Here is a 576,716-nt window from a genome sequence, read left to right as displayed (position 1 = left end):
GACAGGAGAATCAAAGAGAATTTGATGGGCATGTGAGAGAATAAGTTGCCAGGCTATAGGGAAAAAGATCTGATGGGATAACTTTACAAAGAGCTATCATGGAGTTCATGGGCTGAATGTGCTCCTCCTGTTTTATGAGTAGAAAAGAATGGCGGTCGTGGGATCAGAAGTCAGAAAGACTCCGAGGTCATGAATCTGATGCTCTTACTGTGAATAATTTCTGAAATAGTTAAATATTTTCAGTAATAGCAGTCTTGCATTTATGTTTTTGTTGTCCTCTGTTTAGTTCTTAACATTGCCAATTGCAGGAACTTCACATGGAGATAATGGCAATGAGCAGTTCAACGGCTGAAAAGTTCCCTCGTCTGAGAAGATGAACTCTTGACCTCTTAACTTACCTCATTATGGCATTTCACTTTATTGTTTGCCTGCACTGCACTTTCTCTGTAACTGTAGCACTTTGTTCTGTATTCTCCTCTTCTTTCACCTTGTTCTACTTCAGTACACTCTTGTGATGAATTGATCTGTAGAAACAGTATGCCAGATGAGGTTTTCACTATATCTCAGTACATCAGCCAACGCTAAATCAATTAGCCATTTAAGCAACGTATATTTTGGTCTTTTATGTAAAGCTTTAAAAACTTTGCTCTTCTGATATTGTCAAAGGAGCCATTTAGTTTTAGGCACTTTAAGCTATGGGCATTATGCACAATGTACTCTATGTCAATAATTATAGATTGTCAATAATTGCAGTTGTTAATATTTTATTATTTGTCACTTCAGGTAAAATGTTTCAGGCTCCTGATTTGAACCTTATTGTGGAGTTCATACTGATGTTCCACAAGGAAAAACCGATCGACTGGCTTTTGGACCACATCTTGTGGGTGAAGGTCTGCAATCCTGAAAGAGATGCTGTAAGTGTGCAGCTTGATTTTACTACAAGGTCTGTTTTGCTCTGAGGGAATCTCTTCATTATATATTATTAAGCAGCAAAATCTCTGCAGTGGACTGGAACTACAGAAGCACGAGAGATTCTGCAGGTGCTGGAAATACAGAGCAACACACACAAAATACTGGAGGAACTCAGCAGGTCTGGGAGCACCTGTGGCAGGCAATAAACAGTTGATGTTTTGGGCAGAGACCTTTCATCAGGACCATATCGTCCCCTGATGGAGGGTCTTGGCCCAAACCACTGATTATTTATTTTCCTCCATGGATGCTGCTTGATCTGCTGAGTTCCTCCAGCATTTTGTGGAAGTACAGAACTACTTAAATTGTTCCTAATGAATTAACTTTTAAGAATTGTCTCAGAGAGCTGGTAATATATTCTTGATTGGATACAAAAGCAGTGCAGTAGATAGGTTACATGAAGTTTGGAGGCCTTAACTGTTCCTCAGATGAACATAATATCATAGAAGCCCAATTAGACCATTCAGTTTATCAAGTATGTTCCACCATTCCACCTCTGGCAAAAGGAATTCCCCCTTATCTCTGTTCTAAAGGGACTGGGACTGTGCCCTCTGGTCATAGACTCCCACTATTGGAAACATCCTCTCCGCGTTCACTCTGTTGAGGCTTTTCAATATTCGATAGGGTTCAGTGAGATTCACCCCTCTACTCTTCTCAACTCCAACGAGTACAGTGAGGTGAGTTAAAATCACTCTGCAGTCACTGAGCAATTTAATTTTGTGCAGTAATCTGCAATAAAATGCCAGTCTCAGTACTGGTGACCTAGAGACTGTCATCTTGTGGTAAACAGCTTTGCTTTGCTAATGTTCTTCCTCAAGCCAGCCTGTAAGTAACTGCAGAGCCACAGCAATATGTGGTTTACTCCTACACAAGTTGGCCCAGTGAAGCTCCTCAGTTCTAAGCAATTAGATACTTGCAATTAATATTACTGGCTCATGCACTCACATCCCATGAATGAATAAGTGAGCCGGTGCTCTTTATCCTACAAGTGGTGTGGTTGTTAAATGAACTTTCAGCCTGGTTAACACCTTTTCTGTCACAGTTGTTTAACACTGTGGATATGATTGGTATGTTTCCTGAGAGCAGATCATTGTCTGGATTCTCAGATTCTACCCTACCAGGTTTTAATTTAGTTTTTTAAAAATTAATTTTGAGATAGAGCATAGTAACAGGGCCTTCCAGTCCAACAAGCCCAATCCAGCCAATTACTCCGGTGTGACCAATCAACCTGCTGCCCTGTACCTCTTTGGACTACAGGAGGAAACTGGAACCCCCAGAGGACCCTCACGCAGACACAGGGAGAGCGTGCAGACTCCTTACAGACAGCACCGAGAATTGAACTTGGGTCGCTGACACTGCCATAGTGTTACGCTAACCACTATGCTATCCTGCTGCACAGCTTTCCTGACCTTCCCTGGTAAAAGTCAACCCAGTACATTCACTGCTGAGCCATGTGAACCATGACTTCAGCAAAGGTTGCAGGTCAATGCAATCTTACTCTAACTCTAGACAGAACTTCTGTCTGAATATCCATTTCACCCTTGTACTTTATATATGAGCTGGATATTTAGATCAAAAGGGCTACTGCAGGTAAGGCTGTAAATTTGCTGTCAAAGCAATAATATAACTTTGATTTGGAACGTAATTAACAGCTTTGACCAGAACGGAGACTTTAATGAAGTTTAACGCAGGCACCACCAGACACTCAAGACAACAGCAGCTCTATAAAAAAAAAACCTGGTTATATCAAACTTAAGAGTATTGTGTTCAGTTCTGATCTCATCATTATAGGAAAAAAAATAGAAGTTTTAGAGAGGGTGCAGAGGAGGTTTACCACGATGCTGCCTCGATTACAGAGTGTAAGGATAGGCTGAGTGAGTTAGGACTTTTCTCTTTGAGGTGAAGGAGGATGAGAGGTGACTTGATAGAGGTGTACAAGATAATGAGAGGTATAGATTGAGTGGATGACTAGAGATGTTTTTTTCCCCTGGGGCAGAACTGGCTAATCTGAGGAGCATAATTTCAAGGTCACTGCAGAAAAATATAGGGGCAATGTCAGAGAGATTATGTCAGATCTTTACACAGAGAGTGGTGGGTGGATGGATCGTGTGCAAAGGGTAGTGGTAGAGGCAGATACATGAGGGACATTTAGGAAACTTTTGGATAGGCACATGGAAGATTAAAAAAAAATGGAGGGTTATGTACATGGAGAGGGTTATATTGATCTGAGAATAGGTTAAAAGGTTGGCACAGCACCATGGGCTAAAGGGCCTGTACTGTGCTGTAATGTTCTATGTTTTAACCCGAGTTCATTTTTGTTCAGTTTTTGAGGTTTCTTTGATAGCAAGTCAGCAGAAAGTGATATTTTCCTCCTACAGAGGGCATTTAAAAGAAAACTTGAAATTGCATCTGACACTTTAGTGTCATCTGTCAATCAGTGGGAGCCCAGAGCACTGGTCCATGCGATTGAGGGGGGCCAAATGCTGCTTAATAATAACAGAGTGAATTCCCTTGCTGCTTTTCCCTGACCTGGGTGTTCTAAAAGCAAGGTTATAAACTAGGATTGGGAAGTAAATTTCCACATTTCCCATTTAAATAACCTTTTCTTTTCCCTGGATCCCGATTTCTTTCAGGCAGCTAAGAACATGGTCACAGGTAGTGAGGCAAAAATATTAGGGATGCAAACCAGGCCAGAACTGAAGTACAATATTGTAGCCAGATTGTAGGGCTGAATGGTGTTACAGAGTAGACCAGAAATGAAGTACAACATTGTAACTGGCCGGAGCCAGAGGCAAGATACAGGCTGGTTCCAATCACTGCTCCGCAAGGCTTACTCGTCTCCGCGCTGAACTTCAACTCGTTACTGCACAAGGTAAACTCGTTTCTGCACCAAACTCTGGCTGTGACCTGCAACTATCACAGTATGATCTCACTTTTGTGCACTTTATTTCTGAATGCTATTTGCTTGCTTTTATTGTTAGCATTATTTTTTCCCCTTTTTTTTCCTCTCTCTGCACTTTGGGTGTTTGATCGTCTTTTGTTTTTATGAGTTTTGTTGGGTTTCTTTGTTTTGCAGCTGCCTGTAAGAAGGAGAATCTCAAGGTTGAATAAAGTATACAACTTTAATAATAAATGTACTTTGACCTTGACCTGTTACTGAGGTAGGGAGGGGATGAGACCGTGAATGAATTGGATAAAAGGTTGAAGCTTTTCAGAGCTAATGTAGAACTAGCTAGCAGGTGAGTGATGAATGAACTGGCAGAGTCTGAGTAGGAGTTAAGGCTCCCTATGATGTGTCTTTTATCACTGTGGGACACATTTATTTATGTCACTGCTGCATTGTATCGGGTGACCAAGACCTAAGCTCCCTCAGAAGGTCAAACTTGTGTTCAAAGCTGTATAAGATGTCATTGAGCAGTGCACGGTAACAACTAGTGGGGCTACTACATCACCGCTCTGGTGATGCCAGTTCGATTCTGACCTCTGTTGTTCTCTGTGTGGAGATTATGCATTCCCATTGATGTCATGTAGATTTCCCCTGGGTGCTCTGGTTTCCTCCATGCCCCAAAGATGTGCAGGTTGGTAGATTAATTGACCACTATAAACTCCCCCTGCTATAGGTAAGTGGTTGAATCTGGAGGAAGCTGATGGTAATATGGGGAGAATGCAGTGGTATTGGGCTGGCTGGTGGTGTAGTGGTATCAGCATTGGACTTCAAGGCGGAGGTCCTGAGTTCGAATCCGGCCAGCTCCCAACCTGGGCGGCAGCAGTATCTGTGTGGAAGAAATCTCCTTCTGTATCTTGTCACAAAAACTCTATGGACAACTACACTATCCATGAGTCGACAATGGCTCAACGGCACTCAACCACAACAACACTTTGGGATTAGTGGAGATTTGTGCTTCATGGTTAATATGAACTCATTGGATTGAAGATCCTGTATCTATGGAGTACAATTATGACTTTAAAACCTCTCTGTACAGTCCAGTATTGCCCCCAGTGAAATATAAATGCAAAACGGTCTAAGACCGTGGTATCTGGACATTGATTATTTTAATTAAAAGGAATTTGCAGGAAGGTAATTTTTAAACTCCAGTCTGCCGCCTTCTCATCTGAAGGTAGTTAATGGTGGTCATGAGGAAGTACTATATCCACACAATGAATGCTTGAAGCAATTATCAACTTGAAAACATGCACCGCCAGGCTCCAGGACACCTTCTCCCATTGTTATAAGACTCTTGTATGTTAATGAACTTTTGACCTCTGTGTACCTCATCATGACCCTTACACCTTATCTGTCAACTTCCACTGTACTTTGTAACTGTAACACTACATTCAATAACATTCAATTGTGGAATAGGCTTGATGGGCCAAATGCCCTAACTCTGCCTCCTATATCTTGTGGTTGTCACCTTATCAATACCTTCGGGAAAGTAGTAGAAAGTAGTTCTGGAAAATGCAGTATTCCACCAGGTTCACTTTATCAACAGCACATATTACTTCAAAATACCCCAATAAACTGGTCAAAGACTTTTGAAGCTACATTGGCTTTGGCTGATTATTGTTGTGACTTTGAATGGGCCACACAGAGACCAGGAATGTAGATGTAACTGGTCTTAATTCAGCATTACAAACAGATATCTAGATGGGATCTGATGGAAGAATCTTGAGGAAGGATCCCTCCAAACTCAAAATGTCAAGGTTTATATTCACTGAGCACAACAGTTACAGCTGGTGATGAAATACATTTTCAGTGGTTACAATTACTTCACTTACTTGCACACTTGGGTTCTGTAGAATATTATACTTATAATGGGAGCACATCTAAAGCGACAAGAACATCTCTAAACATTCAGACACACCTGCTAGAAATCTATGCACTCAAAACAGCTGCCTACCACTGTATTGAGGGATTGCTGTATTGAGTGGTGTTCACTCATGCTACCATCCTTATCCGAGACCGAAGACTAGTTCCCATTTGTATTCATGGCTGCTATGCCTTACACTTCATACTTTTTGACTCTGGCTGGTTCTCACTGGAAAATTTCAGAAAATTGCAACTAGTGCATCATCTCACCAGCTTTGTTTAAGACTCAGGATGAAGTCTTATTAGCCCGCAGTCCATGAAAACCACCTACTGAGCCACCCCATCTACACTTCAGTAGATCAGATCACCAGGCTCTGCTCCTTCTCCCTGCAGACGAACTGAGGCTGAAGTGGGAGGACCCAGTGCAGAAAGCCGTAGCCATACTTCATTAGGAGTTTGAAGCGATTTGGCATGTCAACAAATACACTCAAAAACTTGCATAGTTGTACTGTGGAGAGCATTCTGACAAGCTGCATCGCTACCTGGTTTGGAGGGGCTACTGCACAGGACCAAAAGAAGCTGCAGCTGTAAATCTAGTCAACTCCATCTTGGGCACAAGCCTACAAAGTACCCAGGACATCTTTAGGGAGCGGTGTCTCAGAAAGGCAGGGTCCATAATTAAAGATTTCCAGCACCCAGGGCATGCCCTTTTCTCACTGTTCTCAATGTTGAAAGATTGGAGCGACTGGGCTTGTATACTCTGGAATTTAGAAGGATGAGAGGGGACCTGATTGAAACATATAAGATTATTAAGGGATTGGACACGCTGGAGGCAGGAAGCATGTTCCAGCTGATGGGTGAGTCCAGAACCAGAGGCCACAGTTTAAGAATAAGGGGTAGGCCATTTGGTACGGAGTTGAGGAAAAACTTTTTCACCCAGGGAGTGGTGGATATGTGGAATGCTCTGCCCCAGAAGGCAGTGGCGGCCAAGTCTCTGGATGCTTTCAAGAAAGAGATGGATAGAGCACTTAAAGATAGTAGAATCAAAGGTTATAGGGATAAGGCAGGAACTAGATACTGATTGTGGATGATCGGCCATGATCACAGTGAATGGCGGTGCTGGCTCGAAGGGCCGAATGGCCTACTCCTGTACCTATTGTCTATTGTTACCACCAGGTAGGAGATACAGAAGCCTGAAGGCGCACACTCAGCGATTCAGGAACAGCTTCTTCCCCTCTGCCATCCGATTCCTGAATGGACTTTGAAGCTTTGGACACTATTTCACTTTTAATATACAGTATTTCTGTTTTTGCACATTTTTTAATAATCTATTCAATATACGTAATTGATTTAATTGTTTATTATTATGTTTTATTTTATTTATGATTATTGTTTTTTCTCTCTCTGCGATTATGTATTGCATTGAACTGCTGCTGCTAAGTTAACACATTTCTCGTCACATGCCGGTGATAATAAACCTGATTCTGATTCTGATTCAGTGGTGGTCTGAGGAAGCAGATGAGCTTCTACATGACTGCTTTGAGTCAGTAGACTGGTCCACGTTCAAAGACTTGGATGAGTATGTCACCGTCCTCATAGATTTTATTAGCAAGTGTGTTGAGGACTGTGTACAAAAAAGGACAATCCAGGTGTTCCCAAACCAGAAACCGTGGATCAACTGGGAGATCCATTCCCTACTGAAGTCTAGGACTGTTGTATTCAAATCAAGTGACACTGCCCTTTACAAGCAATCAAGATGCATCCTCTGTGAAGCAGCTGGGGATGCCAAGAGATTATCCCTGTCCAAACTAGAGTTCCAGACCAGCCATCAGTTGTGGCAGGATTTACAAGCTATAACAGGCTATAAACAGAAGTCAGACAGCATTGCCAACAACACTGCATGCCTTCTTGATGAGCTTAATGCTTTCTGTGAACGTTTTGAAAAGAGGGGGAATGGAATATTACCATCCTCCCCATCAGATTCCAATGCAGTTGAATCCATATTCACTATCGCGGAAGCAAGATCTGTCTTCTTGAGAGTGATCCTACGGAAATCATTTGACCCGGATGGTGTCCCTGCCTGTGTCCTTAGATCCGGTGCATATCACCTTCAGTCTGAGGTTCCCACCTGTTTTAAAAAGAACACTATCATCCCAGTGATGATGATGATGGTGGCTGGTTCTTCGCTTGTGAAGATCAGGAGGGGAAAAAAAAGTCTCAGTCACTGTAGGGACTTTTCTTCCCACTTGTGCTGCATGTTGAGGATCAGTGCGCATGAACCGATTCACTCTTTAGGCAGGAGGACATTCCACAATGGCACAGTGAGCTGCAGCGACCATAAGGCTGTAGGTGGAGTATCAGAGTTTTCCTTCTCCTAGACAGACTGTCTGGCAAGGCTAATGAGTCCTATCTTCCTGGGTTTGGAATCAGAGCTGTCCTTCTCCTAGGCTGGCTGCCAGCCAAAACTGATGAACCCCGCCTGCCCAGTTATGCCACTAGGCACTCTGTTGCTCCGTGACGTAGAACACTCAGTAAGAGCAGGGACCCCACGTGAAGGCATTGTTGTGGGCACAGTAGTGTAGAAGAGGGCATGTGCAAGAGATCTCCTGAATGGCAAGCCAAACAGGGTCCTGCGGCGATCACTGCACCAGGAACGGAGAGGCTATGGGAGATGCTTCGCCTTACATAAGTGAGCAGGATGCCCAGCCCAGAACTCGCCCATCCCCAGAACCTAATAAATATAAACAAGGTACTGTGCCTTAATGACTACCATCCAGTGGCTCCGACATCCATCATCACAAACAAGAGGAAGTCTGCAGATGCTGGAAATCCAAGCAGCACACAAAATTCTGGAGGAACTCAGAAGATCAGGCAGCATCTATGGAAAAGAGTACTGTCGACGTTTTGGGCTGAGACCAGTACTGGGTCTCAGCCCAAAACATTGACTGTGCTCTTTTCCATAGATGCTGCCTGACCTGCTGAGTTCCTCCAGCATTTTCTGTCTGTTGCATCCGCCATCATGATGTGCTTTAAGAGGCTGTTCAGGGCACATATTAACTCCGGCCTGCCAGGTAAACTTGCCCCACTGCGATTCACCTACAGAAACACGACCACGTCAGATGCCATGACCCTGGCCTACACTCATCTCTGGAGTAACTGAACAGTAAATTCACCTATATTAGACACTAATTAAACACTATATTAGACTAGTGTTTGTTGACTGCAGCTCCACCTTCAATGCTATAATTCCAAGCAAACCCGTCTCTAAACTCCTAAATTTGGGACTCAACACCTCTCCTTGCAACTGGATACTTAACTTCCTGACCAACAGACTGGAATCAGTAAAGATGGGCAACAACACCTCCACCACAATTATTCTCAACACTAGCGCCCTTCAAGGCTGCATCCTGGACTTCCTACTCTATTCCGTGTACAGACATGGCTGCATGGGCTAATCCTGCTCCAACTTCATCCTTTAGTTTGCAGATGACAGCACTACAGTGGGCTGAATCTCAAATTACAATGAGTCGGAGTGCAGTAAGGAGGTAAACAGCCTAGTGACGTGGTGTCATACAACAATCTTTCTCTTGATGTCGACAAAGCAAAAGAGCTGGTCACTGACTTCAGAAAGCGGAGCAGTGTACCTGCTTCCATTTACATCAATAGTGCCGAGGTTGAGAGGGTTGAGAGCATCAAGTTCCAAGTGAACCTGTCCTGGTCCAACCAGACTGATACCACGGCCAAGAAAACTCACCGGCACTTCTACAACTTCAGGTAGCTAAAGAAACGTAGCATGCCCCTTTGACTCTGACCAATTTTTGCCTAAACAGATCCTTGGTATGGCAACTGCCCTGCTAGTGACCGTAAGAAACTGCAGAGAGTTGTGGACACAGCTCAGTACGTTACAGGAACCAACCTCTCCCCCCCCACCCCACCCCCCCATGGTCTGTGTACCACTTATTGCTGCCTTGGTAAAGCAGCCAGCTTAATCAAAGACCCCACACAGCCCGGACGTTCCCTCCTCTTCCTCTACCCATTTGGGGGGGGAAGGTATAAAAGCCTGAAATCACAAACCACCAGCCTCAGGGACAGCTTCTATCCCACTGTTAAACTGTCTCCTTGTATGATGAGATGGACTCTAGACCTCAATCTACCCTGTGGCTTTGCATTTTACTGTCCACCTGTACTGTACTTCATCTATACTGTACCACCTCATTTTGCACTGTTCTTGTTTTGCCGCAGCGTAATGGATTGATCTGTATGGATGGCATTCAAGACAAGTTTTTCAATGTACCTCAGTAATAAAAAATGAAAAACAAAGACCAGCTCCAACAATTTGCTCAAAACAGCTGCTCTGGTTATTTGTAATTATCCTGAATTCCTCTCTCCCTTCCAAATCACCTTTTACAGTAACTCTGAGCCATTCCTTGTATTCTCTAGAGACAAGACTAATGCAAAGTACTCACCTGCTGTATCTTAGTTTTCCATTAGTAGTTCCCCGACTCTCTTTTGAACCAATATAATCTGTGCTAATTGGAGTGTTTTTTGCATATTTATAGAAACCCTTACTACCCTTTTATATTTCTAGCTTTTTTCTCTTTCCTTATTAATCTTCAAGTTGTCCTTTACAGGCATTCAAATGCAAGTCGGTGGTTTAAAAACTGGGCATTCATTATAAACCAATGCCTTCCTGTGATTGCTTCCCTCAGATCTGTGGGTTGTCGAGCTGGTGAGTGGAACAGAGTACAGTATAACCCAGGAACAGGCCCTTCAGCCCACAATAGTCTGCTGAATGAATTAAATTCATAATCAAATGGATACCTAAACTAATCTCTTCTGCCTACACAATGTCCATATTCTTCAATTTTCCTGACATTCATGTGCGTATCTCAATGTCACTCAAAAGTCCCAAATGTATCTGCCACTGTGCAGTCCATTCCAGGCACCCACCACTCTGTGCTTTTTTTTTAAAAAAAGAAAATTTGCCCTTTGCGTCTCCTTTGATGTTACCCCCCCCCACCCCCACCTTAAATGCATGCCCTCTGGTATTAGATATTTCAACCCTGGGGAGAAAAGGTAATGGTTGCCTACTCTGTCTATGCTTTCATAATTTTATAAACCTTTATCACAGCTCCCCCGCAGCCTCTGCTGCTCCGGAGAAAACAACTCAAGTTTGTCTAACTTCTCAGTGTAGCACATGCCTTCTAATCCAGGCAACATCCTGGTCAACTTTTTTGCACCCTCTCCAAAGCCTCAGTATTCTTTCTATATCAGGGAAACCAGAACTGTGTGCAATGCTCTAGATACAGCCTAACTAGAGTCTTACAAAGCCGCAATACAACTTCCTTCCTTTTGCACTCCATGCCTCGATTAACAAAGGCAAGCATGTCATACGCCTCCTTAACCTGTCTAACCTCCTCTGAAATCTGTTGGTTTGCCCTTGAGAGTGGAGGACAACATGGCAGCATTTACTCTCAGAGATGAATGTAAAACCCATTGAAAATAGCACGAAGGGTCATTAGAGTTGATTATACATGTATGGGTTTTGTTATTTAATGCTGCATTAAAATTTATGATGTGAAATCAATTTCAAATTTTTTGACTGCACAATAGAATTGATGTAAGTTTTATTTATTGCACCAGCCGCCTAGCCGTATACATATGCAGGAATGATGACGACTTTTAATACCAGTGCCATAAAATTATTTTATTGGCATATGAGAGTACCCAATGCTTCTTGCAAAAGTGTGTGTATTTCTTTCTTTGTATCCAAAATAATCAAATCCATCACCAGCAGCAGGTACCTAATTTATGCCACCTTTTTAAATTACAGTGTTTATTTATTTTTTTTAGATTATGAGAACACTCAGTCCTCTTTTATTGTCATTTAGAAATGCATACATGCATTAAGAAATGATACAATGTTTCTCTGGAGTGATATCACAGAAAACAAGACAGACCAAAGATTAACACTGACAGAACCACATAATTATGACATATAGTTACAGCAGTGCAAAGCAATAACATAGTTTTGTTCACAGGAAGTGGATGTTAGTGCTCGTGGCAATATATTTTGCCAAACCTTAAGTAACGATAAAAAAGTGCTTCAGGCTCATCATCTATAGACCAGAGTGAATAAGGAAGGCATATTTCCTCATCTGGTGGACATTATTGTACACGTAATTAACAAAATATTCTTTCTATAGGTCCTCCCTGGTTTACGACCACCTGGCTTAGGTACAGCTCGTACATAGGAATGAGTGTTTGGGACACTGTTGGGATGGATTTGTTGGTTGCTGTGGAGATGGAGGCACCTTCCAGCATGTGGGAACTCAGTCCACAGCTGCATTTCCAACTTGCAGACTGCTCCAGTTACAGGAATGGAACCCTGCTATAACCTGGAGAAGCCCTGTCCTTTGATTGTGCTGTAGGTCGTTGAAATAGGTTGTTCAAGGTCTTTGTGGTAGATATGTTTACTGCAAACTTGCAGTATTCACAGCACTGGAAAGGAGGGTTGTCTTCATGTGTACATCAAGCTTTTAAATTATGTTTGCTCAGTTAATGTATTGGTGGTTAATCAGTAATCTCTTAGTTATGATGTTTACCATTGTATTATTGGATATTTAGCTAGCTTACATTCTCAGGTTAAGTAAAATTGGTTTCTTAAAAATATAGTCTACAGGTATTGGGATATGGAAAATTGGAGGTTTGCAAGTTCTAATCTTACAATATAAAGTTTGCTAATGTGACATATTTCACCTGAGGAAAAGTTGGCATTTCACTTTTATGTTACATTTCTTTATTTGGTTATCAGAATAAATTCTTCCTTGGCTTGTATTTCTTTTTTGTATTCCCAGGGATATTTTGTATTCTCTTTTCTCCCATTTCCCCTTGCCCTAACACTTCTCCCGTGTCCTTTCTCTCTTACAAAATACTGAAATCACTACTGTCTTTGAATTCCATTCTATTAATCATTCTGTTTTTCTAATCATTCTGGTGGTAGCTGTGTCCAGATTCTGGAATTCCCTCCCGACATCTTTCCATCCCTTTTTCTCACCTCTCTGAAGATCTCAATAGCATCGACCTTTGACAAAGTCTTTGGGCGAAAGTTCCAACAGATCCAATAACCCATGCCCTCCTCTCACAACTGCCATCAGGATGGAGGTACAGAAGCCTGGTCTGCCAAGCCACCAGGATCAGGAGCAGTTATAACCCTACAGTCGTCAGGCTCCCGAACCAGCAGGTGTAATCAGAATCAGGTTTATTATCACCGGCATGTGACGTGAAATTTGTTAACTTAGCAGCAGCAGTTCAATGCAATACATAATACAGCAGAGAGAGAGAGAGAGAGAGAGAGAGAAAATTAATAAATAAAACATAATAAATAAAGAAGTAAATTCTTTATGTATATTGAATAGATTATTTAAAAATGTGCAAAAAAACAGAAATACTGTATGTTTAAAAAAAGGTGAGGTAGTGTCCAAAGCTTCAAAGTCCATTCAGGAATTGGATGGCAGAGGGGAAGAAGCTGTTCCTGAATCGCTGAGGAACTTCACTCACCTCAAATCTGAACTGATTCTACAACCTGTAGACTCATTTGCAAGGACTCTACAATTCGCATTCTCGGGGTTATTTATTTCATATTTTGCACAGTTTGTCTTTCGCATTTTGGTGGTTTGTCAGTCTTTATTTCTGTGTAGTTTTTCATTGATTCTGTTGTATTTCTTTGTTCTACTGTGAATGCCTGCAAGAAAATTAATTTCAAGGTTGTACATGCTGGCATATATGTACTTCAATAATAAGTTTACCTTAAACTTTTTGAACTTTGATTACTGGCCCGCTGAGCTCCATGTTTGAAGGTACTCTGAACTAATTCTATGACCAATAGACTCACCTTCAAGAATTCTCAACAACTCATTTTCTCAGTACTGTTTTTATTTGTAGCTTGCCTTCTTTTACACATTGGTTGAGAGTGTTTGTTTAAATTTTCATAAATTATATTTCCTTTGTCCCTGTAAATGCCTGCAAGCAAATAAATCTGAAAGTATACAATATATGTACTTTGATAATAAATTTTCTTTGAACTTTGAACTTGTTCTCACTGTTTCTCATACTCCTCTCACTTTCCAGCGTAGCTTTCCAGAACCTTCCCTGTTCTCTTTACTCTCAGCCCTTGCAAAGACATTGGATTCCGTTCCTTCCCTATGTTTGCCTATTTCACCCTTGTCAAAATTATTTTGCCTTTGAATCTACGATATTACCTATACCAGTACACCCAATTTTAGAGTGTAACAGGGTTAACCCAGCTCTTCATCCTTTTAATCATTGCTACAGATAGCAAGTTCAGACTATACCAGAAAGTGCAAAGTTCAAAACACACAAAATGCTGGTGGAACTCAGCAAGTCAGGCACAGCATCTATGGAGGGAAATGAACAGTTGGTGATTTGGGCCAAGACCCATCATCAGGACTGGCAATGAAACACTGACTGTTTACTCCCCTGCATAGATGCTGCCTGACCCACTGAGTTCCTCCAGCATTTAGTGTGTATTTTGCTCTGGATTTCCAACATCTGAAAAACCTCTTGTATTTCTGTACTTCCAGTCCACTGCAAATATTTTACTGTTTAATAAAGTATGATGAAGAGGTGAATGGGTTTGAGAGTGATAATAAATCAGCCATGAGCAAATTGTAGAGTAGACTTTATAGGCTGAATGATAAAATTCTGCTCCTAATGTCTTATAGTAATATGGCCATCTGAGGAACAGTCCAGGTCTCCAAACTCCAAATAACTTATCTACTCAACTGCCTTTGCATTTAATCAAGAACATAATGGCAGCTGTCTGAAACAATTCTTGCAGGTTCAATTTAAATATTACTGTACTTCCACAAAATCCTGGAGGAACTCAGCAGGCCAGGCAGCCTCTATGGAGGGGAATAAAAGGTTGTCAATTCGGGCTGAGACTTTCCTCAGTTCCTCCATAATTTTGAGGGTGTTGCTTATGATTTCCAGAATCTGAAGAATCTCTTGTGTCTTATTTCAATATTCAAGTCCTAATCAGAATTAGGTTCAATATCACTGGCATATGTCATGAAATTTGTTATTTTGGGGCAGCAGTACAATGCAATTTACAGTTATAAAGTATAAATTACAATAAATATTTATTAAGAATTAAATTAAATATGTAGTGCAAAAAGAGATGAGAAAAAATAATGAGATAGTGTTCATGGATTTATTGTCCATTCAGAAATCTGATGGTGGAGGTGAAGAAATTGTTCCTGAGACGTTGATTGTGTGTCTTCAGGCTCCTGTACCTTCTCCTTGATGGTAGCAATGACCCCTATCCTGGGTCATAGGGGTCCGTAATGATGGACTTGACCTTTTTTACTCATGAGGTGTGAACGTATATATCCATATATCCAAGCTGACAATCCAGGGGAATGCCCTAGCAATGTTGCGCTGTCAGTAATTCCCTAATAAACTAAGCCCTGTTCTGGGTGAATGATGAAAGAATGATGGCACTTTTTTTTTTGAAGATCAGGGAAGTGTTCCCAGATGCTTGGCCAATACTTCTCACTTGATCAGTATTTTGTTTAAATAACCAGAATATGTGATCATTATCATGTTGTTGTTGATAAGACCTTGCTGGGTGCAAATTAAATGTCATTTTTTCCTACATTATAGCAGTAATAACACTTTAGAAAGTACATTAAAGTGCCTTTGGACATTTTGAAAGGTGCTATATAAAGGCAAGTTTATATGCATTATGCAGCTCTGATCCCAATGAGATGATGTTGCTTACTTGCAATCAATAAAAAAAACAACTCTTAATTCATGCCTTGTTTTGTTTCTTCCAACCAAGTTTAATCCATATCTTCTCTGCCCACTGATTACATATCTTTCTTCTTCTCTAATAAATTCCCTTGTGGTACTAATGCCTTTTATTGCAGACGATGACGCAAGTCATTCTTTGTTCATTTTTATGCACGAGTTTCAAATGAAATGGTCAAATTGTTTTAGCCAAATACAATTAAAAATTGAAACTGTGTAATAGGAAAAGGAGCAATACAGTTCTCCAGTGATATTTAATTTTGCCTGCTTTTAATCTCAACTGCTTAACACTGCTTGGAGCATTAGTTCAGATTCTAATAACCATTTATTTTCTTGTGTTTTTAGAAACACTGTGAGCGGCAGAAGTCTAACATCAGGATTCGATTCAGGCCATCTCTTTTCCAGCACGTTGGATTGCATTCATCATTGGCGGGCAAGATTCAGAAGTTGACCGTGAGTACCATTTTTAACTTCTGTCATGCAGTGACTTTTCACCTCTTAGAGGCTAGTAAATAGAGAATGTGATATATGTTCACTGTGTATTTTAATCAAGATTATCCTTAACAGTTCAAATGTAATATCCTCCTGCAGTTTATATGCTAGTACCAGTATGGAGAGAAAAGCAGGGTACATAATTGCCTTAGTCTTGATCTACTCGAACTGTGTTGTGTCTGTAGAGGCTTCCTCACAGTGTTCAAAATTCCGGATCAGTTCTAATGCACTAAGAAACTTCAGGGATGAAAGCAAACCACAGCTACTGTAAGCCCTGCAAGCAAGATACTTCCACATTTTCTTACAGCATACAAGGAGGTTGTTTCTGACCAATGGAGTGTTAGCCTGCTCACCTTACTCTTGCTTCCCATTACGCCACTGGCATCTTAGGCAGCCATGAAGTTCCTCTATCTCTGTCCTTAGCCATCAAAATCAGTTTTGGTCTTGGTGGTGCTGAGGGCTTCCTTCATCATGCGAGTAGCTTCCCCTCAGTTTTCACTACAGTCAGTCACGAAAGTCCCAGGTGGAGACTCAGGGAATACCGTCACACTCAGATGTAGGATTCTTCATTGTTGTTTCCATAACAATTTTGTTTTACCACTCAGGGTTGTTAGCCCGGTGCTGAACCCCCGAACCTGGAGGATGGGTGGGCCAGTCTTAGTCTGGCCTCTACCCTTTGACCTGTTTGACATGGGTGACCCTACCAAGCATCAAAGTACAAGGCCCTGACTCCAGCCAACACAGCTGTCCAGATCATTGAGGCATACAAGCCTCCAAACCATGACAAGGTAGTAGTCCTCTTGGAGGATGCCTGTTCATGGAGTAGCGCTATTCTCCACTGAATTTCCTTCGAACCAATTTGCTCCACATTCCCATCACACAGGCATCAATTTATAACGGCCAATTAACCTGGCTGCTCGGAGCCCCAAGGGGCTAGAGCTGTTGGAGACCTGGAGCAGCACGCAAGAGTGCTGGAGGAATTGAGCAGGTCAGGAAGCATCTATGGAAGGAAATGAACAATTGACAATAGCGCTCAAGACTTTGCATCATCTCGCGTCTTTGGAACAAGGGAGGAGAGAATGTGGCGGGAGTCCATGTGGTCGTGAGGAGAACATGCCCTCTCTGTGGAAGGTACCAGAGGGTGGGATTGAACTGGGTTTCTGAAGCTGTGCTAGCTGCCTGTCTGTGCCCTCTTTTGTTTCACTGTGGCTATAAATAAAGCTAAGCTATATTGTCCTGTGAAACATAGAAACATAGAAAATAGGTGCAGGAGTAGGCCATTCGGCCCTTCGAGCCTGCACCGCCATTTATTATGATCATGGCTGATCATCCAACTCAGAACCCTGCACCAGCCTTCCCTCCATACCCCCTGATCCCCATAGCCACAAGGGCCATATCTAACTCCCTCTTAAATATAGCCAATGAACTGGCCTCAACTGTTTCCTGTGGCAGAGAACTCCACAGATTCACCACTCTCTGTGTGAAGAAGTTTTTCCTAATCTCGGTCCTAAAAGGCTTCCCCCTTATCCTCAAACTGTGATCCCTCGTTCTGGACTTCCCCAACATCGGGAACAATCTTCCTGCATCTAGCCTGTCCAATCCCTTTAGGATTTTATACATTTCAATCAGATCCCCCCTCAATCTTCTAAATTCCAACGAGTACAAGCCTAGTTCATCCAGTCTTTCTTCATATGAAAGTCCTACCATTCCAGGAATCAATCTGGTGAACCTTCTTTGTACTCCCTCTATGGCAAGGATGTCTTTCCTCAGATTAGGGGACCAAAACTGCACTCAATACTCCAGGTGTGGTCTCACCAAGGCCTTGTACAACTGCAGTAGTACCTCCCTGCTCCTGTACTCGAATCCTCTCGCTATAAGTGCCAGCATACTATTCGCCTTTTTCACCGCCTGCTGTACCTGCATGCCCACTTTCAATGACTGGTGTATAATGACACCCAGGTCTCGTTGCACCTCCCCTTTTCCTAATCGGCCACCATTCAGATAATAATCTGTTTTCCTATTTTTGCCACCAAAGTGGATAACTTCACATTTATCCACATTAAATTGCATCTGCCATGAATTTGCCCACTCACCCAACCTATCCAAGTCACCCTGCATCCTCTTAGCATTCTCCTCACAGCTAACACTGCCGCCCATCACACATAGCAATAAAAGAGATAAAAATGAAAAATGACTTGAATATAATGAATGTCACTCTTTCTCGCTCTTCCCCCACTCTCACTCTCCCCCTTCACCCCCTGCTGTCCCCGCCCCTGTTCATCCTGTAGAATAAATTTCAAAACATTAATCATGCCACAGAGGAATGGGTCCAATCGAAATGTGCCGATCAGTCAAAAAAAATTTCCAAATTCTTTTGAACAGTGAGTTGTTTGAAAGTACAGCAGGTGTCGGATATAATATGGACTGGATTATACCAAGCAATCAATGAAAGTGGGGCCCCTGCACTTAGTGTAGTTTGTCCAGTGCAATTTAAGCAGTGTTGTTTGTTATGCTTGACATATACTGCTAGATTAGTATAAAATACACATGACATTTAGTCTGACCTTAAATGGGATCCATTTTTAAATAATCTGTGAATTCTGGTATGCAAATTTAGTTTAAATCTAATTAAATCATGAACAGAAGCTATCAAAAAGGAAGAAAATACTTGTAACATTGCAATACAGATTTCACATCTATTCCTCTTTGTTCAAGATATTTTGACAATTTCATTTTTACTGCTGATTTTTATTCAGTAATGAAGTGAAGTTCCCAGGTTGGATCCTTGTAGAACCCACCCACCCACCCCCCCAAAAAAAAATTCTGAAAAGCCACCCTTGAAGTTGTCACTTTTCACACAGCTGATGGCTGCTCATGTTACTGTCCCTCTGGAATCTGAACCCATGGTTGGCACAGTGGCAGAGCAGTTAGTGCAATCGCGCTACAGCGCCAACGATCACCGATCGGGGTTTGATTCCCATCACAGCCTGTAAGGAGTTTGTATGTCCTTCACATGGCCATGTGCGTTTCCTTTGGGTGCTTCAGTTTCCTCCCACCTCCCAAAGAAGTGCAGGTTAGGGTTAGTAAATGGAGGGCATGCTAAATTGGCACAAGACCTTGGCAACACTTGTAGGCTACCCCCCACAGCACAATGTTCACCGATTTGATTGGATACAAACGACGCATTTCACTGTATTTTTCTATAAGACTCTAAGACATAGGAGCAGAATTAGGCCATCTGGCCCATCAAGGCAGCTCCACCATTCCATTACGGCTGATCCTTTCTCCTCCTCAACCCCAGTTCCTGGCCTTCTCCCCATAACCTTTGATGCCATGTCCAATCAAGAACCTATCAATCTCTGCCTTAAATACACCCAATGACCAGGCCTCCACCACTGCATCTGGCAATAACTTCCACAAATTCACCAACCCTTGGCTAAAGAAATTTCTCCACATCTGTTTGAAAGGGTGCCTTTCTATCCTGAAGCTGTGCCCTCTTGTCTTAGACTCTCCCAACATGGGAAACAACCTTTCCACATCTACTCTGTCTAGACCTTTCAACATTCGAAAGGTTTCAATGAAAGCCCCCCTCATCCTTCTGAATTCCAGTGAGTACAGACCCCAAAGCCATTAAACATTCTCCGTATGATAACCCTTTCATTCCTGGAATCATCTTTGTGAACCTCCTCTGGACCCTCTCCAATGCCAGCACATCTTTTCTAAGATGGGGGGGCCCAACACTGTTCACAATACACAAGGTGAGGCCTCACCAGTGCCTTATAAAGCCTCAGTATCACATCCTTGCTCTAGTATTCTAGACCTCTTGAAATGAATGCTAAACATGGCATTTGCCTTCTTCACCACTGACTCAGCCTGCAAGTTAACCTTCAGGATGTTCTGCACAAAGATTCCCAAGTCCCTATGCATCTCAGATTTTTGGATTTCCCTCCCTGTTTAGAAAATAGTCTGCATGTTTATTTTTACTACCAAAGTGCATAACCATGCATTTTTCAACATTGTATTTCATTTGCCACTTTCTTGCCCATTCTTCTAATCTGTCTAAGTCCCTTTGCATCCTACCTGTTTCCTCAACACTACCTGCCCCTCAACCAATCTTCATATCATCCGAAAACTTGGCAACAAAGCCCTCTATTCCATCATCTAAATCATTTATATACAGCATAAAAAGAAGTGTTCCCAACACCTGACCTCTGCAGTCACTGGCAGCCAACCAGAAAAGGATCCTTTTATTCCTACTCACTGCTTCCTACGAATCAGCCAATACTCCAACTATCTTAGTAACTTTCCTGTAATACCATGGGCTCTTAACTTGGTAAGCAGCCTCATCTGTGGCACCTTGTCAAAAGCCTCCTGAAAGTCCAAATATACAATATTTACTGCATCCCCTTTATCTATCCTATCTGTAGTCTCCTCATAAAATTCCAACAGGTTTGTCAGGCAGGATTTTCCCTGAAGAAAGCCATGCTGACTTTATACCGAGTACTCCCATCACCTCTTCCTTAACGATTGACTCCAACATCTTCCCAATCATTGAGAACAGGCTAACTGGTCTATAATTTCCTTTCTGCTGCCTTCCTCCTTTCTTAAAGAGTGGAGTAATGTGTGCAATTTTCTAGTCCTCTGGCACTATGCTAGAGACCAATGATTTTTGAAAGCTCATTTCTAATGCCACCATAATCTCTAATGCTACTTCTTTCAGAACCTTAGGGTGCAGTTCATCTGGTCTGGGTGACTTATGTACCTTTAGGTCTTTCAGCTTTTGGAGCACCTTCTCTCTTGTAATAGTAACTGCACCCACTTCTCTTGCTTCACGCACTACAACATCAGGCATACTGCTAGTGCCTTCCACAGTGAAGATTGACTCAAAATACTCATTTAGTTCAGCAGCTGTCTCCTTGTCTCCCATTATTTCTCCTGCCTCATTTTCTAGCGGTCCTATGTCCACTCTCATTCCTCTGTTATTTTTAACATACTTGATAAAACTTTTACTATCCACTTTGATATTATTTGCTAGTTTGCTTTCATGTTTCATCTTTTCCTTTCTAATGAGATTTTAGTTGCTCTCTGTAGGTTATTAAAAACTTGCCAATCCTCTATCTTCCCACTAATTTTTGCTTTGTTGTTTGCCCTTTCTGTTGCATTTACAATAGCTTTGACTTCCCTCGTCAGCCACAGCTGTACTATTTTACTATTTTGAGTACCTCTTCACTTTTGGGATACACATGTCCTGCACCTTCCTCATTTTTCCCAAAAACACATACCATTGCTGTTCTGCTGACATCCTTGCCAGCTGTTCCTTCCAATTTACTTTAGCCAACTCCTGTCTCATACAACTATAATTTCCCTTACTCCACTGAAATACTGCTATGTCAGACTTTACTTTCTCCTTATCAAATTTCAAGTTGAACACAATCATATTGTGGTCAGTGGTTCCCAAGGGTTCTTTTACCTTAAGCTTCCTAATTGCCTCCGGTTCATTACATAACACCCAATCCAGTATAGCTGATCCCCTAGTAGGCTCCACGTCAAACTGCTCTAAAAACTATCTCTTAGGCAGTCAACAAACTCACTCTCTTAAGATTCATTACCAGCCTGATTTTCCTAAACAAACTGCTACCATAATATAGCCCTTTTGACATGCCTTTTCTATTTCCTGTTGTAACCTGTGGTCTACCTCCCAGCCACTGTTGGGAGGCCTGTATATAACTGCCATCAATGCCCTTTTACCCTTGCAGTTTCTTAAATCAACCCACAAGGATTCAACATCTTCCGGTCCTATGTCACATCTTTCTACTGATTTGATGCCTTTTTTTTTACCAGTAAAGCTGTTCCAACCCTTCTGCCTACCTTCCCACTCCTCCGATATAACATGTAACCTTGGGCATTCAGCTCCCAACTGCAACCATGATTCAGTGATGGCCACAACATCGTGCCTGGCAATCTGTAACATTACAACAAGATCATCCACTTTATTTCTTATACTACATGCATTTAGATACAACACCTTGAGTACCATATTTGCTATCCTTTCTGACTCTGCATTCCTAATGATTTGATACTCAGCATGTTGGCTGCAACTAAGTCCCATCACCTGCCTGCCCTTCCTGACAATCTGACTATACGCTCTCTTCATTTCTTTTACCATCCGTCCTTTCCCAAGTCCCTTCACTCCAGTTCGCAACCCCCTGCCAAGTTAGATTAAACCCTCCCCAACAGCTCTAACAAACCTCCCCGTGAGAATATTGGCCCCCCTCATGTTCAGGTGCAACTCGTCACTTTTGAACAGGTCATACCTCCCCCAGAAGAGATCCCAATTATCCAAGAAATTGAAGCTCTGCCCCCTGCACCAGCATCTCAGCCACACATTTATCTGCCAAATCATCCTGTTTCTACCCTCACTGGCACGAGGCACAGGCAGCAATCCAGAAATTACTACCCCAGAGATGCTGCTTCTCAGCTTTCTACCTAGCTCTCTAAATTCTCTTTTCAGGACCTGATTGATTTTCTTTCCTATGTCATTGGAACCAATATGTACCAGGACATCTGGCTGCTCCCCCTACCTCTCCAAAATGTTGTGGACGCGATCTGTGACATCCTTGACCCTGGCACCTGGGAGGCAACATACCATCAGGGTGTCCCATTCACATCCACAGATCTTCTGTCTGTTCCCCTCACTATCAAGTCCCCTGTCACTACTGCTCCCTTCTTCTCTTTCTTTCCCTTCTGCACCATGGACCCATGCTCAGTGCCTGTAACCCGGTCAGCGTGGCTTTCTCCTGGGAGGTCATCCCACACAAAAGTGCTTTTGAGGGGAATGGCCACAGGGGTGCTCTGCTCTGTCTGCCTATTTCCATTTCACCTGACAGTCACCAAGCTACTCGCCTCCTGCAACTTTGGGGTGACCACTTCCCTGTAACTTTGATCAGTTATTTCCTCACTCTCCCGTACAAGCCGAAGGTCATCCAGCTGCTGCTCCAGATCCCTAACACTGTCTTCAAGGAGCTGCAGCCGGATGCACTTCACACAGATGTGGTCCCCTGGGAGACTCTGGGTCTCCCAATTCTCCAACATCCGGCACGCAGAGCACACCACAGCCATTTAAATGGTACAGTAAGAGGGAGGGGAAAAAAACAAAAAGAAAACCTTAACAGATGCTTTATACAGAGCCAATGCCTCCTCCGAGCCGAAGCCTCTTCTGAGCCAAACCCTGTCGCTTCTACTCTGCCACTGGCCGACTCTGGCAATGACCGCTCTGCTTATCCTTTCTGTACTTTTATTTCGTTTGTAGAGCTCTGTTGACACTGCTGATTGGCCAGGTACAACGGACAAACGCCCTCGAAGCTCCCTTTTTAAATATCCGCTGCTGACCTACAAGAAATCCCTCTTGGTGAAGCTCTGTTGATGCTACTGATCGGCCACGTATAATGGACATTTCATTGTATATGTCACAAATAAGGCTCATCTTTATAAACTACCTGGTTGAGATTAGCTTCTACTCATTGCCAGAGAGCTTTAAGTTTAGTGTTTTTAGTAATCCATTCTGTGAGAGTACGTGATTTCTATTTTAAAGTCAGAACCTTTAACCAATCGGCATCTTTTCATTGGACCCCTTTCTCAGCGGGTGTGAGCAAAGTTTTGAAATATACAATATTGCAAAGGGAAGAGGCCGTTCTTTATGCTGCAAGCACATATCCTTTTTCATCTCGTTTTTACCAGCTTTACTGGAAAGATGCAGCTTGGCATTTTTATATCCATGAAGAGCCCTATTTGCTCTTCGTACAGAGGATGCTGATTACCTTCATCCCTGAGCAACACACACAGAATGCTGGAGGAACTCAGCAGCTGGGACAAGCATCAGTGCCGGGAAATAAACCGCCAACATTCCAGCATTTTCAGAATCTTTTGTGTCTCTGACTTGCATCCCTGAAGCCTCTTTTTGTTTGTCTGTCATAATCCAGAATTTTGAAAGTCAATAGAAATCAAATTGACAGTGTGGGTTTGAGCTACAGTGCGGCATCCCATACAGTTACTGAATCAGTCTCATTTCATTTCCAACTCTTTATCTGTATGTCACAGTGTTGTGTAGCACAGAAACAGGCTCCTCGGCCCACCGTTTTCAGACAGACCATCAAGCACCTACCTATACAAATCCTATTTACCAGCAGTATATCTATGGCATATTATGTTTTGTTGTTCATGGTCCACAATGTTGCCTTCTTTCCCAGTGTTGGAGTTGCAAGATTACACTATTATACCATATTATTCAGGCTATCTGTGAAAGTCCCAGTGGATCGTTCACTGGGTGAGGCTGAGCATTTGACCGGAAAGATTCCAGAGTCAAGCTAAGCTGAGCGGGCTGTTGTCAGGATTAGGTTTCAGTGAAAGCCCTACTGTAACTCATTCCCCACTTGGCAGCTTTTATGGGAACTTGCTCCTTGGCAATGCCAGTGCCAAGATCAAACTACTATGGAAAAAGCAGTCTTTTCTCAAGTTGTAAAACACCTGGTGGTACTCAGAGAAATGTATCAATCACAAGGGACCCAGAAAGTTGGAAGGAATAGTTTGCTGAGTTAAGGCTAAAAGCCTTGGCCTCAAGGTAAATAACTTCTTCTGAAATTTTGAAGTGCTCACCTGACTTTCCAAACCAAACCACTATTTATTCTTCAGTTCATTTACCAGCAGCAGGATGACCATGACAGCAAAACCCAGAACCTGAAAAGGCCAAACAAACACACACACACACACACACACACACACACAACAAATTCCAAAAATCAATAGGTTATGATTTGGTTAATAATAAACCCTTTGAGCTTTGTATTCTTACCTTGATACTCAGCATTTTCTATTTTTACTCCAACCAACATTTCCCTAATTGTAGAAATTTACTGATTGGTCAGAACAGAATCGTTTCTTTGTAACTCATGAATAGATTGCAAGTGGCAAAACAGAATGGATTTGCAAACATTAATGAATATTTCAATCTTTAGCACATTAAAAAGTTACTTAATGTACTCAGCATTTTATATATTGCATAATTGATATTTTTCATTCAGTAATATGTGTGCATGGGGTTTACTTTTTCTCTCCTAAGGATAAAGATTTTATGAAGCCTTTACTTCACAAAATGCACGTCAATCCATCGGCAGAGGTATCAACCTCACTGAAAGTTTACCAAGGACATACATTGGATAAAGTTTACCTGGGAGAGGACTTCTTCTGGGGCATTACACCTCTCGCTGGTGACTATATTCTCTTCAGATTTGACAAACCATTGAATATAGATAGGTAAGTCACCTCTAGAGAGGTAAACCATTGAATATAGTAGTTAAGTTTTTACAGAGCTTTCTTACAACAGTCTTAATGGTGACTTTTTTACCTCCACTAAATAGAGTGCAAGGGTAGCGAAAGACCCGTTAATACTTACAATGACTTTCCCATATGTAAATATCTGAATGTAAAAACGTCCTCATGAACAATCCTTGTAGATGAAGAGATGGCGGGAGCAGCTGGCAGTATAAATTGCTAGGCCGGGTGGTGCTAGACTCAGTCCACTGCCTCTACTTACTGTCCATGGTGCCTATTTTCCTGGACCTTTACCGGTTCAGAAGGCCAGGCGAGCTGATCTCCCATGCCAGAGAAGCATCTCACAAGTTGAAAGTCCAGAGGAATTCATCTTTCACACCAGTTTAGGTGCAAGCTGTCCTCCTTGTGCAGACCTCATATACTCTGGAAAAAAGCCCAATCATCTGTGAACCTGAAGCCCTCCCATCTGTATGAAATGCTTAGCCATGCATTTAGCTTTACTTTCTTCCTATTTCTTGTCTCACTAGTCCATGGCACTGGGATTAATCCTGACATTATAACTCTTGTGGTCCTATTTGAAAATATTCTGCCCATCTCCCTATATTATCTTTGCAGGACCCCACCTCTCTTTCTCCCTGTGTCTTGAGTACCAGTGTGGACCACGACCTCTGGCTCCTCAGTATCCTCTTTCAGAAAGTCCTGAGTCCCGTCAGAGAGAGGCAAGAGGGAGGCAACACACCATCCTGGAGTCTTGCCTATGGTCACTGAAATACCTGCCTGTGTTCCTGATCAGAGCCTTCCCTATCACTGTTGCTCACTGAACCATTGACCTGTCCTGTTGTGACCTATCCCGTTGTACAACAGAGTCTGTCATGGTGCTACTGATCTGGCTCCTGGTGTGCTTTTCCCAAGAGGTCAACCCCACCACAGTATCCAAAATGGTGTACTTGTTTGAGAGGGGGACAGCCACAGAAGACTCTGAGACCACCCATTCGCTCCTCCTGGTGGTTACCCAGCTGTCTGACTAAGCCTTTGGTGTGACCATCTATCTGAAATCTTGCCTTCAACATACTCTGCCATTCTAATCTCCTCAGTGAATTCAACTGTCACTCCAACTCACCTATGCAGTCTGAGAGGAGCCATGCCAGACACTGCCTGACCTTGCACGTCTCACAGGAGGAGCATAGCGCCACACTGACAGCCATAACTGGCCTTTACTAACAGCCAGTAGAGGGAGGAAAAGGAAAAATGTTTTTGCCTTGCTCTTTCTGATGGTTGCCCTCCTCACTAGTAGCCTGACATTCATCAAAGTCGATACTCAGACTTCAACAGTAGCACTTCAACCCATGTGAGGCTGCCCTTCTTCAAATGGCCATTACGCTAACCCCTGTCTCCATTCCATTCACGACTAGGCCTCACAGTATAAGAACAGCTCTTTGCCTGAAAAACACATTTTAACATGGTGACTGCTCCTCTTCCTTGCTGTCTCAAACTTGCAGTTCTGCTCACCTTGTTAGCTCTCAAGAGAAAAGTCGATCATCTCTCTCCAAGAGAGAGAGCCATTGACATTGCAACTTCTGAGCTGTTAATGGTTACGCATTTCTGTAGGTGACATGGCACTCCTGGTCTCTTTCAAACTGAAAACAAAAATATCCAAGTACTAAGTTCCAAAATGTTAAAACACTTCTTTTATGTAACTCAATCACAAACAAGAGAAAATCTGCAGAAGCTGGAAATCCAAAGCAACACACACAAAATGCTGGAGGAACTCAGCAGGCAGCATCTATGGAAAAGAGTACAGTCGATGTTTCAGGCAGAGACGCTTCACCGGCACTGGGGGAAAGAAATGAGGAGTCAGTAAAAAGGTGGGGGGTTGGGTAGAGGAACCACAAACTGATAGGTGAAACTGGGGGAGCGGTGAAGCAAAAAGCTGGGAAGTTGTTCAGAGAAGGAGATACAGGGCTGGAGAGGGGGAGGACAGAAGGCCATGGATGGAAGAAAGAAAAGGGGGAGGAGCACCAGTGGGAGGTGATGGGCTGGTAAGGAGATAAAGTGAGTGAGAAGTGAGAATGGGGAATAGGAAAGGGAGGGGGCATTACAGGAAGTTCAAGAAATAGATATTCATGCCATCAGGTTGGAAGCTACCCAGATAGAATATAAGATACTGCTCCTCCAACCTGAGTGTGGCCTCATCGCAACAGTAGAAGAGGCCATGGACTGACATTTCGGAATGGGAAATGGACCTAATGGCATTAACATCGATTTCTCAAACTTCCGATAATACACCGCACCCCCCCCCCACCATTCCAATCCCATTTCCCTCTCACCTTATCTCCTTACCTGCCTATCACCTCCCTCTGGTGCTCCTCCCCCTTTTCTTTCTTCCAAGGCCCTCTGTCCTCTCCAGCCCTATTTCTCTTTCGCCAATCAACTTTCCAGCTCGTTATTTTGCACCTTCCCCCCTCCCAGTTTCACCTAGCATCATGTTCCTTCCTTACTATACGCTTTTCCATAGATCCTGCCTGGCCTGCTGAGTTCCTCCAGCATTTTGTGTGTGTGTGTGTTCATTTGTATAACTGCAGGCTCCCAAGCCCACATTAACTAAAGACAATAATAAAAACCAGAAAATTGTGGAGATACTGCAGGTCTACAGTATATGTGGCGATGGAAGTCATCGATCTGAAATGTCAACTACCTTCCCTCTCCACAGATACTCTGTGGCTTGTTGAGTATCCCCAGGCTTTTCTCTTTTTTCAAAAAAAAACAGATTTGTAGCATCTGCAGGAGTTTTTTATTTGTATTAAAATTTGTTTGGTTTCTAATGCATAGACGGAAGCTTACAGTGCAGAATGAGCCATGTGGTCTAATGTTCATGCTTCTTACAAATCTTCTCACACTTTACATCAGTTTTACTTACAAACATTTCTATTATGCAATTTCTATTATTTATTTTTTATATATATATATATCCACCCATGTTCTAGCCAATTACTGAATAAAGACGTTGCGTGTTCGAGACTCACACATCACAGAACAGGCCCTTTGGCCTATTTCATCTATGCTGATTAAGTTGCCCATCAAAACTAGTCCCACTCACCAGCATTTGACCCATCTCCCTCCAAAACTTTCCTATCCATGTACCTGTCCAAATATCTTTTGAATGTCATTGTACTTGCCTCAACCACTGGCAGCTTTTTTTTATATACACACCCCTCTTTGAAAAATGTTGCCCCTTGGGTTCCTATTAAACCTTTCCCTAGGCTGGATTGGATCTGATGGGATCCAGATCATACTTGTGAGCCTCATTTTTGCTTTGGACTCTAGACCCCGCCCCACAAATGGAATGACCTCTTACTCAATGTTAGCAAGGCCAAGGAGCTGATTATTGACTTCAGGAGAAGGAAACCAGATATCCATGAGTCAGTCCTTAATAGGGAATCAGAGATGGAGAGGGTCAGCAACTTTAAATTATAGCCATATAACAATCACAGCATGGAAACAGGCCATCTCGGCCCTTCTAGTCCGTGCTGAAATTCCTCGGTGTTACCATTTCTGAGGACCTGTTCTAGGCCCAGCACGCAAGGGCAGTTATGAATAAAGCACGGCAGCATCTTTACTTCCTTAGATGTTTGTGAAGATTCGGCAGGACATCTAAAGCTTTGACAAACTTCTATAGATGAATGGTGGAGAGTATAGTGACTGGCCGCATCACAGCCTGGTATGGAAATGCCAATGCTCTTGAAATAAAAGGCTTATAAAAAGTAGTGGGTACAGCCCGGTCCATCATGAGGAGAACCCTCCCTACCTTTGAGCATGTCTACACAGAGCATTGTCGCAGAAAAGCAAGATCCATCATCAGGGACAGGTCATGCTCTCTTCGTGCTGCTTCCATGAAGAAGAAGAAGATATAGAAGCCTCAGGACTCTCACCACCTGTTTCAGGAACAAGTATTACCCCTCAACCATCAGGCTCTTGAACCAAAGGGGATAACTTCATTCAACTTCACTTACCCCATAACTAAGCTATTCCCACAAACTAGGAACTCATTTTCAAGGACTCTTTGTTTCATGTTCTTGATAGTTATTGCTTGCTTGCTTATTTATTTATTTATTGATTGATTGATTGTTTTTGCACAGTTTGTTATCTTTTGCACACTGGTTTCTGCCCTGTTGGGAGCGGTCTTCCATTGATCTTATTATGGTTATTGCATTTATTGAGTATGCCTGCAAGAAAATGAATCTCAGGGTTGTATATGACACAAATGTACTTTGATAATAAATCTTCTTTGAACTTAGAACTTTGAAAGGCCTCAGTGAGGTTACCCACTCAGTCTTCTCTTTCTGAGATGTCAAATCTGACCAACATGCTGAAGAGACTTGGCCCAAAACGTTGACTCTTTATTGCTCCCTGTAGATGCTGCCTCACCTACTGAGTTCATCCAGCATTTTGAGTGTGATACTCAAGAATAAAATATAATTAAGATTTTCTATTATTTGCAAGTGTTTGAAAGAATGTTTGCTATATTGGATTTGTAATTTTACCAAGAATACTTTTTAAAGCACATCTAATGGGGGGAAAGAGTTGAAATACTAAACTGATAGGAATTGGGAATTTATTGTTAGTCCTACCATGAGCCATTTCCAACTCATTCTCTGGAGCTCCCTCTCTAAACTCATTTCGAGAGGAGTAGAATAGAAAAGCAAGGATGTAATGTTGAGGTCTTATAAGGCACCTGTAAGGATTCACTTGGAGTATTGTGAGCAATCAAAGAAAGGATCTGTTGACATTGGAGAGGGTTTGGAGGAGGTTCACAAGAATGATTCTGAGCATGAAAGATTTACATTATGAGGACCAATTGATGGCTCTGGGCCTGTTCCCAGTGGAATTTAGAAGAATGAGGGGGGAATCTCATTGAAACCTATAGAATGTTGAAAGGCCTCGATAGAGTGGAATTGGAGAGGATATTTCCTTTGGAAGCCGAGGACCTCCAAATAGAGGGACATCCATTTAGAATGGAGATGAAGAGGAATTTCTTTAGCAAGAGAGTGGTGAATCTATGGAATTTACGCTGTGGAGTCATTGGGTATATATGAGGCAGAGGTTGATAGATTCTTGATTGTTCAGTACATGAAAAGATATGGGGAGAAGGCAGGAGATTGGAGGCTGAGAGAGAAATGAATCAGCCATGATGAAATGGCGGAGCGGAATCGATGGGCCAAGTGGCCTAATTCTGCTCCTATATCTTATGGTCCGTGATCTTACAACTTTCTATTCATTCTTCCTTTCCTTTCCTCTAACCATCTCTGATCTTGCTTTTCTGAAATAGCATCCCATTTTGCAACGTTTTATTTGTATTTTTTTTCCAATGACAGATTTTTGCCAATTTATTTTATGATAGTGAAGCAGTTTCTTCCATCATGAGGTTATGTCCTATCTATAAGTTTCCATATATGTTCTAATTTCAAATTACTCATTTCAAATTCAGAAATTCTTTGAGGCACATGGACAATAGAGGTGTAGCTAGAGTAGATAGCCAGGGTGGAAATGAAGAAAGTGTGGTGGGATGTCAGAGGTTAAGTTTTTTATTCCCGCACCGAGTGGTGGGTGCATGGAACGCTCTGTCGGGGTGATGGTAGAAGCAGATACATTAGGGACATATGAGAAACTCTTGGACACATGGATGACAGAAATTGGAAGGCTATGTAGGAGGGAAGTGTTAGAATTGTCCTGATGAAGGGGCTTAGCCCAAAACATTGGCTGTTCTCTCTTTTCCATAGATGTTGCCTAGCCTGCTGAGTTCCTCCAGCATTTTGTGTGTGTTGTTAAGGGTTAGATTGATCTTAGAATAGGTTAAAAGGTTAGCACAACATTGCAGTATTCTATGTTCTATTAACTAGTCACCACATAGATCTGTGGGCACCCCACATGTTAGTCCATTTAGACAGGTACTAGAAGAAGATAATGTTTGCTTATCCTAGATTATTCATTACTATATTGAGAGTCAGACACTGCTGCAGATAAATGAGAAATACTTTGTCATTCTGTACAGATGTCTGCAAGTCACTTTTCTTGAATAATGTGAGCCTTTTGAAATATTGTAATATTGCTTTACAAAGTTTATTTATCTGTTTCAATATGATTGCTCATACAATTCTAGAATAACCTTTATCTAAACAATTCACATTGGGGGGAAAAACTCTTCAAGTTTGCGTTATGAAGTAAAATCTATTTATAACAATAACTCAACCACTGTCAATCTCCTTGCTGACAGGCCAACTGTGCTGGTGGAGTTAAGGGTGAAGGCACAAGAGCTTTTAACAAGTTGTGCCCTGATTTGCATAAAGCTGCGATGACCAGCTCCGAGTAAAACCCTTTCACTTCACACATTCCACCTCAAGCAATGTAAATATTTTACTCTTCTTAATCATTGAGAAATGTGTGGTGTAAATCTATCAATTCCTTGGGCTTTATTCTGAACCAAAACCAGGCTTTCTCATGTTTTGTGGTGACAATATAAACTGTTCTGCCAAAAAAATTTGTTTTTTTTTGTTTGAACTTCTCTATAGTCTGTACTGCTGTTAAAATGTTGTTGAAATATTTCTTTTTACCTTCTCTGTATATATAAAAAAAATTTGAATATGGAACCGGAACATGAGGTTTGAAACCATGACCTAGATTCTGCTGGGAGGTAATGGGGATTGCTTTAGGATAACCGTGCTTCAAAATCCAAATTATTTAGAATTCCAAATGAAGCTGAAAATGGTCATGGGAACTTCTTCAAATCCACATTATCCATATGGCACTGTTTAATTCAGAGTAAACTCAGATTATTCAACATGAATCAAACTCAATTTTTGTAGATGTTTTTAGCCATGTACTGTACATCAAAAAATAAGGAACTCTCCCTTGAGTTCCTTTTATTTTTATTATAGAGATTTACTGTTGTTTCTTTTAGGTTCTACTGTAATTGTAATCTGTTTTATCAATTTTCAGTGGGGAGTATGAAGAAGGAAAGCTGTTCAGACATGTTCTTTCAAACTTTGTAAACCACTGCCATCTAGTGTCAGATTATGAAAATGCCTGGAAATTGTGTAAAACATACTGGATACATCCTAGGATGCAGTGGAACGCATCATCAGTGGTGTAAGCTGGGGTCTTCGGGTGTTTCAGGTCTTTCAACTCTAGTTCAGGCAACCCAGCCAGGTTGATCAGGCCCTGGCTTGTGTTCCAGCAGCACTGGTCCATGGGTCATATCTCTTGATCCATAGTCTTCTGGAGGGAGGTTCACTCAGCATGCTCTGTGATGGTCCTGATAGCTCTTTTCTTTGCAGCCCCCGTAATCCCAAGGAGAGAGTAGGTTCTGCACAGCGAGCAGCCAGCAGAACCTCTACACCCCACCTCTGTAGGTTCGCATTGTGCCCCCCATCCTCGTCTCTGGCATTGCTCTACCAGCTCCAGGCTTTTGGCTTTCTTACATTCAAATACCTCCTCATTCCAGTTTTCCCAAGGAACTGTCAGTTCTATCATGACCACCTGCTTCAAGGTTTCTGATGGAATGACCTTGTCAGGCCTCAGCAGTGATGATGTGATGAAGTCAGGGAACTTTAATTTCTTGCCAAGATCGGTTTTCTGTTGCCAGTCAGATGCCGTGGTGAGCAAGTCTGCTGGTGAGCGGGGCTGAGGCTGTAGTTAGCCTCCAGCTTTGACAGTTACTGTGCTGTGAGAAGGACGTGGGGGACCACTCACAGAATCTTATCTTTCCTTCAAGACAACCACTTGGAAAAACGAAGTGGTCACCGAGGCTCTGGCAGAGTATGGCACACAAAAAAAATCACTAGCATGTGTTGTGAAATTTGTTAACATAGTAGTAGCAACTCAATGCAATACATGATAATAAAGAAAAATAAATCAATCAATAAATCAATTACAGTAAGTGTGTGTGTGTGAGAGATATATATATATATATATATAGTAATGGGGGTTCTTAATAATGGACATCACCTTTGTGAAGCACAGCTCCTAGAAGAGGCCTTGGATACTATGGACGCTAGTACCCAAGATGGAGCTCACTAATTTTACGACTTCCTGTATCTTCTTCTGACCCTGTGCAGTGCCCACCTCTCCCCCCACCCCGTAACAAACAGTGATGCAGCCTGTCAGAATGCTCTCCACAGTACATCTATAGAAGTTTTCTAGTGTTTTGCTTGACAAACCAAATCTTTTCAAACTCCTGACGAAATATAGCCACTGTCTTCCCTTCTTTGTAGCTGCATCAGTATGTTGGGACCAGGTTAGATCCTCAGAGATCTTGACACCCAGGAACTTGAAATTGCTCACTCTCTCCACTTCTGATCCCTCTATGAGGATTGGCTCCTGTTCCCTCATCTTACCCTTCCTTTGTGTCTGTCCCTGCCCTGAGTCCTTTCAAAGCAGGTTGAAGGGATGTGAGGTGAGGCGCTGCATTTTGGTAGAACTAATGAAAATAGGACATACATGGTAAATGGTAGGGCATTAAAGAATGCTGTAGAACAGAGGGATCTAGGAATAATGGTGCATAGTTCCCTGAAGATGGAATCTCATGTGGATAGGGTGGTGAAGAAAGCTTTTGGTTTGCTAGACTTCATTAATCAGAGCATTGGGTATAGGAGTTGGGATGTAATGTTGAATTTGTATAAGGCACTGGTAAGGCCAAATCTGGAGTATTGTGTACAGTTCTGGTCACCGAATTATAGGAAAGATGTCAATAAAATTGAGAGAGTACAGAGGAGGTGTACTAAAATGTTGCCTGGGTTTCATCTCCAAAGTTACAGAGAAAGGTTGAACAAGTTAAGTCTTTATTCTTTGGCGTGTAGAAGGTTGAAGGGGGACTTGATAGAGGTGTTTAAAATTATGAGGGGGATTGATAGAGTCGACGTGGTTAGACTTTTTCCATTGAGAGTGGGGAAGTTTCAAACAAGAGGACATGGGTTGAGAGTTAGAGGACAAAAGTTTAGGGGTAACATGAGGGGGAACTTCTTTACTCAGAGAGTGGTAGCTGTGTGGAGTGAGCTTCCAGCAGAAGTGGTTGAGGCAGGTTCTATGTTGTCGTTTAAAGTTAAATTCGATAGATATATGGACAGAAAAGGAGTGGAGGGTTATGGGCTGAGTGCAAGTCGATGGGACTAGGATAGGGTAAGAGTTCAGCATGGACTAGAAGGGCCGAGGTGGCCTGCTTCCATGCTGTAATGGTTATATGGTTATAAGGGAAGCTGCCCAGCCCCACCTGACCAGACGCCACTGTCCCTACTGGATCCCTGTGCCTCAGGTGACTCAGCCATCTCCACTGCATCCTCATCCTTCCTGTCTGGAACTGAAAGTCTGCTGATGCGGTTTTGGGGTCACTGGAATCTGTGTACAGTGGCACTCCTCGTTTGGGCTGCTGAAGGAAAGGTGTAGAGCAATGCTGCTCACGTCAAGTGGGAGGCCCAGTCAGCATTAAAGGTAGCCATTGATCTTTCTTTCAAGAGCCTCAACTATTGACATGGATATCTCATACACTAGCATCGACCAGAGGATTTGGGAGAGGATGCCATGCTGGTAGATGAAGGCCTTGAACTTGCCAGGTAGGCCTGACTTGTCCACTCTGGTGAACCAGACTTCTAACTCCTTGGAGGTCTTCTGGGTGGCAGCTGCATCTCTTAGGCTGCAGTCAAAGACCTTCCCCAGGCTCTTGATTGGTTTCTTAGATGGATGGGACAACGTCAGGCAGCATCTGCAGAATTAGCATCAGCTGAGTATTTCTGGCATTTTCTACCTTTAGTTCAAGTTTATAGCATTTGCTTTTTTTTCGGCTTTTAGATTACTAAGCACAATTGTGGCTTTGTGTTTACATTTCGACATGAGAACTGCAGATGCAGGAAATCTTAAGCAACATGCAATGAACAAATTTAAACCCAGTGGACACAAAAAGCTGGAGAACCTCAGCATATCTGTCAGCATCTGGAGGGAAATCAATATTGTTTCTCTCCATAGACACTGTCTGATCTGCTGAGTTCCTCTAACTTTTTGTGCATGATGGGCTCATATTTGGTCAGTGATCAATTTAAGGCAATCAGTACATTGCTGGATATTTTAATTCCTCGGTGGAAGGAGAGAGAAAGAGACAGTATGCCCATCTTCCCTATGATATAAATATTGCAAAGCTCACAGCATTTCAATGTGCTTCCAGTGAAATCTACAATCCGAAAGAAGGTGACGGGTTGTAGAATCAAAATGGATGGTGATGTACTGAGCTGCAAGAATGACTCATTGCAGTCCTGAATTGATATAAATTAAATGTTACAAAGCAATTTTACACACAAAGTCTGGCATAAATAAAGCACAATGTAAAAACATTTTCCTGTTCATGTACACCATCGATGCGACTTATTGTCAAATTGTGCACCAGCTGGGACATTGATGAAGATGTTTGAGTGCACACAGTTAAAGATAAAGAGGCACCCATTTAAGACAGAAGTGACTTTTTCTGGTTGGCAAGATTTAAAGAAGAGTGTACCACAGGGATTGGTGCTGGGACGTCAGTATTCTACAGATTATATAAATGAATGTCACTATAGGTAGGGACACTAAAGTAGCTAATGACATAAGGGTAGGTAAGGAAGTAAGTTGAGAAGAGGACATAAGGAGACTATAAAGGGATATGCATAGGTTAAATGAATTGGCAAAGTTTGGGAAAATAGAGTACATTGTGGCAAAATGTAAAATTGTTCATTTCGGAAGTTAATATAAAAACAAACAAGTCAGATCTTTAAAGTCGAGAACACGAGGAAATCTGCAGATGCTGGAATTTCAAGCAACACACGTAAAAGTTGCTGGTGAACACAGCGATTCCCTTGTCCATTCGTCCCCCCCATCCCTCCCCACCGATCTCCCTCCCAGCACTTATCCTTGTAAGCAGAGCAAGTGCTACACATGCCCTTATACTTCCTCCCTCAACATCATTCGGGGCCCCAGACATCCTTCCAGGTGAGGCGACACTTCACCTGGGAGTCGGCTGGGGTGATATACTGCGTCCGGTGCTCCTGATGTGGCCTACTATATATTGGCAAGACCCGACGCAGACTGGAAGATCATTTTGCTGAACAGCTACGCTCTGTCTGCCAGAGAAAGCAGGATCTCCCAGTGGCCACGCATTTTAATTCCATGTCCCATTCCCATTCTGATATGTCTATCCACGGCCTCCTCTACTGTAAAGATGAAGCCACACTCAGGTTGGCGGAACAACACCTTATATTCCGTCTGGGTAGCCTCCAACCTGATGGCATGAACATTAACTTCTCAAACTTCTGCTAATGCCTCGGTACCCCATCCGTTATTTATTTATTTATATACATACATTCTTTTTCTCCCTCTGTCCCTCTCACTATACCCCTCGCCCAACCTCTGGGCTTCCCCCCTCCCCCTTTTCCTTCTCCCTGGGCCTCCTGTCCCATGATCCTCTCATATCCCCTTTGCCAATCACCTGTCCAGCTCTTGGCTCCATCCCTCCCCCTCCTGTCTTCTCCTATCATTTTGGATCTCCCCCTCCCCCTCCCACTTTCAAATCCCTTACTCACTCTTCTTTCAGTTAGTCCTGATGAAGGGTCTCGGCCCAAAACGTCGTCTACACCTCTTCCTAGAGATGCTGCCTGGCCTGCTGCGTTCACCAGCAACTTAGATGTGTGTTGCAGATCTTTGAGTTTCTCCCTACTCACCGTAAATCTGTGCCCTCTAACACAAGAGATTCTGCAGATGCTTGAAATCCAGAGTAACAAACACATGAGTTGCTGGAGAATGTCAGTAGGTGAGGCAGCGTCTATGGAGAGGAATAAACAGCCAACATTTTGGGCTGAGACTCTTCATCAGGATTTTAGATCATGTGCCCTCTCTTTCTGGACTCCCTGCTCTTGGAGGAAAAAGATTCTGACAATATTTCCTATCTATGCTCCTCATAATTTTGTAGATCTTTATAAGGTTGTTCCATCAATCCTTTAGTTTGAGTGAGAATAAACTTAGCCCATCTAAACTCTCCTTATAACTACAGTCATCCTTTCCAGAAAACAACCTGGTGAATCTTTCTGCAATTTCCCTATTACTACAACATCACTCCTGGAGTATGGTGGCCAGAAATGGACAAAATATGCTTGCTGCATTCTGACTGACGTTCAACTGCAACACAACATCCCAAACTTCAAACTCCATACCTTGGCCTAGGAAGGCAAGCACTTTTTAAAAAAATATTATTTAGATCAATATTTACAGTAGTAGAACATCCAGATATCTCATTAGAAATTAATGCTCCATCAGAACTAATGTCATTTGCAGAATTAATTTAATCAAATTAACAGTAATGAAGAAAATAATAGTAAAGAGAGATAAATTCCCAAGCCCTGATGATTTCCATTCTAGGTATTTAAGGGGAGGCATTATAAATATTGCAGACTTCTTAAATATAATCTTTAGCGGTCTCTTAATTTGGAAAAATCTTCTTATGGTTGGAAAATTGTACAAATCACTCAAGCGTTTAAGAAAAATTAGAAGCAATCCAAGGAATTGTAGACCATCCTAAAAACAGAAAATGCTGGGAATATTCAGCAGGTTGGGCCTCATCTCATCTGTGGGAAGAGAAACAATGCTAATACTTAATATCAGAGCCTTTTTATCAGAACCATAAACCATATTTTATTGGGAAATTAAATGGATGAACATTGTGGAAATTTTCAACTGATCAGCATGGATTTTATTCAAGAAACAAGGGAATGGCTATCGATATTCATATGAGCCTACAAAATGCTTTTGAAAACTATGCCCCTCACCCCTCACCACGATTAATTCCAATTCTATTGGGCATATTGTGATTGTGCCTGCCATCATGCACAGATTTACACTAATCCTGCACTGATCCCAGTTCATTCTCCCGGATTCATGAGAGATTTTGAAGATTATTTGGCACATGTACATTGAAGCTTGCAGTAAAACAGGTGGTTTGTGAGAAAATCAGATCAGTGAGGATTGTGCTGGGCAGCCTGCAAGGGTCACCATGGTTTCATCATCAACTTAGGATGTCCACAACTCACCGACCCTAACCTTGGGGAGAGCAGTCAAGCTCCTTGCAGGCAGTGGCAGGAATCTGACCTTAGATCTTACAGGCTGATGCTCCAAAGCGATTGCACTAACAACGCTCCAATCTACCACTCACGGATTACCCGGGATAACCTACAGTGGGTAATTAACCTATGTGTCCTTTGGTTGCGAGCGTCTAGTGGGAACTTGTGTGGGTCAAGGGAGAGCGGGCACACTCCACACAGATAGCTCTGGAGTGTCAGGGCTGAATCCAGCTTGCTGGAGCTGAGAGCCAGAGGCACTGTGCTGGGCTTTCATTGGACACTGTTCCAAGGATGTGTTGGGGCACAGTATTCTTCAATTTTCAAAATGATTCCTGGATTGAAAGGCTTGTCATATAAAGAGTGTTTGATGGCTCTGGGCCTGTATTCACTGGAATTCAGAAGAAAAAGGGGTGACCTCATTGAAACCTATCAAATGGTAAAAGGCCTCAATGGAGTGGGTGTGGCCATCGCACCACCAAGCACATCTTTCCCTCCCCCCACCCTCTTTTTTTTTTATCTGCAGGGAATGCTCCCTATGTTGACTTCCTTGTCTATTCGTCCCTCCCCACTGAGCTCTCTTCTGGCACTTACTCTTACAAGTGGAACAAGTGCTACACCTGCCCCTACACCACCTCCCTCACTACCTTTCAGGGCCCCAAACAGTCCTTCCAGGTGAGGCGGCACACCACCTGCGAGTCTGTTGGGGTCATCTACTGCATCTGGTGCTCCCAGTGTGGCCTCCTTTGTATCAGTGAGACTCGACGTAGATTAAGAGACCACTTTGCCAAGGACCTACACTCCATCCACCAGAAAAAGCGGATCTCCCAGTGGCTACCCATTTTAATTCCACTTCCCATTCCCGTTCTGATATGTCAGTCCACGGCCACCTCTACTGTCATGATGAGGCCATACTGAGGTTGCATGAGCAACACTTTATACTCTGTCTGGGTAGCCCCCGAGCATTGATTTCTCAAACTTTCATAATGCTGTCTCTCCCGCCCCCACCCCCCACCTTCACCACTCCCTATTCCCATTTCCTTCTCTCACCTAATCTCCTTACCTGCCCATCACCTCCCTCTGGTGCTCCTCCCCTTTTCTTTCTTCCATGGCCTTCGGTTCTCTCTTATCAGATTCCCCCTTCTCCAGCCTTGTATCTCTTTCACCCATCAGCTCCCAAGCTCGTTACTTCACCCCTCCCCCACTCCCAGTTTCACCTATCACCTTGTGGTTCTTCTTCCACCCCCACGTTCTTACTGACTCTTCATCTTTTTTTTCTCTAGGCCTGATGAAGTGTCTCGGTCCAAAATGTCGACTGTTTACTCTTTTCTATAGATGCTGCCTGGTCTGCTGAGTTTCCTATGGTGGTAATTGTAAGACCAGAGGACACAGCCTCAGAACAGAGGGCCATTCTTTTAGAACAGAGATGAGGAGGAACGTCTTTAGCCGGAGGTGGACATTCTGTGGAACTTGTTGCCACAGACAATTGTGGAGGCAAAGTCATTGGGTATATTTGAGGCAGAGGTTGATAGATTCTTGATTGGTCAGGGCATGACGGGATATGGGGTGAAGGCAGGAGACTGGGGCTGAGAGGGAAAATGGATCAGCCATGATGAAATGGTGGAGTAGACTCGATGGGCCAAATGGTTCATAGTTAGAACTATTCACTTCATCTGATGAAGTCCTATTCTATTTCTTTACAGAGTTGTAAAATTATTTTTTATTGTTCAGAAAATTGCATTTTGAAAATTCATCAACAATTTTCATGAATATTTGTAGATCAGCCACTGTGAAAATAATAGTAACATGGTTTTAATAATGGTAACTAGTAACATATGGTTCACCTGAGCTATTTTAATCCCTGCATTTACTGTCATCCTCACAGATACTTGTTTCACACTGGGAACACAGAGCATCCAGGGGACCTGCTGCTGAATACAAGTGTTGAGGTTTTGCCTTACAAGGTAAAGAATGTCAGCATCTTTCTGCTTTATTATTTCTGTATTTAAAAGTAGCTACATTATTTAACAATGGAAAAGGTGAATGGATTATCATTAGAATGATTATCTGACCTGGGCTAAAGAAAGCACACGAGAGACTGCAGAACCTGGAAAACTGGGTCAAAATCACAAAATGCTGGAAAAACAGCAGGTCAAGCAGCATGTACAGAGGGAAATGAATTGTCAGTGTTTCAGACTGAGGCCCTTCATCAAGCCCGAACGTCAACTGTTCATTTCCCTGCCTGACTCACCAAGTTCCTCCAACATTTTGTGTGTGCTGATTGGAAAAAATGAACTGATGGAGGAGCGGAAAGCAGCGTCAACAGTGAGAAATGGGCAGTCCGTAGGAGCAGAAGTAGGCCATTCGGCCCATCGAGTCTGCTGTGCCATTCAGTCATGGGCTGATCCAATTCTTCCAGTCATCCCCACTCCCCTGCTTTCCCCCCATACCCCTTGATGTCCTGGCTAATCAAGAACCCATCTATCTCTGCCTTAAGTGCACCCAATGATTTGGCCTCCACAGCTGCTCATGACAACAAATTCCACAGATTTACCACCCTCTGACTAAAGTCATTTCTCCACATCAATGTTCTAAATGTGAGTTAGGAGGGTTACAACTTCCAAACTTTAAGAATTATTATAAAACAAATCAACTTAGATTTATTGCATCTTTTTTCGATGATCGAAAACCAGCATGGATTAAAATAGAATTAGACAAGATAGGAGAAAATAGACCTGAAGATTTTATATATCAGTGGGAGTCTAAATGGATACGAGAAAAGAAAGAATCTCCTATATTAATACATTTGATTGATCTATGGAATAAGATAAATGTTGATAATGAAATAAAGAAGTCTTTATTAGCAAGGAGACCTTTGTTCCAAAACAGACTTATTCCTTTTACAATGGGCAATCAACTTTTATATAATTGGTACCAAAAAGGTATTAAATTTATAGGAGATTGTTATGAACGAGGTATATTGATGCCATTTGAACAACTGAAGGATAAATATAAAATATCAAATAACACTTTCTTTTGTTACCTTCAATTAAGGGCTTACTTAAAAGGTAAGCTGGGTCAAACAATGTTTTTGCCAAAACCTAATGAAATTGAAACTTTAATTCAAAAAGGGAAAATTAAAAAATTTATTTCTTGTATGTATAATTTGATTCAAAAACAGACAATTAAACAAGGAATCCATAAGTCAAAACAAAAATGGGAAACAGATCTGAATATTAATATTGATGAAACAAATTGGTCAAGACTCTGTCTTGACAGTATGACAAATACAATAAATGTTCGACTTAGATTAGTACAATATAATTTTTTACACCAATTATATATTACACCACAAAAAATAAATAGATTAAATTCAAATCTATCCGATAAATGCTTTCGGTGTAATCAAGAGATTGGTACTTTCTTACATTCTACTTGATCTTGTTTTAAAATTCAACCCTTTTGGATAAATTTAAGAGTCTTATTGGAACAAATTACTGGAACTCAACTTCCACCCTGTATTACTTCTATTAGGTGATATTGAAGGGATAAAGCCGAAACTTAAATTGAATAAATATCAGAAAGAATTTATAAAAATTACATTGGCAGTAGCTAAGAAGACTATAGCAGTTACTTGGAAATCTGATTCGTATTTAAGTATGAATCGTTAGAATAATGAAATGGCTGGTTCTATTCCACTCGAAAAAAATTACTTATAATTTAAGACATAAATATGTAACATTTCTGAATATTTGGCGCCCTTATTTACAAAAGATAGGATGGCATATTTAAGTGCTCCGATAAAAATCTTGGTCCCTTGGAGAAAGTAACGAATAAGTATACCAAATTTATTTTGAATTCCATGGTGCATGTGGAAACCCAGGCGGTTCTTCTTTTTTTTCTTCTTTTCTTTTTTAGGTAGGACTTTATATGGGGGGGGGAGGGTAGATATTATCTTTTCATGTATTCATTTTGAAAACTCAATAAAAATTATATTAAAAAAAAGGAAAAAAAAGTTCTAAATGGATGTCCTTCAATCCTGAAGTCGTGCCTTCTTGTCCTGGACTCCCCTACCATGGGAAATAACTTTGCCATATCTAATCTGTTCAGGCCTTTTACATTTGGAATGTTCCTGTGAGATCCCTCCCTCATTCTCCTGAACTCCACGGAATACAACCCAAGAGCTGCCAGATGTTCCTCATACAGTAACCCTTTCATTCCTGGAATCATTCTCGTGAATCTTCTCTGAATCTTCTCCAATGTCATTATATCCTTTCTAAAATAAGGAGCCCAAAACTACACACAGTACTCCAAATGTGGTCTCACGAATGCCTTATAGAGCTTTAACATCACATCCCTGCTCTTATACCTCTAGAAATGAATGCCAACATTGCATGTGCCTTCTTCAACGCCGACTCAACCTTTAGAGTATCCTGCACAAGGACTCCCAGGTCCCTTTACATCTCAGCATTTTAAATTCTCTCCCCATCTAAATAATAGCCTGCCCATTTATTTCTTTTGCCAAAGCATACTTTCCAACATTGTATTTCATTTGCCACTTTTTTGCCCTTTCCCCTAAACTATCTAAGTCTCCCTGCAGGCTCTCTGTTTCCTCAACACTAACAGCTTCTCTACCTACCTACGTATCATCGGCAAATTTAGCACAAATCCATTAATCCCATAGTCCAAATCACTGACATACATTGTACAAAGCAGCAGTCCCAACACCGACTCCTGTGGAACTCCACTGGTAACTGGCAGCCAGCCAGAATTGGATCCCTTTATTCCCACTCTCCGTTTTCTGCCAATCAGCCAATTCTCCACCCGTACTAGTAACTCCCCTGTAATTCCATGGGATCTTATTTTGCTAAGCAGCCTCATGTGCAGCACCTTGTCAAAGGCCTTCTGAAAACCCAAGTATACCACATCTATTACATCTCCGTTGTCTATCCTCCTTGTAATTTCCTCAAAAAGTTGCTGTAGGTTAGTCAGGCAGGATTTTCCTTTCAGGAAACCATTCTGGCTTTGGTCTATCTTGTCATGTGCCTCCAGGTACTGTACTTGGTAACCTCATCCCTAACAATCGATTCCAAACGGTCGACATATCATATGGCATCTTTTTAGAGGGCAGCCTCAGACAGAGGGGTGTCCCTTTAGAGGAGAGATGAGAAAAAATTCATTTAACCAGGGGATGGTGAATCTGTGGAATTCATTGTCACAGAGAGCTGTGGAAGTCAAGCCATTGGGTATATTTAAAGCAAAAATGGTAGGTTCTGGATTAGTAAGGGCATCAAATATTACGGGGGGGGGTGCAGGCAGGAGGATGGGTTTGACAAGGAAAATAAGGTGTGATTGAATGGCGGAGCAGACTCGATGGGCTGAATGGCTTAATTCTGCTCCTGTGAAGATTTTAAATTAGACACAGATTATCTGTAACAGATCAGTTCTGGCTTTCTTTAATCACTCAGCAATTGTCTCAGTGACTGTTAATTCTGTTCTTAGCACTTTCACTACCACAGAGCAACTGGCCTGCAGTTAGTGTTCACCCCTGAATCTTCAGAGGCTGAGAAGATTGCATTCCTTAAGCCCCTTAGCAACCAAGGATGTATCCCATCTGCATCTGTTGATTTATCCACATTGTACAGCTATTGTTTTCCCCATCCCTGCTCTTTATCAATGATTCAAAGTCTCAATTGTATCCTCCTTTGTACAGAATCTGGTAGCATCATCTTCTATGGTGAAAGTGAATTTCAGGTATTGATGTGCCTTCTGTAACCATGAGTATTGGTCTCTGATCAGATTCCCATTTCTTTCAACCCTTTTCCTTTTCTCAAACCTGTAGAATAATTTTGGATTTCCTTTTTTCTGTTCCATATGTTCGATACTGCTGTACAGTAGCATCCGCAGGGCTGTGGGGAAGGGAGCTCCAGAACTTCCTACCCAGTAATTATGTGCGACTATCAATATATTTCCAAATTAGGGTCGTTTGTGACTTGAATGGAAACCTGTGGCTGGTGATGTTCCTGAATTGCCTGAAGCCGCTCTACTTCTTGGTGCTCGAGGTGCTGTCAGATGACATGTACTGCAGCCACTGTGTAGCAGTAATGCGATCACTCGAGTCAAGTGTAATGTCCTCCAGAGGGGTTGCCTCTGCAATATTAGGGTGGATTCTCTTAATGGAACATGCCTGTGTACAACTTTGTTTAATGTGGGGAGTCTGATGCGTGGGCAGTCACCTGAACAGATCGGGTTCGGAGTTCAATGGTGTCGAATGCAAGAGGACTGGGGACCCTTCACTGCTACAGCCTTCCTCCATCTTCACTGCCGCTGTGATGTGTCATCATCTTCCACCAGCTTCACCACTGCGGTCTTGGTTGGATCACTCTTTGTCTGGAACCTTCCTCTTGACCTTACCACCATGGATGACCCTACCAGGAGCTAAGCACCAGATGCTAAACTCCAGAGAGCATCGCTCTTGGGATCTCAGGGACCCACCAGCCTCCCCACCACGACAAGGTGATGATCATTGGAGCCATTGTGTACCATTGGAAGAGGGAATGAGCACTTAGCGTGGTGGCTGAGATATCAGTTGAGTGTAGTTCAAAGTGCTTTACAGCGGGACAAAGTGCAGACATGAAAATAAAAGACAAAAAGATGTTAGTTCAAAGCAGGGTAACATAAATAGGCTTTGGGCTGGTGTTTAAAAGTGTTAACTGAGCCCTCATCTCTTATTGTTAGAGATATTGAGATCCCCAGTTTAGGAGCATAGTTTAAAAACAAGCTGACATGCCAATTATCTTTTCTTTCTTTTTCAATCTTTTTATTAATTTTGAAGTATAGAAACAAAACATAGCAATAATACAAATAGTAGGAGAAATATTGTTATACTTAGGAAAAGTAATTGTAAAATCAAATGGTGTAAGTTGCCAATTATCTTTTGTGGGAACTCGAGCAGGATTATAAAGCAGAAGCAATTCTGTGATGTACTCTGGATCCAGACCATTGAGAGCTTTTAAAACGAGGAAGAGAACTTTAAAATCAATTCTAAAAGATACACAAGTCCAATGCTGAGTAGTTAGGAGGAAGTGATGTGCTCCCTCATCCTGGTGTTTAGTTAAAAGTCTAGTGGTAGCATTCTGAATGATTTGAGGTTTGCCAGTAGTTTGCTTTGGAAGGCCAGAAAACAGTGCATTGCGGTAACCTAGTCTATACAATTGTAGCCCCCCCGGCCACCCTCAGGGTCGCTCGGCTTGCTGTCGTCTAGGGAAACAGCCTCGGCCCCGCCAAACTGGATAATTCGTTTGTGTGGATGCTGTGTGAGGTACCCCACCCCGCCCAAATAACAGACAATACACCAGATGCAATTAAATGATTTACAGTTTATAGATATTACTGGAACTATATAATTAAAAGAGAATAAAATATAAAAGGAAAATAAAAGGCGCCACACTTAAAGTTCAATCTCTTCGTGCACAAAAACCGTTGGAGCTCAAGGACCTTCTTCTTCACCCTGCGACCCCCTCGGACCACCTCGACCGGCCGCCTGGGACCAACAACGGTGGTCGACCAGACGCTCCACACGAGTCTGTCTCCGTTTCCTCGCCGAATGTCCCGCACGGGGTCCGACCCCGTTAGCGGACTCACAGAACCTCGTCGATCCTCTGTCTCGCTCTCCCGCCTTCTCCCCCAAAACCCCGCGCATACTGTATCTTTAAATACACCAAAACCATAACAACTATCCCAATTGGTTAATAGCACTCTTTTATCACACACTAAAGCAAAAACAAACTGTTAGCGCAAACTTTCTCAGCATTTAACACAACAAAGCCGCATTCCCCAGATTAACATAACAAAGACGCCATTTTAATTAGCCTCCGCAGTAACATAAAAGTCGAAACCCCCTTACACAATATAAAGGCGTGAATTAGTTTTTGAGCATCATTACAAGACTGAAAAGGAGGTACCTTTGCAGTATTTCTTGAGTGTAGAAATATTGCTCTGTTCACTTTCTTCATGTGGAATTTAAAATTCAAATCTGAATCAAGGATAACACCCAGACTTGTTACTTCTGATTTTACAAGGGGAGCCAAGTTCCCAAGTTCATCAAGGTACTTATCTCTTTTGGTGATGGGACCAAGCAAGAGTATTTCAGTTTTATATTCATTTAGTTTTAGGAAATTATTGCTCATCCACTTGTAGCCATACCAGAAGTGAGAGAAGATAGGGTGTTATCATCATCAGTCTCAACCAGTATGTACAATTGTGTGTCATCTGCATAACTGTAAAACTCAGGTTTATATTCTCTAATGATGTCTCCTAGGGGAGCATGCATAAGGTTAAGACTAGGGGACCAAGACAGCTTCTCTGTCAACACCATCCCTTAGAAAATTGTCCTCTAGGAGAGACAAAAAAAATTTGCTCTGCCCAGGATGGTGTAGAGCTTCCTGAAAGAAGTTGTAGCTGCATTCATCCAGACAACTGGTTATCATCCTCCCTGATTAAGTTCAGAAGCTGAGTCACTCTTCTTCCAACAAGTCTGTCCTGGGTTCCCCATCACAGTACAAAGTCAGTTCACCTCCGACCTGCGTTTTAACGTACAGCTGTGGAGGTCCGACAAACCAAAAGTGATGGAAAGGCCTTGGGATGTCACGAAGTGAATCGTTCACCACAGATCGTTTGACCATTAATCTGCTCCTGTGGCCATGGTAATTCTGTAGCTGGTGGTTCCAGTTGACTTTCTGGTGATCTGAGGGTGTTGATGCTAGAGAACCTGGCCACACTAATGCCATTGATTTTTTTTTTAATATATATCTGCAGATTCTGGAAATCTAAAATAAAACAGGAAATGCTGGAAATACTCAGCAGTTCAGGCTGTGGAAAGAGAAACGGAGTTAACATTGCAAGTTGAAGAATGTTTCTCATCCTGCACCTGTGTATTTCCAATAGGGCAGACCCTGTAGTACTCCAGCGGGCAGTCATTGGGCACCTGTGCATCTCCAATGGGGCAGATGCTGTAGTACTCCAGCGGGCACCTGTGTATTTCCAATGGGGCAGGCGCTGTAGTACTTCAGTGGGCAGTCAGTGGGCACCTGTGTATTTCCAATAGGGCAGGCTCTGTAGTGCTCCAGCGGGCAGTCATTGGGCACCTGTGCATCTCCAATGGAGCAGACCCTGTAGTGCTCCAGCGGGCAGTCATTGGGCACCTGAGCATCTCCAATAGAGCAGACCCTGTAGTACTCCAGCGGGCACCTGTGTATTTCCATTGGGGCAGCCACTGTACCACTCCAGTGGGCAGTCAGTGGGCACCTGTGTATTTCCAATGGGGCAGACCCTGTAGTACTCCAGTGGGCAGTCAGTGGGCACCTGTGTATTACCATTGGGGCAGCCACCGTACCACTCCAGTGGGCAGTCAGTGGGCACCTGTGTATTTCCAATGGGACAGACCCCGTAGTACTCCAATGGGCACCTGTGTATTTCCATTGGGGCAGACCCTGTAGTACTCCAGTGGGTAGTCAGCCAAAATTTTGGTCTTGGTAGTTGTACTGTAATATTGAGGTGATCGCCGAATGCAGTGGGAGTGTAAATGCTTTCTTTGTAAAGTTCATATGGGCCACGTGTAGACCCACACAGGATCTGTATCTCAGTGTGGCAATGACACTATAACAATGATACTATATCCGGGAGCACCGGACACAGTAGATAACCCCAACAGACTCCAAGGTGAAGTGTCGCCTCACCTGGAAGGATTATTTGGGGCCCTGAATGTAGTGAGGGAGTAGGGTCAGGGGCAGGCAGGTGTAGCACTTGTTCCGCTTGCAAGGATAAGTGCCAGGAGGAAGATCAGTGGGGAGGGACGAGTGGACAAAGGAGTCACATAGGGAGCGATCCCTGTGGAAAGCAGAAAGTGGAGGGGAGGGAAAGATGTGCTTGGGGAAGTTTCAGGGAATTATGTGCTGGACACAGAGGCTGGTGGAGTGGTAGGTAAGAACAAAAGGGACCCTATCCTTGGTAGGGTGAGAGCAGACGTGCGTGAAATGGAACAGATGTGGTTGAGGGCAACATTGATGGTGGACAAAAGAAATCCTCTTTCTTTGAAAAAGAAGGACATCTCATTCATTCTAGGATGAATAGCCTTATCCTGAGAACAGATCTGGAAGAGATGGAGAAATTGAGAGAAGGGGATGATGTTTTTACAAGTAACAGAGTGGGTAGAGCTATAGTCCAGGTAGCTGTGAGAGTTCATGGATTTATAATAGACATCAGTAGAAAAGCTGTCTCCAAAGACAGAGACAGGGAGATCGAGAAGAGAGAGGGAGTTGTCAGAAATGGACCAGGTAAATTTGAGGGTAAGGTGAAAGTTGAAGGCAAAGTTGATTAAGTCGATGAGTTCTGCATTGGTGCAGGATGCAGCACCAATGCAGTCATCAATGTAGCATAGGAAAAGCAGGGGACACCAGAGCAGGCTTGGAACATGAACTGTTCCACGTAGCCAATAAAAAGGCAGGCATAGCTGGGACCCATACGAGGACCCATGGCTACACCTTTTGTTTGAAGGAAGTGGGAGGAGCCAAAGGAGAAAGTATTGAGAGTGAAGACAGGTTCTGCTAGATGGAGGAGAGGTGGTGGTGGAGGGGAACTAGTTGGGTCTGGTGTCCAGAAAGAAACGGAGAGCTTTGAGGTCTTCCTGGTGAGGGTTGGAGCTGTACAGGGACTGGACATCCATAATGAAAATAAGATGATGGGGGCCAGGGAACTTGAAATCATTGAAAAGATCCAGAGTGTGTGAAGTGTCACAGATGTATGTAGGTGGGAAGGGACTGGACTAGGGGGGACAAGACAGTCGATGAGTTCAGTGTGGCAGGATCAAGCGGAAACAATGGGTCTACCTGGACAAGCAGGTTTGTGGATCTTGGGTAGGAAGTAGAAACAGGATATGAAGGGTGCGGAAACTATGGCAGAACTAGGAGGAGAAGATGGCGGCATGACGGCAGTGCGCGCGGCATCTCCGGTGAATGATATCGGTAATCTGTCAAGTAGGGTACCGTGCACAATTCTGATTTGATGGAGACAGATGTGAGAGTACGGAGGAACATCTGGTGCAACTTCTGAAATGCCCGCTTCGCTGCCGCTGCTACTGTGTGGTAACCGGAATCATCGGAGCAGAAGGCGCTCGGCAGAGGATGGTGCTCGGGAGGCTGTATCAGAGGGGCTGGTTGGAGGCTCGAAGTTTTCGGATGAACGGACTCAGTGTCGGCTGTGGTCGGCTGCTTCCAAGGCGTCAGCAAGTTGACGGTGCCTGGAGGTTTATGGCAGGGAGTTTCTCCCTTTTGCCGCCTGCTATCGGGGACTCGGGAGTCGATCGACTCAGGACTTTGAGACCTTTTTTTTTTACCGTGCCCATGGTTTGTTCTTCATCAAATTATGGTATTGCTTTGCACTGCTGTAACTATATGTTATAATCATGTGGTTCTGTCAGTGTTAGTCTTTGGTTTGTCCTGTTTTTCTGTGATAATCACTCTGGAGGAACATTGTGTAATTTCTTAATGCGTGTATGCATTTCTAAATGACAGTAAAAGAGGACTGAGTGTTCTCATAATCTAATGAGGTGGGTAACAGTGGATAGGAGATCCCCAGAGCTTAATGAGGTCAGTTATGGTGTGGGAGACAATAGCCTGGTGTTCCTTAGTAGGATCCTGTTCGAGGGGTAAGTAAGCGGTGGGTGTCTGAGAGTTGTCACTAGGTCTCAGCAAGGTAGAGATCAGTCCGCCAGACTACTACAGCACCACCTTTATCTGCAGGTTTGGTGATGAGGTTAGGAAATCTCATCCTGTTACTTGTAAAACGCCATCCTCTTCTCTCAATTCCTCCGTCACCACCGCATCTTTCTTTTTTAATAATTACTGATAGAAGTGAAGATATTGATACTTTGGAGGGAGATCATGAACAATTGTTGGAGATCAAAGAAGGAAAGGATTTGGATCAGAGGAATTTAGCAGAGTTCAATGTAGATCAGTCATCTCCAATTGAGAGTTTATATCGTTGGTTACTGAAGGAAATTGGACTGGTATTGTGTGCAATCCTACCATGCTCTTAAAATACTCAAAGCCCACTTTAGGACTAGAAAGCAGCCAAGGTAGATAGGTGGCAATAGTAGTGTTACACGGCAAGTATCCGGAGGATGAGGTATTGATCCTACATTGGAGAATTTTAAATTAGATTAGATCTAATTGAGTAAGAGAATAAATCTAGAATTAAAATAAAATGTCAGTAATGGCAACTATGAAATAATTTTTCCTCAGGAAAAGAAATTTGTCTTTTTTAACCTAGTTTGATATATAACTTACTATGTATTCTGTGGCCCCTTTATTACACTTGTATATCTGCTCTTTAATGCAAATATCTAATTAGCCAATCATGTGGCAGCAACTCAATGCATAAAGGGCTTAACATATGAGGCGTATTTGGCAGCTTTGGGCCTGTACTCACTGGAATTTAGAAGAATGTGGAGGGATTTCATTGAAATCTACCAAATGTTGTAAGGACTAGATAGGTCTGATGTGGAGAGGATATTTCCTATGGTGGGGGTATCCAGAACTAGAGGGCACAGCCTCAAATTAAGGGGCGTACCCTTTAGAACAGGGATAAGGAGGAATTTTTTTTTTTAGCCAGAGAGCAGTAGATCTGGGGAGTGCTCTGCCACAGACTGCGGTGGAGGCCAAGTATGTTTAAGGCAGAAGTTGATTGTTTCCTGATTAGTCAAGGCATCAGAGGATATGGCGAGAAGGCAGGTGTATGTGATTGAGTGGGATCTGGGATGAGCCATGATGGAATGGCGGAGCAGATTGGATGAGTTGAATGGCCGAATTCTGCTCCGAAGTCTTGTGGTCTTTTGGTCTTATGGAGTGGTTTGACTATATCGGAAGCAGCTGATCTCCCGGAATTTTCATGCACTGCAGTCTGTAGAGATTACAAAGAATGGTGCAAGAAACAAAAAAATCCAGTGAGTGGTAGTTCTGTGGGCAAAAACGCTTTGTTAATGAAAGAGGTCAAAGAAGAATGGCCAGACTGTTTCAAGCTGACAGGAAGGAGACAGTTACTCAAGTTACCACGCATTACTATTATAGTGTGCAGAAGAACATCTCTGAAAACACAACACATCGAACCTTAACGTGGACGGGCTGCAGCAGCAGAAGACCTGGCCAGGTTCCACTCTTGAACCTCATAAAAGTGGCCACTGAGTGTATCTTTACCAACGTGTTTGATTCTTAACTGGCTTCCGAATAAGCAATAATACAGGCCTTGAACCTTTTATGAAAATAAAATGGCTAGCTATGACAGTAAATCTAATGCCATGCTTGAAATGCATTGATTTAGTTGCAAAAGCACTGGTTAATCAAGAAAACCCAGCTTGTATGTGGTTGAAAAACATGAGTGCTTTTTTTTTTGAAGAAGCAACTAATAGGCTAGATGTTGGAAACGCAGTTGATTGTAGATTATATTGATTTTTCAAAAAGTGTTCTGTAAGCGTCTTGTTAGGAAATAAAAAAGAAATATCCTTTTCAGGCTGATGGTATTTCTGCAACAATCACAACCCTGATTCATTAATGGAACCAGAGAACAGAGAGAGCCAGAGGGAGGCAGTGAATGATCGATGAGGCAGTATAGAGGTATTTATATGGGGCTGTTCGTTGCTTTCCAGACTACCAAAAGCATTTCACAATCATTTTATTTTAAATATTCAAGATTATAACAATAGGAAAATGTTATTGCCAATGTATGTATTGCAGGATGTAAGTAATCATAAATAGTAATATTAACATTTATTCACTGAGCACCAAATGCTGACATTTTCCAATTTGGAAAACAGCCCAAATGTGGCTAATATGAGGGGCATAATTTTAAGGTGACTGGAGGAAAGTATAGAGGGATGTCAGAAAAAAGTTCTTTACACAGAGTATTGGGTGTTTGGAACGCCCTGCCAAGGGTGGTGGTAAATGTTGCAATTAAATGTAGGGAAAACATCCAGGGCCATGAGTTATTTTGGCGAGAGTACCATTCTATCTCAATGCTGTTAGACGTGTTGTCCAAATTATCTGGATGCACTGCTGAGAAAGAGCAAGGCTCTGTTGGTATTCTTTATCCAATGAAGGGTGAGAAAAATTATATGATGTAGTCTTGCAGGCACAGAGCCGTGATCCAGTCACTTTGTTAGATCGCTGCATCACTGGAACACTGGGCTTCAAATATCCCTTCAGAGCTCTCAGGTTCATTGACTGGTAGACTAGAAGAGGCTTAAACTTAATCACCCTCAGTATTGCCTCAAAGGAAAACAACAAGGTAGTCTTTAGCAGCCATAAAGTTTTCTCATTCTTCTAAATGAATCTATATAAGGATATCCACATGCGAATAACTTACAGGTAAACGCTTGTTAGGAGAGTAGCAATCTTCCTCTGATTTGCACACACAAAATGCTGGAGGAACTCGGCAGGCCAGGTGGTATCTATGGAAAAATCACAGTCGACATTACGGCCTGAAACGTTGACTGTACCTTTTTCCATAGATGCTGCCTGGCCTGCTGAGTTCCTCCAGCACTTTGTGTGTATTGCTTGGATTTCCAGCATCTGCAGATTTTCTCTTGTTTCCTCTGATTTATTTCAATTCACTTAGAGAGTTTTCTGCCATCACACTATCTAATCTTGCTGCCTTCCTTGCAAGCTAAATATTATGAGTTCAACATATTTTTTTAATGTCCAAGCTTACCATGGCTGGCTTTGAATATAACATCATTTTCAGCTGGCTGGTGGAATAGTAGTTCCCGCACCAGACTTCGAGGCAAGCAATCCTGGGTTCAAATCTGGCCTGCTCCTTGCACGCTTTCCATCCACGCTAGGTTGAGTGTTGAGCTAGCAACTCGAATTCATTTAAAAAAAAAACAAAAATGCTAAAGAATGGCAAAGTTGCCGCCCAGTGCACTGCAAGATGCGAAAAGGACCAACAACCATGGCCGCCTTTGTATGTAACATCATTTTCAGAAGGTCCATTTCCTAACTTGTATTCTTTCAAGCCTTGGACTAATGATCTCATTTTTTCCTGAATCATCTTCAGACTTCTAGCTATATGTTAATTCCTCACTCTGTTCCCTTTATAATGGCATGACACTGAATGCACTTTCAGATATAAAATTCTGTTACGACTAAGAGAGGTATATTCAATGACCAGTTGGGCCAAGTAAGTATTGTAAAAAGGCCTTGATTTGCTTTATAACTTATGTCAATGATCAGTAGGAACAGCAATTTATTTCAATGGGGCATTTCCAATGGATAGCAATCTTTGTTACTGTGTGTGCTTAGTTTCAATTGCAGTTATTCCAATTGTTGACATAATCTCTCTTTCTGCTTCCTTAACATAAGGATTGTTCATCATAGTGAAAAATACTTCATAAATTGCGAACATGTATCTTAAAGTGTCAATTGCTTCATTGCAAAAATTCATACATCAAACATTTGTTAATTAAGAGGTGCATATACATTATTGTTCCAATATAGAACAGTACAGCTCAGGAACAGGCCATTAAGTCCACAATGTTGAGCTGAACCAAATGAATTTGTAATCAAATGGCCAACTAAACTAAACTTCCCTTCATCATTAATCTTAAATCCTGGCATCTTGTCGGAGCACCTTTGCCACCATTTTCTCAAGGGCAAGTTGAAGTGAGGACAAAATGGTGGCTGTGCTGAAGACATGACAACAAAGCTAAATAATAAATTCATCCAGAATCTAGGCTGATAAAAGTGAAGTAGAGCTTGTTACCACATCTCTCGAGCATTGCTGTAATTTTTGTCTTATTGTATGTAAGAATTCTTCCTACTGGACTACCAAAACCATGTTACCAGTATTGCCTTAACATTGGGAAGGTATTTTATGTGTCTGATTATTTTACTTCCACCTTCAAAATTTAAAAAAAAAGCTGATTTATTGGAATAAGGCAAATAGGGATATTCGTGGATATTCATCATATTCAGTCTGGATGTGTGGCCAGTATTTGTGAATGGGGTCAAGTTCCACCATGATGTCTTTAAATACAAAACAAATGCAGAAACACTGAGTTTAAATAGTTGAAATCAGCATAAAATTCCTAAACCTGTTCCGCTAGTTTTATCAAAGTGGAGTTGCATGTGGAGAAAGAAAACAGGGCAGACTGCATGCTAGTAAAGGTGTTTCACCATAATGTCAAAGAGGGTAATATTGGGGTGGCTCAAAACTTGGTCACAAAGTAAAGATTTAAGGATGAGATGTAGAAGGAGAGATTTTGTGAAGAAATCCCAGACTTGGGTGAAGACACAATTGGAAGTGGATGGAAAGGCAAAAGCAGCCTTGAACCTTGTACTGCAAGGCTCAAGACCATTTTCTCAAGATGACTTCATCTCTCAATTGTCAAAGCTTTTTCAATTTTAAAAGAAAGGGTGCTTAAATTTTATGATATTTCATTTCTTTTTGATTTTGTGATTGTAAAAGCTGCTAATTTCATTCATCTTTATTGATAATAACTTCCTAAAGAATTGTTTTATCTGTTTTCTACTTTCTTTTAGGATTTAGGATCTGAATTACTTCAGGAGACCAAAGATCAAAAATATAAGCGCACTGAAGATGGTTTTTACAGAATAGGTATAATTTAAATCTCTTGATGACCTTCATCACTATGTGTGTTTCAAGTGTCATATAAATGACCTGTTCTTCTTTTAAACTCAGTCTGCTGCTAATCTGCACTTTCATTCCCATCTTTTTGTTGAGTTCTGTGTTGAAGGCATTTCCAAAAAAAAAACAACACTGTGTTGGCTTTAAGTGAACAAGAACCTCAACAAGAAGCCTCAGTCCAGATGACTTGGCTCGACTTCCTTGAGCGAAATCTAATCTGATCAAAGTTGAGCTTATTGTAACATGCACAAATGCATGTGTGCACAGGTGCAATGAAAAACTTACTTGCAGCAGTATCACAGACACATAGCCTCAGATAAGCATTAACAAGAAAAACAAATTAAACATAAATTACACCTTTTTTTTTTTTTTACAAGTGAATGCAATTAGAATGAAGTCCGTTTTGTGCCAAGTGTTCATAGTGCTGCTAAACTATAGTGATGTGGGGTTTGCCAGTTGGTTCAAAATCCAGGTGGTTGAAGGGAAGTAGCTGTTCTTTCCTGGTGATGTGGGACTCCAGGCTCTGTACCTCCTGCCCCATGATAGTTGCAAAAAAAATGGCATGGTGTGATGATGTGGATCTTGAGGCTGGACGTCCTGTTGATACTACCATTGACCTGCGAGGGATATGCCCATGATGGATTAGACAGTGTCCACTACTCTCTAGATCTCCTCATGTTCCTGGTCATTCACATTTCCATACCACAGCATGTTGCAACCAGTCAGGATACTTGCAACAATACATCTGTAGAAGGTTGTTAGTATTCAGTGGCAAGCCAAACATTCTTACCACCCTAAGAAGATAAAGATGCTGGCGTGCTTTCCTTATGATAGCTTCTGTGTGCCAGGACAAGTATTCTGATACATTAACAGCCAGGAATTTAATGCTGCTGATCTCCCAATGTAGACTGGCACATGTTCACCCTGCTTCCCATCAGATGCACATGGAGTCTGAAGTGAGAGGATTTTTTCACAATTATTCTCTTAGATAATCCATTTCTGACTCCAGATCTCTTTTATCCAAAGTCCAAGAGAAATGTGCACAGAAATTCCTTTGGGTATATTTTATCATGTAAAAATGCCCTTTACTATACAGCAATCAAAAAATTATTTTTAATTAGGCAGGACCAGAGTTCAATTATTCTCACTTATTGAATGGTAAACCTGCTGCTGGCATCACTTGAATGTGTCCGATCAAATGAATCAACAGCAGAATTACTGATTTCTCATTGGCCCTCCTGTATAATCCAGTCAATACAGGGGATACTCATCTACTGGAGAGCCTCAGAACTACGATACAGTGCAAACATCTTAAGCACATGTATATAGCTAGGATGCCTAAGACTTTTGCATGGTACTGTAGTAACTTTATGTATTCCACTGTACTGCTGCCGTAAAAGAAAACAAATTTCATGACATATGCGAGTGATGATAAGCCTGATTCTGATCTGGGTCTCTATTGTGGACTGAAGAGTGGGAAGGAGGCAGGGAGAGGGTGAATGTGGTTGGGAAAACGGGAGGTAGCGGGAAGTGCCAGAGAGACATTCTGTAATGATCAACAAACCAATCGTTTGGAAACAAATGACCTTGCCTGGTGTCTCAGGGCTGGGTGTGTCTGCAGCCGTGCCACCCCCACCCCTGGCACTCCTCTGCCACCTGTCCCGCACCCCTCCTGCAGCTCCCCACCCTCACCATTCCCAACATTCTTTGCTCCCGGCAGATTTACAAACTCACTCCCCAGTCCACATTGGCAAATACAGTACTGTGTAACGGTCGTAGGCACACTAACTATATATACTGTACATGCCTAAGACTCTGCATAGTACTGTAATCGGCTGCAGCAGACCCAGGAAGCGAGAGCTTAGTTCATTTCCAAGGATGTTTTACCTGTAAGAGCTGACAAGAACAAGTGATAGGCATTCGATGGCCCTCAGCAAATCTCTGACCAGATCATAAACATAATGCTCAGGACAAGGGCACCAGAAACATGGGAGCACCACCTGGAAGCTGCCTTACAATCCACACAACATCCTGACTTGGAAATCTATTGCCATTCCTGCGTCAAAATCTCTCCCGAACAGCATTGTGGGCCCATCCAGCACTTCAGGGACTGCAGCTGGTCAAGAAGCCAGCTCACCATCACCTTCCTGAGGGCAATTAGGGATGGGTAATTAGATGTTGGCCCAGCCTGCAAAGCCCACATCCCTAGAAGGAATTTTTTTTTTAAAAAAAGCCTCCCTTGATCCTTCCACAGAAGGTTGGTTTTACAAACAATATTGAGCTTTTGGTGTTGTTTGGAGCTGCAGTTATTAGTACAAGCCAGTGGCCTGTTTTTATATGGTTTAACTCCAGAGGCCTAAAAATGTCACTCTGATCAGTGGTGCAGAAAAGAATGCCTCTTCCAAGATCTACTATTGACTGGAACATGAAGTAAGAGTTCTGGCTTTATGTGGGTAAGGACTGTGATTTCAGTAGATGGACCTGAGCAACATTAAGATCCCAGAGCAGAGGAATCATTACTCTGTATCCAACACCAGCACCACAGCTGACTTCAGTATGATTTTGTGTGTGTTTCCTTTCTTATGTTGATTAATAAATCTACTGATGCCAAACTGCTCCCCTTTGCCAAGTGTTTCCTGCTGGCTTCTTGTGTTACTGTTACCAGTGTTCAATTGGGCATAAGTTAGAATCAGAATCCACTTTATTATCACTGACATATATTGTCAAATTTGTTGTTTTGCAGCATCAGGCCAGTGCGATATGTAAAATATACTATAAATTAAGATAAGAAATATATGAAATTAGTAAAAGTCAGACTGAACTTATTATCAAAGTACTTTAGAACGTAGAACACTACAGCACAGGAACAGGCCATTGGGCCCACAATGTTGTGCTGCACCAGCTAAAAAGCAAATCAAAAGCACCCAAACACTAATCCTTCCTACCTACACAGTGTCCATATCCTTCCACCTTCCTCACATCCATGTGTCTATCTAAATGTCTCTTTAGAGCCTCTAATGTATTTGCCTCTACCAAGCAGCACATTCCAGGTGTCCACAACTCTCTGAGTAAAAAAAACTTGCCCGTCACATCCCCCTTGAACCTAACCACTCTCGCCTCCAATGCATGCCCTCTGGTATTAGACATTTCAACCCTGGGAAACAGATACTTCCTGACTACTCTCTCTGTGCCGTTCATAATCTTCTAAACCTCTGTCAGATCTCCCCTCAGCCTCTGCCACTCCAGAGAGAACAATCCAGCTTCTCATGCTAGTACATGCCCTCTAAACCAGGCAGCATCCTGGTAAACCTCTTCTGCATCCCCTCCAAAGCCTTAATGTCCTTCTTGTAGTGGGCAACCAAGAATGTATGCGGTACTCCACATGTGGCCTAACCAGAGTTTTATAATGTTGCAACATAACCTTTTAACTTTTGAACTCAGTGCCTTGATTAATAAAAGCAAGCATTCCATAAGCCTCCTTAACCACCTTATCGACCTGTGTAGCCACTTTCAAGGTACTATGAACTTGGATCCCAAGATCTCTCTGGTTAGCAACACTTTTAAGGAACTTGCTCTTAACAGTGTACTATCTCCTTGCCCTACCAAAGTGCAATGCCTCACACTTGTCTGGGTTAAGCTCCATCTGCCATTTCTCTGCTCATATCTGCAACTGATCTATATCACATTGTATTCTTTTCCAGTCCTCTACATGACTCCACCAATCTTGGTATAATCCGCAAACTTACTAACCCACCCATCTACATTTTCATCCATGTCATCTATATCCATTATATTCCAGATCATTTTATATACGGTTATGCGGTCACTGACGCTATGTAGACAATCTCTGAAGAGTATTGATAATGGCTGGGATCACCTGTCCAGTAAAGACACTGCCCAGAAAAAGGCAACGTCAAATCACTTCTGTACAATATTTGCCAAGAACAATCATGGTCATGGAAATAATGACACATAATGAACGAAGATATAGCACCTTATACTACCTTGAGATTAATTTTCTTGCATGCAATTTTCGGGAAAATAAGGAAGTACAATAGAATTTATTAAATATGTTTCTACATAAAGCTGATTATACATAAACAAAGACTAACAACAACCAATGAACAAATAAGGAAAATTGTGCAAACAAAAAAATAAATAATACTGCAAACATGTGACGTGGAGTCCTTGGATACTTGTAAAATACTAGTGTGTTTTTCTTGTGTGCAGGTAGATTTGAAAATGGAATAGCTGAAGGTGCCATTCACAAGCGATTAAATCCTATCTCAGCCATTAGGCTGTCAGTTTTACAAGATTCCGAAGTGTGGGTTCTACTTGATGAGGTAAGGAGCTGTTAAGTAAGTATACTGTGTGTATGTAGTGAATAATTTGTGTGTCTGCTAGGCAGTTCTACAGACAACTTGCTAGTAAAATAAATTGCTATTTGATACATAAGCGATTAATTTTTGTATAGTAAGCATCCACAAACACCATTATGTTCAAGATCAGATCTCTTTGGCTTTGTTATACATGATTGTTCAAAAATAATGACCAAGACGCCAAGAGGAACTATTCTTGTACTGTTATAATGAAATGAGGTTCACCTAGGGAGTAGACTCTTTTCCAGTTTGATTATAAAAATGTGTCCAACTGTGCATTTCATTGACGTTCTGATGCTCTTAGAACATTTAGATAAAATTCAGTATTTTCTAATCAGAATCATGAATTGCTATAACAGTTGCTAATAGCCAAGAAGTCACTGTTAAAGAATTGCACGTGGAACCAGATACCCTTTGGGAAAGTTGTTAATAGAGCCTACATACATTTTCTTGTCTGTCTTCAATGGGGGATACAAATGCTGGGCCCTCAATGATTAGTGTATGCTATTGCAGCGCCAGCAATTCTGTCACTGTCTGTAAGGAGTTTGTACGTTCTTCTCATTACTACATGGTCTACTGAGTGCTCCAGTTTCCTCCCACATTCCAAAGACGTACAGGTTAGGGTTAATAACTTGTGAGCATGCAATGTTGGCAGCAGAACATGGCGAGGCATGCGGACTGCCCCCGCCACATCCTTGGACTATGGTCGTTGATGGAAACCACACATTTTACTGTACGTTTCAACATTTGGTGTACACATGATAAATAAAGCTAACCTTTCATCTTTACAATCTTTATAAACAAGACTCTTTGAATGTCTCTCTGCTGCTGACCAAACTGGAGAAGTTAAAACTGAAGGGAAATACTATTCAAATTGTATACATTCTAATATTTAGAGCAATCTGTCTTAAAATTTGTTTTATTAACATTGTAATTCCAATAACCTATCTTTATTGAAGTACAAACCTTCAAGATATTTCTTGGGAATGGAATCAAATAAAATTTGACTCCATCCAGAAGTCAAGGTAGACGACTGAAGTGTTCAAAGATGCTGGATTTTAAGAGTTGACACTAAGAGTTGGCAGAAAGGAGGGAGAGTGACACAACAGATTTGGAGAGGAGATTCCAGAACTTGGGCTGGACTGTAGACTATTCGATGATTAATACTGGACTGGTAAAAGGCTTTGGAAATATCAAGAAATTGTATGTCCATGAAGATCACTGATTCAGTGGATGTTGGGCATTTTTATTATTTATTAATTTCCTCCGATCTGGACATTGCCTGCAAGGCTAGCATTCATAGCCTGAGGTGGTGCTCGTCAGTTGCCTCTCTGAACGGCTACAGTCAGGTGAAGGTACTCCCATGGTGTAGTTGAGTAGCACGTTACAGCGTGATGATGAAAGAACTGCCGAGTCAGGATGGTGCTTGATTTGGAGGGAAATGTGTTATGTGCCCGTGTACCTAAAGTCCTTGACCACCTTGGTGGTTGAGGTTGCATGTTTGAGAAAGATTACCAGAGTTGCTAAGGAAAGTGCATCAGTGTGGGCTAGAGATGAGAGCTCCAAACTTGGGCATCAGTGAAATGCTTACGTAAAGAGAGCTTTTCGCACATTGCCCTTCATTGATCAAAGTACTGAGTACAGGACTTGGTATGTTGTGTTGAAGTTGTATAAGATGTTGGTGAGGTCTAATTTTGAGTACTGTGTGCAGTCCTGATCATCTACCTATAGAAAAATATCAATAAAGTTGAGAGAGTGCAGAAAAAATTTACAAGGATGTTGCTGCAACTTGGCAACCTGAGTTATAGGGAAAGGTTAAACAGGCTCAGACTTTATTCCCTGGAACCTAGGAGAACAAGGAGAGATTTGATAGAGGTATACAAAATTAGAGTGGCATAGATAGAGTAAATGCAAGCAGCCCTTTTCCACTGAGGTTGAATGAGACTAGAACTAGAGGTCATGGGTTAAGGGTGAAAGGTGAAATGTTAAAGGGGACATGATGGGGAACTTTACTCAGGGTGGTGAGCAGAGTGGTTGATGTGCGTTCAATTTCAACATTTAAGAGAAATTTGGATGAGCCCATCAATTATTGGGGTATGGAGGGCCATGGGTGCAGATCACTGGACTAAGCAGTATTCAGCATGCACTAGACGGGCCTCTATGAGTAAGTACCAGTGAAGCACTGTTGATGATGCATTTCTAAACATCACTAACAATTTAAAAAAATTGTGCCAGAATTAAGTTTATTGGAGTTGTGCACTGCTGTTGGAAGGCCCCTGCACTGGAGTTCATTCGTTTTCTCCCTCTCTCCCCCCTCTCTCCCCCCTCTCTCCCCCCTCTCTCCCCCCTCTCTCCCCCCTCTCTCCCCCCTCTCTCCCCCCTCTCTCCCCCCTCTCTCCCCCCTCTCTCCCCCCTCTCTCCCCCCTCTCTCCCCTCCCTCATCTGTTGCTCCTCAAAGTGGGGAACTTGGACAAGCAACATGGCAGATTGTGACATTGAAACAGCAAGCTAAAGGACTCTCCTCCCACTGTTACAGGGGCATTATCCCCCTCTCCCTCGGTAGTGAGAGAGAGAGAGCCTGTCTGAGATGTTGAGGTGTTGGGACAGACAGTAGTGTTTTGACGGACTCTGGATCATGGTCGCTGGGGGCTTTGCTGGCCTGGTGGGTGTTGGGAGGGGGGTTTTGCTTTTGCTGGACTAAGTGGGGGAGGGGAGGGTTGATACTGCTGCTACGGCTTGGGGGGGGCCAGTGGGAGGGGTTCTAACGTTTTTCTGTCATTCATTCTTCGGGGTTTTTCTTCCGTTTTGTGGATGTCTGCAGAGAGTAAGGATGTCAAGTTGTGTACTGTATACATTCTCTGATATTAAATTGAGACATTGAAACATTGTAGTTGAGATGGATCATTCTACTTGGTTATTTACTAACTTTTAAAATCTTTTTATTCATTTCAGATCCATCTTAAAAAAGCTGCCAGTTAATCAGAACTTTTAAAAAGTTTGAGGATTAATCTGTTTTATACAAAAGAATTGCCCCAATCCATCTTAGTAGCTCTCTTTGATAAAGTGTTGATATGGATCACAGAGTTCCTGGACATATCACCTCATCATCTGATCGTTGTGATATTCATTGTTCCCACACACTACCTCCTGTGAAATCTACTGTAATTTTCTATGTGAAGATTCTAATTTTGAAGAGTTACCAACTGAGGTTTTTTTTGGTAATCTGAAGATAATGGACTGATCTTCTCATCATAAGCTACAAAGGTGTATTTTTTGTGACCCATTTTACCTAAATATTGAACAAAATTAAGAAAAGATGTGATACTTGTATAAAGAACTTAAATGTTATAAATTTTAAACGTAAATTGTGCATCAGGGACAGTGAATGTGCAAGCGGAGGAGAGAATATAAGGGGTTGGTTACCTTTAATTTATTGTAAATATGCACTGGACAGATTTATCATATTTTGAGGGAATCCAGATTCTTGATTAGAGAAATATAGTATTTGGTTTCCAGACAATTAAGTTAAGTTCAGAAGAGCTACTTCGTTTTTATGAAGGAAAAAAAAACTGCCTTTACACAACTTTGAATTTATTAAGGTTGAAATTTGCCAACTTTCCTGAGAGTGGTTGCAGAACGTCAGTTCCAGCACATCTAGACTGGTGATAAAGGATGTGACTTTATCAGTGGACTTAGTTGTTCATTGCAGAGTGGAGGGCACAGATTTCATTTTGAGAGTCTCCTGTGCGATAGTGATCATATGCGTTCACAGGGCAGTTGCAAGGGACCACAGTTAAATTTAGCACCCAGAGCAAGGTAAGCTTGTGGTGGAGATTGGGGAAAGACCTTTGCTACCCCTTCAGTGGCATTCTTTATGCAGAACTTAGAGTCCTGTTACTGGAACTGATTGAATGTTGAACAGGTGGAGAACAATGATTTTTCTGTAGACATCTTAATATTTATTAAATAAAAAGAAATGCAAGACAAAGAGACTTCGCATTTTGTTTGTTGGGAAATGTTTTTAAGTGCAGTCTTTGAAAAAGTAATAGTACTTCTACAGTTCAGAAATCTATTGCCCGCAAGCCAAAAAAAAACTTAATTTTCCAGTTCATCTATTTAAAGTTTAATAGTTTAATCCATTTAATAGCTTAAAGAAAACTGTAAGTGTCAATAACATTACAGATGGATTTTCTTTTCAAAAATACACTTCTACATATTTAACTATTGGAATGATTGGATGGATAAATGTAACGTGATGTTGGTGCCAATTTTATTCAGAATATTTAACTGAACCATCACAAATATTTTACCCTTTCCAATAAAATCTTTGCAACTTACTGCTGGAAAACCCTAAACTGATACAGCCTGTGTGGAAAAACACGGCCTTTAACTTGACAGTGCACTCGTGTTCAATATAAATTAAAAAGTTGATGTAATTTTTTGTACTTAATTATATTCATGATGTTTTGATATGTAATTAATGGAGGATAGCTTTTTTTGCTGCAGGAAAGGGTATACATATTCATGAAAACTGCTTAACCTAGCCAAAATTGTTACCATCAGTGAGTGCAAAATGAAATAAAGTGACAGGCTGATATTAGCGGTTTACATTTTCAGTGATGGAATTTTTAAAATTGGAATTGGACAATCTTGCTATTTGTAAAATACTAAAAATAAAACTAGTGAAAAGTTTAAGAGGAACTTTCAGTTCTTCCTTCCAATCAACTGCCTCGAAGTAATTAATGTTGTATAAGTGTTGGGAGGGAAGGGTAGAAAGACAGTCAATAAAAAAACATGACAGTATTAAGGAAACAGGTTGCTATCGTGCAGAGCTGAGCAACAAAAGTTGTATTTAAGTTGATCCTTTCCTCTAAAAAGATACATTTTCTAAACCCATCACGACAATAATAACAATTGAAATTCACAGTCATAACTAAGTATTGGCATAATTTAAGCTAAAAGCAGGAAGTATTGGAAATTTGGTCAGTCAGTTGGCTTGAAAATCAGTGAAAGGAGATGTTAATAATTTATTGTAGATTTTTTTTAAGGTTATTTCTATTGAGAGGCTTTGATAATAAGTAACTATGGCATATGAATATGGAAAATGTAGACCACAGTAATGTAGTTATTTACATGAAAAATAATAATTTGGTTCTGGCAATGGAGCTCGATCCAGACTATCAATACTCATTTCAAATCTCTGTATATACAAAGCCATTTTCATCAGCAGATAAGATGTGTTTTAGACTCTTAAAATCAAATTTTAAGACAGATAGATACCCATAGTGATCATATATATAAAAAAGAGCGCATAGGTTTATGGTGAGAGAGAGAGAGAGAAGTTTAAAGCGTTTTTTTTTAACACATGCTATCTGAAACTGCTAGCGGAGAATCAGATATAATTTCTACATTTAGCTGGAACTTCGATAGAGTAGACAAAGAAGGATACAATCCTAATGCATGTTAACGGGATTAGTTTTAGATGAGCTAAAAGGTCTGCTGGGATATGATGGGCTGAAGGGCCCACTTCTGGGCTTTAAAATTCTGAGATGCAGCTAGTATCAAATGGTATAATTAGATGTTAATTGTCACCTTAAAATGAACCTTCATGAATGCAAATCAAGAAGCAAGTTTTTCCAAATATGTGACTTTTTTTGTTTGTGGATCTATATATGAGGTATGAAATATGATCTATTTTGCATTCAGGATTTCTATACTTGTTTGCTCTCGGCTGGTCTTTTGCAATTGGGCTAGATCATGTAATGTTAAAAGTTCAAAGTAAATTTTGTTATTAAAGTACATAGATGTCATCATATACAACACTGAGATTAATTGCAAAAGCACCTAATGTAGTGTTTGCAACGTGACAAGTGTCCCAGGACAGTTGTTTCTTGCGGTCATGTGAGGGTGGAGTAAATACCTTTTGTAAAATTACCTTGAGGCTTAACAATGGTTCACGTTTTAGTTCTCAGGATGGGTAACACGTAGAGCATGTGTACATTTCATCCTACTCGCACTTTGGTTGCTGCCAGAAGCTACACCATGGATCTGTGTTCATTGTTGAAAATGTTCCAACAGATTTTGCACATGCAGGTTGAAAACAGGGTCCTTAAGATTGTGCCTGAGCTGTACTTCTGGTTGAAAATGAAACCTTGTGCTTCAATCAGTGCATACAAAATTAGAAAACAAAACAAACATGAAGCTTGATAATATGCACATGATTTGAGAGTTTGGCCATTTTTGGACAGTAAATCATGCCAATTTAACATAATGATTGCTTATTAATAAGAAAATCAGAATAAATCTAAATTATTGAGGGCTCCTGTAGCATGTTTATCATAATGAAAGAGATTTATTGTGAATCAAGTGAAATTGATTGGTTTTACATGCGCCACAGATCAATCTCTTGAAATACTTTTACTAATGTTATGGATATGTTTCTGCTTTGTGTATGTTACTATGCACCTGCTTGTCAATGTCAATGTGCCTTGCATCATGGGTCTACGTTATTTTCATATATGTACCATAACTTTATAAAGAATATACTTGTAATAAAGTTGAATTTGTTATACTTTAAAATGTAATAAGGTGTAGAATGTTCTGTATAATTGGCTTCTTCCTGCCGTTGTGTAATAAATTGCTACATTTCAATGTTAACCTTTGCAATGAGTGTTTGGAAAAGTCGATGTTGGTAGTATCCAGTACTTAATGATTAAATGCTAAAAGAATAAACAGATAATTTAAACCTCAAACTCTTCCAGCTGGCCCTCTAGACCAGGTGATATCTGGATCATACATTAATTTATTTGGAAGGGAGAAAAAAAACTCAATTGGCCTAATGCATTTTCTCTAGAGTAAATTTCATTCCATGCTATTTTTCTAGACTGGATTCACAATGCAGAAACATAAGCACTTGATCACATCATAAAACTTCACATCTCTGTGTGTACTGAAGGATAATCCTGCTTAAAGGAAGTTTCTCAGAAAAGAAAATCTTGCCTAAGAATTGTAATACAACATTATCTTCATAGCAGGATACAGGTATTCATTTTGCTCTGTCGGTGAAGGAATGGCTTATTTGCATATTTTAAATAATGAGCACTTATTACCGTATCTTTAATTTTATACTTAGACTTCCTGATCTGTTGTTTTAAAGTGGTTTTGATTGTGTCACGGCTTGGGTGACGTTGGGAAATTTGCTTTTCTCCTTACCCCTAAGGTATGCCCTAACGACAATAGTGGACTACTAGCTTGAACTGTACCTCCTCCTCCTGCATAGGTCGTCCTTGGGTGGAAGGTATCTTGCTTCCACTCCAGTTCGAAGTAGAATAAACCCATAACAAATTCATCACAGGATGACGGGGTAATTACTCTATCACCAGTCTCCCCATCCATTCACAATGACTCGCTGACTGCAACCCCACCCAGAACATTTATTTATTTAGTGATACAGCATGGAGTAGTCCCTTCCAGCCCTTCGAGCCACACAGCAGCTCCTGGCCATCCCTATAAACCATAACCTAATCACAGGACCATTTAACCTACCCGGGACGTCTTTGGACTGTTGGGAGGAAACCCACGCATTCCATGGGGAAGACATGTACCAACTCCCTGCAGATGATGCTGGATTTAGTCCATAAGACATTGGAGCAGGATTAGCCCATCGAGTCTGCTCCACCATTTGATCCATTTCCCACTAATCCCCATTCTCCAGTCTGCTCCCCATAACCTTTCTTGCCTTGACTTATCAATAATCTATCAACCTTTGCCTTAAATACATTCAATGAGCTGGCCACCACAGCCGCCTGTGGCAACGAATTCCACAGATTCACCACCCTCTGGATAAAGAAATTCTTCCTTATCTCTGTCCTAAATGGATGCCCCTCAATTCTGAGGTTGTGGCCTCTGATCCTTGACTCCCCCACTAAAGGAAACATACTTTCCACATCCACTCTATCTTACTTTCAACATTTGATAGGTTTCAGTGAGATTCCCCCCTCAATCTTCTAAATTGCAGTGAGTACAGTCCCAGAGCTATAAAAACACTCCTCATATGATAAACCTTTCACTCCCCAAAATCATTTTCATGAACCTCCTCTTCAATGTCAGCACATTCTTGCCTAGATAAGGGGCCCAAAACTGCTCACAGCACTCTAAGTGAAGCCTCAGCATTATATCTGTGTTTTTGTATTCCAGTCCTCTCGAAATGAATGCTAACATCACATTTCCCTTCCTCACCACCAACTCAACCTGCAAACTGACCTTTGGGGAATCCTGCACAAGGGCTCCCAAGTGTCTCTGATTTTTTATTTTCTCCCTGTTAGAAAATAGTCTTTGCTTTTATTCCTTCTACCAAAATGCATGACCATAAACTTCCTGACATTGTATTCTATCTGCCACTTTGTCCATTCCCCTAATCTGTCTAAGTCCTTTTGCAGCCTCCCTGTTTCCTCAACACACCTGCCCTCCACCTATATTTGTAGCATCTGCAAACTTGGCCACAAAGCTGTCAATTCTATCATCCAAATCACTGGCATACAACATAAAAAGAATCAGTCCCAACACTGACCCCTGTGGAATACCAGTAGTGCCCAGCAACCAATCAGAAAGGAGCCCTTTATTCCCTCTCTTTACCTCCTGCCAAACAGCCAATGCTCTATCCAAGCAAGTATCTTTCCTGTAATACCATGAGCTCTTATCTTGCTAAGCGAGTTCATGAGTGGCAGCTTGTCAAAGGCCTTTTGAACATCCAAAGTACACAACATCCACCAATTCTTCTTTATTTATTCTGCTTATTACTTCAAAGAATTCCAACAGATTTGTCAGGCAATGTTTTCTCTTGAGGAGATGATGCTGACTTTGACCCATTTTATCATGTGCCTCCAAGTACCCTAAAACCAAATCCTTAACAATCAGCACCACCACCTTCCTAACCACAGAGGTCAGACTAAGTGTTCTATAATTTCCTTTCTTCTGCCTCCCTCCCTTCTTGGAAAGTGGAATGACATTTGCAATTTTCCAGTCTTCCAGAACCATACCCGAATCTAGTCATTCTTGAAAGATCATTACCAATGCCTCCACAACCTCTTCAGCTCAGCTGCAGTATATCTGGTCCAGGTGACTTAACTACCTTTAGATCTTTCAGCTTCCCAAGAACCTTCTCCCTGGTAATAGCTACTGCACTGACAGCAATTACTAGAGTATTCTTTTAAGACTAAGTTGAAGCAAAGCCACTTTACCGCAGGGAATCTGCCTTTAAGAAAGCATCAAAGTGAAATGTGATGAACAGGAAAATGTTAATGAGGGAACAGCAATGATGGCATTAGTGATGTTCTAAACAAGTTAGAAAAGCAAGAGGTCTTGTGCACATGAAGGGCATCTTGGTCCAGGGATTAGACAAATCTACATACACTGTCAATTGAAACTATATCATGGATGCCTTGTCCGAATGCAGTGTGACCTTACTGAATATTACAGCATTAAAAAGAACTACACTAAAATATTTAAAAGAGTCTACAGAAGGACTTGGAGAGATTAGGAGAATGGGCAAAGAAGAGACAGAATACAGTGTCAGGAAGTGTATGGTCATGCACTTTGGCAGAAGATTAAAGGGGTAGACTATTTTCTAAATGGAGAGAAAATGCAAAAATCTGAGGGGCAAAGGACTTGGGAGTCCTTGTGCAGCACTCCCTAAAAGTTAATTTGCAGGTTGACTCAGTGGTGAGGAAGGCAAATGTGACCATTCATTTCAAGAGGACATTACTGCAGATTCCCAAACCAAAAGTCCTGGAAGAACCAGGAGGCGTGTCGTCTACTGAAGGCTAGATCTGTGGCATTCAAGGTTGGCGACCCAGGTTTGTACCAGAAAACCAGGTATGACTTGCAGAGGGCTATTTCAAGGATGAAGAGACAATTTTGAATGAGGTTGGGGGGGGCGACTTAGGATGTATGACAACTCTGGCAGGGATTGCAAGATATTACTTCCTACAAAGCGAAACCCAATAGCATGAATGGCAGCGATGCTTCACTACCAGATGAACTCAATGCCTTCTGTGCCGACTTTAAAAGGGAGAATATACTACAGCTGTGAAGATCTTTGCTGCACCTGATGACCCTGTGATCTCAGTCTCAGACACTGATGTGAGGCTGTCTTTAAAGAGTGAATCCTCGCAAGGCGAAAGGTCCCGATGGAATACCTGATAAGGCTCTGAAATTTGTGCCAACCAACTAGCGGGAGTATTCAAGGACATTTTCAACCTCTCACTGTTGCAGGTGGAAACTCCCACTTGCTTCAAAAAGGTAACAATTATACCAGTGCCTAAGAAGAATAATGTGAGCTGCCTTAATGACTATTGTCCAGTAACACTCAGTGATGAAATGCTTTGACGGGTTGGTCATGACTAGACTGAACTCCTGCCTCAGCAAGGACCTGGACCCACTGCAATTTGTCAATCACCACAATAGGTCAAAGGCAGACGCAATCTCAATGGCTCCCCACACAGCCTTAGACCTCCTGGACAATACAAACACCTATATCAGGATGCTGTTCATTGACTATAGCTCAGCATTTAACACCATCATTCCCATAATCCTGATTGATAAGTTACAGAACCTGGGCCTCTGTACCTCCCTCTGTAACTGGATCCACAACTTCCTAACTGGAAGACCACAGTCTGTGCGGATTGGTGATAACACATCCTCCTCGCTGACGATCAACACTGATGCACCTCAGGGGTGTGTGCTTAGCCTACTGTTCTACTCACTCTATATCCATGGCTGTGTGGCTAGGCATAACTCAAATACCATCCATAAATTTGCTGATGATACAACCATTGTTGGTAGAATCTCAGATGAGACAAGGGGGCGTACAGGAGTGAGATATACCAACTTGTGGAGTGGTGTTGCAGCAACAACCTGGCACTCAACATCATTAAGATGGAAGAGCCGATTGTGGACTTCAGGAAGGGTAAGATGAAGGAACTCATATCAATCCTAATAGAAGGATCAGAAGTGGAGAGAGTGAGCAATTTCAAGTTCCTGGGTGTCAAGATCTGTGAGGACCTAACCTGGTCCCAACATATTGACGCAGTTATAAAGAAGGCAAGACAGCGATTATACTTCATTAGGGGTTTGAAGAGTTTGGTACGTCAACAAAAAACCTCAAAAACTTCTACAGGTGTACGGTGGAGAGCATTCTGACACGCCTGCATCACTGTCTGGTATGGGAGGGAGAGGCGACTGCACAGGACCGAAAGAAGCTGCAGAGGGTCGTAAAATTAGTCAGCTTCATCTTGGGTACTAGCCTACAAATGTACCCAGGACACCTTCAAGGAGTGGTGTCTCAGAAAGGCAGCATTCATTATTAAGGACCTCCGGTACCCAGGGCATGCCCTTTTCTCACTGTTACCATCAGGTAGGAGGTACAGAAGCCTGAACGCACACACTCAGCGATTCAGGAACAGCTTCTTCCCCTCTGCCATCCAGTTCCTATATGGACATTGAACCCATGAACACTACCTCACCTTAATATATATTATTTCTGTTTTTGCATGATTTTTAATCTATTTTTAAAGGAATGGAGGGTTATGGGTTGAGTGCAGGTTGGTGGGATTAGGATAGGGTAACAGTTCGGCACGGACTAGAAGGGCTGAGATGGCCTGTTTCCATGCTGTAATTGTTATATGGTTATATTCAATATACATATACTGTAATTGATTTTTTTCCTTCTATATTGTGTATTGTATTGAACTGCTGCTGCTAAGTTAACAAATTTCATAACACATGCCAGTGATAATAAATCTGATTCTGAACATAAAAGCAAGGATGTAAATGTTGAGGCTTTATAAAACACGGATGTGGTCTCACTTCTAAGCTGCAATATGGGTTTATTGAGGATAGAGGAACTAGGAACGCAATTTTCATACTACAAATGCTTTCAGAAAGGGCAATTGAATATCAAAATGATGTCTTTTTATGTTTTATTGATTTCACTAAAGCATTTGACAAAGTGCATCATGAAAAATTATTTCAAATTCTCGCTAAACTAAACATTGATGGAAGGGACGAACAACTGCTGCAAAATTTATATTGGAATCAAATGGCAGTGGTAAAAATTGATGATAATATGAGCAGTTGGACTAGAATTCAAAGAGGAGTTAGACAGGGATGCGTTGCCTCACCGGAACTATTTAATACCTATAGTGAAATGATTCTCAGAGAAATAGAAGACCTAGATGGGATAAAAATTGGAGGTGTTAACATTAGCAATATAAGATATGCAGACAATACCACCCCAATAGCAAGTGCTGCAGAAGACCTACAAATCCTTCTGGACAAAGTAGTACAAACAAGTGCAGATTTTGGCCTAACCATCAAATGTAAAAGAACCAAATGTATGGTAATATCAAAACAGCAGGATACTCCCAACTGCCAATTGTACATCGGTAACCAGGAGATTGAACAAAAGACCAGCTTTAATTACCTTGGTAGCTTTATATCACAAGATGCTAGAAGTAAAGTAGAAATAAAAAGAAGAATTGCCATTGCCAAAACCAACTTCCAAAAAATGAAACCCATTTTTATCAACAGACACATTTCTATGACAACAAGGCTTAGGCTACTAAAATGTTACATCCAGTCAACCTTGCTGTATGCTTCCGAAACATGGACTATAACACCAGAACTCCAAAGAAGCTTAGAAACAACAGAAATGTGGTTTCTTAGAAGAATGCTGAAAATATCATATAGAGATAGGATAACTAATGAGACAGTACTCCAGCGTGCCCATACAGAAAGATCTTTAATGAGAACATTAAATGAGAGGAAACTTAATTTCCTGGGCCATGTCATCAGAAAGGGAGAAACAGAATGCCTTACATTACAAGGCTGTATGCCTGGGAAACGCAGAAGAACAAGGGATGACCTCATTGAAAACTGTTGAATGTTGAAAGGCCTTGACTGAGTGGATGTGGAGAAGATGTTTCCCATGGTGGGGGAATCTAAGACCAGAGGACACTGCCTCAGAATAGAGGGGTGTACTTTTAGAATGGAGATAAGGAGGTATTTGTTCGGGTAGAGAGTGGTGAAAGTGGAATTCATTGGCTCAGGCAGATGCGGGGACCAAGTCATTGTGTATATAAGGGGAGAAGGCGGGCGATTGGGGCTGAGAGGGAAAATGGATCAGCCATGATGAAATGGCAGAGCAGACTCGATGGGCCAAATGGCCTAATTCTGCTCTTATATCATATGGTCTTAATTTATTTTGATTGTTTAGAATGCCATTGATTTTTTACCTAGTTTTACAGCTTAGTGTGAACATGTTTATTTACAATCCATCCTAGTAGTATTTCATTAAGTAATCAAATAGGTTTTTATTTAATTCCAGTAATTACTACTTTCCATAGTATGTCAAACCAATCTTTATCAACTACTTCCACTTAATTTTGGCACTGGATTTTGTATATTTTTGTTTTGATGCATTCATGTATTATCTCCTTATATAAGTACAATACTACTTATTGTTTTTATGCTTTGATGACTGTATGCTCCAGCTATCTTCTTTTCAAGCACCTGTTCAGATTTTCAACTTTTTTAAGAAAAGTTTGATCTTAAACATTTTCCCAAGTACAGAATATTTACCTTATTAGCATTCAGACAGTTCTGAAGAATTTCACTTTGTTTTGTAACAATCCTTGGCTACCAGCTGCCAGGTTTCATACAGGATCCCCTCTGTTCTTACTCCTGAGCTAATTCTTTACTTTCCACACCAGTTATCATAACACTATTACAGCACCAGGAATTGGGTTCAATTCCTGCCACTATTTGCGAGATGTTTGTGATGGCATGAGTTTCCTCCAGGTGCTCCAGTTTCCTCCAAAGATGTACCAGTTGGTAGGTTAATTGGTCATTGTAATTTGTCTTGTGATGAGGCTGGGATTAAATCAGGGGACTGCTGGGCAGTGTGTATCGAAGGGCCTATTCCACACTGTGTCTCATAAATATATAAATAAATACAATTATGAGAAAGGCCTTGCAACATCAGAGATAACATTACCACAGTAATGATTCCCATCGCTGTCTGTAAGGAGTTTGTATGTTTTTCCTGTGACCACGTGGGCTTCCTCCCACAGTCCAAAGATATACCAGTTGGTAGATTAATTGGTCATTGTAGATTGTCATATAATTAGGCCAAATCAGGGGTTGCTGGGCAGCACGGCTTGAAGGGCTGGAAGGGCCTATTCCACACTGTATCTCAATAATAAATGCTTTTACTGTATTAGTACAGATTTTGAGTATATTAATCACAGATCTCAGCAGAGTTATGAATCTTAGCCCATTGCTTAAGAGACAAATTTTCGATTGACATTTAACTACTTAAATCACAAATACCAAACATGAAACAGGCTTGCTTAGGTAAAAAGCAAGAGTTGGGAATGTATGATTAATTGGATTACCTTGCAGGGATTTAATTCAATTTCTTTTTTTTAAATAGCAAAGACATTACATAGAACAATTCACTTATCTAGCGGAAATTTGGAGTATTTAGTTTGGTGAACTATAGCACCGAGTATAGTCACTGTTGGCTATGGAGCAATTAAGATATGGAAGTAAACATCAAACTCAAATGGATCAAGGACTGTGACGAAGGCCCGTCACTGATTACGGACGGCACATGGCACACTCAGTAAAACACTCAAAGGGTCATCCACACACATTATTCCCCTCTGTTATTGTGGTGAGTGCACACATCACAATAAATCAACAGTCACAATTTTACACTCATCCCCAGCAGTAATAGGTGTGAAAAAAAGAAACACATTATGTCACAGTTTAATTATCTCAGGTCAATTTATTCATATTCATCTTTCCAATAAGTGTTTTGCCAAAGTGTCATGATAATCTGATGTTTCTCTCCTCCACAGTCATTGGGTCTGAAACAGAGCTGCTGCACAGAGCTGTCTCATATAGAGGCAGCGGCAACCTGCACAGGTGTGCTGGTGGTGGAGGATACCATCTTTAACTGGGTCAAGGGTTATGTTACCTAATTACTCATCTTGTGGTAAAGTTTTGGGGTTTATTTAAGTTATTTAACCGGGAAATGGTGAATCCTATAATGAGGTATATGTGTTTATTGTGAGAATTGGCAGTAGAGTTTCAGATTGTGTGAAATGGGAGATAATTGAGTTAATTAGCTTTTGGTTGGTCTGGCAGGGGGGGGGCTTAGCAGTTATAAGCCTCAGGGTACCAAGGGTTTTTTTGCTTTTTTTGTTTTTCCACTATTTTTGTAAATAAAAGCACCTCAATCTATTTTTGCAACTCAAGCCATCTTGTTATTTTTCTTAGACAGTTGATCCACAGTTTTTGTGACAAGGACAGTGGAAGTAGGCAACTCAGTTGTCTTTGTTCTTGCCATGACATCGAAGGAATGGAGGCTGCCATTTTGTGAAGTAGCTTTGCATCCTCCATTTTGTGAACTGGTTTTGCTTGGCTGAATCAGAGTTTTAAAGTAGACATAATGATGTTCTAGGTAATCTGCTGGACTGGAGATCATTTCCAAATAAGAAGTTATTTGTGAGGTGTTCTTTGGTTAGATATAACATGCAGATTTGTGAATGGTGGGGTCTGTGTCTGCAATGAGTGATTCGAGCTGATTACTGGTTCGGTAACTCACTTAAAACAAAGACCCAAAAATTACCAGTTGTCACTTGTGGAAAAGGGCAATAAATGGATGCTAGTTTGGACCAGAGCCAAGAAGTTGATATAAATGACAAATGAGATGCATCATTTGAATAAGTAATACTTTATTAATCCCCAGTGGGAAAACCTTTTGTTACAGCAGCAACATTTTAAAACAGACTTGGCAGACTTACCTAGTAATAAGTGTTTAAATAAGGAGATTCAAATGCAGAGGCATGAAAACTCCATAGATTAACCATCACAAGAAAGAACCCTCATGCCAGGGGCTGGGTGAAAAAAGAATTAATTGTCTGGCTAATGAGATATCCTCTATTTCAGTGTTATAAATTGGAGAAGTGGTCTGAGTGAGTATTGGTACAGAAGGTACAGTAGAATTTATGTGTGAAGTTGTTGGCTTGGGGTCAACAGTTATGTTGTTTGTGCAGAGACAGTAAAGTGCAAGCTTCGTGAGTTTTCTAACCTATGAATGGTCAACAGTCACTATGTGTAATAGGGTATTAGGATACTTAAAATTGTCTTGGCAAAATCCTTGGAGAAAATTGTATTTATTTTCATTGTCCTTATCCAGAATCAGGATATTTGTGGGATTTATATGACTCAACCACTGAGGTGTACAGTAAATGTGGCGGAAGATGTCACGTTTGTCAAGTCATAAGTTAGCTCACAGGAACAAGATATATCTGTTCGAGTACAGAATGTTACAGAGTCACACAGCACAAAAGCAAGCAGTTTAACTCATTGAACATTCATTTACACTCATCCCACTTTATTCTCCCTACATTCCCATTAACTTTCCTCCACATTGTACACTTCACCCCCACAGTCTGGGGCAATTTAAAATCTGATTGTGAATTTCCTTGCCAATAAGAGAATAAGATGATTAAAAGCATACAAAATTTTGTAAAATAAGTGCAAAAACACACATTAACAAATTTCCTGTGTTCATGATCAATATAATTTCCAATGTCTACAGGTTTTAGTTATTAATTCCTACAAGATTCACAGAAGAAATCAGAAGCAAGACTTTGTTCACATTATTGTTTTATTTTTGTTATAAATGCAGAACTTGTATCTCCAAAAACAAAGACACACTGTTGTCATGGTATTATCTGACCAGCTGACTCTAATCACCCACAAAATATTAGCCAATTTATAATGAGTTGAGATGGGCTCAACAGTAAAAGAGTTCTCCTAGAGAGCTTGGGGATTCAATTAAATTTTGCTTAATCTGATACCAGTTTTAAATCAGCCAGAAAAGGGAGAAAGGTTGGAACAAAAATTAGGAAAAAGTGAATTTGAAATTTTAAAAAAATCTTTCCACCCTATCACCACTCTTTCTCGAGTTCAGCCTAACTGGCTCATTACATCTTCTTTCTAATCATTCATTAACCCAATTTGAGTATAAATATATTCAAAAACTTATCAGGCAAAGTGGGGAAATATACAAAAGAAATATTCATTTAAACTTCCCAATAAATGCTTTTCAGAAAAGCTGCTGGAACTAGTGCTGTTGAAGGAATGCTCTTCATTAAGAGGTTTGATAAATACAAAATACACAAACTAGTCTGATTGCTGGATTCAATATTCCACCATTCACGCTTGTAGAAAAAGATTTGCCACGATTCAAACATTTCAAAAGGACAAATCAGAAGTAAAATTGGATTTATTCCTGAAATCTGCTTAGTTATTTATCAGTATGTACAACACATTTACAAATTATACAAATGTCTAAGCTGTCTTATACACTGTCAACAAGCAACGTTCAGCAGGTACTTCATGAGTGGTGTTTTACTGCACTCTGTACTTGTAGAACCAGCACAGTCCTTTGGTGAAGTTCCATCCCAATCCCAGAGACAGCAGGAACAAAATGATGAGAAGAGCAAATGGGTACAGCAGGGCAACTGTATTCTTCAGAAAAGGCAACGCTGAAGGAAAAAAAATGTCATTTTTATTATTTTTTTAAGATCTCAGTCACTGGCATAGCCAGCACTTATTGCTGATCCCTAACTGTGTTTGTAATGTGTTGTTTGCCAAGGTATTTCAGAGGATACTTAAGGCTTTTAAACAGTGACCATTTTACAGGAGTGGAACCCGGGGTGATCTTCTGCTTCAGTAGCCTATCCACTTTAAAGTTCAACATGTCATATATTCAGAGATGCTCTTCTGCACACAACCGTTGTAAGATATGGTTATTTGAGTTACTTCACCTTCTTGAAAGTTTGAACCAATTTGGTCATTCTCCTCTGACTTCTCACTAACAAGGCGTTTTCACCTACAGAACTGCTGCTCACTGGATGCTTTTTGTTTTTCACGCCATTCTCTGTAAACTCCTGAGAGAGTTGTGCATGAAAATCCCAGGAGATCAGCAGTTTCTGAGATACCCAAACCACCCTGTCTGGCACCAACAATCATTCCATGGTCAAAGTCACTTAGATCACATTTCTTCCCCATTCTGTCTGAACAATAACTGAACCTCTTGACCATGTCCACATGATGTTTTGCATTGAGTTGCTGCCATATGACTGATTAATACAAATATCTAAGGAAAAGTGTACAGGTCTACCTAATAAAGTGGCCACTGAGCGTATAATCGATGAATCCGGAATCACATATAGGGTATACAAATGTCATTACTTTTAAGGAGATAGTTGAATTGGATGATGTTCTTATGATAGTTCAATTGTTTCATGGTGATTATTGATACTGACCTAAAAAGTCAGTATTAATTAAATTTAAATTCACAGCCACTGTATGAAGGTGACATTTGAACTCGGGCCTAGGTTGGATTATTAGTGTAGGCATCTGGCTCACTAGTCTGGGAATATGATTACTGTGCCAACGATGAACTAAGGGGAAATAAGCAGAAGGAAATTCAGACAGAGTCAGAGAAAGGGAGAATGCTCACATGTAGAATAGTAAAGTTGATTCACCTTTTCTTAGCTCAGTTAACATGTAACTGGGTAAACAAAAAATAAATGTTTGGCTCATGAAAACAAATCTAGTGATATCCCAGCGTATATGATGAATAAACTCTTCCCCAACTTCAAGCCAAGTACGGGTATTGATTATAAATGACGTTTCAATGACAAACTCTGCCATCTTCATCAGGGATGATGCTTGGGCATGTCTAGTCTGGTGGTATTTATACCACCCCCCGGCCCCCGTAGTCAGTTCCTTCTGATTGGTTAGTCCTCACCCAATCAAGCTTCTGCTCTTCTGTCTGGTTTACAGTTGAGTTCCAGTTCTTACTTAGAACGAGACCTTTGTCTTTGTTAAAAAAAAATTTCCTCTAGTTTTATTACAATGGCTTCCTTCACCAGGAGGTTCCAAAGGCCATTGGCGCGGTACAATAGTTTTGTGACTTCAAAGTCAATCCTATGGCCATTGCAAACGCAGTGTTCTGCTATCCTCAATTTCTCTGGGTAACCTAAATGGATACACCTCCTGTGCTCCTTCACACGGTTTTCCACTGTGCGTCCCATCTGTCCTTTATACAATGCTCTGCATTCACAGGAAAACTGTAAGTGTCAGCCAAATTGAGTCCCAGGTCACCTCTGACTCGCATAAGCTATGATTTCAAAGGTTCAATAGTTCATTTATTAAAGTATATAACCCAGAAATTCTTCAATCTGAAGAGTTGGATTTGAGCTTCCTTACGGGTTTGCGGATGGTATTAATCTGGTATTTCCTCAGGAACCTGACAAAAAAAACAGAAACCTAAAAACGAAGAGGAACATGTTGCTACCGCCTGTCCTCCCTGTATTTTCACTTTTTCTGGAAGGATGGCCAGGATCCTGAAGAAATACCAAATTAATACTATCCACAAACACATAAGAAAGTTTAAATCTGTTTATGCAGGTCAAAAGTGACCTGGGACTCGAGTCGGCCGGTGTTACAGGATTCCCTGTGAATGCGGAGCAGCATATATCGGCCAGATGGGACCCACAGTTGTAACCTGCATCAAGGAGCAGAGGATGTTTATCCGTTTGGGTTACCCAGGGAAATTGGCAATAGCAGAACACTGCATTCGCAATGGCCATAGGACTGACTTTGACATCACAAAACTATTGTATCGCGTCAATGGCCTTTGGCACAGGAAGCCAGTGAAATAAAACTAGAGGAAAAGAATTTTACCAAGACAAAGGTCTTGCTCTAAGTAAGAACGGGGATTATGATTGTAAGCAAGGTAGAAGAGCAGAAACCTGATTGGATGAGTACCAGGAGGGACAGACTACAAGGGTATAAATACCACCAGAATAAATATGCCCAAGGTTTATCCTTGATGAAGATGGCATTGAATCGCCTGTTATAATTGATATCTGTACCCAGTTTGAAGCCCGAGAAGAGTTTATGTTTGGCTCATATTAAATGGGGACAAATCACTTGAAATTACATTCATTGACCATTCTGTGGAATGTATGACACCATTGAACTTCCAATCTTAGCTGACGATGCAATTCATGAGCAGCAGGCAAGCAGTTTATCAGGGAGCAGCAAGGTGTGCAAGTTAAGTAGAGAGAGGGACAAGTGCAAGTGATTCAATTAATTAATCAAAAAAAAAATCTTAGTCCCCAAAATCAGTGGATAGGCATATTGCAAGGCTGAGCCAATAGACTAGGAAGAATGCAGATAAAGAATGGAGTTTTGGAACAATTATCCTGCAACTGAGAAATTTAAAATAAAACCAGCCAGTCTTTAGTGACTAGTGCTTGCTATATGCAGATGTTGGATTGTTTTTGAGAGCACAAAATAATTACATTTCAGAAAATTAGTTTCTTCTAAATGTCATGCAAAACAATGCACTTAAAACTGATGCTTACCACTGTATCCAAGAAAAGTAACGTAAATGTAATATCCAATGCCAACCAGCCAGAAGATATTTCCGACAAAGCAAGCAACAAGTCCATCTTTAATAATGATATCTGCAAAGAATTACATGAAGTATTTAAATATTTATCTACATTACCTGCATGTAAAATAAACTATTTGCATCACAATAGATTCCTTTAAAAGAGCTACGAAAAGATCTGAAAGCTGTAGCATCATTTGTTACTTAAATAATAGTTCTTAAACTATAATCCCCGGCCGCAAACCCACTGTGAACACTTTCCCCATTATACTTCTGTCTCTTATTCCTAGAAAACTAATGGAAACTGTTTAACATTGACTATCTTGTCTCCATCTTGAGTACTAGCATACAAAGGACATCTTCAGCGAGCGGTGTCTCAGCAAGGCAGCATCCATTATTAAGGATCTCCAGCACCCAGGGCATGCCCTTCTCTCTCTGTTACCATCAGGTAGGAGGTACAGAAGCCTGAAGGTACACACTCAGCGATTCAGGAACAGCTTCTTCCCCTGTGCCATTAGATTCCTAAATGGACATTGAATCTGTGAACACTACCTTACTTCGTTAATATGTACTATTTCTGCTTTTTTGCACAATTTTAGATCTATTCAATATATGTGTACTGTAATTGATTTATTATTATTTATTTTCTTCTATATTGCGCATTGCATTGAACTGCTGCTGCTAAGTTAACAAATTTCATGACACATGCTAGTGATAACATAGAAATCTTGCAGAACTTTTTCAAATCTTTTCTGCTCTGAAGTCCAATTTTCCAAACTAGCTTTGCTGCTAAAATCCTTAATTCCTGAACTAATTTAACAGGTAAGAATATAAGAAACAGGAAGCAGTCAGGAGAAGGAAGGGCAAGAAGCAGATGCTAGAGAGTACCCCAGTGGCTGTCCCTCTTAACAATACGTAACAATAAGTACTCCTGTTTGAGTACTGTTGGGGAAGATGGCCTACGTGGGGGAAGCAACAGTGATCGCGCCTCTGGCAAAGAGTCTGGCCCTGTGGCTCAGAAGGGTAGGGAAAGGAAGAGGATGGCAGCAGTGATAGGGGGCTCTATAGTTGGGGGGCCAGACAGGCGATTCTGTGGTGCAGGAAAGAAACATGGATGGTAGTTTGCCTCCCAGGTGCCAGGGTCCGGGATGTTTTTGATCGCATCCATGATATCCTGAAGTGGGAAGAAGAACAGCCAAAGGTCGTGGTACATATTGGTATCAACGACATAGGTAGGAAAAAGGAGGTGGTCCTGAAAGCAGACTACAGGGAGTGAGGAAGGAAGCTGAGAAACAGGACCTCAGAGGTAGTAATCTCGGGATTACTGCCTGTGCCACGGACAGTGAGTATAGGAATAGAATGAGGTGGAGCATAAATGCATGGCTGAGGGATTGGAGCAGGGGGCAGGGATTCAGAGCTCCCAGCCCTGAAGGACACCTACAGCTTATGCTGCCTAAGGAAAACTACAAACATCTGTAAGGACAATACACACCCATGCAATCATCTGTTTGAACTTCTTCCGTCTGGCAGATGTTATAAGGTTTTCTATGCCCGCACTTCCAGACTGAAAAATAGCTTTTTCCCCCAGAGCTATAATTGCTCGGAACCAATCGATCAAGCATCATCCATAAATCTGTTATATTGCTATTTTAATACTGGTTTTATGGCTGTCATGCACCTGAGTTGTGCTTTTGTACTGCTGGACATGGCTTGTACTGGCTGGTTACTTGATTTTATTTATTGTTTATTTATTTTATTTGTTGTTTTATAGCATTGAGTATGAGAGTTGCAAACTCATTTTCACTGTATTGGTGCATGCCAAATTGTACCATGCAATGACAATAAAGATATTTCATTTCAGATTTCTGGATCATTGGGACCTCTTCTGGGCCAGGTGCACAAAAAGGATGGGTTGCACTTGAATCTGAGGGGAACCAATATCCCGGCAGGGAGGTTTACAAAGGCTATTGGGGAGGGTTTAAACTAGAATTGCTGGGGGTAGGAACCAAACTGAAGTGACGGAGGAAAGGTACGTTGGCTCACAAAGAGAGTAAGCTTGGAGACAGTGCAAAAGGGAGGATAGACAGGTGATAGAGAAGGGACGCACTCAGACCGATGGTTTGAGATGTGTCTATTTTAATGCGAGGAGTATTATGAATAAAGTGGATGAGCTTAGAGCGTGGATCAGCACTTGGAGCTATGATGTTGTGGCCATTACAGAGATTTGGATGGTGCAGGGGCAGGAATGGTTACTTCAAGTGCCAGGCTTTAGATGTTTCAGAAAGAACAGGGAGGGAGGCAAAAGAGGTGGGGGCGTGGCACTGTTGATCAGAGATAGTGTCACGGCTGCAGAAAAGGAGGAAGTCATGGAGGGGTTGTGTACGGAGTCTCTGTGGGTGGAAGTTAGGAATAGGAAGGGGTCAATAACTCTACTGGGTGCTTTTTATAGACGACCCAATAGGGAGTAATAGTAACAGGGTTGATATGGTGGGAGATTTTAATTTCCCAAATATTGATTGTCATCTCCCTAGAGTGAGGGGTTTAGATAGGGTGGAGTTTGTTAGGTGTGTTCAGTAAGGTTTCTTGACACAATATGTAGATAACCCTACAAGAGGAGAGGTATTGATTTGGTATTGGGAAATGAACCTGGACAGGTGTCAGATCTCTCAGTGGGAGAGTATTTTGGAGATCACAATTCTACTCCTTTGCCATAGCACTGGAGAAGGACAGGAACAGACAAGTTAGGGAAACGTTTAATTGGAGTAAGGGGAAATATGAGGCTAACAGGCGGGAACTTGGAATCTTAGGGAACAGATGTTCTCAGGGAAACTTTCGGAAGAAATGTGGCAAATCTTCAGGGGATACTTGCGTGGGGTTCTGCGTAGGTACGCTCCAATGAGACAGGGAAAGGATGGTAGGGTACAGGAACCGTGGTGTACAAAGGCTGTTGTAAATCTAGTCAAGAAGAAGAGCTTACAACAGGTTCAAAAAACTAGGTAATGATAGAGATCTAGAAGATTATAAAGCTGGCAGGAAGGAGCTTAAGAATGAAATTAGGACAGCCAGAAGGGACCATGAGAAGGCCTTGGTGGACAGGATTAAGGAAAACCCTAAGACGTTCTACAAGTATGTGAAAAGCAAGAGGAACTGGCTTGCCCACAGAAGGCAAAGAGTGGTTGTAGACAGGTCATATTCTGCATGGAGGCCAGTCACCAGCAGTGTGCCTCAGGGATCTGTTCTGGTACCCCTACTCTTCGTGATTTTTATAAATGACCTGGATGAGGAAGTAGAGGGATGGGTTAGTAAATTTTGCTGATGATACAAAGATTGAGGGTGTTGTGGATAGTGTGAAGGGCTGTCAGAGGTTAGAGTGGGACATTGATAGGATGCAAATCTGGGCTAAGAAGTGGCAGATGGAGTTCAACGCAGATAAGTGTGAGGTGGTTCATTTTGGTAGGTCAAATATGATGGCAGAATACAACACTAATGGCAAGACTCTTGACAGTATGGAGGATCAGAAGGATCCTGGGGTCTGTGTCCATAGGACACTCAAAGCTGCTGCGCAAATTGACTCTGTGGTTAAGAAGGCATATGGAGCATTGGCCTTCATCAATCGTGGGATTGAGTTTAAGAGCCGAGAGGTAATGTTGCAGCTATATAGGACCCTGGTCAGACCCCACTTGGAGCACTGTGCTCAGTTCTGATTGCCTCACTACAGGAAGGACGTGGAAACCATAGAAAGGGTGCAGAGGATATTTACAAGGATGTTGCCTGGATTGGGGAGCATGCCTTATGAGAATAGGCTGAGTGAACTCGGCATTTTTTCCTTGGGAGAGACGGAGGATGAGAGGTGACCTGATAGAGGTGTACAAGATAATCAGAGGCATTGATCGTGTGGACAGTCAGAGGCTTTTTCCCAGGCCTGAAATGGCTAGCACGAGAGGACATAGTTTTAAGGTGCTTGGAGGCAGGTACAGAGAAGATGTCAGGGGTAAGTTTTTTTATGCAGAGAGTGGTGAGTGCGTGGAATGGGCTGCTGGCAGCGGTGGAGGAGGTGGATACGATAGGGTCTTTTAAGAGACTCCTGAATGGATACATGGAGCTTAGAAAAAGAGGGCTATGGGTAAGCCTAGGTAGTTCTAAGGTAGGGACATGTTCGGTACAGCTTTGTGGGCCGAAGGGCCTGTATTGTGCTGTAGGTTTTCTATGTTTCTATGAAGAGGAGATGATCATTCTGCCCACTGTTCTTTACCCACCATTCAAAAAGATCATGGCTGAACTTTAACTTCAGAGCCACTTTCCAATATAAAGGCTTTTATATACTACATTATTTTACTTATTTATTTAGCAATACAGCAAGTAGTAGACCCTTCAAGCCACACTGCTCCAGCAACCCACGGCAAACCCAATTAACCCTAACCTAATCACAGGACAATTTACAATCACCAATTAACCTATTTGGTGTGTCTTTGGACCATGGGATGAAACATGAGGACCTGGACAAAACCCACGCATTCCATGAGAAGGATGTACTAAACTGTTTCCTTTAAGCATGATTTTTCATTCATAAATTTGTCTGACAGTCTATTCAGATTATTATTGTCCCTGTTATCACTGTTTGAATAATAGATTCTAACACCTCCCTACCACTTAAATCACGTTAACTGGTCAGTAGTTCCCTGATTTTTCTGTATTTACATTTGGTACTTTTGAATGTGTGAAAACTGTTCCAAGCTGATAATTTGTACATCTATTAATTTTATCAACCTTGGGAGGATGGTCATCAGATATATAGAAAATCTTTCATTTCTTCTTCCAGATTGAATTTATTCATTTCCCACTCTGTAAAACCTCCACTGTCTGCCTCTGACTGATCTGAAACCTGTGGCACAGCTTGTTCCAAGAAATGAGCAGCAGAAGAGATTTGTGAACAGCTTCTGTTGCCTATCATTACAAGTTGATGTTCGCACCATTAACACCATCGCTAATTACGCTTGTTTAGTGTTAATCTCAAAAATTGTTTCTCCTCCTCCAACTCTAATATTTAGTGTTTTCTTAATATATAGATAAAATTTATTCTGGAACAACTTTGAAGTATTTTGTAATGCTTGCGAAAAAAAGGTTCTTTGACAAAGGACTTACGGTTAATGAAGAACAATTGAAAAAAATGCAATATGACAAGGAGAGGATAGAAAGCATTTAGATGAATGTCAAAGGCATAGCCCCATTCCACATCATAGCCTTTACTCTGAGGCTTCATCAAATATCTGTTGGTGATAAACCTAGAAACAAAATATAACACTCTTTACATTGACAGCAACTTGGGGGCATTATAAACATTTTTATATACAGATAGTTCCAACAGTTGTCTAAGGTAAACAAAGTGGGTAAAAGCAAGGACAGTTTATAGCTATGTTCCAAGGGGGCATAAAGATAATGGCTGAAATTCTAATGATCTGGTATCGTCAGTAGCATGAGGAAGAACAATAAACGGGAGTTAAATAAATGCTGGAGTATGGATCAATGTATACACAACAAGGTCAATTAGGGATTCTTCATCTGAGACGGCAATGCACTGATGATTAAGGAACCAATGGCAGTTGGTATGGTGATGGATGTGTGAGATAAACACATTGTGAGGGGGAGAATATTTCAGGTACTTTTGGGCACAAGACTTTTCAAATGAGGAAAGATAGCAACAAGAGAAGGTTCACTTCAGAAGGAAATCAACAAATTAGCACAATGCACATGCAAATACAATTAAGTGTCCAGGAGATCTAGAACGGAACTTAGAAAAACAGATGGGAAAAAAAAACTTGTGGCGCATGTTGGAACCAACAACATAAAAACAGTTAAATTAGGGACTTCTATGAGAATATTAATATTTCGGGGGCTACTCAAGATGTGTAATTGAATAAGGGATGATCAACTCAGGACAGTAAAGGCAGGGTTGAAAGGCTGGTCGGCAGAATGGTGACCTGGGAAAACTCCACACAGTCTAGGCACTGAATTTTAGATTCAAGGTTAAGATATATCAATCTAATGTCTACCACATTTACCAAGATGAGGACAAACCTTAATCTCAAAACACTGTGTATTGCAGACTAATATTCAAAAAGGAAATCTCATCTCATTGTCATTTAAGATTCATTAATTTAAATGAGTTGTTAATTTGCATTCTGTAATATATTATTTATTCTACACTATTTTGTCACAGTCTCCAAGTTCAAACAGTAACAACTTTGATTTTTTTTATCTTGCAAATATACAATATTTCCTTACAAAGAACGCTAGTTTGTGCAAAATTTCTGCAAAGGCCTAAGTTTTCATTTTCAAGCAAATTCAAAGAACAAAATACCGATGTTATTTAAATTAAATTATTTTACATTTAGTATTTAGGTTACAAGGCATTCAGCTAAGCTATAAAGCCCTGTTGATAGGTATGCAGATAAACAGGCAAAAGCACAGTTAAATTTGGTTCTCACACACCCAAAGCTAGAAAGAACTAACATCAACTGTTTTAAAAACTCACCACATTAATGTTGCAATCAGTAGTCCAACTCCAATGCAGTCAATGAATACAACCCACAGTAAAAGCTTTATTGTTTCAAAAAATCCCATTCCTAATACAAATCCAAAACCAATGGTAGAAGCTGCGAAGAAAAATTAACCCCATGTTGAATTCTACCAGATTGTCACCATAATGCATTATTTTCACTTAATCAAGCTACTCAGTTGCAAATGACAATTTTAAAATGGTGTGAAGTTCCAAAAATGAACCAAAACAGTCATATGGTTTTATAAATACACTTACAGCTGTCCTTCCATCTTTTATAGTCTGTAGCACATTCGCTCTGTGTTTGATCAATAGTTTATCAATGCTTTTTATAGATTCCGCTCTGTTCAGCATTTTTATCCCTTGAAAGGACTATCTTTAATTCTGAATCTCTTCCAGCATTCTCCATCTCATTCCCAGTTCAGCACCATTCTACATAACCAAGCCTGTTCAACTTTAAATCTTTCATGCATTCATTTGCACGTCCTTTTTAATTACCACTCTGAATCTAAGCCAATCATTTCTTTCACTTTACTTTTTATTAAATACTTATATTTTTTAAAAACTCCTTGATCTATGTTCTCTTATAATCCCTCCCATATCTCATCACTCTCATATCCAGGTCCTCAACCATGCTAAAGTACAGGACAATCAAGGAGTACTGCATAGTTGGATCCTATACCTATACTTTAGCATAAGGAGCTGAACCTGATGCCTTTCCGGGTTTGGCTCCCTACTTATTTTGCTGAGTTTTCTCTGAATAACTTGTTGATGCATTTACTATTTCAGGAGATTTCTACTGTTACTAACCTCTTATCGGTGTAACCACTGGACTAGATGCTGCCAACCTGCCTCCTATCCAACTCATCTTATGTAGGGCAATCTGCCAGTAGAATATCTATCAGCACCCTCCTGCACACCTGCTCTTCAACATCCATTCACTTCACTGGGTTATTCTAAGACCAAGTGGCATTCTTGGTCTTAGAATAATCCAAACGACAATTGTACTTTTTCCCATAGATGTTGCCCGGCCTGCTGACTTCCTCCAGCATCTTGCGTGTGTTGCTTATTTTCAGCCCTTTTTTTTTTAAAATCAAGAGAAAGAAAATAATTTATAGGCCTACGAGAAATGAAAAGAATGAAAATGATATAACTACTCTTATAATGACTAGCATAATGGCCTCCTTTAATGCCACAAATATCCTGAGTCTTGATACCAAATCAAACATGTCAGTCTATCCCTGTTCCACTCTCTCATCCTTTAACTATCTCAACTTGTTGCATAGCTCTTGCTTCTTACTTAAAATTCTCAATTTTTAAAATCACTAAAGTACAACCATTACACTTTCAATGCTCTCCTCCACAAACCGCATCATTGAGTGACTTCACATCCATGACTTCAATGCCTTCCTATCCTCCCTTAATCTCTTCTTCCATGTAAATTCACTCAACCACATCCAGTTGCCCCATTCACCATGTCATCTACAAGACTTGTTCCTGAAGCCTCAGTCCCAAATACAATAATCTCTTTGTATTATTGTCCATTCATATTCCCTTTTGAATCCTCTGCTCATCTGTTCATCGGTTGATTATTTGGCACTATCTAGTACCCAATCCATATGCTCAGCTAATTCTATTTCATTACACTGAATGTGGTTTTTAAATAAAGGGTACATACTTTAACAGCTAACTCATTATGGAAATCAAATACTTGCCATTACATAATACAATGACCCCAAATCAGTAAAAATAAGGTGCCTACTATTTAAGATGTTTCTTCCATAGTCATAATCTAATATTAGGTTCTAATGCCACAGAAGGATTATGTCATAATTCTACAGCAACAATACCAGGGGAAAAGCAATATAGTTCTGATTAAACTTGGAAAATCATCATGAAATTTACTTCAACAGAGAATCTCAAGGTGAACTAACAATATTAAAGGTTAATTGAAGACAAATAGTAAAAATTAAACATTCAGTGGCCTAATAACAAGAAGGTACAATTTTAGGATTAATAAAATCATAATAGGAGTAATTAGAAGAATATTCTCACAGAGGAACCCCAAGTGGCAATTATACATCTAAGAGAGTCAGATATTGAGAAAAATAAGGAAATTAAGTGGGTATTGGAGCTAGATTGGGAGAGTTGTCCTAATTAGTACTGAAATTTCTATGATTCTGAGATCATAAAATTTACAAGAAATTAAGTATAATGCATTCTCTAGATAAGTAAATTGCTAGATCTTCTTATCTTCATTCTTAGTGCAAAATACAAACTTTAAAACGCAAAGTCTGGGATAGATATTTGCTGTTCCGAGGCCGAGTTGCCCAGCATGGATGGAAAGCATGCCGGATTCTAACCTCGCCTCGAAGTCCGGTGCAGATGCCACAACACCACCAATCGGTATTGGAATCGATATATCCTTGTGTAACTATGCAGTTGTACACTTTATATCATCAAATAATTGGGCTTCTTAAAATGGAAACTCTTTTTTGCAAAAGGATACTTACCACACAACCAGATACTAAGCAAAACTAGGAAGGCTGGGTCATCTCTGGCCCACTGGTCTTTGGTCTGTTTTCTGTAATGAAAGTTTCTGTATACCATCTGTGGGGAGGTAAATAGGTACAACATCTGCCACATAGCAAATTCAAAATCCATTTGTTTAACGCGAAAAAGGCGCCTGAGGTACTTGTATCGCTTGGCTCCAGCTGTATGTCGTGCAGATTCCCGAGAATTTAGGGCACCATTCCCCTGACTGCTGGGACTATATGTTGTTGTTGGTAACATTTTTGCTGCCAATGGAAAAAAAGGATTGGATCAAGATGTTATGAAAAAATAAATTCCATTTTTAATAACTGTCACTTTAATGAACAGAACTAAACTGTAAACACTTATGTGCATACTTATTTTATTGGGGGGGAGGGCAGCTGCATAGCAAGATTAAACCAGCAGACTCTAATTCAGGCAGTGATGACAGAATTTCAAGCAAGTTAAATACAAATTAGTTAACATTTTAATGTGGTGACACCAGAAAGTAGTCACTAAATCAGTTGCATAACATTTATACAGTATATTCACACAGATCTTCACAGAACAACCTCATTTTCTTGTTTGGGCTGCTGAAAAATGATCTTGTAAAATATCCTCTAAAGATGAAGTGAGAATATTACTTTATACTGAATCCAATTTACCAGCCTCCAAAATTAATGCACTTCAAGGCCTACTTTGAAAGATTAAAAATCATTTACAAACACTGCAATTACAGAATACAAAATTAAAAACTGGAAAAACGTAGTGATGACATAGTATGGAATGAGAAAAACAATTAACAGATTAGAGCTTTTCATTACAATTCACTGGCTTAAACGTTAATTCTATTTCTCTCTAAATGCTGTGTTTGTAATTGATTTTCAGCACCCTCTGTATATAGCTGTTGTGTACATAGTTATTAATGTATAGTCCATTTCCATAAGTTTACCAATACTACTAAAGTTCAGAAGTAAAAAGGGGCTTCTCAAATTTACCTTTAGGAGACAAGTTATCTTCAAAAACAAACACATCAATAAGTTTATATATATATATATATATAGTCCAACAAGCTCCAGATTTGTCTGGTAATATTTCCAGAGCATATCATTGCTCCCTCACTGAATGATGCCAGCAAAGTACTTGGTTAGTGCAATCCTTGTGAATATATATTATAGAATTTTTAAAGCACCCAAATGGCATTCCAGTCACTAGCTGTTCAACAGCAGTTTTGGTTCTAACTCTCTACTGGAAAATTCAATAGCATTTTAAGTTCAAAGCCATTGCACATTTCTGTACAAGAAAAGGTGTTTTCAAGAACCAAAGCTGAGCTGGATCTTTTGAAGCCAATGGTCCAGGTTGGCAAGCAAAAGCAGTGAATGGCAAGAGGTCTGCTGTCTGACTGCTGATATCATAGGAACTGCTGCCTGCCAAAAATATTATGATCATATGAGGGAAGGTCATAACAGAATGTCTAAGGAGGAAGTGGGGCCAAATGTTCCTTAATAATTCTATCAATTTGATCTAATTCACTCTGGAAAGCTCCAAAGGAGAAAAGCTAACCCATCCTTTGTATGACCAGTAGAAGAGCTGCCTAGATACATATACAGAGTTCATTTTGCTCTCAAGGTAAAGCATTTTAAATCCATAAAACTGGTAATAAATCATTAGTGAAACCGAATTTTCAAGACAGTCAGTGCTATTTACTGTTGAATTCATAATGTTCAACTAATTTTTAAAATATCAAAAATATTAGCCAGCAAAGCACTCAACAAATGTTAGATTAAATGTCACATTTTATTGCCTCCCCTACCACCATTAATTTAGGCCGATTCTTCAGCAACCAAGTTCCATTTGACAGCAAAGTGACGACACAACTGACCCCCTCACACACCGAAACACTTCAGATACACCGATGTCATCAGTAGGCGACACTGGCCAACTTCGTCTGACAATGACACTCATTCTGATGATACCCGCGTGATGAAGCCTAAGGAAGTATATTTGGCACACTGAGGTAATGCAGGCTTTTAGTAAAAGAGTGTAGTCAATCTCATTTCCCGTCCACCTCCATATAGATCTGCAAATTAGTTCCTATAAACTGTCTATTCAATTGTTTTGAAGGTACTGATCGGTATGATTTTCACCAACCATCCGAAAGGACTGGCCCTGTTCCCAGATCCAAGGCCACCAGCACTCCACGTTAGATCCAGCTCAGCCTCGGTGACAGACACAGATCTTCACCAAGCACTGCCTGTCACCACCCGGCCCTGGCGAGGAGTAATCGCAGCCTTCCCCTCTGCTCAGCGGAGGCCAGCAACCCGATGAGCTGGCGGCGATGATGCAAACTGCTCCCCCCTCCTCGCCCGCCCTTTGTCAATCACCCCGCTCCCCCCGTCATTCGTCATTATCATCTTACCTCAGGGGGCTGCTAACCCCACCTGGTCAAATCCCGAAACGGACCCACATTAAGCCACAAACTTCCGCGCACTTCACTCTCACTCGTCGCTTCCCCTCCAACCGGATGGCAAAACACGAGCGAGCGGCGGCGCAGACGTCTGACGCGCGCGGGGAGTTGCGGGTGATGTAGTGCAATGTTCCTTGACATACCCCCGCCATGACCAGGATGGGGCCCCTCTGAAACTATCACTTCCAGGAGGCATTGCGGTGGAGAGAGCACTGTCCCAGAATTCAGTGCGCCGAGGGTTACGTGAGGGCGGTGGGACAAATCCCTCCGGCAAGGCGAGGGGGAACGGGTTGTCGAGTACTTAACCCAGGTTGGTGCTGGTAGTGGTCTGCGAGTCCCTTCGAGAATATTCAGAGGGGTCGGCGCGTCGTGATGCCGAAGTATTATGAAGACAAGGAGGAGGACGGTTCACCGTGTTCGGGGGTGAAGGAAGACCTGAAGTCTTGTTTACTGGGACTCGACTGTGTGCTCAAGGTGTGGATAGCACTTTCGGAATTAAACTAGGAGCCCTTGTGGGGTAGGCGTCGGGTGGGCAAAGAGAACTTTAACCAGCGCTGATTGTTTCGCCCTGTCTTAATGAACAGAGATCGATCTAGTGGCAATTACCTCAATGTTTGGAAAACAAAACACTTGTAGAGTAGGACAGTGAAAGTAATTAAAAAAGAGAGGGTGCAGGTGCGATGGCCCAATGGGCCATTACTCTCAGGTTTTCCTGAGCATAGACGACCTCAGCTGAAATTCCTAATGTTTTGGGGATTTCCTTTAGCATTCTCAGAAGCAGTTAAACAAATCGTGTGGGAGCCGTTGTTTAATTATCTACCAGTTGGTATTTTTGAAATGCCATGAGTTTAACTTGATATTATCATTATGATATTGGCTGAATGTTTTCGTTTAAGGAGAAGTAGTGATTGATGCTTTTCACACTGGAGTGAAAAATACAAAGGTGCTTCCTAGGAGTTGGGGTATTCGGACACTCCCAACAGGAAATTTACAAACGGGTCACAATTTGAAAATGTAGATGATAAGAGATAGGAACAGACTTAAAGAGGACTGGCAATGGATATTATTAAGGACAATATAAACTACAGTATATTACTATATTTTAAATATGCTGGAAGAAATTATGTAAAATGTACATTTTTGTTGGCAGGGCATCTTAAGAAAGCTGTTTTAAAAACTGGTGGAAGTTTGGCTGTATTTATCACAGAAACAAGCCATTTGAGTCTGCTAGTTCTGAGCACTTGCATTTGCACACATATTTCTTTTACCTAACTTCATACTGGTTGTCCAAGAGCTTCACTGTGATTGTCCTATTACTGACCTGCAGCAGATGTAATTTTTAGGGACTAATTTGCCTGCATCATTGGGATGTGAGAGGAAATCGGAGCACACGGATGGAAGAAACATATTGTCACATGGAGAATGTGCAAAATCCATATGTACAGCACAGGAGGTCAGGGCTGAACCTGGGTCAGTGTATCCACAAAGTGGGTGAACTATCTGCTGAACCACTTCGACAATCTGTAACGTGTAGTTATATAAGAAAGGCAAGATGTTCCTCTGGAATCTAGAAGCATAAAATCAGACCTGTGCACAACTTTATATTAGAAGCAGTATTCTGAAAATAATATTCCCAAATTCTATCACAGGATCAATATTTATAATTGCTGATACTGATAATGAATTTTGCTTTACAAATGCAGCTTTTTAAATGATAGAGGTTGTATCATAGAACACAGTAATCAAGGAGGCAAATGGGTATGGAGCCAGAAGTAGTGGGTGAGGGGTGGAAAGGAGCTGGCAGTAAATGATTTGGAAGGTACAGCTAACAAATATTGTCATGGCCAAATTGATTATGGAAACATAAAGGTGAATGATTTGCCCAAATATGTTTTCAATAACTGCAAATACCCAATTTTGCCAAATAGCCATGAACTGCATCCCAAAATTGAACACCATTTGGGGGAAAAAAAAACTACGTTTGTAATAGGGTTAAGTCTACATCAGATTACTTAAATTTAACTTCTTTACTTTAAGTAGGAAGGAAAGACACCAAAGCAGTGCTTGAAAGAAGGACATTGCAAAGCTTTGCAGCTTACTTTCTTTGAATGTAAGAGGTCAATGGTATGTATCAGTTGTAAGTGTCAAATTTATTAATGTTTATATACAGCATCATATTTGCAGTATACCTAATAGTTGATGTTGTTTTGAATATTTATAAGAGTTTACAGATCTTCCAATGCCCATGATCTTGAGTTTGATATTTCTATTTTTTCTGATGTGGAGACTTATTTCTCAGTTCTGTCAAAAAACAAAATCAACAGCTTTCTTGCAAGAGTTTTTGTGTTTTTTAATATAAAGTACATACCTTGACCTTTAGGCTGTGTTTATTTAATACCTACTTATGGAAGAATAAATATCACTGCTTGAGGTTTTGCAACAAGTTTGCTCTTTTGATACCCATGATTTTGTGGGAAAATTTCTGTGTAAATGTCACTCCACTCTTTAAGAAGGAAGGAGGGGTGCAGAAGAAAGGAAATGATAAGTCAGTTATCATGACTCCAGTGTTTGGGAAGATGTTGGATTCCATTTATTAAGGATGAGGTTTTGGGGTACTTGGAATAGGCCAAAGTCAGCATGGTTTCCTTGAAGGGAAATCTTGCCTAATGAATCTGTTGAAATTCTTTGAGGAAATAACAGGCAGGATGGACAAAGGAGAGTCAGTGGATGTTGTTTACTTGGCTTTGTTGAAGGCCTTTGACAAGGTGCTGCACAAGTTAAGAGCCCATTGTATTACTGAAAAGATACTAGCATGAATCGAAGATTGGCTGACTGGCAGGAGGGAAAGAGTGAGAATAAAGGGATTCTATTCTGGTTGGCTGCCAGTAACTAGTTGTGTTCTGCAGGGATCGGTATTGAGATGTTTCTCACAACGTATGTCAATAACTTGGGTGACAGAACTGATGGCTTTGAGGCCAAGTTTGCAGATGATACAAAGGTAGGGGGAGGGGTGGGTAGTGTTGAGGAAACAGAGTCTGCAAAAGGACTTGGAGAATGGGAAGTTGTGGCAGATGGAATATAGTGTAGGGAAATGTATGGTCATGCAGTTTGATAGCAGGAATAAAGGTGCAGACTTTTCCATACAGGGAGAAAATTCAAAAATCAGATATGCAAAGGGTTTGAGAGTTCGCCTGCTGGACTTCCTAAAGGTTAACCTACAGGTTGAGTTGGTGATAAGGAAAGCAAATGCAATGTTAGCATTTATTTCAAGAGGACTATAATATAAGAGCAAGCATGTGATGCTGATGCACGATAAGGCCCTGGTCAGGCTGTACTTGGAGTATTGTGAGCAGTTTTAGGCCCCATGTCTAAGAAGATTACTGGCATTGTAGAGGGTCCGGGGAACTTCATGAGAATGACTCTGGGAATGAAAAGGTTAATGTATGAGGAGTTTTTGGCTCTATGGAATTTAGAAGTGTGGGGGGGGGGAACGGAATCTCATTGAAACCTCTAGAATATTGAAAGGCCTAGACAGAGTGGATGTGGAGAGGATGTATCCTACAGTGGGTGATTCTAGGACCAAAGGGCACAGGCTCAGAATGAAAGGGACGTCCATTTGGAATAGAGGTGAGGACTTTCTTTAGCCAGAGGTGGTGAATCTGTGGAATTCATTGCTACAGCAGGCAGTGGAGGCCAAGTCACTGAGTATATTTAAAGCAGAGTTTGATAGGTACTTGATTAGTGAGTGCACCAAAAGTTATGGGGGGAAGACGGGAGAATGGGGTTGACAGCGATATCAAATCAACCGTGATGGAATGGCAGCTAAGACTCTGGGCCAAATGGCCTAATTCTGCTCCAATGTCTTATGGTCTTAGCTGATTGAAATACCACAAATTGCTGGAGCATGAGTGAGCTATGCTCATTAACTATGTTCCAGGCCATGCCCCAGTTTGGATATGTGAGTTTCTGTCAACCGTGCTTGTCCAGGGATATCTTAGCAGAATTGCAGACTCCCATAACTCACGCTAATCACTTAAACTGACTAATGACCAGCAGTCATTCCAGCATCAGACCCAGGCGTGTTTTTCTTCTGCTTAGTACTTCAGTTAGTAATTCAAACTGAGTTGACTTCAATTAAATGATTTGTGTTTGTTATATTAGAAAACTTCAACTGAGGTTGGGTAAAAAAACAGACTGTTGGAATTGCTCAATAACTATTGATCAATTAAACTGAAATGTTAAATTTTCCTCTCCAAGTCCAGCCTGAGCTGAGCATTACAACATTTTATGTCAGATTTTGGGGAATGATAGTAATTTTATTTCTTGTCAAGTAGCTTCTGCTATAGTACATAGAAGAATGAAAATAATAGTGACTAACAATAACTTGCATCACTGGACAGAGAAAACTGTCTTACCTCATGACAGTTAGTTGAATTGACTTTATTTCTTGCATCCTTCACATTACATGAGTAGAAACCTTTACGTTACATCTCCATCTAAATGTGCAATCATGTACTTTATAATAATTTATAATAAATAGAACAGTCAATGTAATATAGAGTACATTCAAGTCAGTGTAAGTTCATCAGTCTGATGGCCTGGTGGAAGAAGCTGTCCAGGAGCCTGTTGGTCCTGGCTTTCATACTGCGATACTGCTTCCTCGATGGTAGGAGCTAGAATAGATTGTGGTTGGGATGGCTTGGATCCCCAATGATCTTACGGACCCTTTTTTTTTTTACACACCTGTTCTTGTAAATGCCCTGAATCATGGGAAGTTCACAACTACAGATGTGCTGGGCTGTCTGCACCACTCTCTGCAGAGTCCTGCGATTAAGTGAGGTACAGTTCCCATACCTTCAGTGATGCAGCCAGTCAGGATGCTCTCAATTGTGCCCCTGTAGAAAGTTCTTAGGATTTGGGGGCTCATACCAAACTTCCTCAACCGGCTGAGGTGAAAGAGGAGCTGCTGTGCCTTTTTCACCACACAGCTGGTGTGTACAGACCACGTGAGCTCCTCGGTGATGTGGATGCCAAGGAATTTGAAGCTGTTTACCCTCCCAACCCCAGATCCATTGATGTCAATAGAGGCTAGCCTGTCTCTATTCCTCCTGCAAACCACAACCGGCTCCTTTGTTTTTGCGACATTGTGGGAGAGGTTATTTTCTTAATACCACTGTGTCAGAGAGATGACTTCTTCCCTGTAGGCCCCATCATTATTGTTTGAGATAAGGCCAATCAATGTAGTGTTGTTGGCAAATTTAATTAGCAGTTTGGAGCTGTTGGTGGCGATACAGTCATGGGTATACAGGGAGTAAAGGAGGGGACTCAGTACACAGCCCTGAGGGGCTCTTGTATTGAGAGTCAGAGGGGTAGAAGGTGAGGGAGCCCACTCTTACCACCTGCTGGCGATCTGACAGGAAGTTCAGGATCCAGCTGCACAAGGCAGGGTCAAGGCCAAGGTCTCTGAGCTTCTTATCGAGCCTGGATGGAACTATGGTGTTGAATGCTGAACTGTAGTCGAAGAACAGCATTCTCACATAAGCATCCTTCTCCAGATGTCTAAAGACAGTATGTAGAGCAATGGTTATTGCATCATCTGTCGATCGGTTGTGTCGGTAGCTGAATTGTAGGGGGTCCAGTTTGGGTGGTAGCAAGCTGTAGATGTAATCCTTGACCAGCCTCTCAAAGCATTTGCTTATTCACTCTTTAAGATCTTTCCAGCTTATACCTTATAAAAATTCCACCCTTGATGTATTTTCCCATAAACCCTGTTCCAGTCATAATCAATTTGTTTAATTTCATGGATGAGTGATTTTATATGTGAGTGTAAGCTAGAGTTACCAAAAAAAGTTCTGGCAAGACTGCATCACTGTAAACCCAGTGTAGTATGAAAATAATGAATTGTTCACTTTGGTATACTGTTGATAGACCGTGGAATGGTACCACATGGGCATTTTATTTTGGCCCTTTGGCCCACATGACTGTGCTAAATATGATGCTAATGTAACTAATTCCATCCACCTGCATGTGGTCTCTTTGCTGCCTATTCATATGACGGTCTAAATACCTCTTAAACGCTGCTATCATGTGTTCTTATACTATATCCTATAGAAACATAATCCAGGTACCTACCACTGTGTAAGTGAATTAATAAAACTGGCCTTGCACATCTTCATTAACCTTTTCCTTACTGTCATCTTAAATTTGTGCCCTCTAAATGGGGAAAAAGACTCACTATCTAGCCTATCTATGCCCTTCATAATTTCATAAACTTCTATCATGTTGTCCCTCAGCCTTCAGTGCTCCAGAGAAAGCAAGCCAATTTTGTCCAGCCTCTCCCTGTAGCTAGTCCATTCCTTGGTGAACCACTTCTGTCGTCTCCCCAAAGCCTCCACCTTCTTCCTATAGTGTGGCAAGTAGACCTGTGCGCAGAACTCTGAACAGTACTCTGAATATGACTAACCAAAATTTTATGCAGCTGCAATGTGTTGCTAATTTTTATAGTAATGCCCTGACTGAAAAAGCAAGCATAAGACATAGGAACAGAATTAGGCCATTCAGCCCATCGAGACTGCTCCACCTTATTTACTATCCTGCTCAACCCCATTTTCCTGCCTAAAACCTGTAAACTTTGATGCCCTGATTAATCGAAAACCTTAAATATACCCAATGACTTGGCCTCCACAGCTGTCTGCTGCAATGAGTTCCACAGATTTGCCACCCTCAGGCTAAAGAATTTTTTTCCTCATCTCTTTAATAAATGGACACCCCTCTGTTCCCATCCACTTAAAACAAATGCTAACATTGCATTTGCCTTCCTTACCACTTAACCTACGAGTTAACCTTTAGGGAATCCTGCGCGAGGACTCTCCCAATCAGAGTTTTCATCTGATTTTTGAATATGCCTTTGTAACCACCCTATCCACTTGTCTTTTCACTTTCAGGGAGCTATGGACTTGCACCCCAAGAACTCTCTGTACATCCGCTATTCTAAAGTCCTGCCATTTACTGAGTATTCTCCTCTTTGATTTGGCCTTCCAAAATGCATCACTTCATACTTGTCTGGATTAAATTCCAGGTGTCATTTCTCTGTCCAGATTTTCACTACGCCATGTCCTGCTGTATCTTTTGACAACCATCTTCATAATTTACAATTTCACTAATTTTCGTATTGTTAAAAAACTGATCAGGCCACTTGTGTTTCCATCCAAATGATTTAGAGATGATGTTGGAGCTGGAAGCATGGCAACATTTGCAGACATTTTCAGTAGGTTAAGTCACATAGGATCCAATGTGAGTTGGACACAGAATTAACTTGACTGTAGATGACAAGAGGGTGGTGATGGAGAGGTTCAAATATGTATCTATATACAACTCAGATTCAGCTATCCGGAGAAGACTGTCCTCAGAGTTGTATATGGATGCATACTTTGTTAATGAACTTTATAGAACCAAATTCCCAGTACTAATCCTTATGGAATGTCACCGTCACAGACTCTCCAGTCAGAAAATCACCCCTCCTTAATCTTCTGAACCTCATTGAATACTTTACAAAGCCCATGCACTATCCTACCCTTGATCGCAGGGCTCTGCAGAGAGTGGTGCGGACAGCCCAGTTGTGAACTTCCCATGATTCAGGACACTCATAAGGACAGGTGTGTAAAAAGGGCCCGTGGGATCATTAGGGACTAAGCCATCCCAACCACAATCTATTCCAGCTGCTACCATCCGGGGAGTGGTACTGCTTTATAAAAGTCAGGACCATCAGGCTCCGGGACAGCTTCTTCCACCAGGCCATCAGACTGATGAACTCATGCTGACTTGAGTGTGCTCTATATTACATTGACTGTTCTATTTATTATAAATTGCTATGATTGCACATTAAAATGGAGATGTAAAGAATTTTAATCCTCGTATGTGAAGGATGTAAGAAATAGTCAATTCAATTCATCAATCATCTTCAAAGATCAGCTTTATATGTCACATGTACATCAAAACATACAATAAAAATGCACCATTTGCATCAAATCGGATCAGTGTTGGATGTGCTAGGGATAGCCCTAAAATGTCGCCATGCTTCTGGTGTCAACGTAGCATGTCCAGGACCGACTGGCATTTACCATACATCATTGGAAAGTAGGAGGAGACCGGAGCACCCAGTTGTAGGAACCCCAGTTTCGATGATCACTGGCACTGTAAAGTGATGGCACTAACTGCTACGCTGTATCACCACCTTAAAAATCACAATCAAGTCTTTTATGTCGGACCTCCCTGCACAAAGCTGTTCTGACTAACCAAAATATGTTTGTTCTTTTTCAAATGCAAGTAAATACTCTCAAAGAATTGTCTCCAATAATTTCCCTATCGCAATTTTAAGTGTTTAACATTCTAGTGTATAATTTCTTGGATTATCCCTGTTTTCCTTAAAAGAACTAGTCCCCAGTGTTCTGTGACCTTGTATTTGGCTAAGAAGATTCTAAGATCTTGCATTCCTTACACCTTTGAGGGGTGCCCCATGGAATCAATGCTTGCTAAAAGATCAATCTCAGTCCACTAACTTTAACTGTGATCTACAAACGTTTTTACATTTGCCACATTCCTATCAAGTCCCCTGAGATTCCACTCATGCAGTTTAAGGGCAATTTACAAAGGTCATTTAAACTACTAACCAGCATGTTTTTGGAATATGGGAGCATTGGGGGAACTCCACACCTGGGAAGGATGTGCTAAGTCTACACAGCACCTAAGGTCAGGATTGACCCTGGGTCACTAGAGCTGTGAAGAAGCAGCTTGACGAGCTGTGCTACTATTCTGCCCCTTGCTTTATTATATCTAAATTGTTGCAGAACCTGCCTTTGCTAAGGAGCCCTTAATTTTTCATAGCATTAGTTTTGCGTCTAACTTGTTAGTCTTCGTGTTCTTCGGAGTTCATGCTCCTTTCCATTAGCCAATGTATTTTTCCAATTACAGCACTAAGTCTGGTTGGAATCTTGGAGCAAAGTTAATAATTGGAAATGAATGTTGCCTTATAGAGCATACTCAAAAGGTTGTGGTTGTGTTAATCATGCCCTATAGGTTCTGAAGTGCAGAAACGCTGCATTATAAAGCACTAATGTCTTTATGATTTTTTTTTTTAGCTGGATAACAGAACTCGTTTCAGAGGAAGAAAAGGATATTAGCAATCCAGCTATAATGGAGCAATGTTACAGAACTTGCATATGCTGCAGAAATAAAATAATGACAGTACATACACCTTAGAAAATTGGTGTTGTATCAAATGTTTATTAAGTGATAAATGAAGAGGTTTTTTAAAATTTAATTTTACTCATGTGCAATGTCTTGTCTGATCCTTTTACCTTCTGAAATCATTTTGCAATTAAAGAGATTCTGTGGGCACCGGGTCAAGATAAAGTTTCCAGATATTTTCACATCAATTTTGAGAAATTAATTTTATTTAAGGGTACTATTTACAACACAAGGATTTGTGTTGTTACAGAATTTAACAATTGGGGAAGTGTCTTTCATTGTGTACAAGACACACTAATGAAGTTCACATTGATGGTGTAATTTAATAAAATAATAGGCATGTTATGAAAATAAGTAAATATATCTCGTTTTGTTAAAATACTATTGTTTTGCAATCAACTTTTGTATTGATCATAGTCAAAACAGAGAAACAAGTTGTCAATATTTTTGTACTTGGTTGTCTGGTGAGCTGTAATACACACAAAATGCTAGAGAAACTCAGCAGGTCAGGTGGAATCTATGGAAAGGAATAAAGAGTTGATGTTTCAGGCCGAGCTCCTTCTTTAGGACAGGACTGAACTGTAACTCTTCCTGTTGAAAGATTTTATGAAAGAAAGATTGTTTGATGTCCTTTCAAGTTTCTTTTAATGCTTCATAACCTGGTAATTTCTTCAGAACCATTTCTAGTTGCACACCTAGCAGCCAGTTAACACACTTGAATCCCAACAAGACAACACATGAGCAAAATTATTGATCACTTGAATTGTCTTAAAATCAGTTTTGTTAATATGAACTATGAGGTCCTTGGTTTAAATGTTGATTTTCTGAAGTACTAGCCTGCAGCAAAGTACTGGTAATGCTGGAAATCTGAATGCAAACAAAATGATAGCAGTACTTAGCTGTTATTTTAGGTAAATGGCTTTTCATCAGTTAAAATTGAATTAATTTGAAATTGTTGATCTCATTGTTTAATCCAATTGCTGTTATGCACAGTGTCAGAAGTTTAGATGTCGTACTTTTGATTTGCTAGGAGTTTCATTCAAGGGATGTAAGGAGAGTATGAATGGGATGGAGAATTAACATGCAAGGCAACTGGAAGCTTAGGTCACCCAAGTAGATGCAGCAGAGGTGCTCCCCAACATAACGTATCACACAGGACAACTAAATACAAAATTGGAAGAAGTAAAAGTTTTTTCTGCTCCTCCAACCTGGCCACTTTATTAGGTATATGTGTACAACAGCTTGTTAATACAAGTATCTAATCAGCCAATCATGTGGCAGTAACTCAATACATAAAAGCATCCAAACATGATTAAGAGGTTCAATTGTTCAGACCAAACATCAGAATGGGGAAGGGATGTGATTAAAGTGACTTTGACCATGGAGCTATTGTTGGTTCCAGATTGGATGGCTTGAGTATCTTAGAAGCTGCTGATCTTCTGGGATTTTCATGCACAACAGTCTCTAGAGTTTGCATAGAATGGTACAAAAAGAATAAACATTTAGTGAGTGGCAGTTCTGTGAGCAAAAATGCCTTGTTAATGAGTGAGGTCAGAGGAGAATGGCCAGACTGGTTCAAGCTGACAGGAAGGTGACAGTAATTCAACCACAGATTACAACTGGTGTGCAGGAGAGCATCTCTGAATGTACAACATGTTGAACCTTGAAGTGGATGCGCTACAGCAGCAGAAGACCACACCAGGTTCCACTCCTCTATCTAATAAAGTGGCCACCGAGTGTACAATAAGTCTTCTGATTTGAGGTGCAGTCGACGTTTCAGTCCGAGACCCTTCGTCAGGACTTCGGTAGTCCTGACGAAGGGTCTCGGCCTGAAACGTCGACTGCACCTCTTCCTACAGATGCTGCCTGGCCTGCTGCGTTCACCAGCAACTTTGATGTGTGTTGCTTGAATTTCCAGCATCTGCAGAATTCCTGTTTTAGTCTTCTGATTTGTTGCTTACTTACATGGATGAAATGTTTAGGGTTGCAGAGGTGGGAAGTGAGAGGGTAAGTGGCACGGTATTGCATCTGAAGTCACTGTGAGTAGGAGAGTGCATGCTCCTGGGAATGAAAGATGAACCAAAGTAATCTGGAGAAAATAATTCCTTCAGAATATTGCAAGAATCTTCTATTTAGCATATTTGCAGTGCCGCAAAGCAAAAAGGAGTGTCCTTTATACAGCACTTTGTCGCAACAATGACTCTGATAGTCATTAATATCAATGCTATCAAGGGCATATAGATTAGTGAGAGTGGGGTCGAGTAGATTTATCCCTTGTGTTGCTGTACTCACAACCTGACACAGTCTGACAGTTAGTGTCCTTGAGACTTTGTCAGTGGTAGTATCACCTTGCCACTCTTGCATATCCCCTACATGTGGCCTTGCTACTTCTAATGCTTATTCCTAGTGTTCAATGTAGAGGTGCATTCATTCATACGCTGAAGAAGAATAGTAGGTGGCCCTTAGGAGATTGTTTTATCTATTTTTGTCTGTTTTTACATTAGTTGATGAAGGAATTTTAGAAATGGTTATTTTTAAAAGGCATTTGATTTAGTGTTCTATTCCAATTGAGGAGGGAGGAGAAGGTGGCAATGCGGTGCAGCGTGTGTGGCCGTTCCGAATGATATCATTTGTGTTAACTAGGGGGCCGTGCACAATCCTGATTTGATGGAGACAGCCGTGAGAAGCATGGAGGAACACCTGGAGAAACTTCTGAAATGCCAGATTCGCTGCCGCTGCTACTGTGCGATCGAGAATCTCCGGAGGGGAAGGCCCCAAATCCTCGGCTTTGCCTATTGACTGTTGCCGGGGCCGGGGTCGGAGCGCTCCGTAGAGATCGTGCTCTGTGTCGGAGAGTTGGTCAGAGGCTTGGAGATTTCAGATGGGCTCAGAGTTGGACTGTGGTTGGATGCTGCATCTGCAAGTTTGCGGCGCTGAATGTTCACTGTCTGCGTGAGATGATGGGACTTCTGAGAGACTTTCACTGTGCCCATGGTCTGTTCTTATCAAATTATGGTATTGTTTTGCACTATTGTAACTATATGTTATAATTATGTGGTTTTTGTCAGTTTTTAAGTCGATTTGTCATGTGTTTCTGTGATATCATTCTGGAAAAACATTGTATCATTTCTTAATGCATGCATTACTAAATGACAATAAAAGAGGACTGTGTGTCCTCATAATCTAATAATCTAAATTGTCCTTGGAACTTCAACTCACTTTACCAGAAAACAGTTCTCTGTAACCCTAATAATAAAAAGATGCAAGAAATTAAGATGAACTCCAACCCCTATTTCAAATGAAACAATGATACGATGACATTGTTTCATTTGTCCACTTTAAATGCAGGTTAAATGTCAGGGATATCCTCTGTGAATTTTGATCCACACATGTCTTAGCTGTGAAGGCACAAATCATGTTTAGTTAACAGTTGAATTTTCTGATAACAAGCTACATGGTCTTTGGGTGGATAAGCAACTGTTAGCCAAATGGAGTAACACACACAAAATGCTGGAGGAACTCAGCAGATCAGCCACTACCTATGGTAAGGAATAAAGAGTAGACATTTTGTGCAAAGGCCCTTCATCAGGACATACCAAATTAGTCAACTGGCTCTTGTCATCTTCAACAAAAAATTCCATTATATTTGAATGGCAAAAAAAGACTATTGAAGGTGATCTAATTGAACTCTACAACGTTTCTGAAAGAGCTAACACCTGGTTAAAGATACTTGCTTTGGAAGGCTCTAACTTTATTGACCAACTTCAATGACATGTTGGTTGATTGAGGAAGTAGATACCTGATGACTGGTATCTACTTCCTAGCACAAAACACATTGTCCAATGGGCAGCAATAATCACTGCCCACATATATGCTTCTGAGATTTGAGCAATCTGGAACAGACCACTCTTGGCAAAAGAAGAAATAAAATTGACATCATCTTTGCAAGATCCTCCAAGTTCACTGGAAGGACTAGCATTCTTTCCCAGGCCCACAGTTCCAGCGTTCAGGTCTCATTACACTTAGTCAATTATGTTGGTCTGGCCATGCCATTCACATGACTCCTGAAACAAACACTTTTTTTCAGACCTTTATAAGTGGGAGATGATTCAAAGGTTCACTGCTAAAAATATTTAACACTGTTCAAAGCATCATTGGGAAAATTGCAAGATCCCTACTGACTCCTGGAAATCTCTGGTCAATGACTTCCCACAGTGGTGCAGGAACATTCTGGGCGGTATTAAGGATCTCAAGACCACATTTGGGAGAACACAGAACCCCTGTGTGAACAGCAGAAAGAACAGACTTCATCACAAATTAGCCACACCCGATCCATTGTGAATGAACCTGCTATTTTCACAAGGCCTGATTAGTTACCTCAAAACCTGGAAACTGGAGTGGAAGGAAATCATCCTTGTTCCTGAGGGAGTGTTTAAGCTGAAAATACTTTGTGGAAATACCTTGTTGCCTCCACTACAATATTATATGGCAAATAAATCGGCAATATATACAATTTTAAGGCACCCTTTATTAATTTCACTTAATTATGCAAATCACAATTACACACTTCGTCTTTTCCTTTATAGTGTGCTTTGTTTCTATCTCAGAATGGAGTTTGACCTTGATCAAAATTAAACAAACAAGTATATTTGTATAGCACTTTTCAAAAAAAGGCAATTCAAAGTGCTTTACATAGAACAAGATATATAAATGGAAAAGAACAATTTCAAGCAATATTTAAGAGAGATAAAATCATACAAAAATAAATATGATAAATATAAGTTACAATGCAGGAGATTCTAATTAAAAGCTGAAGCGAAAAGAAAAGTTTCAAGCCTCGATTTAAAAGAGCTTGAAGATGGGATAAACTTCAGATCCTCTGGAAGGTTGTTTCAGATTATGTGGAGCATAGTAACCAAAAGCTTAGTTTAGATTTGTTTTTGCCATGTTTAGTGCTGACCCTGGGAACAGTAAGCAGACCCACCCCAGACAGCTGCGTAACGCAGCAAAAGAGCAGAGATATATTTTGGCCCTAGACCATTCAGTTCTTTATAAACCAGTAGTAATAAAAAAAGGTCAATCCTTCGATGGACAGGAAGCCAGTATAGTGATCTGAGAACTGGAGTGATATGTTCAACTTTCTGGGTTAGTAAGGGCAGTGGTATTAGTAAGGGCAGTGGTCTTAATGATGTTTTACAGAGACCTGTGAAAACACCATTTCAGTAGTCAGGCCTACTAAAAATAGATGCACGGATGAGATTTTCTAGATCTTGCTGAAACCTAAGCCCTTCAACTCTCGCTATATTTTTAAGATAGGTTAAGTATACTTGCTTTGATATTCAGTGACAACTTCAGCCACACGAGGGCAGTCAATGAGTAAGTGTGTTCTTCATTTGTAACATCAACCTTCCAACCCACCCTCGTAGTGTGTCTGATATCATTTGTTTTCTAAAAGGTTGGCATTACAACTCCCTCTGCTAATATCAATGTAATTGGAATGACGCAGTACAGTAGAAGGTGCTTGAAAGCAACAGTAAATACCTGGAATAGAGTGACACTTCAGGGAATTGAAATGTCATCTCCTTACTGAGTCACTTTGCAACTGCCTGGATGAAAATTTCTAAACCACAGCAATCTGTATCAGTACAAAAGCAAGAACTAAGCAACAATACCAATCAGGGTTCAAAAGGGAAAAAATAAATTTCCAGGAGGTATCACATATAAAAATTGCTGGTGAACGCAGCAGGCCAGGGAGCATCTATAGGAAGAGATACAGTCGACGTTTCGGGCCAAGACCCTTCGTCAGGACTCAGGAGGTATGTTACTTCTATAATGCAGCATAAAACTGGATAAATTTCCTTACAAGGCACAGCAAAAAATAGAATTCATTATTTTATATTACTGAACAAAAGGAAAACATTGCTGATGGAGAAACACGGGTTAATTTTGAGTCTTTGGTCGGTAAAACCAAAAAAGTTTACCAGTCAAGTCTGCCAGCAAGTCCTTTTATAATTAGGCTGGTAATGGTGCAGCGTAAAGTAAGTGGTGTTCTGTTGAAACAAAAGGTTGAGGCATACAATTCAAGGCCAGTCTTTTACATTAGATTAATATAAATGTAAGTTATTAATTTAATTTAACAACTGCCGCAAGTGGGGGGAGGGGACGGTTAATGTTCTTGTGCATGCTTGTGCATGGGAGCGGGAAGGGGGCTCGAGGATTCTGATGTTTCTGTTATTCATTCTTTGGGGGTTTTTTTGTTTTATGGATGTCTGTGAAGAGTAAGAATTTCAGCTTGTATACTGTATACATCCTCTGATATTAAATTGAACCTTTGAACTTTTGCTTGATCCTCATATGAATATAGCATTAAATAATGGCCATTTTATTGTCCAATGCACCTTTACTATTTGTTTATATTTGTATTATTTAACATTCATCTTCATCATCATGTTCTGTGTCATATGATGTGGGTGATCACGGTCTCATGACCATGATTGTTCTTGGCAAATGTTTTCTACAAAAGTGGTTTGCCATTGCCTTTTCCTGGGCAGTGTCTTTACAAGATGGGTGACCCCAGCCATTATCAATACTCTTCAAAGATGGTCTGTCGCAACTTAGATTTATTGTATCTTTCTTTGATGATCGAAAACCAGCATGGATTAAAATAGAACTAGACAAGATAGGAGAAAATAGACCTGAAGATTTTATATATAAATGGGAATCTAAATTGATACGGGAAAAGAAAGAATCTCCTATATTAACACATTTGATTGATCTATGGAATAAGATAAATGTTGATAATGAAACACAGAAATCTCTATTAGCAAGGAGACCTTTGTTCCAAAACAGACTTATTCCTTTTACAATAGGCAATCAACTTTTATATAATTGGTACCAAAAGGGGATTAAATTTATAGGACATTGTTTTGAACGAGGTATATTGATGTCATCTGAACAATTAAAGGATAAATATAAAATATCTAATAATACTTTCTTTTGTTACTTTCAATTAAGGGCTTACTTAAAAGGTAAGCTGGGTCAAACTATGTTTTTGCCAAAACCTAATGAAATTGAAATTTTAATACAAAAAGGGAAAATTAAAAAAATTATTTCTTGTATGTATAATTTGATTCAAGAACAGACAATTAAACAAGGAACCCATAAGTCAAAGCAAAAATGGGAAACAGATCTGAATATTAATTTTGATGAAACAAATTGGTCAAGACTTTGTCTTGACAGTATGACAAATACAATAAATGTTTGACTTAGATTAGTACAATATAATTTTTTACACCAATTATATATTACACTGCAAAAAATAAATAGATTAAATTCAAATCTATCTGATAAACGTTTTCAGTGTAATCAAGAAATTGGTACTTTTTTACATTCTACTTGGTCTTGTTTTAAAATTCAACCCTTTTGGATAAATTTAAGAATCTTATTGGAACAAATTACTGGAACTCAACTTCCACATAACCCTGTATTATTTCTATTAGGTGATATTGAAGGGATAAAACCGAAACTTAAATTGAATAAATATCAGAAAGAATTTATAAAAATTACATTGGCAGTAGCTAAGAAGACTATAGCAGTTACTTGGAAATCTGATTCGTATTTAAGTATGGATCGTTGGAATAATGAAATGGCTAGTTCTATTTCACTCGAAAAAATTACTTATAATTTAAGAGACAAATATGTAACATTTCTGAATATTTGGCGCCCTTATTTACAAAAGATAGGATGGCATATTTAAGTGCTTCGATAAAGACTTTGGTCACTTGGGGAAAGTAACAAATAATTATACCAAATTTATTTTGAATCCCATGGAGCATGTGGAAACCTTCCAATACCCAGGCGGCTCTTTTCTTCCTTTCTTTCTCTTTTCTTTCTTTCTTTTTAGGTAGGACTATATATGGGGGAGGGAGGGTTAAGGGGAGGGGGGAGAGTAGATTCTATTTTTCCATGTATTCTTTTTGAAAATTCAATAAAAATTATATTACAAAAAAAAAGATGGTCTGTCTGGCATCAGTGGTCACATAACCAGGACTTGTGATTATGCACCAGCTGTTGACATAACTATCCACCACCTGCACCGATGGCTTCACTTGACTCTGTTTGGTGGGGGTGTGGGTGTGGGAGAGGCTAAGTAGGTGCTAAACTTTGTCCAAGGGTGACCTGCAGGCTAGCAGGGGGAAGGAGTGGCTACACCTCCTTTGGTAGAGATGCATCTCCACCCTGCCACCCTTTATTTAGCATTGCCAGAACAACTATCAAATAGATTGCCAGAACAACTATAGATGTGAATAATTAATGAATTTGCAGCACAAATTCATCAGTATTAGTAAAAGGAAAACTGGTGGAGTATGATTCTGGAGCTTTTGTTAGGGCAGCAAAATGAATAATGGTTGATGCTGAACAATTGCCTCGAAAATGTTTATAATATTAGTAATCCTTAAGAATGGCAACAGGATTTTCTGCTTTAACAAGTATGAACAGAATGAATTGCATCACCTTTACAAGGAAAAACTAAAATAGGTGCTGCCAAACTGCACTTGAGGCTAGTTTATATTCAAATAACCAGTGCCTGAACCCATGTTTGGAAGCACAAGCCACAATGAAATTACTGCAGTTACAACTAAACTGCTTTTAATATATTTCTCAATTTTAGTTATCTTAAAAGGAAAGCAGTGAAGTTCAAAAGAAACGCATAAACAGGTCGCAGAATATGATAATAATCATGTTCTTTATACTTAATTTTAGTTTATGCATTGTTTTAACTTAGTTAAATGATGATAACTGAATTACGCTTAGTGTATTTCTGTATGTTTTTTGGTGTTCTGTTGACCATATCTGCATGCTTTTATGCATTGAATTGCTGCCACACGATTGGCTGATTAGATATTTGTACTAACGGTGTATAGGTGCACCCAACAGAGTGGCCACTGGGTGTATTTTACATATTTTTGTAGTTCATATTCAGATTCAGATTTGTTGATCATATGCACATCGAATTATACAGTGAAATGCGTAGTTTGCATTAACAACCAGCACATTCTGGTAGGTGCTGGGGCAGCCTGCAAGTGTCACCAACACAATGTTCCACAGAGCAACAAGAGCATCGAAAGCAAAGCAAGGCCCTTTCCCATCCCACCCACACTTTGGATTAATATTTTGTTATACTTTGGATTTCCAAAATGTAAGTTACAGAACTTGCTTGAAGAAAAGAAACAGAAGCACGCACAAGCCAATCAGCTCCATTAGTCTGCTCTACCTTTCACTAGATCCATAAAAGAACTTTTACCTTGGTATCACATTGCTTTGTTAACCCAAAAACCCTCAACTCCATGAATACTTAGAATCACAATCAGAATTAGGTTTACTCTCACTGACAGAGGTCATGAAGTTTGATGTTTTGTAGCAACGGTATGGTGCAAGACATAAAAAAATTACTATGTTTCAAGAAAAAAAATAGTTCAAAAGAGGGAAAGTGAGGTAGTGTTTGTAAGTTCTTGGACTGCTCAGAAATCTGATGGCGGAGGGAAAGAAGTTGTTCCTAAAACATTGATTGTACATCTTCAGGCTCCTCCCTGATGGAAGGATGAGAAGAGGGCGGTCCGAGCCAGTGAGGTCCCTTAATGATGGATGCCGCTTTCCTGAGGCACTGCCTACTGAAGATCTCCTTGATGGTGGGCAGGCTTGTGCCCGCGATGGAACTGGCTGAGTCGGTAACCCTCTGCAGTCTCTTTCAGTCTTGTTCCTTGGAGCCTCCATACTTGGCGGTGATGCAGCCACTCAGAATGCTCTGCACCGTACATCTGTAAAAATTTCCTGGAGATGTGGAAGCATACCAAATCTTCTCAAAATCCTAATGAAGTATCGCCTCTGGTGTGCCTTCTCCGTGACTGCACCAATATGTCTGGGCCCAACATGTACTCTAAAATCTATCAATCTGTTGTGAATGCACTCGGTATCTGAGCCTCTACATTCTTGGTTAGAGAATCCCGAAGATTCACGGGAGACACAAGAGACTACAAATGCTGGAATCTGGAAGACCTCAATGGCTAAACAGCAGCTGTGGGAGGAAAGGAATTGTCAACATTTCAGGTTGAATCCCTGCATCAGCACCGAAGATTCACTACCTTATTTCATCTCAGCTGTGAATAGTTGGCCCCCTATTGTGAGACCACAATGTCCGATACTAAATAACTCCAGCCAGGGGAAACTTCATCCCTGCATGTACCCTGCCAAACTGTTATGATCACTTTACCTGTTCTGAATTTGAGAACTTAGGCTTAATCTCATCATTAGGACAATCCCTCTCTCCTGCCTTGCAAGAATTAATCTGTCAAACCTGCACTGCATTCGTTTTGCAGATACAAACTTTATTAGGTAGGGGAGACAGGACTGTGTATAGTATATTCCAGTAACAGATACAAAATGCTGGAGGAACTCAGCAGGCTATGCAACATCTCTATGTTGTTCCTCTCCGTGCCTTGCGGTGCATCAGGTAGCAGCCTTGTTGTTTCTTGAGCATTTGTCTGTTTTACGAGGCCGAATTGCTTTTTTGACACTCAACCTAGCATGGATGGAAAGCTGCACAGCTGGATTTGAACCCAGGACCACTTGCCTCAAAGTTCCATGCAGATGCCACTACACCACCGGCTGGCCATGCAACATCTATGGAAGGGAGGAAACAGTTGCCGTTTTGGGCTGAAATTCCTATAGTAGTTCCACTCACCCCTATATAATTTAAGTAAAACGATTTACTCTTGTACCCAATTCCTCTTGTAATAAACTCAAAAGCAAACATACTAATTATTTCTATCCTCACAGATAATGCCTAATTTGTTGACTATACCATTAATTTTTTTGCAACACATACAAATGCTGGAGGAGCTCAGCAGATCAGGCAGCATCTATGGATAGGAATAATTAGTTGACGTTTCGGGGCGAGACCCTTCAACAGGACTGGCATTTTTTGTTTAGTTTGGAGAGACTATAAACAGCTGGCACCCCAAAAGCAATCTCTGCAGAACCTCAGAAGTCACAGACTTCTGACTGAATTAAGTATGCTACTAATTTTTTTTCTCTGTTTGCTAACATGTTTCTGTTTCAATATGCCATATGTTTATAGAAAGATAGATAGGAGAAGAAGCATGATGCAGGTTATGTTCTCCTGTATAGTGTTTGCTACATATTGTCCAAATGTCTTCTTATAAGAAAGTTTGATTTGTACTTCCACGCAACAAAAAAGAGAAAATAAATGTAACATTTTACTTTACATATATATATAGGCATCCGTTAGTCTCGTGAGACCATGGATTTCCGCCTTGGAAGGTTTCCAGGGCGCAGGCCTGGGCAAGTTTGTATGGAAGACCAACAGTTGCCCATGCTGCGTCTCCCCTCTCCACGCCACCGATGTTGTCCTAGGGAAGGCCATTAGGACCCATACAGCTTGGCACTGGTGTCGTCGCAGAGCAATGTGTGGTTAAGTGCCTTGCTCAAGGACACACACACACACACACACACACACACACACACTGCTCGAACTAGCAACCTTCAGATCATTAGACCGACGCCTTAACCACTTGGCCATGTTTTACTACTCGTTACATAATGAACATTTTTTGAGGAGTATAGCTGGTGTAAATGCATTGAGGTTGGATGAGATTCGAACTAGAGGCCATGGGTTCAGGGTGAAAGGTGAAACGCTTAAGGGGAACATGAGTGGTAACTTCTTCACTCAGAGGATGGTGAGTGTGGAACGAGCTGCCAGCAGAAGTGGTGGGTTCGAGTTTGATTTCAACCCAAGTGAAATTTGGATAAGTACATGGATGTGGGAGGGCTATCGTTACAGGTCAATGGGTCTAGGCAGATCTACCAACTAGTTGGGCTGAAGGGACAGTTGTGGTGCTCCATGACTGTACTTCATCATTAATAAGGATAAAAGGTAGGCACAATTAAATAACTTTAATAATGATAATGCATGGTGATTGGTGATAGGAACTAAACGTAAGTGAGGAGGAGGTGTGAATGCAGAATTACTATACCACGATCATGGAAATTTAATTCTTTGACCAAGTTTATGCTCATCTGCCCTAATAATCTTTATCTAGTTTTGAGTCCTATTTCTATTTGATAATGCAGTTATGAAGCAACTCAGAATGTCTTAAAGGAGTAATGGGGTACAGCTAGTAGAGCTTCTCCCTCATAGCACCACATACCTAGTTCAATCCTAACCTGGAGTAGAAGTTTATCAGGCGGTGGTCAGCACAGAACATCCTGCAGATACTGAGGGACACAGAATCTACGGATGTTGTGGGTTCGTTCCTTGAGTAAATGATTCAAATTATGCCTCATCACCAGAATTACTAATGAAGGCCAAAACCTTGCTTGGCTGGCAGTGAGAGATGCCCTCCCAAACAGATCTCCTCCATACAGTTGAAATATCATCCCGAACATCGCTCACAAAACAGCTACGGTGGGGAGGAGACAGTCGACCATTGCTTTGCGGACTATGGATTTGCTAAGTGGGTGTAGTTAAGGGTGCAAGTGACCTTGAGTCAGTTCATCCCAAGTAGCTGTGCTGCAGAGGATTATGGGCTGTTGCCAGGGGAACATAATGATTCGGGCATCAAGTACTACCAGACCCTTTGGTCTGCCTGAAACTTGTTGGTCTTCTAGCACAGCAAGAGGTCTGTAAGAGATTGTTGCCAACTGGCACGTTTCAGCATTCTGAGGGATGTACTGAAGTTGGTGCAGCTCATGCCAAGGCTCTGTGGGGAAGGACTACAGTCTAGGCTCCTTCTGCTACCGAACTTGGAGGGGCTTAGTTGGGTGGGGAAGACCCTCAAAAATGGGGTGGGCTGGCAAGGTTAGCACAATGCTTTACAGTACTAGCGATGCTGGTTAAATTCCCGCCACTGCCTGTAAGGAGTTTGTACGTTCTCCTTGTGACTGCGTGGGTTTCCTCCGGATGCTCCTGTTTCTTCCCACAGTCCTACTGGCTGGTAGGTTAATTTGTCATTGTAAATTGTCCCGTGATTAGGCTAGGATCAATTTGGGGGATTGCTAGGCGGTGTGGCTCGAAGGGCTAGAAGAGACTATTCCCTGCTTTAACTCAATAAATAAGTAATAAATAAATAAAATGAAAGTGTGTATCACCCCATTTGGGGCAGATAAATGCGGTGGTGCCGTCATTTAAAAACAGGTTAACACTGCTGAATGTATTGACCAGATCACTCTAAGAACGTAAATTTTTTTGCTTTGTTTATTCTTGTGTCTATATATAATTATGAACTATGTCTATTTTCAAAATATTAAAAATACTGTCTGTGGAGTTTACCCATTCTCCCTATTACCGCATGAGCTTCCTTTGGGTGCTTTGACTATGATCAAAGTCACCGGAGAGACATTGAAGCTGGTGATATAGAAGTCTTTCTGGAGGTACTCTCAGTAGAGGCTCACAAACTCAAAGGTAGACTGCAGTTTTATACCCAAAGGTAACAGTAGGTGATTCAATACAATTTCAATAGATACAATGACATTGTTTACTTCAGTACTTTGGACTGACAAAGGGTTCCTTTGAGATACATAGTGGAAGCATATAGTAATTGATAAGACACTTCTTAAGGTCCAAACACCTTTGGGAAAAGCTCAATATCATAAATATGATGACAGAGATCCAGACACCCAAAATTAATGTTGCAGGGCTGCCTCTGAGTGCATGAATAAGGTAGGTACACAAAAATTGATGATTACCTATACTTTTGACCATGTTTGATATGTTGATTGACGACATCTGTCTGGTCTGCCAGCTTGCACTCAAGTCACAATGGTGCAAGTAACTGAGCCATGTCGCCTGGTTTGATACAAGCCAATTAGCACAAACCCATTGTCTTAATGTTTGGCTTTTCCATATGCAATCTCTTAGTCTTTGGAGCAGCCTGTGCTTTTAACTTCAATTTACTGCTTGCAGTTTAGAAAAAGAAACCTGAAGGCTAATTGCAAGTTTGGATACGATAGGGTCTTTTAAGAGCCTCTAAGATAGGTACATGGAGCTTAGAAAAATAGAGAGCTCTGTGCTAGGGAAATTCTAGGCAGTCTCTAGAGTAGATTACATGGTTGGCACAACATTGTGGGCCGAAGGGTCTGCAATGTGCTGTAAATTTCTAAGTTCTATATTCTATGCTCTACGTTTCCTGAAGTTATTTACATTTACAACGAGTACTGAAATCTGTTTCTTGTTTGAATTGAGGCTCTCTCCAGTGGTCAGGGTTGACTATGGACATTGTGCCCTAGCTGTCCACATGATACGCAAGCCAAGGCAGCATGATATGGAGAGCAAGCCATTCCCCTTGCAGTAGGCTCCCCCTCTCCGTGCAGCTGATGGATCCAAAGGAACGACAGAAACCGATACAGTTTGGCACCAACATCATCGCAGGAGTTGCCAGTCAGCGTTGAACTCAACATAGGACTACCTTAGGGATTCCAGCTCCGGAATTTTCCTTGGGGTTTAGTCCCAAAGCCTTTTCCACAAGTGGGTATAGCTGCAAGGCAGTGGAGGTTTCAGATCAGAGTTTTCTTCCTAGATGCCAACCATGGCTGACAAACCATATCTGCCCAAAGCAGCCAGTTTTAAGGTGTCAGTAACCCACCTTTACCCCTTCTCCTGTCATAAGCAGGGCTTAGTAGCTAAGCCACATGTGAAGGCCAGAAGTTGGACTTGGTTGTCAGAGGCTATTTGAGATGAATGACAACATGGTTTGAGTTAATATCTGCCATATTCACTTAACTCCAGAATACTCCTGAGCACTTCCCATTTCCCAAAGAAGTGCAGATTTGTGGGTTAATTGACTGCTGCAAATATAATTTAATTGAAGGTAGCTGATCGAATCTGGGAGGAGGAAAGCATGTTGGGTTTGAAAAGACTGTAGATCGATTGGGATTAATGTAGGATTAATGTAAATGGGTACTTAATGGTTGGCATAGATTAAGTGGGCCAAAAGACTTGTTTCCTACAGTATTTCTCAATGATTCTCAAGATTCTTTTGCATTAAAAACAGAGAATACTGGATATATTCAGCAGTCTGGGCAGATATATGTACGTATAGAGAGACTGAGACATACGTTGATGGCTTTTAATCAGATCTATTTTGATTTAAGGTTATTGATTCAAAATGCTAGTTCTGTTTCTCTCTCCACAATTGCTACCCAATCTCCTTATTAGTTTCAATATTTTCTATTTTTATTTTAAGATTCCAACATAGCAGTATCTGGGTTTTGGATGAATTTCATCAGTAATCTAGTTAGCAAGCATTTGTTTTAAAATTGAGCTTCTTGGTTTGATTGAGAGATACCTAAAATGAGATTATAATCACCGTTATCCGCAATAATAGATTTAAAGCACAACTGAAAAACTTGGGTGTTTAGTAAATCTCAAATCTCTATCCAGGTGAGGCAACACTTCACCTGCAAATCTGTTGGGGTCATCTATTGTATCTGGTGCTCCCGATATGGCCTCCTTTATATTGATGGGTAAATTGCAGGGTATCTTTTTTGAGCACCTCCGCTCCATACACCAAAAGCAGAATTTTCTGGTGTCCAACCATTTTAATTCCCATCCCCATTCCCATTCCAGTATGTCAGTCCATGGCTTCCTCTTTAGCCAAGATGAGGGCACTCTTAGAGAGGAGTTGCAACACGTCATATTCCATCTAGCTAGCCTCCAGCCTGATGGCAAGAGCATTGATTTCTCCTTCTGCTAATTTTTTTCCTCTCTCCATTTCCTATTCTTCTATTCCCCACTCTGGCCTCTTAACTCTTCTCCTCACCTGCCTAGCACCTTCCCCTGGTTTCACTCCTTCTTCCATTTCTCCCATGGTCCACACTCTTCTCCTATCAGATTCCTTCTTCTCCAGCTCTCTGTCTTTCTCACCCACCAGGTTTCACCTGTCACCTTCTATCTAGTTCACCTATAGATGCTCCCTGGCCCGCCGAGTTCCTCCAGCATTTTGCGTGTGTGTGTTGCTCTGAATTTCCAGCATCTGCAATTTTTTTGTGTGTGTATACTATTTTATTGATGCAAGTAAGCGGAGTAACTACAACTCCCAGAACTCTCCGCGCCAATCGGGCGCAAATGCACTGGGGGCCGTTTGAGTGACGCTGCTGCAGACGAGGCGGCGAGTAAATGTTTATCCCTTGGCGGGGTTGAAGAGGTAAAGGGACAGCAGTGGGGAAAAGCGTCGCCGTTTGGTTATCGCAACGAGGAGCGGAAGAAGTAGATTCGGGTAAGGGAGCAATCCGTCGGGAACAGTTGTAATCTTGTGGAGGAGGGGGTTTAACAGCTGGGGACCGGGTGTCCCGTTTGATGCACCCTGTCAGCTCGGGAGGAGGGGGGCGTTGAGGCCTCCGCCGGGGCTGGGAGGAATCTTGTCTGCAACCGCAATTAAACCCAGAAATGGTGCAGTCGTTAGCTGCAGGTTGCAGGCAGCGCAGAACAGCTTTTCCTGTTGTTTATTGGGATGAGCTACAGCGGTTCCTAATTTACAGTTAATACATCAAAGCGGCAAATATGCAGCACGTATGTTTCCTTAATTCATGCCGACGTTGTCTGGGTGTCGAAACTATTGGCAAAATCTTAATCAGAATCAGTAGGCATTAACCACCAGCAGGTTATTTTATTAATTGTACTGTCCATCGGTTGGTCGTTTTTTTCATGCGATTCTTCTGGGGTGACAGTGACTTGTCTTCAGCCTCTGTGGGTTCTGAGGAGGCTGATGAGACCAACGTGTTTGAGGGGGAAATGGATCAGCCATGATCAAATGGCGAGGCAGACTCGATGGGCCGAATGGCATATTTTTGCTCCAATATCTTATGTGGGATCTGACATAGTAGAAGTAGGAGGGTTTTTCAAGATCAGTTTTAATGTGACTGACATCTGTCGTGAAATAGAGATAGATGGATACTGTATTGATCCCAAAGGAAATTACAGTGTCACAGTAGTATTACAAGTGCACAGATATACAAATATTAGAAGGGAAGTAAGAAAGAATTAAAAATGTTACTTCAAACAGTCATAACAGGAAGGGGGTCCTCACTTCCCTGGTTATAGGTTGACTCATTATAGGGCCCTATGGGTGAGGGTGCGAATGACCTCATATAGCGCTCTTTGGAGCAGTGCAGTTGTCTGAGTCTGTTACGAAAAGAGCTCCTCTGTTCAATCAAGGAGGTATGCAGAGGATGAGAAACATTGTCCAGAATTGCCAGGGTTTTCCACAGAGTCAACAAGAAGTATGTTGTTTTGCAGCAGTGGTACAGTGCGATACATGGAAACTATAGAATACAATAAGAAATATGTGAAAGTAAGTTGAGTAACTAGTGCAGAAAGGAGCAAAAATAGTTTGAAGCAGATACAGATTTGGATGAACCTTTCTGCTTAATGTGGGTTTCTGCCTGCTCTCAGTGAGTGGATTTCAGTAGGGTTCTCAATGCAATCCCAAAATGCTTCTCATCCATTTTGAATGATTGTAAACCAGAGAATCTCAAGAGGTCAGTGAGAATGTTAATTTTTAAGGAGGTTTTGAGAACATCCCTGAATTCCTTCCTCTGCTAATCTTGGAATCTCTTGACATGATCCTGCTTAGAGTAAAGTATCTGTTTGAGGAGTCAGTTGTCAGGAATCTGAATGATGTGGCATGCCCATTAGAGCCAGTGATTTGTTATTAATGCTCCAGTTCAAGGGATGAAACACTGACATTGATTCACTCTGTGCCAGTGGATGTGGAGGATTTTGAGAATAATGTGACAGTAGTGCCTTTGGTGCTGTGAGGTACCTCCAATCTGTATGTTACAAGTGTACATATTGTAGGGCCTCACAGCACCTACAGCTATGGGCGAGCAAAAATCACTGCTGCCTGGTAGACCATAAGCTTTTTTGATCGTCACTCTTATTATCAATTGGTCAAGGGTTGTGCTGGCCCAAGAAGGAAGAGGGGAACTTTATTGTTAAAGTCTATTTTTTTTGCGAGAGCTCTGAGAGATGGAATGTAGTTCACATTTTTGGGATATTTTTGTGGACTAATATCATGGGTGAGCATTGTGCTGTGGGCTCATGTTTCATGTATGCCCTGCTTCTTGTTCTCTTCAGCATATGAATTGTTAATAATCCTGAGCTCACCCTTTGAAGATGTATGTATGCAGGAATCATCTACCCGCTACTCAACATTTGAGGAACAGCTTTTTCTCCACCACCATCAAATTTCCGAATGGACAATAAACCTTGTATGCTACCTCATTTTTTTTTTCTTCTGAAGTCCTGAAGAAGGGTTTTGGCCGGAAGCATTGGCTGTTTATTCATTTCTGTAGATGTTGCCTAACCTGCTGAGTCCTCCGTAATTTGTCACTTTTTTCCTTTTTTTGCTCTCGTTTTGGACTACTTGATTTTTATATATTATTGTAATTTACTTATTTATTATGTATTGCATTGGACTGCTGTCGCAAAACAACAATTTTCATAACATGTCAGTGATACTAAAACCTGATTGTGATTCTCACAAGTTTATGTGATATAGACTGAACTTTTCTCCTTTGCATTATTTCTGTTTCTGCAAGAAGGTTACTGGAAATAAACGTTAATGTTTTGTGAGTATGATTCAGCAGTGTTGGGGTATTGATACAGCTTGTGTCATAGTCATACTTTATTAATCCCGGGGGAAATTGGTTTTCATTACAGTTGCTCCATAAATAATAAATAGTAATAGAACCATAAATAGTTAAATAGTAATATGTAAATTATGCCAGCAAATTATGAAATAAGTCCAGGACCAGCCTATTGGCTCAGGGTGTCTGACCCTCCAAGGGAGGAGTTGTAAAGTTTGATGGACACAGGCAGGTATGACTTCCTATGACACTCAGTGTTGCATCTCGGTGGAGTGAATCTCTGGCTGAATGTACTCCTGTGCCCACCCAGTACATTATGTAGTGGATGGGAGACATTGACCAAGATGGCATGCAACTTAGACAGCATCCTCTTTTCAGACACCACCGTGAGAGAGTCCAGTTCCATCCCCACAACATCACTGGCCTTACGGATGAGTTTGTTGATTCTGTTGGTGTCTGCCACCCTCAGCCTGCTGCCCCAGCACACAACAGCAAACATGATAGCACTGGCCACCACAGACTCGTAGAATATCCTCAGCATCGTCTGGCAGATGTTAAAGGACCTCAGTCTCCTCAGGAAATAGAGACGTCTCTGACCCTTCTCGTAGACAGTTTCATTGTTCTTTGACCAGTCCAGTTTATTGTCAATTCGTATCCCCAGGTATTTGTAATCCTCCACCATATCCACACTGACCCCCTGGATGGAAACAGGGGTCACCGGTACCTTAGCTCTCCTCAGGTCTACCATCAGCTCCTTAGTCTTTTTCACATTAAGCTACAGATAACTCTGCTCACACCATGTGACAAAGTTTCCTACAGTAGCCCTGTACTCAACCTCATCTCCCTTGCTGATGCATCCAACTATGGCAGAGATGCATCCAACTAATTGCTTGGGATCATAGTTTGCATGCCATCATGTAGCCCTTGTCAAATTGATGCTGAGTGGAACCAAATTGTTTTATTATTTATTCATTATTCAGGATTTAGATATCTCTGGCAAGGCCTTATTTAGTACCCATCCTGTGACCCCTGAGAAAATGAGCCACTTTGTTGAATCACCTCCAGTCCTTCTGATATCCACTACCCTGTTAATGCAAATAAATCATCAGTCAGTCTTGGCAGCAATTCATGTGTAAAGCATGCAGACATGGTCAAGAGGTTCAGTTATTGTTCAGACCAAATATCAGGATGGGGAAGAAATATGATCTGAGTGACTTTGACTGGAATGCTTGTGGGTGCCAGACAGAGTGGTTTGAGTAATAGGAATTGCTGATCTCCTGGGATTTTCCCGCACAGCAGTTTCTAGAGTTTAAACAGTATGATCTGAAAAAATAAAGAGAAAGAAAAACATCAAAACAACTAATGAGCGGCAGTTCTGTGGGCAAAAATGCCTGATTGATAAGAGAGGTCAGAGGCATGTCGAACCTTGAAGTGGATGGGCTACAACAGCGGAAGACCACGAACATACACTCAGTGGTGATGCCTCTAAAAGGTGATATCCAGCATAAAGAACTCCCATCACCCAGCATGTACTCTCTTATTGCTACCATCAGGGAGGAAGTACAAGAGCCTGAAGACAAACTTAACGTTTCAGGAACAGCTTCTTCCCCTCTCATCAGATTTCTGAATGAACAGTGAAACCATGAACGCTATTTCACTAGTTTATTCCCTTGCTTTTTTCATTACTTACTAAATTTAGTTTTCTTTTTTTTTCCTGTGATCCCCTCCAAGCTGATCGCCAAACTTTGCCAGCTTGGTATCAGCTCATCTCTCTGCAATTGGATCTTGGACTTTCTGACTAACAGACCCCAATCAGTTAAGTTAGACAACCTCAACTTCTCCTCCACTCTCACCTGAACACCGGCGTGCCTCAAGGCTGTGTGCTGAGCCCTCTTCTGTACTCCCTTTTCACCTATCCTTTATATTATTCTAATTCCATAATCAAGTTCGCAGATGACACCACGGTGGTTGGCCTGATCAGAGGGGATGACAAGGTGGCCTACAGGGACGAGGTCCAGCATCTGGCTGTGTGGTGTGCCGACAACACCCAGGCCCTTAACACCCAGAAGACCAAGGAGATCATTGTGGTCTTCAGGCATGCCAGGAGCCACACTCACGTCTCCATCTACATCAACGGAGCTGTAGTGGGGTGTGTATCAAGCTTCAAATTCCTTGGTGTCCACATTTCCGAGGATCTCACCTGGTCCCTGAACTCCTCCATCCTGATCAAAAAGGCGCAATAGCGCCTTTATTTCCTGCGGAGCATCAAGAAAGCTCACCTCTGTCCCAGGATACTGACGGACTTTTACCACTGTACCGTTGAGAGCATACTCACCAACTGCATCTCAGTGTGGTATGGCAATTGTCCCGTATCGGACCGCAAAGCACTCCAGCATGTGGTGAAAGCTGCCCAGCGGATTATCAGCACCCAATTGCCCTCCATTGAGAACATCTACTATAAACGCTGCCTGGGCAGGGCGAAAAGCATTATCATGGATGCATCTCACCCTATCCATGGACTTTTTACTCTCCTCCCATCCGGTAGGCGCTACAGGAGCCTCCGCTCCCACACCAGCAGGCACAGGAAGAGCTTCTTCCCTGAGGCCGTGACCCTGCTGAATCTCACATCACAGCGCTAAGCAGTATTGCACCCATATTGTACTGTCTCAGTACTTTTATATATGTGTGCTGTGGCACTTACTTTTTATTTGCAGTTATTTTGTAAATAACACTATTCTTTACATTTCTGGTCAGGTACTAACTGCATTTCATTGGCTTTGTATCTGTACTCAGCACAGTGACAATAAAGTTGAATCTAATCTTTACTTACTGTAAATTTTAGTTTCTGTTATTATGTATTGCAATGTACTGCTGCTGCAAAACAACAAATTTTATGACATACTGTATGCCAGTGATATTAAACTGATTCTTTATTAGGACAGGAGGTACCTAAAGTGGACAGGGTAAGCATGGGTATTTCTACAGTTTGGTTGGGTGTGCTGTTCCAGGATTTATGACCAATAAAGGTGTATGTTTCCAACTTAGGATGGTGTATGGCACCATTGGAGCTGCTCATAATATTCCTATGCAGTTTCTACCCTTGTTCTGTCTTGTAGTAGGTCAGAAGTTTGAGAGAAACTGCCAAATGCTGGTAATTTAAATGAGGCTGCTAAGTAAGATAAGAGCCCATGGTATTACAGGAAAGACGCTAGCATGGATAGAAGATTGGCTGACTGGCAAGAGGCAAAGAGAGGGGATAAGGGGGTCCTTTCTGGTTGGCTGCCGGTGTCTAGTGGTGGTCCACAGGGCTCAGTGTTGGGACCGCTTGTTTTCATGTTATATGTCAATGATTTGGATGAAAGAATTGATGACCAAGTTTGTGGACAGTAGAAAGAAAGGTGAAGTAGCAGGGAAAGTCTGCAGGAGGGTTTATTCAAATTAGGAGCATGGGAAAGGTGTTGCAGATGGAATATAGCATGTGGGAGTGTATGCCCATGCACTTTGTTAGAAGGAGCAAAGAGGTGTTGACTGTTTTCTAAACAGGGAGAAAAATTCAGAAATCAGAGGTGCAAAGGGTCTTGGAGTCATCTTGCAGGATTTCATAAAGGTTAATTCGCAGGTTAAGTTGGCGGTAAGGAAGGCAAATGCAATGTTAGCATTCATTTCAAGAGGACTAGAATATAAAAGCAAGTATGTAATGATGAAACTTTATAAGGCACTTTTCAGACTGCCCTTGGAGCATTGGAGCAGTTTTGGGTCCTTATCTTCAAAAGGTATGATAACATTGGAGAGGGCTCAGAGAAAGTTCACAAGAATGATTCTGGGAATGAAAGGGTTAATGTATGAGCAGTGTTTGATGGGTCTAGGTGTCTTCTTGCTGGAGTTTAGAAGAATGAGGGGGAATCTCATTGAAACCTTTAAAGATAAAGTGGATGTTCAGAGGATGTTCCCTACAGTAGGGGAGTCTAGGACCAAAGGGTATAGCCTTGGAATAGAAGGATTTCCTTTCAGCACAGAGATGAGGAATTTCTTAAACTAGAGGGTGATGAATGTGTGGAATTTATTGCAACAAATAGATGTGGAGGTCAAGTCATTGGGTCCATTTCAAGTGGAGGTTGATAGGTTTTCGATTAATAAAGGTGTCAAAGGGTATGGGGAGAAGGCAGGAGAATGGAATGGTGAAACCATGGGCCAACGGGCCAAGTGGCCTAATTCTGCTCCTGTGTTTTGTGGTCTTGTAAATGATAAATACTGCAGCCACTGTGAACCAGTATTTTAGACAATGAATGTCTTTCTCAACTAAGAGGTTGTCCTGAATGGAGTCATCTTCCATAATGCTGATGGAGCTGAACTCATCCAGTTTGGTTACATTACTGATAGTAACTTGCAGCTGATGGAAAAGCTTTGCCTTATTAGAAAGTAAATCACTCACTGCAGGATATTCTTTGTGAAAGATTTCACTCCAAGACGTACACACTTCTCATGGACAGCTATGGAATTGAACCCAGGTTGCGGGCGCTGTTAAAGCATTAAACTAACTACTATACTATACTACCATGCTGCCCATTTGCGAAGAGTGGCATGTGGAATTGAATTTTGAAGCAGCTGGATGTGGTTGACCTATTTCTTTGCTCCAAACAGCTCCTGCTGTGATGATTAACCTCCAGCAATCACAAATATTTGAGCATTTTCCCCTAGATCTGTTTTACCAGGGCTTTTTAACGTCACATTCATTCAAATACTGCCTTGATGTCAAGAGTAGATCACTCTTAGCTCACATCTGGTATTCAGCTCTTGAATGTGTGCTGCTTGATAAAACCGACAGTGATATCTTTCATCCCTTTGACATTGAGAGCTTCCTTCCTACAAACGTTAACTGCCTCTCTGAATTTGATAAAATTTCACCACCTTTCTTGCCTCTTATTAAGTATTCGGGCAAGAGGCAATACTGAAGAATCTGCATGTGCCAAGATTTTCTGGATTGGCTGTGCTTTTTCCACCCACAATCTGTTTCTTTGGTTACATGTTTTCAGCTGGATCTCACACCTGATGTAGCATTTGCTTTACAGCGCCAGCCTGTAAGATCGAAGTTTGATTTCTGCTGGAGTTTATGTGTTCTCCCCATGATTGTGTGGGTTTCCTCGGGGTTCTTCAGTTTCCTCTCGCATTCCAAAGATGTACATTTAGGGTTAGTGAGTTGTGGGCATGCTATGTGGGTGCCAGGAGAATGGCGAGACGTGCAGACTGCTGAAGTACAATCCTTGCTGTTTTAATTTGACGCAGATGACACATTTCATTGTATGTTTCAATGTACATATGACATAAAGCTTATTTTCTCTTTAATCTTCCCTCTGGAGAGTATTCGCGAAGAGTAAAGCATAATGTTTCATGCCAGTGGCTTTTTATCAGACTGGAAAAGAGAGGTCTTAGTTCCTAATTTATTATAGTTACCTCTCTGGTGAATTCATCCTGATATCAAACAATGATAAATCAGGTACAAATAGTAAATGGTATTGGTAATAGTCTGTGTTGTGCTGAGCTTCAGAATAAGTTTGGAATTTGTTGCATCTTTAGTCCCTTGTCTATAAGTTTACAGCTGCCCTGAAATCTACCACAAAGAGGAATTATATTCTGTAGTTTCATTTGCTATTTCATTCTGTACAACTTTCATTTTTGAGTTGCTATAAATAGCAATTCCAGATTTGATTAAACCTATTTCATGAAAAATCGCTAAACATTTTAGAAAGTTATGTTGCTTCTTGAATGTTCTGCCTAATATCTATGTCGTGCCACATAGCTAAATGCCTTCTGCAGAAACAGACCAATTACTGTATAAATCGTTGCATCTTCATCAACCTTGTTCATAGTGCAGTAGTGAACTCAACTAAGTTTGTCAGCATAAAACCATAAGATAGGACCAAATTAGGCCATTCAGCCCATCAAGTCTACTCCATCATTCAATCATGGCTGAATTTTTTTTTTAAACCCGAATCTCCTGCCTTCTTTTCATAACCCTTAACTCCCTTGCCAATCAGGAATATATTAATCTCTGCCTTAAAATACCCAATGACTTGGCCTAATTTTTCTGTTTTCCTCTCCTTATTTTCTTGAGTAGTTGGGTTTTATTTCCTAGCCATGAGAGAATATACAGAAATTTGGAAGTTGACAGCAAAATAGCCCCATTATCTCCATCCCCATCCGCAGAAAACCTTGAACAGGTCATTAGATTCTGGAGGTTAAATTTTGATTACAATAATTGCTGCAATACCATTTTAAACATTTTCCCCAATTTTTATTGCTGCTGCTGCTGCTTCTTCTTCTTATGCTTGGTACTGCGCAAGCACTGCCGGACGGCTCTTATAACGGCGTGGGAGTTAAATTGTAAAATAAGCTTTTTTGACTAGAAACAACAGGAATTCTGCAGATGCTGGAAATCCAAGCAACACACATCAAAGTTGCTGGTGAACGCAGCAGGCCAGGCAGCATCTGTAGGAAGAGGTGCAGTCGACGTTTCAGGCCGAGACCCTTCGTCAGGACTAGTTCCCCTAAATCGATTTGATTGAGTCTATCTTTAAAAATATTAATGTCAGAAATACTGCGCAGGTCTAGCGGCAGAAGATTCCACTCTCTTGTTGATCTTGGGTAGAGGGAGTACTGGTAGCAAATCTTATTGAATGAAGGAGTTTCCAATATGTGAGGTCCAGTTTGCTGTCGAGTTGAACTGACCCTGTGATGAATTTGGACGTTTGATGGAGTGATGTTGTGAACTTCTTTGAAAATGAAAATTAACCGTAGTTTAATATGTCGGTTTTCAAGTGGTTCCCATTGAAGGTTAGAGAGCATGTCAGTGACACTGGATTTCCTGCTGTAATCGTTTAACACAAAGTGAGCAGCACGGCGTTGGATTTTTTCGATGGACTTCTTCTTGTTAGCTTGATGGGGATCCCATGTGGCTGCGCAATACTCAAGCTTTGGAGAGACAACGGTCTTGTATGCCATGACCTTGACGGATTTACTACATGAGTGGAGGTTTCTTCTCAGGATACCCAGCATTTTATTTGCTTTGGCTGTAATCTGATTGATGTGGCATGCCCAGTTAAGATCCTTGCTAATTTGAACACCAAGATATGGGTGGTGGGTGACTGTTTCAAGAATCTGTCCATTCAAGTTATATATCGTGTTGATTGGTTTAACTTTGTGTCTGACATGCATAGCATAACATTTAGATGAGTTGAAGGACTTTTGCCATTGAAGCTCCCATTGACATAATGAATCAATATCGTTTTGCAGCAGCTGAGCATCTTGGTCGTTTTTTATCTCAAGGTAGATTATGCAGTCAACTGCAACTGCATAATCTGACTTTGGACTTGACTATATTTGGCAAGTCATTGATGTAAATGAGAAAAAGTAAGGGTCCCAACACGGTCCTCTGGGGTACTCCAGATGTTACTGGAGATTCAGGGGATTCTGCCCCTCCCAAGAAGCACAAGTTGTCTGTTGGTAAGGAACATGTTTAACCAATGTAGAAGGCTGTTGTTAATGCCCACATGTTCAAACTTACGTAGCAATCTCTGGTGGGGGACTGTCTCAACTGCCTTACTGAAGTCGAGTATGATCAAGTCTCCTTGGCTTCTATTGTCAAGGATCTTTGCTAGGTTGTTGATCAACCATGAAAGTTGCATGTCACAAGATCTGCCCTGTTGGAATTCATGTTGATGGTGAGTAAGAACATTTTGTCTGTCAAGATGGTCCATAATGGTGAATAATATGTTCAAGAATTTTACAAGGGATGGAAGTGAGTGAAACCGGTCTGTAATTTCCCGAGTTTGTATGCTCACCCTTCCTATAAATTGGAACGACATTCGCTCTCAACCAATCGTCTGGTAATGTCCCAGTATCAATAGACTTCTGAAATATCTTTTGCAAAACGGGAGCTAGACTGGAAGCGCAACTCTTTAGAATTATAGCTGGTATTTGATCAGGTCCTGGTGCTTTCTTACCATAGAACACCTCCTACCTGGATCCATAATAGCTTGGTATGGCAACTGTTCTGCATGTGACTGCAAGAAATTTGAAAGTTGTGAACACAGCTCATCACATCACAAAATTCAGTCTCCCCTCTCTGGACCCTGTCTATACATGTCACTGCCTCACTAAAGCAGCCAGCATGATCAAACACACCACCCATCCCGGATATTCTCTCTTTTCCCCCTCTTCTGTCAGGCACAGATACATAAGCCTGAAAGTACATACTGTACCATCAAGCTCAAAGATAGCTTCTACCCTGCTGCTATAAAAATTGCCTAGTATAGTGAGGTAGATTCTTGACCTTACTATCTACCTTGTATGATCTTATTGTCTAACCCTACTGCATTTTATCTGCAGCTGTTATATTTTATTCTGCATCCTGTTATTGCTTTACCTTGTTCTAGCTCAATGCACTGTGTAATGATTTGATCTGTATGAACAATATGCAAGATAAGCTTTTCACTGTATCTTGGTACATGTGATAATGATATCCAATCTCCAATTTTAACTTATAATTTCGTTGAGCATCTCAGCCGTTCAGGGCATGTAGTTCTCTACAATTTCCTACAGGTTTTTGGATTCTTTCATGAAGACTGCTGGCATAAAATATTTCTTTAATTTCTCTGCCAATTTTCTTATTCCCTGTCAAGTTTGCTCTGCCAGTTATATTATGGCTGTTTGATGGCAATTGAACTACATATTTCTGTATAGCTGGGATAACCATCCACTCCTTTGCTTAAGAGTAATTTGTCTACCTTTGCCTTAAGACTATTCAACAACTCTACTTTCACTGCCCTTTGAGGAAGTATGTTCCAGAGACACATTGCTGTCTGAAAGAAAGAAAATTACCCTGTCTCTGTTTAAAATAAAATGGTTCCTTTTATCAGAGAATGTATACAGTATACAACCTGAAATACTTGTCTTCGTAGACATCCACAAAAAACAGAAGAACCCCAAAAGAATGAACAACAGAAAAACATTAGAACCCCAAAGCCCCCTTCCCCCCCATGCAAGTAGCAGAAAGCTTCAACACAACAACCTCCCCCTCCTCCCCACCCGTTTCAGCAAAAAGTGTTAATGCCCACCACCACCTACCAAGCACCAGCAAAGCACCCAAAGGGAGACCATGATCTGCAGTCAACAATAACTATTGTTTACCCAACAGTTCAACATGCTACAGGCTGTCCCTTTTTCTCATGAACAGGGTACAGAGAGATAACACCCATTTTCACAGAGATTGACAGCCGCTGTTACGGTGTTACAGTTTGCCACTTGGCTTTTCCGTACATCTGCTGCAGCAAAATCCTGATGTTCCATCTCCCAAAACGCCTCAGTTGGCAACAGCAGCCTGAAATCAGTCATTCATACGGCCACATCCCAGAGGCAGCATCTTCCAAGCCACACCTGGAGAATGTCGGAAAATGGTCGGCTGAAGAGCTCCAGCAACGGGAACTGATCTACCGCAAAAAAAAAAGTAGTTTGAGTGCCACTTGCAGATCAAGATCTCAATAGAACCCCAACCACCTTGAAAAGGGAAAAAAAGGGACATTAAAGAGAGGAATTAAGTTGTTTTTTCACAGATGAGCTCGAAGAAGCAGCCACTTGGTACCATCTTAACTCCGCCCACCAGCCCCGAAGTACCCCCTCCCTGTAGATCTTCCCACATTCACTCTGATAAGACCCTCGAATTCTTAGATCATAGAACATAGAATAGTACAGCACAGTACAGGCCCTTTGGCCGACAATGTTGTGCCGACCCTCAAACCCTGCCATATAAGCCCCCACCTTAAATTCCTCCATATACCTGTCTAGCAGTCTCTTAAACTTCACTAGTGTATCTGCCTCCACCACTGACTCAGGCAGTGCATTCCATGCACCAACCACTCTCTGAGTAAAAAACCTTCCTCTAATATCCCCCTTGAACTTCCCACCCCTTACCTTAAAGCCATGTCCTCTTGTATTGAGCAGTGGTGCCCTGGGGAAGAGGTGCTGGCTATCCACTCTATCTATCTTGAATATGTTCTCAGGATTAATTTTGATAGGTACTGAGTTTTTCTCTTCAGTTAATTTGTAAAGTATTGAAGCACTTTTTGTATTCCAAAAACTCCCTATCTTTCAGTTCTCTTGTCCTGATGTTATTTAAAAGGGAACTGAGTAGATTTCTGCAAAGAGAAAGATTTTACAGGACCATGCGGAAATGCTAGAGAAGTGAGACCAACTAGGTTGTTCTTGCTCAGTGTGCTAGAGAAGTTATGACAAATGGTCTCCCATGTTTTAACCATTCTGTGATGTCTTGTTATCCAGTTAAGTTTCTAACCTTCATGACCGAGGCAAGCTACTTCAGTTTTAACACATCACAGTCAAGCTAGTCCGTCAGAGTCAATAGAAGTTGAGCTTATCCAGCTAAGAGGCGATAATCAAAGCCTTTCCTCGTCTGCCTAAGAATCAGAATTTGCTCTGTTATCACGCAATATGTCATGAAATTTGTTTTGTGGCAGCAGTACAATGCAAAACATAAAAATTAATGTGTTACAAAATTAAATACAGTAGTGTAAAAGAGGAGTTAAGAGATGGTGTTCGTGGACTGTTCAGGAATCTGATGGAAGGGAAGAAGCTATTCTTAAATGTTGAATATTGGTCTTCAGGCTCCTGTAGCTCCTCCCAGATGGCAGTAATGAGAGGAAGACGTGTCCTAGATGCTGAGGATTCTTCATGACGGATCCCTTGGCATAGCCTCTTGAAGATGTTTTTGAGGTGATAGAGCTGGCTAAGTCTACAACCCTCTGCTCCTATGTGCTGCTGTGCTTTGGAACTTCCACAAGGTGTGATGCAACCAGTCAGAATGCTCTCCAAGTAAGTCTGTAGAAACTTGCAAGAATCTTTGGTGACATAGCAAATCTCCTTGCACTCGTGTATCTAATTAGAACCACTGGCGTTACTTCTTTGTAATTACTCCAATGTGTTGGGCCTATAGATCTTCTGAGATGCTGATAACCAGGAACTCACAGGAACTTGAAACTGCCCTCCCTTTCCTCTGCTGGTCCTTCAATGAGGACTGGTATGTGTTTTCCCAGTTGCTCCTCCTTGAAGCCCACTATCATTTCCTTGGTCTTGCTGTCATGGAGTGTTGGGATGTTGTTGCCACAATACTCAACCAGCTTTTGTTTTGTACACCTTTGGCATCTGAGATTCTGCTGTGTTTGAGCTGTGCCAAGCCACACAATCATGAGTGTAGTGAGAGTAAAGCAGAGGGCTAATTGTGCACCCTTGAGGTATGTCTGACTTCCATTTTGTCACCACACCTATACGTTCTTCATCTGGGCAAACCAATAAGCAGATTACTTTTTTTTGTGATTATTGTAGGGCTTAGGAAGTACATTTTAGCAGAGTACTAATTTGTTTTAGGCTGATCGCAGTGGAAACGTTGCTCTAGCTTTATCCTGTGACTATGTAATAGAAGCATGTGTATGCTAGGTAATTGAAGCATAATTCAAATTTAATATTACTATAAACATGAGAAAGTCTGCAGATGCTGGAAATCCAAAGCAACACACACAAAATACTGGAGGAACTCAGCAGGTCAGGCAGCATTTATGGAAATGAATAAATGGTCGACGTTTTGGGCTGAGACCCTTTCTCAGGACTGAGAAGGAAGAGGGAAGGCACCAGAATAAAAATGATGGGGGGGAAGGGGAAGAAGACCAGCTGGAAGGTGATGGGTGAAATCAGGTGAGTGGGAAAGGTCATGGGCTGCAGAAGGAGGAATCGGATAGACCATGGTAAAAAGGGAAGGCTGGGGAGACCCAGGGGGACGTGATGGGTAGATGAGAAGAGGTGAAAGGTCAGAGTGGGGAATGTGGGGGGAGTGAGGAGATTTTTTTTTACCAGAAGGAGAGATCAATATTCATGCCATCAGGTTGGAGGCACCCAGAGAGAATATAAGGTGTTGCTCCTCAACCCCAAGGGTGGCCTCATCTTGGTGCAAGAGGAGGCCATGGACTGAAGTGTCATTAAAGGAATGGGAGTTGGAATTAAAATGCTTGGCCACTGGGAGGTTCTGTTTGTGGTGGATTGAGCAGCGGTGCTCGACAAAGCGTTCCCCTTATTTATAATGGGTCTCACCATCGTAAACAGTCCATCCAGGTGAAGTGTTGCCTCATTGGGAGGGACTGTTTGGAGCCCTGAAATGAGGTGAAGGAGGAGGTGTATGGGCAGGTTTATTCTGGTGTCTTCCCCCCTTCCTACTCAGTCCTGAAGAATGGTCTCAACCAGAAATGTCGACTGTTCATTCATTTCCATATATGCTGCCTAACCTGTTGTGTTCCTCCAGCATTTTGTGTGTGTTGCTTAATATTACCATGGAGGCCGGTTCAATTTTATTGTGATTATTATAAAAGATTATTTGCTTAATTTGCTTAATTTCCCTCCAATTTACTTCTCCTAATCTCTCCCTTCAAAACTCGCCACTAATGATTGGAAACGTCACAGCACAATGGTAATCTGGTATCACAATAAAGAGCAAGTAGGTTAGAGGATGTAACTTTCTGAGCTGACGTGTTTTTCCACCTTGATACTTGCCTCCTTTTTGCCAGAAATAGTAAAAGTTTCTCATAAATGCAAGACCATCTATTTGTTTAAAATAACATTGTTATTATAGTCAAACGTGTCAGCTATGTATGGACAAATTACCACATCCTGGTTTCTAACTTCAGCAGCAAAACTAAAGAATACACTTTTCAATTGACTTTTGGTGCAAATGGATTTACCCTGGACTCTTTTAAAAACATGCTAAGACAGATCAAAGTTGCTTCTCACTGCCCCGCCCAACTAATTGACCCTTTAATTTCAAACAGGAACTCCTAGTTCTAAATTCTCTTCTCCTTTTGGGTTGCTGATGGCAATAATTACACTTCTGTCACTGAATTATGTAATTATATGGAACTACGTGAAGCTGAGGAGGACTGTAAGGAGAGTGGTGTGAAACATAAGTCTTAGAGCATTACAGCATAGTACAAGCCCAGGATCAATCTAACTCTTCTCTCTTACATAGCCCCAACCTTCCACTTTTCCTTCAGTCTAAGTCTCTTAAATGTCCTTAATGTATCAGCATATACCACCATTCCCACTAATGCATCCCAGGCACTTGCCACACTGTGTTTAAAAATAAAACCTTCCTCTGACGTCGCCAATAAACTTTCCCTCCATCTTAAAAGCATATCCTCTCTGGTAATTGTGGATGGTTTAGAGAGTCATAGAATCATAGAGAACTGCAGCTCTGAAAAAGGCTTTCAGCCCCTCTAGACTGTACTGAACCATTATTCTGCCTATTCCCATTGACCTGCACCTGGGTCATAGGGTTCCGTGCCCCTCCCAGTCATGTACTTATCCAAAAGTTGAAATCAAACCCACATCCACCATTTCAGCTGCAGCTTGTTCCACACTCCCACCACCCTCTGAGTGAAGGAGTTCCACCTCATGTTCTGCTTAAACATTTCACTTTCACCCTTAACCCATGACCTCTAGTTCTAGTCGCATCCAACCTCAGTGGAAAAAGCCTGCTTGCATTTATTCTATATTTGTATATACCTCCATCAAATCTCCCCTCATTCTCCTATGCGCCAGGGAATAAAGTCCTAACCAGTCTCAAACTTTCTTTGTAACTCAAGTCCTGGCAACATCCTTGAAAATTTTCTCTGTACTTATGGAGAATAAATATTAGCTAATAAATAATTATTAAAGATAATTATAAACATTGAGTCTCAATTGATTCCTCTATCAGGTTCTGTTCAAGGCAGCTTGGGTGCAACAAAGATTTATGTGAAGGCCAGGCAGGTCTTGTCACAGCTTCTCAGACCATGTTTTGAATGTTTCCCCAAATAGGTCATAAGTAGAAAAGATAATATGATCCCTATATGAGAGGAGAGGATTATGCTCGTTCATTTACAGCACATCAATATAACTGTCAAGACCAGTGCTTATTGCCCAATCCTAATGGCCTTTAAGGCAGTGCACCTATTCTGAATGGCTGCTGTATATGTGGTGAAGATAAATATAACTCCACTGGCACTCTGAGGATCAGAAATGACTTGCATCCTCTCTTGTTCTGTGGGTTGGCTGCAGTGATCAGTATCATGGGACCTGCATGCAATGCACAGGTAAGGGAGGAGGTAAATGATGGGGTGGGCAGTTTGGGCGATGCTATTCTTCTTTGCCATCTTACACAGGGCATCTGTGTGTTCCTCACAAATGGACTAATTTCCTGAAAGCTTCTTTGTTACTTTGAACAGTCATTTATTCTCATGAGTTGTGTTTTACATATTTATGGAGGGCATGAGGACATCCTTCAGTCTTTCTCTTTGTCCACCTGTAAAACTCATGCTGCAGTGGAGCTGTGAGATGCCTGAAAAGTAAGTGAATAGGAGGGCTGAGTTTTAGGTTTTCATCTTCAATCTTTTTCCTGTACTCTTTTTGCCATCTGACTCTCATTCTGTCTTAACAATGATGAATTTTATATCAGTCTTTTCAAAAGTTCCCTGTGAGGTATGTTTTCTATCGTCTTGAAGCTAAAGTACAGTAAATGGTAGAAACCTGAAATAAAAGGAGAAAATGCTGGAATACTCAGCCTCTGGTTTAAGATGGTGCTAGTGAAGCAGAGCGATTACTTGCCTGTAGCACACAAAAAGAAATCTGCTAACTGCTTTATTAATCGCACTCTTTATGTAAATGATTACTGAAATAAATAGCCTGTAACTTCCCTTTTGGAGCTGAGCTTTTGAACTGCCTATATATACGACCTAGCATTTTTGTACTGTGAACTGAAGTCTCAAAGGTGCAGGAGGGTTGTAACAAGGTGTGTACAGGCTGAGTTGAGACTGTGGGGCCTGACCTGAGAGCAGGGAGTGAGCCAACATTTGGCCATTGCTGGAGTGGACTTGAAGGTGATTTGATGTGGTAGAATAGAGGCAAGGCAGAGTCAGGGTGGTGGGGCCCAAGGATGAGGAAAGAACTGAGGTTCGATCGATTTGGTGGTGGGCCGAATTGGAAAGGTCAGGTATGGGCTGAATTGAGGCAATGGGGCTCAGGCCCAAGAATGTATTGAAGCAGCAGGGCCTGGGTCTGAGAGCGAAGAATGGTCCGAGGTTTGGACAATTTAAGCACCAGGCCGGATTGAAAACGTCAAGGTGTAGGGGCCAGAGGTAAGGGACTGACTGGCCCACCTCACTGCTGTATGAGGTTTACACATCTGCACTGAACTGAGACTGTAGGCTGCTGGATTGGCTGCAGTGATGATGGACTTTGGGGCTGTGGACTCACTATCATGAGCTTCAGTTGTTTGCTTTTGTTGTTTGCACAATTTCCCTTGCACATTGGTTGTTTGCCTCATTTTTTTAAATGGGTTCTATTATGTTTCTTTGTCTTGTGGCTTGCCTGTACAGAGACAAATCTCAAGGTTGTATGTAGTATATATATACATTGAAAATAAATGTACTTTGACTCTGGTCAGGTAGCATCTGTGGAAAGGAAAGAGTTAATATTTCAAGTTGAAGACTTGGTCTGAACTTGGATGGAAAGAAAAGTTAATTATAAGTTGCCGATAGAGTAAGGGAGAGATGGATAGACAAAAGGAATATCTGAGTGAAGTCAGGTTGTCTTCAATTATTCTTTGGATATACAGTGGTTTTTGGTTTATTGGGCCATCAGTTAATTGGGGCAGCTGCTTATTTGGGACAACTCTTAAAGAACAAAAGCCAATCAAGAAAATAACTGAGATTCCCTCTGTTTGGGACACTGCCACTTAATTATGCCACTTGGGCATTTGATAAAGTACCCCATGCAAGGCTTATTGAGAAAGTAAGGAGGCATGGGATCCAAGGGGACCTTGTCTTGTGGATCCAGAATTGGCTTGCCCACAGAAAGCAAAGAGAGGTTATAGACAGGTCATATTCTGCATGGAGGTCAGTGACCAGTGCTGTGCCTCAGGGATCTGTTCTGGGACCCTTTCTCTTCGTGATTTTTATAAATGGGCTGGATGAGGAAGTGGAGGGATGGGTTAATAAATTTGCTGATGACACAAATGTTGGGGGTGTTGTGGATAGTGTGAAGGGCTGTCAGAGGTTACAGTGGAACATTGATAGGATGCAAAACTGGGCTGAGAAGTGGCAGATGGAGTTCAACCCAGATAAGTGTGAGGTGGTTCATTTTGGTAGGTCAAATATGATGGCAGAATATAGTATTAATGGTAAGACTCTTGGCGGTGTGGAGGATCAGAGGGATCTTGGGTTCCACGTCCATAGGACACTCAAAGCTGCTGTGCAGATTGACTGTGTGGTTAAGAAGGCATACGGTTTATTGGTCTTCATCAACCATGGGATTGAATTAAAGAGCCGAGAGATAATGTTGCAGCTATATAGGACCCTGGTCAGACCCTACTTAAAAGGATGTTGCCTAAATTGGGGAGCATACCTTATGAGAATAGATTGAGTGAACTCGGCCTTTTCTCCTTGGAGTGGCAGAAGAGCGAGTGTGTGGAATGGGCTGCTGGCGACAGTGGTGGAGGCAGATACAATAGGGTTTTTTAAGAGACCCCTGGATACAGTGGCATGCAAAGGTTTGGGCACCCTGGTCAAAATTTCTGTTATTGTGAATAGCTAAGCGAGTAAAAGATGAACTGATTTCCAAAAGGCATAAAGTTAAGGATGACACATTTCTTTAAAATTTTAAGCAAGAAAACTTCTTTATTTCCATCTTTTACAGTTTCAAAATAACAAAAAAAAAAGGGCCCGAAGCAAAAGTTTGGGCACCCTGCATGGTCAGTACTTAGTAATACCCCCTTTGGCAAGTATCACAGCTTGTAAACGCTTTCTGTAGCCAGCTAAGAGTCTTTCAATTCTTGTTTGGGGGATTTTCACCCATTCTTCCTTGTAAAAGGCTTCTAGTTCTGAGAGATTCTTGGGCCGTCTTGCATGCACTGCTCTCTTGAGGTCTATCCACAGATTTTCAATGATGTTTGGGTTGGGGGACTGTGAGGGCCATGACAAAACCTTCAGCTTGCACCTCTTGAGGTAGTCCATTGTGGATTTTGAGGTGTGTTTAGGATCATTATCCTGTTGTAGAAGCCATAGAATCATAGAACCATAGAAACTACAGCACAGAAACAGGCCCTTTGGCCCTTCTTGGCTGTGCCGAACCATTTTCTGCCTAGTCCCACTGACCTGCACACGGACCATATCCCTCCATACACCTCCCATCCATGTATCTGTCCAATTTATTCTTAAATGTTAAAAAAGGACCTGCATTTACCACCTCGTCTGGCAGCTCATTCCATACTCCCACCACTCTCTGTGTGAAGAAGCCCCCACTAATGTTCCCTTTAAACTTTCCCCCCCTCACCCTTAACCCATGTCCTCTGGTTTTTTTCTCCCCTTGCCTCAGTGGAAAAAGCCTGCTTGCATTCACTCTATCTATACCCATCATAATTTTATATACCTCTATCAAATCTCCCCTCATTCTTCTACGCTCCAGGGAATAAAGTCCTAACCTATTCAACCTTTCTCTGTAACTGAGTTTCTCAAGTCCCGGCAACATCCTTGTAAACCTTCTCTGCACTCTTTCAACCTTATTTATATCCTTCCTGTAATTTGGTGACCAAAACTGAACACAATACTCCAGATTCGGCCTTACCAATGCCTTATACAACCTCATCATAACATTCCAGCTCTTATACTCAATACTTCGATTAATAAAGGCCAATGTACCAAAAGCTCTCTTTACGACCCTATCTACCTGTGACAACACTTTTAGGGAATTTTGTATCTGTATTCCCAGATCCTGCTGTTCCACTGCACTCCTCAGTGCCTTACCATTAACCCTGTATGTTCTACGTTGATTTGTCCTTCCAACGTGCAATACCTCACACTTGTCAATATTAAACTCCATCTGCCATTTTTCAGCCCGTTTTTCCAGCTGGTCCAAGTCCCTCTGCAGGCTCTGAAAACCTTCCTCACTGTCTACTACACCTCCAATCTTTGTATCATCAGCAAACTTGCTGATCCAATTTACCACATTATCATCCAGGTCATTGATATAGATGACAAATAACAATGGACCCAGCACTGATCCCTGTGGCACACCACTAGTCACAGGCCTCCACTCAGAGAAGCAATTCTCTACCACCACTCTCTGGCTTCTTCCATCGAGCCAATGACTAATTCAATTTACCACCTCTCCATGTATACCTAGCGACTGAATTTTCCTAACTAACCTCCCATGCGGGACCTTGTCAAAGGCCTTACTGAAGTCCATGTAGACAATATCCACTGCCTTCCCTTCATCCACATTCCTGGTAACTTCCTCGAAAAACTCCCAACAGATTGGTCAAACATGACCTACCACGCACAAAGCCATGTTGACTCTCCCTAATAAGCCCCTGTCTACCCAAATGCTTGTAGATTCTGTCTCTTAGTACTCCCTCCAATAACTTACCTACTACTGACGTTAAACTCACCGGCCTATAATTTTCCGGATTGCTTTTCGATTCTTTTTTAAACAACGGAACAACATGAGCCACTCTCCAATCCTCTGGCACTTCACCCGTAGACAGCGACATTTTAAATATTTCTGCCAGGGCCCCCGCAATTTCAACACTAGTCTCCTTGAAGGTCCGAGGGAACACTCTGTCAGGTCCCGGGGATTTATCCACTTTAATTTTCCTCAAGACAGCAAGCACCTCCTCCTTTTCAATCTGTACAGTTTCCATGGTCTCACTACTTGATTCCCTCAATTCCATAGATTTCATGCCAGCTTCCTTAGTAAATACAGACGCAAAAAACCTATTTAAGATCTCCCCCATTTCCTTTGGTTCCGCAGGTAGCCGACCACTCTGATCTTCAAGAGGACCAATTTTATCCCTTACAATCCTTTTGCTCTTAATATACTTGTAAAAGCTCTTTGGATTATCCTTCACTTTGACTGCCAAGGCAACCTCATGTCTTCTTTTAGCCCTCCTGATTTCTTTCTTAAGTATTTTATTGCACTTCTTATACTCCTCAAGCACCTGATTTACCCCCTGTTTCCTATACATTTCATACAACTCCCTCTTCTTCTTTATCAGAGTTGCAATATCCCTTGAGAACCAAGGTTCCTTATTCCTATTCAATTTGCCTTTAATCCTGATAGGAACATACAAACTCTGCACTCTCAAAATTTCCCCTTTGAAGGCTTCCCACCTACCAATCACATCTTTGCCAGAGAACAACCTGTCCCAATCTACACTTTTTAGATCCTTTCTCATTTCTTCAAATTTGGCCTTCTTCCAGTTCAGAACCTCAACCCTAGGACCAGATCTATCCTTGTCCATGATCAAATTGAAACTAATGGTGTTATGATCACTGGAACCAAAGTGCTCCCCTACACAGACTTCTGTCACTTGCCCTAATTCGTTTCCTAACAGGAGATCCAATATTGCAAGCCATCCTCTTTTTATCTTCAGCTTTTTTTTTACAGTTGGTGTGATGTTTGCTTCCAGAATTTGCTGGTATTTAATTGAATTCATTCTTTCCTCTACCAGTGAAATGTTCCCCGTGTCACTGGCTACAACACGAGCTCAAAGCATGATCGATCCACCCCTGTGCTTAACAGTTGGAGAGGTATTCTTTTCATGAAATTCTGCACCCTTTTTTCTCCAAACATACCTTTGCTCATTGGGGCCAAAAAGTTCTATTTTAACTTCATCAGTCCACAGGACTTGTTTCCAAAATGCATCAGGCTTGCTTAGATGTTCCTTTGCAAACTTCTGACGCTGAATTTTGTGGTGAAGATGCAGGAAAGGTTTTCTCCTGTTGACTCTTCCGTGAAGGTCATATTTGTGCAGGTGTCGCTGCACAGTAGAACAGTGCACCACCACTCCAGAGTCTGCTAAATTTTCCTGAATGTCTTTTGCAATCATACGGGGATTTTGATTTGCCTTTCTAGCAGTTCTCTCAGAAAGTTTTCTTGGATTTCCAGACCTCAACTTGACCTCCACAGTTCCTGTTAACTGCCATTTCTTAATTACATTACAAACTGAGGAAACGGCTACCTGGAAATGCTTTGCTATCTTCTTATAGCCTTCTCCTGCTTTGTGGGCATCATTTATTTTAATTTTTAGAGTGCTAGGCAGCTGCTTAGAGGAACCCATGGCTGCTGATTGTTGGGACAAGGTTTGAGGAGTCAGGGTATTTATAAAGCTTTGAAATTTGCATCAGCTGACCTTTCCTAACAATGGCTGTGAAGAAGCCATATCCCTAGCAAGCTAATTAAGATCTGAGACCTTGGTAAAAGTTATCTGAGAGCTCAAATCTCTTGGGGTGCCCAAACTTTTGCACGGTGCTCCTTTCCTTTTTTCACTCTAAAATTGTACAAATACACTAATCTTGCTTAAAATGTTGAAAAGAATGTTTCATCTTTAACTTTATGACTTTTGGAGATCAGTTCAGCTTCTAATCACTTAACTATTCACAGTAACAGAAATTTTGACCAGGGTGCCCAAACTTTTGCATACCGCTGTAGGTACATGGAGCTTAGAAAACTAAGGGTTATGGGTAACCCTAGGTAATTTCTAAAGTACATGTTTAGCATAGCATTGTGGGTCAAAGGGCCTGTAATTGTGCTGTAGGTTTTCTATGTTTACTTGGGACAGGAAACTCTTGCCAAACACTTTCCAGTTAATAATAGTGGTGTGCACTTTTGTGGCTGTTAGACACTACACCATGCTTGGAGTTAACTGTTTCTAAAACCATTGGTTGCATGTGCTTGTGTTATGTTATCCATTTGGGCTGATAGATGTTAATTCAAACTGTGGTGATTTTTGATAATTTACTTTAGTCCCTTGCCAAGATGCCGTGAAAAGATTTGACAAAAGATTTAGAAATTTATTATTGGATTACAACACTTAATGCAGAAAGGCAATCCATTATCTGCACTAGGTCTCTGCGCTGACTTTGTTCACTTAGAGTCACTTGAAAAACACGGCAAGTACACTGGATGAAGTCCTCTGTCACTATTAGAAACTAATACAGTTTTATAGTGCTGTAGTAGTATTGCTGGTGTTCTAGTTGGTTCTGTATTTCATTTAAATATATCATTTATTGCTCGGTTAAATGGTGGTTTGCTTTTTTCCTACCTTTCAACTATTTCCAAAAAATTTTGGCAAATTGGGGCAGTTGCTATTTGGACAAAATGTTCTGGTCCTGATGTGTCCCAATTAACTGGAATCCACTGTATTGCCTTTCAGATATGCTAATTCTCCAATATTAGCTATTTCTTTAAGTTCCCTTTTCATTTCTTTAGACCTGTAGTTCTTTAGTATTTCCTGAAGGATTTTTGTCTTTATGAAGACAATCAAAATGGTAGTGTCATTTCTCTGTTATTTCTTCATACCCCAATATAATCCATTTTGCTCATTGTAAAGCAGTGGTCCCCAACCACCGGGCCGTGGACTGGTACCGGGCCGCAGAGCATGCGCTACCAGGCCACGAGGAAGCGATATGATTTGGTCGGCTGCACCTTTCCTCATTCCCTGTCACGGCCACTGATCAGCCATTACGCATGTGAGGTCATGACCCGCGCGTCATCCATGTCAGCGCGGGAAGGCGATCAACTCCTCGAGCTTGCAAATGGCAACGGGCTGAAAAGTATGTTTGACATAACATCTCTGTCGGCATTTTGGATCAAAGTCAAGGCTAAATATCCTGAGACAGCCATGAAAGCACTGACAACGTTGCTTTCATTTCCAACATTTTTTTGCGAAGCGGAGTTTTCTGCAATGAATGCAATGAAAACTAAACTGTGGAATAGACTGGACATCAGGAACCCCCTTCGAGTATCGATGTCTCCCATCACTCCTCGATAGGACGGTGTTGTTGCAGGGAAACAAGCCCAGGGCTCCCATTGATTCAGCGATATTGGTGTGTTGCAATGATTTTATATATTCATATGGGGAAAATATGTGCTGTGCGTTTAATATCCAAATATTACTTAAAATGTTATGATGCTATTCACTTATAAGTGTCCTATATAACCATATAACAATTACAGCACGGAAACAGGCCATCTCGGCCCTTCTAGTCCATGCCGAACGCTACTCTCACCTAGTCCCATCGACCTGCACTCAGCCCATAACCCTCCATTCCTTTCCTGTCCAGATACCTATCCAATTTTTCTTTAAATGATCATATCAAACCTGCTTCTGCCACTTCTACTGGAAGTTCGTTCAACACTTCAAGCTCCCCTGATAATTGACTTATCATTATATCCATGCGAGGAAAATATGCGCTGTTTGTTTAATATTAAATTCATTAGATAAACGCTTTTAGAAACAAAATTGAGTGTATTACCCACTTATCACCCATATTCCGGTATTGATTAACACCCACCCCCACGAACAGAATCGCCAAAAAGAATTTGCTTTTGGAGGGGGCGGGGGAGTAATCGGCAGGTCACGACGCGTGTGCGCATTGGTGCCCGTGCAAGGCTTCATGGTCATTGTAGTCTTTTGGGTAAACAATGCATTTGACTGCTACTCTTGTTTGTTGGCAACCCTACCACCCCCCCCCCCCCCCCCGGTCGGCTGGTCCACAAGAATATTGTCAATATTAAACCGGTCCGCAGTGCAAAAGAGGTTGGGGACCCCTGTTGTAAAGGACCTACATTTACTTAGCTAGGCACTCCTTTTTGTACATAATTGATAGGATCTCTTTTTATGCTTTATGTGAACTGATTTCTTATCAATGTTAAAGGGAGGGAAATAAAACGAGGGTAACTATAGGCTGATATGTCTAATTATTGGTAAAATGTTTGAATCAGTTATTCAGGAAATAATATTACATTTCAAAGTCGTTATCTCATTGAGCAAAGTCAGCATGGAGTCATGAAAGGGTAATTATGTCTGACAAATTTGTTGAGAGTATTTTGAGGAAGCCCTGGCCCAAAGGGATAGAGAGGACCAGGTAGATGACTTGTATTTGGACTCTCCAGAAGGCATTTGTGCCACACAGGTTAAGTGGCAAAATAGGAGCCCTGGTGTTGGAGGTATTGTGTTGGTCTGTTTACAGATCTAGTTAACAAGCAGAAAGCTATAAGTGGTGATGTCATCTTAAACTGAGAGAATAAGCCAATGTGAAATGAGAAGGGGTTTAATGATATTAGGAGTTCTTTAGGAAGTGTTGTTTAACCCCTATGCCAGGCAGGCAATACAGTTTTTGAGAGTTATGCTCATGACTGTAGAGCAGGAGTTCCCAACCCCCTTTATACTGTGGACCCCAAGTTGGGAACCCCTGGTGCAGAGGGACACACCTTTTCCCCCAACCATACTGTGGCCTATTATCAGCACATCCATTTCAAATGCACTCCCCAAATTTGAATGACCCTTGATCCATGCTATTTGGGTCAGTTGGCTCACCACTCTGTTGTTCCTTCTGTCATCCTGCAAGCCATATGGACCTTCTACTTGCCAAGGCTCCGTTGATGCCAATTTCTGGATCTCCATTCCATCCACACAATCCTAAGAGGTTTTAACTGAAAAAAATAAACATATTAAACAGCCCAGATGGACGTCCCAATAATGTTTAACTGGGTCTCTATTTGGCTTGCAAATGAGTAGAAATGGAGTAACTCTGAAAATTGAACAAAGTGCAACCTTGTTATTTAATATTGGTTGAAACTTTGTAAGGGGAGACGGTATAAATTTTAAAGAGTAACTCTTCGCTTCCACCCCCCCCTCAGTAAAATGAGACCTTACTGCTAACTTAAAACTCTTTTACTCTCCATTTCAGTTTTTTTTAAGGTCACTGAAACCTTTTTTAAGATTTTTAATTAGGAACCCTCCAGTGTCATATTTCAAAATAATAGATTTTGAGTTATATAGGCTAATTATATTTTAAGGTTTCATATTGTCTCCCCAGGAGTTTAATGGTGGAATTGCACTCTTGGGTCCTGAAAATTTCAGTTTTGAGTTCTGTTTACTCTATATTGAATTTTCAAATTTAAATAGCTTGAGTATCCTCAAGTTTTTGTTATAAGTCCTTAACAGACTTGAATTAGGGATTCTGCTTTAAGAAATGAAACTGCTTCCCCTGGGTCTGAGCAGATGAATCATATGAATGTTGGGTAGATCAGTCACATAGCATTGATTGATAATACTACAGCAGAATATTAGTTTACTGTGTTACTATGGAAGTACTTTTGTTCAATTTTCAACAAATTGAGCTTCACATGTTTTGAAATGCAGCGTCCTTTTGGTTCTACAGAAAGCGGTAAGGATTTCATCTTTATAGTTTATTAAACCATTTTGGGTGTAAAAAAAATAGGTGTATCTTGTGCATAGCAAATAATGTTTCAATATCACAGTATTAAATAAGTAAGTTTCCGGATTAAATAACTCATTCACAGAATAATTGATCATAATATATATTTTTCGTGAATGGCAAACGGTTGAATTAGTGAAGTGAGAAGGGAAAATTGTTTAGACATGGTTGTGTCACATCAGAATTTGTTTGATCAGAGTCAGTATAGCTGAAGAAATGAAAGGCAATTTATCCTCGACAGAATCCTCAACTTGTTCATCAGAGAACCCTGAAGTGTAATGAATGAAGGATGATGCAATGTGTGATTGCAATGGTAAAGCATAGAAGCATGTTTGCACACTGCCTAACCTATTGCAATACCTCTGACGGGTATTAAGTCATCTTTTAATTTCTAATCATCCTATACTGACTTTGAGCTGTAGAATCATTGATGTATCTGAAATTATAAATGTTTTTACTTAAATATATAATGCCTTTTGCTTTAAAATGCTTTTAATTATTTCCTTCCTCATTCAATGGTTTTGAACTCCTTTCTTATTTTAGAAGCACTTGCTGCCTTTGGTGAGTTGTCAGCCAGTCCATGAAAACATAAGGTACCTCAATCAGCAACTGGGCATCATGAATTCACAGACAAGCTGAATTTATTGGATTTGATATGCGATCTTGGGGCAGCACGATAGTGTAGCAGTTAACATAACACTTTTAGAGCATCAGTGACCTGGATTCAATTCTGTCACTGTCTGTAAGGAGTGTGTACATTCTGCCTGAGACCATGTTCCATGTGATTCGGTTTCCTCGCGCGTTCCAAAGACCTCCAGGTTTTGTTTGGTTATTTCATAGTTGATTTTTTCAAAAAATGGTTATTGCGCATTTCCTTTTCAAGTTACAGATATTGTTGTCTTGTATGGAGTGTTTTAATTATTTTGGGCCAAACTGGTGAAAGAAGACTGATCTTCAGAGTACATACTGTTAACAAAGCTTTAATTTAAAAACCTGCAAATTTACAGTAAGGGAAAAATATTCTGGTTTATATTAATGTAAGAAGTTACTGAATTACATAACAATAAAAATAGAATCATAGCATCATAAGTACAGGTCCTTTGGCCCCTCTAGTCCATGCTGAGCCATTTAAATTGACTTTTCCCATCAACCGAAACTGGGCCAATAGACTTCCATACCCTTACCATCCACGTAACTATCCAAACTTATCTTCAGCGTTAAAATCTCCACTTGTGCTGGCAGCTTGTTCCACACTCTCACAGCCCTCTGAGTGAAGAGGTTTCCCCTCATGTTGCCCTTAAACTTTTCACCATTCACCTTTCACCCGTAACCTATCACCTCTGGTTGTAGTTCCACCCAACTTCAGCGGGAAAAGCCTGCTTGCATTTACCCTATCTATATCTCTCATAATCTTGTCTACCTCTATCAAATCTCCCCTCTACATTCTGAGGAATAAAGTCCTAACCTATTAAATCTTTCCTTATAACTCAAGTCCTCCAGTCCTGGCAACATCCTTGTAAATTTTCTCTGCATTCTTTCAACCTTATTTACATCTTTCCTATAGGTAGGTGATCAAAACTGCACACAATACTTCAAATTAGCCTTCTTCAACATTTTGTACAACTTCAATATCACATCCCATCTCCTGTACTCAGTGCTTTGATTTATGAAGGCCAATGTGCCAAAAGCTTTCTTTTCGACCCTGTCTACCTGTAACATCACTTTCAATGAGTTATGGACCTATATTTCCAGATCCCTTTGTTCTACGCCACTTCCCAGTGCCCTACCATTCACTGTGTAAGACCTACCATGGTTGGTCCTACTGAAGTGTAACCCCTCACACTTGTCTGCATTAAATTCCATTCGCAATTTTTCAGCCCATTTTTCCAGCTGGTCCAGATCCTGCTAGCCATAATAGTCTAACCCACTGTCCACTACATCCCCAGTCCTGGTGTCACCTGCACATTTGCGACCTAGTTAACCACATTATTATTCAGATTGTTGATATAGATGACAAACAACAGCACAAGTCCCTGCGGCACTACTAGTCACAATCGTTTCACTAATGAAAAGGCATCTTTCTGGAAATTAAAATTTGGATAGAACTGGTATAATTCCTGAAAATTATACTCTTGCCTTTTGAATTGGTGCCCACATGATAGATTTTAAGTTCTCAGCAATTCAAATACAAAATAATCATGCTGCTGTTTCAGTCACTTCTGTTGATCACTTCCCTAATTGAGAATTGTTATGAAAGCTGTGTAAAAGGTAGGAGAGGAGGTTGATAAAAACAAATCTACTCACTGTATTGCTCTGCTTAATTAGCAGCTTGGTAACATTGGTTACTTGTTCTTTTACACGTTATATTTTTGACTGCAGCAATTTTTTTGATTTCTTATCAGTAGCTAAGGCATGTTATATTATTTGGTCTTAATTTTTTTTATGGGCTGTCATGCATACATTTCTTGAACTATCTGACATCTAACAATATACAGAAGAAATGATCCAAAGTGTCTAAAATTCTCCATTATCTGGTTTACTCAGCTTCTTGTACTTTTGAACTATTCTTCTGCATAATAGTGGGGTCTTTTTTCTAAGACTGATGTCCTTTAGCGTAACACACAAAATGCTGGAGGAACTCAGCAGGTCAGACAGCATCGATGGAAATGAATAAACAGATGACATTTTGGGCTGAGACCCTCTTCAGGACTGAAGAAGAAGGGGGAAGACACTAGAATGAAAAGGTGGGGTGGACTAGCTAGAAGGTGGTAGGTGAAGCCTGGGAAAGTTAGAGGGCTAGAGAAAAAGAAATCTGATAAGAGAGTAGACCATGGACGAAAGGGAAGAAGAGGCACCGAGGGAGGTGATAGGCAGGTGAAGAGAAGAGTTAAGAGGCCTGAGTGGGGAATAAAAAGAGGAGGAAAGGCAAAAGAAAATATTGCTAGATGAAGAAATCAGTGTTCATGGCATCAGGATAGAGGCTACCTAGATGGAATATGAGAGTGGGCATCAATGTGGCTAAAAAAGTCCTTGGACAAACATGTTGGAATGGGAATTAAAATGGTTGGCCACTGGGAAAATTCACTTGTGGCGGATTGAGTGAGCTGCCTGACAAAGTGGTCCCCCCAATTTACGATGGGTCTCACCAAAGTAGAGGAGGCTACATCGGGTGCTACAGATACAATAGATGACCCCAACAGATTCACAGGTGAAGTGTTGCTTCATCTGGAAGGACTGTTTTGGGTCCTGAATGGAGGTGAGGGAGGACGTGAATGGGCAGGTGTCAAATGCAAGAATATGTGCCAGATGGCAGGTGGGAGATGAGTGGGGGGGGGACGAATGGACAAGGGAATCAGAGAGGGAGTGATCCCTGCAGAGAGCAGAGACTCGGGGCTGGTAAGGATGTTTTTGGTGGTAGAATTCTGCTAAAGACGGCGGAGGTCGCGGAGAATATGTTGGATGCAGAGGATCATGGGTGGTAGGTGAGGCCAGGAGAAACACTATCTCTGTTAAGGCGGTGGGAGGATGAGTGCAGATGTCTGGAAAATGGAAGAGCTGTGGGTGAGGGCAGCATCAATGGTGGGGGAAGGGAAACCTCATCAATGATGTCCTCAAAACGAAAGCGTTATTCTGGGAACAGATGTGCTGGAGTGACAAAGGAGTTGAGAAAAGGGAATAGCATTTTTACAGGAGACAGTGTGGGAAGAGATATAGTCAAGATGGTCGTGGGAATGGGTACGTTTATAAAAGATGTAGTAGTCTGTCTCTAGGGATGGAGACAAGGAGATTAAGAAAGTGGAGAGTTGTCAGAAATGGACCAAGTGAATTCAAGGGTCGGGCAGAAGTTGATGAAATTAACAAGTTCAGCATGGGTGCATGGAGCAGCACCAATGCAGTCATCAGTGTAGCGCAGGAAGAGTTGGGGAGCTTTACCAGAGAAGGCTTAGAATTTAATCGATGAAAAGGCAGTCATATGTGGAGCATAGGAGGGTGCCCATGCCTACCCCTTGCCTTTGGAGAAAATGGGAGGAGCCAAAGGAGATATTGTTGAGAGTGAGGACCAGTTCTGCCAGACTGGTGGAGGGGAACTGGTGAGGTCTTCTGTTGAGAAAGCAGAAGAGAGCTTTAATGCCTGCTTGATGGGGGAATGGAAGTGTATAGGGACTGAACATCCACAGTGAAAATGAAGCAGTCAGGGCCATGACATTGAAAATTGTTGAGGAGATGGAGAGCATGTGACTTGTTGAGGATGTAGGTGGGAAGGGACTGAAGCAAAGTGGGTAGAAGAAGGACACAAGTTGAGTGGGGTGGGAGCAGGCAGAAACAATGGACGTGAGGGCAGTCTGGTTTGTGGATCTTGGGTAGGAGGTAGAAGCGAGCAGTGTGGAGTAAGGGAACTATGAGCTTGAAGGCAGTAGATGGAAGATCTCCAGAGCTGATGAGGTTTGTAATGGTGTGGGAGATAATTTTCCGATGGTCCTGAGTGGTGTTCTCTTCAAGGGGTAAGAAAGAGGAACTGCCTGTGAGTTGCTGCCTGACTCAGCAAGGTAGAAGTCAGTCCGCCACACTAGAACTACACCCCCTTTGTCTGTGAATTTGTTGGTAATATTGCAATTGGTGGGAAGAGTGCTGAGGGCAGTGCGTTCAGAGGGAGTAAGGTTTGAAGGGGAGAGAGGAGTGCTGAAGTCGAGGTGGTTGATATCTTGTCGGCAATTAGAGATGGAAAAAATATAGAGCAAGCAGTGGGATGTCCAAGAGGAGGAGGAGGGTTGGAGACGGGAGAAGGGGTCATCAGTCTGGGATGAGATTTCTTGCCTAAGATGTGGGCTTACAGACAGAGGCGCTGGAAGGAGAGCTCAGTGTTGTGGCGGGCACGGATTCACTGAGGTGAGAGTGAAGGGGGACAAAGGTAAGGACCTTCATGAGGATAGAACGTTCCACTTCAGACAAGGGAAAGGTCAAAGGGAATGGTGAAGACACAGATGGGATGTGGGGGGGAAGGGGTTGGAGGAGGGATGTGGTGTTCAGGCAAGGTGGGGTGGGAGGAAGATGGAGGCTTTGAGGACCCAAGCAGTGAAAGGGGAGCTTGAGAGACCTGAGGTTGGAGAGTGGTGTTGGGGGAAGGGGAGCACGGGGGCCCAGTGGCAGCAAGGAAGTTCTTGGTCTGGAGGTGGTGGCAGCCAGGGTCTGGGCTGGAGCTGGAGCTATAGTTTCAGAATAATATTGGAAGCTAACGTGAAAGTGAGGTAATACTTGCAAACAATACAAAATTTTCATTATACATAATGAATAAAAAGGCTTGAGGACAATAAAAATTACATTTGCAATATACAATCAAAAAGATTTTTTTAAGGTGCAAATTGAGTGTTTTAATGTGCTACCTTGTAAGATTACGCACATCAAAGTTGCTGGTGAACGCAGCAGGCCAGGCAGCGTCTCTAGGAAGAGGTACAGTCGACGTTTCAGGCCGAGACCCTTCGTCAGGACGTCCTGACGAAGGGTCTCGGCCTGAAACGTCGACTGTACCTCTTCCTAGAGATGCTGCCTGGCCTGCTGCATTCACCAGCAACTTTGATGTGTGTTGCTTGAATTTCCAGCATCTGCAGAATTCCTGTTGTTTACCTTGTAAGGTTAGTCCATTTGTCCAAAGTAGGTACCATACAACTTGGAGTTTGGGCATGTTCAAAATTCAGAGTAATTGATGAATACTGCTTTCTTGTAGCTCAAACTAGGAAAATCACAAGCAACTGGAAACACTCAACAGGTCAGGCGGCATCTGTGGATGCCAGTTGATGCCTGGTTAATGTACCAGTTCATAAACTGTTCATCGTAATTTAGAAAGATAGCAATTTCGGAAGGGATGAAATGAATATTCCTGATAGGGTGAGATTGGGATTATTGAAGTGATTCGAATGATAACAGATTGATCTGGTTATGTTAATGAGAAGAATTAAAGACAAACCTAAGATCATGAAGTGCACTGAAATGCAGATTAGATTTGTTGCTTAACCTGAAGCTGGAAGTGCCCAGCACATTAATGTGTCTGTAGCTTGACCCATTGTTCATCTGCTGTTTAAAATTTTAATGATTCTGTATTTCTGAAAAAAAATCTATACACTACTCATAAAAATTGATCTGATTAAAGCTTGATGTATGATGCTCTCAAAGTTATGTGTGGTTTTGCAAGGTGCCAAGCTGTTCTTTTTCTGTATTTAAGCCTTGATTGTCAGTAGAGCTGAATTGATTTTTATTGTGAAGAGAAGTGCCTGAGCTTTAATGTTTTAGTCTGAAATGTTAATAGTTGGCTGTGGAATCCATTTTGCTCTATGCAAGTCTGCATTGAAGCCATGCACTGCATTTTTTAAGGTAAACTGAAACTACTAGGTCCTAAAGTATGATAGATATTGTATTTTTTTTGATAGATAAGTGAAATAGTACACGGTATTTATTTTTTCTACATCTTAGCGTTTTATTGTGCTTTAATGTGGATGAAGTTCAAGCAAGGAGCTCAAATAAGAAGTTTCTGAACTAGGAGTAAACAGTTAAATAGGAGCAATATTTGCATGTGCAAAGTACACCCCTCCATTTTACAAAAATTGTATAGTTCTGTACTGTTTAAAAAGCATATAGGAAAATACTAGGATCACAGTTTTGTCAAAGAGAGTGGCTCTGGTGAAGCCCAAACTAGGCATTAGTAAGCACAATATTGAGGAATTAGTGATACTTGATAGCGTAGCATAAACACCTTTCATTACTTTGAATGGACAGGGGAATAATTTGCTGACTTGAATTTCTCCTACTATTTGTAAGTGGGATATGCTTTTCACATTGTTGGATGGATGCCAGCTATGTAACTATAACAACTGCTTGGCTTGAGGTACAACTAATTCTACAGTCAAAATCTACGCAACCATATCTATTTGTGGATTGGTCCCATAGCCTTTGCTCTTTCTAGTATTCTCATCGTATTTCTACAGTGCTTTTGTTTTTTTTATGTTTGGTATTAAGAAATTGAAAGACAGAAATTCTGCTTCAGACTTGAACTTTCTGTGGTTGACCAGCTTTTTGCTGTACCTTGGTACACGTGCTAATGATAAGTCAATTCTATATTAATTTGCCTTTTATTAAAATGATCTAATTGTGGCCTTCAACACCTCTGAATGCCATTTCGACTTTCCACTAATGGAAGTCTATTATTCCACTAATCAATCTACAGTGCAGAGAAGCTGAATCTGGAGGGTGGATTACATCATTTATTGATGGGAGTAGTACAGTGTACCCCCATATTATGTAAAGAAATTCACTCTCACGGAACTCATAAATCATTAACAAAAAAAATTGAGATGGGGGATAAAATTTTGTTCTGACAAAATTTGGGGGGGGGGAATTAACTAAATAAACTCAAAATATGAAAGAAACAACAAATTTTGTCAATATTTGTTAAGGGTTCATGTTACAGATAATCGTGACCAGATTGTTTCTCAGGAACACAACCCCTCCATAATATGGTGGTGTATCATATATTAAATTCTCATTGTATTCACATTGTGGGGTTACTTACAACTTTTAAGAAGATTCTTCATTATCTAAATTGTTATGCATAATCAATAAAATTTTGAAAATAGAGCAGTGTTCCATTTTAATGTACTTTTTGTACAGTTTAATTTCTAGAAGTGTCCTTGTAGCACATGACTCTTAACAATTGAAATACTTATCGAGGACATATTACCATTTATAACTGAATTATTGGCCACCTTGCAATAATCCGCAGAGGCTGGTTACCAATGCTATTTCTGTTACAGCCATGAGGATTTTTCAGAGATCCAGATTAACATTGTCTGAATGCATCAGGCATATGAAATATAGCAGCCTGTAGGATTATAGTGCCCAACATTATAGTTTCTGTTCATTAAAATTAGTGTATTATTGACATCAATTTATTAATTACCCCTATCTAATGGCTGGGGGTAATTAGAAGGTAGTTGTAATATAGGTTTGGGGACGTGGTATGGTTATATTTGATGCTTGTATTTAAATTGTATATCTGGATGACACAAATTTGTTTTAAGCTTCCATTTCTCTCATGAAAATGTTGAGGGAATCAGAATCAGGTTTATTATCATCGGCATGTGACCTGAAATTTGTTCACTTAGCAGCAGCAGTTCAATGCAATACATAATATAGAAGAGAGAAAAAAGTATAATAATAAATAAACCAATTATAGTATATGTATATTGAATAGATTAAAAAATGTGCAAAAAACAGAAATACTGTATTTCTAGTAATTCCTAGGCAGGAGGTTTTGGTCATGGGCGTAATGTTAATATAACATGGAAGGTGGCTCTTTGGCCCATATTAAACCTGCTGTCCAAGGTGCCTCCCTAAACTAGTCTCATTGCCTGCATTTGATCTGTATCCCTCTACCCACTTCCTATACACAGACATCAGGATTCAAGATTGTTTAATATAATTTCCTCTACACAAGTGTAAGGAGGACAAAATAATTGTTAATCTGGATCCCATGGAGCACAAAAAATACCAAAGATAAAGTACACAATAACAGTAATAAAAATGCAATAAATATAAATGCATGAGATAACTTGTGTACCTTGATTGTATGTCTATAAAGTGACTTGGGCTGTACATAACGTGACTTACAGGAAATACAGTAGTGGTGGAGTTAGCGAGTGGAGTGATGATCAGTCTTACTGCTTGGAGAAAGTAACTGTTTTAGAGTCGAATGTTCCTGGCATGCATGCTATGTAGTCTTCTGTCTGGCTGGAGGGGGACAAACAGTCCATGAGCAGAGTATGTCGGATCCTCCAGTGTTCTATAGTTACCCGCCCTTTTCTGGCAGCTTTATATGTCCTTGATGGGGGGTAGGCCGGTGCCGGTAATGCATTGGCAGTTCCGGAGAAAGAGTTGAGGAACATTTCCAGTGCAGTCGTGCAATATGGGCTCCCACCCCCTTCCTCTATCCTTTTATCCTGACTTCTGCTCTCTTCCTTTCCTGGCCTGATGAAGGGTCTCGGTCCAATACAGACTGTTCACTTCGCTTCATTGATGTTGCCTGACTTGCTGAGTTCCTATTGCAGTAACTGACAAAGTGGATCATGTAATTAAATGGTTACACTAAATAGTGGCTTTGGCTTTATCTTAGGAATCATTCACTGAAGGTTTGGACTGATTTAGGCACTTCAATGTATGATTCTGCTCACTAAAGAGAAGGAATGCATCAAGTTTCTCATGTTAGGGAAAATACTTTAAAAGTTCTAGTGGTGAGAAAGATGAAAGTCACAGACTGGGTTTGAAAAGCTTTACAGAAGGAAAGAAAGTCTGCAAAAGAAAAGTGTTTTCAGAGGTTTAAGGACAAGAGAAATGAATGTGTTAGATTTGGATGCCTTTAATTTCACCATCATGGGCTTGTGGGGAAGAAAGAGCCTTCAGCACAACACATTGGATCAAGGTACGTAAGTGGTGTACAAAATGGTACCAAATGAAGCCATCCCATTATCCCACTAAGTTTGTCTGTTTGTGCATTCCCATTGATTCTACAATATGGGCAGTTTTGTTTTGTACAGACCAATTAATCTTTGGCATTACAGGGGGAAATAAATTGCAGGAAGCCAAGGTGATTAAAGGAGAAAGGTACAACCTCCAAGTACGCAGTGACAGAAGCACCTTGGTCATTGGAGCTGGGAGGAAAAAGCTCTACTTCCTTTGCTACTGCAGTGGTCCAATTAAGAGTCAGAAAACCTATTGAGGTCCTGAGAAAGTAGTGAAGTCTTTGTTCAGAAGTAATCTGTGAAAGTAATATAAAGGTAGTGAGTGCATCAAGCCACTTGCAAGATATGAGATGGACTTTTTTTGTATATAAAACCCCCTTTTACTGGGTGTCTCTGGAAATGTGGCTGTTAACCCCTTGCTAACAGCCACTGGATTTCACTGTGAGTACCTACCTTTCTCCGGCTTCATACGTCTAGGGAGTATATGACTTTGGTCCCGCCAAATCCGTGGAGTTGGGATGTCTCTCCTACCCAGACCGCAGTTTGTGTGAATGTTGTGTGATTTACTGCCCTGCAATAGCCAGTCAGCATGAAATAACAGATCGTACACTGTATACAATTATAAAGAAATACATTTGTGAATGTTAAACTTAACCAAAGATTTAGTAAAGAAAAGAAAGAAAAAAAAAACAAAAGGGGCTATTATAATTAAGTCAAATATGCACAGGTTGGAGCTCAAATCTTCCAAAAGACAAATTCACTGATCCTTGGCAGACCTCTTTGCTTGGGTTCCATAGAACTGCATTTGCCCACCGGATTGAATCCTGTGACCAGTTCTCTCCGGCATCTTCACTTTTCACCTCCCGCCAAACGAAGACCCACCACCGGTGTCAGTCACAAAACTGCTCCCCCAGCCTTCTCTAGAACCTTCTCCCTGTTCCAGTCTCCTGACTGGAGTGCTCCCATTCTTAAGCATCCCTCAACTCCAACAGAAACCCAAACACTGCTTCTACAGAAGGACCATTACATGAAATTTCCTGCAACATTAGCAGTAAAACTTTTACTCGAGCGTTACATATATAGGGTTGTCTGCTCATACCTACCATTTCCTAAATCACTACTCAGGAGGCTAGATGCATTTCTTACCTATCCATTGCAGTAGCCACCATATAATGCAGCAAAAGCTTTGTTTGAAACTTTCAAATGTGTCTGTCTTTGATAAGTATGAAATCTGGAATGGAGGCTTCACTGGAATAGCAGTCAAAGAATCTTGTGACCCATTGTGACCATGGCAGCTTTTAGAGCTACTGAGGGACTTCTATCCACTAGCTGAGAACCTTAAATTTATATTCTTGCTGGAACTCCAATCTTAAAATCTGTAAAGTTACGCATTTTATTTATACCAAAGCCCACCAGTAGTACACACCAATGTTGTGCAATGATCTACCTGTGTCCATCAGTACTGTATCCATGCTATGTGGTTCACACCTGTCCGCGTCAATATTGTCTACCTGTAATGACATCTGTGACCACCAATGTTATACTCCATTGTTTTACTGCAACAGACCTGTGACGAACAATATTGTGTCCAAGTTATACATGACAAATCCTCTGCAGTTTCCCAGATGTAGGTACAGTCAGGAATCTGCTTTTAAGCCCCGTTTCATGCGTGTTCTGGATGGCTGGAGGAAAAAAATCTAGCTCTAAGCCTGAACTTTGTCCTCCAGTGCACTCTTTCTGATTCATCTGCTTGGTCATCACTGTCTACTCCGCAGTGGGGACAGTTGGCAGGCTAACTATTGACAATTTGCATGATGAGCAGCCAGATAGAGGACTCTAGAGATGCAAGCACTGCAGTGTTGTGAACTAAGGTTAGTTGACTAAGGGATGTTTGACTTCTACATCTCAGATTAAATTAGTTTTCTTTGTCACAGGTATATTGAAGCATAGAATGAAATGTGCCCTCTTTGTCAATGACCAACAAATTCCTAGAATTATGCTGTGGGTGTTGCCATACTTCTGGTGTCAACATAGCATGCCCACAATTTACTAGTCCTAGTCCCTTTTGTCTTTGGAATGTAGAAGGAGAGGAAACTGGAGCACTCATATGTAATCTGCGTGGTCATAGGGAGAATGTACAGCAGCAAAAATTGAACCCTAATGGCTGATGTCTAATAACATTACTCTAACTGCTACATACCGTGCCGCATACAGCGGATCGATCTTGGGCCCTCCTATTGATGCACTCCTCAGCACACCAATCAAGGCGCCGAGACACCCAATGCTCCCTCAGCACCAATGCCTCCCCTCCTCCCCCCTGACAGGAAAGGAATGGAGGGTTATGGGCTGAGTACAGGTCAGTGGGACCAGGTGAGACTAAGAGTTTGGTACAGACTAGAAGGGCCGAGATGGCCTGTTTCCGTGCTGTAACTGTTATATGGTTATATGATATGCAGGGTTTGAGGAGATTTGGTCTGTCATCAATGACCAAATTTCTACAGATGTGTGCTGGAGAGCATTCTGACTGGTCTGGAGGCTCCAGTGCTTCTGCAGAGAGTTGTCGATTCAACCAGCTCCATCATGGGCACTAGCCTCCCCACCATAAAGGACATCCTCAAAAGGTGATGTCTCAAGATGGCAACATCCATCATTAAGGACCCTCACCGATCAGGACATGCCCTCTTCTCATTACCACTATCAGACAGAGTGCACACTCAACATTTTAGCAGCAGCTTCTTCCTGTCTGTCATCCAATTTCTGAATGGTCCACGAACACTACTGCACTATTTTGCTCTCGTTTTGCAGTATTTATTATTTTAAAATATAGTTCTTATTGAAACAGTATCATTTTTGTATTGCACTGTACAAAAATAGACAATAGGTGCAGAAGTAGACCATTCGGCCCTTCGAGCCTGCACCGCCATTCTGAGATCATGGCTGATCATCTACTATCAATACCTGGTTCCTGCCTTGTCCCCATAACCCTTGATTCCCCTATCCATAAGATACCTATCTAGCTCCTTCTTGAAAGCATCCAGAGAATTGGCCTCCACTGCCTTCTGAGGCAGCGCGTTCCACACCTCCACAACTCTCTGGGAGAAGAAGTTCCTCCTCAACTCTGTCCTAAATGACCTACCCCTTATTCTTAAACCATGCCCTCTGGTACTGGACTCTCCCAGCATCTGGAACATATTTCCTGCCTCTATCTTGTCCAATCTCTTAATAATCTTATATGTCTCAATCAGATCCCCCCCTCAATCTCCTTAATTCCAGTGTGTACAAGCCCAGTCTCTCTAACCTCTCTGCGTAAGACAGTCCGGACATCCCAGGAATTAACCTAGTGAACCTACGCTGCACCTCCTCCACAGCCAGGATGTCCTTCCTTAACCCTGGAGACCAAAACTGCACACAATACTCCAGGTGTGGCCTCACCAGGGCCCTGTACAAATGCAAAAGGATTTCCTTGCTCTTGTACTCAATTCCCTTTGTAATAAAGGCCAACATTCCATTAGCCTTCTTCACTGCCTGCTGCACTTGCTCATTCACCTTCAGAGACTGATGAACAAGTACTCCTAGATCTCTTTGTATTTCCCCCTTACCTAACTCCACACCGTTCAGATAATAATCTGCCTTCCTGTTCTTGCTCCCAGAGTGAATAACCTCACACTTATTCACATTAAACGCCATCTGCCAAGTTTCTGCCCACTCACCCAGCCTATCCAAGTCACCTTGAATTCTCCTAACATCCTCATCACATGTCACACTGCCACCCAGCTTAGTATCATCAGCAAACTTGCTGATGTTATTCACAATGCCTTCCTCCAAATCATTGACATAAATCGTAAATAGCTGTGGTCCCAATACTGAGCCCTGTGGCACCCCACCAGTCACCATCTGCCATTCCGAGAAACACCCATTCACTACTACCCTTTGCTTTCTATCTGCCAACCAGTTTTCTATCCATGTCAATATCCTCCCCCCAATGCCATGAGCTCTGATTTTACCCACCAATCTCCTATGTGGTACCTTATCAAATGCCTTCTGAAAGTCAAGATACACCACATCCACTGGATCTCCGCGTCTATCTTCCTGGTTATATCCTCGAAAAACTCCAATAGATTAGTCAAGCATGATTTGCCCTTGGTAAATCCATGCTGGCTCGGCCCTATCCTATCACTGCTATCAAGATATGCCGCTATTTCATCTTTAATAAATAAATAAATAAATCTGATTCTGTAACATGATGGTGCCTAGAGTCATATGTGACTCCTTAAAGAACCACCTGGAACTCCTGAGTCTAAACAAGGAGACTAGCAAATATACTAAAAGAAGTGTATTGGTGCTGAGGACGTGATTACTTTGCAAGTATACAAGACTTTACATTTTATCCCATTCATCCTTGTAATGTTTATACATTAATGGGAATAAATTCAACAATTCAGAGCTTCATTGAAGATGCCAAGCAGTATATTACAATTTTCCATCCTTAAACAGTGTGTGAAAGTTGAAGGGAATGTTGCATTGAAGTAATCTGTTGACATCCTGGAAGCAAGCTAATAATCTTGAAAAATACTATTTGTTAATTATTTTCCAATTTTATCTAAAAATGTGTTTTGGATTCTGATGTGGTTTTTTGATCCAAGGACCTTTAGGAAGTCAGGAAAGAGGCATGAAACTTGTTGCTTCATGATTGTTTTGTTAAGTGCTAATAGAACATAGAGAATTGGAAATGGGGAGAAGTAGAGGCTAGTGGCTAAGAATGGAGAGAAGCAGCAAAGGTTATGGCGCAACATGGTCAGCTGTTTTTATGCCATGAATAAGAAATATTTTCAAATTTGTAAATAAGAGTTAACCAATAAATAATAGTATTGATTTATTCAAATAATGCAATACCAGAAGCATCCAGAATTATACAAATATAATAATTCAAGGATGCACTGAACAATTGCATATACATAGTGACCACAAGAAACATAATAAACTTCATATTAAAGTACTCATCCCCTCAGCCCTTTGTTCACATAAAGAAGTATTACATACAGGGATTTTGAACAAATTGAAAATTTTTATTTGTGAATCACATGCTCAATTTTTTTCAAAGCAAAGCTCCAAAAACAGGGAAAATTGTAAAGCATGAAAAATTAAAGATTCAAAAACTGAAATGTCAGCAGTTCGAAAGTATTCATTCCCCTTTCTTCAATACTTAGTTGAACCACCTCTTACAGCTATTACAGCCAGTAGTCTTTTTGGATGTCTGAATTAGCTTTGCACATCATGATCGAGCAAGATTTATCCATTCCTCCTTGCAGAATTGCTCAAGCTGTGCCAGTTTAGTTGGGGATCAGCAGTGGACAGCAGTCTTGAGGTTTTGCCAGAGATGTTTGATTGAGTTAAGGTCAGGACTCTGACTGGACTACTAAAGGACATCAATTTTCTTCATTTGAAGCTACTCCATGGTTGCTCTAGCAGTGTGCTTTGGGTTATTGTCCTGCTGAAAGATGAACTTCCTCACCAGTTTAAGCTTTCTGACAGGCTTTTATCCAGGATCTCTCTGTATATAGCATCGTTCATCTTCCCATCAATGCTGAGGGATTTCCAGTCCCTGCTGCTGAAAAGGATCCCCATAGCATCATACTTTACAGTAGGGAAGGTGTTATGTGGCAGATGTACAGTATTAGATTCAGACCACATGTACTGCTTAGTATTGAGGTCAGAAAGTTTCACTTTAGTCTCATCTGATCACAAGACCTTCTTCCAGTTTTTTACACTATCTTCTAAGTGACACTTTGTAAAGTTTTTACAGGCAAGGATATGCTTTTTTTTAAGTCAGGGCTTTTTCCTTAACACTTTCCCACTAATACTCTTTTGTGCAAGGTTTTAGAGATTGTGAAGCCATGAACCTCATCTCCAGTTGCAGTCTTATTGATCTCTGCAGCTCACCCAGTGTGTGTTGGCATCAGAGTATCCTCTCTTACAAATGCCATTCATCTCCAGCAAGTTTAGAGGGGAGGCCTGACCTAGGCAGTGTGTTGGTGGTTTTATATTTTTTCTGCTTTTTCATGATGGACTGCACTGAGCTCTAAGGTATGTTTGAGCCTTTGAAATGCTCTTGTATCCTTCCCCAGATTTGTGCTTCTCTATTATCATTTCCTTGACTTTCCTTGAATGTTCCTTTGTCTTCGTTTTGGTTTGGTCTGTTGAAAACCTACCATACTGTTATACCTTACCTGGGGGTGGGGGAGTATTTATTCTTATGAATTAATTGAAAACAGGTGATCCTTCAATTCTCTACATCAACAAATTGATCAGAATGCCATTTTTGTGTGGAGGGGAGTTAGATTTGATGTTTTTCTCTGAATGACTTTCATGTTCTTTCTTTATTTTGTGGTTAACTGGAGAAGACAAATTTCAGAGTTGCATATGGATACATGCTTTGATAATAATTGGACCTTTGAGTTGATAAGGTAATATATTGCACCTGAGGAAAGTTAACATTAGTAATTTCAAAGGGGATGAATACTTTTTATCCTCACAATTTTGCCTTTTAGTTTCAGTAAATTGTTTACAGGTTTTGGAATTTATCTTTTGATTTGGCATGATGCACAATGTTTTGTAGATTGGCTCAAAATATCCTACTTCAATATATTTTAAATTTAGAAAATGAGACAGTAAAATGTGAAAATAGTTGTGGGGTCTGAATACTTTCTCAAGGCACTGTAAGTAGTTGTATAACATACAAGTGGACAATTAATTGTTAAGCTGCAAAGAAAATAACAATTATACAGTCTAATCCAACAAATGGGAAACTTTCTCTTTATACCAGACTTTTTAAAAATTAAAGCTTGGGGTGGAATGAGCAATATTTATAAGTTCTTGATTAATCAGGACATCAAAGAAAGCAGGAGAATAGGGTTGCGAAGGACAATAAATCAACTATGATGAAATGGAGGAGCAGACTCAATGGGCCAGATAGCCTAATTCTGCTCCTATGGCTTATTACAAAACTTTTAAACATAAAATTTATTTCCAAATAAATAAATAATATTTATGTAGAAATGTGATTTTTTTTAACTTAGCTGGAATTAAATGGTGATCATGAGGAATGGTAGGAAGGTTGATCTATTATAAGAACATGGACAAATAACAGTTATCAATATGATCAAGGATTTATGATAGGACATGTGTTTTACATTTCATGCAGTCTGTACTATTTGCTTATTAGATTATAGAGAGAGCACTTTTATCTTTGTGTAGCACTGAAGTTAAAGATCTTGGTGATAATGAGCACAAGAAGAAATTAGATTATTTTTGGCAACTTTTTATCTTTGTGTTACAAAGCTGTTTAGGGAGAAGATTATATTAATTCTTCTGTTATTGGATATTCTTTCAAGAGTTATCTTTTAAAAACCCTTTTCTACACTATGAATTCAATGGAATATGTTTCATTTTATTATGGCAAAATCAATGTCCTTATTCTCTATGTTCCAGATTGCTTATTTTCAGGCTTTTCGCTGTAGCCCCGTAACTCGAAATCAGTTTGTTTGCTGGCCAATAAGAAAGTCAGCATACAGAGGAAGTAACAGGGCAGCAAGATAAAACATATCAGTAAAGGAGAAAGATAATATTTTTAAAAAAACAGTCGATTGATACTAGTAGTTTTCTGCAGGGGTTGGTGTTGGGACCACTTCTTTTTTATGCTGTATATAAATGATTTAGATGATGGAACAGATGGCTTTGTTGCCAATTTGCAGATGATATGAAGATTGGTGGAGGGGCAGGTAGATTTGAGGAAACAGGTTACCAGTCCCAGTTCAAAAATACATTCCCTGGTAACTGGTGGAGATTTGAAATTTTTGACTCAAAACAGGAGGAAGTTTGTCTGTAGAAGTGCTGGAAGCTCAACATGGATGAGTCTGTAGCCAACAGTGAAGCACAATGGAGATGCCCCGCAGGTTTGGGCTGCATTTCTGCAAATGGAGTTGATGATCTGGTCAGAATTAATGGAATCTTCAAAGCTGAGAAGTACAAGCAGATTCTCATCCATCACGCAGGACTATCAGGGAGGGGTCTGATCAGTCCCAACTTCATTCTGCTGCAGGTCAATGATCCCAAAAAACACATGGCCAAGGTCATAAAAAAAGAACTCTTAAAAAAGAACGTTGGCATGGCCCCCACATGGCCTCAACATCATCGAGGCTGTTTGGGATTAGCTGGAGAGACACAAGCAAGTGAGCCAGCCAAACTGTAGAATAACTGTGGCAAGTTTTCCAAAATACTTGGAATGACCTACCAGCTGATTTTCTTATAAAACTGCATCACAATGTACCGAAGAGAATTGATGCAGTTTTAAAGGCAAAGGGTAGTCACACCAAATATTGATTTGATTTAGTTTTTTTTACACTGTTTACTGCTCTTTATTGTAATTTCTTTGATATTTAGAAGTGTTTTCATTATTTTTGAAAGCATCTTTGTTTTACAGAATTTTTTTACATGTGCCTAAGACTTTTGCACAGTAATGTATATAATTTAGTTTTTAACAATACAATTCACCCGATGTCACAAACTTGCTTTTCAAAGTTATCTTTTATAATGTTGGACAGTGAGCAACATGCTTAGAATCTGCAGGTTCTAGTCTGTGCTGTTTAATTTTTTTTGGCTTTTTTGGTCATGGTGTTCAATGTGGCAGACTGCATTTTCAGCAACTGTAGTTTGGAAGCCATCTTCAAAGGCTGGTTGGTATTTTATTGGTAAGTTAGTTGCATTGATAAATGTAATTTCGGATGCAGTATTGATGGGAATGAACAAACTGCAAGGTGAGCTGTGGAAAGACAGGTTGTAGCAGTAAGGTTGAAATGGGTAGCATGAAACGGATGTGTTGCAGAAACTGCAGATAACAATAGTACTTTGAAACTGCAAAGGTCAAAATTACGAATCATAAACAGAAGAGATTCTGCAGATGCTGGACATCAAGAGCAACATACACAAAATGATTAAGGATCTCAGCAGGTCGAGCAGCATTTATGAAAATGAATAGTTGACATTTCTGGCTGACACCCTTCATCAGGACTGGAAAGGAAGGAGGAAGACTCCAGAATAAAAAGGTGGGAGGAGGTGAAGGAGGGGCAAGCTAGAAAGTTAATAGGTGATGCCAGGTTGGGGGAAAGGTAAAGGGCTGGAGAAAAAGTTATCTGATGGGAGAAGAGAATGGACCATGGCAGAAAGAAAAGAAGGAGGGGCACGTGACAGGGAGGTAGATGGAAAGAAGAGGTAAGAGGCCAGAGTGGGGAATAGAAGAAGAGCAAACATAAAACAAAAGAAATAGGAGCAGGAGTAGGCCCTATTGCCTGTCGAGCCTGCTCCACCACTCAATATGTTATGGCTGATCTGGTCATAGATTCAACTCCACCTGCCTGCCTTTTTCCCCATAACCCTTAATTCCCCTACTATGCAAAAATCTATCCAACCTTGTCTTAAATATATTTACTGAGGTAGCCTCCACTGCTTCATTGGGCAGAGAATTCCACAGATTCATCACCCTCTGGGAAAAGCAGTTCCTCCTCATCTCCATCTTCCATCTACTCCCCCAAATCTCGAGGCTATGTCCCCTTGTTCTAGTCTCACCTACCAGTGGAAACAACTTTCCTGCCTCTATCTTATCGATCCTTTTCATAATTTTATATGTTTCTATACTATCTCTCCTCATAGTCTAACTCCCTCATCTCTGGAATCAACCTGGTGAACCTCCTCTGCACCACCTCCAAAGACAGTACATCCTTCCTCAAGTAAGGAGATCAGAAATGCACACAGTACTCCAGATGTGGCCTCACCAGTACCCTGTACAGTTGCAGCATAACTTCCCTGTTCTTAAATTCAATCCCTCTAGCAATGAAGACCAACGGTCCATTTGCTGCCTTGATAGCCTACTGCACCTGCAAACCAACCTTTTTGTGATTCATCCACACGTACTCCCAAGTCCTTCTACACAGCAGCATGCTGCATTTTTTTTACTATTTAAATAATAACCTGCTCTTTCATTTTTTCCTTCCAAAGTGGATGACTTCCCATTTACCAACATTGTACTCCATCTGCCAGACCCTTGCCCACTCACTTAAATTAGCTGTATCTCTCTGCAGACTCTCTGTATCTTCTGCACAATTTGTTTTTCCAATCAATTTAGTACACTTCACTTGGTACCTTCTTCCAGATCGTTAATGTATATCATGGACATTTGTGGGCCCAGCACCGACCCCTCTGGCACACCGCTCACCACTGATTGCCAACCAGAGTATTCCAACTCTCTGCTTTCTATTAGTTAACCAATCCTCTATCCTTGCAATACATCACTTCCAATTCTATGCATCCTTATCTTATGGGGCACCTTATTGAACACCTTCTGGAAATCCAAGTAAATAATGTCCATCTGTTCCCCCCTATCCACTGCGCTCGTTATATATTCAAAGAAATCCAGTAAGTTTGTCAAACAGTGATTTTAAAAGTTTTCCTTAATTCCACCACCCCCCGCCCCATTTACAGAATAAAACACATGACCCTAAAATAAGAAGGCCCTGCAGAGGGAAGAAAAGATGTTTATACTTAATCATTAAAAATAAAGTGGGGAATGCAAAAATAATCTCCAAAGACATCAAGACGATAAAATTAAACCTAAACAAAAAGAAAAATGTCTATGTAATCTCTAACGAAGAAAAATCGGTGCCATTATCCCTTTGACTTACTGCCCAATTAAAAAAACTTTTTAGAAGAAAAGCTGAGACTTATTATCTATTTACTAAGCACTCCTCGCTATATATAAAAGAAAAAATCTTTATAAACTATGAAAACTATCACTTAATGAAGAAAAGGAAGGATAAAGACAAATAATCAAACCAGTTAACAATTAACACACTGTGTTAATTCACTCAGTATACCAAACAGATTTCGGAAAAGTCATTCATCAGTCAAATCAAGAAGTTCACATCTTCTTTAAATGGCCCATCGATCAAAGGACACCTTCAACATATCAGAAATCTTCAAAGCTTGTTTTCTTTTAGAAAATTATTCAGCAGACCTAATACCATTCAAACCTCGGCTGCCTCCAAAATAGAATTAACATAGTCCAATGCCGCTTTGGGATCCAAAAAAAAACACATGGAATCGAATCTTTAGGAAATAATTTTAATCGGGCTGGATAGTGAAGTGATGGGAATAATCCCTTATCATGGGCTATCTTCATAGCTGGAACGAATTTGAACCGCTGTTCCATAACTTCTGGTGGATAGTCTTCATAAAAACGAATCTCGGAACCCTTGAATTAAAAAATCTGTGTTTCCTTGCATATTTTATGATTTGATCTTTTACTTTAAAACGAAGAAAGCTGACCAAAACTGACCTTGGTTTATTCGGATCTTGAGATTTCGAAGTGAAATTTCTATGCGCTCTTTCAATATCAGGAGGCTGAGGTAAAATATCCGGAAACAGAGATTAAAACAAATTATCCACACAGGGAGCAAGAAGTTGGAGGGGAAAAGAAGAAAAGAGAAAAATAAGGAGGAAAAAAATTACCAGAAGGCGAAATACGAATTTTCTGTTAGCCAACCATTTTAATTACTACAGTATCACCATTCCCATTTTGTCATTTCGGTCCATGGCCTCCTGTTCCACCATGATGAGGCCACTCTCGGGTGGAGGAGTAACACTTCATATTCCATCTAGGGAGAATAGTGGCATCTTGCACAGCAAACTGCATGAGTAATGGTGACATCCTGCATTCAGTTCATGAATCTTCTACTTCTTTCAAATAATATTCTACTACTAAGCTGTGTACGATTGGAACCTGTCATTTTCATTTTGATGGTGTACTGGTGTGCTACACACAGCGCTAAAATAGCGACACGTAGTCGGTGAGTTGGAGTTGCGATAGAAGAGATTTATTCAAACTTCGTGGCCTCCTTTAAAGCCTTCCTGTTCCTGCCCTCCTGGGGCGGGACTGCTGTGGGGAATGCATATTTGCAGACCCTTTCCGCGTGCGGGATTGTCCCCCTGCTGGTAAAGATGGCCTGGCGCCCTTTTTGGGGCCGGCCTCTCTGCCGGCGCGCGCCGGTTCGTGTGTCCTAGAAAGTGGGTCGCCACAATGGTGTGTTTTTAGGGTGATTGAGCAATCTGCGCTTTGTCGTCTCTGAGGGAATTTGCTGAGGTTGGGAGCACAGTGTGTCACCAGGTGGCCTGGAAACCTTGGATGTGGGGTGTGAGCCCATAATTGATTCCATTGCTTCTCTCCGATTGAGGCACTGAACAAACTTAAACTCGATGAAGATGAGAACGGCAGACGGGCAGGTGTTGTGCGCTGTTTGCCTGCACTTGATCATTCTTCTTCTCCCCCTTGCTTACTGCTGTCAGAGGAAAGTGCAGGACTCTTGGGATCTACATTATGAAGATTTTTTTTTGATCAAAGTATTTTTATTAACAAAGCAAAATAGAACATATGTTATAATACAACCAACCATTTTATACCAGTTACAAAAAGAACCCCCCCACCCCTCAATAAACATGAACAAATAGAACCAGCCAGATCAGTCAAAAATAGATACAAAGGCCTAGTGTACATATAAAGATTGAGCACCTTACACATTCAGATAATTTTTTTCAGCATCCATATTTTTGACAAAGCTTAAGAAAGGTTACCAAGTAGTGTTAAATCTTGCAGACTGCTGCCCCCTGACCGAATAGCGGATCTTCTCAAATTTTATAAAGTACGTGATATCTTTGGTCCCATATCCATATGTTGGAGGGGAAGAGTCTTTCCATTTGCACAAGATGAGCTTTCTGGCAAGAAGTAAACAAACAGGGATGAGATCGGTTTGGAATTTGCTGAGGTTAACATTCTGAGGAGGCACTTCAAATAATGCTATTGACCAAGATGGTGTAATTAATTGTCCAAAAACTTTTGAAAAAGTTTCAAAAATCAAACCTGAGAAATTTACTAATTTTGAACATGTGGCATAATATACTAATTTTGAACATATGGCAGTGTGTAGCTGGGAATTGTTTACATCTGTCACACATTGGGTCAAGATCTTTATTAACCTTAGCCAATCTAACTTTAGATCAACGACAACAGTGCACAGTTTTAAACTGAAACTGAACAACAAACATGTCTAAGACACACAGAGGATGAATAAATTTTATGAATTGTTTTTTGCCATATGTTATCTGGAATTTGTTCCATTATGAAGATTGATTGGCGAATCTGTACTTGTTTTGGGGGACTTTGATGTTCATGTTGCATGCTTTTCTGGATTCTGGTTACTTTTTTTGCTGGTTTTGAGCAGTTTGATTGGGGCGATTAACGTGGCTTGCAGTGGGCTATCGGCGCCACATTGAACTGAACTAAGCTGAATTCTCCTGGACTCGTGGTTTGATGTTGAGTTCCTATATGATATTCACCCGCTTTTTATATTTGTGCAACTTTATTTTTTTCACATGTATGTTTGATGTTTTTTCTTTGAACAGGTTCTATGGTGTTTCTTTGTTTTGGGGCTACATGCAGGAAGATGAATCTCAGAGTTGTATTCTGTATTCACACTTTGATAATAAATATTTTTTGAACCTTTGAATCCAACTGATGGCATGAACATCAATTTCTCCTTCCAGTAATTTTTTTAAAATTCCTCCAAGAAAGTGGTAAATAAGACCTACACAATTCTGAGCTTTATCAAATGTTGGATCTTCTGGGTCTAAATAAAATGCTTCATGCCTCGGAAGAATATGTATTAATATAATATCAAGCAAATGTAAATAAAGAATTGTTTTGTTTTTACTATAAGAAATATTTGCAGTAAGTATAATATAAGAAACATTTACAGTCTTTTGCAGTGAGATAGTGCCATTAAGTGGCAAATGTTTGCATACAGCTCTGATGGGAATCATTAAATATTTCCATTTAGGACTACTACAGCTGAAATCTACAGACACAACCAATGGTATTTTAGTAAGCAGCATCATTTTAAGATGTTTAAAAAATCTATTGATACTCAAAATCAACGAAATTTGGCTGGCAAACTCGGATCATAATATGCAGTTCCCCGTTAAGAAAACAGAAATGGGGACATTGTGTTGGTCTACAGGTACTTCCACTCCCAACTGTACAGTCTCTGGAAAATAAAATTGAAGACTTCAGAGCAAGATTGTGATACCAGAGGGACTGCTGTGTACTTTGCTTCACGGAAACATGGCTATACACTGCCATTTTGGATGCAGCGCTGTAGCTCAATGGCTTTACCATTCTCTGCAAAGAAAATACAGTTGACTTTTAAAAGCAGAGGAGGTGGAGTATGCTTTGTGATTAACTCAAGGCACTATATTTTATGAGGAATTTGAAGAGAATTGGTATGTCATCAAAGACACACAGATATTTACAGATGTGCCATGGAGAGCATTCTGGTTGTATCACCGTTTGGTATGGGTGGTCTCATTTTGACAGGGTTGGAAAGAGCTGCAAAGTAGTAAACTCCACCAGCTCCATCATGGGCACTAGCCTCTGCAGCATCAAGGGCACTTTTAAAAGATAATGCCTCAAGAAAGTAGCAGCCATCATTAAGGACCCCCATCACATGCCATTTTCTCATTACCATAAAGGAGGAGGTACAGGGGACCAAAGACTCGCTCAACATTTCAGAAACAGCATTTTTCTGTTCCAGCATAAGATTTCTGAATGGACAATAAACCCATGAACACTACCTCAATATTTTTCCCATTTCTTTTAGCACTACTTATTTATATATTTACTGTAATTTATATTTTTTTATTATGTATTGCAATGACCAGTTATCACAAAACGGATTTCATGACACACGCTAGTGATACTAAATCTGATTCTAACTAATCTCTGAGTAATTTGTTGGAATTTTCTTTCAACTGTTTGGCGCACTTGCAATATATCTTTTCTGTCTGTTCAACCAAATGAGCACCATCCTACTTTGTATATCTTCTGTCATTAAGTTTTTATCCATGTTAAGCCAGATTGTTCCCAATTAGGTCTACCAACTACAATTGACCCCAAGTTTTTTTTTCCCACAGAACATCTACCTAATGGTAGAGAGATTTAATCAAACATTCAAAAACTGTGTTAATTGATATTAAAATACTGGAAACTAATTAAACAACAGTAAGATAATTAAAGTACTTACCTGCACTTACTTTCCAATCAAGGTTGATGACTCCACTTGAATGAATGGTGTTCAGCTCCTATCCATTTGGCTCCGGGCATTTGTGTATGATATTGGATTTGGTGATTAGCAAAAGGTAAGTACATTTAGACCAATATGTTTTGTAATGTTGCCATTTGTGAAACCAAATACAAGCATGCAAATAGAAGCAGATACCCATTTTATCGTCTCATCATCCAGATGAACATGTATTTAAGTGTGTTGTTTCTTTGATCATGCTAAAAATGTTTGCTAATAAAACAGGGCATCTAGTACCATGCTGTTCAAGGCAAATCATTATGTATTATCTGAACCAATTAAATTGAAAGGTTATGAAATTAATGCAAGGACTGAGTGAAAGCAGTGAACAGAATGTAAAGTTGGAGTTAAGGAAAATAAAGATAAGCTAAATAAAAACGCAAACAACAGGAATTCTGCAGGTGCTGGAAATTCAAGCAACACACATCAAAGTTGCTGGTGAGCGCAGCAGGCCAGGCAGCATCTTTAGGAAGAGGTACAGTCAACGTTTCCGGCCTGAAACATTGACTGTACCTCTTCCTAGAGATGCTGCCTGGCCTGCTACATTCACCAGCAACTTTGATGTGTGTTGCCTAAGCTAAATAAAAATTAAGTTTCAAATACTACACTTCAAATGTTCAATTATTTAAACCTGGTCAAATGTGACTACTTAATTGGAAAAGTTAATTTTCAGTGCACAGTTGATGATAGCAAATAGTTATATCATTTAGTGGATATGTGGAGCAAGATAAGCAAGACTTTGACTGAAGATGGAGGTATGAGACTACAGATGCTAGAATATGGATCAAAAAGTAAACTGCAAGAGAACTTGACAGTTGTGGATGGAAATGGACGGTCAGTGTTTCAGGTCGAGACCTATCCTCTGGACTGAGTAGAGGATGAGGTTTGGGGAAAGAGGTGAAAAATGACAGGTGAGGAATGATTGACAGAAAGATGGAGTTAGATGGTGGGAGGAAGGTGGAGATAGCAACAGAGGCCCATCATCATGGATCATTTCATCATAACAGTGAATGAAGATAGTACAAGGAAAAACAATAATAGAATGCTGAATAAAGTGCTAGAGTGCAGTGTAGTCAGATGCAAGCCCTTAACGTGAGGCCAAGAGTCCATTCTGATGTACTAGGGATGGGACTGTACAACACTCTTTTAATAATTAGAATTGGTTTATTATTGTCACATATACCGTGATACTGTGAAAAGCTAATCTAATATGCACAAACAGCATATTGTTTGTGGATATTAGATTATTATATAGGGTTTTAAGGTAGAACAAAGTAAAACAATAACAGCACACACAAAATGCTGGAGAAAATCAGCAGGGCAGGCAGCATCCATGGAAAGGAAGACAGTCAATGTTTCAGATGGAGACAAGAATAAAGTGTATATCTACAGAGAAGGTGTATTTCAGGTAAAGAATAAGTTACATAATCATAATGAGGTAGATTATGAGGTCAAGAATCTAAGTTATCATACTAGGGAACTATTTAATAGACTTGTAACAGTGCAATAGAATCTGAACTTGAACCTGAACCTGGTGGTATGAGTTTTCAGGCTTTTGTACCTTCTGCCGATGGAAGAGTGGAGAAAAGAGTATGTCCAGGGTGGTAAGCATCTTTGATCTTCTGGCTCTTTTTCTGATGCACTGAGAAGCATAGACAGAGTCCAAGGAGGGGAGGCAGGTTTCTGTGATATTCTCTGTAGTTTCTTGTAGTCATGTGAAGAGTGGTTGCTATACCGAACCATGATGCATTCAAATGGTGCATTGATACAAATTGGTAAGGGTTGATGAGAACATGCCAATTTCTTGAACCTCTTGAAGAAGTAGAGGTATTGGTGAGCTTTCTTAGACAGATGTTAAACTGGAGTCTTTGTCCCATTATGGTTTCCTGAATCTTAGCAAACTTAGGTTTCTAAAGTGAATCATTTATCCCCGCTCATTGATTAAACAGTATGATTTGGATTGTTAGATTTAATTGGTGTATTAATTTTAGTCCATCCTTGACTCCTTCCTTTTCTAAGTAAGACCATAAGATGTAGGAGCAGAATTAGACCATTTGGCCCATTGAGTCTGCTCCACCATTTCATCATGACTGATCCAGTTTTTGTCTTGGCTCCAATCTCCTATCTTCTCCCTGTATCCCGTCATGCCCTGACCAATCAAGAATTAATCAACTTCTGCCTTAAATATACATAAAGAATCCCACAGATTCACCACTCTCTGGCTAAATAAATTCCTCCTCATTTCTGTTTGAAAGAGAAGCCCCTCTATTCTGAGGCTTTCTAGTTTTAGACTCTCGCATCACAGAGAACATCCTCTCCACATTCACTTTATCAAGGCCTTTCACCATTCGATAGGTTTCAATTAGGTTATCGCTTCTGAATTCTAGTGAATGCAGTCCCAGAGCCATAAAAAGCTCTTCGTATGACAAGCCTTTCAATCCTGGAATCATTTTCATGAATCTCCTTTGAACCCTTTCTAGTTTCAGCACATCCTTTCTAAGATGAAGGGCCCAAAACTGCACTCAATACTCCAAGTGAGGCCTCAACAGTGCTTTATACAGTCTCAACATTACATCCTTGCTTTTATATTCTAGTCCTCTTGAAATAAATGTTATCATCTCATTTGCCTTCTTTACCACAGACTCAACCTGCAAATTAACCTTAAGGATTCCTGTACAAGGACTCCAAAGTCTCTTTGTGCCTCATTTTTGTATTTTCTCTCCATTTAGAAAATAGTCAACCCTTTCATTTCTTCTACCAAAGTTATATAATTAAGCTCCCAGCTATAATTAGCCATGATTCAATAATGCTTACAACATGATACGTGCCAATCTGTAACTGCTATAAATTCATCTACCTTATTCTGTATACTGTGGACATTCAGCTATATCTTGTGTCCTGTATTCGCCCTTTTCAACTTTATCCACCTTTTATGTAACAACTCCTCCTGTTGACTGTAATTTTGCGTTATCAAAGGCTTTTCCTCACTACACATTGCCTCTGTTTGTAAACCAGCTACCTCATCTTCAGCAGTATCGGAACTTTTCCCATCCTCCCCCCTGCCAAATTAGTTTAAACCCTCCCGAACAACTCCAGCTAACTTGCCCGCAAGGATATTGCATCCCCTCTGGTTCAGATATATCCTGTTCCTTTTGTACAGGTCTTACCTTCCCCAGAAGAGATCCCAACGATCCATAAATCTAAACACTGCACCCTGCACCAGCCACGCATTCACCTGCCAAATTTCCTTTTCCTACCCTCACTGGCACGTGGCATGGGCAGTAATCCAGAAAATTACTACCCTGGAGGTGTTGTTTCTTAGCTTCTGTCCTAGCTCCTGAAAATCACTCTTCAGAACCTCCTTACCTTGTCTACCTATGTCAATGGTGCCAATATGTACCAACACTTCTGGCTGCTCACTCTCGCCCTTGAGAACGCCACGGATCCACGGGGGACTTCCGGGTCATCAAGGGAATGGCGGTGTAAGAAAAAGGTCTCTTGACAAAAAAGAAGGTAAACTGCCCCAAAATCGAAATTAGACAAATACTTAATATTGTATAGCTATTTTAATAAAAGGGGCAAGGATGATGTCTAAGAACAAGATTAAAAAGTCCACTCAGAAGGCTGATAAACACAAAGAGACGCAGCAAGGCGACGGGCCTAGCTCCCCCATGGCAAGCCAGGATGGAGATAATGAGGAGGAATCGGTGAATCTGTCTTTGATTCTCATAGAGATTCACGAGTTCTGACAAGATAACAACAAACAGCTGGAAGATATTAAAGGAGAAATAGTAAAAACTAATTCGAGGATAGATGAAGCTGAAGCGAGGAATGTAGGAATTGAGGAGAAGCTACAAAACGCAGAGGAAGTGATAGCAGAAATGCTAAAGCTACAAGAGCAGCTCCAGTGGAAGCTAATAGACCAAGAAGGCCGCTCAAGAAGGGAAAATGTGAGGATCTACGGAGTTCCCGAAGGAACTGAATGTAAACCCGGATTGATGATTCCCTTCGTGGAGAAGCTGCTTAGCGAGAACCTTGATATACCGGACGCAAAAGACCTACAGATAGAAAGGGCTCACCGCGCGTTGTCACCACAGCCTCGGGCAGGCGCCCAGCCCAGTTCGATTCTAGTCAGATTTCTCAGTTACAGAACGAAGGAGGAGGTGCTTAAACGGGCATGGCAAAAGAAAGGTTTCATGTGGAGCAACTGTAAAATTAGTTTAGACCGTGATTACGCACCGGGGATCCTTGCCAGACGGAAGGAATATGCGGAAACACGGAGAGTTCTGAAGGAAAACAACATCAGATTTCAGACCCTGTATCCAGCTCGGCTGAGAGTCTTTTACGACGAAGGGACAAAAACTTACGCTATGGCGGAGGACAACGTCGGACTTGGCGGACCGGGGACTACCTATTAAAGTTATCACCCAACCGGAGTCGCTACTGGAGAGGATTCGGCAGTAGTCGTGGCAGCCAGTGTGGCGAGGACGCTCCACACGAACCAGAGTGTCAAACTACAAGGAAAAGCTGCAAATATTCAGACGCGAATGTACAGAGAGTGCAGGTTAATTAAGAGAAATGACTGAAAAGAGTAAATTGGACTTAAAGGTAAAATGAAAGCTAGTAACTGAAAATAAACTAGACGGAATAACTTGAATGATAGCAATACGGTCGAGACATAAATAGGAGAAAATTCTCTATGATTATTCACACTGCTGAGGGCTCTCTAACACAGGGTGAAGACAGAGGTTATTCCTCTGAACTGAGGCGGATCAGTGCTCAGGCCTCACTGTTGGAAGTCGGGAAAAATTTTCAAATGTTATACATTCAAAAATGTCTAGGGTGTGGTTATATGTTTTGGTTTACTGTTGAGAAGGGATTGCTTACTGTTTGGTTAGAAAAGGAGAGTGTTTTTTTTCTACTAGAGAAAAATGCAAATTGAATTGGTAAAAATAATTTCCTATAATGTTAATGGGGTTTTGAATCCAATTAAAAGAAATAAGATTATGTCTAAATTGAAAAAAGAGAGGACACAAATAGCTTTCCTCCAGGAAACACATATGAGCCAATCCGAACATGAAAAATTAAAAAGAATGGGCTTTAGGCATGTATTTTATTCATCATATAAATTGAGCCACAAAAGAGGGGTAGCTACTTTAATATCAAGTACTCTTAATTATGAACATATTTCAGAGACTAAAGACAAAGGTGGACAATTTGTAAAAATTACAGGAAGAATAGAAGGTACAGAAATAACACTGCTGAATGTTTATGCTCCACCAGGTTGTGAATGTTCATTCTATAGACCCATTTTTGACCTAATGGTCAGTTCTCAAGGGGTAGTAATCTGTGGAGGGAATTTTAATATTAGGTTAAATCCTGCATTAGATTCTTCAAAAGTAGTTACTCAGAATAAACCTCTGACTCGGAAAATGAATTTATTGATGGAGGAGTTGGGAATTATAGATGTGTGGAGGGAATTATACCCCACTAGTAAAGATTATATACATTACTCTTTCCCTCATTCAGCCTATTCAAGGATAGACTATTTCTTTATCTTCAATACAGACAGACTCAGGATAAAAAACTGTAATATTGCAACAATTGCTCTGTCGGATCATAGCCCAGTCTCTATGTCGCTAATCCTGGGAAGGAAAATGAGGAAAGCACTATGGAGGTTAAATTCACATATACTCAATAACTTGAAAGTTATGGAGAGATTAAGGGGAGAAATCAAAGAATACCTAGACCTTAATGACACGGGAGAAACATCACCAGTGATCTTATGGGATACATTGAAAGCTGTACTGAGAGGAAAAATTATTTCCATTACCACTCACATGAAAAAAATCAATGCACAAAAATTAGCAGACCTTCAAGGAAAATTAAAACAACTTCAAGTTGTAGATAGCAACAAAAGTAATTCTAATTTAAAACAGGAAATTAGGAAATTGCAAAGTGAAATTGATATTTATACATTGGAAACTCAAAAGAAATTTTCTTTACCTGAGACAAAAGAATTATGAAGTAGGAGGTAAATCAGCTAGATTATTAGCATATAAATTACGAAAACAACAAGCAGACAATACAATTAATAAAATAAAGAATCCAAAGACAAAGCTTGTGGAGAATACAATAGGGAAAATTCAAGAGAGTTTTGAAACATATTATCGAGAGCTGTACTCCCAACCCCGGGCCTCCAATGAGCCCTATATAGACAATTTATTGAATTCTTTAGATCTACCCAAGCTTACAGATTTACAACATGAATGCCTATTAGAACCAGTAACTGTCAAAGAACTGAATGTGGCCATCTCTAGATTAAAGGCTGGAAAGTCTCCAGGTTCTGATGGGTTTACCTCAGAGTGGTACAAATCGCTGAAGTCACAGTTAGCCCCATTACTACTTAACACCTTTATTTGGATCTTGCAGAGAGGAGAAACTCCACCTTCCTGGAGAGAAGTGATTATTTCAGTTATCCCTAAAGAGGGTAAAGATAAACTAGAATGTGGTAATTATTGGCCAATTAGCATTCTTAATTTAGATTACAAATTATTTACATCTATATTAGCGCGCAGATTGGAAAAGCTTTTACCTGGCCTAATCCACTTAGACCAGACTGGATTTATTCAACAAAGACAAACACAGGACAACATAAGGAGAACTCTACACATACTAGAACAGGTTATTAAGAACAGGACAGAGACAATGGTAGTGGGATTAGACGCTGAGAAAGCTTTTAATTCAGTTAGTTGGGCATTCCTATACAGAGTGTTAGGAAGATTTGGTTTTCAAGAAAAGTTTATTAAAGTAATCCAGACTTTATACGAAAGCCCTACAGCTGGAATTAAGATAAATGGGGACCTTTCTGACTCCTTTATTTTAGAGAGAGGCACTAGACAGGGATGCCCAATTTCTCCTCTCCTTTTGCGCTATACATTGAACCGCTTGCCCAACTAATAAGACAGAGTGAAATTGTAAAAGGTATCAAGGTAAATGGGATTGGACAGAAAGTGGCTTTATTCGCAGATGATGTTTTAGTTTATCTGAGTGGACCAGAAAAATCATTTATAGGATTGTTTACACTGTTGGATGACTTTGGGAAAATATCAGGTTATAAAATAAATGTAAAGAAAACGCAAGTTATGTCCCTAAATTATACACCATCCAAAAAACTGCAGGATACATATGATCTTAAGTGGGAAGCTAAATCATTAAAATATTTAGGAATAACCCTGCCGAAGGATCTTTCGACGCTGTCACAGGTAAATTATGGGCCATTAATTTCAGAGGTAAAAGCAGATATGCATAGATGGAATCTTATCCCCTTTTTAAGTTTATATTCAAGGATAAATACCATAAAAACGAATATTCTCCCTCGGTTACTCTACCTTTTCCGGACTTTACCTGAGGAGGTGGATGATAATCAATTCAGAGAATGGGACAAATGGATTTCCTGCTTTATCTGGCAAGGAAAGAAACCTAGAATTTGATATAATACCTTACAGTTAGGGAAGGAAGGAGGAGGTATGGTACTTCCTTGCTTGAGAAATTATTTTTATGCTTCACAGATAACCCCTCTGTTATATTGGTGTAATAGGGAATATGAGGCTAGATGGAAGGAAATAGAATTTGGATTGGTTGACAGTTTTCCTCTACAGGCCTCAATAGCTGACAAAGGATTGATGGCCCAATTGGAAAAGTTTAAAAACAACAGGATAAATCTTACATTAAAAGTATGGCAGAAGGTGGTCAATTCATGTGGAATCAATAACATTTTAAAACTTTTCAGATGGTGTGCATATGATACCGAATTCCTTCCCAACAGAGGAGATAAAAGATTTGAACTATGGATAAAGAAAGGTCTTACAATTTACCTCTCATTTACACATAAAAGAGTATTACGAAGTTTCCAATTCCTGCAGAACAAACATGGCCTAGAACACAATGACTTTTTTAGGTAACCCAGAGTTTACGTTAACCAGAGTTGTAGATATACAGACTTATCAACAGTAGAATTAGAATTTTTCAAGATTCTGAATTCGGCTTACAGTTCAATACCAAGTAAATCAGTTTCTCGATTATATAATACACTCTCCCATGCTAAAAATGTAAACACATTGTATATTAAAGAGAAGTGGGAGAAAGAAGTGGGGTTGGTACTTTCAGAGGAGGCTGGGGGGGAAATATGCAGCTTTCAGTGGTCTTGGACTAACTCTTTGACTGGGAGAGAATATTGTTGGAAAAATATTATAAGATACTTCAAGACCCCATATCAGGAAAAGTATAAAGACACAAACGTGGCGTGTTGGAGAAGGTGCGGCTCCACGGAGGCAAATCATTTCCTTATTTTCTGGGATTGCCCTAAATTAAGTTTATATTGGAAAGGTGTTCATAGAACATTAGTTAAGGTACTTAAGACCCAGATACCTCTGAACTTTGAGACGCTCTATTTGGGGCATGTATTGTTTCTTGAACAGAAGAAAGATATAAAGTTGCTACAGGCCCTTTTAGCGGCAAGTAAGAAATCAATCACTAGAAAGTGGCTAAATCCACCTACATTAGAAGATTGGCATGAAATTATCTTGGAAATATTTAAAATGGAAAAGATGACTTACTCTCTGAGAATTCAAAAAGAAAAAATTTATCTAATTTGGAATAAATGAATTGAATATATAATCCCAAAGCGAGCAGACTTTAGATGACTGTCCTAATGATTTATACTGCTCTTCTGATCAACACAGTAATATTGCTAACGTAAGCACCCCTGGTCTAAATTTTACTGTTTTTGTTTTTTTTTGAAAATGGAGAATTAACACAAGTAAAGGAAAAGATTTGGGAAAGGGATAAAAAATGATAAAATTAAGTAAATAAGTACATAGGGATTAGATAATTATGTTTGGGGGTAGGAGCAAACATGAACAAGTTAGGATATAAACACCTACAATGGTAGTTACATAGGCTTACGTACAACATTTTGGACCAGAAAGAAATGGTCCAGAAGAGATATATGGAAATTATTATTATTTTTCTTAACAACTAATATCATTACTTAGCCTAATTTCAACTGCACATAATTATCTATTTAAGTGTCTAATTTCTTTTTATATCATCTTAATGTGTACTTAGGAATGTATAAATAATTATAGTTTTATACATATAAAAAAAATGGAAAAGCTTATACATGTGAAAAAGTTGTGAATTCCTTATCCAAATAAAAATAAAAAATTAAAAAAAAAGAGAATGCCATGGATCCAATCCAAGACATCCCTGAACCTGGCACCAGGGTGGCAACATACCATCCAGGTGTCTCTATTGTGCCCACAGAACTATCACTCTGTTTTTCTGACTAGGGAATCTCCTAACACCAGTGCATTTCTTTTCATCCCTCTGCTCCTCTGAGCCACAGTGCCAGAGACCCGGTCACTGTGGCTCTCCCCTGGTAGCTCTCCCCCCTCAATAGTATCTAAAGTTATATGCTTATTATTGAGGTGAATATCCACAGGTGTACTCTGCACTGGCTGTGCACTTCCCCTCCTTTCCTAACAGCCACCCAGCTATCTGTCTCCTGCACCCTAGGGATGGCTACCTCCCTGAGGATCCTGTCTATCTTCTCCTTATTCTCCCATATGAGACAAATGTCATCGAGCTACAGCTCCAGTTCCTTAATATGTTCTCTCAGGAGCTGCAGCTTGGTGCGCCTAGTGCAGATGTGTTTATGTGGGAGACTGGCAGTCTCCCAGACTGTACACATTCCACACACATTACAAAACACTGCTGCTGGAGCCATGTTCACTAAACTACAATGCCTTAACAGACAAGGACTGAACAAATAAGAGCAGATAGAGAGTAGCTTGTATTTCACCTCACTGAAGCCTGATCTCACCTAAGTATGATGAACCAAAGCTACTCTAAACACTGGCACATGAATGAGAATGGCTACTCCACCTGCACCTGTGCTATTTTTATTGGCCCTTTCTAATGAATCCCTCTTGCTGATTGGTTGCTTCACAACTCCGATCAACTGCCACAACCTCTTGCCTTTAAAATCTCGATCGCCATCCTGATTGAAAGCTGGCTGTTTTGACGCACTCCCCCACATCGGAGGTTCAACTTGGAAAACTGCTGTGAGCTCTGCCTATTAAATCTTGAACGTGGACCTGATTGAAAGGTAGCAACTTATACAAAATGCTGGAGGAATTTAGCATCTAGGAAAAGAGTACAGTTGATGTTGTGAAGATGTTGAATCCTCGTAGGTTGAGTTAAGAAATTGCAAGGGTATAAGGACGTTGATGGCAATTACGTACAGGCCTCTCAGCAGTGGCTGGGAGGTGGACCACAGGAAACAGCAGGAAATAGAAAAGGTGAGTCAAAAGGGCAATGTTATGGGGGATTTTAACAAGCAGGACAATTGGGAAATTCAGGTTGATAATGGATCTCAAGAGTGAGTTTGTTGAATGTCTGAGAGATAGCTTTTTGGAGCAGTTTGTTGCTGAGCCTACTAGGGGATTAGCTATACTGGATTGGGTGTTATGTAATGAACCGGAGGCTATTAGGAAGCTTAAGGTAAAAGAACCCTTAGGAACCAGTGATCACAATATGATTGTGTTCAACTTGAAATTTGATAGGGAGAAAGTAAAGTCTGATGTAGCAGTGTTTCAGTACAGTAGGGGAAATTACAGTGATATGAGGGAGGAGTCGGCCTAAGTAAATTGGAAGGAGCTGCTGGCAGTGATGTCAGCAGAGCAGCAATGGTGTGCGTTTTTGGGGGAAAATGAGGAAGGTGCAGGACATGTGTATTCCAAAAATGAAGAAATACTCAAATGGTGAAATAGTCTAACCGTGGCTGATAAGGGAGGTCAAAGCTATTGTAAAAGCAAAAGAGTGGGCATACAACAAAGCAAAAATTAGTGGGAAGATGGAGGATTGGGAAATTTTTAAAAGCCTACAGAGAGCAAACTATTAGAAGAGAAAAGATGAAATATGAAAACATTTATGAAACTATCAATGTGGATAGTAAAAGTTTTTTCAAGTATATTAAAAATAAAAGAAATGAGAGTGGATATTACTGTTAGAAAATGATGCAGGAGAAATAATAGCGGGGGACAAGGAGATGGCTGCTGAACTAAATGAGTATTTTGTGTCATTCTCCACTGTGGAAGACACTAGCAATATGCCTGATGTTGTAGTGTGTGAAGGAAGCAAAGTGGGTGCAGTTCCTGTTACAAGAGAGAAGGTACATAAGTCACCCGGACCAGAGGAACTGCACTCTAGGGTTCTGAAAGGGGTAGATTTGAAGATTGTGGTGGCATTATAAATGATCTTTCAAAAATCATTGGACTCTGCCATGGTGCCAGAGGACTAGAAAATTGCAAATGTTACTCCATTCTTTAAGAAAGGAGGAATGCAGCAGAAAGGAAATTATAGACCAGTTAGCCTGACCTCAGTGATTGGGAAGATGTTGGAGTCAATTGTTAAGGATGAGGTGATGGAGTCCTTGGTGCCAAAGGACAAGATAGGACAAAGTCAGCTTGGTTTCCTTCAGGGAAAATCCTGCCTAATGACCCTGTTGGAATTCCTTGAGGAGATTACAAGTAGGATGGATAAAAGGGCATGCAGTGGATGTTGTATATTTGGAATTTCAAAAGGCCTTTGACAAGGTGCCACACACGAGGCTGCTTTCCAAGTTAAGAGCCCATGGTTTTACAGGAAAGTTACTAACATGGTTAGAGCATTGGCTGATTGGTAGGAGGCTGTGAGTAGGAATAAAAGGATTTCTGGTTGGCTGCCAGTGACTAATGGTGTTCCACAGGGGTCATTGTTGGAACCACTTCTTTTTATGGTGTATATAAATGATTTAGATGATGGAATAGATGGCTTTGTAGCCAAGTTCGCAGATAATATGAAGATTGGTGGAGGGGCAGTTATTGTCGGGGAAACTGGTAGGATGCAGAGGGACATAGACAGATTAAGAGAATGGGCAAGAAAGTGGCAAATGAAATACAATGTTGGAAAATGCATGGTCATACACCTTGGTAGTAGAAATAAATGTGTGAACTATTTCCTAAATGGGGAAAAAGATCTAGAAATCTGAGATGCGGAGACACTTGGGAGTCCTTGTGCAGAACGCTCTGAAGGTTAACTTGCAGGTGGTGAGGAAGGCAAACGCCATAGTAACATCGTTTCAAGTGGTCTAGAATCCAAGAGCAAGGATGCATTGCTGAGACTTTATAAGGCACTGGTGAGGCCTCATCTTGAGTATTGTGAACAGTTTTGGGCCCCTCATCTTAGAAACGATGTGCTGGCATTGGAGAGGGTCCAGAGGATGTTTCCAGGAATGAAAGGTTTATCATACAAGGAATGTTTGATGGCTCTGGGTCTGTACTCGCTGGAATTCAGAAGGATGGGGGGGGGGGGGATCTCATTGAAACCTTTTGAATGTTGAAAGGCCTAGACAGAGTGGATGTGGAAAGGATGTTTCCCATGGTGGGAGAGTCTAGGACAAAAGGGCACAGGATAGAGGGGCAGAGAAATTTCCTTAGCCGAAGTGTGGTGAACTTGTGGAATTTGTTGTCAGATGCAGCGGGGGAGGCCAGATTGTTGGTTGTATTTAAGGCAGAGATTGATAGGTTCTTGATTGGACATGGCATCAAAGGTTACAGGGAGAAGGCCGGGAACTGGGGTTGAGGAGGAGATTTTTGAAAAAAGGATCAGCCATGATTGAATGGCGGAGTATACATGATGGGCCAGATGGCCTAATTCTGCTCCTATGTTTTATGCTCTAGTCATTGCTTTAGAGATGCTTTGGGGCAAAACCCTTCCACAGGTGCTTCCTGGCCTGCTGAGTTCCTCCAGCATTTTGTGTGTGTTACTTTTGCTCTTATGCTTTTCCTTGTACCAGTGTTGATACTATCAATGTAGTTACTGTCCTGCACATATGCTAAGGCTGTGTATTATAATAATCTCCTTTAATCCTTGCATTTAAAAGTTTTAAATTGGAGTATAATCCCTGGATTAGTTATTTATTGTTACACATTCAAAGCCAAAATTTCTTAGATTAAAATATACGCAGAAAAAATAAATGTTGGAAGTTAATATGTCCAACATGGCATTTTGGCTATTCAGAACACAATTAGATGCTAATTGGAATAGTTTTTGTCCCAAGATAATCTATGAAGGCTTCATGGACTTTAATTGCATAAAGCTGGGAGGGAAAATGAGAGGATGGTCAAGGCCATACAAATTGTGGCGTAGAAATTGTGAAAGTGGAAATAATCATTTACAAATTTATAATGGGTGATGCATAAAAGAAAGACAAGCTGTAAAAGAATTGGCAATGGAGAAATATAGATTCTGTATTAATTTCAACATTGTTACTTTATAAAATCTTGAATGAAATTTCGAAGATTGTTTATCTGTGGCATTTACTTCAGAGGCCATAGAGCTGTAGGATTCCTTTTTGAACAAAGTCCAACAAAATGTTGAAATGTGTTTTAACTCTTTGAATGCAGATTGTATATTTTGTGTTTGGGCATGTTTCTTCATTATAGTCAATGTAATCAGATAATCACATCGCTGATGGTAATTAGAAGGTAGAAGGATGTGCATACAGGAATATTTTGGGAAGGAAGCTGGACAGGTGATGCAAAAAGGAAGTGTGCAAATCTATAATGAAGAAAGAGCGTGAGCTGAGAAAATTACCCATAACTGGAACAAAGGATAAAACCTAATTTGGATTGTGTTGCTCTTCAGTATCTTCTGTGAATTTTTCTTGTTCGATAATGTTCTAGAAATCTGCTGTACATAAATGTTAAAACTGAAATGGGTCTTTTCAGAAGTCTGTACAGCAGTTACAGAGGTGATTTAAAATAACCTAAGGAAGAGATGGCCCAATATTGAGCCGAGAACTTTTGAAGATTGAGCTTGGGAAATTAATGTGGTGGTATTTTAGTTGGAAGTTTACTTGATTGACTAAATGTAAGAGGAAAGTATACTGTTAATGACAGAGCATTGATGTACAGAGAGATCTTCAGATGCAAGTCTATACCTCCGTGAAAGTGGCCGTTCAAGGTGTTAGGATGGTAAAGAAAGCATGCTTTCCCTCATTACTATGGGCATGGAGTATAATATTCAGGAAGTCATGTTACTGTTGTTTAAATTTTGATTAGACCATACTTAGAGTATTGCATGTAGATCTGGTCACCCCGTTGCAGGAGGGATGTGGAGCCGTTGGAGAGGATTCAGAAGGTTACCAGGATGCATTCTGGATTAGAGAATATTAGCTATAGGGCTAGGTTTGACAAACTAGCGTGATCTTCTCTGGAGTATTTATTGGAGGCTGAGGAGACACCTGATAGAAGTTTATGAAGGGCATACCGTAGATAGGGTAGACAGCCAAAATCTTTTCCCCAGGGTATAAATGTTGATTATAGTGGGCATAGCTTTGATGTGAAAGGGGAAAGGTTTAAGGATGACGTACAGATGAAGTTTTCTTACACAGGGGAACACACTAGATGCCTGGAACATATTGCCAATAGTGGGAGTAGAAACATGAAAGTGGCATTCAAAGGGGCTTTTAGATAGACATGTGAGTTTGCAACCAGTGGAGGAATGTGGATCATATACAGGCAGAAAGGATTTGTTTAATTTGGCATTGTGCTCAGCAAAGATGTCATGCCATTGTGTCCTATAACAGCAGAGTCAAGTTCTTTATAAAGAAGCATTGAGAATTGAAAATGCCTTTATCTGACAGTTTATAAATGGCTTGTATCAATTGGGTATCTGGTTTGGCTGTTTGATGAAAAGCATAATTTATGCTGTTGACTTGCTACTGAATGAGATGAGTTATTTTGAGGCAACAAGCTATGATGGATCTTTGATAGGAATAGGCCAGCTGTCAAATCAAGGATCAGAAGCCATATTACGGTGAGCAAGCTTGACAAAAGCTACGCGTGTTTATTGGTGACTGGGCATGGTGAGATCTTGCATGCTGAAGACTAAAAATTACTCTACTCAGATGGTGCAGTCCTAGGTGGAGTTTCTGTTCAGAACACAGTGATAAATCAATATTTACAAATTATCAGATAAACTTGCACAGTATTTTCTATTATGATCTTGTTTTGTTTCTTCTACAATTATCCACAATAGTAAGAAGCCGTCATTGATTCCAGTTTCTTGGTCTACTTCACGTTAGCAGTTTCCTTAAGTAAATTTACAATAGTGAAATGTAACTTTAATCTTCATTAAAAAGATTCTTTTTAACAAAACTACTTAAATGTTTCAATGTTAATTTATCAGAAACAGTTGACATTCATAATCTAATTTTTCTCCATTTTTTATAATTAAATAAGTCAGCAAAATTCAATGGATTAATAAAGTGAATGGAATATATTGAAGTGTCAAGTCTTGACCGATAACACATTGTACAGATTAATATTAAGTGTGATCCTGCTCGCATCTTGATTAAAAATAGATCATTTGTGCTGTATATGATGAAATGGTTCCTGTTTCAGTATTTGTGTGGTTAAGTTTTTTTTAAACTTGACCATTTTAAATGTCTTTTTTTCTATATAATTCTTATTGTGTACCAGTTAAAGCAAATTTATAAATTCTTTCAATAGTTTTAAAATGAAAATTAAATTTAAATGTAACAGTTCATGAAAGCATTTGGAAATAAAAGCAGTTCCATTTAGTTACAGAATAACACACTGAACAGAAAATGCACACTTCAGCATACGTACACATATGTGGATCTCCAACAGAGCCAAAGATTTGTTTTCACTTGATGTGCATTAATTTTGCTTGTTTGGAACAGATGACAAGATTACTGCACGTCAAGTGAACAGGTTAATATGTTGCAATCTATGATACCTGCAGCTATTTTACTGGGTGGCTCCCTGAATTCTTCAGTTGCTACACTCTGTTTAGCAAATGCATCTTGCCAGTAAACAACACTGTCTGTTCAGAACCATCTTAGTAAAAACTTGAATGATAATAGATGAATAATAGTTATAAATATCATACCTTAAAAATGTGCATTGTTTTGAATACAGTTTACTGTTGCTGATCGCTTCTGCTAGATCAGCCTTTCTCAACCTTTTTGCCCTGGAGGGACCCTTGAAATAATTTTCAGGTCTCAGGGAACCCCTGCATACAACTTGTTATTATATCTGGAGCTCACGGTATATTAGCGTGATCAGTAGATATAGCAATCCAAAAAAAAACTGCCGATGCTCTTTTGAGTAGAGGATGAATTTTTAGCCAACCTTTCTTGGAGAAAAACAGATAGTTAAGCTAGACACGAGGAAATCTGCAGATGCTGGAATTTCAAGCAACACACATAAAAATTGCTGGTGAACGTAGCAGGCCAGGCAGCATCTATAGGAAGAGGTACAGTCGACGTTTCGGGCCGAGACCCTTCATTAGGATTAACTGAAAGAAGAGATAGTAAGAAATTTGAATCTCTTATTACTTCAACTGAAATGAGACCATTTCTATCCTTATTCTTGATGGTTGTTAAACAAGAAGAAGCTTGTTCACACATGTAAGAAGTTGAAAACTGCAGCAAAATGTTCATTGCTTTCCTATGAATGGCAGGGCACACTTTTTTTCCACAGAAATCCGGGGGCAGGTCAATAAATTTCATCTTGAGTGCATGATCAGAGTGCACCTCACTAAGTTCTTTCTCTTCTCTCAAAGTCAAGTTCTGAGGCTGAGCAGAAGATTCAGAGAAAGGGTCCTTCACTCAGTCATGCAGTGGCGTTGAAAGGGAAGAAAAATACTGTTCAATTTTGTTTGCTGTTCTTCCAGGTGGTTTTCAATAAGACTCGAGACTTTCTGATATGCTTCCTCACTCTCAAGCCCAAGCAGCGGTGGAAACATTTCCAGATTCCTTTTGCAGCATGATTTTTCCGAAGATTTTAAATCCAAGAATCTTGTCACTTGAAGTCAAAATATTTTCTCCAGGGCCTTGCAGAGATTCGTTCAACTGGTTCATATGATGAAAAATATCTGTTAAGTAGGCTAGTTTTTGCAGCCATTTTTCATCTTCAAAGCACTTAGCAAAATTTGGCCTACAATTTTCTTGAAAGTACTCCTGCAATTCACCTTTCAGCTCAGACACCCTGTTGAGAACTCTTCCTCTACTAAGCCACCAGATTTTTGTATGTAGCAGGAGATTTGTGTGCTCTTTGTCCAGGTTTTCACACAGTTGTTTTAAATATTCTTGAGTGAACTGGTCTTAAAGCTACTAAATAACTTGCTTCTTGAAGCTTTTTACTGACTGTGACTTTATTTTCAAAAGCTTTAATCTGTTTGTTTTGAGATTCCAATGGTCGTTTAAAATAATCAGCACTTTTACATGTCATTTGTAGTCTTTTCAATTTTCCTGGAGCCATTGCTACATTTATAAGTTGTTTGCCACAGACTAAGCACAATGGAATAGGACAACTTGGATCACCAGCCCAAGTAAAATCCATTGACAAGTAATTTTCATTGTAAAGACATGGTACCGGCTGATTACTCCAGTCCTGCCCACTGCTTTTGGTCAGGACCCAGAAGAAGCTGGTGGATGCCTTCTAGGGCATCAGGAGGCTTTGGGTCTCTGCTGCGGTCTTGAGTCTTCTGATCACAGAGGGCGTTCAGTCACTGGTGTGTGTGTGTGCACCCAGCTGATGGCTGTCCATCTCAGGACCCTGCAGAGGTACCTGTACATCACACACACACAATGCTGGAGGAACTCAGCAAGCCAGACAGCATCTATGGAAAAGAGGACAGTCGACGTTTCAGGCCGTGACCCTTCAGCAGGACTAGAGAAAAAAAGATGAGGAGTCAGAGATAGAAGGTTGGGGGGGGGGGAGGGGAGGGAGAAACACAAGGTGATAGGTCAAACTGGGAGGGAGTTCTAGCATCAGCAGATTTTTTCTCGTTTGTGATTGAGATACCTGTACAGTGACCACCCTGGCGATGCACTTTCTCCACTGGGGACACTGCCTGCAGAAGGTCATGCCGCTTTGATATGGGATCTAGTCTCATACAGACAGGATGCTCCTGTGCCAACAGGTGATGGTGCTGTAGCTGCGAGGTGGATGGGACCCCATCCTATCAGAGTGGGTGTCGAGGGGACTTGGGAAGTGGAGGAGTTCCGGCTGCACCACCATCCGATCGGCCAGAAGTGCTCGTTGGACCCAGGCCTTGGGATACCACGCAGGAGAGGGTCCCGCATAACGTGAGCCGTCTTGCGGGGATGCCCACTGTGCCGTTCCGTGATGCTCAAAAGTACTTCTTGTATAGGCTGCTCTTGTACATCTTTCATTTCCTTGCCTTTGTCTGCCAACCAGACTCACCTTGGCGGTCTGTTTTGCCATCTGGCAGCAGAGGAAGTCCCCAGTGGAAATCTCCTTCTACAGGTGTCCTTCCCCTGTACATTGGGGACCTGGGGTGGAAGGTGTTGTGTAGGGCAGTACAGTGCAACAAGTCTTTAAACAGGTTCACTGACACCCCATCCACCTGTCCATTCTGTGGCTGGGAGGAGTCACTGTACAAAGCTTGTATGGAGTGTGAGAGGTTGCAGCCCCCGTTTGAGTATCTGAAGGGGCTGCTGCTCAGGTTCTGGTTGCACTTCAGCCCGGTGCTCCTTATATACAGGCACTCAGTATGAAAGGGGAAGGGTTGGGAGGAGGATTTACTGATGAGCTTGCTCCTGGGCCTGCCCATTCATGGGTCTAGGCGGCATAAAATTGAGGGTTCTGCTAGGGCTGATTGCCTGCCGCTCTTCCGAGGATACGTTGGTGCCCCGCTGGCCTTGGATAGGGAACATGCAGTCACAATGGGTATAGTGGGGGATTTCTGGGAATGGTGGGCCCCCCAGGGAATTGACTGTTTTATAGACAGTAATCATATTTGAATTTATTTGCTGTCTTGTAAATACTTATTGTTTGTACTTTTTGCTTTTGTTGTGTAAATAAAATTTTATAGTTTTGTTAAAAAAAGATGGATTTTTTTGTGTCCATTGTTGCACTAGTGCAGTAAAATGACTCAGAAGATTGTAATTCTTCATCATTAACCTTATCAGAATTGTATTTAGGTCTAGGCCTAGAATCTCCTCTTCCATCTCACACTTCTTCAAAAAAACTCCACACTGGACTATCTTTAGAATGAAAATTTCCCTCCAGTTTTCTGTGACACTGGTAGTTTGTTCTCTTGCTGTCATAAGTCAGTCAGCGACATGTCAGGGGAAACTGGGGGAGGTAATTTGGGAGGGAGAGGCTGATGTCACAGCCCAATTTGAACAAGGCCATTCAATGCTTGGAAAACTGACATTATGCTCCTCATCAGCCTACCGTCCTTCCCTCTGTGCAAAACAGTGCTCACCAATTATCAACGGCCTTCTCTATCTTATGTTTAAAAACTGAGAATGGATTCAAACAGAAGCATGGTGCTACTACACACTGCCACACTGTCTGAGCGACTTCTAAGAAGATTGCTAATGGGGCTGGTTGGTCACCGCCCACCACTGCGAGTGCTAACACCCAACATTGCGCGAAGTTCAAAAAACACTTTTTTTTAAAATCATGATCTCTCGCGGAACACCTAGCGACCTCTCACAGAACTCTAGGGTTCCACAAGACCCCGCTTGAGAAACCCTGTGTTCTTTGGTGTATCATAACATTTCCAGTGGTAACTTCCCATGAGAAGAACAGAGTGTCTGCTTTGGGAGTCTGTCACTGAGGATATATCTTGGCCAATGCAGCTGACTTGAGTGTAATCATAAACTACCAGTGTAGAGCCTAGTGTCCTGGCTACATATGTTTAATTTGGGTTAGGATATGCATGAAGAGGATCTTAAGTCCTTGGGTTAGGCATGGATTGGGCTGAGCCACTCTGCTCAGTACATTACAGCGGCAAGCACATTTTACTAAAGTAGTTTCTGCTAGCTGTACGTTGCATTGCTGGATGAAATGACCAGGTATTGTGTGCTCGGGAATTAAATTCTGACCAATATTTACTGCAATAGTCATGTTGGGAAATATTTCAAGTCCTTGGCATCAGGTTTGATTTGGATTGTCTGAGATCAAGTCTGAATTTAAAATTCGATTCTAATGGATCACTATGTCAGTGGTGACGCTTGGTAGAAGGGAAATTGTAGGTGGACAGGCTTTAAAAAGGAATATACTCTTTCAGATGAAGGTCATACTGTTGATGTAACCACCCACAATATGGTTACAGGTGCCCATAAGTTTTCTCAATCAATGGCTGTTGTGGATAGACAGGAGACCAGTGATTGATCTGTCAGTAAGGAAAGATGAGAATTAATTAGGATTTGCTCCCAACAATTGGAAATGTTGGAAGAAGATTGGCAACTGTTAGTGACTTCTCTTTAGAAGGAATGCAAAAGAACCCAGAGGGCTATGCAGGAGGGAGTTGGGCTTGGACCAGTGGCAGAAGGGTACAAAGGCAATGAATAAGTTAGACTTGGCATCTATGGGGTAACGTAAAGGAGCAGAAACCAAATGGGAGATTGAAAGTGCATAATGAGATGAGAAATAAATAGACTTGGATAATCCTGCCTCTCATGTCTTGGTGCTCTTGGTGGTTCTACAAATTTGTCTATGTAAGTGAAGAACAACTCTAGCTCCTTCTTTTCCAGCCCTTCACCTCCCAGTTTTTTACTTCATCCCCTTCCCCCACCCACCTGTCTTCACCTATCACCTTCTGGCTTGTACTCCTTCCCCTCCCACCATCACCTTATTCTGGCACCTTCCCCCTTCCTTTGCAGTCCTGATGAAAGGTCTAGGCCCAAAAAATCAAATGTTTATTCATTTCCATAGATTCTGCCTGACTTGTTGAGTTCCTCTAGCATTTTTGTGTTACAACAAATCTAGCTCACTGCTTATTTTAATTATTTAACTTGTTACAAGTTCACAATCTTAACTCTGTAATTCAATTGATTTCTATTGAATGTAAAATAGTGTTTGCATTTCTCTAGGTTTAAATGTCTGTATTTCAATTGAAGAGCTTGTAGTGTGTATAGTGAAGATAGGAACCTAAAACAAGTTTCCTGTTTATGACTTTTATATACTTGAGCAGCTGCCTGTTGCTTTCACACATTTTATGTAGGTTAAGAGTTGCAAGGTGCCATCGATTGCTCAGAAAACTTGCACTTCGACACGCCAGCTTGGCTAAACAGAGGAGTACTTTTAGTAGTAGACTAAGATAACTGCACTGCTCTGAAGAGCGCTACGTGAGATCATTCTTGCCCTCGGCCTTTAGGCTCTACGAGTCAACCTACAGCCAGCAAAGTGATGATCCCCTCCTGTTAGAATGTTTGAGGTAACTTTTTTTAATTGTTTCTTTCTTCTCTAATATTTGTATATCTGTGCACTTGTAATGCTACTGTGACACTGTAATTTCCTTTGGGATCAATGAAGTATCATTTATTTATCTATCTATCTATATCTATCTCCCTGCAAGCCTGTGTCAGTCCATTATAAAGTGGTGTTGAATCATCAGCACATATGTTGAGCTATATTCTACTATCGTTTGGAACTACTTCAGTTGTCAATGTTAACAGATTTAAGTTTGAGTAATTGAGTATTGAGAATTGTTTTTTAATACTTAATAACTAAACACAGGAATGATGACCATAAAGCTATGAAATTTTTCCAGAAGTAGTTTGATTTACTAATATCCTTTAGGAAAGAAAGTCTGCTGTCTTATCCTATTCGGTCCAAATACAAGTTTAGGAACACTAACCTGATGAAGGGTCTCAGCACAAAACATTGACTGTTAATTCCTCTCCTTAAATGCTCCCGGACCTGCTAGGTTCCTCCAGCATTTTGTGTGTGTAACTCTGGATTTCCAGCATCTGCAGAATCTCTTGTGTTTAGATTCACCAGCGTGGTTGTCACATTGCAGCCCTCTGAAATAACATAGCAAGCCGAGGCCCATTGAGGCGGAGCAGTGTACGACAGTGTTCAGTGATCACAAAATTCTCCATACGATTTTTAAAAATGTTCTTGCATTATCCCTCAGCCTTTTTCCTAAAAAGATGATGCTTCATTTTACTAACCTTACCAAATCTATTCCCATTGTTTTGTAAATCATTTAATTTTTTTTTCTGTATTCTTTCTTGGTTACAAAACTATTTAGGACTCCGGTTAATAGAACCTTGCATGCTGTAAGTGAAGTCACATGATTGATTTTTTAAAGTGACAAGATTGTTTTGGCTTACTACTAATCTTTTAATCTGAATACCAATGTAGAGTGAAAATCAAAAATAAAAACAGAAGACACTAGAAATACTCAGCAGGTCAGGCCACAGCAGTGGGAAGAGAAACTGAGCCAACATTTCAGTTGAAGACACTTCCACATCAAAGTTATTTATTATCAAAGTACCGTATACTACCTTGGGGTTCATTTTCTTGCAGGCATTTACTGGAAATAAAAGGGTAGACTTCAGTTTCTCCAGAACCTCAGACCTTTCATTTTCCATTAACATTATGTAGTGCAATAAGTACTCAGATAATCAACCCATTTTCTATTGAGCAAATCTTGACCATGCTAGTGAGATTATAGAACATAGAGCATTACAGAACAGCACAGGCCCTTCAGTGCATGATGCTGTTCTGACCTTTTAATTTACTCTGAAGATCAATCTGTGGAATTCTCTGCCTAATGAAGCAGTGGAGGCTACCTCAGTAAATACATTTAAGACCAGGTTGGATAGGTTTTTGCATAGTAGGGGAATTAAGAGTTATGGAGAAAAGGCAGGTAGGTGGAGATGAGTTCATGGTCAGATCAGCCATGATCTTATTGAATGGTGGAGCAGACTGAATGGGCCAGATGGCCTACTCCTGCTCCTATTTCTTATATTCTTATGTAATCTTATCCTTCTCTCCAACATGGCCATCCATTTTCCTATCATTCATGTGTCTGTCTAAGAATCCCTTAAATGTCCCTAATGTATCTGCTTCACATACCCACCACATGTGCGTGTGCCCTTCTTGTGGGGGGAGGGGAAGGACCGTAGCTAGAAGATGACAGGTGAAGTCAGATGGGTAGGCTGGAGAGAAGAGTGGACCATAGGAGAAAGGGAAGGAGGAGGGAACCCAATGGGAGGTGATAGGCAGGTGAGAAGAAGTAAGAGGCTGGGTTGGGGTGAGGGGGAGAATTCTTTTAAGGAGAAAATCAATATTCAGTCATCAAGTTGAAGGCTACCCAGATGGAATACAAAGTGTTGCTTCTCCACCCTGAGGGTGGCCTCATTGTGGCACCAGAGGAGGCCATGGACTGATATGTTGGAACAAGATTGGGAATCAGAATTAAAATGTTTGACCCCCGGGAAGTTCCACTTTTGGCAGATGGAGTGGAGGTACTTGACAAAGTGGTCCCCCAATTTATGACTGATCTCCCCAATGTAGAGGAGACCGCATCGGGAGCACCAGACACAATAGATGACCCCAGCAGATTTGTGTGAGGTGTTGCCTCACCTGGAAAGACTTTGGAGCCCTGAATGAAGATGAGGGAGGAGGTGAATAGGCGGGTGTCGCATTTTGGCTGCTTGCGGCGATAAGTACCGGGAGGGAGATTTATGATCCGTTCTCCTCTTCTATCAGTTCATTGCTTCTCCAGCCCTTTATCTTTCCCACCCACCTGGCTTCACCTGTCACTTACAAGTTAGCCTCTTTCCCCTCCCCCCACCTTTTTATTCTCACATCCTCCCCCTTTTGTGTGTGTTGCTTTGGATTTTCAGCATCTGCAGAAGTGCTTGTGTTTTACACACAGACACACACACACTTTTTAAAGCTTCCCTTTAGCTGAGTCTGTTCCAAAGCAAACAACCCAAGCTTAATCTTTCCTTCAGCCATCAAGGCATTATCCTTTTAAAATTCTGTGCTGTATAGTCCTATCTTTTCTGTAATGTAAAAACAGGGTTCTATGATGTATTCAAGAAATCTTTATTCCCCCACAACTCTCACTATTCTCCCATGCTGTGATGCTATACTGTGATCCTCCCATGATTTTGCTGTGACAAGCAAGCCTTTGTTGCTTTGTTTGGTTAATCCATATCTTGGCTATTAAAAGTAATCACCTTTTTCCTTTACAGTCTATATGTAATGCTCCATTTAAGAATCTGTGGATGTAACTCCTCAATTTTTTGTTCCCTCACACCTCTCACCATCCTTCCCTTTATTTTCTCTTGCCTTGTAGTACTTCTCCAACCATGTTACCTTATTCTTTTCCAAATTAAATTCTATTTGCCACTTTTGACCAACTGAATAATAACTTCGCTTCCTAAATCTATATTTCTTGATATTAGGCATATGTCCAACTATTTTGTCATGCCTCATGCCTCGTCCAATTTGATGTTTCTACCACAGATCTGAGTATTATGGAATCCTGCTAGAAACAGATTTCCAAATACAATGCCACCTGTCAACTGGTACTGTTCCTGTTACTTTTCCCTTGCTGCTGAGACAATTTAGGATACAGTTATAACTTTCGCTTGGGTCTCACAGGGCTGGTGAACCTATGGTACATGCAAAAGTTTTGTTGCCACGTGGCATGCAATACTACCCCTCAACTATTATTTTTTTAAAACGCTACCCATCATGAAAAGACACAATGATTACCTTTACTGCAAAATGAAGCAGCAAGTTTTTACAATCTGAGATCAGTGAGATGATCTCACAGGAAACAACTTGTGCTGGCTGGTGCTAGCTGGACAGTTGCAAGAACACTGTTGCATGACATGTTTTGAAATCCTTGCAGACCTGGTATACGCATCAGTATTTGGATCGTAAGCAGTTATGATAACAAGGATGTTATTTTTCAATGGTCTTCTTAAATAATTTTCAAACAGGTTTTCTAGAATGACTGAAATAAATTAAGCTGTCTCTGTTGCACTTTTATTAGGGTAAAATAAATAAATAAGCCACATGACACATCCTTTTTCCTTAAAGAGGAATTTTTCCATAATTTTACTAATTCATAATTAATGATAATCTCTGCTCAAAATTCATGTGCCAGACGAGAAAATTTTTTAAAGGATTATTGCCTATTTGGGCACATGTTCTCAAAAAGGTTCACCATCCCTGCCCTAGGCTTTTTTATGATCAACTTGTCTGCTGGGATGGCATCTAAAGCATTGCTAGAATACATCAAATGCACTGCTTTCGCAATCTTTAATATCTCAAAATTCATTCCAGGTTTTCAGACGTGACTATGCTGAATGTCCCTTCTAAATGAAGATTTGAATACAGTCATAGAACTTTATAACCATAATTACTTGGTTTATTTAAGCACATGCAAGGAGGCCTGCCAAGTAACGTCATTCTAGGATGAGTTGCAAACCAAAGCAATGGTGATTTTTATACTCTTAAGTATTATTAGACATAACCTGTATCATTCAATTTTAAAGTTGCATCTCGTAAATGATCAAACCTGAGATGAGGCCTGTGTGATCATAGTAAAGCCTTCCTTCCAAAGTCGTTTGTACTCAATAGATATGTTGTTATTAATAGCTTTGGAGACCTAAAGGAAAAATACGGTTATCACCTCCACCTGTATTCCTACAGAGGTTAATTGTTTTAGGAAGATACCATTGGCCCATTAAGCTAGCCCATCAGTTAGACTGTTTACTATTATGCTAAGCTTGCCAGCTCAATCTCATAAGACAGGTGTGGTTTACTTAATAGAATAGGGCCATTTGTTCTCTTACAACATGTTTTACAGCAGCTGCATCAATACCTTTAAGTGCCATAAAGTATACCCCTACACTTTTCAAGCAATGGTAGCTGCAGATTTCTGTTGTTCTACAGCAGTGTTGCAACCCAGTAGGTTACTTGTCCATAGTAAATTATCTCTTGGATAGTCAAAGAATCAAAGGACACTGGTTGTATGTATGAAAGAGAGTAAATTCGGGGTTATGGGGAAGTGAGGCTGATGGGGTTGTTCTTCTGGTACATGACATGGGTGCAGTGTTCCAAATGCTCACTTTTGCTGTAGCAAGAAAGGGAACACTGATAAATGATGGTCAGAGCCTCCGGTTTCTTTCCTGTATCCTTTTAGTACACCACTATACTTCATCTTGACTATATTTACTTAAAGGTGCCAATCTCCTTAATATTTTCTTTTTTAATAGTGTTGTACACTCTTGCTGCTTAACTTGTCTATTGTGAAGTCTAATGCAAAGTATTCATTAAGAATCTTCTCTATTTCTTCCATTTCTACATAGGTTATCTTTCTTTGTCCTTAATAGACCTTATTTTTTGAGTTAAATGCTAGCTGCTAATGTAATTATAAAATATCTTAGGATTTTAGCTGTAAGTATATTCCATGTCCATTTTTCCTCATTAATTTTATACACTGCTTGTATGTGTTCTGCAGTACTGAGCTCTTCATCTGCTTATTACCTCGTCTTTCCTTATGGATCTTTTCATCCAGTGGCTTCTGTATTTAGCGAAGGTGACAGCGTGCTTGGGCTTTTTTGCAATTGTTTATCCTTTGTCTTTTTATAATTGCAAGACACTACTGGATATTAATATCAAGTACTGCAAGTCTACCCCATCAGGAAGTTGCTTGATAGTGATGGAGCTGGGCTGATTGTGTATCTTTGTGTCGTCATCTGGACTTGTTCTGCTGAGGCAGTAAGTGGTCAAACAAACTGATCATCCTGGACATTTTTCTGGTGACTCTAATGGACATTGGTAATATAGAATACTGCAAGTCTACTTCACTGGTTCATTGATGAGATTGAAGGTGGGAGAGCTGCATTGTCTTGGTTGTGGTGTGGACTAGGCCTTCATGCCATGGATACTTGCTGCAGCCACCCAGGGTGTGGGGAAAAAGCAGAGGCCTCTGTAGGTGCCCTAAAATCCGTACTGGGTTGGGTTGGGGCTGACCCATCCCATTGGTGCTGCCCTCTCGTGTTCGCTCAGTGGAAGATCAAGCTGGATCGGGACGACAATCCATAGAAACATAGAAAATAGGTGCAGGAGTAGGCCGTTCGGCCCTTCGAGCCTGCACCGCCATTCAGTATGATCATGGCTGATCATCCCACTCAGAACCCTATATCCATGCACTATAAATCTACAGGCCATGCCACCCAAGGACTTGGCCTATATTTTTTTTGTGTGCGACTATCTTCTTCCGCTATAGTGACTATATATGCTGCATGTTCTATATGCTGTGTGCTGTTGGTAAAGTGTTTTGCACTTTGGCCATGGAAGAACACTGTTTCATTTGGCTGTGTTCATGTATGGTTGAATGATAATCAAGTTTGAACTTGTATGTTGTTAAAATATATTTACCTGAATACTTCAAATACCACCTACTGCTGTCATAGTGATTACTTTCAATTATCTGTTTCCAGGCCATTTTTACCACTGTTAGAACCATAGAACACTACAGCACAGAAAACAGGCCATTCAGCCCTTCTAGTCTGTGCCGAAACATTATTCTGCTAGCCCCATTGACCTGCATCCAGTCCATATCCCTCCAGACCTCTCCCATCCATGTACCTATCCAATTTATTCTTAAAACTTAAGAGTGAGCCCACATTTACCACGTCAGATGGCAGCTCATTCCACACTCCCACCACCCTCCAAGTGAAAAAGCCCCCCTCAATGCTCCCCCAAACCTTTCCCCCTTCACCCTAAAGCCTTGTCCTCTCGTATTTATCTCCCCCAATGTTGACGGCCTGTTCCTATTTTTGTCTCTATCCTTTTCTCCAATTATGCTAACTCTAACTAAGGTAAAATCACCAGCACAAAATGGTTTTTCAGTAATACTCCTTCCGCTAATCCAGCTGCATTCCCTTAAACCAGATCTAGAATTGTCTTGCCTCTTGTTGGATTTGCTGCATTCTGTCCGACATACGATTTTTTTTAAGCGAAAGCTTAGTTGGGTAAACCAGTGTGCAGCAAAAGCATTCAAACTGAGAGTTTTAATTTTTCAAATAGAAAATTTAGGCAACTGCTTTGGCCTTAATTCTGATCATTGCAACAGTACTCCTATTGGAAGTACCATCATTTAAACAAAATTGGAGATGGGGTGGAGAGTGTGGGATGTGGGCTTGGGATTCTAATTCAACATAAGGCTGTTTAATATCAGGAAATAAAGCAAATCAATAATTGTAACCTTCAGGAGCAGAGTGCCACTTTGTGATAACCTGTTCCGGGTGGAGAGGAAATTTGTTTACAAAAGAATTTTTTTAAACACCATGGTTGCAACCACCAGGAAAAGTAACCTCTTGATATTGCAATTGCATGACAGATGGTAAATCATATATTTTTTTGAAGATCAAATAAGTAATTTTCTCCAATCATTCTAATTCGTGGTAAGGGAGATAAGTAATGAGTAGGAAGGTACAAAGTCAAATCATGATTGAAGAGGCTTAAATCTGAAATTGTACCTCTTGACTGAATGGAATGATGTCTTATAAAATGCTTAAGCTAGAGTAGTTTTTGATCTGCAAAATAACAGTTGCTAATCAGGGTCACTTCCCACACAGCAACTGTTGTTTTGAATTTCCTGATCCATTTATCTTTAAAACCAGATGCTAAGCCTACTAAGTTTATGAGAAATGCAACTGTTCTTATGTTCACTTGAGGTTTGTTAAATGTGCATGCCTTTGTGACCTATTTGCCTAAAGTGATGAGCAGTCTAAACTTATTACAGTAGTTTAGTTTACTGTTGCTAATAGTTTTGCATTCAAATAGATTTTGTTAGTTTAGTTTTTTGATAGTGTGTTTCAACCTTGCTCATGAGTCAAAAGTCTGGCTTTAAAATTCACTGCAGAGATAAATGTATAGTTCAGAGTAGCATGTGTGCTGCACTGAAACGTGCAAATGTTGGAGGGCTATCTTTGAGGCAAAATATTAAACTTGTGCCTAAAGTACTTTTTCAAGTAGGTAGAAAGGATCATCTAGTGAAGTCTGAAGGAAAGCAAAATGTTTTTGAGGTTCAAGCCAATCCTTTGTTACATTTTAACTTAATGTTTTTTCCCCCCACTTTGGCACAATCTGCTGGAGGAACCAGTGGGTCAAACAGCATATGTGGGAGGAAAGGAAATATCTACAATTTGAGTTTGAACATTGGGTCAACCTGAAACATCGACGATTCCTTTCCTCTCATAGATATCGCTGGACCTGCTGAGTTTCTCCACCGGTCTGTTCTCCAGATTCTAACTTTTGTAGTCCCTTGTGTCATCCCATTTTTTTCTTTCTCTTCTGTTCTCTGCCACCTGTTTGCATCTTCTCCAGAGAGATAAGCTGCAGTTAATGAGCCTTCACTAGTCTGTGTCATCACCACCCATCTTGTGTTACTCAACCTCTTGGTCTGCAGACTGTAACAGATATTCCCTTTGTTCTCTTCACACATCCCCTTTCTCAGCAACGTAGAACATATCCCCTCTTTCTGATGAAAGCTCATCAGCCTGATGTCATGACTTTGTTCTTTGCAGACGCTACCTCACACGAGTGTTTCCAGCATTTCTGTATTTTTACATTTCCAACGTCAGTAGTTTAGTGCAGTCAAAGTTCTTGGAGCTTACTGCTTACATTTTGATTACGTTTTTTTGTGGAATAGCAATGGCTACTTTGGCTGTAAAGTATTTATGGACATCCTGAGGTTGTGAAAGGTCCTTTATCAATCTCCCTTTGCTGTACAAACCTGCCTTCTACACATAATGAAACATCGGAAAGCGTAAGCAATCTACTGTATCTTGGGAACCACAGGAGCCACAGGTCAACGAATGTTGACATTGATGGTGAGATTCATCATCACCTCTGTGCTTACACAGCCTTTGGACATCTAAAGAAAAACATTTGAAGATCAAGACTGCTGCACAAAACACGTGGTCTATCAGGCAGCTGTGATCCCTGCCTTCCAGTGTGTGCTTCTGAGACACGAACTGCCTACTGAAATCTCAAAAGCATTGGAGAATTATGGCAAATGCAACCAACGCAAAGTCCTCAACATTCACCAACAGAATAATTAAAGCAATGTTAATGTCCTCTCCCAAAAAAATGTTCCTGGCATTGGGACCCTAATTGGCCTCTTTGGGAAGGGCACATCTTCGGCATTGTGGAAGTCTATTGGACAATACTGTCCCAAGACCAAAATCTAAAATAAGCCTCAGAAGAAAGGGCTTGTGGGGAATTTCGTAACTTTGTATGTTATTGAATATTAGAATTGCATTTCTCATCCGTTATTGAATCTTTCTATCTATTGTAAATTAATATAGTGTAAGGGCAGAATTATGATACTTAATCTTTTTTCATGGGTAGGAAAATACAATGAAATCCCATAGCCTCTGGTTTATTATGGTAAATCCTGTGGCAAGTTATGGCGTAGTACATAAAAAGAGAAGTCATTACATTACTATTCCATTCTGGGCAGTGCACTTTTAGAATGAATGCAGAAGGCTTGTCCTTCAGAAAAGAAGGTTGAGATTTGATATGATAAAGTGCTTTGGCAAATTAAAAATGTTTTATTTTAATGCCAGAAGGATAGGTAACAAATGACACAATTTAAAAGTGATAAGCAAAAGAATTAACAGCAAAATGAGGAAAAAAGGAAACGTAGTGAGCTGCACTACGTCAGAATCAGGATTATTATGTCGTGAAATTTGTTGTTCTGCAGAAGCAGTACAGTGCACAACTTAAAGTAAGTAGTACATAAAGAGCAAAATTATTGAGGTAGGGTTCATGACTTCATGGCATGGACCATTCAGCTGATGGAGGGAAAGAAGTTGTTTGTATAAGATTGAGCATGTGTCTTCAAACTCCTGTACCTCATCCAGGATGGTTGTAATGAGAAGAGGATAGACTGTGTGTTCAGAAGGACTAGTGGATACATAACTTCCAAAGGGAAATTGGATAACTATTTAGAGGGAATCACAGATGCAGGGCAAAGAGGAAAGAGACAGGAATGCAGCTACTTCGTTCTTTCACTGGCCACCACCTGCTTCAGTATCATTCAGTGGTTCTTGAAGGTTCCATAGGAAACTTTGTCAAATTGTAGAGGCTTGGTTTCAGTCATGATCACAAAGTAAAAGGATTGGAGAAAGTTAAAACAGATCTGAAGTTTTGCTAACTAACCATTAGGACCTTTTTGGCTGATGTAAAACAGACAGTAGCAGCTTTGATAAGTGAAAGGAAAATATTAACAAAAGTTAAGTTAGGTCCTTTACAAATGGAGACAGGAAAATTTATATTTGAGCATCTAGACATTGCAGAGAAATACTTTCTTAGGAAAAGAATGAAAACCTACTAGAAATAGTTGAGAACAGCAAATTTGGAGTGAATGAGGAAAATAATAACTGAAAGGCAGAGCCTATTATCTGTATCCCAAGATTTTGAAGGAAGTGGTCACCCATCAAAACTCTAGATATGGTCTAACTGATTGGAAGGTAGTAAATGTGACCTCCCTATTTAAAAAGAAAGGAGACAGAAAACAGAAGATTACAGACCAATTGGCCCAACATCAGCAAAAGAAAAAATAATGAGAATCTGTTATCAAGGAAGTGGTAACAGGGCATATGGAAAATAATAACATGGAATTAAGAAAGGAAATGTCTGGCACATCAGTTAATTCCTTTGAAGTTACATATTAAAGGGGAGCCACCAGATGTAAAGTATTGGATTTTCAGGAGGTCTTAGATGGGATGTCTCACAAGAGGTTATTCATAAAACTCTGAGCATCTGAATTTGGGGCAATATATTGTTGAGGATTGAGAACTGGTTAATGATAGAAGAGGAGTAGAGTACTTCGTCCCTCCCTTTCCTGGTTTCACCAATTACCTTGTGCTTCTGTGTCCCCTCCCCCACCTTTAAAATCTGCTCCTCATCTTTTCTTCTGTCCAGTCCTGATGAAGGGTCTCAGCCCAAAACATCGACTGTACTTTTTTTCCCATAGGTGCTGTCTGACCTGCTGAGTTCTTACAGCATTTTGAATATGTTGCTTGGATTTTCAGCATCTTCAGATTTTCTCTTGTTTGAGAATGAAATGTTATTTTTAGATTGGGAGGCCCTGACTTGTGCAGGGTGAAAGGCATAGTTTTCACAAGTTTTATTAATGACTTGTGTTTGGGCTTTGAGCATAATACCTTCAAGTATATTGATGATGCAAAGCTCTGGAAGTATGAATTTTGAAAGAGGCTTTAAGGGGATTTAGATGTGTCAAGTTAATGTGCAATAACACAATAAATTAATGGAGGATAGAAAATATAATCATCAACTTTGCTAGGAGAAAATATAGCAAATAAGTAACTAACTGTTGGTGTCCAGAGGAATTGGTGTTTCCTTACACCCACAGCCCTTAAAGTTAACATACATATCTAGTAAGCAATTAGGAAAGCAAACAGTATATTGGCCTTTATTGGAGTTGAATAAAGAAAAGTCACCTTTCTTCAGTTAAGTGGAACACTTGTGAGATCGTATCTAGTATACCCTCTGAACTGCCTAGATGAGGAAGTAGTTCTAATTTTTATTTTATTCTGAACAAATGCTACTAAAGCATTCCTGCACCATATTTCTTATGCATTTTAAACAGCATAAGAAAAATAATATTTATCTCTAAACCCATTCACTAAATTGTTTTCGTTTTGGAATGAGATTGGGAGTGTGTTAGCAGGGATGCCTTGTTGTATTTATACAGGGCCCTGGTGCGACAAGTAGGCCTGTGCACAGTATATGAGATATTAAGGAAGAATATTCCCATAATAGAGAGAGTGTTGTGACGGTTTCCTTGATTGATTTCTGGTACAGGTGGGATTAACCAATTGGAGGTTAAACTGATTGGGCCTGATAGCTCTAGAATCAAGAAGAATGAGAGGTGATCAAAACATGCAAAATTCTTGCAGGTCTTTATAAGGGAGATGCAGGGATGGCATTTGTCCTGACTGGAATTGTGTAGAATCAAGACTCAAAAGTCTCAAGTTCAGAACTGGCCATTTGTAACTGAGATGGGAATAAATTTATTCACCCAACAATGAAGGTTAAGGGAATAAAAGGTTAGGACATTGGCATAGGAAAGTGATGGATATTGAGTTGAATGATCAGCGTGATCACGGTAGACCACACGAGGCTGCAAAATGGCCTCCACTTGTATGCTATTTTAAAAAAATTTTATGGAAGGAGAATAAATATAATAACGACAATTGTCTGTCTCAAAATCAGGACAATTATTTTTTAAATTTAATGTCACATACAGTTGCAAGAAAAAGTTTGTGAGCCCTTTGCAATTACCTGTTTTTCTGCATTAATTACTCATAAAATATGGTCTGATCTTCATCTAAGTCACAATAATAGACAAACACAATCTGCCTAAACAAATAACACACAAACGATTGTACTGCTTCTTGTCATTAATGAGTACACCATTGAAGCAATCACAATCTAGGTTCGAAGAAGTATGTAAGCCTCCGGGGTAATGCCTTCTACAAAAGCTATTGAAGTCAGGTGAGATGAGATTAGACATGTGGGTTGTAGATGTCCCCTGCCCTATAAAAAAAGACACACAAAGTCAGGTTACTGACAGAGCCTGTTCTTCTCATGTGTACCATATCTCAATCAGAACAACTTTCTGAGGACCTCAGACGAAGAATTGTAGGGCTACATGAAGCTGAAATAGACTACAGAGCATTTCTAAAGACCTGAGTGTTCATCAGTTCACAATAAGAGTAATTGTCTACAAATGGAGGAAATGCAGTTCTGTTGCTACTCTCCCTAGGAGTGAGCGTCCTGCAAAGATCACACCAAGAGTTCAGTTGGGGAATTCATTCCCCATCAAAATTTTCCATTTCTCACCTTTAAAGGTGCTACCACCAGGCTCAAGAACAACTTCTATCCTGCTGTTATAAGACTGGAATGGTTCCCTAGTATGATAAGAGGGACTCTTCACCTCACAATGTACCTCCATCATGATCTGTCACTTATTGTCTATGTGCACAACACTTTCTCTGTAACTTTGACACTTTATTTGGCATTGTTATTGTTTTACCTTGTACTACTTTAATGGACTATGTGATGAATTGAATTTTATGATTGAAATGCAAGACAGGTTTTTCACTGTACTTCTACATGTGACAATAATAAACCATTATTACCAATGCAAAGAATGTTTTCAAGTTTCATTGACTTGACACAAGAGACTAGGAAGTTTCTTTTTGAGTCGTTTCCTTTGTGTATACAAAAGTATTCATTTAGGACCTCACTTAAATCTTTTGGCTCCACATACTGATTGCCCTTCTTGTCTCAAATAGACCCTACTATTTTCTTAGTTATTCTCTTGTCCTTGGACTACTTTATTTTAAACAACTCCCTGCACTCTCTGTTTTCCCGGGTTTCCTGTCTTTAGTTCTCCGTATGTGCTATATGTCTCCTTTCTTCTTTTCATCCAACCCTCAATATTCCTCAACATGCTGTATTCTCTGTACTTGTTACCCTTGGCGTTTAATAACAAGATGACGCTGAATCCTGATAGTTACAATGCCATTGTTCCTGGATTATAGTTTTAATTTCAGATTGTTAAATAAATATAAATTTCACAATTGCCACGGTGATATTTAAACTTGTGTCTCTGAATTATTAATCCAGAGCTCTGGGTTATGAGTCTGGTAATTTCATAAACACAAGATTATGCAGGTGCTGGAAATCTAGATCAACACACACAAAATGCTGGAGGAACTCAGCAAGTCAGATAACATCCATGGAGGGGAATAAGCAATCGACACTTCAGGCTGAGAATCTTCATCGTGATTGGAAAGGAAGGGAAGGAAAAGAAGCCAGTGCAAGAAGGTGGGAGAGGGGAAGGTATACAAGCTGGCAGGTAATAGGCAGGGCCAGATGAGGACGAGTTGAGTGGGTGGGGAGGCAAGATGAAATAAGAAGCTGGGTGATGACAGATGGAAGGGACGAAGGGCCAAGGAAGAAGGAATCTCATCGAAGGGGACAGTGGACCATGGAAGAAAGAGAAGGAGGAGGGGAACCAGAGGAAGGTAATGGCAGGTGAGAAGAAGCGATGACCAGAATGGGGAATGGAAAAAGGAGGAAGAGAAAATTACTGGAAGAGAAATTGATGTTCCTGGCATCAGGTTGGAGGCTACCCAGATGGAATATGAGGTATAGCTCCTCCAACTTAGGTTTGGTCTCATGGCAGTAGGGGAGGCCATGGGCTGACATATGGGAATGGGAAGTTGAATTGAAATGGGTAACCACTGGGAGATACTACATTTTGCTGAAGACAGAGTGAAGTTGTTTGATGAAGTGGCCACCCAGTTTGCATCTGATATCACTGCTGTAGAGCAACAGATATAGGAGATGACCCCAGTGGACTTGTAGGTGAAGTGTCGTCTCACCTTATGGGGCCAAACTCAATTCTTTCTGAATCAAAGATTATTTGGTTAGAGATACAGCATTGTAACAGGCCCTTCCAGCCCATGGGAACCTTCTCATTCTTGTGACTTTAGAATGAGGGAAGAACCCTATGTTGTCATGTGGAGAACATACAAATTCCTTACAGGAAGTGTCAGGAACTGTCTAAAATAAGTCTACCTACTGTATTTTCTAAATATCAAATTGGTAATAGGTTCATTATTGTTAAATGTACTAGATGCAGTGCAAAACATTGTTTTGCATGTCATCCATACAGATAGTTTTGAAACATAAGAATATTGAGGTAGTGCTAAAACAATAACGAAGTGTAGAATAGTGTTATATTTGTACCTTTCTGTCTACCTTCAGTGCACTTTCTCTGCAAGGGCCACAATGAAGTAGATTGTGAGGTCAGGAGCTCCTCGTTATCGTACAAGAGATCCATTCAAGGTTCTTATAAGAGTTGGGTAGAGGATAGCATTGAGCCTGGTGATATGTGTTTTCACAATTTTGTGCTTTCTGCCTGGTGGAAGGGGCAAGGAGGGAATGTCAGGTGTCAGAGGGATCTTTTATTACTTTGGCTACTTTCCAAGGTAGCAGGAAGTCGGACAGTGCAAGGAAGGGCAGCTGGTTTTAGTGATGGACTTGGGTAAGTCTGCAACTCTCTGCAATTTCTTGCTGTCTTGGGCAGAGTAGTTGCCATATTAAGCTGTGGTGCATTTATAAAAATTGTTCACTGTCAACAGGAACATGCTGAATTTCCTAAATCTTTTGAAGAAATGGAGGTGCTGATGTGCTTTGTTGGCCCAGTATCTATGTGGTTGCACCAAGACAAACTATGAGCAATGTTTACACCTAGGAGCTTGAAACTCTCAACCATCTCCACCTCAGCACCACAGTGCACTCAGCCCGGTGACCTGAAGTCAATGGCCAGCTCTTTTGTTTCGCTGACATGGTGGGAAAAGTTATCATCACACCATGTCGCTAGGCTCTTTATCTCCTTCCTGTATTCTATCTTGTCATTATCTGAGGTCTGGCCTTCTACGGAGGTGACATCTGTAGATGAGGTTGGAGCAGAATCTGATCACATCTTTTTTATAAAAAAGGGTTAAACCTTATTGGCCACACACACAAAACGCTGGAGGAACTCAACAGGCCAGGCAGCATCTATGGAAAAGAGTACAGTTGATGTTTCAGGCTGAGACCCTTCAGCAGGACTGGAGAAGGGTCTTGGCCTGAAATGTCGACTGTACTCTTTTCCAAAGATGCTGCCTGGCTTGCTGAGTTCCTCCAGCATTTTGTGTGTGTTGCTTGGATTTCCAGCATTTGGAGATTTTCTCTTGTTGCGTTTGGAATCCTTATTGGCCTTCTGTTTTCTAGATATCATTTGGTAGCTTTTCTAAAAATTGGTTTGTAGGATATTCCTTGACAATTCTAACAAAACTCTGAACCTGCATATTGTAATTCACAATTCTTTCTGCAAATAAAAACAACTGATTCATGCTTCCCTATTTTGCAAGCCAGCAGAATTCATAGTATTCTATAAAATATTACAACTGATGTAACTAAACTCTCGTTATACCAGCTGAAGAGTTGTTTGTCATTTTCGTTTTGAAACTTTGGTTATTAGTTTGTTGCAACACAAAAGGAAATTCCCCTTGGTGGTACTGGGTGATTATAAGCATTGGTCAGTATATTTTAATAGATCTCTCTGCTTGATTAGATCTTCTCAAACCTGTTGTGTGTCTCCCCCCCCCCCCCCCCACCAACCACCTTGCACTGGTTGGTGCTTGTGTTGGGGAGATAATGGGTGATGCAATTAAGCTTTTTCTACATTCCTAAATAAAATCTGTGTTTTAAAAATCTGCAACGACATTGCAGGGACACTGCAGAGCAACCCATTGAAGGTTTTTGAGGAAATAAATGTGTGATAAAAGGAAATACAGCAAATGCCTATCAAAAGAAGTTTGGTCTTTATTTTTTTTATTTAATGCAGAAATATGTCTTTTGGCCCACCAAGTCTTTGCCAATCATTTTGCTCAAATATACAGATCCCATTAGATCTGTATACCTACAAACCTTGTGTGTCTCATGCTGTAGTTAGAGTCCTCCAATCCAGGCAACATTCTGGTGACAGTATCCTTGCCATGGTATGGCAACCAGAGGTGTACACAATACTCCAAGGAACTACAAAAGCCAAAATAGTTAAAGATTTATTAACTTGACATAAAATGCACTCGACCTTGGCTTTAGAAAAAAAACTAGGCTTATGTAAATGAACGCAGGTAACAAGGGAACATGCTTAAGTATTTTTGTGAAGAACTTGCATGTTTGGATCAAATTTAAATGAGAACAATGTAGAGGGTTCTGGCAGGAGCAAGAAAGCCCTGGCAAATGCTAGAATGTTCAAGGTAATAGAGGAGATGACTTTCTTGCAGATTCAGAGATGTGGATCTTAAAAGAATATAAGATAGAAGTGGGCTGGGTCCTTAGATTTCATTAATCATGCAGATTGTATAAAGAACAGCTGAATCTGCAATATTGTTGTAACAGAAAATTTTATTGCAACTCGGAGGGTGAATACTAAAATAATGCAATAAAAATTCTGTAATTATGAGGAGAAACAAGGTTATCAAGGGCTCTTTATGTGAGGTCAAAATCAAAAGGTATCTTTTTTTTAAACTTGAGGCTTTGATGGAAAGGGGAGAATACTTGCTTGCCTTGTAGTAAATTGGTTACCACCACTTGTCTGACTTTCTTGAAGCATGTTGTTTCTTGGCATAACCAAATGGCAATGTACAATTCTTCTATTCTCTTTATTTTATTGGCTCTTGTCAATTTTTGTATAAGCATAATGTATTTTTGTATTTTTTTCCTAATGTTAATGTGCAATGGATGTCAGAAATTATAAGGAAGTAGTTTAATACACACAAGATTAAACATGTTACACTAAGATTATCTCATCAGCAGCTACAAGTTCTACAGGATTTTTTTCCTGGGTGCCAGGGTCAGGGATGTCTCTGATCGCATGCACAGCAGTCTGAAGTGGGAAGGTGATCAGCCAGATGTCGTGGTACACATCTGTACCAATGACATAGGAAGAAAGAATGAGGGGGTCCTGAAGAGTGAGTATAGAGAGCTTGGTAGGAATTTAAAAAGCAGGACCTCAAGGGTGGTAATCTCAGGATTGCTACCTGTGCCACGTGCCAGTGAGGGTAAGAATAGGATGCTCTGGCAGTGGAACACGTGGCTGACAAACTGGTGTAGGGGGCAGGGTTTCAGATTTCAGGATCATTGGGACCTCTTCTGGGGCAGGTGGGACCTATACAAGAGAGACGAGCTACACCTGAACTACAAGGGGACCGATATCCTTGCAGTGAGGTTTGTTAATGCTGTTGGGGAGGGTTTAAACTAGATTTGTGGGGGTGGGAACCAGAGTGCCAGAGCAGATGATGGCGTGGGGGTGAAAATAAAAGATGTTAAAAGTTCATGCAAAGTCACAAACAGAAGGGTTGTATGTGGTGGTAATAATCTTCTGAAGTGTGTCTATTTCAATGCGGGGAGTATTGTAGGGAAGGCTGGCAAGCGGAGGGCGTGGATTGACACATAGAATTACAACATTATAGCCATTAGTGAAACTTGGCTACAGGAGGGGCAGGACTGGCAGCTTAATGTTCCAGGGTTCCGATCTTTCAGACGTGATAGAGGCAGAGGAATGAAGGATGGCGGGGGGGGGGGGGTGCGGTATGGCATTGCTAGTCAGGGAAAATGTTACAGCAGTGCTCAGGCAGGACAGATTAGCGAGCTTGTCTACCGAGGCCATATGGTTGGAGCTGAGAAACAGGAAAGGTATGACCACATTAATGGGGTTTATAATAGACCACCCAATAGTCAGCGAGAATTGGAGGAGCAAATCTGCAGAGAGATAGCAGACAACTGTAGGAAACATAGAGTTGTGATGGGGGATTTTAATTTTCCACATATTGATTGGGACTCCCATACCGTTAAAGGTCTAGACGGGTTAGAGTTTGTAAAATGTGTTCAGGAAAGTTTTCTAAATCAATATATAGAGGTACCAACTAGAGAGGATGCAATATTAGATCTATTAGGAAACGAGTTAGGACAGGTGACGGAAGTGTTTGTAGGGGAACACTTTAGTTCCAGTGATCATAACACCATTAGTTTCAACTTGATCATAGATAAAGATAGATCTGGTCCTCGGGTTGAGGTTCTAAACTGGAAAAAGGCCAAATTTAGGAATGAGAAAGGATCTAAAAAGCATCGATTGGGACAGGTTGTTCTCTGCTAAGGATGTGATTGGTAAATGGGAGGCCTTCAAAGGAGAAATTTTGAGAGTGCAGAGTTTGCATTCCTGTCAGGATTAAAGGCAAAGTGAGTAAGAATAAGGAACCTTGGTTCTCGAGGGATATGGGAACTCTGATAAAGAAGAAAAGAGAGATGTATAACATGTATAGGAAACAGGGAGCAAATTAGGTGCTTGAGGAATATAAAATGTGCATGGTAGGTTATATTTAACAAATCTATTAGAGTTTTTTAGGGAGGTTACCAGGAGAGTGGATGTAGGGAAGGCAGTGGATGTTGTCTACATGGACTTCAGTAAGGCCTTTGACAAGGTCCTGCATGGGAGGTTAGTTAGGAAGATTCACTCGCTAGGTATACACGGAGAGGTAGTAAATTAGATTAGACATTGGCTCAATGGGAGAAACAGAGAGTGGTAGTGGAGGATTGCTTCTCTGAGTGGAGACCTGTAACTAGTGGTGTGCCACAGGGATCAGTGCTGGGTCCATTGTTATTTGTCATCTATATCAATGATCTGGATGATAATGTGGTAAATTGGATCAGCAAATTTGCTGATGATACAAAGATTGGAGGAGTAGTGGACAGTGTGGAAGGTTTTCAAAGTTTGCAGAGGGATTTGGACCAGCTGGAAAAATGGGTTGAAAAATGGCAGATGGAGATAATACAGACAAGTGTGGGGTATTGCACTTTGGAAGGACAAACCAAGGTAGAACATACAAAGTAAATGGTAGGGCACTGAGGAGTGCAGTAGAACAGAGGGATCTGGGAATACAGATACAAAATTCCCTAAAAGTGGCGTCACAGGTAGATAGGATCGTAAAGAGAGCTTTTGGTACTTTATAAATCAAAGTATTTAGTATAGGCGTTGGAATGTTATGGTGAGGTCGTATAAGACATTGGTGAAGCCGAATTTGGAGTATTGTGTGCAGTTTTGGTCACCAAATTACAGGAAGGATATTAATAAGGTTGAAAGAGTGCAGAGAAGGTTTAGAAGGATGTTTCCGGAACTTGAGAAACTCAGTTACAGAGAAAGGTTGAATAGGTTAGGACTTTATTCCCTGGAGCATAGAAGAATGAGGGGAGATTTGATAGAGGTATATAAAATTATGATGGGTATTGATAGAGTGAATGCAAGGAGGCTTTTTCCACTGAGGCAAGGGGAGAAAAAAACCAGAGGACATGGGTTAAGGGTGAGGGGGGAAAAGTTTAAAGGGCACATTAGGTGGGGCTTCTTCACACAGAGAGTGGTGGGAGTGTGGAATGAGCTGCCAGATAAAGTGGTAATTGCGGGCTCACTTTTTACATTTAAGAAAAACTTGGACAGGTACACGGGTGAGAGGTGTATGGAGGGATATGGTCCAGGTGCAGGTCAGTGGGACTAGGCAGAAAAATAGTTCGGCACAGCCAAGGAGGGCCAAAAGGCCTGTTTCTGTGCTGTAATGTTTCTATGGTTTCTATGGACTTATGAATCGTATGTAAATATTATGTTTGAAATAAAACAAACATGCAAAGCTGCATTTAAATCAACTCTCAGATGGGCAGTGTTTTTGCTGGTTGAAGGAACTTCTTGAATTTGTTGAGTTGATAATTTGTATATTTTAACTTAAAAGAATTGTTTGTATTGAAGCTAGCTCCATTTTGCTATTTCACATTTTTTCTCAGAGTGGTGCAAAGCGATCCTTTCCTTTTATCCACAAACTTCAAAGCTACCACAATTTCCATCAGAAAATTTCAAAAGTTCAAAACTTTGAAAATTTCATTTAGGATACATTTCTGAGTCTCATCTGTTGTGTTAAATTTGATTAAATGAAAGTTGCTTTTAAATTAGTGACCTGATTTTATAATATCAGGCTTTTCATGTTGGGGTGTTACTGTTTCTCAGTGACCTGAGATAGAACTGTTGCATTGTTTGGCCTTGGATCAGATTTGCTTTCATCTGAGGGGAATCTGTTGAATGCATAGTTTATGCTGTGATATGCAGAGTACAAAGTGTTGGGTCTATGTGGTTGCCTGTATTCTGATGAAACGTGTAAGTGAAAGCACTAATGTACTTCAAGAAACAATTTCATTTTTGTCTGAATAGATCCATTTGAAATTAAGAATAATGTAGTGGATGTCTGTATTGTTGATTCATATAGATGCATAAAACATAAAGTCTTTGTAAAGACCCTTGGCTACTGGTTATATGATATCAATCCTTTTAGATGGGCCATTCAGAATTTATCAAAGTCCATATTGTTTTATGGAAGACAAGTAATGTTTGATCATTTTTTTTTGGAATTCTTTGAAAGAGTCATATGTATAGGTAAAAGGGGAGCTCATAGATATACTGCAATTAAATTTCCAAAAAGTATTTGATAAGACATTGCAATAAAGCATACTGTGGAAATTAAGTCTTCATAATTGAAGTGATAACCTCATAGTGTGAATGGGAGATGGGCCGAACAGCAAGGAAACAAGATTAGACATACCTTGCTAATTGGCAAGATGTAACAAGTGGTGTGTCATGGGGTTTGACGCTGAGGCCTCAATTTCTTGCTATTCATGTAAAAGGACCAAGGGTACGTTGCTACGGATGTAGTGGCTAAATTTGATGATGATGTGAAGATAGGTAGGAAAGTAAGTTGTAAGAGGCCATAATGGGTATAGATAGGGTAGTAGGCTAAGAGCTGAAAACATAGCATGCAAGGTGGCAAAATGTGAAGTTGTCCATTTTGGCAGAAAAAATAAAAAGAAAAACATATATAAATGGTGAGAAATGACAGAGCTTCATGGTGAAGAAGGATCTGGATATTGTAAATGCATGATTTGCAAAATAGGTACAGCAAGTAATTGGAAAACCTGACAGAATATTTTTGTTGTAATGCTGGGGGAATTGAATACAAAAGCAGGGAGGTTTTACTTCAATTCAATAGGACATCGATGAGACTATCCTGTTGTCCTGTAGCATGTGATTTAAGGAAGTATGTTAGTGTGCTTGAAACAGTCAGAGAAGGTTTAATACACATACTTGGAGTGGGTAGGTTGTCATGTGAGGGAAAAATTGGACAGGTGGGTCTTGGATCTGCAGAGGTTTTGGAAGAGTGAGGGGTGACTTGATAGAAACATAAAATTCTGAGGGATCATGATAAGGTAAATGCAGAGAGGATGTTTCCTTGTGGGCAAATCTAGAACCAGGGATAACTGTTTAAACATTGGGAGTCCAGTCATTTCAGACAGAGATGAAGTAATTTTTTCCCCCTTTGAATATTTCTTGACAAGCAGGATGATGAAAGTTAGAAGTGCAAATTTGAGATGAACATCAAACCAGCCATAATTATAGTAAATGACAGGGCAGACTCAAGTGACAAAGAAACCCAATGCTGCTCCTTGTTCCTTGTGCAGAGTGATTATTAACGTGACATAGAGATGGGCTATAAATCACTGGCCTAGAAAGGCAGATGCACTGGTAATTAGACATAGAATACTTGAGAAATTTATTTGCTCTTTGCAAGCCATATTTTTTCAAGTAACATAGGATTTGTTTTGCATACGGAGGGAGTACTTAAGTTACATTAAGTAGCCTACTATTGTTTACTTGATATTGGTAACTTTAAGTGGTGACAGATTAATGCTGATTAGGGTGTAGTCAGTCCACAGTCACTGATAACCTGCAATGGCACGGATGCTGCAGACATCATCGCTGTTTTTTGCTCAGAGCAAGGGCCGTGAGGTCTTGTGCTTATCTCTGAGGTAAATCAAAGTATTTTTTATAAGGTCGTACCCTAAGAAAATGGATTCTTTTTGTATTGATCTCCCCCACTCCCTTGCCAATTACCACTTGTCAAAGGGTTGTTTTGAATTTTCTATATGAGGGTTGGAAGTACCCAGTGGGATCTGCTAGTCTCCAGGTAGGCTTCAGACCAGGGATTTTTCAAGCTCAAAGGAGAAACCTCCTTTGCCTCACAGAAGTTTCCAAGTTTGCGGGAAATGTGCTGGTGAACATAGCTTGGAACAAGGCAAAGGTCATCAGTGCTTATGAATTTTGCCAGTAGAATCACAAAAGGACCAAATTAGCTCATTGTGAAAGATGACGTTCATGCTGTGAAGGTGGCGACGCTGTTTTAATTTGACCTCTTGTTTTTTTTAAACTGATGATCTCCTACCTGTCATGTAACTCTCAAGAAAGCAATATCAATGTCCACATGATTTGAGTTTCTAAGCTGATAGCAAAGCGGCACTTATGCCTACCATTGTTGAGTTTTACTGTGGAGATCCTGCTATTACAGATCCTGCATCTTGTATTGTGATATTAGAAGATTAATGTTGAAACTCTCTAGGACCATGCAAAGCTAAATCTTCTCAACAGTACCTCAAAGGAACTTGACTATCAATGGGAGCTACAGTATGTCCACAGCTTTAAAGCCCACCAAAGGGGTGCATGTGAAAAGATTATTGGCTTCTCTACCAAAAAGAATTGAACTGGTTTGTGAGAATGGCCAGGAGATTGAGGAGCTAATTAACCACAGGCATTCGGCATTCCAGGATTGAGAGCCTCATTATCTCTAAAGGGAAAAGAAGTAGCTGAAAATACCTGAAGGAGAAGTCCAGCAAAAAGCATGCAACCTATAAAGAAGTTGACAGTTGGAGAGAATGCAGGAGGTTGTATAACCCACTGAAGCTATGTTCTGTATACTTTTTCAAGTACCCAAACCTATTTATGGCACAAGCTTTACTCGGAGCCAAGAATTCTGGGTGACTTTAATCAGGGATAGCAATGTAATCAACACTTCTGTGTACAGTATTACAAGACCACCTCAATCATGATTCTATTTTTAATGTAATCACTTCTTGACTCTTATCAGATCAGCCTTGCCATACCCCTCACTGACCAGATGTCAAAAAGACCATATGTCAATTAAAAAATAACATTCTTAGGATGAGATAACATTCCTACTGAAGTTTTGAAATTCTCCAATAACAGAGAAAATATATAAAGGTTACCTGATGTGAATACAATTACAACATTTAAGAGTCATTTGGATGGTTACATGGATAGGAAATGTTTGGAGGCATATGGGCCAAATGCATACAAATGGGACTTGCTCTGGTTACACCTTGGTCAGTGTGGACAGTTGTGGCCTAAGGACTTGTTTCCATGCAGTATGAAACTTAAGAGCTTCAGATGTGAACACACAATCTCAATGTTTCCATTTAAGAAGAGGATAAACCAAGGGGTCTCAGAGTTGTCATAATCAGGACTGTCTTCAAGAAAGGGGATGTTCAACCAGAGTAACTACTGAGGGGAACTCCCTGTTGTCTGCTACAGGGAAAATCATTGCCAGTATCTTCTCAGCTTCTTCCATTCAATGGTTAGAGCTACTCCCTGACTTGCAGCATGGATTCTATCCACTTTGAGGCACAGCAGGAGAATAGGGTTGAGAGGGATAATGAGTCAGCCATGATGGAAATACGAAGCAGACAAAATGGGCTGAATAGCTTAATTCTGCTCCTCTGTCCTATAGATGTGACTTTTGCTGCATGATAACTCCAAGAAACAAAACAAGGAGCAGCACTAGCCACTATACATGGTCTTCTTTTGGCCTCACTAAAACATTTGACATTCAAATTCACTAGAATAGTAAGCAAACCAATATCAGCTTCCTCTCCTTGGTTAGCATTTTGGCTACATTGGGCAAACCACATGGCTTGCATGTCCAAAACTGATTCCTGAAAAGAATGCTCTGTTCAAAACACTTATCATGAGAAGTGGTATCCAGACACAGAGAAATTATTAAGATTTTCTCAGAGCTTCATTGAAAGAGTGCAATGAAGGGTCTCTTGGATAGTCCAGTTCAGGAATGCTACTACTTCATTTGGAGCAGTCTGGATAGTACTAAGAAACTCGAGTCTGTGCATCAAGAGAACACAGAAGCCCTGCATAAATGTCAGAAAGAGAGCATCACCTCACAAGTTATCCTGTACCATATGTGAAAGTCTGTGGTCTCCACACTAGCCTCATCAGTCTTCGCTAAACCCACAGGACTGGGAGTGAAAGCACCATTCTCAGTCCTAAGGAACTGCTGAGAATAAGATAGTTATTTTAAAAGATTGGTGATCTTTAATATAGTCCTGCATTCTTCCAACATGTTCACAAGATAAAGCTTCTGGAATACATCACCACAATGAAGCGACCTTCAGGGTGGAGGAGCACCTTATTTTCGATTCCCACTGGCCAAACATTTTAATTCCAGCTCACATTCAGTCCTGACATGTTAGTCCATCGCCTCCTCTTGTGCCACAATGAAACCACCCTCAGGGTGGAGGAGCAATACCTTATATTCAGTCTGGGTAGCCTCCAACCTGATGGCATGAATATCGATGTCTCCTTTCAGTAAAAAAAATTCTCTCTCCCCCTCCTCTTCTTCTATTCCCCACTCTGGCCTCTTGTCTCTTCTGTCCTGTATATCACCACCTCCAGGTGCCTGCCTTCCTTCCCTTTCTCCTATGGTCCGCTCTCCTCTCCTATCAGATTCCTTCCTCTCCAACCCTTTACCTTTCCTACCCTGGCTTCACCTATCACCTTCTTAACTATCATCCTTCCTCCCCCCACTTCTTTTATTCTGGCGGCTTCTCCTTCCTTTCCAGCCCTAAAGAAGGGTCTCAGCCTGAAATATTGACTGTTTGTTCATTTACATAGATGCTGCCAGACCTGCTGAGCTCCTCCAGCGTTTTGTGTGCGTTACATTCGAAAGACATAATTTTTTTCGCTAATATATGGGATAGTCTACGCTTGCCCATAGGCTTTGATTACTACCAGCTATCAGTTGAAAACGTTCAGCAACCAGCACTTTGTGTGTCATAAGGAACCTGTTCTTCTAATGAAAGCCAGAATTGGCATCCTTTAGTATGTAATTTTGAGGTTTTATTTTCTAGAGCTGCTGGAGCTGCTTCATAGAAATTAGCACAAAGAAATAATTCATTCTTTACAACTGGTTAGTGGCTCTATAGAAGCTTACTTCACTCTAATTACGTCTTTCTTTAAGTCCCTTTGTGCTCATTCGTTATTGACCATTGTTTTGAATGTATTTTTTAACAAATAAAATAGTTTCTTCATTGAAATATTAAATTGGACTTAGCCTGATAATGTTTGACTAAAATCATAACGAAAGTATCTAAAGCCTCTTCAGAATTGTTTTTAAGGGTGCAATGCTGAATTATTAGATTTGGAATGTACATCTGTTGATTTTACTGGGCATGTTCAAATAATTGTCCATCTTATCCTGTGAAAATTATCAACATTTAGAGGTTTGAGTAAAATGGTCTTACCATGCACTGTGTAACTATCAGTTGAGAAAATAAATGACTTCGGCTGATTTTGCAATCAAGTGGCCTCTGACACTTAAAACCTGAAGAAAGAATGTGTTTTTGAGCAAGATACAGATAGATGCCTGGCAACACACACTAAATGCTGGAGGAACTCAGCAAGTCAAGCAGCATCATTGGGAAAGAGTAAGCAATGTAGTTTTCGGGCCGAGACCCTTCTTCAGGACATACAGATGTCTTATCTTGTGTGAGTCATATCTTCAGGAGTGAGAGGGCACAAATAAATATTGTTTCTGCAGTGAAATTGCTAAACAATGTGGTTTAAAAAAATGCTCTATTAAAGCAAAAATACAATGTAAAAATCCACGTCATAACTAATTAAGTGGTTGTAAGAAACTTGACATGGATTTACATACAAATAAACTTATGAGTGGTTAGTGAAACTGAAATAAATTAAAATTAGAATTGACATGGTTTCTGTTTATTGTACTTTTCCAAATGTTGAAGTATAGATTTAAGAAACTGCTGTTTTTCTGAAAATTACTATAACACAAGTGAATGGTATAATACTGTGCCAGCCTCTTTCAAACTTCTACGAATACAAAAAGAGAACCAGTCAAATTGTTTAGATGACTGTCACATGAATGTACTCATTGGCCTCTGATCCAGTTAGTAAATGTTAGTATCCTCTGCTTGAAATAGTTCTGGCAGGCTGTCTGTGTAATGTCTATGGGTGGAAGCAAATGTTAGACACGTGAGCAAAAGCTGTTTCCTGCCTCATTGTGGAGTGAAGTGTTCTTTGCTTGTAGATATATTGCAGTCAACTTGTGTAAACGTTGCTTAATTTGAAGAGTGACCCTTTACTATTACCCAATGCAGAAATCTGAAGTGTTACCGTGTAAGTGAAACTTCCTTGTTGTTTGGTCTGTGTGCAGCTTGTTGATTTTTCTTGAAGGTAATTAAACTTGACATTGATTACGAAGAAGCTTAGAGCCATTACAAATCAGTATAATTACGCACATTTGTGCTAAATTTTAGAATAGGCACTGAGGGAAGAATGTTAAAGAAAGACAGCTATTTTATTTAACACCTTATTCAAGCCTAAAGTACAGTTTGAAAGACATTAAGTCGATAACTTAAGAGCCTCTGTCATCCACTTTTATATTGAGAATTTGATTAATTTCAAAATTATTTTAATATTTCAAAATTATTTTGAAGTAATCAAATAGACTAGAGTGTATAAAATTAATAGGTCATGATCCTATGAAAATGTGTTGATATTTGTAAAATAGTTATTTTCTTGTATGCAGATCAAAAGATGTGTGTGACTTGAACTCTTGGAGTAGTAGTAAAGATTGGCATTTATATTGATTATTGGAGGGGCATGTGGAGAGAAAAGGAAAGTGGGACAAATTGAATATCTCTTTCAAAAGGGCCAGCAAACCCATGATGAACATAATTAATTTCTGAGCTAAAATTTGCAGCACTGAATCAGAGTTTGAGTAACAGCATTTCAAAAGATAGCACAACTATAGTGTATTACTCATAGTGTACCACAAATTGTCATGATTGTAATTCAGTTACATTTAACATAATTAAGGAAAAGGTCAAAAATAGAACAAGAATAGAAGCTTTCAATTGATAATAACTTTACTCTGTGGAAGACATGTTTTCAATATCAACGTCAAATTATTCAATGTTGTCAAAACTCCAAAAGAATGTAAAATAAGAATTGCAAAGTGTACATGAAAAAAGAATGGCAGTAGAAATCAAAATAATGTTTTATAAGTAAGTGAAAAATGAATTGCAGAGGATATGGTTGAGTATGGAGGTGCAAGATATGGCAATGATGTCGTGCACTTTGGTGGAAGAACTAAATGGGCAGGCTACTATTTAGATGGGGAGAGAATTCAAAATGCAGAGATGCAAAGGGACTTTGGAGTTCTTGTGCAAGATACCCTAAAGGTAACCTCCAGGTTGAGTAGGTGGTGAAGAAGGCCAATGCAATGTTGGCATTCATTTCTAGAAGTATAGAATATAACAGCAGGGATATGATGTCGAAGCTCTTTAAAGCATTCATGAGACCACACTTGGAGTATTGTGTGCAGTTTTGGGCTCCTTATTTTAGAAAGGATATACTGATGTTGGAGAGGGATCAGAGAAGATTCATGAGAATGATTCCAGGAATGAAAGGGTTACTGTATGAGGACTGTCTGGCAGCTCTTGGGCTGTATTCCCTGGAGTTCAGGAGAATGAGGGTGGGATTTCATAGGAACATTCCAAATGTAAAAGGCCTGAACAGATTAGATATGGCGAAGTTATTTCCCATGGTAGGGGAGTCCAGGACAAGAGGGCACGACTTCAGGATTGAAGGACATCCATTTAGAATAGAGATGCGGCTATAGCCTTTTGAGAATCTAATGATATCACTGGTATTTTAAGGAGAGGTACTATCTACAAAATTTCGCTTTATGCTGATGATCTATTGCTCTTTATTTCTAATGTCGAGACTTCGTTATCCCATGCGCTTTCGTACTCTCCTGTTTTAGCCAGTTTTCAGGTTATAAACTGAATTTACATGAGTGAACTTTTTCCTTTGAATAATTGGATGCCAACTAATTCTAACCTTCCTTTTAAAATTGTAAGTAACCAATTTACTTACTTAGGTATAACAATTACTAAAAATTATAAGTGCTTATTTAAAGAAAATTTTCTTACCCTATTGAATTATGTAAAAAGGACAGTATCAGATTGGTCGCCTCTTTCGTTATCATTGATTGGTTGAGTTAATTCTATTAAAATGAATATTTTACCTAATTTATATATCTTTTTCAGGCATTACCTGTTTTTATCCCTAAATCTTTTTTTGATTCTCTTGATTCTATTATATCATCCTATATATGGAAAAATAGGTGTTCTAGACTAAACAAAATTCATCTTCAGAAAGCTAAAAAGAATGGAGGGCTAGCTTTACCAAACTTTAGGTTTTATTATTGGGCAGTTAATATATGTAATCTTACATTTTGCTTATATTACATTAATCGTGAGGTTTGTCCGATGTGGATTTCTTTAGAAGACAACTCTGTTAATAAATTTTCCATTATTTCTCTTCTTGGATCCTCACTTCCTTTATCCCTGTGTAAGTTAACTGACAATTTGTTAGTTAAACATACTATGAGAATTTGGGTACAATTCTGAAAATATTTTGGCTTATTGAGATTTTTCTCTTTCAAGTCCCATTTTTTCTAAATCTTTAAAAAATCTTCTATGATAGATGTGGCTTTTAAAGAATGGGATAGATTAGATATTAAATGCTTCCAGGACTTGTTTGTGGAGGGAAGTCTCCTTTCTGTTGAGCAACTGTCAGCTAAATATAGCTTACCCAAAACTCACTATTTTCATACCTACAGATAAGAGACCTTTTACAGTCTCAAATATGTACATTTCCTAAAAGTCCTGATAAGAATCTACTAGATGTATATTTAATTTGAAACCTTTTAATAATGGATCTATATCTAATATTTATAATACGTTGCTGGGAATCAGAAGTATTCCTTTAGATAAAATTAAAAATCTTTGAGAGCAAGACTTACAGACCTCAATGTCTGAGGAAACTTGGAATGAAATTTTTAAATTGGTTAGCACTTCATCGTTATGCGCTCATCACTCTCCTACAATTTAAAGTGGTCCATAGAGCCCACATGACCAAGGATAAGTTGTCTCACTTTTATTTGGATATATCTCCTTATTGTGATAAATGTGATAATGGAGAAGTTTCACTCATTCATATGTTTTGGACATGTCTGAATATTGGAAAGAAGTATTTCAAAACTTCTCGGTACTTTTTAAAGTAAATTTTAAGCCTAATCTTTTGACCGCTTTATTTGGTATTGTTGGAGGAAAGGATATTATTTTGGAGAAATCTGATTTGCACCTTTTGGGTTTTATTTCTCTTATGGCTAAGAGGGCGCTCTTGCTTAAATGGAAAGATGCGGTCCCTCCCACTCACATTCAATGGCTGCGTGATGTCATGTCATGTTTAAATTTACAGAAGATTCGGTGTTCAATTTCTGAATCTAATCAAGACTTTCAAACATTGTGGCACCTTTTTTGAACTATTTTCAAAACCTTTGATTTGCCGTTAAAGCACAGATGATGGCTAATAATGTACTTTTTTTTTCTTTTTTCTTCTTTACTAATCAGCTTCGGTCTTGGTGGTGGGTTAGATTTTTTTTCCATATAATAAATTTACTATATTTCAATATTATGAATTAATCAATTTGTATGAATATAGAGTAAGGAGATTTTATGTGCGATTCAGTATAATGTATTTGATATATTTCTTTTTTCTTGAACTCTGTATTCTCCTATGTAGAAAATTAATAGAAATATTGAAAAAGAATAGAGATGTGGAGAAATGACTTTAGTCGGAGGGTGGTAGATCTGTGGAATTTGTTGCCACGAGCGGCTGTGGAGGCCAAGCACTGGGTGTATTTAAGGCAGAGATAGATAGGTTCTTGATTAGCCAGAGCATCAAAGGGTATGGGGAGAAGGCAAGGGAGTAGGGATGACTGGAAGAATTGGATCAGTCCATACCTGAATGGTGGAGCAGACTTGATGGGCTGAATGGCCTACTTCTGCTCCTACATCTTATGGTCTTATGATTTCAAATAATTGCTCTACTTTGAATCTGTGTTCAATAAAAAAAGGATATGAATGCAGACATTGCATTTGAAGATTAGATGTTTTGAGAGGAAAGTAAAGTTATCTTTATTCAGCATCCTTAAAAACAGAAAATCACCAAGCCTGCATTAAATGGATTGTTGTTCCTCTCCACCCCTTGTGGCACATTGGGCAACAATCTTGCCATTTCTTTAGCATTTGTCTTTTTTACGAGGTTGAGTTGCCTGTTCTACCCAGCATGGGTAGAAACCGTGCCTAGAGCCAGCCGGATTCAAATCCAGGACCACTCGCCTCAAAGTCCAGTGTGGATGCCACTACACCACCAGCTAGGGCATTAAATGCATAGCTAGCTGTTAAGTGAAGGGAGAGAAAAATGGAGATTCTTGCCTTAGTTTTCCATTTCCATTTGTCTAAGTGGTCCCCAACCACTGGGCCGCAAAGCATGTGCTACCAGGCCGCGGGGAAACAATATAATTTGGCAGTATGATGAGTAAAAAATAAATGTCACTTGAAAGTTTCTTTGGAAAAGGTGGTAGGGGACATAAAAGGCCCTAATGATGATGATAACGCAGAGACAGCTGAGGCCGAGACTGCTTAAAAAAAAGAAAGCTTCCTTCAACAGAAAATACGAGTCATACATAAAATATGGCTTTAATGCAACCGGTGATTCACACACTCCAAGCCCCCTGTGTGTGATATGTGTAGACAAGCTGTCTAATGAGGCAATGAAGCCCTCAAAACTGCTTCGGCACCTTAAGTCCAAGCACCCTGCACTTAAAGACAAACCCGTTGAGTTTTTAGAGCGGAAAAAATGTGAGCAAGCGGGACAGAAGCAAGTGCTGAGAGCCACCACCTCCACAAATGCTGCTGCTCTGAGAGCGTTGTACTTAGTGGCTAGCCGTATTGCTAAGGCTAAGAAGCCTTTCACTGTTGGTGAAGAATTGATTCTGCCTGCTGCCAAGGACATGTGCTGTGAACTGTTGGGAGAAGCTGCAGCTAACAAGATGACACAGGTTTCTCTTTCAGCTACCACAGTTTCAAGGAGAATCGATGACATAGCGGAGGACATGGAAGCACAGCTGTTGGAATGGCTTAACGAGTCACCATGGTATGGCATCCAGGTCGACGAGCCTACTGATGTTGACAACAAGGCAATACTGCTCGTTTATGTGCGATATATATTTCAAGACGACGTGCACAAGAATATGTTGTGTGCACTGCCGCTGCCAACTAACCCAACTGGGGCAGAACTATTCAAGTCTTTGAATAACTACTTGTCAGGCAAAGTGGACTGGTCGTTCTGTGTTGGAATATGCACAGACGGGGCTGCAGCTATGACTGGACGGCTGTCTGGTTTCACTATCCGAGTCAAAGAGGTTGCTTCTGAATGCCAGTCTACACACTGTGTCATACACAGGGAAATGCTGGCTAGCTGAAAAATGTCACCTGATCTTAACAGCATATTGTGTGACATTGTTGAAGTTATCAATCAACATCAAAGCAAAAGCCCTTATCTCAAGTCTGGCCAGGGTTTTTGACTTAAGAGAGCCGCTACAGAGATTTCTGTCAGGAGGAAAGTCACCACTGGCAGCACACTTCAGTGATGAGGAGTGGATGGCAAAACTTGCATATCTGTGTGACATCTTCAACCTGCTTAGTGAACTCAATTTGTCACTTCAGGGGAGAATGACAGCTGTCTTCAAGATGGCAGATAAAGTGTCTGCTTTCAAAGCCAAACTGGAACTGTGGGGACCGTGAGTGGACAGGGGCATATTTGACATGTTCCCAACATTAGCTGGGATTTTGGGAGAGACTGAGACTGCACCGTCCTTCTCACAGCTGGTGCACGATTACCTATCTTCGCTGTCGACAAAATTCGAGCGTTACTTCCCAACCACAAATGACCCAAGATGTACAAAGTAATGGGTCCGTGACCCATTTGTGAATGTCCCCGGTGAATCATCCATGTCAGCGCGGGAAGAAGATCAACTCCTTGAGCTTGCAAATGACGGTGGGCTGAAAAGCATGTTTGACATAACATCTCTGCCGGCATTCTGGATCAAAGTCAAGGCTGAATATCTTGGGATAGTCACGAAAGCACTAAAAACGTTGCTTCCATTTCCAACATCATATCTCTGCGAAGCGGGGTTTTCTGCAATGAATGCAACAAAAACAAAATTGTGGAATAGACTGGACATAAGGAACCCCCTTCAAGTATCGCTGTCTCCCATCACCCCTCGATAGGACCGTCTCGTTGCGGGAAACAAGCCCAGGGCTCCCACTGATTCAGCGATATTGGTGTGTTGCAATGATTTTATATGTTCGTATGAGGAAAATATGTGCTGTGTGTTTAATATCCAAACGTTACTTAAAATGTTATGATGCTATTGACTTATAAGTGACTTATCACTATATTCATGCAGGAAAGTATATGCTGTGTGCTTAATATTAAATTCATTAGATAAACCCTTTTGGAAACAAAATTGAGTGTATTAGCCACTTATAAGTGACATAGTTAACTTATCACCTATATTCAGGTCGTGATTAACACCCCCCACCCCCTTCGGCCAGTCCGCAAGAATATTGTCAATATTAAACCGGTCCGCGGTGCAAAAAAGGTTGGTGACCCCTGGTCTACAGGACTGAAAGGCTATTAATAAAGAAAAGAGAGCAATTTTCTGTCTGGGGACACGAGAGTGCAGCTGCTGAAAATGGACAGTTGACATTTCAGGGTGAGGCTCTTCCTCTGGACCGCTGAAGGCTAGATAGAGTGGCTCAAGTCAAAAGCATTGAGTGCCCATTTCCTTCCACAGATGTCATCTGACCTGTTGACTTTCTCAAGAAGTTTGAATTTTACTCTAAATTCAATCTGTTAGATTAATAGAAACATAGAAAATTCAAGCACAATACAGGCCCTTTGGCCCACAATGCTGTGCCGAACATGTACCTACTTTAGAAATTACCTAGGGTTACCCTTAGCCCTCTATTTTTCTAAGCTCCATGTACCTATCCAGAAGTCTCTTAAAAGACCCTATCATATCCGCCTCCACCACTGTCACTGGCAACCCATTCCGCGTACTCGCCACTCTCTGCGTAAAATAACCTACCCCTGACATCTCCTCTTCCAAGCATCTTAAAACTGTGTCCTCTCGTGTTAGCCATTTCAGCCCTGGGAAAAAGCCTCTGACTATCCACACAATCAATGCCTCTCATCATCTTATACACCTCTATCAGGTCACCTCTCATCCTCTGTCACTCCAAGGAGAAAAAGCCAAGTTCACGCAACCTTTTCTCATAAGGCAAGCTCCCCAATCCAGGTAACATCCTTGTAAATCTCCTCTGCACCCTTTCTATGGTTTCCACATCCTTCCTGTAGTGAGGTGACCAGAACTGAGCACAGTAGTCCAAGTGGGGTCTGACCAGGGTCCTATATAGCTGTAACATTACTTCTTGGCTCTTGAACTCAATCCCACGAATGAAGAAGGCCAATGCCCTATATGTCTTCTTAACCACTGAGTCAATCTGCGCAGCAGCTTTGAGTGTCCTATGGACTCGGACCCCAAGATCCCTCTGATCCTCCACACTGCCAACAAGAGTCTTACCATTAATATGTATTCTGCCATCATATTTGATCTACCAAATGAACCACCTCACACTTATCTGGCTGGAACTCCATCTGCCACTTCTCAGCTCAGTTTTGCATCCTATCAATGTCCTGCTGTAACCTCTGACAGCCCCCCACACTACCCACAACATCCCCAACCTTTGTGTCATCAGCAAATTTACTAACCCATCCCACCACTTCCTCATCCAGGTCATTTATAAAAATCACGAAGAGAAAGGGTCGCAGAACAGATCCCCGAGGCACACCACTGGTCACCGACCTCCATGCAGAATATGACCTGTCTACAACCACACTTTGCCTTCTGTGGGCAAGCCAATTCTGGAATCCACAAAAAAGTTCCCCTTGGATCCCATGCCTCTTTACTTTCTCGATAAGCCTTGCATGGGCACCTTATCAAATGACTTGCTGAAATCCATAAACACTACATCTACTGCTCTAACTTCATCAATGAGTTTAATCACATCCTCAAAAAATTCAATCAGGCTTGTAAGGCACGACCTTAATGCTAATAATTAATTTTAATACTAATAATTTTATACTTAATACTAATATTTTTATACTTAATACTAGTGATTAATTTTAATGTTTAATATTAGTAATTAGTAGACTAAACAGTGAGAAGATTCAAAAATCAAAGGTGCACAGGGACTTGGGAATCCTTGTACAAGATTCCCTAAAGGTTAACTTGCAGGTTGAGTCAGTGGTAAGGAAGGCAAATGCATTTATTTTAAGAGGACTGGAATACAATAGCTAGGATGTCATGCTGAGGCTTTATAAGGCATTGATCAGACCACCCATGGAGTATTGTAAGCAGTTCATGCCCCTTATATATGAAAATCGAGCTAGCATCTCTGGCTGCTTAACAGAATTAAGTCCTGTGGTGTTACAGGAAACATACTGGCAGGGATAGAGGATTGGCTGATAGTGGGGAGGCAGCAAGTGGGAATAAAGGGGGCCTTTTCTGGTTGGCTGCCAGTGACTAGTGATGTTCCTCAGGGATCAGTATTCGGACTGCTAATTTTCACTTTTCAATGCTTTAGATGATGGAATTGATGGTTTTGTGGCAAAGTTTGCAGATGATACAAAGATAGGTGGTGTGATAGGTCGTGACGAGGAAGTAATGTGATTGCAGCAGGACTTAGACAAATTGAAAGGATGGGCAAAAAAGTGGCAGATGGAATATAGTGTTGGGAAATGTATGATAATGAATTTTGGTAAAAGGAACAATAGCACAGACTATTATCTAAATGGGGAGAAGGTTCAAACATCAGAATTGTAGAGGGTCTTAGGAGTCCTCGTGCAAGTCTCCCCGAAGGTTAATTTACAGTGAGTCTGTAGTAAAGATGGCAAATTCAATATTGGCATTTATTTCAAGGGGAATAGAATAGAAAAGCAAGAGATAATGCTGAACCTACATAAGACACTAGTGAGGCTGCACTTGGAGTGTTGTCAACAGTTTTGGGCCCCTCATCTCAAAGGATTTGTTGTCATTGGATAGAGTCCAGAGGAGGTTCATGAGGATCATTCTGGGAATGAAGGGGTTAACATGTGAGGAGCTTTTGGCAGCTTTGGGACTGTACTCACTGGAATTTAGAAAACTGCATGGGGATCCCATTGAAACTGAGCAAGTGTTGAAAGGACTGGATAAGGTGGATATGGAGAGGAAGTTTCTTCTGGTGGGAGTATCCAGAACTAGAGGGGACAGCCTCAAATTGAGGAGCAACCTTTTAGAGCAGAAGTAAGGAGGATTTTGCTTCTTGTAGCCAAAGAGGGATGAATCTCTGGAATCCTCTGCCACAGACTGTGGCAGAGGCCAAGTCCATAGGTATATTCAAAGAGGAAGTTGATAGATTCCTGATAGAGTGGGGCATCTGAGGATACGGTGAGAGGCCATGTGTACAGGGTTGAATGGGATCCGGGATCAGGGATGATGAAATGACAGAGCAGACTCAGTGGGTTGAATGACCTAATTCTGCTCCTATGTCTTGTGATCTTATGGTCTTAAAAGATGTGCTGGCATTGGGGAGGGTCCAGCGGACATTTACGAGAATGATTCCGGAAATGAGAGAGTTATGAGAAGCACTTGATGGTTCTGGGCCTGTACTCTGGAGTTTTGAAGAATGGGGGGCAGGGTGGTGGGGAATCTTATTGAAACCTATCAAATATTGAAAGGCCTAGATAGAGGGTGTGGGGAGAGTGTTTCCAGTAGTGGGTGAGTTCAGGACCAGAGGCTGCAGCCTTAAAATAGAAAGATGTCCATTCAGAATAGAGATGAGGTGGAATTTCTTTAGCCAGAGAGTAGTGAATCTGTGGAAATCATTGCCATGGATGTCTTTGGAGGCCAAGTCATTGAGTATATTTAAAGCAGAGGTTGATAGGTTCTTGTTAGTCAGAGCATCAATGGTTATAGTGAGTAGGCTGGAATGAGGTTCATTAGGATAATAAATCAGCCATATTGGAATGGCAGAGTAGACTCGATGGGCTAAGTGGTCTAGATCTGCTCTCTCTGACTTATAGTCTTATTATGGTCTAAAAATTATTAGAACATTTTTAAAGAATGGTATAAATTAAGTAAAAAAGCAAGGATTAATCAGGTAGATTTGTTAAGCAAAGGCTTTATCTTACAGACTAGATTGAATTTTTTTGCTAATGTAGCAAGAGTGGCAATGTATGCAGAGTATTTGATTTTGAATAAACATTTGGAAAGGTCCCATATGGCAGATCCAACAAAAAATGAAAACCTACAGAAATCTAAGCCGGAATAAACCGGAAATGTCATCTGTACTTGTTTCCATAGATGTTGCCTGGCCTGCTGAGTTCCTCCAGCATTATGTGTGTGTTGCTTGGATTTCTAGCATCTGCAGATTTTCTCTTGTTTGTTGAATGCAAAATTGACTTGATGAAAGGAAGCAAAGTGCAATTGTCTTGGCTTTGTGGGTCAAGCGAGGCAAGACTGGGAAATTTTTTTGATAATTCAGTTTGTTGAAAATTTTAATTAGTATATAAAATGTTTAGGCCTAGACAGGGCAATAGGAATTTTGCTTAGCAGGGAGGGCATTAACTAGACTGCGCGTGGGAATATCAGAATCAGGTTTAATATCACTGACATATGCTGTGAAATTTGTTTTGCACAGCAGTACAGTGTAACACAAAGCAACTATATAATAAGAAATATATTAAAAAATTAAATAATGAAAAATTTTTAAAAATCAAGCATTTCAAATTGCCACTAGACACCAATCAAACCCAAACATGCTTATTGAGATCTAAACACAAAAGGCTGCAGATGCAGGAAACCTGGAATAAGAACAGAAATTGCTGAAGATATTCAGTAGGTTAAGCAGTATCCCTGAAAATAAAAATAGAGCAAATGTTCAGATTAGTAACCTCTCATCAGAATTAGAAAATTTAAAAAAAAAACAAGCATCTTTTAAACGTAACCCCAGGGCGGGTACAAACCCTTCGGCCCACAATTTTGTGACAAACCAATTAGTAACCAAATGGCCAGCTAAACTACTCCTTACTACCTATATAATGCCCATATTCTTCCATTTTCTTCACATTCATGTGCCTATCTAAGCATCTCCTATAAGTCCCTAATGTACCTGTCTCTACCACTAATCCTGGCAGCACACTCCAGTCATCCACCACGCTGGGTTTAAAAAAAACTTGCCCTTTATGTCTCTTTAGAAACTAACTCCTCTCACCTTAAATGCGTGCCCTCTGGTGTTAAATATTTCAACCCTGGGTAAAGATGCTGTCTGTCTACTCTATATATGCCTCTCATAATCTTATAAATTTCATCAGATCTCCCCTTAGCCTCCGTCGCTGAAGAGAAAACAACCCAAGTTTGTCCAACCTCTTGTTATAGCACATGCTGTCTAATCCAGACAATACCCTGGTAAACTTCTTATGCACACTCTCCAAAGCCTTGACGTCCTTTCTATAATGAAGCAACCAAAACCAATGCAGCCTATCTAGAGTTTTATGAATCTGCAGCATGACTTGGTGACTTTTGAACTCAGTGCCGCAATTAATAAAAACAAGCATGCAATATGCCTTCCTAATCATCCTATCAACCTGTGTAGCCATTTTCAGGGAGTTATGAATATGGACTCCAAGATCCATCAATGTTCATCAACATTGTTAAAGGTCTTGCCGTTAACAGTGTACTGTTTCTTTACATTTGACCTACCAAGGTGAAACACTTCACATTTGGCCAGGTTAAACTCTATCTGCTATTTTTCCACCCATATCTGCAACTGATCTATATCCTGTTGTGTTCTTTGCCTATCTTTTATGCTATCCACAACATCACCAATCTTTGTATCATCTGAGAACTTACTAACCCACTCATCTATGTTTTTACCTAGGTTATTTACGTACATCACAAACAGCAGAGGTCCCAGTACAGATCCCTGCAGAACACCACTAATCACAGACCTCCATCTAGAACAGGAGTTCCCAACCTTTTTTTTATGCCATTTACCAATATCATTAAGTAAGGTATCTGTGAACCACAGGTTACGAACCCCTGATCTAGAATAAGTTCCTTCAACAACTACTGTCTTCAATGTGCAAGCCAGTTCTGAATCCAAATGGCCAATTCACCATGGATACCGTGCATCTTAATCTTCTTGATGATCCTCCCTGAGCGACCTTCTCAAGTGCCTTACTAAAATTCATTTAGGGAACATCCACAACTCTACTTTCATCAATCAGCCTCATAATCTCAATAGAAAAACTCAATAAAGTTAGTAAGACATGACTTGACTTGCACAAAACCATTCAGACTCTCTTTAATTAACCCATGGTTTTCCAAATGCTCATAAATCCTATCCCTAGGAATTCTCTCCAGTAACTTCCTTACCACCGACATGAAACTTACTCATCTATAGTTTCCAGGATTATACCTGGTTCCCTTTTCAAATAATGGAACAACATTAGCTACTTGCTCGTCCCATGGCACCTCATCTGTAACTATAGAGGATATATTGGTCATGGCCTTAGTAATCTCTTCTCTTGTGTCTCTCAATAACCTGGGGTATATCCCATCAGACCTTGGGGACTTATCCACCTTATTGCTCTCAAAGAGACCCAACACTACCTCCTCCTTTACTTTGAAATGCTCTAGCACATCAATATGCTCCTCACTGATCTCTCTATCCTCCATATTTTTCTCCTCTGAAATGTTGATGTAAAGTACTCATTAAGGACCTTAGCCACATCCTTCGCATCCAAGCAAATGTTTCTTTCTTTATCCTTGAGTGGTCCTACCCTCTCCTTAGTTATCCTCTTGCTTGATGTACGTACAGAATGCTTTGGGATCCTCTTTAAACGTACTTGCCGAGGAGTTTTCATGGCCCTTCCTGGCTTTCCTAATTCCCTTGTTGAGTTCTTTTCTGGCTTCCTTCCTTGAGGTCTGATTGATTCTAGCTTCCTGAACTTTACAAACTTTTCCTTTTTCTTCTTGACTAAATTCATCACCACTCTTGACACCTAAGATTCTTTTACTATCCTTGTCCTTCCTTCTGTCTATCTGTTCTATACTCTTTGTAGTTAGTCTTTAAACGGCCTCCGCATGCCGGATGTGGCCTTGCCCAAGAACAGCTGTTCCCAATTAATACCATCCAGTTCCCACTTAAAAAGCTCTCTTAATTTGCCCTGCTCCAGTTTAATACTCTCCCATAAGGTCTATACTTATCTTTATCTATGGCTTACTTAAAATTTAAGGAGTTGTGGTCACTGTTCCCTAACTGCTCACTTACTGAGATGTTCAGATGTCAGTCACCTGGCCAGGCTCATTACCCAACACCAGGTCCAGTACAACCCCATATTTTGTTGGAATATATACATATTAATTTGTGAATCTGCCCCCCCCCCACCCAGATGCACCAACAAATTCTGCCTTATTTAAACTACTTGCACTAAGAAGGTCCCAGTTTACAATAGGGAGGTTGAAGTCCCCCATAACAACAACCCTATTTTTTTTTTGCACCTTTCCTTAATCAGCCTGCACATATGTTCTTCAATGTCCTAGTGGCTATTGGGGGAGGAAGGGCTTGTAGTACAATTCCATCAGAATGATTGCACCCTTCCTATTTTTGAGTTCTACCCATATAGACTCAGTGGACGAGCTCTCCATAGCGACACTCTGAGTATGCAACTGTGACATTGTCCCTGATTAGTAGCGCATTGCCCCACCTCTTTTACCACCTCCTTGATCTTTTTTAAAACATCTAAACCCTGGGACATTAAGCACCCATTCCTGTCCCGTTTCTCAACCAAGTCTTTGTAATGGCCACAACATCGTAGTTCCATGTACTGATCCATGTTCTGTTCATCACATTTACCCATAGTGCTCCTAGCACTAAAATACACACACTTAAACCTTCCCTCTCATCATATATGTTACTGGCCCTGACATCAACCTCTCTATCCCTCCACTTTCTGATCTGGTGCTCTGGTCGCATGCCCTTGTTATAGTTTAAACCCTCCCAAGTAGTACCAGTGAACATTCTGGCCAGGATATTGGTGCCCTTCCAGTTTAGGCAAACCCAACCCTCCTGTACAAGTCACTCTTGCCCCAGAAAAGGATCCAATAATTCAAGAACCAGGAACTCTGCTGCCTGCACCAGTTCCTCAGCCATTCATTCATCTGATTTGTCATCCTAATCCTGCCCTGACTAGCACATGCCACTGGGAGTAATCCAGAGATTATTAGCTTGGAGGTCCTGCTCTTCTCCCTCTTTCCTAACTCTCTATACTCTCTGCGCAGGACCTCTTCTACCTTTCTACCTATGTCATCGGTGCCCTTGTGCATCATGGCCTCTTGCTTGCATCATCCTCACCCTTGAGAATAGTTTGCAGCTGCTTTAGGACATCCTGGACCTTAGCATCTTGGAGGCAACACACCATCCTGGCGTCTCTTTCACAGTTACAGAATCACCTGTCTGTCCTCCTAACTATTGTGTCTCCTATCATGATCGCTCTGCCTGACTTTACCCTCATTTGCTGAGCCTCTGAGCTGGCCACATTGCCTCTGGCCTGGCTTCTGCTACTGTCTCCTCATAGCTCAACTCCCAGCAGTATCCAAAGGGGTATACTTGTTGCTGAGGGGAATTGCTTACATATCTAATTCCAGTTAGTTATCTAGTTCTTTCTAGAACTAGATAAAGGAGAATGATTCGCATCAAATTAGGAAAAATTGTGTTCTTCAGATCAAGAACAAACTGACAGGGCAATCCTGCTTGTGGATATTTGGCAGGAGGTTGAAACAGGGTATGCAGGATAATGAGTTTCACCAGACTGGTTCCTAGTGTAGTGTATGGGAGGAGACTGTCAAAGTAACAGAAGATCTATCCTGGGACCAGCACAAAAGTGCCATCACAAAGAAGGCATGACATCACCTCTCCTTCATAAAAGTCTGCATAGATTTAGCATGTCACCAGAAACTTTTACAAACTTCTATGGATACACATCATGGCCTGGTATGGAAACAGCAGTGCCCAGGAACACAAAAGGCTACAGAACGTGGTGGGTTCAGCACAGAGCATCACAGATGAAGCCCTCTCTGCTACCGTTGGGTACATTTACATGGAGCTCTGACACAAAAAAAATCAGCATCTATCGTCAAAGGCACCCACCATCCAAGCCATGCTCTCTTCTCACTACTACCCTAGGGCAGGAAGCTCAGAAGCTTTGGGTCCCACACCAACAGGTTCACAAGCAGTTATTACCCTACAACCATCAGGTTCCTGTACTGGCATGGCTAGTTTCATTCACCACCGCTCTGGACTAATTCTGCGATCTACAGAGTTACTTTCAGGAGGTCTTTACGGCTCTTGTTTGTCTATTTGCACAGTTTGTCTTCTTGCACACATTGTTGTTTGTCAGACTTTGTCTGCTTGTGTATAGTTTTTAGTAAAATTCTGTTTTATTTCTTTTACTCTTCAAGAAAATGAATCTCAAGGTAGTACATGGTAACATATACATACTTCGATAATGAACGAAATTTGAACTATGAATAGACCAGTTCTGTTTGCTCTGAAGTTTAGAAAAATGTGATGACCTGAGGACTGCACCTGTCTGTAAACGGAGTAGCAGCAATTTTTGTGCTGCTCTTAGTTTTGTTCCTTTCCCCCTAGTTTAAACTTCGAATTTAAAATTTTTATTTGCTGATTCTTGAGGGGGAACAATATGTCTATGTCTACGAGGAGTGGGAAGAACTTGTCTGAACCTAGTGATAAAGGTAATGGGAAAGGCAAGATGCAAAAGGAAAGATCTGATGAAATGCCACCATGGGCTGAAGATATGGTTCGGACACTGAATTCAATTAAAGGTCAGAATGGGTCAATTAAGGACCAACTGGAAAAGAATAGTAATGAAATGAAGTCATTTCTGGGAAAACTTAAAGACCTGGAAACTCGAGTTATTACACACGAAGAGGAATTGAAGATAACCAAGCAAAAATTGTTTGAAACTACAACTTGTTTGGAAAGATATCAAAATAAGATTATAGACCTGGAAACTAGGTCTCGCCGAAGGAATATACAAATTGTTGGGCTGCAAGAAGGAGCTGAAGATGGAGATTTAACTGCTTACTTTGGTAAGCTTTTTCATACCTTACTTCCTACCATATTATCACACTGCCTACTATAGAAAGAGCACACAGAGCTTTTGCTTCGAAATCCAAAGATCCAAATAAACCAAGGTCTGTTTTGTTTAGTTTTCATCACTTTAAAATTTAAGATCAAATAATGCGACAGGCAAGAAAACAGAGAGTTTTTAGATTTAAGGAATCTGAGCTCCGTTTTCATGAGGATTATCCGAAGGAGATAATGGAACAAAGATCAAGATTTGCTCTAGTAATGAAACAGGCATATGTTAAGAAACTGTTCCCTTCCTTACGTTACCCGACAAGAATTAAAGTTTTTTCCTCCTAATTCTCCTCGTACATTTTTTGATCCAAAAGCTGCACTGGAGTTCGTTCAAGCTATACCTGCTGCTGCTGCAGAATGAACTGTCTGGAAGACTGTTTGGTTATCTGTATATTATTGGCATTTTGGAAAGAAGATTTATGAAGGTTACTTGGATATTTCATTGAGAGACTATTAAAAGAAGATAAGGAGATTTGTTCATTATTGCATATTATTGTTTTTTTTGGAAATAAGATCTATGGTTCAAATATGACTGTCTATGAGTATGAACCATTCGATGAAGAGTTCCATTGGAAGAATTTATAATTTACTATTGCAATGGGATAAGCGTCCTTTATTTAAGGTTAAACAAGGTTGGGAAAAGGAACTCCATTTGACTTTTATGACGGAGGATTGGACGTGGATTCTGAAGCTGGTTAACTCTTCTTCGATCTGTGCTAGTTATTCACTGATTCAATTTAAAATTGTACATCATTACCATTTGACGAAGGAGAGATTGTGTAAAATATTCCCTAACATTGATAGTTATTGTGATAGGTGTAAAACTGAGACAGCTACGCTGTCTTTTCTATATTGGAACAGTTCTGGAAGTCAGTTTTTTCAACAATTTCTAAAGCACTTAAGATTAATTTACAACCTAACAAATTAACCGTGCTTTTTGGAATAATTCCTCAAAATATCCGCGGTATCTCTTTGTCTGACAAACATGTTATTGCATTTGTTACATTGATATCTAGGAGGGCGATTTTGTTGAAGTGGGAGGATACATCGGCTCCCACTTTGTCACAATGGTTCTCTCAAGTGATGCTATGTCTTAGTTTGGAGAAAATTAGATGTCGAACCTTTGAACTTATGTTTGATTTTGAGAAAAGATGGGGTTCATTTGCTCGTTATTATCATTTGAGTTAATTGATAGATTTCCTCCACGATCTAATTGTAAATTTTTGGTACATTTTTTTTTCTTGCGGTTTGATGTTTATCTTTAGAAGCTTTTTGTATGACGCATGGCTCCGGGGTTGAACACCTAATGGGGTTTTTCTTTCTCTTTTTTTCTTGCTTAGTAGGGTTTTATTTTTCTCTTTTTTAATCACCAAAATTTTTTCAATCTTTAAAATAATGTTTTTTTTTTGCTTGAGACATTGTAAGTGTTGCCTACTTTGATGTACTCTTGTTAATTTTGGATAATAATAAAAAGATTTGAAAAGAAAAATGTGATGACCTCACTGAAACAGCAAACGTTTACAAGTTTTGACAGAGTGAATGCAGGAAAGGTGTTTCCTTGAGCTGTACAACATGAATCCAGGGGAGACAGCCTCATGAGGGGTAGGGCATAAAGGACTGAGGTGATGTGAACTTTCATCTCCTGATGAATCTGTGGAACTCTCCATCTCAGAGGACTATAGAGGCTCTGTGGTTGAGTTCAATACGTGAGGGAAAATAAGTGTATGGAGATAGTGCAGAAAAAATCGAGCTCAAACTGAACACCGGCCATAGTTTTAATGACTAATGGGGCACACACAATGGGCTAAGTGGCCAAAACCTGCTCCAAGTGTCATTATGAGACTGGAGGTTGTTGAGAGAGATCTGAGCACTTGAGTTCAGTAACTATCTGTGAAATGATTGGGTCATAGTGCAGTGGGGTCCGGTGGAGGTCAGATTGCCAAAAGTGAATGACATCTAGTCGTGAAATGTCAAGGAGTGAGCTGGGGGTGTTTGGGGATACTGAGGATGCAGTCAATGGCAAGTGAAGGGAGAGGAAATACCCAGATTAGTATCAGAATTTTGATAGTATCTTTTTGATAAGGTACTGGTGTCCTAATACCTGCCAAGGAGTTCCACACCTTTCCTGGGGATTTGAATTGCCTGCAGTTGTATAGATCAGCCATTATCACATTGAATGGTAATACACTCTGATTATGTTAAATAGCACATTCCAGTTCCTTAATTAGACAAAAAATACAGTTTTGATATATCATTTATACCATAAATTCTTCCTGAAGCCTTGCGTGATTTTGTCTTGTATGTCAGTATGTATAGACAAAGATGCTTGTTGCATTAGAGCACTGAAAATGGGGAGGGGGGAAGAAAGCAATGCATTTCACGATTTCGTCTCTTCTCTCTAAATATCTATCAAAATCTTTAGAGAATGTATTATATTAAAGTGCAGTTAAATTCAGTTTTGAATTGTACAGCATCAAAAAACACCCTACAGCCCAGTATGTCTGTGTGAGCCATGATGCCGATACAAATTATTTCCATTTGCTTGCAGTAGAACATGACCAAAAGTTGTAACTGTTTTACACAGAGCAAAGTCATACAAATACATACAGATAATTAATTTTAGTTACTGCCATGATGATAGTTAGCCAGGTCATATGTGGCATGCCAAGCTTTCTTGAAATTTTGATTTTTTTTTTTATAACTGAGTTCAGAACTGGATAGGTTTGAACACACAGGAAAAGGACGTTATCAATGGATTATGCTACTTTGACCTTCAAAACAGAATTGGGTTAATTGGAAAATCAGTGCTTTGTACTGAAACTAGAGTACTTTGTATTACGTGAAATTGGATTGTGGTACCTTACAAGTGCAAAAGCTGAACTGCAGAAGAAATTACCCTGTTTTACATGGTTTTCCCCAACAGGCAACAGTGGTTTACTAACGGAAACAAATACCAGAAAATATCAAGGAACAAATAGAGTATTTCCTTCTGTATTAGCACAGTGCAATTTATTTGCAATTCCTTCCAAGTTGTATTTAATTCTTAATTTATGGGTAATTTGATTGGAATTGTAAGCCTACAAATTACTGTAGTTGATTCTATTAAATTTTACTTTAAGGAACTTTGACGCCAGGCATCAATATACTGAACCAGACAGGAGCCTAGCATCAGTGGGGGGTGGGCGGAGGGGAGGAATTGTTGATGTCTCAGGTCGAAATCCTGCATCAGGGTTGTCATCAATACAGTTAAAGTAGTTTTAAATCTCTTTCAAAACGCACTGAGGGCAGAGTGTAAAACAGTAAATCAAGCTTTTATGTCATATTGTATAACATTTACTGTAAAAGCAACAACTTGTATTCCATATGACATAGGAGCAGAATTTTGCCATTTGGCCCATTGAGTCTACTCTGCCATTCCCTCATGGTTAATTTATCATCCCTGTTAAACACATTCTCCTGCCTTCTCCCCATTTGATACCTTTACTAATCAAGAACCTGTCAATCTCCGCTTCAAATATACCCAATGACTTGGCCTCCACAACTGTCTGTGGCAAAGAATTACACAGAGTTACATCCTCTGCCAAACTTAGTAGATGAAGTTCCTTAGTAATTGACTTATGCTGTCTGTTGTGGAAACCAGTTCAATGCTGTTACAGTGATCAGAATTCTATAGATAAAATTATTATAAATGTCTGTAGACTGGTCTTCCTCAGATCATACTCAAGTTCAAGGTTGTCATTCAACAGTACAGGTGTATACTGTCAAACAAAACAATGTTCTTCTGGAGCAAGGTGCACAACACAGTACATATACAGAGCACACTCTTCTGAAAAGAACTTCTGACAATATTTTATAATTGGACTGTAATAAGTCTGGAGTATTGTTAAATTCCTTCTGAATACACAAACTCCTAGTCAGAGCTGGTAGGGTTCGCCTACCAGCCCTGACTAGGAGTTAAGGATGCCATCGTCTACCTGCTGAATCGTCTATGCTCACCTGGACAAGCCAGCGAGCACTGTGAGGGTCATGTTTTTTTACTTCTCCAGTGCGTTCAACACCATCCGCCCTGCTCTGCTGGGGGAGAAGCTGACAGCGATGCAGGTGGATGCTTTCCTGGTGTCATGGATTCTTGATTACCTGACTGGCTGACCACAGTACGTGTGCTTGCAACACTGTGTGTCCGACAGAGTGATCAGCAGCACTGGGGCTCCACAGGGGACTGTCTTGTCTCCCTTTCTCTTCACCATTTACACCTCGGACTTCAACTACTGCACGGAGTCTTGTCACCTTCAGAAGTTTTCGGATGACTCTGCCATAGTTGGATGCATCAGCAAGGGAGATGAGGCTGAGTACAGGGCTACGGTAGGAAACTTTGTCACATAGTGTGAGCAGAATTATCGGCAGCTTAATGTGAAAAAGACTAAGGAGCTGGTGGTAGACCGGAGGAGAGCTAAGGTACTGGTGACCCCTGTTTCCATCCAGGGGGTCAGTGTGGACATGGTGGAGGATTACAAATACCTGGGGATACGAATTGACAATAAACTGGACTGGTCAAAGAACACTGAGGCTGTCTACAAGAAGGGTCAGAGCCGTCTCTATTTCCTCAGAAGACTGAGGTCCTTTAACATCTGCCGGACGATGCTGAAGATGTTCTACGAGTCTGTGGTGGCCAGTGCTATCATGTTTGCTGTTGTGTGCTGGGGCAGCAGACACCAACAGAATCAACAAACTCATTCGTAAGGCCAGTGATGTTGTGGGGATGGAACTGGACTCTCTGACGGTGGTGTCTGAAAAGAGGATGCTGTCTAATTTGCATGCCATCTTGGACAATGTCTCCCATCCACTACATAATGTACTGGGTGGGCACAGGAGTACATTCAGCCAGAGACCCATTCCACCGAGATGCAGCACAGAGTGTCATAGGAAGTCATTCCTGCCTGTGGCCATCAAACTTTACAACTCCTCCCTTGGAGGGTCAGACACCCTGAGCCAATAGGCTGGTCCTGGACTTATTTCCTGGCATAATTTACATATTACTATTTAACTATTTATGGTTTTATTACTATTTAATTATTTGTGGTGCAACTGTAACGAAAACCAATTTCCCCCGAGATCAATAAAGTATGACTATGACTATGAAAAACTGTGCAACTTTGGCAAATACAAAGATGTTATGCTGGAAATACTCGGTAAATTAGGCAGCATTTGTGGAAGGAGTACCTAAGTCATTAAGTCTTGCTCTTTACACAATATATTACTTGCTTTCAGAATTTTCTGTTTTATTTTGTTGTAGATTTCTTGTATCTGCAGCTTTTGCTTGTTTTTCTTTGTGTAAAAAAAATCCCTAGTAGGCCTGCAAATGAATTTACATTTTTCAGTTTACAGAGCACATTCCTGGAAGTGTATTTCTGCAGCAGACAAGCAAACACATCATTATATTTAGGTGAAATGTATTGGCTCAAGTGTGAAATTACTATACTGTGCCCTCTTGAACTATGGAAAATGTCCAGCAATACAGTTAGAGAGACTCCCAATTTTTGTCTGCAGGAAAGCAATGCGTTGTGTGTAGTGTACTATTCCTACAGGTTTATCACAGTATCAGTTTGATTTATGCTCTTGTGCTGCAGTGCTAAATAAGCATATAGCTAATATTTAAAGAAGTTGAGAGAGACCAAAGAGAGAAACCAACCAGAGTAAATCATTCCTCACCTTGTGATGCTGGAGTGAAAGTGTTTCAACAAGACAGAAGTGCAGGTTTATAAGTTTTCTTTCTCTTCTTTTTTTCAAAGGTGGATCGTGGATGTGGAAAATCTAATTTAAGATGGTGAAATGCAGAGACATTCAATAACACAAGCAAATCAATCCTGCCATATGTAAGTAATAGATTTGTACATGATCATTTAATGAATCTGACAAATGTTTACAATGTACAAGTCTGATTCCATGAATGTGTTTTCTCAATTCTATATTACTGTAGAATTAATACTTTTGAGTAATGGTGGTGTTATACATTACCTTGTGGTTTGGAAGAAACAAGGCTATTCAACTTAGTTCCTCTATTAAAACAGATCATTAGATTCTCCTTCTTACCAATTTCTAGGGTATTTACCTGACCTATCATTATTCTCCAAGATGTGTTTAGACTACTGTTGCTATTGTTAGTGAAATTTGACACAAAAAAAGTACACACAATTCTCATTTTCCTACACTATGGTAATCCCTTATAGGACTTGCTACAAAGTTAATACATCAGGAGTGAGTAAGGTACACTGAACTCTGTATAAATGTAACTAAAGAAAATCAGAGATTGATATAGTCTAGAAAAATGTTGTTTGGACGATTGAACTTGTAATGTCTCTTTAAAGGGATATCAGATGAACCACAGCTCTTTTTTTTTTGCATACATGGGACTTTAGAGTGCAGGATTGATGGACCTATAATAAATTCTCTTGTAACTTGATAATTCTCAGTGGAATATGGGCACTGGGGCCCCACTGAGAATGCAGTTTCCGGGTGAAGATTTCTTCACCTTTAAAGCTGTACCTCCCTTATCATTATTCAGTTTCTTTTAGTTTCACACTGTCTCTGGTTCTTTTGCCGATTATTCATATGTACGTTTGTCCACTGGTAATCGTCCTTCTGCAGTAAGAAACAGTTTCCTCCTTTTTACTACTCCAAAGTATTTAAAAATTGTGAGAACTTCTTGCTCTTCTTGGATAGGAGAAGATGGCGGTGCGACGCAGCGCGCAGTGGCCACTCTGGTGATGAATATCTGTTATCTGTAAAGTAGAGTGCCGTGCACAATCCTGATTTAATGGGGACAGACGTGAGAACACAGAGGAACATCTGGTGAAACTTCTGAAATGCCTGCTTCGCTGCAGCTGCTACTGTGTGATTCTGAATCTCGGGAGGGGAAGGCCCCGAGTCCTCGGCTTTGCTTGTTGCTCGGCGACCGGGGTGGCGTTGAAGCGCTCAGCAGAGATGGTGCTCAGTGTCGGTGGGCTGGTCGGAGGCTCAAAGTTTTCGGATGGACTCAGAGTTGGTTGTGGTCGGGTGCTTCCAGGGTGCTGCATCGGCAAGTTTGCGGCGCTGGAGGTTCATGGCAGGAAGAGTTTCTCCCTTCTACCGTCTGTGTGAGATGATGGGCTATAGGAATTTTGAGACTTTTTCTTTTACCGTGCCCATGGTCTGCTCTTTATCTAATTACGGTATTGCTTTGCACTGTTGTAACTATATGTTATAATTACAGAAATCCCCCACTTTTCGAACATTGGCTTTACGACACCTCGCTGTTACAAAAGACCTACATTAGTTACCTGTTTTTGCTAACAGAAGGTATTTTCACTGTTACGATAAAAGGCAGCGTGCGAAATAAAGCAGTGCGATAAAGGGCAGTGCGCGCCTCAAGCAGCCGCTCTCCCCCGGATTCGGAACGGCATTCTAGCCGGCATTGTTTAAACACGTGCCTGTGAGCAGCCATTAGCAAGATGAGTTCTAAGGTATCGGAAAAGCCTAAAAGAGCTCGTAAGGGTAAAACTAGCCATAACTAAGCGTTTCGATTGTGGTGAACGAAGCAAGGACAAAATGAGTTTGGTTTCTGGAAGTTGATGAAGATGATGTTGAAGAGGTTTTGGCATCCCATGACCAAGAACTGATGGATGAAGAGCTGATGCAATTGGAAGAGGAAAGGATAACAATCAAAACCGAATGCGGTGGCGAATGGACCAGAAGTGAAGTCGTCCAGGAACTGAATGTGAAGCAACTGCGTGAGATTTTCACAGCAATGATTGCGGAAAAGTACGACTTTAATTTTGAAAGGGTACGTCAGTTTAGGGCATATTTGCAAGATGGTTTGAGTCCTTACAAAGAACTGTATGATAGAAAAATGTGCAAGGCTAAGCAGTCAAGCATACTGTCGTTTTTCAAGGCTTCAGCCACAGAGGACGACGAACCTCGACCTTCGACATCGAGGTAGGCAGACATGAAGAGGACCTGGCTGCCCTGATGGAAACAGACGACGATGACATGACACCCAAGTGTCCCACCACCCCAGCATCCTGACCGTGGACCAATACCGGGCTCCGAAGAATGCAGCGGTAGCTGGGTGCGTCCCGGCCACTGCTGCATGATTCGCGGATTGGTATCAGTTTGCTGCCCGGCGGGTAGGGGCACTGCACCACCCCAACCTCCGACGACTCAGCCTAACACACCATTATCAGTGTGCTCTGCGCTGTCTTCCTGATTCCTGTAAGTGATACTACACTGTACATACATTATTTCTACTTTATATAGGCTGTGTATTTTTGTATATTATTTGGTATGATTTGGCAGCTTCATAGCTTAAAGGTTACTGGAGAGAGTGTTTCTGCCGAGAGCGCTTGTGTGAGATTTTCGCTACAGAGAACAATGTAGGCAATGATTGTAGAGAAGTATTTCTACTTTATATAGGCTGTGTATTTATCATATCATTCCTGCTTTTACTATATGTTCCTGTTATTTTAGGTTTTATGTGTTATTTGGCATGATTTGGTAGGTTATTTTTGTGTCTGCGAACGCTCACAAATTTTTCCCATATAAGTTAATGGTAATTGCTTCTTCACTTTACGACATTCCGGCTTACGAACTGTTTCATAGGAACGCTCTACCTTCGGATGGCGGGGGAAACCTGTATGTGGTTTTTGTCAGTTTTAGTCTTGATCTGTTCTGTGTTTCTGTGATATCATACTGGAGGAACATTATATCATTTCTTAATGCATGCATTTCTAAATGACAATAAGATCATAAGACAAAGGAGCAGAAGTCAGCCATTCGGCCCATCATGTCTGCTCCGCCATTTTATCATGAACTGATCCATTCTCCCATTTAGTCCATTCCCCTGCCTTCTTACCATAACCTTTGATGCCCTGGCTACTCAGATACCTATCAATCTCTGCCTTAAATACACCCAATGAATTGGCCTCCACTGCTGCCTGTGGCAACAAATTCCATAGATTCACCACCCTCTGACTAAAAAAATTTTTTCACACTTCTGTTCTGAATGGGCGCCCTTCAATCCTTAAGTCATGCCCTCTCGTTCTAGACTCCCCCCATCATGGGAAACAACTTTGCCACATCCACTCTGTCCATGCCTTTCAACATTCGAAATGTTTCTATAAGGTCTCCCCTCATTCTTCTAAGCTCCAAGGAATACATAGCCATAATCATAGTCATACTTTATTGATCCCAGGGGGAAATTGGTTTTCATTATAGTCCAATACAGTCCAAGAGTGGACAAACGTTCCTCATATGTTAACCCTCTCATTCCTGGAATCATTCTAGTGAATCTTCTCTGTACCCTCTCCAGCGTCAGCACATCCTTTCTTAAATAAGGAGACCAAAACTGCCCACAGTACTCCAAGTGAGGTCTCAATAAACAACAATAAACGAGGACTGAGTGTCCTCATAATCTAATCTAATTTAAATCTTTTCTCAACATTCTCTCCTTCCAGAGGAATGACTCAATTGCTTGTCTCCATAGTATTGAAGTTGCTATTATTTTGATAATGTTTTTTGTGCCCTTTGAAAAACATTGACATCCTTTCTAAAGTAAAGTGCACAGAATTGGCCTTGACACTCAAGCTAAAGCACAATAAACATTTTATATGAAGTTCTCACATAATTCCCTCATTTTTATTGTCTTTAAAAAAAAGCAAGATTCTTCAATGCCTTTTAAACAACATTTTCAATTTGTCCCTCTGCTGCTTGAGTTTGCTCAAAATGCAAAGTAAATTTATTATCAAACTATATATATGTCACCATGTACAACCGTGAGATTCACTTTTTTGCAGGCATAATCAGTAAACCTAAGACCTATAATAGAATCAATGAAAGACCACACCCACAGGATGGACGCACAAGCAATGCACAAAAGACAACAAACTGTGCAAATACAAAATAAGAAAAGATAATAGTAAATAAATAAACAATAAATATCGAGACTATGAGAGGAGTCTTTGAAATTGAGTCCATAGGTTGTAGAATATTTCAGTGATGGGGCAAGTGAAGTTGAGTAGAGTTATCCCCTTTGGTTCAAGAGCCTGATGGTTGAGTGGTAAAACATCTTCCCAAACCTGGTGGTGTGAGTCCTGAGGCTCCTCTACCACCTTCTTGATGGCAGCGGCGAGAAGAGAGGAGGACCTAGGTGATGGAGACCCTGATGATGGATGCTGCTTTCCCGTGTCAACTCGCCACATAAATGTGCTCAGTGGTGGAGACAGCTTTACCTATGATGGATTGGGCTATATCCATTATTTTTGCAGGATTTTCCATTCAAGAGCATTGATGTTTCCACACCAGACCATGATGCACCCACTCAATATACTCTTCACCATGCATCCATAGAAGTTTATCAAAGCTTTAGATGTCAGGCTGAACCTTTGCAAACTACTCAGGAAGTGGAGCCGCTGCTTGCTTTCTTCTTCATTTCGCTAATGTGCTGGGCCCAGGACAGATCCTCTGAAATGATAACAGCGAGGAATTTTAAGTTGCTGACACTCTTTACCTCTGATCCTCCAATGAGGTCTGCCTCAAGGAGCTCTTGCTTCCTCCTCCTGAATTCAATAATCAGCTCCTTGGTCTTGCTCACGTTGAGTAAGAGGTTGTTATAGCACCACTCAGCCAGATTTTCAGTCTCCCTCCTTTTTGCTGATTTGTCACCACCTGTGATTCAGCCAACAACAGTGGTGTCATCAGCAAACTTAAATATGGCATTTGAGCTGTGTTTAGCTTCACATTCATAAGCATAAAGCGAGTAGAGCTAGGGGCTAAGGGTGGTACACCCGTGCTGACGGAGATTGTGGAGGAGATGTGTGTGCCAATCTAAACTGACTGGGGTTTGCAAGTGAGGAAATCAAGGATATGCAGCTCAGGTTTTGAAATTGTGCTCTATATACCACAGTTCAAATCATATTTATAAATAAGACTTGTTAGGAACAACACTATGCTTTTTCAGCTGGAAAAAAAGTTATCTGTTCCTTTAAGTCTCTAGTGCAGCATTATAACAAAGCTATTACAGTTAATGCCTCATTGAGTGGTGATCCAGCTTCAGTCTTGACCCTTTGTGCTGCCTGGGTGGAGGTTGTACTTTCAAACAACACACAAAAATGCTTGAGGAACTCAGCAGGCCATATGAGGAGTGTTTGGCAGCCTTGGGCCTGTACTCACTGGAATTTAGAAGAATGCGGAGGGATCTCATTGAAAGGACTAGATAGGGTGGATTTAGAGAGGATGTTTCCTATAGTGGGGATATCTAGAACTAGAGGGCACAGCCTCAAAACTGAGGGGCAACCCTTTAGAACAGAGGTAAGGTGGAATTTTTTTAGCCAGAGAGCAATAAATCTGTGGAATGCTCTGCCACAAACTGCGGTGGAGGCCAAATCCATGTGTGTATTTAAGGTGGGAGTTGATAGTTTTCTGATCGGTCTGTGCATCAGAGGATATGGCAAGAAGGCAGATGTGTGGGGTTCATTAGGATCCGGGATCAGCCTTGATGGAATGGTGAAGCAGACTCAATGGGCTGAATGGTTTAATTCTGCTCCTATGTCTTATGGTCTAATGGCCAGGAAGCATCTATGGGAAAGAGTACAGTTGACATTTCTGTCTGAGACCCTTCTGCAGGACTGGAGAACAAAAGATGAGTAGATTCAAAAGGTGCGGGGAGGACACAAGGTGATAGGTGAAAGCAGGATGGATGAAGTAAAGAGCTGAAAATTTGATTGGTGAAAGAGATGTAGGATTGGAGAAGAGGGAATCTAATAGGAGAGGACGGAAGGACATAGAAGGAAGCAAAGTGGGGAGGAGCACCAATGGATAGGCAAGGAGATAAGATGAGAGAGTGAAAAGAGGATGGAGTATGGTGGGGGGGTGGCATTACCGGAAGATTGAGAAATTGATGTTCCTCCCATCAGGTTGGAAGCTACTCAGACTGAATATAAGGTGTTGTTGCTCCAACCTGAGTGTGCCTTCATTGCGACAGTAGACATGGTCATGGATTGACATATCGGAATGAGAATGAGAAGTGGAATTAAAAAAGGTGGCCACTGGAAGATCGTGTTTCTTCTGGTGGATGGAGTGTAGGTGCTTGATGAAGTGGTCTCCCAATCTATGTCGCGTCTCACCAATGGGGTACAATATGGTCTTTTAAGAGACTCTTGGATGGGTACATGGAGCTTAGAAAATAGAGGGCAATGGGTAACCCTAGGTAATTTCTAAAGTAAGTACATGTTCGGCACAGCATTGTGGGCCGAAGGGCCTGTATTGTGCTATAGGTTTTCTATGTTTTTAATATACAGGAGACCACACCGGGAGCACTAGACACAGTGTATGACCCCAACAAACTCACAAGTGAAGTGATGCCGCACCTGAGGAGAATATTTGGGGCCCTGAGTGGTAGTGAGGGAGGAGGTGAAGGGGCAGGCGCAGCACTTGCTTCACTTGCAAGGATAAGTGCCAGGAGGAGTGAATGGAAAAGGGAGTTGCATAGGGAGCGATCTCTGCGAAAAGCAGAAAGTTGGGGGGGCAGTAAGAGATGTTCTTGGTGGAGAGATCCCGTTGGAGATGGTAAAAGTTACGGAGAATTATGCGCTGGATCATGTTTACTGTTGTGTGCTGGGGCAGCAGGCTGAGGGTAGCAGACACCAACAGAATCAACAAACTCATTCGTAAGGCCAGTGATGTTGTGGGGATGGAACTGGACTCTCTGACGGTGGTGTCTGAAAAGCAGATGCTGTCTAAGTTACATGCCATCTTGGTCAATGTCTCCCATCCACTACATAATGTACTGGTTGGGCACAGGAGTACATTCAGCCAGAGACTCATTCCACCGAGATGCAACACAGAGCGTCATAGGAAGTCATTCCTGCCTGTGGCCATCAAACTTTACAACTCCTCCCTTGGAGGGTCAGACACCCTGAGCCAATAGGCTGGTCCTGGATTTATTTCATAATTTTCTGGCATAATTTACATATTACTATTTAACTATTTATGGTTCTATTACTATTTATTATTTATGGTGCAGCTGTAATGAAAACCAATTTCCCACGGGATCAATAAAGTATGACTATGACTATGGATGTGGCATGGTAGGTGAGGCCAAGAAGAATCCTATCCCTGGTAGGGTAGCAGGAGAATCGGGTGAGAGCAGATGTGGTGAAATGGAAGAGATGCGGCTGAGGGCAGTGTTGATTTACCTTGTCCATTTCTGACACCTCCTTCCCCTTTCTCGATCCCTTGCCTCTATCTCTGGAGACGTCTTATCTACTGATGTCTATTATAAACCCATGGACTCTCACAGCTACCTGGACTATACCTCTTCCTTCCCTGTTACTTGGAAAAATGCCATTCCCTTCTCTCCATTCTTAATTCTGCAACACATCTGCTCTCAGGATGAGGCTTTTCATTCCAGAATGAAAGAGATGTCCTCCTTTTTCAAAAAAAGGAGCTCTCCTTCCTCCACGATCAATGCTACCCACAACTGCAACTATTCCATTTCACACATATCTACTTTCATCCCATCCTCCTGCCACCTACCAGGGATAGGGTTCCTCTTGTCCTCACCTACCATCCCACCAGCATCCGTGTCCAGCACATAATTCTCCGTAACTTCCGCCATCTCCAATGGGATCCCACCACCAAGCACATTTTTCCCTCCCTCTCACTTTCTGATTTCCACAGGGATCGCTCCCTACATGACTCCCTTGTCCATTTGTTCTTCCCCACTGATCTCCCTCCTGGCACTTCTCCTTGCAAACGGAACAAATGCTACACCTGCCCCTACACCACCTCCCTCACTACCATTCAGGGCCCCAAATAGTCCTTCCTGTTAGTCTGTTGGGGTTATATACTGAGTCCGGTGCTCCCAATGTGTCCTCCTGTATATCGGTGCGACCCGACATAGATTGGGAGACCATTTTGCTGAGCACCTATACTCTGTCTCCCTGAAGAAGTGGGATCTCCCAGTGGCCACTCATTTTAGTTCCACTTCCCATTCCCATTCCGATATGTTAATCCATGTCTTCCTTCATTGTCACAATGAGGCCACACTCAGGTAGAAGGAAGAACACCTTGTCTAGGTAGCCTCCAACCTGATGGCATGAACATCGATTTCTCCAACTTCCAGTCATGCTCCCTCCCTTTCACCATTCCCCATCTCCTTCTCCCTCTCACACCTTATCTCTTGCCTGCCCATCGCCTCCTCTGATGCTTCTCCCCCTTTTCTTCCATGGCCTTCTGTTCTCTCCTATTAGATCCTCCTTCTCCAGCTCTCTATCTCTTTCACCAATCAACTTCCCAGCTCTTTACTTCACCCCTCCCCTCGCGGTTTCACTTATCACCTTGTGTTTTTTTCTCTCTCCTCCCCCACCTTTCAATCTACTCTTCATCTTTTCTTCTCCAGTCCTGATGAAGGGTCTTGGCCCGAAACATTGACTGTACTCTTTTCCATAGATGTTGCATGACCTGCTGAGTTCCTCCCGCTGTTTGTGTATGTTGCTTTGATTTCCAGTATTTGCAGATTTTCTCTTGGTTATGCTTTCCCTGTGTGCATTTACCCTGGGCATTCCAATCTCCTACAGATTCCAAAGATTTGTAGGATAACTGGCCATAAACCTGCCCTCAACTTGTAAATGAATGGTAGAATTGGGAGGAGTTGATGGGAATGTGGCAAGAATAATTTGTGGTTTCCATTACTGGGTGCATGCTTGTTGATGCTGACTCCATGATCCTAAGGACTTGTTTCCATTCCAGGTGACGTCATGATTCATCCATTGACAGTCCCTGTCATCCCATAAGTATCAGCTTTTCAAAAAAGGAATTGGACACACCTTTTCAAGAGTCTTGTCTTGAAACATTGACTGTCTTATTTCCCTTCACAGATGCTGTCTGACCCATTGAGTTCCTCCAAAAGTTTGTCTTTTGCTCCCGATTCCAGCATCTGCAGTTTCCTGTGGCACCACTCCTTTTGACCCATACTGATGCTTAGTGTTTTGTTTAGATTGGCAAACTCCCACCTAGGTTCAGCAAGCTGGTCCCGTGGTGAACTTCATGTTACTCACCATTTGATGGGAATGGTTTGCTGGTAAAGACTGTCATTGATCAAGAACAAATGCAGGTGAAATACAGTTAACGTGTTAATATCAGTTAACTCTCTTCAACATATTTGCAGTCATTCTATTGCAAATAATAACTTAATCACAGCAAAATATTAAATGATCCTTGCCTAATCATGTTATAAGTTTTGCCAGCCATTATGTTAAACAACAATACTGAACAGATTAAAGTTAAGTTTGCCATGGGGAATGGAAATACCTATAACAACAACATATGACTCTTTGGAAGAACTAACTCTGATTCAGAGGATAATATAATTTTATGGCCTATTTTGATTCAAATTGGCTGCAAAATTCCATATGCATCTAAGATGAGGTTTTATGTGTCAACATCAAAAAGAATAAAAAGGTTCATGCATACCAACTTAAATTTTTCCCCAAGTAAGCAACAACTTTTCAGGTGACCCCAGTCCCTCTTGTTCCTTCCCAGGGCTTTGATTCACTTGGAGGCTTCTTGCCAATTAGTGATCCAGATGAAGAATCTTGGATTGCCAGAAAGGCAGACTGTTTAGAGTCAGAGGACAGGAGATTAAGCTCACAGTAGCATTTTGGCAATTACCAAGGGATTCTGCTAATCTGGGCAGTCAGCAATAAAGATAAGTACTTTTCTATAGCTGCAGGTGAGATGATCCAACCTACTGTTTTACTTCCTAGGTGTCTTTATGAAATTTCAAAATACATAATTACCATCATATACTGTGGAAACAGACCTTGGCCCTCTGTGTTGTTGTCCACCAGTAAGCATCCATCTACATCAGAGGTTCTCAACCCTTTTCATGCCATCGACTCCTGCCATTAACTTAGGTGGTATGAGAGAGGAGTTGGCCAAAGTAAATTGGAAGGAGATGCTGGCAATAATGACAGCAGAGCAGCAATGACGTGAGTATCTGGGGAAAAATGAAGAAAGTGCGGGACTGATGTATTCCGAAAACAAAGAAATACTCGAATGGAAAAATAGTACAACCGTGGTTGATAAGAGAAGCCAAAGCTAATGTAAAAAAAAGAGAAGGCATACAGCAAAGCAAAAATTAGTGGGAAGATGGAGGATTGGGAAGCTTTTAAAACTACAGAGAGCAACTGAAAGAATCATTAGGAGGGAAAAGATGAAATATGAAAGCAAACAATATCAAAATGGATAGTAAAAGCTTTTTCAAGTATGTAAACAAATAAAAGAGAAATGAGAGTCCAAAAATACAACATCCACTGCATCCCCTTTATCTATCCTATGTGTAATCTCAGGGAATTCCAACAGGTTCATCAGGCAAGATTTTCTCTTAAGGAAACCATGTTGACTTTGTCCTAACTTGTCCAGTGTCACCAAGTACTCCATAACCTTGTCCTTAATAAATGACTCCAACATCTTCCCAACCACTGAGATCAGGCTAACTGGTCTATAATTTCCTTTCTGCTGCATTCCTCCTTTCTTAAAGAGTGGGGCGACATTTGCAATTTTCCAGTCCTCTGGCAACATGCCAGAGTCCAATGATTTTTGAAAGATCATTTCTAATGCCACCACAATCTCTACCGCTACCTCTTTCAGAACCCTTGGGTGCAGTTCATCTGGTCCAGGTGACTTATGTACCTTCTGGTTTTTCTGCTTTATGAGCACCTTCTCCCTTGTAATAGTAACTGCACTCACTTTTCTTCCCTCACACCCTTCAACATCTGGCACACTGTTAGTGTCTTTCACAGTGAAGACTGATGCAAAATACTCATTTAGTTCATCTGCCATTTGCTTGGCCCCTGTTAATATTTTTCTGGCTTCAGTTTCTAGCAGCCCTATATCTGCTCTCATTTTGGTTTACATAATTAAAAAAGCTTTTACTATCTACTTTGATATTGTTTGTTAGCTTGATTTCATATTTCATCTTTTCCCTCCTAATGATTCTTTGTTGCTCTGTAGGTTTTTAAAAGCTTCCCAATTGCTTTGCTCTATGCCCTCATTTTTGCTTTTACGTTAGCTATGACTTCCCTTGTCAGTCATGGTTGTACTATTTTGCCATTTGATTGTTTCGTTGTTTTTGGAATACATCTATCCTGCACCTTCCTCATTTTTCCCAGAAACGAGTACCATTGTTGCTCTGCTGTCATCTCTGCCAGCATTTCCTTCCAATTTACTTTGGCCAACTCCTCTCTCATACCACTGTAATTTCCTGTACTCCACTGAAATACTGCTATGTCAGACTTTACTTTCTCTCTACCAAGTTTCAAGTTGAATTCAGTCATATTGTGATCACTGCCTCCCAAGGGTTCTTTTACTTTAAGCTCCCAAATCACCTCTGGTTCATTACATAATACGCAATCCACTATAGCTGATCCCCCAGTAGGCTCAATGACAAACTGCTCTAAAAAGCCATCTCGTAGACATTCAACAAACTCACTCTCTTGAGATCCATTTGCAACCTGATTTTCCCAGTCGACTTGCATGTTGAAATCTTCCCTGACTGTCATAACATTGCCCTTTTGACACGCCTTTTTGATTTTGATTGGACGTACATCAAAGGTTACAGGGAGAAGTCTGGTGTGTGGGGCTGAGGAGGAGAAAAATGGATCAGCAATGACTGAATGGGGAACAGACTCAATGGACCATGTGGCTTAATTCTTATGGACCCCAGGTTTGGAACCACTGATCTACAGTACTCTAAACCCATTTTCACCTTGCACTCTATTAACTCCTCCCTTGATTCTCCTGCCACCCACACAGACTAGGGAAATTTTTATGGTCATCAATTAACCTATCAACCGGTACATCTTAGGCATGTGGGAGGAAACTGGAACATTCTGAGAAAGCCCTCACAGTCATAGAGAGAGTCTGTATGTTAAAGCAGTTATAAGAACTTGAAGCTCTGTATTTAGACTTTAACAAAGACAACTTTCACTGTGGTACTGATGAAACAGTGCCCACCGCTGTACTACCCCAATCAAATTGGATAGATTTGGACTTTAAATTTACTGGCATTTGCTCATCAGCCCATGTTTACCAAGTACTCTATTTTTGTCACAAATTATTGCACTTGTTTCCGATGACCAGAATTGGGTCAGTATCTGTTGAATTCACTTTTCTTTTTCCTGTAGTGAGGGCAAGAATTTCTGTGTTTGCAACTTCATTTTTGAGCATCCCAGTTTTTCCTATTCCTCCTCCCTTTATAGCAACATTGACATTATTCTCTTATGAATGATACCAACTTGCAAAAGCTCATTTAATGACTTAGCCATGATCACAGTCTCCATGCAGACATCTTTTTGGGCTTGAGTTCCCACATTTTCCTTCGTTATATTTTGTAGTTTATATTTTACAAAATGGATTTCTAGTTTCCCTCTTCTGATACCCACTAATGCTGTCTTGAGACCTAATCATTTTTAAATTCTTGTGCTTTCCATCTGTATATTACATCAGCTTCCTTTTTCATTTTCACTTTAATCTCCTAATTCTAGTTACCCAGGCAACTTTGGTTTCAGATAAACTTCCTTTACTTTAATGGGAATGTGATCTAGTCAGTACATAAGCTTAGTTATTGAAGACCAGTCATACAAGAACAGTTACTGTGGCACCTTGTTGGCAAAGCAAATTGTTTTGCAGCAACAAGAAAGTTTTTGTAACATTTGAATAATTTCAATTTATAAGGGCTGTCATTTATTGTACAAAGTGTTTCTCCAATTTTGAGTTGAAAATCGAGAGGGATGTCTGCTGCTCTTTGCAGTTAGCCAGGAGCTGCCAACTTCATTTGGTTCTTCAATACTGGATGGAAGACGGACATTATAAACTTGCATTGAAAATATTGAGGTGAAATTTTGATATGTGATCTCCTTAGTTTGAAGATAATTACCCAGGAAACAGAATTTTAAAGTTTGTAGTTTTTGTTTAACTAAATAAAAATTTTCAGGTATTCACCAGGTTTTGTTTTGACTTTTCTGAGTTAAAGGATGTATATTTCTCGCATGTTCTCAATCATTCTGGTTTATATCTTCTCTATTTTGTCACAGTCCCTTAAATGTCAAGGAACAGTTCTATGTCAACGGTAACTTATTTCACAGCTGATATTGCTTGTGTGAAGTATTTTGTATCATACCCAAGGTAGTCTTCAGGAATTTGATTTTTTCCAATAATTCTGCTCAGCAATTTGGTGCAAGATCTTACTTTTCTAGTTTTTCTGCATCTTGTTCTGATTGTTTGGATGACCTCAGCCCAGATCTCTTTCCTGAATATTCTTTTATAGTCCATTATCATTCATACATATTCTTGGCACTTATCTCACTTTCCAAATCAAGAAACAAGATTAGTTATTATATTTGGAAAATGGACCAAATTGACTTCATGAAATTTCAACTGGTGTTCAGTTTTGTGCTATTAATATCAATATGTTGTTGCTGCCTGCTAAGTTATTTCAAAATTAGTTATTTTAGTAAAATCTCATTATAGTAAAATACGGACTTTTCCCAAGAAAACAATATTTTCAAGTGACCTAATTAAGGTTTTTAAGATTAGGAAAGTAATTAATATAGTAGGTTCAGGCAATTTGGTCACATTGATGGTATTTAAACACAAGGGACATAAAATAGAAAGTGAATGTTGGAAGTTTCTGTTGAAGAGTAATGAACAAGCAATAAGTTATGATTGACATAGGCCATGTAAAATCACCACGAGACAATTTGGAGAATTGTGTTAATAAAGTGGGTTCTGAGAAGAACTTCGTTAAATAATACAAGAAATTTTATTTACCTAATGGAGTCACAAAGGTATACAGCACAGAAATGGACCCTTTGTACCAACTTTTAGCAGTTGTCCACATGGGTTTGTATCCTTCATTACCACGTCTATTTTAAGTACCTGTATAAATGTTCCTTAAACCAAGTTAAGGTATCTGACACCTCTGGCAGTGAAATCCAGATAGTGACTACTCTGTGATATGTGTGAAAGGACTTTTTCCTTAATGCCCAGTTTTTGCTATTCTTATGATGGGGAAAAGATTATGACTATTTATGCTATCAATGCCTCTTATAATTTTATATAACTCTGTTGAGTTGATTCACTCCAGGCAAACGACCCAGCTTATCCATTATCACCCCTTAAGTTTTCAGATCCAGGCAATATCCTGGTAAATATCCTCCACACTTGGAAGGTTGGTTGATTGTTGAGCTTGGCAAAGTGTTTAGACCATAAGACTATAAACCATAGCAGCAGAATTAGGCCAGTCAGCCCATCATGGCTGATCCCGGATCCCATTTAACCCCATACACCTGGCCTCTCACTATAACCCTTGATGCCCTAATCTATCAAGAATCTATCAACTTCCGCTTTGAATATACACACGGAATTAGCCTCCACCGCAGTCTGTGGCAGAACATTCCACAGATTCATCACTCTTTGGCTAAAAAAAAATTCCTCCTTGCTTTTGTCCTAAAACATCGATCCCCAATTTTGAGGCTGTGCCTTCTAGTTCTAGATACCTCCACCAGAGGAAACATCCTCTCCACATCCACCTTATTTAGTCCTTTCAACATTCACTAGGTTTCCTCGACCAGATGGTATATACCCCAACGTCCTGAAAGAGGTGGTTGAAGAGATCATGGAGGAATTAATAATGACCTTTCAAGAATCATGAGATTCTAAGTGGTTCCAGATGATTGGACGCTTGCAAATGTCACTTCACTCTTCAAGAAAGGAGAGAGGCAGAAAAGAGGAAACTTAAGGCTCGTTATTCTGACCTCAGTGGTTGGGAAGATGTGAGTTGATTATTAAGGATGAGGTGTTAGGGTACTTGGGGGCACATGATAAAATAGGCCATGATCAGCATGGTTTCCTCAAGGAAAAATCTTGCCTGACAAATTTGTTGGAATTCTTTGAAGAAATAACAAGCAGGAGAGACAAAGGAGAATCGGCTGATGTTGTGTACTTGGATTTTCAGAAGGTCTTCGGCAAAGTGCCACACATGAGGCTGCTTAACAAGCTATGAGTCCATGTTATTACAGGAAAGATTCTGCCATGGATACAAGCAGTGGCTGATTGGCGGTAGACAAAGAGTGGGAAAGGGAGCATTTTCTGGCTTGCTACCTGTGACTAATAGTGTTCCACAGGTGTCTGTGTTGTGAACTATACTTTTAACTTTATATGTCAATGATTTGGATGATGGAATTGATGGCTTTGTTGCTAGTTTACAGAGAATATGAAGATAGGTGGAGGGGCAGTTAGTTTTGAGGAAGAAGTGAGGGTACATGAGACCATAAGACATAGGAGCAAAATTAGGCCATTCAGCTCATCGAGTGTGCATTGCCATTCCATCATGGCTGATCCCAGATCCAGCTCAACCCCATATACCTGCCTTCTCTCTATATCCTTTGATGCCCTGACCGATCAGGAAGTGATCAACTTCCGCCTTAAATATACTGATCGACTTGGCCTCCACAGCAGTCTGTGACAGAGCATTCCACAGATTCACTACTCTCTGGCTAAAAAAATTCCTGCTTACCTCCATTCTAAAAGGTTGCCTCTCCATTTTGAGGCTGTGCCCTCTAGTTCTGGATAGCCCCACCAGAGGAAACATTCTCTCCACATCCATACTATCCTTTCAAAATTAGCAGGTTTCAGTGAGATTCCACCCCCCCTGCCCCCACATTCTCTAAATTTCAGTGAGTACAGTCCCAAAGTTGCCAAATGCTCCCCGTGTTAACACCTTCATTTCTGAAATCATCCTTGTGAACCTCCTCTGGACGCTCTTCAGTGCCAACATATCCTTCTGGGATATGGGGCCCAAAATTGTGGACAATACCTCAAGTGAGACCTAACTAGTGTCTTATAAAGACTCAGTATTATCTCCTTGCTCTTATTTTGTTCCCCTTGAAATAAATGTCAACATTGCATTAGCCGCCTTTACTACAGACTGGACCTGTAAATTAACCTTCTGAGAGTCTTGCACGAGGACTCCTAAGTCTCTCTGCATGTCTAATGTTTGATCCTTCTCTCCATTTAGATAATAGTCCACACTATTGTTCCTTTTACTAAAATGCATTAATATACGTTTCCCACCACTGTATTCCATTTGCCACTTTTTTGCCCATTCTTCCAATTTGTCTAACTCCTGCTGAAATCGCATTGCTTCCTCAGCACTACTTACCCCTCTGCCTATCTTTGTATCATTCGCAAACTTTGCCACAAAGTTATCATTTCCATTATCTAAATCATTGACAAACAATGTGAAAAGCAGTAGTCCCAATACTCACCCCTGAGGAGTACCACTAGTCACTGGCAGTCAACCAGAAAAAGCCCCCTTTATTCCCACTTGCTGCCTCCTGCCTGTCAGCCGTTCTGCTATCCATGCCTGTATCTTTCCTGTAATGCTATAGGATTTTATCTTGTTAAGCAGCCTCACGTGGCACTTTATCAAATGTCTTCTGAAAATCCAGGTAAATGACATTTACTGCCTCTCCTTTGTCCACCCTGCTTGTTACTTCCTCAAAGAAGTCTAACAGATTTGTCAGGCAAGATTTCGCTTTACAGAAACCATGCTGACTTTGACTTATTTTATCATTAGTCTCCCCGAACCCTCATCTTTAATGATGAACTCCAACACTTCCCAACCACTGAGGTTAGGCTAACTGGCCTATAATTTCCTTTCTTTTGCCTTCGTCCCTTCTTAAGGAATGAAGTGACATTTGCAAGTTCCTAGACCTCCGGAACCATGCCAGAAACAAGTGATTCTTGAAAGATCATAAACAATGCATCTGCTATCTCTCAGGCAAACTCTTTCAGGACTCTGGAATGTAGTCCGTCTGGCCCAGGTGACTTATCCATCTTAAAACCCTTGAGTTAGTCTAGCACTTTTTCCTTTGTAATAGTAATAGCATTCACTCTTGCTCCCTGACACTGATGGAACTCTGGCACACTGCTAGTGTTTTCCATAGTGAAGATGGTTGCAAAGTACCTGTTAAGTTCATCTGCCATTTCTTTGTCGTCGTCCCCCCCCCCCCATTACTACCTCACCAGGATAATTTTCCAGTGACCCAATATCAACTCTCACCTCCTGTTTACTCTTTATAAAACTGAAAAAAACATTTGGTATTCTGCTTTATATTATTAGCTAGTCTGCCTTCTTATTTCATCTGTGGGACATATTTCATCTGTCTCAACTTCTGCAGAACATATCTTGTGAACTATATCTTCGCCTTGTGAACTATTCCCAGAAACTTCAGCCACCTCTGCTCTGATATCATCCCTGCCTGTATCCTCCTTCAATCCACCTGGGTGAGGTCCTCTCTCATGCCTCTGTAATTCTCTTTGCAATACTGATACATGTGACTTATGCTTCTCCCCCTCATATTGTGGTGTGAATTCAATCATATTACAATCACTGCCTCCTAAGGGTTCCTTTACGTTAAGCTCCCTAATATGACCTGAGTTATTACACAACACCAAATCTTAAGATAGCCTTTCCCCAAGTAGGTTCAACCACAAGTTCCTTTAAAAAGCCATCTCATAGGCATTCAACAAATTCCCTCTCTTGCAATCCAACACCAACCTGATTTTCCCATCCCCTTGCATATTGAAGACCCCCATTACAATTGTGTCATTACCCTTATTATATGCCTTTTCCAGCTCCCTTTGGAAATTCAACCCAACATCTTGGCTACTATTTGGAGGCCTATATATGATTCCCAGAATGTGTTTTTTCACCCTTACAGTTTCTGAACTCCACCCACAAAGATTCAACATTCTCTGACCCTATGTCTCCTCTTTCTAAAGATGTAATTCCATCTGTTATCAACAGAGCCATACCACCGCCTCTGCCTTCCTGCCTGTCCTTTCGATACAAAATATATCCTTTGATGTTAAGCTCCCAACTATGGCCTTCTTTCAGCCACGACTCTGATGCCCAGTGTCATACCAACGAATCTCTAATTGCTCCTTGAGTTTGTCCACCTTATTCTGAAAGCTACGTGCATTGAAATACTACACCTTCAGTCCTGCATTCTTTGCCCTTTTGAATTTTGCCTCTGTGGTACAATTTAACTCTTTACTCTGTCTGCATTTGTACCCAATCATTGGCTTGTCCTTCCTTACATCCATGTTACACCCATGATCTACTTGTAAACCTTAGGTCTTGGATTAGGAGAGTGGGCAAAGAAGTGGCAAGTGGAATACAGTGTCAGGAAGTGTGCGGTCATGCATTTTAGAAGAAATGAAAGGGTTGACTATTTTCTAAATGGAGACAGAATACAAAAAACTGAGGTGCAAAGGGTCTTGGAAGTCCTCGTGTAGGATTCCCTGAAGGCTAATTTGTAGATTGATTCTGTGGTGAGGAAGACAAATGCAATGTTAGCATTCATTTCAAGAGAACTAGAATATAAAAGCAAGGATGTAATGTTGAGAATTTATAAGCACTGGTGAGGCCTACCTTGGAGTATTATGAGCAGCTTTGTGCCCCTTAGAAAGCTTGTGCATAAACTGGAAAGAGTTCAAAAGAGGTTCATGAAAATGATTCCAGGATTGAATGGCTTGTCATGTGAAGAGCTTTTGATGCTCTGGGCATGTATTCGCTGGAATTCAGAAGAATGAGGCGTGTCCTCATTGAAATCTATCGAATGGTGAAAAGCCTTGATAGAGTGGATGTGGAGAGGATGTTTCCTATGGTGGGATAGTTTAAGACTAGAGGACACAACCTCAGAATATAGGAGCATCCTTTTAGAACAGAGATGAGGAGGAATTTCATTAACCAGAGAGTTGGGAATCTGTGGAATTCTTTGCCACAGGCAACCGTGAAGGCCTAGCTTTTGTGTTCATTTAAGGCAGAGATTGATAGATTCTTGATCGGTCAGGGCATGAAGGAATACAGGGAGAAGGCAGGATATTGGGGCTGAGAGGAAAAATGGATCAGCCACGATCAAATGGTGGAGCAGACTCAATGGGCCAAATGGCCTAATTTTGCTCCTATATCTTATGGTCTTGCACCTCCTATCTTCACACCCAAGTAGTTAACGTTTATCAAAAACAGCAAAGGCCTCCAGCATCATTCCAATCACAAAAGCATCCTTCCACTGCATCCCTCTGCCTGCTATTACTAAACCAATTTTGGATCCAATTAAGCAGCTTACCTTGAATCCCATGTACCTTGTCAAATGCTTTGCTGAAGTCCGTCTAGACAGCATCTGCTGCGCTGTCATCATCAGTTTTCTCAATTGCCTCCTCAGTAAAGCAATCAAATTTGAGCCAGGATTTCAGACCGTTCTGGTCCGACTTCGTCTCTGCATATACAGTGGCATGCAAAAGTTTGGGCACCCCGGTCAAAATTTCTGTTACTGTGAATAGCTAAGCAAGTAAAGGATGACCTGATTTCCAAAAGGCATAAAGTTAAAGATGACACATTTCTTTAATATTTTAAGCGAGATTACTTTTTTATTTCCATCTTTTACAGTTTAAAAATTACAAAAAAGGAAAAGGGCCCTAAGCAAAAGTTTGGGCACCATGCATGGTCAGTATTTAGTAACACCCCCTTTGGCAAGTATCACAGCATGTAAACGCTTTCTTTAGCCGGCTAAGAGTCTTTCAATTCTTGTTTGGGAGATTTTCGCCCATTCTTCCTTGCAAAAGGCTTCTAGTTGTGTAAGATTCTTGGATCGCTTTGCATGCGCTGCTCTTTTGAGGTCTATGCATATATTTTTGATGATATTTAGATTGGGGGACTGTGAGGGCCATGGCAAAACCTTCAGCTTGCACCTCTTGAGGTAGTCCGTTGTTGACTTTGAGCTGTGTTTGGGATCCTGTTGTAGAAGCCATCCTCTTTTCATCTTCACACCTAAGAGTTGCTGGTGAACGCAGCAGGCCAGGCAGCATCTCCAGGAAGAGGTACAGTCGACATTTTGGGCGGAGAAGTCGACTGTACCTCTTCCTAGTGATGCTGCCTGGCCTGCTGTGTTCACCAGCAACTTTTATGTGTGTTGCTTGAAATTCTAGCATCTGCAGATTTCCTCATGTTTGCTCTTTTCATCTTCAGCTTTTTTTACAGATGATGTGATGTTTGCTTCCAGAATTTGCTGGTATTTAATTGAATTGATTCTTCCCTCTACCAGTGAAATGTTCCCCGTGCCACTGGCTGCAACACAAGCCCAAAGCATGATCGATCCACCCGCGTGTTTAACAGTTGGAGAGGTGTTCTTTTCATGAAATTCTGCACCCTTATTTCTCCAAACATACCTTTGCTCATTGCAGCCAAAGGGTTCTATTTTAACTTCATCAGTCCACAGGACTTGTTTCCAAAATGCATCAGGCTTGTTTAGATGTTCCTTTGCAAACCTCTGACGCTGAATTTTGTGGTGAGGATGCAGGAAAGGTTTTCTTCTGATGACTCTTCCATGAAGGTCATATTTGTGCAGGTGTCGCTGCACAGTAGAACAGTGCACCACCACTCCAGAGTCTGCTAAATCTTCCTGAAGGTCTTTTGCAGTCAAACGGGGGTCTTGATTTGCCTTTCTAGCAATCTTATGAGCAGTTCTCTCAGAAAGTTGTCTTGGTCTTCCAGACCACAACTTGACCTCCACCGTTCCTGTTAACTGCCATTTCTTAATTACATTACGAGCTGAGGAAATAGCTACCTGAAAACGCTTTGCTATCTTCTTATAGCCTTCTTCAGGGTATTTATAAAGCTTTGAAATTTGCATCACCTGGCCTTTCCTAATGATGACTGTGAACAAGCCATAGCCCTAACAAGCTACTTAAGGTCTGAGACCTTGGTAAAAGTTATCTGAGAGCTCAAATCTCTTGGGGTGCCCAAACTTTTGCACGGTGCTGCTTTCCTTTTTTCACTCTAAAATTGTACAAATACACTAATCTTGCTTAAAATGTTGAAAAGAATGTTTCATCTTTAACTTTATGACTTCTGGGGATCAGTTATCTTCTACTCACTTAACTATTCACAGTAACAGAAATTTTGACCGGGGTGCCCAAACTTTTGCATGCCACAGTATATATAAAAAAAATCAGCATAGATTTTGTGGCATGGACCTGCTGTTTTCAACTTCTGCTCTTCTGAATAATATAAAAATCTAGGGGTGAAGGGTCCAGAGTCTGGTATTGTGGTACGAAGTACAAGGGAACGGTGTCTCAATTGATGCAATACTAGATCTAACAAGTGCCAGAACTGAAAACTTTTTTTTCTTCCCCCAGCAGAAGTATTGGGGAAATTTAGGCAATCCCAGCTGTACTGCTGGACTTCATGAGGCTCATAGCAAGATGTATTGAAAGACATGTTACTTAATCGTCCGTGAGTAATTTGGGACTCTGCATGAGAGACTGGCATTAGATGGGTAAATACCAGTGGTTCCACTAAAAACTGCATGCATTTATCAGTGAATTTCAGGCTATTCTCTTAAATTTCTGATGCCAATAGAGTTCCAGTGTGTATCCAGACTTTTTGGTTTTTGTAGGATACAGAAAGGACTCACTTTGGCCTATCAACACTCGTAACTGCCTGGCTAGATTCTGCTCTTAAATCCATCTTCAAGTTTGTATATGATACCATGGTAATGGGTTGTGTCACAAATAAACATGAGTCTGAGTAGAGGAAGATCGAGAGCTTAGTAACATTACGTCATGACAAAAAACTCTCCCTCAATGCCAGCAAAACAAAAGAGTTGGTAATCGACTTAAGGAAAGGGGTAGTGTACATGGTAATGTTGACATCAGCTGTATTGAGGTTGAGAGCTTCAGGTTCCTAAGTGGGAACATCACCAACAGTCCTGATCTAGCCATATAGATGCCATGGCAAAGAAAGCTAATCAGCAATTCTACTTCCTTGGGAGGCTAAAAAAATTTGGCGTGTCTTTTCTAACTACAGGTCGGTCTTCATTAATCCAGCATCATTGGGACCTGAGGAGTGCTGGATTAGTGGAAATGCCGAATTACAGAAGGATCACATTAAGCAATAGCTAACCGCCTCATCATACCTTTAAAATATCATGTAAAACAGTACAAGTTAGATAATAATGAAACAGAAATATTAAATGAGCAGCAAATGAAATTTTAATAATGTAATATACTGTACAATAGTGGTCGCCAACCGGTCGATCTTTGAGACTTTCCCAATAGATCCCGGAAAAAATACTGTTGTAATGTGAGCATTATAAAAATAAGTAATACTAATTGGGATAATGGTAATATAGCAATACTCCCGCTACTGAAAGCTGTTTGTAAAGAGAGATTGTTTCCAGGTTGCAGGGTTTTAGTTCCGTTCTTTCTAACCAGAGCGCATGTGTGTATAGCTCCCCCACCATGCACTGTGGTTTCAGCGTAGCTTGTGCTGCATCAAAATGACCAATTAGATAAGAGTACCGACTGTTGCAAACATCAATATACGGCACTCGTTCATGATATCCTGATAGCATGGTGGAGGCTCCACGAAAGCAGGCGAAAACGTACAAATTCCATCCAGAATGGGAAGAGGAATCTCTACTTACCTTGGTGAAAGACAAGTGTGTATGTATGTTGTGCCACCAAACACAAGCACTGACTAAAAGAGGGAATCTGGAGCAGCACCACAACACCAATCACTAGAAATTTAAAGACACCTACCCCCCAAAGAGCGCAATTCGTGCCAGGAAAGTTGAGGAGCTGAAATCAGGGTTGAAGGCCCAGCAATCGTTTTTCACAAAACATGCTGCTCTAAATAAGGCTGCTATTGAAGCATCATTTCGTGTAAATCACCTTTTGGCTAAACACAAGAAGCCTTTTACAGATGGCGATTTATTCAAGGAAGCAATGGCCATTACCACAGAGACTGTTTTTAATGACTTTAAAAACAAAAATGACATCATAACCGCAATACATAATATACAGCTTGGTCCTGCAACAGTGACAAGGAGGGTAGAGTCACTGTCAAAGGACGTGGATCGACAAGTGTTAAAGGACTTGTCACTCTGTGAATATTTTTCACTACAGTTCGATGAATCCCTGGATGTAATGCAAACAGCTCAGCTTGTTGTATTTGTCAGAATGGCTTTCCAGTATTTTACAACAAAGGAGGACTTCCTCACTCCTTTCCAATTAAAGGAGAGAACGAGAGGTGAGGATATTTACAATGAGTTTAAAAAATATGTCCGTGAAAATTCATTCATAAACTGGTGGCAATTACTACTGATGGAATGCGTGGTGTGCGCATTGGTTTTCTAGCACCTTGCCGTAATGACCCTGATTTTCCCAGCTTCCTGGATTATTACTGTTTGATTCATCAGCAGGCCTTGGCTGGGAAGGTCGTGGACTTTTTTCATAGAGCCATAGAACATTACAGCAGAGAAACAGGACTTTTGGCCCTCCTTGGCTGTGCCGAACCATTTTTCTGCCTAGTCCCACTGACCCGCACCTGGACCATATCCATCCATACACCTCTCATCCATGTACCTGTCCAAGTTTTTCTTAAATGTTAAAAGTGAGCCCGCAATTACCACTTCATCTGGCAGCTCATTCCACACTCCCACCACTCTCTGTGTGAGGAAGCCCCCCTAATATTCCCTTTAAACTTTTCCCCCTTCACCCTTAACCCATGTCCTCTGGTTTTTTTCTCCCCTAGCCTCAGTGGAAAAAGCCTGCTTGCATTCACTCTATCTATACCCATCATAATTTTGCAAACCTCTATCAAATCTCCCTTCATTCTTCTACGCTGCAGGGAATAAAGTCCTAACCCATTCAACCTTTCTCTGTAACTGAGTTTCTCAAGTCCCGGCAACATCCTTGTAAACCTTCTCTGCACTCTTTCAACCTTATTAATACCCTTCCTGTAATTTGGTGACCAAAGCTGCACACAATACTCCAAATTTGGCCTCACCAATGCCTTATGCAACCTCACCATAACATTCCAACTCTCATACTCAATACTTTGATTTATAAAGGCGAATGTACCAAAAGCTCTCTTTACAACCCTATCTACCTGTGATGCCACTTTTAGGGAATTTTGTATCTGTATTCCCAGATCCCTCTGTTCTACTGCACTCCTCAGTGCCCTACCATTTACCTTGTATGTTCTACCTTGGTTTGTCCTTCCAAAGTGCAATACCTCACACTTGTCTGTATTAAACTTCATCTGCCATTTTTCAACCCATTTTTCCAGCTGGTCCAAATCCCTCTGCAAACTTTGAAAACCTTCCTCACTGTCCACTACACCTCCAGTCTTCGTATCATCAGCAAATTTGCTGATCCAATTTACCACGTTATCATCCAGATCATTGATATAGATGACAAATAACAATGGACCCAGCACTGATCCCTGTGGCACACCACTCGTCACAGGCCCCCACTTAGAGAAGCAATCCTCCACTACCACTTTCTGGCTTCTTCCATTGAGCCAATGTCTAATCCAATTTACTACCTCTCCATGTATGCCTAGCGACTGAATCTTCCTAACTAACCTCCCATACGGGACCTTGTCAAAGGCCTTACTGAAGTCCATGTAGACAACATCCACTGCCTTCCCTTCATCCACTTTCCTGGTAACCTCCTTGAAAGACTCTAACAGACTGGTTAAAATTGACCTACCACGCACAAAGCTATCTTGACTTTCCCTAATAAGTCCCTGTCTATCCAAATACTTGTAGATCCTCTCTCTCAGTACTCCTTCCAATAATTTACCTACTACCGACATCAAATTTACCGGCCTATAATTTCCTGGATTACTTTTAGAGCCTTTTTAAAACAAAGGAACAACATGAGCTATCCTCCAATCCTCCGGCACCTCACCCATAGGTATCGACATTTTAAATATTTCTGCCTGGGCCCCTGCAAATTCAACACTAGTCTCCTTGAAGGTCCGAGGGAATACCCTGTCAGGTCCTGGGGATTTATCGACTCTGATTTACAAGATAGCAAGCACTTTCCTCGTCTTCAATCTGCATAGGTTCTATGACCTCATTACTTGTTTGCCTTATTTCCATTGACTCCATGCCAGTTTCCTTAGTAAATACAGATGCAAAAGAAAAACATTTAAGATCTCCCCCATTTCTTTTGGTTCCATATATAGCCGACCACTCTGATCCTCAAGAGGACCAATTTTATCCCTTACTATCCTTTTGCTCTTAATATACCTGTAGAAGCTCTTTGGATTATCCTTCACCTTGACTGCCAGAGCAACCTCATGTCTTCTTTTAGCCCTCCTGATTTCTTTAAGTAATTTTTTGCACTTTTTATACTCCTCAAGCACCTTATTTGCTCCCTATTTCCTATACTTGTCAAACATCTCTCTCTTCTTCTTTATCAGAGTTCCAATATCCCTTGAGAACCAAGGTTCCTTATTCTTATTCACTTTGCCTTTATTCCTGACAGGAACGTACAAACTCTGCACTCTCAAAATTTCTCCTTTGAAGGCCTCCCACTTACCAATCACATCCTTGCCAGAGAACATTTTAGATCCTTTCTCATTTCTTCAAATTTGGCCTTCTTCCAGTTTAGAACCTCAACTCAAGGACCAGATCTACCTTTATCCATGATCAAGTTGAAACTAATTGTGTTATGATCACTGGAATCAAAGTGTTCCCCTACACACGCTTCCGTCACTTGTCCTAATTCGTTTCCTAACAGGAGATCTAATATTGCATCCTCTCTAGTTGGCACCTTTATATACTGATTTAGAAAACTTTCCTGAACACCTTTTACAAACTCTAACCTGTCTAGACCTTTAACAGTATGGGAGTCCCAATCAATATGTGGAAAATTAAAATCCCCTACTATCACAACTTTATGTTTCCTGCAGTTGTCTGCTATCTCACTGCAGATTTGCTCCTCCAATTCTCGCTGACTATTAGGTGGTCTATAATGTAACCATATTACTGTGGTCATACCTTTCCTATTTCTCAGCTCCACCCATATGGCCTCGGTAGACAAACCCTCTAATCTGTCCTGCCTGAGCACTGCTGTAACATTTTCCCTGACTAGCAATGCCACCCACCCCCCCATCCTTCATTCCTCTGCCTCAACATTGGAACATTTGAAACGTCGGAACCCTGGAACATTAAGCTGCCAGTCCTGCCCCTCCTGCAGCCAAGTTTCACTAATGGCTATAATGTCGTAATTCCATGTGTCAGTCTGCCTTCCCCACAATACTCCTTGCATGGAAATAGACACACCTCAGAAGATTATTACCACCACACACAACCCTTCTATTTGTGACTTTGCATGAACTTTTAAAATCATTTATTTTCACCCCAGCTCCCCTATCTGCTCTGGCACTCTGGTTCCCATCCCCCTGTAAATCTAGCTTAAACCCTCCCCAATAGCACTGACAAACCTCCCTGCAAGGATATTGGTCCCCTTGTACTTCAGGTGTAACCTGTCTCTCTTGTACAGGTCACACCTGGCCCAGAAGAGGTCCCAATGATCCTGAAATCTGAAACCCTGCCCCCTACACCAGTTCCTCAGCCACGTGTTCATCCACCAGAGCATCCTATTCTTACCCTCACTGGCACATGGCGCAGGTAGCAATCCTGAGATTACTACCCTCGAGGTCCTGCTTTTTAACTTCCTACCAAGCTCTCTATACTCACTCTTCAGGACCCCCTCATTCTTTCTTCCTAAGTCATTGGTACCGATGTGTACCATGACATCTGGCTGATCACCCTCCCACTTCAGAATGCTGTGCACGTGATAGAAACATAGAAACATAGAAAATAGGTGCAGGAGTAGGCCATTCGGCCCTTCGAGCCTGCACCGCCATTTATTATGATCATGGCTGATCATCCAACTCAGAACCCCGCCCCAGCCTTCCCTCCATACCCCCTGACCCCCGTAGCCACAAGGGCCATATCTAACTCCCTCTTAAATATAGCCAATGAACTGGCCTCAACTGTTTCCTGTGGCAGAGAATTCCACAGATTCACCACCCTCTGCGTGAAGAAGTTTTTCCTAATCTCGGTCCTAAAAGGCTTCCCCTCTATCCTCAAACTGTGACCCCTCGTTCTGGACTTCCCCAACATCGGGAACAATCTTCCTGCATCTAGCCTGTCCAATCCCTTTAGGATCTTATACGTTTCAATCAGATCCCCCTCAATCTTCTAAATTCCAACGAGTACAAGCCCAGTTCATCCAGTCTTTCTTCATATGAAAGTCCTGCCGTCCCAGGAATCAATCTGGTGAACCTTCTCTGTACTCCCTCTATGGCAAGGATGTCTTTCCTCAGATCAGGGGACCAAAACTGCACACAATACTCCAGGTGTGGTCTCACCAAGGCCTTGTACAACTGCAGTAGTACCTCCCTGCTCCTGTACTCAAATCCTCTCGCTATAAATGCCAGCGTACCATTCGCCTTTTTCACCGCCTGCTGTACCTGCATGCCCACTTTCAATGACTGGTGTATAATGACACCCAGGTCTCGTTGCACCTCCCCTTTTCCTAATCGGCCACCATTCAGATAATAATCTGTTTTCCTATTTTTGCCACCAAAGTGGATAACTTCACATTTATCCACATTAAATTGCATCTGCCATGAATTTGCCCACTCAATCAGTGCCCACTGATCAGAGACATCCCTGACCCTGGCACCTGGGAGGCAACAAACCATCCGGGAGTCTCTGTCACAACCACAGAACCACCTGTCTGTACCTCTTAACTATCGAGTCCCCTATCACTACCGCTCTCCTCTTCTTCCACCCTCCCTTCTGCACTGCAAAACCAGACTCAGCTTGTCCCAGGTAAGTCATCGCCTCCAACAGTATCCAAATTGGTATACTCGTTGAGGGTAATGGCCACAGGGGAACCCTGCTCTGCCTGCCCTTTCCCCTTCCCTCACCTGACGGTAACCTAATTACCCGTGCACTGCTACTTTGGTGTAACTACCTCCCTGAAGCTACTATCTGTAAACACCTCATTCTCCCGAATGATCTGGAGGTCATCCAATTCCTGCTCCAGCTCCCCAAAGCTGGATGCACTTCCTGCAGGTGTCGTGAGGAACACCAGAGGCCTCCCTGACTTCTCACATCCTGCAAGAGGAGCAGTCCAACATCCTACCTGGCATTCTCTCTACTCTAAACAAACAAAACAAAACTTACCGGAACCTACCCTCGCCTCTGCTTGTTCACACTGAAGCCTGTTGAGCCAAAGCCGTCCCACTCTGCTCCTCCTCACTTCGCTGCCCGCTGTATATGGTGGTCGTTTTTTTTAAACCTTTGGCGCTCTATGTCATGCTCCTGCGCAATCTAGCCTCTTTTCCCTGAGCAGTGTCAAAAAAAATGACTTCTCTCTGAGATTCCTTTACTCCTTCACTGTCAGCCTCTTGCTCCGATTTTAAAAAAAGACCGTTGAAATGACACTGGTGGCCAAGTTGATAAACTTGATTCCAGCAAAAGCGCTTCAGCACCGCTTATTCAAGGCGTTATTGGATGAACTCGACGCCGCTTACAGAGACATAATTCTTCATGTTGATGTTCGGTGGTTGAGTAACGGGAAAGTGCTGCAACGATTTGTTGACTTGCTGCCTGAGATAAAGACTTTTCTGTCGACAAGAAACGAGGAGCATGAGGAACTGTCAGATGATGCGTGGCTACTGGATTTAGGGTTTCTGACAGACCTAACAGCTAAATTAAATGCACTTAACATCAAGCTCATGGGAAAGACTGACATCTAACCCACATGATAAGCGCAGTAAATGCGTTTAAGGCCAAGCTCGGTGTTTGAATTTCAAATTTAAAGAATGGGAGGTTGACACACTTTCTCAACTTGGAAAAAATGCTACAGGCCATCAAGGAAAAAAAATGCTTTTCGCCCTGAGCAGTACTGTGCTTACCTAGACAAACTAGCAATAGATTTCAATCGGCATTTTGGGGAGTTAAACGTCATGAAAGATATTGCTGCATTTATTTCAAACCCATTTCTGCTGATTGATATGGAACAGATAGCAGCCAAATTCCAGCAAGTATTTGGTGTGCCAAGTGATACTGAAATGGAAATAATTGATCTGCAAAATGACATCAAGCTTAAAGCAAGATCAAGGGACAGTGACTTTTGGGGGCTTGTCAGCAGGGAGAAGTTTCCTCATCTCACTACATATGCACTAAAAGTCATTGCCTACTTCGGGTCAACTTACCTATGTGAAATTTCATTTTCACAGATGAAAATTATTAAATCTAAGTAGAGAACCTGTCTTACTGACAGACACCTTACAGACAGTCTCAGACTGGCTGTCTGTAGTTATGAGCCAAATTTCAGGGAACTAGCACAAAGTATTCAGCCCCAGTCATCACACTGAGTGCAACAGTCAATTTTTATTCATTTATTTTTCGTGTTGAAATAAAATTAAATAATGAAACTTAGAATTAAAGGTGTGAAGTATTGTAATATTCTTAAAGACAGCTATGGCCTGTTTGATATGCTAGTTACAGTGTTTTCTTGTTTGAATTAATTTGAAAGTTTGACAAAAGCATTTTATGTAATTCAAATACAATTAGCCCAAATAAAAGGCCTCAAATTGGAAATACAATCTGAGTTGTTTTTTCTCTAAACGATTTAGTAGGTAGATCTTGCCTTTCACTAAGGTCGAGGTAGGGGATCTTGGGCTTAAAAAGGTTGGTGACCACTACTGTACAGGCACAGATAAAATAAAGGGTACAGGTAAATGTACAGGAATTAACTTGTACAGAAAAGTTGAGCACTTCCGCTTCTAAAGTGAGACGTTTAATATACCTCAGGCAAAGTTACATGTCTGCAAGTGTGGGGTTGTCAGGATCATCAACATCTTCATCTTGAAAAACGAGTGAAGCATCAGGAACTGCTGCTGAAACTAGCACAACAGTTTCTTCAAAAACTGTTGATGTTGGTGGCAGCACATCTGGGTGAGCAGAAGTTGGTGGCACTGGATTTTGAAGTGTTAGCTCCCCGTTGCACTTTTCCTAGCAATTTTTTTGAACATATCTTCCAAAATAAGCTGCTTCATATATTTTTGTCTCTCTCTGATTAGCTTATCCTGCAGCATATACACACTCATTATTTCTTGCTCAGTTATAAAACATTGTTGCTCTAATCCTTTCAGCAATTCACCTGTCAACTTAATTAGCCTGTCAATAGAAAGTCTCACGTTAAATCCCATGTTCTCAGCACTTTATCTAGTTCCAAACTTCTTCCGTCTTTCATTGTTTTTCTTATGCACATCTGTTTCTTTGAGCCACTATCAGCAAAAAAAATGTAGCAGTTTTTCTTTCTGTTTCTTGACATCGTACACTGTGGAAGAGCCAATGTTGAAACACTGGCACAAGCTTTTCACCAATACACCTTTGTCCAGGTTTTTCAAGAGTTCAACCTTATCTTTAATGGATAATGTGTGGCGTTTTCGCTTCACAGCACAAGGCGCATTTCCTTTACTCACTGGGCCCATAATTGGGGCTAAAAAAGAGCTAATGATATTAATAGATGCAGGAAAACAAGCAGAAATCGCCTGTCTGTGCTTACAAAAGTGTGCCAATACGTGAACAGATCTGGCGCAATCAAAACGATGCGCAGCAGATTGGTACGGTGGACTGTGAAATTTGAAATTACAATTGTGCAGAAAATTTGAAATCAGTGCCGGATTATCAAAGGAACCGGATTACAGGTAGATGGATTAGTGAAGGTCGACCTGTATTATCATTTTTTATTGGTGCAATTTTTAATGAAAGCATCCTATCTGGGTACATAATGGTTTGACATGGAATCTGTTCTGCACTTGACCGTTTGAAACTGCAGAGAGCTGTAGACACAGCACGGACATTACGGCTGTTTCTTTGGTAGTAGCTCTTTACATAATAAATAGCTACTCACCTGAAGCTCCTTGTGTCCACATTTAATTGCTCTAATTCAATTATCCCAGAGCAAGAATCAGTGCAGAGTTCACAAAATGGGAGTGGACAAAGACAATTGGTTTGTCTGCTTCCCCTGTCCTTGATTCATCCAAATCCACTAAGTTGTATAGTTTTTTTTTGTGTTCTTCCACGGTCTTTGATTTATTCAAATCCACTCACTTGTAGACTGTAGGTCCTTCTGAACCACAAGGGTAAGAGGAAAGCCTCCAATCTGACAACATGAACGTAGAAACATAGAAAACCTATAGCACAATACAGGCCCTTCAGCCCACAAAGTTGTGCCGAACATGTCCCTACCTTAGAAATTACTAGGGTTACCCATAGCCCTTTGTTTTTCTAAGCTCCATGTACCTATCCAAAAGTCCCTTAAAAGACCCTGTCATGTCTGCCTCCACCACCGTTGCCAACAGCCCATTCCACGCACTCACCACTCTGCGTAAAAAAAAAACTTACCCCTGACATCTCCTCTGTACCTGCTCCCAAGCACCTTAAACCTGTGTCCTCTTGGTGGCAGCCATTTCAGCCCTGGGAAAAAGCTTCTCACTATCCACGTGATCAATGCCTCTCATCATCTTATACACCTCTATCAGGTCACCTCTCATCCTCCATCGTTCCAAGGAGAAAAGGCTGAGTTCACTCAACCTGTTTTCATAAGGCATATTCCCCAATCCAGGCAACATCCTTGTAAATCTCCTCTGCACCCTTTCTATGGTTTCCACATCCTTCCTGTAGTGAGGCGACCAGAACTGAGCACAGTACTCCAAGTGGGGTCTGACCAGGGTCCTATACAGCTGCAACTTTTAAGCACACTCATCAATACTATCATTAGTATCTAGGACCTTGATTTCTCCAACTTATGGTAATTACTCTCTCATCCCCTTCTCCTTTTCCATTCCCTATTCTGGCTCCACTCTTACCTCTTCTCCTCACCTGTCCATCACCCCTATCTGGTGCCTGTCCTCTGCCCCCCCCCCCCATGGTCTACTCTCCTCTCCAATCAGGTTCCTCCTTCTTTAGCCCTTTACCTTTTCCACCTATCACTTCCCAACTTCTCTCTTCATTCCCTCCTCCCCCACCTACCTACTATCGCCCTCAACTGGTTTCACCTATCACCGTCTGGCTTTGTACTCTTTCCCCTCCCCCCACTTATTATTCTGGGCTCTTCCCCCTTCCTTTCCTGTCCTGATGAAGGGCTTGGCCGGAGACGTTGACTGTTTAATCTCCTCCAAGGGTACTGTGTCACCTGCTCAGTTTCTCCAGCACTTTGTGGCTGTTACTCTTATTTCACATAGTTTGTGGTTGCTAGGGTGGTGACTAAGTGTGCTTCTTCTCTCTTTATAACTAAAGATACGGCACTTGGTTGTGCTCACAGAAGAGCTCACAAACCGGGAAACTTTTAAATGGCTTTTTGAATATACAGGCAAAATAGATGTTGATACATTTTAGATAATGGGATAATTTGTAAATAAATTTTATGAGGAGCTGAGGGATTAACGAATTTGGAAAGTATGTTAATGAGCTGTTCAGATTTTTCATGTGTCAATCTTCGTGCACTAAAGAATACGGTTGTCACTATGGAAGACAGGAAAGAGAAAATATTTGGAATTTTAATTTCAACCCGGAGGTTGAACTAATCCATTTTTCTGTTATGAGTTATTGTTTAACTTACTTTGTGATGCCTAAATTGAAACTCGCTGGCATTTTGCCTAATTTAATTTTATGGCATAATGGCTAGAGTTGATTGGTATACTATGCCCCCATGAGGTGTTTTTGTTAGGAGATGGTTTGAATTGTGCTTTTGAAAGGAAACTAATTTCAGTAATTTATCTTTGCGTAAGATCTCCATGAAATTACTGATTGAGAAGAAATAGGTCAAGTAAGTCATTCCAAATGGCATAAGCGGTTTTTGCATTGGTTAGATATGAGAGCTCTATTACAAGGAAGTTGTGTGTGCAAGAAAAGCAAAATAAGTCTGCTGTTGTCATGTGAAAATACATAGGAAGTGATTGTATATTTTTCCATTCAATTGCACATTTACTTCTGTTTAGAGATCTTTATAGTTTATCTTTAGAGTTCTCCCCTCACATTTGTCAAAAACAAGGCTCCCCCTCCATGCTGTGAAGCCAAACTATTTTGCACTCAAGTTCCAAAAGCAAAGTTACATCATTGTTTTGTGAGCACTATGCTTACTGAAAATTGTAAGATAAAACCACAAAACAAGAGTACTTTTGCAGTACTGTCAAACTTCCAAACGATCTCAATGTCTTTTTGCAATCTCCACCGCAGCCTACCTTTTCTGTCCTGCTTGCTACTGATAAATTCCAAGCTGTTAATGCATTTGCTGTCCATTTTTCTTTTAAGTGGGAAGAAATACAAATTGAACACCTGGTTTATGACATACAAATAAAATGGAGGTCACATTTTTGAAGAATAATGGAGAGTGGATTTTAATTTTTTTAAAAAAAAGGTCCTAGAAAAATAATTAAATGTATACAGAGACATGAGACTGCAGTGTCTAGAATCTGCAGCAATACACAAACATCTGTAGCAACTCAGCAGACCAGGTAACACCTACAGGTGAAATGGATAGTCAGTGTTTCGGATGGGGACTGGAAAGAATGGATCCCTGTCTGCCCTCTTTCTTCAGTCATGAGAAGGGTCTCAACCCAACATGTTAACAGTCCAATTCCTTTCATAGATGCTGCCTGACCTACTGAGTTCCTTGAACTTCTAATGTGTTTTTCTAAAATATACAGAATTTGATTTAATGTGTAATGCTGGTTCAAAGTTTAAAGTTCAAAGTAAAATTTATTTTCAACGTACATACATGTCACCACATACAACCTTGAAAATCTTTTTCCTGCGGGCATACTCAGCAAATCTATAGAACAGTAACTGTAAACAGGATCAATGGGAGAGCAAGAGCATAGAAGACAACAGACTGTACAAATGCAAATATAAATAAATAGCAATAAATAATGAGAGCATGAAATAACAAGATAGAGTCCTTAAAGTGACTTCATTGGTTGTGGGAACATCTCAATAGATGAGTGTAGTTATTCTCTTTGTTCAGGAGCCTGATGGTTGAGGAGTGGTAACTGTTCTTGAACCTGGTAGTGCAAGTCCTGAGGTACTTGTACCTTCTACTTGATGGCAGTAGTGAGAAAATTACATGGCCTGGGTGATGAGGATCTTTGATGATGGATGCTGCTTTCCTAAGACAATGTTTCATGTAAACATGCTCAATGATTGGGAGGGTTAGCCTTGATCTTGATGCTGTATCATTTTGTGAGAAGATCTGGAGTAAATAAAACAAATTTCTAGCATATGAATAGCTGTCCTGTGTTGTAATTTTTGTCACTTTCCATACTTGCATTTAATTAGTTAACACACAAAACTGATGGTATATCAATATTCTGTTTCCCATTCTGGCCCTTTCCTCTTCTCACCTGCCTTTCATCTCCCACTGTGTCCCCTTCTCCTTCTCTTTCTCCTGTGGTCTGCTCTTCCCTCCTATCAGATTCCTTTCTCTCTAGCCCATTACCTTTCCCACTCACCAGGCTTCATCTATCATCTTCTAGCTATCCTCCTTCCCCTCCCTCCACCTTTTTATTCTGGCACCTTCCTCCTTCCTTTCCAATCATGCTGAAGGGTCTCAGCCAAAAATGTTGACTCTTCATTCATTTCCATAGATGACCTTGCTAAGTTCCTCCAGCATTTTGTGTGTTGCTTTAGATTTCTAACATCTACAGATTATTTATGTCTATCAATGTCTGACCTTTTGATAAGTCAGATATGTATTGATTGATTCATTCTGATCTCATTGCTACAGTTTAATTAAATGTTTTCTCCACTAGGTATCCTTTGGGCCAAGTTATCAGTGCTATGTAAGAGGACAGTAGATGCATGTTTCTTTTCTCCTTGGGCTCCTCTTGGTGAAGACCGGCTGGGTTTGTTGTGTGGCTAGTTACTGGTGTGAACTTACATATTGTCCTTCAGTGCTGACATTCATGGGTATGCAATTTGTAAGAATATTTTAATAAACCTACATTCCAAGATATTATGTAATTAAAAATCCCAAGATATGGTGATTTCCTCTAATAATAACATCCATTCCTGGTATTTTTGCTCAGAATCAATATTATGAATTATTAATGAAGGGTGATAGCAATGGGGTGTTAAGTTATTTCATTTGCTGGATTTAAATGTTGCTTATTTACCAAAAAGTGTGATCTCAATCACAGTTAATATAAAGCTCATAATATTGTATGAAATTGAACTGTATTAAAATCATGTCAGAGAAATTAAAACTAATTTTTATATAGAAGTATTGTGGTTATTTTCCTCAACCCAGTCCTCCATTTGATACCATTTTTCAAATAATGCCATTAACATTTCTCTTGCATTTCTTGTTTATAACTATTTGATTGCTTTTCAGAAACTACAAGAGAAATGACCATTGTTCTCACCAGTTCTTTGTCAACCTTCTCTGCCTTCCCCACCCACCCATTGGTCTTATTTATGGGGAGAAGGCAGGAGAAGGGGGTTGAGAGGGATAATAAATCAGCTGTGATGGAATGATGAAGCAGATTCAATGGGCAGAATGGCCTAAATCTGCTCCTATGTCTTATGGTCTTTTTACCACTCCTAGGGAGACAAAATGAAACTTAAGCTGCTTCTCATTGATCATGTCAGAAAATGCTGTTAACCCCTCTTCTTCTGTCCAAAACAAAAAAAAAACCCTTGGATGAAACCTTTATGCAAACCAGAATTGCTGCTGAGATTCTGTCCTGGAATGAGGTTCATACAACCTCAGGTTTATGGCTATTGACCCAATTGAGTAATTCTTTCTAACATGTAAGACCCTAATGTGGATAATTGCCTCCAACATTGTTATAACGAATCCCCTATCTGTTGGAATTTAGTAAGATAACTAAGTCATAAACTGGAAATATTTCTACTGACAGCAGAGTTGGTAACTAGAGGACAGACATTTAAAATGATTGTAGAACGAACTGGAAGAAATCTTATACAAGTAGAACAATCTGTATTAGGCAAGTTAGTAAAATCATTTCTATATCTGAAAAGAAAAAATGTGCAGGGCTAAATTGTTATATGGTTATATGGGAAAAGAACAATGGTACAGGGTTAATTGGATAGTTCTGTCAAATAATTATTTGATGAGCCGAAACATTTAATGCACTATATGGTTTGTAACTCCAAATCAGAACACACAAATTGATTCTGTGTTACAGATTTGAAAATGCAAGGTAGTTTTACTTTAAGGTAATGTGCTACTGCTGTTAGAATTTCCAAAATAATGGTTGTCATCTCCTGAGACCTCTCAATCTTGGTGGTCCACTTTCTTACGGACTTCAAGAGCTGCTTGCTGTAGAGTGGAGTTTTTTCAGTAAATCAATATGCTATCTATGATGGAAATGACTATCTCTTGGAGAATAATGTATGAAGATTATTTGTATTGGCATTTTTCAGAGACCAGATACCAAAGGAGCCATACAGTAAAGGAAAGTAGTTGTCACACTGCTTGTCTGGTTATGATTGAAAATTCTAAACCTTTAAATGTTCTCTGTTGATCATTAGGAACCTGTGACTTGAGCTTTGGAAGAAATTAGAAGACTAGCAGAAGGAAAGAAAGATAATACTCATGAAAAAATGTCAACAAATGAGCAAAGTCCTCGGCATAATAAGGCCAGGACCATGCAACGAGCTTCGACATTTGATCTGTCTTCAGATATGTTAAACTTATCATTGGCAGGTGAGTTTTGCATAGTGCAAATATGCAACTTGTTGGCTTGAGCTCCCTTTAAATTACAGATTCGTCCACAGCCAGAACACATACACCTTGCTAAGGCTCCTCAGAATCTTTCATATTTCAATCAAGTTTTTCCTCATTTTTAAACATTCCAGCAACTTGGCTGTCCGACCTTTCCACATAAGATCAGCTATTCATTCCAAACCTTATCCAAACTGCTTCTAACACATTAACCTCCTTTCTTAAATAAGGAGACCAAACAACAGTACTCCTGGATCAGAAAAAGCTGCAGAAAGTCATAAACTCAGCCAGCTCCATCATCGGCTTCCCCAGCATCCAGCACACCTTTAAAAGGCAATGCTTCAAAAAGGCGGCATCAATTATTAAGGACCCCCATCACCCAGGAAATGCCCTCTTCTCATTGCTACCATCAAGGAAGTGGTACAGGAACCTAAAGACACTCACGCATCATTTCAGGAACAGCTTCTTCTCCTCTGCTATCAGATTTCTGAATGGGCAATGAACCCATGAATGCTATCTCACAATTCTTTTCCCTTTGTTTTTGCACTACTTATTTAATTTATTTTATTTATATATATATATATATATATATATATATATACTTATTGCAATTTATAGCTTTTTATTATTATGTATTGCAAAGTACTGCTACTGAAAAACAACAAATTTAATGACATACTGTATGCCAGTGATATCAACCTGATTCTGATTCTGGACTCACCAATGCTTGGCATGAAGATCTACTTTTGTTTTCGGTTCCCCCTGAAAGCAAACAACATTGCGTTAACTTTCCTGATTGTTAGCTGTACCTACTAATGTGCAAATCATTCACCAGATTTCCTCTACACAGCACTGCAAATTCCGAATGATTAGATAACATATCCTTTTATTTTTCCAGCTAAAATGGGCATATTCCTACATTATCCTCAATTTCCCACTTGTATGTACTACCTCCTTATGTCGTCTTTGTAACTAACTTTTCTGCCTATCTGTGTTATCAGCAATTTTGACAATAATATCTTTCGTCTCTTTATATAAATTGTGTAGAGTTGAAGCTAAGTGAATGTTCCTGTAAGAACAAGAAAATTGCTATTTTCACAATCACTACCTTTTCAGTTAACTTCCTTTTTACTTCTTCATTTATAACATTTAGTTTGCAGCCTGTTTGACCTTTTACCTGCTTCATAAAGTCTTAATTAGTTCACTTCATTTTCTCCTCAAAATAGATAGCCTACCTGCCAAGGTACCCTTATTTTCTATCTTTATTTTGCATTTTTCAGCAAGGAAGTGAAACAATGAGGTAACTCTGCTGTTCAGACTGAGATTTATTAACAAGAACCCAGAATCAAGCATGAATGGTCGAGATTTGTTTGTCCCAGCACATAAAACATTTCCTGCTTAGTGCAATGCCAATCCTTTGACGGTTTTAATTTGGTTAGAGTATGACAAAGTAATAATAAGAATAATATGACAGTGCCGATTTGTTCTTGTTTTTTTAAAAATTTTAATTCACTGTGATTATACTCTTTCCTGTGTAACCTTCAGTAATATGCCTGGTTGCTCTAATGAACAAACAAGTCTGGTAAGTGCTTTGTAATTGCACACCAGAGGAAAATGTAAGCTTATTAAAGGCATAATTCCAGAATTAACTTAAAGTTGATTTCCTCCAATTTAAGTCCAGTACATCATCATGATTATAAATTATATTCCTGATTCAATTTTAGATTCAGTAAACCTTGGTAATATATGATACTTATAAACTTGGTTTTATGATTATTTTGAATTTGAAGGATCTGGATATTTAACCTAATAATTTACTGTATTTGTCAGTATTCTGAAGATCTAACCTACTGATAAAACTGTTTTCCAGCTAACAGCCAGGATCCAGATGAGCCTATTTTGGAATTTAGTTTAGGTGAGTATTAGACAATTGTTTCATTACTTATTTGAGATTGCTTCAAACAATTACATTTGTACTTTTCTCCTCTCAATTTCTTTGGTTGATCAGTTCTTGTTAGACGTACATCTTCAATATAGAAAAGAATGGTTGGCTGTACACAGTTGTTATTCAGTAACTCTAATATTGATTCATATTTGCTAGACAAAGGTTTTGGTGAGATGTGTAAGCAGCTAACTGGAGTTTGAGTGCAAAATGGTCGTATTTTGATTTTTAGAAGACTTCTGGACAATATATAGAAATTTATAGAAGACAACCTGACCATATCTGCACCAGGTGCATCGAGCTGCAGCTCCTTAGGGACCACGTTACTAACTGGAGATGCAGCTCGATGACCGTCGTCTGGTCAGGGAGAGTGAGGAGGTGATAGAGAGGAGCTATAGGCAGGTAGTCACTCCGGGGCCTGGGGAGACAGATAAGTGGGTAACAGTCAGGAGAGGGAAGGGCAAGAAGCAGATGCTAGAGAATATCCCAGTGGCCATCCCCCTTAACAATAAGTACTCCTGTTTGAGCACTGTTGGGGGAGACGGCCTTCCTGGGGGAAGCAACTGTGGTCGCGCCTCTGGCACAGAGTGTAGCCCTGTGGCTCAGAAGGGTAGGGAAAGGAAGGGGATGGCAGCAGTGATAGGGGACTCTATAGTTAGGGAGTCAGACAGGCGATTCTGTGGACGCAGGAAAGAAACGTGGATGGTAGTTTGATTCCCAGGTGCCAGAGTCCGGGATGTTTCTGATCGCGTCCACGATATCTTGATGTGGGAAGGAGAACAGCCAGAGGTCGTGGTACATATTGGTACCAACGACATACGTAGGAAAAGGGACGAGGTCCTGAAAGCACACTACAGGGAGTTAGGAAGGAAGTTGAGAAGCAGGACCTCAAAGGTAGTAATCTCAGGATTACTGCCTGTGCCACATGACAGTGAGTATAGGAATAGATTGAGGTGGAGGATAAATGCATGGCTGTGGGATTGGAGCAGGTGGAAGGGATTCAGATTTCTGGATCATTGGGACCGCTTCTGGAGCAGGTGTGACCTGTTCAAAAAGGACGGGTTGCACTTGAATCTGAGGAGAACCAATATCCTGGTGCGGAGGTTTGCAAAGGCCAATGGGGAGAGTTTAAACTAGAATTGCTGGGGGGTGGGAACCAAACAGAAGCGACGGAGGGAAGAGAGGTTGGCTCACAGATAGAGAAAGCGTGGAGACAGTGCGAAAGGGAGGATAGGCAGGCGATAGAGAAGGGACGTGCTCAGACCGATGGTTTGAGATGTGTCTATTTTCATGCGAGGAGTATTACGAATAAAGCGGATGAGCTTAGAGCGTGGATCAGCACTTGGAGCTATGATGTTGTGGCCATTACAGAGACTTGGATGGTGCAGGAGCAGGGATGGCGACTTCAAGTGCCTGGCTTTAGATGTTTCAGAAAGAACAGGGAGGGAGGCAAAAGAGGTGGGGGTGTGGCACTGTTGATCAGAGATAGTGTCACAGCTGCAGAAAAGGAGGAAGTTATGGAGGGGTTGTCTGCAGAGTCTCTGTGGGTAGAAGTTAGGAATAGGAAGGGGTCAATAACGCTACTGGGTGTTTTTTATAGACCACCTAATAGTAACAGGAACATCGAGGAGCAGATAGGGAGACAGATTCTGGAAAGGAGTAATCATAACAGGGTTGTTGTGGTGGGAGATTTTGATTTCCCAAATATTGATTGACAGCTCCCTAGAGTGAGGGGTATAGATGGGGTGGAGTTTGTTAGGTGTGTTCAGGAAGGTTTCTTGACACAATATGTAGAAAAGCCTACAAGAGGAGAGGCTGCACTTGATCTGGTATTGGGAAATGAATATGGTTAGGTGTTAGGTCTGTCAGTGGGAGAGCATTTTGGAGATAGTGATCACAATTCTATCTCCTTTACCATAGCATTGGAGAGGGATAGGAACAGACAAGTTAGGGAATCGTTTAATTGGAGTAAGGGGAAATATGAGGCTATCAGGCAGGAACTTGGAAGCATAAATTGGAAACAGATGTTCTCAGGGAAAGGTATGGAAGAAATGTGGCAAATGTTCAAGGGATATTTGTATGGGATTCTGCGTAGATACGTTCCAATGAGACAGGGAAAGGATACAGGATACAGGAACCGTGGTGTACAAAGGCTGTTGTAAATCTACTCGAAGGAAAGAAGAGCTTACTAAAGGTTCAAAAAACTAGTTAATGATAGAGACCTAGAAGATATAAGGCTAGCAGGAAGGAGCTTAAGAATGAAATTAGGAGAGCCAGAAGGGGCCATGAGAAGGCCTTGGTGGACAGGATTAAGGAAAACCCCAAGGCATTCTACAAGTATGTGAAGAGCAAGAGGATAAGATGCAAGAGAATAGGACCAATCAAGTGTGACAGTGGAAAAGTGTCTATGGAACTGGAGGAGATGGCAGAGGTACTTAATGAATACTTTGTTTCAGTATTCACTACGGAAAAGGATCTTGGTGAGGGCGATTGTAGGGATGACTTGCAGCGGACTGAAAAGATTGAGTATGTAGATATTAAGGAAGAGGATGTGCTGGAGCTTTTGGAAAGCATCAAGTTGGATAAGTCACTGGGACCAGATGGGATGTACCTCAGGCTACTGTGGGGAGGGAGGAGATTGCTGAGCCTCTGGTGATGATCTTTGCATCATCAATGAGGATGGGGGAGGTTCCAGAGGATTGGAGGGTTGCAGATGTTGTTCCCTTATTCAAGAAAGGGAGTAGAGATAGCCCAGGAAATTATAGACCAGTGAGTCTTAATTCAGTGGTCGGTAAGTTGATGCAGAAGATCCTGAGAGGCAGGATTTATGAACATTTATGATTTATGGATTTCAGGAAGTCATTTGATAAGCCACCCCGTGCAAGGCTTATTGAGAAAGTAACGAGGCGTGGGATCCAAGGGGACATTGCTTTATGGATCCAGAACTGGCTTGCCCACAGAAGGTAGGGTGGTTGTAGACGGGTCATATTCTGCATGGTGTTAGGTGGTTCATTCTGGTAGATCAAATATGATGGCAGAATATAGTATTAATGGTAAGACTCTTGGCAGTGTAGAGGATCAGGGGAATCTTGGGCTCCGAGTCCATAGGACACTCAAGGCTGCTATGCAGGTTGACTCTATAGTTAAGAAGGCATACGGTGCATTGGCCTTCATCAGCCGTGAGAATGAGTTTAAGAGCTGAGAGGTAATATTGCAGCTATATAGGACCCTAGCCAGACCCCACTTGGAGTACTGTGCTCATTTCTGGTCACCTTACTACAGGAAGGACAAGGACATCATAGAAGAGGTGCAGAGGAGATTTATAAGGATGTTCGTAAACACAAAATAATCTGCAGTTGCTGGGGTCCTGACGAAGAGTTCTGGCCCGAAACGTCGACCAATCTTTTCCACAGATGCTGCCCGACCTGCTGAGTTCCTCCAGCGTGTTGTGAGTGTTATAAGGATGTTGCCTGGATTGGGGAGCATGCCTTATGAGAATAGGTTGAGTGAACTCGGCCTTTTCACTTTGGAGTGACGGAGGATGAGAGGTGACCTGATAGAGGTATACAAGATAATGAGAGGCATTGATTGTGTGGATAGTGAGAGGCTTTTTCCCAGGGCTGAAATGGCTAGCACAAGAGGGCATAGTTTTAAGGTGCTTGGAAGTAGGTACAGAGGAGATGTCAGGGATAAGTTCTTTATGTAGAGAGTGGTGAGTGCATGGAATGGGCTGCCAGTGGTGGAGATGGAAACGATAGGGTCTTTTATGAGACTCGGATGGATACTTGGAGCTTAGAAAAATAGAGGGCTATGGGTAAGCCTCGGTAGTTGTAAGGTAAGGACATGTTCGGCACAGCTTTGTGGACAGAAGGGCCTGTATTGTGCTGTAGGTTTTCTATGTTTCTAATATCTACTATGAAATATACATTACATATTTGGAATAGACCAATTTAAAAATGTTTAGCAAATAATTGTTCTGCGATATTTTTAAAGGGATGTTTGGCTGTTGTTTCACTAGTACTGTATAGTAAGCATGTAAATCTTTAACAAATTCACTGCTGCTTGAATAGTAATTAAATAGTTTCTGCTTGTTTGCATACAAATAGCATGCAGTGAGTTGATCACTCCCTCCTTGGACCGGAAGCCAAATAGTTTTGTAGCAGTAAGCGTGACAACCCCTCCACAAGCTTTCTGGACAAAACATGTGCAAACTGAGATAATAGAGGTAAGTTTCTCCCAACAAATTATGGAAGACTCAGTCACTAAGTTTCAATTGGTACGATACAATTCACTGATTCCCCATGTAAATCAAGACAAAATTTGTCTGTGGCTCCTGTTCTGTTCTGTTCCTGAACTTGAGTTCCCAATTCAATTTCCACTAAACTGCTCCCAAACATCTCCCATGATCCTCATGTTTGCTGATATTTTGAACTGTACTGTGGACATTCATCCCAAAACACAGCTGCCTGTAACAACTTTCTGACTGTTAAATTCCCTCTGATCATCAGAGATATTTAAAAACTATTGAGATAGATTAAGTAAGACAACAAAGAATTACTCAAAAATATTGTTAATTAAATAGACAATAAAACATGATTCAGCAATTAAGTATAAAATAAGCAAATAATTGATTTGGGGTTGGCATTCTTCTGGTAAAATGCTGATAAACTCTGAGTCTAGCAATGGTATGGACAGTTGAATACACTGCATAAGACCTTCAGGGCATCTTGGACCTCTGTTTAGCTACACATACAAGAGAATTTAAGAGTTTTTGAAGGACAAGTGGTTGGTAACAAACCATTCTCCTTAAATACATCATGTTTCATGTTGTCATCAATTACTGTCTAAAGAAATTAAATCTGAATTCTTGAATTTTGAGATGGCCTCTTTTACAAATTATTCCTAGTTTTGAACTCAGTGAATATCTATTTCTACCCTTTTATCTCCTTCCAAAATATTAAAGGTGAACTTTCACCTTTGAAAGAAGCCACAAAATTTTTATCTTCTTGTTTACTTCAGCTTCATTCTGGTGTCATCTATTTTTTTAAATATCCTTCAGAATTTGCACTTTTAGTTTCAGCCATTTTCTCCCCACTTGAGCATGTTTTTTTAAAAATTTGTTTATTTCCATGAGATATTTTGAAATCTCTTTGTACACAAGATAACCAGTTAGTCCTGACGAAGGGTCTCGGCCCAAAACGTTGACTGTACCTCTTCCTATAGACGCTGCCTGGCCTGCTGCATTCACCAGCAATTTTTATGTGTGTTGCTTGAAGTTCCTGCATCTGCAGATTTCTTCGTGTTTGCAAGATGATCAGTGATGTGTAATCGTGTAATGAGATGAATTCCAGTATGAGTTTTTAGGGATAAATTATAATTGCACAAACCTTTTAATTACAAAGTCTATTTACATCCATCTCCATAACTCATCATCCCCATCCATATGTATGTTTTTGTTATTTCCAGATTTGACTTATTCCATTATTTCCCTTGTTGGTCTTCCTTTTTCTGTGCTCCACAGGATGTTAATTGACAGATGATTTCTATATTCTGTTCCCAAGTGTTGTATTGATTCCCTGGGTCCAGCTAGCACTAGTGTAAATATTTTTCTTTATGTTCAAAACTTTTCAATGTTGACGACCCATTTCTCTGCAACAATCTCAGGGCTAGATCCTCTGACATCATTGTGCCTTACACTGCTTTTTCCTTCAACATTGCTGACTCTGTTTACAACCGTATCTGTTCCAAGCTGTGTAACTAACCTGCCTAAATCCCATTTCTTTGCCTACTTGACTTTCATGAAACCCATATCTTTAGCAAAATTTTAGTTGCTGATTTTATCTCTCTTGATCAGACTTACTTTATGATTGACTGCAACTTTGAAGTGTTTCTGGATGTTTTCAGATTTTAAAATCAAAATGCGAATACAAGTTATTTCAAATTACATAAACAGTCAAGAGAATTACAAATTTAAGATGGTGCAAAATAAAACGTATAACAATTACATACATTACAAAGCATGTTGTTAGTCAGCAGATGATGAACAGTTATCATACAAGGTTGAGATGTTAGGCTGAGGTATAATTAGGAAGAACACATTTAGGTTATGTATGGGCAAAATCATTTCCAAACCGAATACAGTCCTTCCATATTTTTAGTAAACTATTTTGTGCTTTTTTTGCGCTCTTCAAGATTTTATTTTTCAAATTCAATAGTTTTTCTTTTTTCTTCTCACAGGGTACCAACAATCCCATTTTTCTAAGCAGTGTTGCGTTTTTCCAGGATTCTCTCATTAATCAAATGACACAAATGAAACTTTCAGTGTACGATGTCAAGGACAGATCTCAGGGAACTGTAAGTGCTACAGTATTTACCTCAGTATGAAATGAAATTTTGTTAATATACTATCGAAAATACAAAAATCAGTATTTATAGTATTTACCTCTATGAAATGAAATTTTGTTAATATACTGTTTAAAAAAAATCAAAAGCCAGATCAAGCAAGATCAGAGTTGCAGTATGTTCCTCAGTTTTATATCTGTGAATTATATCTATTCACTGACAAAGAAAGCATGGCAGTGCCTGTACTTACTTCAAAATTTGCTAAGATTCATCATGACATCTAAAACTTTGGCAAACTTCAATAGATGAGAGGTGAAGAGTATATTGAGCGACTTCTTCAATGCCTGGTTGGAAATACCAATGCCCTTGAACAGAAAATCCTACAAAAAGTAGTGGACATGGCCCAGTCCATCATGAATAAAGTCAACCCCACCATTGAGCACATCACAAAACATTGCTGCAGGAAAGCAGCATCCATCATCAGGGACCCCCACCACCCAGGACATGCTCTATTCTCGCTGCTGCCATCAAGAAGAAAGTACAGGAGCCTCAGGACTCACACCACCAGGTTCAGGAGCAGTTATTGCCCTTCAATCATCAGGCTCTTGAACCAAAGGGAATAACTTCATTCATCTTCACTTAACCCCTCACATACCCCACCACAATCTGTGGGCTCACTTTCAAGTACCTTCATCATTCATCTCATGTTCTCGGTATTTATTGTTTCTTTATTTGTTGTTATTATTATTATTATTATTTCTCTGAATCAGAACATATAATATCATCAGGATATGTCATGAAATTTATTATTTTTGCAGCAGCAGTACAATGCAATGCATAATAAAAACTGTAAATATATATTGTATGTGTGTACATGTATGTATATATGTGTGTCACACATCCACACACACACATAAATTTTGTAACGGAAATTTTGACCAGGGTGCCCGAACTTTTGCATACCACTGTATTTAAATAAATAAATATATTATATGTGTGAATAATTAAGTGAGTAGAAGATGAACTGATCTCCCAAAGTCATAAAGTTAAAGATGAAACATTCTTTTCAATATTTTAAGCAAGATTAGTGCATTATTTTTGTTTTGTACAAATTTTAGAGTGGAAAAAAAGGAAAGGAGCACCATGCAAAAGTTTGAGCACCCCAAGAGATTTGATCTCTCAGATAACTTTTACCAAGGTCTCAGACCTTAATAAGCTTATTAGGGCTATGGGTTATTCACAGTCATCATTAGGAAAGGCCAGGTGATGCAAATTTCAAAGCTTTATAAATACCCTGACTTCTCAAACCTTGCCCCAACAATCAGCAGCCATGGGCTCCTCTAAGCAGCTGCCAAGTACTCTGAAAATTAAAATAAACGATGCCAATAAAGCAGGAGGAGGCTATAAAAAGATAGCAAAGCATTTTCAGGTAGCCGTTTCCTCAGTTTGTAATGTAATTAAGAAATGGCAGTTAACAGGAACGGTGGAGGTCAGGTTCTGGTCGGGAAGACCAAGAAAACTTTCCAAGAGAACTACTGGTAGGATTGCTAGAAAGGCAAATCAAATCCCCCGTTTAACTGCAAAAGACCTTCAGGAAGATTTAGCAAACTCTGGAGTGGTGGTGCTCTGTTCTACTGTGCAGCGACACCTGCACAAATATGACCTTCATGGAAAAGTCATCAGAAGAAAATCTTTCCTGCGTCCTCACTACAAAATTCAGCATCAGAAGTTTGCAAAGGAACATCTAAACAAGCCTGATGCATTTTGGAAACAAGTCCTGTGGACTGATGAAGTTAAATTAGAACTTTTTGGCTGCTATGAGCAAAGGTATGTTTGGAGAAAAAAGGGTACAGAATTTCATGAAAAGAACACCTCTCCAACTGTTAAGCACGGGGGTGAATCGATCATGCTTTGGGCTTGTGTTGCAGCCAGTGGCACGGGGAACATTTCACTGGTAGAGGGAAGAATGAATTTAATTAAATACCAGCAAATTCTGGAAGCAAACATCACACTGTCTGTGAAAAAAAAAAGCTGAAGATGAAAAGAAGATGGGCTCTCCAACAGGATAATGATCCCAAACACACCTCAAAATCCACAATGGATTACCTCAAGAGGCGCAAGCTGAAGGTTTTTTCATGGCCCTCACAGTCCCCTGAACTACACATCATTGAAAATCTGTGGATAGACCTCAAAAGGGCAGTGCATGCAAGATGACCCAAGAATCTCACAGAATTAGAAGCCTTTTTCAAGGAAGAATGGGTGAAAATCCCCCAAACAAGAATTGAAAGACTCTTAGCTGGCTAAAGAAAGCATTTACAAGCTGTGATACTTGCCAAAGGGGGTGTTACTAAGTACTGATCATGCGGGGTGCCCAAACTTTTGTTTTGTGCCCTTTTCCTTTTTAGTTATTTTGAAACTGTAAAAGATAGAAATAAAAAAGTAATCTTGCTTAAACTATTAAAGAAATGTGTCATCTTTAACTTTATGCCTTTTGGAAATCAGGTCATCTTTTACTTGTTTAGCTATTCACAGTAACAGAAATTTTGACCAGGGGTGCCCAAACCTTTGCATGCCACTGTAAGTAGTGAGGTAGTGTTCATGAATTGGATGTCCATTCAGAAATCGGATGGCAGAGGGGAAGAAGCTGCTCCTGAATCATTGAGTGTGTGTCTTCAGGCTCCTGTACCTCCTTCCTGACGGTAGCAATGAGAAGAGGACACATCCGAGGCTATGGGGATCCTTAATGTGTTTGCTGCCTTGTTGAGGCATCTCTCTTTGAAGATGTCCTGGATTCTATGGAGGCTAATGCCCATGATGGAGCTGACTAACTTTCTTCTGCTTCTTTTAATCCAGTGCAGAACTGCCTCCCCCCGCCCCCCCCCCCGCATACGAGGCAGTGCTGCAGCAAGTTAGAATGCTGTCCAGGATACAACTGTAGAAATTTGCAAGTCACTTTGCTGACATTGCAAATCTCCTCAAACTACTAATGAAATTTAGCCACTATTGTGTGTTCTCTGTAACTACATAAATATACTGGCCCCAGGATATTTCCTCAGAGATGTTGACAGCCAGGAACCAGGTCACCCTTTCCACTTCTGATTCCTCAATAAACACTAGTGTGTGTTCCCTCGTCCTACCCTTTCTGAAATCCACAAGCATTTCTTTGGTGTTCCTGATGTTGAAGATAAGCCTGTTGCTGCGACACCTATCAACTAGCTGATATATCTCGCTCCTGAATGCCTTCTCATCGCCATCTGAAATTCTGCCAACAATAGTAGTGTTACTAGCAAATTTATAGATGGCATTTTAACTATGCCTTGCCACACAGTCATCAGTGTAGAGAGAGTAGAGGAGTGGGCCAAGCACACATCCTTGAGGTGTGCCAGTGTTGATTGTCAGCAAAGTAGAGATGTTATTTCCAATCCGTACAAACTGTGGTCTTCCAGGAGGAAATCAGGGATCCAGTTGCAGGAGGAGGTACAAAGGTCCAGGTTTTGGAGCTTTTTGAACCAACTTTGATGGCTTGGACATGTCTGGATGGAAGACAATCGCCTTCCAAAAATCATATTCTTTTCCAAGCTGGCACATGGCACCAGAAAGCAGGGAGGCCCCACAGGCGCTATAAAGACTGCATGAAAGTGTCCATGAAGGCATGCAACATCGCTGTGACTGGTTGGGAGGCCTTGGCCAAAGACTACAACACCTGGCAGTCTATAAAGTCACCAGTACATTTGAAGAGCAGCAGCTGAAGGACCTCAATCAAAAGTGCCAGGACTGCAAGGAGAGGCAACCCAACCTTTCATTGGTTGTAAAATCTGCACTTCCCAGTTCAGGCTTCTCTCTCATCAGAGGCATAACTGAGGTCGTCGTTGTTCCCGACAGACTTCCGAGAAGATACTAAGCTGTAGTCAATAAGGAGCACCTTGACATAAGTATTAGTATTGTCCAAGTGATACAAGGCCGCATGAAGAGCCAATGAGATCACATCTACTGTAGATCTATCGTGGTGATAGGAAAGTTGCAGTGGATCCAGGTCCTTGCTGAGACAGGAGTTAATACTAGCCATAACTAACCTCTCAAAGCACTTCATCACTGTAAATGTGAGTGCTACTCAGCAATAGATGCTAAGGCAGCTCGCCCTGTTCTTTTGGGCACTGGTATATCTGTTACCCTTTTGAAGCGGGTGGGAAATTCCAACTGTAGCAATGAGATACTGAAAATATCTTCGAATACACCCACCAGTTGGTTGGCACAGGTTTTCCGAGCAAGGTAATCCAGTCTGAGGTTCATTCCCTTGAAAGGCAATCTGACATCGGCCTTTGAGACACAGAATCACTGGATACTGCAGGGATCCTCATAGCTGTAGTTTTATTCTCCTTTTCAAAGTAAGCATAAGAGGTGTTGAGCTCATTCATGGTGTCAGGTTTCGCTTTGTAGGAAGTAAGGGCCTGCAAACCACGTGGGAATTGTTGTGCATCCAATTCTGCCTCCACCTTGTTCAGAATTGCTCCATAAGTCATACTGGTCTTGTATAGTCCTGGATCAGACCAGACTTGAATGCAACAGATCTTGTTCTCAGCAGACAATGAACCACTTGGTTCATCCACAGCTTTTGATTTGGGCATGTTCTTGTAGGCACACACACATCCGCACAGGTTTTAATGAAGTCAGTGACAACTGTGGTGTAATCATTCAGACTCAAAGATGAATCGCTGAATACAGTCCAGTGCACCGATTCAAAGTAGCCTTGTGAGTACTCCTGTGCTTCCCTTGTATGTGCCTTCTTGGCCCTCACTACTAGTGATGCAAATAGTCTCTGCCTATACTCAGGGAGTAGAAGTCCAGCCAAGTGACCAGACTTTCCAGCGTGTGATCATGGGATTCTTTTTCTTTCTTTCCTTTTCTATTTGTACAGTTTGTTGTCTTTTGCACACTGGTTGGTGCAGTCTTTCATTGATTCTATTATGCAGACATCCCACCCTGCAAAAACTCATTTCAGGGAGGTAGCACCATCAATTTGCGGGAGACTCCGGGAACTTCCAGGAGAGGTGGGATGTCCAGGTAGTTTAAGTAACATTAGCAATGCTAATGAACGAATGACACCTGTTAAACTCACCTCAACTTGTCTTTTACAGTCTTAACCCACCATGGGCAATAGAAAAGTCACCGTTGCAAACAGTGCAGTGAGCAACACTGTCATTATTTTTGACCCCTATTAGGCAGGGATACACTTTAGGGTAGTCTGGGGTGACGTAGGTTTTATATTTTCTTTTTTTGGAACACTCTCCCATGGCGTGCACGCTCACTCTCGCTCTCTTTCGTGCGCGCTGTCTTGCTCTCTTTCATGCTCTCTCTCTCACGCTCTCTCTTGCTCTCTCTCACTCGCTCGCTCTCAAAAAAATTAATTTCCAGGATATTGTATATAATTTGAGGGCATCAGGAAGCCACTATTAATATGTGGGAGACTCCCAGAACTTCCAGGAGAGGTGGGATGTCTGATTATAGTTATTGGATTTACTGAGCATGCCCACAAGGAAATGAATCTAGCGTTATATATGGTGACATATATATACTTTGATAATAAATTTGCTTTTAACTTTGAACATGACCGTGCACCTTGTACATTATGATCTTGTATTTTCTGTTGAATCAAATGGGGTAAAGTAGGAAATTTTCTTTGGAAACATTTATGCAACAGTGATTAAACATTGTGAAAAAACGATTTTCAATGTTAACCAAGCATTGATGACTCCCTTTGTGGCTCAGTGATTAGTGAGCTGATAAAGAATGGAGCTGGCAGGCCAGGGCTGCCAGAAGTTCATTTCCTTATTTGCTCTCAATGTATTTGCAAGTTGCAGCAGTGCAATTGGGCTCAGTGCACTGAATTCAGGAGAGGCAAAATCAGGCAATGATTATGCTCTTAATTACTAGCTTGACTGTAATTATTTGCTGTACACTTGAGATTAACTTGTAATGTCAGTTTAGTATATAGTGTTCAAAGTAGATTTATTATCAAAGTACATAAATGTCACCATATACTACCTTGAGATTCATTTACTTGCAGGCATTCACAGTAAATACAAAGAAACACAATGGAATCAATGAAACACTGCACACAAGACGGATAAACAACCAATATGCAAAAGACAACAAACTGTACAAATACAAAAAGGAAAAAAACCCAAAAAATACTACTAATAAATAAATAAACAATAAACATTGAGAACATGAGATTCAGAATCCTTGAAAGTGAGTCCATTGGTTGTGGGAAGGGTTCAGTGTTTGGGATGAGTGAAGTTATCCCCTCTGATTCAAGAATCTGATGGTTGAGGGGTAATAATTATTCCTGAATCTGGTGACATGGGTCCTGAGGCTTCTGTACCTCCTTCCTCATGTAGCAGCAAGAAGAGTGTTAATTAATAAAAAAAACTTTTGGGGCTTCAAACTACTTATTAAAGCAAAAAAAATGAAATCCTTATGAAGGTTCAGGCTATCAGGCAGATGTGAAGGTACACAGTGGTAGCTGTTGGGAAGGGGTGGCTGAGAGTTGTGAGGTGGCTCTGGGAATTGAATATTTTATGTATAAGAGAGTGGCACTGTGGCCAGCATTAGAGCTGCTGCCTTACTATGCTGGAGAGCTGGATTCACTCTTGAACTTGAGTGTTGCACAATATGGTTTGCATATTCTCCTTGTGGTTAATGGTAGGTATTGACTTGGTGAGTTGAAGGGCTGTTTTTTTTGTGTGTGACATGATGATTGATTTTAACTTTGACATTTTCTGTGGCAATATTTTAAAAAGTTATTCAATTTCTTTGTAGGCATTTGTTTCCAGTAAACTAACCCCATGGATGTTTACCTTTGCTTTCTGGAATATCCTCCAGAGCAACCTTTACTCAAAACTTTCTCAAGCTCCCTTTTATCCAGAGCCATTTTATTGTCTTAGTCACTTATCAACCTCCTATACATGCTATTTCCATGATGCCCTCTGCATTGTTAGTAATTTTTATAAGCTTTTATAGCCCTGTGTCTGTAATCCAGGAGTAAGCCAGTAACACACCCAGGCCCTGGTTAAGATATGCTGTTTCTTGCACAATTATGTTCAAAATTACCAAAGTCCAACCTAACAAATACTGAAGCAATATTGTATATGAATGGAAATTGGCCCTGAATCCCAACAATACTATGTTGCATTTTTTTTCGGGCACACTGATAAATTGCCTCCCCTACAAAACTAAATATGGTATTAGGTGCCAGACTCTCATTATGGGATTTCAGTTTGGAAACCATTCAGCATAGCTACCAGCACAGTTTGGCTCATTATCTATTCATTTAGAAAAAGTACTGAGGTCGCGTTCTTGGGTTCAACGTCCATTCAGAATTCTGATGGCGGATGGGAAGAAACTGTTCCTGAGATTTTTGAGTGTATGTCTTCAGGCTCCTGTACTACCTATTTGGTGGTAGCAATGAGAAGAGAGCATGTCCTGGGTGATGGATGATGGAAGCTGCCTTTTGAGGCATCACCTTTTGAAGGTGTCCTGGATGCTGGGGAGGCTAGTGCCCATGATGGAGCTGGCTGAGTTAACAACTTTGCAGCTTTTTTTGATCCTTTGCAATGGCCCTTCCGTACCAGACGGTGATGTAACCAGTTAGAATTCTCTCCATCATACATCTGTAGAAATCTGTGAGTGCCTTTGGTGACATGCCAGTTTTCCTTAAGTTCATAATGAAATTTAGCCACTGTTGTGCCTTCTTTGTAATTGCATCAACATGTTGGGCCCAGGATTCCTCAGAGATGTTAACACCCAGGGACTTGATCACCCTTTCCACTTCTGATACCTCGATGAGGACTGATGTGTGTTCCCTCAACTTTCCCTTTCTGAAGTCCATAATCATTGGTCTTACTGAAGTTGAGTACAATGTTCTTGCCGGGACACCACTCAACCAGCTGATCTATCCCACTTCTGTACGCCTCCTCATCACTATCTGAAGTTCTGACGACAATAGTTGTATCTTGAGCAAATCACTAAAAATGCTGGTGGAACTCAGCAAGTCAGGTAATATCAATGGAGGTGAATCAACAGCTGACATTTCGGGCTGAGATGCTTCAACTGACTAGAAAGGAAAGAGACAGAAATCAGAATAAGAAGGTGGGGGGCAGAGGAATGAGGACAAGCTGGCGGGTTACAGGTGAATCCACGTGAATGGTAAAGTGGGTGGAGATAGGTTGATGAAGTAAGAAGCTGAAAGGTGATAGGCAGAAGAGGTAAAGGGCTGAAGAAGGAGAAAACGAAAGGCAGAGGAGATCCAGATTGAGGTGGTGGGTAGGTGAGGAGAAGAGAAGGGTTGAGAGGGTAACGGGAATGGGGAATGGTAAAAGAGATAAGGAGGGAAGGGAGAGAAATTGATATTCATGTTATCATGGTGGAGGCTACTGAGACAGAATATGCTGAGTTCCTCCAGTCATGTGTGGGTGTAGCATTGCTGGCTAAGAGCTCCAAAAATCTAAGTTCAGTCCTGACCTTAGGTGCTTAAGTGCACTTTTTGTCTTGTGCCCTGTTCCTCCATCCCACCCAAACCATGTGATTCTACTCAACCCCACTTGCATTCTCACCTACACACATCTCCCATTCCCTCTGGCATTTTTTTTTAGACCAATCATTAAAATGTGGCTCGACTCAGCAGCAATATTTTAATGGTCATTTTTCTCGTTAGTTTGAACTGAAATATTTAAATTTATTCCAAGCCAAGAGCTTGTACTACTTGCCTAATTAATATTTATCTTATTTTCTAGATGTATCTGTTGGGTTCTGCAACATATGTCGTAAAGGATTTGCTAAAGGAAAAGAATCACAGATTGCACCTGACACTAAGGTCAGTAATGTGCATCTTATTGGACCTTAGTTAAATAGCTGTGCGATTTATAGGACTCCATAGAAGAGAAAGCGACTCATGCTCCTTATACGTATCAGTTTAATCAAACACCCAATTTTTCCCTCTCTCCTATGCTATCCCCAGGGCCTGCAACTCTTTGAGCTTCATTTTCTCTTGTTTCTTTTTTGCAAGTTGCTATCAAACATGCTTCCATTATATTTTAGGTACTGTCTCTAAAGGTTTATATTCCATGTCCAGTTTGGATTTTTTCTCTTTTTGTTATTTGCCTCAAATCTGGGTTCACCCAGTTATCAAGCCTTCAGCCAGAAGGTTTTACTGGGTTGAGTCAGCTTGTATTTGCTGCAGATTAGAGGTACGAGTGGGGTCTTGACTGAGTGCTCTGGAAAAGATGTTTCTTGTGGATGAATCTAGAACTTGGGGTCACTGCTTAAAATCAGGAGGTTGTCCATTTAAGTCAGATGAGGATTTTTTTTTCTTTATAAGCTCAATTCCTCAAAGGATGACGGAATCAGATACAGAGACAGATAGGTTCTTAAGGCGGCAGGGTGAAAGGTGACAGAAGTTCAAGCAGAATTGAGGTTATGATGAGATCAGGTATGGTATTAAATAGTGGAGTAAGTTCGAGGGTGGCCGCCAACTGCTGCATCAAATTCATATCTTCAGAATATATCCAGCATAACAGTGAAAAATAAATAGGTGTGACCAGTCTTAATGAGCTTTTAAACAAGTTAAAAATTAATCTCGTTTGGCTTTCTGTTTCTCTCCTTCCTTTCTCCACCACGTAACTGTGTTTCAATGCCAAATATATTTGATCCATATAGGTCTGCTGAAAATGAACGTGTGGGTAACATTACTGTAATAGCATGGCAGATGGAGGACAAAGTTGGAGACAAGATTCCTGTGAGCAGATCACCTGATACCATTAATGGAAGGGTAAGTATTCCTGATAATAGCATGACAATGTAAAAAAAATGATGCAACTAATTTTCGTTTTTCGAATTAGTTTATTTGCTAAGTATGATGAGATAGTCATTAAGAAAACAAATCTGAACTCTAAGACCTTTGTTCCATTTAGCTGTGTACATCTTTAATAGTGGCTTTCCCGTCCCTGAAGACAGGCAGATTTTAAAAAATAGTAATTTATACACAAGATGGGTGTTTATTGATTATCCCTCATTGCCTTGAGAAAGTGGTAGTGAGCCACTGACTTGACCTGCTGCAGCCTACGTGTTGAAGGTACAGGTGTGCGCCGCTTAACGTCCGATCGCATATACGTCCGTAGTCCCGATTGGAGAACGTGACGTAGCAGACGTAACCAATCTCATGTATCGCGCGTCTCTTGAGTGTAGTAACATTAAAGTGCATCATGGCTTCCAAACGCAGGTTATTCGACCTGAAGCTCTTCCAGTAGGACACTGAGGAAGTTGAGAACAGTGAGGTGGATGGTCCTGATCATCTTTGATAAATTGTGTGTGATATAGGCTAAGAAAGTGTTTACATAAAAGTTGAAAAAGTGAAGAAAATTAAATAGGTTAAAATGAAATAAAAAGTTATAGTGTACGGTATACAGTTTTAGTGTAAGTTCTTGGCTATTTAGACAATACAGGTACATACAGTACTCCATATAGGTTTGCTAAGGATATAATTGGTGTTCAGACAATGTCCAAATCACATAACATCCGATTTCACAGACAGTATCGTGGACGTTAGGCGACGCATATCTGTACTTAATCTGTTAGGAGGGGAGTTTTGGAACATTTTTAAAATAAATGTAGCCTAGTCCCTTCCTTCAAGATACCAAATTCTGTAGGTTTGAACAATGCTGTTCAAGAAGGCTTCATTGCATTCTGTGGCTAGTATGCACTTTAATCCCTTACTAATTTTAAATTCCTTACTAATTATAAGCAACACACACAACACGCTGGAGGAACTCAGCAGGTCAGGCAGCATCTGTGGAAACGAGCAGTTAATGTTTTGGGCCGAGACCCTTCGTCAGGACTGAAGAGGGAGGGGGCAGGGGCCCTATAAAGAAGGTGGGGGGAGGGTGGGAAAGAGAAGGCTGGTAGGTGCCAGGTGAAAAACCAGTAAGGGGAAAGATCAAGGGGTGGGGGAGGGGAAGCAGGGAGGTGATAGGCAGGAAAGGTGAAGAAGGAATAGGGGAAAGCACAATGGATAGTAGAAGGAGGTGGAACCATGAGGGAGGCGATAGGCAGCTGGAGGAGGGGGCAGAGTGAAACTGGGATAGGGGAAGGGAGGGGGAGCGAATTACTGGAAGTTGGAGAATTCAGTGTTCATGTTAAGGGGCTGGAGACTACCCAGACGGTATATGAGGTGTTGCTCCTCCAACCTGAGTTTGGCCTCATCATACCAATAGAGGAGGCCATGTATGGACATATCCGAATGGGAATGTGAAGGAGTTGAAGTGGGTGGCAACCGGGAGATCCTGTCTGTTGTGGCGGATGGAGCGGAGGTGCTCGACGAAGCGGTCCTCCAATCTGCGTCGGGTTTCACCGATGTAGAGGAGGCCGCACCGGGACCACCAGATGCAGTAGATGACCCCAACAGATTCTCAAGTGAAGTGTTGCCTCACCTGGAAGGACTGTTTGGGGCCCTGAATGGTAGTGAGAGAGGAGGTGTAGCACTTACGCTTGCAGGGATAAGTACCGGATGGGAGATACATGGGGAGGGACGTGTGGACCAGGGAGTAGCGGAAGGAACGATCCCTGCGGAAAGCGGAGAGGGGTAGAGAGGGAAAGATGTGCTTAGTGGTGGGGTCCTGTTGAAGGTGGCGGAAGTTGCGGAGGATAATGTACTGGATCCGGAGGCTGGTGGGGTGGTGGGTGAGGACAAGGGGAACTCTGTCCCTGTTGTGGTGGCGGGAGAATGGGATGAGGGCCGAAGTGCAGGAAGTGGAGGAGATGCGGGTGAGGGCATCATTGATGATGGCAGAAGGGAAACCATGATCCTTAAAGAAAGAGGACATTTGAGATGTCCTGGAACGGAAAGCCTCATCCTGGGAGCAGATGTGGTGGAGACGGAGGATCTGGGAATAGGGAATAGCATTTTTGCATGTGGCAGGGTGGGAAGAGATATAGTCGAGGTAGTTATGAGAGTCAGTTGGCTTATAGAAGGTGTCAGTGGGCAGTCTGTCTCCAGAGATGGAGACCGAGAGATAGAGAAAGGGGAGAGAAGTGTCTGAGATGGACCAAGTGAATTTGAGGGCTGGGTGGAAGTTTGAAGCAAAGTCAATGAATTTGACGAGTTCAGCATGGATGCAGGAAACAGCACCAATGTAGTCATCAGTGTAGCGAAGGAAAAGTTGGGGAGCAGTACCAGTATAGGTTTGGAGCATAGACTGTTCCATATAACCAACGAAGAGGCAGGCATAGCTGGGGCCCATGCGAATTTCATAGCTAACCGTTGGTCTGAAGAAAGTGGAAAGAGTCAAAAAGGAAGTTATTAAGTGTGAGTACCAGTTCCGCCAACCAGAGGAGGGTAGTGGCGGTGGGGAACTGGTGAGGTCTATTGTCCAGAAAGTAGTGGAGGGCTTTGAGGCCGTTTTGATGGGGAATAGAAGTGTATAAGCATTGGACATCCATAGTGAAAATGAAGGTGTCGGGACCAGGGATCTGGAAGTTATTGAAGAGGTGGAGGGCATGGGATGTATCCGGGATGTACGTGGGGAGGGACTGAACTAAGGGTGACAAAGTGGAGTCCAGGTAGGCAGAAACAAGTTCGGTGGGGCAGGAGCAGGCAGTAACTATGGGTCTACCGGCACAGTCAGGCTTGTGTATCTTGGGCAGGAGGTAAAACCGAGCAGTGTCGGGTGTGGGAATTATGAGTTTTATGGCTGAGGATGGAAGGTCTCCAGAGTTGATAAGGGCAGTGATGGTGCGGGAGACAATGGTTTGATGTTTCTTGGTGGGGTCCTGTTCCAGGGATAAGTAAGCGGAGGTGTCAGAAAGCTGCCGTTTGGCCTCAGTGAGGTAGCGGTCCGTCCATCAGACTACTACAGCACCACCTTTGTCAGCGGGTTTGATGGTGAGGTTGGGATTAGTGCAGAGAGAGTGAAGGGCAGTGCATTCAGAGGGAGTGAGGTTGGAACAGGAGAGAGGAGTGGTGAAGTTGAGACGGTTATGTCTCGGTGACAGTTGGAGATGAAAAGATCAAGTGCAGTTAGAAGGCCCGGGCAGGGTGTCTATGAGGAGGAGGAGGAGGAGGGTTGAAGACGGGAGAAGGGGTCATCAGGAGGGGGAGGGGAATCCTTGCCAAAGAAGTCGACTCAGAGACATAGGCGACGGAAGGAGAGTTCAGCGTCACAGTGGGCACGGAACTCACTGAGGTGTGGACAGACGGGGATGAAAGTGAGGCCCTTGCTAAGGACAGAACGTTCTGCCTCAGAGAGGGGAAGGTCAGAGGGGATGGTGAAGACACAACAGACAGGATCTCCCAGTTGTCACCCATTTCAACTCTGCTTCACATTCCCATTCAGATATATCCGTACATGGCCTCCTCTACTGCCATGATGAGGCCAAACTCAGGTTGGAGGAGCAACACTTCATATACCGTCTGGGTAGTCTCCAGCCCCTTGGCATGAACATTGAATTCTCCAACTTCTGGTAATTCCCTCCCCCCCCCCCCCCCATTCCAGATTCACTCTGCCCCCTCCTCCAGCTGCCTATCACCTCCCTAATGGTTTCGCCTCCTTCTACTACCCATTGTGCTTTCTGCTATTCCTTCATCTTTCCTGCCTATCCCCTCCCTGCTTCCCCTCCCCCACCCCTTTATCTTTCCCTGTACCGGTTTTTTACCTGGAACCTACCAGCTTCTCCTTCCCACCCTCCCCGCCACCTTCTTTATAGGGCCTCTGCCCCTTCCCTCTTCAGTCCTGACGAAAGGTCTCGGCCCAAAACTTTGACTGATTGTTTCCATGGATGCTGCTCGACCTGCTGAGTTCCTCCAGCATGTTGTACGTGTTGCTTTGACCCCAGCATCTGCAGAGTATTTTGTGTTTACTAATTATAAGCATTGATATTAAAGAAGTGAAGCTAACTAACTATTTTAATATATTAAAACTCCCAAGCAACTCATGTCCATTCGCATTATGTCTACTTTAAGAATGACTGAAGAAAAATGCATACAAAATGTTTATGTCCATCTTTGGGTTTCAATGGCAAGTAAATAGTTTTGAGTATTGGATTTAATGTCGCAGAAATAAAACCAGAAAATGTTAGAAATACAATGCAAGCCAGGCAGCATCTATGGCGAGAGGAATTGCTGACTTCTGTCAGAACTGAGAAATTTAGAAAATTGTTTTAAGTTGAAGAGAATGGGAAGCAGTGGGCAAAACAAAAAGAACATCTCTGGTAGGATGAGGATCAAGAGAAAATAAATGACCTAGATTGATTTCAGTTGAGGAAGAGTGGTGAAGTCTTGTTAATGGCATTGTAATTCTCCATTGGAAGTACTAGTTGGTAGATGATAATGGGGAGAAAGTTTTAACTGTGAAAAACACTGTTTAACAACTTTTTCCCATATATATAACATTACAGACTGTGTTGCCAGTTGATGAAAGCTTAACAGAATCGTTGAGTATTCGCTCAAAGCACTCTTCACTGAAGAAAGATGCACTATTAAAATCAGGTAAATATATACTATTTAGAGATACAGTGATGAATTGTCGCTTCCGGCCCAGCAACTCACCTATTTAATACTATCCTCGTCACTAGGCACCTTACAATGAACAATTTAATCTACTAACCAGTACATTTTTGGGGGAAACTCCTGCAGTCACAGGGAAAACATATTTACTCCTCACAGACAACGCCAGAATTAAACTCTGACTCCAATGCCCCGAGCTGTAATAACGTCATTCTAACCACTAAGCTGCTACAGTGCCCAACCATGCTTTAGTTTGCAAGACTTAATGCCTTTCACCTGCCAGTGAAACTACAATTTTTCATTTTGCTTGGATGTGTATAGTTTCCTAATTTCCACACACAGAATGGGTGCTTTGTTGGTCTAAGTTTTAAATATTATACTGGTGAGTAGGAATGGTTACTGTGCGGATAGGTGTAACTCAAAAGCCATCTCTAAATTTGCTGATAAATGCAACCGTTGTTGGTAGAATCTCAGACGGAGATGAGAGGGTGTAGAGGAGTGAGATATCCCAGCTATATGAGTGGTGTTGCGGCAGCAATCTTGCACTCAACGTCAGTAAGATGAAAGAGCTGATTGTGGACTTCAGGAAGGGTAAGAAGAAGGAACAAAAACCAATCTTCATAGAGGGGTCAGAAATGGAGAGACTGAGCAATTTCAAGTTCCTGGGTGTCAAGATCTCTGAGGATCTAACCTAGTCCCAACATATTGATACAGCTATAAAAAAGGCAAGACAGTGGCTATATTTCATCAGGAGTTTGAAGAGATTTGGTTTGTCACCTAAAACACTCAAGCTTCTATAAATGTACTGTGGAGAGCATTCTAAAAGGCTGCATCACTGTCTGGTACGGTGGAGGTGGTGGTGGGGGTTGCTACTGCACAGGATCAAAACATACAAAGTTGTAAAATTAGTCTGCTCCATCTTGGGTACTAGCCTCCATAGTATCCAAGACATCTTCAAGGAGCGGCGCCTCAGAAGGGCAGCATCCATTATTAAGGACCCTCATCACCCAGGGCATACTGTCTTCTCATTGATACCATCAGGAAGGAGGTACAGAAGCCTGAAGGCACACATTCAGAGATCCAGGAACACCTTCTTCCCCTCTGCTGTACGATTCCTAAGTTGATACAGGGCCCATGGACACTACCTCACTTTTTAAAAATATTTATTACTTATATTTTTGCACTATTTTTAATCTAAGATATATATGTAATTGATATACTTTTTAAAAATCTCAGTGTTATCATGTATTGCATTGCTGCTGATAAGTTAACATATTTCATGTCACATGCTGATATAAGAAAGCTGATTTTGATTCTGGTGGGTGGGTGGCAAAAGATGGACAAGACAGTAAATATTAGGATCTTAGACTGCTTATAAATCATTAATTCTCAACCTGTCCAGTAGGAGTCTCACAGTAACAGATTAGTCCACATAATAAACACAAGGGATTCTATAGATGCTGGAAATAATAGAGCAACACACAAAAAATTCTGGAGGAGCTCAGCAATTCAGGTAGCAATTTCTGGAAGGGAATAAACTGTTGATGTTTCAAGCCAAGATCCTTCATCAAGACCAGAAGAGAAGGAGACAGAATGGAGAATAGGTGTCTGATGGCTTTTTATAGGACTTGCAGCTCTTCTGCATTTAGTGAAGTGTCATGTTCGCTGTCTAATTTATGGAGATGAGTAGAAATGTTTAGAGTAAAAAGCCTAGAGTAAGTTAGTAAACTTCTAGAATTTGGAGTCGGCTTGGAAATAAAATGGTTGTATCACACAGTACTGTGCCAAAGTCTTAGGCACATGTAAAAAAAAATTGTAAAATGAAGGTGGTTTGAAAAATAATGAAAAGTTTCTAAGTATCAAACAATTTATGATAAAGAGCAATAATCAGTAAAAAAAAACCTGGATCAAATTAATATTTGGTGTGACTACCCTTTTCCCTTTAAAACTGCATCAGTTCTCTTAGGTACATTGTTCTCTTAGCATCTTGGAGAACTTGTCATAGTTCTTCTGCAGACTCTGGCTCTCTTGTTTGCTCTATCTCTCCAGGTAATTCCAGAAAGCGTCAGTGATGTTGAGATCAGGGTTCTGTGGAGGCCATACCATCTTTTGCAGAGCTCCTAATTTTCTTCTTGCTGAAGATAGTTCTTTATGATCTTTGCCATGCGTTTCGGGTCATTGTTGTGCTGCAGAATGAAGTTGGGACCGATCAGATGCCTTCCTAATGGTATTCCATGATGGATGAGAATCTGCTTGTACTTCTGAGCAATGAGGATTTCATTAATTCTGACCAGATCAACTCCTTTTGCAGAAATGAAACCCCAAACCTCTGCTGTGCTTCACTATTGGCTGCACACACTCATCAATGTAGCACTCTCCAGCTCTACTACAGAGGAGCTGCCTACTGTTTGAGCCAAAAATTTCAAATTTTGACTTGTCAGTCCCAAGCTTTTGCTGCCATTGTTCAGCACCCCTGTCCTTAATGTTTTTATGTATAGTCAGTTTCTTGGCTTTGCTTCCACTTCAAAGGACTAGATTTTTGGCAGCAACTCTTCTATGAAGACCACTTCTGGCAACACTTCTGTAGAGGGGTGTACTTGGGTTCCGGTGGTTTCTGTGAGTACAGAGCTGATAGCAGTGCTATATCTCTTCTGATTTGGAAGGGACATTAGTTTGATGTATCGCTCGTCTTCTGCACTCAGTTTCTGTGATTGACTACTGTGTTTCTGGTCCTCAACCTCGCCTGTTCCTTTGTGCTGCATTTGAAGAGCTTGGATAACACATCTTGAACCTCTTGTCTGCTGTAAAAATTTCTGCTTGGGAGAGACCTTGCTGATACAGGATTACCACCTTGCATCTTGTTGCTATGCTCAGACTTGTCATAGTGTAAGAATTGATGATTCAAAGGTTAAGCTGTCATACCCTCACCTTTTAGTTTGGTTACCCTTTGCCCTGTTTGATTCCCTCTACATCTATTTTTGTTTCAGTTAATAAGTTTAGTTCATTGAACATTACGTCAGGATTATGAGCATCCTGCTTGTTTAATCATTCACTGGGCTGTATACCTACAAAGTATCAACTTTTCATTTGAAAAGTGGTCTTTACGTAATATGTTACTTTCTTTAACAAAATACAAAAAATTCTCTGTAGCATTTATTCCTTTGGAAAATAAATTTTTGGAAATTAAAAATTTGCCCTTTTCTGCTGACAGACCAATGCTAAAGTCTAATAAATAAATCTGAAGCAAAATTTATGTAAGAAATCTAGAGTGCTTAAGACTTTTGCACAGTACTGTATACAAGGCATTAAAGGAACAGAGAAGCAGCATGGTGGTAGGACAGGGTAAATAGCTCTGAAGTAAACAACAATCAGACTAAATCCAGAGCAGGTACGAGAGTTAGAAGGCCACCTATGTGAAATAGTGACCTTATTTGGACTTATAACCATATAACAAGTTACAGCACGGATCCAGGCCATCTCGGCCCTTCTAGTCCGTGCCAAAGTCTTACTCTCACCTAGTCCCACTGACCTGCACTCAGCCCATAACCCTCCATTCCTTTCCATATAGCTGTCCAATTTAACTTTAAACAACAAAATTGAACCTGCCTCAACCACTTCTGCTGGAAGCTTGTTCCACGCAGCTACCACTCTCTGAGTAAAGAAGTTCCCCCTCATGTTACCCCTAAACTCTTGCCCTTTAACTCTCAACTCATGTCCTCTTGTTTGAATCTCCCCCACTCTCAATGGAAAAAGCTTAAAAAGCCTATCCATGTCAACTCTATCTATCTCCCTCATAATTTTAAATACCTCTATCAAGTCCCCCCTCAACCTTCTACGTTCCAAAGAATAAAGACCCAACTTATTCAGCCTTTCTCTGTAACTTAGGTGATGAAATCCAGGTAACATTCTCGTAAATCTTCTCTGTACTCTCTCTACTTTGTTGACATGTTTCCTATAATCGGTGACCAAAACTGTACAGAATACTCCAAATTTGGCCTCACCAATGCCTTGTACAATTTTAACATTACATCCCAACTCATATACTCAATGCTCTGATTTATAAAGGCCAGCATACCAAAAGCTTTCTTCCCCACCCTATCCACATGAGATTCCACCTTCAGGGAACTATGCACCATTATTCCTAGATCCCTCTGTTCTACGGCATTCTTCAATGCCCTACCATTTACCATGTATATCCTATTTTGATTAGTCCTATCAAAATGTAGCACCTCACATTTATCGGCATTAAACTCCATCTGCCATCTTTCAGCCCACTCTTCTAACTGGCCTAAATCTCTCTGCAAGCTTTGAAAACCTACTTCATTATCCACAACGCCACCTATCTTAGTATCATCTGCATACTTACTAATCCAATTTACCACCCTGTCATCCAGATCATTAATGTATATGAAAAACAACATTGGACCCAGTACAGATCCCTGAGGCACACCACTAGTCACCGGCCTCCAATCTGACAAACAGTTATCTATCACTACTCTCTGGGATGTCCCATCCAGCCACTGCTGAATCCATTTTACTACTTCAATATTAATACCTAACGATTGAACCTTCCTAACTAACCTTCCGTGTGGAACCTTGTCAAAGGCCTTACTGAAGTCCATATAGACAACATCCACCGCTTTACCCTCGTCAACTTTTCTAGGAACTCTTCAAAAAATTCAATAAGATTTGTCAAACATGACCTTCCATGCACAAATCCATGTTGACTGTTCCTAATCAGACCCTGTCTATCCAGATAATTATGTATACCATCTCTAAGAATACTTTCCATCAATTTACCCACCATTGACGTCAAACTCACAGGCTGATGATTGCTAGGTTTACTCTTAGAACCCTTTTTAAACAATGGAACAACATGAGCAATACCCCAATCCTCCGGCACCATCCCCGTTTCTAATGACATTTGAAATATTTCTGTCAGAGCCCCTGCTATTTCCACACTAACTTCCCTCAAGGTCCTAGGGAATATCCTGTCAGGACCCGGAGACTTATCCACTTTTATATTCCTTAAAAGCGTCAGTACTTCCTCTTCTTTAATCATCATAGTTTCAATAACTTCCCTGCCTGTTTCCCTTATCTTACACAATTTAATATCCTTCTCCTTAATGAATACTGAAGAAAAGAAATTGTTCAGAATCTCTCCCATCTCTTTTGGCTCCACACATAGCTGTCTACTCTGATTTTCTAAGGAACCAATTTTATCCCTCACTATCCTTTTGCTATTAATATAATTGTAGAAACCCTTGGAATTTATTTTCACCTTACTTGCCAAAGCAACCTCACATCTTCTTTTAGCTTTTCTAATTTCTTTCTTAAGATTCTTTTTACATTCTTTATATTCCTCGAGCACCTCAGTTACGCCATGCTACCTATATTTATTGTAGATATCTCTCTTTTTTCGAACCAAGTTTCCAATATCCCTTGAAAACCATGGCTCTCTCAAACTTTTAACCTTTCCTTTCTACCTAACAGGAGCATAAAGATTCTGTACCCTCAAAATTTCACCTTTAAATGACCTCCATTTCTCTATTACATTCTTCCCATAAAACAAATTGTCCCAATCCACTCTTTCTAAATCCTTTCACATCTCCTCAAAGTTAGCCTTTCTCTAATCAAAAATCTCAACCCTGGGTCCAGACCTATCCTTCTCCATAATTGTATTGAAACTAATAGCATTGTGATCACTGGACCGGAAGTGCTCTCCAACACAAACCTCCGTCACCTGACCTATCTCATTCCCTAACGGGAAATCCAACACTGCCTCTTCTCTCGTTGATACCTCTATGTATTGCTGTAAAAACTATCCTGCATACATTTTACAAACTCCAAACCATCCAGCCTTTTTACAGTATGGGCTTCCCAGCCTATGTGTGGAAAATTAAAATCTCCCACAATCACAACCTTGTGCTTACTACAGATATCTGCTATCTCCTTACAAATTTGCTCCTCCAATTCTCGCTCCCCATTTGGTGGTCTATAATACACCCCCAAAAGTGTTACTACACCTTTCCCATTCCTCAATTCCACCCAAATAGCCTCCCTAGACGAGCCCTCTAATCTATCCTGCCAGAGCACCGCTGTAATATTTTCGCTAACGAGCAATGCAACACCTTCCCCTTTTTTCCCTCCGATTCTATCATACCTGAAGCAATTAAATCCAGGAATATTTAGTTGCCAATCACACCCCTCCTGTAACCATGTTTCACTAATAGCTACCACATCAGACTTCCAGGTATCAATCCACGCTTTAAGCTCATCCACCTTTCTTATAATGCTCCTAGCATTAAAATAAATGCATTTAAGAAATTTTCCACCTCTTATTCTCTGTTTATCACTAACGGTGCAAACAACTTTACTGTTTTCTATTTTCTTCTTCTCCCCTATATCTGTTGCTACAATCTGGTTCCCCTCCCCCCTCGTATCTAGTTTAAATCCACCGGAGCCTCGCTAGCAAATCTACCTGCAAGAATATTTGTCCCCCTCCAGTTCAGATGTAAACCGTCCCACCGGAACAGGTCCCACCTTCCCTGGAAAACTGCCCAATTATCTATAAATCTGAAGCCCTCCCTCCTGCACCATGTCTTCAGCCACGTGTTGATCTGTGCTATCTTACTATTTCTAAACCCGCGTGCACGTGGCACTGGTAGCAATCCTGAGATTGCTATCCTAGAGGTCCTGTCCTTTAACTTGGCGTCTAACTTCCTAAACTCACCTTTCAGGACCTCCTCACTCTTCCTACCCATGTCATTGGTCCCTACATGGACCACGACATCTGGCTGCTCACCCTCCCTCTTGAGAATACTGAGAACTCGATCTGAGATATCGCGGACCTTGGCACCAGGGAGGCAACAGACCATCTGGGATTCTCGATCTCTTCCACAGAACCTCTTATCTGTCCCCTAATTATCTAATCCTCTATCACTACTGCTGTCCTCTTTTCCCTCCTTCCCTTCTGAGTTGAGGGTCCCATCTCAGTGCCAGAGATGCGACCACTGCAACTTGTCCCTGGTAGGTCATCCCCACCAACAGTATCCAAAATGATGTACTTATTATTGTTGGGAATGGCCACAGGGGTGCTCTGTTCATTCTGTCGATTCCTCTTCCCTCTCCTGACAGTCACCCAGCTACCTGTCTCCTGACTCTTAGGGGTGACTATGTCCCTGTAACTCTTGTTTTATTTCTGCCTCTGCCTCCCGAATGATCCGAAGTTTATCCAGCTCCAGCTCCAGTTCCCTAACTCGGTTTGTCAGGAGCTGCAGCTAGATGCACCTTTTACAGGTGTAGTCATCAGGGATGATTGTACTCGCCCTGACTTCCCACATCCTGCAAATGGAGCACTCAACTGCCCTAACTGCTGCCTCCATTACCTACTCTTAAGTTAATTAGATTTATTAAAGGAACTTACCCGGCCTTACCTCACTTTGAGGTAGTTTTTAATTTTAAATTTTACTAAACAAAGATAGACAACTAACCAATGTGCAAAAGAAGACAAACTGTGCAAATAAAAATAATACTGAGAATTAGTTTACTTTGCAGACTGACAGATGGTTTACACCCTCTGGACCTCCTTGCTGCCGTCAAAACCTGACAATAGTAAACCACATTCCCCACTGGCCTCGGACTGTGTCTGCACACAAATATAATCACTGCCAAGGATTCAGTCAGCGCATTCACGGGGCAACAGCACAAGTGATTTTCCTTCAAGTACAAGTATATGATAAAAGAACAAGGGAATTGGACCAACTTACAGCATAGTGTGCTGATGGCATTTATTTGAGCTATAACGCTTCTATAATTTTATGAAAATCAATCTGATCCTGAAGTACATTACAGCACTAAACCGCTTCATTTATACAGAACCGCAAAACTAATTTCATTATTGCATTTTTCTGCATTTTCTGTTTAATGCATAGAGGAGGCCAGATTATGATCACCTTGGAAATCTATTGAAACCAAATTTGTAGGAGAGTCATGGTTTTTTTTTTCTCGTTTCGAAGAATTACAGTATCAAGGATATATAAATGACTGCTTCAGACAAAAGTTTAACTTTTGCTGATGAAGGGTCTTCTACCTGTAACCTCAGCTCTGTTTTTCTTTTCACAAATGCTGTCTGACCTACAGAGTGCTTCTAACTTTATCTGTTTTTATTTCAGATTTCCAGCATCTACAGTTTTTAATGTTTTTCTGTTTTAAGTATGTTTGGCTGCCTTCTCATATTTGTCATGTTTCCTCTCAATATTTAGCTTTTTCTGCTTTGCACAGTTTTAGAGAAATTAAATTTTGGTTTCCTGCAGATTTAAGAGTATCATCATTTGCTTGTCTAAAAAGATTCCTTTAATAAAAATGCTGAAGAGGATGTCAGTAAAATGTGAAATGTTCCATCTGTTTAATTTAGTATTTGGAGGGGTTATCTGTCGGATGTATCGTTTTCCTACAACGGATGGGAACCACCTACGGATACTGGAGCAGATGGCAGAGAGCATGTTATCCCTGCATATCCCCAGGCAATTTGTCAAATTGGTCATTGAAGAGGATGCAGCAAGGTACGTTTTGAATACTTTTTAATCAGTATGATAAAATAGCCAGAGGGAATGTTGGTTTGGTATGGATCAAATCAAATTGACAGGCCTTAATCAGATTTAGATCTAGAGTTTGACAGATCTCGTTTAGAAACCCATCATTTTGATGATCTTCTCAAAATCAGAATGCTTTTGTTAGTCCATAGTAGAACAAAAGTTGCACAGCTCCACTTAGTTCAAAGTAAATTTGTAATCGATCTTATATATGTAACCATATACAGGTTGACCACCACAAATATGGAATGATTGGGACCTGTCACAAACAAGAGAAAAAGTGTAGATGCTGGAAATCCAAGCAACACACAAAATGCTGGAGGAACTCAGCAGGTTAGGCAGCATCTATGGAAAAGAGTAGAGTTAGAGTTTCGGGCTGAGACCCTTCCTAACACTTTACCAAGAGTTTCTGCAGAGCAGTTATCTAAAATCAGCATTATCTTACCAACAAGGTCACAATGAGCACTTGCTCCTGGAACAAAATAATGTTCAAATCGTTCCAATGTGATGTCAGTTGTAATCCACCCTTTTTGTTGGCACGGTATATTACTGGAAACTGCTTCATACCTTTGAAAGCTCTGGAATGTAAACTTTTGCCAATGACTAACAGCTTACACCTGCGGGTTCCTGCAGTGTTTAGAGCAGCCCAACATCATGACACAATCCTTTGATGCTTTATGATCTGTTGGTGATTCTGCATCCTCTGTGGTCAGTGTTCGTCTTGGAGTACAGTGCCAACATAAGGCTGTTTTGTCTGCATGGTTGATTTCATCAAAAACTAAGTTAACAAACTCAGCAGCAGCTACTTCCTTGCCTCCTAACCATTTTTCACTACACGCTGCATGAAATTTTATGCCATATCACTGCTTGAAATGCTGAAACCAACCTTCACTCAAAATCCAGTCCTAATTCTTCATGAAGTCATTTTGCTTGTTCCTTCACCATCTCTCCTGAACCAAGCAACACACAAGGATAAGTTCTTTAGCTGTTAATTCTTTACAATTATATTTATGACCTGGAGAAGGCATCCATGTTTACCAATAACACTAAAATAAGAGGGAGTGCACATTGAAATGAGGCTACTTTGAATCTGCAACAGGTATAGATAGGTCAACTGAGTGGTAGAAAATTTGATAAATGAATTTTAATGTAGGAAAGTATGAGGTCATGCTCATTGTACAAGGAATGACAAGACAGACTTTTGTCTAACTGGAAAAAGAGTGCTGATGAACAAAGTAGACAGGGATCTGAATGTTTTGCAGAAATAACAACATTAACAAAGCAGGTGTGGCAAGTGGCACAGTGGCCTTTATTACATGAAGGTTAGTGTTTAGAGACAGGAAGCACTATTACAATTCTGCAGGCCACTAGAGAGGCCAGACCTGAAGTACCACGCACAGTTTTGATCCCTTTATTTAGGATGTATTGGCATTGGAGACAGTCCAAAAGTATTTGACTAGACTGATTCCAGGGGTGATAGAGTTTTACTAATATATATAACTGAAGAAGTTGAATGTGTACTTTTTGGTGTTTAGGAGGATGTGGGTTGATCTTATTCAATCTTTTAAGTTCCAGAGTGGGCATCCATATGTCTCAACAAGTGGGGGAATGCTGATGAGGGGACATAGTTATAAGATTAAGGAATGTTCATTTAAAACTGAAGTGAACTCCTCACAGAGAGTGCTGTAAATCTAGAAATCTCTACCACAGGGGCTTGTGGTGGATAGCTTATTTGGGGTATTTATAGAGAAACTCAAAATATTTCTGAAATATATGGGAATTGAGGCCAGTGCTGGGCAGGCACCAAGGAGATGAAGCCTGGGGCAGTTCAGCCATGAAATTGAATGGCAGGTCATGTTTGAGGGGCTGAGTGCTCTATACCTGTCCCTATTTTCTTGTGTTCCAAGAGGGAAAGGAGAAGTAGAAGGTCTTTGCCTGAGGTCCTGGCTCTTTTAATTGTAACTATAGCAGTACAGCTGTCCACCTAAATGAAGGAGCAGAAAACAGAATTTGAGATGGGTGGACATAGGTACCCATGCTCAAAGGTTCAGTCACTGATGTAAATTTAATGTTAGAGGGAGTGAGGGTGGGCAAGTTCCTCAGGTCATGCTTTTGAGTGTAGGAAGAACTTGGTCTATGTTTGGGAATGCATTCCTCCTGCTGTTTACTCGCTGGAATTCTGCAGGGAAAGTAAATATAGTTATCTCTGTTCCTTTGTGAACTGCTTGCAAATCTTCAAGGCAGGTTTTTATGTGTAGGTCAGACTTTCAATTTAAGTATTGTTGCCTCACTGGTGTGTTGCATTTTGAATTTGGGGTTAATCTCCACCTGCTAAAAGGAAATTAATACAATGGAAAAGACCGGCTGTTATATAGATGTATTTTGCTGTTGATAGCACTGCTAATCAGATAGAATTAAAGAGATAGAAAAACACTAATTATCCCAATCAATCAGAGGTAATACTCCAAAGTTTACTGCATTGAACTATTGAATATCCACTAGTATTTTTGTCAGAGTGATCTTACCTTCAAATATGACTGGTGTCCTGCAAACTTGGGCAGAGTAGATAAAGTTATTTGTCACTGCCTGAAAAATGAGTGTTTAATTTAACTTATTCATTTCTCAAGGTACGATCATTGATGGAAAAGTCGGTATTTATTCATCACTAATTACTCTTTTTTTAAAAAAAAGTGATATTGGACTGCCTTCTTGAATTGCTGTTTTCCATCTGGTGACATTATCATTCTTTTGGTGAACTTTGAAGATTTTGGAGAGTTTAATTTTGTGTTTTACTTTCAACATGTATTCTAATTGTTCTTCTCTCTTGCAGGATATGTGAGTTGGATGACCTGGGTGAGCTGTCACCTTGCTGGGAGAGCCTTCGACGGCAAATAGTTACTCAATACCAAACTCTAATCATAAATTACCAGGAGAATTTAACTGATTTGCACCAATATAAAGGTTGACCCAAGTTTATTATCTTTATTAAGTGATATTTCAAAATTTCTTTGTTCTCATTGTGGAAGGACTTTCATGAGCAGGAAAGGTTATCACTTTTGGTCTAATTACTAGTCTTAAGATTGTGGATTGTAGCTGTTGCAGAGATAAGTTCGCTTTGCTGTAGCAATATCTCTCACCTCAGTCTCAGAACCACTTCTTCTTTACTTCTGTGTGGTAGTTCTCATTTCTACAGATTCCTTCCTTATTTTCTGAGCAAAATGAATATTGGTTTTGGCAGTAACATTTGTTAAATATTTACTGGGCAGTAGAGTAGCCACCCAAGTCGAGATAATACTGAATGCTGTAAGCCTCTGTTCACAAAACAATCAACCTTACAGATATGTACATTTGTGCATGTGTAATTAGAAAAAAAATATTGCATTCATGTACAGTGAGCTGCTATAGTTGAAACTAAATTAAATAACTTGTTTTATTTCTTGTGTTGGTCTTTGAATATTTTCAGTTTATTTCTTTTTTTTGATATCCCGGGTGCCATTTTTTTGAAATAATTTTTTTAAAATTAATCACCCATAAACCTGTTATATGAATATAGAGGTTAACAATTCAAGAAAGCATATTTATATGGGTTTATCCTCTTTTGGACACTAATTTTTGCCTTGACAATTTACACAATTGACAGTGATTTGTTATTTTGCTCTGACTAAAATTCCATAGGTCCATCTTTCAAAGCAAGCAGTTTAAAAGCTGAGAAGAAATTAGAATTTGTACCCACTAATTTGCACATACAACGGATGCGAGTTCAAGATGACTCTGGTGCAGGTAATTGGCTTAAAGGGTTAAACATTGCTACTGTACATGTTAATTCTTTCTCGGTAATTATTTTCTCTCATTGTAGGCATTAAACCAGTAAATCTCTTTTGAACTTATCTAAAACCACAATATTGCTTTTGTAATACAAAAGTGAAAACAGCACATATAATTTTTGGATAGAGTGTAAATGAAGTTCTTTTAGTAAATATTTCCAGAATTTGAAATTAATCTGGAATGTCCACTTTGCTGATTTTCAATCTTTCCATCTCTTTTATCTGTTAAGATATGTTTTCTTAAAAAGCTAACCTACTCACAGACTTATCCCACCTTTTAGATTTTTTCTTCACCTTTGAGGAAATGTCTGATTTTTGTATTAACAATATACTGCTCATGGAACAATTGGTACTGTTACATACCCCGTAACTGAGTTGCCAAACCAGCAGAAATGGATCACTCAGTTAGAGTCTGGATTACTGGAACTAAGAAAGCTTTATTAAAGAAGCAAGCAACACAGTACTCTAATCAAAAGGATAATAAATGCAACAGTTCAGCAATGATAAACACACATGTACACAGAATTAAGATAACAGGATCAATCAAGCTCTATCGTTGTCTAGGGGTAAATGACCAGTTTCAAAGTGATGCAAAGTTCAGTTCAACTGAGTTCAGTTCAGTTCACAGTAATCACTGCCGTGGCGATGGACAGTGGGGGGAAGGAGAGAGAGAGCAAAAACGAATGAATATTCAAACGGCTTCCACACAGACCTTCGATATTCTTCGCAGTCAGCTTTCGGGTGAGCCCTTTGTGATGTCTTCTGAGGTCACTGACTGTGACCCCTCCGTTTCCAGATACGATCTTTCCTCAGCGGTGAACCCGGCACCCAGGCAAGGGCGGACACACACCAGGTTCCTGCCAATCGTATCTTTCCACCCTGTGCGTCTCTGGCTTGGTCTCGCGACCAGCCCTCCAAAGACTCCCACCGACTTGTGGGAGGCGCACCGCTTCCAGGGTCTCATTACCTCGTGGTGTCGTGTGTCTTGCCTTAGTGAACCTGTCCCTTTTTATCCCCCTGCTGGGGTATCGCCTGTCCATCACTTCAAACAGTTCAGGGTTCAAAGGGGAGCCAATCTTGACAGCTCTCCTTCCGTCCCTTCATTAACATCTCCAAATGCTGCTCCATTGTTTTCCTTATCTCTCTTTCTCCTGAAGACGGGTGGCAGACCAACTGCTGATCCCACTGGTTCCAGCACAGGACAGTTAACATCTTAATCTATGTGTACTCTCATCACACCCCTCACCTTTAAGGATTTTTACCGGGGTAAAAATTACAAACATGAATACATTATTTGATACACACAAATATACATCTTTATCAGCTATTTGGCTAATACAGCGAATTTTAAGTTGTCAACACCTGACAAGACAGTCAGCCATCACATTTTCTGTTCCTTTTATATGTGTTATTAATACCTTAAAGCAGACTCCAACTTAGCAAACTTCATAGTGGCCAAAAACACTGATGAATTGCGATCAATGTAAACTCTCATTGGGTTTCATCCCGGACCACAATAACAAGGGTCGTCCCATTCTGACTTAGTTTTCTCTCGCAAGGGCTTAGTAGGAGGGGGAGGGGTAGTAACCGTAGAGTTATTGCAAAACTTCCTACAGTACCCCACCATCTCCAAGAGCCTTCTGAGGGCCCTCTTGTCTGTCGGGGTTGGGATGTCAGAGATAGCCCACACTTTAGCTTGCATCGCTGCCAGCTGCCCCTGTGTAACCACAATTCCCAGATAAGTGACCTTCGTGTGGCCGAACTCATTTTTTTCAAGGTTCACTATCAAGCTGGCTTCAGACAGCCGCATTACATCTTCAATACACACCTCTGTGTTCGTTAGCCCTTTCGTCACTGAATTACTCATTCTATAGGGCTGTTGCTCACTAGGCTAACCTAGCGTAACAAACACCACCCAATGTCCCAGTTCTTTGCATCGCCTCGGGACAATCAAACACACGTGTGCGAGCTGTTTAATTACTTCTCCTAAAGAGTCGCTTTGTTTGGGGATTAAGGGAGAGACCTTATCAGCAGAGCTGGCCAAAACAATAGCCTTCTCCCATCTGGTTGATACCATACTCATCTTTTCAAAATGTTTTTTTTTTCTTATCAGGGGGACCCTAGCTTCATTGATTTCCGCGCTAACACCGACTAGGTTTGTTAGCATATCAAAAGCCTGTGGCCGTCTCAGTTCGCGTCTGCCATAATCAATAACATCCTTCCTCCTGTGCAGCCAGTAAACCTCTTTCATGATTCCACCAACTGTTTCCTCCAGCACCTCAAAATGTCCACCGAGGGGTACCTTGTGGGCCAGGTTAAAAATCTCATCCCCATAGCTCTTTTGCACCACCCCCCATTCCTCATCTGCGGGTACGGTACTTGGTCTCCCTTTCTTCCTTAGCACTTCCTCCTCTACACAATAGCCTACTGGCTCCTTTCTTAATTCTGCGTCAGAGAGGGCTGTCTCCGCCAAAACCATCAGCCCCTCGTCTCGCTCCTGCGCCTGCACAAATTCTTTCCTGGCCAATGCTAAGTCTGTCTCAGCTCCCTCACTACCTCTTGTTTCACTACACTCCTTCTTTTCACTTTCTGCCTCCTCCTGGTACATCTCAGCTAAATTTACTTCGGCAGTCCCGTGATGGACCTGTGAGTCCATGGGTGGGGCCTCAATGTTGGCAGACTGACCTGTCAATCTCACGGCTGGGAACACGATTCCCCCGGCAAGGTCATTACCGAGCAAGACTTCCACGCCTTTCATCGGTAAGTCGGGCCTCACCCCGATCGTGACTAGTCCAGAGACCAAGTTGCTTTGTAGGTGTATCTGGTACAAAGGGACTGCCTCTGTCCCTTCCCCAATACCTTCGACCTTGACCTCCCCAGTCTGGGTCTCTGAGCTAAACTCTAATACATTCTTCAATATCAATGACTGACACGCTCCCGTGTCTCTCCAGATCCGCACTGGAACTGGATTTAATCCCTCCTTCACTGACACCAATCCGGCCAAGATAAACCTCTCGCGCCCTTCCTGAACTTTGGCAGACCTTTCCTCTCCTAGCGGTTCGTTTACCAGCTCGATACAGCCAGTCAAAATCGCCGTTTTTCCTTTTCCCTTCTCCTTCTTTGGGGCAAAGCACCTGGATGCAAAGTGTCCGACTTTCCCACAATTATAACAGACGAACCCAGGAGACTTCCTACCAGACTGCTCCCGGTCTACCTTATCCTTCTCACTAGTCCCCGGCTTACTTTCTGACTTCTCTGGCGGACTCTCCCCGCCGTCCTGACTACCCTTCTGGTAGCCTTTACTCGGGGCAAACTTCATTTTATGCGTCAATGCATACTCATCCGCTAACTTAGCAGTTGCGGCTAACGTGGCTGCCTCTTTCTCATCTAGGTAGGGTCTCATACCCTCAGAGACACAACATTTAAACTGCTCAATCAGGATCAGCTGTAGCAGTCTGTCATAATCCCTCTCTACCCCCTTCGAGGCGCACCAACGCTCACAATATGTCTGCATCTCACGGGCAAACTCTAAATACGTGCGGTCCCACTGCTTCCTCACATTCCGGAACCTCTGCTGGTATGCCTCCGGGACCAACTCATAAATCCTGAGGATGGCCTCTTTCACCACCTCATACCTCTGGGCATCTTCCGCGGACAAAGCTGAGTAAGCTTGTTGGGCTTTCCCTTTCAGTACACTCTGAAGCAAAACAGCCCACTTATCCCTCGGCCAGTCCCGACTTGTAGCAACTTTTTCGAAATGGAGAAAGTACCGATCCACATCGGTATCGTCAAATGGGGGAACCAGCCTAACCTCCTGGGTCGCCCTGAACCCTCCACCTTGGTTCGGCATGGGTCCCTGCTCTGCCCTTATCTTTAACTTCTCCAGCTCAAATTCCCTTTCCCTCTGTTTCTCCAACTGCCTCTCTTCTCGCTCCAACTGTCTGTCTGTCTCTCTCTCCTGCCTTTCTAACTGTTTCTCTTTCTCCTGCCTTTCTAACTCTCTCTCCTGCCTTTCTAACTCTCTCTCTCTCTCTCTCTCCTGCCTTTCTAACTGTTTCTCTTCGTGTTCTAACTGCCGTACCCGGAACTCATGCTCGAGTCTCAGCTTTTCAAGCTGCACCTGTACCGCGTCTCCAGCCGGTTTTTCAATAGGCACCACCTCCAGCTCCCCTTGGGGAAACACACCTTTAGATACATAGTGCTCTACGATAGCTCTGTGTATCTCCTCTCTCCTCATTGTTGACTTCCCCTTAACAAGATTCAACCGTTTGGCCACAGCTGCCAATTCCGCTTTCCTGGCATCCTCTAATTCCTCCTAGGTCGGCGCCTTTATAAATTCCTCAATCTCCATTTCTGCCGTTTGTCTTTTCTTTCTTTCGGGAATTTTAACCCAATCAATTCACTCCGTCCCAAATTTAGCGTTCAAAATCGCGGACGAGAACCCCACTTATGTTACGTATCCCGTAACTGGGTTGCCAAACCAGCAGAAATGGATCACTCAGTTGGAGTCTGGATTACTGGAACTAAGAAAGCTTTATTAAAGAAACAAGCAACACAGTACTCTAATCAAAAGGATAATAAATGCAACAGTTCAGCAATGATAAACACACATGTACACAGAATTAGAATAATAGGATCAATCAAGCTCTATCGTCGTCTAGGGGTAAATGACCAGTTTCAAAGTGACGCAAAGTTCAGTTCAACTGAGTTCAGTTCAGCTCACAGTAATCACTGCCGTGGCGATGGACAGTGGGGGGAAGGAGAGAGAGAGCAAAAACGAATGAATATTCAAACGGCTTCCACACAGACCTTCGATATTCTTCGCAGTCAGCTTTCGGGTGAGCCCTTTGTGATGTCTTCTGAGGTCACCGACTGTGACCCCTCCGTTCCAGATACGATCTTTCCTCAGTGGTGAACCCGGCACCCAGGGAAGGGCGGACACGCACCAGGTTCCCGCCGATCGTATCTTTCCACCTTGTGCGTCTCTGGCTTGGTTTCGCGACCAGCCCTCCAAAAACTCCCACCGAGTTGTGGGAGGCGCACTGCTTCCAGGGTCTCGTTACTTCGTGATGTTGTGTGTCTTGCCTTAGTGAACCTGTCCCTTTTTATCCCCCTGCTGGGGTATCGCCTGTCCATCACTTCAAACAGTTCAGGGTTCAAAGGGGAGCCGATCTTGACAGCTCTCCTTCCGTCCCTTCATTAACATCTCCAAATGCTGCTCCATTGTTTTCCTTATTTCCCTTTCTCCTGAAGACAGGTGGCAGACCAACTGCTGATCCCACTGGTGCCAGCACAGGACAGTTAACATCTTAATCTATGTGTACTCTCATCACAGTACAAACATTTCGAATGACAGGAAAGTATTAACATGCCAGGTCTGTGTTTGTTTATCAGTTGATTTATTCTGGAGGTGGGGACTTTATTATTACCCATCACTAAGTGCTCTAGAGTTTGAACAACACGAGCCAACCACAGTTTTGTCAGTCTGGATTTGCACATTGGCCAGACTGGGTAAGGAATGCAGATATCCTTCCTGTTTGAACCTTAATGAGCCACAGGGTTTTCGATACCAAATCAGTGGTTTCATGACCAGCACCACTGATAGTAGCTTTTATTTTTAAAATGTCAGCTTAACTATATGAACTTAAGTTCCCCAGCTACCATGGTGAGATTCAAAAACATGTAACCCTATGGCCTTTGATGCTAGTTTTAATATTTGGAAACTTTTCAAATCTAAGTTGGTCATGTTAGATTTCGCCTATCTGCTGATTCATTGGTTCCCTGTGTTCTTTGTGCCATAGATCAGACCTATGACATCGTTACTATTGGGGCACCAGCAGCGCACTGCCAGGCCTTCAAAACTGGTGGCTTAAGAAAACTTCTGGTAAAGTTTGTGGAAGCCAAGAAAAAGTAAGTTGAGGAGAATTTAAAATCAGTGCTCTTTGAGGGACAGTATCTTGCTTTTTTATTTTGTTCAGTTGCAAATTTTCAACATGACTTTGATGTATGAGTTGATATTCTTCTGTTTCATCCTTCATTTCATTAAATTCGGCAAATTTTTTACGCAGAGAGTGGTGAGTGCGTGGAATGGGCTGTCGGCAGTGGTGGTGGAGGTGGATGCAATAGGGTCTTTTAAGAGACTTTTGGATAGGTACATGGAGCTTAGAAAAATAGAGGGCTTATGGGTAAGCCTAGTAATTTCTAAGGTAGGGACATGTTCAGCACAACTTTGTGGGCCGAAGGGCCTGTATTGTGCTGTAGGTTTAAATATGGGATGGAAAAACTATTTAATACTTTTAGAGGCCATAGCTGATATGTGATGCTAAGCAATGGGAATGTTTGACTCCCAGAGAACCACCCCAGGTATAGTGTGAATGGCAGAAAATCAGGTCCACTCTTGGTTTGTTCATCGTTATCACACTTAGGGCTTAAATAAAGCACTTTTTGGTGGTGTTCTCAGAGTAGTAAATGTAGGATTATAATAGATAAACCATTGAAAATACTGCTTTTAAGTTTCTTTGCCACTCCCCTTGCTCTGCAATTTTATAATTGGCGATAGTACATTTAGTTTAAATAAGTGATTGTATTTGTGTAACATCATCATAGCAAATGGCTCTGGGCAATATGAGGGGAGTTAATTTAAAGCTTGGTCAAATTTGGAGGGGTCTTCCATGCAGAAGGAGTTAAGAGGAGCAGAGAGATTTATAGAAGGGATTAATGGGTAAGGGGTCTTGGCATCTGAGGACATTTGCAGTCAGGAATGATCAAAAGGCCAGAATTTGAGGAGTGCACAACTCTCAGGAATGTAGGGCAGAGAATGCTACAAAAATGTGCTGAAGCAAAAATGAGAAATGTCAGCAAGCATAAACATTTTAAAATTGAATCGTAGCTCAATTAAAAGCCAGCTGCCACGAACGATAATGAGCAGGATTTGGTGAAGCTTGGACAGGCATAAATAAATTTTGATCAACAAATTATTTGAGAGTAAAACAATTAAAGAGTCTATATTGTAAAAGTCAAGTCTTTGAGTAACAACAACAAATGAGCTGAGACAGAGGAGGGCAATGTTATGGACATGGAGAATGGCAGTCTTGGCCATTGGGCAGTAACTCACATTGTGCCAATATATGAACTCAAGATTGTAAACAGCTTGTCTGATTTTCAGGTGGTCACTTGGGTAGAAGGTGGTGTCAACCTCTGGGGAATGCAATTTGTGATATAGGTGAAGATTGTGGCATATATTTAATTGGAGAAAATTTTGGCTCAAACAATACTCAATGTGGAATAATCAACCCAATAAATTAGATATTTTCACTGTCTGTATAAAGAAGAAAATGTAATGGACGCAATATATGCACAAAACTGCAGGAAAGGTTTGGGTGCTTATTGTGTTTTCTTCCCACTGCCATCTACCTGTGATGTATATTAATATTTATATTAGTGGATATTATTTCATTAATCTAAATTTGCACTTAGAAATAGAAGGTGAACCATCCACTTACTGATTTGTTGACAAACAAAAGATCAATCTTCAGCATCTCAGTGTCAATTCAGAAAGATTTCCACCTATCCATTATCATCTTTTAAAACCTCTATTAGTGCTTTGATAAACATACACAAATCTGAAGAGCTGCTAACTATAAATCAGAAAACAAAACTGATGGCTTGAGATTTTAGTTACCACGCACCTAAGGGACACTAACCCACAGGTTTTCCCATTTCAAACCCAGCCTTTGAGCTGCTTGAGACAGTGCTAGGCTGTTGGTGGCTTTATTTCAAGCCAGAACCATTGGCTGGGGTCCCGCAGTTAAAATTCATGCAGTGACCCCTTTTGAAACCATCTATTGAGGGTTATGCATGAACAGTAGCCATTTGAAGGATCAGAGCACCACTATCAACTTAGTCCAAATGAAGATGATTGAGCAAGGAGAAATAAGTGTTAATAAACATTGGATTTGGTAAACTTTGGATTAAATAACATTTTGTCATTCAAAAGTCACACCAGTTTTAAATTGTCATCATTACAAGAATGGGTATCTTCTGGGTGCTCTGGATTTCTCCCACAGTCTAAAGACTTGCCAGTAGGTAGGTTAATTGGTCATTGAAAATTGTCCTATGATTAGGCTGGGGTTAAATCGGGGGTTGCTGGGCTGCATGGCTTGAAGGGCTGGAAGGGCTTACTCCACGCTGTCTATCAATAAATAAAAAAAAAGAAGAATCTCGTGTCAGTGCATCCAGAATCAAATTGTTTACCATTTGAACTCCTAGTAATTTTGTTGCCTTCATATCAAGTGGCACCGGAGTAAATAAAAACCAATCATATTATATCACTGAGCTCATAAATACAGTGTAGTCTTGGGTAACGATAACTATTTTGTAAAAGTGTGCAATAGATTTCACTAGTCCTGAGTTTTAAATGTACAATTTTGTTTTTGTTAATGATGCTGGTAACACTCTTATGCAACTGTTTTTGCTTTGTTTGTTTTGCTCTTTTATTCTCTTCAGCGTTTATGAGGAGGGTTGGTGAGTTTCTAGCTGATGACAGCTAAGATTGTTTGTTTAATTTTCACATTCATTTTGCCTCCAGTTTCATTTTCTTTTCAAACCAAAATGTCTCCCATTGAAAATACCATGAGCACCCTCATTCAAGCACTAACCCCAAGTTTGTGTAAATTCCACTTTTAACTGTGGGGCACCTGGAGCTCCACCTTTAACTGTGGTGCGTCTGTTGGAGATGCCAGAGTTATTTAATGTTGCCATTTAATCAAAAATGTATGTCTGCCTGTGTCTCAGTGCTGTATTGTAATATACCGTGTCTTCCACTTAACAAACAAATCTCAAAACCAACTATCATGCATGCATCAAGAAATGAATGGACTCTTAAAAGTCTGTGTAAAACAAATAATAATTGGTTTGATCGTATGTCATTTTCAAGATGCACCTCCGGCAGATTCTTAATAGATGTTCAATTTGAATTTTTTTCCCTTAGTTAGCTTTAATGCTTCTCTTGAAAGTGCCTTTTCCTAATTTTACTTTTTGTTGCGTATAGAAGGAACAGTAGCCAGTTGAGAAACTCTACCGGGTTTTATACAGCAACCCTTCCCCCCACCCCCCCATTCTTGCTCTTGATCTAATTCTTTACCGTGGGTGGTACGGCAGCATAGCAGTTAGCATAACACTATTACAGCACCAGTGACCTGGGTTCAATTCCCACCACTATCTGTAAGAAGTTTGTTCACTCTCCCCATGACCAGGTGAGTTTCCTCCCACATTCCAAAGATGTGTATGGGTTAGTAGGTTAATTGGTCACATGTGTAATTAGGCCCGAAGGACCTGTTACCGTGCAGTACTCTAAACCTAAATCTTCAGCACCATGTAGTTGAATTTGAGTACTTGGTGCAACAGAGGAGTGTTGCAGATAAGATGGACTAAATGAGTGAGCCTTGTCCTGTTTTATTTCAAATAGTTATTGTTGGTAAGTATACAATTTTTCACTCTCTGAAATCAATACCCCGACCTGGGTTTAAAAACATTGATATGAATGCTCTCTATCAGGCAATCTTAATGAAAGTAGCTAGTTTTATCTGGTAGGTGATAATGGATACAACAAGATTAAATATGTGCATGCTTCAATAACAATACTAATTTATTGAACTTAAAATTAACTCTACTTAAAAGCAATCATGTTTCAGATTGTATGTCCCATTTAAAGGATAATAAGAACTGTGTAAGATGGTGTAAGTTGCTTAATAATGAAACTCTAGATTTCTCAGAATGATGCAGAAAGCTAAGAAGTCATATTTGTTCCTCAGCAAGTCTGGCTGAAAAATCATTATGCACTCTTAACATTAGATGGGCACCACTTCAGGACCTAGACTGTGCTTATAATTTCCACACATCCTAATGCCTCCGTACTATAATAACTCCAGGATCAAGAGATGCAAGTTTACTATAAGCTTTGCAAAAAAATTTTCGTTTCAGTCATTAGGCTAGGAGAGATTCAGATACTATTGAAGCTGAATTAAACTCAAGTTTGATTCCAAAACTTGTGAAATACTTAAATAATTTTAATTTTTGGTTAACTGGTTTTTAAATTTTACAGGTCAAGTTGTAGTGATTGAGCAAGTTCAGCAAGAAATGTACAATTAAACAATAGTACCAGTGTAAAGTGGTATTTCAGAATTTCAGCTCCCTTGCTTTCTATGAATAGTTTACCTAAATTCAAAGTCGCGGCCATACTTATCATGAGAACAGAACAAGGACAAAAATTATTTGGGTGAGCGAGTTTAATCCTGTTTTCAAACTCTGCTTTAATTAATACTGTAAATAAAAAAAGAAGATGCTGAAATTATTCAACAGGCTGGGCAGCATCTGTGAAAAGAGAAACAGAGTTAATGTTTCACTTTGAAGATTCTTCACTAATCTGGACAGTAGATTATGAGAACGCAGACAAGGGAATGTAAGAGTTGTGAAATGCTTATGAGTTGTTTTCTTCAACTATGTTTTCCCTTCTATGTTTTCGCAAATCCATTCACTACATTGCATCTGTTGTCTTCATGCCACTTCTGTTGTAAAGTATACCTCCTATGGTATTTGCCTTTCACCCCACCAAACTTTGTATTCAATGGATCATCCTTTGCAATTTCCACCATTTTCATTGAGATTCTACCACCTTAGTAGAAGTCTTTATTTTAGGTTTCCAGCATCTGCAGTAATTTTTTTTCTCAATTTTCATTCACTGTAACATTCTGACGGATAACATCTTCCAGTCATTCACATGGTCATTAAGACCTCCTACATAGAAACAGCCCCTTCATGCCAAGTACATACAAACTTTAAGACATCCATGTTATTCTCGACATTCCCATCAACTCTCCTCACATTCTATTAATCACTTGACTGCTAGGGGCTATTTACAGTGTCCAGTTAACCTACTGGCCTGCATATCTTTAGGAACACTGTGCAGATCCAGGGAGAACATGCAAACTCCACATTCTGATACTCGAGCTGAGAGGCAGCTGCTCCACTGAATATTCCACTGCAACTGTGAGCATTTCAAGAGCACGGCAACACACACAAAATGCTGGAGGACCTGCAGCATCTATGGAAAAATGTAAACAGTTGATGTTTCGAGCCGAGATCCTTCAAAAGCACTGTTCTGTTTGTGACTCCCGGATCCACTGCCTTTTCTGTCTCCAGCACTGTTCACTTAGTCTTTTACCATGACCACCACACAAGATGAAATACTTATTTCACTTTCTTCACTTCCTTCTTTCCAAGAACCCTAGTAGTTCTTCCAGGTCAGCAGTGTTTCACTCGCCCCTCTTTCCAAACTAGTGTACTCCATACTCAGTATTCACAATGTGACCTCCTCTCCATAGGTGAAAACAAATGGGTGACCACTTTTCAGAGCATCTACAAGCAGTTCACAGGGTTGACCCTGATCGTCCTGTTACATGCCAGTTTAATTTTCCATTCCACTGACTGGCCAATTGCACCACTTTGATAAGATCCAAAGTAAGCTTGATGAACAGCACCTCATTATCCATTTGGACATTGCAGCATTATCTAGTTCTACATTTTTAGTAAAATCATGTTCTCTGTTCATATTAGAATGGGCCAGGTCATCCATATGTGACATTGACAAAGCTGTTCCTCCCTTCATTAACAAACCCTGACTTGCAACTGCTCATTTCACAATTTTTATATTTCTTGTTTCCTTTCCTTCCGGGTTCTGGTAAAGAGACGCTGAACTGTTTTTATTTCAGATTACAGCATCTGTAGTATTTTGATACACAGTAACTGCTTTAATTAGGTGCCATCCAGGTTCCCCCAGTGTTGTACTGCTCCAAAAAGGATGTGCCATCTATTCCTTGGCCACTCAGTTTGCTACTGGTATGCAATGGGAATTTTTTTTAAATAGTGGAAAACTAAATGCTTAAAGTCGTTAAAGGGAAGAATCTAGAATGTCAAATACGTCTGATTTGGAAATAAGATGATAGACCAGGAGTTATCTGACAGTTGATTTCAACACTGAACATTTCAGTGAGGAACAAATGCATCTGAACATACTTACATGTGCGACCTAAATAATTTTCTGAATTCTCATCTTCTTTCTTACAGTTCATCGTCTAGTTCCCAGTCTATAGTATACATACCACAAGATATAGTAAGAGCTAAAGAAATTATAGCGAGTATTAATACCCTTAAAACACAAGTCAGTTACTATGCAGAACGACTGTCAAGAGCAGCCAAGGAGAGATCTGCAAATGGCCTTGAGAGGACACTGGCAATTTTGGCAGACAAGGTAAATGATGTTTTCTACATTGTTATTATACTTACACATGCTAGTGTGATAGTACTGTGACTAATTATGTTCTTAACTCATCTCTAATGGGGAAGTTTCTGTATAACTGGCCAATCTCCTTCCCATCTTTACAAAGTATTTTGCAGCCCTGCTAAAGAGGGAGCAAATAAAAGATGTTCTTCACTTTTCGGGCAGCAGAGGAAGAAAAAAAAGCAGGTGTTCAGTGGGAGAATGTAAGTGAGATAAGCCCATGGTCAGGTGAGAGAAGAAATCTCCATAGGAAATATTTGAGGCAGGGTAGGCAGTGAATAAGCTGAGAGAGAGGTTGAGAAACCTGCTCAAATGACTTCTTGCTGAGTGCAGAAGGTGACATGCTGAGTAGATTTAGTAGGCCCATGTTAAACTGTAGTTTGTTAGTCTGTATATGTTTTGCACTGTGCTGAAGTAAAGTATTTATTGTGTTCCAGATAAGTGCTTAGTTGGTGCAAGAGCAATCTAGCATGTATTTTGATAATCAGCAATGTCTTTCTCCCCCTCTTTCTGCAAATAGAATCAAAGTTGTACAGCATGGAAATAGGCCCATCCAAATCAAGTTTAATATCACTGGCATATGAAATTTGTTGATTTGTGGCAACAGTGTACTGCAATACATAATAATAAAAGCTACAATTTACAATAAGTTTATACACACACACACACACACACACACACACACACACACACACACAACTGTGCGAAAGTCTTAGTCACCTTAGATTTTTTTTAGATGTTTCTTTTTTGTCTTCTCCATTAACATGTCAGTAGAAAAGAACAAAATTTGGATTTCCAATCTTCATGTTCCAAAAAAATTAAATGTTACACAGAATCTCTTCGTATTTTGTTCAAGAAAGTAACATGTTAAGTAATAGACTACTTTTCAAGTAAAAATTTGATGACTTTATATGTGTATATATAACTCAGTGCATGTCTTTTTTTTGTGCAGGGAGTGGGATTTGGGGGTTGGTGTGCCAGATCTATTTTGTTTGTTTTTTTTGTGCGGGAGGAGGGATTTTGGGGTTGATGATTTTGTTGCCTTTCTTTGCTTTCGTGCTTTCTTGGTTTCATGGCTACCTGGAGAATTGAAGCATTTCAGAGTTGTATACTTTTATAATAAATGAACCTTTGAAACAAAGACAATAAACAGGTGCTAATGATCAATGATGTAATGAATTGAATAAACAATGAAAAAGAAACAGGTGTAGAAGGAATCAAAGTAACACACACACACACAAAATACTGGAGCAACTCAGCAGGCCAGGCAGCATCTGTGGAAAAGAGGACAGTCGACGTTTCAGACTGAGACCCTTCAGCGGGACTGGAGAAAAAAAGATGAGTCAGAGTTAGAAGGTGGGGGGGGGGGGCGGGGCGGGAGAGAGAAACACAAGGTTATAGGTGAAACCGGGTGGGGGTGGGAAGCGATGAAGTAAAGAGCTGGGAAGTTGATTGGTGGAAGAGATACAGGGCTGGAGAAGGGGGAATCTAATAGGGGAGGACAGAAGGCCATGGAAGAAAGAAAAGTGGGAAGAGCACCAGAGGGAGGCAATGGGCAGGCAAGGAGATAAGGTGAGAGAGGGAAAAGGGGACGGAGGAATGGTGAAGGGGGGCATTACTGGAAGTTTGAGAAATCAATGTTCATGCCTTCAGGTTGGAGGCTCCCCAGACGTAATATAAGGTGTTGTTCCTCCATCCTGAATGTGGCCTCATCATGACAGTAGAGGAGGTCATGGATTGACATATGGGAATGGGAAGTGGAATTAAAATGGGTGGCCACTGAGAGATCCTGGCTTTTCTGGTGGCCGGAGTGTAGGTGATTGCTGAAGTGGTCTCCCAATCTACATTGGGTCTCACCAATATACAGGAGGCCACATTGGGAGCACCGGATACAGTAGATGACCCCAACAGAGTCACAGATGAAGTGTCTAGTATTTTGTGTGTGTTTCTTGGATTTCCAGCATCTACAGATTTTCGCTTGTTTGTAGAAGGAATCAAACTGGGCAAAGGATAACCAAACTAAAAAGTGAAGGTGTGGCAGATATGACAGTTTAACCTTCAAATCATCAATTCTTACACCATGCTGAGAGTGAGCATGGCAACAAGACACAAGGTGGACATCCTGCATCAGCAAGGTCGCTCCCAAGCAGAAATTTTGCAGCAGACAAGAGTTTCAAGATGTGCTGTTCAAGCTCTTCTGAAAAAGCACAAAGAAACACAGTGGCCAGTCATGGAAACTGAGTGCAGCCAGATGAGAGATACATCAAGCTGAAGTCCCTTCTAAATTGGAAGAGATCAGGCACTGCTATCAGCTCTGAGCTCACAGAAATGACTGGAACCCAAGTACACCCCTCTATAGCCTGGAGAAGTATTGTCAGAAGTGGTCTTCATGGAAGAGTTGCTGCTAAAAGCCATTCATGCAAAGTGGAAACAAAGCTAAGAGACTCATGCACAAAAACACAAGGACTGGGGTGCTGAAAAATAGCAGCAAGTGCTTAGGACTGACAAGTCAAAATTTGAAATTTTTGGCTAAAACAGGAGGCAGTTTGTCCATAGAAAAGCTGGGAAGCGCCACATGGATGAGTGTCTGCAGCCAACAGTGAAGCATGGCGGAGACTCCCGGCAGGTTTGGACTGCATTTCTGCAAATGAACTTGGTGATCTCATCAGAATTAATGGAATCCTCAGTGCTGAGAACTACAAGCAGATTCTCAACCATCATGCAGTACCTTCAGGACAATGACCCCAAACACATGCCCATGATCATAAAGAACTATCTTCAGCGACAAGAAGAACATGGAGTTCTACAACAGATGGTATGGTGGCCTCCACGGAACCCTGATCACAACATCATTGAGGCTGTTTGGGATTACCTTGGAGAGACAGAAGCAAGCAAGATAGCCAAAGTCTGCAAAAGAACTGTGACAAGTTCTCCAAGATGCTTGGAACAACCTACCAACCAATTTTCTTATAAAACTGTATGACAGTGTATCTAAGAAAATCAAGACTTCCCCGAGCTGTAGAGGGGTGTACTTGGGTTCCAGTCATTTCTGTGAGTTCAAAGCTGATAGCAGTGCTTGATCTCTTCCGATTTAGAAGGGACTTCAGTTTGATGTATCTCTCATCTGCTGCACTTGGTGTACCTAAGAGAATCAAAGGTGCTCACACCAAATATTGATTTGATATAGTTTTTTACAGTTTAATGCCCTTTATAGTAATTCTTTTGATAGTTAGAAACTTTTCACTTCATTGTTTTTGAAAGAATTTTCACTTTACAGAATATTTTTACATGTGCCTAAGATTTTTGCACAGTACTGTGGTTAAAAAAAAAATTAGTACAAAAAGAAAGGAGAAAAAAGGTGAGCTAATGTTCATTGTCTATTCAGAAATCTGATGTCAGAGGATAAGAGGCTGTTTCTGAAAAGTTGTAGACTCCTGTACCTCCTCCATAATGGTAGCAACAAGAAAAGGGTGTGCCCTGAGTGACGGGGATCTTTCATGATGGATGTGACCTTTTTGAGGCATTGTCTTTTGAAAGTGTCACTTTGACCTACCATGTCTGTTCTGACCATCTTATCTATTGATACTATTTATATGTCAACCTCATTGCCTGCATTAATTCTATATTCCTCTGCCTTGCTCATTCAAGTACCTAAGCAGATGCTGCTTAAAATGTTGTTCCTAATCCTGGCTCCACAGATTCTTCCAGCAGCTAACCCCAGATACCAACTACTCTTATGTGGAGAAAAAATTACCCCTCAGGTCTCCTTTAAACCTCCTCCCTTTCACTTTAAACCTATGCCCTCTGGTGTTAGACACCCCTACCATGGGAAACAGACTGTGGCTATATGCCCTTATAAATTTATATACCTTCCATTATGTTACCTATCCCCAGGAACACTAACAAAGCCTAACCTGTCTCTCCTGATAACCCAAACCAAGGTTTTTGTTACAAATGCTGATCACTGTTTGCTATCTTACCCAAATCTCTACTCTTCTTCTGTAAATCTACAATAAAATAAATGTTGATTTGGAACATTGGGCTTGGAAAGTATGGTGGGAATGCTGTGTAACCTCCAACATCAACTGACGGGAGTCTTAAACATCAACTGTTAACACGAGTTCCTAGTCAAGAAGCTAATCTATATTTGCAGATAGATGATGGCAGGCTATGTGGGAGGAAAGGGTTGGATTGATCTTAGAGTATGTTTAAAGGTCTGCACAACATTATGGGTCATAGGGCCTGGCCTGCACTGTACTGTAGTGTTCTATGTTCTATATGATTTCTCTGCTCCCTGCCTATAGCAAGTATCAAAATAGAAATGTCACTTCTAGCATTCAAAAGGTATTGAAATAAGCCTTTACATTATGCAATTTAGTGTTTTATTGTAGAAATGAAAGCATACGTGAGTATTTAAGATGACACTTAAATTCTAATTCCAGATAAATTATTTCTAAGGTTTGGTTCATCAGTCTGTGGCCAATAAATCTTAAATTTTCATTCTTGTGTATAAGGAGCAAACTAAAATCTAAGAGAGTTTATTGGGTATTATTAACTCCCTGGAGGTGTTTTATTTTTTTCTCATACAGACAAGACAACTGGTCACTGTTTGTGACTGTAAATTACTGGCAAATGCTGTTGAAGCCCTTAATGCTGCCAGGCCCAACTACATTGCTTCCAAATCATCCCCATCAGGAGAAGCAGACCAAGTGATGCTCCGGAATGACCAGGATACCCTCATGGCTAAATGGGCAGGCAGGAACAGCCGCTCTTCCCTGCATATTAGCTGGCATGAGGAGGAATGGGTAAGTCCATTGAGTTATTTAGAGTTTGATTCAAGTTAGTTAATTGTTATGTACAAGGCTCAGACTATGAAATCCTTTACTTGTCTGAAGCTCAGAGAGAAAACAGCATACGTGGTAATAATAAAAGCAACAATAAATATAGGAAACAACAGGAATTCTGCAGATGCTGAAAATTCAAGCAACGCACATCAAAGTTGCTGGTGAACGCAGCAGGCCAGACAGCATCTCTAGGAAGAGGTGCAGTCGACGTTTCAGACCGAGACCCTTCGTCAGGACAAATGCTGACGTCCTGACGAAGGGTCTCGGCCTGAAACGTCGACTGCACCTCTTCCTAGAGATGCTGCCTGGCCTGCTGCGTCCACCAGCAACTTTGATGTGCGTTGCTTGAATAAATATAGGAAAACAGAATGGTGTAGAGTGTGATGCTGAGATACATCCTCAGATGTGGTGGGGCTCATCGTCAGTGACGTAACCTGGGGTCATTGGGTCCTTTGGGTCTTTCAACCACAGACTCTGTCGCCCGGGCAACCCAGCCAGGGTTGGTCAGGCCTTGACTTGTATTCCAGTAGTATTGGTCCACGGTTCATCAGTCACACTTCTTGATCCATAGCCATCTGGAGGCTCACTCAACAGCCTCTGAGATGGTCCTGATGACTCTTTTCTTTGCAGCCCCCATAATGCCAAGGAAAGAGTAGGTTCTGTGCAGCGAACAGCCGGTAGAACTTCTACACCCCACCTCTGTAGGCTCACTTTGTGCCCTCCACCCCTGTGTCTGGGATCGTTCTCCAGGTCCTGGTAAGTGGGTTTCTTACGTTCAAATGCCTTCTCAAGCCAGACTTCCCAGGGAACTGTCAGTTCTACCATCACCACTGCTTTGAGATTCCTGACAAAACGACTAGGTCAGACCTCAGGGATAATGATGCGATGAAATCAGAGAACTTTAACTGCTTGCCCAGAGTGATTTTCAGTTGCCAGTCAGACACCAAGCCAGCTGGTGGACTGAAGCCGTGGTTGGACTCCAGCTTTGAGAAAGTCTATGGGCTTTCCAGTTTGATGGAGGTATCTACCGTTGTTAATGGCAGAGGAGATGCTTTCTGCCAGCAGCACAGGAAGAGATGCTAAAGTGACAAAAACAGGAGAGAGAATCGTAAGCACAAGAGATTTTACAGAAATCTTGAGCAACACACCCAAAATGCTGGAGGAACTCCGCAGGTCAGGCAGCTTCTATAGAGGGGAATAAACAGTCGATGTTTTGGGCTGAGACTCTTCATCAGGACTGGAAAGGAAAGGGGCAGAAGATGTGGGGGAGAGGAAGGAATACAGACTAGGCAGGTAATAGGTGAGTCCAGGTAGTTGGATGAGGGGGAATGAAATAAGAAGCTAAGAGGGGACATGTGGAAAAGGTAAAGGACTGAGGAAGAAGGATTCTAATAGTGCATCACGGAAGAAAGGGAAGAAGGAAGGTGTGAGGTAATGGGCTGGTGAGGAGAAGAGATGAGAGGGTAACCAGAATGGGGAATGGAAACAAGAGGAGGAGGGAGGGAGGGGAAGTTACCGGTAGAGGGATCAATGTTCATGCCATTAGGTTGGAGAGTGCACGAATGAAATATGCGGTACAGCTCCTCAAACCTGAGTTTGACCTCATCGTGGCTGTAGAGGAAGCCATTGATTGGCATATCACAATGGGAATGGGAAGTTGAAATGAGTAGATTTAATAGGTAAATAGAATTAAGGATTCAAGAACGTGACAACAGCACTGAGAAGGGGATATGAAAAAGATGATTGGTTCAGAAATCTAATAGCATGATGGAGTTGATATTCTTGAGCAACAAAAACCAAATGGCAAAGGAACTCAGCAGGTCTGGCAGCATCTATGGAGAGGAATAAGCAGTGAGTGTTTTGGACCATGAGCCTTCATCAGGGCTGAAAAGGAAGGGGAAGAAACCAGAATTAGAAGGTGGGTGGAGGGGAAGCTGCCAGGTGATAGGTGAAACCAGTTGAGGGGAGTGGTTGATGGGTGGGGTGGGGGTTATGAAGTGAGAAGATGGGAGGTGATAGGTGTAAGAGGTAAAGGGCTGAAGAAGAGATCGTCTGAGCTTTCAAATTCTTGTATCTTCTGGAAGGTAGGAGAGAAAAAAGGGAATAGCCTGGGTGACGGGCATCCTTGAAAGTTCTGTTAGCTTTCCTGAAGAACACACAGTGAAGATGGACTAGATGGGAAAATGTGATGAGCCCTCTAATGGACTTGGCAGTGTTTACCAGTCTCTGCACTTTCCGTGGATCCAGAGCAGTGTAGTTGCCATACTCTGCTGAAATGCAACCCAGCAGGATACTACTTGTTTAAAATGATTTTCATCTGGGAAGGTTTTGGCATCTCATCTGACTTGTGCCTTGCAATATGGAGGCCCGTCACTGATTACGGACAGCACATGGCACACTCAGTAAAACATTCATCCCCAGCAGTAATAGACACTGAGTCTGAAACAGAGCTGTCTCATATAGAGGCAGCAGCAACCTGCACAGGTGTGCTGATGGTGGAGGATACCATCTTTAACTGGGTCAAGGGTTACGTTACCTAATTACTCATCTTGTGGTAAAGTTTTGGGGTTTATTTAAGTTATTTAATTGGGCAATGGTAAATCCTATAATGAGGTATATGTGTGTATTGTGAGAACTGACAGTAGAGTTTCAGATTGTGTGAAATGGAAGATAATTAATTAGCTTTTGGTTGGTCTAGGGGGAGCGGCTTAGCAGTTATAAGCCTCGAGTTACCAAGGCTTTGGGTTTTTTTTGTGTTTAGTCTGAGGGTGGCTGTTAACCAGACAGGTGACAATTGCAAGCTGTATATATATTATACTTTTTTCCCAGTTTTTTTCTTGTTTGATGTGGACGTCCAGGTTTTTGTTTTCCCACTATTTTTGTAAATAAAAGCACCTCAATCTATTTTTGCGACTCAAGCCATCTTGTTATTTTTCTTAGACAGTTGACCCACAGTTTTTGTGACACAATGATAAACGAGTACCATATGATAGCAAAGGACTGCTTTTGCATATTTGCTATTACTGTTCTTTCTGCAGGTAAGTAATCTCATTTATGATACAAGATCTCAAGTGATAATAAAGTGAAAAAATACCAAAACTTGGATGAAGAGTCATCAGATTGAATCTCTTACGAGCTCTTCTTTCAGTTAGTCCTGACGAAGGGTCTCAGCCCAAAATGTCGACTGTACCTCTTCCTAGAGATGCTGCCTGGCCTGCTGCGTTCACCAGCAACTTTGATGTGTGTTGCTTGAATTTCCAGCATCTGCAGAATTCCTCGTGTTTGCGAGATTGAAACATTAATTTGTTTTCTCTTTTTACAGATTAGATTAGATTAGATTAGATTCAACTTTATTGTCATTGTGCCGAGTACAGATACAAAGCCAATGAAATACAGTTAGCGTCTGACCTGAATACTTTGAGTGTTTTTATTTATTTAACCTTCAAATAATGTGTCAATAAAAATTCTTTTCTATTTAAACCAGATATTTTAGTGATTCAATATATAATTTTCTGTTTTGTTTCCTTTTAGGAGAAAGTGTGGCTTAATGTTGATAAAAGTTTGGACTGTATTATTCAGAGGGTAGACAAACTTCTCCAGAAGGAGCGGTTACGTAGTGAGAGCAGTGAAGATGTTTTTCACTGTGATATTACTTCTACCAGCAAGAAAGGTAACCAGGGGCATCGTGCATACTGGATAAATCCAGGGGCCTTAGATGAGAAATGTTCTCAATCTCCACCATCATGTCGTTCTTCCAGTAAGAGAGCTGCGTGTGAGTGAACATTACCATTTGTTCTTCATGCTAACCCTTGGTACGTTCAGTTAAATGATGTTGTTGGAAATAATTAGAAGTAAGCAATCCTGATCTGAAGATAAATAAATGAGACATTCATGCTTGGCATGAATTGTTGATAGCCAGTAGGGTGCCATTTCATTCCAGTTAGAATTTCTGCCAGCAAAACTGCTTTCCTTCAGTTTCTGAAGCAAGATTGTTCAAAATAATTCTAGATCAACAAATAGGAATGCCTGTTGCATTCTTGACTTTTCACTTTATCCCTCCTGTTAGCCTCCTACCCACCCCTCCTCAAAGTTCCTACCATGATGGCTAATAAAGAATGCATGGGCTCCTCTCGCAACAAACTGACACCAGATTTGTGTGTTGAATAGCCTTAAACTACAAATTCTGAAACTAAATTCCCTACTCCTTGCCACCCTTAATTAAAGAGTCACACTTTAAAGCAGGGCTTCCCAACCTGGGGTCCACAGACCCCTTAGTTAATAATAGGGATACATGGCATTAAAAAAAAGGTTGGGAACCCCTGATTTAAAGGGAGTGTTACAGTAATTTATCCCAATATCCTTGCATCAAAGTAATTTTTTTCTTTAGGCTTGATTGACATGAATTTGTTTTACAACAAATAAACAAACTGCACTTTAAGATATGTAATCTGCAAGTGAGCATTTTATAAATTGTTTTTTTGAGACATATTCCAGTAAAACCATTGATAAGATAGTGCTGATCCTGGGACTATAAGGGTAATGTCCATAATCATTTAAAATAAAACTGAGGATCTAATTCCACCCATTTGTTTATCCTGAATGATCCAGATTGATTGGCCTCTTTCACTGAACTTACCAAGGATTAGTTTCCATTTCATATTTTCCTAATTTCATATATTGGTATTTTTAATAGTCTCATCATGCTTTTGGCTTTGCTTGACCTTTCTCACTCTGCTAACCATCTTTACATTTACTGTTGTTCAATGAGCAACTTCAGCTTGTTCAAGTAGTAATAAACTTAAGGTTTGTTTTTGACATCCTGTCATCAAATCCCTGACATGATTTGCTTTATGCTGTGCTCATGCCAGAAGACATTATCTGAAATGAGAAAGTAACATGTTTTAAATTAATAGATCCACTCATATCTCCTGGAATATGGCCCAAGTGTCAGCTCTAATAATTTATATATATTGGGTGAAAAGGTAAAACTCTTCCTTTCACCGTAATAACATCTTACCCATTTATGCATCAGTTAAGAGTGTCAGATGCACAAGTACAAAAATTTTTATAACTGTTCCATGTGAGAGCAGATCTTAAATTGTCATCAATCCACCTTTGATTAATTTTTTTTAGGTTAGATTATGAGGACACTCATTATTCTTATTCAAAATAAGAATTATACAACTTTCTATCAGATCTTCAGAAATGTCATGCCTTGCTGTCAGGCCTGTTTTCCCTTCTGGATATTTAAAATAGAAATGTAGATTATGATTGAAATGTGAAATTGAAATATCAACCCGACAGCTACCTCTCTGCCCCAAAATTGAATTTCAGAATGTTTTGTGTTCATTCTCGCAGTACTGAAGCACTGATCATTACAAACCACAAATACTAGTTTATCGTTTTTCCTCATACATGACAGTTCTTGGCAAAACTCTTCATAGATAAATGGTGTAATGCAAATGACTTTCATGATTTCAGAATAAACTTGTGCCTGAAACAATGTACACCATCTGTGGTTGTTGACCTCCCTCAAAAGCTATCCCTTTTTTATGTATATAAAATTGTTAGTTTCATTCTTAAAGAGATTCAGCAATAAAATTTCTGGTTTATAGAAACGTGCTTTCAATGCTTACAAAGTCGTCTTTCATCTTTGTTTCAAATCTGTGCTTAAAAATATTCTTATCTCATGCCCATAATCTGTGTGTATGTGCCTGTGTGTGACCTTTTAGTACTTGTAAGCAGCAATAGCTTGCATCTGTTTTGAGGGTGGACTGATGCTATGGCAGTCCTGGAATTGGTATAACAACAAGAAAATAAATTAATAAATCAGTATACTGGTGTGTTCAAAACCAGTTGCGTCTACCTTGCAACAAAAACCTTAAAAAAGCTTTTAAAGTTTTTTAAAGCCACAGTGGTCAGGTTCTTGGCACAGTCTAGCTCTGTAGCTCAGAAGGGAAAAGGGAAGAAGAGGTAAGCTGCAGTGATAGGAGATTCATTGGTAAGGAGAACAGAAAGAAGGTTCTGTGGATGAGAATGAGATTCCAAGATGTTATGTTGCTTCCTGGGTGCCAGGGTTAGGGACATCTCAGATCGAATCCACAGCACTCTTAACTGGAAGGGTGAGCAACTTGATACTCTAGTCCACATTGGTACCAATGGCATGGGTAGGGGGTAGGAGGAAGGACGAAGTCCTACATTGTGAGTTTAGGGAGTTAGGTGCTACGTTAATAAAGAACAGGAGCTCCAGGGTTTAATCTCAAGATTGCTACCCGTGCCATGTGCTAGTGAGGCCAGAAGTAGGAAGATCATACAGTTTTTAACACATGGCTAAGGAGTTGTTGCAGGAGGGAGAGCTTCATATTTTAGGATCATTGGGCTCCCTTCCAGGGTAGGTGGACCTGTACATTAGAGGCAGTTTGCACTTGGAGGGGGGGAGCAGCAGTGGGGAGGGTTCCAGCTAGAGCTGCAGAGGAATGGGAGCCAGAACACCAGAACAGGTAGTGAAGTGGGTGTGGAGAAAGATGTTGTTACATACAAAGTCGGGAATCAAAAGGTTGAGCATGGCGGGACATGCTCTGAGCTGCGTATATTGCAATGCAAAGAGTATTGTAGGAAAGGAGGATGAGTTTAAGGCATGAATCAACACATGGAATTATGATATTGTAGCCATTAGTAAGACTTGGTTGCAACAGGGGCAGGACTGGCAGTTCAGTGTTCTGGGATTCCACTGTTTTAGACGTGACAGAGCAGGATGGGTTAAAGAGGGAGGAATGACATTAATAGTCAGGGAAAATGTCACACCGGTGCTCAAATAGGACAGACTGGAGAGCTTGTCTAGTGAGGCTTTATGGGTAGAACTGAGGTATAAGAAAGATATGACACTACAACAATTGTTCATCCCAGTTTGGCAAAAGAATAAATCAAGGAAGGTAGTGCACCCGTGGCTGACAAGAGAAATTAGGGATAGTATCAACTCCAAAGAAGAAGCATACAAATTAACCAGAGAAAGTGGATCACCTGAGGACTGGGAGAAATTCAGAGTTCAGCAGAGGAGGACAAAGGGCTTAATTAGGAAGGGGAAAAAAGATTATGAGAGAAAACTGGCAGGAAACATAAAAACGGACTGTAAAAGCTTTTATAGATATGTGAAAAGGAAAAGACTGGTAAAGACAAATGTAGGTCCCCTGCAGACAGAAACAGGTGAATTGATTATGGGGAGCAAGGACATGGCAGACCAATTGAATAATTACTTTGGTCTGTCTTCACTAAGGAGGACATAAATAATCTTCCAGAAATAGTAGGGGACAGAGGGTCCAGTGAGATGGAGGAACTGAGCGAAATATATGTTAGTAGGGAAGTGGTGTTAGGTAAATTGAAGGGATTGAAGGCAGATAAATCCCCAGGGCCAGATGGTCTGCATCCCAGGGTGCTTAAGGAAGTAGCCCAAGAAATAGTGGATGCATTAGTGATAATTTTTCAAAACTCGTTAGATTCTGGACTAGTTCCTGAGGATTGGAGGGTGGCTAATGTAACCCCACTTTTTAAAAAAGGAGGGAGAGAGAAACCGGGGAATTATAGACCGGTTAGCCTAACGTCGGTGGTGGGGAAACTGCTGGAGTCAGTTATCAAGGATGTGATAACAGCACATTTGGAAAGCGGTGAAATGATCGGACAAAGTCAGCATGGATTTGTGAAAGGAAAATCATGTCTGACGAATCTCATAGAATTTTTTGAGGATGTAACTAGTAGAGTGGATAGGGGAGAACCAGTGGATGTGGTATATTTGGATTTTCAGAAGGCTTTTGACAAGGTCCCACACAGGAGATTAGTGTGCAAACTTAAAGCACACGGTATTGGGGGTAAGGTATTGGTGTGGGTGGAGAGTTGGTTAGCAGACAGGAAGCAAAGAGTGGGAATAAACGGGACCTTTTCAGAATGGCAGGCGGTGACTAGTGGGGTACCGCAAGGCTCAGTGCTGGGACCTCAGTTGTTTACAATATATATTAATGACCTGGATGAGGGAATTAAATGCAGCATCTCCAAGTTTGCGGATGACACGAAGCTGGGTGGCAGTGTTAGCTGTGAGGAGGATGCTAAGAGGATGCAGGGTGACTTGGATAGGTTGGGTGAGTGGGCAAATTCATGGCAGATGCAATTTAATGTGGATAAATGTGAAGTTATCCACTTTGGTGGCAAAAATAGGAAAACAGATTATTATCTGAATGGTGGCCGATTAGGAAAAGGGGAGGTGCAACGAGACCTGGGTGTCATTATACACCAGTCACTGAAAGTGGGCATGCAGGTACAGCAGGCGGTGAAAAAGGCGAATGGTATGCTGGCATTTATAGCGAGAGGATTCGAGTACAGGAGCAGAGAGGTACTACTGCAGTTGTACAAGGCCTTGGTGAGACCACACCTGGAGTATTGTGTGCAGTTTTGGTCCCCTAATCTGAGGAAAGACATCCTTGCCATAGAGAGAGTACAAAGAAGGTTCACCAGATTGATTCCTGGGATGGCAGGACTTTCATATGAAGAAAGACTGGATGAACTGGGCTTGTACTTGTTGGAATTTAGAAGATTGAGGGGTGATCTGATTGATCTGATAAGATCCTAAAGGGATTGGACAGGCTAGATGCAGGAAGATTGTTCCCGATGTTGGGCAAGTCCAGAACGAGGGGCCACAGTTTGAGGATAGAGGGGAAGCCTTTTAGGACCGAGATTAGGAAAAACTTCTTCACACAGAGAGTGGTGAATCTGTGGAATTCTCTGCCACAGGAAACAGTTGAGGCCAGTTCATTGGCTATATTTAAGAGGGAGTTAGATATGGCCCTTGTGGCTACGGGGGTCAGTGGGTATGGAGGGAAGGCTGGGTCGGGGTTCTGAGTTGGATGATCAGCCATGATCATAATAAATGGCGGTGCAGGCTCGAAGGGCCGAATGGCCTACTCCTGCACCTATTTTCTATGTATGTTTCTATGTATGATCATGTTAATAGGATTATATTATAGACCACCCAACAGACTGCAGAATTTAGAGGACCAAATTTGTAGAGAAATCGCAGACTATTGCAAGAAATGTATGGTTGTGATAGTATATGTTTTTCAACTTTCCATATTTTGACCGGGAGTCCCATACTGTAAAAGAGCTGAATGGGAAAGAGTTTGTCAAATGCGTTCAGGAAAGTTTCCTTAATCAGTATATAGAAATCTCAACTAGAGAGACTGTGATACTAGATCTCCTGTTTGGGAATGAGGCAGGCAGATTACAGAAGTTTGTGTAGGGGAACACTTTGTATCATAATGCCAATAGTTTCAAAGTAAATATGCAAAAAGATAGATCTAATATGTGGGTTGAGATTCTAAATTGAAGAAAGGATCCACCAACTGTGGATTGGGGCAGATTGTTTTCTGGCAAAGGTGTAGGCCTTCATCAGTGAAATTTCAACAGTACAGAGTTTGTATATTCCTGTCAGAATAAAAGGCAAGGATAACAGGTTTACAAAACCTTTGCTTTCAAGAGATGTTAAGGCCCTGGTTAAGTGAAAAAGAGGTACGTAGCAGGAAAAAGCAGGTAGGAGCAAATGAGATAATTGAGTATATGAAATGCAAGAGAAAACTTAAGGAAATCAGGAGGGCTAAAAAGAAGGCATGGGGTTGCTTTAACAGGCAAGGTGAAGTAGAATTTAATGATTTCTTCAGATATGTTAAGAGCAAAGTTGATGAACCAGGAAAGTTGACAGAAGCAAATCAGCGAGATGTTGTTTACATGGACTTTAGTCAAGCCTGTGACAAGATCCCACGTGAGAGTTTGATCAAGAAGGTTCAGTCACTTGGCTTCCAAGATGAGGTAGTAAATTAGATTAGATATTGGCTTCGTGGGAGAAGCCACAGAGTGGTAGTAGATGGTTGTCTCTCTGACTGGAGGCCTGTAATTAGTGGTGTGCAACAGGAATTGGTGCTGGGTTTATTGTTCTAATCTGCATCAACGATCTGGATGATAATGTGGTAAACTGTATAAGAAAATTTGCGGGTGATACCACGTTTGGGGTGTAGAGGATACGAGCACAACTATCATAGCTTGCAGCAGGATCTGGACCAGCAGGAAGAATGGGCTGAAAAATGGCAGATGGAATTTAATGCAGACAAGTGTGAGGGTTGCACTCTGGGAGGACTATTCAAGGCAGATCTTGCACAGTGAGCAGTAGGGCACTGAGGAGTGCGGTAGAACAGAGGAATCTGGGAATAAAGGTCCATAATTCCTTAAAAGTGGTGTCACAGATAGATAGGGTCGTAAAGAAAGTTTTTGGTCCTTCATAAATCAAAGTATTAAGTACAGGAGATGAGTTATGATATTGAAGTTGTATAAGACATTGGTGAGACTAATTCGGAGTATTATGTGCAGTTTTGGTCACCTACCTGCAGGAAAAATGTAAATAAGGTTGAAACAGTGCAGAGAAAATTTACAAGGATGTTGCCAGGGCTTGAGGATCTGAGTTATAAGGAAAGATTGAATCGGTTTGGACTTTATTCCCTGGAACAGTTAAAATTGAGGGGAAATTTGATAGAGGTCTACAAAATTATGAGGGGTATAGATAGGGTAAATGCAAGCAGGCTTTTTTCACTGAGGTTGGGTGAGACTACAACTAGAGGTCATGGGTTAAGGGTGAAAGATGGAATGTTTAAGGGGAACATGAGAGGAAACTTCTTCACTCAGAGGATGGTGATAGTGTGGAACGAGCTGTCAGCACAAATGGTGGACGTGGGTTTGATTTCAACATTTAAGAGAAATTTGGATGGTTACATGGATGGGAGTGGTATGGAGGGCTATAGTCTGGGTGCAGATCGATGGAACTAGACAGATTAATGGTTCAGCAAGGACTAGCTCTGCCAAGGACCTGTTTCTGTGCTGTAGTATTCTATGACTCTAAATGAATCCATTTAAAATTGGTTTTAATTTCAGCAAAATGAGAGACAGTGATGATGATTACTTTGTAGTTACCTCAAATTAAATGTGCTTTATGGATTGATGTAGCCCAGTTTAAGCATGTGCAAAAAAAAAAATGCATTTCCTTTGCTGATATTAATTCCCTGTGACTCCATATTATCTCCACCCAGGGTTTTGTTATATTTGTGGCTTACTATATACAATCCTCGTGGAAATTGTTCTATACTATGTTTGATTTAAGTTCTGGAGTGCTGAGATTCATTTGAAATTGGCACTCTCATTTTCACTGAAATGTCACTGACCATGATTGGTTTTTAAGTAGCTTTAAAATGAACAAATGACCACAAAAGAAACATTGTCTCCTTGATATGAAAAACAGCTTTAAAGGGCAACTCTATCCTTTGCATTGACTAGCGCATGCTATGTGATTAGGCTGCTGCCTTTGGTACTTGCTTCCACATCTGGGCATTTTAATTTTTAAAAAATTGTTATAAGAGTTAGTGTTTACTTCAATGTATTACATCCAAAGATGACATACTTGCTGGAGCCTGGAATTATTAAAATAATTTATTTCCTAACCAACCATGAGTAGACATGGGTAGCGATACTTCCTATTGTTTCATTATTTGACAAAGAATCTACTTAATGTTCTTCCCAGATATGAAAAAAATTTAAAAATCGGTGCAATTAAATTATAATTTCCTGGATCACTTGAGACATTTTCTAAAATTTTCTAAATAGTGAAGAAGAGATCAAACTTTATCTTTCTCTATCGTATATTTCTGGAGTCTTTTCATATATTTATACTTTAGCTGGTGAGGAAATTAATGCAACAGTTCTGCTCCCAATCTTCTTGATGAATTAGTATGGAACAAGTGATTATGCCTCTGTAGCTTCCAACGCTTATGACCAAATTCAAAGCTAGGGTCTGGAAGTTTGCATGCTCTCCCTGTGACTAAATGGGATTAATGGATAGAGTCAACAATGTCCAGTAATATTTCCTTTATAATATAGGTACATAATATGCACAACAGGTTAAGATATTACCTACAGTTTTTAAATCAAACATTGAACTGCTTTCCATTTCCACACTGTGCACTACTAATTGTAATGAAACTTAAATAAATTTCCTTTGTCATGCATTTAAAATATTTGTATTGATGTAGCAGTAATTTTCGATGCAGGATTTTGATGTTATGTTGCCCAGTTTGGAGGTTTGTTAATGTCAATTGGATATACTTTGAAAAGGCAACCTCAGATACAATTTGTGTGGAAAATGCCCAGGTGTAGTCAGTGTTGCACCAAAATGCTCTTGCTCTCTGAACCTGTTTGCTTGCTCCTTTGTCAGTGCTGAGTGCCAAATACCTCATGGTAAAATACTTCCAAAGAAAAGCAAGTAGGTCTGCTTGTTAGTAGAAAAAGTGCTGCTTCTAATCATGCATGTGCACCTCCATTTTCTGTGCAGATTGCCACTCCACTGCAGAGGAGCCCTCTGAAGGTATGTGTGTTTTCCACACCTGTTCACCAGCCAGTTTCTGCTTTTTTCATATCTAACCTGAGTTGCATTAAATGCATTATGTTTTGCGCATAGATGCTTCAGCTTTGAATAGCTGACCTCTGAATTTGTATTTGTTATTTCTGGAACATCAAGCTGTATTTAATCACAACTTCTGTTCCACTTTTAGAAAATTTCATTGAATGTAATCTCTTTTATTCTTATCCATTTTTTTGAATTTCAGTTAATTGTCGACAAATCTCTGCAAATCAGAATTTTAGAGAAGTATGAAAGCTGAAATCAAATTTTCTTTGTTAACTTAGCTGTGGATGGGAAGAAGAAGCATTTCTATTCCCCGTGGAGGGATCACTGAGGAGTGTAGCCTATTACTTAAAAGCAGAAAATGGTGAATAAACACATGCTCAACAGAGTTAATGTATCAGATTATGGGTTTCTCAATGGAAGCCCATCCTGCAAAGTGTTTCTCAAATCCTGAGATGTTTGTTACAGGTGTCTACCCTCGTATTTTTGTTTATTTTTAGTCTATTGGCTACAGTAGGTAACTAATAATCAACTGCTATGAGTAGGAATTACCTCATGGCAAATTATGTAATTGGCACCAATAGCTTTAGTGTTTTGTGGGTGCACACCAGCTAACTAGCTCTTACTTTATTTAAAAATAATAAATGAATGATTAAAAGCCTTTAAGAGATGGAACATGCCATTTTTACTTGATCTGGCTCATGCTAGTTCCACAGTATGTGGTTGAATCATAATGCTGTTAATTGTGTAAGTGTATAACTCTCACACCATGGTCAATGTGTCTGAAATTCATAGCACTTTAATAGGTTATTTCTTTCCCCATATTTATTGCACTGTCCATGACTGATCTGTGATCTAAGGCTCTTTACCCTTTAGTGTATTTGTTTAATAAAAAGCCATCAATCTCAGATTAAAAATTAACAGAATGGAAAAGATTTCAACTTGAGTCTTTGTGTATAGATATAGTTTCCAATTTTACTCCTGAATGATCTGGCTCTGTAATTTAGGGCTATACACCAGAGTCCTAGACTCCCTGACTATTAGAAATAAACATTCTCCACCTACTTTATTAGGTGTTATTGGTGGTTTCTGTTTGTAATTTGGTTTGATCAATAATTATTGATCAAGCTAATCCTTAATTGTTATGTTCTCAGGAATTTAAAATGTTAATTAGACTTACTCTATTTATAATTTTGCATCACTTCAATCTATAGTGTTTATAACATCTCTCTTTGTCTCATCAGAAAACTTAGGAGTATAACATCCTGTACAAAGGTCCAAGTTATTTATAAACCCTGTAAATGGGTTCAGTCCTTGCATATTCTGGCTATGTATCACTTGACAAAACCCATCAATTTGAATACCTTCCATTAGCTCTTTCTGTTTTCTAATGCTGAACTCATTTCCTGTTAATAATTGTCAAAGGAAATGTGGAGACTACCTTTCTTAAAAAAAATATTTTTTTTGGGTACCTAAAGAACAATAGGGAAAGATGTGCCTTGCAGGCAGCTGATTTTAGGCAATGATATTTCATGATTTTTTTTTAGTATAAACGTGTCAAGTTACAACGATGCAAATACTTTCTTTAAGATGGCTGGAAATAAGCTTATAAGAAATCCCTTAACATGGTATAATATTAACTTTTAGTGCATGAGCAACTCATGCCTGCAGGTTATTTTGTTATATATAGTTTTAGTAAGTGTTAGTTTAAAAAGACAGTAATGTTGTTGGCATTATCAAAGAAAATGATATTTTTGCTGTTGGAGTTAAAAATTTCAAAGTATTTAAAGTTATTTGTGAATTTGCTAACGTACTGTTGTACATTCAGAACTTGAAATGACAATAATGGACAACAGCACCACAAACAATTTGAGCTCCCAAGATGAGACCCAAGAATGTTGCTATTTAAGTTATGAAGTACTTTTTTAAAATATGTTTTAAGCCATAGCTTAAGTATCTCCCCGCACTATTGAAATGAAGCATTGTAGAAAGCCAGATTTAATGTCTATAATTAAATATTATTCATTTTCAAAGAAGGGAAAAGCATGTGACCTTTAAGAGCTGACTGGTTGAAAATGAATGTTCTAACCAATGAATATACATGTGAAGCAAAGCAGAATCTCACATGACTTCCCACTTATAAATGCTAAAGTACACTACCTTACGAAGTTTTACAGAGAGACAATTCACAAAATACAGAAAGAACTATAAAGTGCATTTCCCCCTGATAAGCAGTGAAATTGTGCAGTCAATTCGATCCGTTTGTCCCTTTATTTTGGGCTTTTGATATGGTTGGTTGATAACTGTCTTAAAGTTGATTCTATGCATTTCTTTAATGAAATTCCTGTTTGATAGGTGAGTGGAGTGAAGCACTTTATCCTTTGCTGACGACACTCACGGAATGCGTAGCCATGATGAGTGACAAAGCAAAGAAAGCAATGGTGTTTCTCCTGATGCAAGATAGTGCCCCTACTATAGCAATGGATCTGACCATCCAGCACCGCAGAGATGTGGTCTTTTGTCAGACTGTAAGTTTGTGTGCAACACAACTTCTTTTCTTTTATGATTAATCCAAAATGCTTTGCTCTACTCTAACTTGTCAAAGTATATGTTTTGCCATCTGAGACTAACGAGCTCCTTCCAAACAATGCTGCAAAATAACCAGTTATAGTGGACTGCACTGAGACCCAGTATGATCTCAAAATTAACTCCATTGTTATCATCTTGAAAAGAATGCACAGTAATTGTGGCCACCTTCTGGCATTTAAAAGTGAAAGTCGTTTATTGTCAAATAGACAAGTACATGTATGCACAGGTGCAAAGAAAAACTTACTTGCAAAAGGCACATAGCACCATATGAGATGTATGTGTGTGGGACAGTCACAAATTATCACAAATGTGTTTCTTCTGTGCTCTCAAATTATTTATGTAGCAGCACAAAGCGGTGACAAGCCCCTCCGCCCAACAAGCTTGTGCCACCCAATTACACCTATGTGGTCAATTATCTTACTGACCTGTACGCTTTTGGAATATGGGGAGGAAAGCAGAGCACCCAGTGAAATCCATGGGGAGAACACACAAACTCCTTACAATGACGGAAAATTGAATCCAGGTTGTTGACGCTGTAAAGCATATGCTAACCACTACACTACTGCGATTCACCATCTCGTGATGTAATTGATGTTGCGGACTAAGTGAGATGCTTCAGTATTTCAAACAAGTACCAGCCCTTTCAAAGAGCTTCCCAGTTGTCTATTTTTCCATTGAAATAGGTCATTTTTTCTCTTTTTGAAGTCTATTGGATTTGTATTTGTGACCTATCAGATTCTGCCTGTAAAGCCTAGTCACTTGTGTTTCAAAATATTTTCCCTAACGTCTCCTGATTCTTCTGCTAGTCACCTTGATTCTGTAGATGTTGGTTTATCACCTTCGATCAATAGAAGTAAAATATTAACTAAATCTTTCAGGATTTCATGTCCTTATGACAATTATTTTCTTAGTCTGAGTCAGGGAACAACGCTCAACTTCCTGTATGCAAATATTTTGGGTGTTTTATACTCATTTATTGTTTTAGTTCATTTTTTATTAACCCAATACCTGTATCATTGCCCAGACAAGAACTGGTTTCCACAGCATTCCTGTAAATATTAGTCTTTTCCAATGTGGTTGTGGCTCAGATTTTTCACTCTTTAGGAACCATTTTCACCAATGTGGTTGTGGCTCAGATTTTTCACTCTTTAGGAACCATTTTCACCATTGTAATTCGTTTAAAAAAAACAAAGTCGTACTTCTTTTGGGCAATTTTACATATGATATTTTTGATATTTTCTTGCTAAAACACCAAGTGCTTGAGTAAGGGTCATTTTAGTCAAACTTGTTGATTTTCTTTCAACAAAGAATAGTGCTAAAGAAATAAGCTAGGAAGAGGAAAACAGAAAGTATTATTCAAGACCTCAAAAGCAAAGTCCCATGTTAAATAATATTATCTGATGATGTTCATGTTTTCATTAGATATCCATTTTTTTCCTTATACACTGTAGCTAACAGCCCTTATCTGTGGATTTATCATCAAACTAAGAAACTGCCTCCGTGATGATGGATTTTTGCGCCAGCTGTACACCATTGGCTTGTTGGCACAATTCGAAGGGCTTCTAAGCACATATGGTAATGATATTCATAAAACTTTTCTGCTGCAATGCCGCTTTCCATGTTTGACGTATTCTAAACACCATTGGAAATATTCATAATACTGGTTTCTTGCTTTCTTTTGCATTGGGATTAAAAACCAGATACAGTGGCAACAATGGTATGCATTTTCATAAAGCATGGTCCTGGGACCTTTGTTCCTGAAATATTATCATCATTGTATAAGTAGTGATCCACATAACTCAATGTTTAGTACATCCCTTTAGTTCTTTAACTACAGTTGCAAGAAAAGTTTGTGAACCCTTTGTAATTACCTGGTTTTCTGCATTAATTACTCATAAGATGTGGTCTGATCTTCGTGTAAGTCACAATAATAGACTAACACAATCTGCCTAAACTAATAACACAAAACAATTGTACTTCTTGTCAAAACTGAGTACACCATTTAAACAATCACAGTCTAGGTTAAAAAAAATGTGAATCTTTTGGGTAATGCCTTCTACAAAAGCTATTTGGAGTCAGGTGTTCCAATCAATGAGATGAGATTGGAGGTATGGGTTGTAGAGGTGGCCTGCCAAATAAAACAAGATGCACTAAGTCAGGTTACTGACAGAACCTGCTCTTCTTGAGAATGATCTGTTTATGTGCACCATGCTTCAATCAAAATAACTTTCAGAGTTCCTTAGAAGAAGAATTGTAGTGATGCATGAAGCTGGAAAAGGCTACAAAAGTTTTTCAAAGACCTGAACGTTCATCAGTCCACTGTTAGAGAAATTGTCTACAAATGGAGGAAGTTTGGTACTGTTGCTACTCTCCCTGGAAGTGGGCATCCTGCAAAGATCACACCAAGAGCACAGCATGCAATGCTGAAGGAGGTGAAAAAGAACCCAAGGGAACAGCAAAAGACCTGCAGAAATCTCAGGAACTTGCTAAAGTCTTGGGTCATGTGTTTGTTATTAGAAAAACATTGAACAATAGTGATGTTCATGGAAGGAGGCTACGGAGGAAACAACTTCTTTTCAAAAAAAAACATTGCTGCACGTCTCAAGTTTGCAAAAGATCCCTTGGATGTTCCACGATGCTCCTGGCACAATGTTCTGTGGACAGATGAGACGAAAGTTGAACTTTTAGGCAGAAATGCATACTGCTATGTTTGGAGGAAAAAAGGCACTACACACCAATACCAAGACCTCATCACAACTGTGAAGCATACTGGAAAGAGCGTTGTGGTTTGGGGCTGCTTTGCTGCCTCAGGGTCTAGACAGCTTGCAGTCATTGAGGGAGCAATGAATTCAAAATTGTATCAAGATATTTTACAGGAGAATGTCAGGGTAGCGGTCTGTCACCTAATGCTTAATAGAAGATAGATGATGCAACAAGACAATGATCCAAAACACAAGAGTAAATCAACAACAGAATGTTTTAAATAAGAAAATTGGTGTTTTGGAATGGCTAGGTCAGAGTCCAGACCTTAATGCAATTGAGATGCTGTGGTATGACCTGAAGAGGGCTGTTCATGCAAGGTATCTCAGATATATTGATGAACTGAAACAATTTTGTATGGAGGAATGGTCTAAAATTCCTCCTCACTGTTGTGTGTTTGATCAGCAGCTACAGGAAACGCTTGGTAGAGGTTACAGTAGACAATAGGTGAAGGAGTAGGCCATTCAGCCCTTCGAGCCAGCACCGCCATTCACTGTGATCATGGCTGATCATCCACTATCAGTATCCAGTTCCTGCCTTATCCCCATAACCTTTGATTCCACTTGCTTTTAGAGCTCTATCCATCTCTTTTTTGAAAGCATCCAGGGACTTGGCCTCCACAGCCTTCTGGGACAGAGCATTCCATATATCCACCACTCTCTGGGTGAAAAAGTTTTTCCTCAACTCCGTTCTAAATGGCCTACCCCTAATTCTTAAACTGTGGCCTCTGGTTCTGGACTCACCCATCAGCGGGAACATGCTTCCTGCCTGCATCGTGTCCAATCCCTTAATAATCTTATATGTTTCAATAAGATCCCCTCTCAGCCTTCTAAATTCTTGTGTATACAAGCCCAGTCGCTCCAATCTTTCGACATATGACAGTCCCGCCATCCCAGGAATTAACCTTGTGAACCTACACTGCACTCCCTCAATAGCAAGAATGTCCTTACTGCGGCTAAAGGAGGTTCTACCAGTTATTAAATACAAGAGTTCACATATTTATTCTAGCCTGGACTGTGAATGCTTTAATGAGCATTCTGCTGGTGATGCTTCACTACCAGATGAACTCAATGCCTTCTATGCATGCTTTGAAAACGAGTACACAACTACAGCTGTGAAAATCCCTGCTGCACCTGAGGACCCTGTGATCTCTGTCTCAGAGGCTGATGTTAGACTGTCTCTAAAGAAAGTGAATCCTTGCAAGGCAGAAGGTCCCAATGGAGTACCAGGTAAGGCTCTGAAAACCTGTGCCAACCAACTAGCGGGAGTAGTCAAGGTCATTTTCAACCTCTCACTGCTACGGGCAGAAGTTCCCACTTGCTACAAAAAAGCAACAATTATACCAGTGCCTAAGAAGAATAATGTGGGCTGCCTTAATGACTATTGCCCGGTATCACTCACATCGACAGTGATGAAATGCTTTGAGAAGTTGGTCATGACTAGACTGAACTCTTACCTCAGCAAGGACCTGGACTCATTGCAATTTGCCTTTCACCACAATAGGTCAACGGCAGACGCAATCTCAATGGCTCTCCACATGGCTTTAGACCACCTAGACAACACAAACACCTATGTCAGGATGCTGTTCATCGACTATAGCTCAGCATTTAATACTACCTTTCCCACAATCCTGATTGAGAAGTTGCAGAACGTGGGCCTCTGTACCTCCCTCTGTAATTGGATCCTTGACTTCCTAACCGGAAGATCACAGTCTGTGCGGATTGGTGATAACTTATCTTCCTTGCTGACGATCAACACTGGTGCACCTCAGGGGTGTGTGCTTAGCCCATGTACCATCAGGTAGGAGATACAGAAGCCTGAAGGTACACACTCAGTGATTCAGGAACAGCTTCTTCCCCTCTGCCATCCGATTCCTAAATGGACGTTGAAGCTTTGGGCACTACCTCACCTTTTTTTAATATATAATATTTCTGTTTTTGCAGATTTTTAAAATCTATTCAATATACGTGATTGATTTACTTGTTTATTTATTATTATGTTTTATTTTATTTATTATTTTTTTCTCTCTCTGCTAAATTATGTATTGCATTGAACTGCTGCTAAGTTAACAAATTTCACGTCACATGCCGGTGATAATAAGCCTGATTCTGAATCTGATATGTTCAATAGAGACATGAGAAGTATAATTGTTTGTGTTAGTTTAGGCAGATGGTGTTTATTGTGACTTGGATGAAGATCAGATCACACTTTATGAGTAAGTAATGCAAAAAAGCGGTAATCGTACAAGATTCACAAGTTTTTTCTTGCCACTGTAGATCTCAATAATAGTTTATGCAATTTTTTTTTAAAGAGTTGAATATGGGCTAAACTTTTAGCAAAAGACACTTCAGAAGTCAATTAGCAAGCTTGTATCTATCCATGTAAGTAATCACATTTTACTGCTTTACACTGTATTCATCCTCTGACATTACATGTCGATTTTGTTCAGGTTTCAAGTAATCCAGAAGCTTTTGTGTCCCACAATAGTTTCAATTTCCACTTTCATGCCTGTAATCTTTCTCTTTGCACCTACAATATATGATTCTGCTATAAATATAATGGGTGTTAGGGTTATGGCATATTAGGAGAATTTAGTGAACTTTTACAACTGCTTCCCTTTGCCACTTTGAGACTATTTAGTAAAAAAAGGAAAAAATGTTTCTTTGACTGCGGTGATGTTTTTTCCTCTCTAAAGTTGGAAAGTTACAGAAGTTGACCTAAGAACCATTATTAATAAACATGTAACTTGTGTAGGGGAAGAACTCGCTATGCTTGAAGATATGAGTACAGGAATTTCAGATTTGCGGAATGTGACGTTTAAGGTAATCCAGGCCATATCTGCTTCGTCAGTTGACATGCTGCCAGTCATCACTGGAAATAGGTGAGTAGGCTGGATTTTTTTTTTTGTAACAGGTTATGTCCAACAAATTTGATTAGTATAGGGAGACATCAGTTCATCACTTGACATGGTGAGCCAGAATTCTCTACAAGTTTAACAGCAGCAGGTATTAAGTTAAAACACTTATCTGCATCAGTGAACTCTATGCTGAGGGCAAGAAGACTAACATTAATTATGAGTTTTATACTATAGAAAGCAATATAATGGTCGGTATCACGTACCCTACCCAAAGCCTAATGAATGGTTGTAATTCTGTCTGCAGCCCAGATGATTATTGAAGGAAAAAGTCATACAACTTGGAAGCAGACTCAAATACACACTAACAATAAGCTACCTGTTTACACCAATCCTGTGTTAATCCTCTTTTATTCTTGCTACATTTCATGAAATCCCCCCAAATTCTACTACTTGTACATTAGGTACTATTTACACTGGTTGCTTAACCAACCAGCTTGCATGTCTTTGGGAAGTGGGAGGAAGCTAGAGCACCTCCAGGAAACCCAGTCGGGAAGCTGGAGAAAGTGTAAGCTGCACAAGGCATGATCCAGGTCGGGATTGAACCTGCGTCTCTGGTGATATGAGGTAACAGCTCTACTAGCTGCACAACTGAACTGGCTGATGTGTAACTCTATAACACATCTGTTGCTGCTGAATACAATCTGGCACTAATAATGGCCCAACCTTCCCTTGCAACAGAAATAGAGAATAATATGTCAAATTGTACTGGATCTAATCTGCCACCCAGACTCCACCTGGAGTTCAGCAATGGAATATCTACTCAGTGGCCACTTCATTAGGTATATATACGCTGGCTGGGCCATGTACACCGCATGTCAGACGGGAGGATCCTGAAAGACCTGCTATACGGGGAACTGGCCTCCGGCAAGAGAGCACAAGGGTGGCCCCATCTTTGTTTCAAAGACGTTTGCAAGTTTGAAGTCACTGAAAATGAACGTCGAGAGGTGGGAGGACGTCGCAAGCGATCGCTCTCACTGGAGGCTGGAACTACGCAGAGGTCTAAAAAGAGGAGAAGAGAAGCTGAGGCTTGCTGCTGAAGAAAAACACACTCGTCGGAAAAACAGCACCAAGACAACACCGGAGGACAGCGCCTTCAAGTGCAGTCGCTGCAGCCGAGATTGTCACTCCCGTGTGGGCTCTACAGCCACAACAGACGCTGCTCTAAGACAGACTGAAGCAAGATTTTCCAGGTGCAGATCCATGGTCTCGCGAGACTAACGGATGCCACCAGGTGCTCGTTAATGCAGATATCTAATCTGTCAGTCATGTGGTAGCAACTCAATACAGAAAAGCACGCAGACATGGTCAAAGGGATCAATTTTTGTTAATGGGAAAGAAATATGATTTAAGTGACATTTAGCTAATAGTGACATGTATTGCTCAAGAAATTTGCAATCCAGGTAAATCTGATACTTGCTTTCAACGCAAATGTTTGAATCATTGGCAGCTTCCCATGGAATCCCTGCCACAGCCAGTCCGATTCCCAGTGGAAATACACAGCTAGCCAAGCAGCATTTTGAGAGTGAAAGATAGTGAATAATTGTGACTGATGCATATTATTAGTAGTGATATGCAGGGACATCCCTTCAGAACTGAAATAAGGAGGAATTTCTTTAGCCAGAACTGGTGAATCTGTGGAATTCATTGCCAGAGATAGCTGTGGAGGCCAAGTCATTGGGTACATTTAAAGAAGAGGTTCATAGGTCCTTAATTAGTAAGGGCATCAAAGGTTATGGGGAGAAGGCAGGAGAATAGGGTTGAGAGGGGTAATATATCAGCATGATGGAATGGCAGAGGAAATTTCATGGCCAAATAACCTGATTTTGCTCCTATGTCTTATAGTCTAGCAGAAAAAGTGGGAAAGTGGAGAGAGAAGGAATGTAAGGTCTGAGACAAGGACAGCAAAGAGATTAAATGGTAAAAAGAATTATGGTACAGCATAAGGCTGTGGTGGAGTCTGTGGTGGCCAGTGCTATCATGTTTGCTGTTGTGTGCTGGGGCAGCAGGCTGAGGGTAGCAGACAGCAACAGAATCAACAAACTCATTCGTAAGGCCAGTGATGTTGTGGGGATGGAACTGGACTCTCTGACGGTGGTGTCTGAAAAGAGGATGCTGTCTAAGTTGCATGCCATCTTGGTCAATGTCTCCCATCCACTACATAATGTACTGGGTGGGCACAGGAGTACATTCAGCCACAGACTCATTCCACCAAGATGCAGCACTGAGTGTCATAGGAAGTCGTTCCTGCCTGTGGCCATCAAACTTTACAACTCCTCCCTTGGAGGGTCAGACACCCTGAGCTAATAGGCTGGGCCTGGACTTAGTTCATAATTTACATACTACTATTTAACTATTTATGGTTCTATTACTATTTATTATTTATGGAGCAACTGTAACGAAAACCAATTTCCCCCGGGATTAATAAGGTATGACTATAACTATGATTATGACTACGACTAAAACAGAAGGAGACGGAAAGAATAGAAATGATAAATAGCCCTAAAGTAATTTTTATAGGCACAGTAAAATCTGCAAACAGCTGCTGCTTGAATAAGTGGAGCAGAGATTATCATCTGAATTTCATGTTCAATGGGAAGGCTATAAAGCAGCTGAATAAAAAATAGTGATGTCATTTGAGTTTGCCAGAGGTCAGGAGTTTAAATTTTTGTCGCAGCACATTACGTATTTAGCGCTACTGTGCAAGCTTTCACTTCTGTTTTTGTTGCTGTTGATGACACTAACGTTCCATATTTAAAATTTCAACTACTAATATATTTGTTAGTCATTTCTAGTCGATGATTATGACCTGAAAGATCTTATGGGTTTTGCAGGCAAATAAATTTGCATTCTCCTTTTCAGAGATGGGTTTAATGTGCGAATTCCACTGCCAGGAGTGATGTTTGATGCCTTACCTCGGGAAATACAAAGTGGGATGTTACTTCGAGTGCAGCCAGTGCTATTTAATGTGGGGATCAATGAGCAACAAACACTTGCTGAAAAGTAAGTATTACCAAAAAACTTGGAACAGCGCAATAAATCCCAATATACCAAAACTCTAATGTAAAAGCAGAAGAAGCTTGTTATATTGGTTAGTACTTTTGGAAATATATCATTCTGTCAACATATAATCTATTTTTAAAACTTTTCAGGACAATAGAGCTAATGAACATTTAATTTGAATTGTAATCATCAAGTTACGCTTTTACTTTCAGGTTTCTGAAAACTTATCAAATAGTCCTATGTCTTGCTAAATAAATACTCAAGTGTGTGAGTTAATTCAATAAAGTAGTTATACTCCTAGAAATATCTCAGTTTATAATAAACACAGAAGAAGTCTAAGTAAAGGAATCAAAATCAGGTTTAATACCACTGGCATACAGTGGCATTCAAAAGTTTTGGCACCCCTGGTCAAAATTTCTGTTACTGTGAATAGTTAAGTGAGTAGAAGATGAACTGATCTCCAAAAGTCATAAAGTTAAAGATGAAACATTCATTTCAACATTTAAAGCAAGATTAGTGTATTATTTTTGTTTTGTACAAATTTAGAGTGAAAAACGGAAAGGAGCATCATGCAAAAGTTTGGGCACCCCAAGAGATTTGAGCTCTCATGTAACTTTTCCCAACATCTTAGACCTTAATTAGCTCATTAGGGCTATGGCTTGTTCACAGTCATCCTTAGGAAAAGCCAAGTGATGCAAATTTCAAAGCTTTATAAATACCCTGACTTCTCAAACCTTGTCCCAACAATCACCAGCCATGGGTACCTCTAAGCAGCTGCCTAGCACTCTGAAAATTAAAATAAATGATGCCCACAAAGCAAGAGAAGGCTATAAGAAGATAGCAAAGCATTTTCAGGTAGCCGTTTCCTCAGTTCGTAATGTAACTAAGAAATGGCAGTTAACAGGAACGGTGGAGGCCAAGTTGAGGTCTGGAAGACCAAGAAAACTTTCCGAGAGAACTGCTCATAAGATTGCTAGAAAGGCAAATCAAAACCCTCGTTTGACTGCAAAAGACCTTCAGGAAGATTTAGCAGACTCTGGAGTGGTGATGCCCAAATATGACCTTCATGAAAGAGTCATCAGAAGAAAACCTTTCCTGCGTCCTCACCACAAAATTCAGCGTCAGAAGTTTTCAAAGGAACATCTAAACAAGCCTGATGCATTTTGGAAACAAGTCCTGTGGACTGATGAAGTTAAAATAGAACTCTTTGGCTGAAATGAGCAAAGATATGTTTGGAGAAAAAAGGGTGCAGAAAAAAGGGTGCAGAATTTCATGAAAAGAGCACCTCTCCAACTGTTAACCACGGGGGTGGATTGATCATGCTTGCAAAACTGGTATGGAGGCTTCGATGCATAGGATTGAAAAAAAGTGGGCTGTGGACTCAGCCAGCACCATCATAGACACTAACCCCTCCAATGCTGAGGACATCTTCAAAAGGTGGTGCCTCAAAATGATCCTTATGAAGGACCCTCACCATCCAGGTTATGCCCTCTTCTCATTACTACCATTGGGGAGGAGGTACAGGAGTCTGAAGGTGCATACTCAACGTTTTAGGAACAGCGTGTAATCTACCATCAGATTTCTGAATGGTCCATGAACGCTACCTTACTATTTTGCTTTCTTTTTGTATAAATTATTTATTTTTTAAAATAGATTTTTATTGTAACTTAGTAATGTTTTAGATATTGCATTATGCAAAAGATACAAAAGCCTGAAAGTGCATATTAGCTGGCTCAAGGACAGCTTCTACCCCACTGTTTAAATACTATTGAATTGCCCCCACTCCGGACCATCAGAAGACTGTTTCTGACACCATCTCTAACCTCATCAACTCTGGAAAGCTCCCATCCACTGCCACCAAACTCATAGTTCCCTTACTCCGCACTGTTCACTCCTACGTCCTACCCAAGATCCACAAACCGGACTGTCCAGGAAGGCTTGTTGTCTCTGCCTGCTCCTGCCTCACTGAACTCGTCCTCGTACATCGATTCCATTTTATCCCCCTTGGTCTAGAATCTTTACACCTACATCTGCAATACTTCTCATGTCCTCGATCTCCTAGTAACTTTCAATTCTCTTGCCATGACCACCTCATTTTCACAATGGATATTCATTCCCTATACACTTCTATCCCATATCTAGAGGCTTCAAAGCTATCCACTCCTTTCTTGGCAACCATTTTCCCTCCACCACCACCCTCCTCCGTCTGGCAGAACTGGTCCCCACACTCAACAGTTCTTCCTTTGGCTCTTCCCACTTTCTCCAAACTCGAGGGGTAGCCATGGGCAGCCGCATGGGCCCCAGCGATGCCTGCCTTTTTGTTAGCTATGTACAACTTCATGCTGCTTCACACACCAATGTCAATTTTATTAAATTTGCCTTGAACTTCCACCCTGCCCTTAAATTCACTTGATCCACCTCCCTCCTCTTTCCTGATCTCTGGACACAAACTGTCAACTGACATTTTTTATAAACCTACTGCTCCCCATGTTTATCTTCTCTATACCTCTTCCCTCCCTATCTCCTGTAAAAATGCTATTCTCTTTTCCCAGCTCCTTCACCTCCATCACATCTGTTCCCAGGACTTGGCTTTCTGTTCCAGGACATCAGAGATGTCTTCCTTCTTCAAAGAATAGGGTTTCCCTCCGTCCACTATTGAACTATTAATGCTGCCCTCACCCGTGTCTCCTCCATTTCCCAAACATCCATGCTCACTCCATCTTTCCTCCACTTTAACAATGATAGAGTTCCTCTTGTCCTTACCTACCATCCTATCAGTAGTTCAATAGTTATGTTTAATATCAGAGAATGTATACAATATACCACTTGAAATTCTTACTTTCAGCAGACATCTTCAAAACAGAAGACAAAAGACCCCAAAGAATGAATAACAGTTAAAAACCTAAGAACCCGAAAGCCCCCTGCCCACCTTCCATGCACAAGCAGCATCAGCCCTCCCCCTTCCCCCCACTTATTCCAGCATAAAGCATCAGCATTCCCACCACCCACCACAACAGCAAAGCCCCCAGAGAGAGACCATGGTCTACAGTCCATTAAAAACCAACTGTTCAACATTTCGACATCCCACAGGCCCTCTCTCCTCTCTCCTCTCTCCCCCTCCCTGCTCACTCTCTTTCTCTCTCTCGCGCGCGCGCACACACACACACACACACACACACACACACACACACACACACACACACACACACACACACACACACACACACACGAGCCAGACAGATATCGCTCCTTCCACTGCGATGGGGAGACATCAGACACTATTTCAATGTTACAGTCAGTCTGATGCGTTGCTTTTTAATTTCAAGTTCCCCGATTTGAGAATCAGCAAATCAATTACTGAGTGTAGAGCCCTCCCGACATTCTTGCTGTCTTTGATGTTCCGGCTCCTGCTATGCTTCAGTATGTAACACGGTGAGAATTCAAGTCCAGAGGCCTGACTTTAGGCCGAACATGAACATGCCAAAATGCAGCCGATTGCCGAGCTCCAAGAACAGCCACAGGCCATCGCGCAGAACTGCAGTCTTTGAGTGCTGCTGTAGATCAAAGATCCCGATTAGCAACCCTGAAAAGGAAGGTAGACATTAGAATAGGAAGAATTTAACAGTTTTGCCGATGAGCTTGGGAGAAGTCGCCCTCTGGCGCCATCTTCAGTCTTCTGGCGTCCACATCCAACATCATCCTCCACAATTTCTGCTCTCTCCAAAGGGATCCTTTTTTCTTTTCAAATCTTTTTATTGTTATATACAGGAAAAATAACATGAGTACATCGAAGCAACAGCACTACAATGCCTCAAAAAAAACATTATCTTAAAGATTGAAAAAAAATTTTGTGATAACAAAAAAAACCTACTAAGCAGAAAAGTGAGGCAAGAAAAAAACCCATTAGGTGTACAACCCCGGAGTCATGTGTCATACAAAAAGCTTCTAAAAATAAACATCAAACCGCCAGCAAGAAAAGAAAATATACTAAAAAATTTACAATTAGATCGTGGAAAAATTATATCAATTAACTCAAATGATAATAACGAGGAAATGAGCCCCATCTTTTCTCAAAATCAAATAAAGGTTCAAAGGTTCGACTTCTAATTTTCTCCAAACTAAGACATAGCATCACTTGAGAGAACCATTGTGACAAAGTGGGAGCTGATGTATCCTTCCACTTCAACAAAATGGCCCTCCTAGCTATCAATGTGGAGTCCTACTACTAAACATAGCTTTACCTCTCTCCATTCCCCCCCCTCAACTTTCCGCAGGGATTGTTCCTTCCGCGTTTCCCTTGTCCATTCATCCCTCCCCACTAATCTTCCTCCTGGCACTTACCCTACAAACTGCCTAAGTGCTACACCTGCCCATACACCTCTTTGCTCACCTTTGTTCTGCAATTCAGGGCCCCAAATAGTCCTTCCAGTTGAAGCAGCACTTTCATCTTTTGTGTCCGCTGCACCCAATGCAGCCTCCTCTACATTGGTGAGACCCATTGTAAATTGGGGGGCCACTTTGTCAAGCAGCTCTGCTCTATCCATCACAAGCAGAACTTCCCAGGGGCCAATTATTTTCATTCTGATCCAAGTTCTGTTCCGACTTGTGCCAAGGTGAGGTCAGTGGTAAGGTGGAAGAGCAACTGCTTATTTTCTATCTGGGTAGCCTCCAACTTGATGGCATGAATATCGATTTCTCCATCTGGTAAAAAAAAATCTTCCCCCTCCCCCCTCTATTCCCCATTCTGGCCCTTTACCTCTTCTCACGTGCGTATCATTTCCCCCAGGTCCCCTCCTCCTTCCCTGTCTCTTATAGTCCACTCTCCTCTCCTATCAGATACCTTCTTCTCCAACCCTTTACCTCTCCCACCCACTTGGCTTCACCTATTACCTTCCAGCTAGCCTCCTTCTCCTCCCCCAAATTTTGATTTTGACATCTTCAACCTTCCTTTCCAGTCCCGAAGAAGGGTCTCAGCTCTAAACTTTGACTGTTTATTCATTCGATAGATGCTGCCTGATCTGCTGAGTTCCTCCAGCATTTTGTGTGTGTTTGATTCCAGCATCTGCAGACTTTCTCGTGTTTACTATTGAAAGATTCCTTAGTGTAAATAAGAGTGACTCCTGACCTCACTATCTACCTTGATATTATTTTCCACTTATTGTCTACATGCACTGCACTTTCTCAACTACTGCACAGAGTCTTGTCATCTTCAGAAGTTTTCGGATGACTCTGCTATAGTTGGATGCATCAACAAGGGAGATGAGGCTGAGTACAGGGCTATGGCAGGAAACTTTGTCACATGGTGTGAGCAGAATTATCTGCAGCTTAATGTGAAAAAGACTAAGGAGCTGGTGGTAGACCTGAGGAGAGCTAAGGTACCGGTGACCCCTGTTTCCATCCAGGGAGTCAGTGTGGACATGGTGGAAATGACAATAAACTGGACTGGTCAAAAAACACTGAGGCTGTCTACAAGAAGGGTCAAAGCCGTCTCTATTTCCTGAGGAGACTGAGGTCCCTTAACATCTGCCGGACGATGCTGAGGATGTTCTACGAGTCTGTGGTGGCCAGTGCTATCATGTTTGTTGTTGTGTGCTGGGGCAGCAGGCTGAGGGTAGCAGACACCAACAGAATCAACAAACTCATTTGTAAGGCCAGTGATGTTGTGGGGATGGAACTGGACTCTCTGACGGTGGTGTCTGAAAAGAGGATGCTGTCTAAGTTGCATGCCATCTTGGACAATGTCTCCCATCCACTACATAATGTACTGGTTGGGCACAGGAGTACATTCAGCCAGAGACTCATTCCACCGGGATGCAACACAGAGCGTCATAGGAAATCATTCCTGCCTGTGGCCATCAAACTTTACAACTCCTCCCTTGGAGGGTCAGACACCTTGAGTTAATAGGCTGGTCCTGGACTTATTTCATAATTTACTGGCATAATTTACATATTACTATTTAACTATTTATGGTTCTATTACTATTTATTATTTATGGTGCAACTAACGAAAACCAATTTCCCCTGGGATCAATAAAATATGGCTGTGACTATGACTATGACTCTGTAGCTGCTATACATTATTCAGCATTATGCAGAACTTGTTGACTTTATTAACTTTGCCTCCAACTTTCACCCTGCCCTCAAGTTTACCTGGTCCATTTCCGACACCTCCCTCCCCTTTCTAGATCTTTCTGTCTCTGTCTCTGGAGACAGCTTATCCACTGATGTCTACTATAAGCCTACTGACTCTCACAGCTATCTGGACTATTCCTCTTCTCACCCTGTCTCTTGCAAAAATGCCATCCCCTTCTCGCAATTCCTCCGTCTCCGCCGCATCTGCTCTCAGGATGAGGCTTTTCATTCTAGGACGAGGGAGATGTCTTCCTTTTTTAAGGAAAGGGGCTTCCCTTCCTCCACTATCAACTCTGCTCTTAAACGCATCTCCCCCATTTCACGTACATCTGCTCTCACTCCATCCTCCCACCACCCCACTAGGAATAGGGTTCTCCTGGTCCTCACCTACCACCCCACCAGCCTCCGGGTCCAACATATTATTCTCCGTAACTTCCGCCACCTCCAACGGGATCCCACCACTAAGCACATCTTTCCCTCCCTCCCCTCTGCATTCCGCAGGGATCACTCCCTACACAACTCCCTTGTCCATTCGTCACCCCCATCCCTCCCCACTGATCTCCCTCCTGGCACTTATCCGTGTAAGCGGAACAAGTGCTACAGATGCCCTTACACTTCCTCCCTTACCACCATTCAGGGCCCCAAACAGTCCTTCCAGGTGAGGCAACACTTCACCTGTGAGTCGACTGGGGTGATATACTGCGTCCGGTGCTCCCGATGTGGCCTTTTATATATTGGCGAGACCCGACGCAGACTGGGAGACCGCTTTGCTGAGCATCTACGCTCTGTCCGCCAGAGAAAGCAGGATCTCCCAGTGGCCACACATTTTAATTCCACATCCCATTTCCATTCTGACATGTCTATCCACGGCCTCCTCTACTGTAAAGATGAAGCCACACTCAGGTTGGAGGAACAACACCTTATATTCCGTCTGGGTAGCCTCCAACCTGATGGCATGAACATCGACTTCTCTAACTAAAGCTAGGCCCCACCTCCCCCTCGTACCCCATCTGTTACTTATTTTTATGCACACATTCTTTCTCTCACTCTCCTTTTTCTCCCTCTATCCCTCTGAATATACCTCTTGCCCATCCTCTGGGTCCCCCCCCCTTGTCTTTCTTCTCGGACCTCCTGTCCCATGATCCTCTCGTATCCCCTTTTGCCTATCACCTGTCCAGCTCTTGGCTCCATCCCTCCCCCTCCTGTCTTCTCCTATCATTTTGGATCTCCCCCTCCCCCTCCAACTTTCAAATCCCTTACTCACTCTTCCTTCAGTTAGTCCTGACGAAGGGTCTCGGCCTGAAACGTCGACTGTACCTCTTCCTAGAGATGCTGCTTGGCCTGCTGCGTTCACCAGCAACTTTGATGTGTGTTGCTTGAATTTCCAGCATCTGCAGAATTCCTGTTGTATACATTATTCAGCATTTTGTTGTTGTTTTCAAATTTAATTGTCATTCAACCATACATGAATAGCACCAAACAAAACAGCATTACTCCGGGGCCAAAGTGCAAAATACAGTGCCAACGGTTATACAAAGCTCAAGGCACATATAGCACATATAAAATAGCAAGCACATGTTTGTGAGCCCTTTGCAGTTACCTGGTTTTCTACATTAATTATTCATGAAATGTTGTCTGATCTTCATCTAAGTCACAATAATGGACAAACACAATCTGCGTAAACTAATAACACACAAACAATTGTACTTTTCATGTCTTTATTGAACACATTGTTTAATCATTCATCATCCAGGCTTGTATTTAACAACTGGTAGAACCTCCTTTAGTAACAATAACCTCCACCAAATGTTTCCTGTAGCTGCTGCGCAAATTTGCACAATGGCAAGGAGGAGTTTTAGACCAATTTTGGAGGAATTTTAGTACAATTTTGTATGGGCCATTCCTCCATACAAAACCGTTTCAGTTTATCAATATTTCAGGGATACCTTGCATGAACAGCCCTTCTCAGGTCATGCCGCAGAATGTCAATTAGATTAAGGTCTGGTCTCTGACTTGGCCATTCCAAAATACAAAGTTTCTTCTTTTCAAGCCATTCTGTTGTTGATCTACTGTTGTGTTTCTGATTAATGTCATGTTGCATCATCTAATGTCTATTAAGCTTCAGGTGACGGACTGCTACCCTGACATTCTCCTATAAAATATCTTGATACAATTTTGAATACATTGTTCCCTCAATGACTGCAAGCTGTCCAGGCCCTGAGGCAGCAAAGCAGCCCCAAGCCATGATGCTCCTTCCACTGTGCTTCACAGTTGGGATGAGATTTTGGTGTTGGTGTGCAGTGTCCTTTTTCCTCCAAATATAGCAGTGTGCATTTCTGCCAAAATGTTCAACCGTTGTATCATCTGTTCACAGAATATTGTGCCAGAAGCATTGTGGAACATCCAGGTGACCTTTTACAAACTTGAGGCATGCAGCAATGTGTTTTTTTTTGAAGAGTAGTGGTTTCCTCCATGGTGTCCTTCCATGAACCCCATTCTTGTTCAGTGTTTTTCTTATAGTGGTCACATGAACAGAGACTTTAGCAAGTTCCAGAGATTTCTGCGGGTCTTTGACTGTTCCCCTGGGTTCTTTTTCACCTCCTTCAGCATTTCACATTATGCTGTTGGTGTGAATCTTAGCTGGGTGCCCAATAATACTGAATTTCTTCCATTTGTAGACAGTTTCTCTTACTGTGGACTAATGAACACTCAGGTCTTTAGAAATGCTTTTCTGGCCTTTTCAAGCTTCGTGCATCTCTACAATTATTCTTCTTAGGTCATATGAAAGTTGTTCTGATCGAGGTATGGTGCACGTAAATAGATCTTTCTTGAGAAGATCAGGCCCTGTCAGTAACCGGACTTTGTATATCTTTTTTATAAGGCAAGGCACCTCTACAGCCCACACCTCCAATCTCATCGCATTGATTAGAACACCTGATTCCAAATAGCTTTTGCTGAAGAGCATTACCCCAGAGGTTCATGTACCTTTTTGAACCTAGAATGTGATTGTTTAAATGGTGCACTTAGTATTGACAAGAAGAAATACAATTGTTTGTGTGTAATTAGTTTAGGCAGATTGTATTTGTCTATTATTCTGATTTAGATAAAGATCAGACCACATTTTAAGAGTAATTAATGAAGAAAACCAGGAATCACAAACTTTTTCTTGCAACTGTAGGATATCAGTAAAATATAGTCACACAAGAAAAATATAGTCCAGGACCCCGAGACCATGAATGTTGCAGGAATCTACAGTCAACCACAGTACAGCTTGATTTCTGCTTAGCGAACAGTGGGAGGCAGCATTGACTTCAGCATAGGTACTGCACCATACAGCCCCTGGTGAACCATACTGCCTCCCACGCGCGCCCCCCCCCCCCCCCGGACGGCTGTAAAGAGGAGACACTGCAGCTTGAGACCTAGTTCTCGCTATGACTAAGGCCAGGCAGCTACCCCACCATTCATCAATAATTCAGTGATTTATTTTACATTGTAGAACTGTAGTGCACTAGGTAATAGGTTGATCTGTATGTCAAGTTGTTCTTGTGCAAGACAGGCTTTTCACTGTATCTTTGTACAGATGACAATAATGAACCAATTCCAGTTCTAAACTTCCTTTACTATGTTTGGAATTCACACCAGAAATATAAATGTGTAGTTGTTATCTACATTTAAGGCTGAGTTTAATAGATATGACCACCAAGGATTGGAGGGATTGGACCTGGAAGGTAAGACATGATATCTGGGTCATTGACCTGTGGAATATGATCCTGTACCTGTGGTCCTGGAGACCATGTGGCCTCATACTACTCTTGTTTCTTACCTTTCTTCAATTAGTGGTCAACTTGGATTATGGAAAATAATACTGAGAAGTTTGTAGTCATACAGGTTTCCCTCGCCATCCGAAGATAGAGTGTTCCTATGAAACGGTTCGTAAGCCGAAATATCGTAAAGCGAAGAAGCAATTACCATTTATTTATATGGGAAAATTTTGCGAGCAGACCCAAAAATAACCTACCAAATCATGCCAAATAACACATAAAACCTAAAATGACAGTAACATATAGTAAAAGCAGGAATGATATGATAAATACACAGCCTATATAAAGTAGAAATACTTCTCTACAACGATTGCCTGCACAGATCTCCGTAGCGAAAATCTCACGCAAGCGCTCTCGGCAGAAAATCTCACGCAAGCACTCTCGGCAGAAAATCTCACACAAGCGCTGTTGGCATAAACACTCTCTCCAGTAACCTTTAAACTATGAAGCTGCCAAATCTACCAAATAACACGTAAAAATACACAGCCTTTATAAAGTAGAAATAATGTATGTACAGTGTAGTATCACTTACCGGAATTGGGAAAACAGTGCAGAGCACATTGATGATGGTGTGTTAGACTGAGTCGTCACAGGCTGGGTGGGGCAGTGGCCCCCACCCTCTGGGCCGCCGACCCGATACATTGCCGCGAAGAACGCAGCAGTAGCCGAGAGGCGCACAGCACATCGTTAAGAAAAAAGCAGAAATAAGCATGCTAATTAATTAGGTGCCACCAACACGTAATTGTCGGCCCAGATCAGAGGTGATGCAATCGGAAATCGGCACTGATCTGGGCTGACAATTACGTGTCGGTGGCACCTAATTAATTAGCATGCTTATTTCTGCTTTTTTCTTAACGATGTGCTGTGTGCCTCTCGGCTACTGCTGCGTTCTTCATGAATCGGTACAGTATCTGTCCAGGGCCCGGGTGTTGGGGTGGTGGGACACAGGGGTGTCATCTCATTGTCAATCAGGGCAGGCAGCTCATCTTCTCCTATGACTGCCTGCCTCGATGTCGAAGGTTGAAGTTCGTCATCTGCTGTGGCTGATGTGGAAGGCTTGCTTGGCTGCTGAGCCTCGCGCATTTTTCTATCATACAGTTGTTTGTAAGCACTCAAACCATCCTGCAAATATCCTCTAAACCTATGTACCCTTTCAAGATTAAAGTCGTACTTTATCATTGCAGCGAAAATCTCACGCAGTGGCTTCACTTTCTGCATTCGGTTTCGATTGTTATCCTTTCCTCTTCCAATTGCATCAGCTCTTCATCTATCAGTTCTTGGTCATGGGATGCCAAAACCTCTTCAACATCATCTTCGTCAACTTCCACAAGCCAAACTCACTTTGTCCTTGCTTCGTTCACCACGATCGAAAAGCTTAATTATGTCTGGTTTTACGCTAAGTGTAACACCCTTACTCTTTCAGGCTTTTCCGACACCTTAGAACTCATCTTGCTAACGGCTGCTCAATGCAATGTTTTTCAGCAATGCCGTTCCGAATCCGGGACAGAGCAGCTGCCTGCCCTGATTGACGATGAGATGACACCCCTGTGTCCCACCACCCCAACACCCGGGCCCCGGACAGATACTGTACCGATTCGTGAAGAATGCAGCAGTAGCCGAGAGGCGCACAGCACATCGTTAAGAAAAAAGCAGAAATAAGCATGCTAATTAATTAGGTGCCACCGACACGTAATTGTCGGCCCAGATCAGTGCCGATTTCCGATTGCATCACCTCTGATCTGGGCCGACAATTACGTGTTGGTGGCACCTAATTAATTAGCATGCTTATTTCTGTTTTTTTCTTAACGATGTGTGCTGCCTTTTATCGTGCGCTGCCTTTCTTCGTAACAGTGAAAACACCTTCTGAAAGCGAAAACGGTACTAATGTAGGTCTTTCGTAACAGTGAGGTTTCGTAAAGCGAACGTTCAAAAAGTGGGGGACACCTGTATAGTGTTCAAAAAAAGTTCGGTGTTAATGATTGCAGTGACTTATTGCCATGTACACACTAGTCACTTTAATATTTTATTTGTTTTAGATTCGGAGACACATCCTTGCAAGAAGTAATTAACACAGAGAGTTTGGGCCGCCTGAATTCTTACTATGAACAATTCAAGGAAGTTCTTCCTGATGATTGTGAGTATTTGTAGCTATGAAGGCAATTTTCCTGTCTTTGATTAATAAGTACGTACTCCATCAGCAACACTGTAGTTACCAATTATTTACTTAAATAATTATTTATCAGGCAGATTGCCTTAATCCTTAAGGCACCAGGGTTGTTAAGATTTGAAGTTTGTTTAACTTTCCATTTCTCAATTCATGGAGGAGAATAATTAAAAGTTGTAACTAATAGCTAATGTGAAATCTTGAGATGGGTCTGTTCAAAATGGGTATACTTTCACAATTCCATTTTAAGTATGGAGATTAAAGTATTTGTTAATATTCTATATTGTTGCAGACATTTTGATTTTGTACCAATAATCAGTATGAAGTTTCCCTTTAGCTTGTATTGATTCTAGATTTTATCTTCTGAGGAATCATTCCTTGGCTGTCTATTTAGTCACCAGTACATGTTATTTTACCCTCATCTTTTGTTGTCATGATATTCAACAGTAGTGCCATTATCTCCTAGGTTCTGATTTTATAACTCAGACAATCGTGCAAAATATTTGCTTCAAACCCATGCTTTGCCACTTTCCCTATTCAGTTTGTCATCCTGCTTGCACATTAGTCCTGGAGGTACATTGAAGTACCTGTAATTTCATCACCTAATAACGCACTAGGAATTCAACATCAAATTCGTGTTCTGTCAAGCATTTTTAAAGCATTAGTGTCAGCCCGTATGTTTAATGAAATCTCAAACCTCTAATTTCAAAACCTTAAAAAGAACGTTGCAAGGATTAAAGGGGATCTTTGTGAGGTTGTATTAGTATGGTCTTATAACTACACTGTGAAAATGCAGCATTTGGTAAACATTTGATGTCTGTAGAAAAGAGCAAATCCTCAACCTAGAGCAAAATAAACACAGGTTAATTTTGAACTCCAATATGGCATATCTCTATTCTCAATAATGCAACTTCATAAAATATTTGGGCAAACCTTGAAGCAAGGTAAGGGGGGAAAATAAACCTTATTTTCAGAAACCTTTCATGACCTCAACATATCTGCAGCAACAGAAAACTGCAACTGTATTTACCCAGCAATGATTTGATAATGTGTTGGTTGAGAAAAAAAGTTTTGGTTGGTGGACTTTGAAGAACTGCCTCACTCCTTTCGAAAAAACATTATGGAATCTTTTGCATCCAACTGATTTCCCATCTGTCTTCTGTTTCTTTTCAACTTCTATTGATTCTAGATTTAATTTTTTTAAGGAGTTGTTCACAGATGATCTATTTTCCTGTTCCTACAATTATCCCCTCTACACTGACCTCTTGGACAGGATTGTCATAACATTCCCCAGTATTACCTATCGTCACATAGGGTTCTGATGTTCAGACCATATTCAGTTGGTCTGACCCACTTGTGAGGGTTACAGGTCTGATTTAATGTTGAATTCCTAGTGCCTGAGAACAGAAATTAAGGTTAATTGTCTTAGCCAGATGAACCTTGGAACAAAAGTTTGTAGAGCTGTTCATCACATTACTTGCAAATTTGAAGATTACATGTCTCAACTACATCTAACTAGACTTTTTGTGACTTAATTGTCTTTGTCATCCCGTAGATTTGTAACTAGATTTGATTAACATTTCTGAAAATATCTTCACTGAGGTGGATTACCACATAAAGGTCTTTTGTACATGTTTCACTGTAGATATGAAATGTTTTATAAAAGTTGAAAATTATTCAAGATTCAAAAAACTTTATTGTCATTCTAACCATACATCAGCTCTGCAGGGCAGAATGAGACAGCGTTTCTCAGGGGCAGTACAATCATAATATAACAAACACAACACTAAATAATAAACATAACAATAAATAGCCACGTGTCAGTTAAAATTAGTTATAACTGTCCAGTGCAAGTTAAAAGTGTCCAAAGCAGAGTCAGGTGGAGCAGCTGTTTAGCAGTCTGACTGCCTGTGGGAGGAAGCTGTTTAGTAGCCTTGTGGTTTTAGTTTTGATGCTCCTGTAACGTTTGCCTGATGGCAGAAGAACAAGCAGTTCATGGAGAGGGTGTGAGGGATCTTTAATGATGTACCGTGTCTTCTGGAGGCATTGACTCTTAAAGAGGTCTTGGACAGAAGGTAGGGAGACCCCAATAACCTTCTCTGCTCCCCTAACCACCCTCTGCAAGGCTTTTTTGTCAACAGCACTGCAGCTGGACTACCAGGTTGTGATGCAAAAGGTCAGCACACTCTCAACCACGCCTCTGTAGAATGTAGTTAAGATGTTGGTGGGGAGTGATGCTTGTTTAAGCTTCCTCAGAAAGTGCAATCTCTGCTGGGCCCGTTTCACAATCCCAGTGGTGTTCCTGGACCAGGTGAGATTGTCCGAGATCTGCACCCCAAGGAACTTGATGTTTTCCACTCTCTCCACTGTGGAGCCACTGATGCTGAGGGGTGTGTGCTCAGGCTGAGACCGTCTGAAATCGACGATCATCTCCCTGGTTTTGGTGACATTAAGCATCAAGTTGTTATCCCTGCACCAGCTCTCTAGATGTTTGACCTCCTCCCTGTACATAGTTTCATCATTTTTCATCATTATGTTTATTTATTAGGATTACAATATGGAGAAGAAAATTTATATGCAGTTTAGCTAATGTCGAAGTTTATCATATCTTTACAGCTTTATAAGGCTTTGGTTAGGCTGCATCTGGAGTATTGCGTTCAGTATAGGAAGAATATTGTGAATTTGGAGAGGGTGTAGAGGAGGTTCAGCAGGATGCTACTTAGATTGCAAGCATTGTGCTCTAAGGGGAGGTTGGTCAAACATTTTTTTCTGGAGTGGCAGAGGCTCAGGGAGGAAATTAGATAGAGATTTAAAAGATTATGAAAAGCACAGATGGACAGCCATTATCTTTTCCCAGGGCTGGAATGTCTAACACCAGAGGGGATGCATTTATAGTAAGAGGGATTAAGTTTCAGAGATGTGCAGGGCAAGTTTTTTAACACTCAGGAGTGGTAGGTGCATGGAATGCACTGCCTGGAGTGGTGGTAGAAGCAAATACAGTTGAGACAATCAAGACACCACATGAATCTGCAGAAAATAGAAGGATATGGGCGTTGTGTAGGCAGAAGGGGTTAGTTTAGCTGGGCATTTGATTACTGATTTAATTAGTTCAGCACAACACGTGAGCCAGAGAGCCTAATGCAGTGCTCTACTGTTGTATGTTCTATTGATGCCTGCAATGTAAAGCTAATTCAACAAGACAATGCTGCCCTTCTGCTGTTCTGTTGCTCTCATTAAGCAATGTAATTTCTTAAGGTCTACCTCGATCCCGGAGTCAGACATGTCTGCCTGAACTGCTGAGATTTCTTGGCCAAAATGTCCATGCACGGAAAAACAAGAATGTAGATATCCTTTGGCAAGCTGCTGAGGTAAGCAAAGTTCTGTATGCTATGGTTTATGTACCATAATTATTATGGTTCCAAAAAATATATGCAAATATATGGTATGCAATTTTAACAGAATTTTAGCAGTCTCCAAAACAGGAATCTTCCGAGGCAGAATATCATGACTAGTGATCCATACAATGTCAATCAGAACATAAGACATAGAATCAGGCCATTCAACTCCTCACGCGTGCTTGCTTTTCAGTAAGATCATGGCTAATGTTTTAATCTGTCACTTCCCTGCCATTGGATAGATACATGAAGGGGCTGGGCTTAGAGGGATCTGGCCCAAATGCAGCAAATTGGTACTAGCTGGGCGGGCATCATGGTTGGCATGGTCTCATGGGGCCAAAAAGCCTGTATCTGTGCAGCATTGCTCTATGTGTATTACTGAATATTCCTAAAATTCCATAATGTCTAAGAATCTATCAATCTCTCTGTCAATATAATGAGCAACTGGGTTTCCACTGTCCTTACCATTTCCCTGGAATGGTTGATCTCTTATTTTTCAGACTCTTGGCTGTGGTTTTAAGAGCGCCAACCAGAAAGACATCATCTCTGCATCTACCCTGTCAAATCCCAGTATGTTTCAAGGTGGTGGTGGGGTAGGGGGCGCAAGAAATCTGTGGATTATGGTTTTTTAAGTGAGAACAGATGACCTCATATGGCAGTTAAGGAGTCTTTTTGGAAGTATGTTGAGAGCAAAGATAACATCAGTGACGCCTCTGATGAGAGTGAAGCTGGAACTGGGAAGTGCAGATGCACCCGCAGGTCAGGGATGTTACGGCCATTGAAGGGTTGGATTGTCTCTTCCTGCAGTCCTGATGCTTTTGATCGAGGTCCTTCAGCCGCTGCTCTCGAATGTGCTGGTGCCTTTGTAGACTGCCAGGTGCCAGGCATTGCGGTCTTTGGCCAAGGCCTCCCAACCAGTCACAGAAATATTGAGTGCCTTCAAGGACACCGTCACACAGTCTTTATAACGCTTTGTGGGACCTTCCTGCTTTCTGGTGCTATGTGCCAGCTTGGAGAAGAATACCATCTTTGAACATAAGAAATAAGAGCAGGTGTAGGCCATGTGGCCCATTGAGCCTGCTCTGCCATTCAATAAGATCATGGCTGATCTGGCTATGTACTTATTTCCACCTACCTGCCTTTTCCCCATAACCCTTAATTCCCATTCTGTGCAAAAAAAAAAGGCTGACGAGCCTTGGAAGGCGGTTGTCTTCCATCCGGACCACATGTCCAACCCATCAAAGTTAAGCCTTCATGATCAGTGACACTGTGCCAGAGCTCTCGGCCTTTCATAGCACTTCTGTGGTGGGAACTGTGTCTTGCATGAGATGCCCATGATCTTGCAAAAGCATCACAGGTGGAACTGTCAAACATCTTGATGTGCCTGCGATACGGGGTCCGTGTTTCACAGCCATACAGCAGAGAAGTCAGGACGACTGCTCTGTAGACTGCCATCTTGGTCTTCAGCTGGATGCCACGTTCTCCCCACACACATCCATAGCCTGCCAAAGGATGCCCCAGCTTTTGCAAGTCTGTTTGAGACCTCCTGATCTAGACTGCAGGAGGATGTGAGGCAGCTTCCCAGTTAAGTGAGGGCGACAACATAGTTGAGCTATGTGCCTTCAATCTCAATTCGTGGTTCAGCAGGTTTGGTGTGAGGTTCGGGCTGAGGTAGAACTTCTGTCTTCTTCAGGCTGATGGTTAGGCCAAATTTTCTTGCTGCCTCAGCGAGGCAGTGAGCTCCTGCAGGTTCCTTTCACTGTGCACTGCAAGAGCACAGTCATCTGCAAAGGGGAAGTCTCGTACTATTGCTTCCAGTACTTTGGTCTTGGGCTTGAGGCATCATGGATCAAAGAATCGTCCATCAGTCCTGTAGTGAATTGTTATTCCCGCATCAGTCTGTGAGAGAGCAGAGAACAGCATCATGGCAAAAAGCAGGCTGAACAGAATAGGCGCAAGGACACAGCCCTGCTTGACACCGTTAGTTACTGGGAAGAGGTCAGAAGTGCAGCCATTTTCGATGACCCTGGCCATCATGCCGTCGTGGAATGTCCTGACAATGCTGACCAGCCTTGGGGAACAGCCTAACTTGGTAAGGATACGCCAAAGGCCTGTGTGACTTATGGTATCAAGTGCCTTCGTCAGGTCCACAAAGAGGATGTAGAGATTCTGGTTCTGTTCCTGGCACTTCTGGATCTATCTGACAGCGGGCCAGTTAAAGAGTAGATAAGAACTGATTAATATTCTATGGTAGTCTAATGTGCTACTAATGGTAAGACAATAAAACCCACCATTTCATCACAGCTGATCCATTTTCACTCTCAGCCTCAATCTCCTGCCTTCTCCCCATATCCTTTCATGCCATGAATTGAAGGGATATGGCTGTGAGGCTGTAGGATACACCCAGAAGGCCAGAGGTTACAAAAAAATGGAACAAAAACGAACTGGTCTGGAAGATAGAGTGCTGTTCCTCAATCCATTTGGCCTCATTGTCGCAGTACAGGAGAATCTGGTCTTAACTGTCACATTAGGTTATTTGACCTTCCCTTTGATCTGCCCGTCCTTCTCCCCTGCTTTCTCTGCTGCCTATTACCTTATGTTTTTCCTTTCTGATGAACAGTGCCAGAGCTGAAATGTTAGAAATTTCTCTTTCCATAGATGCTGCCTGGCCTACTGAATTCCTCTAGCATTTTCAGCTTTTATTTCAGATTTTTTTCTGATTCTTTTTTTGAGATGGTCTATTGACTGTTCCACTAGTTTAATGATACATCACAAAGTGTAGGAATTGTCCTAGTGTTCCTTCTTCCATTTTACTGGTATCTATATCTGGAGACGTGTTTTACTTACAGCAGCTGCTTCAATTATCTATCGGTTGACAACTGTAAAGTAATGAATGTCATGCAAGATTCTTTGAAATATTTCTGAATTATTTGATGGGTTCTGTTTTGTTGTGGTAGATTACTACAGCTAGGAGATCTAGGATTTCTTTAGCTTGCATTTTCATTTTAATTGAAAATTAAAGTGGATTACATGGATGATAGAAAAATGAAGGTCCATGTGAGAGGAAAGCGCTAGATTGATCTTAGTAGGTTAAGAGATTGGCACAACATCGTAGGCCAAACAGCCTGTGCTGTGCTGTACTATTCTATTTTGAAATGTGGGTCTTCTGCAGTATTAAAATAATAGCATTATTTTTATTTCATTTTGTGGTCAGATTTGCCGTAGATTAAATGGTGTTCGGTTTACAAGCTGTAAAAGTGCCAAGGACCGGACTGCTATGTCAATCACTCTGGAACAGTGCCTGATCCTGCAGCATGAGCATGGCATGGCTCCTCAGGTCTTCACACAAGCCCTGGACTGCATGAGGAGGTAAGCTGTCATTCTTTGGCAAGCCATTCAAGACTGCGCACATTAATTGTGGAAAGAAGCAAACTGCAGAAAAGCTGTGCCTCATTATTGTACAAATTTGTAAATTGGGATGCAGTGAGTTGCCTTGGAGAAGGGAGTGCATCAAGACTCTGCCACTTACCCAAAATGGGTAAACTAACTCCAATGTTGGGTCAGCAAAATCACCATGCAGCAGGCAGTTAACATAATTAATTGGGTAAAGGTAAAACAGTGTGACTAAAATCAGCTTTGAATGGTTTGTAGCAATAACTATACCTTGGTGACTGTGTCCTGCTTTCCTATCTATTATAATTATGTTGCTGACAATCTGAATTTCCCCAAGCTGTCAGTGCCCTACAAAAGCCTATCAGTTTTATCTTGCCACCATCAAAACTTAATATCCCATCACAAAACCTTCCCAACAGGGCCTGCTTCAGAATTTGTTAGGATGCGTTAACAACTTAGCCTTGTCACTTTTCTCCTACCTTGCTATCTCTTACTCCAGCTCACTTTCCCCCATTTTCTGCTGTCTCCAGGCATAGTAAGTTTTGTGCAATAAACCAAAAATGAGCCAAGAAAAGACTATGATGTTTCAGAATGTGCGTGCATATGGAAAAATCCAGAGTGCCATGAATAGGCTATAAACAAAATTACTGAAGCAGTTTTGAAAATATATTTAACTTTTCAGGTGACAAAATAAAATTTGAAGCACTATTCCACTAGATGTTGCAGCTAGTTTATAACAGTTTAAGAATTGGAAGCAGATGTAATCAATAAGATTATAGCTAATCATTTATCTCTGTACAAGTTCCCTGCACTAATTCGGTCCACCCTAAATCCACCAATGTTCTAAAATCTATTAATTTCTCCCTGTAAAGTACTGAACAACTGAGCTTTCAAAGATCTGTCATCCTTTGGTTAAAGAAATTTCTTCTTGTCTCTGACTGAAAGGACAATTCTTAAATATCCCAGTCCATCACAGGCAAAGCCCTTGCCATCTTTGAGCACAGTTAAGTGGAGCAATACCACAAGAAAGCAGCATCCATCATCAAGGACCCTATTCACACATCCCACCCCAACACGACCCTGCTTTCCTCTCACTACTACCATCAGGCAGGAGCTACGAAAGCCTTGGATCCCACTTCACTCACCATTACTCTGAACAACTCACTTCCAAGGACTCCTTTACAACTCATGTTCTTGGTATTTTTTTATTTGCACTATTTGTTTACTTTTCAACACTGGTTCCTTGTTTGTCTTTGTTTATGTATAGTTTTTTTTGTAAATTCTATTTGTTCTATTTTTCTGTAAATGCCTGCAAGAAAATGAATCAACGTTATTATATTGTAGCATGTAAATATTTTAGGTAATAAATTTTATGTTGATTTTTACTATTATTTTGAGATTGAGATGCCTTGCCATAGAAATTCCAGCCAGAGCAAACTTCATCTTTGCACTGTGAACATCCTTCACCCACCAGTACAAATGGCAGTAAATCTGGTGAATCTCCACTGTTCTCCCTCCATCCTTCCTTGGGTAAGGACAACAGCCCTGTGCATAGTATTGAAGTAAGACTTCACTCTAATACAATACTCAAATCCACTTTCAGCAAAGACATTTGCCTTCATAATTATTTGCAGTACCTGCACATTAGCTCTGTGTTTTGTATACAAGGATGCCCCAGTTTCAATGAACACCATCTGTTTAATTACATACCATTTAAAAGCAATACTCCACTTCTCTATTATTTCTACCAAGTGAGTGACCTCGCATTTTGCCATATTATGGTCCATTTGTCTTGTCTTCACTTCATCGTTCAAGAATTAGAAATTAAGAGATTCATTTTGGGTAATAGAATACTCTCAAATATACAAACAATACACACAAAATGCTGGTGGAATGCAACAGGTCAGGCAGCATCTATAGGAAGAGGTACAGGCAACATTTTGGGCTGAGACCCTTTGTCAAGACTAACTGAAAGAAGAGATAGTAAGAGATTTGAAAGGGGGAGGGGGAGATCCGTAATGATAGGAGAAGACAGGAGGGGGAGGGATGGAGAGAACTGGAAAGTTGATTGGCAAAAGGGATACAAGGCTGGAGAAGGGAGAGGATCATGGGACGGGAGGAGAGGAGCACTAGAGGAAGATGGAGAGCAGGCAAGGAGTTGTAGTGAGAGGGACAGGGAGAAAAAAGAGATAGAGAAAGAACAGGAATAAATAAATAAGATAAGGGGTAATCAGGGGAGGAGGGGCATCAATGGAAGTTAGAGAAGTCAATGTTCTCTCTACCACCACTCTCCTCCGTCTAGTGGAATTAGTCCTTACCCTTAATAGTTTCTCTTTTGGCTCCTCCCACTTCCTCCAAACTAAAGGTGTAGCTATGGGCACCCATATGGGTCCTAGCTATGCCTACCTTTTTGTTCGCTTTGTGGAACAATCTATGTTCCATGCCTATTCTGGTATCTGTCCCCCACTTTCCCTTCGCTACATCGACGACTGCATTGGCGCTGCTTCCTGCACGCATGCTGAGCTCGTTGACTTTATTAACTGTGCCTCCAACTTTCACCCTGCCTTCAAATTTACCTGGTCCATTTCCAACACCTCTCTCCCCTTTCTTGATCTTTCTGTCTCTATCTCTGGAGACGGCTTATCTACTGATGTCTACTATAAGCCTACGGACTCTCACAGCTACCTGGACTATTCCTCTTCCCACCCTATCTCTTGCAAAAATACCATCCCCTTCTTGCAATTCCTCCGTCTCTGCCACATCTGCTCTTAGGGTGAGGCTTTTCATTCCAGGACGAAGGAGATGTCTTCCTTTTTTTAAAAAAAAAAGGGGCTTCCCTTCCTCCACCATCAACTCTGCTCTCAAACACATCTCTCCCATTTCACGCACATTTGCTCTCACCCCATCCTCCCACCACCTCACTAGGGATAGGGTTCCCCTTGTCCTCACCTACCACCCACCAGTCTCCAGGTCCAACATATTATTCTCTGTAACTTCTGCTACCTCCAACAGGATCCCACCACCAAGCACATCTTTCCCTCTCACCCCCTTTCTGTTTTCCACAGGGATTGCTCCCTACGCGACTCCCTTGTCCATTCATTTCCCCCCCCATCCCTTCCCAACGATCTCCCTCCCGGCACTTATCCTTATAAGCGGAACAAGTGCTACACATGCCCTTACACTTCCTCCCTCACCACCATTCAGGGCCCCAGACAGTCCTTCCAGGTGAGGTCACACTTCACCTGTGAGTCGGCTGGAGTGATATACTGCGTCCGGTGCTCCCAGTGCGGCCTTCTATATATTGGCAAGACCTGACGCAGACTGGGAGACTATTTCGCTGAACACCTACGCTCTTTCCGCCAGAGAAAGCAGGATCTCCCAGTGGCCACACATTTTAATTCCACGTCCCATTCCCATTCTGATATGTCTATCCACGGCCTCCCCTACTGTAAAGGTGAAGCCACACTCAGGTTGGAGGAACAACACCTTATATTCCGTCTGGGTACCCTCCAACCTGATGGCATGAACATAGACTTCTCTAACCTCCATTAATGCTTCTTTTCCCCTTCTTACCCCATCCCTTATTTATTTATTATTATTAATTTTTCTTTTTTCCCTTTCTTTCTCTCTCTTTTTTCTCCCTCTGTCCCTCTCACTGTAACTCCTTGCCTGCTCTCCATCTTCCTCTGGTGCTCCTCTCCTCCCATCCCATGATCCTCTCCCTTCTCCAGCCTTGTATCCCTTTTGCCAATCAACTTTCCAGCTCTTAGCTCCATCCCTCCCCCTCCTGTCTTCTCCTATCATTTCGATCTCCCCCTCCCCCTCACACTTTCAAATCTCGTACTACCTCTTCTTTCAGTTAGTCCTGACGAAGGGTCTCGGCCCGATACGTCGACTGTACCTCTTCCTGTAGATGCTGCCTGGCCTGCTGCATTCCACCAGCATTTTGTGTGTGTTGCTTGAATTTCCAGCATCTACAGATTTCCTCGTGTTTGCACTCTCAAATATACTTCTAATTTCAAATGTAACATTTAACTTCATCTGCTGAAGGAGCCAGCATTTACCTAAAAGAGCAGGAACAATAACTCCATCAGATTTTCTATTTGTTAATGATAAAGCACAAAAACAAGCCCTTCAGCCCACCACGTTGATGCTGCCCATCAAATATCAACCTATAATTACTCCATTTTGCCAGAATTAGTCCGCAGTTTTCTGTGCCTTGGTGATTCAAGTATTTGCCTAAATATTGCTAAATTTTTGAGAGAAGAACTGCCACCTCCGTGAGTCCAGGAAGTTTGTTCCAAGTTCCAACCACCCTCTTGGTAAAACAAAAGTACTTTGTAATTTCACCCTGAATCTCTTACCCCTAGACCTATGCTATGGAGAATAGTTTCCTACTCTACCTCTCTATGCCCCTCATAATTTTGTGCATCTCCAACAGATTTCCTGTCAGTCTTCTCTGCTCCCATGAAAACACACCAAGTTTTGGGTCATAACTGAGACATTCCATCTCAGGCAATATCCCGGTGAATTTTGTCTGCACCCTCGTTAGTGTAACCACGTCCTTCCTAGAGTTTGGCAATTGGAACTGTGTGCAGAACTTCACTTTTGACTTAATATTGTATAAAATAGTACCACAGCCTCGTTGCTTTTACGTTCTGCTCCCTGGCTACTGAAGGCGAGTATCCAGTATGCCTTTATCACCTTATCTACCTATGCTGCCACCTTGAACTTGTATAATAAGCAGAATGAGGTTTAATATCAATGGCATATGTGTGCAATTTGTTAACAGCGGCAGCAATACAATGCAATACACGATAAATGTGAAAAAAACTTGTACATCAAGATTCTTCTGTTCCTCATTATTCCTCAGAGCCTGATGTTTGATTGTATATGTCATACCCTTGGTAGTTTTCTCAAATCCCACTACCTCACAATTATCTGAATTAAATTTCATCTACGCACACATTGCCCACCGCACCAACTAATCAGTATTGTCCTGCAGCTCTTAACCATGGTCCTCACTACCAACATCACTGTGAATTCTTTTGTCATCTGTATACTTATCATACCTCCTATGTTCATATATCACAGTCATTATATTTTAAACAATGAGGGTCCCAGTACCGATCACCTGATTGACCTTTACTGTCTATTTACTGCCTGGCTCCCACTTCTTTGTACTTGGTGTTTCTCATGGAAGCATAGCAAGTTTGCAGTATCTGTTTCAATCTTTCTGAAGTGTGACCTGGAGGCTTGGTATCAGCCCATAAACCTTGTAAAGATTCATCAATGTACCTACTCTGCAGCTCCATGGACCTCCGGGAAACCCACCACAAGATTGAAAAGCAGTCAGATGGAAGAGCATATGATATAGGAGCAGAATTAGGCCATTTGGCCCTTCAAGTCTGCTCCACTATTTCATCAGGGCTGATCCAATTTTCCTCTCAGCCTCAATTTTTAAGGTAGAAAGGGATTAAATTATGATTAATAAGTAAACAAGTGAATAGTACAGTGGTTAAAAAGCTAAATAACCACATGCTGCAATTTTTTTTTCATTTTCAAATGACTGAACTGTGGGAAGTAAGTAAACTGAAATACTTTGTTCATTTACACTTGTTTATCTGGCATTCTCTCTAGATACCTCTTCTGCAGTTTGCTCATATTCCTGCACACAAAAGCAGTAAAATTGCTTGTTTCTTGTCCAACAGAACAATGTGAATGTGGCTAAGATTATAAAGGTGTCCAAAAGCTTTCCTTGTTTTTAATTTTATACTCCTCCTTTATGCATTGTTCATCAATTTTGCTTCATGTTTTGCAAATTTCAGGAGCTCCGAATCCTTTAAATATTTCGCAAGTACAGAAAAGTTTCAGCATTAGACATGTTCTTAATTTGCTGTATAAGAAAGGATAAGAATTTAAGTCACAGTAAACCATTCTGCACAAAATGATCAAATCCTGTTTGAACATTCAAGTTTTAAAGTTAATTTAATTGTGTACCTTGTTTCAAAGTTTTTGTAGTTTTCTTATCCTTTCTATGTTTACCTGTCATCTAATCCTATCTCACCAAAACATCAAAGAGAGATTGAGCATCTGGCAAACTCTAAATTTGTCTTTTCATTAATTGCCCTTTTCATTCCTACAGATAACTAAGTTGTTTTGAAAGAAAACCTTTATATTGCCATAGTTCTAAAATAAAGTTGTGATTTATAATTGAATTCTAATTTTCACTCATTTATTCTTACATTTACCTTAGCACCATAGTAAGTATTATGGAATATATTATTTAAGAACTCCCAGAACTAACCAATTTGTGCTTAGGCAAAAAATAGCAATCCAGTTTGCCTTATTATGATCCATAGATATACTAAAACAATCTGTGGAAACGTTAATTAATTTACCTTTAGATGGTGAGAAAGGGTTAAATACGAGGATGGTTAATCACGTTCAGTTTGCTTGTACAATTTAAAGCATGATATGAGGCATGGCAGTGCAGCATGTACTTGTTACATACAGACTGAACATGAGAAACCATTGGCATTCTTTCTGAATTTTCAACTTCTCTCTTTTTTCCCTTTTGTCACTCTTCCTCTTCTGTTACTTTTGTCAATCTTATTTTAATTTGCTGATTTTGGTGCCTCTCTCCCTTGTAATTTCTATTTGACTCTTTTGTACATAAAATGAGCCCTCCCCCACTGCCCTCACCCCACCCTCTTCTCACCCCGCCTGCTCCCTCTCACCCGACCTGCCGCCTCTCACCCGACCTGCCCTCTCTCACCCCAAACTACTGCCCCCTCACCGCGAACTGCCCCATCACCCTGACCTGCCCTCTCTCACCCCGCCCGCCCCCACTCAACCCCCCCCACCCTTCCCCCTCTCTTGTTCTATCTTTGCCTGTTCTATATTTGCCGCTCGCTTGTTTTGCTGCCTTTCCCTGTGACCACCCCTACTTTTGCCACCTTCTCTATATTTTCCCTTTTCACAGCATTGGAACGCGGGAGGTAGTCACACAGAAGAACTTGAGTGGCTTGGTGCCCGTTCGCGATTGCAGGCTTGACCCCAGCCTCCTTTATTCCATTCCTTTACTTGCTTTTAGCCCCAATTTAATGATTGTATGGGTCTTTCTGAGCCTTGCATATCTGCTGGCCAGATTTCGATGCCAATGAAGAGAAGATTAAAAGCCATTCCTTTTTCCAAAATGATTTAAAAAAACGCTTAGCTACTTGTTTCTCAGAAGCCGCTGAATGGAAGGTTGTGCAATAGAATTGTCCACCATACAATTTGCCTTACAATTGTCAATTTATACTGTACTTTATGTATATATTTTATCAAAGCTAAAGCTAGAGGATGTATGACAGATTCCAACCACTGTTACATTGGATCTCTTGTAAAGAAACAGTTGACCAGTACCTCAAATTCTTGGAATATATCAAAAATATAAGGACTGTATTTTTTAAAAAAAACCCTCCCTACACTTTATTGCAGTCATATGCTTTCTTTTAGATGTTGTGTGACTGTTATATTGTAATGTTCTTCTGTGTTGAGTTCTGAAATGACAGTGCTTTCTTGGAAGCGGCGTCAAAAGTGGTAATTCCTTCCTTGGAACTGCTTGATTGTACTTAACATTGTATTCAGATTTATTTTGAAATATTATAACCTTCTAAAATGTACATTGGCCTTGACTGGAATAACTTGTTTTTTTTAAGTTGGGTTATGTACCTTGCCTAAGTTGGGTTATGTACCTTGCCTAAGAAGTGCTTTGCCAGTTCAAAACAAATCTGTTCAGACATCCGGCCAGCTATTATATGACAACTAACTTGCTTGTGTAAACACAGGCATTTATTGTACTGCATTCTGCACTCTTTTATAGCACACCCATTTAGCCAGTGTAAGTGAATAAATCAATAGTATTTCCACTTTGATTTTACCCAGGGCTACTGGAAAAGGAGAGTGAGAATTGTATTCAATAGATGGCTCCTTTCTGTTATTTAACATAGAGGGCTAAAAGGCTCCATGTATGTTGTACAGTTTAACAGTTATCAAATTGCTCCTTTTTATTTTATACAATTTTATTTTCCACAATTCCATATCTGAAAACAGTGATTTATAATTATCAAAATGTATGAAACTTTTGAAGAACTGTGCACATCCCTAACGTAGATAGGGGCATGTTGGTGGATATTTGGCAATGAAATCCTGTCCAGCCTGCCTTTGTCTGCATTCTGATGTGCAGTTGCTGACTTCCTTTTTCCTTGGGCACCAGAAAAATGTTCCAAGCTCTTCTAATGTCACTTCGCTTCAGAACAGAATGAAGATCAATCCTGAAGCCTGCCTAGTCTCTGATCAATATATTTACCCATTTAGCATGAAGCGTCCTTCAAAATCAGCTCCTGTCTGCAAGAAGATTGGCTGTAGCTCTCTTTCGGCAGCCCTGACCCTTTCAGGATCTATATGGCTCAGTATGCCACTACTTCAAATGACACATATATATCAATTAATTGACAACATTAGTGCTTATCTTTGTAAAATTTAATAGTAAAACTATAATTTGTGCAGTGAGCAAGCACAAGTATTTGATGCCAATTCCAGCCATAGATGTGTCTCTGAACTAAAGGGTCTCATCAGAAATTAATAGTGCACTCAAAATGCTGGAGGTACTCAGCAGGTCAGGCAGCATCAATGGAAAGGTATAAAGAGTTGACATTTCAGGCCAAAACCCTTCTTCAGGTCAGTCTCGGACTGAAACATCGAATCTTTATTTCTCTCCATAGATGCTACCTGACCTGCTGAGTACCTCCAGCATTTGGGATTTGCAGAAATCTCTTGTGTTTCTCATCAGAAATTATTTTGGGTGTGTTATAATAGTGTTCAAACCTGACCTTAAACCAATTGTTCTTACATAACGGCATAAATCTGAGCAACCTGGTCCGTGAAGCATGTATTGTGTAATCATTGTTCACCATTCATATGCTTCATTATTAACCAAATGCTCATCCTGCTATTGTCTTAAAAGTCTTTTGTTTTGTATATCATTTTTTTTCTTTGCTGCTATCATTCTCTGTGCTTGTTTCTTCCCCAGCGAGGGATGTCGCCGAGAAAACACCATGAAGAATGTTGGATGTCGCAAGTACGCATTTAACACTCTACAATTGAAGGCTTTTCCAAAACATTACAGGCCACCAGAAGGAACCTTTGGAAAAGTCGACACTTAACATTAGGAAAAAGACCTTAACCCAATGTGACTCTTGTGAATGACTACTTGTTTATAGTGATAGCTGTGGGGATTTTTAACGATGAATTGTGTATAGTGGACATAGCTGTCAACCAAAACAAAAGTAGTTTGTTCAATGGTTAAATGTGTCTTCAACATGCAAATCACCCAAATTGGTCTTTTTCCTCTATCAATGTAGAGCATGCTCTTTTGGCTAGTCTGTTGAGATGTACTATAATACGTACATGATAGAGTAGAGTGTGGGGTTTACTATTTTAAAGCAATCTGCACTTAAAAAAATAAAATCCATTAGAACTAGACCAGGATATAGGAGGTCCTTCCACTGTACAATATTATCAGTACAGTGTGACTGGACAGTGTGGGCATTGTTTGGAGCTGAGTGCAAACTATTCCAACTGCATGCAAGTTTCAGGTGGTTTGCTGGAAACATGGCTTCACACTTTAAAAGAACAAATAGTACTTATTTTGAAGATGTGCTGATTTTAAGGGGCTGGCAGAAAAATATTTGCTTGAACTCTCCATTTTACTGACACTCATAGCTGCATTAGTGAGGCTTTCCATAGGATACCCACGTTACAGTAACTCCAGCTTTGCAGGATATATGCATCTATGTAGCTGCTTTTAATTCAAAGCAGAAAGTAATACAGGTTCAGTAATGCATTTAGGAAATGGTGGTGTTCACTCAGAAAAATAGTAACAAGCTTTTTCTTAGCGTTGTTTATGTAAGAAATATGAATGCGGGAAAGAGTAAAGGGGAGGTTTTTAAAGGGTTGTTCTAACAGTGCAAAATCTTGATTGCATTAAGTCTATGTACATGAGGAAAGTCGTGGGTGAGAAATTAACATGCAGCTCACTGCCCCTCACTTCTCTGCCTCATTCCACTTGCTTCACTTCAGGAAAATGCAGACTTGCTTTACATGTTTGTCACCATTCCAGATACTGCAACCAGGTCCCTACATTTTCACTGTTGCCTAAATCATACTGCAATTCACATTGCCTAGTCTCTTGCTAACAAATTGTGTTATCACTTGTCCAATTATATATGCCCTTGTACAAAAAGGCTTGCTTTGCATTTTTTTTTGTGTTGCAATAACATGTATTTTTTTAATCATAAACCAACTACCAAGAAAGGAATGCAGAGAGAGCCTGTTGGAAACTAATGACTAAACATGCCTTTAGGTCTGACGAATGTACTTTCATAAACTTGGTTTATTCGCAACCAAATCTTCATGGTTTTGCACAGCATTTTTGTTTCCTTGCATAGGGAATGTTCTCAACTAAGGTAGACATTGTGGGAATGTCTAAATGCTAATCCTGTGGATCAAAGAAAAATTACAAACTTTTTAAAATAGATTGGAAAATTAGTTTGATCTCTAACATCCAGAATGCAGTACATATCTGCCAGTCTGCTAGCAACAGTCAAGTGCTTCTATAATGTAGTCTTTTGCAATTAGACATATAGAGGAAATTGTAATACTTACTTTTAAATGCACATACCTACATTAAAGCACTTAAGCAACAGAGGGCTCTTGTATGTAAAGGCCCAAGTAAACCAAGTCAAATGCATTTTTATTATACTGTTAATTTTAAGGGAATTATACATGAATTTTATTTATAACGTTTACAAAATTTGTAACTGTTTTATGTAGAGTGTATTCATTGCCATTTTACAAAATGCACGAGAAAGATGGTACTGAAAGCAATTGGAGCAAAAATACTGTAGAAGGAAATTGTAAAACTTTGCTGTTTCAGCTGCTACAATGCCACTGCATATGAAGATTTTCCATGCACCATGCTGGGCATAGAATTAAAATCCCAAACACTCCACTAGATTTACTAGAAGGTGCAGATGAAATGCAGATATGGCTTCACTGAACCAATATTCTTCCTTGTGATTTCGTTCACATCTTTTTCAAAGCAGTAATTTGTGCAAAGTTTGTCTTGTCTGAATTCAAAAGCATGTCAAGTGTTTGTTCTGCCTAGTAGAGACTGATAAAAATTTGCAAAACAGAAAGGACCGTACTTGAGAATATTAGTATAGATGAGGAAATTAAATTGTATTTGTACACTTGATTATGTTGTATTATACTTGCAAATCCTGTAAATTAACTGTGTATTCCATATCTTACTGTGAGATGCAGTTGTGATTTAAGTTGCACATTTTTATGTATATAATGTATATGAACATTTCATTTGATCCAAAGCTCTTCACTTTTTTGTTAACTTTTACAAGTTTTATTTATGTTTTGCAGTATTCAAACTGATAGATGTATGTTACCTGTGGGATTGTTTTTGTTTCCTACAATCACATTAGATTCAAGTAGGCTGTATAAAGGGAAGTGCTTCTCACCTCCAATATGAAATATTAAAAAGGAAACTGACAAGTCGCTTATCTTCAACCGTTCTACAAGTCTTTGTTAGATACACCAAGATATTTGTTGACATAACTTAATGCTCTTTGAATTTCTGTTAGACATTATTTTAGTATCGAATTTGGGGAAGATATTTTAATAATAGATTGCATCAAGCCAGAAACCAGGTTTGTTTTAAGTTATCTAATTTCAGTCAGGGCAAACAGATGAGGTATTAAAATTACACTTTGTCTAAAAAAAAATTACTCAAGGTTTCCTTCTGGGTGGGAAAATATATTATTATTGAGAACATCATTAGGTTTGTTAACAGCAAGACTCAGATATTCTGTCCCCAAATGGCTCCAGCAACAGGACTGGATCAACTCAGAATTAAGGCTTCTAACCTCTGGATAATACAATTAAATGGCTGTGTATTAATTAAAGTCACCTTGGCTTTATAGTGAGCAACTTCATAAAAGTGAATGCAGTACTTACAGCAACTTGTAATGGCACTCTAAGTGTTTTCTCACTGCAAGATGATTCCAAGAGAAGTAGGATTTCCCTGTTAGCCAAGCATTTATCTGAGTAGAAACATGTTAGGAAAATGTTGCCTGATTATTTGTGTAGGGATATATTTCACAGTTCAACATAAGCTTGTCCTTGGCCTTTGTACCCCAATCCACATAAGCAAGAATTGGGCTGTAGTGTCAGGTCAGTTTTCTCTCCATGAGCCAGATGTCCTCTTTGTGCATTCCCCTCAGCTGGTGGTGGCATCCGTTAGTCTCGCAAGACCATGGATCTGCGCCTGGAACGTCTAGCTTCAGTAATCTCAGCGATTTACTGAATAACTATACACATTGGGAAGACAGTCCTTCCAATGCTTTCAAAGAATTTAATTCCTTCAGTCTTGATTATTGCTTTTAAATACTTTTTAACTGCTACATATGCCTGAAAGAACAGAATTTATGATTTGTCATAATACATCTGAGGCTAATGTATTAGGTTAACCAGTTGTCTTAATATAAAACAAGCTGCCTTCCAATTCATATGTTTCCAGTACATTGCAACAGCTTATTCCTTTTCTCGTTAAGCAATTAATATGATCAGGCTTTTTGAGAAATTTGCATTACACACCAAATTACAATCACCAATGAGCGCAAAAATAACCCTAGAAAGAATTCCAAAATGGTCGCATGAGGAAGTATACAAAATTTGTCTGTTCATCTACTATTTCCTGTCTTTTTAGGAATTTAATTTTCAAGAATTTGTACATGATCTTTTTGTGGTTTAAAAAACATCTAGATATATGTTAAGCTGTTAATCTATCAGGACTTTCCTTTTAATGTAATTTTTGCTGCTTATGTGCTTATTCTTATTAAAGGCAGGGAGCCCAGGTCAGAATTAGCTCTGATCTCATTGGATAGTCAAGTGGAGGTTGCACAGTCCTTCAAATAGCCTTTGAGAAGAAATGGCCATAGCATTTGGCTTTGAAAACCTAATTATGAAATTTTTAATAATGTAGAAATATTTTAACTAAAAAAAGCAACTTATAATTGCAATACTTTTAGTGAGTTAGTCACAATTTGAATAAGGTAGGACATGTCAGAACTGGCTTGACAATTTCTATTCATAAGCTTTTATAAATATATTGTAGATTCATAATCATTTTTTGTAGTATTAATCCTATTTTAAGACCAATTCCTCTATTATAGTATTTTTGGGTACTTCTAACTTCCACCTTTATTTGTCATAAGTATTTTATGTTTAAGAATATCTGGTTCCTACTCCTATCTGGATTCACATCTCTGAAGTTATTGGGTGGCATTGCTACCGAGCAGCTTTATTCCTTCTTATTCCATTAGAGAAGCCTACAACCAGTAGGGTTGGTTATTTGTGATGAGGTCTTCATTGTGGTCATTTTATCAGCTATTTGTTTTAAATATAACTAGTGGTTAAAGTCCTCATAAAAATGCGCCAAAGGGTGTACATGCTGAAGGAATGTGTTGTGTGTTCTATTGAATGGTTAATCCCACTCATGGGTGAAAAAAATCCTGTAAATAAACCACCTTGCCATATCAACCCTGACATCTACCCACTATATTTCATTTATTTTGAAAGCATATCCATTTGTATTGGATCTTTTATGTTCCTTGAATGTCCAAAAGCACTTTACAGGGAGAATTTTTACTGTGCTTGCCAACAAATAGAATGACTTTGCATGTGATTTCAGTACATATATTTGTGGATGATATTTACACTTACCTTTTGATTTATGTGCTGGCATTAGGGGAAGATGTTAAACAGTGTGTATAGTGTTTCATGATCACCTTTTGTGGTATAAGTGAATGACACCATTGTATGGAAACCAGCAATGACATTAAATGCTCCAGACCAGCGAATGTAATCAAGAGGACCCGCCACATCATGGTTAAGGGAAAACTCTGTTCACCCATGGTTATGATGAAGAGCAGCGGTGGGTTTGGTGGACCTCGGGCGAGCTAACATTCTGACAACCCAATGTACAAAGTGCAGTTGGATGCATGACAAACTGCAGAAAGGTTGGCGCGTCTGATAAATTCATGCCAAAGTTCTAAGTTTTGTTGCAAAGTGAAACTTCACATTGTGATCAGTACTTTGAGTTGATGCACATGAAGTATATTTACCTGTATTGTGTATAGGCCATTTAATACTAAAGCTAATTGAAATGGTTAAAATAGTGTTGTCATAACCTCACGTGTAGCTAATCCGCAGTATCTATAAAACCCTGAGCTTATCCACTTCTTGCTGAAAATTTATTTAGACCTGGGAAGCTGATGCAACTAAAATAGAGTTGCTGGGAGACATCTGCAGAAATAAAAAAAATTCTTACAATCTACAGTGACTTTTTAAAATCATATTGTGTAGTATTGAGTTTTTTTTTTGAGGTTTTCCGTTCCAGCTTCAACAAAGTACACTTCAGAACTTGAGCCACACTTGTTTTCCTTGTCCATGTCCTCTGTCAGCACTACCCCAATCTTGAGCAGTATTAAATTTGATAAACCCTAGAGCTGCAGTCTTTGCATCTTGTAAACTAGAACTTGCAAAGATTTGCAAAGGAGTCCTTCACTCTGTGTGCCTGCCACTGCATAAAGCCTGTACTCACTGTTCTAAGATAATCCAGTTTTATTCAATGTTTCTAATAACCTTTTAAATAAACAAAATTAAAGACATAGATTTGTGGTCTTTCTTGAATAATATTAAACCTATTTTGAGACCAATTGCTCTATTGTGATTGTGACCGTTTTTTGCTGCTTCTGATTGATGTCCATGCCATGGACCTGTATTTGTTATAACTATTTTATATTCAAAAACATTTGGTTTCTACTCCAATGCCAAGACATCTCCCATGCTGTAAGCTGGCATTCCTACCTAGTAATTTAATTCTGGTGTACTGATTTTATTTATTTATATGGGTACAGTATAATCCCAACTGTTTAGCAGGTTTGCTCATATTTTATTTCCTCCTTCCACCCACCCGAACTTCCAAAATCTTATTTTATGTTTCATTTTTATCAATTTAGGAGTTAAGAATTCAGAGTTTTTTTTATAGTACAGTGTGGAACTTGCAGTATTTAACTCTGCAAGTACTGCCAAGTTCACAATCTCTGTTCACTAGGGAAAATTCCTGAACTTATTAACCATTCTTGACCAGCAACTTTTCCAGTGAGGGCCAGTTCCTGAAATCCAGCATAAGTGAGACAATTTGCAGAGGCTTCCAATCACTCAAACCAGCCTTCTCCAATCTCTTCTCATATCAAAGTATTCCATCCAAGCATCATCCTAGTGAGTATCCTCTGCATCCTCTCCAGTGTAGTCACTTTCTTCCTCTGGACCGGTGATTGGAACTGCGCACAGTTTTCCATCAGTGGTCTAATCAAAGTTGATCTTTCTTTTATATTCTATTCCCTGTGTTCCTTAAGCACCTTATTCAATCATGCTGCTGGCTTCCGGGACTCTTTATCATATACTCCAGTTCCTCAATACTTTCAGGGATGTTTCTCCTGGAAACAGACCCCCCCCCCCCAGGCATTGACAGATCTGCTTTCTTTGGAGTGGAGAAGGCAGAGGAAATGTATATATCCTAAGGGGGATGTGATATGAGTAGATGTTGGGATGTTTTCGCTAGTCTTAATTGAGGTGTGATAGTTTCAAGGTGAAGAGCCTGTTTTTCAAAACTGGGAAAAGTGATTTCTCCTTGTGGGCTTGGTAAATCACTCAGGATGCCACCCCAGAGAGTTGTGGAGGCTGAATCACTAGAAGTGAAGGTAGAATTGACAAAATAGTTGGCTACATTCAAGGAGGTAGTTAAGGCTGGGGACAACTTTCTCCCAGAGAAAGGGAAGAGACATGAGTTACAGATCCAAAACATATACAGCAAGTAAATAGAAATAAGTTGCTTCTAAAAAGTACCAAGAGCACAACTGTGGAAATCCTGGATTATAGGAAGAATTGGGGTGAACTTAAAGAGTAAATGAGAAAGGCAATGATTCATTGAGCACCTCCGCTCCATCTGCCAAAAGCAGAACTTCCTGGTGGCCAACCATTTTAATTCTAATTCCCATTCCTGTTCCGGCATGGATTCCTATTGTTCCATGATGAGGTTACCCTCAGGGTGGAGGATAGCACCTTGCATTCCATCTGGGTAGCCTCTCCCAATGGGATGAATATATATTCCTCCTAACAATAAAAAAATGTCCTCCCCCTTCGCCTTTTCTATTTCCCACCGTGGCCTCTTGCCTCTTTTCAACTGCCTGTCACTTTCCCCCGGCTCCTGTATTCCTTTCTGCTCTCCTATCAGATTCCTTCCTTTCCAGCCCATTATCGTTCCTACCCACCTGGCTTCACTTAGCAGCTTCAAGCCATCCTCCTTCCTCCCCCCCCCCCACCTTTTAATTTTTGCATCCTCCCCCTTCCTTTTCAGTCCTGAGAAGGGGTCTCAGCCTGAAACGCTGACTACTTATTAATTTCCATAGATGTTGTTGACCTCCAGTATTTTGTCTGTGTTGCTTTGGGTTTCCAGCATCTGCAGACTTCCTCACGTTAAAACAAAAAGATAGACGCTTCAAGGAAAGGGGGTAAAGACAAGCCATGCCTATTGGAAACGAATTAACTAGCTTGTGTGCAGAGGGAAGGGAATGGAGCATTGGAGAGTAGAAGAATGGTGATCACAGAGGTGCTTAAATTTGGGGGCATAGATGGAGTGAATGCACACAGCTTTCTCCCCCAGGGTTTGGGAATCAAAAACTAGTTGCCGTAGGTTCCAGATGAGAAGGGAGGAGCAACTTTTTCATCCAGAGGGTGGTCAGTAAATATAATGAGCTAGAAGAGGATGTAGCTGAGGCAGGTACATTAACAAGATTTAAAAGGCACTTGGACAGGTACATGGATAAAAAAAAAAGATTTTAGATTTGGGGGGCTGTGGGGCAAATAGAACTAGCTTTGCTGATAACCTTGTTTGGCATGTATCAGTTGGGCCAAAGGGCCTGATTCTATGCGTATAGATTTTGATGAATATTCTGCCTTAACTTTGTAGAAGATGGTGATGTGGAAGTTGATGCACTAATTCCTCCATGTATTCCTTTAAAACATTTGGGGAGTGAAATTTCATAAACTGATATGCTGGATGCATTTTAAACATTTAAATATTTTTCTGGTGTCTCAGCATTTACCATGTAATGATGCTGGAAAAACTAATTCACACCTTTATATTGTATAGGCAGGATTACTTCAATACACTTGTTACTGGCCTTCCAAGACAAGCTATTAATAACCTTCAACTCATTCAGAATACCATTGCTAGACTTTTAACTAAAACCAGGATGAGGGAGCATTTTACTGTCATCCTAACTACTCTGCATTGGCTTCCTGTATCTTTTAGAATTGGTTTTAAAGTTCTCCTTGTTTTTAAAGCTCTCAATGGTGTGGGATCTGAGTACATAACAGAATTGCTTCCGCTTTATAATCCTGCGTGAGCTTTCAGGTCTTCTGCCAGCAGTCTCTAAAATTTAAGCAATCTCCATTAAAAGGAAATAGACAGCTCAGTTTGTTTTTAACTACACTCCAAACTGTGGAACTCAGTAATTAAAGCTAAGGATGCTGACTCAGTTGACACTTCTAAACTCCAACTCAAAAATCTACTTATTTAACCTTGCTTTAAACTAACATAATTTTGTCTTTTATGTTTGAACTTTATCCTATTGTGAAGCACTTTGAACTACATCGTTTGGATGAAAAGTGCTCTATAAATATTATTTCTATTCTTATTTTGTACACTGAAAACATACTCCCAAAGAATTAACACCATAAAAGTAAAGATTTTAAGGCCGCAAGACAGCAGCACAGTTAGGTTATTCGGCCCATGAGTCTGCTCCACCATTCAACAATGGTTGAATTTCCCTCTCAACCCCATTCTCCTGCCTTCTCCCCATAACCCTTGACACTCCTACTAATCAAGAATCAGATAACCTCTAAATAAACCCAATGCCTTGGCGTCCATATTGCAATGATTTCTACAGCATCACCACCCTCTGGCTAAAGAAATTCCTTCTCATCTCTGTTTTAAAGGGATGTCCCTCTATTTTGAGGCTGGGCACTCTGGTGTTAGACTCCTCCCACCACAGGCAACATTCTCTCCACATTACTCTTATCGAGGCCTTGCAATATTCGATGATATCCTCCCTCAGCCTCCTAAACTCCAGTGAGTATAGACCCAGAGCTGTGAAGTGCTCCTAATACATTAACCTTTTCTTTCCTGGAATTATTCTTGTGAACCTTTTTTTTAACCCTCTCCAATGCCAGCACATGCTTTCTTAGATATGGAGCCCAAAACTGCTCACCATATCCCAAATGTGGTCTAACCAATACCTTAAAAACCTCAGCATTGCATTCTTGTTTTTACATAAACTCTAATCCTCTTGAGATAAATTGCATTTGCCTTCCGTACCACTGACTCAAGCTGCAAGTTAATCTTACACAAGCACTCTTAAGTCCCTTTGCACCTCTGATTTCTGAATTTGATCCCTGTTTAGAAAACAGCCTACTTTATTTCTTCTACCAAAGTGTATGACCATACATTTTCCAACACTGTATTCCATGTGCAACTTCTTTGCCCATTCTCCTAATCTGTCCAAGTTTTCCCTGTTTCCTCAACACTACTTACCCCTCCACCTATTGTTGTATTATCTGCCTACTTGGCCACAAAGCCATCAATTCCGTTATCCAGATCATTAACATATAATGTGAAAGGTTGCAGACACAACACCAACGCTTGCCAAACACCACTCTTCACTGGGAGCCAACCAGAAAAGGCTCCCTTTGCTCCAACTTGTTAATTCTAAACCAAATTCAAGAGGTCCTTCACCTTCTTATGTGAAGAAATTTCTCACTACTTCAGTTCTAAAGGACTTGCTTCTTATTCTGAAACTGTGCACTGGTCCAAGGCTTGTCTCTGCATGTAGTCTGTAAATTTATTTTGTCATACCCGCAGGTTTCTCAACATTCATTAGGATCTGAGTTTAAGCTGTTCTTAAGGTGACATCTATCTTTAGGGACCCCTATTGCCCAGGACATGCCCTCTTCTCACTGTTAGCGTCAAGCAGGATGTACAGGAGCCTGAAGACACACAATGTTTCAGGAATTCCTCCTTCCCCTCTGCCATCAAACTTCTGAATGGAAAATGAACACATGAACACTACCTCAGTATTGTTCCTCTCTGTTGCACTACTTATTTAATTTAGTTTTTTATTTATTTTGTTGTTGTTGTTGTTGTTCAGTCTTTAAGTCGAGTCTGACACTTCCTAACCTCACGGACCCCCGTACACCAAGCCTTCTTGTTGGAAGCTGCCTCTCTGAGATCCCCCAGGGCCATACGCATTGTCTGAGTAATACTATCCATCCATCGTAGCCTCTGTCACCTCTCCTTCATTTACCTTCTGTTTTACATAACATGGGAGTCTTCTCCAAGGAATCCCGTCTTCTCATGATGCGGCCAAAATATTTGAGCTTTTGACTCATAATCAAGCCCCCTAGTGAGCAGTCAGGCTGTATTTCTTCAAGTATTGACATGGATCTTCTTGCTGTCCAACAAACTCGTAACACTTCCCTCCAGCATCCAAGTTCAAAGGCGTCGTTTCTATTGTATTCAACCTTATTAATAGTGCAGCTCTGACAGCCGTACATCACAACTGGAAATACCATCAACTTGACTGTACGGATCTTTGTATGTCCCTGCTCTTCAGTATTTTATCTAAATTTGCCAAATACTTCTAATCTACATATAATTTACCATATATACTTATAAATAATAGTTTTTATTATTATGTATTGTAATATACAGTAATACCACAAAACAAAAAAAAATCTTGACATATGCCAGTGATACTAGATCATGAGGACACTCAGTCCTCGTTTATTGTCATTTAGAAATGCATGCATTAAAAAATGATACAATGTTACTCCAGAATGATATCACAAGAAAACACAGGACAAACCAAGACTAAAACTGACAAAACCACATAATTCTAACATATAGTTACAACAGTGCAAAGCAATACCATAATTTGATAAAGAGCAGACCATGGGCACGGTAAAAAAAAAGTCTCAAAGTCCTGATAGCCCCATCGTCCCACGCAGGTGGCAGAAGGGAAAAACTCTCCCCACCATGAACCTCCAAGTGCCACCAACTCACCGATGCAGCACCACTGGAAGCACCCGACCGCAGCGGACTCTGAGTCTGTCCAAAAACTTCGAGCTTCCAACCAGCCCTTCCGACACAGCCTCTCTGAGCACCATCCTCTACTGAGCGCTTCGACCCTGCCCTGGCTGCTGAGCAACAAGCAAAGCCGAGGACTTGGGGCCTTCTCCTCCGGAGATTCTGGACCACACAGTAGCAGCAGCAGCGAAGCAGGCATTTCAGAAGTTTCACCAGATGTTCCTCCGTGCTCTCACGTCCGTCTCCATCAAAGCAGGATTGTGCACGGCACCAGACTTGACAAATAACAGACATCACCACCGGAGTGGCTGCTGCGAGCTGATATTAAACCTGATTCTGAAGCTTCAGGATTTTTTAAATGGGACTCTCCCTCCACTGTCTAAGCCTTTGAATATCTCTAAATAATCTGACTCATTTCAATTTAATCTTTCATACTCCAGTGAATACAATCCCAGACTACACAATCTCTCCTTTATAACAAGGCTGCCATTCCTGGGAACAATTCAGTGAATCTTCGCTCCACTCCCTCTATGGCAAGTACATCAAGGAAGAGGAAGCAGTCTAAGGTAAAGCAGGAGAAAGGGATAATCTCAATAACTATCGGCCTTCACGTTGGTTGTGTGAACGTTATTGGAAAAGTCCCGAGGGATGGAGTAGGTTGAGGGGCAGACATTAATCAAAGATGCTCAGCATGAGATACTGCCTGGCTAACCATTGACATGTTTGAGGATGTAGAAAAGAAAATCAGTGAGGGCTGCACACTTGATGAAATGTACATAGATTTTAGCAAATGGTTGGCAAATTGATCCAGAAACTAGAAATTCATGGGATGCAGGCAAAATTGGTACATTGAATTAGGGGGAAAAGTAAAATGGTAACAGTTGAACAAAAGTCTTAGTCATTGTGTGCAGTGGTATTCTGCATTGCTCAGAAATGGACCTCAAAGTTCAAACTAAGTTTATTATCAAAGTAACACATATCAAAGTTGCTGGTGAACACAGCAGGCCAGGCAGCATCTGTAGGAAGAGGTGCAGTCAACGTTTCAGGCCGAGACCCTTCGTCAGGACTAACTGAAGGAAGAGCTAGTAGTCCTGACGAAGGGTCTCGGCCTGAAACGTCGACTGCACCTCTTCCTACAGATGCTGCCTGGCCTGCTGCGTTCACCAGCAACTTTGATGTGTGTTGCTTGAATTTCCAGCATCTGCAGAATTCCTGTTGTTTTTATTATCAAAGTACACATATGTCACCATATACAACCCTGCGATTCATTTTCTTACGGGCATACTCAATAAATCCAATAATCTTAATAGAATCAATGAAAGACCCCACCAACAGGGTGGACAGTCAGTATGCAAAAGACACCAAACTATGCAAATACAAAAAGAAAGAGAAAAGGAAATAATAACAATAATAAATAAGCAATAAATATTGAGAAAATTAGATGATGAGTCCTTGAAAGTGAATCAAAAGGTTGAGGAAACAGTTCAGTGATAAGGCAAGTGAAGTTGAGTGAAGTTATGCCCTCTGGTTCAAGATGGCTGAGGGGTAGTAACTGTTTTTGAACTTGGTTGTGAGAGTCCTGAGTACCTTCTTCCTGATGGCAGCATCGAGAAGAGAGTATGATCTGGGTGATGGGAGTCCCTGATGATGAATGCTGCTTTCCTGCGACAGCGCTCCAAGTGGATGGCAATGGTGGGGAGGGCTTTACATGTGATGGACTGGATTAAATCCACTACTTTTGTAGGGTTTTCCGTTGAAAGGCATTGATGTTTCCTTATTAAGCAAACAACGTACTCTCCACCACACATCTATAGAAGTTTGTCAAAGTCTTAGATATCTTGGCAAATCTTCACAAACTTCTAAGATCATGCACTTCCCAGGAAAATGTCTATGTATTTGCACCACTGTCTGTGCATTCTTTTGAAGCTTATAGCTTGGATCCAATTTTGTGACTGTTTTTGTCCCTCCATTCTTCATTCTTGTTTTCTGTTATAGAATAAACAGTAGGGCACTAAGAATAGAGTCATAGAGACAAACAGCATGGAAACGTGGCAACCAAATACCCATCTGAACTAATTCCTTTTGCCCATGTTTGGCCCATATCCCTCAAAACCTCTCCAATCCAATGGACCTGCCTAAGTGTCCCTTAAATGTTGTTAATGTAACAGCTGCAATCACTTCCACCTACAATCCATTCCATATATGGACTCACTCTCTGGGTGAGAAAGTTGCTCCTCAGGGTTTTGTTAAATCTCTCCCCCTCACCCAAAATCTGTATCCCCTAGTTTTTGATGTAATGCCCTGGTTCACATCTTTACTGTTATGCTGTAGGTATTTCATATAGCAGCTCTGTAAGAGCTGCTGCTCTGCTTTCAGCCTGTTTGGGTTATTGTTGAAGATAAGGGATGATGTGGAATGTGTGCCATCCAATTAGCAGGAGGTTTTCTTGGTGAGGGACAATAAGGTTAGGCTTAAGGGTTTTTTTGGTTGGAGAGGAGATGAAGAGAGAACTGGTCGTAGTGTACGATTGGTGGGAGACCCGTCTGTTTGAGATGGATTGTGAGCGACGTTCGGAAGGCGGTGTGTGCTTTCACGTTGACCAAGGGCCCAGCGCGTGAGTGACAGAGAAGTTCAAGATGAGATCCAACTTGTGCACATTTGACTGTTTAATTAGAACGGCCCTTTTGTTTTTGTTATTCTTTATTAACCCTTCAGTTAAGATTCATATATCATGGCATTAATTTGTAACAGGGTAGCAAATGGCAGCATCCACACAAACCGAGGTCTAGGGTGGGATCAAGTGTGCCTCTATCTCACAAGTTTGGCGGGGCTGGAGGTAGTCTTCCCTAGACTTACGTAGCCAAGGAAATTTGTATTTTTCACCTCATAAGATCACCCTTCATTTTCCTCCGCTCCAATCAATAAAGTCCTAGGCTATTCAACATCTCCTTATAGTTCAATCACTTGAGTCTTGCCTGGCAACATTCTCACAAATCTTCTCTGATCTCTTTCTAGCTTAATGGTATCTTTCCAATAGCAGAGTGCCCGAAACTGAACAAAATATTCCAGGTGCTGCCTCATCAAAGTGTCGTACAACTGTTGATGCCTCACACGAGGCTGCTTAACAAGATAAAATCCTATGGTGTTACAGGAAAGATACTGGCATGGATAGAGGAATGGTTGATGGGCAGGAGGCAGTGAGTGGAATGAAGGGGGCCTTTTCTGGTTGGTTGCCAGTGACTAGGGGTGTTCCTCAGGGGTCATTGTTGTGGTTGCTAGTTTTCACATTGTTTGTCAATGATTTAGATAGTGGAATTGATGGTTTTGTGGCAAGTTTGTGCATGACACAAAGGTAGGTGGAGAGATAGGTAGTGTCGAGGAAGCAATGCTTAGACAAATTGGAAAGAATGGGCAGAAAAGTGGCAGATGCAGTACAGTGTTGGGAAATGTACGATAATGCATTTTGGTAAAATGAATGATAGTGCGGACTAGTATCTAAATGGGGAGAAGGTTCAAACATCACAGGTACAGAGGGACTTAGGAGTCCTCAGGCAAGACTCCCAAAAGGTTAATTCACATTTGAGTCTGTGGTAAAGAAGGCAAATTCAATGTTGGCATTTATTTCAAGGGGAATAGAATAGAAAAGTAAAAAGATAATGCTGAGTCTTTGTAAGACACTAGTCGGGCCGCACTTGGAATATTGCCAACAGTTTTGATCCCCTTATCTCAGAAAGAATGTATTGTCATTGGAAAGTGTCCAGAGGAGGCTCACGAAGGTTATTCCAGGAATGAAGGGGTTAACATACGAGGAGTATTGGGCAGCTTTGAGCCTGTACTTACTGGAATTTAGAAGAATGCATGGGAACCTCATTGAAACCTACCGAACGTTGAAAGGACTAGATAAGGTGGATGTGGAGGGGATATTTCCTCTGGTGAGGATATCCAGAACTAGAGGGCACAGCCTCAAAACTGAAGGATGACCTTTTAGAACAGAAATAAGGAGGAATTGTTTTAGCCAAAGAGTAGTGAATCTGTGGAATGCTCTTCTGCAGACTGTGGTGGAGGCCAAGTCCATGTGTATATTTAAAGTGGAAGTTGATTGTTTCCTGATCGGTCAGGGCATCAGAGGATATGGTGAGAGGGCAGGTGTATGGAGTTGAATGGGATATGGGATCAGCCATGATGAAATGGTGGAGGAGACTCGATGGGCTGAATGGCCTAATTCTGCTCCTACATCTTATGATCTTATGGTCTAACAGGGGGACCTTGGGGTTGAAATGCATTATTCCCAGAAAGAGGCTACACAAGTGGATGGAGTGGTGAAGAAGGCATTTGACAAACTTGTCTTCGTACACCAGGACATAAAATATAAAAGCTGAGACATTATGTTGCAATTTTGCAAAACACTAGTTGGACTGCACTCTGAGAATTGCATGTAGTTCTGGTCGCCACACTATAGTATTGGTGTAATTGTACTGGAGAGATTGCATAGAAAGCAGAATGCAGAGGAGATCGTTAGGACGTTGCCTGGATTGGAGAGTTTTAGGTATAGGGAAAGATTGGATAGGCTGAGACTGTTTATCTTAGCATAAAGGGTTGACTACATAGAGTTATATCAAAATATAGGTGACATGGATAAGATAGATAATTATAATTATAGATAGTTATAATTATTTTCCTTGAGTTGTGGCATCTGAAGCATAAGGGCAAAGGGTTAAGTTGAGAGGGAGTATTAAAGGGGGTCTGAGTGGGAAATTATTTTACAGGCAGTGTGGTTGGTGCCTTGCTGCCAGAGGAAGTTGTGGAATCAAATATAATTACTATGTTTAAGAGCAACTTAGGCAGATATTTAAACAGACAAGGCAAAGGAGGATACAGAACTAAAGCATGAAAATGGTTGTCAGTGCGGATGGGCAAATAGGTCAGCCCACACTGTGCTGCACAACTATGACAAATGCATTACAAAACCTGTATATGTCTTCCTCTTGGGTCTTCACTCTAATCCAGGGGTTCCCAATCTTAGTTATGCTGCAGACCAATACCATTAAGCAAGGGAACCCCTGCTCTAAACCTTTTTTTTTCACTTGTTCTCATACCACACAACCCAGTTCTTACCCTATTTTTGTCACTGCGCTACCAACTCATTCTATCTAGCAACTCAGTTGATCACAGGCTGGCCAGAGGCGGACATAGATCAGTCACAAGGGATGTATCAAGCAACTCGGTCATTTAGGGAGTGTTGAACTTGGAAAGAATGATACCTCTACAGTAAACAGTAATAGAGGCACTTTGTGAGCACTGGGAACCTTTGGAAGCCAAGAGCAATAAAGGTCTTATTCTAAAACTTTGTCATAATTATATTCCTTAAAATTTCATGTCGGTGCTTACATTAACTTTGGAAAAGAACCAGGAGGATGCAAACCATTCAGATCTAGGATTTGCATGTCAGGGCGTGGGCAAAGTATCCTGAAACAAAATGTATAAAACTGCAACAGATTTACAAACCGATGTAGTTCCTCAGTCAGAGGCTGCTGTTGGCTGGAGGAGAGAGAAAACGCTGAAGAGCTCTTCATTCAATAAAAAGAGGATCCGACTGGACAATAAACCAGGTGAGAAGAATAGATTTTTTCACAGAATAACCAATTCAGTTGGAAAGATTTTGTCAGTAGACTATGTACTTGTGTATAAGTATTATTTCAACAACCTTAACAAGTTTAAAATGTACTTGCGTCAAAATCAATAAAGTTCATTGACTCTCATCTCCACCTCCATGTACCGATTGACTTGTTCTCTCTTTTCCTCACATTTCCAGTATCTGAAAGATTTCATTTTATTTTCAATGAGCAACACTTTCTATTCCAACTCAGGTTCCTGGTGATAAACCAGTTACTAATGTACTGATGCAACTTTAAACTTCAGATTTAAAAGATGAGTAACAACAGCAGTACAAAACCTTTGATTGATGATGTTTGAAAATTCTGGATTAACAAGACTGGGTTAGTTGGTACTTGGAAAAAAACAAAACCTGGTTAGATAGTTCATTAGGGGACTACAGAACTCAGCATTAGAACAGTACAGCATGATTGTAGTTACCTCTTTACGTGGGTCCCTTCCATAGGTCTTATTACCTTAGTGATTTAATGGGTCTGTTGATTTAGACAATCTTTTTTAAATTATCCAGCAATTTCCTGCTTTGGCAAAGCTTTGAAGCCAAAGATGTTTTCTTTTGTTTCAATCTTATGTTAAATGTCAATTAAACACATTCACATTCTTCAAGATTCAACTTAGTGGACGACTGAGCAGAAGTGTAATTTGCCGAGCGCCAGTCAATGTATATCCTTTTTTATGGTCTTACTCTAAAGATCAAGTATTTTATTACTCATTTTACTTTAATTGTTGATGTGGTTTTCAGCAATTCTCTTCACTTTCAGTCCAGTTTTATTTGTTTTTAATTAAAACTCACATTCCAGCTCATTATGATCTTGAACTTTATATACAGGAGAAATTCTGCAGATGCTGCAGAACCAAAGCAGCACACACAAAATGCTGGAGGAACTCAGCAGGTCTGGCGGCATCTATGGAAAAGAGTACAGTCGATATTTCAGGCTGAGACCCTCCGTCACAGGAATCCTGCACTTTTTGTTTGCTTGCTCTGTAGCAGTTGTCCTATTAGTGTTTCACCTCAACACACTCTGTAGTGAACTGATCCGTATGAACGGTGTGCAAGACAAGACTAAATATACTGAATGGAGCAATTAAATCTCAAATTCCCTGTAAACAATTTGGATTTCCTTGCAGAAAGGAATTTCTTCTGCAAAGCCAATCATGAGACATGCATTTAAAAAAGTTAGCATTAGTTAAAATAATGAGGAGATTAATTAATTCAGAGTCATAGAAACCCTCAGCATGAAAGTAGGTCCTACACACAAGAGATTCTGCAGAGGCTGTAGTCAGACTGTTGGGAAGGACAGGCAGATGAGAGGGTAATCTTGCAGTCAGTGGGATGACTTGAAGGCCAAAATCAAAACGGATGATAGCTGCAGGACTGAATGTATCATACTTGGATGCACACTGTGCATGGAAAGAGGCAAATGGTAATGTAGCACAGCTGGAGGTTGGCAGGTATGATGTTGTGGAAGATCATTATTGGGAGCTCAACGTTCAAGGATATACATTATATTGAATGGACAGGCAGGTGGGCAGAGGAATTGGGGCGGTTCCATTGGTAAAAATTGAAATCAATTCCTTAGAAAGAGGTGCCATAGGATTGGAAGACGTAGAATCCTTGAGGGTAGAGTTAAGAAACTGCAAGGGTAAAAACCCTGATGAGGGTTATACACAGGCCTGTTTGAGCCCACTAGGGAAACAGCAATTCTGGATTGGGTTTTATGTAATGATCCGGATTCGATTAGGGAGCTTAAGGTAAAGAACCCTTAGGAGACTGTGATCATAATATGATGAATTCACACTGCAGTTTGAAAAGGAGAAGCTGAAATCAAATGAATCAGTATTACAGTGGAGTAAAGGGAATTACAGAGGCACGAGGGAGGAGCTGGCCAAAGAAGATTGAAAGGGGACACTAGCAGGGATGAAGGCAGAACAGCAAAGGCTGGTGTTTCTGGGGGAAATTCAGAAGGCACAGGAAAGATACATCCCAAAGATGAAGAAGTATTCTAAAGGAGAACGAGACAAGCATGGCTGACAAGGGAAATCAAAGACAGCATAAAAGCTTAAGATCATAAGATATAGGTACAGAAGTAGGCCATTCGGCCCATCGAGTCTGTTTCGCCATTCAATCATGGGCTGATCCAATTCTTCCAGTCATCTCTATACCTTTTGATGCCCTGGCTAATCAAGAACCTATCAATTTCTGCCTTAAATACCCCCAGTGCTTGGTCTCCACAACTGCTCATGGCAACAAATTCCACAGATTTACCACCCTCTGACTAAAGTAATTTCTCTGTATCTCAGTTCTAAAAGGACGTTCTTCAATCCTGAAGTCATGCCCTCTTGTCCTAGAATCCCTCACTATGGGAAATAACTTTGCCATATCTAACCTGTTCAGGCCTTTTAACATTTGAAATGTTTCTATGAGATCCCCCCTTATTCTCCTGAACTCCAGGAATACAGCCCAAAAGCTGCCAGATGTTCCTCATACAGTAACCCCTCCATTCCTGGAATCATTCTTGTGAATCTTCTCTGAACCCTCTCCAATGTCAGTATATCCTTTCTAAAATAAAGGGCCCAAAACTGCACACAATACTCCAAGTGCGGTCTCATGAGTGCGTTATAGAGCCTCAACTTCATATCCCTGCTCTTATATTGTATACCTCCAGAAATGAATGCCAACATTGCATTTGCCTTCTTCACTACCGACTCATCCTGGAGGGTATCTTGCACAAGGACTCCCAAGTCCCTTTGCATTTCTGCATTTTGAATTCTCTCCCCATCTAAATAATAGTCTGTCCGTTTTTATTCTTTCACCAAAGTGCATGACCATACACTTCCCAACGTTGTATTTCATTTGCCACTTCTTTGCCCATTCCCCTCAACTAGGGGTCGCCAACCTGTCGATCGCGATCGACCGGTTGACCTTTGAGACTTTCCCAGTAGATCCCGAAGAAAAATCAAAAATAAATGCACAAATACTGTTGTAATGTGAGCATTATAAAAGTAAGTAATACTAATTAGGGTAATGGTAATATAGTAATATTTTCACTAAAAAGCTGTTTGTAAAGAGAGATTGTTTCCGGGTTGCGGGGGTTTAGTTCCGTTCTTTCTGCCCAGTGCGCACGTGTGTAGTTCCCCCGCCATGAACTGTGTTTTCAGCGTAGCCTGTGCTGCGTCAAAATGACCAATTAGATTAGGTAAGAGTACAGACTGTCGCAAACATCAATATACGGCAGCGTCCCCAACTTCCGGGCCGCGAAGCATGCAGGGGTGCAGCGGAAGTTGGGACGCACCCAGCACATCTTTAAGAAAAAAAACGAAATAAACAAGATAGTTAATTAGGTGCCACCCGGCCCGTGAATGTCAGCCCAGATCAGAGACAACGCAATCGGCACTCGCTCCTGATACCCTGATAGCATGGCGGAGGTGCCACAAAAGAAGACGAAAACGTACAAATTCCACCCAGAATGGGAAGAGGAATTTCTATTTACCTTGGTGAAAGACAAGTGTGTATGTATGTTGTGGCACCAAACACAAACACTGACTAAAAGAGGGAATCTGGAGTGGCTCCGCAACACCAACCACCAGAAATTTAAAAGACACCTACCCCCCAAAGAGCGCAATTTGTGCCTGGAAAGTTGAGCTGAAATCGGGGTTGAAGGCCCAGCAATCGTTTTCCACAAAACATGCTGCTCAAAATAAGGCTGCTATTGAAGCATCATTTCGTTTAACTCACCTTTTGGCTCAACACAAGAAGCCTTTTACAGATGGCGATTTATTCAAGGAAGCAATGGCCATTACCACAGAGACTGTTTTTAATGACTTTAAAAACAAAAATGACATCATAACCGCAATACATAATATACTGCTTGGTCCTGCAACAGTGACAAGGAGGATTAGAGTCACTGTCAGAGGACGTGAATATTTTTCATTACAGTTCAATGAATCCCTGGATGTAATGCAAACAGCTCAGCTTGTTGTATTTGTCAGAATGGCTTTCCAGGATTTTACAACAAAGGAGGACTTCGTCACTCTTTTGCAATTAAAGGAAAGAACAAGAGGTGAGGATATTTACAATGAGTTTAAAAAAATGTCAGTGAAAATGACATCCCCATTCATAAACTGGTGGCAATTACTACTGATGGGGTCAAGCAATGCGCAGTGTGTGCATTAGTTTTACAGCACTAAAAGTCAGTGCCCACTTCGGGTCAACTTATCCATGTGAAATTGCATTTCACAGATGAAAATTATTAAATCTAAGTACAGGAGCTGACTTACTGACAAGGTTGCCAACTTTCTCACTCCCAAATAAGGGACAAAAGTAGCAGTCAAATCCCGGGACATTTGTGTTTACCCCAAGAAAGACTACCATGACCATGAAGCTTTGCGCAGGCACCTGTGTGCACATGCGCGTACGTGCCGATTTTTTTTACCCCACGAATTGGTTTTGGCTTAATCTTCATTATTTGTACTTTATAACGGCTGTGTATTTATCATATCATTCCTGCTTTTACTATATGTTAGTGTTATTTTAGGTTTTATGTGTTATTTGGTATGATGTGGTAGGGTTTTTTTTGGGTCTGGGATCGCTCAAAATTTTTTTCCCTATAAATTGCTCCTTCGGCGTAAAGCATTTCGGCACGAACGGTTTCATAGGAACGCTCTACCTTAGCGGGGGGAATACGTGACAGTTGGCAACCCTACACCTCACAGACTGTCTCAGACTGGCTGTACACAGTTATGAGCCAAATTTCAGGGAACTAGAAGAAAGTATTTAGCCCCAGTCATCACACTGAGTGCAACAGTCAATACTTATTCATTTATTTTTCATGTTGAAATAAAATTAAATAATGAAACTTAGAATTAAAGGTGTGAAGTATTGTAATATTCTTAAAGAACAACAGCTATGGCCTGTTTGATATGCTAGTTACAGTGTTTTCTTGTTTGAATTAATTTGAAAGTTTGACAAAAGTACTTTGTGTAATTCAAATACGATTAGCCCAAATAAAAGGCCTCAAATTGGAAGTACAATCTGAGCTGTTTTTTCTCTAAACGATTTAGTAGGTAGATCTTGCCTTTCACTAAGGTCGAGGTAGGGGATCTTGGGCTTAAGAGGGTTGGTGACCACTACCCTAAACTATCGAAGTCTCTCTGCAGGCTCTCTGTTTCCTCAACACTACCCACTCCGCCACCAGAGGGCATACAATATAGCAAAAATCAGTGGGAAGTTAAAGAATTAGGAAGCTGTTAAAAACCAGCAGAAGGCAACTAAGAACAGAAAAAAGATGAAATATGAAGGTGATCTAGCCAACAATATGCAAGAGGATACAAAAAGTTTTTTCAGATATATAGAGTAAAAGAGAGACAAGAGTCGATATGAGACTGCTGGGAAGTGACACTGGAATGGTAGAAATGGGGGACAAAGAAATGGCAGACGAGATGAATCAGTATTTTGTGTCAGTTATCACTGTTGAAAACACTAGCAGAATGCCAGAACTGCAAGAATGTCAGGGGACAGAGGTAAGTGATGTTGCAATTACTAAGGAGAAGGTGCTTGGGAAGCTGAAATATCTGAAGATAAGTAAGTCACCTGGACCACATGGACTATACCCCAGGGTTCTGAAAGAGCTAGCTGAAGAGATTGTGGAAACATTAGTAATGATCTTTCAAGAATCACTAGATCCTGGAATGGTTCCTGAGATCTGGAAAATTGCAAATGCTACTCCATTCATTAAGAAGGAAGGGAAGCAGAAAAAAGGAAATTATAGGTCAGTTAGCCTGAGTTTAGTGGTTGGGAAGAGGTTGTAGTTTGTTGTAAAGACTGAGGTTTCTGAGTGCTTTGAGACACATGGTAAATAATGTCAAACTCAGCTTGGTTTTCTCAAGCGGAAATCTTGCCTGACAAATCTGATCAAATTCTTTGAGAAAATAACAGGCAGGATAGACAAAGGAGAACCAGTGGATGTTGTTTATTTGGAGTTTCAGAAGGCCTTTGACAAGCTGCTGCACATGAAGCTGCTTAACAAGAGACCATGGTATTACAGGAAAGGAACTAGCATGGATAGAAGATTGGCTTACTGGCAGAAGGCGAAGAGTGGGAATAAAGGGGGCCATTTCTGGTTGGTTGCCGGTGACCACTGGTGTGCCGCAGGGGTCGATGTTGGTACTACTTCTTTTCATGTTTCTGTCAATAATTTGAATGAAGAAATTGATGGCTTTGTAGCCAAGTTTATGGACAATACGAAGTTAGGTGGAGGAGCAGGTAGTGGCAAGGAAGCAGGATGTTAACAAGAGGACTTAGACAGCTTGGGTGAATGGCCAAAGAAGTGGCAGATGGAATGTAATGTAGGGAAGTGCATGGTCATGCACTTTGGCAAAAGTGGGGAGAAAATTAAAAAATCAGAGGGGCAAGGGAACTTGGGAGTACTCATGCAAGATTCCATAAAAGTTAACTTGGAGATTGAGTTGGTGGTAGGGAAGGCAAATGCAATGTTGGCATTCATATTGAGAGGATGAGACATTGAGGGAAAAATTGATCTATCATCATGCCACAAGGCTCTCTCCCTTCTTTCTGTGCTCTTCCTGCTCATTATTTGAGATCTGGCCCACTACAGTGGTGTCATCTGTGAACTTGTAGATATTGAAGAGAGCTTTGGTCTACAGGGGAGTCAAGCGGAGGAAAATAGACTTAAGGTCTGTGATCTCATCGAAAAATGGAGCAGGTTTGAGAGAGCAGGCTTTCTCCAGCTTCTGTTACTTGTATTCATATCATTACAGGAAAGATACTGGCATGGATCAAGGAATGGCTGACAGGCAGGAGGCAGTGAGTGGGAATAAAAGGGGCCTTGTTTTGGTTGGCTGCTGGTGTTCCTCGGGGGTCAGTATTGAGACTACTACTTTTTACATTGTTTGTCAATGATTTAGATAGTGGAATTGATGGCTTTGTAGCAGTTTGTGGATGATATGAAGATAGACGGAGGGATAGGTAGTGCTGAGGAAACAATGTGATTGCAGCAGGACTTAGACAAATTGGAAGAATGGGCAAAAAAGTGGCAGATGGAATATAGTGTTGGGAAATGTATCATAATGCATTTTAGTAAAAGTAAGACTATTATCTAAATGGGGAGAAGGTTCAAACATCAGAGGTGCAGAGGGATTTCAGAGTCCTCGTGCAAGACTCCAAGAAGGTTAATTTACAGATTGAATCTGTGGTGAAGAAGGCAAATGTAATGTTGGTATTCATTTCAAGGGGAATAGAATATAAAAGCAAGGACATAATTCTGAAGCTTTATAAGACACTACAGTAGTCAGGCCGCACTTAGAGTATTGTCGACAGTTTTGGGCCTCATATCGCAGAAAGGATGTGTTGTCATTGGAGTCTAGAGGAGGTTCACGAGGATGATTCCATGAATGAAGGGGTTAACATATGAAGAGCTTTAGGCAGCTTTGAGCCTGTACTCACTGGAATTTAGAAGAATCGTGGGGATCTCATTGAAACCTACCGAATGTTGAAAGGACTAGATAGGGTGGATGTGGAGAGATTGTTTCCTATGGTGGGGGTATCCAAAACTAGAGGCCACAGCCTGAGAACATGGTGACCCTTTAGAACAGAGATAAGGAGGAATTTTTTTTAGATAGGAAGTAGTAAATCTGTGGAATGCTCTGCCACAGACTGTGGTGGTGGCCAAGTCCGTGGGTATACTTAAGGTGGAAGTTATGGGGTTGAGTGGGATCCAGGATCAGCCATGATAGAATGGGGGGGGGCAGACCCGATGGGCTGAATGGCTTAATTCTGCTCCATTGTATTATGGTCTTCATTTCATTGAGCCCCAGTGGCCATGAGCTCCATGCTTTTCTCCACATGGCCAATATGATACATTTAGTCCTTTACATTAAGAGTAACCTATGAATAAGTAATGTTTCCATGAAATCTACTTTAAACCTTGCTGCACCTTGCTGCATTGTTGCTTCTTTGTTACTAAGCTGGCAGAATCCCCAGGTTCAACTCTACTGCCAGGTGGAGGAACATGTCGTTCTAATCTTCGTTTCTTCATTGACAAGCGATTGACAATTAAACAGCAGAGACATGGCACTGGTTTGCCCAGCAAGGGTAGAGTGCCTGTGAAGTGAATGACCGTTGATAGTTGGGAAAATAACCCAATAAGCCGTGATGGTTTCATAAAAGCTAAGAAGATCTGCTGGACTAAAGTCAAATACTTCTTGTTTTGCAAGATGCACTTTCCAGTGTAGGTAATCATTGTTTTATGAGTAAGCAGAATGAATATTTCAATGAATATCCTGCCACCACCAAGCTCTCATCACCAGGACACAAGGACATACAGCATAACAAACCATTTTCTGTTTACTCTTTACCTGTGCTGCTCACCACATACATTTTGAATTATATTGTAATAACTTACTGTGTTTGTGATAATATTTTGTTTTATGTGCTGTGTGATATATGTAGTATGGGTACACCTTTGCCTGGAGGAATGTTGTTTCATTTGGTTGTATATATGAGGGGTGATTGATAACTTTGTGGCCTAAGGTAGAAGGAGATGAGTTATACTGCTCTCGTTACATGCACATGCAGATCAACTTTTAGTGATTATGCAGAAAGCTTGAGGTTAATAACTCGTCAAGGGTGATTGATAAGTTCGTGGTCTAAGGTAGAAGGAGATGAGTTATTAACTTTGAACGTTCTGCATAATCACTCAGAGTTGACCTGCACGTGCTTGTAACAAGAGCTGTATAACTCATCTCCTTCTACCTTATCAATCAACCCTGCTGTGGACCACTTTCTGGAGGTCTACGATCCTTATGCTCCAGGACGGCTGGACTCAATGTGTAAATGTAGGAGGGGACTATGTTGAAAAATAAATGTGCTAGGTTTTCTAAAATTTATTCCTTCTACCTTAGGCTACGAACTTATCAATCACCCCTCGTATGTAGAGTCAGATGACTTTAAGCTTCAGCTTGAGCTTGAAAATAGAGCTTAGGTCTTAAATGATTGCAGCAAGAATGTTCAAAAGTAAATTTGTTGTCAACCTTGAGTTTCATTTTCTTGCAGGTACCCACAGAAAAACAAAGAAATTCAATAGAATATACAAAGAACACAGACAGTATAACAAAGATCTACAAACATCCAATGAACAGAGAAAAGAGGAAAGCTCTGTTGCTAACAGAAAGATAGCTTATTTATTTAGTTAGCAAGGCTGACAACAGTCATCTAGATTTCAATAATGTGAAGAAAACTGGATTTCTTTATTCTGACTGAATTCATATATATTTTGGATTCTTGCAAATTATTAAGTTGTTCTACTTTTTTTTCCAAATTAGTAGAGCATTTGACTCATGGCACCAGAGAGCCGGGTTCAGTCCTGACCTTAGGTGTGATCTATGTGGAGTGTGCATGATTCCCCCTGTTACTGAGTAAACTTTCTTCCAGGTACTCTGGTTCCCTCCCACATCCCAAGGGTAGGCCCATTGGTTGGTTAATTGGCCATTGGAAACTATTGTGCAGGTGAATGGGTGGAGCTGGGAGTTGACGGGACAGTTGGAGAATAAATTAATCTATGGGATTAGTGTACAGTTAGTTTATATTAATGCATGGTGGATGATGCAGATTCAGTGAGTTTACCTCCCAGCTTCTTACTTCATCCCCCTCCCACATCCACCTACCTTGCCCCCCACCCAGCTTCGCCTATTACCTTCTAGCTTGTGTTCCTCCCCCTCCCACATTTTCAACATTACGTCATTACATCTAGTCCTCTTGAAGTGAATGCTAACTTTGCATTTGCCTTCCTCACCACAGACTCAACTTGCAAATTTACCTTTAGGGAATCCTGCACGGGGACTCCCAAGTCCCTCTGCCCCTCAGTTTTTTGTGTCTTCTCTCTATTTAGAAAATAGTCAACTCTTTCATTTCTTCTACCAAAGTCCATGAGTGCATGTCCTGGCTGTACTCATCAATATCTACAATACCAACGTCAATGCCAAAGCAAGGAACTTCAGGCTGGTCAGCCTGACATCAGTAGTGTGGAAGTTAATGAAGGGAATGGTGAGAGATGGGATCTACCAGCATTTGGATAGACTGTGTCTGATTAGGAGGAGTCATCACAACTTTGTGCATGGGAAGCCATGCTTTTAAAGTAGTAACCAACAAGGTAGAAGAATAATCTTTGCTCGAAATGTCGACTTCTCATCCCTTTCCATAGATGCTGTTTGAATTCCTGAGTTCCTCCAGCATTTTGTCTGTGCTGCTCTGGATTTCCAGCATTAGACCATAAGACATAGGAGCAGAATTAGGCTGTTCAGCCCATTGAGTCTGCTCCAGCATTCCAACATGACTGATTTATTATCCCTCTCAACCCCATTCTCCTGCCTTTTCTCCTTAACCTTTGGTGCTCTGATTAATCAAGAAGCTATCAACCTCCAACCTTAAATATACCCACTGACTTGACCTTCACGGCTATCTGTGGCAATGAATTCCACAAATTCACCACCCTCTGGCTTATGAATTTTTTTCTTCAGCTCTGTTTCAAATGGATGTCCCTCAGCTCTGAGGCTCTGCCTCTGATCCTCAACTCCCTCACTACAGGATCTATCCTGTCCACATCCACTCTATCTAGGCCTGGGATCATTTTTGTGAACCTCCTCTAGACTCTCTCCAAAGCCAGCACATCTTTTCTTAGATAATTGGCCCAAAACTGCTCACAATGCTCTTCAGTGCAGTCTGACCAATACCTTAAAAAGCCTCACATTACACTGATCTGCCCAAGACTGCAGAGGGCTGTGGGCAGGGCTCAGTCCATCATGAAAACCAACTTCCCCTCTGCCCTTCTCATTGCCTTGAGAAAGCAGCCAACATAATCAAGGAGCCTTCTCATTACAGTCACTCTCTCTTCTCCCTCCTCCCATCAAACAGAAGATATAAAAGCTGAAGATCACATACTGACAGACTCAAGGACTGCTTCTATCCAACTGTTGTAAGATTCTTGAATAAACCTCTTATGTACTAGAGTGGAACGGTTAATGTTTCAGTCTACTTTGTCATGCCTCTTGCATTGTATTTCTCTACATGCACTTCCTGTCAGATCACCAGCAGGTGGTAAGAGTGGGCTCCCTCACCTCCAATCCTCTGACCCTCAATACAGGAGCCCCTCAGGGCTGTGTACTGAGTCCCCTCCTTTACTCCCTGTATACCCATGACTGTGTTGCCACCTACAGCTCCAGTCTGCGAATTAAATTTGCCGACAACACTACATTGATTGGTCTTATCTCAAACAATAATGAGGTGGCCTACAGGGAAGTCATCTCTCTGACACAGTGGTGTCAAGAAAACGACCTCTCCCTCAACGTCGCAAAAACAAAGGAGCTGGTTGTGGACTACAGGAGGAATGGAGACGGGCTCACCCCTATTGACATCAATGGATCTGGGGCTGAGAGGATAAACAATTTCAAGTTCCTCGGCGTCCACATCACTGAGGATCTCACGTGGTTTGTACACACCAGCTGTGTGGTGAAAAAGGCATAACAGTGTCTCTTTCACCTCAGACACCTGAAGAAATTTGGTGTGTGCCCCCAAATCCTAATAAATTTCTATAGCGGCACAATTGATAGCATACTGACTAGCTGCATCACTGCCTGGAATGGAAACTGTACGTCCCTTAATCGCAGGATTCTGCAGAGAGTGGTGCGGACAGCCCAGTGCATCTGTAGTTGTGAACTTCCCACTATACAGGACATTTACAAAGATAGGAGTGTAAAAAGGGCCCAAAGGATCATTGGGGACACACGTCACCCCAACCACAAACTGTTCCAGCTGGTATCATCTGGGAAACGGTACCACAGCATAAAAGTCAGGACCAACAGGCTCCAGGACAGCTTCTTCCACCAGGCCATCAGACTGATTAACTCACGCTGACTTGAGTGTACTCTATATTACATTGACTGTTCTATTTATTATAAAATATTATAAAATTACTATGATTGCACATTTAGATAGAGACGTAACAAAGATTTTTACTCCTCATGTATGTGAAGGATGTAAGAAATAAAGTCATTTCAATTCACTTTCTCTGCTACAGTAAGACTGTATTCTGTTTATTTTTCCTTTCTACTACTTGATATATGAAATGATCTGTGTGGATTGTGTAGATAACAAAAGCTGTTTTCACTTTATCTCAGCACATGTGACACTAACAAGGCAGCTATCAATCACATTGTGCTAGTAAACATTGCCTCATCTTCTCTATGTTTTCCAACTTTTAGATAGCCAAATGGGAAAGAAGCTGTTGATCCTGGACGTTGACGTTGGGGTGGACGATGCCCAGGCAATGATATTGGCTCTTGCAGCTCCGAACGTTGAAATCCTGGGAATAACCTGTACTCACGGAAACATAAGCATTGAAAATGTGTGCAGGAATGTGCTGCGAGTCCTGAAATTGTGTAACAGGATGGAGGTATGTAGTGAAGAGAAGAGAGCTGGGGACGGTGGTCCTGTACTTAATAACAACTCTGTTCAAGGGAGAAAAAAATTATAACCTCTTAAAACAGGGGTTCCCAACTTGGGATCCACAGACCCCTTGGTTAATAGTAAGGCTCTATAGCATCGAAAAGGTTGGGAACCCCTGCTCTTAAAGTAGCTCCTCCAAATACCATTTACAGTCTCCTGCTTATAATTATAATGTGGTTAACCTGTGCAAGGCTAGATTTGATCGTTACCACATGTAATTGGTTTAATAAATATAATAATAGCTCACTCAATCTGTGGTTGACTCTGCCACAGAGCTACACAGCACAGAAACAGACCCTTCTACCCAACTGATCCATGCTGACCAAGATTCCCACTTGCCCTGAGTTTGGGTCCATATCCCTTTAAGCCTTTCATGTTCATGTACCTGTCCAATGTTGCTGATATTCCTGCCTCAGCCGCTTCCTTTGACAGCTCATGTACAGACCATCCGCTGGGTGAGAAAGTTGCCTGTCCGCTTCCTATTAAATCTCTCCAACCTCATTTTAAATCTATGCCCTCTAAATCTTGATTCCCCAACCCTAGGAGAAGAATTGTGTGGTTGCATGCCACTCTCTCAACCCCACTCGGAACTTTATGTACCTTGTTCCCCTATGCATCGATGAGCAAAGTCCCAACCTGCTCAACCTTTTTCCATTAAATAGTCTCTGCCAACATCCTGATACTGTCTAGCTGAATTGCACCTTTGTTAGGTTTCAAAGATAAAACAGTTGTGCTCACTCAGGGGAACGTTGCTGAATACCAGTCAGCGGACTGGACAACAGCTATTTTATAAATCAGACCACATTTTACAACTCCTATTGATTACGTGCCATTGAAGAAAAAAAATTATTGGCATGTGTACAAGTATGATGAGGTAAAGAACAATGAAAGTCTTGCTTTTGGGGCATCATAGGCTTGCGGGTACAGACAACACAGAGAATAAAAAATATCTATAAATTATAGCTAAAATTATACCACACAGTAAAAAAATAGACCATGCAAACAGAACCTTCTCCCTAGCACCTGCCAGCTTGTACTCGTCCCCCACCCCTCATCTTCTTAATCTGGCGTTTGTCCCACTCCTTTCCAGTCCTGAAGAAGGATCTTGGCCCGAAACATTGACTGTTAATTCCCCTCCATAGATGCTGAGTTCCTCCAGCATTCCATGTGTGTTGCTATGCAAGCAGAAAACCTTAATGCAACAAAAAAAAAGACAAAGTCAAAGACAAGTCCATGGTAGTGCAAGAGGTGGTCACTAGTGGTCCATTGCTGAGGTAGGATTAAGATAATGCAAGTCTCCACCTACTTGAAATTTCATTATCGTTAGTGAGTAAAGGTACAGGATGCACAAGCGGTATATCTGAATGGTCTTTCTCTATTCCCTTTGGAACAGAGATGAGGAGGAAATTCTTTAGCCAGAGGGTGGTAATCTATAGAATTCATTGCCATGGACAACTGTGGGGGCCAAGTCATCGGGTATATTTAAAGCAGAGGTTGACAGGCTCTTGATTAGTCAGGGCATCGAAGGGTACAGGGTGAAGGAAGGAGTACGGTGTTGAGAGGGATAATAAGTCATGATGGAATGGCAGAGACCTGATGGGCTGAGTGGCCTAGTTCTACTCCTATGTCTTATAGTCTTATGGTTGCCCATGTGTACACAGATTCCCGTCTATCGTGGATCAGCCACCTCTCTCCTGGGTGTAGCCCATCATGATGCTGCTTACCATGGGCAGGATGGCATGGGCGATGTTCCTGACCCCGACGCTCCAGGCCTGGAACACATACAATCTGAACACGCGGTGAATGCCATGATACGGATAGCTAACGAACATCCTGGTCAGGTGAGCTAAGCCGATAATCGGGACAGTAAGCCTTGGTGGTCACTGATACCTAGTACAGTTACAGCTTCAAGTTCAAGTTCAACATTAGAAACATAGAAAACCTACGGCACAATACAGGCCCTTCAGCCCACAAAGCTGTGCCGAACATGTCCCTACCTCAGAACTACCTAGGCTTTACCCACAGCCCTCTATTTTTCTAAGCTCCATGTAGCCATCCAGGAGTCTCTTAAAAGACCCTATCGTTTCCGCTCCACCACCGCTGGCAACCCATTCCACGCACTCACCACTCGCCGCATAAAAAAATTTACCCCTGGCATCTTCTCTGTACCTACTTCCAAGCACCTTAAAACTGTGCCCTCTCGTGCTAGCCATTTCAGCCCTGGGAAAAAGCCTCTGACTATCCACACAATCAATATCTCTCATTATCTTGTACACCTATGTCAAGTCACCTCTCATCCTCTGTCACTCCAAGGAGAGAAGGCCGAGCTCACCCAACCTATTCTCATAAGGCATGCTCCCCAATCCAGGCAACATCCTTGTAAATCTCCTCTGCACCCTTTCTATAGTTTCCACATCCTTCCTGTAGTGAGGTGACCAGAACTGAGCACAGTACTCCAAGTGGGGTCTGACCAGGGTCCTATATAGCTGCAACATTACCTCTCGGCTCTTAAACTCAGTCCCACGATTGAAGAAGGCCAATGCACCGTATGCCTTCTTAACCACAGAGTCAACCTGCGCAGCAGCTTTGAGAGTCCTATGGACTCGGACCCCAAGATCTCTCTGACCCTCCACACAGCCAAGAGTCTTACCATTAATACTATATTCTGCCATCATATTTGATCTACCAAAATGAACTATCTCTCACTTACCTGGGTTGAACTCCATCTGCCACTTCTCAGCCCAGTTTTGCATCCTATTACTGTCCCGTTGTAACCTCTGACAGTCCTCCACACTATCCACAGCACCCCCAACCTTTGTGTCATCAGCAAGTTTACTAACCCCTCCCTCCACTTCCTCATCTAGGTCATTTATAAACATCACAAAGATTAGGGGTCCCAGAACAGATCCCTGAGGCACACCACTGGTCACCATTCAGAATATGACCCAGCTACAACCACCCTTTGCCTTCTGTGGGCAAGCCAATTCTGGATCCACAGAGCAATGTCCCCTTGAATCCCATGCCTCCTTACTTTCTCAATAAGCCTGGCATGGGGTACCTTATCATATGCCTTGCTGAAATCCATATACACTACATCTACGGCTCTACTTTCATCAATGTGCTTAGTCACATCCTCAGAAAATTCATTCAGGCTCGTAAGGCGCGACCTGCCTTTGACAACGCCATGCTGACTATTCCTAATCATATTATGCCTCTCCAAATGTTCATAAATCCTGCCTCTCAGGATCTTCTGCATCAACATCAACCACTGAAGATTCACTGGCCTATAATTTCCTGGGCTATCTCTACTCCCTTTCTTGAATAAGGGAACAACATCCGCAACCCTCCAATCCTCTGGAACCTCTCCAGTCCTCATTGATGATGCAAAGATCATTGCCAGAGGCTCAGCAATCTCCTCCCTCGCTTCCCACAGTAGTCTGGGGTACATCCCATCCGGTCCCGGTGACTTATCCAACTTGATACTTTCCAAAAGCTCCAGTACATCCTCTTTCTTAATATCTACATTCTCAAGCTTTTCAGTCCACTGCAAGTCATCCCTACAATCGCCAAGTTCCTTTTCCGTAGTGAATACTGAAGCAAAGTATTCATTAAGTACCTCCACTATTTCCTCCGGTTCCATACACACTTTTCCATTGTCACACTTGATTGGTCCTATTCTCTCACGTCTTATCCTCTTGCTCTTCACATACTTGTAGAATGCCTTGGGGTTTTCCTTAATCCTGTCCGCCAAGGCCTTCTCATGGCCTCTTCTTGCTCTCCTAATTTCATTCTTAAGCTCCTTCTTGCTAGCCTTATAATCTTCTAGATTCATATCATTACCTAGTTTTTTGAATCTTTCGTAAGCTCTTCTTTTCTTCTTGACTAGATTTACAACAGCCTTTGTGCACCACGGATCTTGTACCCTACCATCCTTTCCCTGTCTCATTGGAACATACCTTTGCAGAACTCCATGCAAATATCCCCTGAACTTTTGCCACATTTCTTCGGTACGTTTCCCTGAGAACATGTTTCCAATTTATGATTCCAAGTTCCTGCCTGATAGTCTTATAGTTCCCCTTACTCCAATTAAATGTTTCCCTAACTTGTCTGTTCCTGTCCCTCTCCAATTAATTGTCATTCAGCCATACACATCTATCCAGCTAAATGAAACAGCATTCCTCTGCAGCCAATCTACATTCACACACGGCACATACAGTCACAAAATAATAGTTGTATAAATCCCTAAGTGGCATGGCCTGAAGATTGATGGTGCATGGGATGTTGTCCTGGAGCCATGTTTCTGCAGGAACAAGTACACAGCTGTTCCTCATCTCCTGCAGTTGCAGAAGAAGACAGTCCAGCTAGTCTTCCATGCATCAAGCACTAGAGATCAGCACTGATGAAAGAGTTGGCCTGCAGAAACAAGTTCTCCCCAAGGTACAAACACCTCGACCTATTGTATGTACACCTCATACATAGGAACAAGCATTTGGGAGATGGGCAGGATGGACTTGATGGCTGCTATCCAAGTCCACGCATCTTCTGCAGGTGTGAACAAAATATTTCCATGTACCTTCCCTTGACAAGAGCCACAACAGTGGTCTGGGTCAAGCTAAGCAGAGGTGGGAGTACTGAGCAGGTTCACTTGTTCAATCGTGTGCTCAGTGAGGCCAGCAAGTAGAGGCCTCACTGAGAGGCCTGACTGAGAGAATCTATGCATAGTGGTGCCTCTGTTTATGGCCACTACAAACTCATTACAGCCACACTTCTTTAGGAAAAAAACACTCCAAAACTACAGATGAGCTGCCAAGTTGCAGGAAAATTACTGTTTTGATACTGGAATTATATCATAGAAACATAGAAACATAGAAAATAGGTGCAGGAGTAGGCCATTTGGCCCTTTGAGCCTGCACCGCCATTTATTATGATCATGGCTGATCATCCAACTCAGAACCCTGCCCCAGCCTTCCCTCCATACCCCCTGATCCCCATAGCCACAAGGGCCATATCTAACTCCCTCTTAAATATAGCCAATGAACTGGCCTCAACTGTTTCCTGTGGCAGAGAATTCCACAGATTCACCACTCTCTGTGTGAAGAAGTTTTTCCTAATCTCAGTCCTAAAAGGCTTCCCCTTTATCCTCAGACTGTGACCCCTCGTTCTGGACTTCCCCAACATCGGGAACAATCTTCCTGCATCTAGCCTGTCCAATCCCTTTAGGATTTTATATGTTTCAATCAGATCCCCCCTCAATCTTCTAAATTCCAACAAGTACAAGCCCAGTTCATCCAGTCTTTCTTCATATGAAAGTCCTGCCATCCCAGGAATCAATCTGGTGAACCTTCTTTGTACTCCCTCTATGGCAAGGATGTCTTTCCTCAGATTAGGGGACCAAAACTGCACACAATACTCCAGGTCTGGTCTCACCAAGGCCTTGTACAACTGCAGTAGTACCTCCCTGCTCCTGTACTCGAATCCTCTCGCTATAAATGCCAGCATACCATTCGCCTTTTTCACCGCCTGCTGTGCCTGCATGCCCACTTTCAATGACTGGTGTATAATGACACCCAGGTCTCGTTGCACCTCCCCTTTTCCTAATCGGCCACCATTCAGATAATAATCTGTTTTCCTATTTTTGCCACCAAAGTGGATAACTTCACATTTATCCACATTAAATTGCATCTGCCATGAATTTGCCCACTCACCTAACCTATCCAAGTCACGCTGCATCCTCTTAGCATCCTCCTCACAGCTAACACTGCCACCCAGCTTCGTGTCATCCGCAAACTTGGAGATGCTGCATTTAATTCCCTCATCCAAGTCATTAATATATATTGTAAACAACTGGGGTCCCAGCACTGAGCCTTGCGGTACCCCACTAGTCACTGCCTGCCATTCTGAAAAGGTCCCGTTTATTCCTACTCTTTGCTTCCTGTCTGCTAACCAATTCTCCATCCACATCAATACCTTACCCCCAATACCGTGTGCTTTAAGTTTGCACACTAATCTCCTGTGTGGGACCTTGTCAAAAGACTTTTGAAAATCCAAATATACCACATCCACTGGTTCTCTCCTATCCACTCTACTAGTTACATCCTCAAAAAATTCTATGAGACTCGTCAGACATGATTTTCCTTTCACAAATCCATGCTGACTTTGTCCGATGATTTCACTGCTTTCCAAATGTGCTGTTATCACATCTTTGATAACTGACTCCAGCAGTTTCCCCACCACTGACGTTAGGCTAACCGGTCTATAATTCCCCGGTTTCTCTCTCACTCCTTTTTTAAAAAGTGGAGTTACATTAGCCACCCTCCAATCCTCAGGAACTAGTCCAGAATCTAACGAGTTTTGAAAAATTATCACTAATGCATCCACTATTTCTTGGGCTACTTCCTTAAGCACTCAGGGATGCAGACCATCTGGCCCTGGGGATTTATCTGCCTTCAATCCCTTCAATTTACCTAACATCACTTCCCTACTAACATATATTTCGCTCAGTTCCTCCATCTCACTGGACCCTCTGTCCCCTACTATTTCTGGAAGATTGTTTATGTCCTCCTTAGTGAAGACAGAACCAAAGTAATTATTCAATTGGTCTGCCATGTCCTTGCTCCCCATAATCAATTCACCTGTTTCTGTCTGTAGGGGACCTACATTTGTCTTTACCAGTCTTTTCCTTTTTACATATCTATAAAAGCTTTTACAGTCAGTTTTTATGTTCCCTGCCAGTTTTCTCTCATAATCTTTTTTCCCCTTTCTAATTAAGCCCTTTGTCCTCCTCTGCTGAAATCTGAATTTCTCCCAGTCCTCAGGTGAGCCACTTTTTCTGGCTAATTTGTATGCTTCTTCTTTGGAATTGATACTATCCCTAATTTCTCTTGTCAGCCACAGGTGCACTACCTTCCTTGATTTATTCTTTTGCCAAACTGGGATGAACAGTTGTTGTAGTTCATCCATGCAATCTTTAAATGCTTGCCATTGCATATCCACCGTCAATCCTTTAAGTGTCATTTGCCAGTCTATCTTAGCTAATTCACGTCTCATACCTTCAAAGTTACCCCTCTTTAAGTTCAGAACCTTTGTTTCTGAATTAACTATGTCACTCTCCATCTTAATGAAGAATTCCACCATATTATGGTCACTCTTACCCAAGGGGCCTCTCACGACAAGATTGCTAATTAACCCTTCCTCATTGCTCAAAACCCAGTCCAGAAAAGCCTGCTCTCTAGTTGGTTCCTCGACATGTTGGTTCAAAAAACCATCCCGCATACATTCCAAGAAATCCTCTTCCTCAGCACCTTTACCAATTTGGTTCACCCAATCTACATGTAGATTGAAGTCACCCATTATAACTGCTGTTCCTTTATTGCACACATTTCTAATTTCCTGTTTAATACCATCTCCGACCTCACTACTACTGTTAGGTGGCCTGTACACAACTCCCACCAGCGTTTTCTGCCCCTTAGTGTTACGCAACTCTACCCACATCGATTCCACATCTTCCCGGCTTATGTCCTTCCTTTCTATTGCATTAATCTCCTCTTTAACCAGCAACGCCACCCCACCTCCTTTTCTTTCATGTCTATCCCTCCTGAATATTGAATATCCCTGAACGTTGAGCTCCTATCCTTGGTCACCCTGGAGCCATGTCTCTGTGATCCCAACTATATCATAATCATTAATAACAATCTGCACTTTCAATTCATCCACCTTATTACGAATGCTCCTTGCATTGACACACAAAGCCTTCAGGCGCTCTTTTACAACCCTGTTAGCCCTTATACAATTATGTTGAAAAGTGGCCCTTTTTAATGCTTGCCCTGGATTTGTCGGCCTGCCACTTTTACTTTTCTCCTTAGTACTTTTTGCTTCTACCCTCACTTTACACCCCTCTGTCTCTCTGCACTGGTTCCCATCCCCCTGTTGTGAACTAACCTCCTCTTGCCTAGCCTCTTTAATTTGATTCCCACCCCCCAACCATTCTAGTTTAAAGTCACCTCAGTAGCCCTCGCTAATCTCCCTGCCAGGATATTGGTACCCCTAGGATTCAAGTGTAACCCAGATTTTTGCATTACAGAGTTGCAAAACAACAGATTTTTGCATTAGCTGAGTAGATTAAATTGTGGCAAATAATAATGGTTGTTAAGTTGCTGCAATGTGTTGGAAATGTTTTCAAATACTCCGGCAGATCTTTATTCTAATGGTAAATTCAGACTCCATAAAATGACAGAAGCAATACATATTTTGCTGCTACAACTCTATTTCACTTCAGCAGAATACAGGGTTAATGGCAGGATTCTTGGTGGTGTAGAAGAACAGAGAGGTCTTGGGGCCCACATCCCTCAAAGTTGCCACCCAAGTTGATGGGGTTGATAAGAAGGCATGTAGCGTGTTGGCCCTCATTGGTTGGGGGATTGAGTTCAAGAGCCGCGAGGTAATGTTGTAGCTCTGTCAAATCCTGGTTTAGACCACACTTGGAATAAGTAGAGTGTTCAGGTCTGATTGCCTCATTACAGGAAGGTGGTGGAAGCTTTAGAGAGTGTGCAGAGGAGATTTAACCAGGATGCTGAATGGATTGGAGAGCATGTTATTAGATAGGCTGAGTGAGCTGGGGATTTTCTCTTTGTAACCAAGGAGAGTGAGAGGTGACGGCACAGAGATGTAAAAATGATAAGAGGTATAGATCGAATGAACAGCCAGAGAATTTTCCCAGGGTGGAAATGGCTAATACAAGGGGGCATAATTTTAAGGTGATTATGGGTGATGTCAGAGGTACTTTTCTTTCTTAAGCACAGAGATTAGTTGGTGTATGGAATATGCTGCCTGGGGTGGTGGTAGAGGCAGGTAATTAGAGACATCTAAGAAACTTTTTGTTGGGCAAACGGATGATAGATAAAAGGGGGAATATATGGGAGGAAAGGGTTAGATTCATCTTAGAGTAGGTTATAATATCGGCACAACATCATCAGCTGAAGGGCCTGTACTGTGCTGTAGTGTTCTTATGTTCTTCCCTTTTTCTTTTAGGTCAGCCTCGTTGCTTTAGCACCCCTGACCAACGTTGCCCTGGCTGCCAAAATGGATCCCTCTTTTCCCACAAAGCTAAGGAGTTTGTACATCATGGGGGGAAACATGGAAGGTATGTCGTGTAGCCTGATTACCGCACTGTCTGATGTCACGCTGACTTAATCAACTGCTCACCTTCCAACTGGAACATTACACCTTCAGACAACAAGCACTTTCAACATTCTCACTTCTGATCCCATTGACATTCCTAGAATATTGAACACAAAAGATTGCAGCACAGTACAGGCCCTTTGGCCCATAGTGTGATGCCAAGATTTTAACCTACTCTAAGGTCAATCTAACCCTTCCTGCCTACATAACCCTCCTTTTTCCTATCATCCATGTGCCTATGTCAGAGCTTCTCAAATACCCCTAAAGTATCTGCCTGTACCACCACCTCTGGCAGGGTGTTTGAAGCATCCTATGTAAAGAACTTAGCTCTGACATCCTCCTTTTACTCTACACCAATTACCTTTAAATCATGCCACTTGTATTAGCCATATTTGCCCTGGGAAAAAGTCTTGGTTATCCACTCCATCTATGCCTCATCATTTTACACACCTCTATCAAGTCATCTCTCATCCTCCTTTGCTCTAAAGAAAAAATGCCCTAGCTCACGCAACCTATCTCCACAAAGACATGCTCTCTAGTCCGGGTAACATCCTGGCAAATCTCGTCTGCAGCCTTTCTAAAGCTTCCACATCCTTGTGACTAGAACTGAACACAATATTCCAAGTGGTCTAACCAGGATTTGATAGATCTTACAGCTCTTGAACTCAGTCAGACTAATGAAGGCCAACACACCATGCACCTTCTTATCAACCCTATCAACTTGCATAGCAACTGTGAGGGATCTGTGGATACGGACCCCAGGATCACTCTGTTCCTACACCCTGCCAAAAATCCTGCCGATTACCCTGTATTCTGCCTTCAAATTCGATTTTACGTTTGCTTTATGGACAGCTTCTTCCATTCTGCCATCAGATTTCTGAACCCAGGAATACTATCTCGCTAGTCCTCTTTTGCACTATTTATTTCATTTTATCTTATGGTAATTTTTCATATCTTTCACTGCACTGTTGCTTCAAAACAACAAATCTCACAGCATAAATCAGTATTAATAAACCTGATTCTGTTTCTGATGTGGCTTGCCTTCTGAAGCACCAAAACCTCTCCCCCATCAATAAGGCACATATCCTGAGCACGAGAGAATATTTTCCACTTGCTTGGATGAATACAGCAGCAACAACTTTTGAAAAGCTCAATACCATGCAGGAAAATGCCATTTGACTAGCCTATGTTGACCAGACCAAACTTTCACTCCACTACTGTGGCTGCAGTGTGGACCTTCTACACAATAGATTGCAGCTATTCACCCGGGCAATCTCAAAGGCACAGTGCCTATTAAAATATTAACCTCCTTGGAAATTTTCATGTTTTATTGTTTTACAACATTGAATCACGTGGATTTAATTTGGCTTTTTTGACACTGATCAACAGAAAAAGACTCTTTCATGTCAAAGTGAAAACTGATCTTTACAAAGTGATCTAAATTAATTACAAATATAAAACACAAGATAATTGATTGCATAATTAATCACCCCCTTCAAGTCAGTATTTAGAAGATGCACCTTTGGCAGCAATTACAGCCTTGAGTCTGTGTGGATAGGCTTCTATCAGCTTTGGACATCAGGACACTGCAAATTTTCCCCTTTCTTCTTTACAAAACTGCTCAAGCTCAATCAGATTGTATGGGAATCGTGGGTGAACAGCCCTTTTCAAGTCCAGCCACAAGTTCTCAATTGGATTGAGGTCTGGACTCTGTCTTGGCTACTCCAGAACATTAACTTTGTTGTTTTTAAGCCATTCCTGTGTAGCTTTGGCTTTGTGCTTGGAGTCATCTTGATGGAAAACAAATCTTCTCCCATGTAACACACATCAGATTTGCTGGTGAATGCAGCAGGCCAGGCAGCATCTCTAGGAAGAGGTACTGTTGACGTTTTGGGCTGAGACCCTTCATCAGGACTGTGACTTCTCCCAAGTCACAGTTCTCTTGCAGACTGATCGGGTTTTCCTCTAGGATTTACTTTATACTTTATACTTTATTGTCGCCAAACAATTGATGCTAGAACGTACAATCATCATAGCGATATTTGATTCTGCGCTTCCCGCTCCCTGGATTACAAATCGATAGCAAATATTAAAAATTTAAATTATAAATCATAAATAGAAAAATTACAAAAATGGAAAGTAAGGTAGTGCAAAAAAACCGATAGGCAGGTCTGGATATTTGGAGGGTGCGGACCAGATCCGGGTCAGGATCCGTTCAGCAGTCTTATCACAGTTGGAAAGAAGCTGTTCCCAAATCTGGCCGTACGAGTCTTCAACTTCCTGAGCCTTCTCCTGGAGGGAAGAGGGACAAAAAGTATGTTGGCTGGGTGGGTCATGTCCTTGATTATCCTGGCAGCACTGCTCCGACAGTGTGCGGTATAAAGTGAGTCCAAGGATGGAAGATTGGTTTGTGTGATGTGCTGCGCCGTGTTCACGATCTTCTGCAGCTTCTTCCGGTCTTGGACAGGACAACTTCCATACCAGGTTGTGATGCACCCTAGAAGAATGCTTTCTACAGTGCATCTATAAAAATTAGTGAGGGTTTTAGGGGACAGGCCAAATTTCTTTAGTTTTCTCAGGAAGTAAAGGCACTGGTGGGCCTTCTTGGCAGTGGACTCTGCTTGGTTGGATCAAGTCAGGTCATTTGTGATATTGACCCCGAGGAACTTAAAGCTTTTGACCTGTTCCACTTGCACACCACCGATGTAAATTGGGTTGTGCGTTCCACTACTCCTTCTGAAGTCAACAACCAATTCCTTTGTCTTGCTGACGTTGAGGAATAGGTTATTGTCTTTGCACCATGCCACAAGGTTCTTAATTTCCTCTCTGTATTCAAACTCATCATTACTCGAGATACGGCTGACAATTGCTGTGTCATCAGCAAACATATATTGAGTTCGATGGAAACTTGGCTACACTATCATGGGTGTACAGTGAGTACAGCAGGGGGCTGAGTACACAGCCTTGTGGGGCACCGGTGCTCAGAGTGATTGTAGAGGAGAGCTTGTCCCCTATTTTTACAGCCTGGGTCCTGTCTGTGAGGAAGTTGAAGATCCAGCTGCAGATCTGAGTGCTAAGACCCAGGTTCCGGAGCTTAGGAATCAGTTTATTTGGAATGATGGTATTAAAGGCAGAGCTGTAGTCAATGAAAAGGAGCCTTAAGTTTGCATCTTTATTCTCCAGGTGTTCTAAGGAGGAAAATAGGGCCAGAGAGATGGCATCTGCCATTGACCTGTTGCTCCGGTAGGCGAATTGCAAAGCGTCGAGGTTGATCAGTAGGCTATGGTTGATGTGTGCCATAACCAATCGCTCGAAGCACTTCATAGCAATTGATATCAGAGCCACAGATCAATAGTCATTGTATTCCCTGTATTTTGCTGCACTCATTTTACCCTCTACCTTCACAAGCCTGCTGCAGTGAAGTATCCCCACAGCATGTTGCAGCCACCAACTTCACGGTAGGGATGGTGTGAAGTGTTTGGCTTATGCCAAACATAGTGGCGCCTGATGGCAAAAGCTCAATTTTGGTTTCATCAGACGATAGAATCTTCTTCCAGCTGACTTCAGAGTCTCCCACATGCCTTCTGGCAAACTCTAGCTGAGATTTCATGTGAGATTTTTTTTTACAACAGTGGCTTTCTCTTTGCCACTCTCCCATAAGTCTGTGACTGGTGAAGCACCCAGGCAACAGTTGCACAGTCTATCCCATCTCAGCCACTGAAGCTCGTAACTCCTCCAGATTTGTCATCGGTCCCCTGGTGGCCTCCCTCGCTAGGCCCCTTCTTGTACAGTCACTCAGTTTTTGAGGACTGCCTGCTCTCGGCAGATTTACAACTGTGTCATATTCTTTCCATTTCTTGCATGATTGACTTAACTGTACTCTAAAAGATACTCTTGGAAATTTTCTTGTAGCCATTTCCTGATTTCTGCTTTTCAATAACCTTTCCGCCTCAAAGCCATCAATTCTGTCATCCAGGTCACTGACATAGAAGGTAAAAAGAAGTGGCCCCAACAGATTCCTGTGGAGCACCACTAGTCATCATCAGCCAACCAGAAAAGGTTCTCTTTATCCCCACGTTTTGCCTCCTGCCAATCAGCAATGCTTTATCCATGATAATATCTTTCCTGTAATACCATGGTCTGTTAACTTGTAAAGCAGCCTCATGTGTGGCTCCTTGTCAAAGACCTCTGAAAATCGAAGTACACAACGTCCACTGATTCTCTATCCTGCCTGTTATTTCTTCAAAGAATTCCACCAGGTTTGTCAGGCAAGATTTTCCCTAAAGATTTTCCTTACATCAATTTCTGTGTGAACTGCAATGTTCCAGCAAGAACTGTCCTTTGTTATTCAAATAACAAGCCATGGGTGACAAAGGACATTAAGGACATCCTGAATGCTAAAAAGAGGGTGTTTAGAGATGGATGTAGAGAGGAGCTGAGGGCAATACAGAGGGACCTGAAAGCGAGGATCGGGGAGGCTAAAGACAGGTATAGGAGGAAGCCTGAGTGCAAACTCCAGCAGAACAACATGACAGAGGTCTGGAGTGGGATGAGGACTATCACTGGGTTCCGGCAAACTAGCTACAGAGGAGCTGAAGGCAGTGTGGACAGGGCCAACGAATTTATAACCTGTTCTTTAACAGATTTGACATTGTGGCCCCTGCCCATCCCCCACATGAGTCATCTGTTGTCAGCCTGGTGTCATGGATTATTGATTACCTGACTGGCAAACCACAGTACGTGTGCTTGCAACACTGTGTGTCAGACAGAGTGATCAGCAGCACTGGGGCTCCACAGGGGACTGTCTTGTCTCCCTTTCTCTTCACCATTTACACCTCGGACTTCAACTACTGCACAGAGTCTTGTCATCTTCAGAAGTTTTCTGATGACTCTGCCATAGTTGGATGCATCAGCAAGGGAGATGAGGCTGAGTACAGGGCTACGGTAGGAAACTTTGTCACATGGTGTGAGCAGAATTATCTGCAGCTTAATGTGAAAAAGACTAAGGAGCTGGTGGTGGACCTGAAGAGGGCTAAGGCACCGGTGACCCCTGTTTCCATCCAGGGGGTCAGTGTGGACATGGTGGAGTATTACAAATACCTGGGGATATGATTGACAATAAACTGGACTGATCAAAGAACACTGAGGCTGTCTACAAGAAGGGTCAGAGCCATCTCTATTTCCGGAGGAGACTGAGGTCCTTTAACATCTGCCGGACGATGCTGAGGATGATCTATGAGTCTGTGGTGGCCAGTGCTATCATGTTTGCTGTTGTGTGCTGGAGCAGCAGGCGGAGGGTAGCAGACACCAACAGAATCAACAAACTCATTTGTAAGGCCAGTGATGTTGTGGGGATGGAACTGGACTCTCTGACGGTGGTGTCTGAAAAGAGGATGCTGTCTAAGTTGCATGCCATCTTGGACAATGTCTCCCATCCACTACATAATGTACTGGTTGGGCCCAGGAGTACATTCAGCCAGAGACTCATTCCACGGAGATGCAACACAGAGCGTCATAGGAAGTCATTCCTGCCTGTGGCCATCAAACTTTACAACTCCTCTCTTGGAGGGTCAGACACCCTGAGACAATAGGCTGGTCCTGGACTTATTTCCTGGCATAATTTACATATTATTATCTAATTATTTATAGTCTTATGTTGCTATATCTATTCTTGGTTGGTGCAACTGTAACGAAACCCAATTTCCCTCGGGATCAATAAAGTATGACTATGACTATGACTATGAAACCATGCTGACTATGGCCTATTTTAACATGTGCCTCCAAATACCCCGAAACTACATCCTTAGCAATTGACTCCAACACCTTCCCAACCACTGAGGTTAGACTAGCTTTCTTCTGCTTCTCTTCCTTCTTGAAGAGGGAGTGATATTTGCAATTTTACATTCCTCCGGAACCATGCCACCAATTGATTCTTAAAAGATCATTACAAAAGCCCCCACAATCTCTTCGGCCACCTCTTCAGAACCTGGGATATATACCATCTGGTCCAGGTGATGTATCTACCTTCAGATCTTTCAGTTTCTCAATAACCATCTCCCTAATAATGGCAACTTCACACACTTCCGCCCCTGACATTTGCGACAGCTGCATACTGCTAGTGTCTTACACAGTGAAGACCGATGCAAAATACTTATTCATTTCATCTACTTTTTCCTTGTCCACCATTACTACCTCTCCAGAATTATTTTCCAGTTGTCTGATATCTACTCTCACCTCTCCTTTATACTTTATATATATGAAGAAACTTTTGCTACCCTCTTTAATATTACTGGCTAGCTTAGCTTCGTATTCCATCTTTTCCTTCTTTATAACTTTTTTACTAACCTTCTGTAAAAGCTCCCACTAATGTTTGCTCTATTATATGCCATCTCTTTGGCTTTTATATTGGCTTTGACTTCTCTTGTCATCCAGGGTTGTATCTTCCTGCCTTTAGAATACTTCTTCCTCTTTGGGATGTATACATTCTGTGCTTCTGAATTGCTCCCAGAAATACCAGCCATTGCTGCTTGGCTGTCATCCCTGCTAGTGTTTCATTTCAAACAATTTTGGCCAACTCCTCTCTCATGCCTCTGTAATTCTCTTTACTGCACTATATTACTGATACATCTGACTTTAGTTTCTCCTTCTCAAATTGCAGGGTGAATTCAATCATATTATGATCATTTGCCCATTAGGGTTTCTTTACCTTAAGTTCTCTAATGAATTCTAGTTCATTACACAATACCCAATCTAGAATAGCTGAAACCCTAGTGGGTTCAACCACAAGCTGCTCTAAAAAGTCATCTCATCAGCATTCTGGAAATTCCAGCACCAATCTGATTTTCCCAATCTACCTGCATATTAAAACTCCCCCATGACTATTGTAACATTGCCCTTTTGGCATGCATGTTCTAACTCATGTTGTAATTTGTACACCACATCTTTACTACTGTTTTGGGGTCTGTATATAATTCCCATCAGGTCTTTTTACCCTTGCATTTTCTTATCTCTGCCCACAACAATTCAACTCTGCCTACCTGCCTGTCCATTCGATACGACATGCGTCTTTGGACGTTAAGCTCCCTGCTGTAATCTTCTTTCAGTCAGAATTTATGATACCCACAATGCCAATCAGTAACTGTGCTACAAGTTCATTTACTTTATTCTGTATACTGCATGCATTCAAATATAACACCTTGGGTCCTGTACTGATCACCCTTTTCAATTTTGTTCACCTTTTACATTGTAACTCATCCTGTTGACTGCAATTTTGCCCTATTATCAGCCTGTACTTACTAGCACTCTCTCTACACAAGGCCTCTGTTTGTAATCCAACCACCTAGGCCTCAGCCTATTGCTGCCAAATGAGTTTAAATCCTCCTGAACAGCTCTAGCTAACCTGTCCGCAAGGATATTTATCCCCCTCGGGTTCAGGTGTAACCCATCCCTTTTGTACTGACCGTACCGTCCCCAGAAGAGAGACACCCGTCTGGGCCAGACGCTATCTGTGTGTTCACCCTGCTGAAGGATGCTGTCACACTGGCCTCAGAAACTGAAATCAAAAGGGCCATCAGTGACTGTGGGAGTTCATAAAGTCCCTTCTTTGTTGCCTAGTTTTTGGAGAAGGACAGCTAACCTTGCCAGATCCCGAAAATTGATTTTAAGAAATCAATAATTGTGTGTTATGTCAATAATTTACATTTAAGTATGAATTCTATTGCTTTATTTTCAGCCAAAGGGAACGTGAATGTCTGCAGCGAGTTTAACTTTTACACAGATGTAGAGGCAGCTTCCATTGTCCTGAGCCACTTTACTTGTCCCACTTACATTGCAACCTGGGAGTACTGCCTCCGCCATGTCCTGCCCTGGGTAAGTTGTTGTGACATTTGGGACAGAGAAGTTTGCTGCTTATGTTTTCAGCCAGTATTCCAGAGGCAAGGCTACTGACCCAGGGCGACTGAGTTTGAAGCTCACCATGACTGCAAGCAAGTTTGATTCAGATTCACAATCAGTTTATCACATGTATGTTGAAACATACAGTGAAATGTGCTGTTTGCATTGCCAGCACATTTTCTCTTCTCCTCGCCTGCCTATCATCTCCCTTTGGTGCCACTCTTCCAGTTGTCCACTCTCCTCTCTTTCCAGAAACCTTTTTCAGCCCTTTACTTCACCTCCTAGCTTTTCACTTTATTCCCCCTTCCGCTACCCAACTTTCCTCTCAACCGGCTTCACCTATCACCTGCCAACTTGTACTCCTTCCCGTCCCCACACCTTCTTATCCTGGCTCCTTCCCCCTTCCTTTCCAGTCCTGATGACGGGCCTTGGCCTGAAGCATCTCCATAAATGCTGCCTGACCTGCTGAGTTCCTCCAGCAATTTGTGTGTGTTAAACTGCGTGTCCTCATAATCTAAAAAAAAATCTAAACCTAATAATGTGCAAGTATTGCCACACATCCCAGAAGACAACAAAACAAAATACTACAAGCAACAAAACGACAGCAAAGCAAGCCCCTTTTCTTCCTCCCACCCACACACATGGATAGTCATCCAATTCCAGCAGAGTCATCCAGTTCCAGCACAGCCATCCAGTTCCAGCACAGCCATCCAGTTCCAGCACAGCCATCTGGGCCTCCAGTCTGTGAATCTGAATTCAGCAAAAAATCTGGAATTAAGAAAAGAGCAATATAGGCTGGCACAGGAAGTGCTGTGAAGAAAGATGACTACTCGGAGACAGATGCTGGAGATCCTCAACTACATACACACAACAGCTAGAGGAGTCAGCAGGTCAGGAAGCATCTATAGGGGGAAATAAGGATCTTGGCATGAAATGTTGACTGATTATTTACCTCCTTAGATGCTGCCAGAGTTCCTCCACCATTTTGTGTGTTTTGCTCATGGTGACTAATCTGCCTTTTCACTCATGACTAATTTTAGATTTCCAGAAAAAAATGGATCAAAGCAAGATTTCCTGCAGACCATATCATAAGCAAATAAGGATTAACCAATCACCATCAAACCCGCAGGCAAGGGAGGTGCTGTAGTAGTCTGGCATACTGACCTTGATCTTGCTGAGGCCCAGCACCAACTCTCAGACACCTCCTCTTACTTACCCCTCGAACAGGACCCCACCAATGGGGTCCTGAGAAACACCAAGCCATTGTCTCCCACACCATCACCAATCTTATTGACTCTGGGATCTCCCATCCACCACCAGTAACCTCATAATTCCTACATCCCGCACCTCCCATTTCTACCTTCTACCCAAGATCCACAAACCCGTTTGCCCAGGTAGACCCATTGTTTCAGCTTGTACCTGTCCCACCAAACTCATATCGGCATACCTCGGCTGTTTTATTTCCCTTGGTTCAGTCTCTTCCTACCTACATCCATGACACCTCACACACTCTTGATCTTTTCAAGGATTTCAAGTTCCCTGACTCCCGTCGTCTTATTTTTACTATGGATGTCCAGTCCCTATAAACTTCCATCCCTACCAGGAAGGCTTCAAAGCTCTCCGTTTCTTTCTGGACACCAGACCTAGCCAGTCCCCCGCCGGCACCACTCTCCTCTGCCTAGCGGAACTTGTCCTCACTCTCAATAATTTGTCCTTCGGATCCTCCCACTGCCTTCAAACAAAAGGTGTAGCCGTGGGCACTTGCATGGGTCCCAGCTTTGCCTGCCTGGTTGTCGGCTACGTGGAACAATCTATGTTCCAAGCCTACACCGATAACCATCCCACACTTTCCCTACGCTACATCAATGACTGCATTGGTGCTGCTTCCTGCACCTATTCTGAGCTCATCGACTTCATCCACTTCACCTCCAACTTCCACTCTGGCCTCAAATTCACCTTGTCCGTTCCTAACACCTCCCTTCCCTTTCTTGACTCACTGCCTCTACCTCCGGAGACAGCTTATCCACTGATGTCTACTACAAAACAACAGACTCTCATAGCTACCCGGACTATACCTCTTCCCACCCTGCTACTTGTAAAAATGCCAGCCCCTTCTCCCAATTCCTCAATCTGCACCACATCTGCTCTCAGGATGAGGCTTTTCATTCCAGAATGAATGAGACACACTGCCACTGTCTTCCACAGTGAAGACTGATGCAAAATACTCATTTAGTGCATCTGCCATCTCCTTGTTTCCCATTATTATTTCTCCAGCCTCATTTTCTTGTGGTCCTATATCCACTCTCATCTCTCTTTTGCTAGCTTGATTTCATATTACATCTTTTTCCTCCTAGTGATTCTTTTAGTTGCTTTCTGAAGGTTTTTAAAAGTTTTCCAATTCTCTGTTTTCCCGCTAATTTTTGTGTTTTGTATGCCCTCTCTTTTGCTTTTACATTTACTTTGAATTCTCTTATCAGCCACAGTTATACTATTTTGCCATTTGAGTACTCCTTTATTTTTGGAATACATTAATCCTGCACCTTCCTCATTTTTCCCAGAAACTCAAGCCACTGCTACTCTGCTGTCGCCCTGCTAGCATCTTTCAATTTACCTTGGCTAACTCCTCTCTCATACCATTGTAATTTCCTTTACTCCATTGAAATACTGCTATGTCAGAATTTGCTTTCTCCCTATCAAATTTCAAGGTGAACTCCATCATATTCTGATCACTGCCTCCCAAATGTTCCTTTACCTTAAGCTCCCTAATTGCCTCAATATCATATTTGACAATCTGTAATAGTGAAACAGGGTCATCCCCATCTTATTTCTTATACTCTGTGCATTGAGATATAACATTTTGAGTACTGTGTTTGCTACCTTTATTGATTCTGCATCCCTAATGTACTGATACTCACCCTGCCGGCTGCAATTATGTCCTATCATCTGCCTGCTCTTTCTGACAGTCTGACTGCACACCATCTTTGTTTTTTTTTTACCATATGTTCATTCCTGAATTCCTTCCCTCTGATTCCTATCCCCCTGCCAAATTAGCTTAAACCCTCCCCAACAGCTCTAACAAACATGCCTGTGAAAATATTGGTTCCCCTTGGGTTCAGGTGCAGCCTATCCCATTTGTACAGGTCATACCTCCCCCGGAAGAGGTCCCAATGATCCAAGAACCTGAAGCCCTGCCTCCTGCACCAGCTTCTCAACCACACATTTATCTACCAAATCATCCTCTTTCTACCCTCACTGTTGCATAAGACCTTAAGACATAAGTGTAGAATTAGGCCATTTGACCTATTGAGTCTGATCTGTCATTCCAACGTGGCTGATTCAGACCATAAGACAAAGGAGCAGGAGTCGGCCATTCAGCCCATTGAGTCTGCTCCGCCATTTTATCATAAGCTGATCCATTCTCTCATTTAGTCCCACTCCCCCACCTTCTCACCCTAACCTTTGATGCCCTGGCTACTCTGATACCTATCAATCTCTGCCTTAAATACACCCAATGACTTGGCCTCCACTGCCGCCCGTGGCAATGAATTCCATAGATTCACTACCCTCTGGCTAAAAAAATTTCTTCGCATCTCTGTCCTGAATGGGCGCCATTCAATCCTTAAGTCATCTTAAGTCATGCCCTCTCGTACTAGACTCCCCCATCATGGGAAACAACTTTGCCACATCCATTTCAACAGTCGAAATGTTTCTATGAGGTCTCCCCTCATTCTTCTAAACTACAAGGAATACATTACAAGAGTGGACAAACGTTCCTCATATGTTAACCCTCTCATTCCCGGAATCATTCTAGTGAATCTTCTCTGTACCCTCTCCAACGTCAGCACATCCTTTCTTAAATAAGGAGACCAAAACTGCCCACAGTTCTCCAAGTGAGGTCTCACCAATGCCTTATAGAGCCTCAACATCACATCCCTGCTCCTCTAGAAATGAATGCCAACATTGCATTCGCCTTCTTCACCACCGACTCAACCTGAAGGTTAACTTTAAGGGAATCCTGTACGAGGACTCCCAAGTCCCGTTTCATCTCAGAACTTTGAATTCTCTCCCCATTTAAATAATAGTCTGCCCGTTTATTTTTTCTGCCAAAGTGCATAACCATACACTTCCCAACATTGTATTTCATTTGCCTCTTCTTTGTCCACTCTTCCAATCTATCCAAGTCTCCCTGCAGACTCTCTGTTTACTCAGAACTACCGGCCCCTCCACCTATCTTCATATCATCAGTAAACTTAGCCACAAAGCCACCTATTCCATAATCCAAATCATTGATGTACAATGTAAAAAGAAGCGGCCCCAACGCTGATCCCTGCGGAACACCACTGGTAACCGGCAGCCAACCAGAATAGGATCCCTTTATTCCCACTCTCTGTTTCCTACCAATCTGCCAACGCTGTATCCACGTATGTAACTTTCCCGTAATTCCATGGGCTCTTATCTTGTTAAGTAGCCTCCTGTGTGGCACCTTGTCAAAGGCCTTCTGAAAATCCAAATATACAACATCCACTGCATCTCCCTTGTCTAGCCTATTGGTAATTTCCTCAAAAAATTGTAATAGGTTTGTCAGGCAGGGTTTTCCTTTAAGGAATCCATGCTGAGTTCTGCCTATCTTGTCATATGCCTCCAGCTACTCTGTAACCTCATCCTTGACAATGGACTCCAACAACTTCCCAACCACCGATGTCAAGCTAACGGGTCTATAATTTCCTTTTTGCTTCCTTGCCCCCTTCTTAAATAGCGGAGTGTCATTTGTAATCTTCCAGTCCTCCGGAACCATGCCAGAATCTATCGACTTTTGAAAGATCATCGCCAACGCCTCCGCAATCTCCACAGCTACCTCCTTCAGAACATGAGGGTGCATTCCATCTGGTCCGGGAGATTTATCTATCCTTTGACTATTCAGCTTCTGAGTACTTTCTCTGTCGTAATTGTGACTGCGCACATTTCTCTTCCCTGCCACCCTTGAGTGTCTGGTATACTGCTGATGCAAAACACGGATTCAGTTCCTCCGCCATCTCCTTATCTCCCATTACAATTTCTCCAGCATCATTTTCTATCAGTCCTATATCTACTCTCACCTGTCTTTTACTCTTTATATACTTGAAAAAGCTTTTAGTATCCTCTTTGATACTATTTGCTAGCTTCCTTTCATAGTTAATCCTTTCCTTCTTAATGACCTTCTTAGTTTCCTTTTGTAGGCTTTTAAAAACTTCCCAATTCTCTGTCTTCCCACTAATTTTTGCTTCCTTGTATGCCCTCTCCTTTGCTTAACTTTGGCTTTGACTTCTTGTCAGCCACAGTTGCGTCCTTTTTCCACTCAAAAATTTCTTCTTTTTTGGAATATACCTGTCTTGCACCTTCCTCTCAACCTGATTGAGAGGGAGTTATTATCCCCCTCAATCCCATTTTCCTTCCTTTGCCCCGTGATCTTTGACACCTTTACTAATTAAGAACCAATAAATCTCTCCATTAAATATACCTAATGATCTGGCCTCCACAGCCATCTGTGGCAATGAATTTTTTCAGGTCACCTTTCTCTGACTAAAGAAATTCCTCCACATCTCTGTTCTAAATAGGTGTCTTTGTATTTTGAGACTGCCCTCTGGTCCTAGACTCTCCCACCATAGGAAACTCAGATTAGCCTTACCTCAGTGGTTGGGAAGATGTTGGAGTCAATTGAGGATTAAGGATGGGGTTATGGTGTACTTGGAGACACAGGACAAGATAGGACAAAGTTAGCATGGTTTCCTTAAGGGAAAATCTTGCCTGACAAACCTGTTGGAATTCTTTGAGGAGATTATACATTGGATAGATAAAGGGGATCAGTGGATATTATATATATATGGTCTTAGAGAAGTTTTTTGACAAGGTGCCACACATGAGGCTGCTTACTGAATTAAGAGTCCATTGCATTACATGAAAGCTACTGGCATGGCTAGAGCATTGACTGATTGGTAGGAAGCAGCATGTGGCCAAGTGGTTAAGGCGTTTGTCTAGTGATTTGAAGGTTGCTAGTTCGAGCCTTGGCTGAGGCAGCGTGCGTGTCCTTGAGCAAGGTGCTTAACCACACATTGCTCTGCGACGACACCGGTGCCAAGCTGTATGGGTCCTAATGCCCTTCCCTTGGACAACATCGGTGGCGTGGAGAGGGGAGACTTGCAGCATGGGCAACTGCTGGTCTTCCATACAACCTTGCCCAGGCCTGCGCCCTGGAAACCTTCCAAGGCGCAAATCCATGGTCTCATGAGACTAACGGATGCCTATTATAGGAAGCAGCGAGTGGGAATAAAAGGATCCTTTTCTGGTTGGCTGCCAGTGACTAGTGGTGTTCCACAGAGGTCGGTGTTAGGACTGCTTCTTTTTATGCTGTATATCAATGATTTAGATGATGAAATAAATGGTTTTGTTGCCAAGTTTGCAGATGATACAAAGATTGGAGGGGTAGGTAGTGTTGAGGAAACAGGAAGGCTGCAGGAGGACTTAGACAGATTAGAAGAATGGGCAAGAAAGTGAAATACAATGTTGGAAAATGTATGGTCATGCACTCTTATAGTAGAAATAAATGTGCAGACTACTTACTAAATGAGTGAAAATCCAAAAATCTGAGGTGCAAAGGGACTTGGGAGCCCTTGTGCAGAACACCCTAAAGGTTAACTTATAGATAGAGTTGGTGGTGAGGAAGGCATATACAATGTTAGCATTCTAGAATAGCAAGGACGTGATGCTGAGGCTTTATAAGGCACTGGTGAGGCCTCACCTTGAGTATTGTGAACAGTTGGGCTCCTCATCTTAGAAAAGATGTGCCAGCATTGGAGAGGGTCCAGAGGAGGTTCACAAGGATGATTCCAGGAATGAAAGGATTATCATACGAGGAACGTTTGATGGCTCTGAGTCTGTACTCACTGGAATTTAGAAAGATGAGGAGGGATCTCATTGAAACCTTTCGAACGTTGAAAGACCTGGACAGAGTAGATGTAGAAAGGATGTTTCCCATGGTGGGGGAGTCTAGGACAAGAGAGCGCAGCCTCAGGATAGAGGAGAGTCCACTTAAAACAGAGATGTGGGGAAATTTTTTTCTGCCAGAGGGTGGTGAATTTGTGAAATTTGTTACCACAGGCAGCTGTAGAGGCCAGCTTGTTGGGTGTATTTAAGGCAGAGCTTGATAGGTTCTTGATTGGACATGGCATCAAGGTTAGGGGCGAGAAGGCCGGGGAGTGGGGCTGAAGAGGGGAAAAAAGGATCAGCCATGACTGAATGGCAGAACAGACTTGATGAGCCAAATGACCTAATTCTGCTCCTATGTCTTACGTCTTACGAAAAACTCTTCATGTCCATTCTATCTAGGACTTTCAATATTTGATAGATTTCAATGAGATCCCCATGTCATTCTTCTAAACTCCAGCAAGTTCAGTTCTAGGGCCATCAAATGCTCCTCACTCCTCATACATTAACCAAGATGGACGTCAAGAAGAACAAAGACAGCTGGCCCATAAAAACACAATTTCTCTTCTAAGTCACAAATCATCCTAATTTCGTAATATATTGCTGGGTCTAAACCCTGAAACACCCTGTCTACGTGAATATAGAAGTACCTTCATCAAGAGGATAACTGGAACTGTTTAAGAAGACAGATCACCACCACTTACGCAGAAACTTTGAAAGGAGGAACCACTAACGCAATGCATGGTTGGCGGAAACTCAATAGGCACATGGAAGAAGATTCTAGTACATTATTAACAACAGAAGTTCTGGCTGAAACTGTCACAACATTTTCAAGTCACAGTCACCTGATTATATGGTATGGAAGCTTCAGAGAAGGGAGCATAGGAGATTTACTGGGATTCCTTATGAAGTAAAGGAAATGTCTCATGAGGAAAGGTTGAGCGAGCTTGACCTTTTCTCTCCGGAGTGGAGGAGGATGAGAGGTGACTTGATAAGAGTACAAGATGACGAGAGGCATAGATCATGTGGACAGACAGAGAATTTTTCCCAGGGAGGAAATGGCTAATACAAGGGGGCTTAATTTTAAGGTGATTGGAGGGAAGTATAGCAAAGACGTCAGAGGTAATTTTTTTTGCATAGAGAGTGGTAAATGTGTGGAATGCCCTGATGTTAGGGGCAGATACATAAGGGGCATTTAAGAGACTCTTAGCTGAGTGCATGAATGATAGAAGCATGGAGAGCTATGTAGGAAGGAAGGGTTGGATTGATATTAGAGCAGGTTAAAAGATCAGCACAACATCGTGGGCTGAAGGTTTGGTACTGCGCTGTATGTTCTATATTCTATATTTTCATTAACTGCAGGACTTCTATGACAAGCTGATGAATCAAGATAGTGAAAAGGCTCAGTTCCTGAAGAAGATATTTGAGCATAGTGTAAAATTTAGCAGAAGTGATGAAGGCAGCAAGCAACTTTATTTCGGAAGTGGCTTTTTGTCCTGTGATTCCTACGCAATGGCCGCCGTGATCGATGATTCGGTGGTGACAGAAAGCATTCAGTACGGGGTTACTGTGGAAATGAACGGATCACTGACCAGAGGCATGATGGTTGTGGATACTCTCGATGCCCTGAAGCTTAAACACAAGGCTGTCACCTTTCTGAAATGTGATATGGAAAAGTATAAGCAGCTGCTGACTAACGCACTGGAATAAGGTGCAATGTATCTCAAACCAAAGTAGAGAAAGCTAGCATTTACAAGTAATTATGATGCAAATGTTGACTTTTGATTTATTATAGCATTAATGATGTATTGATATCTCAAAAGCTTGAGTGAAATTGGTGGCTATTCAATGCTTACAATAATTAAAATAAAAGATTGAGTATTTGTTGTGGAGATTTGATCATCTTTTGCAACAGAGAAATATTTACGCAGAACTTACCTGGTGTTGGGCACATGGCCAAGTGGTTAAGACGTTTGTCTAGTGATCTGAAGGTCGCTAGTTCGAGCCTCAGCTGTGGCAGCATGTTTGTGTCCTTGAGCAAGGCACTTAACCACACATTGCTCTAGTGTCTGTGTGAGGAGTGGCGCCCCACACAGACTTCCAATCAGCACCTTGTAAGGCATGAAAATGCCCAACGCAGGCCTCTCGTGGTCTGAGTCAACGATTCCCACCCCCCCCAACCTGAGGGATTGAAATAGAAGCTGTGGGCAAAATGGAATAGAGATGACATTCTTGTCACTTACATTCCCCGCGTCTCACTGCTGTCTCTGAAAACAAAGCCTGCATTTAATCATTTTGTTACCTCCACCATTGACCCTTCCAATACCATACTGGCTGCCATCTTGACTCCTGTCACCATTAACTTAAGTAAGAAGCAGAATCAGGTCTGTCATCACTGAATAGGTCATGAAATCTGTTGTTTTGCAGTAGCAGTACAGTGCAAGACATGAAAATTACTAGAAGTCACAAAAATTAATAAATAATGCAAAAGGGAAATAGTGAGTAGTGCCCATGAGTTCAGATAGCTGATGGTAGAGAGGAAGAAGCTGTTCCTAAAACACTGTGTGTGGGTCTTCAGGCTCCTGTACTTCTTTCCCAATGGTAGTAATGTGAAGAGGGCATATCCCGGATTGTGAGGGTCCTTCCTGAGGCGCCACCTGTTGAGGATGTCCTCGTTGGTGGGGAGGTTTGTGCCCACAGTGGAGCTGGCAGGAGCTTCTTCTGATCCTGTCCATTTGGCACCTCCATAACAGGCTATGATGGAACCAGTCAGAATGTTGTCCACTATATATCTGTACACCAAGTTTTTGGTGACATACCAAATCTCCTCAAACTCCTAATGAATTAGAGATGCCAGTGTGCCTTCTTTGTGACTGCATCCAAATGTGGAGGCCAGGATAGATCCTCTGAGAAGTTGATGCCCAGGAACTTGAAGCTGCTCACCCTTTCCATTGTTGACCCCTTGATGAGGATTGGAGTGTGTTCCCCTGACTTCCCTTTCCTGAAGTCCACAGTCAATTTCTTAGACCTACTGATATTGAATGTGAGGTTGTTGTTGCGACACCACTTAGCCAGCTGATCTGTTTCACTCCTGTGCACCTCCTCATCAGTATCTGAAATTCTGCCAACAATAGTGGTGACATCAGCAAATTTATAGATGGTATGTGAGCTATGCCAAGCCACACAGTCATGAGTGTAGCGAGAGTAGAGCTGTTGGCCAAGCATGCAACATCTCCTGGACTGTCGGCAAGGAGATGTTATCACCGGTCTTCCGATGAGGAAGTCGAGGACCCAGGTGCAATGGGAGGTACTGAGGCCTAGGTTTTGAAGGAACTCCCTGCCAAATGTTGTCTCCCTATCAGTTTGTGGTTATTGGTACATCAGTTCTTCAGTTTCAATACTTTTACCTACATGTCCTTCCCCCACTCTTCACCTTCGAGGCTGCAATATTCTCTACCCTGGTCACCTGCACCACCCCGCAACCTGCTGCAGCACAGTGAGGCCCGTGTGCTCCAGAGGTCCCTTCCTAAACCTCTCCACTCACGCACTCTCCTTCCTCCCTTGCTGGGATATTAATGTCCATCTTATATCCTGTGTGGTCATTACTTTCTTCATGTTATAAAGGCCACATATCACTGTTATTAAGATGATTAATCGGCTCGAGATACATATTGTTTTGATCAGAGATTTCAATTTCAAAGTCATGCTATTAAATCTCCACAACAAGACCAATATTGGGAAATAACCTGCATTTATGCTGATAGTGGAAAACTATAACCTATAAAAATAGACTTTGCTTTTACTGAAGGTGATGCATTCTACTGAACTCATATTGTAACTGGCACAGAAATACTTTCTAAATCCAAAGAAAATAAATATAGCATGGAACGAAACTGCTTTAAGTTTATTTATTTTCCTTCCGCTGGAGAGAAGAAGATGAGGAGTCAGATTTAGGAGGTGGGGGGAGGGAGAAAGAAACTCATGGTTTCTTTTTTTTTCTCCAGTCCTGATGAAGAGTTTCAGCCCAAAACGTCAACCGTACTCTTTTCCACAGATGCTGCCTGGCCTGCTGAGTTCCTCCAGCATTTTGTGTGTGTTACTCAGAGTTTTTTTACTTTGAAAATAAGTGGACCTTTGAGCATTTTTTTAAACAATCTTCTTCATTATTATCTTGCACTTTATTGCCTACCTGCACTGCACTCTCTTTGTAGATTTACACTTTATTCTGCATTCTGTTAGTATTTACCTGCTCTTACCCTAATGTTCCATGAGCAGAATTAGGTCATTTGGCCCATCAAGTCTTCTCTGCCATTTCCCTCTCAACACAAACCCTCTGCCTTCTCCTCATATCCCTTCATGCCCTGACTGATCTAGAATCTATCAACATCTGCCTTAAATATGCCCAATGATTTGTCCTTCACTGCCACCTGTGGCAATGAATTCCACAGATTCACCAGTCTCTGTCTAAAGAAATTCTTCCACATCTTTGTTCTAAATGGACTTCCCTCTTTTCTAAAGTTGTGTCCTTTGGTCTTAGACTCCCCCACCATAGGAAACAGCCTCTCCGCACCCACTCTATCGAGGCCTTTCAGCATTCAATAGCTTTCAATGAAATCCCCTCACATTCTTCTGAATTCAGTGAGTACAGGCCTAGAGCCATCAGACTCTTCTCATATGATAAGGCTTTCAAGTCCAGAATAACTTCTGTGAATCTCCTTTGAACCTTATACAATGATAGCACGTCCCTTCTTCGATCATCACCATTATGTGTTGTGTCGTATGACGTGGGCCATCAATAGACCACGATTGTTCTTGGCAAATTTTCTACAGAAGTGGTTTGCCATTGCCTTCTTCCAGGCAGTGCCTTTACAAGACGCATTACCCCAGCTATTATCAATACTGTTCAGAGACTGTCTGACAACAGGCATCAACAGTTGTATGACCAGGACTTATGATATGAACCAGCTGCTCATATGACCATCCACCACCTGCTCCCATGGCTTCACATGATCTTGATTGGTGGGGCGAGAGGGGTGCTAAGCAGGTGCTACACTTACCCAAGGGTGACCTGCGGGCTAGCGGAGGGAAGGAGCACCTTACACCTCCTTTGGTAGAGACGTGTCTCCACCCCACCACACCTTACATAGACAAGAGGCTCAAAACTTCTCATAATACTCCTAGTGTGGCCTCACCAGAGCCTTAGAAAACCTTAACATTACATCCTTGCTTTTATATTCTAATCCTCTCAAAACGAATGCGGACATTGCGTTTACCTTCCTCACCACTGATTCAACATGCAAATTAACCTTTAGGGAATCCTGCACGAGGACTCCCAAGTCCCTTTGCACTTCAGATTTTTGAATTTTCTCTCAAAGATTCAAAGTACATTTATTATCAAAGTATGTATGCAGTATACAACCCTGAAATTCGTCTTCCCCTAGACAGCCACGAAACAAAGAAAATGGAACCCGTTTTAAGAAAAACGTCAAACCCCCATTGCGCAAAAAGAGAACAAATCACACAAATGGCAAGAAAAAAATGAACTATATACATAGAATACAAAGCACCAAATCACAACGATATCGAAAGAGTCCTGGTATATTCATTTCGGCTTGGTTCAATTCAATCCAGCATCGTGTCTCTTGCAAAGTGCAGGCCACAGCACAAGCCTGCCCCGATCAAAATCGCACATAGCAGCAACAAAAAAAAGGAGTACCCACAAAGCAGAAACACATCATAACGTGAACTACGGAGTCCAATCCACAACCTACATCAACTATATCTTGCCCAAGTGTCAGGACTCTGGCACCATCCCGTGGGAGCAAGAGGAAGGGAGGGGAGAGAGAGGTAGGGGGAGGGGGAGAGGGAGGTAGGGGGAGGGGGAGGGGGAGAGAGAGGTAGACCAAGACCGATTGTTTGTACGTAGGCACCTTCCTCCAGGAGCAGCGAGTGAGAGAAAGAGAGAGAGACCGTACACTCTCAGGGAGACAGCACAGAACACCTGCCCGCCTTCCACTCTGGTTGACTTCAAGCTTCCTTGATGCTTTAATCAGCAGGATTGGCAAGAAAGGGAGTCGATCATGGGCAGTCTGCTTTCTACCTAGCTCCCAAAAACCTCTCCTCAGGACATCCTCGCCTTTCCTACCTATGTCATTATTGCCAATATGTACCAAGGCTCCTGGCTACTCACCCTCCCATTTCAGAATGTTGTGGACCTGATCTGAGTCACCCCCCCTGACACTGAACGTGGGAGGGAACATACCATTCAGGTGTCTCTATCGTGTCCACAGAATCACATCTCTGTTCCTCTAACTATGGAGTCTCCTCTCACTACTGCAGTCCTCTTCACCTCTCTTCTCTTCTGAGCCACAATTGCTGCAGCTCCTCTCTAGTAGGTCATCTCCCTCAACAGTGTCCAAAGTGGTATACTTATTATTGAGAGAAATGGCCACAGGTGTACTCTGCACTGACTGCCCATTTTCCTTCCTTCTCCTGACAGTCACCCAATTACCTGTCTCCTGTATGAGCCAAAGGCCATCAAACAGCAGCTCCAGTTCCCTAACACGTTCTCTGAGGAGCTGTAGCTCGGTGCACTTGGTGCAGATGTGGTTATCCGGGAGGCTGGAGATCTTCCAGAATTCCCACATCTCACACACAGAAGAACACACTGCCCCTGGAGCAATTCTCACTGTGCCCTCACTGATGAGTAATGAAGAATAACTTCACCCAAGCCTGAGGAGCCAAAGCCACTACGACACTGACCCACTCATACAATGCCCACTCAAACAATGGCTGCTCCGCTTACCTCTGTCTTATTTTTATTTGCCCTTTCTAATGAATCTTGTTCACTGATTGTTCACAGTCCAACTCCGAAAACTGCCGCGAAACGCTGCCTTTTTAATCTCCAGCCACAAACCTAAGTGAAATTGTCTCTTCTTCTCGTGCTCCCATTCACTGATTGGGCACAGTCCAACTCCCAAAGCACTGTGTAACGATTTGACTTTCACAAACAAGACAAGCATTTCATTTTATCTTGGTATGTACATGTGAGAATAATGATCCAATTCCAGTTCTAACATAAGGAAAAGAAACAGAAGTGGGAGCGGCAACTCAACGCCATTTGCATGTTCCACTATTCAATAAGAACATGGCTAATCTTTTATCTCAGTGCTATTTCCATGCACTAATTTTTATGATATTCAAATATTCAAATATACATTGATATTTATTTTGAAGGAACTCTGCATCCCTGATGTGTACAGAATTCCAATGATTCACTACTATCTAGGTGAAGAGCAGTTTTCTTACTGCTCTCCCAAATGGCTGACCTCTTACTGTGAAGCTATGACTTCCAGTTCCAGACACACTGGTAAGGGGGAAGGTCAACTACACATCTAACTTGTCAAGTCCCAGTCACATTTTCTATGTTTCAATGAGTTTGCCTTGCAATCTTCTAACATCAAGAGAATGTAGAGCAGGCTTGTTTACCTTCTTTTCATATGACAAGCCTGCCCACCATCCCGACAATCCCAGGGGCTCAAATCTTTTGGATGATTTTCACATGTGGGACCTTGCTAAAGGCCTGACTGAAGTCTGTTGACTGCATCAGCTACACTGTGCCCTTTAATGCATTTTGTCATCCTTTTCTTCATTCAAGACCTCACCTACGTCTCCTGGCTGGACACGTAGATTGCTCATTTAGTCCCTAACAGGCCTATTCTTTCCTTGGTCTTGCCTTTAATAGACTTTTAAATGTTTTGCCAGTGAAATATCTTGTCCTTCTTTGCCTTCTTAATTTTCTTTTCTGTCTTTCCCTCTTATCAGTTCCCAACACAGGTCATCCCCAAGTTATAACAGATTTCCATCCCTGAGAACTGTTCTAGAAGAGGTTTCAGGATGGTGTGAGCTGCAACCTCTACGAAATCACAGTTAGATTTAGTTATTTTTAATTTTTTTTAAAGGTTTGTAAGGATGGTTTTGGGGACAGAGAGGAGAGCTGGGGTCAGGTTAGGGATAAGGGATAGTGATGTGGGGGAAAAGGTCGTATTGGAAATCAGGAGGTCAAGGCCTGTGGGCCGGTGTCATGTCTGTGAATCTCTGCAAGTCCACAGGGGAAGTTCAAGCTAATTTCTGAAGGCCTGAGTCCCTGAGTTCAAGTCCACTGGAGGCTGGAGACCTGCACTGTGGTTAAAGGACAGTGTATGTGAGAGGGTGGAAGGGAGGAACAGCTTGATTTGCTGTTGTTGTTTTGTTGCTTTTTCTGTTCTCTGTTGTACCCCTAGTATTATGGGCATGTTATTTTGGCACTGGAATGTGTGGTCACACTTGCAGGCTGCCCCCAGCACATCTTCGGGTGTGTTGGCTATTAATGCAAAAAAAACATTTCGCTCTATGTTTCTGTCTGTACTTGACAAATAAACTTGGACCTTGAATCTTGAGTAATCTGTATAGTTTGTGAGTTGATCTAGTAGAATACTTAAACAAAACCATAGTCTGACCAAGGGTAGTTTATGATTAAACCAGGAAGATTCACTCAACCATTCAGATTTCAATGAATCCGCCGCAAACTGAGTTCCCACACGGCAGAAGAAGCCTGCAGCCCTGCAGTAGCTGACAATTCCATCCCATCGGTTTCCCAGGTGCTTGTTTGTATGTACCGGCTGTCCATTGGTTGGGTGTTCGTAACCTGGGCAGGTCCTGTACCTGCCATATATTTTCTTTACCTTTACATAGCCAGCCCTCAATAATTCTTGACATCTAGTGTTCTTAAAATTTGTAAAAAAAGGAAGAGATTCTGTAGATGCTGGAAGTCTAGTGCGAAACACATAAAATCTGGGGGAACTTAGCAGGTCAGGCAGCACCTTTTGTTGTCCTTCCTTTTTGCGCCTTGTGGCACACCGGGCGGCAACCTCGCTGTTTCTTTAACATTTTTGTCTGTTTTTTTATGAGGCCAAGTGGCTAGCTCAACACTCAACCCAGCATGGATGGAAAGTGAGCCAGGAGATGAGCCAGATTCGAACCTGGGACCACTCGCCCCAAACTCCAGTGCAGATACCACTTCACCACCAGCCTCGGCAGCAACCACGGAGGGGAATAAACTGTCAACGTTTTGGGCCATGACCCTTTATCAGTACTGTACTGGAAAGGAAAGGAGAAGAAGCCAAAATAAGAAGCTGGGGGGTGGGGGTGAAGGGGAAAGAATACAAGCTGGGAGGTGATAGGTGAAACCAGGTGAAGGGGCAGGTGGGTGTGCAGGGGAGGTTGAAGTGAGAAGCTGGGAGGTGATAGGTGGAAAAGGTAAAGGGCTGAAGAAGGAAACAGATAGAAAAGGGCAGTGGACTATAGAAGAAATAGAATGAGGAAGGGAACCAGAGGGAGGCGATGCGTGGTTAAGGAGAAGAGAAGGGTTAAGAGAGGTGCCTGAACAGGGAATGGAAAAAGAAATAAGGAGGACAGGGTCAAAATCCTTAAACTTGTTAACCTTTTACCCTACTAAAACTCTCAAACCTAATTTCCCTCTATAAACCCAAACTGATTCTGCCAAATCCTATTATGATTTTAAGGGCACTGCTACTCTTTCATTTCATAATACCTTGTGGCATTTTGCAATACCTCCTGTGATCATTGAGATACAGGAGCCTTTAGACCCATACACACCTCAAGCTTCAACAGCACGTTCTTCCCCAATGCCATCTTGTCCTTAAAGTGACCTGAGAAATGTTAACACTACTTTGGACTATGTTTCTTTTTTTTCTCTCAATCTGTACCAATGTCATTTAGTTTGTCATGCAAGAGTCAGAGAGTGACAGAGACGTCCAGCATGGGTTCAGGTCCTCTGGTCCAGCTCATCCATTCCAATTTCCGAAGCTAGCCTGTATTTGGTCCATATCCTCTCATACTTCATTACAATTTTGAGGAGATTTACTACGGCACCAAAGACTGTCATAGATTTCTACAGATGCATGCTGGAGAGCCTTCTGCCTGGATGCAGCAGAGCCTGTTACGGAGGCTCCAATGCAAGGGATTGCAAGAGGCTGCAGAGGATTATAGACTCAGCCAGCTCCATCACGGGAACAACAATCCCCACCATCGAGGACATCTTCACCACGCTCCCCACCATCGAGGACATCTTCACCACACTCCCCGCTATCGAGGACATCTTCACCATGCTCCCCGCCATTGAGGACATCTTCACCGCGCTCCCCACCATCGAGGACATTTTCACCACACTCCCCGCCATCGAGGACATCTTCACCACGCTCCCCACCATCGAGGATATAATACTCAATAGTTTTAGGAAAGAGCTTCTTCCTCTCTGCCATCAGATTTCTCAACAGTCCTATTCCTATTTTGCTGACTTAGTTATTTTATTCTCTATTTCAACTTGCAGCAATGTTTATGTCTTGCACTATACTGTCGCCACAAAACCACAAGTTTTATAACATCTGTCTGTAATTATAACACAGATTCTAATAAAACTTTCCTGTCTATATAACTGTCCACGTGCCCTGGAAAAATGACTGTGCCCACCTTCTCTGTCTATGAATATCTTATGTTAATTTAGTCTATGTTAATTACTAATGTTTGTCATGTTTGTGATGATGAAATGTGCCACCTATGCAAATCTGACGGTGGAGGGGAAGAAGCTGTACCTTATCACCTTCTTGCTGGCAGCTATGAGAACCAATCCAGCCAACAATCTCATTAACCCCCTACCATCAGGCAGGAGACATTGCAGCATTAGGAGAAGAATTGTTAGGATGGGAATCAAGTTCTTCCCCCAGGCCATAAGACTACCGAACTCCCTGCCACCGCCCAGGTCTCGTCACGTCTGAAGCGCCATTAGCATTATACTGTTTGCTTTTTAACCTTGTATTGTACTGTACATGCACTTTATATTTTGTGGTAATATTATTACTTTATGCGTTATGTATGTGGGTTATTGTTGTGCACCTTGGTCCGGAGGAACGTCGTCTCGTTTGGTGTATGTATACATGTGTATGATTCAATGATAATGAACTTGAAGAGGGAATGTCCTGGGTGGTGGGGGCCCTTATTTGAGGCATCACTGGAACCCTCATCTGGTTTTAAAACTGCCGTTTTTACCTGGTCCTGCCTTCAGCAATGTGACTGATTTCTAATTGCCCTCAGCAACTACAAAGTTAAAGGAGTATCCATTAAATCTGTGAACCCAGCCTCTGTCTCGCTGTCCACTGACTTCCAGTACTTCTCGTACTAATCAAGCCTGGACCTCTACTAACGTAGACTCATACAGCATGTAAGCAGGCTCTCAATTCCTCAAATTCTCATCCACACATACAAATTAGGGACAAATTACAGCAGTGAATTAAACTATCGATGCCCATGCCTTTGGATGTGGGAGGAAACTGGCAGATCCAGATGAACTCCATGGGGTCACAGGGAGAAGGTGCAAATTCTACAGGAATAGCATGGGAGGTGAAGATGCTGTAAAAACTGGGCAGCTGATCATCTTTAACAAAATTCATCATACTGTCCACGTGGTTTGTGAGCAGTTTTGATCCCTTTATCGAAGAAAGGATTAGAGATGGTCCAGAGAAGATTTACAAGGAGGATCCTAGGAATGAAAAGGTCAACAAGTAAATAGTATTTAATGGCTCTGGGCCTGCACCTGCTGGAATTCAGAAGAAAATGGCGGTTCTCATTGAAACCCATCAAATATTGAAAGACCACTTGAAGAGGATGTTTCCTATAATGGGGGATTCTTTAGGACCAGAGGGCACAGCCTCAGAATAAAAGGACATTCCTTTAGAACAGAGATGAGGAGGAATTCACTTAACCGGAGAGTGGTGAGTCTGTGGAATTCATTGCCACAGATGTTTGTAGAAGCCAAGTTATTGGGTGTGTAATCCCCTGGTCTGGTTCAGATGGTTCATATTTGTTTCTCTGCTATGCTGTTCTGTTCTGTGTATGCTGCTTTTTTGGGTTACTGTTGAAGATAAGAGATAGGAGAGTTGTATCCCATCCAACTGGGATGGCTAAATTTAGGGGAGGTTTCTCCAGTGAGGGACACTAAGGTTGGGCTTAGGGCTTTATTGGGCCAAGAAGAGAGAAGGTGCTGGATTGAAGAGCTCATAGGAGTCGACCCGGCCCAGCGCCGTGATTCGATGAAGCCCGGGGAGAGCGAAGGGGAGATCGTGAGCTCCAACTTGTGCACATTAAACTGTTCCACTAAACTGGGTCCTTTTTCTTTTCTTTTTGTTTTTCCATCACTAACCCTTTAGTCGAATTAAGAACTATAAAGCTAAATCTTTTAATTGTATGTGGTCTACCGTCTGCTATTTCGTGGTGTTTATTTGTAACAGGTAACGAATCACAAACAGGAGGATTTGAGGGGCTTTTGCTTCAATCTCACTTGCTTGGCGGGGCCAGAGATTATTTTCCCGAGACTTACGCAGCCAATGGAACCAAAGTGTTACAGGTGTACTTAACTTGAAGGTTGATTGGTTCTTGATTAGTAAGGGTGTCAAAAATTACAGGAAGATGACAGAAAAATGAGATTGGGAGGGATAGTATTGTAGGAGAGGCAGATAAACTCAGGGCATGGATCAACGCATGGAATTATGATACTGTAGTCATTAGTGAGTCTTGGTTTCAGGAGTGGGAGGACTGGCCTCTCAGTATTCTGGGGTTCCATTATTTTAGACATGACAGAGCGGGAAGGATCAAAGGAGGAGGGGTGGTGAAGCTAGTCAGGGAAAATATCACAGCAGTGCTCCAACAGGACAGACTGGAGGACTCGTCTAGTAAGGTATTATGGGTGGAAATGAGAAATAAGGAAGGTATTACCACATTAGTGGGGTTATATCACAGAGCACACAACAGTCCGAGGGATTTAGAGGAACAAACCCACAGACAGATCGCAGATTGTTGAAAGCAACATAAGGTTGTTATGGTAGGTGTAGGTGATTTTAACCTCCCACATATTGACTGGGACCCCCATACTGTAAAAGAACTGGATGAAATAGAGTTTGTCAAATGTGTTCAGGAAAGTTTTCTTAATCAGTACATAGAAGTCCTAACGAGAGAGAGTGTGATATATGATCTGCTACTGGGGAATGAGACAGGGCAGGAGACATGAATCTGTGTAGGGGAACAATGCCTGCTTCGCACCTGCTGCTACTGTGTGGTCCGGAATCTCTGGAGGGGAAGGCCCCGAGTCCTCAGCTTTGCTTGTTGCTCGGCGGCCGGGGCGGGATCGTAGTGCTCGGCAGAGGATGGTGCTCGGAGAGGCTGGTTGGAGGCTCGAAGTTTTCGGACGGACTCAGAATCGGCTGTGGTCGGGTGCTTCCAATGCATCAGCAAGTTGTCTGCGCTTGGAGGTTCATGGCAGGGAGACTTTCTCCCTTCTACCATCTGCGTGAGATGATGAGTCGATCGGACTTTGAGACTTTTTATTACCGTGCCCATGGTCTGCTCTTTATCAAATTACGGTTTTGCTTTGCATTGTTGTAACTATATGTTACAATTATGTGGTTTTGTCAATTTTAGTCTTGGTTTGTCCTGTTTTTCTTGTAATATCATTCTGGAGGAACATTGTATCATTTTTTAATGCATGCATTTCTAAATGACAATAAACGAGGACTGAGTGTCCTCATAATCTAATCTAATTTTGCATCTAGTGATCACAATGCCATTAGTTTCAAAGTAAGTATGCAAAAAGATAGGCCTGGTCCGCAGGCTGAGATTCTAAATGGGAGAAAGGCCAATTTTGATAGTATCAGAAATGAATTGGCAAGTGTGGATTGGGACAGGTTGTTTTCTGGAAACGGTGTACTTGGTAAGTATGAGGCTGTCCAAAGTGAAATTTTGAGAGTACAGGGCTTGTATGTTTCTATCAGAATAAAAGGTAAAGATAACAGGTGCAGGGAACTTTGGTTTTCAAGAGATATTGAAGCCCTGGTTAAGAAAAAAAGGAGGCATAGCAGGTAGGAACAAATGAGGCGCGTATGGAGTATGAGAAATGCAGGACAACACTTAAGAAAGAAATCAGGAGGACTAAAAAAGGCATGAAGTTGCCATAGCAGACAAGGTGAGGGAGAATCCTAAGGGATTCTACAGATACATTAAAAGCAAAAGGATTACAAAGGAGAAAATTAGTCCTCTGGCAGATCAGCATGATGATCCATGTGTGGACCCAAAACAGGTGGGGGAAATCTTAAACAATTTTTTTGCATACTCAGGAGACAGATGTAGGGTCTATAAAAATGAAGTAAAGTGGTATCAACTTCATAGATCCTATACAGATTAAAGAAAGAGCTGTTTGCTGTCCTGAGGCAAATCAGGGTGTATAAATGCCCAGGGCCTGACAAGGTGTTCCCTCGGACCCTTTGGGAGGCAAGTGCAGAAATTGTCGGGTCCCTAGCAGAGATACTTAAATCATTTTTAGGAACAGGTGAGGGACCAGGGGACTGGAGGATAGTCAATGTTGTTCCACTGTTCAAGAAAGGCTCCGAAAATAAACCAGGAAATTATCGACAAGTGAGACTGACATCAGCAATGGGAAAGTTATTGGAAGGCATTCTGAGGGACTAGATATATAAGTACTTGGATAGACATGGACTGGTTAAGGATAGTCAGCATGGCTTTGTGCATGGTAGGTCATGTCTAACCATTCTTATAGAGTTTTTCTAGGAAGTTTCCAGGAAAGTTGATCAAGGCAAGGCAGTGGATGTTGCTTCCATGAACCAGCAAGGCATTTGACAAGGTCCTGCAAGGGAAGTTGATCAAGAAGGTTCAGTCGCTCAGCATTCAAGATGAGGCAGTAAATTGGATTAGACATTGGTTGTGCAGGAGAACCTGGAGAGTGGTGGTGGGTGGTGGCCTCTTTGACTGGAAGCCGGTGGCTAGTGGAGTGCCACAGGGATCGGTGCTAAGTCTGTTGTTGTTAATCATCTATGTCAATGATCTGTATGCTAATGTGGTTAACTGGTTCAGCAAATTTACGGATGACACCGTGACTGGGGGTGTAGACTGGTCTCGGCAGTTTAAATGGTTCAGCATGGACTAGATGGCCTGAAGGGCCTGTTTCTGTGCTGTAGTTTCCTAGGACTCTATGAATCTAAATTAGCCATGATGGAATGATGGAGCAGACTTGATGGGCCAAATGGCCTTATTCATTTCCTATTTCCTATTGTCATTTGTAATTAAATCCAGTCACTGGTATAACACTAAAAGCAGAGTTGTACTGATCCTATAATAAACAGAGTCTCAAGTTTTTGCTCTGTGATGGGGTCCTGAATTACCCCTATGAACTGTGCTTTTGAAAAGAGAGAGAGAGAGAGAGTTATTTAACACCGACATGTTGTTTTGAAAGGGAGGGAGAGATGAAGACTAACTGTTGGACTGTCACTTTAAGGCACTGGAAGTAACTTCTGGATTTCTGCTGAGTTGGAGACAGCACTGAGCAGCTCGTAAGTTGCTATGGTGACTGAGGGCGTTATTTAATGGACACTCAATGTTATGATTTTCGACAGGTTGTTGATACTTCTCAAGGACATTTTGCCTGCTTGCATTTCTTCACAGAGAGAGGAAGGAGGAGTTATTTGAATGACAGTTGATGCTCAGCATGAGAAGATAAAATGGGAGGTCAGATGATAGACCTCAGACACATGATCTGGACACTGAATGAGCATTGTTGTGCCCGCAGGAAAAGTGGGTTTTGGAGGATCGATCAGGTGGATCGATCCATCGCTCTTGCGGTGGAAAGAGGAAAAGGGTTGACTCTGGTGGGGAGTTGTCCATGTGTCCACCATCGCCTGGGGGATAGCTCCACCACAGAAAACCGGTCCCCTTTGTTAAAGTCACAGTCGGTGACCTTTAAAGGATTTCGAAGGACAACGAGGAGATCGACGGCGTCAGCTCACCTGAAGACTTAGACCTCCCTCTCTCTCTCTCTCTCTCCATCACTACTCAACTCAACACCACGAACTGAACTGAACTGAACTTTACTCATCATCATAAGACTGTATCTTTTTACCCCCAGACTTAAAGAAGCTTAGTTTTTCATACATATGTTTCGACACTTACTGATATACTTACTTATATATATAATCATTGCTAACCTGTTTGGTTTATCTACGTTTTTATTACTGTATTGCATAGTTACTAATAACTATTATTAGTTAATAGCATACTGGAGTCTAAAGTGTTTTCCATCTCTGCTGGTTCTTTATTCCTGTCACGGGGTACGTGACAGCTCAAAGTCAATATGAATTACTGGGCTATATCCAAAAGTCATGTCTGACTGTAACCCAAAAAAATACTTAGTTTGTATGTGCCCTCTGGATTGGCCAGTTTCCAGTTCTCTCCAATCTGACCTCATTCAATTCCTTCTTCCTATTTAAAAATGATTACCTTCTTTGCTTATTCTCTGTTGTTCAGTGGTGACCCTTGCACATGTGGGAAGCAATGAGAGCTCCTCCCCCCGACTGAAGGTCAAAGCAGGGTTTCTGTTTTTAGCAACGCCAGCTTCTGGAGCTGAAGCAGTAAGTTGCCTTTGCCTTCCCAAGATACAGAACATAGAACAGTATAGGCCCTATCTACTGGGGGAGCCCACCAGGAACTACCATTAGATGACACTTTAAGTGGGAGGTGAGTTTGCATTTGATTTTGTGCTCCTGGCACTGAAGAAAACTTCAGGTACCCTCTCCATGTTTACTGTTTCGGCCCTTGATGCCCAAGACTGTCCTGGCAAAGAGTTCCATCTAAAACATGGACACTCTTTCTCCTTCAAAGTTGCTGCCTGAGCTGGTCCTGGCTCTAGTGAAGCTTGGTGAGTGACTGCTCCTTGCAACTCAGCATTTGTTCTTCTCCCTCTCTGTCTCTGAAAACTTCAGATAGATTTCAATTACCTCCTTTTTACGTCTCGTCTGAAAATGTCTTTACTGTCCTCGCATTAGGGTTCGCTCAGTTCACTGGATCGCATCACTCAGTTTCTACTAGGTCTCCTGCCTTCTGCAGAATGCAGATCCTTCCTTTGGTTCTCTTCTGGAGATCCTTTGATTCTCGCCAACCTCTGGGTGTGCACAAACTGTGGTGCACTGGAGTAGCCGCTAGATCTGTGGTCTCACAGCACGAGAGACCTGGGTTCAATCCTGACATCCAGTGCTGTCCCTGTGGAGTTGGCGTGTTCTCCCCGTGACTGTGTGGGTTTCCTCAGTGTTCCAGTTCCCTCCCACTTCCCAGCAGCATGTGGCTTGGTAGATTCCTTGGCCATTACTATTGCCCCAGTGTGGAAGTAAACAGGGAGTCGATAGAATGTAAGGAAAGAGGCATTTTAATATATCAAAATAAATTTTATTCATAATATTTACAAGAATTAACGGTCAATGCTTTTTTTTGTTCTTGCATTCATGGTCAATGCCTTAAATACTGTATTAGCATCCTATTATATTCCTTAAAACCAATAGGACGGTTGCCACTCATGCGGCCTCTTGGGGTGGTACACTACTACTAGAATTGAGGGACTTCCTCACCAAACCAGTCGCAGAAGAACCTATACAGTGGTCCTTCTCCTCCGAACCCTTGTTTCGGTTCCAGTGCTTCCCTCAGCACATATTCCTGCAGCCTGGAATGAGTCCATCAGCAGCATTATAGGGGATAGTGAATTAATATATCTGTTCAAATGGATTGGCTGAATATTGACATGAAGATGGCGGGCCAAAGGCCCTGTTACTACTCTCTCCTTACACCAATCTAACACTTATTTCCTGCGCCTCCCCATCACCTTCCCCAAGATTCCACTGTTCAAGCTCAAATCTATTATCATGGGCATCAATTCTCAAGAGTATCAATGCCATGAGAATTTGCTTTTTGGAATAGCAGCACAGACATTACAAACATGACATACAAATGAACATAAACTTCAATTAACTCAAATTATACGTATGTTACACCACAAAATAAATAAAACATTACAACTTTAGTGCAAGTAGAGAGAGAGAGAGAGAGAGAGAGAGAGAAAGAGAAAGAAAGAAAGAAAGAGAGAAAGGAACAGCTCAAGATAGTATCGGGGTTTTTCACATCAGTTCAAGAACCTGATGGCAATGGGAAGAAGCTGTGGAACCTTGAAGTAGAGGTTGCCAACTACACCCCACACCATGTCCGTATGGACCATCAAATTCCCACTTCTGCTAATCCCATTTTTGTTCTCCTTGTTTTCCCATCAACCCCCTCCAGATTCTACGATTTACTTACATGCTTCAGGAAATGTATGATGGCCTACCTGTTCACCCTAGGATGTGAAAGGAAACCAGAGCATCTGGTGGAAACCCAGTCACTTGGTTGACACTTTAGATTGAAACTCGTCATTTGGACATGGAAGAAGAGTCTTGAATTGAATTTATTACTTACATCCTTCACGTACATGAGGAGTAAAAATCTTTACATTACGTCTCCTTCTAAATGTGAAATGTATAGTAATTTATAGGATGTACAACAGGATAGTTAATATAACATAGAATTACAGTTGTGTCAGCGTGAACTAAGCAGTCTGATGGCCTGGTGGAAGAAGCTGTCCCGGAGCCTGTTGGTCCTGGCTTTTATGTTATGGTACCGTTTCTTTTTTTTTAATATAATTTTTATTGAGTTTTCAAAAAGATTACTAATATCTACCCTCCCCCTCCCTTTAACCCTTCCCCCCCCGATATATACCCCTACCTGAAAAAAAAAGAAAAGAAAAAGAAAGAAGAAAGAAGAACTACCTGGATATTGGAAAGTTTCCACATGCGCCATGGGATTCAAAATAAATTTAGTATATTTATTTATTACTTTCCCCAAGGGACCAACATCTTTATCATCGGAGCAACGAAATATGCCATCCTATCTTTTGTAAATATGGGCGCCAAATATTCAAAAATGTGTCATATTTATCTATTAAATTATAAGTAAATTTTTCGAGTGGAATACAACTAGAAATTTCATTATTCTAACGATCCATACTTAAATATGAATCCGATTTCCAAGTAACTGCTATAACCTTCTTAGCTACTGCCAATGCAATTTTTATAAATTCTTTCTGATATTTATTCAGTTTAAGTTTCAGTATTATCCCTTCAATATCATAGAAATAATATAGGGTTATGTGGAAGTTGAGTTCCAGTAATTTGTTCCAATAAAACTTAAATTTCTCCAAAAAGGTTGAACTTTGGAACAAGACTAAATAGAATGTAAGAAAGTACCAATTTCTTGATTACATCGAAAGCATTGATCAGTTAAATTTGAATTTAATCTATTTATTTTTTGCAGTGTAATATATAATTGGCGTAAAAAATTATATTGTACTAATCTAAGTCGTACGTTTATTGTATTTGTCATACTGTCATTTGCTTCATCAATATTAATATTCAGATGTTTCCCATTTTTGTTTTGACTTGTGGATTCCTTGTTTAATTGTGATTTTGAACCAAATTATACATAAAAGAAATAATTTTTTAAATTCTTCCTTTTTGAATTAAAATTTCAATTTCATTGGGTTTTGGCAAAAACATTGTTTGACCCAGTTTGTCTTTTAAATAAGCCCTTAATTGAAGGTAACAAAAGAACGTGTTATTTGATATTTTATATTTATTCATTAATTGTTCAAATGACATCAATATACCTCGTTCATAACAGTCTCCTATAGATCTAATCCCTTTTTGGTACCAATTACATAAAAGTTGATTATCCATTGTAAAAGGAATAAGTCTGTTTTGAATCAAAGGTCTCCTTGCTAATAAAGATTTCTTTATTTCATTATCAACGTTTATCTTATTCCATAGATCAATCAAATGTTTTAATATAGGAGATCCTTTCTTTTCCAGTATCCATTTAACGATTGGTCAGTATTTCTTCCAGCTCCCCCATAACAAAAAAATATTGTGTATATATATATAAAAATTAATGTCACTATTCCCAACTAATATTCTTCAAACTTTAACCTTTCTTCCCCTCTATCATATAATTAATAATATATTTATATATTCTTTCACCTTTAAAAATCCACCAAGTCTATTCCTTGACAAAATCTTCATCTTTAATCCATCTCACTCCCCTGGTTCTTGTATCTTCAAAGAATCTCGCACAAACTCCTCTGCTTTCTGGTAGTCATCAAAAAATCTCTTTTCTCCGGCAGCCAAAAAAATCCTCAAGGTTGCAGGATAGCGCAGTATAAATTGATAACCGTGATCCCATAAGACTTTTTTCACTGGATTAAATTTCTTCCTTCTCTTCAAAAGTTCATAACTTATGTCAGGGTAGAAAAAGGTTTTCTTCCCTTCTATCATCAATGGCCCTTTTCTATTCTTGGCAGCTTGAGCAGCCGCCTGTAGAATCCTTTCTTTGTCTTGAAATCTTTAACATTTTATTAAAATTGATCGTGGATATTGGTCATCTTGTGGTTTTGGTCTTAGAGCTCTATGTGCCTGTTCAATTTCAATTGATCGGTGTTCCTCTTTCATTTGCAAAGTTTCCGGGATCCATCTTTGAAAAAATTCTATTGGATTGTCTCCTTCTGTACCTTCTTTAAGACCAACAATCTTAATATTATTTCATCTACTAAAATTTTCCAACACATCCACTTTTACCAACAGTCGATTTATTTCCGTTTTCCAGACAAGCATATCACTTTCTGTTTTTTCCACTCTGTCGTAAATATGCTCCATTGTTCTTTCCAACTTTTGAAGTTTCTTATCCATTTTCTCCTGCCTTTTCATAGCTTTATCATAGCTCAGCTTCATGTTTCTAATCTCTATTTTTACTCCTTTTAATTCAGTCATTAGTTGCAATAAAGCCTCTTTCATGTCTCCATCATATCCTTTACTTTTAGTCTCTTCCAGTTCTTCCTCCTCTTCTTCAAATGTGTTCTCTGCGGAATCCGATTCTGACTCTGAGTCACTTTCACTTGCAGTGGCAGTCGGTTCTTGTAGTTTAAATTGTATCGATTTGCGCATCACACATAAAAGTTGCTGGTGAACGCAGCAGGCCAGGCAGCATCTCTAGGAAGAAGTGCAGTCGGCGTTTCAGGCCGAGACCCTTCGTCAGGACTAACTGAAGGAAGAGTGAGTAAGGGATTTGAAAGTTGGAGGAGGAGGGGGAGATCCAAAATGATAGAAGAAGACAGAAGGGGGAGGGATAGAGCCAAGAGCTGGACAGGTGATAGGCAAAAGGGGATACGAGAGGATCATGGGACAGGAGGTCCGGGGAGAAAGACAAGGAGGGAGGGGGACCCAGAGGATGGGCAAGGGGTATATTCAGAGGGACAGAGGGAGAAAAAGGTGAGTGAGAGAAAGAATGTGTGCATAAAAATAAGTAACAGATGGGGTACGAGGGGGAGGTGGGGTATCAGCGGAAGTTGGAGAAGTCGATGTTCATGCCATCAGGTTGGAGGCATTCCCAGATGGAATATAAGGTGTTGTTCCTCCAACCTGAGTGTGGCTTCATCTTTACAGTAGAGGAGGCCGTGGATAGACATGTCAGAATGGGAATGGGATGTGGAATTAAAATGTGTGGCCACTGGGAGATCCTGCTTTCTCTGGCGGACAGAGCGTAGATGTTCAGCAAAGCGGTCTCCCAGTCTGCGTTGGGTCTCGCCAATATATAAAAGGCCACATCGGGAGCACCGGACGCAGTATATCACCCCAGTCGACTCACAGGTGAAGTGTTGCCTCACCTGGAAGGACTGTTTGGGGCCCTGAATGGTGGTAAGGGAGGAAGTGTAAGGGCATGTGTAGCACTTGTTCCGCTTACACAGATAAATGCCAGGAGGGAGATCAGTGGGGAGGGATGGGGGGGACGAATGGACAAGGGAGTTGCGTAGGGAGCAATCCCTGCGGAATGCAGGGCGGGGGGAGGGAAAGATGTGCTTAGTGGTGGGATCCCGCCAGAGAAAGCAGGATCTCCCAGTGGCCACACATTTTAATTCCACATCCCATTCCCATTCTGACATGTCTATCCACGGCCTCCTCTACTGTAAAGATGAAGCCACACTCAGGTTGGAGGAACAACACCTTATATGCCGTCCGGGTAGCCTCCAACCTGATGGCATGAACATCGACTTCTCTAACTTCCGCTAATGCCCCACCTCCCCCTCGTACTCCATCTGTTATTTATTTTTATACACACATTCTTTCTCTCACTCTCCTTTTTCTCCCTCTGTCCCTCTGAATATACGTCTTGCCCATCCTCTGGGTCCACCCCCCCTTGTCTTTCTTCCCAGACCTCCTGTCCCATGATCCTCTCGTATCCCCTTTTGCCTATCACCTGTCCAGCTCTTGGCTCCATCCCTCCCCCTCCTGTCTTCTCCTATCATTTTGGATCTCCCCCTCGCCCTCCAACTTTCAAATCCCTTACTCACTCTTCCTTCAGTTAGTCCTGACGAAGGGTCTCGGCCTGAAATGTCGACTATACCTCTTCCTAGAGATGTTGCCTGGCCTGCTGCGTTCACCAGCAACTTTGATGTGTGTTGCTTGAATTTCCAGCATCTGCAGAATTCCTCGTGTTTATCGATTTGCGCATGCCAACTTCTTTGCGCATGCGCAATTCCGCCAACTTCTTCGCAGGGACCGCTACCGCCGCCATTGCTCCCTGTTCTTCTACGCCAGAGATAAAACGTGTCTCCTCCGAAGGAGATGCAACCTGAGTCCGAGGATCCATCGCTGCAGTGGACCTTTTTTTCTTTCTGTCTCGCGGCGACTTCACAACAGCAGACTTCTTCTGTCACGAGGCATATCGTAAAATAGTCTTGAGAAGTTTATAAGTAGTTTTCGGAACGTATTTATTAACTTTGTTTAAACGGTACTTTGCTGATTTTTTACGGGAGAGCTGGATTCATACGTCTCAACATCACGTCATTACGTGACGTCCCCCCTCCCCCACGGTACCGTTTCCTGGATGGTAGCAGCTGGAACAGTTTGTGGTTGGAGTGACTCGGGTCGCCAATGATCCTTTGGGCCCGTTTTACACACCTGTCTTTGTAAATGACCCGAATAGTGGTAGGTTCACAACTACAGATGTGCTGGGCTGTGCACACCACTCTCTGCAGAGTCCTACGATTAAGGGAAGTACAGTTCCCATACCAGGCAGTGATGCAGCTGGTCAGGATGCTCTCAATTGTTCCCCTGTAGAAGGTTCTTAGAATCTGGGGGGCCACACCTAACTTCTTCAACCGTCTGAGGTGAAAGAGGCACTGTTGTGCAGGTATATACCGACCACGTGAGATCCTCGGTGACGAAGGCCCGTCACTGATTACGGACAGCACATGGCACACTCAGTAAAACATTCATCCCCAGCAGTAATAGACACTGGGTCTGAAACAGAGCTGTCTCATATAGAGGCAGCAGCAACCTGCACAGGTGTGCTGATGGTGGAGGATAACTGGGTCAAGGGTTACGTTACCTAATTACTCATCTTGTGGTAAAGTTTTGGGGTTTATTTAAATTATTTAATTGGGAAATGGTGAATTCTATAATGAGGTATATGTGTTTATTGTGAGAACTGGCTGTAGAGTTTCAGATTGTGTGAAATGGAAGATAATTGAGTTAATTAGCTTTTGGCTGGTCTAGGGGAGGGGCTTAGCAGTTATAAGCCTTGGGTAACCAAGGCTTTGGGTTTTTTTTTGTGTTTAGTCTGAGGTTGGCTGTTAAACCAGACGGGTGACAATTGCATGCTGTATATATATTGTATTTTTTTTCAGTTTTTTTCTTGTTTTGATGTGGACGTTCAGGTTTTTGTTTTCCCACTATTTTTGTAAATAAAAGCACCTCAATCTATTTTTGTGAATCAAGCCATCTTGTTATTTTTCTTAAGACAGTTGACCCACAGTTTTTGTGACATATGCCAAAGAACTTAAAGCTGTTCACCCTCTCAACCTCAGATCAATTGATGTCAATAGGGGCTAGCCTATCTCCCTTCCCCCTGTAATCCACAACCAGTTCTTTTGTTTTTGTGACATTGAAGGAGAGGTTGTTTTCTTGGCACCACTCTGATTAGTCTCAACAGTTACAGCAGTCTGATACTGGGAACGTCAACTATCTGTTTCACTTCAGAGATGCTGACTGACCCACAGAAATCCCCCAACATCTTGTTTGTTACTGCCTCTTAAAGGTAGTGATTGTATCTGCCTCCGCTCCCTCCTCTGGCTCCAGGTATCAACCCTTGGGGAGGCCTAATTTGGAGTACTGTGTGCAGTTCTGGTCACTTACCTACAGGAAAGTTATCAGTAAGACTGAAAGAATGCAGAGAAAATTTACAAGGATGTTTCCCAGACTTGAGGCCCTGAGTTACAAGGAAAGGTTGAAGAGTTTAGGACTGTATTCTCTGGAGTGTAGGAGAATGAGGGTTTGGGATGTACAAACTTATGAGGGTTTCCACTGAAGATGGTGAGACAAGAACTACAGGTTATGGGTTAAGGGTGAAAGGTGAATAGTTTAAGGGGGTCATGAGGGGGAGCTTCTTCACTCAGACGCAGGGTTACCAGATTGGCATTTTTGGTGGCAAATTCCAGAAAGCTGGCTTTTTCCTAATCTGGTTGGTGTCAGAGGAATCATTTGGCTTTTTCCCTTAGTATTGTTTGGCTTTAAATTAAAATTTCAATCTGGCAACCCTGCTCAGAGGGTGGTGTGAGTGTGGAAAGAGCTGCCAGCAGAAGTGATGGATACTAGATCGATTTCAACCCTTACCGAGAAATTTGGACAGTTGCAGTAAGCGTGCATACTACGTCGCCTGGAGCAGTAACCACGGGACTTTGGCGGCTCGTCAAATGCTGTGACCAGACCACTGTGTTTTGTCTGCTCAGATTCAAAGATGGCAAAGAAGCTGCTGCTCCTAGACGTCGACTGTGGCGTGGATGACGCCCACGCAATAATGATGGCTCTCGCAGCTCCTCAGGTAGAAATCCTGGGTGTAACATGTTGTTATGGAAACACGACAGTTGACAATGTGTGCAGGAACGTGCTCCGGGTGCTTAAAGTTTGCCGCAGGTCAGAGGTAAGTGACGAAACCAGTAGGAAGTGGGATAGATTCCTCGCAACACACACAAAACGCTGGAGGAACTCAGTAGACCAGGCGGCGTCCATGGAATAAAGTACAGTCGACGTTTCGGGCCGAGATCCTTTGTCCTTTGGTCCCGAAACGACTGTACTTGTTTCTGCCCGGCCTACTGAGCTCCTCCAGCATTTTGTGTCTGTTGCTCGGATTCCCAGCATCTGTGGGCTTTCTCTTGATTTAGATTCTTCGCGGAGACTTCTTTGTGTGGATTTTATATAAACTGAAAAAAAATAGCAGAGGGGCGAGAACCCTTCCAATGGCATTTGCCCAAATTGACAGTAATTTTTAAACAAAAATTCTCCGGCGTGCCATGGTAACCTTGAGCAGAAATGATCATTGATTAATAAAGGAATTATTTCCTTTTAAAGGAAAAGAAGATGAGTCCTGTTGCTTCTGTACATGTATTCATGTATCTATTCCTTTTAGATCAATGACCCTCCTCCCCCCACACCATGTATTGATCCGTTGTCTACACCTGCACATTGCTGTCTGTTATTGCAAAGTAAATGCACCAGTTAAAGCCAATCTCCCGTGTAGTTGTGAAGACACAATATGAAGCATTTTGGAAAAACTGTTCAAAATATCAATCTTTTAATATTATTTCTAAATAGCAATTGTTGTTCTAGCCATTTACTATCCAACTACTGATGTGTAACCCCAGGTCTGCGGGAATTTCAAAACGCTATCATTCAACGACAGTATTTTTGCAGCCTTCTGGTGCCGAGTTGGCGTGAGACGCACCTTCTGGAAACATCACTGCTCTCGGGTTGTGAAATATAACTTTCTGCTTCCTTTGAAGTAAAGTTAGCTCTTGAGTGTCTTTTTAAAAAAATTATGGGTGAGTTTTAAAGATCGAGGACTGGCTCTGCATGCCACTTATCCGCATTTTTTTTTGCACGTTATCTTGGGCATGCACACCACACCTGGAAAGCATAACTAGAACACTAATCATCTGCCACATGCACCTTTACTTTCCATTTTCTTTTCTAATTAGTAACTTTTTTCTCCATAACTGTGGCTTGCTTTAAACATTATTTTGACCTTATTAGAATCCTGCTTGGTGTTGCCACAATTTCTTCAGTTTGGAAGGGAACCCTTAACCAGAGTTGAGTCTGTAAGGTCAGGTACCTTTCTGTGTGGTGTGGTTTATAACAGGTAATTGATTTACTATTGTCGCATGAACCAAGATACAGCGAAACGCTTCGTTTGCATGCTGTAGGAGCAGATCGTTCCACACATATGTGCACTGGGGCAGTGCAAAAAGAAAACAATAAAGAATGCAGAATTTAGTGTTACAGTTGCAGAGGGAGTGCAGTGAAGTTGCACGTAAGGTGCAAGGCCATTATGAGGTGGATTGGGGGATTAAGAGTTCATCTTTATCTTATGAGGTCCATTCACATTCAAGAGTCTTACAGTGGATGCAGTGCACATAAAATAGTCTTTCCTGACCTTGTTCTGTTGATAATTATTTAGTCTGTTCACATGTTCACATTTATTTAAGTTTGATTATTGATTATTGCACATATGACCATTCTGCTAACTGTTGATTGCTCATGGCTGTTTGCACTGTTGTCCTGTAAATTGTTGGTTGCTGTTGTGTGTCAGTTGTGGTATTGCCCTTTGTTTTATGCTTGGCACCAAACCACAATCAATTCTGGTATGTTTCATAAACCGACAATAAAGTGATTCTGATTCTGATGGTGGTTGAGAATTGCCAAAGCATTTCTTAGCAACTGATGTAACCACATAACACATAGACCCGGGAGCAGCAGCCGGGGTTGAACCCTTCCCTCTGGAGCTGACGGTGCAGAATCTGCACGTTCTTCATGTCACCGGATGTCACAGAGTGCACCAACAAATGACTGAACCCAGTTGCAGTGGAATGACAGACTCTCACATAGAGACAGAAACAAGGTTTATACATTGAGGACACCACCTGGCAGTAAACCTACCTCTGATGTCCTCCCTATGCAGTACTTGCCTCCAATCACCTTAAAATTATGCATTCTTAAATTAGCCATCACTGCCCTGGGAAAAAGGTGCTGGCTGTCTACTCCGTTATTGCATCTTATCATGTACACCTCCATCAAGACACCTTTCATCCTTCTTCGTTCCAAAGCCCTAGCTCACTCAATCTTTCCTCGAAGGACATAATCTCTGACCCTGGCAGCATCCTAATAAATCTCCTGTGCACCCTCTCTAAAGCTTCCACATCCTTCCTATAATGAGGTAATAAAAACTGAACAAAATTGTCCAAGTGTGGTCAAACCAGAGTTTTATTGAACTGTTACATTAACACATTGGCTGTTGCTAGATGTCACCTCCTGTAGATGCTCTCTTCGTTGGGGAGGGCATAGCCCATGATGGACTGGACTGTGTACACTGCCCTTTGCAGCTTCTTGTGTGCCCTGCTGAAATTCTTGACATTTTCTGTTGGAAATCTCATCGGTTTTCTCTTTCTTCTGTAACCTTCATAAACTGGTCTAGGTGGAGTTTAGTGATGATCACTGGGCATTACAAACAGGAGGAGAGAGAAATTGTTTATAAGCCCTCACTCAAAGTCACTGGAATGGCAGATACCTATTCCACCATCAGGCCAATAAAACACTTTCTGTATCTGTGAAAGTGACTCTGTACCAAGGATTTATGATAAGACCAGAAATTCCTGGCTGGAGGGAGGTGGATTGTGATTGACCCTCAGTAAAGTTCAGCCTTGATGACCTCCTGGTTAGATATCATTGTGGCTGATCAGCTCTTAAGTTTCTTCTCTCATTCACACAGATTCCCGTGTACCGAGGTGCCGTTTCCCCTCTCGTTAAAGATAGGTCCGTTGCGGATAAGTACCATGGCAAGGATGGTCTGGGTGACGTTCCTGACCCCGACGCTCCAGGGCTGGAGAATATACAAGCCGAACATGCGGTGAATACCATGATGCGGATTGCAACCACGTATGCTGGCCAGGTGTGAAATTGCAACCACTGGCACTTAGAGACAAGACCAAGCCATTCAGCTCCTCTACCCCATTCTGTTAAATCTCCATATCCTTTTCCACCATTCATTTAGATCAGGGGTTCCCAATCTCTGTTAATGGTAAGGGTCCATGGCATAAAATGGTTGGGAACCCCTGGTTTACAGCATGCCAAATTTGTATTTTTAATTCAGTAGTTCAATAGGTCCATTTAATATCAGAGAAATGTATGCAATATACATTCCGAAATTCTTGTTCTTTGTGGACATCCACAAAAACAGAAGGGTGCACCAAAGAATGAGTGATAGCTAAAGTACTAGAACTCCAAAGCACCCCCACTCCCCCCTCACGAACAAGCAGCTGCAAAGCAATGACTTCCCCCCACCCACCCACATGTTCAAAAAAGCATCTGCGTTCTCCACCTACGAAGTCAGCAATAGCAAAGCCCCCAGTAAAGTTCATGATCTGCAGTACAACAGAAGCTAATAGTTCACCTGACAATTTGACCTGCCACAGACTTTCTCTCTGTCTCTAATAAAAAGAAAAAAGTCTGTCCCCTTTCATAGTGAGAGAGGAGACATAACAAAACAACTCACTGACTTACAGTGTTACAATTCTATTGTGGTGCTGTTTTTTCCGAGGTTTCCACCTGGAAAATTGGCAACTATCTCTCCTCCACCAACGAGAGAGCGCGTGATTCACAAAGTATAGGACCCCCAACAGCTGATGTTCCGTTTTCCCCTGCGAAGCCTCAGTCGGCTTAGAACCAGCCTGTCCACAGGCTGTGAAACCTCAGAACCCCCAAGACGCAATTGTCTCTAGGCTGCGTCCTTGGGATACTAGTCGTGAGCCCCCAGAAGCAGGTCCCACCGCCGCGAAGAACTGAAGTCTTGAGTGTAACCCCAGGTCAGGGTCTTCAACAGAGCCTCACCAACACTGAAAAGGAAAAGCAGAGATTAAAGGTAGAAATTAAGATGTTTTCATAGATGAACACGAAGGAGTCACCATTGAGTGCCATCGTAATTCCACCTCGCCTACTAATTTTGCAGTTTTTGTTGCCCTCAATTTCTCTATGAATGCTGGAACTCAAACACTGGAAGAATTAATAGCCTTTTTTTAAGCCAACGAGTCCGTTATGCATATCTTGTATACCTCTGTCTGTATTGGTTTTGCTTGTTTTTATGCCGAGCTACATTTAAAAGTTTACCTCAGTCTTAAAGGGGCCTACCTCTTATTTTGAGACCATGAGCCCTAGTGCCAATTTCATAAGCCTGGGGAAACATCCTCCCCAGCTCTTCCCTGCTGAGCCATCCAAGAATTTTGTACCTTTCAGTGAGACCATCTCTTATTCTTCTAAACTCCAAAGAACAGCAAATAAAACAAACTGGAGGAACTCAACAGGTCAGGCAGCATCTGTGGGATGAAATGGACAATCGATGCTTTGAGTCAGGGCCCTTCACCAGGACAGGAAAGGAAAAGGGGAAATAGCCAGTAATAAAATGTGGAGGGAAGAGTTTGATCAAGAGCTGGCAGGTAAGAAATTGATCTAGGTGAGGTGGGGGGGGGGTAAGTGGGAATACTTTATACTTTATTGTCGCCAAACAATTGGTACTAGAACGTACAATCATCACAGCGATATTTGATTCTGCGCTTCCCACTCCCTGGATTACAAATATTAAATATTAAAAATAGTAAAAATTAGTAAATATTAACAATTTAAATGATAAATAGAAAATAGAAAAATGGAAAGTAAGGTAGTGCAAAAAAACCGAGAGGCAGGTCTGGATATTTGGAGGGTACGGCCCAGATCCAGGTCAGGATCCGTTCAGCAGTCTTATCACAGTTGGAAAGAAGCTGTTCCCAAATCTGGCCGTACGAGTCTTCAAGCTCCTGAGCCTTCTCTCCGAGGGAAAAGGGACGAAAAGTCTGTTGGCTGGGTGGGTCGTGTCCTTGATTATCCTGGCAGCACTGCTCCGACAGCGTGCGGTGTAAAGTGAGTCCACGGACGGACGATTGGTTTGTGTGATGTGCTGCGCCGTGTTCACGAATAGTGTAATAAACTGGGAGGTGATAGGTGAAAGTGACACAGAGCTGAAGAAGGTGAAACCCTGATAGGAGAACTGTAGAGACTCTGCACCTGGACTGAAGTGTCTTGACCCAAAACATCAACATGTTCAAATGAAGGGATTCAATTTAGATTTAGATTTTGCGTGGTATTAACTGTTAATGTAGTAAGGATCATATTTATAAAGAGCAAGATTTTAGAATGTCAGACTGCAGTTTAAGCTCCTGAGTATCAAACCAATTCTTAATGTATACCTAAATGAGAGAAGGAAAATAACTGTTATATTGGACAATTTTATAAGCTTGCAATAACATCTCATTGTCTGAACTAAGTTGCCTATTTATTAACCTGCAGGTCTCTCTCGTGGCAACTGGACCCCTGACAAATGTTGCCCTGGCTTCTAAAATGGATCCCACGTTCCCAGCGAAGTTAAAACATTTGTACATCATGGGGGGAAATATGGAAGGTATGCTTTACATTTTGTATACGGCATTCTATTTCACTGTGGCAGGCTGAATCTGACCAGATGTTATCTGAAATTCATATATTTTAGATGATAACCAGACAAGGGTATTTATTTCCTTTTAGCCTAGGCGTGCTGTCTTACAAATCACTGTAAGCTGACGGGTGTAACTGGTCATCAAACCCAATAATTTCTTCATCCTTGTGATCATGTGAATTTGCCCAGATTTATTGGCCTTTGAAAATCATATTGGTCTTCATCGACTTAATGCCCTAATCTTCCCATGTGACAATTCTGTTCCTATATCATAAAAACAACTACTGATGCTGGGAACTTGAATTAAAAATTGAATATGCAGGAAGAATGCCCAGCTTGAGTTGTTACAGGTTACAATGAGACTTTGATAGGACGTGGATCTGGGCTGATGGATTTCAACCTGGAAAAGTGTGAAATGATTCATTTTGGAAGTTCAAATTTGAAAGAGTGTCGGGCAAGTGGCAGGATTCGTAACATAATGGAGGAACAGAGGAACTTTGGAGTCTATGTGCATAGATCTCTCAAGGGTTGCCACACAAGTTGATAGGATGATTAAGAAGGGGTATGGCTTGCAGGCCTTCAGTAGTCAGGGGTTTGACTTTAAGAACCCTGAGGTAATATTGCAGCTCTATAAAACTTTGGTTGGACCATGCTTGGAGTATTGTGTTCAGTTCTGCCTGCCTTATTTTAGGAAGAATGTGGAAACTTTAGAGAGAGTGCAGAGGAGATTTAGCAGGATGATGTCTGGATAAGCGAGTGTGTCTTATGAGAATAAGTTGAGTGAGCTGGGGCTTTTCTCTTTGAACCGAAGAAGAATGAGAGATGACTTCATAGAGTTGTATAAGATGATAAGAAGCATAGGTTGAGTGGACAGCCAGTGACTTTCCCATGGCGGAAATGCCTAATGTGAGAGGACATAATTTTAAGGTAACTTAAAGAAAGTATAGGGGGATATCGTACAGAGAATGATGGGTGAGTGAAATCTGATGCCAGGGATGGCAGTAGAAGTGAATACTACGGACATTTAAGAGGTTTTTTGATAGGCATATGGATGACAGAAAAATGTGGGGGATGGGGAGGATTAGATTGATCTTGCAGTAGGTTAAAGGACCGGCATAACACTGGGGGCCAAAAGGCCTGTACCGTGCTGTACTGTTATATGTTCTACATTCTATGTTCGGTCCAAGGAGAGAGAAATAGATTAACTTTGTAAACTGGTGATATTATATCAGAACTGGAAGAATCAGAAGAAAGTTTTAAGAGGCAGCAGAATCCAGAAAGGGCAGGCATGTGAGAGGGGGAAAGGCAGGAAAGAGGAGCAGCAGTAGGCCACTCAGCCCCTCAAACCTACCCCACCATTCTATAAGATCATGGCTGATCTGTCCCAGGCACCAGGTACCTAAGACTTCAATTCCATGATCTTTCTAAGGTTTATCTACTTCCTTTTTAAATATCTCCACTGACTGAGTGTCAAGAAACTATTTCACAGATTTACCACCCTCTGTAAGATGAAGTTCCTGTGCACCTCAGTTTTAAATGACCAACTCCTACATATATTCCCTCATTTGACATTCTCCCATATCAGAAACATCTCAACTTTTACCCCATTTTAACATCTCCCCCCACCCCGCTTTCTACCAACAGGATCTTGAGCAACACACACAAAGTACGGGAGGAACACAGCAAATCAGGCAGCATCCATGGTGGGGAATAAACAGTTAATATATCGGGCAAAACCCTTTCTCAGGACTGGAAAGAAAGGGGGCAGAAGCCAGTATAAGAAGGAAGTGGAGGAGAAGAGTACAAGCTGGCAGGTGACAGGTGAGACTAGGTGAGTGGGAAGGGGGGTGGGTGGGGGAGTGCGAAAGGCTAAAGTAAGAAGCTGGGAGGGAATAGGTTGAAGGGGTAAAAGGCTGAAGAAGGGGAAAGAAATGGACTAAGAAAAGGAAGAGGGGAACCAGAGGAAGTTGATGGCCCAGTGAGGAGAAGAGAAGGGGTAAAGGGGCAACCAGAAAGGGGAATGAAAAAAAGGAGGGCAATTGAGTTAGAGAAATTGATGTTCATACCATCAGGTTAATCTATTATGTTTGCAGCCACTTAAAGTTCATAGCATGCCGGCCATCAAGTCCAGGGGATATACCAGTCTTTAGACCAGGTGTTCCTAACCTGGGATCCATGGACCTCTTTGGTTAATAGTAGGGTCCATGGCATAAGAATGGTAGGGAACTCAAAAGATTTGTGGATAAGAAAGAGTACAGAGGAGATTTACAAGGATGTTGCCTGGATTGGAGAGCATGCCTTATGAAAATAAGTTGATTGAACTCAGCCTTTTCTCTGTGGAGCGACGGATGATGAGAGGGGACTTGACAGAGGTGTATAAGATGATGAGAAACATTGATCGTATGGATAGCCAGAGGCTTTTTCCCAGGGCTGAAATAGCTAACATGGTTTTAAAGTGCTTGGAAGTAGGTACAGAGGGGATGCCAGAGGTTAGTTTTTCACAGAGAGTGGTGGGTGCATGAAATGCACTGCCAGCGACAGTGGTGGAGGCGGATACAATAGGGTCTTTTAAGAGACTCTTAGCTAGGTACGTGGAACTTAGGGCTATGCGGTAGGGAAATTCTAGGCAGTTTCTAGAGTAAGTTACGTGGTCAGCACAACATTGTGGGCTGAGGGGCCTGTAATGTGCTGTAGATTTCTATGTTCTAACTCCTGCTTAACCCTTTACTTTGTCAGTACTTTTCCTCTTATGATAAAGATTGTTTTAAATTTCTCCTTCCCTGTTGTCCCTTGATTATCTATTATTGTTAGAACTTTTTGGTGCCTTCTACTATGACAACCAATCCAAAATAATGATTTAGAATGCCTGCCATTTTTCTGTTCCCTATTATTAATTTCCCAATCCCAATGTTTACCTACTGTCTTCCATTTAATATATTTGTAGAAGTTCTGACTGTCTGTTTTTGCCTCTGAGTTGGGTCCTTTAGCTTCAAATTCAAAATCTGTACGACATCAGAATTTTTGTTGGTCATAATCAACACTGGATGAGTTTGTCAACACAAGATGAAAATTAAACTGAACTCGGTAACAGTAAATCTTTACACAGTGCTTGCTTCATGTAAGTAAATTCAGGAATACCGAAAGATTTAAAAGATTAGCTTTATTTGTCGTGTACATGGAGCGTAGCGGTTAACGTGACACTATTATAGCAAGTGAGACCGTGGTTCATTTCTCACCGCCGTCTAAAAGGAGTTTATATGTTCTCCTTGTGACTACGTGGATTTCCTCTGGATGTTTAGGTCGTCGCACATTCTAAAGGCTTAGGGTTAATAAGTTGTGTGCAGGTTTTGTTGATGGTGGAATGTTGTGAATGCTGGTGAGCACTATCTTCGTTGGATTTGATTTGATGCAAATGACGCATTTCTCTGTATGTTTTGATGTCCATGTGACAAAGCTAATCTTTAAAAAGTATTTACGTCAAAACATACAGTGAAGCACATTGTTTGCATCAAATTGGCGAGGGTTGTGCTGAGCAGCCCAATGAGAGTATTCTTCTAATCGTTTAAAGCAAAGACACATCTGAATTGAGGAGGTGATCTATATCTTCCAGTAAGTGATAAAGATATACTTCCACCAGACTGCTGAAAGTGTTGGGTCAAAGGATCTTTAAAGATGTGATGGATTGAATTTCTTTTTCAGGCAGAGGGAATGTGACAATGTGTGCTGAATTTAACTTTGTGGCTGATCCCGAAGCAGCTTACATCGTCTTGAGTTATTTTATGTGTCCCACCCACATCATCACTTGGGAATATTGCCTTCGCCATCCTCTGCCTTGGGTAAGCCATTGAAAATGCATCCAAACAGAAACAAAATGGGAGCAAACACACACTGGGTTTAAACAGGTGTAGGCCGATTAACCCTCAATCCTGTTCTACCATTCAGCATAACTTGCTTGTTACTCACCTTGATGCTTTTGATTAACAATGGCTATCAATCTCAGATTTGAAATTAACCCAAAATAAAAGCCAAAAATCTGGAAGCACTCCACATCTGTTGAAAGAGAAAGAGTTAATATTTCAGTTCCAAGGTCTTTTGTCAGGACTAGAAAAGAGCTAAAACAAGTTATTTTTCAGTAGTAGAGTGGGAAAGAATAGTGTGGATAAAAAGGGGATATCCAGGGTGAGAGCAAATTGGTTGAAGTGGTATTTAGAGACAGTTGATTTTTTTTTTCCTGTGTTACTTGTTGCCATTAGCTGGACTGTGGGACCTGACCAGCAGACCAACTAATAAAGAGAGGAAAATTTGAGCTAAGATCACAGGTGAGTGACTGGCAGAAATGGTCAGTTCTGAATCAGACAGAAAGAAATGAGAATTACCTGGAGTTGGAGATGTTAATATTGAGTCTGGAAGGCTGCAAGATGCCCTGGCAGATAATGAGGTATTGTTCCTTGGGTTTTCATTGAGTCCTGAAGAAAAGTCTCGGCCTGAACTGTCGACTGCTTGTTCGGTTCCATGGACACTGCCTGACCTGCTGAGTTCTTCTAGCATTTTGTGTGTGCTGTTCTGGGCTTTGATGTGATGGTGTACAAGACCATGACATAGATAGGTCAAAGTGGGAGGGGAATATAGAAGTAGCAGGCAGTCAGAAGCTCAGGATCAATATTGCAGTCTAAATTACTAATTAACCTTGCATATAAATATAACATGACCAATATTAGTTAATTATCAATTTTAATAAATTAAATCAACCCAGTGAGGTGCGCGACAGATGATCTATCTGAGATCCTAATTCAGTTCTGTCCACATGATATGAAACATGACTGAGCTAACTGGACACAGCAAAGGCTGAAGCTCCCTGCTTTTTAGGCTACAAATTTCTAGCATATAAAAATATTTACTTTCTTCAGATCTGAAGGACTTTGGTCTAATTTTTAGTTCTAAACTGAGGCCTGTTGAAACCCAAACTGCAGATCTGGTCAACAAGAAAAGAAAAGCTTACAAAAGGTTCAGAGAGCTAGGTAATGTTAGAGATCTAGAAGATTATAAGGCTAATAGGAAGGAGCTTAAGAAGGAAATTAGGAGAGCCAGAAGGGGCCATGAGAAGGCCTTGGCGGGCAGGATTAAGGAAAACCCCAAGGCATTCTACGAGTCTGTGAAGAGCAAGAGGATAAGCTGTGAAAGAATAGAACCTATCAAGTGTGACAGTGGGAAAGTATGTATGGAACCGGAGGAAATAGCAGAGGTATTTAATGAATACTTCAGTATTCACTGTGGAAAAGGAGCTTGGTGATTGTAGTGATGACTTTCAGTAGACTGAAAAGCTTGAGCATTTAGATATTAAGAAAGAGAATGTGCTGGAGCTTTTGGAAAGCATCAAGTTGGATAAGTCACCAGGACCAGATGAGATGTACCCCAGGCTACTGTGGGAGGTGAGGAAGGAGATTGCTGAGCCTCTGGCGATGATCTTTGTATCATCAATGGAGACGGGAGGGGTTCCGGAGGATTGGAGGGTTGCGGATGTTGTTCCTTTATTCAAGAAAGGGAGTAGAGATAGCCCAGAAAATTATAGACCAGTGAGTTAGTAAGTTTTCTGATGACACGAAGGTTGGAGGTGTTGTGGATAATCTGGAGGACTGTCAGAAATTACAACGGGACATTGATGGGATGCAAAACTGGGCTAAGAAGTGGCAGATGGAGTTCAACCCAGATAAGTGTGAAGTGGTTCATTTTGGTAGGTCAAGTATGATGGCAGAATATAGTATTAATGGTAAGACTCTTGGCAGTGTGGAGGATCAGAGGGATATTGGAGTCCAAGTCCATGGGACACTCAAAGCAGCTGCGCAGGTTGACTCTGTGGTTAAGGAGGCGTATGGCGTATTGGCCTTCATCAATTGTGGAATTGAATTTAGGAGCCGAGAGGTAATGTTGCAGCTATATAGGACCCTGGTCAGACCCTACTTGGAGTACTGTGCTCAGTTCTGGTCGCCTCACTACAGGAAGGATGTGGAAACCAGAGAATGGGTGCACAGGAGATTTACAAGGATGTTGCCTGGATTGGGGAGCATGCCTTATGAGAATAGGTTGAGTGAACTCGGCCTTTTCTCCTTGGAGTGATGGAGGATGAGAGGAGACCTGATAGAGGTGTATAAGATGATGAGAGGCATTGATTATGTGGATAGTCAGAGGCTTTTTCCCAGGGCTGAAATCGTTGCCAGGTTTGACGAGCAACACCTTATAGACAGTCTGGGTAGCCTCCAACCTGATGGTATGAACATTAATTTCTCAAACTTCCAGAAACTGTCGCCCCCCCCCCCCCCCCGGCAATCCTGTGGGTTGGAGCATCCACATAAGGTGGTGATGCAGCCAGCTAGAATGCTCTCCACAGTGCAGTTGTGAGAGTTTTTGGTGACGTACCAAATCTTCTGTGGCTGCAAATGGGCTCCTGGTTGAGTATTGCCTCCTAGGTGTTCATGTCAGGGATTGAGGTACTTGGGACTATACTCACTGGAATTCAAAAGAATAAGAGGGATCTCACAGGAACATATAAATATAAAAGGGATAGAGACCATGGAAGCAGGAAATCTGCCAGAGGACAGAACCTAAAGATTTGGTATTTAAGACAGAAATTAGGAGAAACTGTTCTTCTCAGAGAGTAGTGAATCTAGAATCCCTGCCCAAGAAAGCAGTAGAGGCTACCTCATCAAATATATTTAAGACAGAGTTAAATATATTTTTACATAGTAGGGGAATTGAGGGTTATTGGTGGGGGGGGGGGGGAGAGGAAGCAAGTAGATGGAGTTGAGTCCTAGGCTAGAACAGCCATGATTGTATTGAATGGCAGAGCAGGCTCAATGGGCCAGATGGCCTACACCTGATTCTACATTTGATGTTATTTGCCACCCTGACAAATAGACTGTGTGCTTTCATCCTATCTTTGCCCTAAGATCCTGCCCATTAGTGTGTTTGTATTTTCCAAACCATTAGTGTTTTTTTTCTTTTTCACAGTTGCACATTCATCTCATCACTTCAAGAAAGATTTCAACATGTTACAGTGTCCTGCGTGTTTTTTAAAAAACCTGTGACACCTTATTTTTGGGTTTTGATTCCCATTGAATGATTGTGGTGTTTTCTCGGTTGATTGCCAGGCATTTTTTCAGGAGTGGATAAATCAAGGCACGGAGGAGGCTTCCTTCCTGAAGAAGATAACGGCACGCAGTGAAAAAATTGCCAAGGCCCTGCAGGAAAAGGGAGGGATGCATTTTTCACCTGGCTTTGTCACCTGTGATTCTTATGCAATGGCTACAGCAATAGATGAGAGTGTTGTTACTAAACACACCGAGGCTGGAGTGAGCGTGGAGTTACAGGGGTCACTGACCAGAGGGATGATGGTCCTGGATAAACGAAACCTAATGAAAAAACAAAATCGAGCTTTCATTACAACAAAATGTGATGTGGAGAAGTTTAAGCAGCTTCTAATGTCTGCTGCAAAATGAGCATCCTTTAAAAGCAATATTAGCAACATAGTCTCTTACTGACTTCGCAAAGTGCTTACTTCACTTCTCTGCCCTTTCCTTTCTTGTTTTCTCCTGAATGGACTGGGAAGTCCCAATCCACGTCAATCTCTTTGTAACCTGTCCAAGTTGTTTCTCCTCTTCCGTTGACCGTTGTGCCACCACCAAGTTTGACTCTGTCCTTGCTCAACATTCTAGTCAGGTTCTAATGTTCAAAGAAAATTTTATTGTCAAAATTTTGTTATCATAGAAAAGCACAGCACAGAAACAGGCCCTTTGGCCCATCTAGCTCATGCCAAAAATATTTAAACTGCCAACTTACATTGACCTGCACGGGGACCATAGTGCTCTATAGCCCTACCATCGCTTAAACTTTGAAATTGAGCTCGCATGCACCACTTGTGCTGACAGCTCATTCCACACTCTCACGACCCTCTAGGTGAAGAAGTTTCCCCTCATGTTCCTCTTAAACTTTTCACCTTTCACCCTTAACCCATGACCTCGAGTTGTAGTCCCACTCAACCTCAGTGGAAAAAGCCTGCTTGCATTTACCCTGTCTATATCCCTCCCTCATAATTTTGTATACCTCTATCAACTCTCCTCTCAATCTTCTATGTTATAAGGAATAAAGTCCTAACTTATTCAATCTTTCTTTATAACTCAGGTCCTCCAGATCTGGCAACATCATTGTAAGTTTTCTCTGTACTCTTTCAACTTTATTTATATTTTTCCTTATTTACAACCTTAAAATGTACAACTTGAGCACGTAACTTTTCTCTCTCTTGGGTTATTCAGGGATCTGATCCACTTCCCTCATCTCCTTTTACCATCCTTAAAGCACTCTTCCTGCATCTCTTCCATTTGAGTCAGCAAGCCTCTTCTTCCATATCCACCCTTGAACTCATGAGACATTCATTTTGAATTAGCGTCATGGGGTTAGAAACAAGTTCTTCAGCCCAGCCTGTGTGTCAGCCAAATTGCCAAACTCAGCTAGTCCTACTGATCAAATAAACCACACTGATCCAGTAATAACTTGTTATACTCGACGATTTGAGAACAGAAGTCATTTCTGCAGTCCTGTATATGTCAGAGGGGTAGACTACATTTAGAATGCAAAGTAATGTCTTTGAAAAATCCTCCAACATCCTGTTCCAGATGACTATCCCCAGCCCTGAAATCCCTTGTCACACTCAGTTAACACCAGTCAACAGGCCCGGCATGTCACTCAGGTACCTTACTCCAAATGTCTCTCTCAGAGAGAGATTGTTAAGGAAACAAAGCAAAAGATTCAAAGGTGCCTTCAAAGCTTTCTTGTTAACTTTCCCAATGATTTCTAGTGCAGCTATTCCAGCCACTGCACCATAGCACCAGAGATCCAGCTTCATTCCTGACCTTGAGGGCTGCCTGGGTGAAGTTTGCAATGTTTGTCCCTCTGACTGCGTGGCCTTTCTTCCACATCCCAAAGTTGTGTGGGCTAGTGGTTTAGCTGGTCACTGTAAATTTCCATCAGTATGTTTGAGAGTTGTAGCAGTTCAAACAGCACCTACGATTGTTCCGGATTTCAGTTCCTGCTGCTGTCTGTAAGGAGTTTGCCGGAGCTGTGCTTGACCCTGTGGATTTCCTCCGTAAACTCCGGTTTCCTCCGACGCTCTGGTGAACTGGCTAGGCTTAGTAAATTGTGGGGATGTTACGTTAGTGCCAGAAGCATAGAGACACTTGCAGGCTGCCCCCAGCACAATCTGTGAACTATGTTGCTTGTTTCTTTAATAAAACTTTCTTAGTTCTAGTAATCCAGACTCCAACTGAGTGATCCATTTCTGCTGGTTTGGCAACCCAGTAACGGGGTACGTAACATATATAAAACTCCTATTGCTACTGTTATTACTAATAACTGTAGATCCCCTTTTTTTTAGCTTTCACGGGGGACAAGACAAGGTTGTCCATTAAGTTCTTTGTTATTTAATTTAATACTAGAACCCCTTGCTATTGCTCTTCGTGAAGCTAAAGATATTTATGGGGTTTTTTTGAATGAGACCATTCATAAGATTTCTCTTTACCCTGAACGATTTACAGGTTTATATATCCAATCCCGAGGAATCTATTCCTGCCTTGCTAAAATTATTTAATGAATTTGGAGATTTTCCAGGATATAAAATAAATTTTAGCACAAGTGAACTGTTTCCTTTAAATGAATCTATTTCTATATATGATAATACTCCTTTCAAAGTCACAGATTTCTTTAGATGTTTAGGTGTTATAATCACTAAAAAATATAAGGATCTTTATAAAGCTAATTTTGTTCCCCTGGTAGATTCTATGAAATATTTATTTAGTAGATGGAGCCCACTTACATTTTTACTTGTTGGTCGCATCCATATAGTCAAAATGATGATTTTACCAAAATTTTTATATTTATTTCAGAATATCCCTGTTTTTCTGACTAAGAAGTTTTTTGATCGGATTGATTCTATTATTTTATCTTTTATTTGGAATAATAAAAGACCAAGAATTAGTAAACGTCACTTACAAAAGTTGAAAAAGGATGGAGGTCTCACTTTGCCTAATTTAAGGACATATTACTGGGCTGTTAATGTGCGATATATGTCCTTTTGGTTACACTGTGTTGATAAGAACGATCGGCCAATTTGGGTAGACTTGGAATTGAAAGCTGTGAAACAGTTTTATTTAACCTTGTTATTGGGAGCTGCTTTACCTATACAATTAGCTAAACTTGTTAAATTTATACCCTGGGAGTAAGCATTCTTTCCAAATTTGGCTCCAGTTCCGTAATTTTTTTAATTTAAAAAAATTTAAACTTTGGAGTTTAATTTATCAAAATTACTTTTTTAAGCCGCCTTTGATCCAATTTTTTTTACTTCGGAAAATAAAGGTATTAATTTTTTGAATTTATTTAAAGAAGATAGACTAATGTCTTTTGAACAATTAGTTGATAAATATTCTCTTTCATACTCACACTTTTTACAATACCTTCAAGTTAGACATTTCTTACAAAAATATTGAAGTAAGTTTCCTTACATATTGGATGCCGACCTGTTAGATACTATTACGAGTATGAACCCTTTGATGAAGGGTTCCATTGGAAGAATTTATAATTTACTATTACAATGAGATAAGAGTCCTTTATTTAAGATTAAACAAGACTGGGAAAAGGAACTTAATTTGACTTTTATGACGGAGGATTGGATGCGGATTCTGAAGTTGGTTAACTCTTCGATCTGTGCTAGTCATTCACTGATTCAATTTAAAATTGTACATCGTTACTATTTGACGAAGGAGAGATTGTCTAAAGTGTTTCCTAATGTTGATAGTTATTGCGATAGATGTAAAACTGAGACAGCTACACTGACACATATGTTTTGGTCCTGTTCTATACTGGAACAGTTCTGGAAGTCAGTTTTTTCTACAATTTCTAAAGCACTTAAAATTAATTTTCAACCTAACAAATTAACTGTGCTTTTTGGAATAATTCCTCAAAATATCTGCGGTATCTCTTTGTCTGACCAACATGTTATTGCATTTGTTACATTGATAGCTAGGAGGTCATTCTGTTGAAGTAGAAGGATATGTTGGCTCCCATTTTGTCACAATGGTTCTCTCAAATGATGCTATGTCTTAGTTTGGAGAATATTAGAAGTCGAACCTTTGAACCTATGTTTGATTTTGAGAAAAGATGGGGTTCATTTGCTCGTTACTATCATTTGAGTTAATTGATAGATTTCCTCCATGATCTAATTATAAATTTTTGGTACATTTTTTTCTTGCTGGCGGTTTGATGTTTATCTTTAGAAGCTTTTTGTGTGACGCATGGCTCTGGGGTTGAACACCTAATGGGTTTTTTTCCTCACTTTTTTTTGCTTAGTAGGGTTTTTTCCCTCTTTTTTGGCACCAAAATTTTTTCAATCCTTAAAACAATGTTTTTTTTTCTTGAGACATTGTAAGTGTTGCCTACTTTGATATACTCTTGTTAATTTTGGATAATAATAATAAAAAGATTTGAAAAGAAAGATCGATGGTCAGCACAGACCCCGTGGGGAAAATGGCCTGATTCCCCGCTAGGTGCACAGAGAAACAAAGGGACCTGGAAGTACTGTACATAAAAATCATTCCTTGAAAGTGCCATCACAGGCAGAGAGAACTCTTGGCACATTTAGCCTTCATACATCAGGGCACTGAGTGCAGGAGTTGCTATGTTGAAGTTGTAAAAGACACTGCTGAGGCTGAATTTGGAATATTGTACACAGCTCTGGTCACCTGACTATAAAAAAAAGATGTCGATAAGTTTGAAAGAGTGCAGAGAAAATATTACAAGGATGTTGCAGGGACTTCAGGACCCGAGTTATTGGGCAAACGTAAATAGATTAGAACCTTATTCCCTGGAGTGCAGGAGAACTAGGGGAGATCTTATAGAGATATACAAAATTGAGAGGTATAGATAGGGAAAATGCTTGCAGGCGTTTCCTCCTAGGTTAGATCTAGAGATCATAGGTTAAGGTTGAAAGGTGAAATATTTAAGGGCTATCCGAAGGAGAACAACTTCACTCTGAGTGGTGTGAGTGTGGAATGAGCTGCCAATGTAAGTGGTAGATGCAAGTTCAAGTGTAATATTAAAGAGAAGTTTGGATAGGTACATAGATGGGAGGATGGTGAGTAATGATCCACGTATGGGTAGACAGGACCAGGCTGGCATGGACTAGATGGACTGAAGGGCCTCTGCTGATGTGCTCTATTACGCTACTTTGTTTTCATGCAAATTAGAACTTTAGCATCTGATTGTATTAGATGAGGAAGCACATAGTGGGAAAGTAACTACAGAGCCACACTTTGAATTGGAAGTAGCTTCAAGACCAGGGCCCCTCTACCTCCCTCTGCAACTGGAAACTTGGTGTCTTCATCAGCAGACCTCGGATCAGTCAGGATTGGTAATGACATCTCCTTGCTGATCATCAATACATGTAACCTCAAGACTGCATGCTTATCCCCCTGCTCTGCTCTCTATGCACACACAACTGTGGCTAAGCACAGCTCCAATGCATCCTCAAATGCGCTGGTGACACTACTGCTGCGGGATGAATCGCAGGTGATGATCGGTCAGCTTTCTGGAGCAAGACCCTTGGTTGAGTGGTGCCTCAATTGCAACTTCTTGCTCAACATCAACACAACTAAAGAGATAATTGTTTACTTTTCAAAGGGGTGACAGTGTGAACATGCACCAGTCTGCACTGGGGGAAATCAACAGTCGAGAGAGTCAACAGCTTTAAATTCCTGGGCATAAACATATTGGATGTTCTGTCATGGGCTCAGCACATAGATACAATCATAAGGAAAGTTGACCAGCGTCTTCACTTTTTTACAAAGTTCAGGAGGTTTGGCTTGTCACCAAACTCTCTAACAAGTCTCTACAAGTGTACTATTAAAATATCCTGACTGTTAGCATCTTGGCCTGGTATGGTGATTCAAATGCACAGGAATGTAAGAATCTGCAGAGAGTAATGGACTCTGCCGAATACATTGGGCACAACCCTTCCCAGCTGGTATCTAAAGAAGGCACCTTTTCACATCTACCATTGGGCAAAAGGTACAAAGTCTGAAGTAACTCACCAGCTGGTTCAAGAACAGCTACTTAAACCATTCGGTACTTCCAAAACCGGCCAGACATTAATGACTACAGTTTAGCAACATGGTGACCATTTTACACTAGTATGTGCTTTCTTCTAAAATTGTGCATACTTTATGTTTTTGTGAATGTTGCTTATAAGATGCCATGTGCCTGTGATCACGAGGAATTCAGCCCTGACGAAGGGTCTCGGCCCGAAACATCGACTGTACCTCTTCCTAGAGATGCTGCCTGATCTGCTGCGTTCACCAGCAACTTTGATCCATGTTCCTGTGATGCTGCTGCAAGTAAGTTTGTTATTGCACCTAAGCATGTACATGTGGCAAGAAACTTGACTTTCACTTGGAACCCTACCCAAAACTCTTCCCCCCCCCCCAAACTCAATTTCTACCTTGATAGTACCTGGCGAACATCTGTTCTTGCGGTCATTTGAACCAACGAGAGAATCTTACAATAAATTCAATGAAGCCACTCACAGCTGGATGAAAATATTTGAAGCAGTTTAATTCCACACTACTTAAATTGTTATTGATTGCCAAAGTACATGTGTGCCAGAAACAGTATGAATTCAGCAGTTCAAGTGAAAGCAAAGCCCATGTTTTATGAAGCTATAGTTTTTCCTATACCAGAATAAATGCAGGTTATTTCCCACAGCAATATTGGTTTTGTTGTGGAAATTTAATGGCATGAAATTTCAAGAAGAATGATTTTGAAATGGAAATGTCTGATCGAAACACAACATACCTGGAGCCAATTAGATAACATAATATAAGATGTACAAAATTTAAGGCTAAACCAAAACGTTTGCAAGTGGCACTAAAACATGATGATATCATACACAGTGAAGAAAATGATCAAAAAATTACTTGTAATTTGGTAGTAATGACTGGATCAGTTGGATTAGTAGGGTATGAAATGGTAAATGGCCTTCAGTTTAATAAGTGCAATGTATAACCTTTTGAGAAGACAAATCATGGTGTAACTTTCACCATGAACATTAAGGTTCTGCGGAGTGTTGTAGAACAGAGGGACCTATGGCTACAAGTAGTCCTACCTACTACTAAGTACTAAGACTACAAGTACTTTGTTCCCGGAAAGTGGCAGAGCATGTAGATGGTGCTGAAGCAGGTAACCTTCACCAGTTAAACACTGAGTACAGGAGTTGGGACGTTATATTGCAGTTGAGTAAGACATTGGTAAGGTCGCATCTAGAGTTTTGTGCACAGTTTTGGTCACCTTGTTACAGGAAAGATGTCATTAAGCTGGAAAGAGTGTAGAGAAAATTTACAAGAATATCGCCAGGACAAGGCCCTGAGTGACAGCTGTTGAACAAGCTAGGACTTTATTCTTTGGAATGTAGGAAGCAAAAGGTGACTTCATAGTTTATAAAATAATAAGGGGCATAAATAAGGTGAATGTTCAGAGGGTGAGATTTAAGAGGAAATCGAAGGGCAACTTCTTCACACAGAAGGTGGTTGGTGGATGGAATAAGGATATGGTAGAGGCAGGTACAATTTAAAGGACATTTTGATAGGTACATTGATAGCAAAGATTTAGAAAAGAGTTTCCCAACCTTTTTTATGCCATGGGCTCCTACCATTGTCAGAGTGGGTATATGGATGCCCTGGCCTTTTCAACCCCATTCTCCTACCTTCTCCCTGTAATCTTAGACACCCTTACTAATCAAGGGCCTATCAGGCTCTGCTTTAAATATGTCTACCCAATAAATGAATTCCACAGATTCAGCACTCTCTGGCTGAAGAAATTCCTCTTCATCTCTGTTCTAAAGGGACGTCTTTCTACTCTGAGGCTGTGTCCTCTGGTTGACGACTCGGCCACTAACGGAAACATTGTCTCCACACCCACGTGCAAATTGGACTAGCGTAAAGGGAATCCTAGTAGTACAGAGCTGAAGGGCCTGGCTCCTTACTACATTACTGTATGATTCTATGACATAAAATGTCCATTAATATCTTCGCAAGGAGGGAAGGAGAGTGTTTCAGTGAAGAGGACTAGGAAGGGACTTCGAGAGCGTTTGGTCTTCACTGTGCCGAGACAGGTTGCAGGGATGGTGGAGGTGGCAGTGGTAGAGAACATTGAAACTTTGGAGGTGCGAGGGAGGGAGTACATGTAGGTAAAGTATTGAAACTGAAAAGCTGACAGGCCAATAACCATAGGGTGATAGGGAGATAACATTTGGCAGGGAGGTGCTTAATGTAATGGTGGCAGGAATCAGGATGCAAGCCAGTGTGGCATTGGAATGGTCAACATCAGAGGTAACAAAACACTAAATGAAGGTTTCAGCATCAGTCAGCGGTGCATTTGGAGGAACTCATGGGACAAGAATGTCAACTCCATTCCATTCTCCCCGCACCTTCTGTTTAACCCCCTTGGAAAAGTTCTGTGCAATTATTCCCCATTTTGAGAAGATGATCAAATTTCCACAACAGGTCCACTCAATATTTTATCTGTAGTTCGCATTGTCACTAAAGCCTTTATGAACGTTTTGGTTATTAGTTATTGTAAGCATAGAATACCCACCAATTTCAGTCACATTTGTAAGGTATCATTACCTCATTAACATTGAAATTATTCATAATTTCCATTCAGACTACAAGATATAGGTGCAGAGTGGGGCCATTTGGCCCATTAAGTCTGCTACACTATTTCATCATAGCTGATCCAATCTTCCTCTCATCCCTAATCTCCTGCGTTCTCCCCATATCCCTTCGTGCCCTGACCAATCAAGAATTAAAGCTAGCATTGGCATCAAATGTAACTTGTAGCTCTGGCATTTGCTGGCTTTTTGTTCTTCCATTTGGGATGTGTTGCACCTTATTTCAGAGCATCAGTCAGCAGCTGCTTAAACTTTTCCATATCACATTCCAGGAAGATGACAGCCTTGTGTTTAAGTTTCAGGATGTCGAGGGTATCTACGACCATCATGCCTCTGGTCAGTGATCCGCTCATTTCCACACTCACCCCATAATTAGCTCTTTCAGTCACCACTGAATCATCAATGGCGGCAGCCATTGCGTAGGAATCACAGGACACGAAGCCAAGCCCAAAAATCTGTTCCTTGCTGCCTTGGTCACCCTGGGCAAACTTGGCAGTATGCGCAGATATCTTCTTTATAAACCGAGCCTTTTTGGTATCTTGATTCACCCACTTTTGATAAAAGTCCTGTGATTAATAAAACAGTGAATACATGGGTGGGGGAGAAATCTCATTGAAACCTAGCAAATATTTAAAGGCCTAGACAGAGCAGACATAGAGAGGATACTTCCTGTAGTGGGAGCGTCTTGAACCAGGGAGCACAGCCTCAGAATGCAGGGGTGTCCATTTAGAACAGAAATGAGGTGGAATTTGTTCAGCCAGCGGATGGTGAATCTGTGGAATTCATTGCCACATATGGCTGTGGATGCTAAGTCATTGGATACACATATTTAAAGTGGAGGTTGATAGGTTCTTGATTAGTAAGGCCATCAAAGGTTACAGGAAGAAGGTAGGAGAATGGGATTGAGAGGGATAATACATCAGCTATGATAAAGTGGCAGAGCAGCCTTGAAGGGCTGAATGGCCTAATTCTTCTCCTAGGTATTAAAGTCTAACACATACAGTAGGTCTCAGTACAAGCCCAGTGCCCACGTTGTTGTGCTGACATAAATAAACTACTCCATGATTGATCTAATTCTGCTCTCCTACACAGCCCATAACCCGTTCATTTTTCTTACACAGAAGTGCCTGCCTATGCGTTTCTTAAATGTCCCTATTGTATCGGTCTCTCCCACGACCCCTGGCAGTGTGACTTTGTGAAAGGTGGTGACACTTCCATACTGGAGAACCTCCAGCCTATCTCCACAGTGATCCTTAGCAACATTTCTAACCCCAAATCCACATTGCTAGCAACACACTGCAAAGTTTTTATTTCTTGATGCCCATTGTGATACATCCCTCATGTTGGTAAAGCAATTCCATGTAAAGGCTCTGTTTTAATTCAAAATGTTCTTCCTGCAGTAATCACACACAAGATGCTGGAGGAACTCAGCAGATCAGGCAGTATCTATGGGAAGGAAGAAACCATTGACTTTTTGGGCCAAGATCCGTCTGGAAAAGAAGGGAGAAGAAGCCTGACTAAGAAGGTGGAGGGGGGAGGGGAAGGAAAGGAGTACAAGCTAGGTGATAGGTGAAATGTGAAACCAGATGAGGGGGAGGGAAAATGAAGTGAGAAGCTGGGAAGTGATGGCTGTGAAAAGTAAAGGGCTGAAGAAGAAGGAATTTGATAGGAGAATGCATAAAATAGTAAGAAGCTTAGACTGCCTGCACCTTTTCCCCCAGGGTGGCAACAGCTAATGTGACAGGGCATAATTTTAAGATGATCAGAGGAAAGTAAGGGGGGTGGGGTTTGGATGTAAGAAGAAGATTTTTTTTAAATAAACACAGAGTTGTAAATGCATGGAATGCAGTGCCAGGGCTGGTGCTAGACGCTGATACATTAGAGACATTTAAGAGACTGTTAGATTGGCACATGGATGAAAGAAAACTGAAGGGCTTTGTAAGATGGAAGGGTTAGGTTGATCTTAGGAGCGTGTTAAAAGGTCTGCACAACATGTAGATGTGCTCAATGGTGGTGAGGGATTTACCCGTGATGGACTGAGCCATATCCACTAGCCAGAGGGTGGTGAAACTACAAGGGCATTGTAGTTTCCATACCAGGCTGTCAATATACTCTCCACCAAACATCTACAGAAGTTTGTCAAAGTTTTAGATGTCATACCAAATCTTTGCAAACTTCTAAAGAAGTAGAGGCGCTGCAGTGCTTTCTTTATAATGGCACTATGTGCCAGGCCCCGGACAGATTCTCTGAAATGATAACACTGAGGAATTTAAAGTTGCTGACCTTCTCCACCTCTGATCCCCTGATAAGGCCTGGCTCATGGACCTCTGGTTTCCTCCTCCTGAAGTCAATAATCAGCTCCTTGCACTTGCTGACATTGAGAGAAAGGCTGTTGTTATGGCAACAGACAGCCAGATTTTCAATCTCCCTCCTATCCGCTGATTCTTCACCACCTTTGATCCGGCCAATGACAGCAAGGACATCAGTAAACTTAAATATGGCATTGGAGCTGTGCGTAGCCACATAGTCATAATAAATGATTATACAGTAATTTACAATAATAAATAGTGCAAGAGCAGAGGAGTGAGGTAGTGTTCATGGGTTCATTGACTATTCAGAAATCTGATGGCAGAGGGGAAGGAGCTGTTCTCAAAATGCTGATTGTGGGTCTTTAATGGCAGTAACAAGATGAGGACATGCCTTGGATGGTGAGGATTTGTTAATGATGGATGCTGCCTTCTTGTGGAATCATCTTTTGAAGATGTCCTCAATTGTGGGAAGGCAGATGCCTGACATCCCGCACAACCAGATTCAAGAACAATTAATTCCCTTCATTTCTTGAACCAATGAATTCAGCACTATAATTTAGCAACACTTTGGTGACCACTTCAATCACTAATTGAAAACTTTCTTGTAAAATTTATAGGTAAATAATGCTTATTTTATGTTTTCTTTCTTAGAAACCATAGAAAAACTACAGCACAGAAACAGGCCTTTTGGTTCTTCTTGGCTGTGCTGAACCATTTTCTGCCTAGTCCCACTGACCTGCACACAGACCATATCCATACACCACCCATCCATGTATCTGTCCAATTTATTCTTAAATGTTAAAAAAGAACCCGCATTTACCTCCTCGTCTGGCAGCTCATTCCACACTCCCACCACTCTCTGTATGAAGAAGCCTCCCCTAATGTTCCCTTTAAACTTTTCCCCCCTCACCATTAACCCATGTCCTCTGGTTTCTTTCTCCCCTTGCCTCAGTGGAAAAAGCCTGCTTGCATTCACTCTATCTATACCCATCATAATCTTGTGAATGTTGTTTATCTTACGCTCAGCACCTGTGAAGCTGCTTCAAGGTTTTCATTGCATCTGTGGATACATATACCTATATATATGACAATAAACTTCAAAGTTCAAAGTTGAAAGTACATTTCTCATCAAAGTATGCATACTATATTCAGCCTTGAGATTCAGCTCCTTACAGGCAGTCACAAAACAAAAAAATCCAATAGAATCGATTTTTTTAAAAAAAGGGAAGTCTGTCAAACACCCAATGTGCAAAAAAAATTGTAAAAATTGTACAGTAACCACATAACATTCTTAAATAAATGTTTGATTTGTGTTTTGAGGCTTTCAAGAAGATCCCATGTAGGTGATTGGTCTGTAAGTTAGAACATCTAGAGTTGAGGGTAATGTAATGGCAGTGATGAGAAAGGAGGAATAAACAGATTTTTCACAGGTTTTGAACCAGTGTGGACAACTTCACTCACCTTAATGCTGAACTGACTCCACACACTACAAGAATTCTACAATTCATGTTCTCAGTATTATTTACTTTTTATTTTTTGCACAATTTGTCTTCTATAGCACATTGGTTGTTTATCAGTCTTTGCTTTTCATAAATTCTATTGTATTTATTTTCCTGTAAAATGCCTGCAAGAAGAAGAACCTCAAGGTAGTGTATGATGACATATACAGTACATACTTTAAAAATGAACTTACTTTGGATTTTGAATCATTATCTTCGTCTCTGAGGACATAACCATTCATCTACCCTACTTCGAATGCCAGGGTGGTTTTGAGTTTGCAGCAACACAACTTACCCAGGGCAGGTGATGGCGAAGGCTGTATTCCAAGGTTGCAATGTGAGTGGGACAGGTAAAGTGGCTGAGGACAATGGCAGCTGCTTCTGGGTCTGTGACAAAGTTGAACTCGCCACAGACTCTTACATTCCCTCTGGCTGAGAGGCAAACCAGAGTGTTAATCCTTGAGTAAAATGTTGAAATGACACACAATAATATAGCTGTCTCACTTCTGTAATAATGGCATCTAGGAAACTTTTCGGAAGATCTGATAATATCACATGGCTCAAGAAATAGCTTTAACTCTTTTGTACCCCTGCCCTTTCTTCGCATGTCCCAACAGGACTTGTGGTGATGGGATGAACTGAGAACAGCCCTCATCTTGTCATGTGTCTCCAGGTACTCTGTAATCTCATCCCTAACAATCGATTCCAACAACTTCCCAACCACTGATGTCAGGCTAATAGGTCTAAAGTCTCCTTTCTGCTGTCTCCCACCCTTCTTAAATAGTGGAGTAACACTTGCAATTTTCCACTCATCCGGTACAATGCCAGAATCTATCGATTCTTGAAAGATCATCGTTAATGCCTCTGCAATCTCTCCAGCTACTTCCTTCAGAACCCGAGGGTGTATTCCATCAGGCCCAGGAGATTTATCCACCCTCAGACCATTAAGCTTCCTGAGCACCTTCTCAGCCATAATTTTCACTGCACATACTTCACTTCCCTGACACTCCTGAATGTCCGGTATACTGCAGATGTCTTCCACCATGAAGACTGATGCAATATACGCATTCAGTTCCTCTGCCATCTCTGCACCTCTCATTACAATATCTCCAGTGTCATCTTGTATTGGTCCTATATCTACCCTCAACTCTCTTTTACCCTTTATATACTTAAAAAAGCTTTTAGTATCTTCTTTGATATTAGTCACCAGCTTCCTTTCATAATTCATCTTTCTTTCCTAATCACCTTCTTAGTTTCTTTCTGCAAGTTTTTAAAAGTTTCCCAGTCCTCTGTCTTCCCACTAGCTCTGGCTCCCTTGTATGCCTTCTCTTTTGCTTTTACTTCACTTGTCAGCCACGGTAGTGTTCTTCTTCCCTGTGAAAATTTCTTCTTATTTGGAATATATCTCTTGCACTTTCTTCATTTTTCGCAGAAACTCCAGCCATTGCTGCTCTGCTGTCCTTCCTGCAAATGTCCCTTTCCAGTCAACTTCGGCCAGTTCCCCTCTCATGCCATTGTGATTTTTTCATTCCACTGAAATACCGACACATTGGATTTTATTTTTTTCCCTCTCAAATTTCAATGTGAACTCGATCATATTGTGATCACTGTTCCCTAAGGGTTCCCTAACCTTAAGCTCTCTTATCACTTCCAGATCATTGCACAACATCCAATCCACCACAGCTGATCCCCTAGTGAGCTCAACAACAAGCTGTTCTAAAAAGCCATCCCTTAAACATTCTACAAATTCTCTCTCTTGACGTCCAGTACTGACCTGGTTTTCCCAATCCACTTTCATGTTAAAATCCCCAACGATTATCAAGACATTGCCTTTCTGACACGCCTTTTCTATCTCCTGCTGTAATTTGTAATCCACATCCTGGCTGTTGTTTGGAGGCCTGTATACAACTGCCATTAGGGTCCTTTTATCCTTGCCATTTCTTAACTCAACCCATAGAAACTCTACACCTTCCAATCCTATATCATCTCTTTCTAATAATTCAATATTATTTCTTATACATAGAGCCACACCACCCCCTGTGCCTACTAACCTACCTTTCTGATACACTGTATATCCTTGGACGTTCAGCTCCCAATGGCAGCCATCCTTCAGCCAAGTTTCAGAGATGGCCACAACATCATATTTGCCAATCTGTAGCTGAATTTCAAGATTGTCCATTTTAATCTTTATGCTGAGTGCATTCAAATATAACACTTTTAGTCCAGTATTTGTTGCTTTCTGTTTTAACTGCACCATGCCTCTATTGCTCTGTAACTCATCCCACTGGCTGTGATTAAGCCTCATCTCCCGCTTGTTCTTTCTATAATCTCTGTTGCATGCCATTTTTGATTTATTTCTGTTTTCTCCTTCCTCAGCTCTATCACTCCGGTTTCCATCCCCCTGCCAAATTAGTTTAAACCCTCCCTAACAGCTCTATTAAACCTGTCTGCTTTAGGTTCAGGTGTAACCCGTCCTTCTTGTACAGGTCGTACCTCCCCTAGAAGAGGCCCCAATGATCCAGGAATCTGAATCCCTGCCCCCTACACCAGTCTCTCAGCCACACGTTAACACACCTGATCATACTATTCTTGCACTCGTTAGCACGCGGCACAGGCAGCATTCCTGAGATCACTACCCTGGAGCTCCTGCTTTTCAGTTTCCTACCCAACTCCCTGAGTTCTCTCTTCAGGACCTCCCCCCTTTTTCTACCTATGTCATTTCAGTGACCTTAATGGCTAAGTTACTTGAAGCAGTTCTTGCGACTGAAGTACCACTGGCTATGATCCAGCTGAGTTGCCCATCAGACATAGGAGCAGAATTAGGCCATTCCGCCCTTCAAGTCTGCTCCACCATTCCATCATGGCTGGTTTATTTTCCCGCACAATCCATTCTCCTGTATTCTCCCTGTAATCTTTGATGCCCTTATTAAACAAGAACCTATCAATCTCCACTTTAAATATAACCATATAACCATATAACAATTACAGCACGGAAGCAGGCCTTCTCGGCCCTTCTAGTCCATGCCGAACTCCTACTCTCACCTAATCCCACCGACCTGCACTCGGTCCATAACCCTCCATTCCTTTCCTGTCCATATATCTATCCAATTTAACTTTAAACGACAACATCGAACCTACCTCAACCACTTCTGCTGGAAGCTCGTTCCACACAGCTACCACTCTCTGAGTAAAGAAGTTCCCCCTCATGTTACCCCTAATCTTTTGCCCTTTAACTCTCAACTCGTGTCCTCTTGTTTGAATCTCCCTCACTCTGAATGGAAAAAGCCTATCCACATCAACTCTATCAATCCCCCTCATAATTTTAAACACCTCTATCAAGTCCCCTCTCAACCTTCCACGCTCCAAAGAATAAGGACCTTTGTACCCAATATACCTAATGACTTGGCCTACACAGCCATCTGTGGCAATGAATTCTGTAGATTCACCACCCTCTGGATAAAGAAGTTCTGCTTCATTTCTATTCTAAAGAGATGACCTAAGTCAATGTGTTGGGCCAAAACCCTTCACCAGGACTAGAAAGGAAGGGGAAAAAGCCAGAATAAGAAAGTGAAGAAAGTTGGGGGTGGGGGTTGGGTGGGTGGTTAGGGAAGCAAGTACAAGCTAGCAGGTGATAGATGAAACCAGGTGAGGGGAAGGTACAGGTAGTCGATGGGGGAGGGGATATGAAGTGAGAAGTTGGGAGGTGACAAGTGGAAGAAGGAAAGGACTGGAGAAGATGGAATCTGATAGGAAGGGCAGTTGACAATGGAAGAAAGGGAAGGAGGAAGGGAATCAGAGGATGCTCATGGGCAGAGGAGGAGGAAGGGATAGGATTTTCTGTTTGATGCTCTGGAGTTGCAGCACCTGAAGAATCTCTTGTGTTTCTGACTTGCATACCGTTCATACAGATCAGATCATTTACACAGTTCATTGAGGAAGAACTAAGTAAAACCAAAACAATGCAGAATAAAGTGTACAGCTACAGAGAAAATACAGTGTAGGTAAACAATAAGGTACAAGATCTTAATGAGGTAGATTGTGAGGTCAGAAATGTAATACCAACATTAACTGGTCTTCATCTAGGCAAGAAATATGGATAATTCTTTATCTAAGATCTCCACCAATTCTAAACCCCGATATCTATGACATCTGACAAACATGTGAGCATCTTATAGTCCTTTGAAAGATGCCAGTAAACAGTTCTATTAAATGGCCGGAAAGACAAAATCATGTGGAAGTCTTGGCAGCAGCTTAGAACCCAACAGAACTCTTAGATAAATCAAAGACATTGCCAGTAGCTCAGGGCGCTGTTCAATCATTGCCCAACAAACTTCCTCACAGAACCATTCCTATTAGTAAATGTGTTAAATACCTCTCCACTAGTGTGTTTGATGTGCGAGTGATTGAGTAGAGTAGGACTGTGGGTTTAGGAGAATGAGAGATCTCACTGAAACTTAAAGCATCCTTAAAGATCACAATAAACTAAGTGAAGGGTTGATGTTTCCGCTGACCAAGGAGTCCAGGACCAGCGGTACACAGTTTGGGAATAAGGGATGGAATGAAAATGAGCTGAATTTTCTTCACTCAGAGGGTAAAACTTTGGAATTGTCTTCCTGATTGACCACAGAAATATTTTTTGCTCTTGTCTTTCTATAGTGGCCAACAGCAGCTATACTGGCCCAGAATTCAAGATCATCTGTAATATGCAATGGAAAATTTGGAGTGTCTCTTCCAGAGAGCACTAGAATGGGATCATCTGCATAGTCTACATTCACCAATGCTCTAATTTCCTTCATCACTCTGAGGGAAAATGTGGATAAATATCCACTTAAACAAAGTCTTGGCATGAAAAAGGTACCACAGCACATATATAGATTGAACAGTGCAGCGTGGAGTTAGAGGAGTTCATTCTTTCTAGACTGAAAATCCTTGGCAGGAGAATGGCTGGGGAGTGGAACCAGCCATCACAATAACAATGTACCGTGCAGCACATTCTAAGAGTTTTATTCCAATATAATTTCAAATAATAAATGCTCAAAAATAAATACAAATACATGGATATGATGTACAAAGTTAAATACACAAGAATTAACATCTTAAATTAGTCCACCCTACTCATTTACTTTTTGCCAAAATGTTAACAGAGAAGGCTCTTAGATAAATAAGCACATTAATGTGCAGAGATTGAAGGGATCAACTCATGTAGGCAAGAGGGATTAGTTTGGTTAGGCTTTTAATTACTTGTTCAATTAGTTCAGCATAGTCTTGTGCCAATTGGCCTGTACCTGTATAGACATTACTATTGGTTTATAATAATAATACTTTATTGATACTGAGTGGGAAATGCTTTTGTTACAGCAGCAAAACTTAAAAACACATTTAGAAGTGTGCTTAACTAATAATAAATACAAAATAATAATAGTGTAAAAATAGTAATAATATAAAAATAGTGTACCAATGTGCAATAATAATGCTCAAAATAACAAAGCAGAAACTATTGTACTATGATGTGTTGTGTTCACCTGAGATAAACTGTTGTACATGCTTATTGCATTAGGTAGGAAGGATTTCCTATAACAATCCTTGTGAGAGCAGTGCTGAATGAGTCTGTTTGAAAAGGTGCTCCGCTGAATATTCAGTAGATCATGAAGAGGATGTGCTAGGTTGTCCATAATGGATAATAGTTTGTTTGGTGATCTCCTCTCTACCACTAACTCAAAAGAGTCAGGGTTGTAGCCAACGACGGATCCATCCTTTTTGATGAGTTCATTTAGCCCTTAGAAAATAGAGTCTGCTCATCTCCTTCTTGTAAAATGCCTTGTTGTTGGTTTTCCAGTCAAGTCTGTTGTCAAGGTGAACACCCAAGTATTCGTACTCCTCCACCACCACAACTTCTTCTCCCAGAATGTATACAGGACTCGTCACAGTCCTCTTCCTCCTAAAATCAATCACCATCTGTATGGAGGCACAATGGAAGACCCATCTTCCATACTGTTCATACCAATATGATTATTTACACAGTGCATTATAGTTGAACAAAGTAAAACTGTAACAATGCAGTAGAAAGTGTAACAGCTACAGCAAAAGTGCAGTGCAGGTAAACAATAAGGCGGAAGATCACAGCAAAGTAGATTGTGAGGTCAAGCGTCCAACTTATCGTACAAGGGAACTATTTAATAGTCTTATAACAGCAGGGTAAGAGATATCCTTGAGCCTGAGGGTACGTGCTTTCTGGATTTTGTATCTTCTGTCCGATGGAAGATGGCAGAAAAGAGAATGTCTGGGGTGGGTGGAATCCTAGATTTTCCTGGCTGGCAGCTTTGCTGATGCAGTGAGACAGAGTCTGTGGAGGGGGAGACTGGTTTCCATGATGTGCTGAGCTATGGCTACAACTCCCAGCCATTTCTTGTGGTAAGTGCAGAACAGTTGCCATACAAAACTATAATGCATCCAGATAGTTTTCAGGGATTGACAGGGACATGCCAATTTTTTTTAGCCTTCTGAGGAAGTGGAGGCATTGGTGATCTTTCTTGGCCATGATGTCAACATGCTTGGACTAAGACAGGCTGTTGGTGATGTTCACGCCAAGGAACTTGAAATGTTCAAACCTAACACACTTGACATATGTGCTCTGCTACCCCCTCCTCCCTCTTCCTGAAGTGAATAACCATCTCTCTTGTTTTGCTGACATTGAGAGAAAGGTTGTTGTCATGGTGGTCACGGGAGGCAGAGGGGTGAATATGGGATTGCTTTGACTTGGTGGTCTGGGCCGTGTTCAGGGACTCATCAGACGATCTGAATGAATACACCATGGTTGTCACAGAGTTTATTAAAACAGTTGTGGATGAGTGTGCCCCCACAAAATCATTCACAGTCTTCCCTAAACAGAAGCCCTGGACAAACCATGAGATCCACAAGCTGCTGAGGGCCAGATGAGTGGTACTCAGGTCTAGCAACCAAGGAAGATACAGGAGGTCCAGGTACGATCTCCAGAAAGCCACCTCATGTGCAAATTGTCAAGTTCAGACCAAACAAGTGACTGGGGGTTATTCGACAGCTGTGTCAGGGCTTGGATGCTATTATCTCTTGCAAAGTGAAACCAAGAGACATAGGTGACCTTGAGTGAGAGGCTTCGCTCCCAGGTAAGCTCAATGCTTTCAATGTTTACTTTAACTGTCAAAACATGGAGGAAGCTTCACAAACTCCCATAGCCTCGGATGATGTTGTAATTTCAGTCTCTATGGCTGACATGAGAGCACCCTTCAGGAGGGTGAACTCACAAAAAGCATCTGGCCCAGATGGGGTACCTGGCCAAGTTCTAAAGACCTGTGATGATCAACAGGCTGCGGTGCTCACCAATATCCTTAATATCTCACTTTGGGAATCTGAGATACCCACCTGCTTCAAGCAGACTTCAATCATATTGGTGCCTAAGAAGAACATGGTAACCTGCCTCTATTACTATGCCCAGTGGCACTGACATCCACGGTGATGAAGTGCTTTGAGAGGCTGGTGATGAAACATCAACTCCTCCCTGAGAAGTGACTTGGATCTGCTCTAGTGTGCCTACCACAACAACAGGTCCATAGCAGATGCCATCTCATCAGCTCTTCACTCAACCCTGGAACATTTGGACAGCAAAGATGCATGCATCATAAGAACATAAGAAATAGGAGCAGGAGTAGGCCATCCAGCCCATTGAGCCTGCCCTGCCATTCAATAATATCATGGCTGATCTGTCCGTAAACTCAGCTCCATCTACCTGCCTTTTCCCCATTACCCTTAATTCCCCTACTATGTAAAAACCTATCTAACTGTTTCTTAAATATATTTAGTGAAGAATCCTCAACTGCTTCCCTGGGCAGAGAATTCCACAGATTCACCACTCTCTGGGAAAAACAATTTCTCCTCATCTCCATCCTAAATCTTCTCTCCTGAATCTTGAGGCAATGTCCCCTAGTTCTAGTCTCACTTACCAGTGGAAACAACTTTCCTACTATCTTAACTATCCCTTTCAAAATTTTGTATGTTTCTATAAGATCCCCTCTGATTCTTCTGAATTTCAGAGAGTATAGTCCCAGGCAACTCAAAATCTCCACATAGGTTAACCCCTTCATCTCTGGTGAACCTCCTCTGCACTGCCTCAAAAGCCAGTATATCCTTCCTCAAGTATGGAGACCAGAACTGCACACAGTACTCCAGGTGTGGCCTCACCAGTACCTTGATTAGTTGCAGCATGACCTCCCTGCTCTTCAATTCAATCCCTCTAGCAATGTAGGCCAGCATTCCGTTTGCCTTCTTAATAACCTGTTGTACCTGTGAGACAACGTTTTGCAATTCATGAACAATCACTCCCAAGTCCCTCTGCACAACAGAATGCTGCAATCTTTCACCACTTAAATAATAATCTGCTCTTCTATTATTCCTTTGTCATGTACCCTGTGACGGGTTAAAGAACCAGCAGAGATGGAAAACACTTTGGAGTCCAGTATTGCTATTAACTAATAATATTTATTAGTAACTATGCAATACAGTAATATAAATGCAGATAAATCAAACAGGTTAGCAATGATTATATATAAGTAAGTGTGGAAATATATGAAAACCAAGCTTCTTCAAGTCTAGGGGTAAATAGATAGTCTTATGATGATGAGTAAAGTTCAGTTCAGTTCATGGTATTGAGTTGAGTAATGATGGAGAGAGAGAGAGAGAGAGAGGGAGAAATTTGAGTCTTCAAGTGAGCTGACGCCGTCGATCTTCCTGTTCTCCTACGAATTCCTTTAGAAGTCACTGACTGTGACCACAACAAAGGGAGCCGTTCTTCTGTGGTGGAATTATCAACCCAGGTGAGGGTTGGACACACGAATAACTCCCCACCGGTCGCACCCTTTTCACACTGCGAGAGCCACTGATCGATCCTCCAAAACCCACCTTTTCTGTGGGCACAACAAAGCTCATTCAGTGTCCACAACCATGGGTCTGTGTGTCTATCATCTGACCTTCTATTTATCTCACTGCGCTGAATACTAGCTGTCTCTCAAGCAGCTCCTCCCTTCTCTCTCTGTAAGAACTCAACAGCTGCCAGTGTCCTTGCAAAAGTGTAAACATGCTGCCGAAAAACCATAACACCATCTCAAAGCAGTCCTCGCCTCTCTCTCTCTCTTTCTTTCTTTCTCTCTCTCTTTTTAACAAGGTGTCTGTGTTCCACAACTCCCTCTCTCTCTTTTAAAAGCACAGTTCATAGGGGTAATTCAGGACCCTGTCACACCTTCCAAAGTGGATGATCTCGCATTTAGCAACGTTGTACTCCATCTGCCAGACCTTGGCCCACTCCCTTAACCTATCTATATCCCTCTACAGACTCTCCATATCCTCTGTACAATTTGCTTTTCCAGTCAGTTTAGTATCATCAGCAAAGTTTGCTATGCTACACTCAGTCCCCTCTTCCAAATCATCAGTGTAAATGGTTATCAGCTGCGGGCCCAGCACCGACCCCTGTGGCACCCCACTCACCACAGACTGCCAACCGGAGAAACACCCATTAATACAACTCCCTGCTTTCTATTGGTTAACCAATCCACTATCCATACCAATACACTTCCTCCGACCATGCATTCGTATCTTATTTATAAGTCTCTTGTGCGGCACCTTATCGAACACCTTCGAAATCCAAGAATACGGCACCCACCTGTTCCCCTCTATCCACTGCACTCATTGTGTCCTCAAAGAACTCCAGTAAGTTGGTCAAACAGGACCAGCCCTTTCTGAATCCATGCTCTGTCTGTCTAATGGAGCCACTCCTCTCATGATGCTTTTCTCGATGGCAATTTGGCACTAAACACTAGACCTGGACCTCATTTCCCTCTTGTGCAATTAGATCCTCAATTTTCTCACTTGCAGACCCCAGTCAGTTAGGACTGGCAATAACATTTCCTCCATATTCTGCATCAGCGCGAGTGCTTACCCCCTGCTCTGTTTGCTTTGTGGTTATGACTGTGAAGCTAAGCACAGCTCCAATACCATGTTTAAGTTTTCTGACGACGCCACTGTCATTGACAGAGTCAAAGGTGGTGACGAATCAGCATGTAGGAAGGAGATAGAAAATCCGGCTGTGTGGTGCCACAACAACATCCTCTCGCTCAATGTCAGCAAGACTGAGAAGCTGATTATTGAGTTCAGGAGGAGAAAACCAGGGGTCTATGAGCTAGACCTCATCGTGGGATCAGAGGAGGAGAGGATCAGCAACTTTAAATTCCTTGGCGGTATCATTTCATAATATCGGTCCTGGGACAAGCATGTAAGTGCAATTACAAAGAAAGCACAGCAGTACCTGTGCTTCCTTAGAAGTTTGTGAAGATTCGGCATGTCATCCAAAACTTTGGCCAACTTCTGTAGATGTGTGGTGTGGAGTGTATTGACTGGTTGTGTCAGAGCCTGTAAGGAGGCACCAATGCCCTTGAACAGAAAATCCTACAGAAATTAATGGGTACAGCCCAGTCCATCACAGTTAAATCCATCCCTACCGTTGAGCACATCTATATGGAGCACTGTCCCAGGAAAGCAGCATCTATTATCGGGGACCCCCGTCACCCAGGACATGCTCTTTTCTCACTGCTGCCAGTATATTTGATCCTAGTACACTCGATCTCGCTCACGTCAAGCACACTAGTGGCGAGGCATTAAGCACATTGACTGATGGGAATAGTTAGAAACATAGAAAACCTACAGCACAACACAAAATCTATAGCCTTTGGCCCACAATGATCAGCCAAACATGTACTTACTTTAGAAATTACCTGGGCTTACCCATAGCCCTCTATTTTTCTAAGTTCCATGTACCTATCCAGGAGTCTCTTAAAAGACCCTATCATATCCGCCTTCCCCACTGTCGCCGGCCGCCCATTCCATGCACTCACCACTCTCTGCGTAAAAAAAAAACCCTGACATCTCCTCTGTATCTACCTCCAAGCACCTTAAAGCTGTGCCTTCTCGAGTTAGCCAATTAAGCCCTGGGAAAAAACCTCTGACTATCCACATGATCAATGCCTCTCATCATCTTATACACCTTTATCAGGTCACCTCTCAACCTCGTCGCTCCAAGGAGAAAAGGCCGAGTTCACTCATCCTATTCTCATAGGGATGCTCCCCAATCCAGGCAACATCCTTTCTATAGTTTCCACATCCTTTCTGTGACGTGACCAGAACTGAGCACAGTACTCCAAGTGTGGTCTGACCACGGTCCTGTACAGCTACAACATTACCTCTCAGCTCTTGAACTCAATCCCATGGTTGATGAAGGCCAATGCACCATATGTCTTCTTAACAACAGAGTCAACCTGTGCAGCAGCTTTGAGTGTCCTATGGACTCGGACCCCAAGATCCCTCTGATCCTCCACATTGCCAAGAGTCGTACCACTAATACTATATTCTGCCATCATATTTGACCTACCAAAATGAACCACCTCACACTTATCTAGGTTGAACTCCATCTTCCACTTCTCAGCCCAGTTTTGCATCCTGCAGTTTTGTAACCTCTGACAGCCCTCTACACTATCCACAACACCCCCAACCTTTGAGTCATCAGCAAATTTACTAACCCATTCCTCCACTTCCTCATCCAGGTCACTTATAAAAATCACAAAGAGAAGGGATCCCAGAACAGATCCATGAACCACACCACTGGTCACCGACCTCCATGCAGAATATGACCCATCTACAACCATTCTTTGCCTTCTGTGGGCAAGCCAGTTCTGGATCCACAAAGCAAGGGCCCCTTGGATCTCAATAAGCCTTGCATGGGGTACCTTATCAAATGCCTTGCTGAAATCCATATACACTACACCTACTGCTCTACCTCTCTACCTTCATCAATGTGTTTAGTCACATCCTCAAAAAATTCAATCAAGCTTGTAAGGCACAACCTGCCTTTGACAAAGCCATGCTGACTATTCATAATCATATTATTCTTCTCCAAACATATTATTCTTCTCCAAATGTTCATAAATCCTGCCACTCAGGATCTTCTCCATCAACTTACCAACCACTGAAGTAAGACTCACTGGTGTATAATTTCCTAGGCTATCTCTACTCCCTTTCTTGAATAATTTCTGTGATAATATCTGTTGGGCTATGCTTGAACATCACCCTGAACTATTGCTACAGAGGATTTTGCAATGTTGTGATGTTGAATGAGGTTCACAGATCTGGCAAGTGAGACTAAAAACACTGACTGCGAATAGGTATATCAATCATTTATTTACAAACAGTAAAAATTCAACCAAACATTCATGTTCCCCAAGTTACAGACGCTACAAAGCTGAATATTCAGCAGAAGTACTTAATTGAAAGTGCATGCAGAGCATGCCTACCTAATGGTCATATGCACCTCTTGTCTTAAACAAAGGAAGAGAGATAGAGAGATGTGCTCTCTATATACCCAGGATATTTGAAACTGGACCAGGCAGCTAGCCAACCGGAAAAACAGCTGCAGTTTCTAAACTAACTAATCACAATGGTGTGACTTTCGACAATCAGATCAAGCCACACCCCCACAGGACACTCCACCCTTGAAAGTTGCAAAAGTGATGATCCAACCTTCAGACTAGTATGACTCTTGCGAGCTCCCAACTAACACATAAGTACACTACCCAGTACTGTAAATCCAACTGTCACCTCCCAGAGTACTATGATAGACCACCAGCCTCCCTGTGCCCCCAAAGACCAGCAGCCGTACCCTCGAGTGTAATAGATTGATTTTACACCCTGACTCTCAGATGTGATCGACCAGGTGCGTTATGTTACCTGACCTGTCAGGAATGTAGGTGCAGCATTCTTGATATGGAACAGTACAAGTGTCACCTTCCTTTGTGAGCAGGTAATCTAGGTAATCAAAATCGGTTCCTGGGACATTCTGGCTGTACCATGCTGAAAAAGGCTATCATTTAAAATCTTCCTTTCTTTGTGATAGTCCTGTTACCGACCTGCATGGGCAAGGTGCTCATTCAGGGCACTGGGGTGGCATACATACAGCACCACATATCAACCGCACCACCCCGTGGGAACCATGGGTAGGCCTAGGAAGTGCATATCCAGTAGGTGCCATTCAACGTCCAACAAGTGCCCAGCTTCATAACACCATTTGGCATGGACACAGCCGTCCCAGGACGCTGTTCCTGCTCACAGTTGCCATCCACCTTGCAACTTGTACCTGTACTCAACAGAGCATCTACACCGACACTCTGTCAGATGGGGAAATCACTTTAAGAGTCAGGACTATCCAATTATAGAAATGGTACATAGGGAAATACCAGCCCTTAAAGCACTCACTCCTCCAGAGCCTAAGGCTCAAGTCCCTTCAGGAAGTTACCATACTCTGGGTAGAGGTTAATTGAAATGGACTACTCCCTCCCAGCTCCCTCAAACCAGAATGCCAAAACCCAAGGAGCCAGATAATATCCCCCGCAGTCATTCCCTTCTGCAATGTAGTAACATGTCTTCATACAAATTCAGCAATCTGACCTGTTGGTCCAGTGTGCAAATTCAAACACCATCGCCAGGAATGTTTCACAGGCTGTCTCGCCACAAATTAGCATCCACCACTTTGCCATTCTGTAATGCAGGGAGATACAAATGCACTTGCTCCTGATTAGTCATTGGACATTTAGAAAACACAAAAAACCGCAGAACTACTAGAATTGCTTCCCAAATGCTCAATTCCTTCTTAAATGTGGGCATCCCAAACCCGGATTAAAACTGCCCAAATTTCTATCCCATCAACTCAATTTTCACATGGCCACTATGAAATGAGTCATCTGTAAAACCACCAACTAGAGAAAATCTGCAGATGCAGAAATCCAAGCAAAACACACAAAATGCTGGAGGAACTCAGCAGGCCAGGCAGCATCTATGGAAAAGAGTACGGTCGACATTTTGGCAGGACTGAAGGGCCTCGGCCCAAAACGTCGACTGTACTCTTTTCCATAGATGCTGCCTGGCCTGCTGAGCTCCTCCAGCATTTTGTGTGTGTTGATCCGTAAAACCAAATGCATGGGGAAACAAGTAACAAAGTAACTGACTGAACAAACACAAGGATCAAACTAACAGATTAGAACACAAAACAAAGCCCAGGCTGTACAGCTCTTCTTCAAAACCTCGTATGGAACTGCAAGAACTCAAACCAGACTGGTAATTTCTCACACAGAAACAGTTTAGCAGAGAATTGAGAAACAAAAAGCCACTGGGTGGGACCCAAAACATCCACAGAGTCTTTTAAAGGCAAAGTCATCACACATCCACGTATACACACACACACACACACATGCACACATGCACAGACGCACACACACGCACACACATACGCACACACACACGCACACACCACACACACACACACGCACACGCATACACACACACACACGCACAGGCACACAGGCGCGCGTGCGAAGTGGCCGCACCTCACATTTCTCCACATTCAAATCATTTACAGGGAAAGGGAAGCAGGTCAAACGACCGCCTTTCCCCACAACAATGAGGCATGAATGTGCTAGCCACCCTCACAATTCATAGAAACATAGAAACATAGAAAATAGGTGCAGGAGTAGGCCATTCGGCCCTTCGAGCCTGCACCGCCATTTATTATGATCATGGCTGATCATCCAACTCAGAACCCAGCCCCAGCTTCCCTCCATACCCTCTGATCCCCGTAGCCACAAGGGCCATATCTAACTCCCTCTTAAATATAGCCAATGTACTGGCCTCAACTGCTTCCTGTGGCAGAGAATTCCACAGATTCACCACTCTCTGAGTGAAGAAGTTTTTCCTAATCTCGGTCCTAAAAGGCTTCCCCTTTATCCTCAAACTGTTCTAGACTTCCCCAACATCGGGAACAATCTTCCTGCATCTAGCCTGTCCAATCCCTTTAGGATTTTATACGTTAAATCAGATCCCCCCTCAATCTTCTAAATTCCAACGAGTACAAGCCCAGTTCATCCAGTCTTTCTTCATATGAAAGTCCTGCCATCCCAGGAATCAATCTGGTGAACCTTCTTTGTACTCCCTCTATGGCAAGGATGTCTTTCCTCAGATTAGGGGACCAAAACTGCACACAATACTCCAGATGTGGTCTCACCAAGGCCTTGTACAACTGCAGTAGTACCTCCCTGCTCCTGTACTCAAATCCTCTCGCTATAAATGCCAGCATACCATTCGCCTTTTTCACCGCCTGCTGTACCTGCATGCCCACTTTCAATGACTGGTGTATAATGACACCCAGGTCTCGTTGCACCTCCCCTTTTCCTAATCGGCCACCATTCAGATAATAATCTGTTTTCCTATTTTTGCTACCAAAGTGGATAACTTCACATTTATCCGCATTAAATTGCATCTGCCATGAATTTGCCCACTCACCCAACCTATCCAAGTCACTCTGCATCCTCTTAGCATCCTCCTCACAGCTAACACTGCCACCCAGCTTCGTGTCATCCGCACACTTGGAGATGCTGCATTTAATTCCCTCATCCAAGTCATTAATATATATTGTAAACAACTGGGGTCCCAGCACTGAGCCTTGCGGTACCCCACTAGTCACCGCCTGCCATTCTGAAAAGGTCCCGTTTATTCCCACTCTTTGCTTCCTGTCTGCTAACCAATTCTCCATCCACATCAATACCTTAACCCCAATACCATGTGCTTTAAGTTTGCACACTAATCTCCTGTGTGGGACCTTGTCAAAAGCCTTTTGAAAATCCAAATATACCACATCCACTGGTTCCCCCCTATCCACTCTACTAGTTACATCCTCAAAAAATTCAATGAGATTCGTCAGACATGATTTTCCCTTCACAAATCCATGTTGACTTTGTCCGATGATTTCACCGCTTTCCAAATGTGCTGTTATCACATCTTTGATAACTGACTCCAGCAGTTTCCCCACCACCGACGTTAAGCTAACCGGTCTATAATTCCCTGGTTTCTCTCTCCCTCCTTTTTTAAAAAGTGGGGTTACATTAGCCACCCTCCAATCCTCAGGAACTAGTCCAGAATCTAACGAGTTTTGAAAAATTATCACTAATGCATCCACTATTTCTTGGGCTACTTCCTTAAGCACTCTAGGATGCAGACCATCTGGCCCTGGGGATTTATCTGCCTTCAATCCCTTCAATTTACCTAACACCACTTCCCTACTAACAAGTATTTCGCTCAGTTCCTCCATCTCACTGGACCCTCTGTCCCCTACTATTTCTGGAAGATTATTTATGTCCTCCTTAGTGAAGACAGAACCAAAGTAATTGTTCAATTGGTCTGCCATGTCCTTGCTCCCCATAATCAATTCACCTGTTTCTGTCTGTAGGGGACCTACATTTGTCTTTACCAGTCTTTTCCTTTTTACATACCTATAAAAGCTTTTACAGTCAGTTTTTATGTTCCCTGCCAGTTTTCTCTCATAATCTTTTTTCCCCTTCCTAATTAAGCCCTTTGTCCTCCTCTGCTGAACTCTGAATTTCTCCCAGTCCTCAGGTGAGCCACTTTCTCTGGCTAATTTGTATGCTGCTTCTTTGGAATTGATACTATCCCTAATTTCTCTTGTCAGCCACGGGTGCACTACCTTCCTTGATTTATTCTTTTGCCAAACTGGGATGAACAATTGTTGTAGTTCATCCATGCAACCTTTAAATGCTTGCCATTGCATATCCACCGTCAATCCTTTAAGTGTCATTTGCCAGTCTATCTTAGCTAATTCACATCTCATACCTTCAAAGTTACCCCTCTTTAAGTTCAGAACCTTTGTTTCTGAATTAACTATGTCACTCTCCATCTTAATGAAGAATTCCACCATATTATGGTCACTCTTACCCAAGGGGCCTCTCACGACAAGATTGCTAATTAACCCTTCCTCATTGCTCAAAACCCAGTCCAGAATAGCCTGCTCTCTAGTTGGTTCCTCGACATGTTGGTTCAAAAAACCATCCCGCATACATTCCAAGAAATCCTCTTCCTCAGCACCTTTACCAATTTGGTTCACCCAATCTATATGTAGATTGAAGTCACCCATTATAACTGCTGTTCCTTTATTGCACACATTTCTAATTTCCTGTTTAATACCATCTCCGACCTCACTACTACTGTTAGGTGGCCTGTACACGACTCCCACCAGCGTCTTCTGCCCCTTAGTGTTACGCAGCTCTACCCATATCGATTCCACATCTTCCCGGCTTATGCCCTTCCTTTCTATTGCGTTAGTCTCTTCTTTAACCAACAACGCCACCCCACCTCCCCTCCCTTCATGTCTATCCCTCCTGAATATTGAATATACCTGAACATTGAGCTCCCATCCTTGGTCACCCTGGAGCCATGTCTCTGTGATCCCAACTATATCATAATCATTAATAACAATCTGCACTTTCAATTCATCCACCTTATTACGAATGCTCCTTGCATTGATACACAAAGCCTTCAGGCGCTCTTTTACAACTCTCTTAGCCCTTATACAATTATGTTGAAAAGTGGCCCTTTTTAATGCTTGCCCTGGATTTGTCGGCCTGCCACTCTTACTCTTCTCCTTAGTACTTTTTGCTTCTACCCTCACTTTACACCCCCCTGTCTCTCTGCACTGGTTCCCATCCCCCTGTTGTGAACTAACCTCCTCACGCCTAGCCTCTTTAATTTGATTCCCACCCCCCAACCATTCTAGTTTAAAGTCACCTCAGTAGCCCTCGCTAATCTCCCTGCCAGGATATTGGTCCCCCTAGGATTCAAGTGTAACCCGTCCTTTTTGTACAGGTCACGCCTGCGCCAAAAGAGGTCCCAATGATCCAAAAACTTGAATCCCTGCCCTCTGCTCCAATCCCTCAGCCACGCATTTATCCTCCACCTCATCGCATTCCTACTCTCACTGTCGCGTGGCACAGGCAGTAATTCCGAGATTACTATCTTTGCGGTCCTTTTTCTCAACTCCCTTCCTAGCTCCCTATATTCTCCTTTCAGGACCTCATCCCTTTTCCTACCTATGTCATTGGTACCTATATGTACCATGACCTCTGGCTCCTCACCCTCCCACTTCAGGATATCTTGGACACGATCAGAAATATCCCGGACCCTGGCACCAGGGAGGCAGACTGCCATCCGGGTCTCTGGACTGCGTCCACAGAATCGCCTATCTGACCCCTTACTATCGAGTCCCCTATTACAACTGCCCTCCTCTTCCTTCCCCTACCCTTCTGAGCTACAGGACCAGACTCTGTGCCGGAGGCACGGCCACTGTCGCTTCCCCCGGGTAAGCTGTCCCCCCCAGCAGTACTCAAACAGGAGTACCTATTGTTAAGGGGTACAGCCATCGGGGTACTCCTTATTACCTGACTCTTCCCCTTCCCCCTCCTAACCATGACCCACTTGTCTGCCTCCCGTGGCCCCGTCGTGACCACCTGCCTGCAACTCCTCTCTATCAACTCCTCACTCTCCCTGACCAGACGAAGGTCATCGGGCTGCAGCTCCAGTTCCGTAACGCGGTCCCTTAGGAGCTGCATCTTGATGCACTTGGCGCAGATGTAGACGTCTGGGAGGCTTGGAGACTCCAGGGCCTCCCACATCCGACACCGGGAACAACAAACTGCCCTCACACTCATACTGCCCCTCTCCTCAAATAACAACAGAAAATGAATGCCAAACCTCCCTCGCCTCGCCCGTTTCCGCCTAAGCCCGTTGAGCCGAAGCCCTTAAGCCTTCACTCTGCTCCCGAACGTTAGCTGATGTCCTTTGCGGGGAACCCTGAGTGGACTGCGAGGAATCTGGCAGGGGACTGCAGAGGGCTTGAAGAACAACCCTTCCCCCTCAACAGCCTCCTCCTCTTGCTTCCCCAGACAGTACTTCCTCCATGTTGCATAGAGGGTTGGGGTGAGAACCCCATTTACCTGCTCGTCTGGAACACCAGCTTTGAGCAACGCTAAAAACATTTCTTTACGGTTTATGCAGAATCCCTCACTCCCCGTCTGATAATTCATCTTCCGTATCTGACTATGTGCACCCTCTTCTACATACTGTACACCTTGTAATAATTCAATCTCTGTATTTATAGGATGACGAACAGTTGGTGCTATTGAAGACAACACTACCCCTTTTATTGGAAAACCCTCTGCCATAACTATGTTTCCTGCCATTGCAGAAATTAGTTCACTATCCTCTGGGAGGCTGCCATTATCACGGTACATTTCTATGATAAGAGCTCATTGGCATAAAACTTTGGTGCCCCGCTCTACTCTGCTCCATTCCATTCAGTAAGAGTGGGATACCTACAGTAAGTTTAACTGCAGCCTTTACTCAAACCCATAGTGGTGCATTATGCCCAGGGAAAGCAAGCTGCATTCTCAGGGTGCTATAGATCACATGTACGGATGATTTTTTTGAATTGACTTTCCTTACATCCTTCACGTACATGAGGAGTAAAAATCTTTACATTACGTCTCCATCTAAATGTGCAATGTGCAATCATAGTAATTTATAATAAATAGAGCAGTCAGTGTAATATACAGTACACTCAGATCAACGTGAGTTCATCATTCTGATGGCTTGGTGGAAGAAGCTGTCCCAGAGCCTGTTGCTCCTGGCTTTTATGCTGCGGTACTGCTTCCCGGATGGTAGCAGCTGGAATAGATTGTGGTTGGGGTGGCTTGGGTCCCCAATGATCCTACGGGCCCTTTCTACATACCTGTCCTTGTAAGTGTCCTGAATCAATGGAAGTTCACAACTACAGATGTGCTGGGCTGTCCACATCACTCTCTGCAGAGACCTACGATTAAGGGAGGTAAAGTTCCCACACCAGGCAGTGATGCAGCCAGTCAGGTTACTCTCAGTTGTGACTCTGTTGAAAGTTCTTAGGATTTGGGGGCCATACCAAACTCCTTCAACTGTCTGAGGTGAAAGAGGCGCTGGTGTGCCTTTATCACCACACAGCTGGTGTGTACAGATCACGTGAGGTCCTCGGTGATGTGGATCCTGAGGAATTTGAAGCTCTTTACCCTCTCAACCCCAGATCCATATGATAGGTTCCCTAAAGCACCCATCTTTCTGTTCCATAGAACTACTCCAGTACCTCCTTTCTACCATGTCCTCAATAACCACGTGGCCAAAGACACCCCAGCCTTTTGTCTGTACTTATCCTCTAAACTCACTAATTCTTTAGTGGAGAACTCCCCGATCTCTGTTGTATCGAAGATGCCCAGTGTACTATCCTCCACACACATTCCTGACCCTCCTCCCTTTCCCCCCCGAGAAGAAGAAGCTGTGGATCGATGCCCCCCCCCCACAGTGGGTGTGGAAACATCTGATCACTGGCCAGGCTGTACTGTTTTGGGTACACAGGGGAGAGTACAATCATTTTAAGAAATAAACCAAGGGGTCCACACTACCCTCTCTCCCTCATTTTCATTACCCAGCCAGTCATCCCCATCTCTCAGTCCCACAGTAGAATCATCGTCCCGACTTGTCATGGTTCAAACCTTAACAGGGTCAGGCTCCCAACCAGCTCGACATGCAGCGTCTAAGTTCTGTTGCTTCATTAGCTGACAAGCTGTCTCTATTTTCATTTCCTCTAACTTTGTAGCCCTACTCTGAGCCATCAATAGCGATTCTCTCAGAATAATCCAGCCCTGACTGAGATCTTCCACTTCATTCTTAAGACTCAATATCATTTTACACCAATGTCTTACAATCACTGCAACAGTCAGAAAGCATCCCACCAGCTATCCTTTCTCCTGGGAAAACCCAATGACTTAAGTATAGAAACAATGTGGCGTTCCATTTCAACTCTGGTGATAACTGACTGGTCTGACTAGTCTACCGGCATCCTGTAACCCAGCAGTAGGTTAGCAAGACTTCCAAAGCCTGCGCTAATATCTGTCCAACCTGGGACTCTGTCTCTCTCACATTAAATAACCTTTTAAAGAAAATGCATTCTGCTCAAAAAGCCTGACCTTGTTCGCCAAAGCGGCAAAATATAATGTTGAATTAGATTTGTGGGTCTGGCAAATGAGGTAGAAAACACTGACTGTGAATAACTACAGTGACGATAGAAAGTCTGTGAATCCTGCAGAATTTTTTTTATTTCTGCATAAATGTGGCCTAAAATATGATCAGATCTTCATGTAAATTCTGAAACTAGATAAAGAGAACCCAATTAAATAAATAACACAAAAACATTATACCTGTTCATTTATTCATTGAGAAAAAAATCCAGTATTGCACGTATTTGTTGGAAAAAGTATGTGAACCTCTGGGGTAATGCCTTCTACAAAAGCTATTTGGAGTCAGGTGTCCCAATCAATGAGATGAGATTGGGGGTGTGGGTTGGAGAGGTGCCCCACCCTATAAAACACCCACACACAAAGTCAGATTACTGACAGAGCTTGTTCTTCTCAAGAAAGATCTGTTTATGTGCACCATGCCTCAGAGCCTGGACAGCTTGCAATCATTGAGGGAACAATGAACTCAAAATTGTATCAAGACATTTTACGGGAGAATGTCAAGGTAGCACGCTGTCAGCAGATGCTTAATAGAAGTTGGATAATGCAACAAGACAATGATCCAAAAGGCAAGAATAAATCAACAACAGAATGATTTGAAAAGAAGAAAATCCTGATCTTAATCCTATAGAAATGTTGTGGAAGGTCCTGAAGCAAGCAGTTCATACAAGGAAGCCCACCAATGTCCCGGAGTTGAAGCAGTTTTGTAAGAAGGATTGTCTCCTTCAGCACACCAGTCCAGGTTCAGAGGCACCCAATGCTCCCTCAGCACCAACACCTCCCCTCCTCCCTCCTCTCCCGCCCCCAATTCAACACCTGGATGAACAAAACAGGCTACCACTGTCTACATACCTTCCTTGCCCTGCACCTACCATCCACAACTCCACATACCAACTGCTATCGTCCCAATTAGTCTGACAGAACTGTTTACTGGCATCTTTCAAACGACCATAAGATGCTCACCTGTTGGGCAGATGTGATAAAAATCAGGGTTTATGAGTGGTATAGATATAAGCTGAATGGCTATTTATAATTCCCAATTGCAGAAGACTAACTAATGTCAGTGTTTTCGATCCTATGTGACATATATTTTAAAGCTAGCGCACTACATCAACGAATGGCGCAACCCTTCTAGCAAATTGCAGGGTCCAAATCACTAAGTTGATATTTCATACTTCCTATTCTAATAACCAACCCAAATCAATTAAATTGCAGTGAGATTATGCTTACACTTGTCTACAGGGTTACATGTAGCTTCACGAGGCTGGTAAGTAAAGATTTCTGAAAAAAAATAGCCCTAAGTGAAATTTTATGATCAAGTCAGCAGAGCCTCAAAGGTTCTTAGGATGATTCACTTTCCTTGGCCTTTTGGAATGATGCAATAAAAAATCATTCCAGTTTTTCTTCACTTCTGGTAATGAATGTTCTAGTCATTTCTTCTTTCTTCCCCACCTCACTTTCTATTCCACATTCTGGCTCTGCTCTTACCCCTCCTCTTCTCCTCGCCCGCCTATCACCTCCCTCTGGGTCCCCTCCTCCTTCCCTTTCTCCCATGGTCTATTTTCCTCTCCTATCAGATTCCAGCTTCTTCAGCCCTTTACATTTTCCTCCTAACATCCCCCAGCTTCTGTCCTGATTCCCACCACCTCCACCTGTCTTTCCCCTCACTAGGTTTTTTCCTATCACCTTCTATCGTGTACTCCTTCACCTTCCCCCTGCTCCTTATTCTAGCGTCTTCCCTCTTCCTTTCCAGTCCTGTTGAAGGGTCTTGGCCTGAAACATCAGCTCTTTATTCCTCTCCACAGATGCTGCCTGACCTACTAAGTTTCTCCAGCATTCTGTGTGTGTGTGTGTGTGTAAGAGACTCTGTATTTCCTTGTGTTTGTGTGTGTTATTATTCCTCTGACTGCTATTTGCCAAGCACTATTTTCTATCTTCAAAGAGCGGGAGCAAACAAAAGCTTTTGACACGAATTGTCTCCAATAGGCCATAAGGAATGCCCACAGCAGTCTGCCCCCATCATTACGCACAACAGCAGGCCAATAAACGTAATTCTCCTGCTATTGTAAAATAATTATTCCAGGAAATCAATTAACTTGGATTCTTCTCGTGCAGCCACTACTTTTTGTAGGATTTTGCATGCAAGGGCACTGGTGTTTCCATACCAGGCTGTAATGCAGTCAGTTGATATACTCTCCACTGCTGAATCTTCACAAAAGAGGATAACACATTTTTTTTCAGGTACATTAAAAAGCTGCCATGCTTTCTTTGTAATCACACTTACAGTACGTGCTGGGCCAAAGACAGATCCTCTGAAATAATAACACTGACGAATTTAAAGTTGCTGACCCTTTCCATCCAAGGTCCTCTATTGAGGACTGGCTCATGGACCTCTGGTGAATTCTCCTGAAGTCAATAATAGCTCCTTGATTGTTGTATTGGCACCACTCAGTTAGATTTTTGATCTCCCTCCTGTATGCTGATTCATCACCACCTTTGATTCGGCCTGCAAATGTGGTGTCGTTAGCAAACTTGAATACTGCTTTGGTGCTATGCTCAGCTACGCAATAAGTGTAAAGTGAGAAGAGCAGGGAGCTAAGCACACAGCCTTGTGGTGCATCTGTGCCAATGCAGATTGTTATTATCCCTCTCAACCCCATTCTCCAGCCTTCTCTCTATAACCTTTGACACCCTGACTAATCAACAATCTATTAACCTCTGCTTTAAATATACCCAACGATTTGGCCTTCATAGCCATCTCTCACAGTGAATTCCACAGATTCACTACCCTCTGGCTAAAGAAATTCCTTTTCATCTCTGTTCTGAGGCTGTACCCTCTGGTCCTAGACAACCCCACTATAGGAAACATCCTTTCCACATCCCCTCTATCTAGCCCTTCTAATACACAATGGGTTTCAATGTGGTCCCAACCCCTCCCCCCCATTCTTCTAAACTCCAGCAACTACAGGCCCAGAGGCATTAACACACCTCATACATTAACCCTTTCATTCCCAGAATCATTCTTGTGAACTTCCTCTGGACCCTCTCAATGCTAGCACATCATTTCTTAGACAAGGAGCCCAAAACTGCTCACAATACCCCAAGTTCAGTCTGACCAATGCCTTATAAAGGCTCAGCATAATACCTTTGCTTTTATATTCCAGTCCTCTTGAGATGTATGCTAACATTGCACTTGCTTGCTTAGCTCCAACTCAACGTGCAAGTTAACTTCTAGGAAATCTGGTACAAAGACCCCAAAGTGCTTTTGTACTCCTGATTTTTGATTTTTTTTCCCCTGTTCAGAAAATAGCCTACGTCTTTATTCCTTCTACCAAAGTGCATGACTACATCCCGGGGTTTTGAAAGAAGTAGCTGAAGAGATTGTGAAGGCTATCCAGAGTCAGGAATGGTTCTGGAGGGCTGAAAAATGGTAGATGTCCGTCCCTTCCTGAAGAGTGGAGTGAGGCAGAAGAAAGGAAATTATAGCCAGTTAGTCTGACCTCAGTGGTTGGGAAGATGTTGGTGTCAGTTATTAAGGATGAGTCTTTGGAGTACTTGGGGGCACATGATAAAATAGGCCAAAGTCAGCATGGTTTCCTTAAGGGGAAATCATGCCTGACAAATCTGTTGGAATCCTTTGAAGAAATAACAAGCAGGATAGATAAAAGAGAGTCAGTGGATGTTGTTTATTTGGATTTTCAAAAGACCTTAAAAAGACTCATTGTATTACAGGAAAGATACTAGTATGAATAGAAGATTGGCTGACTTCCAGGAGGCAAAGAGTGGGAATAAAAGGGGCCTTTTCTGGTTTACTGCTGGTGATGAGTGGTGTTCTGCAGTGGTTGGTGTTGGGACTGCTTATGTGACAAGTTTAAAAATTGCTTAAAAACAGTAAAAACATATGTTAAAAGGGGCTAAAATGCTAAAAGGTATTTAAGTCATTTTATTGTTTAGTTCATTCTTTATTGTTAAAATTTAAGCTCTAATCGTATTATCGGTGATCTACAGAGTAGCCTTGATCTGCTGGTCTGAAGTCGATTGCTTTTGTCTCCACCCACATGCCCAGGAGAAAGCGTGGTTTTTTTCTCATTTGAGAAAAGGCTCTGGATGAGAAAACATGGTAGAGAGGATTAGAAGCTTTAAATTCCTAGGTATTACTATTTCTGGGCCCAGCACGCAGTGCAATTGCGAAGGAAGCACGACAGTACCTCTACTTCCTTAGGAGTTTGTGGAGATTCAGCATGGCACCTAAAACTTTGACAGACTTCTATAGGTGTGCAGTGGAGAGTAGAGTGACTGGCTGCATCACAGCCTGGTATGGAAACACCAATGTTCTTCAATGGAAAATCCTACAAAAAGTAATGGATACAGGCCAGTCTATGTCAGGGAAAGCCCTCCCCACCATCGTGAGCACCTACATGAAACACTGTCAAGGGAAAGCAGCATCCATCATCAGAGACTCCCACCACCCAGGTCACGCTCCCTTCTCGCTGCTGCCATCAGGTGGAAGGTACAGGAACCTCAGGACCCACAACACCAGGTTCATGAACAGGTGTCAACCTTCAGGCTCTTGAACAAAACTTCACCTCAGATGGTTGAGGAAGTTTGGTATGGGTCCCCAAAATCCTAAGAACCTTCTACAGGGGCACAACTGAGAGCATCCTGACTGGCTGCATCACTGCCTGGTATGGGAACTGTACCTCCCTCAGTCGCAGGACTCTGCAGAGAGTGGTGTGGACAGCCCAGTGCATCTGTAGTTGTGAACTTCCCATGATTCAGGACATTTACAAGCACAGGTGTGTAAAAAGGGTCACTGGGGACCCGAGTCACCCCAACCACAATCTTTTCCAGCTACTACCACCCAGGAAACGGTACCACAGCATAAAAGCCAGGAGCAACAGGCTCTGGGACAGCTTCTTCCACCAGGCCATCAGACTGATGAACTCATGCTGATTTGACTGTACTCTATATTACATAGACTGTTCTATTTATTACAAATTATTATAAATTACTATGATTGCACATTCATATGGAGATATAATGTAAAGATTTTTACTCATGTTATGCGAAGGATGTAAGAAATAAAGTCAATTCAAATACACTCAAATTCACTTGCCCCTTCATTGAAATGTTCCCACAACCAATGAACTGACTTTCAAGGACTCTTCATCTCATGCTCTCATTATTTATTGCTTTTTATTTATATTTGCATTTGCAGTTTGTTGTCTTCTGCACTCCAGTTGATCTTTCATTGATCCTGTTATAGTTACTATTCTATAGATTTATTGAGTATGCCCAGAAGAAAATGAATCTCAGGGTTGTACGAGGTGACATATATGTAATTTAATAATAAAATTTACATCGAACTTTGGATGCTACACTCCAGTGTTCATTTGGTGGATGAACATGCTGGACCAGGAAACATCCTAAATCTACCGTCCTACCACTCAGGAAATTGAGCTACATTTTTTTTGTGTGACGCTTTTCTGAGATCATAACCATATCTACTATTTGTGCCATGTTCTATGTGTTGTTAGTAATATATTTTGCACCCCTGCATGAGAAAATCTGTAGATGCTGGAAATCCAAAACAAACTGCTGGAGGAACACAGCAGGCCAGGCAGCATCTATGGAAATAAATAAACGGTCGATATTTTGGGCCAAGACCCTTCATCACCCTGACCTGCTGAGCTCCTTCAGCATTTTGTATGTGTTGTTTTGCACCCTGGCCTGGAGAAACGCTATTTTGATAGGCTATGGTTGAAAGATAATTAAACTTGAACTTGCAGGGCCAATCGTGGAAAGGGTGAGCTGCTTCAAGTTGCTATGTGTCAGCATCTTAGGTGATCTATGATGGGACCAACACGTCGAGACAATCACAAAGAATGCACGCTGGCTGTGCTTCATTAGGATTTTGAGGAGATTGCGTAGAAGTACAGAATGCAAAATTTTGAGGGGTATAGATAGGGTACGTACAAGCAGGCTTTTTCCCCTGGGGTTAGGTGAGGCTAGAACAAGAGGTCATAGGTTAAGGGTGAATGGTGAAATAACTAAAGGGAACATGTGGGAGAACCTTTTCACTCAGAGGGCGGTGAGAGTGTGGAACGAGCTGCCAGTGGAAGTGGTGGTTGGGGGTTTAATTTCAGCATTCGAGAGAAGTTTGAGTAAGTGTATGGATGGGGGAAGTATGGAGGGCTGTGGTCCATGAGACCATAAGTCACAGGAGCAGAATTAGGCCGTTCAATCCATTGCGTCTGCTCCGCCAGGTGCAGGTCAATGGAATAACTGTTAGGCATGGACTAGATGAGCCAAAAGGCTTGTGTCAGGACTACAATGCTCTACAACTCTATGGCCCTAAAGGAGTGGATACTTACTCTATGGGTACTGAGGCTACTGAAAGAGAGGACACGTTGTAGTTACTGGCAGTCTGTGTACAGCAAAATTCTGATTATCTGCTATCTGATCAATCTGAAACCAGTAGTTTGGCATTCAGATTAATCATTAGTAGATAGGTTTGAGGCCAAGAGCTAGGGTCGGGTCGGAATGTTAGTCCTAGTAAACCATAGAACCATAGAAACTACAGCACAGAAACAGGCCCTTTGGCCCTTCTTGGCTGTGCTGAACCATTTTCTGCCTAGTCCCACTGACCTGTACACGGACCATATCCCTCCATACACCTCCCATCCATGTATCTGTCCAATTTATTCTTAAATGTTAAAAAAGAACCCGCATTTACCACCTCGTCTGGCAGCTTATTCCATACTCCCACCACTTTCTGTGTGAAGAAGGCCCCCCTAATGTTCCCTTTAAACTTGTCCTCTGTTTTTTTTCTCCCCTTGCCTCAGTGGAAAAAGCCTGCTTGCATTCACTCTATCTATACCCATCATAATTTTGCAAACCTCTATCAAATCTCCCCTCATTCTTCTACGCTCCAGGGAATAAAGTCCTAACCTATTCAACCTTTCTCTGTAACTGAGTTTCTCAAGTCCCGGCAACATCCTTGTAAACCTTCTTTGCACTCTTTCAACCTTATTTATATCCTTCCTGTAATTTGGTGACCAAAACTGAACACAATACTTCAGATTCGGCCTCACCAATGCCTTATACAACCTCATCATAACATTCCAGCTCTTATACTCAATACTTCGATTAATAAAGGTACCAAAAGCTCTCTTTACGACCCTATCTACCTGTGATGACACTTTTAGGGAATTTTGTATCTGTATTCCCAGATCCCTCCGTTCCACTGCACTCCTCAGTGCCTTACCATTAATCCTGTATGTTCTACGTTGGTTTGTCCTTCTAACGTGCAATACCTCACACTTGTCAGTATTAAACTCCATCTGCCATTTTTCAGCCCATTTTTCCAGCTGGTCCAAGTCCCTCTGCAGACTCTGAAAACCTGAAACTGAAACATTGGATTCTCTTCCGGGGTGGGTGAGACCTGTACAGAAGGGACAGTTTGCACCTGAACAGGAGGGGGATTAACATCCTGGTGGGAAGGTTTGTTAATGCTGCACAGTGAGGTTTAAACTAGAGTTGCAGGGGGATGGAACGAGAGTGCCAGGAACAGTTAGTGGAGAGGTTTTGGAGGTAGGTGCTGGTAAGATCTCAAAGTCAGGAATCAAAAGGTTGAAGATGGTGCAGCAAGTGTCAATGGAAAGGGTATCATAGGGAAGGTGGGTGATAGTGCTGAAGATGAGGTAGCTAGTTTACAAACACAGGTAATTGGTAGTGAGGAGAATCTGTTAATAGAGCAAAATTGTTGTCAAGAGGATGAGTTGCAATGTAAAAGGTGGACAAAATCAAAAAGGGTGAATACAGGACAGAGCAAATACACACAAAATGCTGGAGGAACTCAGCAGGCAAGGCAATATCTATGGAAAAAAGTACAGTCAAAGTTTCGGGCCAAAATCCAGCAAGATAGCAAGATTCCTATCTTGTTTGTGATAGGAATGCAGGATAGATGCTGTATTTGAATGCACACAGTATACCGAATAAGGTAGATGAACGTGCAGCACAGTTGCAGATTGACATGTGTGTTGTTGTCTGCATCACTGAATCGTGGCTGAAAGAAGATTACAGCTGGGTGCTTAATGTCCAAGGATACACATTGCATCGAAATGACAGACAGGAAGGCAGAGAGGGCGGCTTTGCTCTGTTGGTAAAAAATGAAATCAAATCATTAGTAAGAGGTGACATAGGATTGGAAGATGTTGAATCATTGTGGATAAAGCTAAGGAACTGCAAGGATAAAAAGACCCTGAGGGGAATTGTATACAGACCCCCAAATAGTAGTAAGGATGTGGTCTACAAATTATGACAGAGATAGAAAATGCATGCCAAAAAGGGTAATGCCACAATGGTCATGGGGATTTCAGTATGCAGGTAGATTGGGAAAATCAGGTTGGTGCTGGATTCTAGAAGGGGAAATTTCTGGAGTGCCTATGAGATGGCTTTTTAGAGCAGCTCATGGTTGAACTCACTAGGGGATCAGCTATTCTAAATTGGGTGTTGTGCAATGAACCAGAATTGATTAGAGAGCTTGAAGTAAAAGAACCCTTAGGGGGAAGTGATCATAATACGATCAAATTTACCCTGAAATTTAAAAAGGAGAAGCTAAAGTCAGAGGTATCAGCATTACAGGGAGGTAAAGGGAATTACAGAGGCATGAGAGAGGGGTTGGTCAGAATTGATGGGAAAATACTCCAGTGGTTGGTAAGTTGATGGAGAAGATCCTGAGGGGCAGGATTTATGAACATTTGGAGAGGCATAATATGATTAGGAATAGTCAGCATGGCTTTCTCAAAGGCAGGTCATGCCTTACAAGCCTGATTGAATTTTTTGAAGATGTGACTAAACACATTGATAAAGGTAGAGCAGTAGATGTAGTGTATATGGATTTCAGCAAGGCATTTGATAAGATATCCCATGCGGGCTTATTGAGAAAGTAAGAAAGCATGGGATCCAAGGGGACCTTGCTTTGTGGATCCAGAATTAGCTTGCCCACAGAAGGGAAAGAGTGGTTGTAGATGGATCATATTCCGCATGGAGGTCGATGACCAGTGGTGTGCCTCAGGATCTGTTCTAGGACCCCTTCTCTTTGTGATTTTTATGAATGACCTGAATGAGGAAGTGGAGGGATGGGTTAGTAAATTTGCTGATGATGCAAAGGTTGGGGGTGTTGTGGATGGTGTGGAGGGCTGTCAGAGGTTACAGCAGGACATCAATAGGATACAAAACTAGGCTGAGAAGTGGCAGATGGAGTTCAGCCCAGAGAAGTGTGAGGTAGTTCATTTTGGTAGGTCAAATATGATGGCAGAATATAGAATTAATGGTAAGACTCTTAGCAGTGTGGAGGATCAGAGGGATCTTGGGGTCCGAGTCTAAAGGACACTCAAAGCTGCTGCGCAGGTTGACTGTGTGGTTAGGAAAGCATACGGAGTATTGACCTTCATCAACCATGGGATTGCATTTAAGAGCTGAGAGGTAATGTTGCAGCTACAGTATATAGGACCCTGGTCAGACCCCACTTTGAGTACTGTGCTCAGTTCTGGTCACCTCACTACAGGAAGGATGTGGAAACTATAGAAAGGGTGCAGAGGAGATTTACAAGGATGTTGCCTGGATTGGGGAGCATGCCCTATGAGATTAGGTTGAGTGAACTTTGCCTTTTCCCCTTGGAGCGACAGAGGATGAGAGGTGACTTGATAGAGTTGTATAAGGTGATGAGAGGCATTGATTGTGTGGATAGTCAGAGGCTTTTTCCCCAGGGCTGAAAAGGTTAACATGAGAGGGCACAGCTTTAAGGTGCTTGGAAGTAGGTACAGAGGAGATGTCAGGGGCAAGTTTTTTTATGCATAGGGTGGTGAGTGTGTGGACTGGGCTGCTGGCGACAGTGGTGGAGGTGGATACAATAGGGTCTTTTAAGAGACTCCTGGATAGGTACATGGAGCTTATAAAAATAGAGAGCTATGGGTACCCCTAGATAATTTCTAAAGTAAGTATATGTTCAGCACAGAATTTTGGGCTGAAGAGCTGTAGGTTTTCTATGTTTCTAGAAAAACACTGACAGGAATGATGGCACGACAGTAATGGCTGGAATTTCTGAATGCAATTTGGAAGGCACAGGGTACATACATCTGAAAGAATAAGAACTATTCTAAAGGCAAGATGACACAACCGTGGCTAACAAGAGAAGTCAAAGGCAACTTAAAAGCCAAAAGGGGTCATGTAATAGAGCAAAAATTAGTGGGAAGTTAGAGGAGTGGGAAGCTTTTAAAAACCAACAGAAGGCAAAGCTGGAATACGAAAGTAAGCTAGCCAATAATATTAAAGAGGACACCAAAAGTTTCTTCAGATACATAAAGTGTAAAAGAGAGGCAAGGGTGGATATCGGACTGCTGGAAAATGATGCTGGAGAGGTAGTAATGGGGAACAAGGAAATGGCAGATGAACTGAATAAGAATTTTGCATCAGTCTTCACTGTGGAAGACATCAGCAAATGGTTGGAAGTTCCAGGTGTCAGGGGTCATGAAGTGTGTGAAGTTACCATAACTAGAGAGAAGGTACTTGGGAAACTTGAAAAGTCTGAAGGTAGATAGATCATCTGGACCAGGTGGTGAACACCCCAGGGTTCTGAAAGAGGAGACTGAAGAGATTGTGGGAGCTTAGTAATGATCTTTCAAGATTCACTGAATTCTGGAATGGTTCCAGAAGACTGGAAATTGCAATTGTCACTCCACTCTTCAAGAAGGGAGAGACAGAAGAAAGGAAACTATAGGCCAGTTAGTCTGAGCTCAATGGTTGGGAAGATGGTAGAGTCAATGATTAAGGATGAGGTCTCAGGGTACTTGGAGGTGCATGATAAAATAGACCGTAGTCAGCATGGTTTCCTCAGGGGAAATCTTGCCTGACAAATCTGTTGGAATTCTTTGAAGAAATAACAAGTAGGATTGACACAGGAGAATCCGTTGATGTTGTGTATTTGGATTTTCAGATGCCTTTGACAAGGTGCCACACATAAGGTTACTTAACAAGCTACGAGCCCATGGTATTACAGGAAAGATTCTAGCAAGTTTAAAGCAGTGGCTGACTGGCAGGAGGCAAAGAGTGGGAATAAAGGGAGCCTTTTCTGACTGGCTGCTGGTGACTATTAGTGTTCCACAGGGGTCTGTGTTGGGACTGTTCTTTTTACATTATATATCAATGGCTTGGATGACGGAATTGATGGCTTTGTTGAAAAGTTTGCAGAAGATATGAAGATAGGTGGAGAGGCAGGTTGTTTTGAGGAAATAGAGAGACTATAGGACTTTGAAAGGTTAAGAGAATGTACAAAGAAATGGTAGATGGAATAGTTTTGGGAAGTGTATGTTCATGCGCTTTGGTAAAAGAAATTAAATGATTGACCATTTTCTAAATGGAGAGAAAGGAAAATACAGTGTTAGCATTCTTTTCAAGAGGACTAGAATATAAAAGCAAGGATGTGATGTTGAGACTTTATAAAGCACTGGTGAGGCCTCACTTGGAGTATTGTGACCAGTTTTGGGCACGTGGCCAAGTGGTTAAGGCATTTGTCTAGTGATCTGAAGGTCGCTAGTTCAAGCCTCCGCTGTGGCAGCGTGTTTGTGTCCTTGAGCAAGGCACTTAACCACACATTGCTCTAGTGTCTGTGCGAGGAGTGGCGCCCCACACAGACTTCCAATCTGCGCCTTGTAAGACATGAAAATTCCCGATGCAGGCCTCTCATGGTCTGAGTCGACATTCCCTCCCTCCTTTGGGCCCCTTATCTTAGGAAGGATGTGCTGAAACTGGAGAAGGCTTAAAGGAGGTTCACAAAAATGATTCCAGGATTGAATGGCCTGTCATATGAAGAGCGTTTGATAGTTTTGGGTCTATGTTTGCTGGAATTCAGAAGAATGAGGGGTGATCTCATTGAAACCTAGCGAATGGTGAAAGGCCACGATAGAGTGGACGTGGAGAGGATGATTCCTATGGTGGGTGAGTCTAAGACCGGAGGGCACAGCCTCAGAATAGAAGGGCATCCTTTTAGAATGGGGATGAGGAGGAATTTCTTTAGCCTGGGAGTGGTGAACCTGTAGAATTCTTTATCATAGGCAGCTGAGGAGGCTGTCTTTATGTGTATTTATGGCAGTGGTTGATAGATTCTAGATTGGGTAGGGCCTGAAGGGATATGGGGAGAAGGCAGGAGATTGGGGCTGAGAGGAAAATTGGATCAGCCATGATGAAATGGCAGAGCAGACTCAAAAGGCCAAACGGCCTAATTCTGCTCCTATATCTTATGGTCTTATGGTGTGACCTCCTGTCAGTGAGATCCCACATAGGTTGGGAGATCACTTCGCTGGGTACCTTCGCTCCATCCGCCACAAAAAAGCAGAATCGCCCAGTGGCCATCCATTTCCATTCTACTTCATTCCCATTCTGACGCAGCAGGAGTCCTCCTCTACTGGCACAACGAAACCATACTTAGGTGGAGGAGCATTCCATCTAGGTAGCCTCCAACCTGATGGCATGAACATTGATTTCTCAAACATCCGGTAATTGCCCCCAACCCCTTCTTCATGATTCCCCATTCCTATTTCCCCCCTCTCAACTTATCTCCTTACCTGCCCATCACCTCCCCTTTCCCTTTCTTCCATGGTCTTCTATCCTCTTCTATCAGATTCCCCTTTTCCAGCCCTTTATCTCTTTCACCAGTCAACTTCCCAGCTCTTCACTTCACCCCCCCTCCCAATTTCACCTATCACCTTGTATTTCTTCCCCCTTCCCCCAACTTTCTTATTCTGACTTCTCTTCTTCCTTTCCAGTCCTGAAGAAGGGTCAGGGCCTGAAACGCCAACTGTTTACTCTTTTCCATAGATGTTGTCTAGCCTGCTAAGCTCCCCCAGCATTGTGTGTGTGTTGTTTAATATCACTGGCACACGTCATAGAACCGTAGAACATTTACAGCAGAGAAACAGGCCTTTTGGCCCTTCTTGGCTGTGCCGAACATTTTTTCTGCCTAGTCCCACTGACCTGCACCTGGACCATATCCTTCCATACACCTCTCATCCATGTACCTGTCCAAGTTTTTCTTAAGTGTTAAAAGTGAGCCCGCGTTTACCACTTCATCTGGCAGCTCATTCCACACTCTCACCACTCTCTGTCTGAAGAAGCCCCCCCTAATGTTCCCTTTAAACTTTTCCCCCTTCACCCTTAACCCATGTCCTCTGGTTTTTTTCTCCCCTAGCTTCAGTGGAAAAAGCCTGCTTGCATTCACTCTATCTATACCCATCATAATTTTGTATACCACTATCAAATCTCCCGGCAATATCCTTGTAAACCTTCTCTGCACTCTTTCAACCTTATTAATATCCTTCCTGTAATTTGGTGACCAAAACTGAACACAATACTCCAAATTTAGCCTCACCAATGCCTTATACAACCTCACCATAACATTCCAACTCTTATACTCAATACTTTGATTTATAACGGCCAATGTACCAAAAGCTCTCTTTACAACCCTATCTACCTGTGACGCCACGTTTAGGGAATTTTCTGTCTGTATTCCCAGATCCCTCTGTTCCACTGCACACCTCAGTGCCTTACCATTAACCCTGTATGTTCTACCTTGGTTTGGCCTTCCAACGTGCAATACCTCACACTTGTCTGTATTAAACTCCATCTGCCATTTTTCAGCCCATTTCCCAGTTGGTCCAAATCCCTCTGCAAGCTTTGAAAACCTTCCTCACTGTCCACTACACCGCCAATCTTTGTATCATCAGCAAATTTGCTGATCCAATTTACCACATTATCATCCAAATCATTGGCATAGATTACAAATAACAATGGACCCAGCACTGATCCCTGTGGTACACCACTAGTCACAGGCCTCCACTCGGAGAAGCAATCCTCCACTACCACTCTCTGGCTTCTTCCATTAAGCCAATGTTTAATCCAATTTACTACCTCGCCATGTATACCTAGCGACTGAATCTTCCTAAGTAACCTCCAATGCTGGACCTTGTCAAAGGCCTTACTGAAGTCCATGTAGATAACAAACACTGCCTTCCCTTCATCCACTTTCCTGGTAACCTCCTCGAAAAACTCTAATGGATTGGTTAAACATGAGTTACCACGCACAAAGCCATGCTGACTCCCCCTAATAAGTCCCTGCCTATCCAAATACTTGTAGATCCTATTTCTTAGTACTCCTTCCAATAATTTACCTATTACCAACGTCAAATTTACCAGCCTATAATTTCCCAGATTACTTTTAGAGCCTTTTTTAAACAGGGAACAACATGAGCTATCCTCCAATCCTCCAGCACTTCACCCATAGATACCGACATTTTAAATATATCTGCCAGGGCCCCTGCAATTTCAACACTAGTCTCCTTCATGGTCTGAGGGAATACCCTGTCAGGTCCTGGGGATTTATCTACTCTGATGTACCTCAAGATAGCAAGCACCTTCCCCTCTTCAATCTGTATAGGTTCCATGACCTCACTACTTGTTTGTCTTATTTCCATTGACTCCACACCAGTTTCCTTAGTAAATACAGATGTAAAAAACCCATTTAAGATCTCCTCCACTTCTTTTGGTTCCATATGTAGCCGACCTCTCTGATCTTCAAGAGGACCAATTTTATCCCTTACTATCCTTTTGCTCTTAATATACTGTGACGGCGTCATAAATTACCCCTATGAACTGTGCTCGATTACCCCTATGAACTGTGCTTGTTTTTAAAAGAGAGAGAGAAAGAAAGAGAGAGACAAAGACTAACTTTTGGACCGTCACTTTAAGGCATGAGGAGGAATTGAGACTAACTTTTCTGCTGAGTTGGAGAGAGAGAGCACCGAGCTCTCTATGGTCGCTATGGTGACCGAGGGCAGCGTTATTTGATGGACAATCGAGGTTATGGTTTCTCTGGAGGTAGTTTATACTTCCCAAGGACATTGCCTGCTTGTACATTTCTTACACAGACAAAGGAAGGAGGCGTTATTTGAATGACAGTTGGTACTCAGTATGGTGAGATAAATAGGACGTCAGATGATAGACCTTAGACACATGTTTTTGGACACTGAATGAGCTTAGTTGTGCCCACAGAAAAAGTGGGTATTGGAGGATCGATCGGGCGGCTTGATCAGTGGCCCTTGCAGTGAGAAAAGGGATTGACTGGCGGGGAGTTGTCCATGTGTCCAACCCTTGCCAGGGTTGAGAGCTCCACCACAGGAAAACGGTCCCCTTTGTTGAAGTCACAGTCAGTGACTTTTAAAGGGTTTCAGAGGACAACAGGAAGATCGACGGCGTCAACTCACCTGAAGACTCAAATCTCTCTCTCTCTCTCCATCACTACTCAACTCAACACCATGAACTGAACTGAACTTTACTCATTGTTGTAAGACTATGTATTTACCCCTAGACTTGAAGAAGCTTGGTTTTCATATATATATTTCCACGCTTACTGATAATCATTGCTAACCTGTTTGATTTATCTACATTTATATTACTGTATTGTGTAGTTACTAATAAATATTATTAGTTAATAGCAATACTGGACTCCAAAGTGTTTTCCATTTCTGCTGGTTCTTTAACCTGTCACGGGGTATGTGACAATACCTGTAGAAGCTCTTTGGATTATCCTTCACCTTGACTGCCAAAGCAACCTCATGTCTTCTTTTAGCCCTCCTGATTTCTTTCTTAAGTTTTTTTTTGCACTTTTTATACTCCTCAAGCACCCTATTTGCTCCTTGTTTCCTATACATGCCATACATCTCTCTCTTCTTCTTTATCAGAGTTCCAATATCCCTTGAGAACCAAGGTTCCTTATTCTTATTCACCTTGCCTTTAATCCCGACAGGAACATACAAACTCTGCACTCTCAAAATTTCTCCTTTGAAGGCCTCCCACTTAGCAATCACATCCTTGCCAGAGAACAACCTGTCCCAATCCACGCTTTTTAGATCCTTTCTCATTTCTTCAAATTTGGCCTTCTTTCAGTTTAGAACCTCAACCCGAGGACCAGATCTATCTTTATCCATGATCAAGTTGAAACTAATGGTGTTATGATCACTGGAACCAAAGTGTTCCCCTACACACACATCTGTCACCTGTCCTAACTTGTTTCCTAATAGGAGATCCAATATTGCATCCCCTCTAGTTGGTACCTCTATATATTGATTTAGAAAACTTTCCTGAACACATTTTACAAACTCTAACCTTTAACAGTATGGGAGTCCCAATCAATATGTGGAAAATTAAAATCCCCTACTATCACAACTTTATGTTTCCTGCAGTTGTCTGCTATCTCTCTGTAGATTTGCTCCTCCAGTTCTTGCTGACTATTGGCTGGTCTATAATACAACCCCATTAATGTGGTCATACCTTTCCTGTTTCTCAGCTCCAACCATATGGCCTTGGTAGACAAGCCCTCTAATCTGTCCTGCCTGAGCACTGCTGTAACATTTTCCCTGACTAGCAATGCCACCCGCCCCCCCATCCTTCATTCTTCTTCCTCTATCATGTCTGAAACATCGGAACCCTGGAACATTAAGTTGCCAGTCCTGCCCCTCCTGCAGCCAAGTTTCACTAATGGCTATAATGTCGTAATTCCATGTGTCAATCCACACTCTCAGCTCGTCAGCCTTCCCCACAATACTCCTTGCATGGAAATAGACACACCTCAGAAGATTATTACCACCACTCACAACCCTTCTATTTGTGACGTTGCATGAACTTTTAAATCATTTATTTTCACCCCAGCTCCACTATCTGCTCTGGCATTCTGGCTCCCATCCCCCTGCAAATCTAGTTTAAACCCTCCCCAACAGCACTAACAAACCTCCCTGCAAGGATATTGGTCCCTTTGTAGTTCAGGTGTAACCCATCTCTCTCGTACAGGTCCCATCTGCCCCAGAAGAGGTCCCAATGATCCTGAAATCTGAAACCCTGCCCCCTACACCAGTTCCTCAGCCATGTGTTCAACCGCCAGAGCATCCTATTCTTATCCTCACTGGCACGTGGCACAGGTAGCAATCCTGAGATTACCACCCTTGAGGTCCTGCTATTTAACTTCCTACCAAGCTCTCTATACTCAGTCTTCAGGACCTCCTCACTCTTCCTTGCTATGTCATTGGTACCGATGTGCACCACGACATCTGGCTGATCACCCTCCCACTTCAGAATGCTGTGCACGCGATCAGAGACATCCCTGACCCTGGCACCTGGGAGGCAACAAAGCATCCGGGAGTCTCTGTCACGACCACAGAACCTCCTTTCTGTACCTCTAACTATCGAGTCCCCTATCACTACCACTCTCCTCTTCTTCCACCCTCCCTTCTGCACTGCAGAACCAGACTCAGTGCCAGAGATCTGGCTGCCGCAGCTTGTCCCTGTCATAAGGCAATGGCTGGGAACGGACCCAAGTGCAAGACACAGACACTGAAGTACTAGGGACAGGACTAGGATACACGGCGATGGCAAGGACATGGACAGGAAAACCAGGAACCTGGAACAGGACTGGACAAGAGAGCTAGGAGCCCGGGCTTGGACTCTGAGCCAGAGACTGGACAAGGACCCAATACTTGGGTCTTGCTTCTGGCTCGGACCCCAGAACTAGGCAAGGGCGAGGCTTGGCAGGCAGGCAGGACGAGGCTGGAGTATACAGCTTGAGGATGGAGGTGAGGCTTGGCAGGAGGCAGGAGGCTGGAGGCGAGGCTTGGGGCCAGGCAGGAAGCTGGAGGTTTCAGGCTTGGGGCCAGGCAGGAGGCTGGAGGCTTCAGGCTTGGGGACAGGCAGGAGGTCGGAGGCTTCAGGCTTGGGGCCAGGCAGGAGGTCGGAGGCTTCAGGCTTGGGGCCAGGCAGGAGGCTGGAGTCTTCAGGCTTGAGGCTAGGCAGGTTCCTCCTGGGCAGGGCGCGGTTCACCTGGGCAGGGCGCGGTACTCCTGGGCAGGGCGCAGATCACCACCCAACGGAAGCATGGGACAGGAAGGGACAGAACTAACTGCAGGTAACGGCAAGACAGCCTGGCTTACCCGACAGAGGCAAGGGACAGGAAGGGAGCTAGGTACAGGGTGGCTCCAGGACAAGACTGCAGGCGAGATGAGGCGAGAGTACCAGCAAGATAAGGCAAGGCTTCAGGCAATGCAAGGCGAGACGAGAACTTCAGGTGAGGTGAGAATTACCGGCAAGACAAGGCAGGGCTTCGGGCAAGGGAATAAGAGGAAGGGATACAAGGAGTAGGGACAAGAACAATCCAGCAGCTACGGCCTGGTCTCTGAAGGTATTTATGCAGCCAGCCCCAAGGACCATCAGCTGACTCAATTAGAGCTCAACAAGAACAAAAACAGGGTAGACAGGAAAACCCGGAGAAAGGGTCGATGGACCGGACCATGAACTGGAATACGAACTTCACGGACCAGACCATGACAGTCCCAGGTAAGTCATCCCCCCCGACTGTAGTCAAATCGGTATACTTGTTTTTGAAGGGAACCCTGCTCTGCCTGCCCTTTCCCCTTCCCTCACCTGACGGTAATCCAATTACCTGTGTGCTGCTCCTTTGGCGTAACTACCTCCCTGTAGCTACGATCTATAATCTCTTCATTCTCCCGAATGATCCGCAGGTCATCCAGCTCCTGCTCCAGTTCCCTAACGCGGTTTGTCAGGAGCTGCAACTGGATGCACTTCTTGCAGGTGTTATTGTCAGGGAGACCGGAGGTCTCCCTGACCTCCCACATTCTCCAAGAGGAGCATTCCAACATCCTGCCTGGCATTCTCTCAACTCTGAACAAACAGAACAAAACTTACCGCAACTTACCCTCGCCTCTGCCTGTTGGGGACTCACAGATGAATGAAATGAATGAAAACAGCCTCGACCAACTTGATTTACCCAATCTATGTTCAATGGTTCAACATAATATAAGGTTCAGCCTGCTGAGTTCCTCCAGCATTTTTGTGACAGTGAAACCACATCTGCAGCCAGAGGCCTAGAACAGGAGATCACGTCATGGAAATTCCTGCTGACTGTTATCATCTGGTACAACGTTTTACATGAGGTGAATCGTGTCAGCAAGCTGCTCCAGAGCCCACAAGTGGGAATCGATGTGCTACAGCACGAGGTGGAATACGTTCTGAAATTTCTCAAGGAATACAGAGAGAACGGCCTTTCATCTGCCCAAACAGATGCCAGAGACATAGCTGAAGAGATAGGGGTGCCAATGGTCTTTCCTACTGCACGAATCAGAAAACCAAAACACCAGTTCCAGTACGAGTCCCAAAGTGCAGATCCTTCCCTGACAGTGGCACCCGAGGAACGGTACAAGAGAGAAGTTTTCCTTCCACTAGTGGACTCTGCCATCACAGGCATTAGTGAGCACTTCAAGCTGATGGAGTCATTTTACAGTCTGTTTGGCTTCATTTTTGGAAGAGAGGAAATGAAAAAAGCCACCCAAAGTTGCACACTGAAAGACAGCTGCGTAAACATGGAGAGGACACTTGGTGATGTGGATGCTGAGGCCCTTTTGCGCGAGGTGTCGGCTGCTGTCAGTGCCGTGCCTGCAAAAGAAACCACTGGCCTGCAGATTCTGAGCTACATTTACAGCAACTATCCGGTTGAACTGTATCCGAACCTCACCATCGCTCTAAGAATCATCCTGACAGTGCCTGCGACTGTAGTGAGTGGAGAGAGAGTTTTTCGAGGCTAAAGCTCATCAGAGGACAACCATGCTCTTACATTTCTGTCAGCTCTTGCTCAGGTATCAATTGAGCATGAAATAACAAGATCGCTGGACAAAGATGAGCTCGTTAAAGCGTTCTCGGCACTCAAGCATAGGAGGCTGGTGAAGTTCTCGTGGTAAGTCTCTTAACACATTTTTAGGAGAAAAAAGTTTATAATTAAAATAATAAAATAAACCACGTATTTCCCTCAAAATGTGTATAGGCAATTAGGCGGTGTTTCCACAAATCACAATTTCTCTCTCCCGCTTGCGTCCCCTCTCTTTCTCCCACTCTCCTCCTGTTCGCTCTCCAGACCTTTTTGTGTACAGTTCTGGTCACCGAATTGTAGGAAAGATGTCAATAAAATTGAAAGAGTACAGAGGAGGTTTACTAAAATGTTGCCTGGGTTTCATCTCCTACGTTACAGAGAAAGATTGAACAAGTTAGGTCTTTATTCTTTGGAGCGTAAAAGGTTGAGGGGGGACTTGATAGAGGTGTTTAAAATTATGAGGGGTATTGATAGAGTTGACGTGGATAGGCTTTTTCCACTGAGAGTGGGGAAGATTCAAACAAGAGGACATGAGTTGAGAGTTAAAGGGCAAAAGTTTAGGGGTAACATGAGGGGGAACTTCTTTGCTCAGAGAGTGGTAGCTGTGTGGAACGAGCTTCCAGCAGAAGTGGTTGAGGCAGATTCGATGTTGTCGTTTAAAGTTAAATTGGATAGATATATGGACAGGAAAGGAATGGAAAGTTATGGGCTGAGTGCAGGTCGGTGGGACTAGGTGATAGTAAGAGTTCGGCACGGACTAGGAGGGCCGAGATGGCCTGTTTCTGCGCTGTAATTGTTATATGGTTACAGCTTTCCGTGGTGCTGAAAGAGCGCGAGACACAGTTTGTTGTAAACTTCCAGTAGTTACCTTTCAGACACCGTTCATTGAATAAATAAAGTGCGAATTTTCATTAAATATGACATTGCTTTTGTTATTAATTTAATTAGAGGGAAATTGTTTAAGCTGTTCTTATGTCAGCTGATACCTAACACATAGTGCCATTCAATGCAGAGTAGCTGCTGAGAAGGGCGAGGCTTCCCACTCCAAAGCAAAAAATGTCATTGTTTCAGTTTTTAATTAAGAGAATTGTTTGGATTATGTTGCGCTGTCTGTCCATTATGCTGAAAGTGCATATACTGCATCAACGTTTAAGTCTGAAATTATACGATTATTAATGCAAACCAATTTGAATATTCGCTTCACACATCAAAGTTGCTGGCAAACGCAGCAGGCCAGGCAGCATCTCTCGGAAGAGGTGCAGTCGACGTTTCAGGCCGAGACCCTTCGTCAGGACTAACTGAAAGAAGAGCTAGTAAGAGATTTGAAAGTGGGAGGGGGAAAGGGAGATGTAAAATGATAGGAGAAGACAGGAGGGGGAGGGATGGAGCCAAGAGCTGGACAGGTGATAGGCAAAGGGGATATGAGAGGATCATGGGACAGGAGGTCCAGCGAGAAAGACAAGGGGGAGGGAGAACCCAGAGGATGGGCAAGGGGTATAATCAGAGGGACAGAGGGAGAAAAAGGAGAGTGAGAGAAAGAATGTGTGTATAAAAATAAATAACGGATGGGGTACGAGGGGGAGGTGGGGAATTAGCGGGAGTTAGAGAAGTCGATGTTCATGCCATCAGGTTGGAGGCTACCTAGACGGAATATAAGGTGTTGTTCCTCCAACCTGAGTGTGGCTTCATCTTTACAGTAGAGGAGGCCGTGGATAGACATGTCAGAGTGGGAATGGGATGTGGAATTAAAATGTGTGGCCACTGGGAGATCCTGCTTTCTCTGGCAGACAGAGTGTAGGTGTTCAGCAAAGCGGTCTCCCAGTCTGCGTCGGGTCTCGCCAATATATAGAAGGCCACATCGGGAGCACCGGACGCAGTATATCACCCCAGCCGACTCACAGGTGAAGTGTCGCCTCACCTGGAAGTACTATCTGGGGCCCTGAATGGCGGTAAGGGAGGAAGTGTAAGGGCATGTGTAACACTTGTTCCGCTTACAAGGATAAGTGCCAGGAGGGAGATCAGTGGGGAGGGAACGAATGGACAAGGGAGTCGCATAGGGAGCGATCCCTGCGGAAAGCGGGGGGGGGAGGGAAAGATGTGCTTAGTGGTGGGATCCCGTTGGAGGTGGCGGAAGTTATGGAGAATATGTTGGACCCGGAGGCTGGTGGGGTGGTAGGTGAGGACCAGGGGAACCCTATTCCTAGTGGGGTGGCGGGAGGATGGAGTGAGAGCAGATGTACGTGAAAATGGGGGAGATGCGTTTGAGAGCAGAGTTGATAGTGGAGGAAGGGAAGCCCCTTTCTTTAAAAAAGGAAGACATCTCCCTCATCCTGGAATGAATAGCCTCATCCTGAGAGCAGATGCGGCGGAAACCGAGGAATTAAGAGAAGGGGATGGCATTTTTGCAAGAGACAGGGTGAGAAGAGGAATAGTCCAGATAGCTGTGAGAGTCAGTAGGCTTATAGTAGACATCAGTGGATAAGCTGATTCCAGAGACAGAGACAGAAAGATCTAGAAAGGGGAGGGAGGTGTCGGAAATGGACCAGGTAAACTTGAGGGCAGGGTGAAAGTTGGAGGCAAAGTTAATAAAGTCAACGAGCTCAGCATGCGTGCAGGAAGCAGCGCCAATGCAGTCGTCGATGTAGCGAAGGGAAAGTGGGGGACAGATACCAGAATAGGCATGGAACATAGATTGTTCCACAAAGCCAACAAAAAGGCAGGCATAGCTGGGACCCATGTGGGTGCCCATAGCTACACCTTTAGTTTGGAGGAAGTGGGAGGAGCCAAAGGAGAAATTATTAAGAGTAAGGACTAATTCCGCTAGACGGAGCAGAGTGGTGGTAGAGGGGAACTGATTAGGTCTGGAATCCAAAAAGAAGCGGAGAGCTTTGAGACCTTCCTGATGGGGGAAGTTGTTCCTCCAACCTGAGTGTGGCTTCATCTTTACAGTAGAGGCGGCTGTGGATAGACATGTCGATTTCTCTAACTTCCGCTAATGCCCCACCTCCCCCTCGTACCCCATCCGTTATTTATTTTTATACACACATTCTTTCTCTCACTCTCCTTTTTCTCCCTCTGTCCCTCTGAATATACCCCTTGCCCATCCTCTGGGTCCCCCCCCCTTGTCTCTCTTCCCGGACCTCCTGTCCCATGATCCTCTCGTATCCCCTTTTGCCTATCACCTGTCCAGCTCTTGGCTCCATCCCTCCCCCTCCTGTCTTCTCCTATCATTTTGGATCTCCCCCTCCCCCTCCAACTTTCAAATCTCTTACTAGCTCTTCCTTCAGTTAGTCCTAACGAAGGGTTTCACCCTTCGCCATCCACTGCACCTCTTCCTACAGATGCTGCCTGGCCTGCTGCACCTCTTCCTACAGATGCTGCCTGGCCTGCTGTGATGTGAGTTGCTTGAACTTCCAGCATCTGCAGAATTCCTGTTGTTCGAATATTCGCTTTTTTTCTTTCTTTTTTTGGGAAGCGGGGGTAGGGCCCCACATTAACCCTTGAAACGGGCCCCCAGATGCTTATGGCCGCCTATGCTTATATCAGCGGTGTATGTCATGAAATTTGTTAACTTCACGATTATATATAAATTACTGTAAGAAGTGTATATGAAAAAGAAAATTAAATTAAATAAGTAATGCAGAAAGAGAGGAAAATACAGAAGGAGCAATCATAGATTCATTAGCCATTCAGGAATCTGATCGCGTTGGGAAAAAAAGCTGTTCCTGAGACGCTGAGAGTGCATATTGAATGGCTCAAGACATTATACTCCTGTTTAAAAAAAAAGCACGAAGCGGTAAGAGATTTGCTAGGCTCGCACTACCGTAAAGTTGCGTGGCAGCTGGATTGTACGAAGTTTACTGTAGTTGAGTGCTTATTACGGTTCCCTATCGAGCGCACAATCTGTGACTTTTACGGTTACCATTGGCCTGCGAATGAATTATAGTTTATTACAGTGGACCCAGATATTCCACTGGATAAAGTCTCCGCTTCCAAAGCAGTCGGAGCTGGCAGCGGCTGCTCATCCAGAGCGAGCTTTCGAGTAACGATTTGAAAAAAGTTGTTTGGGCTGAAGCCAAGAGTTGGAAAAGTTGAGGGACATTTTCCAGCGGAGACCTGATAACTTTGGTCTTTACCATCGCAGGTAACTTGTAGTGGACGTTAGTCTTAAACGTTGTTCACATTGTACTGGGTCTTGCAAAATGAAATCAAAACTCTTTTTTAAAAAAACTCACTGTGGTCTTCTATTAACTACCCCTTCTCCAGCCCTGTATCTCCTTCACCAATCTACTTCCCAGCTCTTTACTTCACCCCGCCCCTTCCAGGTTTCACCTATCACCTCGTGTTTCTCTCTCCCCTCCGTCTACCTTTTAAATCTACTCCTCAGCTTTTTTTTGCAATTTATTTTTTATTGAATTTCATCATCAAACATTTCCATAAGATGTATTTCAGACTGTACATATATATCATATAATCATATTTGTCACAAATCTCCACATAATTTTTATCTGAGGAAAGGAGAGGAAAGAAAGAGCAATCGAAAGAAGAAAACCGTACAAAGTAGGGAGTGATTTTTTTTTACAACATATTCATTGACTTGTGAGAATAAAATCAGGCCTATGAGGTGTTTGTAGTTAAACCATTTTCCCAGTATGAATAAAATTGTTCCAACTTATGATTAACAGATGCTGTTATCTTCTCCATTTCGTAAATGTCCATTGTAATTTCCATCCATACATTTAAAGTTGGGCTCTCCTGTGATAACCATTTCCTGGTAAGGGTCTTTTTACCAGTCACCAGCAGTACATTCATTAAATATTTATCTCTTTTCAACCATTCTTGAAGTATATCCTCAGCTTTTTTAAAAACTCCAGTCCTGCCGAAAGGACCCGTGTCCAGGTGGCATCAGTGGGAAAGGTCCCGGGTTCGAATCCAGCCAGCCGGCTCCCCTGCGCGCTGGGTTACGAGCTGGTGATCTCTTTGGAAATGAATCTCGGCAGAAACCACCGCAGTGAGTACGTCAGGGAGGCGTGGAGAGAAATCGTCGCTAACCGGAGAAACTCCGCCTGTGACGTTCCTTTCCCTTCCTTACTTCCTACCGAAGAGTCTCGACCTTACCCTTTTCTATAGATGTTTCCTGGCCTGCTGAGTTCCTCCATTTTTGTGTGTGTTGCTTGGATTTCCAGTGTCTCCACTCCACATTTTCTCTTGCTTGCAACTGTAACATCTAATTCCTCACTGACGCGAATCCGTTTCCGGTCTGGTCGCATGATAACCCTCCGGCAGCCTTGCCAGTCGTTTTACTGCGCCTCCACTTAACCCGGATTCATGCAGGTATTAGTAGCTTCTCAGTTTCATTATCTAAGCTATACGCTCAGGTTCCATTCCGAAGCTTAGATTCGGTGCAGAGGGGACGTTAATGCGAAACACTTAAACTGAGCCAGTTTTGAAGAAGGGGATGCTCTGACAGCAACTGTCTTTCAATCAATATCGCTGAAATAAATCTAGTAATTCTTATTGCTTTGTGGGAGCTTTCTGTTTACATTGATAACAGTTTTTCCCATGTTTGAACAGATAATTGGCTACGTAATGTTTTTGAATCCCCAATCGTACAAATTGCTATTACGAAAACAAACTTCTCTGAAGAACATCAGGGGTAAGAGCAGGATTAGTTTAACTCCACCTTCATTATGATCATGACTGATCTGCCTGCGGACTCATCTCTACCTACCTGCCTTTCACATTACCCTTAATTCCTCTACAATGCAAAAACCTATCTAATTGTGTCAGAAATATTTCTGCTGAGGTGCCTCCTATTGTTTCCCTGAACAGAGTGTGCCACGGATTCACTATCGGGTCATCCACAGGGCCGCACCCCAAAAGCGCGCGTTTTCCAAGCGGATCCTGGAGCTACCAAAACATAAGGCCGCTTCTGACGAAGTGCCGATACAGCTTGGCGCCAGTGTTGTCGCAGTGGTTGCCAGAGTGAAGTCGTAAACAAGATCAAACTGCCTTAGGGACCCCGGTTCCGGATTTCTTCCTCGAGGTTTACTCCCGAAGCCTTTCCCATGGGTGGGTATGGCCGCAAGGCAGCGGAGGTTTAAAATCAGAGTTTTCCTTCCCCTAGGCGGACTGCCGTCCAAGGCTGACGAGATACCTGCCTGATCCTAGTCTCTGCCCCAACGGATTTAACATTTTGCTCTTTAGATGTTGTATCATCTCTCACCATTGTCCCGATCTCATCCTTATTTATGTGTGCTGCTCCCAGTCTTTCCTACTTATCCTTCTGTATTGCTCTGGGATGTTTAATTCCCACTCAACTACATCCTGCAACTATGTTTCTGTAATAGCCACTAAATCATACCTCTTTGTACTGAATTTTGCCAAAGACTTACTGACCGTGTTTCAAATACTATGAACTGTCAAAGTGCCTTTACACCTGTTGTCCTTTGGAATCTAGTAATCCTTGTATCTTTTACATTGGGCTTGTCTGTACTCCACCCTTTTCTCTGTTCCAGTGTTTGCTGTGGTCTTGGCCTTATTTCTCTTTGTCTTTCTGCAATGGATTCCCAACTCCCCCCATATTAGTTTGAACCCCCACCCCCAACAGCACTGGCAAACCCATCTCCCACAGAATCAACTCTAATGCCTCAGGAATCTGAAATCCTCCTTTCTGCTTCTCTACTCAAGCCACATATTCATCCTAATGATTCTGTTACTTTGAATCTCAAGGTTGCAACCTGTGCCACATGCTGGTCAATGTTCCCTCTGGTTCTCTTTTATGGCTGCATGGACCAACCATTTCTCTGAGCAAGAAATTTTTACAAGGCCTGAAAACTGCATGGCAATTTAATTGTTTCTTTTTCATAATATACGTGCAAGGAATATTCAGAATGAAATTTTAAAAATCGTGTAGTTTTGATTTTATTTATTAATTGAAGGGTATAATGAAAAAGAGTACAACAAATAAAATCTTCCACGTTTCATAAACTTTTAAACTTAGACAGCGTCAGCATTCAGCAGACCGGCAGTTTATTAACAGTGAGCTACCAATTTCCATGCAACACGCATAAAAGTTGCTGGTGAACGCAGCAGGCCAGGCAGCATCTCTAGGAAGAGGTACAGTCGACATTTCAGGCCGAGACCCTTCGTCAGGACTAACTGAAGGAAGAGTGAGTAAGGGATTTGAAAGTTGGAGGGGGAGGGGGAGATCCAAAATGATAGGAGAAGACAGGAGGGGGAGGGATAGAGCCAAGAGCTGGACAGGTGATAGGCAAAAGGGATACGAGAGGATCATGGGACAGGGAGGTCCGGGAAGAAAGACAAGGGGGGAGAGGACCCAGAGGATGGGCAAGAGGTATATTCAGAGGGACAGAGGGAGAAAAAGGAGAGTTGAGAGAAAGAATGTGTGTATAAAAATAAGTAACAGATGGAGTACGAGGGGGAGGTGGGGCATTTGCGGAAGTTAGAGAAGTTGATGTTCATGCCATCAGGTTAGAGGCTACCAAGATGGAATATAAGGTGTTATTCCTCCAACCTGAGTGTGGCTTCATTTTTACAGTAGAGGAGGCCGTGGATAGACATGTCAGAATGGGAATGGGATGTGGAATTAAAATGTGCGGCCACTGGGAGATCCTGCTTTCTCTGGCGGACAGAGCGTAGATGTTCAGCAAAGCGGTCTCCCAGTCTGTGTCGGGTCTCGCCAATATATAAAAGGCCACATCGGGAGCACCGGACGCAGTATATCACCCCAGCCGACTCACAGGTGAAGTGTTGCCTCACCTGGAAGGACTGTTTGGGGCCCTGAATGGTGGTAAGGGAGGAAGTGTAAGGGCATGTGTAGCAGTTGTTCCGCTTACACGGATAAGTGCCAGGAGGGAGATCAGTGGGGAGGGATGGGGGGGACGGATGGACAAGGGAATTGCGTAGGGAGCGATCCCTGTGGAATGCAGATGGGGGGGAGGGAAAGATGTGCTTAGTGGTGGGATCCCGTTGGAGATGGCGGAAGTTACGGAGAATAATATGTTGGACCCGGAGGCTGGTGGGCTGGTAGGTGAGGACCAGGGGAACCCTATTCCTAGTGGGGTGGTGGGAGGATGGAGTGAGAGCAGATGTACGTGAAATGGGGGAGATGCGTTTAAGAGCAGAGTTGATAGTGGAGGAAGGGAAGCCCCTTTCTTTAAAAAAGGAAGACATCTCCCTCGTCCTAGAATGAAAAGCCTCATCCTGAGAGCAGATGCGGCGGAGACGGAGGAATTAAGAGAAGGGGATGACATTTTTGCAAGAGACAGGGTGAGAAGAGGAATAGTCCAGATAGCTGTGAGAGTCAGTAGGCTTATAGTAGACATCAGTGGATAAGCTGTCTCCAGAGACAGAGACAGAAAGATCTAGAAAGGGGAGGGAGGTGTCGGAAATGGACCAGGTAAACTTGAGGGCAGGGTGAAGTTGGAGGCAAAGTTAATGAAGTCACTGAGCTGAACATGCGTGCAGGAAGCAGCACCAATGCATTCGTCGATGTAGCGAAGGAAAAGTGGGGGACAGATACCAGAATAGGCACGGAACATAGATTGTTCCACGAAGCCAACAAAAAGGCAGGCATAACTAGGACCCATACGGGTGCCCATAGCTACACCTTTAGTTTGGAGGAAGTGGGAGGAGCCAAATGAGAAATTATTAGGAGTAAGGACTAATTCCGCTAGACGGAGCAGAGTGGTGGTAGAGGGGAACTGATTAGGTCTGGAATCCAAAAAGAAGTGTAGAGCTTTGAGACCTTCCTGATGGGGGATAGAAGTATATAGGGACTGGACATCCATGGTGAAAATAAAGCGGTGGGGGCCAGGGAACTTAAAATCATTGAAAAGTTTAAGAGCATGAGAAGTGTCATGAACATATGTCGGAAGGGATTGAACAGGGGCGGATAAAACCGTGTCGAGGTATGCAGAAATGAGTTCGGTGGGGCAGGAGCAAGCTGAGACAATAGGTCTGCCAGGACAGGCAGGTTTGTGGATCTTGGGTAGGAGGTAGAAACGGGAAGTGCGAGGTGTGGGAACTATAAGGTTGGTACCAATTTCCATTCAGTGTTTATTTTTAAAATTTGTAACAATGTTGTCAGTTTTCAAGTTACAACGTAAATCTGTTGAAGCTCTAAAATGTTTCAAAGTAAAGGTTGTGGTACGTTTATTATTTAGAATATTTATGGATTATGTTCATTAACACATAATTAAATACAGGGCATTTCACAATTATATTAACAGATTTTGAAATTATGTTAATATTATATAAAAGAAAATTCCAGCTGCATGGCAACAAAGGCTATGTGCATGGGACCATTTCAGTTACTGTTTGGCTGCACACCCACGCTGCTTAGAGAGAACAGTGGAGAGATTACTACCTTTAAGTTCCATGTTTTCATTTTATCTCCTAGCTCCCTAAGGTCAGCTTGTAGGACCTCAGAACAACATATAAAATGCTGGAGGAACCCAGCAGGTCAGGCAGCATACACTGAAGGAAAATGTAGTCAGCGTTTCGGGTCGAGATCCCTTATCAGGTCTGGAAAGGAACCTCTGGTATATTTCCCTTCCCAAGCAATCCCCTACCACGATAGCTCTGACCCTCTTTTTTCCCTGCCCTCTTGTGCAGCTGAATCACTCACGGTGTCTCTTTCTTCACCCTAGAACCTGGCTACTGTACATGGTCACAGGAGGGGCTGTACTAGGAATTCAAACGTGACTGCATTTGGAGGGGTATGCTCAATATACCCTCGATGACTACGTTAATAGATGCTCCTCTACAGCTCGTTACTGCAAGTATCTAATCAGCCAGTCATATGGCAGCAACTCAATCCATAAAAGCATGCAGGCATGGTCAAGAGGTTCATTTATTGTTCAGACCAAACATCAGCATGGGGGAAAAATGCTATCTTAAGTGACTGACCATGGAATGATTGTTGGTGCCAGATGGGGTGGTTTGAGTATCTCATAAACTACTGATCTCCTGAAGTTTTCACGCATAACAGTGTCTAGAGTTTACAGAGAATGGTGCGGAAAAATAAAAAAAAAACTAGTGAGCAGTAGTTCTGTGGGTGAGAATGCCTTGTTAATGAGACAGGTCAGAGGGGAATGGCCAGACTGCTTCAACCTGACATGAAGGTGACACACATCAAAGTTGCTGGTGAACGCAGCAGGCCAGGCAGCATCTGTAGGAAGAGGTGCAGTCGACGTTTCAGGCCGAGACCCTTCGTCAGGACTAACTGAAGGAAGAGTGAGTAAGGGATTTGAAAGTTGGAGGGGGAGGGGGAGATCCAAAATGATAGGAGAAGACAGGAGGGGGAGGGATGGAGCCAAGAGCTGGACAGGTGATTGGCAAAAGGGGATACGAGAGGATCATGGGACAGGAGGTCCGGGAAGAAAGACAAGAAAGACAAGGCGGGGTGGGGGAACCCAGAGGATGGGCAAGGGGTATATTCAGAGGGACAGAGGGAGAAAAAGGAGAGTGAGAGAAAGAATGTGTGCATAAAAATAAGTAACAGATGGGGTACAAGGGGGAGGTGGGGCCTTAGCGGAAGTTAGAGAAGTCGATGTTCATGCTATCAGGTTGGAGGCTACCCAGACGGAATATAAGGTGTTGTTCCTCCAACCTGAGTGTGGCTTCATCTTTACAGTAGAGGAGGCCGTGGATAGACATGTCAGAATGGGAATGGGATGTGGAATTAAAATGTGTGGCCACTGGGAGATCCTGCTTTCTCTGGCGGACAGAGCGTAGATGTTCAGCAAAGCGGTCTCCCAGTTTGCATCGGGTCTCGGCAATATATAAAAGGCCACATCGGGAGCACCGGACGCAGTATATCACCCCAGTCGACTCACAGGTGAAGTGTTGCCTCACCTGGAAGGACTGTTTGGGGCCCTGAATGGTGGTAAGGGAGGAAGTGTAAGGGCATGTGTAGCAGTTGTTCCGCTTACACAGATAAGTGCCAGGAGGGAGATCAGTGGGGAGGAATGGGGGGGACGAATGGACAAGGGAGTTGTGTAGGGAGCGATCCCTGCGGAATGCAGAGAGATGGGGGGAGGGAAAGGTGTGCTTAGTGGTGGGATCCCGTTGGAGGTGGCGGAAGTTACGGAGAATAATATGTTGGACCCGGAGGCTGGTGGGGTGGTAGGTGAGGACCAGGGGAACCCTATTCCTAGTGGGGTGGTGGGTGGATGGAGTGAGAGCAGATGTACGTGAAAATGGGGGAGATGCGTTTAAGAGCAGAGTTGATAGTGGAGGAAGGGAAGCCGCTTTCTTTAAAAAAGGAAGACATCTCCCTCGTCCTAGAATGAAAAGCCTCATCCTGAGAGCAGATGCGGCGGAGACGGAGGAATTGCGAGAAGGGGATGGCGTTTTTGCAAGAGACAGGGTGAGAAGAGGAATAGTCCAGATAGCTGTGAGAGTCAGTAGGCTTATAGTAGACATCAGTGGATAAGCTGCCTCCAGAGACAGAGACAGAAAGATCTAGAAAGCGGAGGGAGGTGTCGGAAATGGACCAGGTAAACTTGAGGGCAGGGTGAAAGTTGGAGGCAAAGTTAATGAAGTCAACGAGTTCTGCATGCGTGCAGGAAGCAGCGCCAATGCAGTCGTCGATGTAGCGAAGGAAAAGTGGGGGACAGATACCAGAATAGGCACGGAACATAGATTGTTCCACAAAGCCAACAAAAAGGCAGGCATAGCTAGGACCCATACGGGTGCCCATAGCTACACCTTTAGTTTGGAAGAAGTGGGAGGAGCCAAAGGAGAAATTATTAAGAGTAAGGACTAATTCCGCTAGACGGAGCAGAGTGGTGGTAGAGGGGAACTGATTAGGTCTGGAATCCAAAAAGAAGCGGAGAGCTTTGAGACATTCCTGATGGGGGATGGAAGTATATAAGGACTGGACATCCATGGTGAAAATAAAGCGGTGGGGGCCAGGGAACTTTGATTTTTGCTCTTGGTTCCATCCCTCCCCCTCCTGTCTTTTCCTATCATTTTGGATCTCCCCCTCCCCCTCCAAATTTCAAATCCCTTACTCACTCTTCCTTCAGTTAGTCCTGACGAAGGGTCTCGGCCTGAAACATCGACTGTACCTCTTCCTAGAGATGCTGCCTGGCCTGCTGCGTTCACCAGCAACTTTGATGTGTGTTGCCAGATCTAGTAATTGGTTGATTCTTAACTGCCTTCTCCGTTTGGGCAGTTAGGTCCAGGCAATAACTATCTTCAATGCCCACCTTGTAGTGGAAGTAGCATAAGTAGTGGATACAGTCCAGTCCACTCAAAGGAAAAGCTCTCTTTGCCATTGAGTGCTGTCACAAGAAAGCAGCATCCATCATCAAGGGAAGAATAGGTCCTGTTCCACCAATTTCAAGAACAGTTATTACCCTACAACCATCAGGCTCCTAAACCAGTGTGGATAACTTCACTCATCTCAACTCACAACCGGTGGATTTACTTTCAAAGACTGTGCAACTTGTGTTCTCAATATTATTTATTATTATCATTTTTTTTATATTTGCATAATTGGTTGCATGTCAGTCATTATGTGTAGTTTTTCATAATTTTTCTACAGTATTTCTTTCTCCTGCAGTGAATGCCTGCAAGAAAATGAATCTCAGGGTAGTATATGGTGACATAGACGTACTTTCATAAGTAAATTTGAACATTCTGTAAATGACTAAGTTGGACGTAGCAACCCTACACTTGGGTGTTGTAAATTGACAAAAACAACAAGTGCTGGAAAAATTCAGTTGATATTGTGCCTGTGGAAATTATGTTAATGTTGTATGTTCAGGTTAATCAGAACTGGGAAGGAGAGAGACATGTCAATTTCAGATGCAGTGAAGGTGGAGGAGGGAGGATAGGACAAAGGGAACATCACTGATAAGTTGAGGCCAGATTTATCATTGTGGTAGGTCATGGAGGTTATTGTGTCAATGGATTATTGATGGCAGAGGGAGAAATTGATTCATGCCTTGAAGTGAAGTTAGTTAGACAATGAGTATAGACAAATCCAATGTTTAAAAAAAATTACGAAGTCCTGGGACACTGTAGGTTAGGCTGTGCCAATAGAGAAGGAAACCCTGACACAACATGGATGACCCTACAGTAGAACTGGCTGCTTCAGATACACACAGAAGATGTGCTGCTTGCCATTGCAGAATGTATTTCTTTCTGTCTCTAACCATCACTGTTAACCCACGTCCTGGATAATCTCTACAACTTATTTCCATCAGCAACCCTGGACTCTTCCCAACCCAGATATACTCTTTGTCCTATCATCCCTTTCCCCCCCTCTCCCCTCCCATCTGTCTCTCCCTCTCTCATCTGTCCTGCAACTTAAAACTATCTTGTTTTCTTTCTCTCCCAGTACTGATGGAGGGTCTCTTCGTGGTTTAGCCTGACCTGCTGAATTTCAGATTTTTAGCAATTGCAGATGTTTCCATTTTTTTGATGTACGTGTGATTAAAAATGAATCTGAAACTAAATTAGAATATAAGTCAAAGTACATTTATTATCAAAGTATGTATACTTCATACATCCTTGCAATTTGTCTTCTTACAGGAAGCCACAAAACAAAGAAACCCAACAGAACTCATTAAAACAAAAGAAGACTGTCAAACACCCAACGTGCAGAGGAAAAAAGTGCAAACAATAAAAGTAAGCAGTTGCATTCAGAGCTGAAGTTTTAGGAAAGTGAGATCACACCGTGATAGTTGCAGACCACAGCCACAGTTCAGTGCAGAGATGAGTAAACCCTGTGGAGTAACAAGTTGAAGTTCAGTGCGGAGATGAGTAAATCTCGCTGAGCAGCAATGTGAACTGGCCCATACCTTGCCTCCGGTCCTGACAGCCTGTCCTTTTCAATCTGGTCCGGTGCTCAAATTGCCCGGATCTTGCTCTCAGACCCGGGCCCTGCCATTTCGATATGCCCTGCCACCTCAATTCGGCTTATACCCAACTTTTCCAGTTTGGCTCAGTGCTTTAATTGATCAACCCTCTGGTGCTTCCTCGCTCTCAGGCCCATCAACTCGGCTCGCCTTGACTCTGCCGAATCAATTCTCCAACTTTCGGTAATTCCCTCCCCCTCCCTTCCTCCATCCCAATTTCACTCTGCCCCCTCCCCCAGCTGCCTACTACCTCCCTCATGGTTCTACCTCCTTCTACTACCCATTGTGCTTTCCCCTATTCCTTCTTCACCTTCCCTGCTTCCCCTCCCCCATCCCTTGACCTTTCCCCTTACTGGTTTTTCACCTGGAACCTACCAGCCTTCTCCTTCCCACCCTCCCCCCACCTTCTTTACAGGGCCTCTGCCCCTCCCCTCTACAGTCCTGACGAAGGGTTCTGGCCCGAAACGTTGACTGGTTCATTTCCACAGATGCTGCCCGACCTGCTGAGTTCTTCCAGTGTGTTGTGAATGTTGCTTTGACCCCAGCATCTACAGAGTATTTGGTGTTTACGAATCAAATTGCCTCCAAGTTCACAACATGAATGGCCAAACACTGGCTCATTCCCCGCTCTCCGGCCTGGATCCCACTGCCTCAGTTCAGCCCGTGCACACCACGCTGAGCCGTCCTGCACCTTCGAGACCTCAGTTCCCACTGCAGAAGTGCCAGGTCACAGGGGCACTTCAACGGCTCAACCCCGTCAGGGAAGTTACAGTCTATTGTTTGTGGCGAACGTTTTGCAAAAGAAAGTGTAATTAATGGTATTTAATTGTTTTATTTGCCACTAGCACACAGTCGCTGAGCTTCACCAGTGTCATTTTAAACCAGGACCTTCTTAAGAGCAAGGATGTGATTTTGAGGCTCTATAAGGCCTCACCTGGAGTATTGTGAGCAGTTTGGGGCCCCTTATCTTAGGAAGGATGGCTGTCACTGGAGAAGGTTCAAAAGAGGTTCACGAAAGTGTTTTCAGGATTGAATAGCTTGTCATATGAAGAGCTTTTTATAGCTCCGGGACTGTATTCACTAGAATTCAGAAGAATGGGGGGGTGGCCTAATTGAAATCTATCAAGTGTTGGAAGGCCTCAATGGAGTGGATGTGGAGAGGATGTTTCCTAAGGAGAGTCTAAGACCAGAGGACACAGTCTCAGCATAGGAGGATGCTCTGTTAGAACAGAGATGAGGAGGAATTTCTTTAGCCAGAGTGGTGGAGCTGTGGAATTAATTGGCACAGGCTGCTGTGGAGGCCAAGCCATTATGTATATTTAAGGCAGAAGTTATTTATTGATTGGTCAGGGCGTGAAAGAATAGGTGGGAGAAGGCAGGAGATTGAGAGGGAAATTGGATCAGCCACAATGAAGTGGCGGAGTGGACTCGATGACTCGATCAAGTGGCCTAATTCTGCTCCTATATCTTATGGTCTTATATCAGGAGTCTCACTTCTACCTACAGTGCGCCCTCACAGTTGCAGGGGCCCAGGTTCAAGTCTAATTTCAGGTACTGTCTAAGTGGAGTTTGTGTCTTCTACGCATTACCTTGTGGGTGCCCTGGTTTTCCTTCTGCATTCTAAAAGCCCAAATAGGTTAGTTGGCCATTGTAAATTACTCCAGTGTGGTTTAATTACGAGAAGAATCAAAGGATTTGTGAGAGACAGCAATCTGCAGGGATAGAGGGGCTTTTGAACAAAAGGGGGGAACTACGCTCATCTGTTGAGATGTTCCCACAACCAATTACCTTACTTTAAGCACTCTTTATCTTGTTATTTCATGTTCTGGTTGTTTATTGCTATCTACTTGTATTTGCATTTGCACAGCTTGTTGTCTTCTGCACTCCGGTTGATCTTTCATTGATCCTGTTATAGTTACTGCTCTATAGATTTGCCACCTATGCTGCAGGAAAATGAATCTCAGGGTTGTAAATGGTGACAATAAAAATGACTAATAATAAAATTTACTTTGAACTTTCAATTTTAAACTATGAACATAGGGAGAATAGGTGTGTTGGTATCAGAAAGGCTGTCTGATATACCCCTATTTAATAGCATGGGATTTTAAAAGAAAATCATTTTAAAAAAATTATTCATTTACGGGATGTGGGCGTCACCAGCTAAGCCAGCATTTATTGCACATCCCTAGTTGCCCTTGAGAAGGTGGTGATGAGCTGCCTTCTTGAACCGCTGCAGTCCCTGAGGTGTAGGTACACCCACAGTGCTGTTGAGGAGGGAAATCCATGATCTTGACCCAGCGACAATGAAGGAATGACGATATGTTTCCAAGTCAGGATGGAGGGGGACTTCCAAGTGGTTGTGTTCCCAGGTATATGCTGTTCGCGTCCTTCTAGATGGTAGAGGCGTGGATCTGGAAGGTGATGCCTTTGGAACTTTGGTGTGTTGTTGCAGTACATCTTGTAGGTAGTACACATGGTCGCGATTGTTAGTAGATGGAGGAGGGATTGGAAGCTTCTGGAAGAGGTACCAACTAAGTGGGCTGCCTTGTACTGGATGGTGTCAAGCTTCTTGAGTGTTGATGGAGCTGTACTCATCCAGGTGAGCGGTGAGTATTCCATTACACTCCTGACCTGAGCCTTGCAGATGGTGGACAGGCTTTGGGGAGTCAGGAGGTGAGTTACACGCCGCAGGATTCCTCGCCTTTGACCTGCTCTGGTAGCCATGGTGTTTATATGGCTAGAACAGCTCAGTTTCCAGTTCACCTACATCATATTTTAAATGTAAGTGGCTGGGCTCAGGGATGTCAGGAGCACTAAATGAAAATCACCAACTTTGTGAAAGGTAAAGTTATGGTAAATCAGTTAGGCTTTTTCTAGTGAGGTTTGGTGAGACAAGAACTAGTGATCATGGGTTACGGGTGAGGGGTGAAAGGTTTAAGGGAAACATGAGGGGGAACTTCTTCACTGAGGGTGGTGGGAGAATGGAACGAGCTGACAGTGGAAGTGATAGATGCATGTTTAATTTCAGCATTTAACAGAAGTTTGGATAAGTCCACGGATGGGAGGGTAATGGTCCAGGTGTTGATGGGACTTGGTAGAATAATTGTTTGGCATAGACAAAATGGGGCATAGGGCCAGTTTCTGTGCTGTAGTGTTCTATGAGTGCCTTTCACAAGCTCTGGATGTCCAGACACTTGTGAAGTTTACTCACTGAAAATGTGACAGAATGGAAGAATTTCCATGTCTTGTTAACCAACTCCTTAGATAAATCATGAAGTCTATCTTCCTCTGAGAGGGATAAGAGGAGATATAGATTTTCTGACCTGAGAAATGCTACCTCTAGCTCTAACTCTCAGGTCAGACAATCTCTGAGGGGTGATCTGTAATGGTGAACGGCACTAGATAAATTTTTCATTAATTTTTCATTGATGCAACAAACTAAAGCATTAAACTATTTACTGATTCCGTTCCTGCAACTAAAAGAAAGAATAGTCAGTGATCTTGAACGAATCTTGTCCTGACACAACTCCTGAGTTACCGGTTCACCAGAGTGGACGTTTGGCCGGTGCATATTAGTTGAAGTTTTAACTGTTTGATATATTCTATTTTTGCCTGCAGATTCTTAAATGGCCAACGAGAAACTGTTGCTGGTGGATGTTGACTGTGGGTTGGATGATACCATGGCCGTGATGATGGCCCTCGCAGCTCCCAATGTGCAGGTCCTGGGCATTACGTGTTGCCATGGAAACACATCCATTGACAATGTGTGCAGAAATGTGTTCCGAGTTCTGAAGGCTTGCAAGAGGACTGACGTAAGTGTCTGAAAACATGAGTGAAAGAGTGGCATTGTCATGGTTCTGTCTGGCTGTTGCCCTTTAACGCTCCTTTCTCCCTGATTATGCCCTAATTTCAGCCATTAGATTTCCAATTGCTGCTAGTTTACTTAATTACGGTACACCTGGTTTGCATCAGAGACTGTGAAATAAGTACGATGGCATCACTACACAGGTTGCCCGTTTGTTGGTCCATTCTCGTGTAATGCTTCGTTCTCTTGTCCGATTAGAACCGTTAGTTCATAGTTTAGTTCCAAGTTCAGCTCTAGTTTCCAGATAGTCCCTGTAAATCCCATCTCCTTGTCAAGATTCCTCCAGTTTGCTGTTCTATGTCTACGTCTACGCCAGCATCCCAACTCAGTCGACGTGCCGGTGTCCTGCACTTGGGTTCTCCTCAGTTGCCCCGTGTAACAGAACAAACTGGCCAACATGAACCCAGAGGACACAAATCCTCTGCAACAAGCCTTCGCCAGCCAGGGCTCCCTACTGAGCTTGCATGATCAGCTGCTTCAGGAAGTCATGGAAAACCTCCGTTCCCTGTCAGTAAACGTATGAAAGGTCAGTGAACAGGTTGACCGAATATCTGCTCACCTTACCCTGTCGACTCCGGGAACTCCGTCTGACCAGCCCAGACAGCCTGTAGTGGCGATGCCCGATGCGTCAACAACACGTCCGCTAAGGGAGCCGCGCATCCCTGAACCAGAACCCTATGCTGGAGAACTGGGGCGCTGCCAGGCCATCCATGTATGCCAAGGACAGATCTAAGATAGCTTACTTTAAGGGGTTGTTACAAGGAAATGCCTTAGCGTGGGCCATCGCGATTTGGGATAATCAGCCAGAGACCTGCTCTTCCTTCCCCACCATCTCAGAAATAAGGAAGATTTTTGACCATCCTGTCCGCGGTAAAGATGCCACTAAGCGGCTACTCACCCTCCATCAAGGCTCACGCAGTGTTGCCGAATACTCCGTGGAGGTCCGGACGTTAGCGGCCGACTCGGGCTGGAATGATGAGGCACTCCAGGCGGTATTCCGGCAAGGCCTCTGTGACAAGGTAAAGGACGAGTTGGCGGCTAGGGATGACACTAACAGCCTGGATTCATTGATCTCCCTAGCCACCAGGCTGAACAACTGACTCCGAGAACAACAGAGGGAGAGAACCGGTCATCCAACTCCTTTGGCCACCCCACGGCACGCTTTACCATCTACTCCCAGCCCTAACCTCTCGCCTCCTTCTCCCGCTGCTAGAGTAGCACCCGGCCCGGTCATTTCCACCACCATGGGAGAGGAACCAATGCAGCTGGGACGGAACCGTCTTTCTCCCTCAGAGCGACTCTGGAGATTCAGAGCAGGGGATTGTTTCTATTGCGGTCAGTCTGGCCATTTTTGTGCAACCTGTCCCCTTCGGCCAAAAGGGAGGGCTCACCAGTAGAAAGGGGGACCCTGGTGAGTCAGACCACATTCCCTTCTGTCCCCCAGTCCCAGATGCAAATCCAAGCTACTGTAAACTACAACCAACAGTCCCTGTCCTCGTCTGCCTTGATAGACTCTGGTGCTGAGGGGAATCTGTTGGATGAAGACATAGCTTCCCAGGCTGGAATTCCTTGGAAGCTGTTAAGTACCCCTCTGGAAGCCCGGGCACTGGACAGAAGACTTCTGGCGCAAGTCACTCACTGTACCACACCACTGTGTTTGGTTCTCTCTGGGAACCATCGGGAACAGGTACAATTTAACTTAATCTCCTCTCCTTAAGCTCCAATAGTTCTTGGGTACCCCTGGTTAAGCCGCCATAACCCTTACATTGATTGGTCCACGGGGAAGATAGCCAGCTGGAGTCCGTTTTGTCACGCCACCTGTCTGCAGTTGGCCCTTTCCCCTGTAAAAACCACCACGACTTCACCTGCCGTTGAACCCCCTGAGTTGTCCAGGGTTCCAGTGGAGTACCACGACCTGGGACAAGTGTTTAGTAAACAATGTGCCCTTTCCCTGCCTCCACACCGACCATACGATTGTGCTATCCACCTTCTCCCCGGATCTCCTCTGCCCAACAGTCAGCTGTATAATTGTCCCGGCCAGAGAGGGAAGCAATGGAGGGTTACATCAGTGAATCTCTCGCGGCGGGCATCATCTGACCCTCATCCTCCCCGGTGGGCGCAGGGTTCTTCTTCGTGGGGAAGAAGGATGGTTCACTACATCCCTGCATCGAGTACCGAGGCCTAAATCATATAACCATAACGAACAAGTACCCACGGCCTCTGATAAGTTCTGCGTTCGAACCTCTTCACGGAGCCACCATCTTCTCGAAGTTGAACCTACGAAGCACCTGCCATCTGGTCCGGATAAGGGAGGGGGATGAGTGGAAGACGGCATTCAATACCCCGTTAGGCCACTTCGAGTACTTGGTCATGCCTTTTAGCCTCACCAACGCCCCTGCAGTCTTTCGCCTTGATTAACGATGTACTAAAAGACTTTATTAACCACTTTGTGTTTGTCTATCTGGATAACATCCTGATCTTTTCCAGCAGTCCCCAGCAACACATTCGTCATGTCCGTCGAGTCCTGTAGAGGCTGCGGGAGAATAAATTATTCGTAAAGGCGGAGAAGTGCGAAATCCACGTCCCCTTGGTCAGCTTCCTAGGTTATATCATCGAGAGCGGACAGGTGAGAGCTGATCCCAAGAAGATCCGGGCTGTGACGGAATGGCCCAAACCCACAATTCCTGGGGTTTGCGAACTTCTATCGCCGGTTCATCAGAAACTACAGTCAGGTGGCGGCTCCTCTGACCCAACTTACCTCACCCGCCACACCTTTCCTTTGGAACTCTGAGGCGGACTCAGCATTCGCGGAACTAAAGAGGAGTTTCACGTCTGCTCCCGTTCTGGTTCAACTGGACCCCTCCTGTCAATTCATTGTGGAGGTTGACGCCTCTGACTCCGGGGTGGGAGCGGCACTGTCCCAACGTTCGGACCCAGATCAGAAACTACATCCCTGTGCCTTCTTCTCTCGCCGACTGTCTCCCGCTGAATGAAATTACGACGTGGGGAACCGGGAGCTACTGGCGGTCAAACTGGCGTTGGAAGAATGGAGACACTGGTTGGAGGGGGCGGAACACCCGTTCATCGTCTGGACAGACCGTAAGAAACTTGAATATATCCAGACCGCCAAACATCTGAATTCTCGCCAGGCCCGTTGGGCATTATTCTTTGGCCGGTTCAGGTTTACCCTCACCTATCGTCCGGAGTCCAAGAACGGGAAGCCCGATGCTCTCTCCTGTCAATACGTTTCCGAGGAGGACCTTCCCAACCCCGAGACCATCATTCCATCATCCTGTGTAGTGGCTGCCCTCACCTGGGAGATCGAGTGCAGAGTCAAAGAGGCCCAACGGACTCAACCTGACCCAGGCATCGGACTTCCCAATCGCCTCTTTGTACCTGATTCTGTCCGATCACAGGTTCTCCAGTGGGGGCACACTTCTCGTTTCGCCTGCCACCCCGGAATCGATCGGACTCTGACTCTTCTGAAGAGACATTTCTGGTGGCCCTCCACGGACGCCGACACCCGTTCCTATGTCTCTGCATGTTCCGTCTGCGCCCGTGGAAAAGCTTCCCATCAGCCATCTGCGGGATTGCTTGGCCCCCTGCCTGTCCCTGGTCGTCCCTGGTCACACACTGCTCTGGATTTCGTCACCGGGCTACCCCCTTCACGTGGAAACACTGCCGCACTAACTGTGGTGGAGCGTTTCTCCAAGTCAGTGCATTTTGTAGCCCTCCCTAAACTCCCTTCTGCGCAGGAGACCGCAGACCTTCTCGTCACCGACGTTTTCCGACTTCACGGAATCCCTTTGGATATTGTCTCCAACTGGGGACCTCAATTCATTTCGCAAGTTTGGAAATCTTTTTGTCGAGCCCTTGATGCCTCAGTTAGCCTATCGTCCGGTTTTCACCCACAGACCAACAGGCAAACGGAGCAGGTCAACCAGGAGTTGGAGGCGGCGTTACGTTGTATAACAGCCAACAACCCGTCTACCTGGAGCAACCATCTCGCATGGGTAGAATACGCCCACAACCCTCTGGTCAGCACTGTGACCGGAAAATCTCCTTTTAAATGCTCTCTTGGTTATCAACCCCCGCTGTTTCCCGCCCAGGAAGAAGAGATTGCGTTGCCGTCAGTCCAGGCCGATATACACAGGTGCCGAAAAATCTGGGAAGATACACACACGGCCCGGATTCGCTCAGCCAACCGTAACCGAAAAATTGTCGACCGCCATCGTACCCCTGCTCCTGAGTATTGACCTGGGCAGATGGTGTGGCTCTCGTCTAGAGACATTCCTTTGAAGAACCAGCCCAAGAAGCTCGTCCCCTGCTTCCTGGGACCTTTCGAGGTTGAGAGCATTATCAACCCCACGGCAATCCGGCTCAGACTACCTACGTCTATGCGGATCCATCCTACATTTCACGTCTCCCAGTTAAAACCGGTTTCTGTCAGTCCCTTGTGCCCTCCGACCCAACCCCCTCCACCCCCCCCCCGGATCATCGACGACCATCCGGCGTACACCGTCCGGCAGTTATTGGATGTCTGCCGTTGGGGCAGGGGTCTCCAGTACCTGGTCGACTGGGAGGGGTACGGCCCAGAGGAACGCTCCTGGATTCCCTGCTCCTACATTCTGGACCCTTCTCTCATCTGGGATTTCCATCGGGACCATCCAGACAAGCCTGGGGGATCGCCAGGAGGCTCCCGTTGAGGGAGGGATACTGTCATGGTTCCGCTTGGCTGTTCCCCTTTAACGCTCCTTTTTCCCTGATTATGCCCTAATTTCAGCCATTAGATTTCCATTTGCTGCTAGTTTACTTAATTATGGTACACCTGGTTTGCATCAGAGACTGTGAAATAAGTACGATGGCGTCACGACGCAGGTTACCAGTTTGTTGGTCTATTCTTGTGAAATACTTTGTTCTCTTGTCCGATTAGAACTGTTAGTTCTAAGTTTAGTTCCAAGTTCAGCTCTAATTTCCAGATACTCCCTGTAGATCCCATCTCTTTGTCAAGATTCCTCCAGGTTGCTGTTCTACGTCTACGCCAGCATCCCCAACTCAGTCGACGTGCCGGTGTCTTGCACTTGGGTTCTCCTCAGTCGCCCCATGCAACAGGCATGATTTTGGAAAGTAATTCTTTGACAGGTCTTATGAGGAAAAGTTGAGCAAGCTCGGACTTTTCTCCTTGGAGAGGAGGAGGAGGGTGAGTGGTAACTTGATAGATGTGTGCAAGATAGTAAGAGGCATAGATTGAGTGGACAGCCGGAGAGTTGTTCCCAGGGTGGAAGTGGCTAATATGAAGGGGCTTAATTTTAAGGTGATTGGATGAAAGTATAGCAGGGTGTCAGAAGTTTGTTTTTTTTAAAAGAGTGGCAGATGTATGGAACACACTGCCAGGACTAGTGGTAGAAGCAGTTACATTAAGAACATTTAAGAAACTCTTAGATGGGCATGTAGATGATAGAAAAATCAAAGTTCAAAGTAAATTTATTATCAAAGTACATATATGTCAACCCTGAGATTCATTTTCTCATGGGTATACACTGTTAATGAAAGAAACACAATAGTATCAACGAAAGACCGCACCTAATAGCCAAAGTGCAAAAGACAACTGTCCAAATACAAAAGAACAAATAAAGAAATTAATTAACTAAACGATAAATATCGAGAACATGGGATGAAGAGCCCTTGAAAGTGAGTTCGTAGGTTGTGGGAACAGTTCAGTGATGGTGTGAATGAAGTTATCCCCTCTGGTGCAAGAGCCTGGTGGTTGAATGGTAATAACTGTTCCTGAACCTGGTGGTGTGGGTCCTGAGGCTCCTGTATCATCTTCTGGCACAGCAGGAAAAGAATGTGGCCTGGGTGACATGGGTCCTTGATGATGGATGCTGCTTTCGTGCAACAGTGCTCCATGTAGATGTGCTGAATGGTGGGAAGGGCTTTATCCTTGATGTACTGACCCATAGCCACTACTTTTTGTAGGAATTTCTGTTCAAGGACATTGGTGTTTCCAACCAGACTGTGATCTAACCAGTCAATATACTTTCCTCTACACCTCTCTCGATGTTTGTGGAAGATCTAGATGTCATGCTGAATCTCTGCAAACTTCGAAGGAGGTAGAGGCCATGTTTTTTTCATAAATTACATAGATACTCTGAAATGATAATGCTGAGCAATTTAAAGTTGCTGACACTCTGTTGACCAACTTTAAAATGGCTTTAGAACCCATGTAGGGCTACGTAGGAGGGAAGGGTTAGATTGATCTAAGAGTAGGCTAAAATTTTGTCACGACATCATAGGCTGCCGGGCCTACACCATACTGCAATGTTCTGTCTTCTAAATCTGCCTTGTTCAAGGGAAATTTGTGCCAAGAATGTGGGTAGGGATGCTTACTCTGCTAAGAAGGTGGTGTTGGGCCTCTTGCTGAATGCTGTGGTGGTAATGTTCCCCCAAAGGTGCTATGCAAGGGCTAAGGCTACACCAGCCGTGACTGTGGTGAATGGACATAGGATAAGATTGTTTAGTTCTTTGAGCCTGTCAATCATGCAGTGGTGTCATGGTTGGCACTATTCCAAGGGTGGAGAAAGAGGAAATCTCTGCTACAAGCACAGGAAAATGTTCTTCACTAGCATTGCCCTCTCTGTTTTAACCAAAACTCTAGTCACGTGACATAGCTCCAGATCTCTAGCTAAAGTAGTTAAATATTCATCTAGGATCAAGGATCAACTTTACGTTCTGGGAATTTGCTGTGGAGTGTTGGTGCAACATTCAAAAACAATATTTAAATATTATAAAGAATTATATAAAGTTAGAGGTTAAAGTATGGCTATGGAATAAAATATACATAAATACCAGCACATATTTATAATGTAACCAGCATTATAAAAAGTGGTTCAGAGTGTTAACAGTGTAGTGACTTGAGATAACAGAAGGGATAGGGGTGGCTAACTAGAATGGTTGATCACATTGTGGGGGTGGGGTGGGAACTTTTAAGTTAGCAAGAAATTTTCGATTTAATAGCCCTATGGCACTTTCTAGAAGGGAGCTTTCAGAAAAGGCAGTTTGTGATTGTAATGTTCTATCCTGCCTACTTCTTTGTCCTGGGCACATACAAGTCCAGCACTGCTCACAGTACTCCAACTGAAGTCTAACCAATGCCTCATAAAGCCTCATCATTACATCCTTGCTTCTATATTCTAGTCATCTCAAAATTAATGCTCAGCCCCCAGCTGCTGGCATTTATAAGATAGGCTGAATGGCCTCTTTCATTATAAATTTGAGGACAGGAAAATGTTTAATTGGGGAAGGGCAAATTATGAGGCTAGAACTTGTGGGTGTGAATTGGGATGATGTTTTTGCAGGGAAATGTACTATGGACATGTGGTCGATGTTTAGAGATCTCTTGCAGGATGTTACGGCTAAATTTGTCCCAGTGAGGAAGATAAAGAATTCGAGGGTGAAGGAACCATGGGTGACAACTGTAGAAAATCTAGTCAGGTGGAAGAAGGCAGCATACAGGAGGTTTAGGAAGCAAGGACCAGGTGGGTCTATTGAGGAATATAGGGTAGCAAGAAAGGAGCTTAAGAAGGGGCTGAGGAGAGCAAGAAGGGGGCATGAGAAGGCCTTGGTGAGTAGGGTAAAGGAAAACCCCCAAGGCATTCTTCAATTCTGTGAAGAACAAAAGGATGACAGGAGTGAAGGTAGGACCGATTAGAGATAAAGGTGGGAAGATGTGCCTGGAGGCTGTGGAAGTGAGCGAGGTCCTCAATGAATACTTCTCTTCGGTATTCACCAATGAGAGGGAACTTGATGGTGAGGACAATATGAGTGAGGTTGATGTTCTGTTGCAAGTTGATAATAAGGGCGAGGTGTTGGAGTTGTTAAAATACATTAGGACGGATAATGGAATATTCCCCAGGCTGCTCCACGAGGCGAGGGAAGGGATTGCTGAGCCTCTGGCTAGGATCTTTTTGTCCTCATTGTCCACGGGAATGGTACCGGAGGATTGGAGGGAGGCAAATGTTGTCCCCTTGTTCAAAAAAGGTAGTAGGGATAGTCCGTGTAATTATAGACCAGTGAGCCTTATGTCTGTGGTGGGAAAGCTGTTGGAAAAGATTCTTAGAGATAGGATCTCTGGGCATTTAGAGAATCATGGTCTGATCAGGGACAGTCAGCATGGCTTTGTGAAGGGCAGATTGTGTGTAACAAGCCTAATAGAGTTCTTTGAGGAGGTGACCAGGCATATAGATGAGGGTAGTGTGGTGGATGTGATCTACATGGATTTTAGTAAGGCATTTGACAAGGTTCCACACATCAGGCTTATTCAGAAAGTCAGAAGACATGGGATCCAGGGAAGTTTGGCCAGGTGGATTCAGAATTGGTTTGCCTGCAGAAAGCAAAGGGTTGTGGTGGAGGGAGTACATTTGGATTGGAAGGTTGTGACTAGTGGTGTCCCACAAGGATCGATTCTGGGACCTCTTTGTGATTTTTATTAATGACCTGGATGTGGGGGGTAGAAGGGTGGGTTGGCAAGTTTGCAGACGACACAAAGGTTGGTGGTGTTGTGGATAGTGTAGAAGATTGTCGAAGATTGCAGAGAGACATTGATAGGATGCAGAAGTGGGCTGAGAAGTGGCAGATGGAGTTCAACCCGGAGAAGTGTGAGGTGGTACACTTTGAAAGGAGAAACTCCAAGGCAGAGTACAAAGTAAATGGCAGGATACTTGATAGTGTGGAGGAGCAGAGGGATCTGGGGGTACATGTCCGCAGATCCCTGAAAGTTGCCTCACAGGTAGACAGGGTAGTTAAGAAAGCTTATGGGGTATTAGCCTTCATAAGTCGAGGGATAAAGTTTAAGAGTCGTGAGGTAATGACGCAGCTCTATAAAACTCTGGTTAGGCCACACTTGGAGTACTGTGTCCAGTTCTGGTCACCTCACTATAGGAAGGATGTGGAAGCATTGGAAAGGGTACAGAGGAGATTTACCAGGATGCTGCCTGGTTTAGAGAGTATGCATTATGATCAGAGATTAAGGGAGCTAGGGCTTTACCCTTTGGAGAGAAGGAGGATGAGAGGAGACATGATATACAAGATATTAAGAGGAATAGATAGAGTGGACAGCCAGCGCCTCTTCCCCAGGGCACCACTGCTGAATACAGGAGGACATGGCTTTAAGGTAAGGGGTGGGAAGTTCAAGGGGGATATTAGAGGAAGGTTTTTTACTCAGAGAGTGGTTGGTGCATGGAATGCACTGCCTGAGTCAGTGGTGGCAGCAGATACACTAGTGAAGTTTAAGAGACTACTAGATAGGTATATGGAGGAACTTAAGGTGGGGGTTTATATGGGAGGCAGGGTTTAAGGGTCGGCACAACATTGTGAGCCGAGGGGCCTGTACTGTGCTGTACTATTCTATGTTCTATCAACCCTCTGTTGTGGCACCTCTGGAATTCATCAAAGTCCCATTGCTTCTTAGCAACCTGATGGGGAGAAAAGCTTGTCTGCATAGAACTGTTGGGAAATGGCCAATTGTACATTCGACTTGTTTTATACCCTCTGCAGATCCCTGTGTTCCGGGGTGCCAGTAGCTCTTTCCTTGGACAAAGTTTTGATTCTTCAGAGTGCTACGGGAAGGATGGTCTGGGTGATGTCCCAGACCCCAATGCACCAGGACTGGAACTTCTGCAGAGCGAGCACGCTGTAACTGCCATGGTGCGGATAGTTACTGAACATGCTGGGCAGGTGAGGTGACCTGACTTTTGGGAAAGGGAACCCCAGCAACTCTTGGTATGAGAGCCAGCACAAACCCACTTGGCCCATTGAGTCCTCAATGCCATTCCATCATGAGTGATTTATTTTCCCTCGCAACCCCTTTCTCCTGCCTTCACTCTAACCTTTGATGCCCTCAGCCTCTGTTGTAAATATACTCAATGACTTGGCCTCCACAGCTGTCTGTGGCAATGAATTCCACAGATTCACCACTCTCTGGCTAAAGAAATTACGAGGTTTTGCTTTCTGCTCCTAGATTCTCTCACTTTTGGAAACCACCTCTCCAAGTACTATGATTTCTTATCTGCCATTCTGACTTCCTCTCCTGCCATTTTCTTATCACCACGGTTACCAATGCACAGTCATATCTAACATTTTCCAGTTCTGTTATAGGTTGAACACTAAACAAATACTGCTTGTTTTTTTGAGTATTTTTGGTATTTTCTGTCTAACTGTGTGTTCTGTGATAGATTCTTGATTAATAGCGAAGGCAGGAAAGTGGGGTTGAGAAGGATAATGAAAACAACCATAACAGAATGGCAGACTCGATGGGCAGAATGTCCTAATTTGCTCCTGTGTCTTATTGGCTTCCTTTGTGTTACTGGTGAAGGATAATATTGGACAGAAAATTGTGTGTAACTCTCACTCTTTTTGAAAATGTTGCTTGTGATCTTTCCATGTCAAGCCAACAGTATAGACTTGATTTAGATCCAAAATTCAGCAGGTCAGTGTCGAGCACTCAGCACCGCATTGGTGTGATAACACAAACCAAGTGTCTCAGCTCTGATGTTGAGGGAAGTGTCTCGAGTAAGCCATAACTTGAAGGAAATTTCTCCCCTGTAAATGACTCTGTAAAGTAACATTTTGTCTTGCAGATTTCTCTCGTGGCACTTGCTCCCTTGACTAATGTAGCTCTGGCAAGTAAAATGGACCCAGCATTCTCTACGAAGCTGAAAGATCTGTACATCATGGGTGGAAACATGGAAGGTACACCAGTTTGTCGGATCTGCTTTTGTCAGCAGGTCCATTGTTCAGCCGTGACTGTTTGAGTAGGTAATCTCTGTAAACACATCCATCAGATATAAATCATTGTTATGCAATCAACCCCAACACAATTATGAGATGTTACTGCACTGGGCAGGTTGTCAAAGCAAAAATTTTTTCTAGCAAGATTTACCAGCAAAATTTTCACATTATTTTCAAAAAATTGCACGAGTAAAAATTTTTTCTTAATGATTATTGAGCACATTTTATGATTCAGACTCTCATTCAACAACATTAATTTATTTAGAATTCATATTTTCATCAAAGAAGTTCTAGATACACTCCTGATACCTGATGTAACTGCACCGGTCCAATGAAATGTTCACGCAACATAGAAATGTCCTTGAAAATTTATTTTTATTTCTCTCTCTCTCTCGCTCTTTCTCTTCAGTAGACGCTGTGAAAACTACAAGAAAATAAAGGACATAAAGTTTGAAACATACATCCCTCAGTCTTTTAAAGTCTCTCAAGCTAGTGTCCGCCAATAAGCAGGCCCAAACACATTAGCACATCAGAAGTGTGCTGAAATCAAATAAATCACTAAAACTTATCACACCATTCATATAAAGACACCTCAACAACATTATATAAAACAAATTAAAAAAACAATTAGCGTGTGCGCCTCTTGGACCACGTGCAGAATGAGGTTATTTTAGGGCCATGTGTGTTTCTCTGCTTCCATGGTGGTTCTGACCCATAATACCACAGTCATGCCTTTATCAAACTCTGGTCATGTGACCTGTTACACTCTGGTCATGTGACCCATTACACTCTGCATTAAATACACCTTACATAAAATATTTTAAGGTGATAAATTAATCATAAATTTATGACAAAACATATAAAATAAACATTTCAATGAAACATGTCCCTGAGACAGTTACACCTGATAAAGTAGAGGGCATATTCCTTATGAATAAAACTTGAACCTGCATGCAAAATAGTCTGAGGTGGCTCAGCCAAAGTGTTCAGTATTGCTGACAATAAAATAATCTCCACAGAAACAACTATCACCATCACTTCAGGAAATGGTTAATATGGGTTCTGCCTCATGTTTTAACAGATAATTCTGATAAATCAGATGGATGAGGTTTGCTTTCAGAAAGTGGACAAAGGTAATAGTTTGATTTATAATGAATCAACAAGATGTGATCTTAGGTGCATGTTTTCAGAATTGCTTTTAGAAACATATAAACATAGAAAACCTACAGCACAATACAGGCCCTTCGGCCCACAATGCTGTGCCGAACAGGTACTTAATTTAGAAATTACCTAGGGTTACCCACAGCCCTCTATTTTTCTGAGCTCCATGTACCTATCTAGCAGTCTCTCAAAAGACCCTATAATATCCGCCTCCACTACCGTCGCCGGCAGCCCATTCCACGCACTCACCCTCTCTGCGTTTTAAAAAAAACTTTCTCCTGGCATCTCCTCTGTACCTACTTCCAAGCACCTTAAAACTGCGCCCTCTTGTGTTAGCCATTTCAGCCCTGGGGAAAAACCTCAGCCTATCCACACGATCTGTGCCTCTCGTCATCTTGTACACCTCTATCAGGTCACCTCTCATCCTTCGTCACTCCAAAGCTTTTCTTTGTCTTTGCATTCCAAGGTCAAACTACTTAAAATAAATTTGTCAGTATTGAAACATTTACGGTTGGATCTGCTTTTCTATGTAAAAGCAATCTATCTGAATAAAATTTACAGAGAGAATTTCTTTTGCAGTTGTATATTTCTTTTTTTTTAAATTTTATTTTTATTTGGATAAGGAATTCACAAGTATCATGTACTTTTTCCACACTTATAACCTTTTCCATTTTTTTATATGTATAAAACTATAATTATTTATACATTCTTAAGTACACATTGAGATGATATAAAAGGAAATTAGACACTTAAATAGATAATTATTTACAGTGGTAATTCTAATCTATTAGGCTAAGTAATGGTATTAGTTGTTAAGAAACATAGTAACAATAGTTTCCATAAATCTCTTCTGGACCATTTCTTCTGGTCCAAAATGTTGTATGTAAGCCTATGTAACAACCATTGTAGGTGTTTATATCCTAACTTGTTCATGCTTGCTCCTGCCCCCAGACATAATTATCCAATCCCTATGTACTTATTTACTTAATTTTATCATTTTTTATCCCTTTCCCAAATCTTTTCCTTTACTTGTATTAATTCTCTATTTTCCAAAAGAAAACAAAAACAGTGAACATTTAGACTAGGGGTGCTTACATTAGCAATATTACTGTGTTGATGAGAAGAGCAGTATAAATCATTAGGAGAGTCATCTAAAGTCTGCTCGCATTGGGGTTATATATTCAATCCATTTATTCCAGATTTGATAAAATTTTTCTTTTTGAATTTTCAGGGAGTAAGTCAACTTTTCCATTTTAAATATTTCCAAGATAATTTCGTGCCAGTCTTCTAACGTAGGTGGTATTGGATTTAGCCACTTTCTAGTGATTGATTTCTTACTTGCCGCTAAGAAGGCCTGCAGCAACTTTATATCTTCCTTCTGTTCAAGAAACAATACATGCCCCAAATAGAGCGTCTCAAAGTTCAGAGGTATCTGGGACCTAAGTACCTTAACTAATGTTCTATGAATACTTTCCCAATATATACTTAATTTAGGGCAATCCCAGAAAATATGAAAATGATTTGCCTCCTTGGAGCCGCACCTTCTCCAACACGTCACGTTTGTATCTCTATATTTTTCCTGATATGGGGTCTTGAAGTATCTTATAATATTTTTCCAACAATGTTCTCTCCAAGTCAAAGAATTAGTCGAGGACCACGGAAAGCTGCATATTTTCCCCCCAGCCTCCTCTGAAAGTACCAACCCCGCTTCTTTCTCCCACTTCTCTTTAATATACAATGTGTTTACATTTTTAGCATGGGAGAGTGCATTATATAATCGAGAAACTGATTTACTAGGTATTGAACTGCAAGCCGAATTCAGGATCTTGAAAAATTCTAATTCTACTGTTGATAGGTCTGTATATCTACAGCTCTGGTTAACATAGTTTCGTACTTGAAGGTACCTAAAAAAGTCATCGTGTTCTAGGCCATGTTTGTCCTGCAGGATTTGGAAACTTTGTAATACTCTTTTATCTATAAATGAGAGGTAGGTTGTAAGACCTTCCTTTATCCAAAATTTAAATCTTTTATCTCCTCTGTTGGGAAGGAATTCAGTATCATATGCACACCATCTGAAGAGTTTTAACATGTTATTAATTCCACACGAATTAATCACTTTCTGCCATACTTTTAATGTAAGGTTTATCCAACTGTTTTTAAATTTTTCCAATTGGGCCATCAATCCTTTGTCAGCTATTGAGGCCTGTAGAGGAAAACTGTCAACTAATCCAAATTCTATTTCTTTCCATCTAGCCTTATATTCCCTATTACACCAATATAATAGAGGGGTTATCTGTGAGGCATAAAAATAGTTTCTCAGGCAAGGAAGAACTCCTCCTTCCTTCCCTAACTGTAAGGTGTTATATCAAATTCTAGGTTTCTTTCCTTGCCAAATGAAGTGGGAAATCCACTTGTCCCATTCCCTGAATTGATTATCATCCACCTCCACAGGTAAAGTACGGAAAAGATACAGTAACCGAGGAAGAATATTCATTTTTATAGTATTTATCCTTGAATTTAAACTTGAAAAGGGGATAAGATTCCATCTATGCATATCTGCTTTTATCTCTGAGATTAATGGCCCATAATTTACCTGTGACAGCGTTGAAAGATCCTTCGGCAGGATTATTCCTAAATATTTTAATGATTTAGCTTCCCACTTAAGATCGTATGTATCCTGCAATTTTTTTGGATGGTGTATAATTTAGGGACATAACCTGCGTTTTCTTTACATTTATTTTATAACCTGATATCTTCCCAAAGTCATCCAACCGTGTAAACAGTCCTATAAATGATTTTTCTGGTTCACTCAGATAGACCAAAACATCATCTGCGAATAACGCCACATTCTGTTCAATCCCTGCCACCTTGATACCTTTTACGATTTCACTCTGTCTTATTAGTTGGGCAAACGGTTCAATATGTAGCGCAAAAAGAAGAGGAGAAATTGGGCATCCCTGTCTAGTGCCTCTCTCTAAGATGAAAGAGTCAGAGAGGTCCCCATTTATCTTAATTCGGGCTGTAGGGCTGTCATGTCATATAGAGTCTGAAGTACTTTAATAAACTTTTCTTGAAAGCCGAATCTTCCTGACACTCTGTATAGGAATGCCCAACTAACCGAATCAAAAGCTTTCTCAGCATCTAATCCTACTACCATTGTCTCTGTCTCCTTCTTATTAACCTGTTCTAATATGTGTAGAGTTCTCCTTCTGTTGTCCTGTGTTTGTCTTTGTTGAATAAATCCAGTCTGGTCTAAATGGATTAGGCCAGGTAAAAGCTTTTCCAATCTGCGTGCTAATATAGATGTAAATAGTTTGTAATCTAAATTAAGAACACTAATTGGCCGATAATTGCCACATTCTAGTTTATCTTTACCCTCTTTAGGAATAACTGAAATAATCGCTTCTCTCCAGGAAGGTGGAGTTTCTTCTCTCTGCAAGATCCAATTAAAGGTGTTAAGTAGTAATGGGGCTAACTGTGACTTCAGGGACTTGTACCACTCTGAGGTAAACCCATCAGAATCTGGGGACCTTCCAGCCTTTAACCTAGAGATGGCCACGTTCAGTTCTTTGGCAGTTACTGGTTCTAATAAACTTTCATTTTGTAAATTTGTAAGTTTAGGTAGATCTAAAGAATTCAATAAACTGTCTATATAGGGCTCATTGGGGGCCCGGGGTTGGGAGTACAGCTCTCGATAATATGTTTCAAAACTCTCTTGAATTTCCCTATTGTACTCTCCACAAGCTTTGTCTTTTGATTCTTTATTTTATGAATTGTATTGTCTGCTTGTTGTTTTTGTAATTTATATGCTAATAATCTAGCTGATTTACCTCCTACTTCATAATTCTTTTGTCTCAGGTAAAGAAAATTTCTTTGAGTTTCCAATGTATAAATATCGTCAATTTCACTTTGCAATTTCCTAATTTCCTGTTTTAAATTAGAATTACTTTTGTTGCTATCTACAACTTGAAGTTGTTTTAATTCTCCTTGAAGGTCTGCTAATTTTTGTGCATTGATTTTTTTCATGTGAGTGGTAATGGAAATAATTTTCCCTCTCAGTACAGCTTTCAATGTATCCCATAAGATCACTGGTGATGTTTCTCCCGTGTCATTGTCTAGGTATTCTTTGATTTCTCCCCTTAATCTCTCCATTACTTTCAGGTTATTGAGTATATGTGAATTTAACCTCCATAGTGTTTTCCTCATTTTCCTTTCCGGGATTAGAGACATAGAGACTGGGCTATGATCCGACAGATCAATTGTTGCAATATTACAGTTTTTTATCCTGAGTCTATCTGTGTTAAAGATAAAGAAATAGTCTATCCTCGAATAGGCTGAATGAGGGAAAGAGTAATGTGTATAATCTTTACTAGTGGGGTGTAACTCCCTCCACACATCTATAATTCCCAACTCCTCCATCAATAAATTCATTTTCTGAGTCAGAGGTTTATTCTGAGTAACTATTCTTGAAGAATCTAATACAGGATTTAATCTAATATTAAAATCCCCTCCACAAATTACTACCCCTTGAGAACTGACCATTAGGTCAAAAATGTGTCTATAAAATGACCATTCACAACCTGGAGGAGCATAAACATTCAGCAGTGTTATTTCTGTACCTTCTATTCTTCCTGTAATTTTTTCAAACCGTCCATCTTTGTCTTTAGTCTCTGAAATATGTTCATAATTAAGAGTACTTGATATTAAAGTAGCTATCCCTCTTTTGTGACTCAATTTATATGATGAATAAAATACATGCTTAAAGCCCATTCTTTTTAATTTTCCATGTTCAGATTGGCTCATATGTGTTTCCTGGAGGAAAGCTATTTGTGCCCTCTCTTTTTTCAATTTAGACATAATCTTATTTATTTTAATTGGATTCAAAACCCCGTTAACATTATAGGAAATTATTTTTACCAATTCAGTTTGCATTTTTCTCTAGTAGAAAAAAACTCTCCTTTTCTAACCAAACAGTAAGCAATCCCTTCTTAACAGTAAACCAAGACATATAACCACACCCTAGACATTTTTGAATGTATAACATTTGAAAATTTTTCCCGACTTCCCACAGTGAGGCCTGAGCACCGACCCGCCTCAGTTCAGAGGGATAACCTCTATCTTCACCCTGTGTTAGAGGGCCCTCAGCAGTTTCAATAATCATAGAGAATTTTCTCCTATTTATGTCTCGACCATATTGCTATCATTCAAGTTATTCCATCTAGTTTATTTTCAGATACCAGCTTTCATTTTACCTTTAAGTCCGAATTGCTCTTTTCAGTCATTTCTCTTAATTAGTCTGTTTTCTCTGTACATTCGCGTCTGAATATTTGCAGCTTTTCCTTGTAGTTTGACACTCTGGTTCGTGTGGAGAGTCCTCGCCCCACTAACTGCCACGACTTCTGCCGAATCCTCTCCAGTAGCGACTCCGGTTGGGTGATAACTTTAATAGGTAGTCCCCGGTCCGCCAGGTCCGACGTTGCCTCCTCCACCGTAGCGTAAGTTTTTGTCCCTTCATCGTAAAAGATTCTCAGCCGAGCTGGATACAGGGTCTGAAATCTGATGTTGTTTTCCTTCAGAACCCTCCGTGTTTCCGCATATTCCTTCCGCCTGGCAAGAATCCCCGGTGCGTAGTCGTGGTCTAAACTGATTTTACAGTTGTTCCACATGAAACCTTTCTTTTGCCATGCCCGTTTAAGCACCTCTTCCTTCGTTCTGTAACTGAGAAATCTGACCAGAATCGATCTGGGCTGGGTGCCTGCCGGAGGCTGTAGTGCCAAGGCGCGGTGAGCCCTTTCTATCTGTAGGTCTTTTGCGGCCGGTATATCAAGGTTCTCTCTAAGCAGCTTCTCCACGAAGGGAATCATCAATCCGGGTTTACCTGCAGTTCCTTCGGGAACTCCGTAGATCCTCACATTTTCCCTTCTTGAGCGGCCTTCTTGATCTATTAGTTTCCACTGGAGCTGCTCTTGTAGCTTTAGCATTTCTGCTATCACTTCCTCGGCGTTTTGTAGCTTCTCTTCAATTCCAACAATCCTCGCTTCGGCTTCATCTATCCGCGAGTTAGTTTTTACTATTTCTCCTTTAATATCTTCCAGCTGTTTGCTGTTACCTTGTCAGAACTCGCGAATCTCTCTGAGAATCAAAGACAGATTCACCAATATCCCCCTCATTCTCTCCGTCCTGGCTTGCCGTTGGGGAGCTAGGCCCGTCGCCTTGCTGCGTCTCTTTATGTTTATCAGCCTTCGGAGCGGACTTTTTAATCTTGTTCTTAGACATCATCCTTGCCCCTTTTATTAATATAGTTATGCAATATTAAGTATTTGTCAAATTTGATTTTGGGACAGTTTACCTTCTTTTTTGTCGAGAGACCTTTTCCTTACACCGCCATTCCCTTGTTGACCCGGAAGTCCCAGCCGCAGTTGTATATTTCATTATTGTATGCTCGTCAAGTATAGGGAGTCTCTGAGTCATTGGGACTTTTGCCATTTTTGAGAGCATGTAAATCTTGGTGTGGCGATGCACCCAGCCGCATGACAACACTTCCTCTTTGTCTGTACGGTTTCATTCTCATAAGAGTATACAGGTCCCGCTCCTCCCCTCACCATTTGCCCTTGATTCTGCAGGACTGCAGATCGGTAAGTTAGTAGTGCCTGTAAATGGCATTCAGTGGCAAGAGTGGTGTCGAAACAACAACCTTGCACTTAACGTTCGCAAGACCAAGGAAACTGATAGCGGACTTCAGGAAGGGGAGGTCAAGTGAACACACCCTAATCCTCATTGAGGGATCAGCAGTGGAAAAGGTGAACAGCTTCAAGTTCTAGGGTGTCAGTGTCTCTGAAGATCTGTCAACATATTGATGCAATTGCAACGAAGACACGGCAGTGGCTACATTTCATTCGGAGTTTGAGGAGAGTTGGTGTGCCACCAAAGGCTCTTGCAAATTTCTACAGCTGTACCATGGAGAGCATTCCAACTGGTTGCATCACCGTCTGGTGTGGAGGGGCCACTGGACAGGATTGGAAGAAGCTGCAGGAAGTTGCAAACGCAGCCAGCTCCACCATGGACACCAGCTTCCCCAGCACTGAGGACATCTTCAAAAGGCGATGCCTCAAAAAGGCAGCATCTGTCATTAATGAACCCCCACTCCCCCCCCCCCCATCATCCCATCATCCAACACAAGCCCTCTTTTCATTGCTATCTTTAAGGAGGTGGTACAGGAGCATGAAGACACACACTCAACATTTCAGGAACAGCTTCTTCCCCTCCATCATCGAATTTCTGAACGTACAATGAACTGCCTCAGTTTTTTTCCCTTTTCTTTTTTTTTGCTCTACTTATAATTTATAGATTTTATTAGGTATTGCAATGTACTGCTGACACAAAACAATAATTTTCATGATATGCCAGTGCCATATGCTACCTGATTCTGATAGCATTTACCAACTTTGGGATTTGGGTGTTGCTGGTGATATAAATGAAAGTGCCTTGCTTTGATGGCAGAGGAAGTGAATAGAGCTAATGACTGATGTAAGGGCACAGAAAAGGAGAAGCATCAGGAATTTGTTTTTTTTGTGATTCTATAAATGACTTTGATGAGGAAGTGGTAAAATGTGAAGTGACACACTTTTGGAAGGTCAACCTTGAAGGCAGAATACAAGTTGAACGGCAGGATTCTTAGCAGTGTGGAAGGACAGGGGGTCCTTGGGGTGAACGTCCATAGATCCCTTAAAGTTGTTGTGCAGGTTGATAAAGTGGTAAAGAAGCCATTTGGTGTGTTGGCCTTCATTAGTCGTGGGATTGAGATAATGAACTGTGAGATAATATTACGGCTCTATAAACTCTATACGGTCTTAACGTGGGTTGGCAACAGCACATGATGAACGTCGAGCTCTATAACAACCTACCGATGCTCACCATTAAAATCGAGGCGAGAAGACTGCAACTAGCAGGGCACTGTCTATGCCACCCTGAGCTACCTGCCAGCCTAGTCATCATGGGAGCCCAAGCACTGGAGGATGAACCCTGGGCGCCCTCCCTAGAAGACAGCGGCGCAGCTAATGTAGATGAACTGAACACACTGATGAGGGAGAGGGAGAAGTGGAGAGTCTGTCATCATGCTCGACGCTGGCCCCCTAGGCCTGAGTCAACGTAGTAGTAGTAGTAGTCGTTGTCGTCGTCATCGTCTATAAACTCTGGTTGGACCACACTGGTATTGGTCTAGCCATGGACCAGTACATTAAGCAAGGGGTCCATAGACCCCAGGTTGAGAACCCTTGTTGGCAATGCCAGGGGTGATGGTGGAAGCAGACAAGGTAGTTTTTTAAGTGGCATCTGGAGGGACACATGAACATGACAGTTAAGGGTCCTGCGCAGGCTTAAGGAATTAGTTTCTTGGCACCATGGTCAGTACAGACAGCGGAGGCTGAAGGGCCTGTTCCTTTTCTATTCTGTATGTATTCTTGGATGGCTGATCGCTTTCCTTGAGATTGGAACCCTTCATTCTAGATAGTTGATTTGTGCAAGTTGGAACCCATCGAGCCCTGTACAATTTGTTTTGTGTTCCAATGAGAGCACCTCATTTGTCTGAAAAGTTGAGACTGACTTGCAGCCTTCCCATCGGGCAGTCCCCTTTATCCCAGGAATAAATCTGGTGGGACATTCTTGGTCCTGAAAGGCCAACTCCTTATCCTGAATCTGTGGTATTTAGATCTCCAGCTAGGGGTAGGGCTTCCCAACCTGGTGTCCGCAGACACCTCAGTCAGTGGTAGGCATCCGTGGCATAAAAAAGCTTGAGAACCCTTGATTTAGAGTAAACTCTTTCTCAAAGCAGTGTTCTGTCAAGCCATCTACAGTTATGCTTTTGGCAAGCAGAAGGAATGTAGGTATTTTTCACTACTCGGCTACATACAAGTGGTAAAATTAATGGCTGTGTATTTAAAATTATTGACTATTTAGAATGCTCTGCCAACCCCAGAATATTAATTTAAATTAGTGAAATGTAAATGGAATTTTCAATTTTTAAATGAGACCAAAACATAAACCAACCTAACAGGCTGTAGACAAGATATTACTTTAATAGCCTTTGCTCAGATTTGCTTGATCACGTTCACTCAGATTGTATTATTGTTCTCTGTTTAGGATTCAGAAAGGTCTCTTATCATTACATTCATGACTGTTTGCTTTATTTTCAGCCACGGGGAATGCAACTGTATGTGGAGAGTTTAACTTTGCCACTGACCCAGAGGCTGCGTTCATTGTCTTGAATCAGTTTGTGTGTCCAACCTATGTCACAACGTGGGAGTTTACCCTGCGCCACACTCTGTCTAGGGTAAGATGTGCACTCAGTAGGTACGCCTCTACACCTCTAAAGAATGCAGATATCTAATCAGCCAATCGTGTGGCAGCAACTCAGTGCATAAAATCATGCGGTCATGGTCAAGAGGTTGTTCAGGCCAAACGTCAGAATGGGGAAGAAATGTGATCTGATTGACTGTTGGTGCCAGATGGGGTGGTTTGAGTATCCTTGAGACTGTGCTGGTCTCCTGGGATTTTCCCACATAACAGTTTCTAGAGTTTAATGAGAATGGTGAGGAAAAACAGAAGAAAAAAACAAATCCATTGAGCTCCATTTCTGAGTTAATTGAGACCTTGTTAATGAGAGGGGTCAGAGGAGAATGGCCAGACTGGTTCAAGCTGACAGGAAGGTGACAGTTATGGAAGTAACAACTGTGGTGTGCAGAAGAGCATCTCTGAATGCGCAACACATTGAACCATAAAGTGGAGGTGCTACAGCAGCAGACAATCATGAAAATACAGAAATACACTCAACAGCCACTTCTTTAGGTGCCTCCTGTACCCAACAATGTGGCAACTGCGTGTGTGTTGGTCGGGACCTTAAGTTAGTTGGGTATTGGGAGTCTCTCCTGTAACTGACTGTATCTTCAGAACTCCTGTTAAGTCCAACCAGGGTAGGTCTTACACAGTGAACGGTAGGGCACCGAGGAGTGTGGTAGAATAAAGGGATCTGGGAATACAGGTCCATAATTTGTCGAAAGTGGTGTCACAAGTAGATAGGGTCATAAAGCAAGCTTAGGGCACACTGGCCTTCATAAATCAATATGTTGAAGTTGCATAAAACGTTGGTGAGGCCAAATTTGGAATACTGTGTTCAGTTTTGGTCACCTGCCTACAGGAAAGATGCAAACAAGATTGAAAGAGTACAGAGAAAACTTACAAGGACATTGCCAGGTCTGGAGGACCTGAGTTATAAGGAGAGATTGAGTAGGTTAGGACTTTATTCCTTAGAATGTAGAAGGTTAAGATGAGTTTTGATAGAGGTAGACAAAATTATGAGGGGTATAGACAGGGTAAATACAAACAGGCTTTTTCCACTGAGTTTGGGTGGGACTACAACCAGAGGTCATGGGTTAAGGGTGAAAGGTGAAAAGTTTAAGAGGAACGTGAGGGGAACTTTACTTAGAGGGTCGAGAGAGTGTGGAACAAGCAAGTGGTACATGGAAGCTCGATTTCAATGCTTAAGCGAAGTTTGGCAGGTACGTAGATGGTAGGGATATGGAAGGCTATGGTCCCAGTGCAGGTCGATGGGAGAAGTCAGTTTAAATGCTTCAGCATGGACTAGATGACCGAAGGGCCTGTTTCTGTGCTGTACTTATCTATGACTCTTAAGTCAACAATCAGTGGCTTTATCCTCTTTGTTTAAACAGTCACTTTTGAAATAGTTAGGGTGGAGTTTTATGCAGTTGGGAGTGGATGGAAAAGAAATTTGCAAGGCCGATTTTATTTTTCATAACTGAAAGATTTTACTTTACCTGAATCAGCCAGTGCCCTGAGTTCATTTCTGCCACTGCCTTTAGGAGTTTATACGTTTTCCCTGTGCTTATGTGGGTTTTCTCTGGGTGCTCTGGTTTCCTCCTACAAAGAAGCAAAGTTGATTAGTCACATGGATGTAATTGGATAGTACAGGCTTGTTGGGCTTGAAGGCCCGTTACCGTGCATTGTCTCTAAATAAAACTAAAATGTATCCCTTCCTCTTAAGACACGAATATGTCTGGGAAGAGGTTATCTTTCACAAGCATAAAGAGATTTAGCTGATGGATATTGTTGGTAAACATTATCAATATGATCTTTGATGTCTACATGTAGTGAATAGGCTCCTAGATTGTGGGAAGCTCCTAGATTGTGGGAAGCATCCATTTCAGAATTTTCTTACTTCTTTTGCAGGAGTTCTTTGATGAGTGGGTGAGTCAAGACACTGTGAAGGCTTGCTTCATGAGGACGATAACAAGATACAGTGGGAAGGACAAGGCAGTCGAGCAAAAGGATGCAGAATCTCACGTTGATCCAGATTTTAATCCTTGTGATTCTTATGCAATGGCAGCTGCCATCGATGAGGGTGTTGTTACTGAATGTATTCAGTGTGGTGTAACCGTGGAGTTACAGGGGTCGCTGACCAGAGGGATGATGGTCCTGGATACACAAAATCACTTGCAAAAGCAAAACCAGGCGTTTGTCATGAAAAAATATGACATTGCAAAATTTAAGGAGCTGCTGATGGCTGCTCTGGCGTAGGTGGTTTAATTGTGATTATGGAAAGGAAGTTGGCGGTCACCAATTGATTTTTATAAAGGTCATCTATTTAGATAAGTGGCTTTCTGTTACTGAGTTACCGGGAAAAACTTTTGTTTTCATTCCACACGTAAGTACATTGAGGTAGTATGAAAGGGGAAAGAAAAATGATGCAGGATATAGCGGTCTAGTTACAGTGCAGGTAGACACAGTTTAAGGGCCATGTTGAGGTACAGCGAAATGTCAACAATTCTTCTTCATTGGAGTTCAGCACATAGTTGCCTCCAACATTTTAATTGTGAGGGTAAACCGTCAGTGAAAAGGCTTCAGTCAATAACTAGAACTACTGCCAGTGCAAAGGGTTGAATTCACAAATCTAGGCTGTAAGAATTTCAAGGGCTTGCTTTCAAAGTACATACAAAATTATGTATACAAAAGTTCATTTGATTACAGGTTCATGCAGTATACAACCCTGAGATTCATCTTCCCACAGGCAGCCACAAAGAAACACAAGACCATCAAACACCCAACGTGTGAGAAAAAGAAATCACACAGACAGCAAAAATCAAGCAAAGAACACACACAGCATTAAACATCAAACTGTACAGTCCCCGTAAGAGTGAAGCCTGTCCAGAAGCCAGTGGCCTCAGTCCACAGCCCCTGAGTTGTGCAAATACTGTAGTGAAAACAGTAAGCAAAGACACATGGAACGTGTATCTGCAGAGTCCCTAAAGTGAGCGACAGCCATGGAACACGTTCAGCACTGAGGACGTTAAACATCAAACTGCAGATTTGTTGCGAAGTTTCATCCAAACAGTCGTCAGTAATTTCTCTGGGTAGACCATTAATCTAATCATGAGTCACTATCCCAGCAGGCAGATTCACCTTCAATTACCAGGTGAAGTGGAGCTGCTGGGAAAACTGGAATACTGAAACACGTCAAAGTGGAGCTTATTGTCATGTGCACAAATACATGTCTGCACAAGTCCAGTCAAAAACCAGCAGTACCACAGGTTGCAACATTCACAAGAAGACCATACTTTAAATTATACAAGGAGGAACACAATTAGTGCAAAAAAACATTTTAGTGTGAAGTGATCAAAGTGGTCACATGGTTTCCATCTGCAGTGAGCAGGATTGTTCAAAATACAGTTATTATCAAAATAAGTATAAATTATACAGCCTTGAGGTATGTCAGCTTACAGGCAGCGACAAAACAAGAAACCCTAACGAATCCATTTATAAAAACCAACAAACGCCCAATGCACAGAGAAAGAAAACACATGGTGCAAACAGCAGCATTCAGAATGAGAGTGAGTCCATGGACACAAAGCCCGGAGTAGGCCCAGAGCCTGGAGCAGGCCCGAAGCCTCAGCCGCAGTTCATCACACAGCAGGACAAATCATTGCAGAGTTCGCAGCCTCACGTCTTCAGTGCCGCCGAGAGCAGAGCAGCGATCAGAACTAGCCAACGCTCACCTCCCGTCCCAATATCCTGCCTTTTCAGTCCGTCTGGTCTGGTGTTTAAATTGTCCAGGCACCGCGTCGACCTGGGCCCTGTCACTTCGATACACTCTGGGCCTGGACCCTGCCACCACATTCCGACCCGTAACCGACCTTTCCAAATCGACCCGACGCTTAGATAGATCAAACCTTGCTCTCAATTTTGGTGGACAGGCTCCGAATTTCCTCTGCTCAGCACGCCCAACCCTGTCTTGACCATGTCCCAATCTTGCTCCTACTACTTCCCCTCAACCTCGGTCTGATTCTTACCTCGCACCCGCACGCCTCGACCCTCAGATCAGCCTCGCCTTCGCTGGCCTCTGTTTGCGGTGATCATTTACTGGAAATTACCACAGGAAAAGTGCTATTAATAAGGTACTTAGTGGTATTTCTTTGTGCAGGTTGATTCAAGAACTGAATGGTAGAAAGGAAGTAGCTATTCTTGAACTTGGTCTGGTGGGACTTCAAACTTCTGTACCTCCAGCCTGTTGGCAGCTTGAGAAGATGGATGGTGGGGATCTGTGATGATAGTCATTGCCATCTTCAGGCTGGGCCTCTTGTAGGGACTATGGATGGTGAGGAGGGGTACGTTCCTGATAGATTGCGCTGAATTCTCTACTCTCCCCAGCTTCTTGTGTACTTGGACATGCTGATTGCCGCATCAGACCATGATACTTTCAACAGTATGTCTCTTCATTAGCATGTTTGGTGACAAGTTGAAACTTCTACGAAAATAAAGGAGCAGGCCGAGTCCTCAAATCCTGAACTGTACTTTAAAAAATTGGTCCTATTTCATGAAATAGTTACATACAGAAGGCACTGTTCTTTCCATCATTTATGCTAGAATCTCAAGCAGGATTTCTCAGCCTGCGGTGTACAGACCCCTCGGTTAAGGGTAGGGTCCATGGCATGAAAAAAGTTGGGAACCCCTGGTCTAAAGCAAAAAATGTGTAAGAACTTAGCATCTTGAGAGGCAAAGGGAAGGCTAAGGTCAGAATTAGGTTTAATATCGCTGACGTGTGTCATGAAATCTGTTGCTTTACGGCAGCAGTATGTAAAAAGCTATAAGCTGCAATAAGAAATATATATTTATATTAATTTTTAAAAGAGCAAAAATAGCAAGGTAGTGTACAGGAGTTAGTTCACTGTCCATTTAGAAATCTGGTGGTGGACAGGTAGAAGCTGTTCCTAAAACATTGATAAAGTGTCTTCAGGCTCCTGTACCTCTTCCCTGATGGCAGCAATGAGAAGAGGGCATATCTGTGGTGATGAACATTTTGAGTCGATTCCCTGAATCAGATGCTAACGCAGGGTCTTGTGCCAAACATTGCCCTGTCCCCCTGGCCTTTATTGCGTACGGTTCTGGTCACCCCCGCTAAAGGAAGGAGGTTCAGGCTTTGGGTGCAGAAGAGGTTTACCAGGATGCTGCCTGGGTTAGAGGGCATGTGCTGTCACAAGAAGCTGGATAAACTTGGGTGGTTTTCTCTGGGTTGCCGGACTGAGGGAAGATCTGATGGAGGTTTACAAGGTTGAGAGGCGTAGATAGAGTGGACAGAGAGTATCTGTATCCCAGGGTTGAAATGTCTAATACCAGAGGGCATACAGTGAAGGTGAGAGGGGTAGGTTCAAGGGGGGTATGAGGGGTAAGCTTTTTACTCAAAAGTCACGGAAGCCTGGAATGCACCACCTGATATGGTGGTAGGGCAAATACATTACAATCCTCTTTTCAGTAATACAAGAATTGTTTAAGAGATGTTGGGATAAGCACGTGGATGTGGGGAAGATGGAAAGATTAGCGTTTGGGTGTTTTTAATTGGCGTTTTTGCTGGTTCAGCACAACATTGTGGGCTGAATGGCCTGTTTCTGTGCTGTACTCTTATATGTTCCTCCAGTTTATTTCTTGTTTTTCTTTGTTTCTTTCTGCTCTCTAAAGAAAACACTTGGAACCGTGCTGTTTCATTATAGGAACCATATGTTTGTAAATGTTTATGGAACCCCATTTTAATGTCTTTGTACGCATTCTCTGAATGGGTGACCAAAACTGAACACAATACTCAATGGAGGCTGGACCAATGTTTTATAACGTTTCAACCCGACTACCCTGCTTTCATACTGTGTCTGTTGAGAATTGTGACATTAATGTCTACCTCAACCTGCCACACCATTTCAATAATGTTTATTTATTCATGGAGATACAGCACAGAGCAGGTCCTTTGAGTTGTGCTGGCCAGCAATCGCCTGATTTAACTCCAGCCCAATCATGGGACAATTTATGCAAACACAAGGAAACCTGCAGATGCTGCGTTCACCAGCAACTTTTATGTGTGTTGTATGGGACAATTTACGATGACCAATTAACCTATGAACCAGTGTCTTTGGACTGTGGGAGGAAACCCACGCGGTCATGTACACACTCCTTACAGACAGTGGGAGGAATTGAACCCAGGTCACTGGCACTGTGAAGCATCGTGCTAACCATGCCACCCTAATTTGTGCACACATACCCCCAAGCTCCTGCACCCTTTTGGAGCAGTAACCTTTATCCTGTATTACCCCTCCTCAGGCTTCCACCCAATATGTTTTTACTGTAGCGAATTGATCACTATCTGCAGTTCACAGTACTGACCAGTTAATGTTTAATGATTGCTGCTCCCCCTCTTTACTGATAAAACTTCCTGCTACTCTCTCTTTCTCTCGCCCTTCTCCCCCTCTAATGGTTTCTTCTATTGCTGATGAACTGTCCCTTTCCCACTGGGCCTCCCCTCACCTCCTTTCAATAAGGGATCTGAAGTTGTTTGCAGCAAATCAAACCACCAGGGAGAATAGGCACAGTTCTCAAAGCTAAAACATCACTTAGGTCCCAGTGTTTTACTAAACCTCACACACATTTGTTTTCTTCACGGCTTTATAAACTTCAGTTTTCTCTGATGAACAATCTGTGGATTGCAAAGGCTGGAAAAGTGAAATTAAACTTGGTCAGAGGGACATGCTTGTCACACAGAGGAAGACGGGTATGGAACAACCTGCCAGAGGGAGCTGTAGGGGTGGGTAGGGTTACAAAATTTAACTAGGTGCCTCGGTGGATAGAAAAGATTTAGAGGGATACGGACTAAATGCAGACAAATGGATCTGGCACCGGGGGGGGGGGGGGGGGGGGTAACTTGGTCGGCATGGACAAGTTGGGCCGAAGGGCCTGTTCCTTGCTGTATAAATATGAATCAATGATTCCATGGCCAGATTGAAAAGGTCAGGCTGTTGGGGCTGGAGGTGAGGAGTGGGCTGTGCATGAGGTTTACTTGTCTCTGTATTGGACATCAGCTTGCTGCTCCAGCAGGTTTGCTTGCCTCTGTTCTGAACAGAGACTGGGGCCTACAACTAACTTATGAATCTGCCCATGGATTCACTTTCGTCAACTTCAGTTCTATTTGCTCACTTGTACAGTTTGCACAATTTGTGTTTTTTTTTCTCTCTCTCTCTCTCTGCTCAGTGGCTGTTTGACAGTCTTGTTTTAATGGGTTCAAATGGGTTTCTTTGTTTCGTGGCTGCCTGTAAGGAGATGAATCTCAAGGTTGTGTGAAGTACAGGTTTCCCCCGCCATCCGAAGGTACAGCGTTCCTATGAAACGGTTCGTAAGCCGGAATGTTGTAAAGCGAAGAAGCAATTACTATTTATTTATATGGGAAAATTTTGTGAGCGTTCGCAGACCCAAAAATAACCTACCAAATCATGCCAAATAACACTTAAAACCTAAAGTAACAGTAACATATAGTAAAAGCAGGAATGATATGATAAATACACAGCCTATATAAAGTAGAAATACTTTCCACAATCATTGCCAGCACTGTTCTCTGTAGCGCAAATCTCACACAAGCACTCTCGGCAGAAAATCTCACGCAAGCGCTGTTGGCAAGATCACTCTCTCCAGTAACCTTTAAGCTATGAAGCTGCCAAATCATACCAAATAACACATAAAAATACACAGCCAATATAAAGTAGAAATTATGTATGTACAGTGTAGTATCACGGGAATCGGGAAGACATCAAGCACACTGATGATGGTGTGTTAGGCTGAGTCATTGGAGTTTGGGTGGTGCAGTGGCCCCCACCCTCCAGACTGCCGACTGATACTGATCCGCGAAGCATACAGGGGTACAGCGGTAGCCTGGATGCACACAGCACATCTTTAAGAAAAAAGCCGAGATAAACATGCTAATTAATTAGGTGCTGCCCGGCGCGTAATTGTCAGCCCAGATCAGAGGCGACGCAATCACAGTCTGTGTAAAGTGTAAAGAACTAATGTAGGTCTTTCGTAACAGTGAGGTTTCATAAAGCGAATGTTCGAAAAGCGGGGGACACCTGTATACATACTTTGATAATAAATGTACTTTGAATTTTGAATTGCTGGTAACAGCTCTGCACGTCGAACTCTTTCTTGAGCATGTTTGTCGCTGGTTTGAGTATTAGAATATGCCTTTGTCACTGAGTTTGGTAACAGTCGCCTCAGCAATGCCGGAAACTTTCCAACGACCACTTACTGAATGCGGCAAAGGAGGTGTGCATTTTTTCTGCCAAGTTCAGAGTTGGTTATTCCCAAACACATCCGATAACTGTTACCCCCATATTACGAACAATGCTAATTAGGCAATCTTTTTCTGCCAATGATTTTGTTAGGATATCAGGGTTCTTTAAATTGAGATGAATGCTCAAGGCCTTGCCAAAAACATCTGTGTCCAACATTTTTAAAATTATCGTTGAGGTACAGCATGGAATTGGCTCTTCAGGCTGCGCTGGGCAGCAATCTCAGATTTAACCCTAGCCTAACCACGGGACAACTTACGATGGCCAATGAACCTACCAAAAGATTTGTTTTTGGACTGAGAGAGGAAACCGGAGCACCCGGAAGAAATCCGCGAGGTCACGGGGAGAATATAGACGGTCCTTACAGGCAGCGTTGGTAATTGAACCCAGGTTGCCTGTACTTCAAAGCGTTGTGCTAACCACTACACTACGTACCACCCTGAGCTGTAGTGGATGAGAAGTGACCTGATAGAGGTGTGTAAGATGATGAGAGGCATTGATCATGTGGATAGTCAGAGGCTTTTTCCCAGGGATGAAATGGCTAACGCAAGAGGGCACAGTTTTAAGGTGCTTGGAAGTAGGTGCAGAGGAGATGGTAGGTGTAAGTTTTTTACGCAGAGACTGGTCAGTATGTGGAATGGGCTGCCAGTGACAATGGTGGAGGCAGATATGATGGGATCTTTTTAAGACTCCTGGACAGGTACATGTGATAAAGTTTTAAGGGAATTGGGGGATTCTCAGATTCCTGTAAGTAATGGTTAAGGTAGAGTCTGTGTATTCTGGTTTGAGAATGGCTGCAATTTGAGCAGCTGTTGTCTCCTGACTTTTCACACCTTTTGGTTTCATGATCATGGCTGATTTATTTTCCCTCTCAACCCCATTCTGCCTTCTCCCTGTAACTTTTAACACCCTTATTATTCAAGAACTTATCAATCTCCACTTTAAATTTCCCCAGGACTTGGCCTCCACAGCCATCTGTGGCAATGAATTTCACAGATTCACCACTCTCTGGCTAAAGAAATGCTTCATTTTTATTCTAAAGGGACATTTTTTTTCCCCGAGGCTGTGCTGTCTGGTCCTAGACAATAGACAATAGGTGCAGGAGTAGGCCATTCGGCCCTTTGAGCCAGCACCACCATTCACTGTGATCATGGCTGATCATCCACAATCAGTATCCAATTCCTGCCTTATCCCCATAACCTTTGATTCCGCTATCTTTAAGAACTCTATTCATCTCTTCCTTCAAAGCATCCAGAGACTTGGCCTCCACTGCCTTCTGGGGCAGAGCATTCTATATATCCACCACTTTCTGGGTGAAAAAGTTTTTCCTCAACTCCGTTCTAAATGGTCTACCCCTTGTTCTTAAACTGTGGCCTCTGGTTCTGGACTCACCCATCAGCGGGAACATGTTTCCTGCCTCCAGCGTGTCCAATCCCTTAATAATCTTATATGTTTCAATAAGATCCCCTCTCAGCCTTCTAAATTCCAGAGTATACAAGCCCAGTTGCTCCAATCTTTCAACATATGACAGTCCCACCATCCCAGGAATTAACCTTGTGAACCTACACTACACTCCCTCAATAGCAAGAATGTCCTTCCTCAAATTCGGAGACCAAAATTGCACACAGTACTCCAGGTATGGTCTCACCAGGGCCCTGTACAGCTGACTTTCCCATTATTGGAAACATCCTCCATGTCCACTCTAACTAGGCCTTTCAATATTCGATGGGCTTCCAGTTCTTCTAAACTCCAGTGAGTACAGGCCCAGAACCATCAAATGCTCCTCATATATTAACCCTTTCATTCCTGGGATAATTCTTGCAAACCCCTGGACCCTTTCCAATGCCAGCACATCATTTCTTAGATATATAGCCCAGAACTGGACACAATATATATGGGCAGGTAGGTGAGGGAGGGGGGAATGAACTAAGAAGTTGGGAGATAATAGGGGAAACACCCACCTTCTCCCTCACCTGGTCTCACTTATCACCTGCCAGCTTGCACTTCTAAACACAAGAGATTCTGCAGATGCTGGAAATCTAGAGCAATACAAAATACTGGAGGAACTCAGCATGCCAGGCAGCATCCACGGGAATGAATAAACAGATCATGTTGTAGACCGAGACTCTTCTTCAGGACTGGAAAGGAAGGGAGACGTCAAAATGAAAAGGTGGGGGAGGGAAAGGAGGACTAGCTAGAAGATGATAGGTGAAGCCAGGTGGGTGGGAAAGGTAGAAAGCTGGAGAAGGAGGAATCTGATGAGAGAGGGGAGTAGGCCATGAGAAAAAGGGGAAGGAAGGACAGCAGGGGCAGGTGAGGAGAAGAGACAAGAGGTCAGCATGGGGAATAGAAGAAGAGGGAAAGAGGAAGGAACAGAAATTACTGGAAGGAGGAATCAATGCTTATGCCATCAGGTTAAAGACCAACTACTCTATGAGGTGTTGCTCCTCTACCCAGAAGTTGCCCTCATCACGGCAAAAAAGGAGGCGTGCCAGAACAGGAATAAGGATAGGCATTAAAATGGTTGGCCACTGGGAAATTCCACTTTTGGCAGTTGGAGCAAGGTGCTTGACAAAGTGTCTCCCCCAATTTATGACAGGTCTCACCATTGTAGAAGAGGCCAGATCAGATACAATAAATGACCCCAGCAGATTTGCAGGTGAAACATTACCTCACCTGGAAGAACTATTAGGGACCCTGAGTGGGAAGAAGGGAGGAGGTGAATGGGCAGGTGCAGGATCTCTGTCACTTGCAGGGATATGTGCCAGGAGGGTCAATAAGATAAATGGACAAGAATCACGGAGGGAGCGATCCCTGCCAAGAACAGGCGGGGTGGGGGGGGCGGGGAGTCTGGGCAATGGAGATGGAGATGAGAGCAGCATCAAAGATGGAGGAAGGGAAAGCCTATTCTTTGAAGAAGAACATCTCTGATGTCCTAGAAAGGAGAGCCTCATCCTGGGAACAGATACTGCAGAATCGAAGGAACTGAGAAAACGAAATAGCATTTTTACAGAGACAGAATGGGAATTGGTAGGGTTATAAAAGATATCAGTAGACAGTCGGTCTCCAGAAAGGGAGACAGAGAGTTCAAGGAAGAGGAGAGGTGTAAGAAATGGACAAAGTGAATTAAAGGGCAGGGTGGAAGTTGGAGGCAGAGTTGATGAAATTGACAAAGCTCAGCATGGGTGCACGAAGCAACACCAAGCACCAATGCAGTGATCAATACATGGAGAAAGGAAGAGTTGGGGGAACATTACTAGGGAAGGCTTGGAAAATGGATTCCAACAAAAAGGCAGTCATAGCTGGGGCCCATGTGGGTGCCCATGGCTACCCCTTGGGATTGTACTCTTTAACCTCCCCTCCACCTTCTTATTTTAGCTTCTGCCCCCTTTCCTTTCCAGTCCTGTTGAAGGGTCTCAGCCGGAAACATCAATTGTTTATTCCTCTCCATTGAGTTCCTCCAGCATTTTGTGTGTTGCAACTGGGAACATCTGTTTTTGGCCAACTGCATATCTGACATATGGACAGTGTATAGAGAACAGGAAAACATGTTACAGTAAGAAGGACAAGGATGGCAAGGTGAGGGCACTTTGGGTGTTGAAAGAGGTGGTGAATATAGTCAGTTAGATAAACATAGGTAAGGTTTAGAAATCTAAGATCAAATGGAGCCCTGTAGGATGTTAAAACCAGAAAAAAACTGAGAAAGGAATTAGGAAAACCAGGAAGGATCATGAAACATGCTTAGAAGTTGGATTAAAGAGACTCCCGAGATATTCTATACATACATCAAGAGCAAGAGGGTAACTAGGATGTAGATAGGACCATCAAGGATAAAAGAGGGAAAAGGTGCTTGGAGACGGGATATGGACGGGGATCTGAATGAGTACTTTGCATCAATACTTTCAAAGGAGGTGGAGCGTAGGGAGATCAGAGTGAAGCATGCTAATTCGTTAGGACAGTTCAAAATAAAGGATGCAGTGTTTAATGAAAAAACATTAACGTGAATAAGTCCCCAGGATCTGCTAGGATTTCAGCAAATGGAAACCCATGGCTAATTAGAAACAGTTGGCACGGCATGGTATGGGGCAAGTCAGGTCTTACTAACTTGATCGAGTTTTTTTTGAGGAGTGACAAAGATGATGGATGAAGGTACAGCTGTGACCATTGTCTTCGTAGGTTTTAGTAATGCATTTGACATGGTCCCTCACAGGGTCATCCAGAAGAGACATTAGATCCATAATGAATGTGTTTGGATTCAGAATTGGCTTACCCATAAAAAGACAAGAGGATAGTGGTCAACGGGACTTCTGGCTGAAGGTGAGACTAGTGGCTTTCCGGAGATCCATATTCTGCTGTTTGTGATGGATATAAATAGCCTGGATGAAAATATAGGTGGGTGCATTAGTAACTTTTGCAGATGGTATGAAGATTTGTGTAGTGTAGAAGGCTAGCCAGGATACACCATATATCATTTGCAGATATGGGCTGCTGGAATTTAACTTGGAAGTGTTGTACTTTTGGAGGCCTGACACTGTTAATGGAAAGACCTGTTTGGTAAGATAGTGACACGCTCAATTGCAGCAACCTTCCTAGGTCCAAAGATCATCCTTCACCTGTTTTTTATGATCACAAGAAACTGCTGGCTGTTAAGAACATCAGGTATTACAGACCTACCCCACTAGCGAGATGCACAATCGTGGTGAAGCTGGACTTTACGCTCATCGTGTTGCAGCCTGCTACACCACATCAGAGGCAATGCACTGTACAACAAACAGTGCCAATAATTGTCTTTGTCTTCTTTCATGCGATCACAGGACATCGGTAATGTAGAATACTGCAAGTGTTGTTCACAGATTCATTGGTGAGACCGATGGCAGGGAGCAGGCCCTCATTCTACCGGGTTGCCTTGTTGCAGCTGCCTAGGGGAGGAGATACAGGAGGCAGTGTGTGAGGGAGCAGGGGTATGACAGACATACTGGAGACCTTGCTGGATCGGAGCCGGCCCCCTCTGTCAGAACTGCTCTCCAGTGTTTGCTCGATGGAAGACAAGCTGGAATGTGTTCGTCTGTGGCTGCACCAGTGCGGCCTGATAACTGATACACACTTGCAGAGATGTGGCTCCAGGACAACATCCCACGCACCATCAATCTACAGGCCATGACACTCAGGGACTTGTGCCGCGTGATTGTCTAGTATTATGGTTTGTACATTGTACCAAGAATAATGCTGTTTTGTTTGGTTGTATTCATGTGTATGGTTGAATGACAATTAAACTTGAACTTAACAGTTTTGATCAGCAGAGGGATCTTGGGG

The 576,716-nt window shown here is 41.8% G+C and overlaps 8 protein-coding genes across 17 annotated transcripts in view; 6 read left to right on the top strand and 2 right to left on the bottom strand.

Annotated features, from left to right (window-relative positions):
• The window catches only part of mgat4a (alpha-1,3-mannosyl-glycoprotein 4-beta-N-acetylglucosaminyltransferase A), a 284,363-nt gene extending 218,646 nt beyond the window's left edge, over nt 1-65,717 (top strand). Inside the window, exons 9-15 of the mRNA XM_072262765.1 lie at nt 784-914; nt 15,953-16,060; nt 25,215-25,408; nt 40,433-40,511; nt 55,137-55,212; nt 59,473-59,585; nt 62,574-65,717. Coding sequence (XP_072118866.1) covers nt 784-914; nt 15,953-16,060; nt 25,215-25,408; nt 40,433-40,511; nt 55,137-55,212; nt 59,473-59,585; nt 62,574-62,600 — 728 coding nt within the window. The 3' untranslated portion in view covers nt 62,601-65,717. The remainder of the gene's footprint in view (nt 1-783; nt 915-15,952; nt 16,061-25,214; nt 25,409-40,432; nt 40,512-55,136; nt 55,213-59,472; nt 59,586-62,573) is intronic.
• Nucleotides 65,718-75,403: 9,686 nt separating this feature from the next.
• On the bottom strand, nt 75,404-91,794 carry unc50 (unc-50 homolog (C. elegans)). The gene is made up of 6 exons (XM_072262763.1): nt 91,674-91,794; nt 89,236-89,520; nt 86,699-86,819; nt 85,309-85,448; nt 80,138-80,239; nt 75,404-77,242 (listed from the first exon to the last, which is right to left on the bottom strand). The coding sequence occupies exons 2-6, from the start codon at nt 89,513-89,515 to the stop codon at nt 77,106-77,108; spliced, it is 780 nt and encodes a 259-aa protein (XP_072118864.1). The 5' UTR covers nt 89,516-89,520; nt 91,674-91,794; the 3' UTR covers nt 75,404-77,105.
• A 131-nt stretch (nt 91,795-91,925) lies between these two features.
• coa5 (cytochrome C oxidase assembly factor 5) lies at nt 91,926-104,132 on the top strand. The gene is made up of 3 exons (XM_072262762.1): nt 91,926-92,195; nt 93,762-93,845; nt 100,859-104,132. The coding sequence occupies exons 1-3, from the start codon at nt 92,094-92,096 to the stop codon at nt 100,898-100,900; spliced, it is 228 nt and encodes a 75-aa protein (XP_072118863.1). The 5' UTR covers nt 91,926-92,093; the 3' UTR covers nt 100,901-104,132.
• A 12,985-nt stretch (nt 104,133-117,117) lies between these two features.
• On the top strand, nt 117,118-382,157 carry LOC140200057 (inositol polyphosphate-4-phosphatase type I A). 8 transcript variants are annotated; one of them, XM_072262756.1, is made up of 28 exons: nt 117,118-117,259; nt 130,304-130,511; nt 168,709-168,801; nt 238,504-238,587; nt 273,510-273,666; nt 275,254-275,428; nt 277,317-277,361; nt 281,495-281,613; nt 283,626-283,742; nt 292,523-292,602; nt 293,445-293,556; nt 298,176-298,266; nt 306,701-306,848; nt 309,709-309,839; nt 310,554-310,658; nt 316,504-316,612; nt 322,826-323,009; nt 327,629-327,844; nt 331,415-331,655; nt 340,296-340,328; nt 342,723-342,895; nt 344,408-344,531; nt 348,471-348,597; nt 351,493-351,633; nt 363,623-363,720; nt 367,006-367,118; nt 370,360-370,514; nt 379,618-382,157. In XM_072262756.1, exons 6-28 carry the CDS (start codon nt 275,326-275,328, stop codon nt 379,748-379,750), a joined length of 2,898 nt encoding a protein of 965 aa, XP_072118857.1. In that variant the 5' UTR covers nt 117,118-117,259; nt 130,304-130,511; nt 168,709-168,801; nt 238,504-238,587; nt 273,510-273,666; nt 275,254-275,325; the 3' UTR covers nt 379,751-382,157. The 8 variants fall into 8 exon arrangements, with proteins under 8 accessions (XP_072118857.1, XP_072118854.1, XP_072118856.1 ...); XM_072262753.1 differs by lacking the exon at nt 130,304-130,511; XM_072262760.1 differs by lacking the exon at nt 130,304-130,511 and having other exon boundaries at nt 117,119-117,259; nt 331,415-331,553.
• Nucleotides 382,158-408,821: 26,664 nt separating this feature from the next.
• Nucleotides 408,822-434,797, top strand: LOC140200683 (nucleoside hydrolase). Its single transcript, XM_072264249.1, has 5 exons — nt 408,822-409,004; nt 410,719-410,898; nt 418,085-418,196; nt 425,967-426,103; nt 434,450-434,797. The coding sequence occupies exons 1-5, from the start codon at nt 408,822-408,824 to the stop codon at nt 434,795-434,797; spliced, it is 960 nt and encodes a 319-aa protein (XP_072120350.1).
• Nucleotides 434,798-449,606: 14,809 nt separating this feature from the next.
• Nucleotides 449,607-473,301, top strand: LOC140200682 (inosine-uridine preferring nucleoside hydrolase-like). The gene is made up of 6 exons (XM_072264248.1): nt 449,607-449,719; nt 457,899-458,089; nt 460,931-461,110; nt 463,537-463,648; nt 467,381-467,517; nt 470,827-473,301. The coding sequence occupies exons 2-6, from the start codon at nt 457,907-457,909 to the stop codon at nt 471,172-471,174; spliced, it is 960 nt and encodes a 319-aa protein (XP_072120349.1). The 5' UTR covers nt 449,607-449,719; nt 457,899-457,906; the 3' UTR covers nt 471,175-473,301.
• A 6,361-nt stretch (nt 473,302-479,662) lies between these two features.
• Nucleotides 479,663-503,732, bottom strand: LOC140200643 (nucleoside hydrolase-like). The gene is made up of 3 exons (XM_072264215.1): nt 503,675-503,732; nt 483,548-483,684; nt 479,663-480,010 (listed from the first exon to the last, which is right to left on the bottom strand). The coding sequence occupies exons 1-3, from the start codon at nt 503,730-503,732 to the stop codon at nt 479,663-479,665; spliced, it is 543 nt and encodes a 180-aa protein (XP_072120316.1).
• A 25,369-nt stretch (nt 503,733-529,101) lies between these two features.
• On the top strand, nt 529,102-569,929 carry LOC140200056 (nucleoside hydrolase-like). 3 transcript variants are annotated; one of them, XM_072262751.1, is made up of 8 exons: nt 529,102-529,362; nt 533,703-533,771; nt 537,598-537,693; nt 541,542-541,735; nt 551,344-551,523; nt 552,426-552,537; nt 562,929-563,065; nt 564,979-569,929. In XM_072262751.1, the coding sequence occupies exons 4-8, from the start codon at nt 541,550-541,552 to the stop codon at nt 565,324-565,326; spliced, it is 963 nt and encodes a 320-aa protein (XP_072118852.1). In that variant the 5' UTR covers nt 529,102-529,362; nt 533,703-533,771; nt 537,598-537,693; nt 541,542-541,549; the 3' UTR covers nt 565,327-569,929. The 3 variants fall into 3 exon arrangements, with proteins under 3 accessions (XP_072118852.1, XP_072118853.1, XP_072118851.1); XM_072262752.1 differs by lacking the exon at nt 533,703-533,771 and adding an exon at nt 529,861-530,100; XM_072262750.1 differs by lacking the exon at nt 533,703-533,771.
• The last annotated feature ends 6,787 nt before the right edge of the window (nt 569,930-576,716 follow it).

This window comes from Mobula birostris, chromosome 7 (genome assembly GCF_030028105.1).
Source record: "Mobula birostris isolate sMobBir1 chromosome 7, sMobBir1.hap1, whole genome shotgun sequence".
Taxonomy (NCBI): domain Eukaryota; kingdom Metazoa; phylum Chordata; class Chondrichthyes; order Myliobatiformes; family Myliobatidae; genus Mobula; species Mobula birostris.
Note: the sequence above shows the minus strand (reverse complement) of the source record. Positions and strands in the feature narration are given on the sequence as shown.

Excerpts from the sequence above, each read along its gene's own strand:
- unc50 (XM_072262763.1), bottom strand. The coding sequence starts at position 89,515 with ATGTTACCAACAACAACATATAGTCCCAGCAGTCAGGGGAATGGTGCC. Across the intron at positions 86,820-89,235 it reads GCTTAGTATCTGGTTGTGTG|CTTCTACCATTGGTTTTGGA; the intron begins GTAAGTATCCTT and ends TTTTCTTCGCAG. Across the intron at positions 77,243-80,137 it reads TACTTTTCTTGGATACAGTG|CGTTGCCTTTTCTGAAGAAT; the intron begins GTAAGCATCAGT and ends TTTTTCCTTCAG.
- coa5 (XM_072262762.1), top strand. The coding sequence starts at position 92,094 with ATGCCGAAGTATTATGAAGACAAGGAGGAGGACGGTTCACCGTGTTCG. Across the intron at positions 92,196-93,761 it reads GACTCGACTGTGTGCTCAAG|GAAGGAAAGACACCAAAGCA; the intron begins GTGTGGATAGCA and ends TACTTTAAGTAG. Across the intron at positions 93,846-100,858 it reads TTGAATGTAAGAGGTCAATG|CTGGATAACAGAACTCGTTT; the intron begins GTATGTATCAGT and ends TTTTTTTTTTAG.
- LOC140200057 (XM_072262755.1), top strand. The coding sequence starts at position 275,326 with ATGTCAACAAATGAGCAAAGTCCTCGGCATAATAAGGCCAGGACCATG. Across the intron at positions 331,656-340,295 it reads TTCCAGTAAGAGAGCTGCGT|ATTGCCACTCCACTGCAGAG; the intron begins GTGAGTGAACAT and ends TTTTCTGTGCAG. Across the intron at positions 367,119-370,359 it reads TCCTTTGGCAAGCTGCTGAG|ATTTGCCGTAGATTAAATGG; the intron begins GTAAGCAAAGTT and ends TTTTGTGGTCAG.
- LOC140200683 (XM_072264249.1), top strand. The coding sequence starts at position 408,822 with ATGGGAAAGAAGCTGTTGATCCTGGACGTTGACGTTGGGGTGGACGAT. Across the intron at positions 409,005-410,718 it reads AATTGTGTAACAGGATGGAG|ATTCCCGTCTATCGTGGATC; the intron begins GTATGTAGTGAA and ends ATGTGTACACAG. Across the intron at positions 426,104-434,449 it reads TCCGCCATGTCCTGCCCTGG|GACTTCTATGACAAGCTGAT; the intron begins GTAAGTTGTTGT and ends CATTAACTGCAG.
- LOC140200682 (XM_072264248.1), top strand. The coding sequence starts at position 457,907 with ATGGCAAAGAAGCTGCTGCTCCTAGACGTCGACTGTGGCGTGGATGAC. Across the intron at positions 463,649-467,380 it reads CATGGGGGGAAATATGGAAG|GCAGAGGGAATGTGACAATG; the intron begins GTATGCTTTACA and ends TTTCTTTTTCAG. Across the intron at positions 467,518-470,826 it reads TTCGCCATCCTCTGCCTTGG|GCATTTTTTCAGGAGTGGAT; the intron begins GTAAGCCATTGA and ends GTTGATTGCCAG.
- LOC140200643 (XM_072264215.1), bottom strand. The coding sequence starts at position 503,732 with ATGACAAGTCGGGACGATGATTCTACTGTGGGACTGAGAGATGGGGAT. Across the intron at positions 483,685-503,674 it reads AGATGGGGATGACTGGCTGG|CCAGAGGGAATGTAAGAGTC; the intron begins GTAATGAAAATG and ends TTTGCCTCTCAG. Across the intron at positions 480,011-483,547 it reads TTCGCCATCACCTGCCCTGG|GACTTTTATCAAAAGTGGGT; the intron begins GTAAGTTGTGTT and ends TATTAATCACAG.
- LOC140200056 (XM_072262750.1), top strand. The coding sequence starts at position 541,550 with ATGGCCAACGAGAAACTGTTGCTGGTGGATGTTGACTGTGGGTTGGAT. Across the intron at positions 551,524-552,425 it reads TTACTGAACATGCTGGGCAG|ATTTCTCTCGTGGCACTTGC; the intron begins GTGAGGTGACCT and ends TTTGTCTTGCAG. Across the intron at positions 552,538-562,928 it reads CATGGGTGGAAACATGGAAG|CCACGGGGAATGCAACTGTA; the intron begins GTACACCAGTTT and ends CTTTATTTTCAG.